Below are 502,437 nucleotides of genomic sequence, written 5' to 3'. Positions count from 1 at the left end.
CAGTTTTGATGAGAGACCAGGGGCAGTCAAAGGGACTGAGAGCCACACGAGCGCTCCCGGATCGAAGGTGAGCGTGAAAGTGGCGTCACTGCGAGTGCCCCTCTGGCGCTCTTGATCTTCGGTAGTAAATGCCCGAGCGAGGTTGCGGCACTCTTCTGCATGTCCGACCGTGGCAGAGATAGGCACGAACTCGGATGCATCCGGCCGATACGGCAGAATTGTGTCGATGGTGTGCGAAGGGTGCCGACCATACAGTAAGAAATATGGTGAAAAACCAGTGGTGGTCTGCGTAGCGGTGTTATACGCGTAGGTTACGAAGGGTAGGATGGCGTCCCAGTTCGTGCGATCGGAGGCGACGTACGGCTGCGGCAGAGACGCGATATGGGCTAGTGAGTTCTGTGGCTAGTGAGTAAGAGACGCTAGTGGGTTCAACGCTACTGGATCAAAACGCTAGTGGGTCGAGCGCTCTTGATCGGCAACGGCTCTCGTGCTTGAAAGCTGTTACTGCGCTGACTGTTGACGTTGCGCTGCTCCAAGCTCTGCCGAATAAACACCTTTAGAATTGGTGGATTGTGCTGGGTAACCTCAGTATATCATCCTGGAACTCCGATCCCGTACCCTACCATCTACCATGCTGCAAGACGCCTCCGAGCAAACGGCTCATGCCGCACCCACTAGCGTCTCTTCTTCGCTACAATCTATATATATATATATATATATATATATATATATATGCATACGTGGGTGGGGTTCGGAAAGCTGGTCAGCCTCCCCTCCCCCCTCCCCGGAAAAATGAAAACTTTCCGCCTATGCCAAGGGTTCCCTGTCATCGCAACAGAAGCTTCAAAGACATGTTAGTGCATGCAAAAGTCAGTCAACATCATTTCCCCGCAATAAAAGCATGTTCTCGCCCCAGGTGCAAAACCTGCAGGCACCTTCAAAGTGACCCTAAAATTAAAAACACCGCAAATCGCCATACACACGAAGAGAAAACGCGCTTTACTTGCACTAGTTCGCATGTAATTTATATGCTTCTTCTGTAAGAAACAATATATCGGCGAAACGGGACAATCAATGAACGTCAGGTTAAACGGACATCGCGAAGACACAGCTAAAAGCTTCCCGAAGCCGTCGCCGAGCATTTCAACCAACCAGGTCATAACTTTGATGAAATTAAACTCTACATACTACAGTCAAATTTCCGTTCTGCGCGAGACAGAAAATATAGAGAATCGTACTTCATACATAAGTTAAAGACATTGCAACCATTGCAATAGGCATGAACGTCTCAAAGGGAGCTTTAGAATCTATTCGCTATGCTAAACTTCAAAGCATAGGCAACAACAGCACTTAGTAATTTTTCATTGAGTTTAGCTATTTTTTTATTATTCGATTGTCAATACCCAACCTCCCTTTCTTTTCAATCATTCCTTTGGTTCTCTTATTTATATATTTACCCCTCCTTTTTTTTCCCCACGAGCACTATTTTTCTGCCGGTACTTTTATTCTCTCGTTCTGACACAATAGTTCACTGACCTCCAGCGGAGCAGATACCCCTCCCCCTCCCCGTCGTCAAGTCCCCTTCCACGAAAAGAGGAATCTACAATGACACGTCAACCAGCTAACACAAGGCGCTGCCTCAAATTCCTCCATCGGACCATCAGTAGCGCATTATCGTTCTTTTCAATTCTGCACCCTCGCCTCTAACACCCCTCATTACCCCGCCCACCCGAACCGTACCTATATATACTGTGCCGAGGAGACCATATGTTGCCTTGAAAAAGACAAGTCCACTTGTCGAAACGTTGGCTGCTGCTAATTACCTAGCTTGTTCTGGTGTTGTTCATCACATATGCTTTGTCACTCGAGTCCTAGCGCTATTCTTTACGTTTGCTTCGTGCTTTTTTCTCCGTGAAATATGTACAGACGCTATGCCTGGGAAGACAGCGCGACGACATATATGCAGCTAACGGAAATGCGCACCTTTCAGGATGGTAAAATGACAGACCAAAGGAAAGGAAGTATGTACGTGTTATTTAAAGGGGTTGAGACACCAATAAAAAAAGCCTGCTGTAGGCTTCCTCTGTGTGCAAGGACCCTCACCATGAAGTGTTGGACGCAGCAAACGTTCAAAATATATTTTAATGCGCTTCCAAAGAGCGCCTAAATGCTCGTTCTCGCGATTGACACCGACGTCACTGTGATGGAAGCGTAACGAAGTTGTGGTGGTCGAAGCCGCCACAGTGCCAATCGCAAGAGGGGCACCTCGTGGCTACACTCGGATATCGCTGGCGCGCAGGGAGGAAGCGCGGAAACGCGCACGCTTGGAGTCACGGAGGGACGCGCAAGCCCGCAAGCGTCGGTCTCGACACCAGGGTAGAGTGGGCTCTATTCTGGACACGCATGGCGGCTGCACGGCCGCCATTATCCGCCATCTTGGCTGTCTTATTGGCTGTCCAGAGGTCATTTGTTTTGAAATTTGTGCCGGGAAACGGAAGTTTTGCAAAAAGCAATTTTGCGTTTTCGTCAGAATGACGAAACGTGACGTGGAGCTGCAAATTTTATCGAATAATACTTTTTTGTGGTCCTTGGTATCTCTATTGCGACTTTAGCGCTTCAAAAAGAAAGTGGACGGTAGAGTGCAGAAACCCGTGCAATGCATCTGCAATTTCGCGAATATGTGGTGGCGTTCCAAGATAGCCGGCATGTCAGCTTGTTGATTGGCTGAAGGAATGTCCCGTGAAGAGCGTCACAGGAAGGGCTGTTTCGTAAACGTCAATTTGACGTTGCGTGATGTTGCGCGGGGCCGCCATTGCAGAGATTTTCCGCCATAATTTGTGGTGCGACGAGCCGCGCGAATTATGGTAATGAGCGGCCATATGCAATAGCAGTCGAGAGGCATGCGTATCGCCGCATTTTCCCTGTCATTTGGGCCATGGAAATCTTTTGTTCACAACGCGGGCTCATAGCATTTGTATCGCTCTCGGGTAGTGTTGGCATTTGTGTTTTGAACCATCATTTTTATTAAAAACACGTTTATTTGAAATAATATTGGTTAAAACTAGCAAACTTTCTGCGACTTTCTGCACGTTTCACTACCGCGTTTGTATTGTAGTCAATTTTAATCACTTTTCGCGTCATCAAAGGCTGAAAAAGGCGACTTTTTATTTATAAAAAGAATGTGCGCAAGGCGGCGCATTGAAGTTTCCTCTCACGGACCCGGTGCGAGTAAGCAGCGAAGTGCACAAGAGATGGCAGTGCCAGCGCTTGCGTCACGAAAGTGGATACCTGTGGCGCGCGCAACGCTATCGATGATATTCGGCCACTTCTCAGCCAGACGAGTCGGGCTGAGTCACTTGCGTTTCACTAGATAGCGATAACGCGGCCTAGAGCGTGCGCTGATCATCAAGCTGGCAGGGTCGCGTATGTTGTCTCAAGGTAGAAAGCAAGCGCGTGGGCGCCAATATACGATAACTCATTCGATTCCCCAAGGACACGCATCCTAGCTAATGAAGCCGACGGCAGCTTGTGCCCATGCAGACGACGGAAGCGAGAAACGATTTTGATGGAATAATCGTACGCTTTGAGCTAACGGCTTTATTTTTACTGGGGAGGAAAACTGTTTTCCTTTATCAATAACGCTAGGTTCAATGCCTACATTGCAGTTTCTTAGGCGAAACGTCAAATGTGCGTCACGTTACGAAAGCAAAACGGGGCCATCAGCGCCATTTTGTAAGCGTCGCGCCTACGTCACGCCTCGAAGAAAATGGCGGAATGTCCAGAATAGAGCATCTAGAATCACGGTGCAAGAATATTTAGGTGTTGACACTGCGCGCGAGCGAGCGTCCAGATTATGTTCGGCACAGCGCGGGCGCACCGAGTAGTTCTGCTGCGAGCCGATAGATGGCGCCGCGGTCAGCGGTCCCAGCTTAGCGGCGCCGGCGGCTTGACATTGCTTTGCCTCCCCTAAATTTTCGTTCATAGTGGAGTGAGTAAAACTCAAAGCGCGAAGTAAATTCGTTATTTCATATTAAAGGATAAGTATACCAGGCTTAATGCTTCGCTAACATGAAGGTTCCTTGTGCACAACGTGAATGACATGAACACGGATCGATCAGGCAGCACTCAAGTCGACTCAAGTTACGCTCGCGCGCACAATTTGTTTCGTCCGGTCTAGCCGTTCATCCAAGCATAAAAAATAAAAGCGTTAGCCAACGTGCTACCCCTCGGTCAGAAGAAAATAGTGACGGCACCATAAAATGCTGTATTTCATGCTTATCGCTGCTTCCATTCACACTCAGAAAACCGTTCAAGCATCGTTGCGCGAATTCAGTGTGGCCGCGATATAAAATGAGAAATGAAACGGCTCAAGCTTGCGATATGCAATGCACTAGAGCAAAGTGGCTGTTGATGGCTAGAACTTTTGATGAGAATGCACATCAGCTATGTAAAAACTCTTTCAAATGGGAATTTATTAGGCGGGACGAAGGCAGGCGTCTTATCTCGGATTACAGCATTACTAATACAGTTTACTGATGAAAACCTGAACAAATGCCTTTTTTATTCAAATTCCACTTAACATAGACCATGTATATTATTCATTTGGCTTTCGTCCATTGAGGACTGAGTGGCTCTTGCAAGATCTAAAAAAAAAAAAAAAGAGGTGACTTTCTTGTTTCTTAAATTGCATATGAGAATGTGCCAATGTAAGCGTATTTGACAATGCATGCTATAGCCTGTCCACAAATACACTTACACCCACCACACAATAATGTCATAGACTTTTTTTTATTTTTGCAAAGACACAATACGAAAAAAATTGTGCATGAAGCAGATCGATAATTTTAATAAGGGATAACAATCCCAGAAGCTTACGCTCTCATGCACTCCCACGATGGAAAAATGTTGAATAAATCCATGCAAGCGCGTAATATACACACCGAACGCGCATTGTAAAAAAAAAAAATCAGTATCCAGGATGCAACAAGTTTGAAAATCAGCTGAACAGAACCATAGTAATGTTGTTGCCGTCCCTTCGAGATACTCAGATTACTTTTTACATTCCGCCTAATTACATTATTAGTCTTAATTAATCGACTTTTCAAATATTATAATTAAATTAAAAGTGTCAACATGAAAGACTCCCGATACAGCTTTCTATTGCTCAATACGCGCTACGTAGAGTGTTTTTCCGAGCCTGAAAGAGGCTCACGAATACATGCAAAGTGCCTCGAGCGGCCAGTCGCGCGGCAATTTTGCGGGTATTCGCCGGTTTCTTTCACGCTCTGAAAACACTTTTATGTATCAGGTATTGAGCAACAGAAAGCTGTATCGGGAGTTTTCCATGTTGCTGTACAATTCTCTCGTTCACACTTTTTATCCAATAATAGCATTACAAAAGTTGATTAATCAATTATGAAAATAATTATGTAATTATGCGGAATGCAAAAAAAATAATCTGAGTATCTCTAAGCGACGGCAGACAACATTACCTTCTGTCCAGCTACGTGACATTTGCATATTTTTAAATCTTGGTGCATGATAGTTAAGACACCCAGTATACATCTTGTACATGCAGCAAAATTTGTACAAACTACTGTGGCACACAGGAGGTTCTCTCTTCCGCAGCGGATTTCGAGGTTTATTTGACCGTGTGAGGTTCTTTGGACAGTTCGGAAATAAGGTGGGAACTGCATTTGCAGAAAGAACACGGCTCTTTGGCGCCTCAAGTAGCGCCCTTTACTCAAGCTCCGCGTAATATGCCGTCGATATCGTATCCTCTGAAAAATGCTTGGCGCAGACATCATGGTCGGTAGGCATTAGAGTTCGGTCTGCCCTCAGATTTGCATGGCGCCGCTGCTCTAGACGACCGCTGTCGAACGGCGCTTTGGATAAAGGCACACGCTCCGCACAAGTCCGGTATCCAGAATTACAGTTTGGAACGAAGCATTTTCTACCCATTTCAAACGCCCCTCAGAAGGCCGCTGCCACCTTTGTCGAGGGCCCGTGGCGACAATACCCAAGCGCAAGCTCATGAAACGCACGCGAGCAAAAAAAAAAAAGAAATTCGCAGTTTCGCCCGAAAGGCGAAGCATCAATTGCGATAGAAAATTAGTAGAGAGTTAAATTCGGAGTAGGGATAGTAGTTTTATCGGCTGCATAAACTTGGACACATTCGCTTACTAACTGAATTAACAAGCGTGGTGTCAGCTCCCACAAGCAAACATGAATAGATCACACTGAATGACCGCAGACAACGACTGTCAAAACGCTGGCAGAAAGCGCAGCCGCCGCAGCGGGCGAAGGTTCGTGCGGTCTATCGCTTCAACGGAAACTGAGCGGCGAATGCACAGCGCTACAAAGGTCAGAGCCGTGTGGAGATAAGAGACGGTGCGGGCGACCGCCACAGCCGCAGGAGAAGTACGAGCGCAGTTGTTGGCAGAGTAGAAGCTGCGCCCCCCCCCCTTCCCTCTCGAGCTGCCTTCCCGCTTTCGCGTGGGAGATTGAGTGGCAAGTTCCCCTTACGCCCGGTTGCAAGATACGCCTTTGGTGCTGGAGCACAGCGTCGCCCCGCTTCCCTCCCTCCCATACCCCCACGGCCTTTCGCGCGACGGTCGCGTTTGCTTTCCGCCGTGCGTTCGCTCTCCGTGACAGCGCGCGTCCCCGCGCGCTTTCGCTCGCAGATACGGCGCGCGGCGACGAATTTATCGCCTTTCGGCTTTCTACAAAACCTCACGGCGACGGCGACGCCAACGGCAGAAATCCGGTTGAAGTGTCCATATAATCGCTATAGCAATAAAAGCGTGCCTTCAAAACAGCGCGGCCGCACATGCAAGCAGGAAAACGAGCAGCGGCAGCACACGCCTTGCCTCCGAGGCTGGGACCATAGAGAAAGGAATTCAACAAGAGCGGACACCCCCATAGAGCCCAGCGGCCGAATTGACTGCAGCGCACCAAGCGGTCAGCATAAATCACTTCCGGTTTCGGTTTTGGGCGCGCGCATTTTGAACGCAAGCTAGCACGCCGGCTGCGCCCCCCCCCCCCCCCCTTTTTTTCTGCTCTTCGTGCGGAGTTGGTTTATTTGGTAAAAATGATTGCGAACGATCCCGTCAAGCACCATCTAATCTGTGCCACGTGCAATTTCACAAAGTAGACGCAAGACCTTTTGTGAAATGTGGAAATATTTGTTTTGCTCTACATAAAAGCTCGTTCCGCGCTTTGTGCGTTGATCCAACGTTGTGACCCCAGGTAAGCAGTAGTTCCCGTATGAAGCTCTACCAGACGGCACCATCTGAAAAATAGTAGATTACAAGCATGTTACATTTACAAGCACGTAACAGCATGTTACAAGCATGTGTCATTTTGGTATTTAGACATAGGAATACTGCGTGTAGAGGCGAAACGTGCGAAAGCGGTGAATGGGCGGCATTGCTAACAAAAGCAATTCGCTTTTACATACATGGCGTAGAAAATACCCGACTCATCCCTAACAATACCATAAAATATGAAAACATCTGATTTCCAAGCGTTCCCCCTTTCCGGGCATTATTTCCTGCACTTTGGCAGAACAAATACACGAGCGACTTCGCGTTCTTAAAACTTGACCACGGGCGACGCGACGGTACGCTACATGCACAGAGATGGACGCAACAGAGGCTCCCAGCCGGACCATGCTAGACGTTCGCAGAATACCTTTTATTCGCAATAAAGAGAAATACGTGGGTGCGTGGGTGCAAAGCCTGTTTTGAGTGCTTTAGAAGACGGAATTTTCGAATGACAACGGCGTTATCTTTTGCGCGTTCATCCGGCGCCAGCAATACACTCCCATATGTTATTGTTATGTATTGACCCTTTTCGCGGAGCAGTTTGTTTTAGAGAAACGAGATGGCGCTCACGGCGGCACGCCATACGTCTCCTCGGCGACCACGCACGAATACGAAACCATTACCGCTTATACCTTGCTTCTGTGCGATCGGCTGTCGGAAATGCAACTGAGTTTTCGCTAACACCCTGTGCTCCAATCATGCTAGATTGTAATATCTGGATTAAAGACGTGTGCAGTAGTTGGCTGCAAAAATAGTGACTGGCATGTTAAGGAGTAGAATGAATCTGTGTGGCGAAGTTCGCAGACCACTGCTGCAACTGTCCGAACATGTTACCGGCACTTCGTGATGTACGGCTTTCCTCGAGGACACAGAAATTTGGTCATCCGCCAACCTTGTATCGCTAACCTTCGAAGAAAGGGCTTCATCGCCAGAACGTCGGCAAGAGTGAGTACCGCTCGTTAAACAATGACAAAGGGAGTAGCGCCGCTTCCTGTCATAGTAAGTTTCGCGCACGTTGTCTATACACATCTGTGCCATATGGCAGGAAAATTTACGCCCACTCTATCGCCGACGTATCAAGAATAAGTGAATTGGCGCACACTTGAATATATGCGCACTGTATATGCACAATAAATGACGGACTACACCGATGGCGCACGAATGGTCGAAGCTGAATGTTTCGTGACGGTCCACAAGAATAAGCGAGTTAATAGCTGTAATATGTATTTGCTACAAGGTATTACAATGTACAAAACAGCTACGTTTCAAGCTTTGTGCGCAGCAAGAACAAATCTATCCGAACTGAGCACACCCGCGAGCGATTAGGCAGAAAATGGTCAGATAGTGGCCGCACCGAGCAACTTCACTTAGTCAGAAACTGACAAGGCACCGCTTCAATATATTTGCCGAATAAAGAACAAAGAGCAAAACACACATTTTAATCTTTATTGAAGTCATGAGCGGAATGTTTGGATAAATTTTGCCCCGCTTTTAGAACAAGCATCATATACGCTGCTTGCGCCGTTTGGACATAGCTTAATCAGCTCCGAAAGCGCTTTTGCATGTTCTCTGAAGCTGTGATCAAAGCTTCGTGTCGTCCACCTAGTCCCCGTCTACGATATCTCCGAAAACAGAGGTTTTCTAAGCCGCGCCGGCGTCATACACTTCCATTGTAAACAAGGAGGCAGCTGAGGCAAGCAATGGACGTGTCATCACGTGATCGCCGCGAAAAGTGTCAATAGTTGCTAGCGCCCCCTGCCCATGTTTCGGTATAATCTCACACATGGCGGTATGTCACTTGTGGCTCCGTGCCGTCGCATCGCAACCCGGGTCGTACAGTCGCAATCTTTTTGAGGGTGAACACGGAAACACGTGGCCTTCTTAAAGTCCCTATATAAGAAAAGTACAGCCATCTACTCTTTCCTCCGCCGTCTCCTCTCCTAAAGCGCTTGTTTTTAAGTGCGAATGCACTTCTTAAGCGACCCCGAAAACTCCGCCGGCATCCGCGCTCCTCCTCCTCTCCCCTAGCAACGGCGCGAGGAGCGGAGAGGAGCGTCTGTAGCAACGGCGAAGCGACGTCACGCCCCACGTGACTGCGCGCGCTCCGCCCTCCACTCCGTGGCTGCGCGCGCCCCGCGCCGGCTCCGCACCGCTCTCCGCGCCGTGACGTCACGGCGCGTTGTGCAGCTGGCGCCTCCGCGCCGTGGCTGCGCGCGCCGCGCCGGCTCCTCGCACCCTCTCCGCGCCGTGACGTCACGGCGCCATGGCGCTGGTGTGCCTCTCCCCCCGTTAGGTTTGCACTCACCCTCGGCCGCCGCCTCTCCCCTCGCGCTGACAGCTCCCTCCTCGCCCGGTAACAGCCCCTCGTGTGCGTACTCTCCCCACCTCTCACCCCCTCTCCAACCGCCTGGCGTGTTTCGCTCCGCCGTCACGTGTTGTAGTAGTAGTAGTGATTTTATTGAAGAAGAAAGTGACGCTTATTTCTGCTGTGTGTGTGGCGCCGGCGCGTCAGTCGTGCTCTCTCGCTGCCGTCTCCTTCGCTCGGCTCTGCAGTTTAGTCGCGCGCGCCCCCTCATAGCATCACCCCGTGCTTCGCACTTCCTCATACTCCCCTTCGGGGAAATGCGGGGTTTTTTTTCTTTACTTTTTGCTTGCGAAAGCAAGTCGAAGGTGGCGCACCTAGAAAGTCCACGTTGAAGCTTTCAGGCCGGGCGCCGCCGCCGGCGGCGACTGCTGCTGCGCAGAGGACTTTCAACATGGCTCTGCATGAGGCGGAAAACAAAAACAAAATATAAAGAAGTGAAAGCGCGCGCTATCATCGTCCAATCGGAGATACAGGAGAGAGAGAAGCGGCGTTGATCAAAGGATGTGGCAGTACTTTTCTTATATAGGGACTTTAAGCCTTCTGAGCTCACAACGCGGTTCAGCGGCGGCAACGAGAAGCATTGCTCATGCGCAGTGTGTCGGGCGTGCGCAAATTCTCCCGCCGCGCGCATTGCGTCACGCAAGCGAGTGCGTGTCGTCTGCTGCGCGCGTACCGCAATAAGGTAGTCGTACGGTTCGGGATTGGTGACGATGCTGAACTTCTCATCACGCTCCCCACGATGCATCAATAAACTTGAAAATATATGTAATGTTTTGTGGGCGTTCTCAAGATCATTGTTGATCTGTAGCCAGGCCACGCATGCTCATGACACTTGTGGGCGTATTTAAAAAGCGGCTTCCGTCTTTGAGGAGCGTATATATATTCTTGCACATTACCGCATCTGTCAGAGCAGCAACTGAATTTCAGCATGGCCCACGTTCCCTAAGAAGAGAGGTGGAAAATCGTACAATATTCACTCAAGGGATATTCACAGCGCTCCATCGGTGCTCTCGTGCACAGGCCGCTAAAGACCGTCAACAGGATTATTCAGGCATTCAGCAAGGAAGGCCGACTATGTGATGCCCCACACAGGCGTCTACCAAAGGCAACGACGGAGGATGAAGACGCGCTTATGGTAGCTGCTGTCGTCGAGAACCCGTTCCAGTCCGCGAGGCAAGCGCGGGAGCAGCTAGATGTGGACGCTTCCCTTGCTGCGGTCCTGCGACGCCCCCGAAGTGCTGGACTGCGAAATTCTGTAGCTGCACGAAAGCCAGTCGTCACTGCTTCGAACAAGAAGTCACGTCTCCAGTTTGCCGAAGCACACGCCTCATGGATGGCAGATGACTGGGGCCAAGTGATCTTCTCGGATGAGTCGACTTTTACAACTCGCCAAGACCAACCGATGCGAGTTTGGCGAACCAGAGGCACACGGTAAGAAACTTTTCTTAATGCACGTTTGATTTTGCGAAGGATGGTCAAACATACAATTTCCATGCAGTTACGAGCCAGCCAATGTGCAGGGAGTCGCCGCGAGTGGTCGAAACTGTGTGAACGTTTGGGGCGCGGTGTCAAGGCATGGTCTCGGACCTCTGCATCGCATAGAAGGTGCCCTTACATCGCAGCGATACTGCACAGAAATTTTGGACAATGTGTTGCTGCCCTACGCCCACAGCGTCTTTCCCGATGCCGACTTTATATTTCAACATGACCTGGCGCCGGTTCACACGGCAAAAGTTGTCAAGGAACATATAGAAAATCGCAGAATCAGCATGCTTTCCTGGCCGGCCAAAGGCGCTGACATGAACACCTGCGAACATATATGGGGGTACATCAAAGCAGCCATGGTGCGAAAACCTGTCCGCCCGACGACTGGGGATGAGCTGTGGGCAGCCGTTCGACAAGAATGGGAGGACCTTCGAGCGCATCATGACTTTGTGCCAGCGCTGTATACGCGTCACTGCCCTCTAGGATGGCAGCAGTCGTTTCCGCAAAGGGTTCTTCTTCTTTCTGGGGTTTTACGTGCCAAAACCAGTTCTGATTATGAGGCACGCCGTAGTGGAGGGCTCCGGATTAATTTTGACCACCTGGGGTTCTTTAACGTGCACTACAACGCAAGCACACGGGCGTTTTTGCATTTCGCCTCCATCGAAATGCGGCCGCCGCGGCCGGGATTCGATCCCGCGATCTCGAGCTCAGCAGCGCAACGCCTTAGCTGACTGAGCTACCCCGGCGGGTTCCGCAAAGGGTTTATTGTGTGACAAAATACTAACATCATCAAAGAGAAAATTATTCCTGCTTACTAATACTACTTCTAAACGGATCAATCTTTTGTTGAACTTGCACCAAATAAAAGTTCGGATGTTTGTGTTCCCTTGCCTGTTCGTTGTACGATAAGAACACAGCAGAAAGAAAACTAAACAAAGTGAAAAGTTGAAGCAATAACGCCAAGCATAAGAAGCACAACGTTCTGAATTAAAAGCATCAAAATCGTGGTTTCTGTCATAATTTGGTTTCTATTGAGGGGAAAAAAACTGCTAGCAGACGACACACGCGCGCTACGTTGACGTAATGCGCACGAAAGGAGCCTACCCTCCCCGAGCATGCGCGCAGATATTGTGGCTGCCGTCTGACGGCGCTGGTGATATAGAAAGCCACGCGCTCCCGTGTACACCCTCAAAAAGATTGCGACTGTACAATAACTGTACGACCCCCAAACAACTCTTGGCAATCGCCCATCGCATTTTGAACAAGCGTGAGTACCGAAAGAAGGTATATGTTGTTGCGGGGCCACAAATAACGTCACAAACGTGTCCCTTTATAGGATTCATTACACGCCTAACTTTATCACCACGGCCGAGCTGCTTATCGCTAACTGCGTCACAGCGCGCTGTGCGGACAGCGTGCCTCAAAAGTACCCCAGAAAGTAACGAAATTGTTTTTCAGTAATGTCTGGGGTCAGAGAAAGCAGCACAAACTTCTAGCAAGATGCACTATAGAATATAGGCACCACGGCCGAGTTAGTTCTGGCTAACTGCGTCACAGCGCACTGCACGGCTAGCGTGCCTCAACAGAACCAAAATAAATTGCAATAATCCCCTAGGAAGCGTCGGAAACATATCCCAGCACGATTCATTAACTGCGCCAGGACGGCCGAGCTAATTTCGCTAACTGCGTCTTAAGTCTCGGTCACGCGTGCCGTATAAGCCTAATTGCGTCGTAGAGTGTGAAACAAGATTTCTCGCCTTGCCGTAGTCCAATAGTGCAGTGGTGTCTTGTCCCAGTGCAGAAGGAACGCAAGAATACGCCGAGAGCCCAATAAACCAGGTTACATTTAAAAAAAAAAAAAAAAAAACAGACGCGTCCTTGCTGGCTTCGGGTACAGTGGCCATTCTATAGCCACTGTACTTCGGGGGAGTGTCTGGCGGATGACGCATGCATCTGGCGCGTCATTGGCCTGTCGCTAGGTAAGGCAAGAAAAATGAGTCGCAAAGTTTAAGTTCATTTATACGCAAAACTTTTTAGTTTTCGCGGCAAAGAGTTTAAAAAATAAATCGATGTCTGTTCACTTAATTTCACTTTCTTTTTTTCGATGCTCGCGGCAGCTAGCGTTCGGCATAACTACTATAGCGTGACGTATGGTGACGTGTTTCCTGTTGCCAGTTTTTGCCGAGTGTCCCCTCTTGTTGAATTTCTTTCACCAAGCTGGTAGCGCCAACCGCTTCCCTCCTCCGTTCCACTGTCGGCCAGCGCGATCGAGGCGCGATATCGACAGTGGCGCCGCCTACGTCGGGCCTGCCGTGGCAGACGACCGCTAACGCGCTACCAGAGGAAATCCGCGGAAAACTTCGATCGCGCCCTGCGGAGAAGTTTTTGAGGCACGATTTTGCTTCGTCAGTCAGAAACTGGCCTTAATAATGCCGTTTTGGAAGTAGCAACGCGACGATGCGAGACGGCGCAAATACCAGGCGTGCATCAAGCGTTTGCGCTCGCCGGATGGTAAACGAAAAAAAAAAAAAAAACATTTTGCCCTCGCCTTGTCGGTTGCGGCAACTTAAGGCGCAGCAGCATGCCATCACAACGAAGTTCTTGTCCCTAACACGTTTGATCCGTTTGTGCGTACAGCACTATCGTCGAACAGGCCCGAGAATGGCGGTAGGAGCGCGCTGGAAAGAAAAAATATACAAAAGCGCAACGCGTGCTTCCACGTGACACGGATTGGCCAATGGGGGAGCGGAGGAGGCTGGGACGACAGGAGGCGGCGAGGAGGAAACGCCGGGGTGAGCGCGGTGGTGGCAAGATCTAAGAATGTCGCTACTTTTTATATATATATAGGGGTTTTATGGGACCGCATTCCGCAGCGCCCTCTACGACGGCGCCGACCGAGCTGAAACCGAGCCGACGCGAGCGGGTGGCGCTTTCGCGCGCGTTGTGGGGAGAGTGTCAGCACCTCTCTTGCTTATTCTTACACCGTGCCTAGAATATATTCTAGGTCACTCTAACCAGGGGGGAGCGGCCAGAGGGAGAGGAGGGCAGTTTCGCCACGCCCTCGCGTACCCCCACGGTGTAAGAATAAAGAGAGGTAAAGATTGAGGGGCTTTAAGGAGAGGTGCTGACACTCTCCCCCCAACGCGCGCGAAAGCGCCGCTCTCTCGCGTCCAGATTATGTTCAGCTTGGTTGCAGCTGGTTCGGCGCCGTCGTAGAGGGCGCTGCGGTATGCGGTCCCAGCCTCGCCGGCAAGGCGCGTGCTGCCGCTGCTTCGTCTTCCTGCTTGCATGTGCGGTTGCGCTGTTTTGAAGGCACAATTTTTGTTCGTGTTCGTTTCATGAGCTTGTGTTTGGGTATTGTCGCCACGGGCCCTCGACGAAGGTGGCAGCGGCCTTCCGAGGGGCGTTTGAAATTGCTAGAAACTGCTTCGTTCCGAACTGCAATTCTGGATACCTGACTTGTGCGGAGCGTGTGCCTTTATTCAAAGCGCCGTCCGACAGCGGTCGTCTAGAGCAGTGGCGCCGTGCAAATCTGAGGGCAGACCGAACTCTAACGCCTACCGACCATGTCTGCACCAACCATTTTTCAGAGGACACGATATCGATGGCATATTGTCACGACGTCGAAAGCTCGAGGGACAAACGAAATGCACTTGTCGGCAGAGGCAGTAACAAGAACGGACGGTTTTAAAATAGCACGCGCTAGTCACTGCTTCTTCTTCTTCTTGCTATGTTTTTCATAAGTGCCGATGTGTCTTATGCCGTCGTCATCGCCGCGCTAGACACGTGGCAATATTACGCGGAGCGCTCGATAAAAGGGTTCCCACCTTATTTCCGAACTGTCCAAATAACCTCACACGGTCAAATAAACCTCGAAAGCCGCTGCGGAAGAGAGAACCTCCTGTGTGCCGCAGTAGTTTGTGCAAATTTTGCTGCATGTGAAAGATATATACTGGGCGGTTTACTATCATGCACCAAGATTGGAAAATATGTAAATGTCACGTATCTGGACAGAACCAAGGTAATGTCTGCCGTCGCTTGGAGATACTCAGATTATTTTTTTATTGATCCGCTTAATTACATAATTATTTTCATAATTGATTAATCAACTCTTTTAATGCTATAATTGGATAAAAAGTATGAACAAGAGAATTGTACAGCAGCGTGGAAAACTCCCAATATAACTTTCTGTTGCTCAATACGTGATACATAAAAGTGTTTTCCGAGCGTGAACGAAACCCGCGAATACAGCAATATTGCCGCGCGACTGGCCGCTCGAGGCACTTTGCGTGTATTCGTGAGCTTCTTTCATGCTCGGAAAAACACTTCTACGTAGCGCGTATTGAGCAATACAAAGCTGTATCGGGAGTCTTTGATGTTGCTCTACAATTTTCTCATTGACACTTTTAATCTAATTATAATAATTGAGAAGTTGATCAATAAATAAACCTAATTATCTAATTAGGCGGAATGTAAAAAATAACTGAGTATCTCCAAGGGATGGCAACAACATTACTATGGTTCTGTCCAGCGACGTGACATTTGCATATTTTGAAATATTTGTGCACCCTGTAAAATACTGCAGTTTTCTGTGCAGATGTGTGCCTGATTTTCAAATTTGTTCCATCCTGGCTACTGACTTTTTTTTTTTTGACAATGCGCGTGCGGTGTATATTACACGCTTGCATGTTTTTATACAACACTTTTCCATTGTGGGAGTGTATGAGACCGCAAGCTTCTGGCATGGTTATCACCTATTAAAAGTATCGAGCTGCTTCATGCACAAGTTTTTTCGTATTGTGTCTATGCAAAAAAAAAAAAAAGGTCTATGGGATTATTGTGTGGTGGGTGTAAGTGTATTTGTGGACAGGCTGTAGCATGCATTGTCAAACACGCTTACATTGGCACATTCTCATATGCAATTTAAGAAAAAAAGTGCGGCGTTGGTGACTGTTGCCGGAGACTCTGATATAAATAGGCACTTGGTGCCGCAGCTAAACGCCGCAGCTAAACGCCGCAGCTAAAGGCGTTTCGCGCGTCGGGAGAAGGCGCGTTTGCTCTACATATATGGTGATTGTAAAGGAGGAAAGAGACGCCTACTTCTGCAGCCTTTAAGGGAGCACGGCGCAGAACGCGCATTTGTTCTCCGCCGTGCGTTCACTCCCCGTGAAAGCGCGCGTCCCTCGCGCCCTTTCACTCGCACATACAGCGATCGGCGCGCGGCGACGATTTCATCTCCATTGACGTCATATGGAACCTCACGGCGACGACGACGGCGACGCCGATGGCAGAAATCTGCTTTGGAGTGTCCATATAATTGCTATCGTAATAAAAGAAAGTTACCTCTTCTTTTTTAGATCCTGCAAGAGTCACTCAGTCCTCAATGGACGAAAGCCCAATGAATAATATACACGGTCTGTGTTAAGTGGAATTGGAATAAAAAAGGCATTTGCTCAGGTTTTCATCAGTAAACTGTGGTAGTGATGCTCTAATTCAAGATAGACGCCTGCCTTCGTCCCGCCTAATAAATTCCCATTTGAAAGAGTTTTTACATAGCTGATGTGCATTCTCATCTTAAGTTCTAGCCATGAACAGCCACTTTGCTCTAGTGCATTGTATATCGGAAGCTTGCGCCGTTTCATTTCTTAATTTATATCGCGGCCACATTGAATTCGCGCAACGATGATTGAACGGTTTTCTGAGTGTGAATGGAAGCAGCGATAAGCATGAAATACATTTTCTGGTGCAGTCACTATTTTCTTCTGATCGAGGGGTAGCACGTGGGCTAACACTTTCATTTTTTTATGCTTGGATGAACGGCTAGACCGGACGAAACAAATTGCGCGCGCGAGGGTAACTTCAGTGGGCTTTGAGTGCTGCCCGATTGATCCGTGTTCACGTCATCCACGCCCTGCACAAGGAACCTTCATGTTAGCGCAGCCTGGTACACTTATCACTTTAATGTGAAATAACGATTTTTTTTCGCGCTTTGAGATTTACTCATTCCACTACGAACGAAAATTTAGCGGAGGCAGAGGAATGCCAAGCCGCCGGCGCCGCTAAGCTGGGACCGCTGGCCGCGGCGCCCTCTATCTGCTCGCAGCAGAGCTACTCGGTGCGCCCGCGCGCGGCCGAACATAATCTGGACGCTCGCTCGCGCGCAGTGTCAACTCCTAAATATTCTTCCACCGTGCGTACCCCGCAATATTTTATGGCCGAGTGTACGTTCTTTTTTTCCCGTAAAAACTGCCGTCAAAATCGGATTGGAGGCTATGGCCACGCGAAGCTGACCTCCTCTGCCACTTATTTTCTACGGGTTCTGTGCGCGCTATCGAGGTACCGGTTTCTTATCGTGATCGAGTTCCCAAGAGCCGTGTGAGGACGAAGCAGCAACGCAAGCGGCGGCAGGCCGACCGCGATTCAACCGACCCCGAAGTCGCATCTGCAGATCGCTTTCAAGATACGGCGCGCGCCGCTGCGCAAACTACGCAGTTGCTACCAAAGTACAAGCCACCCCCCTCCCTCCTGCGCTGCCTTCCCGCTTTCCTCCCTTGTGCGCAATTCAGCTCACCGTCGCACGCTTTAACTTGCACATAAAGCGTACGGCGCGCGGATCGCCCTTGGACTTTGTATGGAACATTGCGGCGACCACGACTGCAGAAATGCTCCTGGAGTGTCCATATCATTGCTATCGCAATTATGTAAGAATGACACCCATACGCTTGCGCGTGACCCGTGTTCACGGAGTGAAACGTGACTGTATAGACCGTTTTTTTATGGGCCCCCATTGCGTAGGCAGTGACGCCATCTATGGGCAGTTGGCATGCTGGCTTGGGCGAACGCCCGTGTTGTATGCTATGGACAGGGGCGTAGCCAGGGAGGGAGGGGGCTGATGGGGCTTCAGCCCCCCCCCCCCCGAATTTTTTTCCCGGCGCCCACCAAGCCATCCATCCAACCAACGGCGCCGGGAATAATTCGGGATTTTTTCTACAAGGTCTTTTTGACGCTCGAAAAGACATTTCGGCGCGAACATTGCGAAATCGGGCTGGATTTCGTGGCAACGCTTCTGCGCTTGGAGTCACGTAACGTCAGGAGCCCCATCCGAACACAAAGTTTCAAGGGCTTTTCGATAGCGAGCGGGCGCGTCGCGGCATCTCGCAGCGGCCGTGGAATCTACGGATTTCAATTCCGAAACTTGATGGGTATAAAGTTGTCATAAACTTTTGACGCGAAAGGTCAAAATGCCATAGCCGTGCTTTAGATTTTTAATTCTGGAACTTTATTGGTTTAATGTTCTTATAAACTTGGGCCAACATGCGCGCACTGGAGCCCTCGTATTCAAGCCGTTCCAGAAATGGAAGCACGCGCTCGCAATCTTCCATACACGAAAATACTAAATTTCACCATGACTGTCAGCTGGCAGCTGATAAATTTCTCCAAACATTTTCAGGAAGGGCGCCCAATGTGATCGATCAGCAGGACCAGGGCAGGCAAAGTAAAATAAGAGAAAACAGAAGAAAGTTAGCGGCCTATAATTGAGACAGTTCTTTTTTGCGGGCGACAAAGTCTGGCTCTCCGTGGCCATAGGGACAGTGGTCCTATGGATTAAAGCAAAGCCCCGGCTGGAAATACTGCTATTTTCAAAACGCTTCTTCGTATGCGAGCTGATTGTAGAGATACATATCTGAAGAACCATTTGGAAAGTTGCCCCAGTAATGCCTCGCATTTAAGCCCAGATGTACAAAACCAAATTAAAGAAATTTGTGGTGAAATTATCAAAGAAAGCCTAGATGCAAAAATAAACGCTGCAGGCTGCTTCTCCATACTTGCTTACGAAACGACGGATATTGCTGGAATCGAACAGCTTACTGTTTGTGCGAGGTACCTAAACAAGGATGCCAACGACATCGAGGGAGTGTTTTAGGTTTTCGCACCGGAATAGATGCCCTCTCTCATTGCGACTCGAGGTTCTATGTAAATGTGTACAAACTGCTGAAGATTCTAGTCACCCTTCTCGTGACCACTGCCAGCGCAGAGCAAATATTTTCAAACATGAGATTACTAAAGAACTACTTGCGCTCTGCAATGTCTGAGGAACGTATGGTTAGGCTGGATCTTTTATACGCCCACAGAGATGTCGGCATCAACGTGTCCGAAGTCATTGACTGCTTCGCTAAACTTCTCCGCCGAGTGAAGTTTGTCCTTTAGACAGCGAAGCAGCAAAAATCAATTCAAGTAAAATGCTCTATGCCTTCACGTCCATAAACTCGTAATTATGAAAACGTATGATTGTTCATTAGCTTTTAAAACCGCAGAAATTTTCACCATTTATTGTAACAGTAAGCATCATGATCAAAATTATCATGCGAATACGAAAATTACGAGGATATCAATAACCAATTTTGACCAACCTTGCCCATTGAAAGCCTGGCCCAAGCAGCGTTTCCCAACAAACACACTCGGATATTGGGTATAGCTCAACTTTCCGCATCATCTGTGGCTTTTGTTTGTCCTTTTCTTTCCTTTTTCGCTACCAGCTTTTACTTCTTTTTTGAAACAAAGCAATAGCCTTCTTTGATTTTGGGGGCAGAATAATTGTTGCCGCTGTGCAGGCAGCTAAAATGCACATTTTCGTACTGATTTCTGCACCTTCCTCCATTATTCTACCCATATGGCGCTGTCGCGACCGCAGCACGGCCCAAGTACTTACATATCACGATTTCTGCGATCATAGTATTGTTCTTGCCTGGATCGTCTGTCTTTCTATGCGTAAAGTTACTATCTGTGACTGGGCAACATGTTTATTTGTTTTGTTTGACGCATCATATACAGTGACGTTTGCTTAGATACGTGAAGTTATTGGTGACTTATACGTATATTTAAATATCTTGTTGCGAAATTTTGTGTACACAAGCAGTGAACTTTGTTTCCAGCGAAGTGTCGCCCTTTATCAAGTTGTACCATCGCATTTGTATATATTGCATTCTATCTTCGCATTTGTAATCTATATTTTGCAGAACTCCTGCTTTTTTTATGTACTCACTGCTGCGAGTATTATCTCGGTGTAATTACAATACACGACCGGTAACAGCTGCTTCTGTGCAATCCATTGCAACGAACGACAGCGTTATTGAGGTTTTTCCCTGGCCATTGCATATGTACAAAAATGTAAACAAGGTTCTTGAATGACAAAGATTAATCAAAATATTTCTCCTCAACTTGTTCGTTTCATGGCCTTTACGTTTTTCATATCAGCTGCATGCACTGCATTGCTGGTTTTGCACTGATATAGTTCTAAAGTTCGCGTGATATTCTCTGTACTTATTAAATAGACAAAAAAAAAAAAAACGCGGAAGCATTGACATCAGTTATTTCTGCCACAATTTTGGGGACATACGAATATATTTTTATGAAAAAAAAAATAGATACCTTACTTGTATTCACAGTGCGTAGCGTTCGATAATTCGTGTGCAGCGTCTAATATACAGTGACATTGGGAATGGCAATGCAGTTATTATTCATGTATCTGATCCCTCGACGAATTCTATAAGGAGGAGGCCGCGCTGCAAACTGAGCCCCCCCCCCACCCCTTCCACCGAACAAAATTTCTGGCTACGCCACTGCAGGGGCGTAGCCAGGGGGGCCCCGGGGGGGGGGGGGGGTTCTAACCCCTCCCCCGCCCACTTACCCACCCTTTGTTCTCGTCGCTTCGCGCTGACATAATTCAAGAAACTGGTGCTACTATCACAATTTCATTCCTGGGCGCTTCCGTTCGGGTTGGTAATTTACAGCGAATCATGTCTGCATATGGAAAAAAGTGACACGGTGTTTCTCAAGGCTTTGACACTCTGTGAGGTTTTGGGCGAGAATGTGGCGGCCGCATTCTGAAGCAACAAATGCGCAACAAATGTAGCAACAAATGCGGCAGCCGCATTTTAGATGAAGGCGAAAATGCTCGAGGCCGGTTTACTTAGATTAAGGTGCACGTTAAAGACCCCAGGTGGTCGAAATTTCCGGTATACATTTCCGCCGCTTCCCTTCAGGTGCCGGTTAGGCCGCGCTCGCGCAGGATAGGCTACGTTCACACTTGGTCTCGAAGCTGTCGGAAGCGGCAAAATCTTGCAAAATCCGCCCGCCTAGGCGGCAGAACAGGCAGAAAGACAGGCGGCGAGCCAAATCGGTCTCATAGACCGATTTCTTCGCCATGGCCAAGCGAAAACGTGGCGGAAAGTCGTTCTGCTAGCCCGGAAGCTACACTAGCATGTAAACATGGCACCAAAAGTGTGGGCTGCAATGCTGATCGACGCGATCAAGAACCACCCTTTGCTATACGACAAGAGTGGTACTAAAACGTACTGTCAGCAACACTCGCGATAGTATTCAACGTCGCGCGACCGGAGGTGCGGCAACGAAGCCTTGGCGTCACTCAACTTCTCGCGCTTTTGCAAAGCCAGGCGAACCCACCACCGCCGTTTCCGAGGTGTCCACGTCTTCAGTTTATTCATTGTCCATTTCTAGAAAAGAAGTAGGTAGAAGTACAAAAGCCATTTCTTCTTCCACTTCCATGGCAGACAATAGTTAGACATACTCCTCATTCGCGCTCCATAATTCTCCTCGCACGTGCACGGTATGTTGCGGAAGTCGCGGGGTGCTTTTCTCGTCGCGACGATAGATTGGGAGCGTAGGTCTCACGTAGGAAGCACAGGCTTTGGCGAGCCCCAACACAAAGGCCGGCCCGGGTTTTAGCTTTGGTGTTTCCGTTGCCGCTTTGGTGTCCTGGAGGCGCCGACAATAATACGAAATGATGAAATGGTATTACAACTTGTAAATAAAAGCTAATAAAGAAATATAATCACGCCTAGGCACCAACCTGTGACTCAGCGGTACCGCGCCCGTGTGAGGAGAATCACGGAACGCCGAGGAATTTACCGAAGGTCGCAGATGACACGCGAAGTTTCGCAAAATGATCACTTTTGATGACGGGTGGGCCAATGAATGAACATACCGCTCGAAATAATGCGATAATGAGCGCCACCACGCCGACAAATGTCCACTGACTAGATGGATGTGGACGAAAGCGGCAGCGGCGGCCGCGGCGGTAGGAAAACAAATGTGAACAACTTGGACATGCGCGGAAAAGTTTTCCGGCCGCTTTGGGTTTTGCGCCCGCTTGCCGCTTCCCAAGTGTGAACGTAGCCTTAGTCTGCGCGCGAAACGTCTCTTGTTTGCGATTGCGCCCCTGTGGAAGGCTGGTAGTTGCTGTTGTGTTGTGGAATCCCAAACCAGCAATGTACACACGAAGGGGTTGATGCCAGCAGTGAAATTCCACCGACTCACAACAGAATGCATGGAACAGACAGCCGACAAGCATGGATTACTGCTGTGCGCAGTACAGCGTAAGTAAACTCTTGTTACAGGCGCTGACAGTTCTCGTCGTAGTTCACGCGTCCTGAGAAATTGTTTATGTGCACTATGCACTGAACAATACCGGAGTTCATTCATGCATCACTAGTACACCAATCAGTCGAGATTCGGTGAGATACAAGGCCGCTTCCTGTTTGCACCGGTGTAAGTGAAGCAGAAATGAGTTGCACGCACTACTTAAAATGCGTACACATGCCATATCTATGCTGTGCGGTGAAATATTCTGTACAATTCCGAATATGTTGACGTAAAGGCAAATGACGGCTGCACACTCGCACACAGCGGAAGACACAGCGGCCCATTCACTTGTCGCAGGAAATGCAACCCTCTCGTATGAGGGAGCAGGGCGACGAAAGCTTCGAAAAAAAAAAAAAAAAAAAGCCTTACGCGTTTTCGCGCGTGTTTACGTTTTCTAGCGCAAAGACAAAGCGAACAAGCTATTGCTATGGGAGTAGGTATAGCCTGGTCACACGTGCATTTTCACGTGTATAGCCGTCCTTGACTTGTGAAACGCACTTCGCCCCGACGAGGACGACGCTATCTACGCTTAACGGAGATTAACAAATAATGATGTCTTCTCCGATCGGGCGGGTCGTCTCAATGATGCGTTTTCGAAGATTCGTCCATGCAGTGGCGCGATGAGAGACCGTTGCTCCAAACGCCCACTGTACCTGTCGTACTTACTGTATTTTAGTGAGCTTGCTTTACTTTTTACTTAATTTCCCCACAAGCACACGCGAGCCGGGGGGGGGGGGGGGGGGGGGATTACGGAACCAGTAATTAAAAGGGTTGCTGCGGGCGCGAACGTCAATGACATACAGGGTGTCCCAGCTATCACGCAGCACGATATTTCAAAAAAGGAGGAACGGCGTTACGCGAAGCAAACCTAGTGCGTATTGTTTCCAGTACAGTGGAGTAGCCGCCAGTAATTTTTACGTTACTGAGATTTAATTAGGTAACTGCCCCCATGTCTTTGATATACCTGCATAGAGTCTTCTTAAACTACCGATATTTATTATCGATCACGTCACGTAGAGGAAAGCAGACGCTCCCCCCCCCCCCCAGGTCGGGCCGGTGAACCCCCCCCCCCCCCCCCCGAAAAAAATTTCTGGCTACGCCCCTGCGCCACTGGCTATGGTATACGCTCGGCGGCAGTCTTTGGTGGATTTTTTCGCACTCGCGCGGTCTGTTTAGCATGAAATGGCGTCTTCTACGTGGGGTATGGTCCTGTGAGGCATAGTGAAGGAATTAAAGTCTGAAGTAATTAAGCCGCTGGAGTTTCTGCTGGCGTTAGGGCAGACGGAGCACCCAGCGCGAGGTGTGCGCGTTTGTTTGAGCTTACAATCAGCCTCGGATATCAGTTAGGTATTTCTGAAAATTATTTTCACGAATGTTACCTTACTGCAGCATTCTCAACACTGTAATTCTAAGCTCTACTTTAGCTGGAACGAGTAGTTACGAAACATTTGACGATCCTAACAGCGTGGGTACCGTGCTGCTGAAGAATAAGTCGTGCTGTTTACTTTGACATGCATTCAAGTTGTTATCTGTAGATATATTGGGCGACTGCCTTGTTTGCTGGGCAAGGTTTCCGCCCACAAATAAAATAGTTTGGTTAATAAAATGTCGCAGTTTCACCCGAAAGGCGAAGCATCAATTTCGATAGCAACTTATGGTAGTTTTATCAGCTGTATAAACTTGGACATTGCAACGCGCAAAACTGTTGTCGACGCTGTCGCCGTTTTGCCCGCGTTCGCACCGAACGCGCGCGGCGTTGGTGACTGTTGCCAGGGCCTCTGGGGGCGGCTCGGAGGTTTTCGACGAGATCAGAACGGCGGGAAACTGAACCGCCGTGCTTGCTCAGTGGCTATGGTGCTGGGCTACTGAGCACGAGGTCACGGGATCGAATCCCGGCCACGGCGGCCGCATTTCGATGGGGGCGAAATGCGCAAACACCCGTGCACTGAGATTTAGGTACACGTTACAGAACCCCAGGTGGTCCAAATTTCCGGAGTCCCCCACTACGGCGTGCCTCATAATCATATCGTGGGTTTGGCACGTAAAACCCCATAATTTTTAGAATGGGAAACTCGTCGAGCAGCGTCGGAAGTTTTTACCACCCTCTCGCGTCGCAACGTTGTTTATATAAATACGCATTTGGTGCCGCAGCTAAACGTCGCCTTCCGTCCCCCCACGGCCTTTGGCGCGACGGAAGAAGTCGCGTTTGCTCTCTCTCTCTCTCTCTATATATATCTATATATATATATATATAGAGAGAGAGAGAGAGAGAGAGAGCGTGAATCGTTCGTGTGAAGCCCAAATGGCCGGATGTTGCTTCATCATGGCATGCCTGCAATATTTCATTCCTGATATATATATATATATATATATATATATATATATATATATATATCAACAAGTTCTCAACGCATTCTGCCGCATGCGACCTAAAGTACCTATATAAGAAAAGTACCGCCATCCTTTGATAAACGCCGCTTCGCTCTCTCCTGTATCTCCGATTGGACGATGATAGCGCGCGCCTTTCACTTCTTTATATTTTTTTTTTCCGCCTCAGAGCCATGTTGAAAGTCCTCTGCGCAGCCGCAGTCGCCGCCGGCGGCGGCGGCGCGCGCCCGGCCTGAAAGCTTCAACGTGGACTTTCTAGGTGCGCCACCGTCGACTTAGCTTTCGCAAGCAAAAAGTAAAGAAAAAAAAATTGCCCGCCAATCCACCCTGTGAAGGTGGTTGGAAAGCGAAGCTTTCTACGCCACCCTCACGGTGACTGCGGCGCACTTGATATTTCACACACTACAACGTAACTTTAACCACGGCCTTTATTATTATTTACTTCACAACAATGTTCACTACTGCTTTATGATCGGTGTGATATACACTACTAGACTACCCCATAGTGGGGTAGTCTAGAAAATGAACCGAAGCAGTTACTAGGCTGGAAGGGTTTCGAATGACGTCAACCCTCTTTCAAGCAGCTGCATAAGCTTTGCAACAGCTGCAATCTAATCATACGGACCGCGCCGAGCCTGTTTCCGTTGTTTGCCCGCAGCCCTTATCATCCATCATGTTGGCTCATCACTTTGAAGCTTGTTTTTGTGGTTTTTCTTGCGAAAACGAGTGCTTAGTTGTACGCTGAATGCCTGAATTCAAGTAAGCTATACTGCTATACCTGCAATTGTTAGCGGTTCGTCGGGATCGTTTTTTGATTACAACGACGGACACGACAGAACCCTTGGCTGGTAGAGGTACAAAGCTTCGCTTTAAAAGCAAGCGCTTTAGGAGAGGAGGCGGCGGAGGAAAGAGTAGATGGCGGTACTTTTCTTATATAGGGATTTTAATGCGACCAACCTGTTGGATATATAGTCGTACGACTGCCCGATCGGTCGGACGGCCGCAGCCAATGACAGCGCCGCCAGCGTGTACGTCATGGTCACGTGGTAAAGCCGGCGGGGCGGGGCCGGCGAGCAAGCGCGCCGGCGCGATCGTCCCAGTGCTTTTTTTTTACCTGGTCGAGACGCTGGCCTCTTTGCCGCTGACGGCGACACAAAAATCGAGTACACTTTGTTTCTGACACGAAATAACTGTTAGAATGAAGTGAACTCAAAATTGTGCATGTTATAAAACGTTGCGCGAAGTGGTAAATCGTTGACGTGGTATCGGTTCGGAAGCGGTCAGCGCAGACGCCGCAGCAGTCGTCTATGCGAAGCGGCTCGCCTGACTTGGCGTGTTTTCTCATCGCTACCAACGGCGTCGGGAAAACTTATTGTATTGCCACTTATGAGCGACATAAATGTTCAGACGTTGATTGTGTTGACGAATATAGGCGCTTTATAACGAGCTGCGGACGGATCGCAAGGGCTGTCGACCCCGAATCCGACGGCCAACGAGCTAGGCTTATATATATACCGTCTCCCAGCGATCGCAAGCTCACCTGGCTTGCGCGTTCGCTTCCGTCCGCGCTGATGAAATCAAATGTATTGCAATTTAAGCGCGACATAACTGTGTACACGTTGTGCTGACCAACGTAGGAGCTTTATTACGAGCTGCATGCGGTCGTGTCGCAAGCGACACCGGTCTCGGATTCGACGGCCCAGCGAGCTAGGCCTGACAGCTCCTAGCCATCGTTGGCTGTCGACGGGGCCCACACTGCGGACGCGGCTATGCGGAAACACGTCTACGCTGCTCGCACAGACGCGTTTTTATTGTGATCGTTTGTGCGACACTAGAGAACTGTGCAAAGACGTTTATTTTCACTTTGCCAAGTTAAGCAGTATTCGAACGTCCATGCCGGGCCACCGGTTGTGGGCGGAGCTACGCATCGCACGTCGTTCGTACCATGTGTCCCGAATCGTCGTATGCGGCAAGTCGGACTCCGACGCGTCGTACGACGGATCGCACGCAAAATCGCACCGTGTCTCTTATAGAACGAAGTGAGCTCAAAATTGTGCATGCAATAAAACGTTCGAAGTAGTACATCATTGACGTGGTATCGATTCGGAAGTGGTCAGAGCAGACGCCGCAGCAGTCGTCTATGCGAAGCGGCTCGCCTGACTGGAGTGTTTTCTCATCGCTACCAACGACGTCGGGAAAAGTAATTGTATTGCCACTTATGAGTATGAGTGCCACTTATGTATTGCCACTAATTGTATTGCCACATAAATGTTCATACGTTGATTGTGCTGACGAATATGGGGGCTCTATAACGAGCTGCGGACGGATCGCAAGGGCTGTCGACCCCGAATCCGACGGCCAGCGAGCTAGGCCTATATACCGTCTCAGCGATCGCAAGCTCGCCTGGCTTGCTCGTTCGCTTCCGTCCGCGCCGATAAAATCAAATGTATTGCAATTTAAGCGCGACATAACTGTGTACACGTTGTGCTGACCAACGTAGGAGGTTTATTACGAGCTACAAGCGGTTGTGTCGCAAGCGACACCGGTCTCGGATTCGACGGTCCAGCGAGCTAGGCCTGGCAGCTCCTAGCCATCGGCGGCTGTCGACGGAGCCCACACTGCGGACGCAGCCTTGCAGAAAGAAACGCGTCTACGCTGCTCGTACATACGCGTTTTTATTGTGATCGTTCGTGCGAAACTAGAGAACTGTGCAAATACGTTTGTTTTCACTTTGCGAAGTGCCGCAGTATTCCGAGCGTCCATGCAGGGCCGCCGGTTGTGGGCGGAGCTACGCACCGCACATCGTTCGTACCATGTGTCCCGAATCGTCGTATGCGGCAAGTCGGACTCCTACGCGTCGTACGACGGATCGCACGCCAAATCTCACCGTGTGTCTCGCGCTTAATTCTCAGCCCTTCAGGGAGCACGGCGCAGAACGCGCGTTTGTTCTCCGCCGTGCTTTCGCTCCCGTGTGGCACAAAAGAGCGCGTAATCAAAGCGCGCGCCGCGTGTCACGCAAGCCAGCGAAAGAACACGCCGGCCCCACGGCAACTTCAACAGATGGGGAGAGCGCATATGCCTCAAACAGCCGACGCGACAAAGCTCCCTCAAGGGCTGCAGAAGATAGCGCCAACCTTTCCTTTTCCAAATGAACCACTTAGTAGTAGTCTAGAAGTCTAAAACATCGACGAAGTGACGGTAACTGGAGAGAGCACACGCGCGCGCAGGGACACCTTCTCACCCGGCGAGTCGATAGAGATTGCTACAGCGTGAGCGTGCGCCAACGGTATTAGTTATCACCCCACCCCCTCGACGACGCTCCGACGGGGGCGGTCGAAGGCGCGAGAAAAGACTAGAAGGTTCCCAGGCTTTGGCCATGCTACGGATCACGACTCCGGTAGGAAGCTTCGAGAACCCCGACGGAGAGTATGAAACCACCGTGCGAGAATCGGAAAGGAGTTCAGTTCAGACCGCTCCGGTAAAGAGATGTAACGTGAAGACTGACCGTCTGCGAAAGAAGGGGATTCCCCGGCAAGCTAGTCGACGAGTTCATCTAGCGTCTGTATTTCCGGAAGAAGTTCCTTCTTTGAGATTTGCCCCGAGCTACGCCGAGATCGTCTGACGGCAATAAGTCAAATTTCCTAGAATTCTTGGATTCATACCTATGTTGGGCTGGTGACACTGGTTGTAAGCTAGTCCTTGCAGGCGATTTGAATATCGATCTTGCTAGATCGTCACAGGCGCAGCTTGAGCTATGTCATATAATTGAATCCAATGGCTTTGCCAATGTTATCACCACCCCAACTCGCATTGAAAAAAAAAAAAAACAACGCAGCTTTACTCGACGTGTTCATCACTAACTAGAAGCTAAGAATTCTTTATCTGGCGTATTGAGCGTGCCCATTAGTGACCATCTTCCCATATTTATGATGATAAACGAAACAGTGTGTCATCAACAGTTGCAACAAAAACAAGCAGTGGTTATTCAACACATTAATGAGCACACATTGGCTGAATTTCGCAATCAGATATCATTGACTGATTGGTCAGACGTTATTCGTGAGCAGGAACCCGATCATGCCTATAATTCTTTCCACGAAAAACTAACAAGAGTTTACAAGAAATGCTTTCCGTACAAAGAACTGAAGCCTGCGCGCAGAGCTAAGAAACCTTGGGTTACTAAATCTTGCATCAAGGAAATAAAACGTAAAAATAAATTATTCGAACTGTTTTTGAAAAATAAAAATGAAGACACGCTAAAACTTTTCAAAGACCAAAGAAACAAAGTTAACAGTATGCTGCGTCACAAAAAGCGAAAGTATCTAAGCAGCACTTTCAACAATGACGTAATGAATAAATCGGAGTTAGCTTGGTCAAGGCTAAATGAGTTTCTTGGCCGTAACGGTAACTACTTCAGGCCCACTGAGCTTGTGGTAGATGGTGACACTATTCGCAATGCTGATTTAGCGAACGTTTTCAATGATTATTTTGTGTCCTTAACAAAGCAAGCGCACAATCCAGCTTGTACTACATATTTATCGGACAGTACCCCTGAAAGCGCGTTTTTGGCGCCGACAGCAGCCAGCGAAATTGCGCACGCTTTCTCGTCTGTAAAAAACAGCACATGCTGCGACGCATACGATATCCAGATTAAACCCATTAAACACGTGTTGGATCTCATTGCTGATTTATTGGAACATATCTTCAACCTCATTTTTTCAACTGGAATCTTTCCACAAAAACTACAAGTGGCGAAAGTAATAGTGTTGTACAAGGGAGGAGATAAGAATTCACTAAGCAATTACAGGCCTATATCTATATTGCCAGTGATATCGAAAGGTTCAGAAAAACTGGTTCAGAAACGTATGACTTCTTTTTTAGATAAGCACCATATCATCACTTCTTCGCAGTTTGGTTTCACTAAAGGCCGCACAACTGAGCATGCTCTCCTAGAGCAGAAGGAATTCATATTAGATGCTTTTGAACGCGAACTGCACACAATCGGTATCTTTATGGATTACTCAAAGGCTTTCGACACCATAAATCATGTTACACTTTTACAGAAATGCAATCATTACGGCTTCCGAGGTGTCTTTCTAAAATTAATTGAATCTTACTTAAAGTATCGGCAGCAGGTGGTGGTCATCAACAATCACACCTCCAATTTACAAGCAATTTCAGCAGGCGTGCCCCAAGGTAGTATCCTGGGACCCATTTTATTCTGCATATATATAAATGATATTGTAAACATTGACGCCTCTGTAATGTGTGTTATATATGCGGACGACACAACCTTACTTCTCACTGCGCAACACTATAAAGATCTGATCAATGACGCGAACCAGGTATTATTAAAGTTAGCTTCTTGGACATGCATTAATTCTTTAAAATTAAACACTTCGAAAACTAAAGCTGTTTACTTTAGGCCTAGAAATAAACCTTCCCCCTTGCATGCACCGTTAATGCTGGGCACCTCGGAACTTCAGATAGTACCACGTATTAAATGTCTGGGTGTAATTTTCGATGAGCATATGTCATGGAATACACATATTGAAAAACTGTCTTCGAGTGTGTCCAGGATAACCGGAATTTTGTCTAGGGTGCGTTTTCTGCTTCCTAAAAAAGTTAAGCTTCTCACTTATAAATTCTTGTTTTTATCGCACATAAACTACTGCCATCTGGTTTGGGGTACGACAACTTTAACGAACATTCATAAATTGCATGTAATACAGAAAAGGGCAGTTCGCGCCATTGCAGATGTTCCGTATGGAAGTCACACTTCTCCGCTCTTTGATGAAACGAACCTACTAACCCTACCAGATTACTACTACACAAGTCTTATGAAACGCTACCACACAGGGCTAAAAAGTGACAACTTTTTGGGCACACTTGCTCGAATAAACCAGCGGACCCTTTTTTACAACACTCGTCATGTTCACACGTGGTTTCTTCCACGCACGCGCACTAAATATGGCAAAGAAATGCTGCGCTTTCTCTTGCCGTTTTACCTAAATCAAATATCAATATGAAAATCTTGCTAAAAATACTTTTCTGGCTTACATATCGTTTAATATTTGTGTTTTTCGTTTGCATGGTTTCCTTGCTTTTTTATGTGATTATCGAAACAAAGTTGACACATTTTCTTGCCGCTTTATACATCTCGGTTTCACTTGCATTGCTTTTGGTAAGTGTATGTATGTGCATGTGTATGTGTGTGTATGTGTGTATATATATGTATATATATATATGTATGTATATATATACATATGTGCAGTCTGGTTAGAGTCTTAAATTAACGTCATTTTGTTGTCTGATTTCTGTTATATGATTACTAACGATGTCACTCAGGTTTTGGCAAATTCTAAATGCAGTGGCTGTTTGTGTATTTTCGCTTAAAAAGAATTTCACTGAGTTCTTTCTGTTTATGTTCGATGAAATTTGAACTAGATATTTATGTTGTTTTCACTCTGTACATTGCTTTATTGACCTGTACGCGTGCCTATCCCTGCCATTTTGTATGGGGTCGTGGTCCTAGTCAAGCCCGTGAAGAGGCTTTTTGACCCCGGCCCCCAGCATCCCAAATTATGGAATGTTGGAAAGAATAACGTCTCAAAGTTTCAAGACCAACACGGGTGAATACGATTGGACATTTAGTGTTACTATTCATTTTGTAATTTACGTGTTGGACTCTTAGTGCTATCGTGAATTATTTTCTTGTGTTTGTTAATACCCATCTGAATTGTATTGTGTTGTGTCTAGCCTAAGTGTGCACGTGTGTGTGTAACTGCCTTGTGTGAAGAATATATTTTGTTGTGTTTTCACAACTCTGGGCTCTGACTCGGTCTTTGGACAGCAACCGGCGTTCGCTGGCGCACCAGAGGGCCCATTCTTAATTGTACTTGCTTTCGTGGGATTATTTTCGGAAGCTGATAAGTTGGCTTTGGAATTTGGTGCGGTGTCTGCGCCTCGTTCACGGGGTCTGTGACACCGTGAAAGCGCGCGTCCCTCGCGCCCTTTCACTCGCACATACAGCGTCCGGCGCGCGGCGACGATTTCATCGCCGTTGACGTCATACGGAACCTCACGGCAACGGCGACGGCAGAAATCCTCTTTGAGTGTCCATATAATTGCTATCGCAATAATAACCGCATACCGTACAGTGTGAATCACACTTTTCGAGTGATCGAACGACCAGCTGCAGACTGTGCGAGCGTCCGAGGCAGTACTGAATGCCATTGGGGGGCAACCCCTCCCCCTGAGGCCGAGTTAACCCCCCCCCCTTTTTTTTTTGTTTAACCACTTTTCTTTCCTTGCGCCTTTGAGTACTGCAAATAAGATTGCAAGACGCGCAATCGTCTGCACACTCGCAAACTTCCGCAAAAAGCGCATTTTTTGACAATTTTCCGGAAATTAGTGCTGTTTAGATGGTATTGGAAAACTAAGGCAAACTGTCAACCCCTCCCCCCCCCCCCCCCCTCCCTCCCCTGGCAGAGATCCTGGGTGCGCTACTGCTGAATGCTGTGTTATAGATCTGTTTGTTCTATATAACGTATGGCCAAAGTGGTCCAAGCATGCGAGGTCTTATTGCGTTGTTATCATCTTATTGCATCGTTATCCCGTGTTCTGTTTTATTTTGCCGCAAAAGGAGGACATATGAACTCTTTTTATTTCAATCTCGTAAGTTCAGTCATCTACGACGCATTCACCAATCTTACGGAAATTGTCCCCTTACAAATAGCCGTTGAATTCTCGTTATGCGATCCCCTTTGTATATTGTGCCTTACAGGGCAAAAAGGCAATGCCAATGCAAGCACGAATGGTCTGTGTATCATAATTGGTTTTCCAACCGCAGTGCTCGCTGTGTTGCGCAAATTTTAAGCCTTCGGCCTCTTGCAGGAGGCTAACGTAGACATAGTGATTTGAAGCGTACTAGACTAAAAATGTGTGAGAACGATGCAGGTGGCTGATAGAAATGTTTTACAACTATTAGTCGAGTGAAAACTGACACATACAACATAGTTCACAACACATACACACACCGCGTCTGATGATGCGCGTAGCATTTTTGCACATCCAAGAGAAATTTCCAGATACGTAGCTACTGCTGCGCCTAAAGACTACACAGTGGTAGTCCGACGACCTCTCAAGAACTGACATCCCGTAAATTGCACTCAGAACTAAACACCTCCAAATCGTTCTGCGGCGCGCGACCGGCAACACATTCAAGCCGCGCGGGCTCGCACAAGCCAGAGAGGAGGAAAGGCTCGTCGCGCGCTCTTCTTCCTCGCCCCATGAACCCTTCTCGCGGAGCAGTTTGTTCTAGAGAAACGAGATGGCGCTTATGGCGGCGCGCCATACATCTCGGCGACCGCGCACGATTACGAAACCATTACCGCTTCTACCTTGCTTCTGTGCAGCTGAGGAAATGCAACCGAGTTTTCGCTAACGCACTGTGCTCCAATCATGCTGGATTGAATCGTGTGGATTGAAGACGTGTGCAGTAGTTGGCTGCAAAAATAGTGATTGACATGTTAAGGAATGTAATGAATATGTGGGGCCAAGTTCGCGGACCGCTGTTGCAACTGTCCGTACATGTTCCCGGCACTTCGAGATGTACGGCTTTCCTCGCGGATACAGAAATTTGGTCATCCGCCAACCTTGTATCGCTAACCTTCGAAGAAAGGGCTTCATCGCCAGAACGTCGCGGCAAGAGTGAGTACCGCTCGTTAAACAATGATAACGGGAGTAGCGCCGCTTCCTGTCATAGTAGGTTTCGCGCACAGTGTCTACACACATCTACCCCAACCGGCACGGAAACTTACGCCCACTATTTCGCCAACGTGTCCAGAATAAGCGAATGGGCTCACACTTGAATATATGCGCACTATATACGCACAATAAGTGACGGTACTGCACCGACTGCGCACGAATGGTCGAAGCTGAATGTTTCGTGACGGTCCACTAGAGTAAGCGAGTTACTAGCGATAATGCTCATTTGCTACAAGGTATTTCAATGTGCAGATCGAACAGCTACGTTGCAAGCCTTGTGCGCAATAAGGACCAATCTGAGGGAATTGAGCACACCCACGAACGATTAGGCAGAAAATGATCAGATAGTGACCGCACCGAGGAACCTTACTGAGTCAGAAACGTGACAAGCCGCTGCCTCAAAATATTTGCCAAATAAACAACGAAATTTCGTTGTTTATTTGGCAAATATTACTTGGCCAAATAAGAAACGAAGACTAAAACACTATAATCCTGATTCAATTCATGAGCGGAAAGTTTGGATAGCTTCGAATACATATTTAGCCCCGCTTTTAGAGCAAGCACCATATGCGCTGCTCGCGCCGTTTGGACATAGCTTAGTCAGCTCCGAAAGCGCTTTCGCATGTTCGCTGAAACTGCGGCCAAACCTTCGCGTCGTCCTCCCAATCACCGTCTACGATATCTCCCAAAACAGAGGTTTGCTAAGCCGCACCGGCGTCATACACATCCATTGTAAACACGGAGGCAGTTGAGGCAAGCAATGGACGCGTCACCACGTGATCAAACATGGCAGTGCCCACGGGATCGCCGCAAAAAGGGTCAATAGAGAGGTTTACCTTGTCCGGTAATCGGGTAAACGCGGGCGTTGGGGAGTGTTGGCGGAACCATAAAAGTGGATGGATGGATGAGGCTGAACCCTTTAAATCGGGCGGTGGCATACGCCACCTAGCCATGACTATTAACATATTTTGTACTTTGTGGTGGGTGAAATTTCACCCCTGCCTTGATTTTAGCCACCAATCAGATAACCTCCGTTTGGTTATTTCTACCGGCTTAAAGTCTATTTTGCCTTCACTGTCCCTAAATCCCAATGCTTTGAAAAAATCAGCCCCGTTGCTTTGCACTGTAGGGTTAAGCCCTTTACAGAAACGTATGAGGTGTTCAGCCGTTTCCTCTTCTCCACACGCACCGCACACCGTGTCTATACCTTGGTACTTGACTCGGTACATCTTAGTCCACAATACTCCCGTCCTGGCTTCAAACAACAAAGAGCTTCCCCTAGAATTATCATAGATATTTTCTTTGGCAATTTCTTGCTTGAAAGTTCTGTATGTTCTCAGTGCTGATTTCGTCTGCATCCCTGTTTTCCACAGACCCCTCTCTGTTTCTTTAACCTTTTTCTTAACCGCTGTGTCCTGGTTTGCACCCCTCCTGCAGTCCAAATATTTGATTGACAATTTTCTGGTCAGCTTCCTCCATTTTGTGTCAACATTCCTCATGTACAAATAACTGAAAACTCTCCTTGCCCACCGCTTTTCTGCCATTTCTCTCAATTGCTCCTCAAATTCTATCTTGCTGCTGGCTAAGCGGCTTGAGCGGCCTGTATGGTGCTGCCACCTGTATGGTGCTGCCACCTAATATTGCAGTAACCAAGTGTATTCTACTTTGCTGCTGGTGTAAATTTTCGGCAGTGGCATAATCGTGTTGCTGCCGAAAATTTAAACCAGCAGCGAAGTAAAATACACTTGGTTACTGAATTATTAGCTGTTTTTGTCTGTTTATGCTCTGCGCCACAAGGTGGCAGAACCATACAGGTCGCTCAACAAATTGAAATTACTTCCTCAACAAATTGAGGAAGTAATTTCAGAGGATACTAAAACAGAATGGACATATGCAAATTTAACAGGGCTATTTGAGCTAGAGCTTGCTAAGGTACGATTCAGGCCCAAAGGGAACAGAAGAAGTAAACCCAAGAGCTGGTGGTATTAGGAGGTTAAGAAGGCCATAGAGAAACATCAGGAAGCATCCAGGGAACACATATTCAAAGCAGAGGGGTGAACCAGAAGCGGATGTAGACAGAAAATGGAATCACTTCTTAAACTGTAGAAGGGAAGCATCCCATTTGATCAATGAGAAGATTAGAAGAAAGGGGACCCAATGGTTGTCAGAAGTAAACAAAAAGGATAGAAAAGCAGTGAAGAAATTTTGGAAACATCTCAACTCCTTGAGTAATAAGACTAGCCTAGAGCAGAGGTTTACCGATACAGCTCAAGGTGTTCGGCTAGAAGGAGATGAGGCAATAGAACATATAAGAACAATGATGACAGAAAAATTTAAAGAAAGAAACGTAGCATGTGCTCAATCAGGCGAGGATAGACTGGTTAGTGCAGTGGCTCCACTTGAACAAAGCAAGTGGGAAAGAGCAGAGAAGAGGGTTCCTAGTAGCACGTCGACAGGTCCTGATGGCATCCCAATTATGTTAATAAAGACATTGGACCCAAAATCTAAGAAAGCATTAAGAGAGGTAGTGAGCAAAACGATAATGGAAGGTCAAGCCCCGGACGGGTGGAGACTGAGCAGGATGAGCATGTTATATAAGGGAAAGGGAGACAAAGCCGAGAATAACAACTACCGTCCCATAACAGTGACGTCAGTGGTTTACAGGATGGTGATGCAGATTATAAAGGACAGACTACAGGCATGGGTGGAGAGCGAGGAGGTGCTGGGGGAACTACAAAATGGGTTCCAGAAAAAAGAAAGTTAGAAGATAATTTGTTCTCATTGACACAGCATATTGAAATAGCAGAAAAGGAACACAGGCCTCTATGGCTCGCATTTCTGGACATAGGCGCCGACTACGGGGGGGCTCCGGGGCTCGAGCCCCCTCCAGAATTTTCCCAGGGAGGCTTAGCCCCCCGCCCCTAAAATGTCATTACCGGAGTTCTGTTACCCACGTAATTTGAGGATTCTCTTGTGTTGCCTCCACATTTTCACTTTTGTGGTGGCTAAAAGCTTACGGCCACATTGTTGGCGCGGACGTGCACGGCTTTTAATTTATACTTTCGCTTTATTTCGACAAATCCTGACAATACGAGGACAAGCGCATTAGAAGCACCAGCGGCGGCTACCTCATCCGTGTTTCCTCACTTGAATATTTTTTCAAATACTTCCGCTGAAAACACCACGCACAGACACAATATATTTAAATATATACAAAGGACAAAGTTTATTATATTTTTTAAAAAGAAGGAGGTAGCCAACTAAATGGATAGCCTATACCTAGAGAATGAATATGCTGATGTATGTCCACTTCACTTCCAATTACTTTGCGTGCTTTTTTGACCCTGAAAAAAAGCATGCAGACTTCAGTGACCCCTTCAGCACAGTCTTCTATTAACGGCGTGTGGAAAGCATGTGAGTGATATGTGTCTCAATATTGATTCTCTTTCCAATGGAAAGGGAATAAAAGAGAGTGGCTATGGTGTTGGACTGCTAAGCATGAGGTCGCGGGATCAAATCACGGCCATGGCGGCTGCATTTCGATGGGGCGAAATACTAGAACACCCGTATACTTAGATTTAGGTGCACGTTAAAGAACCCCAGGTGGTCTAAATTATTCCAGAGTCCTCCACTACGGCGTGCCTCATAATCAGATCGTGGTTTTGGCACGTAAAATCCCATAATTTGTTCTTTTTATACTTGTGCTTTGGTGCATAAAATGACGTTTTGTTGAGAAAGTGACTGGCACACTGATGTATTTCTCTTCAAAGTTAGAGAATTAATATCTCGACACTGGTGTCAGCCTGAGATTTAGTTCAAAATGGATCCCCACTCCATGGCTAGAATTTGTAAATTGCAACATGGGCGCTAAGGTGGGCCAACATGGGCCATAAGGCATAAGGTCATGGGCCATAAGCTAAAAACATAATTGGTTAATTTTGTTAATTAGTCGATTATGCATTTCAATTTTTTGTGCAAGTAATGCCCGCCTCTTCGAGTAGACGAGCTGATGAACTAGAATTGTGCTATCTGCCACAGGCCACCTTTAAAAATTTTGGACACTGTTTGCTAAAACACCTTGTATATAGAATTCACTCAGTAACCAAAATGATGCCAAGCCAGATTCACTCAAAATCAGAATAAATAGAAGTCTAGAAGTCATGCCCAGCAGGGCTTATACTCGGACTCAAAGTACTAAAAAAATAAAAAAAGAGTGCAGTTTGGCCGGGAAGGCGAAGCAGTATTAGTGATAGCGAAGTAGAAGACAATTACACGAAGGAAGATTCTTACCGTGTAAGGATCGCACCCGTGTAAGGGCTGCACCCACAACTTGACAGCCAATATTAAAAAAAGACATCCAACTGAGAAGCAATCGCGTTCCATGTGCTCATAGAGTTTCTCACTATATATGTGTTATAGTGAGAAACTCTATGCATGTGCTGATTCCGATCGGGCTCAACAGCGTATTGTCGCGCGCAGCGTACTTTCGCGCGTCGCTTCTGGATGTCGAGAGGAGACGATCGCAGAGGTTTATGGCGGATTTGATACTCGTAGTTGGAAAAATTAGGTCAAATGGTCCGGTCCCATGAAAGGCTTGTCAAAATCGCGACAGAAAAGTGTGGCCCTTACACGAGTCTATACGTTAGTTATAGTGGCCATATAAATTGTAGTAAACATTCACATGCAGGCATTCACATTCACATGAAATTCGCAGGCACAAGTTGGAATACGCTAGCGCAAGACAGGGGTAATTGGAGATCGCAGGGAGAGGCCTTCGTCCTGCAGTGGACATAAATATAGGCTGATGATGATGATGATAATGAAACATTCACATAAAATTAAAATAGTAAGCATAGTGGACATAGTAAACACGGACCATGTCAACCTGTACGTACCTCACTGGATGACCTCGAGCACTCGCTTTCATAACGCAAGCATTGTGAAGAACGTCAGCAGCGGAGGCGAACGGTTCGTACAGCCGCGCAAATCACCGCAACTCTGAAAATTTCATTCATCATCATTATCTGCCTATTTTTATGTCCACTGACGTCCTCTGTGAGTGATCTGCGATGGCCTCTGTGTCTTAACTCTGCAACACTAGGGGCGCAGAAAGACAGCCTGGCAAGGAAGACAGCACGCATGAAGTTAGGAGCCATCCCAGGTCGCCCTTTATCATTGCACCTACCAATGATTGAAACAATTAGATATGGCACACGGGCCCCATAGGCATCAGCCGTGCACAGTCATTCACAGCTACGGCAGGGCTAGAGGAGGAGACGCGTGCTCTCCTTCCTATTCGCGTCTGATTACGTGACCTACAACTAACCCGAATATTGAGCGCGTGGGAAATAATGCCACCAAGCCGCCACCCTTTTCGGCTCACTGTTACGTGCTTTTTCCCGCACCCACAGGATATGGGTCGCTCATGTATATGGCTTTTGGATTTAATGCGGAACATCACGGCGACGACAATCGCGACAATTTGCCTTAAGTGTCGATATAATTGCATTCACCATAATTAAAGCTAGAAATAGAAAATTGTGAGGAGAGGGTATATATATATATATATATACAGGGTGTTTCAGCGAACACTTTCACAATTTATTTAAGGTCGCCTGTGGCAGATAGCCCGATTCTAGTTCATGAGCTGGTCTACTCGAAGAGGCGGACATTACATTCACAAGAAATTGAAATTCATAGTCCAATGATTAACAAAAATTCACTAATTAAGTTTTTAACTAATTACCTGATGGCCCATATTGCAATTTACAAATTGTAGCCGTGTAGTTAGCAAGGCGGATGCACTTGGAACGAATTCTCGGGATGACACCAGTTTCGAGATATAAATTCCTGTACTTTGCGGAGAAATGCATTAGCGTTCTAGTTAAGTTTGTGCTTCAATGCAGAAAGCGACGTTTTCTTAAGAACTTAACTGGAACGCCAATGCATTTCTCCGCAAAGTTGGGGAATTAATATCTCGAAACTGGTGTCATCTCGAGAATTCGTTTCAAGTGGATCCGCCTTGCTAACTCCACGGCTACAATTTGTAAATTGCAATATGGGCCATCAGGTAATTTGTTAAAAACTTAATTAGTGAATTTGTATTAATCATTCGATTATGCATTTCAATTTATTGTGCAAGTAATGTCCGCCTCTTCGAGTAGACCCGCTCATGAACTAGAATTGGCCTATCTGCCACAGGCAACCTTTCAGAATTTTTGAAAGTGTTCGCTGAAACACCCTGTATATTGGTAGGTTTCGGAAAGCTGGTGCCCCCCCCCCCCCCCGGGAGAATGCAAACTTTCCGCCTATGTTTCTGGATATCAAGGGAGCCTATGACAGTGTAATCCAAAAGGATTTGTGGGACATACTGGTCACTCTAGATGTGGAAGATGGAGTAAGTAATCTTTTAAAAGATATCTATAAAAGTAACAAGGTGCTTATAAAGTGGGAAAACAAGGTATCTGGTCCTATAGAGATACAGCAGGGGCTTAGGCAGGGGTGCCCTCTGTCACCTCTGTTGTTCATGCTGTATTTACAAGGATTCGAGAAAAAGTTAGAAAGGAGCGGACTTGGCTTCAACCTATCCTTTTTCAAGCAAGAAGAATGGATTAAACAGTGATTACCAGGACTGATCTACGCGGATGACATTGTACTTATGGCTGACAACAAGGAAGACTTGCAAAGATTAATGGACATCTGTGGTAAAGAGGGAGATAGCTTAGGTTTGAAGTTTAGTAAAGAAAAGTAAGAAAATGAAAAAGTTTAGTAAGAAAAATCGGCAGTCATGATTTTTAATGATAATCAGGGCAGCAAGTATAGGATACAGGAGGTTCGCTGGAGGTAGCTGGATAAGTACAAATATCTTGGAGTGTGGATAAACAATGGGGCTGAGTACCTAACGGAACATCAAAAATATGTAACGGCTAAAGGTAGCAGAAATGCAGCTGTGATGAAAAATAGGGCACTGTGGAATTACAATAGGTACGAAGTGGTGAGAGGGATTTGGAAAGGGGCGATGGTCCCTAGTTTGACTTTCGGCAATGCGGTCCTGTGCATGAGATCAGAGCTTCGAGCAAGGTTGGAAGTTAAGCAGCGAGGGGTAGGTAGGCTTGCTTTGGGAGCACACGGAAATACACCAGATCTGGGCCCCCTGTACCCCCTGGGGTACAGGGTGACATGGCATGGACGTCATTTGAGGGCAGGGAAGTTAGCAGCAAGATAGAACTTGAGGAGCGACTGAGAGAAATGGCAGAAAAGCGGTGGGCAAGGAGAGTTTTTGGTTATTTGTACATGAGGAATGTTGACACAAAATGGAGGAAGCTGACCAGAAAATTGTCAGTCAAATATTTGGACTGCAGGAGGGGTGCAAACCAGGAAACAGCGGTTTAGAAAAAGGTTAAAGAAACAGAGAGGGGTCTGTGGAAAACAGGGATGTAGACGAAATCAGCACTGGGAACATACAGAACTTTCAAGCAAGAAATTTCCAAAGAAAATATCTATGATAATTCTAGGGGAAGCTCTTTGTTGTTTGAAGCCAGGACGGGAGTATTGCGGAATAAGATGTACCGAATCAAGTACCATGGTATAGACACATTGTGCGGTGTGTGTGGAGAGGAAGAGGAAATGGCTGAACGCCTCATACTTTTCTGTAAAGGGCTTAACCCTACAGTGCAAAGCAACGGGGCTGATTTTTTCAAAGCATTGGGGTTTAGGGACAGTGAAGGCAAAATAGACTTTAAGCAGGTAGAAATAACCAAACAGAGGTTATCTGATTGGTGGCTAAAATCAAGGCAGGGGTGAAATTTCACCCACCACAAAGTACAAAATATGTTACTAGTCACGGCTAGGTGGCGTATGCCACCGCCCGATTTAAAGGGTTCAGCCTCATCCATCCATCCATGACGTTTACGGGGCTTTAACAGTGGCTAGCCCAGTCCGCCCGCGTTTACCCGATTACCGGACAAGCTAAACCTCTCTACTAATTTTTTTTTTTAATTGCTTACCGAACGAATAGGTGCCTCTTATACACCGGTGCAACTTACATACGTTTATTTTTTCGGAAAAACTGCAGTTTTGAGGGGGGTGCGACTTATAGCCCGGAAAATACGGTAAAAGAATGTGAAGCCTCCATGCTGATGTTTGATAACTGGCAGACAGTCTTCCCTGTTTTGCCATGGAGTCCACAGTTGCCATCCACAGTTGCCATGGAGGGGAAGCACTTTATGGTTAGGCTTACTTAATGTTACTTAGCTATTAAGAATTTAGTGTAGCACTGCTCTTTGTTGTGCGACATTCATAAACATCTTCCTGGAAACACAAGCCAGCTTTACATGCATTCTATTGGCTTGACACATGCAGTCACAATATTCATTGAGTAAAGCCCGCCAAGTTCAACAGTAGCTGCAACTGCATGTTGATGTCAGGTTACAACAAGCAAGTTAAGCAACCAGTGCAGCCCATTTATCTGCACAAAGCAGCTTGATAGGTTCAGTGGCCGAAGCATTGAGTTACCAGTGAGAGTGGTTTTCTGTTGTAAAGCTAACTGGAATTCATACACAAATAACAGCCCACTTGTTTGTAAAGTGAAATTTTGCTCGCCTAATTCCATTCATTTATTTAAGTGAGCACCTACTAGCCCAGCAGCATGTCCTCCCCGTTGATTCAGTGATGACAATGGCACAGGCCTCAGCTGGCAGTAGCGCGCTTAATTTGTTTTATAGGTTATTTGCACATTAAACCATTGCTGCTTGTTTGTCTGTGCCCTCGCCAAATGTGCAGAGAAAAAGGGAGCTGCGACATGGACTTCTTCATCACAGACTTCCACTTGAACATGGGAAAAAAGAATTGTGGAAACACAGTGTTTCTCAATGAATCTCACATTTTCAAATATTATCTACATCTTTTGAATTATAGAAGCTGGGTCCTCATATCAATATTTCAATATACAGAGTGTCCCAGCTATCATGCATCAGGCTTTTTATATAGACAGGCTATTCTACTTGAAGATAACCAAATGCATATTGTTTGGTCGAGTAAAGCATCCACCAGTAATTTTTTTGTTTGATGCCATTAAATTGCAATTAGCTAATTTGTTAATTACTGCTCTGAATGAAATTGTAGAATATTGAAAGAAGCTTAAAACTGGCACATTTTCAGCCAGGTATCTTCTGCCCATTGATTATTTCTGGCTGATAAAGAAAGGCTGTGAAAAATGAAAAATATCACGCGACTAACCGTCCACCCACACCAAAAAGCAGCGCCCTCAAACATGCTCCACAGGAGTTAGTGTGCGCACTCTTTCCATGATGAATCAACCACCAGTTATCGCCACTCTTCCTTATCAACACCAAGAAGCCGCACTATCGTAGGCACTAACTGCTGTGGAGCTTGTTTGGGGGTGCTGCTTTTTGATGCTGGCTGATGGTTAGTCAAGTGATATATTTTATTTTTCACAGGCTTTCTTTATCAGCCGGAAAAAATAAACGGGCAATAAGTACCTGGATGAAAACATGTCAGCTTTAAGTTTCTTTCAATTTCTTCATTGACAGCACAGCATTCAGAGCAGTAATTAAAAAAATAGCTATTTGCAATTAATTATTAAATTGAATGGCATCAACAAAAAATTACTGGTGGGTACACTACCCGACAATGAACAATATGCACTTGGTTATCTTCATGTAGTATGGACAGTCTTTTTTAAAAATTCAATGCATGATAGCTGGGACACCCTGTGTAAGCTTCACTGATAGTCTGATGTCACTGCACAATTGCTACTGCAACTACTACTGCAAAGGCTGTCAGTAACTGTAGTTTTCAGCTGACTGAACAGCAACTATGGCTGCAAACACTTCATTCATCAAATGACTTAATAGATTTATGTCTTCCATCATCAATGCATTTATCCTAAAACAGAGAAATCAATCCTCGGAAGTATTTTCTAGCATGTATGCCAAAATGCAATTAAAATAACCCACAGGGAAAGCATTTGACACGCCTAACAACTGAACTTCACTTGAGACTGCCTTGAAGCTATGTACAGAAGGAAAGGACTAGACATCGTGGTGCTTGCACAACCAATGCACACGTGCCATGTGTGTGGCAGGATCATCAATTTTCTGAAACATGGGCACCTACGCAAACATTTACGAAGCTATCTTAATTATTTTAGTTAAATGTCCAAGATACTGCAAACAGTGACACTTTTGCAGCATAGCTAACATTTAGTAGTTTCATCCGCTCTAACTTGGCAAATGTTAATTGGGACACCCGATATGACAAATATGCATCTACAGAAATGAAGTCATAAGGTCTGATATTGATTACAATAGTCCAAACAACCTGTTTATTTAATAAAGTGCACTTTAATAAAAAGATTAATTGCAGGGTGCAAACAGTTCTACATGAGGTCTGATGACTCCCCAAGCTCCAACAAAACCACTTCATTTCCACCTTCGGCACCTTGGCTGCTGACCACCTGGATTTCTTGCCCAACTGCCTGGATGTACTGCCCTTTGACAAGCTGCATGCCTTTCTGAGAAATAAGCTCCATCGCACGCTCACCAGAAACAATCTGGATCCCATCTTCACCAATTACCTCGATTCCATCTTCATCGACAATATGCATACTTTCTTCTACGACCTCCATTCCATCCTCTCCAACAACATGAATGGCCTCTTCTCCAACGATCATGCTCTCATCCATCATCTCTACAGGTTCAGTGTCACCAGCACCAACCATTTCGAGGTTGTGCTGCTCTTTGACCACAATTGCATTGTGAACAATTCTCAGATGCTTCTTCAGCTCAAAGATAGATACACAGCCCTTGCTGCAAAACGGGCAGTTTGTTTTGAACCTGCGCGTGTGCATGACAACCTGGTGAGTACGACACCCTACGTACGACTGGAAACAGCGATCACAGTGCTTGCACTTGTACTTCTCGTTTGTGTGCTTCCGAAGGTGCTGTGAGAGGGCCAGCTTGGAGCCTAGCTTGCGCTGGCAGTAGCTGCACTGGAGTGACTCGCCCTCAGTGGATGGGTGGTGGAAGGCCATGTGGGCTTGCTGGCTGCTCAAGTATTTGAACCGGATTCCACAAATGTCGCAGCCAAGGGGCCAGTGATCCATGCGCGAGTTGCCAACATGGCGAGGACGCTTGGCATGGTGGTGCTGCTGTTTGTGAAAGGTCAAACCCTGGGGTGCACTAAAGCGTTTGCCACAGTCAGTGCATTCATACGGTGTCTTGCCTGAATGGCGTAGTTGGTGGTTTTCCAGGTAACCCTGTGTCTCAAATAGCTGGCCACAGACTTGACATGTGAAGCCCCAGTTTTCTTGGTGAGCAGACAGGTGCTTCTCAAACCGCTCCTTGATGAAGAAAATACGGGAGCACAGGTGGCACTGCAGCTTCTGGTGCAGGTGACGCCTTGCATGGTGGGCTGTTAACTCAAAGCGGAACACGAAGCCACGATTGCAGATTTCACATGTGAATGGGTAGGTGCCTGTGTGGCTGTATACATGGCGACGGATGGTGCGTTCACTGTATGAAGTGAAACCACATTCTTCACACTGGAAGTTATGGATAAGTCCCAATCCGGCCACTTGCTCTTCTGTAAGTTTTGACCGATGGCTCATAACAAGGTGCTGTTGCAGGTGGCGCTCAAAGTAGAAGCGCTTGGAACAGTGGGTGCAAGCAAAAGGCAGCAGTCGAGCATGCACAGCCTCCTCGTGGCGTTTAAGGAATTGCTTGGCTGTGAAGATCTTGGGACACTGAGTGCAAGGGAAGCGACGACGCTCAACCTGTGTGTTGTGCTTACGGGTGTGAATGTACAAGCTTGCCTTGCCCCGAAATCGAGACGGGCATATTTCGCACGCATAGGGCTTGACATTGGGATCACGGTGGTGTTGCTGTAAGTGACGAACCAAGGCTTTTCGGTGAGTGAGCACCTCACTGCACAGATTACAGTGGTAGTCTTTGAATCCTGGTGAAGCCTGGCTGGGAGTTACTTTTACGACGTGGCTGCTGTTGTGTGCCCCATATTCCTCCTCATTAGAAAACACAAGGGTGCAACGTTTGCAGGCATACACACCTTCAGCGGGGTGTTCATCACTGATATGGTTGCACACTTCTCGGAAACTCATGCCTGTACACTTGTCACAGAGTGTGCAGCGGAACTTCCCTTCATCAGGGCCAGTTTCAGGGTCTTTTTCAACTCCATTAAATGGACTAATGTCAATAGGATACATGTCAAGCTTTTCAGCATGATGCTTAGATACATGCTGTCGGTAGAAGTGGCCGGTTAAATACACCTCAGAACAGAACTCACAGAAGAAGATTTCCTCTTCTGTAGAAGCAGAGTATGAGCGCTTCTCTGGGCAGGAGAGTTCCTCTCTGACTTCCTTAGAATTAACTGCACTTCGAGCTTGTGGCCTGTTCTCCGTTTTCGTTACAAGTTCCTGATGTGCACGCAGTTTCCCCACATGTGGTTTGGCTTTATGGCCAAGGAGCTCCCTCTTAGTAATAAAGCCCTTCTTGCACTCTGCACAACGAAAAGGAAGCCTGCTGCGAGGCAAGTGTGACCACATATGGCGTACCAGGCTGAATTTGCTGGGGAACTTCTTACTGCAATGCTTGCAGTCCTCCAGTAGGCCATGTTCCAATGCTCGATGCTTCTGCAGCTCTGACTTGAAATGAAATGCCACAGGGCACCGATCGCAACGAAATACGCAAACCTCATCACCGTCGGAGGCTGTACTTTCGGCAGCACCATCGCCGACGTCGTCGAAAGGTGAACCTGGTCGTGACCCAACTGACCCATCGCTGTCGCTGTGATCCTCAACACCACCGTTTGCCTCTGCTGTTTTCGGCACAATAGCTTGGAGAGCCGCGGATTTCAATGTCGCAGAGACCGCCGCCACAGACGTTACGACCGCAGGCTCAGCACACGCTGGCCCGTCCCTTGCAGCATTTGTTGTTGCATCCTTAGCGGTATCGTCTGTGCCGTCTACTTCCTCATCATTTTCTTCTTCGTCGTCCAAGTCGATGGTCATGGGGAACTGAGGATCTGGTGACGCTTGTTTCTGCTGCTGTGACGGCTGTGGCAGTGGGGGCTTTTTGAGAAGGCTCACAGTCTTGTTTGGTTTTGGGACCTGTGGCGGTTCAGCGCCTTCCTTAACGAGCGAGATACGGATAAAGCATTGTGGGCTGCCGTCTACGAGTGGAGATGAGACGCGGAACTTCTGGCTCACCATACGGGCAAACTCTTCAGTGAACTTGGTTGTCTTGACAGGCTGTCCTTTCTGGAAGGCACCAAACACGAGGGACACTGAACCGCCCTTGGGCACGCCCTGAGGAAACACGAGCTCTGCCGTGAACGGGTCGATGTCGAAGTTGAGATAGATGAAAGTCCGCTGCTCATTACTCGCCATCGTAACGCGCGCGCGGGAGGCAAGCGCGCCTCGCGCAACTTCGCAGCAGACGGAGAAGCACGAAAGATAGCGACCTTACTTCAAATGTCCTCGCACAAACCGCAGAAAAACGGTCCATTGTCGCATTTGTTTAAGACGCACATTTCTGGGGCAGCGTTTCTGAGCGCGTCAAATCAGCGTAGTCTGCAAGGTGACAGAAACCACAGCAACTTTGAAGAACCACGCGCCGCACGGATTCATCAAACAAAGAAACGCAGTGCAAAATACTGGATATATGAATGCCACTAGAATGTCCCCATCCAGCGCCTCCTCTCATAAACATTCATTTCGCAATATTATTGCATCAACCATTGTGCTTATTTCTCTTGGCGTTTTTAAGTACTGGATTGGATTGACTTCAACTACATTTGTTCAATAAAAGCGCAATCAAATTTTGCTTATGTTGTTTATAAGTATTAGCCTCTTTGAAACAACTGCATTTTTAAGTGCTTTAAAGCGCAAAATTGTTTATTAGGAGCTCTGGATAGTACTGAAGGAATCCTTGATGGAGGTGTGGCCAAGGTGTGGCCTGTTGTGCCGATAGTCAAGCAATCGACACTGCATCACGATCGAGCGTACTAGCGCAAGTTGTAGGAGAGTGGGACATGCCGTCGTAACTGTGGAGTGTTGTGAAAGTGATTTATGAAGTTGTCGGAGCCACAGGGGATTTGGACAAGAAGCGCCTTCAGTACACATGTTCCAAGAATGACCATGTGGAAGCTAGTTCTGTACCTGTTTTACACAGTAGCGCTAATTTTATTGGCAGTGCAGCCGTGCCAGTCACAGGTTAGTTGGTGCCCGTAACTAGTTTTCTGTTTCACCACTTTTCGACTGCTGCTGTTTCTCTGCTTTTACTAGCACGCCAGCGAGTCCGTTGATGCAAAGATCTCCGAGTTCTTCAGATCTGGCCACACTAACAACTGGGCTGTTCTCGTGTGCACATCGAGATTTTGGTTCAACTACCGGCACGTCGCGAACGTGCTTTCCATCTACCGAAGTGTGAAGCGTTTCGGCATTCCCGACAGGTAGGACATTTCAAGTGTTCGTGAGAAAATTTGAAAGCGACGGTTACGCCACTTATTAATTACTCTGTGATTTCACCACTCATTTAGCCAGATAATTTTGATGATCGCCGATGACATGCCTTGCAACCTTCGCAATCCGAAACCGGCCACCGTGTTCAATAATGCTCACCACCACATCAACGTGTACGGCGACAATGTGGAAGTCGATTACAGAGGGTATGAGGTAAGGGTGTCCCCTCCTCCCATCCTTCATGGCCTTTGTGGCTACCTCAAGTTTTATGCACATAGCACTGTGGGTAACCCTGCAGGATAGAACACACGGCGCGGTAAGGCTTTGACTGGTGTTGCAGAAGTCGCGGGGTACCGCAAAACTTAGCGTCAGAAGTTGGTGGGTGGCTGGGCGTGATTGTTTCTTCAATGATTATTTTTATTCTTATTTTTTTTTACTCATTGTATCAACGTGTCATTATTTCGTATTATCGGCGGCGCCTCCAGGACACTAAAGGCGGTAACGGGGACACCAAAGCTATAGAACCTGGGTTGGTCCATGGGTTGGGAGCTCGCCAAGGTCTGTGCGTGCCAGAGGTGTATACGATTCTATGCGAACACCCCCTGGCACGCTCCAGCCTTGGCGGTCCCAACCAACAGGCCATACTGCTTCCAGCTTTAAACCACCCGCTGCACTTTGGGTGCCCTGGTGAACCTGCGCCACCTGCTTTATTATAATCTCAGGTGCTCTCCTGAGGCCTCCGTTTGCCGTATGTGCCCTCCTCAAGCAGTACTCGTAAAAAATTCAATCTATCGCTTCGCTATGAAAAAAAGCACGCTGTGACTCCTGCAACACCAGTCAGAACCTTGCCCACGGCGCTACCTACCCTACAAGTAGCAATTTATTGCACGTTATAGATATGTGCCCACAACTGCAAAAAAGTTTAGGTGCATGAGATTCGAGAAAAAGCAGAATTTATTCACAGCCAATGCATCCACCCTCAATTCGAAAGGTGCAATGGACACTTCCTTGAACGGCCACCACATTGTTCACCACCTTAACTTCACACTGTATGGCAAGATCACAAGAAAATTTAACTTTAATTTTTTTGCATATACCTTTGCAGAACCCTTGTGGTCGGTTGTGCATAACATTTATATAGCACAGTACAACACGAACAAAAAACGGGCCTCTGGGAAGAAACATTCATTTCTATCTTTTTTTGACAGACAGATGAGCTGCTCATGTAGCATTGCATCTGCTAGTCAAGTGGTGAGTATTCCTAGCTAGCAATTGTGCATTGACAAACAAAGGCTTACAACTGCAGCTCAAGCAATCCGCTGCACAATGCCGATTTGTTAAAATTCTTATGATGTTCCGATAGCCATTCTTAATGAAGTATTCTTTCCTGCATGATAAAAGAGAAACCACTTCTTCTATGCATTGTGCAAAAAGTTTATGGTGTTTTTATGATGTGCATGTGGCTTCTGCATAACACCATTTATTTTCATGCACAGACTAGACAGTTCTAAAGGACGAGAGGACATGCTATCAATTCCAGCTCATTTGTCAATTAAAAAAAAAAAGTGATTCTTTGGTAAAGGTATGGAACAACAACCACATTTTTGTCTCTTTGCTTGGTACACAGACTCATGACATCTTTTTTTTTTTTTTTCATGCTGCCCACTGCACCCACCACCTTAAATGCAGGAGGCAGCCAATAACCATAAACTGTGCACCTTAATTCTCAAAGCTTCTGTGCACAAGCTGTAGTACAGTTGAACCTGGATATATTGATGCTGAAGGGGATCACAAAAAAGTTTGATATATAGGTAATTCGATATATGAAATAAGGTGCCCTGTGGCAAACCACGGCTTACCGATTGGTGCGTTCAAGGGCCGCTAAGTTACTGCACACAGCTTGGAAGAAAAAAAAAAAAATGGCAAGCACACTTTATTAAGTGTGAAAAATTGCTTATGCTGGCTTGCTTCTTCTGAAAAATGAAGTTGAAGTTGCTTGTTCGATCTTGTCAAGACTATCAAGGTGCGAAAGCCTTCCATATCAACTCAAACCGCACGACGACGTCACGAAAACCGGAAAGAAGGAATGTTGAAGTTCGAAGTAGCACGTGGGCTAGCCGAACAGCTTGACGGGGCTGAACTGACTGCACACAAGAAGCAAAAAGTGCAAAAGAAAAAAAGTTAGTGACGTTTCACTTGAATGCAGGTGACGCACAAGCATGTGGGTCGCTGCGGCGCATCACCTTGTTTCTCTTTCCCCCCTTCGCTCAACGCCACCTAGACTTTCCTCTAGGTGGTGGCGCTTTGCCACGCACTCAGTGCGCTCTTATGTACTATCCTTGGCGCGCGATTCTCTTCTCCACCTCCAGGCGCCAGGAGATCTAAAAGTGCCCAGAGTAGTGCACTTTGAAGTTTTCGGCGTGCCGCTGCGTTCAGTATATCGAATGTGCTGCTGAATGGGCGTTCTATATCCACATGCACAGGCCCTACACATTTGCATGGGATTTTCAAGGGGACTTTATAGCTGTTCGATGTACACAATAATTCGATATATCCGGGTTTGACTGTAGTGATTTGTCTATGCAGTTTTAAAAATGCATGGGAATGATGCTTCACTTCACTAGTTTACAATTAGCTGACTGGGCTTTGTTCCTTCGGGCTTCTAGCATCAACATACATCTGTTTGAAAAATGAGGCTTGAGGTCTAAAATCCCCATGGTTCCATTAATAGGCAGTTCATATGTCAGGATATGAGAATGCATGATTGCCAGTCAGCTGTAGTGTGTGTGCAGGAGTACATTTATCTAGGTCAATTGCTCACAGGGGACCCTGACCATGAAAAGGAAATTTATAGAAGGATAAAGATGGGTTGGAGCACATACTACAGGCATTACCAAATCCCGACTCGAAGCTTACCACTGTCGTTAAAAAAGAAAAGTGTACAATCATTGCGTTCTACTGGTGCTAACATATGGGGCAGAAACTTAAGGTTAACAAAGAAGCTCGATATGAAGTTAAGGGCCGTACAAAGAGCGATGGAATTAAAAATGTTAGGCGTAATATTAAGAGACAGGAAGAGAGCGATGTGGATTGGAGAGCAAACGGGGTTGGTCGGTATTCTAGTTGACATTAAGAGATAAAAAATGGAGCTGGGCAGGCTATGTAATGCGTAGCACTGATAATCGGTAGGCCAATAGAGTTGCAGAATGGTTGCCAAGGGAAGGGAAACGCAGTCGAGGACGGCAGAAGATTAGGTGGGATGATGAAATGAAGAAATTTGTACGCGCAAGACAGGGATAATTGAAAATCACTGGGAGGGGCCTTTGGTGCTGCAGTCAACATAAAGAGGGGCTGATGATGATGTAAGAATAAGAGTCCACAGGCAATTACACAATCCTGAAGAGACATGGCAGAAGCTTGGCATATATTGAGTGTAGTAAAACATAATAATTGCCAACATATCTAACATGATGGCCATGCCTTATTTTACTCGAGTGCACAGAATTCTATCAATTGTACATGATGCAATACCAACTAGCCTATAAATCCTGCCTTTTAAACATTATATTCCGACTTGGATATGATAACTGTGAACGTGAAACCTCTGAACAGTTAAGAAGCAACTTACCAACAAGGTGGAATGAGATATAGCATGGCAATGTACAACACTAACAAGTAGTTCATAGGGAAAGGCACTGCATTGCACCTCGCTTGCATTCCTTACTATCTTTTTTTTCCCTGTCTTTTTGTGTTATGCACAGCTATGGTTTCAAAGTTCTCAGTATCAGTTTTCCTGAGTGTCACCACTGTCAAAAAAGAAAAATCTGGACACTGTCATCACCAGTCAGCCTGTGCACATTCCTTTCTTCTCTGCCTTGCAGGTCACAGTGGAGAACTTCATCCGTATCCTGACAGGGCGCCTGCCTGCCAACACTCCACGCTCGAAGCGACTTTTAACGGATGAGTACAGCAACATTCTCATTTACATGACAGGTATGTAAAGACTGCTGCTGCAGCTAATGAATAAGGAGAAGCATTTATAAATGGTATTTCATGTGTGACAACAAGGCTTTAACTGGAGCATTACTCTATGTACTGTTTTATAGAATGAGTCAAGTGCCTATCACATTGCTTCATTTCTTGCTATCCTCATCTCTGTTCGCACTGTGTTTCTCAAGATTTATTGACTGTTTTGGTGAATAATGACACAGCAGGACAGACAAGTTGATGAATTGAGTCTAATTTTCTTCATTTCGATGTATGTTTTGGAGCACCCAAGTCCAGAAGATAACCCAAAAGCATACAGCGCTGCATCTCTTATGACTGGCATTTCACAGTGAGGAAACTGAATTTTTAATGGGGATAGAGATTGACATATTCATGAACGTGGTCCCTCCCTACAGACAGATGGACATCCCGTCTGTCTGCAGGGAGGGATCTTTTCTAATAAGCAGACAGATGTCCCGTCTGCCTGCGTATCATCAGAAATGCTGCTGGGAAAAGAAATCCTTCTGTTCTAGAGTGATTCGAATTTGCGACATTCTGTTTGTGAACTGGATGCTCTACCCAGTGCACCGAGGCAATTTTATTGGAGTGGAGGAATAATGGGGAGCGTGTTATAGAGCTTGACATTCGTGCAGCGAGGCAATTAGGTGTGCCACTTTACACATGCTTCGTTCAGATGACTTGAGTATGGCATATAAAGTGTTGGAACTTCATGTGTAGCATTGAAAATGAAGACTGCTATTGTAATGAATAATAAACATGAACTCTTGTTGGAGGGAATGTCAGAGAATGAGCAGCTTCTATATATCGTAATATGGCATTTATTATATGAAACGTGGTTTCCTGTTGGCTACCACCATGACATTTCATTTGCTGTGAAAAGGGAACAGTGTCATATTTTTATTGTTGTTTTGTCTCATTGTTAGCCTAATTTTGTGACAAGTTCTCCCTAATCTTTTCTTTATTTTGTTGCAGATCTACTACTTCTAAATTATCACAATTAAATCTACATAGCAACATTGTGATGTTGCAACTCATTTACTAATTTGCAAGCTCACATTAATTCAACTAATGGCAGCACCGGTCATTGTTCAAATGAAGACGATGTTATGAACCGTGCGTGCTAGCATTTGGCTGTGGCATATGGTTTTATTTTCATCTCATAAAATGCACAAGCTTGCACATAGGCTGTAATTAATAAATTGGATTGGCAAGTGGCCTTGTGGGAAAGCTAGCTTTGCAGTTAAGAAAAAAGGTTTATTGCTTGTTGTGCACTGACTATTCATAGGGAATTTTATGCTTAGATTTTCATCACCTTTGCGAAGTTCGTTAACATATTGCGACTCTGGGATTCTGCAATGGGGAGCTGGACTAGCATTGATTGCCTTCCCTGGTGGAAGGGGAGGGATGCATACATCCACATTGATGCTTACACAGAGTATGGAAGCAAGTCGAGCTCCAGTATGCTTGTTCCGTGCTTTAACCATTCCTTACTTTGATACTTCAGGTCATGGTGGGGATGGATTCCTCAAGTTCCAAGATTCTGAAGAAGTCACCAATGTTGAGCTGGCTGATGCATTTGAGCAGATGTGGCAGAAACGGAGGTAGGTTATTATTGCATGAGTATGAGCATTAAAGTTTTCAACTTGTAAACTTGCTGCTGAAAATAGAAATATCCGCAGTAGTGTTATAAGGAAGTTTCACAAGATGACATGAGTGCCGTAGTTGTATGCAATTCATAGCTTCCACAGCGGCATTCGAGATAGCTAAATATGAGTAGACTAGATTAACCAGCTGCATTGCACTGTTCTAATAGTACACTTGCATGGTGGCCATGATATCTGCATACTTGCATATTTCACACGTTGCGTGCTTGCAGGTGTGAAGTTGGTTAGCAATAGACAGTTTTAGTTTAGCGTAATAGCGGGCTTAGTGTAATAGCGAAATTAAAATGCACATCCACTCATAGAGTTTAGCGTACGTACGCTATTCCTCAGATTTAACATTATCGTCTTTGCGTTGTTTACATAGTTTAGGTAAAACATGGCGGTGGTTCGAACCGCCTGCTTCGAACTGAATTAGATGTTGCTTTTCTAGAATATACTTCGTTCGTAGCAAATGACTGTGTAAATGGCTTTCGCTTAGTCTCGGGCCGGTTCGATGACAGAGTATTATGAATAACTTTGCGGAATTTTTGAAATTGCTTCTCATTTCATATGCATTGAGGCCTAACGAGAGAAATGATTTTATTGGCATTCCCATTGAAATGGGGCGGGGACAAATAGTAACCTTAGCCTGCTTGAGTTAATCATATATGCTATACATGCTTCTCAGTTTAACATTTTAAAGAAGATAGTCTTTCTTGGGCTACCTAAACTCGAAAAACTTTGTCTGTCTGTCTGTCTGTCTGTCTGTCTGTCTGTCTGTCTGTCTGTCTGTCTGTCTGTTTGTCACTCGATTTAACCGCCCGGCCATAACCGATTCAACTGCTTGGCCAAAGCCAACCAAGCTACTAGCACTGGTGGCACGGGGTCATACACGTCAACATTATACAGCGCAAAGGAAATCTCAGGCCTATTTGAGGCAAAATATATGTATGTAACCATGATCCGCAGCGTTCATTTAATTAAGAGTACACATTGGACTGGTTTTTACGTTAGTAAATCAGTGATTCCACTCCTGCGCCAAATGGGATTTACTGCGCCATCCTGATAAAATCGACGAAAATTGATCCTAACTGCGCCAAACCGTCTCAGATTTAACGGTATCTATCGCCGACAATTGCACCACCTGGAAATTAAAACGTGCAACGTGGTGATAAGCAAGCCTTAGTTGCAACCTTGGTTGCAAACAGGAGACGAAACAGCACTAGCGCGTGCATCCCGATTAAGCCACGGCGCCGACACGCCGTCTGCCTTGCAAGGTGGCTCGACGGCAAAGTTCGGTTTCTGCTGAGGCTCGTGGCTTCAAGGTCAATTGGCGATTCATCGGCAGATGTTATCTACTCCGGAAACAGAGATAGTACAGTAGAACCCCGCTGATACATTTTTCACGGGACCATACAAAAAAAAAAAGAAAAAAAAACGTAAGACCCGGGAAACGCAAGAGCTGAGAAACAGGAAAAATTGAGAAATGATAGTAGTGTTCAACTGCACACAATATTATTTTAATTCTTATGTGTGAAAAAATGTCGTAGTTTCGCCCGAAAGCTGAAGCATCGATTGCGATTGCAAATTAGTAGACAGCTATACAAAGCAAGTATATACTGCATACCGTGCGCCGCTGTGCAGTATGCAGTTGACGCCAGAGTACAACCAGGTACAACGCCGCCCGCTATCCCTCCCTCCCCCTCGCTACCTCGCCGGTGCCCTGAGCGTGAGGGAGGAAGGCGTGCTTCCTCCCCGCTTTTATTGCGATAGCAATTATATGGACACTTCAACCGGATTTCTGCCGTGCGAAAGCGCGCGCCCCCCTATCACGGAGGGCAAACGCACGGCGGAAAGCAAACGCGACCGTCGCGCGAAAGGCCGTGGGGGTATGGGAGGGAGGGAGGCGGAGCGTCGCTGTGCTCCGGCACCAAAGGCGTATCTTGCCACTCAATCTCCCACGCGAAAGGAAAAAAACGGGAAGAGGGGGGCAGCTTCTCCTCTGCCTACAACTTCTCCGCTGCCCTTTGCCCGGCGGTGCCGGTCGCCCGCACCGTCTCTTATCTCCACACGGCTCTGACCTTTGTATGCGCTGTGCATTCGCCGCTCAGTTTCTGTTGAAGTGATAGACCACGCGAAACTGCGCTTGCTGCCAGCGTTTTGACAGTCGTTGGCTGCGGTCATTCAGTGTGATCTATTCATGTTTGTTTGTGCGCGCTGACACCACGACTGTTAATTCAGTTAGTAAGCCAATGTGTCCAAGTTTATGCAGCTGATAAAACTACTATCCCTACTCCGAATAGCTCTCTATTAATTTGCTATCGCAATCGATGCTTCGCCTTTCGGGCGAAACTGGGACATTTTTTTCTGTCTTGGATGCGCGAGATTTAGCCGCGGTCATTGGCTCCCCTAGCATGCTTTCACTCGCACATACAGCATACGGCACGCGGCGACGGCGTTATCGCCCTTGGACTTTATACGGAACATCTATGTGCCATAACCAATACGGATCTCAAAGGCCATGCTTTTGCTGGTGTAAACCGAAAATACACCATAGTGTCGCCCCCGGCACTTTGGGCGGCCGATCGTATCGTCAAGCCACCAAGCCAAGCGACATGAAAAGTCAAAATGGCTGCTTGGGCTGGTGCGGGGTGGCAGTTCGCAATGCATGTTGCGGGAACAGTCCCACAGTTGTGACGCAAGAGCGTGGTTAGCAATGCATTGGGTCCTATGGGAGCTATGCAGCGACCGGCCGAACGGGACGTAACAGCCGGGAAAACGCAGCACCCGCGAACGTAACTGCGGGGTTCTACTATAGCTTGTTCGAAGCACAGCATGAGATGTATTATAATAACTGCATGCCGCCAATGTGTCCATCATTTCTGTTTCTGGATATTGGGGGCTTGGACTTACGGAGTCGCCATCTGTCAGAATCGCCTCGCTTGCGTAGTATGAAGGATAATGCGGCGCACTCCTCGTAAGTTTGGCTGTCGGCGCGCAATAAAAAAAACCACGCGGGAGCCCTCCTGGCCATTCCTGAAAGTACTCTCCAAACGAGGGACGTTTCTTACTTTCAAAATAATAATCGTGGGCAAACACAAAGCGCACAATAGTTTACAGGCGCTATCTCTTTACTGAATACGTACAGGGAACGCCCATTGCGCGCGGTCGCCGTGATGGAGTCCGCCGAACCAGTTTCTTGCGTGAAAGGTTGGCACTCGCTGAGAGTAGACTATGTGAAATATGACCTTATAGTGTGCTGGCTGTATAACCAAATGGGGCATAACAGAATGAAGCCTCAATGCAGTGATCGCACTGGTTCACAGCGACTGACTGCGCTTCTGCATGCATGTCCGCGCACAATGTTTCACTTTCGTTGCCGAGCGCGTTTTCGCACCGTGCCGTGAGCTTTAGACCGCAGCATACGAACATTTGACAGTTCACACGCAATCATTGTGGCGGGGACGCTATCAGAGCTGTTCCAAAATAATTTTGTTATAGGGACTTCAACGACATACAGCGACTCGAGATGTGCCATCGCAACCATGCAATTTTGTTTTTCTTTTATTCTAAATTCTTGGACAATTTCTTAAGTTGCGTCTCACTGTATGTTTATCGTTCTTCTCAGCAAGAAATTTCTCACTGCTTCTTTTTGTTAATCCAGTACATTCATTGTTTGGTGCTAACACAAACATGAGCATATGCCATGCCTTTTTATATTGTGCTTCTTACTGTTCCCTTTCCTTTCTGGTGAACTTGGCAGTATCTAGCATCAACAAGTTCATAGACCAAATCTTCATGACATTAACCGGGCAGCGCGCGCGGACGAGCTTCTCAGTATGCGCTTTCTGCTACTCACCGAACATCACAGCCCTAACGCCGTAGCAGAAATCTCCCTCGCGGAAGTGCTTTCTACACACCCGAGTTGTAGCTGATGGCTGCTTGCCGGTTTTAAGTTTCGCAATCCAAGGTACACGCAGCTTCTTGGCCTGCGGGTACGTGTGAAGGCTGACATAGGGCTCCGTTGCATACATACGGCGCTGCGACACCGAGCAGTAGCCTACCATTTTGGACGCCTTCAAAGGCAGCCACTACCTGTTATAGTGCTTTCAAGTGTTGTCAAGCAGACACCCGAGGCGGGAAAACATCCCCACTTAATCAGAAGCGGTACGTAGCGCAGGTGGGACTACACTTTCGTTTTCCGCTCGCTTCGGCACTACCGCAGCAGACGACGCGGCCGCTGTGTCCACGTGATCCCTCATACCACGCCGACGATGGCGCCAGCTTTTCGAGTAGTGGAGCTCGCCCCCAATACTGAATGACATCTGGGAAAACTAGCAATATATGAAACAATATCAATTTGTGTGTGTGTGTGTCGCATGCACAGAAGACCATTTTTTTTCTCCCCAAGATCTGCAATGGATGGAAATGTTTACCAAGCTTCTCGTAAGAACGTACAAATTATTCAGGTCTTTGAATGTGAATTGCAACTCGCTTTCTTTAAGTACTTCAGGATGTGAAACATCAGCTGCTCCCAAATGCCAAATTGCCTGCTCCAAAGTGCTCCAGAATGAAATTTCTGATGCTTCAAAAATTGCTCCAAATCAGAAGTCCGCAGTAGCATCACTGGTAAATAAAAAATCAACGTGTTAAAAACAAGCAGACTGAAGCCGCGGCTCTGTAGTCGGCTTTAAGCCAACAGTAATAAAAGGTCCCAACAGATGTAGCGAGAACAGGGCGAATGCGGGAAATTTGAATTGAATTCAGCAAAACCTCCATTGCATCCATCATGGGAGGAGTGAGAGGGGGGAAGAGCGTGAGGGATGGGAGGGGGGAGAAGAGAGGGTGTTACGTATCAGGGGCAGCAGAAGACTATCGTCTTTCGACGTCATTTGCAGTGAAGCAAGCAGATATGTGGCCAATTTTTTTGTATACATTTCCTTAATCCTTTTTCTTCTTCCTCAAGACTTCTATATCTACCTTGTACCGCTACATATGACTGTAACAGATCCAGTCATATCAATCTCTTCCCTGCTTTTTTTCCACCAATACTCTAAACCAGGGGTTCTCAAGCATGTTCGTTCCAGGGAACCCTGCTAAGCTCCATGAAGCGCCAAGGAACCCCCCCCCCCCATTTAACCGAATTAAAATGTCCTAATTAACCGAATGTCGAATTACCCAAGGTATCAAGAAAACAATAAATGAATGCTTACTACGTCAACAGGCTTTTATTTACTGAATGAATTAGCAAATCTTGTTTCTATTTTGCACAAGAGCAGTGCGGCACCCGCCGCGGTGGCTCAGTTAGCAAAGGCGTTTCGTGGCTGAGCACCAGGTCACGGGATCGAATCCCGGCCGCGGCGGCCGCATTTCGATGGAGGCGAAATGCAAAAACTTTTGCCCGTGTACGTGCTTGCGTTGTAGTGCATGTTAAAGAACCGCAGGTGGTCAAAATTAATCCGGAGCCCTCCACTACGGCGTACCTCACAGTCAGAACTGGTTTTGGCACGTAAAACCCTAGAAAGAAGAAGAGCAGTGCGGAAGCTGAGGTTCTCGTCATCTCATGACTTATTTGAGCCAGCAGCGGCGAAGGCCTCGCGACATCCTTCGCAGCGCGGCCGCGGCGCGCGTCTTCATCTGAGACACGCTTTTCACTACCGCGCGCACATCCTGATTATTTTTTCGCTAGTGAGCTGGTCGCCAACAAATTGCCCACCCATCGCGATGTAGCCGGTGCTCTTCGACAGCTTTGCACTGAGTCAAAGCGAAACTACTGCTCACCGCAACCGCTGCGGAGAAAACCGCGGCCGTTATCGACGAGATCATGGTCGGCGACCTTGCGGTTCAGAAGGCAGGCGGCCGACGCCATGGCCGACGCACTCACCAAGTCAAAACGAAACTACCGTTTGCTGCAACAGGTGCGCACGAAACCGCGGTCGCTATCGACGCGATCATGGATGGCGATTACGCAGCTGCGAAAGGCACACAGCCGACGCGCGCACCGTCAAAACGAAACTATTTCCCGCAACCACTGCTGCGGACGAAACTGTGCTGGTTATCGACGCGATTATAGATCGCGATTACGCACTTATGAAGGCAGGCGGCTAGCCGCCAACGCGGTGTTACGCGCGGCGATTAACGCAAGAATAAAGGCTTTGAGGACACAATTAGGCACGAAGAGTTCCGGCGTTGCTGTCATTCACGTATAGCGTCCGATTGCCGCTGAGGACCATAACAATGAGGACTGCATCGCTTCGTTTTTGGACGCTAGCGCCGTTTTAGCTCTTTTGCGGCGCGCACTTGTGGTGCTCCGCGCATGTTTTTTTATTGCTCCGAAGTATAACATCAGTGCGCACGTACGCTATCGGCATCTACCCTATCTACAAACGGGAGAAATGCGCACGGTGGTAAGTTAGAGCCTCCGAGATTCAAGTGTGAAAGCTTAGGCACGCTGCCCATGGCTGCCCGTTTTCGGAGATTGGGTGGCTACAAGCTGCTTGCGGATTTATTGCACAGTTCGCGCGTTGCCGTTACGCACTGTGATGTGCTTTTTGACACTCGGGCATAGGTAATTAAGGTTCTGTGGATCAAGCGCACCTCGTGTTCGCCGTTTTCGCCACTTGGCGAGCGCGGGACCACGGAAAATTTATCAGTGGCTCGCGGAACCCCGAGCAGGGGCCTGCGGAACCCCCGGGTTCCGCGGAACCCACTTTGAGAACCCATGCTCTAAACCTCTCTTGCGTATCGCAACTGCTGACTAGTTGATGCTTCCATCCAATTTAAATCCAAGTGCTTCTAGAAGGTGTGCATTACCTGTGGGTCTCACTGGGTGAATCCCTTCGCATTCCATTAGGATATGCTGAGTGTTCTCCAGAATTTCGCTGCAGCATACAACAAGCCTCATCTTGTTGCCAATATTTGTTCCGTTATGTTTTTGTCCTTGGTCAACCAGCTCAAGCCTCAAATAGCAAGGCACTGCCATTTGTGCTATTGTACCGATTTTCTCATTCTTGTGATTCTGCATGGTCTTTTTTGTTTCCAGTCTTTGCATCCCGTTCGCTGTCTCTGTTTCTCTCACTTTCTTTCTGATGACACCTGGGGCACGATCTTGTACGCGTTCCAAAATGGAATGGAGGCGTTCCGATCCATCGAGTCGCACACGATTGGTCAATTTGAACGTCGCAGTTGAAATTGACCAATCGTGTGCGGCTCGATGGAACGGAATGCCTCCGTTCCATTTTGGAACGCGTACAAGATCGCGCCCCTGGTTGTCTATTTGCACTTTCAATTACCCCGTACTTGGTTGCCAACTTCCTTGACCTCTTCCTCCATTATGTGTCCACGCTTTTCAGTTTGATACTTTTGCACTTTAGCCGCCCATCTATTTTCATCCCTGTTCCTGAGACTTTCTTCAAAACTAATCTTGCTCTGCGCTTCTCTGAGTTAAAAGATGTCCAACCCATGCCACTCTGCACTGCCTCATTCATGATTTTAAAGTGGGCTCCCAAAGCAAACTTGTCTACCGATCTTTGGTTAACTTCCAACCCCGACAAGATTTCATGGTGCCACAGGAGCGGCAGAGCAGACTATCGCCAACAAGACGAAAGAGACGACGTAGCGGGGCTAGCCTAACGTTCCGCCATACTGGTTGTATCGGCCATATCTTGTGCAGAGTAAACATGATCCTATTTAACCTCAACGGTTAACCTCCTATTTAACCTCAACCTCAACAACGACAACAACAATACCAACGGCCGAAGACACACCGGCATTCCGCCCAACCACAACGAGCGCGCCCATCTCGTCGCGAGGCAGCTTACCCGCCGCGACGCGATCCCCCAGAGGGCAGCCGCCGCCGTTGTTGTGCGGGGCCCCAACGGAGGAGTTACCAACACAACCCAAATCGCGGCGGATGGAGCTGGGGGCCACGGGGACGCCAACCGCGACATCACGGAGTTTCCGGCCTCGTACCGAGAGGTTCTTGGTCACTACAAGAAAGAACGCAAGAAATATCCACAACCCCACGGGCGGCTGGACAGGTCCCAGGCAGTCGACCTGAGGCGGTTGCAGACAGGCACTTTCACCAACCCCTACCACCTGCACCGCCTGTGGCCCGCGCGGCACCCATCGCCCGGCTGCCCCTGGTGCGAGCACGAACGGGCTGATATGGCCCATATGCTTTAAAAATGTCAACGCCATGAGCAAGAAGCACCAAGAGGAAGGCAGAAGACAACATCAGGACCCTCTGAAGGTGGGCGCCTCACAGAGAGATGGCAAGCCGCCCTCCTCAGCGAGGCACCCGAAGACCAGGAGTGGGCCGTCCAGCGGGCCAGGGCTATTGCCGAGGATCTCGAGAGATTTTTCTCCGGCGATGGACCCCTGGCAGCCTAGCCCCGGGCACCAACAGCCATATCTGTTGGACATATAAAGTTTATTCCTATCCTATCCTATTTAACCTCATATCCCTGCCCGTTTCTTTTTGGTGGAGGTGCTGGGTATTGCACAAGACGGAAATCCGCAGTGGGAAATCCGCAGTGGGCCGCGGATTTCCGTCGTTGGAAATTCAGGGCGCGGGCTCCTTTCCCAAGCGTATCACCTCTGAAGGAAGCCGAACGCCAGGCTGGGGTACGCTTGTGCCCATTTGAACCAGTGGGTGCCCGGCGTTCCGTCAGCTCACTGCGGAGTTCCGCAGTGGGCTGCGCAGTACCGCTAGGCCACTGCAGCGGTGGCCTAGAGGTAGAGCATCCGCCTCGTTTGCGGGAGGTTGTGGCGATGGGTTTGCACAGGGCTTACCCTACGAGCAACGGTCAGAAAAGGGCACGACGCTCCTCCATTCCGCAGCGCACAAAGGCGCTACGGCAGGGTTCGTCGACTCTCCAACATGGCGCAGAGAAGGCTGCGGAGTCAGATCGCCAACAAACACGGGTTTATTCACCGAAGATACAGCACAGTGCGACAGTCACGGCGCTTACGGGCCAAGGCTCACCGCAAGACCGATCGAGTACGCGCGCCCGCTGCGCTAGGGCTAACCGGGTAGCGGTCCGCCAAGCGCGAGAACGAGGAGTCGGGAGAACAAAGGTCTCATGTAACCACCACGTCGCGGGCCTGTGAGCATCTGCCGCGGCGAGGAAGCGCTCAGCAGACGAGAGCTCGGGTGGAGAGGACAGCCCGATGCATTGCAGCCACTCCGCTTGCCTGTTGCTTTACAGAGGAACACGATGTTGCAGCTTGGCATGTCGCTAATCATTAGGCTTACTGCTTACAACGCAGTGAAGGCGATTCATGGTCCTCGTGAAAAGAAACCTCAAGACCAACACTGACCGCGCCGTGCGCGCGGTCATGTTGTAACACAAGCAGACGACTCTTGCTGTGTGCCGTAAGTGCTTAGGTGTAGTGATAAATTGTCGTTGTGTATTCTCTTTCTGTAACTTTTTTTATAGAAACAAATTAACCAACATTCCAACTTTTATGAACATTTGTTCACCATAAAGTTGGAAAAATTAATCGATGACGCAACCTTGGTAGCCAGTCGAACAGTTCGCCCAACTCATGTCACGCGAGAGCTACATAGATTGTAATGGGGCGGCTGAAAACTCAGAGGAGCAGCGCTTCTGCGATTCTGTGTAATAAGAATGGAAGCCACTGTGGCAGGTAAGGGATAAATTTACAAAATTATGTTCCAGATTCTTCTTTCTCTTGTAACATTTCTTGCACCTCTTTCTTTTGACGCTTAACCATGGGCTACCTAAATGCAGATTTCCTTCTATCACAGTGCACGTCAAGTGTACACCATGCTATGTCATGGAACTGCAAAAACATTAAAAAAATATTTAAATATTTAAGATCTTTTAAAAAACATGCTTAGTCTAGACTCTGGCGAATAATTCCGTATTGCAAGATGCTGCACAAGCTATAAGCAATGTGAAGGCATCCAAAAAGTTTGTTTACTTCTTACTATCAAGCATGGAGCACATGATGCACATCTTGTCTTCAGAGCTCGAGGTTGCGGGTTCGATCTCAGCTGCAGCAGCTTTTCATGGGGACAAAATGCAGACAGGCTCGTGTCCTTGCATTTAGGTGCATGTCAAAGAACCCCAGGTGCTCAAAATTTTGATCAGCGTGCCTCATATTCACATCATTGTTTTGGCATGTAAAATGCCAGAATTTAAACATTTTGTCTCTATTTATGACTGGTATTAAATTTTTAAAAATGATCCTGACTAGCCTTTCATGCTGTTCTGAGCAAAATGTTTTTATTTGTGTGGTTCCTAAGAAACGCTTGCCTATACTCTGTATCATGATATGTTGGCAGCAAAGTGGAAGCTACAGATGGCTTCATCCAATCAGGAGCACAAATGCATCATGTGCCTCCATGGCACAGCATCATCTGCTTTTGAAAACGCACAGTGTGACATTAAACTGATCTGCTAGCAACAAACCATATACTTTCGTCTCGACCGATTAAATGGAAGGAAGGCAACTGAGCACGATGTCGCGTGTTGTGGAGGCTGCATTTCAATGAGGGACCGAATGAAAAAAAACTCGTGTGCCTTCCTTTGAGTGCACGTCAAAGTAACCCAGGTGGTAAAAATTTTTCCACTCCCCTCACTCCGACCACCTTTTAAAAAGACGAAGGCAAAAAAAAATTATGTTCGTCAGTTTCTGAGCCATCAGTTATATCACTGCTATGTAAATCTATAAAAAATCAGCTGGTGATGTAGGTATTTTTTTTGTTTACCTTAGTCAAAATTCAGAAACAGTCAGCTTCGTGACTTTTTTCGCCTAGTCCTGTAGCATTTGGCACATAAGCAGAGAGCCTTGTTTGTGCACACCACACTTGTTGCAATGACACTTATGTTTCTCGGCAGTTTTCGTAATATGCTGCATATAGCAACGAGTCTGCGGAGAAGATAGCAGACGACAAAGCTGAAGCACGACCTCGAGTTCCTCCATGGCGCTGTCATTCAGTGCATGCACTAAACTGATACATTGTTGATTTTCGTTATTATTATTATTATTATTATATTATTATTATTATTATTATTATTAGAGAGTTTTAGAATAGGGGCCCCAACTGTTTGGGGCCCCAAAGAGCTTTGCGGGTGTTAGCGTTGGGGCATGCAAGAGTGAAGAGTTTTAGAATAGGGCTTCGCGTTTCCGAATAGCGTCTTGAGCTTGCAGCGCCACTACGGTGTCAAAAAAAAAAACTATTATAAATATTAAAATAAACTATACCATTTTATGATAGGAAAAATTAATTTTGACTTTCGTAGTTTTGCGTTTAATTACAATTGAGAGGTTATTCTATTAGCTGCAAGCGATTTGTTGCGTCTAATTTTGAGTAACCAACTTGACGTGCCTTCACCAGCCAAGCTAATCCACGTTAGGCCTACGAGCCATGAAATCGACAATTGAATTAGGAATCAGCGGCGTCTAATGAATCAATCTTCATTACACACGTTAGTTGAGAGAAAGCGATAACCGCAGTCACTTCTCCTAGCTTACGAACTTCACGGGTTACCACGAATCAAGCCGAGTTTGGTACTCGGAGAGCCGTCGCTTCGATGGGTGCCGCCATGTTTGTTGACGCAAAGCTTTTGGGGCTGCTTTTGGGGCTCCCGCTAAATCCGTGAAATAGCGTGCCCAACGCAAAACCCAAACGCAGTTAGCGTCTCGCGCATGCGCAGTGGTGTCGACGCTATTTCTTTGGGGCCCCAAAACGTTTGGGGCCCCTATTCTAAAACTCCCTATTATTATTATTATTATTATTTATTTATTTATTTATTTATTTATTCAATGGAGGTTGATTTGGTCAATATCTGTGCAGTTTTCATTCCTCTAATATTTCTTGGCAGCGTAAATATTCATATATTTGAATCAGTTTATTTTATACACTTGTGTTTATATTAAAAATTCACACAAGTTTGTTACATGTACCAAATGCAATAACTAAAAATAAGCTTTTGATTAAGATTAAAATTGAAATGAATGCATCCGCATGCAGAATTGCAATCTTAAAATACATTAGTGCCTCAACTTTAGTTGCACAAAATCTAGATTTTTTTTTTTTTTTTTTTGTTGTGATGTGCGGCTGCTTTCAGCCTGCTGTAATCAGAATTGCACATCGTGTTGTGTAGCTCACTGCACTTGCTGCACACATACTAAGATATTTATCTGCATGCAGGCATTTATGCTATAGGTCTCTTCTCATGACAAAATTTAAGGACAAACTTTAAGGACACAGCCCTACATTTACTTAAGCTTTGCTTGACATTTGTTTGTCACTAGGTGCATGCACCACCACAGTCTTTTCTGTACATGTTGTGTCCACTTTTGAAGAACCACTACGAGTAAGCCAGAGTTATTGAGAGCAATGAAGCTCTTTTTGTAGTGCAGTTAAAATTCTATCTAACGAAACCCGATTTTACGAAGTTCCCGATCTAACGAAGAAATTTCAATTCCCCGGCAGGTGCCCATAGTGTTCAATGTTGTCATCAACTCGAATTAACAGAAGTAATGGCCACCAAACCCAATTTAACGAAGTTTTTCCTGAAATAAATGAGTAAAAAAAAAAAAGCAGTGATTTCTTTCTAATTTTGGCAGGCGGCTTTTTCTTAGAGTGTGTGCTCTAACGCTATTGTGTTAAACATCTGGTAGCCCTAGTCACGACCCTAGATTTATTTTAATGAGGCTGCATGCCGCGCCCATGCACAGAACAATGGACTCGGCAGTTGGTAGTGCTCTTACATACCAGATGGTGCTAGGGGCGGCGGTGATTGCTTTCGTTATTTCATGGATTATGCGACAGATGACACTGATCATCTCCTCGCAACATCCTTGCGCGGCCTGCTCGCACAATCGCTGCATTCGTTCTTCGCGTATCGGAAGCATGTCATAGCTTCACGTGACCGTCTACCTGGCCTGCATCGCACATTGCAAATCACACAAGAAATTCGGGCAGCCCTTGCGGATTTTTCACATGTGCAGGGATGGGGTAACGGCAAATACAATGCTGCGGTAGCTTTTGGGTGTCACTACGCTACAATTTTAGATTTCGAAGGACGAAAAAGTCTCTTTCTCGATTTTGTGAACTTCTCAATTTAACGAAATAATTTTAGCGTGGTCATCACTTTGTTAAATCGAGTTTAAACTGTACTTCTTTATTCCAAGGCTTGGTATGCCTAGAAAACAACAGTGAGGGGAAACAGTTCGCTTCTATGCCAAATCTCGTAACGTGCACATGTTTGCTTGCTTTCAGGTACCATGAGATTTTCTTTATGATTGACACATGTCAGGCAGAGTCCATGTTCAAGCGTTTTTACTCGCCTAACATCCTTGCCGTGGCCAGCAGCAAGATTGGCGAGGACTCTCTCTCGGTGAGCTCACTTACGGCAGGTGTGCTGTCTCCACCTTTTGCGTGTTTACCAGTACAATCAAACCTCGTGAATACGTAGTCAGCCGGGAATGACGCTTAGGTACGCACTAAACAATGTACGAATTAACCACCAATGCCAGTTTAGCGGCTACTTAACTGCCGGAAAAGAACTACGTCACGATGCTCTCATACACATGCACTCGGACAGGCTTTATTTGTGGGTAGGCAGCAAAAAATTGGTTATCTTCACTTGTCGCTGTGGTGGCCTTGCCGCGACGTCGGCATCTTTGAACAGAACACTACGACAACACCACGACTGCAAGCACACTGGCGGAATGAAGAAAAAAAAACCCAGTTTCACCTGATAAGTGCACACGAAGCTACCAGCACTAGTTGCACTTTGTTCACATTGCAGATCGCTTTCATGATACGGCGCCTGCGTGGCCGCCGCCGAAGTAAAACGCCTCGCACTTTCTCGCCTCCCCGCCATACCTCGCGCGCGACAGAAGCGCGCTTCCGCCCCGCCTTTCTACGCACGCGAGATTGAGCTGACCCTTGCACGCACAGCATTCAGTGCGCGGCGACGGTGTTACCATGTTTGGACTTTATACGGAACCTCAAAGCGATGACCACAACCACGGCGACGGCAGAAATGGGCTTGGAGTGACCGTAAGGTTGTTATCGCAATAAATGTGCTTCTGGGAGGTTACTACTTGAATTGGATTCGTGAATTCGCACCCCCTACCAGCAGCTTCTTCGCGGTATCCGAAGCCAATCTCGAAGGCCATGCTCTTGTGCGCTGCATTCGGCAACAGCTGTATGAGCCGGAAATACGTCATGGTGACCATGTTTTAAGGTCACTATCGCTTGTGTCTGTTGTCCGGGCGTTGCAGCTCGATAGTCGAACGTCTGCGCACATGAGATTTTTCCGATTTTTTGCCTGTGCATGTAGAACTAGAAAGAAAATAGTACGCACTAACCGTTTCGTGGCAAATGAACGACTACGGCTTAAACGGTTAGCCAATACATAGGGTTCAATGGAGGCTGGCTGGGGGAATCTTTGCAACTACGTTTAAACCTACGTTTAAACTATGTTTAAAGGGTACTTATTAACGAGGTTTGACTGTATATGTACCCAATAGAAGAGATCTCGGTGCGAGAGTTGCATAGAGAGTGTATGAATTTTGTAGCCTTGAGCTGCTCATAAGCAGTGTTCTTTTGCGGCATTTTAGCAATTTCCTTTCTACACAAAACTACATTATGGCATTCAGCCACTTGACCACGCCCAAAATATCACACTGCCTGTGACACTGATATAAGTTTTGAACAGAAACAGCCTACTGAGAACACAGAATCTTGCTTAATTAAATGTGGCTGCTTGTGTTTAATTTTGTCTGGAGTTTAACACATTATAAATACAATTTAGATTTACAAATTCTTACGGCTGCTGGTTATTTGTGCCAAGCTCCTGAACCTTTAGATTAAAAAGAAAGGTGTCTTCAGTCAGGGGTAGCAAACAGCAAAAAATTCTGCTGCATACAGATTCTAGCTTTCAACAGGATAAGCATGTGCAAACTACATTGCAATGAGGACATTCTGCTATACAAGGAGTACACAGTTTGTCCTGTTTGGCCAGTCACAGTGAACTGATCCATGATTAGCATAATGAAAAGACAACTCTTGCAGAAGATGGGGCAGGTGCTAGTCCCATCCTCCACATGTGTCATCTTCCTTTTGCGCTAATATGCATCAGGTTAAGTATAACTAACTAGGCCAGCAACAAGTTTTGACGAACCACAGTAAGATGGCAGTTGCAGCACAGCAAATATGGGAAATTCTATGCATTAATAATAGATGTAAAACATGAACCAGCCTAAAAGATAGGGTTGTTCAAATGGTGAAATTTTCATATTGAATATTGGTTTACTCTATTATGGTTTACTGAATATTATTCTATGTGATATAGCCTAAGAGAGCAGTACTCTATATATGTATGCACTAATCCTTATCCCTCTCCCTGCTATTCTCTTAGCTTCATGCTTTCTAATTAGAACTCATTTTTGCATGAACCTTTGGCACTGTTTAAAGGCTCTACTGTGCCATTGCACTCATATCCAACTTTATTGCAGCACCATGGTGACCCGACAATAGGAGTGTATGTCATTGATCGGTACACTTACTATGCACTCATGTTCCTTGAGGAGGTTAGCACCAACAACACCAAGACTATGGCCCAATTTGTGAGTATCGCATTGATTGATGCTTATCCACAAGTACTAACTTAGAGATAATTTGTAAGGGTTATTCACTGGCAGCATTCTATTCCATTCACACGTTTATTTGAGGTGATGTTTGAGCTAACAAGTGCATTTATTTTTTATGCGAAAGCATCAAATGGCTCATTGAGCGAAAAAGCCGGTGTCTTGCGTCTGTAGCAGCACCTGAATTCCCATTGGCTGTGATGCCACGTCCCGAGCATGCCTCGACAGAGTTTCCATTGGCTGCGACACCACGGCACGAGCACGCCTCAACAGAGCAGAGTGGGCGAAAAGAAACACCTGCTGCCAGAGTAGCGCGCCAGGTGTGTGAAAGGAGAGGGCATCCGCGTGATGCCAAATCACCCTCGCTCTGGGAAGCCTGTGTTATCCTTGTCCGCGCAAGCTCTCACCTGCATTCTAATTGCGCCTCGGTGAGGCCAAATCAAAACGTGCCATGCGTCTCAACACGCTCGCTTGCCCACGAGGAGTTCATAACTCAAACGACTGCTCAGCAGCTTTCAGTTGGACATTAATGCTTTCGCATTCACAACTCATTAAAAGTGCTTAGGTGTCCTCGTATTTTTTTTTTTTTTTTTCACCTATAACATTTTTTGAGGTACTTGTATTTTGGAACTTTGAGTTGTTGCCAATATCGGCCACTTGGCACAGTGAATGATAAGAATGTAAAATGAAATAGAATGTTTCAAAATGCTACCTCTGCTTTCATCTCCTCGGCGATTGCTCAACTTTTTGGTTTTGTGAACATGCTGGTGGAGCACCACAAGCCTCTAATGTGTGTGCCAACGTTTACGATTTTATTGTAAAATGCACGATTTATAGAGCTTGTTTACGATTGCCATAGTGACGCCAACAATTTATGATTCTTTATTTCCGCCTTGTTTGGAGTAAAACCTATTTCTAAACAATACGAATACAGTTGCTGAATAATTTTCATAGCCTGATTTTTCGGACTCATTAATTATACCCGTGCAACAGCGGCACCAACTTATGGAACCAATGTATGACGGCAGCCGAAATTTAGGCAGACATTTACACAAATATTTCATGAATAAACTTCATAAGCATTTGTGGCACAGATGATCCTAGCTGCGAATACAGGGAGCAGAGCAACTGTTGAAAGCTTCCCTACAGAGGAAAGCTGTCATATCTTTAGTGAACAGTCAGTCTGGAGCAGCCAACAATTTTTTGTATTTTTTACCAAACTTTAGTATAGTTTGCCTTACGACTGTAGTTTTCTCGAAGTTCCAAGGTTGGCAGGTCTGCTTTAATTTTGTATGTTTGGTGCTGTATGCGAGTGCACACATCTAAGCAACAACAAAAGCATTTCATTACCCTGGTATCCAGTGATGCATGTTGCACGAAATCGGAGGCCTCCAGCGCTCCCGAAACGCTCCAAGACCTATTGCACCGTTATTTCTATGCGTATGACAACAGTGAAAATGGATTAGCATTGACAGCTGCATTAGAGAACGAAGTCACCTCAATGACAAAGGCACGGCAAAAACAATCATTTGTGATCCTTTGGAGAGCACTTTGGGCTTTCGCGTTGGTGTACCCCCCCCGCTTCCCTCCTTGTGTTGGCCATGGTGGTCATTCATTATAATGAAGCAAGTTCAGCTCTCCTTTCAACTTCATTATAATGAAGTTTTACTGTAGTTTTGGTTAACCTGGTAAAACTCATTGCAATGTGGAATGTCATGCTTTATCAAGTCTGTTTTTACGGAATAGTTAAATGTGCCATATTTACCTTTTCATTCTGTCAGGCCATTGCAAACTCGCTGCAGTGGCTGTGTGGCCACGATTTTTGCCACTGAGCACAAGGTTGTGGGTTTGACTTCTTGCATTCTGATTAGGGTGCATGCAAAGACACGTGTGTCATGACTTTGGTAATCAATCCGGAGCCCTCAAGTATGGCATCCCTTTTTTTTTTTTTTTTGCCTGCTGTGCAGGTGTGGCACATAAAACCCGAATAGTTTGTAACCTGGGGTTTTTCAACAACTTTAAGAGAAGATCTTGGATTTATCACAGCTTTGGTATTGCTCAAGTTTGCATCAAAATTATTTTTCGGTCTGCATCATTAAACACTTAAAGGGTTTGGTTTGTGGTTCCTCTAGAAAAAAAATATTTATAAAAATACACTATGTGAAACTTGACTTTAAAGCTGCAAGTTTCTGCAGAGATTTTGACTGGTCTTGCTGCCTGTTGGCAAGTAAATTTATGTCCAAGGAAGCCACGCAAACAATTATTCCAAGCTTTTTTAAATGATGTGAACCCATCAAAATGCAGTCTTGCTGCGAAGAATAAAGTAGTAGCGAGCACAAAATGTTTAACCTTTTAGAACAAATATGCCGGTCAATGCAGGCGCGGATCCATGCTTGCATCAAGGAATATACCTCACAACACAATTAGAGAATGGGGGTGTGTGTTAACTGCTCAATTTTGCCAGCACAGGAGTGCCAGCATGTCTCTGTCTCAGAAGGAGGGCAGGACCTTAGGGCCTACCCTCTGGATCTCCCAGTGAGTCCATGTGTCATTATTGGAATACTCCAGGATCAGTTTATGTTGCCCTGCAAGTTCGGCTTGTAGTAATCAGGAACAACTTCACACTTCTTTTTAACAAGTGCTTCCTTAGTGCAATGAATATGAATGTACTAATAACTTAGTACAGTGCAGAACACTTATAACGTAACCGCTTTTAGTGCAGGACCGGTTATAGTGTAGGTTTTTTTTACCACCAACATATCTCCCATAGAACTCAATGAATAGGACCGTTTATAGCGTAGGCACGCGAAGCAGAGCGCAGCTCGTTTAAGCGCGCGACCATGAAATCGGCGCACGGAGTACGGCTTTTCTAGGAGGCGTTGAGCACGACCCGCACGGCCGCACGGTTGCCGGGCGCGCAAACGCGGAGGAGTGGGAGCGCGGGAGCGTGCGTGGAGACCAGCGGCGAAAAGCGAAACAAAAAGTCGCACTTTCCCCCAAAAGAAGCATCAATTGCGATAGCAAATTTACTAGTAGAGTATGCGGAATAAGGATAGTAGTTTTATCGCCTGCATAAACTTGGACACATCTGCTTACTAACTGAATTAACAAGCATGGTGTCAGCGCGCACCAACGTTACTAGAGTAGCTTGCGCTTACAAGCAAACATGAATAGATCGCACTCGATGACCGCAGACAAGCACTGTAAAAACGCTGACGTGAGCAAACGTGGCAGGAGCAGCCACCGAAGGTTCGTGTGGTCTAACGCTTCAACGAAAACTAAGCGGCGAAAACACAGCGCATACAAAGGTCAGAGCCGTGTGGAGATCGCTTTCAAGATACGGTGCGTGCGACATCCCTCAGGCGCGCAAAGTATGCAGTGGCTTGCAGAAAGCCGCGCCCCCTCCCTCCCGCACTGCCTTTGCGCTTTCCTCATTTCGCTTGGGAGCTTGAGTCGCCAGTTGCCCTCGCGCTCGGTCACAAGATATGCATTGAGTGCCGCAGCTAAACGTCACTTCTCCTCCCTCCCTCCCATCCCCCCACGGCCTTCCGCACGAGAGTCTTCGCGTTTGTTCTCCACCCTACGTTCGCTCTCCGTGAAAGCATCCGTCTCTCGCGCGCTTTCATTCGCACATACAGCATACAGCTCTTTTTTTTTAGTTTTGTTTTTTCAAGAGTGGGACCATTGGCGCGCGCGTGGAGACCAGTGGCGAAAAGCGAAACAAAAAGGAGGAGAAGGGTGGGAGACGTTGGAGGAAGGAGGGCGCATGTTTTGATCACTATAGCAGCGTCCAATCAGGGTGCGCGGAGTTTGGGGTAGACCGGTAGCACACTCCTTTTTTTTTTCCGTTTTTTTTTTCCAGGAGTGGGAGCGTGGCCGTGCGCGTGGAGACAAGTCTCCAGATGAAAATAACAGCATTCTTCCGCTGATGCCGCACTTGTCAGGAGAAATTGGTTTCTGTGCTGTGTTGCGATTGTGTTTGGGTGAAATATGCAATAAATTGTGTTTGAAAGGTGGGTTTGCCCGTTTGGCATAAGCAAAAGCCGAAAAAAGCATGCTTGGGTTATAACACGGTACCGCTTATAACGCGGATTTTTACAACTCCCGCGACTTAAGTTATAAGCGGTCTACACTGTAATGAGTTAGCAGGCGTCAAAGCTTCGTGTTTAGACCTACCTTCACCACATAGGTATGCTGCCCATATTCTCTGTTGCAGTTACGCGTCTGTCCCAAGTCAGTGTGCATCTCAACAGCAGTATCACGCAAAGACTTGTTTACACGTAACCTGGACCAAGTTCCTCTGACAGATTTCTTTGGGAGCGTGCGCAATGTTGAGCTCACTCAACAGAAGGTCACATTGAAGCCCCTGCCACCACCAAGCACATTGCTGTGAGTATGGCAGCCAGCTCTTATAGTACTATTGTGGTATTAGAGGCACTGTCCTTGTTGTCTTGCAGAGACTATGATGGTAATTTTTCAGGATAACTTTTACTGTGGTAGCACTAGGAAAATATTATCATTATGCCTGTTCCATGTGTGATTAAAGTAAATGACTGGGGAACTTCACCAAAAAAAGGTTGCATTTTGTACTGTTCAACTTGGGTAAGAGTTCTTAATTATACACCGGGGGGGTTATTCTGTAATTTTCCACCTAATGGACTTCATTTCGGCCACCGTTGATTGGTTAGAGCTGTACCAGCAAGAAGGAGACTGGCTGGGGCCACCAGCCTCATTCTCGCTCGTACCCCAGCCCAACCAATCGGCACTTTAGCAGCAGCCGAAACGGACAGTCCACTAAGTGGACGCTTACAGAATACCCCTCACCTCACCCCCCCCCTGGTTGAGGCGCATCTGTTAAACTGAGTGAGCAGTTACATTAGCTACTGAAATATTGTTTCTTGTGGAATAAATTTATTGTAGTACTTTTGATTAACCCTTTGCGGTCCGTTGTCAACGCAACACAGCCGTAGCGGTCCGTTGTCAGGCACCGCCCGACAAGGGTGTTTGGGGGTTAAATTTTGCGGTTTTTGTCACTGCAATTCGTGCGCATTCTTTGTATACATGATGTGCCATCTCTTGAGGGATAAGTAAACTTTGTTTGTTGAAGTTTACTTCTTTTTGCACTAGGGTGCAGCACAATGTTCAGCACGCCTTCTGGATACCAGAGCGTTTTCACTTGTGTGCGGAACCGCATGTTCGCGTGGTTCGCTGAGAAGCATGAGCACTTTTTCACCACGTGCGTTTTACGGTGGCGCATTTAGTGAAAGCGATGATGACTTCAGTGAGGAAGAGAATTACGTGCCTCCATCAGATAGTGATGACAGTGATTCGACAGAAGCGACTGACGACGACGGCGGCGGTGGAGACATTTTGTCGAAAGACAATGAAATGGTGGCGAAAGCTTTTTTTTCTGGCTTCTAGAGGTTTCCATTGTCAATAGTTTTATTTTGAGGCATACACAGCTGCAGAATCATGGTGAGAAAGAACAGCGACACCTGAAGTACAGCTGGTGGGTGACGGGAGGGCTAGAGCCAAAAAGCGGGGCCCGTCTGCGTGGAAGGAGTGCAAGGGAAGGCTAGATGGGAGGAGCCATTTCATCTACAAGCTCCCAGGCCGAAATAACAGACTGTGCTGTTTGTAGCGATCGAAAAACAAACGGAGGCAGGAGGGAAACTGTGTTTTTCTGCAAAACCTGCAGTAACAACCCTGGCCTGCACCCAGAAAAGTGCTTCGAGTGGTATCACACGCTGCTCAAATATCGGTAGAGGAGTTGCCTGCAGAATGCGAGAGAAAAAATAATTATCCTGTTAGTTTTTCTTCCACAGTTTGTGTTTTTCTTCGCGGCGCCACTAACTGGCAAAATAGTTGCGGACCAGGACAGCCGGAAAGCGGGTAAAAGTTTCGGACCGCAAGGGGTTAAAGTTGCGATTGAAACAAAATCTCAGACTTTGATTTCATGAGAAATAAGTCATTTTAGTGACGTAGTTTTCAGTTTATGCAACAGTTGTGCTACAGTGTATTCATTGCTTTAGGTAGTATTCAGCATTGGTAATCTACTCTCTGCATCAGAAGTGCATGGGGCAGAAATTCTGTGAAAAAGCTCAATTTCTCCTCAGTTTTTGCATAAGATTTCTAAATGAATAAAGTTCTGTGTTGGTTATACGTTACTGCAGACTGCAGTTCCTCAATTTCAGGCTAGGAATACAGGCTACGTGGAAATTCAGTGTTTCCACAAATCCTACACCCTGTAAACTTCTGATGTTTAATGTATTTGTTGTTGTTGATCATAACAGGAAGCACTGTTATGTTATTACTGAAAGGTACAGAATATTTTTATTAACCTTTCTGTGAAGTAAGATATGAGAACATGGCAACAGTGCAGGTTTTTTTTTTGAGTAGTTTGTGCATATAGACTAAATATAGCTTTGTGAGTTTATTGAGTGGAAGGGCAAAGGGATAAGGTACTTCATGTACTATTTAGGCACTGCATGTATTGTACATGACAAAGGAATGCCTCATATGCCAAATTAGCTAATAAAAATAATGTTATTTAAAATGTGTTGCCTATATTTTAAGATGCTTCTGATAGCACCTTGGTATGCTGCAAAGTTTATTAATATATGCAAAGCCCTTTATTTTAGTCTATAATACATCTTTCATAAGGAACCCATTAACTCCTTTCAACTGTTTATCTGTGTTTATCTCGAGGAAGATGTGCTAGAAGCTCCATGGTCACCCTTCCATTGAGGGTGTTTAATGGAGCTTTTGGTGAAGGGTTCTTCTCAAGGTGCTTTAGATACAACTGAAAATTTTATTTTTGCAATACCTTGCTGAAATTATTGTTACGCCATGATCACAACAAGAACAAGAAAAATTAACTGTGCCAACACTATACACAAAAACAAGGGTAAGTGCAAGGTTGCCAGTATCACTGAGTCAGCATCAGTGTTTAGCGAGTGCACTTTTGAGAAGTAGTAATTGTTTCACATGAAATTTGTACAGTATTTTCTTTATAGAGGCAACATAAGTTGTAATAGAAATAGTCTTATGTGTAATTAGATGTGAAACTTTTGCATGCGTGCATAAACGTTCATGAACACTGCCTAAATAGGCCCCTGGCGACATACGTTAACAATGTGTTAGTGGCCATGTGACACGACCACAAATCCCTTGAGTTCAAAGTGCTTTGGTATGTTTCGTGCGCCCTTATCTAAAGGGAGTTCACGGGTCCATATGACGGGGGCATTATTCCGAGGCGATCAAAAAAAGCAAAATTACCGCCATGGATTGGCTCTTGGGCTCTGTGTGCCGCACTGGCACTTACAATATTGGATTTAACATAGGATTTGCATGTTTCAGAAGTGCAGCATGAAATTAACCAAGTTTGCATAGCGACACGAACTGCAGCACCTTCTGGACTGTTAATATGTGAAAGCATTTTGAATCCGAGGACCTCAAAATGGGGATTCAGCAATATTGTCCATAACATTGCACCACAAGGGGCTCGCTGGTTTTTGTAGAGTAACCTTTCAGCTTCTTGAGGCAGTTAATTCTGCTACAAACTATAAAACAACCAGCAGTTGGTCTGCGGGGTCATGCGACAATGAGGTTCATTTTTCTGACGTACAAGAGCTCCGGCGAAGTGGCAGAGAATGTGCAGGGGGCTCCACTTCTTGCTCTCTCAATGTGCCTGTGAAAGTACTTTTCACGGCACCCGCATGCCCTTATCTTGAGGGGGTTCACGGGTGACCGTATGACAGGGGCATTACTCCGAGCTGATCAAAAAAGCAATATGCCCTGCAGAGCGCAGGGCCTCGTACCCATATGTTTTGCCTAGGAGTGAGCTCTGCATGGGTCATCCGATGCGTCTGCACATTTTAGCAATTTTTAGCTTTTTATGACAGTTTTTTCTATAGAGGGTCAAATGACTCATGCTTAAGAGTAAATTATAATTTTACGACTTTAGGCAGTACGGAGAGTTAAGTGCTTTGGGCTGCTAAGCACGAGGTCGTGGGATCAAATCCCGGCCACGGCGGCCGCATTTCGATGGGGGCGAAATGCGAAAACACCCGTGTACTTAGATTTAGGTGCACGTGTGGTGGTCCAAGTTTTCCGGAGTCCCCCACTACGGTGTGCCTCATAATGAAATCGTGGTTTTGGCACGTAAAACCTCATAATTTAAAGTTTAGTGCTATCAGCAACAGTGTTTTTATGTATTGAATTTTTATGTTTGTAGCAAATATTTTAGCAGTTGCCACATTAATGAAGCAAAAAAAAATGTCATGCACCGACTGCAGTGAAAAGAATCTACACAAATTGCTTTAGATTGCGGGTCTGCAATTTTCTGTAGACTTCGTTCCACATGACCTTCTCCTGTTCTTGCTAGGGATATCTCGTCAGGTGGAAGAATTATCATTGCATTAGCATAGAAAAGCAGTTTAGGGCAGCATATTGAAGGCAGCAGCCATCGGGAATCCTGATAAATAACCAAATTTTAATGATATTATGGCACATGTACCTTTAGAATTAAAGCTAGTCAGGTGCCCAAAACATGGCCACTCTCTTAGTCCCGATGATGTTGCCACTCGAGTTCCCAGACCCAAAGTACATTGTGAAATTCATTCCACATGTTTGCTTTCTCTAAAAGCCTTCCCCGTGCACTTTTTGACAGTACTACGCAGCACACTAGTTTATTTCACTACTCATTTTGCGGGTGGACATCCTGAAATTGCTGATCTGAAGTAAAGGTCCACCACGGCATGTTCCATTGCCCTGGTGAAGTAATTGCAATCTCATCTACTTAGGTCTTTATCAATTTGTGTAGAGTAGAAGCACCGCCATGTTGTTCTTGCTGAACTTCGAAGTGTATTCAGCCGAGGATGGTGGTATACATATAAAGGAACAATTCTGCTTTGAAGGTAGCTAGTGTCATGTCACTCACTGGAGCTTTACAAATTTTGGCAGCGTATTAAATGTACATGCCTTAAGCAGTGGCAGAATTCAATTCCTAAGTTATCACAAGTTAACTCATCAACCTGTTAAATACAGTTGAGCTTGAATATAACCAATTTGTATTATAACAAAGTTAATCTAAAATATTTTTAATCAATATTAGCATGTAACAAATACATAGAAAATATGAAGATATTTTCATGTCGAACGAGACTTTATTATAACATGCTTCGACTGTACTACTGGATATCCACTGGTGCGAGTAGTGTGTTGCTGAAATAAAATTTGTCACTCTTTAGTAGGTATTCTGGAACCTCCAAGAAAACCTAATTTTTCAACAGGATGTCAAAAATTGAAATTTGAATGATACAGAATGCAGTCCCCATTGGAGACTACAGTCAAGTGCCTGTACAACTAACATCTCTATAACGAGATGACCTGTATAACGAAGGAATTATTCTGTCCCGGTTTTATTGTGAGCTATGTGGTGCCTCACCTTTACAACAAAGTGACCTGTATAATGAATGATTCCGGGGGGCCCAAACATTTCGTTATAAAGGCGTTCGACTTTACTCTGAGAAACGAATTATTTTTTCATAACTTTCATATTTGACTCACGACCTTTTGTATTTTTCAGAAGCAAACCACCAGAAAACACCACTGTCAAGCAGAAGCAAGGCTGGCATAAAATTGGCCAATTTTCATTCCTTTCATAGCAGTGCCACATCAACTTATGGAAACTCAAATTAACACTTAGTTTACCTTTGCACAACAACCAAGGATAGAAGGTCCTTGCCGTTCCGTTGTACAGTCACGCACAAACTGTAAATAAGCACTTTTAGCAGCCTATTACTTAAGATATTTAATAAAGAAGTTGAATTGTCCAAGTGGCAAGATTCCATCATATTCCCTTATTGTGCTGTGTTATGGTTCATGGTACTTTCTGTTCAGAAGGCATGCACTGGAATTGATCATAACAACCTGGAATTGATCATAACAAAGTAATGACTTTGAGAGATATAATATATATATTTATATATATATTGGCACAATCGAAAGGCACAATTAAAGGGGTGGAGGGGGGGGTGAGAGGAATGAAATAAAAGGAAATCGCGACATGTCTACCTCTTATGGCTTGTTTGGCAGTCAGTGCAGTAATCGTAAGGCATGGTCTGCATGGAAAAGGAATTTGCTACAATGCACCACCACATATTTATTACACCAATGTTCCATGTAGTGCAGATGGTTGCTGTGTACCGTATACACTCGTGTAAGGGCCGCACTTTTTTTCCGCGATTTTGATGGGGTGCGGCCCTTCCACGGAAGTGTGAAATTTGTGTTCAATTTTTCGATCCACGTATGGAAAAACCTATTTAATCGTGCCATGTATACCTAATGATGGGATATCTGGCGTCTAGCTGCGGACATCCTCGATAGATGTCTTCATCGGTATCGCTGCTTGGGCTCGGCTCGTCGCCGCTGCTCGGGTCATCCGCACGTTCATGTATCCAATCGTCCTCAGTGCCGTCCATGGCATTGGAAATCCCGGTAACCTCAAAACTCTTTACAGTAATGGCCGTGGACACCGCACGCCACGCGTTTAAAATCCCAGTGAAATGTGCCGTACCCGAGACGCGACGACGCTGCTGTCTGCTGGCGAGACTTTTTTTTTTTTTTAATTTGGGCTGCCAAGTTGGGGGGAGCGGCCCTTACACGAGCGCAGCCCTTAGTCGAGTGTGTACGGTATGTTTATTGGCACCACTATAAGATATGGCGCCACACCACCAGTGCAAATGCGCTCCCGCTGAGCGTGCCTGCGCCACTCTGGTGTCCGTGCGCTGCGTATGGAAGCCGGCGCACGGCCGATCGTGATTTCTGTACCTATACCTGAGTAAATAGTTGTATCCCAGTATAAAATATACAAGTGGCGACGAGGGTGGGATCATGGATGCAAAACCAGCCTGGTGAAAGCATCAATCCCAGATGCAAGCAGGCAAGTGATTCTGCTGCCACGGAACAATAACAGCACTACGCGGCTTTCCCGCGCAAACATCTGTAATACAGCAACAAAGAGTCCTGGCTCTCGTACACAGAACGGCTCGATGCATTCTTTAATGCAAACGGCATCGAAGAAGATGAAAAAAAAAGGAAGTGGATATTCTTGTTGAGTGTCGGATCCAGTACATACGCCTCCCTCCGCAGCTTGTTAGCACTGGCAAAGCCGAAAGAAAAGTACAAGGAGCTAATGGCGACCTTGAACAGCACTTAAGCCCGCCACCGTCTGAAACAGCCGAGAGCTTTCAAGTCAACACGCAAATTCAATCGGAAAACGAAAGCGTAATGGTGTTCGTCGCTGAACTTCGGCAGATGGCGGAAAACTGCACCTTCGGCACAGCTCTCAACCGCATGCTGAGTGTTGTGATGGACGCCGAGACGTACTTGAGAAACGTCTTTATTCCAACGGCTGCGTACTGGCAGCGTCCCAGCAACCAAAGACGCCGCATCACATATAACACAGGATTATATAGCCACCGAGCAGTCTAGCGCATGTGCAGAACAAACACTCGTGAAGTCCACCAAACGCAATCGCGGCGCCGTCTTGCACATGTGCGCGTTCGATGCAACGCCACAGGCGTCCAATGCAACACTCCTTCCCTCTTATTTTCTGAATGGGTATATCCCCAACGGTCCAGAGGCCGTCGCTCTCGGCAGCTTCTGGTGGTGATCGGTGGGGATGTCAGGGCTGGGTGCTAGTTCTGCTTGTTGCTGTACCAGCGGGGCAGCCGGTGGTTCTGCTGAACAGGGCTCAAGCACCTCAAGTGGCGGGGTGTGTCGCGGTCATACTCTGTCGGTGATTCTGTTTTGGTGCGCGCAATGCGAGGTGAAGTAGTTAAGTGGTTGCCCGGAAAAGTGATGCGTGTGAAATTGCCATGCACGTATTAGGTCCTTATCGGAAGCCGTGTGCGATACGTGCACGCCGATCATTTGCAAAGGTCTTTTCTGGGAACAGTTATGAACTCTGAGCCTCGTGAAATTGATTTGCCGCATGCTGCGGAGGTGCTTGAGCCCTGTTCAGCGGAACCACCGGCTGCCCCGCTGGTACAGCAACAAGCACAACTAGCACCCAGCCCTGACAGTTCCCCACCGATCACCACCAGAAGCTGCCGAGAGCGCGGCCTCCGGACCGTTGGGCATATACCCATTCGTAAAATAAGAGGGAAGGAGTGTTGCACCAGACGCGCTATGGCGTTGCATCGAACACGCACATGTGCAAGACGGCGCCGCAATTGTGATTGGTGGACTTCACGAGTGTTTGTTCTGTGCATGCGCTAGACTTGCTAGACTGTTCGTTGGCTATATAATCCTGTGTTGTGATGTGATGTGGCGTCTTTGGTTGCTGGGACGCTGCCAGTACGCAGCCGTTGGAATAAAGACGTTTCTCAAGTACGTCTCGGCGTCCGTCACAACAAATTATCCCATCCTCGTTGCCAATTAGTTGTGACGGACGCCGAGATGTACTTGAGAAACGTCTTTATTCCAACGGCTGCGTACTGGCAGCGTCCCAGCAGCCAAAGACGCCGCATCACATCATAACACGGGATTATATAGCCACCGAACAGTCTAGCGCATGCACAGAACAAACACTCGAAGTCCACCAATCACAATCGCGGCGCCATCTTGCACATGTGCGTGTTCGATGCACCACAGGCGTCCGAAGCAACACTGAGGGACCGCCTTGTGTGTGGAATACGCACGCCAACATTACTTATGGAAAGACAGCAAATACTGTTTCTGCATAGTCGTACATGCTAATAAAGGAGTGTTTAGTAATATTGTAATGAGGAAGAGGAAACCAATGTACTCGATCGTGAACATATAAAAAAGATGTTCGTTTCAAGCGTGGTTCATTTGTCAATGACGCATTAGTCACCGTATAGTTCTGAAAACAAATCTGTATCCGGCGAAATAAAGAAAAATGACTCCATCTCCCGCTAAAAGGAACCATGTGTGGATGCGAAGCAGCGGGGAGATGGTTTCGCGGCAGCGGCCCGAGCGCTCATCGCGGCGCTGCACAGGAGAGAGAATGAGGCGCGCGCGCTCGGTCATTTTCATACCGCGGAGCTACCGTGGCGCCCCCAGCGGAGTATGCAGCTGTCGCACCACCTGTTGTGCACGCTGCTCCGGATTCCTAGAGGAGAGAAAGGGGGGAGCGTAGGGGACGCGCATGCGCTGTGGGGGTGTGGCACGCGGGCGCCGCTCCGTAGGAGATTCCTAGAGGAGAGGAAGGGGACACGCATGCGCTGTGGGGGTGTGGGACGCCGCGGGAGGGACGGACAAAGCCGCCGGCAAGAAATGCTTCGCATTTAAAATAATCGAATAAAAAGGGATAAACGACGTGTCTGAAGTCACGCTGCATGCGTAAATCCGCGCGAAAAGTGTTTTAAAGCGACGGTAACTATTCAGTGGGATTGAAGACCTCCCTGGTGTACGGCAGTACGACACGAAGCTTTTTCTCAAAAGTCGGAGACGTAATACCGTTTGAATGCTTGCGACGCCCGCCGGCTACGTATACTTTCAAGTAGAGTGTACTAGACAATGACAATACTAGTACACTCTACTTTCAAGTATGGCGGAGCGGAGTAGTAGCGAGTAGTGTGTACTTACAGCCAGTATTTTTTTCATCACGAAGTATTAATTGCTTTTAATTAGTGAACTTTTTAATTATTGCTTGAATCGCAAACATGTAAATTAGAGAGTTGTAGGGCACCTCAAAAAACTTCCGAATCAAGCATTTATTTCGTGCTGAAGTGTGTCTGGTTGTTTTTTCTAAAAAACAAAGGGCCCGCGAAATATGAAATAGATGCGCGCCGCTACTCAAGCGCTCCCAAGCGAATGGCCACGGATACACGGCTTTACTAGCGGCGGCAGCTCGATACAGGGGTTCACGCTATTTGATGCTCGCGGCATCATGAGAACACGCCGTTGGCGCATTGATAAGCGTAACGGAGCCGTAGGGGGTTTTTTTAAGCCGGGAAACCGTGACGGCGCAGATCTGACGCTTATCGCACCACGTTAGTTAGGTCGCGATACCTCTCAAGCCATCCTACATGACGAAGCCTTGTACGATGCGGCGATAAACGAAAGCATCATGAAGGCGCTTGAGTATAGCGGCGCGCGAGCGCGCATCTATTTCATATTTCGCAGGTCTTTTGTTTTTATTGCGATAGCAATTATATGGAAACTTCAACCGGATTTCTGCCGTCGTCGTCAGGTTCCGTATAAAGTCCAAGGGCGATAAAATCGCACGGCGGAAAGCAAACGCGACCGTCGCGCGAAAGGCCGTGGGGGTGAGGGAGGGAGGCGGGGCGACGCTGTGCTTCGGCACCAAAGGCGTATCTTGCAATCGGGCGCAAGGGGAACTTGCCACTCAATCTCCCACGCGAAAGCAAGAAAGCGGGAAGGCAGCGCGGGAGGGAAGGGGGCGCAGATAGGAGACGGTGCGGGTCTCTAATCTCCACACGGCTCTGACCTTTGTATGCGCTGTGCATTCGCCGCTCAGTATTAGTTGAAGCGATAGACCGCCCGAACCTTCGCCCGCTTGCAGCCTTGCTGCCAGCGTTTTGACAGTCGTTGTCTGCGGCCCACGGTGTTAGAAGTAGCTGCGGCCATTCAGAGTGATATCTATTCATGTTTGCTTGTGCGCGCTGACACCACGCTTGTTAATTCAGTTAGTAAGCGAATGTGTCCAAGTTTATGCAGCCGATAAAGCTACTATCCCTACTCCAAATCGCTCTCTACTAATTTGCTATTGCAATTGATGCTTCGCCTTTCAGGCGAAACTGCGACATTTTTTCTTAGAAAAAACAACCAGGCACACTTCAGCACGAAATAAATTCTTGATTCGGAGGTTTTTTGAGGTGCCCTACAACTTGGTAATTTACATGTTTGCGATTCAAGCAATAATTAGAAACTTCACTAATTAAAAGCAATTAATACTTCGTGATGAAAAAATACTGGCTGCAAGTACACACGACTGTCGCTACTATGCAGTCGGTACGATTTCTCTCGACTCGGCAGTAATGCAGTTCTACTCAACGTGAAAGCTGGGAAGTGCGAAGCAGTGATTCGCCGTTGTTTCCCTTGTGTTTATCTTGTTTTATCCCGTGTTTATCTTGTGTTTAGCAATCCATCATCCATTTTGACACCTGTGCTAATTAAGGCACAACTGGAGGGAACTGCCATGCGCACGGAGCCAAAGCCTTTGCTGCGCGTGGCCACGACGACACGAGTTCAAATTACAAGATTTTCACGTTTCTGCTAATTAATGCACCTAATGCTTGATTATTCTGAATCATGTTAGTTTATTTTGAACTGGTTTTGATCAGTTCTGCACTTGTTTTGACCCTGTTTTGCGCGTGACCACGACATGACCTGGGCCCCTCAAGTGCCGCGAGGCACTTGAGGGGCCCGGGTCATGTCGTGGAGGGGGGCGCGGATAGGAGACGGCAGATAGGAGACGGTGAAATGAAACCGATTCATTTCAGTGAGCTTTCATCTTTGCACTACTGGTCTGTGTATATAGCATCACAGCTTAAAAATAACAAGCAATCGCTGAGAAACACCTCGCGACACCGAAATGAACGCGCGTTCAACGCACTGCACGTGGTGTCCGTACATTCGCAATGACGGTCTTGTGTGCCAGTGCCCAACGTGTTGGACATGCAATATCAAATCACTAGCAGAGAAAAGCAAGCGTACACGCAACTAAAATGTTCCATTCACATACTCCCTGTATCATTACCTTTCCAGTTAATCATAAATAACACGTTAAAACGGCGAAACAATAGCACGTACAATACTATGAACACCACTTACTTCTCCAGCAGTCGCCGTAAAATGCCGCTCTGCTGAACGCCGCCATGTCGTCTCCTTTATTTCCGGATCCGCTGGCGCAACTTCCGACAAAACTTCATAGATGGCACTAGTAGGTGTCCAAAATATTGCACAACTGGTTTTTACGGGGGAAAATACGCCGAGGACGGCGTAGTGATGGAGTATTTGATGTCCATTATATTGGACAAATCTCCATAGCTGGAACTCATGAGGATATATACACACACACACAGACAAGCTTCTGTAATGACGATGAAGTACATATTTTTTTTCTGAAAAAAAGTATGTCGCATTCTGCCTGTTACAGTATCATAAGCATTTTATCCTCAATATCAGAAAGGAAAGTTTCATTAAAACTAAAAATTCATGCTTTTAATATATGTAAAAATATTCTCTAAACATAGCAAAAATACCAATAACACGGTTATTCAATTATGCATATAGTTTTTTTCGAAGCCAGATAACTATAGAATATGCATAACACAGGTTACACGTTTAAGTGAACCGGTGAGCCGTTCAAATGAACCGATTCATTTCAGTGAGCTTTCATCTTTGCACTACTGGTCTGTGTATATAGCATGCAGTCGCGCATAGCTGCGGCGATGAGCCCTTTCGCCACTCAACTTTTGAGCAGGGCCTTGCTCCCTTGGCTTCTTCCCGGTGTAGCTTCCAGTGCGACAGTGGAGACGAAAAGAGACAGTTGGCTATCAGTGCAATAATTCCGCTTGATAGTTTAAAAAATATTTGTGCCACGAGATTCATGAACTGACGTCCTTTAATAGTGAGGCTATTCAACAATTACAGTAAAACCTAGTTGATAACACCTGGTTTCATACGATTTCCCGGAGCAAATGTTGCGAAAAATTACCCAATAGTACAGTTAATACTGTACTATTGGTATAGTTCGGTTAATACATTCCCAGAAAAGGCTATCTATCGGCACCAACGTTCAATACACCACCTAACTACGATTGTGCCATACGTTTTCCAGCCACTAGATCCCATGTGAACAAGAAAAGGTACGAGACGCGCACAATCGAGTGCAGTAGGCACCCACCAAGGCATCTTCCCTGCAGTACTCGCCTGCCCGTGTCACGTGAAAATGCTGGCACGCATTGTTTCCCGTTTTGGTACCAGCACATCTCACGGCTCATTGCCTGTCGCATTCACAGCTATCGCTGCCAACCCTATTGCGATAAGCATCTTGAGTATCTTTCACGAGGATGTGGTGTAGTGCCGTTGGAAGTGTACTGTTAATAGGCGACAACCCAAACAAGCGTCGCTCTTCCTTGCTGCAGGCAGCGCGAAGCGAGTGCCATGGTTCGCCCTGTCGTCCACCAGCTCCATTTTGTGTCAGTTTCCAGTTGGCATCTCAAAACATTATGCTGTAGCACTCGGGCCGCCGGGGCCCCAGCTCCGGGTGCGTCGCTGCCTCGTGGCCGCAACGATTCGAATTACGTAGATGTCAGCTACAGTCGAGTGCCACTTTTTAGTGACTGGATCGTACGTTTTCCCGGTTAGAATGTTTTTTTTTTTTCTGGAGTTCTTCCCCCCCCCCCCCTCCCCAACATATGAATGAGGTTCTATTGTAGTTTTTATATAAAAGTGTTTCAGGGCCCCTTTGAGTTACTGCCCCAAGGTATCCAGATTAAGACTGTCACAAGTTGTACCATCAGCCTGTACTGCGAAACGATATCATTCCTTAACCCATATACATTTCACATCGCACTGAATCCGTCACAGGTATGGACCAATTTTCGTAGCACTAAATCTCGAATGTATTTTCTATGTTGCACATCACTAAAATGGATCCACCTTCTTGCTGACATTGTGTGAATAAATGATAGCCATGCCTTTAAAAGCATTAGCTAACATTGTATAGCCATTACTTGTACTACCTATTGTTTCTTACTTTGTTTCATTGCTTTAAGTTGATATTTTTCCTTATTAGTAATTAGCTCACACTGTATTAGCAGCCAAGCTTTTTGTATACAGTATTTTAAACTACCTCCCATTTCATTGCTTGTTGATTGTTCATAACCACTCCCCTCTGTAATGCCTCTGGCACCGAGGGTATACTAAATACATAAATTACTTGACCCTTTCAGTGTCACTGATGTATCGGTACGCTTTCACGTTTCTGTCCCGCCATGTCACTGGCGTCAGCTGGGATTGCGAGGACCATACCAAGAGAGCATTTTCCATTTATTCGTGTTGTTCTTCCCCCTTCTGCATAACCAGAAATAAACCGTTGCTATTGTTTTCTAATATCCGAGAAAAAAACATTCTGGAGACACGTCACCTCCAGAAAAAAAGAAGCACAACACTGAAAGGGTTAATAATGTCTGCACACTATATGGATCCTACTAGTACTGTTAGATTTCTTGGCCAGGTATTTAATAGGTTCACAAAGTATTTTGTACGTTCTGATCTAGGAGAATCTATGCAAGAAAATATGACAATGCTGTCAACTTGGCAAGGAAGTTGCAGCACTTGTAGACTGCTTACCATTAATTAAAAAAAAAAAAAGGTACTATAGTAGCATGTAACATCAGCAGACACTCGCTTCGGTCGCAAATTGCTCTTATGACAGGTTCTATACAGGTATGGTATGTCAAAAGAAAAGAAGATACCAATGACTCAGCAAAAATAAGTAATCCCCGATAGCATTTTAATTACTTAAAACCACAGGTTGATTCACTGCTGGTCCTTTCATGCAGTACCGGAAGGCCTATGAAAGAAGACAGACAATACATGGGGTAAGAATAATTGCAGTAGAGTAGCTGTCTGGGTCAGTTGGTACATACTGAATAGTAAAAACCAGTCAAAAGACGAAGGACAGAGAAGAGACGTGGCACACACGACGACTGGACTAACAACTGTGCTTTATTGAAAAACCCCCGTCTCCCAGGAAAACCCGGCGAGCATGCGCAGCTCAAAAGCCGACACCCACACACTAACAAAGCTGATTGCAAAACACCATGTAACGACACCCACACCATCAACTTTGTTGGTGTGTGGGTGTCGGCTTTTGCGCTGCGCATGCTCGCCGGGTTTTCCTGGGAGACGGGGTTTTTCAATAAAGCACAGTTGCCTTGGCAGTTGCAGTCCAGTCGTTGTGTGTGTGCCACGTCTCTTCTCTGTCCTTCGTCTTTTGACTGGTTTTTACTATTCAGTAAGAATAATCTCCGAGAAGCTGTAAACTAAAGTGGCATGCACAAGAACTGCCTTCAAATGCGCACACAAACTACACATTAGCTATACCGTCCCATAGGAGTCACTTCGATGGTATAAGTTGCCAAGGCAGATTTGAAAACAGCAGACAACTTTATGAGTTATGTCAAACAAGGTGAGAACAGTTGAGCTGATTGGGTACTTAATAGCACTATTTTTTTATATCTGGACAACTCACGCAATTACAAATATGCAGTCTAGTAAGAAGCACCGCATTTGCTTCAATATAAGGCGAGTTTTTTTTTTCCAGAATCTTTAGCCTGAAAGTCACCCCCTGCCTTATATGCGAGGCTGATAGTTTCAGTAACTGTTTCAATACACCAGCAGTGCCAATTCTAGCAACAAATACGGGTGGCACAGGGTGCACATTTGATCACGGTGGAGCTCATTTGGGGTAAAATATTTCAACCGTGATTGACTGCGTTTTGCAGCTTGCGCATGTGAACCAATCGTGATCGTGCAATTCAATCCTGATCAGGATCAAAAATGCACTATGTGACACCCGTATAATAAATTTCAGTGGTCGAGCCATTGTTTGCCATCACACCAATGCAGAGTGAATGCCACTGATCATTGTTGTCATCAACAAGACATGAAAAGAAAAAAGTGCTGCCTCGACAGCTGGCAGAGAGCAGTTGTGAAACATGCCGGAAAGTGGAATTTGCAGTGAAATATGGTTTTATCCGGATCGCAATATGCAATGCGATTAGTTCAATACATATGATAGTTCGAAAAGCCAAACCTACATATAGAAAATTATAGCAAATTTTTGTTACCAAGTACACAGGATTAATGCTGCGTTGGAATGAACAACAGTCAAATACATACTGTCGACAACCGATTATTCGGCCGCGCATGGCTTCGTGCGCAATCGCATCATAGGTGTGCAAATGAGCCATATTTGCCCAATGTGCCTGCGGTCAACGCCGCCCTCCTCCGCGAAAAAACCGGCTTGTTTCATTTTTTTGGGTGGCAGGATTTCCCGCATGCCAACACGCATTGTGGGGAAATCAGCTACAGGCGCACTTTGGCAGTACGGTCGTAGGAGTGCGGAGTTCAACATATCAGATGTGCAGGTGTTGTAAGGAGCTTATTTGTATGCACTTTGGCAAGGTTTTTAAAAAAATTTTTCTATACATAATTTGCTCTATCCGGGTTCGTTATAACCAGGTTTACAACCAGGTGTTAGATTGTGTTTATTTCATTAAGCTTCTTGTCCTATGTTAGATTAGGAATGAACTAAAGTTTCTGAATCAGTTGCAGTCGCAGGACAATTTTTATCGCATTTTCTTTCGCAATTTTTCTTAACTTGGATCAATTCTAAAGAAAAAAAAAAGAAGACAGGCTGCTATTTCCAGTGTACAGGCGGAAAATTCTCCCAGCTGAACTTATTTGCATCTTATCGCAGCTTTCGTTCAGGTTTAAGACTTCATACTGGTCACCGCTTCTCACGAAATACAGGCAAAGTGATTTTTTGGACTCCCTAGGGGCTGCGGAAACGTCCGAAAAAATTAATGCATGCATTTTAATGCCCCCAATGGCTCAAATCGCCACAGGCACATCCGAAATAGCTTGAAGGGCCTGCCAGTACACTTATAAGGGGTATTGGTGCTCGTACTACGATAGACTGCAGTTCCAAGCGTGTATAATTAAGGAATACATACTGCGTCTTGTGACAATTGCCCCTTCCTACTCTTGGTATGCTTCCTTCACCGCAAAGCACTGCTGTATTGATGCGTAGATGACTTTCGGGAACCGGCACTATGCAACGTGTGCTTTCCAAGCTTTGAAGCCATTGGCAAGGATTACAAAGGCGGAGTCAGTGCCATTGCTGATAGCAGCGAATTCTTTCAATGAAAAACATGGCACCGAATAACAACAAGCTTGGTAGCGAACGTCGAAACAGGTAGGCCTAGAGTTGCCGTGGAGGTGGCTACGGCTGCCAACGGATCGGCGTGCGAGAGCGCCTGTTCGAGGCAGCGAGATACAGTAGCCGACGGATTATTCGGACTTGTTGGATATTCCGGACTTCATAGATGTACCGTCAGGATTCCTATAGAGCTAATGCATTTTCGCGACCGATTTTTTGGACGAATCTAGGTGCCAATGTTCGATTTTCCGGACTAAATCGCTCTCTCCGAGCTACGCCACCCGATATTGGAGGCCACCATGTTGGATTTTCCACTGGCTTGGCTTCCAGTGCCCCCTGTATAGCCTCCAAGATTAGCAGACGCACGCTATCTTCTCGTCTCCAAGGCCATGCCCGCTCTTCCTTGGCCGACAAAACGTTCCAAAAAGCAGCACTTGCCTTTTTTCTTTTTTTTTTTCGGTCAGCTCGGCACTATCCTTACATCACTTAAGCAGAATCCGGGGTTTTTTCTTTTTTTGTTTTTTAAGTTTCGGTTGCGCCGTACGTACGCTGTGTGTGGGTCAGCCGGCAACCGCAATTTAATCTCACGCACGCGAGAGAGGAAGGCGGCCGGAGGCGCGTGCGGACTTCGCTCGCGGGGCACAGGGAGAAAGCGACGGAGACGGTGGGGAGTTGAGTTCTGCTCTGTCGTATCTTGAAACCGATATGCTATGTGGCTGAAGTGTGCGCCTGCGATCTGCGATGGGTACAACGGGCGTGCGCCGAGTGCCAGTAGCTTCGTATGCGCTTTTTTTTTTTAGACGTTCGCGTTGAAGCGAGAGAATAGACAGTGCAAAGGTCAATTTGCCCGCGGTCATCGAGCGAGATGTGTTCATCTCGCGCGCGTGACACCGTGCTTATTTAGTTAGTAAGCGCATATTTACAGCTTTATACGGCCGATAAAACTAACATCCGTACTTCGTATCGCTGTCTATTAATTTGCTATCGCAATCGCTGCTCCGCCTTTTGGGCGAAACCGACATTTTTCTTAAGCCTCTAAGCCTCATAATTGTTTTCTTCGGGACAAGGGGGGGGGGGGGGGTAGTTTTTTGGACTGCTCGATTTTTCGGACTATTTTTCAGTCCCCGCGAAGTCCGGAAAATCGGTCGGCTACTGTACAGTAATACCTCGTTAACTTAAACTTGCATATCTTGAAAAATTGGTTACGTCGAAATTTTCCGCAACCCCGAACCATTTCCCATACGTGCCATGTATTTATTGCCCTTTATCTGGAAGTATATTGGGGCAAAATTCCAGATATCTCGAAATCTTGATGGAGACTGGAACAAACTCCGCCGCCGGACCTTTTACCAAGCTTCGCGCAAGGCTGCCGCACCTACCACAAGCGGATGCTTTCCCTGAATGTGAAGTCGGAACCTAGCGGCATAACTTTGTCAAGCAACTATGTGGCACGTCACGTGACAGGAGAGATGTGCGCAGAGGTAGGCCCTGCAAAATAGCACGCTTGACGCAGGTCGTTTGCTTTATGCAACGTTTGTGATTTACCATCAGAGGTGTGATTTCAGTTTTACATTTTATATGCCTAACGCAGGCGGCATATGTACGCACTATGCGAACAGAATGTACCGGTGACTGGTGAATTTACGGACTACACCGAAATCGCTGGGACGGCAACAAACGAAGGGGACAGTGAAGACAACGACGAAGGACCTTGAGAGGTGCCGACATCAGCCGAAACAAGAAGCATGCTTTGCTTGATGCGAAATTAAGCTGAGTGCAGCGGCGGGCACGATCGGCTCATGAGATGTGTAGCGAAGCTCGAGGACACTTTTATAGGTCCAAGTGCTACTGATGTTAACGCGAAGCAGACCAGCCTTATGAAGTTTTTTTCTGCACTAAATAAAATATAAACCCAACGCAAGCGATCTTGCGCGCTATGGCAACAAGCTACATGATGGAGGTGGCTGTCGCATTCGCTCGTTGACTACAAGTTGAAACCCATGCGAGCGACATCTCCCCGGTGTTGCCGGTATGAGGGCAGCAAATACACGCTGAAACTGGCTTGACACATGCTTTGTTAATTTAAGTTGACGTGTTTTGCTGTAAAGAGCAGCATAAACTATTTCTGAAGGTCTCGCAGTAGGTTCTTATCCTTGCAGGTTTAGAAGCTCTTGTTGAAAAGCTGGTGAATAGTGGTGAATTTTTTAGAAAGAACTTGACTTTTCACTGCAATTTCCGCAACTGCTTATCTTGAAATTTTTTTCCTGTTTTTACTACTTCGAGTTGAGGTATTGCTAATAAAAATGGCGGCGGCGGTGGCTTTGGTTAACGCCCTTTCAGACCTGCGGTCATGGCAAAAAGTCCAGAAAATCAGATAGCGAAGGGTTTTTGCGTCTGAAATGTCAGACTTCTAATACATTGACTCTATGGCGGTGCTGCGAAGGTGTCCGAATTATCGGGCACGCCCCAAAAATCGGTCGTTGACTGTATAAAATATATCAAATTGTCCTATTAACAATGAGTGTGCGTGTGTGTGAAAGACAAACTGTAGCCACCATTCCTGTCATTCGCAGTGCCGTGGACCGGCTGGCTGGCACAGTGAAGTGCTGGCACAATGGCAGAAGTATCACTAGAAACTATTTTATTGCCGACAGGAAAATCTCGCTGTTGTGCAAGGAAACTGCTGTTTGTTGGCAGCCAGCGTCCTAAAAATGGCGAACAGCAAAGCACCGTGCTGCTAGTGTGTGCGATTATCATGTAAATCAATTTGTAATACTTCCCATTTTTCCCCTCATTTTTGTGATTGCGTACGACTTCCAATAAATACTAGACTGCAGTACACTCAAAGTTCCGCCATATCACAACATACAGCGGCGCTAATTTTTGACACATCAAACTCTGGATACAACTGAACCTTGTCGCTCGATTGCTATGCTCTGCTGTAAGCGATGACTAGTTCCCCACAATATTTATTTACAATAGTGTAATCACAGCTCAAAATTGTAGCTGCAATTATACTCTTTTGGGTTTGGACTGTGAGTAATAACTACCTAATAATGTTCCGACTGAATACAGCACCAAATGGCAACTGCATCACCACTTACTTTGCCCATTCCACAGAAAGGATGAGGTTGTCATAGCCAAAGCCATTGACGTTAGCAATAGCCCGCGCAGCATCTTCGCGGTGCACAAAATTGATGAATGCAAATCCCTGCAAAAAGAGAAAACCAGACCAATTTTTGCATATGTGATCAAACACAGAAACATAAGTGTAATATTTTACGTTACACCTTTATCACCAAGTTCAACTAAAATGGATAGAAAAAGCTAATAAATAAAATTAAACTAGTCGGCCGTACTATCACATGACTGAATAAGTAGAATAGTGAGTGAACACAGTGATTGGTCTATATGAAAGAAGCAGTTCCTAAGTCATGAAAGTTTTTGGACTTGGCTTCAGTAGTGCTAAGTGGCTTATAAAACCACTACAGACCTTCATGCTGCAGCAAAGCCTCACTAATCTAGCATATTGACAAATTCAGTCATGCTGCCTGGGCTTAACGGGGCGTTAGAGTTTCTGTCTCGGACGTGAAACTGTGACTGGACTGAGTGCCTGGCGTCCTGAGCGCATCAACTTCAGACTTTTCAGCCCGCGCATGGACCAAGCCAGAAAACGAGGCCTCGAGAAGAAGCAACAGAAGAAAATATGCAAAGACCTCTTATGCACACAACTTTCAATGGCCTTTTCTCAAAATTATTATCTTTTGCCTGGTGTGGCTGCTCGTGCCAGCAATAGCTCAAGAACTACTTATAGAATCTTCACTAGGTTTTTTTTTTTTTTAAATTCTGTACATGAATAAATTTTTTGGGTGCAGAGCGGGGGTTGCACGCATCTGCTCAAAAGTGACGATCTTGTTACTCAAGGTCACAATTAATACGCTGTGACTACAATGATGTGTCACTGACAGCGTCCTAAATGAGAGGAAAAAAAAAAAAAAAGACACTCCCAGCTTACCACTGCCATGTGAGGCCACCACAAAGTGACAGAGAGCAGCCAAGCAAGTGCGCGCGACAGTGACAGAAAGAAGGGGAAAAATAAGTGGGGAGCACAACCAGGCGCAGATGTCTGGCTTGGCTAGCGAGCTGCCGTCAAAAACGGCGCTGCTCAGTTGCCCTTTTCCTGGTATTTTCGAAGTCAAGATTTGAGTATATCCGGAGTTTGGCACAAAAACGTTTCAAGATGTGAAAAACACATCGGCTGAAACCACGCCTGGAAAAAAATTGTGAGATACAGTAAAACCCCGCTGATACGTTTTTCACGGGACCATAAAACACACACACACTGTGGGGATGCGCGACTCTCACGCGTCCCCTGATATTGTTTTCCCCGCATGTCTCCTGTAGCCCGGCTTCTCCGCGTGGCTAAGCCCGGCGGCGGTCGTTGTGGTTGCGGCGCATTGCGGGAGATGGCGCGAATGTCGTGATGCTAACGCCGCCGAACGGCGGGGTGACTTGGGAGAGAAAGGTCGAGGGTGCTTCCTCTTTGTATTGGGATCGGTGAGTGACGCGGACATCTCGCGCGTGCGCCGATCCACGCTTTGCGAGACGTCTCGCGTGGCTCAGAGTGGGGCACCGGTATGGACGAACACGGATCGTTCGAACGCGCCACCGTTCGCGTGACCGCACACGTGAATGACTAGGCGATGGTGCCATAGCATGATAGCATGGGGCGAACGTATTCGCTCGCTATCAGGTCGCGGTAAGTCGGACTTTCTTGATTTGTCGCGCGCCCGTGTGAATGCTCTATTGGTTGTATTTCGGCTAGTGTGTATTAGTGTATGAAAGGTGCAATAAATGCCCTTTTGATTGTTTGCACTACTGTGTTGTCGTTCCTTTGTCCCAAGAGCATGTGTGAGACCCCACAACACACACACACACACACACACACACACACACACACACACACACACACACACACACACACACACACACACACACACACACACACACACACACGTAAGAGCCGAGAAACAGGAAAAATTGAGAAGCGGGAGTAGTGTTGAACTGCACACAATATTATTTTAATTCTTACGTGTGAAAATAAGTCGTAATTTCGCCTGAAAGCTGAAGCATCGATTTCGATAGCAAATTAGTAGACAGCTATACAAAGTAAGAATAGTAGTTTTATCGTCCGTATAAACATTCGCTTATGAACTATATTAACAAGCATGGCGGCAGCACCCACAGGCAAACATGAACACATCACACTCGATGAGCACGGACACGTGCTGTCAAACGCTGGCATGAGGAAGCACCGCTGCAGAAGCAAGCGAAGTGACCTTCGTTCAGTTGTCTATCGCTCCAACGCAAACTGAGCACCGAGAACACAGCACGCACAAAGCTACGAGCCGTCGACGCACCTACACTGCCTAGACTCTGCCCCCAATGCAGATCGCTTTCAAGATATGGCCCGCACGCCGCCGCGCAGTACGCAGTTGATGCCAAAGCACAATGCCGTCCGCTATCCCTTTCCCCTCGCCGGCGCCTCGAGCGCAACGGAAGAAGGCGCGCTTCCTCCCTGCTTTTCTTTCTTGAGCGCGCAAGATTTAGACGCGGTCGTCGGGTCCCCTCGCACATACTGCATACGGCGCGCGACAATGGCGTTATTGCCCTTGGACTTTATACAGAACACATCTATGAGCCAAAACCAATTTTTGGGCCACAACGCGTCATAGACACTAGATAGCAAATACGGATCTCAAGGGCCATAATTTTGCTGGTGAAAACCGAAAATACGTCGTAGGTGTCGCCCCTGGCGCTTTGGGCGGCCAATGCCATCGTTAAGCCACCAAGCCAAGCGACACGAAAAGTCAAAATGGATGCTCAGGCCGGCGCGGGGTGGCAGTTCGCAACGTATGATGCGAGAAAGGTCCCACAGTTGCGACGCAACAGCAGGGTTACCAATGCAATGGGTTCTATGGGAGCTGTGCCGGGACCGGCCGAAAACGACGTAACAGCCGGGAAGGCGCTCTCGACGGCGGGGGTTCTATGTTACGCGCTATGCCGAGCATAACGCAGCACCTGGGAACGTAACAGCGAGGTTCTACTGTATTTCGAGATATCAGAGTTTGAGTTAACGAGGGTTTACTGTATGTATTGCGTCAGGAATTTGTGATAAACAATATTTTACAAAGGCAAGTTAATTAACACTACATTCAATGCTGTGCTAAAATTTAAAAAAATTTTCAACAAAGAAATTTAGAAAAAGGGCTCCGTCTTGCCCTGAGGTACAGTCAACCGCATAAGTTTACGGGATGTGGTTTCCCCTACAAATGTGAATTACTGCACTGTTAAGGCATGGCATTTCTAATGAATCACTGTAGGTGGGGAAGGCTACTACACACTGGAGCACTTGATTTGAGGAGGCTGTGTGACCACGCTTTACGAGAATTCAGCTTCTTGGCAGATCCTGCATCCCATAAACTTTTGTGGTTGACGGTACCGTACTATCCAGGGATCATCATGATGAATTTCAGTCTCACAACATTCTGCAATTTCTTCAGGCCTGGACTAAGGGACCCTTGTAAAATATTTTGATATACTCCTGGAACTTGATAATTAGCATGCACAGTGCCACGAAACTTTGCAGGTTTTCAAATGTCCGTGCTATGAACCTACCCTGAAAATTTCTTTCAGATATCTCAAGAAACAAAAAAAAGTTGGCGTTTATCACGTGGTACTGTTTAGGAATCGGTTGAATCTACATTCTACAAATGCATTCATTAAGGCAGATTTGTTTTTGTTCAATTTTCTTGAATCTTGTGCTTCCGGTCTGGCAATCTGTATGTTTACAATGCCATCCGGCTAAAAAGCATTACAGTGGAACCCCGATTATACAACTTTCAGGGGACCACCCAATACAGTCGTATAATCGAAAAACAGAATATAGGCAGTGACACTCAATCTTGCACAAAACCGCCTGAATAAGCCTGCAGCACGAACCTGCACTGCTCCAAGGAATTACTGTATTTATTGAGTGTAATGCTCATATTTTTCGTTATTTTCGTTGCTTGAACTCGACCCTCGCGTTACATTCAAATAACGGCAATATTGCCCATTTTAAAACAGATGCTCTAAATCCTGTGATCTTTAGCGTTACGTTGGCAACCTGTAACTTCACGTCTCGATCCAATCCGTAGACAAGTCGACCGAAGTCAGAACTTGTTTTTGATTGGAATTGACGCTGTTTTCGCTGTGCTTGTGACTGGCTACAATGCCACAATACCCTATAGCCTTTTGCGGTTCAACTCTGTTCATTCGCGACGTTATGGCGACGCAGCGCATTCAGTATGACGGCCGCTTCGAGAGACGAGCAATTTCAATGGCCGAGGAGCTGGGAAAGTCTGCGGCGGCTTGGTGTCTTGACGTCGCCGATTTGTGGGACCAGCGGCAGGCCCTATTTAAATGCAAGGCCAGTTGAAAGCGCTCTGTGCAACTTGAAGTGGTCTGGTACTGACCCCGAATGAAATGGTTGCACGGTTTCCCTACCGTAGACGAGCTGAGCTAGTCCACTCGGTTTGTACCGCTCCCACCGAAGACGAGCTGGGCTTGTCCACGCTGAAACAAGTGTTTGCGCACTGCTGCCTTCAAGCTACCCTGATGAATTTTTCTTAGTTCTCTTTGGCTTCAATAGATCGCGCAGTAAAAAATAAAAACGGGCTCAAACCTTGCATTTTGGCCAAAAAATGTTTGGATGCTGGCCACTGGGATTTAAAAATGGCGTTCTCCTCTGTGGGTGCGTGTGCCTGCAACGGCTCCGCTCCAAAAAAGGAAAACATTTGTTTGCGGATGTTTTGTCGGACTCGGACAGTGAAGAAGTTTGGTTCTTTCCGAGAGTGGCAGCGAGGATTCTGAGCAGCATAACCTCATCGGATTCTGATGACAACAGCATCTCGACGTGTCGGCAGTGGACGCCGATAGATGTGAAGAACCCCCGATCGCCGCCTCCTAGGTTTGTTTTCACAGCTGTGCCTGGCATAAAGGTACCCATGACAGAGGATGGAAACTGTGTGCGGTGTTAAAACTAAAAATCGGACAATATCCGCTGTGCAGTGCAGCGAAGCCAACCCTCTACATATTTTCAAAAAATATTTTGCGTGTATCTTACAAATAAAGTGTCTTTAGAGATACATTTTGGTTGTTTCAAGATGCGCAGAAAATTAATTAGGCAAATAAAAAAAAGGGTATTTTTGTATTATTTTTGGCTAAAATTCTCAGTAGGGAAAGGGTTAAGAAGTACTTAAATCTCAAACAAGCTCGACAGCACGGAAGATGACTTGATTCTTGGGCGATCACTTGGAGATAGTCTTGCTTTCGCGAGAGACTGCTCATCCCGGCACCGAACCCCTCTAAGTATATGGCCGATAGCGTTCTTGGCACTGACAGTGTGCTTAGGACAGCGCCTGAAACACTTGGTGGGGACGCTTTCAGTGCTGAGTCACGCGAAATTTCGCGAAAGTGAAACTAACTACGAAAGTGATCGCCCGAGAATACCACCCAAGGAAAGCTCAGTCTCCTCTTCAGACGATGATGAGTGAAGAGAACCAGTTTCCAAATTGTGATTCCTTCAATAGAGGCATTTCTTTTTCCATTTCATTTCGCATCACATTCGCTGTTTTATTCTTATTATTTCGCGTGACAAGAAAGTCTCCGCTCGCGTTACAATTGCGGTCACGTTACATTCGGGTAAATACAGTATTGCACACCCATTATCAGCCGGCTGCAGTGTGCTCACGCGCCAGCCTGCGTCTGCTTAGGGCTGTTTTCCTTTCTTTCTCGAACGGTACCGACAAAGGTGTCGTAAGAGATGGGGTCGGCATAAAATTGCGTCATATAATCGAGGTCTTTAATACAATATTTCTGCGGGTGTTTTGCCGGGACCAAACCGATCTGTCGTAAAATGTGGGTCGTCACAAGACTGGGGGATGTATAATCGAGGTTCCACTGTATGCACCAAAAATAACAGCACAATCATGCATAACGCAGCATGAACAAGTAGGCGCAAATAAATTTTTTTTTTCGGCTTTTCTCGAATGCCCTGCGACTTTCACAAATTTGTCAACTGTGTGAAATTCTTCAAACAGGACATACAACAAAGTATATTCCTTGCTCTTAAGTCACAAATGTGCACAAAGAGTGATAATTGGATGTGAAGTGAACCCCCGCCAGTCTTTGTGCGGTGACCAAATGCGTGCGTTGATGCTTTCTTATTTTTTATTTTTAGAGAGCTTGTGTATAACCAGAGCAACATTCTAGATGAAGTCTCACAATGAAGATTGCACATTGCTTTTGGTAAATATCAGTTTTTGGTGAATATCAGAAAGTGATGAGAATGAGGTTGGCCAGGAAGGACGATTACCAGCATTCTCCCGCTAAGATGAAAACAAGCTGTGGGATATATTACTGCAAGAAATACTGTCTTCAGACAATGTTAAGAGGAACTTCCAATAAAGAAGGAAACAATATCTTCCTTCGCGTAAACAGTTCTGCAGCCTCATGAATTGTGTACTCCATACAAATTTTAATGGTATGTGCCCGAATCTGCTTTTGAGTATATCGCAAAGCAAACCTACTCAGTGTCCAAATTACCTTACGTCAGCACATCTGAGAAATAGGAAAGCTCTTTACTGCCTATCAAGCATTATCCAGAAGGTCGGAGGACAGAACTCCTAGACTTGATGAACTTCAGAGTACAGGCAAAAGCCCTCACAATATCTGTGCCAAGAGCAAGGAAGCATGGAAAACCATCCCATGAAATTCAAAACATGCCCCCTGAACCTTTCTAGGAAAAAACCACGTTCAGTGGCCCAATGCCGATGCCCAGTACGATGCCGTCGAGAACTGGCCTGAAGCTCGGGGAACTAGTACAGTGGAATCTCGTCGATACGATTCTGCATAATATGTTTTTGGGATAAGTTTTTCTTATAAACGATTATGTTGGATAATACGATTTTTGGATGATACATTTGATTTTTAGGTTCCCATGAAGATCGAATCAATGAGATTCCACTGTATAAATTCGTCTTGAAGAAATACAGGAGGATGCAAGGATCGCTCGAGAATATTTTGCATCAAGTGCTAGGTGCCACTCTGCCACACCAAGAAGCGGAGTCACTTTTCCCCATTTCACAATTAAAATCCCTATGCCAGTTTCGTGACCATTGAGACTCTTTGTACACAATTGTGTACACACTTGTAAACAATAAACCCAGTTTTTTTTTTTTTTTGTCAACTACCTACCTTTGGTCTTATCTGGTCACGTAAAGTAGTATATGAAGAGAAAAAAAAAATGCAAGAAATGGCGAACAGCATCTCAAAGGGTCAAATGAAGTCTTCTATATACACATTTGAAGGAGCGTGGAAAAATGTGAATACGACAGAGCTGTGCTGCTGTCAACTGCTCCATGTAATGCTAGAAACATACCTTCGACTGGCCGGTGACTTTGTCCTTGGCCAGGTAAATTCTTGCAATCTGACCAAAAGGCCGGAACAAATCTTGAAGGTCCGAATCTCGCACATCCTCCGAGAGATTAGTCACCCGAATTGTGGCTGCTTCATCTGTGAACAGCATGGGCAAAATAGTTTAATTTGACTACAATTAAAACAGAAAGCACAGAAAAAAAAAGAAGGTTGTTCGGCTATGCAAAGCAAGCTTTGTAGATTACATCACTATAGCTACTATATTTGATTCTTTAGACTCCAAGGACTGCAAGAATACCCTTACAATACTGTGTGGGAAAAAATTCTAAGTTTTTTTTTTTTTTTTTTTTTGTCAGCAGCTGTAAGCTTTACAAAGGACTTCAACACAGTTGCATTTTGCAAACCAAAAACGGCTGAATTCCTGCAAAAATCACTCTTATCACACACAGCTTGCAGCCTTAACAAAATTAAGTTATGGGGTTTAGTGTGCCAAAACAACCATCTGATTACGAGGCACGCCATAGTGGGGGACTCAGGATCAATTTGGACAACCTGGGGTTCTTTAACGTGCACCTAAGTACACAGGTGCTTTCTACATTTCACCCCCACCGAAGTGCAGCCGCCGTGGCCGAGATTTGATCCCGCGACTGCGCGCTTAGCAGCACAACACAGTAGCCACTAAAGTTTGAAGTATAGCCGATGCTGCGCTTTCGTATCAGTAAATTCACCGATCGTATTCAGACACGTGGGTCCAGATTTTGACCTAACCAGGCACAGACGTGCTAAACCATATGAGCATGCGGTCCTCGTGACGTGCATATGGCCATGGACAGAGCTTGGCTAGATGAATCGGACTAAAGCAAGCATTGAGTTACACACGTGCCTGTTATCGTTCAAAATGTCATGCATGGGAATTCCCGTGGCTTCCCCACCGGTTGGTGCCAGCATATTTTAGTTGCATGCTCAAGCTGCCGTATAGCAATTCCTAGCAAGCGCTGGTTTCCATTTGCAGCCAGTTTTTGCTGGGCACAGCTTGTTACTCGATTGTTTATCGCCCACCACGGTGTGATTACACCTGTTCCTAGGTAGGCGCGTATATACACAAACGATGCTGCCGTTTTTGCGTTTCCTTTTTGGAGACCACAAAAGCTCTATCGCACCTTGTTGGCGATAAGACGAAGGCTTATCACTTGTTTCGGTTTCCGGATTGCACACAACCATTTTTCAGTGCGCTTATTTTCTTATTCATGAATAAACATTGTGTATTTTACAACACAAACCATCTTTTTCCTCACTTTACTGTCACTCAAAAAAAGTACGAACATATTTTTTCGAAATAGGTTTTTTTGAAGAATTTAAATCAGCAATAAAAAAAATCAACCCTGGGGGGTCGCATTTGGCAAAAAAAAAAAAAAAAAAAATTCGACCCTCAAAGGGTGGACACTATGGCACCCAACAACCCCGTCAGTGTAAGGAGCAGCTCTGCGGTTAACGAAATAGCGCATGTATAGGGTTTCCAGACTACATACTTTCTTACCAATGTTTTGCGCAATTAACTTCTAACTGGATTAGATTGGATTTTTTTTGCCAATGTGGCCTGACAAAGCGCTGGACATGGGAACGGGACACAACAGCCATTTCCGGGAGATTTTCCTGTCAACCGTACAACCGGAAGAAATGGTCCAAATCTGGGAGACTTGGCAGGTATGCATTACGGATGCTACTGCCAATAAAGTAAAGAAAATTGAGTAACAAGGTGACAGCACATAACACAGAAAGCGAAAACAAAAATTATAATAACCAGAAAATGAAGCACAAATGAAGTACAAATGAAGCACTCACCCCTGGTGCGTGACTGTGTCATCGACTCTCCACGGCGGTTGGCACCTTCACGCATGCTTGGTGGTATGTACTTTCCAGATTTCACCTTCTCTTCAACCTCAACAGCAGCAACTGCATAAGTAAAAAGAAAGCAACAGTCCAAAGCTGATGCATGCATCTATCTCCACTGCTGCCAACCATCTACTAAAGCAGAGCAATACTAGTAGAACACCTGGCAACAAGACCACACCTGACGCCCCGTGCTGCAGCTGCAACAACAGAAATAATTTCTTCAGAGCTATATGTGTCTCAAGCAAGTTCCTGAGATCGACAGCTACCAAATGCAGCTGCTGCAGAAAGGGAACTTAGAAGTTTTTAATTACAAACAACTGAGAGCAAACAACACTGAGGTTCATGTAAGTGCCTTAAAACATCCTTCCTTGGAATTTAAAAGCTGCTGCAGCGTTCCTACAAGTATTTAAGAACAAAGGAAATAGGGAAAAAGGAAACAGGCCCAGCCTGATTCAGAGTCTCAAAAGCTTTTAGAGAATGTTGAGAAAAGGGCAAAAATACCTGGCTTGGCCTCCTCCTTGAGGTGCTCAGGCAGAGCCACCTTGTCCTTGAACGGGCACTGCGTAGTCCAGTGGTCCTCCTTACAGATGCGGCACTTGACCATTTTGGTCTTCTGGCTACGCAGCTTGGCCAGCATGTCCTCCTCAGGGCTTGTTTCCTCCTCCTGGGCACTCACAAACTGCATCTGGATCTCCTCACCCACCACTGTGGTGGCTGCATTTGGGCCCGGCGGGTCGTTCTTTGCTGCTCCAAACTTCTTCCACGACTGAGCACAGAAAAGTGGTGTGGAAAACAAAAAGGGATGCTAAAGAGAAACACTCAATCAGATTCGACTCAAAGTATTTTTTCAAAATTTAATTTTAGTTAACTTTGAGGTAAGCGGTTGATTACTAGAAGTGAAAATGAAGGGCAAACTTCCATTTTGTAGAAATTCGTACCGAAAACCCCAGTTCTGGGAGGTAAGTGTAACATCACGGATTTCAAAGTATGTTCTCATAAATGGGCTGCTGTGGTGCAGCAAAAGTTCTCAAAACTCTCTAAGGACTCATAAGTTTGACCAGACGCCCTGAAAATCCATGATGTCATGGCGAGCTGGTGCAAGAACTTAAGGCATCACTACCTATCTCGTCCTTTCCGGCTTTCCTCCTATAACGGTCAAATTGCCTTTCTTGGTATGTAAAGCCCAATTTACTAATACAGCTCAACTTATTTTTCACTTTAGGAACTGTGCTGCCTGGTGAGCACTGATGTTTAGCATTTTTTAACTTGCTTGGCTATAAAAACCTATGCCACTACCCCTCACCCCAACCACTAAAGTCACAAGTCGAGCTCAACACATTTAATAATTAACTATAGCACATTCTTAGTGTAAAGCAGCAAATATGCAGCCCTTATCTCAGTGAAAAATGAATTCAGCAGGGCAGACATGACTAATTATTTGAATTTAGCTCCATTATATGTGAAAAACACCTCTAGCTGGCTAGAAATCTCGCAGTCTGCAGATGGCCCACAGTGCACCACTCGGAGGTATAGTAAGTACACAGGTGAGCCTTACATGCCTCACCCGTGTGCCATTATTGAGTAGCTGCAGAACGATCCACGCAATCTGACGGGACTTGAGCCAAGCACGAACATTTCCTTCCTTTTGTTTATTACATACAGTCGAATCTTGATAATTCGAACTCGAAGGGGCCCGAAAATTTGTTCGAATTAACGGAAGGACGTATTTTTGAAGTATTCGAGCACCATAGCAAGATGAACGAACGGTGCGAGTCGTGCAATTTCGCGGCGCAGCGAGTTGCATCCACGCCGGCCAACGCTCGGTTCCCGATAATGGCAGAAAACGAAACTTCAGGGAGTGGACGGCGCCGACATGGCGACGGGCGCTCGCGGTGACCGTCGAAGATGAGGGAGGAGGGCGGCAGGAAAGCGGATTTGGCCTCGGCGACTGTGCCACTTCGGTGGCTGCCCTCGCCTTCTTTCTGAACTCCCTCGCAGCTCCCTCATCTTCGACTGTCTCCGTGCGCGCCTGCTGGCACCGCCGGTTCGGCGCAGATTAGCCTCCTTGAAGTTTCGTTTTCTGTCGTTATCAAGAAGCAAACATTTGCCGGCGTGGTCGGCACCCACGCCGGTCCAGCTGGCCCGGCGCCAGCTTACGGTACGGCCACGCTATCGGCAAAAAACGCGCGCGCCATGCCACGAGCGGCAAGTTGCCGTGCATCAATGCCTTGCTGCGAGGCCACCATGCATGGCACGCGCGTCTCGCCGCGCGATAAGATCTCCCGCGCTCTCCGAACGCACGAGCAACACCGCGAGCGCTCGTTGTTTCATGCGAGAGACGACGATCGTCGATTGAAAACCCGGCGCGGACCGGCGGCGGTCCGGTTGTGATGGCTCCGTGCCGTCACCCTCGTCGCTCGATTGGTTCATCTCGCGGCACGCGGCATTTGCCGCAGAAATGGGTCTCGAACCTATTTCGCGCGGCACGCCGCAAAACCCCCGATTCTTACCGGTTTTGCTGCCCGTTGCATGACGTGTTGCCGCGCGTTTTTGCCACTAGCGTGTCCGTACTGTTAGGCCGCTCCCTGAAGTTTCGTTTTCTGCTGTTATCAGGAAGCGCGCGTTTGCTGGCGTGGGCAGTTCGTTGGCCGGACTGGGCCTCTGCCGCTGCATGAAGGGGTCTCCCCTAAGCTTTTGCTCTATGGCGGTGTCGGAGCAATGCCGGTCAGAGGCGCCGCCGCGTTATTCGGTGCGCTGCTGAGAGCATTGTCGGTCCACGGTATGTTCGAATTAACCGTCGCAAATGCTTTCGCGTTCGAATTACCGAGCGTTTTCGCCGATTGAAATACACATAACTTTGACGGGACCAGAGCGCCAGTTCGAATGCAGTTCGAATTAAGCGTGTTCGAATTAACGAGATTCGACTGTATAACATTGACAATTCGGTGCGCTGCTGAGAGCATTGTCGGTCCACGGTATGTTCGAACCGTCGCAAATGCTTTCGCGTTCGAATTACCGAGCGTTTTCGCCGATTGAAATACACATAACTTTGACGGGACCAGAGCGTCAGTTCGAATGCAGTTCGAATTAAGCGTGTTCGAATTAACGAGATTCGACTGTATAACATTGACAATTAAAATCAAACATAAAAACATTTGTTAAAGTTTGGCTGGCATCCAGTGCACAACATGACACAGGTACATCCAGTGCACAACATGACACAGGTATGTTATACATTTAAGTTATAGAACAGCTGAGAAGAGACATGGCACGAAGCACTGTCAAACCATTTCACTGGCTTCAAGACGAACATCTGTTGGTCAGACATCAGATGTAAGTGCTGGCTAGCATTCATCGCCGACTTAAGGCTCTTCTCAGCTGGTAAGAAGGGAAAAACACTGCCGCGTTCTCCCAAGCCTAATTTTAATGAAGACAGAGGGTAAGAATAGGTTCTCTACAGGGTTCTCAAACACAATGTACTACACTCTAGAGTGGCACTCAGCATAACATTATTGAATCACACAATTCTATTCAAGAGATCAAATGCTGCCTTCTTGGGCTAACCTAACCAAGGCCCCCACTGAAAGTGTCCCAAGTTAAAGGAAGGGGGGAAAAGCGGCAGGAATTTATGCTATCTTGATGGGTTGTACTGATCAGGAACAAAAACACTGACAAAGCAAAAATTATGATGAAGCAACGTTATAAATGCACTGTCTTATTTTGAACAGGTTGCTGCACCGTAACGCACAAAAGCTAACAGGTAAGAGCAAATAGGACACAACTAGCAAGCTTCTTCTAATCACTCTCACAGGGTGTTTAATATTCTGGCATCACTAAATTCAATTTTTTCCCCATATTCTCGTTTACTATTTTTATGATGGCACTGAAGGTTAAGAGAGTTGTAGCGAAGAAGAGGGACGATACAGTGGGGCATCCTCACCAGTGCTGTCTAGTGGGTCAGTCTCCAGCGCATTGCTTGGACTACACCGCTCGCGGTTCCCTGAACTGATCCAACAGACGGCCCTAACACTAGCGTGCAATAAACACCTTTACAAGTGGTGGAGAGTGCAAAGCTCTAAAGAATCCTGGAGCTTCGATCCCGTAAAAAAGTGGGTTTAGCTTTTCAAGTTATACCCCTGTCAAGCTGGAAAGTTAAGTGCACTTACGGAGAGTGTCACTCGGTTTAAGTGCACTTTGCCAAATCTAAACGGCGCAAGCGAAGTGTCACTCGCAGAAGAGTGCACTCCGGTCGGAGTGCGTTCACGAAACGCACTTTGCTGGTCGAGTGCGTAGCCTCGCCGCCAGCGGTTTGAATGGTACAGAATGCAATGCATAAAAAAAAGGACACAGAAGTTCGTTTTAGTTGTTGAACAGCTAAACACAAAATAATTTGTGTTTAGCGAGAAGCGAAACAGCACACTAATGAACAAAATTATCGTATACGCAGCTTCGTCGCACACCACCATGTTGTTCTGGATTGGCTAGGTATTCGTCTTGGCCAGCATTGACTTTGCAACACCTCATAGCAAAAGAAATGACGTTTTTGTTGAGAAAAAATAGATTAAGTTTGTTTTTATTTATAATACCACGTAAAACAATCACTTTTTAGAAGTTTTTTTTTTTATCTACATATTCAAAAAACGCGCTCGTGTCTGTCGCCATGTTTCTTTACGGCGAGTGCACTCCCTTTTCCCGTTTAGCACCGCGTAGCCTAAAGTGTCACTCAAGGTCCCGAAGTGCACTCCCCGTAAGTGCACTTAACTTGCCCGCTTGACAGGGGTATTACTATACTAGCCCATAATATTCAGCTACAGTCAACGTCCGAAAAAACGAATGAATGCCTTTTACTACCTTCAAGGGCTCAAATCGCCACAGGCACGTCTGAAATAGCTCTGAAGGCTTGCCAGTACACTTATTAGGTGTATCGTAGCTCGTACTGTGATAGGAGACGATGGGTGCACGCGTGTATAATTAAGGAAAACATACTGTGTCCCGTGACAATTGCCCCTTCCCACTCTTGATACGCTTCACCGCAATACATCACATACGCTTCACTGCGTAAGACTGCTGTATTGAGGCAAAGCTGACTTTCCGGAACCAGCATTATACAATGCACCGTGCTTTCCGAGTTTCCAAGACATTGGCGAGGATTACAAAAGCGGAGTCGGTGCCACTGCTAACAGTGGCAAATTGTTTCAATGAAAAACACAGCACCGAACAGAAAGAAGCTTGGTAGCGAATGTCGAAGTAGTTAGGTCAGCGTTGCCACGGTGGTGGCTACGGCTGCCAGCGTATCTGCGTTCGAGAGCGCCGGTTCGAGGAGGCGAGATAATCAAAATGGCGGCGGTGGTGGCTACGATTAATGCTGTTGCGGACCCCCGGCGAAGGTTTTTTGCGTCCGAAATTTCAGATGCTTTTATACATTGACTCTATGGGGTACGTGGTGGTGCCGTGAAGTCGTCATGAAAAAATTGGGTGTCCGGAAGATCGGTCGTTGACTGCATACGAACAGCAAGCAGTAAATCATTTGGGATGCACCATCAGGTTTGACTGAATCGTGTTCCATGATATTCCCACCACCTGTACAGTACATGTATATAGTTCCCTTTGTTATATCCTCTCTCTCTCTCTCCCCCAGCATAAACGCAGTTTGGCACGTGCTCCCGTGATTCGTATACTTTTGCTCAGGGGTGCACATATATTCCTGCTAATCGCAATAAAATGACAAGCGTAAATGAAAAAAAGCTTCGTTTACTATTACATACTATTCTGTTTCAGCCCATAATAGGTGTCAGCAGTTAGGTGCCAGAATGCAGCAGAAGTTCAGCACACAGAAATGCTTACATGTTAGGAGATTTAAAATGCACAGTCCCTGCTCTGCTGGTTATCTTAGTAGAAGATGCACAGTCCTACACTGGTTTCACAAACTAAGGAAACCTTGCTGTCAGCTCAGCATTCCCTTGCAGCTCTGCAGCACTTGCAAACCCACTAGCTGACTTAAACAAATAAGACAGCAGTGCATTTTCAGTAATATTCTTATAGAAGTCTGCCTTAATGCTGCCTTTTTAGAGCTGCATTGAGGACCTGCGACAACCAGGAAGAGAGCGCAACGACTGCTGATAGCCTTCCTGCGAGACACGGGGCTCATAGACACTTGGTGGCACACCTCTGATCTTACTCGAAGGAGGATCAGGCGGAACAATTGCCGGCTATGTATGCCGGGCTAACCCCGCCTGCTTCAACGTCACCACCACCTAGAACTGCATTGTATACATGTGTGACTGCTAGTTTGCAATTCGCTTAGACCTAACATGAAGTAGCACGAACATTTAAAAACGCACAAATGAATAACTGCAGCTTATTTATCGTTTCTGAGATTGCCAAAATCTTGACCTGTCAATGAATATGAAGAGATGTAGAGGAAATCAGCACTCACCTTCCTTCTTGCTACAGACTTTGAGACCTGCCTTCTCTCTATCTTGTAGTGCCGCAACACCTGGAACCACCAGAACAAACCAGATTAGTACAGCACGGTATGCTGCTGAGCTAGAGGGTGCTGTGTTTGTGTCTTCTGCTGTCCCATCCTTAAGTGATGTTTTGCCCACTGAATATTGTCGCAGCATCAGGGAAGTGATGATAGTGTCCAAGCCACACGCACCTGCTAGTCCTGTGACAAGTTTCTCCTGCCAAGCAACACCTTAAAGTTAACTTCCTCTGACCAGCTGCTCCACTCATCAGCTCTGCAAGCCAGTTAAGATGGCTTCCACATGCAAGCAAGATAATACCGAAGTTAAAAGGGAAAATTCAGTGATTTCGAGCGAGTGCACTTAGCCTCGCTGAGTGTCATTTCAGCGACATGGTGCTAGACGGTAAAATGAAGTGTCATTTGGGATTGACGACAATGACGATTTAGAATTGTAGAGCTCGATATGACTTACCATTGAGTTTTAGAAACGGTTACTCTTATTACAAAAAGAAATGCTTATTTAGAAGCTTTGCCATAAAAAATTAATATATCAATCTCATTAACACATCTATTTGCTTTAAGTCCATACAAGCATGGAATGTAACCAAAATCCAGAGTCAAAATGGCGGCTTCCAATCACAATGAGCTTTTCAAGCTTATTTTGGCTTCATTGATGTCGGTAAGAAGCTCATAACATCTAAAATCGCGAAGAAGTGATCTTAAAATTAGTGCCGACTCTGCTGTGAGCATTTATATACCGTATTTACTCGCGTAATGAACACACCTCCCCACTTTTCCAATCAAGAAGCATGCCTTTTTCTTTTCCCCTCGCATAATGAACGCACCCCGAACTTGCTGACGTGAAGTAGGAGAGACACAGTACGATTCAGCGTCTCATATGGCGTCCGGTGGGTACAATTGTATCGGATGCCGAATCGTACTGCGTGTTTCCTACTTTTATTGCGATGGCAATTATATGGACACACCAGGCGCATTTTCCGCGTCCGGCGCTGAAGAACGCGCCTCAATCTCCTGCGTTTGAGGGAGGAAAGCGGGGAGGAAACGCGCCACATTCAGTCGCGCGCATGGCACCAAAAGGAGAGGGGCGGTGCAGCAACTGCGAATTGCATGGCCGCGCGTACCTTATCTTGAAAGCTATCTGTATGGCGGGCTGAGTCTAGGTGCGATGGCAGCTTATACCTTTGTGCGTGCTCTGTTCTCGCCGCTCAATCTGCGTTGAAGCGATACACAGAATGAAGATTACTTTGCTTGCTGTTGCTGCCGCGCTTCCTCATGTCAACGTTTCTCACACCGCGGTCATCGAGTGTGGTGTGTTCATGTTTGCCTATGCGCATTGACACCACGCTAGTTTATTTACATAGTTAGCGAATTTTTACAAGTTTATACGGCTGATAAAACTATTATCCTTACTTTGTGTAGCTGTCAATGCATTTGCTATCACAACAGATGGTTTCGACTTTTTTTTTTTTATAGGTGGCTGCAAAAAAAAAAAAAAAAAAAGCTCAAGCTTTTACCCCACATAATGAGCACACCCTCCAACTTTGCGTATATTTTCCCGGAAAAGTGCGTTCATTATGCGAGTAACTACAGTATTCTTGAAGCACCGCTATCGAGGTTACACACTTCAGCACAGCGAAGAGAGTTCGTCGAACACACTCGCCGGCAAGTGCACTTCACAGCAATTGTCACTAGACTTTTGCCGTCTTACAGCCTATGAGTGACACTAAGGTCGAAGTGTCAATAAATTCATGAAGTGAGATAACATTTGGTACCTCAGCTTTCCAGCGCCACATTTAATACAAGTCAAACGTGTCAAAAGTTCTAATTAGATGAACAACATGATCTTATGTGATCTATTCCTGGGGCCTTAATTTAATGTGTTCTGGATGGAAAAACAGGTTTATGAAAAGTGAATACGCGTTCCTCCATGGAAAAAGGCTCAAATGCTGCACCCTCAGTGAAAGTGACGAAATTTCTTGCATCTACAGCATCAGCAAAATTAATGTACCATATACGGAACGACATGACATTTTAGATGTGCATAAATTTGTAAGGAATAGTTGACTTGTTCCTATTTCAGTGGAGACATTACCTCAAAAAGTGAATAAATTGTAATATAGGTAAAATAAGCTGCTAGAAATAATTTTACTTTGCCGTGACTTGTGGTTCACTACTTATATTAAAAAAAAATATATATGGGGTTTAACATGCAAAAACCACAATCTCAATATGAGGCATGTCGTAGTGGGGGACTCCGGATTAAATTTGACCACATGGATCAAGTGCGTCTAAATCTAAGCACACGAGTTTCGCATTTTGCCCCTATCAAAAGGTGCCCGCTGTAGCCGAGATTGTGACCTGTAACCTTAAGCTTAGCAGTGAAAATGGGGGTCTGGGAGTTTATGCACTAAAACCACAATCTGATTACAAGGCACGTCGTAGTGCGGGACTGGGGATTGAATGCCATAGCCATTCAGCTACCGTGGTGGTTTCAGCTCATGCCTTTTATGATGCAACATGAAAAAAAATTAAATTATGGGGTTTTACGTGCCAAAACCACGATCTGATTATGAGGCACGCCGTAGTAGGAGACTACGGATAATTTGGACCACCTGGGGTTCTTTAACGTGCACCTAAATCTAAGTACACGGGTGTTTGCACATTTCGCCCCCATTGAAATGTGGCCGGGATTCCATCCCGCGACCTCGTGCTTAGCAGCCCAACACTATAGCCGCTAAGCAACCACGGCAGGTTCTGATGCAACATGTCCATTCAAAGTAGTTCTTTTGTAACTATTAAACAGTCATACGGTGGATTTGCTTTTTGTTGACACAAGCTGGGCCAGTATTTTGTAGCGATGCGTTATGCTTTATTCTATACTAGTCTTTGCATCCACCACTCACGGCCGGCTGATCCCATTGATAATGTTATAGTGAACCGTCGCTCTGACCACTGACCAAGCACGAAAAGGCATTAGCATTGGAAAGGCATCGCTACAAATACCGGTGCTTTGTGCAATAGAAATAGCGAACTTTTTCTTTGTTGAGTTTATTTAATCACTTCAGCTATATTTCAGCTGGAGCATCACAAGACACTTAATTTATGCAACTAAATAGATGTAAATCAGCTCGACATTTTAGCAGCCCGATATTTTATTCAGAAATCTGCAACTTCCCAAATCGTGGAAGCTAGTTCTAAATTGCAAGCTTTCAGCTTTGAAGTTTTTGGCGACTAGAAGTGAAGTTTCCTCAAAATAGCATCCGCTTTAGCTTTGCCAGAACGCCAGTAATGCACCCTTGTAACTGTTCCAAACTTTGTGTTCACTTGCTTGTATTGATGACGAAAACGTATCCAAATTATCTGCAAGTCATTTGTTCTAGCCCTCTTAAAAAAAAACTGCTTTGTGAACGCGTTCTCGTTCGAGTCAATTTTCTTCTGTAGAGAACTACTTTCGTGTGCACTGTCATTCGTTCTCTCATGTGCCTCATCTACTTTGGCCAAGGAAAACAGTGTATTCATTCACTTCTCGGCCGGTTTCTGTCACAGGTCCCGCTGCCATATGCTTCTCTTCAACGCGTCAACCTCACGTGACAAACTGAGCGATCACGTCGGCAGGCCGGTCGGCATTCGTGCAAATGCGGCATGGGTCTCACTTGCTGCGCGCACTCAACAGCGTGATGCAAGCCGTGTTGTGCGAGTATACGCACCTTAACCTTCCTTCCTTCCTCGTCTTCGCGAAATTCGGTAGTGACCTTCTCTTCACCATCAGCGACTTCAACTTGCGGCAGATGCGGAACTTGGGAAACTTGCGGTGGCAGGGCCGGCAGAGGGACATCTGCGAACCGGCAATTAAGCAAGCTCAGTGTCAACACAGCACTAAATGACGCCGTTTGACGACGAGCTGATGCGTGATCGGTGTCAGATGTAGTACTGAAAACGGCGAATATGTTAGAACGCAAACTAGGCCTACTGCTTCGACGTGGGAAACGGCTCAACCACACAAGGGGCAAAATGACTCAGGGCAGAAAGGATGAAAGCAACACAAGGGGAGCCTTCGTGTTGCTTTCGTCTCTTCTGCACTGAAGTATTTCGCAATGAACACAAACTAACAAGCCGAACATCCAGCTACGTATCTAGAAAGGGGGGCTCACCTTCACCCTGCTCGACCCGATCAGCCCAGCTAGGCGTTATGCTAGAATAAGGAGAAAAGAGTGGTAAGAAAGGCGAATGCGGTATTTCAACAGCATTAAATTAACATAACTGCACGTTATAAACAAGACCAATTGAACCTACGAGTTGTCAGCAACAGGCATTGTCAACAGCTTCGTTAGCTTTACGCACGGCTTTATGGTACCCCTTGGCTTCGGGCATGGCTTCGGCCAGCGTTGCCGCTTGGCACAGCCGCTGGGTGAGCTTATGTGGCGCACACGTGATGCAGACTAGAGTGTACTATATGCAGACCAACGTATCTATAAACGTTGATGCATACGACCTAAAAAGCATCTAAACCTAGTCAAAAAGTGCCTTTAAAAGGAGAAATAGAAATAAATATAACAGTTATATATTTTTTAGTAGTATGAGTTATTAGGTATTGTAGCAGGGTTAGCGAGACCCTAGCGGGGTGTCAGGTTTGCGCCAATTTTAAGCTGAAGGCACAAGCCGTTCTGCGAGCCACTAATCTGTGACGATCTTATGGCAATGTGTGCTTTGAAATGTGAGTGGTCGTATGTTCTCGATCATTTAAAGTGCTTCGGAAGTTACGTTATTTTGTTAGTGTTTAAAACATCGATTAGTTCATTTATTTTTGTCTTCTACTGATTAAAGATACCGACACTATCGTGAAAACATTGTCAGGGTGCCCGTTACGCGCGTCGTCTTTGCTCCCAGATAAAGAAAAGCTTGCTTTGAATCACGTTCATTTCGATAATTCAGTTTCTGTGCTAAACCGGCGAGTCACGACGTGGTCGTGGGTTACTTAAACTTTCTGTGAGGGTCAAGGAATGCACGTGATTTCATGACATCGTGATTTATTTGAATTCAGTGCGCACGATGTTAAGCACAAACAAATACGATCCGCGCTACATGTGCCTGCTTTCTCCAGTTTTTCAGACACTTTGAAAGTGCCGGGAGTTACTGAACATCTCGGGATTTGTGGCACCTAGCTGCCCGCAAAATGGCTTGTGGGCAGGGATCTATGCAAGCAAACCCGGTGGGTGGCTACGGGCATCGTTTTGTTTGCTCGCATCGACAAGTAGCGATTCTGACAGTGACAGTCATGCGTATGTGTATCTTCTTTTTGAATGGCAGGATTTTCTATTTCATCCTGTACGCACCATAAACGTTACGGCTGGAGGCGAATCTGTCTGTGCTGATTCCGTGAACCTGGTCGCAGCGTCGTCGAGGTTTGGACTGATCTTTGCAGCATTTGATCAGGGTGAGTAAAAGACTACCATGGTTATGTTCCTTTTACGCTGGAAAGTTTTCTATAACTCTCGGCAAATGGCTACTAGCCATAAGTGTTTTAGCACGGATTCGCACGGAAACCACGACACTAAAATACGTTCGTCATCGAGTGAATGCAACAAACTCGCTTTACTTGCAGATTGTGCAACTGTAGTATCGGTGCGCCAGTGGCATAAAAAGTGGTCTGTTTCACAACAAGGTGGCTAAATGTATGGTAAATATGTACCTAGGAGGAAACTGCGCCAAACCTTGGCTCTGGGTATCGTGGCCGACCAAGGATCGATTGGGCGAGGCGTGCAAAGTAGCTTAGGCTAATCTGGGTGATGCCGATGTTGGGTCAACTATTTTTGCCAACCTGGCCATTGTGTTTCCTTGCATGGACAGACTGAAATTTTATGACCTGACTCCGTCCAAGAGTTAGTCTGAGAGTAAGAAGACTATGGGCACATAGCTTGAGTTGGATGTCTGATTCTAACACTGGGAAGCCACGTATTACGCAAAATGATTTGGTTGTCTTGATACTCTTGCACATTATTGTGATGCATTACTGCTTCATTGAATTTAGAATTCATTATGTTTGCTTTGATTGACCACCTGATCACCAGCAAAATTGAAGTAAATTTAGCATTTAACTGGAGTCAGTAGTCTCTACACAATAATTTATTATGATAAACACTAAGAACAGTTGAGCACTGTTAGCTTCATTTATTGGTTTTCCAAATTTTACTATCATTAATGAAGGGCACTGTTTTGCCATGTTGAATGATGTTACACTTGCCTGTTAGACAAAGGCATAAGAGGTGGCAGTAATAAATTATGTACATAAATTATTGGACCACTACATGGAACAAGCTAGAGAACTTGTCTCCATTTAATTTATGGGGTCATAGTGCATGTTACCTAAAATTTTTGAAGATTCCCTACCTTATCATGCAGGAGAAGTTTCGCACCAGATCAGTGCTGTTAATGGTGTACCAATATTTTTTTTTTCTGACTGCCATATGGCAGCTTCCCTTCTCATTCGCTCTATGCCAGTCCCTTAGTGCAATTTGACCTCAATGCATTTTGGGACGGCATACATTTTACATATACCTGAAAAACATAATGCGCTCACTTTGGCCCATAGTAGCGCCAGTGGGACATGTGTTTGCAGTGCCCACTGAAATGATGTCAGTGAACTTGGCAGGGCATGTACTCTTAGCCATGCAACGTGGCAAGATCAACTTGCTGGCAGTACTTATTGGTCTAGAGCCGGGCTGCACAACATATGGCTCGTAAGCGGAATGCAGCCCCCGGCCGAGTTTAGACTTCTGTGGTGTGCTGATGCTGCAACTGAGCATAGCCATATACAGTCAAAACTCGATATAACGAACCTAGATTTAATGAAATTCGCGATGTAATGAACTATATTCATTTACCGGTCTTAGTTCCATTGAAAACCGTGTATTCTTTTTTCTTTGGGATTTAGCAAAGTTTCCGGCCATTTCAAGCATGTACTTGGCGCCTGTATGGCTAGTAAACCTAGCAATGAACTATAAAAAATGTTGCAGTTTCGTCCTGAAAAGTGAAGCATCGATTGTAATAGCATATTAGTGGACAGCCAACGAAGTAAGGATAGCAGTTTTATCGGCTGTATAAACTTGTAAGCATTCGCTTACTAACCAAATGAACAAGCATCGTGTCACGCGTACACAAGCAAACATAACACATCTCGCTCAATGACCGTGGAAACTGTCAAAACGCTGGAGTGATGCAGCGCGGCAGCAGTGGCGTGCGAATTCACCTTCATGCTAGCATGCCTCTCGCTTCAACGCGAATCATAAGTGGTGAAAATACAGTGCGCGGCGGTCTTTGTCCCCGCTGCAGATGGCTTTCAAGATACAGCGGCCAGGTGGTTGCGCGTGATGTGGAACGCGCCCCCCTCCCTACCTTCTCCCCGAAGCCTTGTTTCCAGTGTTGCCAAATGTCAGCAAGCAAAAGTAGCTAAAAAATTCAGCAAGGAGCTAAAACTAGCCAATTATATTTTCAAGCGCCTTTTTAACGTATTCTGGGTATGTAACACATTTATTGGCAGCTGTATTATCTTGAAAGATTAAACACAGCTCGAAGTCGTGTTTTCCTGCAGGCAACTACACAGAAGATGTAGAAAAGAATAATAAATCTGTTCCCGTTTTGATTCCAATAATTTAGGGCAGGCGCAGTTCTTGCAAAGCGTCAAAGCTTACGCGCTCACAAAAGACGAGCTGTGTATGCATCACTGCTTTGTAAACATGTAAAAAATGAACTACTTGTACTTTATGGGCGTACCTAAAGGCCTATGTAATCGAAATTCTTATCAAAATGCACAACTATAAAAAAATTAAACAAGAAATTGCCTCGTCGACACTGAAGACTTCTTTAATAAAATATAGGATTTTTTGTGCCTATTCTGTGCCTATACTGTATTTTTTGCCATGTTTGCAAACCACATTTAATTACTATGTAATGGCATGGAGGATGGTCAGTTGTCTGGTTGGTCCATCACATGCAAAAATTACACTGCTAAACAACACCTTAACCAAAAGGCTGACCTTAGTAAACGAACATCAACATCAGGGGTGCGATTTTGTACGCGTTACAAAATGGAACGGAGGCGGTCCGTTCCATCGAGCCGCACACGATTGGTCGATTTGATCGTCACGGTTCAAATTGACCAATCGTGTGCGGCTCACGGTTCAAATTGACCAGTCGTGTGCGGCTCGATGGAACGGACCGCCTCCGTTCCATTTTGGAACGCGTACAAGATTGCGCCCCAGAATGATGTTGCTTTTTGGATGTTGATTTTATTAACAAAAAGCTTTTGATGAAACTATTCACATGCAGACATGTGAAAGCCATGAACGCCCGGAAAAAATTTTCACCAGAGTATGATCGTTAAGAACATTGAATTAAACAAAGCCTAACAACAGACTTGCTGAAGAAAACATAAAAAATGCTTATTTCACTGCGTCACGTGTTGATAAGCAAAGTACAATACAATAGGAAAACAAAGAGGAGTGCAATCTTCCGCACCAGGCAAACAAAACGGTGACGTAGACAAAGGCCGTGCAGTACGTATGGAGTGCAACACTTTTCCATGCACATAAATTGTAACATGCCATCAGATATTTGAACATATCTCAACGAAATTCCACATTTACAACAAACGAAACAATCTAGAATAGCATTTGATACACATAAGTGACGTAACGTGCAGTAGAGATTTTAGCGTACTTCTAAGCGTACACTCAACCACACTGGCGAACAAGAAAAGCACTGTTTTACATACCAGTAACCCATAACATATAGCAAGGCCGAGTGATAAAAATGTGTTTGCAAACTTGAGAAGAGCAAACCATTTATACCAGATGAGTACAATATGTACAGCACAATAAGGAAATTTACAATATGTTAAACAAACATAGCAAGGGATCGGCCTCGAAATTCCTAGTTATACAGCCTCACTGGCAGTACAAGTATAAAGGAAGCAATAGCAGTACATAATGGAAATCAGTCCTGCGGTACACACAATTCTTGGATAACATCTGCAGCTTGCAGGACATCATCCTCTGACGTTGAGTATGATGTCATCGTGCTGATTTTTGCTAGCACATCACTTGGCACGCTATATTCGCGACTTTTTTTTTTTGTGCCTCCGAAGCCCGTCCCGCACGCTTAGTAGCGCATTTATTGTGTCAATGCCCAACCTATTAGCTTCTGCCAGCTCCCTCTGAAACGACATGGGAGACCCTAATATGGTCTCCTGAAGAAAAGCTACAAAAAGGAATCGTTGCCTGGGCGGAAGAGGTCGCCGCAGACAAGCGGCCACCTACAATGCCCTGAAAATGTTTTCTATAAAGTTGTTTCCTCCTCCTCCAACCTATTACGACGCTTGCTCTTCACAAAGCTCATGTCGCTAAAGCATCGTTATACTCGCGTTTCTACGTTAGCACTGGCAATGACAGCACTGTCATGGCGAGCGTGGCCAGCTCGGCAAACCGAACTCTGCCCAGAAACCATCACTTGTATTCGTAGAGCACCATTTTACGTGCTGCAGTTTCGCAAACGGGCACGGCTTCCACGGAAGCCAAAGGGAACTGTGACGCCAATTCTGTAATTGGCTCATGTATTGCTTTCAGTGTGTGCTCCACAGAGAGGAGAGAAGCCTTTTGCAGGCACTGAATGTTTTCTGGAAGCCGCTGACACAGCTGGCTGACGAGTTTCACAATGAAACATTGAGAGCGAAGGCGCAGCTCCTTTTCATCGTCGCGTGGCAAGCGTGCGTCTCGAAATGCTATTGGCCCTGGGGGCGAGCTCCACCACTGGAAAAGCTGGCGCCACCATCGGCATGACGTGGCATGAGGGAACACGTGGACGCAGCGGCCGCGTCGTCTGCTTTGGAAGCGCCGAAGCGAGCTGAAAACAAAAGTCCCACCTGCGCTTCGGTTCTAATTAAGTGGGGATGTTTTCCCGCCTCGGGTGTATGCTTGACAACAGTTGAAAGCACTATAACAGGTAGTGGCTGCCTTTGAAGGCGTCCAAAATGGTAGGCTACTGCTCGGTGTTGCAGCGCCGTACGTATGCAACGGAGCCCTGTGTCAGCCTTCACACGTACCCGCAGGCCAAGAAGCTGTGTGTACCTTGGATTGCGAAACTTAAAACCGACAAGCAGCCATCAGCTACAACTCGGGTGTGTAGAAAGCACTTCCGCGAGGGAGATTTCTGCTACGGCGTTAGGGCTGTGATGTTTGGTGAGTAGCAGAAAGCGCACACTGAGAAGCTCGTCCGCGCGCGCTGCCCGGTTAATGTCATGAAGATTTGGTCTATGAACTTGTTGATGCTAGATACTGCCAAGTTCACCAGAATGGAAAGGGGACAGTAAGAAGCACAATAAAAAAAAGGCATGGCATATGCTCATGTTTGTGTTAGCACCAAACAATGAATGTACCGGATTAACATAAAGAAGCAGTGGGAAATTCCTCACTGAGAAGACCGATAAACATACAGACCGATAAACATGCGACGCAGCTTAAGAAATAACGATATTGAAACGTCCATGAATTTAGAAGAAATAAAAAATTGAATCATCACGATGGCACATCACGAGTCGCCGTATAGCATCGAAGTCCCTAGTTATTGACCCTTTTCGCGGCGATCCCGTGGGCGCTGCCATGTTTGATCACGTGGTGACGTGTCCATTGCTTGCCTCAACTGCCTCCGTTGCCTCCTTGTTTACGATGGAAGTGTATGACGCCGGCGCGGCTTAGAAAACCTCTGTTTTCGGAGATACCGTAGACGGTGACTAGGTGGACGACACGAAGCTTTGATCACAGCTTCAGAGAACCTGCAAAAACGCTTTCGGAGCTGATTAAGCTATGTCCAAACGGCGCAAGCAGCGTACATGGTGCTTGTTCTAAAAGCGGGGCGAAATATGTATTCCAAACTATCCCAGCTTTCCGATTATGAATTCAGTAAGGATTAGTGTGTTTTGCTCTTTGTTCGGCTCCCGGCCACGGCGGCCGCATTTCGATGGGGGCGAAATGCGAAAACGCCCGTGTACTTAGATTTAGGTGCACGTTAAAGAACCCCAGGTGGTCTAAATTTCCGGAGTCCCCCACTACGGCGTGCCTCATAATCAGAACTGGTTTTGGCACGTAAAACCCCATAATTTAATTTTTTTTTCTTTGTTCGGCAAATATTTTAAAGCAGTGGCTTGTCAGTTTCTGACTCAGTGAAGTTCCTCGGTGCGGCCACTATCTGATTATTTTCTGCCTAATCGCTCGCGGGTGTGCTCAGTTCCGATAGATGTGTTCTTGCTGCGCATAATGCTTGAAACGTAGCTGTTTTGTACATTGTAATACCTTGTAGCGAATATATATTACAGCTAGTAACTCGCTTACTCTTGTGGACGGTCACGAAACATTCAGCTTCGACCATTCGTGCGCCATAGGTGTAGTCCGTCATTTATTGTGCATATACAGTACGTATATATGCAAGTGTGCGCCAATTCACTTATTCTTGATACGTCGGCGATAGAGTGGGCGTAAGTTTTCCTGCTATTTGGGACAGATGTGTATAGATAGCGTGCGCGAAACTTACTACTGTATGACAGGAAGCGGCGCTACTCCCTTTGTAATTGTTTAACGAGTGGTACTCACTCTTGCCGACGTTCTGGGGATGAAGCCCTTTCTTTGAAGGTTAGAGAAACAAGGCTGGCGGATGAGCAAATTTCTGTATCCTCGAGGAAATCACGAAGTGCCGGTAACACGTTCTAACAGTTGCAGTAGCGGTCTGCGAACTTGGTCAGACAGATTCATTCTATTCCTTAACATGCCAGTCACTATTTTTGCAGCCAACTACTGCACACGTGTTCAATCCACATGATTCAATCTAGCATGATTGGAGCACAGTGTGTTAGCGAAAACTCAGTTACATTTCCGACAGCTGATCGCACAAAAGCAAGGTAGAAGCAGTAATGGTTTCGTATTCGTGCGCGGTCGCCGAGGAGAGGTATGGCGCGCCGCCGTGAGCGCCATCTCGTTTCTCTAAAACAAACTGCTCCGCGAAAAGGGTCAATAACGAAATTATTTTTGAACAGCTCTGATAGCGTCCACGCAACAATGGTTGCTTGTGTATTGTCAAATGTTCATATGCTGTGGCCTAAATCTCACGGCACAGTGCGAAAACGCGCTCGCAGCGAAAGCGAAACATTGTGCGCGTACATACATGCAGACGCGCAGTCGGTAGCTGCGAACCCGTGCGATTGCTGTATTGAGGCTTCATTCTGTTATGCTCCATTTGGTTATACAGACAGCACACTATCAGAACACATTTCACATAGCCTGCTCTCAGAGATTGCCTACCTTCCACGCAAGAAGTTGGTTCGGGGGACTCCATCGCGTCGACTGCGCGCTATGGGCGTTCACTGTACGTATTTGGTAAAGAGATAGCTCCTGTAAACTATTCTGCGCTGTCTGTTTGCCCAAGCTTATTATTTTGACAGTAAGAAACTTCCCTCGCTTAGAAAGTACTTACAGAAATGGCCAGGAGGGCTCCCGCGTGGTGTTTTTATTGAGCGCCGACAGCCAAAGCTACGGGGAGCGCTCCGCGTTATTCCTCATATTACGCAATCGAGGCGCTTCCGACAGATTGCGACTCCGTAACTCCTTGCCCCCAATTTCAAACCAGTGACCAAAGTACGGATTTGGGTCAAGATGCTCGTTGTTAGAATGTTGTTCGCAGCTAAATTAAATTTTTGGTAGCTAGTTGAGTCCAAAAGTAGCTAGATCGAGCTACAAAATAGCTAAATTGTCAACACTGTTTGTTTCCCGGGTGAGCGCGCGACCGCTCGGGCCGCCCGGAATAGAACCCCCCCCCCCCTCCCCCCTCTTTCCTTACCCGCCCTCCGGAGCGTTGCACGCCACTGGAAGACGGTGCGCCACTGGTGGGTGCGCTTCCTTCACGCTTCGCTCTCTTGCGTGCGCACGATGGAGCCGCGATCGCCGGCTCGCACGCTTTCACTCGCACATACAGAATACGGCGCGCGACGATTTTATTGCCCTTGTTACACTGTACCCTTGTACTTTATATGGAAACCCACAGCGATGACGGCAGAAATGAGCTTGGTGGGTCCATATAATTACTATCGCAATACAATGTTGGCCGATGCCAAAGTTATTTCAAGCGTCCTTCCGCATGAAAAGTGTAAGCGGCGAAAACGCCGTGAAAGCGCGCGCGCCGGGAGGCGGTAGGTGGGAAAGTTGTTGCGCCATTTGTCCCGTTGGTAAACAAGTTGCGGAGGCGGGGCACGGCAGCTCGCAGCGCTCGGAGAAACACGAGAGCTGACAATTCCTTCTGCGCAAGGGGGATGGGGAGGATGTGAACGCACGGTTACCTATCAAGCACGCTCTAGGGGAGGAGGCAGAAATGCGCGCCTATCTGCCTTCTATCTCGCGCGTCTCCTCCTCGCGCACGACCATGCGCGGGCCACGCGTCGTGAGTTTTAGAATGGGGCACCAAAGAGCTTTGCGGGTGTTAGTGTTGGGGCATGCAGGAGTGAAGAGTTTTAGAAAAGGGCTTTGCGTTTGTGGATAGTGGCTTGCGCTTGCAGCGCCACTATGGTGTCGAAGTAAAACTATTGTAAATACTAAATTAAACTGAAATTTTATAAGAAGAGTAATCTTGACTTTCGTGTTTTTGCGTTTAATTATAATTTGGAGGTTATTCTATTAGCAGCAAGTGATTTGTTTTGCTGAATTTTGAGTAACCAACTTTACGTGCATTCACCCATAGTTTATCACTATAAGGGCCCATTCACACTTGCGACTAGGCGAGGTCGCGCGACAAGTTGGTCGCAAAGCGACCAGTCGCAAATGGTCGCTTTTCTCGAAAAGCGACCGTTTTGTGCCAGTCGCTCACTGCTCGATTTTTCAGTCGCGCGACCGCAGTCGCAGAACAGCTGAACCAATCAGATGCGAAGGAACAGGACGTCCATATACGCTGCCGCTTATTTTACGCGGCGATGACATTTCAAGCAGACGTGAACGGCATATCGTAATACATTTCGGTTTAGCGACTCGTCGGTCGCATTTGTAAGTGTGAACATCGTTCGTCTTGAGTAGTTTTCTGGTCGCCAGTCGCAATTGGTCGCGCGACCTCGCCTAGTCGCAAGTGTGAATGGGCCCTAACACCTAGAGGGTAATCGTCTAAAACGTGGATATGGCTACACAAATAATGCGTTCTTAAAATAAAATCTTCATAAAAGGATTTCTTTCGCCCATATTACATCTCTGAATAAAGTTTACTCACCTACAATGCAGAATCGAGTGAAGAAAAGCAAGAACAGACAAGTCGTTCCAAAGCGAGCGAGAATCTTGTCTGTCCTCCAACTTTACGGCCAGCTGACACTTTTTACGTTTCATATAATTTTACATCCAAGAATAATCCTCAAAATTAAACAAAACATGTTTTTGAATAATAATTAAGGTAAAACAGCTTTTTACGTGCTGTTCAGCAGCGAATTAATCATTGTGACAGACTGAACGGTGATAGCCAGGTACGTCTTCAAGGCGTACTGATACAGTGTACCCCTTCTAGTACACTGTAGTACTGACTCTCCGAGAACGATGCCAGTCCGAAGTCACAGTATAGCGGCGTTCGCAAGCGTGCCACACCGCAGCAGCGCAATATTTAGCTCTAGGTAATATAGTGAGAAACTATGCCTTCACCAGCCAAGCTAATACATGTTAGGCATATAGTAGGATACAACTTAAGAAAAAAAAATAGCAGTTGGCAACAAAGCCACACGGACCGCGCGGGGTTGTGTTACTCCGCCAGCCAATCACAGAAGCAAACAAAATCGTCGTCATGCGACATTTTCTAAACGGCGTCGTACTTGTACGTTCCATAAAGATACGAGTGAAAACGTATAAAATTACGCGCTTATAATTTTATTTTTCTGGTTACCACCTTATTTAGGTATCGGGGAAAGTTTGAAGTACGCACTATTTGCAGCCTCGCGGAACAGTGGCTGGTAGTTATGACGGCGTGGGCGGGGCTTCACTGCAGACTTAAGTTGTATTCGACTAGAGTCGACTAGATTGGGGGAGTGGGTCCAACGAAGGCTCCCCGCTGAGGCTTTTAATTATTGAAAAGTTGGTGGCGCCACCGTCGCTTTCTCTCGAATGAGCGGCCGGCGCGCGGGGCCGAACGCTTGTCGCGTCGGAGACCCTACCGGAAATCCATGGAGGTTTTACAGGTAGATACTCGGTGGCGGCAACACTGGCGTCATTCCCCACCGATAGTTTGTAAATAAAATGGAAAAACAGCGGCGGAAAGAATGCAAACGACGCAACAACGACGGTGCATCGAGAAGACGACAGCTACTCAGCCCGTGAGCTCGCATCAGCCAATGAGCGCTGTCGAAACAGCCGGAGCCAACGTTTATTGACCAGAGATTCAGAATAAGGCGACGGCAGCACCGCTACAATTTCCACGTTTTTTGCTTCACCCTCGGCGCTTGCCAAGGTGTCCGCTGGACCCACTCCCCCAATCTAGTACACTCTAATTCGACTATGGGCCTCTGCGCTGGAGTTGGATGTATAGTAGCGGCGCCTGGTGGCGGCGAGAAAAGTTGTCTGGGTAGTACCAGCTTGGGTAGTATTGAGCCCTGGCTGAGGCGAAGCACGTTTCTAGCCCGAGTTTTGCGTTGATTCGCACATTTTTATGCGTTGTTGCGATTTCTAAAAGGCTCGTCACTTCTCACAGACCACGCTGCGAGCTGGCCGCTGCCTGGTTTCACGAAAACTGACTCTCCGTGTGCCGTGGGACGTAATGCTGGAAGCAGAAGGAATCGGCGACGCCGATCCAGAGAGACCTAGCTCAGCCTCGAAAAAGTGTCACCGTCGTTACTGCTGCGTCGTGGGCTGCCACGAGCAAAAAGGCCTGAATCCCAACATCAGATTCTACCGTTTTCGTTCAAGGCCTCACGCAGTGGAGGTTCGGGCGCGCTGGATAACTTCACTACCCCACTACGAGCAGCACAGGTTCGAGAGTTAAATGTGCTCATCCTTGACCTCAAGCCGTTATACGTTAACGCAGCGCCAGCAAGGCAGTATTGATTACAGCACGTCGATGTTCGAGTGCTGTCATTAAGAGCTACATCAAGCGAGCAGCGCACGAGCTTGCACTGCAGCGCGCGATTTGCAGATACGTTACTGCGAGCTCATTTGCATTGCATCAGTTATTTATCAGTTGCTAAAGGGACAGATGGCCGCTACTACAGCGCCGGCATAACTACTTGTCTAGCTGCATGCAGTCAACAGAGATTGCAGTAGGCCTGCCATTCCGCGGCATGCTGAAAGACAGCTGCCGTTGCGGCGCGTACCGTCGTGCGCTCGAGCAGTTCCGTACACGCGTGTGCTTATCGCTGCTGTGAATTCATTTATAGCAAGCATTTCCTCGCATTTGTGCACCTGAATCTAGCAGTGTGCAAACCTGACCTGAAGTTCAAATTCGTACGCGACTCGCTTGACTTGCGATTGAGACCCCGCTAAAACTTTGCCGCTTATTTCTTGAATGGCGTACAAGTATTCGGCGTTGAATAATTTCTTGCCTTTACGCAGTGCGCCACCCTTGAAAAAAAATCTTCGCGCTCGATATTTGCTGCAGGCCGTGGTACAACACAACCGAAAGAGGTGGGTCCATATAGACCGTTTTTTCATGGGCGCCGCAATTGCGTAGGCAGTGGCGCCATCTATGGGCAGTTGGCATGCTGGCTTGGGCGAACGCCCGTGTTGTACGCTATGGCATACGTTCAGTCATCGACGACGCATTCACCCATCTTACGGAAATTGTGTCTTTACAAATAGCTGTTGAATTCTCTTGATGCGATCCACTTCATGATGCGATCCCCTTTGTATATTGTGCCTTACAGGGCAAAAAGGAAATGCCGATCTAAGCACGAAGCAATTGTGGGTGCTCGCTGTGTTGAGCAAAGCCTTCGGCCTTGCAGGAGGCTAACGTAGACATAGTGATTTGAAGTCTACTTAATATGCGTGAGAACGATGCCGGTGGCTGATGAATATGTTTTACAACTCTTCGTCGAGTGAAAACCGATACATCCAGCATAGTTCACAACACATACACACACCGCGGCTGATGATGCGCGTCGCATTTTTGCACGTCCAAGAGAAATTTCCAGATACTGTAGCTACTGCTGCACCTAAAGGCTACACAGTGGTTGTTCGACGACCTCGTAAGAACGGACATCCCGTAAATTGAACTCAGAACTAGCTAAAACACCTCCAAATCGTTCCGCAGCGCGCGACCGGTAATGCCACGTGCACACTAGCGGCAAAACGCGCGCGGCGCGCTGCCGGCGGCAAGACGCGCGCCGCGAAAGCAGCCGCGAAACGGGTTTTTCTTACCACGGCATGGATCGCTCCTGGACCGATTTTTTGCGGTTTGCCGCGTGCCGCGGATAAAGGAGACCAATGAGAGCGGCCCGCTTCCGTGACGTGCGCGCGGGAAATGGTGCCATGCGGACCCGCCCGACCGCTTGTTTCTCGTTTCGCACTATCATCTGCATGCGTCAGCTCCCTGGATAGTTCGAGAAGGGGAGAGGAAGTCTAGTCTGTCACGTGATTGCCGCAGCGGCGCGCCGCCGGTTCGTGTGGCCGCCCTGCCGCTGCTGCGTTTTGCCGCCGGCGGAGCGCCGCGCGCGTTTTGCCGCTAGTGTGTACGTGCCATTATGGCACGTACACACTAGCGGCAAAACGCGCGCGGCGCGCCGCCGGCGGTGGCACGTACACACTATAGTCGGATACAACTTTAGAAGACAGCGGCATTTGCCCCTCAAAGGCGGATGCATACGAGCCGGCACCAATAGGCGCGCACTTCAGGTGACGTCATGAGCCGGACGGCCTGGTGTCCCCGCCGACGGAGAACATGCCTAACATGGCCGCCCTCGCTTCGAACTGGGCCGAGTCGCGTCAGCTCTGTGAGTCTCCCTTCGTCAGAGTGGTCTGTCATGCCGGAAATATTATTGTGAGCTTACGATGCACAATTTGTGCCTGCGTGCGTTTGTTCTGAGCCTTGAGCCGGCGAAGAAAGATTGCAGCGAACATCGGTGGCGCTGCGCTGCGCTTCGTGTGGAAACAAGATCCCGCGGCGGCATACCGCTGCAAACAAACATTGTACGTGTTTGTTCCGTGGTGTTCTGTTTTGCTCCTAAGTGAAGTTACGACGAGGAGAGTTCGCCAAAGTCTGGTACCTACTGTGAGCGGCGGGTGTGTTTGTGTACTGTGCCCCTGCGTGGTGAAGTGATGGAGCAAAACCATTATTAGGATAAATGAGAAAAGCGTGCGCGGATGAAACCAACCTGCGAGTTTCTCAACAGAAAAGATTTGTGAAAGCAACCTCCAACGCAAAGATTCGTTGCTGCCAGCTCAGCGTGCAAACGACCGATCCTTGGCAGCAGTGTGATAAGATAGCCGAGAGTCTAGCAGCGTCGTTCGAGTGTTGTGTAGCACCGTCGATTCATTGCTTTCCACCAATGCTAACAATCAGTGACTAACACGCGCTGCTTGAGCGAATGTCATTGGATTGTTAACGGTCAGGCGTTTGGAAGCAGTGTTTGTTTCCTTAATGTCGGCCTGAATGCTAATATAAAATTATGACTGATACACTGGTGCCGTTGCAAGGGAGCTTGGCATGAATTCGCGTCGCTGTGTGGCTTAGAACTCTTCGCTCACTGCACGCGCCAGCTGTAGAAAGCCCGCTGTGACACAATCGCGCATAAGCTGTGCTGTCAGCGCTCGACTTGCTTTCCCACAACACAGCTTTGCGCTTTGTCGTGATATGTCGCTACTAAAAACTTCCTATGACAGTGAAGGCAACAGAGCCAATGTGTACATTAAAGAAAAGTACGACAAAGTAGGCACAGCTGCTTGTGAACTGGCTCCTAATAGTTCTACTCGTGTCTGCGTTAAATGTGTGTGCGTGTTTTCTTGTGTGTTTGTGTATATTTGTTATTTTGCCCTTTTTTGTATTTTATATCTTAGTTTTCGCCCTCGCGTTTGTGTTCATGTGTGTGAATATGTGAGTTCTTCCGTGCCTGTATGTATTTGTTCCTATTTATATCCTTTTATTTTTGCATTTGTTCTTGTAAGCATGCTGCAGTCATGACTTTCGACAATTCCATTAACTCGTCTCATTCAAAGCACCAAGTCCTGTGAATAGCAGGGCTGGTCTCTTCAATGTCATTAAAGCCATTCTCTCTTGTCTACCTTGCCTCCTCAGTCTGTCACCTTGCTTTGTTTTCTCCTACTATTCTGACCTTGCTTCTTGTGCTGTTGCTGCAACGTGATTAATCAACTTGCACCAAAGAAAGTTCTATCAGCTGTGACAACAGAAACATTGACAGATACAAAATGTTAAAAGCATCACGTGGCTTGCACAGTTACTTCGTCTCTTTCCCCTGTTAATGTGTTTATGCATCAGTGCATACGGTAGCTTACCAGAAGTGCACATGAAAAGGTGCCATATTGTGAAACAGCACCTTGCTATGTTGTTGCATTCAGTCTTAATAAACAGATGGTTTTGCTGCCGTTACATGTAGTGGTACACATATATAACATTGTGCAGTGGGGTATCATTTCCTGTCATGACGCTTTCATCATTACAAATGCAGTTTTCTAGTGAATGGAGTCCAGCAAAGCAGTGCTGTGAGAGCTTTTGCAACTTTCACCATTTATTACTTCCCCAATATCACTGTCTGTATCTGTCCGTCACTTTGCCTGCGGCTTGTAATGAACAAAGTGACTCACTAAAACACGTTCAACTTTACTGAGCATTTTTCCGGTACGTAAATATGACAAAAAATGCTAGCAAAGTTAATCACGTTAATAATTGTGCTTGCATTCGCATTACTTGCTCGAGTCAGATTAATAAATTGAAAATTGGCTATGCCAACACTTCAATTTTCAGTGCAGACTGCTAACGGAGCCATAAAGCGTGCTCCGACTAATTTCACTATGGGGTGCGTCAAACTCGACGGTGGCTGCCTGAATGAGCAGTTTGGGCCTCTCTAAGCTAATGATGTTTTATATTTGTTCTCTTAATCGCATTACTTGTGTGAGCCAGATAACAAAATAAACAATGCAACCACATGAATGTGCTTTGGCATTCAAGCTGCTGACAGTGGCTGTCAGTTTGGTGTTGTCTGCTTCTATTTCACCACCAATTGCTATGACATGACTGTGATTTCCAGTGCAGACTGCTAACAGAACCATCAAGCGTGCTCTGACTACTGCTATTTCACTATGGGGCGCGTCAAACTCGACGGTGGCTGCCTGAATGAGCATTTTGGGCCTCACTAAGCTTATGATGTCTTATATTTGTTCTCTTAATCGCTTTACTTGTGTGAGCCAGATAACAAAATAAACAATGCAACCACATGAATGGCTGCCCGAATGAGCATTTTGAGCCCGCCAACGATAATCAGGGTTAACAATAGTGTTTCAGTTCAGATATGCCAGCATTTAAATGTGTTTCTATGCCACTTCTTAAATCGAGCACAATGTGTGCAGGACGTTGCTTATCAGAATTGAGCTTCTATTATAAGGAATATGCCATAAATGGAACTGCTTATTTATTTGAGAGGTCACGGAATGGATGGTTGGCTGTTGCGAACCCACCGGCAAAATTTTGGTAGCCCTAATAGGGGCTGTTCTTTTGTTAATAAGAAGCGTTTATGCTTCGTCGAGTGGCTCAATGCCAGGCAGCTCGCAGTCGGAGTCACTTTCTTCAGTGTCATCTTCACCCAGCTGGATGATGGGTTGAATGTGTTCACTCCCAGACGTGTCAAGTCTGAACTTTGCCTCGAAGTCCATCACATGCTGAATGCTCTTCCTCCAGTCTTCCGCCGTTACCTGCTTGATTTTCTCCCTCAAGATGACGTCGACCGTGGACAGCTTGAAGTCTCTGTTGTCCGCAGCAATGCCATTTTTGACCTTGGCCCACACAAGCTCAATGGTTTTATTAAATTCGCAGTGGTACGGCGGGAACCTGAGTACAATGCAACTGGCCCTTACAGCTGTGTTGTCTACGATGTAGCTCAGAAAGCGTGACTTTACAGATGCCACCAGCTCAAGCAGCTGCTTCTTTATCATCCTTTCACCGTAGGTGATGTTCTTGCTTGTGAGCCACTCCTGTATCTTTTCTTTCTTCCAGGCCGTCGTTGGCAATTTCTCTTCTCGCCGGCTATGGTAAGGTGCATTGTCTAAAACAATGACGCTACCAGCTGGCAACTTCTGCATAACGTCATTCAACCAGCCCTCAAAGCGATTGCCGTCCATTTCCTCGTGGTAGTCGCCTGTCTTTTGGCCTTGGAATATATCCAAGCAGCCGTTGACGAAACCATCCTCGCTGCCGATGTGCGTCACGATCAGGCGCTGACCTTTCCCAGAAGGTTGTTTTAGACCCGTCGTCAGGCCATTCGCTCGAGCGAACAGGCGTCCACGCCTCTGCACCACGGTGTCTGTCTACACGATCGACCGAGTGTGTCCCGCCGTCACCCATGTCTCGTCCAGGTAGAAGATCTTTCGGCCTTCCGCCCGGTAGCGCTCCACGTCACGGAGGTAGCGATTCCGCCAATTGGTGATGTCATCCCGGTCGATAAGCAGCGAGTTGCGGCTTCTCTTTTCGTGCTTGAAGCCGATCTCGGCAAGCAGGCGACGCCTTAGTGATGGGAAACTCGGTAGTTATGTTCTCGACCGTCGGTATCTCGTTGCGGCGAAAGAAATCGTGCACGCATGACCTCAGCGCGCACAACGTGAAGCTGTCAAACTTCGCGCTGCGTCTCCTCTTCTCTGCATTGCGTGGGCGCTTTCGCGAGGGCGTCGTCAGTTTGCCACCCGAAAAATGCGAAGCTTTAACTTCCTGCCTCACCCTAAACACAGTCCTTTCGCTTACACCAAGCATGTCGGTGACAAACTTGCTCGTGTCCTCCACGCTGCGTTCAGGCTGCCTGTTACGCCAAAACGTGTAGCAGTGGAAGATCATGTTGCGTGAATCGCTGTTCAGGATGTGGCCGCTCTTGTTCTTGCCGAGGCTCCTTGGTGGTGTGGTCATCGAGGCGACACAAGGCTCGTTCGGCAACAAAGGATCGCGTTCCGATGTCACCTCGCTGGGCTCCATGGCGGAAAACTGGAACGGAATGCCGCGCGCGATCGTTCGCGAACTCACGAGATCGCAGGTTCGCAACCGCGAAAAAAAAAAGAAAGTATTAATTAAAAATAAGCCCAACACATTAAAAAAATAAGGTTGTGCAAACACACAAAGAGTGTATATGAATCTAATGCTATTACGCCAGCGACTGCTACGTCCGGTGCCGTCGATCTTGCTCTTTAGCAGACAACGCACAGCGTTGTAGAAGGCACGGAGTTATTTTTCTCTCGCGATCCGGCATGTGCGGTAGCATTTCCATCATGATAGTTTTACCAAACCACTCGTCAAGATACACAAATCTTATTTATACCGACAAATACGCGTTTTAGAAGCAGTCACAATTTTTTGAGTGGAACTATTTCTTTAGTCGCGGAGGAATTGACTGCTGCGCTTCGGTCAACTGGGCGGGGCCTCCTCCTGTCTTCTAAAGTTGTACCCGACTATAGTGGCAAAACGCGCGCGGCTGGCACGTACACACTAGCGGCAAAACGCGCGCTGCGCGCCGCCGGCGGTGGCACGTGCACACTAGCGGCAAATAAAGCCCCTTGATGATAGAAAGTAGCGACACTCTCCCCCACGCGCGCGCTTTCCTCCTCAATTCTCCTCGGATTTCTCCCCCTCAGCGGGCCGGCGCGGCGCTGAACCCTCCAGTGGCTCGCTGCAGCCGCATTAGAATCAATGCGCGCGCTTGTTTATTCGGCCCTTTGAAGCGTTGTATGGGAATTTATCCCTTGTGAAACTGTCATGACGAAAGTATGTTTCCGATAGAACGTCGTGCCATTTTTTTAGTACGCTTCGATAAATACAAGCGGAAGCGCTCCGAAAAAATGAGTACCAAGAAGTGACTGAGCTGTTTACCTCTACGTCGCCACTTGGGTTGTCCGTAACGCGGAGATGTATTGGGTGCATACAATATAAGCAGCGTAGAGTAAATACGAGAATTTGGTTCACAATATTCGCTCTTAAAAGGCTCAGAGAAGGTAACCAAGAAGAAATGTGATAGTTTACTTAAAGTGAATTCACCAAAATGAGAGGGCCAAAAGCCTTTGTACCAATGCCACTGTGCGAAATACGTGCTGTGTTTGCGAAACAGCCAACATAGAACTTACACACGCGCCTGTATTCCGTCACTATGAAACGACGAGAAATTACGTTCCATCATCTCTGGGAGTAACCTAAGTCTCTCTCTCTCTCAAAAAAAAAAAAGGCTGATTGCTTACACGGAAACTGCTAAGACTGGCACTTGATAATTAACTTACAGACTTCAAGATGTCAAGTTTATCAGAATTGAGGGAGATTATCAGAAGCGCGTGGCTTGTACTTAATGAGCATGCGCGAATAGTACGTAATACCACTTATCTACCTATATATTGCGGTTCATGCCTTGGCAACATAAAGTACATAAAGAAAAAAAATGCTCGCAGTATTGAAACTTTGTAAAGATACAATAAGCACGCAATAAGCGTAAAATAGTTCCTTGGCTACACAAGTATCAGGCGCAAGGATCACACGCACACACACACACACACGCACACACATACATGCACACAAGCACGCACATACACAAACACGCACACACACACGCACACAACTACAAAATATGAGTTACAGGCATTAACTCACAAATTACATACATTTGAAAACTAACGCACGCGCGAAAACACAAAAAGCTTTGTCACGGCTCGAAGAGTCAACGAAAATTTAAGCCGACTCACTTAAAAAAAACTATATGCACAGTTATCGGTGCTCTGTATTAAACTGAACGAAGAGTCCGGCTATGCGAAGAGCATTAAAATCTCCATGCAACTTCATCCACAAATATGAGGAAAGCTGCAACATTCACCTCGCAAAGAACGGCGTGCTTAGAAGGGGCGAAATCCCTTCTCCCGATGTTATGGAGCCACTGCTTCCGACGCACGACATTCCATTCACCTCGGGGGATATAAAATAAGGCTTGCCCTTTCTCTGGCCTGCTGCTGCATTGAAACGCGCAGCAGCAAGGCATTTTCACGGAGAACGAATCTCAGATTCCTACGAAAGGATGGAAAAACTTGGGAAACACACGTTCGGAGCGGCAGGGCGACCACCACTTGGACTGCTCATGGCGAGCGGGAGAAACTAAAGGCGCGCGAAAGCAAGTTTCGCGCCGTTTTCGTGACGTCAGGGTCACCAGCGCGCGCGGCGCTCCGCCGGCGGCAAAACGCAGCAGCGGCAGGGCGGCCACACCAACCGGCGGCGCGCCGCTGCGGCAATCACGTGACAGACTAGACTTCTCTCCCCTTCTCGAACTATCCGGGAGCTGACGCGTGCAGATGATAGTGCGAAACTGCAAACAAGCGGTCGGGCGGGTCCGCATGGCACCAGTTTCCCGCGCGCACGTCACGGAAGCGGCCCGCTCTCATTGGTCTCCTTCATCCGCGGCACGCGGCAAACCGCAAAAAATCGGTCCAGGAGCGATCCATGCCGCGGCAAGAAAAACCCGTTTCGCGGCTGCTTTCGCGGTGCGCGTCTTGCCGCCGGCGGCGCGCCGCGCGCGTTTTGCCGCTAGTGTGTACAATCGGCGTCAAATGAAAGCCGAACAGCGGAGCGCGTGCCACAAGCATTAGAAACAGCATAGTGCGCGCCGTCCAGTCATCAGCGCAGACAGGCCCACCCATCCGGTTTGGTAGTACAGCGCCACCCCACTGAAGTGCGATTTTTGTTTTTTTTTTTGCCCGTGTTCCCGCTCGGATTTTTGAAAGGAAGGAAAAAAAAAAAAGAAAACAGAAGCGAAAATTCAGCAACACTCAGAAGCTCAGGTTTCGCTTCTGTTTTCTTTTTTCTTCTTCCTTTCAAAAATCCGAGTGGGAACGCAGGCAAAAAAAAAAAAAAAAATCGCACTTCAGTGGGGTGGCGCTGTGCTACCAAACCGGATGTGTGGGCCTGTCTGCGGCGCGCACTATCCTGTTTGTGGCGCGCACTGGACGGCGCGCACTATCCTGTTTCTGATGCTTGTGGCACGCGCTCCGCTGTTCGGCTTTCATTTGACGCCGATTGTACGTGCCATTCCACATTCAAGCCGCGCCGCGACGGTTCGCACAAGCCAGAGAGGAGGAAAGGCTCGTCTCGCGCCCTTTCCTCCTCGCCCGATGAAAAGGTCTATTGTAGACGTACTTTCCGAAGCAGACGACTGAGCTTGGTTACGGTGGCTAGAAGGGCCACCGTAGCTTGGTACTACCCAGTTCAGGACAGAGGGCGCTCTTTAGCACCATTTTTGCGGACTAAGATGCGGACTAAGATGTACCGAGTCAAGTACCAAGGTATAGACACGTTGTGCTGTGCGTGTGGAGAAGAAGAGGAAACGGCTGAACACCTCATACTTTTCTGTAAGGGGCTTAACCCAACAGTGCAAGGCAACGGGGCTGATTTTTTCAAAGCATTGGGGTTTAGGGACAGTGAAGGCAAAATAGACTTTAAGCGGGTAGAAATAACCAAACAGAGGTTATCTGATTGGTGGATAAAATTAAGGCAGGGGTGAAATTTCACCCACCACAAAGTACAAATTATGTTAATGGTCATGGCTAGGTGGCGTATGCCACCGCCCGATTTAAAGGGTTCAGCCTCATCCATCCATCCATCCATCCATCCATCCATTTGCAGCGCCCCCTGGGCAAAGCAGGAGCTCCTATCCATGAAATCGAATTCAGAATCAGCGGCGTCTAATGAATCAATCTTCATTACACAGGTTAGTAGAGGGAAAGCGATAACCGCAGTCACTTCTCCTAGCTTACAAACTTCACGCGTTACCACGAATGAAGCCCACTTTGGTGTTCGGTTAGAGCCGTCGCTTCGATGGGTGCCGCCATGTTTGTTGACGCAAAGCGTTTGGGGCAACTTTTGGGGCTTCCGCTAAATCAGTGAATAGCATGCCCGACGCGAAACGCAAAGGCAGTTTGCGTCTCGCGCATGAGCGGTGGCTTCGACGCTGTTTCTTTGGGGCCCCTATTCTAAAGCTCTCTAATTCCGCGGCAAGTGCAAAGCCTGAGCCGAAACTGTTCGTGCCTAGGCAACACCACCTAGGCCGGTATTTTGTAGCGATGCCTTTAAAGTAATAATGCCTTTTCCCGCTTATCGCGCTTTGTCAGTGGTCAGAGCTAAAGCCCCTATATTTATAAAAGTAGCGCCATTCTTAGATCTTGCCGCCACCGCGCTCACCCCGGCGCTTCCTCCTCGCCCTCTCTTAGCCGCCTCCTGTCGCCCCAGCCTCCTCCGCTCCCCCATTGGCCAATCCGTGTCACGTGGAAGTACGCGTCGCGCTTTTGTATATTTTTTTTCTTTCCAGCGCGCTCCGACTGCCATTCTCGGGCCTGTGCGACGAAAGTGCTGTACGCACAAACGGATCAAACGTGTTATGGACAAGAACTTCGTTGTGATGGCATGCTGCTGCGCCTTAAGTTGCCGCAACCGACAAGGCGAGGGCAAAAGGCTTTTTTTGTTTACCATCCGGCGTGCGCAAACGCTTGCTGCACACTTGATATTTGCGCCGTCTCGCATCGTCGCGTTGCTACTTCCAAAACGGCATTATTAAGACCAGTTACTGACTGACGAAGCAAAATCGCGCCTCAAAAACGTCTCCGCAGGGCGCGATCGAAGTTTTCCTCGGATTTCCTCTGGTAGCGCGTTAGCGGTCGTCTGCCACGGCAGGCCCGACGCAGGCGGCGCCACTGTCGATATCGCGCCTGATGATAATGATGATAAGTGGTTCTTGAGGGAAAGGGAAAGGTTGGCGCTATCATCTGCAGCCCTTGAGGGAGCACGGCTCAGCGCCAACGGGGAGGGGTAAGTGGGAGCGAAAGAAGGGATAGAGTGGAGTCGCCATGGCTGGGCGAAGCAAAACCGGCAGGCATAGGCGGCACGTATCAGGCCGAGATCGCGCCTCGATCGCGCTGGTCGCGCCGAGCGCGATAGTGGAACGGAGGTGGAGGGAAGTGGATGGCGCTACTTTTATAGACCTTTTCACAAACCGACGTTTGAGCAGCGCCATTTGCCGACGCGGGCGACGTCTAGCGTCAGAACATGTTATGCCACCATTTTGGACTGTGCGCCTTGCGAGAGCAGGCCGGCCGCACTTCGGTTGTGTGATCTTCGCCGCGCATTATTTCGATTGTTTTCTTCCGTTTCGCTTGTCTTGTGCGGCTTGACTTGTAACATGTTTCACGTGCTCGCGTGAGCGCTCAGTGTGGTGTGCCATGGCAACAGCAAGCCCAGCCAGTGGATGTGGTGTTTCGTCGTCGGTAGCGGCGGCAGCCGCGTCTGCTTCGTCGAGACCTGGCGTGCTAATCAGCGGTATATTTCATTGTCATTTCTGGACACATGTGACCGTATCGTCGATTGAATCTGATCACCATTAGGTTTCGCGGTTGAGGGTTGCCTCATTTAGCGAAAGCAGGCGCGTACGTAGCTGTCGGACAATGCTTAGAACCAGGCGCCGGCGGCCCGACGACGCGTGTCAGTGGTTGGTAGATATGCGGTGGTTACTCCTTACGCTTCCGACGCAACTGAACAGCTCAATCATGCAAAATTTATTGGATCTGGTGCAGTGCAGGGTGCTTATAATCAAATGTCAAAGCATAAGCGTGGCGATCGAGCAGCGCGGTACCTGCAGCGAACCGACGCGCGACAGTGATCACAGATGCCAGCGCAACTGATACAGCCCAGGTGCTAGATTTTTATTTTTAGTATTTAGTAGTTATTTATTTATACATACTGTCAATCCCAATAGGGATTATAACATGACTTGTTATAAAGATATATTTGTTTACCTATTTTTTACGTTTGTTTACCTGGAATGGCTTTTCTTTCGAATGTCTGAATTTGGAACAAGCTTCGCTCACGGTGAACCTTAACGTAGATCGTGCGCGAAGTTTGTATTGAAGATATCGCGTACGGAAAGAATTGTTCATGTGCGCTATCTCTGAAGCGAAATAAGCCAATAATATTGCTAGTGTTAGGGCCATCTCTGCTCTTTCTCTAGTTTCTGTGCAATGTTCATAATAAAGTAATGTCGAGTCTTGACAATTGTCGAATAAATACATATGCGTATGACCGCAAACCACTACTGACCGTGAGTGAAAAGCGCTTAGTGGTCAGCGAAGCGGTCACTGCACGCACGTAAGTATTTCACTTGATCGACTGTGCGAATAATTTATTTTTTTCGTTGCTGTTATTCTTGAAAGTATGATGCTATTGTCCGCGCGTACCCCTGCGAATACCATTTTTTACGTTCTAACTTGCGCGGGCTCATTTAGCGCGTTTCTACGCCATGCACAGTTAGCGCATTACGGTTCCCGAACTCTCGCACTGGCGCTAGGCCGCGCTGATGAGGTTGACACGTTCGTTCTTGCATTCTCTTGCTGCCCAAGCACATAGACAACGCTCAAAGATGGGTTAGCTCGATGCAGCACCACACTGTTGAAGTTATTAATTTATGGGCAGGGCCGCGCAGGGTGCGTGTGAACGCAGAGACAATGTTTTGGTGGACACAGGGTCTGCATACATCTTCCATAGGACACGATTTTTCCAGATCGTTGCGAAGTGTATTTACCGACTAGTTCTCTCGCAGAGTGCTTCAATTTGTGTTATACCGGTGTCACACGGCCATTTTGATAGCGATCGAGACCGATCTGGATCAGAATGTTCGACCGCGATTGGCTCCCTTCGGCAGATTGAGCAAAGAAGCCAATCGCGACCAAGAAATTCGACCCAGATCGGCCTCGATCACGATCAAAAGTGCGCCGTGTGGCCCCCGTATTAGGCAGTGGAATGAAGTCGTGTTTGAAACAATAACAAATGTAGCCTCTGCCACTACACACGAGAAAATATTGCATCGAAGAGCTGACAATTCTCGCAACCTATTGGGAAATGTGCCGAAAAAGGTTTACCAAAATGCGTTATTTTACTGATGTGTGCATTGGTTCACATTAGACTGAAATGCCAAGTCCTCAGGTGATGCAGGAAACCGGCGAAACGTGAACATATCACATCGGCAGTGGTCTCGCGGAGTGCTGTGTTGTGGACACACTTAGTCCCCAAAATCGTTATTTTCCGCTGGTTGTTTGTGCACCCATAAACTGCACAGTGCTGGCCTGTAGCTTTTTGATGAGTATATATGCCATTATTTACGAGCGTAATTCGTGACAAAAATAAACGGAAAGATCGAAGGAAAGCTACCACTCCGCAATGCAAGCGCAAGGCAAGCTCACAGTCCAGACCGAACAGGCAACACTGACACATACTCTCCACGCCAGACCGTCGGAAGCGCCCTCGTGAAAACGTCTATAAATATAGGGGCTGTAGTCAGAGCGACGGTCCGCTCGCGTTATCAACGTTGATATCGTGAGCGGACCGTCGCTCTGACCACTGACAAGGCGCGATAAGCGCGAAAAGGCATTACTTTAAAGGCATCGCTACAAAATACCGGCCCTAGATGGTGGCCTTGGTGCGCATTGGCTTCGCGCGCATCTTGTGTTGGAGGTCGCGTAATCCCACGCTTCGGGGACACGGTGCCACGGTGCGAAGCGTTCGCTTGCGTTGCGACAGCGAGTTCGTGTTCATCGAATCTGATCTGTTTGCCTGAGCGCGCGTGACACCGATAAAACTACGAACCCTTACTTCGTGTAGTTCTCTGTGCTATCGCCATCAATGATTCGCCTCTGGTGAAACTGATTTTTCATTATATTTTTACGCGCAAGCGTAAATGCCCCATCTGTCAAATCGGCGAGATTGTTTGTCGCCGCGAGGGAAGCGAGCGCCGGAGGAGGAGGAAGGCACCTGGAGGTGAAGAGAAACGCCGCGTTCGCCCCCCTTCCATTTGTGCTTCAACACCGCGGTGCTCGCTGTGCATGTTCGCGGCGTCTAAACGCTTGCGCGTAACCCGCGTTCACGAAGTGAAACGTCACCAACTTTTTTTTTCTTTCTTTTTTTTTTTTTGCTGCGTAGGACGAATATCCGTATCTTTTTACACTTTTGTTTTTAATTTTGTGGGGGTCTTCCCCAACCCGTAGCGCGTGTAATCGCAGCTACGCAGGGTTCGGGCGAATAAGGCAACAAGCGAGTCAACTCAACAACGTTTATTGCTGTCAGCAATAAAACACACTTGCAGAGGGAAGTCCGCTCTGTATAACTAATAAAATAGGCTTGCCTCGTCGCGTGTAGTAGTCACGCAAACGAGGTCACTCACGGGTTTCAGCGGGTAAATACGTATCGGCAGGTAGGTCAAGCGAGGTCAGAGAGACCCGGGGGTCTCTCGGTCGCGCTCTTTTATATCTTTTTACCTTTCCGCGAGGGGAGTGTCCTCCTCGCCCGCCGGATACTTTCCCTCTTCCTGCGCGGGCGCGCGCGTCGCGAGAGGCGAGCTAGAACCGGGAGAGGGCAAAGTGCATTTCTCCCGTGTCCGCCCGGCTCCCGCGGCGCGTGGTGGTGGTAGAAACTTTTATTGGCCATTGATGGTGGGGGCGAAGACCCCTACATGGCACTTGGGTGCTCCCTTACTGTGAGGACGCACCCTTACAAAGCGAAGGAGAGCCCTTGGAGCGCAATCCTTCTCATAGCACTGGAGATGATCCAGCACTGGTCTTGAGGGGAAGTGCAGGTCAAAAGAGTCTCCCAGTAAGACTCCGCCACGGTCTGTGATGGGGGATGAGGGAAGGTGGGGCATGTGAGGAGGGTGTGTAGGAAGTCTCCTGGTTTACTGCAAAGTTTGCATGAGGAGGGGAATTGGTCTGGGTATCGTGCATGTAGCAGCCAGGGGGATGGGGCAGTCCGAGTTTGTAGTCGACGCCAGTGTGCGGCCTGCGCTATGGTGAGGGATGGGGCTGGGGGTGTGTATTCCCTTCGTTCGTCCCGGTAGTACGAAAGGATATCACTGAAAGAAAGCAGGCGCTCCCTGGCCCGTAGAGGGGGCTCGACTCCTCCTGCCCGGAATGTAAGACCTCGGGCTAGGGAATGAGCCTCCTCATTGCCAGGGAGGCCGGCATGTGCTGGCGTCCAGATGAGGGTTATGGGGTGCCGAGGCTGCCAGAAGCGTAGTAAGCGAGCAGCGGTGCGGGATATGTAGCCGTTGGCATAGTTGACAATCAGTGGCGTAGCCAAGGGGGGGGGGGGGGGGGGGTTTGGGGGGGTTCAAACACCCCCCCCCCGAAATTTTTTGCACCCCCCCCCCCCACTAACCCACCCTTTTCTCTCGTCGCTTCGCGCTGACATATTTCAAGAAACCGGTGCTACTTTCACAATTTCATTCCTGGGCGCTTCCGTTTGGGTTGGTAATTTACAGCGAATCATGTCTGCATATGGAAAAAAACTGTCACGTGTTTGTCAAGGCCTTGACACTCTGTGAGGTTTTGGGCGCGAATGTGGCGGGTATTGTAATTACACCGAGATTATACTCGCAACAGTGAGTACAAATAAAAGGTAGGAGAGAGAGAGAGAAGTCATAAGGGAAAGGCAGGGAGGTTAACCATGCTGAGCCCGGTAGGCTACCCTGCACGGGGGAAGGGGGAGAAGGGATTGAAAAAGAAGGAAGAGAGAAGTTTGCAGTTCACACGTTGCACATTTACAGTTAAGCGTTCATCGCTGAGTTTCGTCACAGGCGGTCATACAGGCTTGCGCACTTCATAAAGCACAGCAGCGCCTTTGTAGCCCTGCACATAGCAAACGCACGAGGCCACGCGCTCAAGATCTTTTCCTCCGTAAAAGGCCTGTCGTCTAAGTGCCCCAAAGCCGTCCGCAGGGCAATCCTCTCATCTTCGTATCTGTGGCAGTCACATAAAAGTAAGAGTTCTGCAAAGTATACATTAGAAATGCGAAGATAGAATGGAATATACAAATGCGAAGATACAACTCGCTAAAGGGAAAAAAGAGTCGCTGGAAACAAAGTCCACTGCTACACTAGCATGTAAACTTCCGGTCGTAACATTGAACATGGCACCAAAAGTGTAGGCTGTAATGCTGATCGACGCGATCAAGAACCACCCCTTGCTCTACGACAAGAGTGGCACTCAAACGTACTGTCAGCAATACTCGCGATAGTATTCAACGTCGCGCGACAGGAGGTGCGGCAACGAAGCCTTGGCGTGACCCAACTTCTTACACTTTTGCAAAGCCAGGCGAACCCACCACTGCCATTTCCGAGGTTTTCTTGTCTTCCGTTTATTCATTGTCCATTTCTAGAAAACAAGTAGGTAGAAGTATAAAAGCCATTTCTTCTTCCACTTCCATGGAAGACAATAGTTAGGCAGATTCCTCGTTGGCGCTCCATAATTCTCCTCGCACGTGCACGGTATGTTGCAGAAGTCGCGGGGTGCTTTTCTCGTCGCGACGATAGATTGGGAGCGTAGCTCTCACGTAGGACGCGCAGGCTTCGGCGAGCCTCAACACAAGGGCCAGCCAGGGTTTTCGTAATTTCCGTATTCGCATGATAATTTTGGTCATGATGCTAACTGCTAGAATAAACGGCTAAAATTTCTGCGGTTTTAAAAGCTAACGAACAGCGATACGTCTTCATAATTACGAGCTTATGGACGTGAAGGAACAGAGCTTTTTACTTGCATTAATTTTTGCTGCTTCGCTATCTAAAGGATAAACTTCTCTCGGTGGGGAAGTTGAGCGAAGCGGTCAATGACTTCGGACACGCTGATGCCGACGTCTCTGTGGGTGTATAGAAGCACCAGTCTAAGCATGCGTTCCACAGACATTGTAGAGCGCAAGTAGTTTTTTCGTAAACTCTTGTTAAAAAATATTCTCTCTGCGCTGGCAGTGGTCACTGGAAGGGTGACTAGAATCTGGAACAGTTTGTACACATTTACATAGAACCTGTAGTCGCAAAGGGAGAGGGCATCTATTCCGGTGTCAAAACCTAAAACACTCCCTCGATGTCGTTGGCATCCTTGTTTAGGTACCTTGCACAAACAGTACGCTGTTCGATTCCAGCGATGTCCGTTGTTTCGTCAGGAAGTATGGAGAAGCAGCCTGCTTTTGCAACTAGGCTTTCTTTGATAATTTCGCCACAAATTTCTATAATTTGGTTTTGTGAATCTGGGCTTAAATACGAGGCATTACTGGGGCAACTTTCCAAATGGTTCTTCAGATATGTATCTCCACAATCAGCTCACATGCGAAGAAGCGCTCTGAAAATACCTGTATTTTCAGCGGGGCCTATGCTTAAATCCATAGGGCCACTGTCCCTGTGGCCAACGAGAGCCAGATCTTGTAGCCCGCAAAAAGAATTTCCTCAATAATAGGCCATTTCCTTTCTCCTGTTTTCTCAAATTTTACTTTGCCTGCCCTGGTCCAGCTCATCGATCACATTGGGCACGCGTCCTGAAAATGTTTGGAGAAAATTATCAGCTGCTAGCTCAAAGTCACGGTAATATTTAGTATTTTCGTGTGTGTGGAAGATTGCGAGTGCGTGCTTTCATTTCTGGAATGGCTTGGACACGAGGGCTGCATGTTGGCCCAAGTTTATAAGAGAATTAACCCCATAAAGGTTCAGAATTGAAAACCTAAAGCACGCATTTGGAAATGTCAGTGCACCTTTCGCGTCAAAAGTTTATGAGAACGTTACACCCATACAGTTTCGGAATAGAAATCTATGCGCTCCGTAGATTCCGCGGCCGCTGCGAGATGCCGCAACGCGCCCGCTCGCTATCGAAAAGCCCTTGAAAGTTTGTGCTCGGATGGGGCTCCTTGCGTTACGTGACCCCAGGTGCCACGAAATCCACCCCAGGTGCCACGAAATTCAGCCCGAGTTCGCAATGTTCGTGCCGAAATGTATTTCGAGCGTGAAAAAGACATTGTATACAGAATGCAAAATGATTGAACATAGCTCGCCTACACGAACATGTCGCAGCATATGACACTAGGACACCTGAACAACGGGACATTCCGCACTCAAGAACGAATTATGGTCAACAAATGCTTCGACATACACTTTCGACTCTACTCAATAACCTCGTCTTACAAGAAATGGAGCTTCTGTCCTTATGCAGCCTGCACAACTACTTTCAGTCAAACTAATCCTACTTGTTTAATGAGTTTGTTCATATGCAATACTGTATGACTCCCCCCCCCCCCCCCCCCTTTATTTGCTTTAGTTTATGCTGCACTGAATATAGTGCTATGTTATGTTTTACCCCCCCCCCCCCCCCCCCCTATTTTTCTTCCTGTTTTCATATAATAAGACTTTCTTTATGTAATCTATATTGCTCATGTATTTATTCAATATTTCCTTGTTAATGCAGACTACTTGTTTTTCTAATTGTTAAAGTGTATTACTACCTGTCTCGTATACACTTTTTTTTGTAAATTGGCACCTTCCCATCTGTTTACTCACATGTGAGCGCCCGACGCCCTCTGTTGCCTTTGAAGCGTTTTTTGGCTGGTCAAGTTGCCTGCGTGCAACTTTTTATCCAGAACCCCACCATGCAATTCTTTTCATGGGCAATAAATATTATTATTATTATATTATTATTATTATTATTTCTTCACAGCACACAGTGCCACACACACACGCGAGGGGGGGGGGGGGGGTCCCATGTTTTTGATATACATGCATAGAGTGTGCTTAAACTACCGATACTTATTATCGATCACGTCACGTAGTGGAAAGCAGACGCTTGCCCCCCCCCCCCCCCCCCCCCCCGGTCGGGCCGATGACCCCCCCCCCCCCCCCCCGACAAAAATTTCTGGCTACGCCCCTGTTGACAATGGCAGATTTGGAGTCAGTGATAATTTTGGTGGCAGATGTAGAGATGAGAGCAAGCGCGATGGCTGCCTCTTCTGCCTCCGTGGTGGAATTGGTGATGATTGAGCTGGAGGTTAGAAGCTTTGCCTGATTGTCGGCTACCGCCAGGGCCATACGGGAGCCTGACGTATACTCTGCTGCGTCCACGTAGATCACATCATGGTCCTCGCTGTACTGTCTGTGGAGGGCCCGAGCCCTTGCTATTCTGCGGTTCCCATCTCGCTCAGGGTGCATGTTCTTGGGGATGGGAGGTATGTTGAGGTTAGAGCGGAGGATAGAAGAAAGGGGGACCCCCTCAGTAGGGTGTGTAATTGCGGTTAGGCTTAATTGGGATAATAGAGCGCGGCCAGCGGCTGAGTTAGATAGACGGGATATTTGTGCCGTAAAGGTGGCTTCTGTGAGTTCCTCAAAGGTTTTGTGGACACCGAGTTTCAGGAGTCGGTCGGTGGATGTGCTGGGGGGAAGGCGTAGAGCTATTTTCGTGCAACTCCGTAGGAGCGCGTTTACCCGGTCTCTCTCCTTCTGTCGGAGGGGTAGGTATGGAAGGGCACATGTGGTGCGGCTTATGATGTAAGCCTGAGTAAGGCGAAGTGCGTTTCGCTCACGTAGGCCAGCCCGGCGGTTCGCTATGCGGCGAATAAGTCGGGTGGTCTGTTGAGCGTGTGTTTGGAGAGTCTTTATGACTTCTCCGTGCGCGCGGTGGGAGTGTAGAACTAGTCCTAGCACGCGGATTTTGGATACTAGTGGGATAGGATGGGTACCTAGCGTAAGGGAGATGGAAGGAATGACTGAATCGTGTTGCTTGGGGCGGTAGAGAAAGAGCTCTGATTTGGAAGGGGAGCATGTCAGGCCGCGCTCCTGTACATATGTGTTGATGGTGTTTAGTGCCAATTGTAGATGTTGTTCTATTTCGGCGTCACTGCCGTGGTTTGCCCAGACAGTGATATCGTCGGCGTAAAGGCTGAAATGAATGTCGGGAATTTGAGCTAGTTGTTGGGGTAAGTGAAGAAGTGCTATGTTGAATAGAATAGGGGAGAGGACGGCTCCCTGGGGCGTACCTCGTGCTTCCAGTGTTATGCCTGGGAGGCGGTGTCCCGCGGCGCGCGTTGTGCGCGCACGAGATGTCCGCCCGGCTACCGCCGCGTGCGCAAGCGAAGGGCGAGCGCCCGCTGGAGAAGGTGGCAGCGTGTGCTCCCCACAATTTGTAGACGCGACGCATGCAAATCGCGGAAGCCGCGAGCTACGACGATGCATTTTTCTCGGCATGATCTGCAGCCGCTGGCGCTCATAACCGCGTTATTATGGCCTGACCTTGCGATTTGTTTATAAGTGCTTATTAACAAGATACTATCCACGAGGAATGCTGAGCGTACTTGTGAAGTTGTTTTTACTGCTGAAACTTTAAAACCTCGAAGTAACGCAAATCCGATTTAACGGAAGTTTTTCACTGCAAGTACAACTTCGTTATATCGAGGTTCGACTGTGTGCTGTGAAAAACAATTTTGTTGCCACATACAGTACTCCACATAAAGTGTTAGTGGCGTCAGGCATTAAAAAAAAAAGAAAAAAATGTGAGCATAGCATATCTCGTTGGGAGCATATAAGAAAGGCACATGATTTTCATCAAATTACCAACGCTAAGGCTGCATTATTGGCGCAGTGTCTACAATAGAATCGAACAAAGTGCTTTCTTAGTATGTTCCGATTGAATTATCGTGGACGGCAGTGCCTGCGAAGAGATGTTTATGCTTGTTGTATTCAGCTTACTCTTCAACCTTGACAAATATTAGCTTCCTATAATTCCACGACACAGTGAGGCAGAAAACTGCTGCTGGACACCCTGCTCAAATATTTGCTCACATATACGCACATAGGGAGTGTCACTCACGACCTCCTCTATAAACTTCCCACCTGCTCATTGACGCCACCCCTACGGCGGCGCGCGGACCTAAAAACTGTTGCGTAGAGACCGAAAGTGCCGCCAGGTGCCGCCTGAACTAACCCCCACAGCAGACGCTGTGACGTAGCTCACATTGAGTGCACGGCGGTCCTGGCGCACTGCTGTGCATATTATTCTGTTTTTCGTGTTTCTAACGCGTAGATTGATGGATTCACGGAGTTTTAACGTCTCAAAGCGGCTCTCTGGCCATGAGAAGTACCGTAGTGGAGGGCTCCGAAATAATGTTGACTACCTGACCCAGTTGCACGAGTGATTTTGCAGCGGGAACGCGTAGGTAACAAAAATAAACAAACTAAAATAACGTACAGCGCATGGCATGGATAATGCAATCCTTATATTCCTTTCCTTGCTTCATTTCGTACAGCGCTGCCTCGTATTTTGGTGCAAAAATAATTCGTCCATGGGCTAGTTGGTACATTGATATAGAAACCAGAGTTTCTGCAGCACGAATAAGCAGCACATATATATAAACGATGTACACAGTCACGCGCCTAAGTCGTTTACCTTTATGACCTATAAATTCCCGCTGCATAAGCTCGAGTTTCAACATTACTTTTATCATCCTGTCCACACGGGAAAATAAAAGCGAGCGGAAGGAACGGTCGTGTTTTACGTGTCGAGGTCTAGTAATAGTGATCTTCTAAGGACGAAAGCGGTAACACAACCATCGGCGTACCGCTACGTTACTACAGCGACTATTCCCGCCTACAATATTTTAAAAATGATCCCTAACACCGTTAGTTCTCGCGGTTACGGCCACTGCTCGAGCCTCGCTGGCATTGCCGCGTATATCGCAGCAGCACTGGTCCCGCGCTTTCATCACTGCTTCTGCTGCATCGTCTTGAGAATGCTTCAGATAAAAACGTGAGGAGAGAAACTGAACTCAATTCAGCAGCTCTTGCGAGCACTATACTGATCCATGGGAATGTTGTGTGGGAACAGCCTAACTTAAATGATTTAGTATGACTAATTTTGATACTCTACCCATGAAAATCTTGCGCAGAGAAACTTTTTCTTTTCATGGGATTTCTATTTTCAAAAGGACATACATTTTGGCTGTCTGTCTGCCACATTGCACCATCGTCCAATTTTTTTTTGTTCCACTAATTTTTAGATGTCACAGCCTGTTCGCAAAACTCGATTAACCTGCAAGATATAGTTCACTACTAATGCAGTATTTCTGATCAAACGCTGTATTTTCTAAATTCTTGGTTGACATCATGCGCGTGATGCAATGTACTGACATCTCAAAACCATCTGTAGCATGAAATTGAAGAACGAAATTTTATTGCACCCAGTGCATTCACCCTCAAAGTGAAATGCTCAGTGGACACGTCACCTTATGACCGCTACATATTTTCATAATCTCCATGGTCAATGCAGCAGATGCATGAAAATGTGAATTTCCTTTTAAGTTCCATGCTCAAAAGCTTTTGCAGGCAGCTGTATGTATATATGTATATAACACTTTTGCACTGCAAGAAATAGAAATGAGAAGCAAGCTTACAGTTGAAAGTTTTATTCCCTGAACATATGGTACATTGCTGCACCTGTACTTGTAGTGAAGATTCCTGTTCACATTTGCAAACATTGCATTTGCAAACATTGCACACGAAGCAGACCACGCGGAGCACATGCGGCCACAGCACTGAGTGCGAAGCGATAGGGGTAATTTGTGGCGCCACGGCATGCGGCGGCAGTTTGGCGAAATAAAAAAAAACTAGACAAGTGAAAGCAAATCTGGCGTCAGGGGGAGTGTCGGAAGTTTATAGAGGAGGTCGTGGTGTCAGTCAAGATTATTAAGGCGAAAGCCTTAGCTGGTTCATGGGTTGAAAAATTCGATGTCTGGTGTTATGGCACCAAAACTGTGTGCCACTACCAAGTGGCCCACAACCTTTGGTGTTAAGATGAATTTAATTAAGATATAGTTACATAAGGCACTCGAACCCACAATCTTTGATGGGAGTCGAACTCACGACCTTTCGTGTTAACAAGGGTTAAGTAAATTAAGGTAGATTTAATTAAGGCACTCGGGCCGCAAAATTCAATAGCACCAAAATTGATGGGAGTCGAGCCCACGACCTTTGGTGTTAATTAATTTGGAGTTAATTAAGGTAGAGTTAAGGCATTCGAACCCATGACCTTTGGGGGAAAAAACAATTAATAGGAAGTAACAATGCATTTGAATGAGAATGGCAACTGATTTAATGAATGTCTCGTGTGCGCAGGCTTTCAACTTTATCCTCTTTAGCGTAAGCTAAAGGGACTAAACTTTTTGGACTTGGTAACATTAGCACCAACTAGGGGTATGCGAACATTTGAAACTTTCAAATAACAAATCGACTATTGTCCTATTCAACTCGTTGCTCGAATTCACAAGTCACTATTTGCAAATATGAATATTCTTTGAATTGTTTTTGAATATATTTCACATTGTAAATTGTGCACAGTCAACGGAATACTGTAGGAAAAATGTTCTTTATTTACAAAAACCTTTATTCGGGCTATAGTGAACATAACATAGTGGAGTACACTGGTCGCTCAGGGAGCAGAGTTTGTCTAAATCTTGATCATTTGCACTCGCATTTCATTGAGACACGACATTCTGCAGTGGGTATTGTCTGGTACTACACTTGAAACGGTATATAACGAAATAATGGATATAACGAAGTAAATGAAATACCCTTTGATATCCCCATAGAGATCCACGTATTTAAAACCTCGTTGTAACGAAGTGAAATTGTCCTTCCAATGGATATAACGAACTAGATTAGTCTCTGAAACCAAAAAATACCCGGTTGTTTAGAAGAACTTTCTGTGGGCCTAGTTGGTGCATATTTGACAAATTTTTTAAGGTGCAAACAAGAGACACGGCACAAAAGGAAGGTCAAACACAGGACCATTGCATTGCCTGACCGGACCGTTGCGCGCCGAGTACATCGCTTTCCGCAGGGTTCGGCACCGCAGAAATGCATCGTTGAGCAACACTGGTCTTTCTCATCGCCGCGCGTAGCTGCGCACCTGCACACAAGCAGCAGCTCACTATAGCACTTCTCCACTGACCTCTCTCTCTTGTGCATACCTGGCTCAGCGAGCCGCGCCACACTGCGTGGCTACGCTCGGCGGTGCAGGAGATAGTGCATGCACTATTGCATGCACATATGCATGCACATCCCCAAATCTTGGGAAAGTAGGCATAAAAAGGTTTCTTTTATTAAAGGAATTGTGCTCTTGATGACGTATATTTGTTGCAATAAGGATATTTAGGCATAATTTTTTTATTACTGAGTGATTCCGTAGAAAACAAGGCCAGCAGCCAGAACAATTGTAAGGGTAGCAAAGATTACAGTGTTGTCCTGTGTGCTGGCTACTCGGTAAGACAGCAGCACCCAGCCACGCTCAGGAAAGTCTGGGATGGTCCGTAAAGAAAGCTTCGCTTTATAAATTTTACAGTATGCAGCGCACCTTTGCTTTTATGACATGTGCTCCTCTTACTTGCACATACCTACAGGTGTGAAGATCTGCACCCTTGAAGATATTCTAAACTGCGATGCGGAGGAGGGGCCAGACAGCAAAGGACCAGCTGACAATTGCCCCTTTCGTGTGCTGCCGACGACAGGGCCTGTCCTTTTGGTGGCACTTAGTGCAGATGACACTACGCTAGCGGTTGGATTGTTGCGGGATGGCATTCCTGTTGCCGACATGTATGATGTTCGAGGCTTTGCTGGCCAGGTAAAAGTTCGAAATAGCCTTGTGAGACAAGTTTAAACTGCCATTGTTCATGGCCACAATCGTGGCATATTATTTGATCTATTGCTGCAGGCGCTGGAGACAAGACCTATCGCAACGGTACGGCTCAGTGCACAGCCGGGCGTGATCCTGCAGGACTTTGCATGGAACCCAGCGGTGTGTGAAATGTTTGCTGTCTGCCTCGGTAGTGGCTCAGTTTCCATCTATGAGCTTTCTGGAGAATCTCTAAAAATTCTCGGCACACTTCCACCCTCTACAGGAGGCACCGCTTGTGAGTACCTTCCTGTTACATCCAATTTTGCTTTAATATACTACTGGTGTTCTCATAATTAGGTTCATGCAAGATTTTATTATCTTTTTTAGTAATCTTGTAGTGAGATAAGGGTTGGAGTAAATATGATGCAACCATTTATGCAGCCAAGCACATGCATTCTTGGTGGATAGGGGCCAGTCAAAGGTTTGTCCAGCTGTTTAAGCCTGGAAAAAGTTACTTTCTGAAAGTTTTGTTTTTGGTAGACTTATATTGACCAAACTAGTGCAGCATAGGGACAGTAAGGGCCACAAAATTATGACAGAAGTGATGCACTGGATGTTAAGTGAGTTTTGGTTGTGTCTCACACTCTCTAGCGAGCTTTTGGCAAAAGCTACCAAAAATACCAAAAGGTATTGTATCATCTTCATGCTTAAGACAATAATCAACTTTTTGTGATCTTGCTTTTTAGTAAATCAGGTAATTTATAAATTGAGTGCAAAAACTTCCAATAATCTATCAAGTACATATTTTTGTAGAACACACTATTATTGATAGGGATATTGGCTACTATGTGCTTTGTTTGATCCTTGTAGCCATGACATTCTTACCTAGAGCTTGGGCAGTCGGGCTGTTTTATGTTGTGTACAATGACGTGCTATAAATCATCCACCCAAGTGCCCATGGACACCTTGTATTGCCTGTACTCCATATTCTTGACCGGGGAAATGGTCTTTCCAAATTTTCTGGTGAAATGAGTGCACGTGGCATGGTGGATGCTTTGGTTATCGTCATGTATGTGGTGTGCAAATTTAACGCAAAGAACAATTAAGAAGCACAATATAAATGAAATGTGTCAATGATGTAAAAAAAAAAGCACTTGATAAGAGAGCAGTAGTAGTGTGGCAAAGTACATGTGGAAAAACAATGCAAAAATAGCACACAATGATCCAAACAGTCAAAACAAATAGTCCTGGCAACAGCATGTCAGGCACTGAAGCACTTAGGAAGTCATGAAATAAAATTTTATTTGCATGTGAAAGTAGATTCATTATGAACAACGTTGTTATTCATTATGACTCAAGCACTCTGGGAATGGGAGAACTGTCTTCAGCTGTAAGGGAAATAGCAGGGGTGGGAATCCTGTGCCAATAGCGCCATTTTGATACTCCCATAAATTCAGTGCCAATTTGAGGTGAAAGCGGAAAAGTGACTGAAATCGCACCACGCTGTGCCAAAACAACTTTGACTCCGGCAGGCAGCAGCCAAAGATTGCCGGTGCAGTACTGGGTGTTGTGTGGATGGTCTTGGAGGTCTTGTAAAAGTAGCTTTCATATTGTGACACAAGAGCGAAAGAACGATGCACGTCATAGCTTGGGGGGCAAGACGAATGTGCTTGGTTGAACACAATCTGCTGGAAACTTCCTCAGGTGGGTCAGAAGAGCAGGGCAAATCGAGCTGAACAAGTCCCGCGGAGCAATCAGTCAACGACAAATGCGCCTGATAGAAAATCAAGACCCAAAATAACGTCGTGGGGACATCCTTCCAGAATAGTGAAAACAGAGGTCTGACGGCCGGCGACACTGACACGAGCAGCGCACATTCCTACGACGGCCGGCGTTCTGCCGTCGGCCACCCGCACAACACAGGACACAGCAGGTGTGATGACTTTAGTCAGGCGTCGACAAAAATGGTTACTCATGACAGAGATGTGCGCGCCGGTATCAATTAAAGCTGTTGCAAGGACACCATCCACATACATCTGAAGTAAATTTCTGTCCGTCGGCAGGGTCAGCAGAGGAATTTCAGTCCGGGTCGATGTAGCAGCGTCACCCCTCGGAGCTGCACCAGCAGTTTTCCGACGAGCGCCGGTACATGGGCGACGGATAACGGCGAAGAGTAGCTGGGCGAAGCAGAGGCCGTCGAGGAGAAGGCGAACAACTCGGCCGTGTAGGTGGCGAGGTCCCAGCACGGTGGTAAGGCTCTGTGGGCTCTTCCGGCGGCGGGCGACTACCTGGTGAGCGATGGTCTGGTTGGAATGGAGATGGAAATGAGCGTGTCCAGGTGTTGCGGCAGTGACGAGAAATATGGCCAACACGTCGGCAGTTAAAGCAAATAGGCCTGTCATCTGGTGTTCGCCATTCCATTGGGTTACGATAGGGCCGTGAGAGGTACTGCTTCCGCAGAGCCGGGACAGTAGTAGTAAAGGCGTCGGATCGGTTGATGGGGCAAACGGAGGGAACACCAAGGTTCGCCAGTTCTTCGCGAACGACAGACTGGATTAGGGAAACCGTCGGTCGAAAATCGTTCGGGGCATATGTCTGGGAGTTAACCGGCGATGCGGCCTCTATTTCTCGGCGAACGATGCGCACAATGCTTTTGGACGTGGTCGGCTGAGGCGCGGAATGGTCTCCGCACGATGATGTAGCGGCTGTATTTGGAAGATGGGTATACTACTGATAGGACAATTCGACGGCCTTTAGCTTCTTCGAAACGTCTGCATTCACTTATGATGTCGTTGATGCTAGTGCAGTTCTTGTACACGAGCAGATTAAAGGCATCGTCAGCTATGCCCTTCAGCACATGGTTCACCTTTTCATCTTCCGGCATTCGCTCGTCCACCTTGCGGCAAAGGGCAAGAACGTCCTGAATATATGCCACGTATGACTCGGTTGACGTCTGGGCGCGAGTTCCGAGTTCCCTCTTCACGGCTCGTTGTCGCCCAACTGTCCTAATTGTCCTTGTTGTCAACTGTCCTGCAATGACTCTAATTCATCAGCCAGGATGCGTCCTCTTGAATCGGCGGTGGCATATCCCCAGATACCATGTTTGGTATTGAAGTCACCCCCTATGATGATCTGAGTACCATTGGCCTCGTGCAACAGCTTCGGAATCCATGCGTATTCGTTCGGCGATGGGGTACCACTACGTGGTCAGTAGTAGACCGAGGCCACCACCAACGAGTGCTGTTTGCCTTTGCCGGGTAAAGCAAGCTTGACTGCCACGATCTTCCTGTAATGATTGCTAGCTTGCGTTGTATCCATGAGTATTGCAGTACATGACTTGTGAACTAATACTGCTGCCTGCCCTTTCTGCAACAGCACTAGGTCTGTGCCCCTTCCGGAAACGTGAGTGATTGTTGGGTGCGTGAAGGTCTGATAATTATGTAATGAAACTGGGCCCGTAGTTTCTTGAAGCAGAATGATGAGGGGTTTGTATTGATCAACTTGATACCTTAACGCTTGGACATTCTGAGAGATGCTCCTGCAGTTCCACTGAATACATACAGTGTAGACCGCTTATAATGCAAGTCGCCGGAGTCGTGAATATCTGCACTATAAGCGGTGCTGCAGTATAACCAAAACAACGATTTTCAAGCCCTGTACGTATGCAAAACATGTAGACGAAGCAGCCGCGCATATCCGAGAATCGGAAGCGTGCGACTGGGAGTTTTGCATCCATTTAAATTTATGAACGTTGAAAGGTTAATGTCCAAGTACTCACGATCTTCGCATGAAGCAGACAAAGTAATAATAAAAAAAAATGTCTCAGTTTCGCCCGAAAGGTGAAGCATCAATTGTGATAGCAAATTAGTAGAGAGCTATAAGGAGTAGGGATAGTAGTTCTATTGGCTGCATAAACTTGACACAACCGCTTACTAACTGAATTAACAAGCGTGGTGTTAAGGCGCACAAGCAAACATGAATAGACTGGATGACCGCAGACAACCACTGTCAAAACGCGGGCGTGGGGAAACGCAGCCGTTGCAGCGAGCGAAGGTTCGTGCGGTCTATCGCTTCAACGGAAACTGAGCGGCGAAAGCACAGAGCATACAAAGGTCAGAGCCGTGTGGAGATGGCTTTCAAGGTACGGTGCACGCGACAATACTGACAGCCGGCACAGGCGCGAATGCATTTGTTGGCAGAGTAGAAGCCGTCCACCCCCCTTCCCTCCCTCCCTCCCTCCCGTGCTGCCTTCCCGCTTTGCTCCTTTCGCGTGGGAGATTGCGTCGCCAGTTCCCCTTGCGCCCGGTTGCAAGATACGCATTTGGTGCAGCAGCGCAGCGTCGCCCCCTCCTCCCTCCTTCCCATACCCCCATGGCCCTTCGCGCAACGGTCGCGTTTACTTTCCACTGTACGTTCGCTCTCCGTGATAGCGCGTGTCCCCCGCGCGCTTTCACTCGCAGATATGGCACGCGTCGACTATTTTATCGCCCTTGGACTCGTGCTCCACGTCTCGTACTCCTCCTCCGCATCGCCCTCGTTGATCTCCTCTCCAATCGGTGGGCGCACCTTGTTGAGAAGCCCCTTCTGGGCAAGATTTTCCCGCGGAAGCCGCATTATAACCGGTATTTCGTCTCATGCGGCTGCACTGTAAGCGGTATGCGTATACATGGAGTGCTATGGGAAAATTAACGGGAGTCTGAAAAGACCGTACTATATCCGGTCCTGCACTATAAGCGGTTACGTTATAAGTGGTCTATACTGTATCTTGTTGGGAGGTTTCATGATTAATCCCGGCTGCGGTTGTGGGCTCGCCGCCAATTCCTCTTGCATTCGTCTAAAGTAGCCTTATGCTGGGCTAGCTCCCGCTCGTTGACCTCTTTGTGTTGCATGATAACCTGTTCTTGTTCGATGGCTCTCTCAATTGCCTCCATACGGGAGTTCAATTTCTCGAGAAGTTGCATGATGGTGTTCATTGGCCGGTCCGCTGTAACGAGAGATTTTCTTTCGACAGAAGCAGAGGAGTTCTGGGGCACACACTGCGTTTCGGTGTTTGGCAGCGACATAGCTTTAGATTGCAAGGTGTGCTCTGGTGGAATTGGAGAAGTTTTCTTAGGGTGTGCTGGAGCAAGTGGTTTTGTAGCTTTTCCGATCTGTGGTGGGTTGATTGCTGCTTGTGCGTGTTGTCCTTGGGAGGCTTGTATCCAAGATGTGATCTGCTTTTGTGTAGCATCTAATTTCTGCTGTATTAAGTTTTCCATTTGTTGTTGGAACTTGCTCCAGGCGCCTGCCGAGACTGCTTGGACTTGCTCAAAGTGTTCGATCTTATCCTCAACCTTGCTGTTACTTTTTGCTCTGTTCGAAGTCATTACCTGTGACCATGTCTTGAGAGGAGTGCCTGTACTATTAACTAGTGGTGGTTCCTGCTCTCCAAGTTCTGTTTCAGTAGCAGGAGATTTCTTGGGAGGTGGCGAGCTTGCGACTTTACACGCTCTAGTGGGGCAGTTGGGGGCCAGAGAAATATGCCCCGCTGCCTGGCTGGTAACGCAGAATGGTGTCTCTTCACATTGGCTGTCTTCCTTATGCGTTCGACTGCAGTGACGACATGCCGCCGGCAAGGGGCAGAACTTGGCCATGTGGCCCAGCCGGTGACACCGGAAGCATGCCAGGGCCCTAGGTCGGTGCTCGTACACTGGGACAATTTCGTAGTCCAAGGAGAGCCTTCTAGGAGGATGTGGCGTATCAAACGTGACCAGAAGCATCTGTCTTTCCCATGATTCGAAATCCCAGAATGTTAGCAGATTCGCAGCGAATGTGATTGGCAATGTATTCCTTGGTGTGCTCCGGTCGAATTTTCACGACCCCCTTGCTAGTGACTTCAGCAGGTTGGGTTGCATCCACTATTTCAACAGGAATTTTACGCGCCTCACCTGAAGTTCCCGGCGTTAGTGTAAGCTCGCGCTGTGCCAGCAAATTGTTTAAGTGCTGTTGATCCCAAATGGAAAGTCCAACTGCATTGGCTTTAGGTATGTACCTAAATGCCGAGTGTTCAGCTGCAGCGGTAGTAGGAGCAGTTTATCCAATCAGGCGGGTAGTGGTTGACTTTGGGACCTCTTCTATAGACATTTGACTAAGCGGCCTGACGAGCACGAAAAAGTGAGGCCTACTCACCCTCTCCGATCGCAGTTCGCCCTTGATTCTTCGCGTCATGTATCTGCGGTAGTTGACCGGGCTCCAGTCCGATGTGTCGTCATCTTCGTGATGACGACACATCGATGTGCCGCTCGTCGTCGTGAGCGGCGTCGCCATCAGGGACGCCGAGCCGGCCGCCTCCACCTTTGCGTCTACCTCAAATACCTGGCGCGTTCACGGCCGCGTTGAGTTGGCGTTCGATGTTCCACAGTGATTTCATTCATATGAGAGGTCATGGTTGAATCCGTGAGACATTCTAATTGCTGAATTGGGCCTGCGATGGGTAGAGTGGCGTTCATCGAGTCCATGATGCAGTTGGCCTACCCACTGACTGCCAGCTGGCATGGCTGCACTCAAGCTATGCCTAGACGCGGCTATAGGCGTAACCCGTCGATTCGGAGCACAAGTCGTCCATTGAAGAACACGTCCGAAAAATGGTCGAAAAGGGACACTGTCCACTCACTCCAGAGGGGTTCACGGTCCTGTGCACCAAGATTCGTAAGTACAGTGTGAGAATATTCACCGAAACACTGAAAAAAACGCAGAGCCCAGACGAAGCACGTCTGATCCGGCTGTGCGTTCGAAGCGCCCTCCTTCTCTGAAATAGGCACCCAGAAAACGCATTGCTCATGGCTGTTAACACGACGTCGTGTCACATATAGTATGTATATACTTCACGAATACCATAACAGCAATCACCTGAAAGAACAGTTTCGTGGTTAAAATCGAGAGCATATCAATTGCACGCGAGAAAAAACGTGTCATAGTGACCCTCGCTTGCCTTTATCGACATCATGGCACAGTCCTTGCACAACTAAATCTACCTACTGTGGTTATGCCGAGGCACACATTATTCGCGAAACCCATCAGTTCACTACAACTTCAAATTGAAACTATGAAGCAGTTCTTTAAGCGCCAATTGCAATGCCTAAGGGTATACTCGAGGCTATACAGCGCAGCTTAGGCTGCGCTGAAGAGAAAAATTCAAATGCTGTTTGCCTCACTATGTCTCGATTCTGCGTTGCCTAACTACACAAACTGAGAACTATTCGCTTCGTGAGTACATAAAAGAGAACCTCACATACCCGCCTCATAGAGAAGGCACCACAAGCCTCAAATGAATTCACTTGATTTTTGACCTCCACAGGGGAATAATGATACTTCAATAAGCCTCATACTGCTAATGAATGAGGCTTCGGCTTCTTTCTAGCTGCAGCCATACGGTCCAAAAGGCATATTTCACCAAAAAATTTTGGGCCGAGGAGCCTGTGTCAGTTTGCTAAACAGATTTGTGATGTCTGTTCCTCATGAAACAAGCGGCAGTAAATAGCGGCATAAATTGCACAAGTGAATTGAACGTGTAGCACAGAACAGTGAATAAATATTGGTATATTCGTTTGCCTATTCTGCAAATAGCTGTAAGCCTAATTTAGCTTTACTTCAAATTACCGCCACATGAATTTAACCGGTGAGGAACGGCCTAATTTTGAGAAGCAGTTAAGGAACAAGTGATGCTGGTTGAATCTAAACTGCACTGTCAGGTCCTCGATCGTGTTGCTGCCGAGCATTTCTTTGAAGAAATGAAAAATTAGATATTATACCATTGGGAGCTACTCGTCATAAGCAAACATGTTTTAATGGTTTAAAATCAAGGTAAATGTAGCAGTCATATGTACGAATGGTATCCTAACTGGATTCTTAAATGCTATGTTTATGAGTTTGTGCTTTTATTAGTCATGTGCTATTTATGCTTTTTTTATTAGCCCCTTAATCTGCAAAGTCTAGATCCGCGCATGAAAAACACGCAATGGGCTGCTCTGAGCTCCTTCGGCTGGCACTGCAGCGTTGCCCTTGAGAAATAAATTGTCATCTAGGAAATAAGCTCTTTGAATAAGTTTGCGCAAATGAAGATGTCGTATAATGTATTTGAGATGACCGTCGTAAGTATACAAGCACAGGGAACGACAGTGAACAAACAAACACTGCAGAAGGCGCCCGGACAGCGCCTGAATGGCAGCAGACAACAGGCGCAAGTCCATCCCCTGAAGCCTTGGGAGCGGTGCTCGCAGCGCCCCTGTAGGTCGTTCTCGGGGCTAATATTGTGATCTAGTTAACTGATGTTTTGTTGCTGCTGGGTAGCTGGTTTTTTTTCATTACATAATACTATTTTTTATGTATGTGCTGTACGATGTACTACATAAATTTTAATTTTCTTAGCAAGAGCACTGCTGTGTAAATGGGCTGATATTTAGTTTATATCTTACTGCATTGCTGGAATGGCTTATTCACACTGATGTATTTGGAATGCCTTCAGCCCATTCAAGCTGTTGTTGAAAGATTTTAGACATCGAGCAATTTGTATCCGCATCGCAACCCTGTTGTGCTCTCGGACGAGTGCGTAGAACATACGTAAATGTTCGCTTTTTTTTTTTTTTCACGTGCTTTCTTTCTTAAATGACGCAAAGAAAGCACGCCGAATAACTACAAAGTCTAGATAGTTAAATTTAAAAACAAAAGAAAATACGAAACATGTTCAGAAATAATGGGAGAAATTGTAAGGCACAGAAGCGTTGGGCTGAGCGATGATTGACTTCTTTTGAACGCGCAGCCTGGATATCTATTACGTTGCACTTACCTAAGCAGAACACCGTGTATGTTTATTGGAGTCTTAGCGACTGAACGAAGCATAGGTGCCATGTAACAAGATTTATCTCGGGCTTCCGATTGATTGATTTGAACATGTATAAAATAAGAGGAAAGTGGAAGGGAGGTAAACATAGTCAAAACACAATGCATAAGTTCTCCGCCTGCCCCCCCCCCCCCCCCCCTCGAGAGAACTCGCTTGTTGTGGGTGCCCCCCCCCCCCCCCCCCAGTAAAAAAAATCCTGGCACCGGCCCTGAATATTTACAAGACTGGAGGTGAATAATAAATGCAATTTTGCATTGTGCAAGCTGTTGGTGAGAGTATTTTTCTTTTTCCTGTGTCTTGTGGCCCAGTGTGCTGGAGCCCCAAAGGAAAGCAGCTCGTGGTGGGCAAGAAGGATGGCAGCCTGACCCAGTATAAGCCAAACATGCAAGAGGCCAAGAACATTCCACCTCCTATGGTCTCTGAGAACAGCGTCTTAGGTGTGTCTCTCTCCTCCATTCCTTTCAAAAAAAATTTTTTTTTATTGTAATAGCAATAACATGGACACTCGAGGCGCACTCACGCCTTCTCCGTCCTACTGTCTCCGACAATTGATGTGCGGCCTGTGCACTGTGTGTTCGAGGTCACGTGATTTGCTGCGAGTTTCAGTGCGATCTGAGACAGCTGGTGCCTTTATGCATGCTGTCTTCCGGCACGCCCAGTGTTGGCAGCCACGTTAGGTGTTGCATTTCAGAGGAACGGCACAGTTGAAACAGTGAAGGAGAGTGGCAGCACAGAACGTTTACTTTGGGCCGAGTACGCATTTCCCACTGTCAGCACTTCTCATTGTTCGTATTTGTGTTTGGGCACGTGACACCAAGTGTGTTTAAATGATGATTCGACATCTCATCTGGTCGAGAGGAAGCATGTTGAACGAATGAGATAGTGAAAATGCCGACCAAGAAGGATAGGGTAAAAAACTTTCAGGATGCATTGGCTTTCGTACAGAAGCCTTGCTCACAAAAAATAAACTGCCTAAATGGTAGAAAATAAACTACAGTTCATTTTTGGTCAGTGTTTTCGCTGTTTCATTCGTTCAACAAGCGTGTTTAGTTAGTAAGTGAATGTTCACTGCAATTTATACCGCCCATAAATCTATGAGCCTTGCTTCGAGCAATATCCTAATTCTTTGCTATTGCTGTCAGTGATTGGGGGAAACTGCCACATTTTCTAGCTCATATTTTAGTGCTTGCAGCATCAGTGATGCAATTGCTGTGCAAAACTCTGCTACATCAAGCTCGGCCACAGCCTCACCGAACGTGCAGCTTACCAGCTGACTTACTATATCTGTGCTTTCGTGTTCGATTTTTTTTACTATGCTATGAAGATAGCAATTTTAGGACATCTCTCCATTTTCTTTTTTTCCTTTACAGACTCGCTGTTACGACATGCTCGAAAGTGTAGTTTCCATGGGCTCCCATGGGATTGCATACTTTAAATATTGAACACAATTTGGAATGGGTTTTCGGCTGCGAAAAACTACTGCTAATATGGGGTGTGGGGCTAGAGTTTGCCTGTAGACATTTTATAATAATAGCATTTGCGATAAGTTATTCATGAAAAAAGGGACTTTCCTATAAAAACATCACCTTTTTATAGCTCGCGACCTCTATGGGTGCTGGTTGTTGATGTCCATAATTCAGTGCTCCTACTCCTGTGCCAAATGCGCCAGATTGCACCATACGAGATTTCCTGCGCCATCCTGATAAAAATACACGGTTTTGTGCCGAAGTGCGCCAAAATTAGGCGCCTGCGCATTACGTGTGTGGCCACAGTGGCCCGCAGATGTTCGTAGTACGGGCAACTAACGCGGCTTCATAAATCGAACGGCGACCGATAATTCGGGCTCGATGGGCCTAAATTTTTATAAAAAATAAATTTTATAAAAAATTAAAAATAAATTTGGCGTTAATGTCTAAATAATTGGCACTCGGAAATATCCAAATTCACCAGAAAGTAACTGTATTCCGCCAGTGGCTAAAAAATGCATTATTCTCGGTTGACCACTTTTGTGGATACGTTCACTTTCGCGGGATTTCGTGTCACTAGCGTCAGCGTTGGCATACTTGGTAGTGGGCCAGGAATGCTATCATCTGTCGATGTGTCCATGCAGTGCCAGTCGTGTGAAATGTCGGGAAAGTATCCTGGAAAGGGATTGTCCAAAAATAAAGCCAAAGAACGCGGTCCTGCACGCACGTACGCTTGCCTACGATCTGGTCAGTCCGTATCTCTACCATTGTTATGCTGTCGCCACAAAAAGACGAAAGTACAATTGATGCATTCACTGAATCTTCAACTTTTGGCAATAGGGCCGCAATTTTGTAGTGATGCCTATTCCGCTGTCACTCCTTGTGCTTCGTCAGTGGTATAAGAGTGGCGCTCCGCCTGCATTATATGGTATCAGCCGTCAAAGAAAGGTGGATGATAGGGGGCCGCATATAGAATCGAGCTAATTGTCGGAGTCATGAGGGAGGTAGTGGCCGAATACTGCACCAGGGAGGCCAATTCCTGTTCTGGTGAGGGAGTGACTTTGATGAAGCGTAATAAGCCTTTCTAGTTTGGTTGCACCTGAACTAGTATAGCCCCACTAGCTCTCGGCAATCTATTTTTTTTTCTTGCTGGTGTCAGGCACCACTCCATGCCTGAAAATGTAGTGGACTAGAGCAGGATTCGAACTTACGACCTTCAGATTTGAGGCCGGGTATTCTACCTCTGCTCCACGCCACCACCATCTGAGAGCGGTGTGGATCTGAGAGCGGTGTGGATCAGAGAACGAACGGGGATAGCCGATATTCTAGTTGACATTAAGCGGAAGAAATGGAGCTGGGCAGGCCATGTAATGCGTAGGATGGATAACCGGTGAACCGGAGGGAGGGAGGCGGGCGACGCTGTGCTGCGGCAACAAAATTAGTGAACAAATGCGTATCTTGCAACCGGGCGCAAGGGGAACTGGTGACGCAATTTCCCACGCGAAAGGAGGAAAGCGGGAAGGCAGTGCGGGAGGGAGGGAGGGGGGGGGAGGCGACTTCTACTATTCTAACAACTGCGTTCATTGCGCCGGTGCAGGCTGTCACGCGCACCCACCGTATCTTGAAAGCCATCTCCAGACGGCTCTGTCCTTTGTATGTGCTGTGCTTTCGCCGCTCAGTTTCCGTTGAAGCAATAGACCGCACGAACCTTCGCTCGCTGCGACGGCTGCGCTTCTTCACACCAGCGTTTTGACAGTAGTGGTCTGCGGTCATCGAGTGTGATCTATTCATGTTTGCTTGTACACGCTGACACCACGCTTGGTAATTCATTTAGTAAACGAATGTGTCCAAGTTTATGCAGCTGATGAAACTCCCTATACCTACTCCGTATAGCTCTCTACTAATTTGCTATTGCAATTGATGCTTTGCCTTTCGGGCGAAACTGCGACATTCTTTTTTGGAACAGTCACTGTCTCGTCGGTGGAGACATCGAGGGTGTAGTCGGCGCCGCTTAAACAACTTAAGTCGCCGTGACCATGTCGCTAGTTAACCCGTCAATGAATAAACGCTGGACGCGCGGAGCCAACCCAAATGCACTCCCGAATGGCTTGCCGGAGTTCGCTTGCCCGACGGTTTGGGTGCGGTCGGTGCTGGATTAGTTAGGCTTCGCTAGTTTTGGTTTACAGGAGGTGTCGGCAACATGGCCGACCACCTTGCTGCGGCGATGCCAGCGACGTATCAACGCCAAAATATTGCTATTTCCGCTCAACTCGGTGGTCAAATTAGCGCGGAGTCGTGCATGCGGAGTTCGAATTATATAGAACCTTAAGGTGTCCGAAATTTCGGTCGTGCTTATACTTTAAATTTATGGGCCAGTGATGGTGCCTCAAAGTAGTCTGAATAATTGAGCTTGTTTGAATTGCTGGAGTCGAAATAGTCGGTCGACCCCAGTTGTGAATCGGCCAGTTGCTGAACAGAGGCTTCAGCTTTACGAGGAAAAACAGACCGTTGAAAAGTACTTGGTGTCGTCTGAAGCAATGACTGAGCGTTACGAGGGGCTCATCAAGGCTGGCTTGGCTCAGAAAAGCATTGATGCCATTGAGTCTGGCCAGGTGTTCCGGACTGATGCTAGAGCCTTGCTGAAAACATAACAAAGTGTCAGCTGTGAATGAAAAAATTGTACGATGTAAAGACATCTGAGCAGCTTCACTCAACTTGAAATAAACTAATTACAGCACACTGTGTGAACCGGTTTGTTGTCTTCATTTAAATTAAAGGGAAACTCATGTATTTAGAGGCAGAGCAACATTGTTTTACAGCAAGGAACTACTTTCTGGAATAATGCTTCTCAATTTTAAGTGTTTGAAATTGCTTAGGACATGTCCAGCAGCTGGAATTTATTAGCGCCAAAGTGCACCAAAATCTGTATCTGGATGCTCCAAACGGCTCCAAATTTAAGAGTTTGCTGCTCCAAAAATTGCTCCAAATCTCAGTTCGCCAGTGGCACCACTGATAATTCATGGTTACGGTGGAGCTTATGTTGCATGTTTTCAAAGTAGCTCTAAAAATGGTACATGTCAGACAGATGCATTAGGATACTTTTTATTGTTATGAACTTATTTCTATCTTATTTATTACTCTTTTTTCAGTTCTAAGCGTGTGTTGGTTGGCCCCTACTGTCTTTGCTGTTGTTTATGGTCCGGCAACCCGCACAACAGATTCCCAGGCAAACCTTGTGATTGTTGCATTCACGGTGAGTGACAATTTTAATGAACCTTTTTGTCTTTTCGTAACAACCCTATTAATGCAATGTAAAAATCTAAAAATGGTAATGCAAACAGGATTAATTAGCTTCACTTTGGCTTGGGGACTTTATGGTTGGTTTTTAAAGCTGCCATTGGCGTCTCTGAGCACAGTTGAGCATGCTCTTTTTCTTTTCCTCTATGGTTTTCTTTATTTAAAAAAATTTTTATTTTTGTTAATGACCGTGATGTTTTCTGTTTTAAAAAGCAAGCTACGTTTGGAATCAATGTTGATTAACCCGGTGTGGTGATTTGGTAGCTATGGCATTGCTTGTGATATGCACAAGGTTGCAGGTTCAATCCTGACCATGGTGGCAACATTTTCATGAGGCCAAATGCAAAAAATCTGGTGTACTTAGATTTAGGTGGTCGTTGAAGAACCCCAGGGGGTCAAAATTAGTAAACGATCGATTTCGGAGACGCCTGATAATTCGGACGACTTCGGGGAACCGCCAGCCCCAGAGAGCCAATGCTTAAGCATGTCTGAAATTTCGGATGCTGAGACCTTTTGTCAACTGATCTTCAAGGATGCCCTTCTGATCATTGAGTGACTCATTTAAGTGCTCTGCGTAAAGCGTGTAATTATAAGGTTTTAAAAATCTGCATTGCTACTGATCGCAGCGACGCTGCTACCCCGAGTTTTGAGCCACCCCGTTACAATCTACGTAGCTGGGTGCGCATGATGTCAGTTGGGCGAGCTATCTGATTGGCTACCGAGGTTGCGGCATCAGTAATTTTTGCAACTTTATGGTGAACAAATGTTGTTCGTAATACAGTGGATCCTTGATTGTACGTCCCCCGGTCATGCGGCAACCGTCATTTTATGACGAATTGGTTTGGTCCCGGCAAAAGCACCATAGAAATAATGTATTAAAAACCTCAATTATACAACGGAATTTTGTGCCGACCCCACCTTGTACGCCGCCTCGCTGGTACCGTCCAAGAAAGAAAACCCTATAAACAAACTCGTCGTAAGTAGACGCAGGCTGGCACGTGAGTACACTGCAGTCGGCTGAAAACGGGTGTGGAATACCGTATTTACCCAAATGTAACGCGACCGTGATTAGCGCGAGGGACCACTTTTGACACCGCAATCGCGCAAAATAAAAATAAAACCGCGAATGTAACTTGAGAGGAACGGAAAAAAAAAAATGGTACCTTTATTCGGAATTGCAATTCTGAAACTAGTTCTCTTCACTCATTATCGTCGTCTGAAGAGGAGACGGAGCTTTCCTTGGTCGGTATTCTTGGGCGATCATTCACTTTCGCGAAATTCCGTGCGACTCTGCACTGAAAGCGTTCCCGATAAGTGTTTCTGGTGCTGGCCTGAGCTCACAACCATGCCAAGAGTGCTGTCGGACGTATATTTCGAGTGGTTCGGTGCCGGGACGAGCTGAACCTCGCGAAAGTGAGGCTCGGCTCCAAAAGTGGTCGCCCGAGAATCAAGTCATTCTCCGTGCCGTTGAGCTTGTTTGAGATTGAAGTACTTCTTTAAAGACTGCACAGCCAGTTCATTCGGGGTCAGTACAGGCCACTTCAAGTTTCATTGAGCCTTTCCGACTGGCGTCGCATTTAAAGAGGGCCTGCTGCTGGTACCACCATTCGCAAATCGTTGACGTCGAGACACCGAGCTGCGGCGGACTTTCCAAGCTCCTCAGCCATCAAAGTTGCTCGTCTCTCGAAGCGGCCGTCATGAATGCGCTGCGTCGCCATAACGTCGCGAATGAACAGAGTCAAACTGCAAAAGGCCGTAGGGTATTGTAGCCTCACACGGACAGCGAAAACGGCATCGATTCCGCCCAAAAACAACTTCTGACTTCGGTCGACTTTTCTATGGATTGGGTCGAGCCTTAAAGTTGCACATTGCCAACGTAACGGTAACAATTGCGGGATTTAGAATATTTGTTTTAAAATGGTGAATTTTGCTGTTATTCGAACATAACACGATTGTCGAGTTCAAGCAACTAAAATTATGAAAAAAACTCACGTTACCATCAAGTTTTTTTATAATTTAATCTACCTTCCTTGGAGCATTGCAGGTTCGTGCCGTGAGCTTATTCAGGCAGTCTGTATCCGTTTTTTGAGCAATACTGTACGCTAATGTCTATATGCTTAGTTTTTCAATTATACGATGGCCAGATTATACGACAGTTTTGCGTGGTCCCCTCAAAGTCGTAGAATCAGGGTTCCACTGTAGTTGGATTGTTGGTTATCTTGTTTCTATAAAAAAAAAGCAACAGAACGAGGATACACAAGGACAATTTATCACTACACTCAAGCACTGGCATACAGCAAATGTCGTCGACTTGTGTTACAGCATACTCCGTGTTGACATGAGCTGCGCGGTCACTGTTGGTCTCGAGGTTTCTTTTCGCGAGGACCATGAATCGCCCCTGTTGTGTTGTGGGTTGCAAATCTAGTGATTGGTGACATGTCAAGCTGCGACATCATGTCCCTCTGCAAGCCAACATGAGTGGAGGGGATGCAGCGCAACAGGCTGTTGGTATCCAATCGGCACCAGGATCTATGCGTTTGTGGCCATCACTTCACGCCGGAGGGTTACATTCACAATAGAGTTTTAGCATGTCAGCTATTCCGGTAAATGCAGGCGGACTTGGGGTTATCCTAGATGGCCATAGGTGCAAACGTGAGTGGCCTGCTGGGTGCAGCCACCTGGTGGCGCAGAGCTCAACCAGACACACAGAGCTAATGTAGCAGTGACAAAGTGTATTCTACTTTGCTGCTGGTGTAAATTTTAAGCAGCAGCATGATCATGAATACACTGTCTTGTTAAATGTTTAAAATGTTTTACACTTGGCTACAACATTATTAACTCTGTGTTTGGCTGGTTAAGCTCTGTGCCACCAGGTGGCTGCACCGTGCAGGCCGCTGATGTTTACGCCTACTCCCATCCGTCAAAATGCCCAGCTTGCCTGCATTTAACGAGATGGCGCTTTGGCGTTTCAGTTTATGTGCAAAAAAAGTTGTCGCAGTTTCACCTGAAAGGCGAAGCATCAATTGCGATAGCAAATTTGTAGAGAGCTATACGGAGTAATGATATTAGCTTTATCAGCTGTATAAACTTGGACATGCAGCAGCACCGGCAACGCGCAGAACTGTTGTCGACGCCGTCGGCGTTTTGCCCGCGTTCGCTCAAAATGCCTGCGGCGTTCGTGACTGTTGCCGGAGCCTCTGATATAAATAGGCATTTGGTGCCGCAGCTAAACGTCGCCTCCCTTCCCTCCCCCCTCCCCCACGGCCTCTCGCGCGTCGAAAGAAGGTGCGTTTGCTCTACATATATGGTGATTGTAAAGGAGGAAAGAGACGCCTACTTCTGCAGCCCTTAAGGAAGCACGGCGCAGAATGCGCGTTTGTTCTCCGCCGTGCGTTCACTCGCCGTGAAAGAGCGCGTCCCTCGCGCCCTTTCACTCGCACATACAGCGTTCGGCGGCGCGCGGCGACGATTTCATCTCCATTGACGTCATACGGAACCTCACGGCGACGGCGACGCCAACGGCAGAAATCTGCTTTTGAGTGTCCATAGAATTGCTATCGCAATAAAAGCAAATGTAGTCGCCGACTGATTTTTGTCGGACACAGACGGGGTCGCAAAAATGTCAGAATATATTTGTTAATTTATTATACCCTCAGGGCCAATGGCATTATACAGAAGGGAGTGGGGAATTAGTTGAACATAAATTAAGCATAACAGCAGCAGAAAACAACCTACATATACTAGTGTAATTGTACAATTTTGGCGGATCACAAACCAGAGTACATAAATAATATTTCTAATTATTCAAACTACTTAATTCAACGTACTTACGTAAACCAATATGCATAAGGGACATAATCACGAATGCACAATTCATGGTAAGAAAAGCATACTAACAATAGTTACGAACAACTGGAAAACAAGAATATTCAAACGCGAAATGTCGCGTGAAGTTTAAAACGGTTAGTATCACTTATGTAGGCAACAGTTATGGGAAGGTGATTCCACTTATCAGATGTCTGTGGGATGAATGAGTGTAAGAAGGAGTAGGATCTACGAAATGAAATGCCAACTTTGTGTTGGTGATCAAGCCGAGATGATATGTAATGTTGTGGGGAAAGAAGCTCGTTTCGTAACACAGGGTGATGATATATCTTATGAAAAAGAAAGAGCCACAAATGTTTACGCCGTGATGCTAAGGCTGCTAACTGTAGGTTAGACTTCGTTGTGGTGATGCTGGCTGTTCTGTTATAATTGGAGAATATGAACCTTGTGGCATTGTTCTGCACCATTTCTAGTGAATAAATTAAGTTATTCTGACTAGAATCCCAAACTGAGGCAACATATTCCAGTTTAGGCCGGATAAGTGTTTTATAGAGCATTAGATTGAGTTAATGATAGTTAATAAATTATAATCACACTGATAATATAAAGATAAAAACATTGCATTTCAAAATAACAGAAGATGCAGATTGGCCAATTTTATTTTCTTTTCCAACGGAATTCACTAATGCTAGCTATTCACACTGCTGTGTTGGCGCTATATATGTATGGGCGTGTAACACTGTCTCTGTGTGGCCCTCCGTTTGAGAGGAGAAGGTAACAATTGGCCGAACGTGACCTCTGGAACCTCCAGTGCAGTGCACGATTCCTATATCGCATATATCGCCCTGTCTGTAGGAGGTGACTTCACTGCTACTATTTTCTCTCTTCAGCATACTTCAGTAATTGTGGCACTTGCAAATTACTCCTCCCTGAGAAGCATGTATTAAAGCCTCAGAAGCATGTATTAAAGTTCTGAAAGTCAAATTCATATTTAAGGTCTCGAAGGTATGCACATGTCTGTTCTTTAGTGTTTGTAACTGCAGAAATGTTCAGCAAGCAAAAATTTTTAAAGAAGAAAAAGAGACTTCATCTCGAAAGTTTCTATTGGGTGTGCTTTGACATATGCTCTAGGCAATGATTAAAATTTTCTTACTCCTTGTCATGACAATGCTTCTTTTATATGGACAGAAAACATCTCCAGTTGTCTACACTGATTTTGGAGAACCATGCCTGCAGACGGGGGAGCACCCAAAGGAACGCTTTTGGCTTTACCATCAGCCAGATTGGTGAGCACCTGCTTGGCTTGTTCTAAATGCAGATGTGGATATACTTTCTTGCAAATCATAATATAAATGATGGCATGTTCAGCTGTGCCAGTCTGCAGTGCCTGCGCCTCAGTGTTGTTTACAACATTGAATCGGAATGATTCAAATAAAATTCAGTTTTGTCTTACTGTATTTACCCGTATCTAATGTGCACCTCTTCGAGAAAATGGGTCCATGAATTGTCTGCGCGTTGGAATTGGATACAAAACCAAAACAGTGTTCGCGGCCTTGGCAACAGCCTACCGTCAGAGGGGTCACATGCAGCGTAAGGTTGCTGTTGCTTCATTTTGTGCTTGACTAAATTTAGAGTGGTATTCTTGGTCAATAACTTTCAGAGATGCTATCACTTTAGCAACATTTTGCGCCACTCAGCACCGAATGCGTCGACGTAATCGGCCGCCAGCATTTCTGGCGCTGTGTCAAGCTCTTTATCTGCACACAGTGCCGTAAACGCTGTTGGCCGCATACTTCGACAAGTATGAGGCAAAGTCTCGTGATAGCAGTATCTAACGTGATTGCTCGATAATACCGCTTCTGTGTATTTGTTATCTGTGGCCAATGTAGTGCAACAGGTGTTGGCGTCGACGAGCGACTTCATTCTTGGCACAGTGCCAAGCTTGCTATCTTATCATCAGTGCTGAAACTTTGCCACCTACCGGCACCGCCGTTGTCGCCGCCGGCACTTTGGGCGGCCAATGCCATCGTCAAGCCACCAAGCCAAGCAACATGAAAAGTCAAAATGGCCGCTCGGGCCGGCACGGGGTGGCAGTTCGCAACGTATGATGCGGGAACGGTCCCACAGTTGCGACGCAACAGCGGGGTTACCAATGCATTGAGTTCTATGGGAGCTGTGCCAGGACCGGTCGAAAACGATGTAACAGCCGGGAAAACGCAGCCCCCGGAACGTAACAGCGAGGTTCTACTGTAACGCTATACGACGCTACGACACCATCGTGACGCTCGCTCTTCGTTTCCGATGCCTCGCGCTTGTGCGAAATGACACGCGTCCACGCATCCGGTACTTGGTGTGACATTCCAAGGATGAGTGCTTCGTCGAAAACGGAAAATGGGTGCGCGTTACAATTGAGGGCCCGTTAGAATCGAGTAAATATGGCAAACATTTATTTTTCGAATTTTTGTGCCGAACCTGCGTTAACGAAATCCTACTTATAACGAAGTTTTTCGGGAATTTGTCAATTTCGTTATATCCAGGTTTAACTGTATTTTCGGTTTCCGCCAGCAAAAGTATGGCCATTGAGATCCGTATTTGCTATCTAAAATTGGTTTTGGTGCATAGATGTTCCGTGTCAAGTCCAAGGGCGATAACGCCGTTGCCGCGCACCGTATGTTGTATGTGCGAGTGAAAGCGTGCGAGGGGAGCCGACTGCATCTAAATCTCGCGCGTGCAAGAAAGAAAAGTAGGGAGGAAGCACGCCTTCTTCCGTTGTGTTCGAGGCACCAGTGAGGGGGGAGGGGGAGGGAGGGATAGCGGTCAGCGTCGTACTCTGTGCTGGTATCAACTGTGTACTGCACGGCGGCACACGGTCGGTCGCGCGGGCCGTATCTTGTAAGCGATCTGCGTTGGGGGCAGAGTCTAGGCAGTGTAGGTGCGTTTGCAGCTCGTAGCTTTGTGCGTGCTGTTTTCTTGGCGCTCAGTTTGCGTTGAAGCATTAGACAACGGCCCGAACGTCACTTCGCTCGCTGCTGCAGCGGCACTTCCTCATGCCAGCGTTGACAGCGCGTGTCCACACATCGAGTGTGATGTGTTCATGTTTGCCTGTGGGCGCTGACACCATGCTTGTTAATTTAGTGAATAAGCGAATGTTTACACGTTTATACGGACGATAAAACTACTATCCTTACTTTGTATAGCTGTCTACTGATTTGCTATCGCAATCGTCCATGCTTTGGCTTTCGGGCGAAACTATGACTTTTTTTCACACGTAAGAATTAAAATAATATTTTGTGCAGTTCGACACTACTCTCTGTTCTCAATTTTTCTGTTTCTGCGGGCCGCCAGGTATTCCCTGTCAGTCCCTACGTGGGAGACGCCCACTACGCCCTAAGCGCGTCCTGCAGGACCCAAATAAAGTTTGTCCAGTCCAGTCGGCTCTTGCGTTTCCCGGCTCTTACGTTTTTTTTTTACGGTCCCGTGAAAAACGTATCAGCGGGGTTCTACTGTATATATCGCGATGATGAATGTATCTTTGGAAAGTTGGCTTGTGCGAATATTCGATATTTTCGAATAGTTGAACGAATAATGCGCGATTCGATATTCGCTTCAATTCGAATTTTGCTATTTGGAAATTTTGAAGTATTTGGCTCGAACGAATAGCCACACGCAGCAGGCAGAAGGCATTTTTGGAAGTTTCGGTTTTGGATTCAGTAATACTTTCCCAATCTAATCCAAACCAAGCCAGGAAAACAAAACTATACTCGGAACAAAGGTGTACAAAAACGCATCTCGTCGGCGTGGTGGTGTGGTCGATTGCGTTTAGTGGGCGACTCTGTCTTTGCCGCGGCGGCATTTGATCAATCCCAGCCGCCTTGGACCACTCCAGCGAGCACCATGGGGGACTTGCATGCGGCCAGCAATCCGATTTGGAACTTTTTTGTAAGGATTCCATCGGGAACCGAAGCTCGATGTCTTAAATGCAAGGCAGTTCTGAAGACCCTGACAAGTATGACAACAACCCTAGCAACGCATTTATGGAGGCACACGGACTTGCACAAGGATTACCAAGAGAAGCGGGACGCACGCGAAACGCCATCCAAGCTCAAGGGTGCAAGCAAGGCAAGTGATCAACAGCCATCCATAGCCGACAGTTTCAAGCCGAAAATGAAAGCGTCGGCCCCAAAAGCCCAACAGATGACAAAAATGATAGCTTGCTTCATAGCTCGTGGTATGCACCCCTACAACATTGTCGAAGAACCGGGTTTCCTCGACATGATGAAGTTCGCTATGCCGGATTATGCCGTGCCGTCTCGGACAACGTTCTCGAGAGCCATTATTCTAGACCTTTATGTATCAAGCAAAGAGAAGGTGCAAAAGAAGCTCGGGGACATTTTTGCAAGCGGAGTGGAGTCGCTTTCAATCGCAACTGATGGTTGGACATCGCGGGCAAGTGACAGCTATGTTTAACTTATCACATCATGGACAGTGACTTCGTGCAACACGTGCATGCATTGGCTTGCACGGAGATGACACTCAAACTGCAGGAAACCTGGAGCTATTTATCGCAGGTGTCATGGAGGAGTGGAAACTTCCAGTCCACAATACTGTGCCGATCTTCGTTGTTACAGATAATGGTAGGAACTTCTGCAGTAGCGCGGTCGTCCTGGAAGGATGTGCAGCGTTTCGGAGACACCCTTCAGTTGTGTGTCAGTGATGCCAAAAGAGAACTGTCAGGGTTTTTGCAGCTCTGTGCTATTGCGACTCGGGGTCCGGGACGAGAGACGGAGTCTTGAAGCAGGCGAAGATGAGACGAAAGCTTTATACAATATGTACAAATATGTACAGATATAGCAGGAATAGCAGGTAGTAGCTGGTAATAGCTGCCCTTAGCTGGTGATAGCTGGTCAAAGCAGTAAGAGCTTGTAAGAGCGCACCAGACCGACGGGGCGGCCGGTAGCGACTCTCTGGCTTAACAATGGGCCGGTTCCTCCTTAAATCCCCCTGGCGGCGGCTCCTCGTCGACAGGAGGAAGAGGGGACGGTTGCTGACGTCACTCGCGTCGCATTGTGTCGTCGCGTCCCCCTGGCGACTCGTCGACAGGACCCCGAGGGACGGGTGGCGATGATGGCCGGGGCTGCTTGCACGTCGGCAGGACACAGACGGGGCAGTTGCCGAGGTCCCCCCGCGCCGTATTGTGTTGCCGCCTCCCGTTGGCGACTAGTCGGCAGGACCCAGAGGGACGGGTGGCGATGATGGCAGGTGCTATGGCACAACAGTGCTAAAGCCAGAGCGATTGTGGCTAGATACAAACAGAGTGCCAAGGCCCGAGGACGGCTTCAGGAAATTCAGAGAAACATGCAGCTGGACCCTCACAAGACGTCCCGACGCGATGGAACAGTGAGCATGGCATGATGTCCAGGCTCGTGAAGCTCCGTACGGTCATCACTGTAGCACTTTCAGAATCTGACGCAGTTCCAAACTTGAATGCAAGTGAGTGGAAGTTTATGAATGCAGCAGTGCAAGTCTTGAAGCCATTTGACCATGCCACAACTGAACTGTCTGGGGACCGATATCCCACGCTGTCACAAGTCATTCCCCTGTTGCAGTGTACCGAGGTGGTTCTAGTTGAACATGTTTCCGAAGGTGGTGAGGCAGCGTTGCTTGCCTCAAGCCTTTTTTTTTGTGTAGCATCAAGACGAGGTTCCCTGATATCAAGATGTGCATGCCTTCCTGCATTGGCAATGTTGGTCGATCCTAGATACAAAGATGTCTGTTATGCTGAATGACCTGCAAAGCAATGGGCATTCACTCTACTCACAACGGCAGCAGAAGAGACTGTGCCACTTGATCAACAGGGTACAGCAACAAGTGAGAACAGCACCTGCTCTGCAGACCCATCAGGGGACTCTGTGTGGAGTGCTTTTACACACTTCAGTTCGCGTGCTCAACATCAGTCAAGCCGTACAATCTCGGATGAGGTTGCTAGGTACTTGAAGGCCCCCCTTCTTTCCCGGTCCGAAGACCCCCTTGTCTGGTGGAAAAGCAAGGGCAGCCACCTTTAGCCAACCCTGGTTGCAGCTGCATGTAGGTATCTTTCGATACCAGCCACCCAAACAAGAAGTGAAAGGCTTTTTTCCACTGCACGAGCCGTTGTAAGCTGCAGAAGGGAGCACCTCAAACCCCAGCATGTGGAACAGCTAATGGTTTTGCACGAAAATTTGCAGATTTTTGTAAATAATCAAGTTGTTTACTTTTCTTGAATAAATTCCAAACCTTAGCTCTCTGCCGTTTTTTTTTTTTTTTTTTACTTGCTACTATTCAAAGTATTCGCTTCGAAATTATTTGAGAAGAATTACTATTCGCTTTGCATTCGCTTGGAACCAAAAAAGCACTATTCGCACAAGTCTATTGGAAAGTAATCGTCGAAGAGTATGACCCAAGTTTGTCAATGCATTGTGCTGCATGCACGTACGCTTGCCCTTGGCCTAGATATTTCATGGCTAGCAATTCATTTCATTTCTAGCAATGCCTTTTATGCTATCGCTTTTCACGCTTTTCGCACTTCATCAGTGGCCAGAGCAACATTGCCAACATGTTATCAACTGGATCAGCCGGCCATGAACAGTGGATGATAAAAGTGGCATAGAATGGAGTGGAAAGCATCGCTACATGATTGCAGCCTGTATCTCGACCATTGTCATGCTGTTGCTTCAGATAGACAAAAGTACAGTCAGTGCATGCACTGAATTCTCATCGGCGACAACTAGATCCTCTAGGCTTTGCTAGTTTTGTTTCACCGAGTGCCAATGACATTGACTACGACCATGCCGGCTAAGTTTCAGTACGAAAATATCACTATTTCTGCTTAACTCAGTTGCCATATTAACACACGGTCGTGCAATCAGTCAGAATTATCACACAACGCATTCTAAGGAGTCCGAAATTTCGGTCGTCCTTATACATTTCCATGGGGCTAGTGGCGGTGCCAGGAGGCTGTCCGAATAATGAGTCATTGACTGTACAATGAAACTTGACTGTAGCAATTTCTAATTCTGCCTACAGGATGATACATTTCAATCTGAGCCGAATTTGAGCCTGTTTTTCAATGCTACTTTTTTCTTTTCTTTCAGGGGCATCCTCATGTGCATGTCCAGAAACTCTATTGAAACTGCAGTTTTTGGCTGCAAATCTGCTGACAAGGTAGGCAGTGTAGCCATATACTTTTGCCTTAGGCCCTTTATTTTGTATAAAAAGTAACTTTTTTTCCTTATTTTCACCTGGAGTAGTTTAAACTTTATCTTGAAAACTTACATTCCCCAAATTGTGTTGCATATACATTGCAGTGGTTATCAATATAATGCAGCCCTGCTCTTGGTGAAATGCCATCAGCCGTTTTCTGTGGAGATTTGCCGAGAGTAAAAGAATATTGTGAAACACAGCGCGTGTTAATGAAATAAAAAAAGGACAAGTGAATGTCTCTAAAGCCCTGTATACAATACGGAAGCAACTTGATTTCCCATTAACTTTTGGCTACCTATCTCTTGACTGCTGACGAACGTTCAACATCAATAACCAAGGCTGACATCAAGATACACGTCAGTGTATCTTGATGTTAGTGCCGGCACCATCTGTTTTCATGCCCCCCCCCCTCGAGTGGCGGTCTACCGAATTTTCATGTTGCTAGGTTGGCAGGTATGCTAGCAAAAAGGGGTATTTGACAAATATTTCATGCAGTAGGACATGGGTTCCCAAAGTGGGTTCCGTCGTACCCAGGGGTTCCGCAGACCCCTCCTCGGGGTTCCGCGAGCCACTGATACCGTATTTACTCGAATCTAGGCCGACTCCGATTCTAAGCCGACCCCCCAAAAGTTCGAAGTCCAAAAAAAAAAAAAAAAAAAAAAAAACTTACCTCGAATGTAGGCCGAACGAAAAAGCGAGGACAGCATTCGCAAAATGAAACAGCATTTATTAAATTTGAACATGCCGAGCTCATTCTATGTCACCATCGCTGCTAGCCTCGTCGCTATCTTGCTTACTGCTGACATTTTCAAACAGTGCGCTATATTCAGTACCACCCAGCGCATTAGAGATGCTGCATTTTTGGAAGGAGCGCACGTTGCGGCGCACGCAAAAACCATCTCCCGTGGCCCCCTCCAACGACAGACCGATGCCGAAGTTCCGCCCGGTTTGAACGTTTGATGATGCCTCTACGGCTAGCACAACTACCGCATTTACTCGATTCTCACGCTTCCTCGATTGTAACGCGCACCCGTTCTCCGTGAGGAAAAATTTAGAAAAATAGATTTCCTCCCGATGCACTGATGTTGCGATGAATAAAAAAGTCGCAGTTTCGCCCGAAAGGCGATGCATGGAATGCGGTAGCAAATTAGTAGACCGCTATTAACAAGCACGGTGTCACGCGCGCTCAAGCAAACATGAACACACCTCGCTCGTTGACCGCGGAAAAGAACTGTCGAAACGCTTGGAGACGAAGCGCGCCTTCGTGCTAGCATGCCTCTCGCTTCAACGCGGTGAAAACGCGGCGCGCGGCGGACTTTACCAGTCGCAGATTGCTTTCAAGATAGGGCCAAGCCTGATCGTATCGCCGGAGTGGATCGTTGCAGATTACGTCCTGCTTCGGTCCACTGAAACCGTTCCGCATTGCTTTGCTGGCGAAAATCCTCTCCTTCTGTTTGCGCCAGTCCCGCTCGCAAGTTTCGGATTCTCCGAACGCCCGTGATGCGGCCCGATTTCCGTCCGTCTCCGCACAGATGATCACTTTCCTTTTAAATGCGGCATCATGATGAACTCGGTACTTCATGCTGATAGATAGAGCAGACGCTGAGAACGTGAAGACAGACGGTAGACTATTGCCTAAGCACGTGTACTGCAGCACACGGAGGAAGCTTCCGCATGCTACGGTAGCTAGGCACGACGCGCGTGCGAGGCGGCCATTTTGAAATGCCGACTGCCGACGCAGATTTAGGGTCGTGTTGAAATGCGCGTTAGATTCGAGTAAATACAGTATTCGTTTAGAAAGCGGCACTATAGTGGCATCGCCCATTTGGTGCCATTACGATAACGCCACACCGCGCGCCGATGCTGCACCATACCGATACTACCGATACGACGCAGGTCAAAATGGCGACGTCGCTCGTGTACTTCAGCTGGCTACTGGCGCGGCTAGTAGCGGCTGCGATACTGACTTTTCTAGATGGCGCTAACTATGCACCATATTTATCAGTTTCAGTTAAAAACTGGCGCGTTTTTTAAAATCCTCGAATCTAAGCCGACCCTAGAGTTTCGTATGTGATTATTTGAAAAAAACTATCGGCCTAGATTCGAATAAATACGGTATTCTCTGGTTCCGCGCTCGCCAAGTCCGTGTCGCATTAGTCATCAGCAAACATCATACGTGACAGCAACACCGGAACACTTCATGCCTAATTGTGCCTTTAAAGCCTTTATTCTTGCGTTTATCGCCGCGCATAACACCGCATTGGCAACTGGCCACGTGCCTTCATAATTGCGCAGTCGCCATTCAGGATCGCGTCAACACCCACCATGGTTTCGTCTGCAGAGGTTGCGGCAAACAGTAGTTTCGTGTTGACTCGGTGCACGTGTCGACCGCGTGCCTTCAAAAATGCGTAGTTGCCATCCATGAATACGGCGATAGAGACCACCGCGACTTCGTCCATAGTTGTTGTAGCAAACGGTTGTTTCATTTTGTCTTGGTGCGTGTGTTGGCCGCCTGCCTTCAGAACTACAAGGTCACCGTCAATAGCGGCCGCGGTTTCGTACCGCACTGGTTGGGGCAAACAGTAGTTTCGCTTTGACTCAATGCAGAGATGTCAAGGATGAAGCGCACCGTCTACAACGCAATGGACGGACAATTTGTTGGCGACCAGCTCAATGGCTAAAAAATGTCAAGCAGAAACTCCTCTGGGAGTTCTCTACGTATGCGTAAACATTGTGCCACTTGCTCATCTCCGCGCAGCCTGGTGTCATTATCAGTGTTAAGACACTTGATCCAACCAGTACAAACGACAGCGCTGCGGCGACACGAACTGGGGCGGACGGAGGCGCAAGGTGCATTGATAACGCAAGCGAAGTACTGCAGGTGGCAGCGCCATTGTGCACTGATCACGTTCCGATCATCATAAGCAGTTATCGTTTTTTAGCTCCTTGTCCACACGTGCCGAATCATTATGAACCGTGATCAAAAGACTCCACCGGTGGCACGGACCAATGAAACGTACTGTGGCACGGCCGCACGGACCGTATCTTGAAAGCGATCTGTGAAGCGGACAGACAGTGCCGAGTGCTGCTAACTTGGCACGTTGTGTTTTCGCCGCTTCGTTTCCGCTGAAGCACCAGGCTGCCCGAAGGTAATGTTGCTGCGGGCTCTATCTTGATCGATAAGCGATCTAAGCGATCGTCTAACGTGAGAGATGGACGGACGGACTAACGAACGGACAGTTTTCTCGTTGGGTAAGCATAGAAATGCTTACGCATTTAAAAATGTATGTGTGCGCGGCAGTAAAAAGCGTGCCTTAGATTAAGACGCGCTTGCGGCCGCGCTGCAAAGGAAGTCGCGAGGCCCTCGCCGCTGCGAGCGCTAATCACATACGAGATGACGAGAATTGCAGTTCCCGCACTGCTTTTGTGCAAAATAAAAAGAGAATTTGCCGATGCAGTCAGTAAATAAAAGCGGGTTGATGTAGTAGGCATTTGTTATTTTCTTTATCCCGCGATAATTCAACATTCGGTTAATTTGGGTTTTTTTTTTTTTGGTCCTATGAAATCCGAATTAAGAGGTTTTACAGTACGCAAAGTAGAGCTGGCACTAATTCCATTTCTAATTTTAAGTAATTATAAGTCCCCCTGTGGGATATGCACTGAAAACTCATTCTTTTATAAACTCATTCTTTGTATAAAAAGAATGAGTTTTCAGAGCATATCGCACAGGGAGACTTATAACCTTTCATCACAAGAGGTCTGAAAATTAGTGCCGGCTCTACTTTGCGTACAGTTTTGACCACTTATAACGTAACCGCTTATAGTGCAGGACCGGATATAGTACGGTCTTTTCAGACTCTCGTTAATTTTCACATAGCACTCCATGTATACACGTATTGATTATAGTGCAGTTGTGGGAGACTAAATACCGGTTACAGTGCATCTGCCTGGAAGTTTGGCAGTCAACTGAGACAGCGAACGCTCCCCTCAAGCCGCAGATATACTCCAACGTAACATGAGTGCGCACGTCGAGCTCCGCGACGTCACGGGGGCGAACTGGCGCATGATTAGCTCCGTTCATATTCGCCCGGCACATCAAGCCACGCCGGCTGCGCATCCCAGCATTCCTCACGAGGTGCGGGTAGAATGATGTAATGGCGGGAGCGCTCAAAAGCAGGTCCGTCGCCGTGGCTCTCTGTGCATTAACAAGCATGGTTTCACGCACGCACAAGCACAGTGCACGCAGTGCAACACTGTGCATGGGGGACTGTGCCCCCGTCGCAGATTGCTTTCAAGATACAGTAAAAGCTCGATGATACGAATCTCACGGGGTCACGAAAAATATTCATATTAGCCGAAATTCGTATCATCGAAACACAATTAAAACTACTGTCGAATCTCGATAATTCGAACTCGAAGGGGCCCGAAAATTTGTTCGAATTAAAAGGACGTATTTTTGAAGTATTCGTGCACCATAGCACGATGCACGAACGGTGCGAGTCGTGAAATATCGCAGCGCGCAAGCACATAGCAAGCGCGGGCCACGAAACTGCCCACGCCGGCTAACGGTCGCTTCCCGATAACGACAGAAAACGAAGCTTCAGGGAGCGAGCGGGCGGCGCCGGCACATGGGTGCACGCGGAGACCGTCGAAGGTGAGGGAGGAGGGCGGCAGGGAAGCGGATTTGGCTGCGTCAACTCCGCCGCTTCGGTGGCTCCCCTTGCCCTCCCTCTCAACGCCCTCGTAGCTCTCTCACCTTCGACTCCGTGCGCACATCTCCGTGTGCCCCCGCCGCCGTGCTGGCGCCAGCTTATTTTAGCCGCCCCCCGAAGTTTTGTTTTCTGCCGTTATCGGGAAGCGAGCGTTTGCGGGCGTGGCAGTTTCGTTGGCCCGACTGTGCCTCCGCCGCTGCTTCCCTCTGCGCTGCTGCCGCAGCGTGCAAGGTCACCATGTGACTAGAAAATAGAGGAGAAGGGTTCACTGCCATTTTATCCGCGTGGCTGAGACATCGGCACTAGTGTGCTAGAATACGGTTGTCTAGAACACTCTAGTCGGCACGTACACACTTGTTCCGATGCGATGCAGAAACGGCGACCTTGTAATTTGAGAGAGAAGGAAATTTCCGCCGCGGGTTCCTCCCCCCCCCCTGCGTTCCTTCGCGCGCGGCATTGAGGGGTCTCTCCTGAGCTTTTGCTATATGGCGGTGTCGGAGCAATGCCGGTCGGAGGCGCCGCCGCGTGATTTGGCGCGCTGCTAAGAGCATTGTCGGTGCACGGTATGTTCGAAATAAGCGTGTTCGAATTCGCTTGCTTCGCATTGACGTTGAACGAAAGCACGTTTTTCATGATAGTCTCGCTGTGCAACAATTGTGCTCAGTGTTAACGTTGCGAGGCCTAGCTCCTTAGCCAACTCCGTCCGCTTCCTCTTGGGATCCTCATCGACCTTTTGAAGAATGTCTAATTTCTCTTTAAAGGAGAGTGCTTTCCGCTTGCGAGACATAGCTCACTGCGACTAGGCAAAATGGCGCAAACACGAAGAACGCGGCCCGAAGCGCAGCAGCCACTCCATCTGACGGGTCGCAGAAAAGGAGGAAAAGTACAAAAGCACCAAAAGCGCCACCGCCTCAAACTCTTCGCGCCCAGTCGCGGAGTCCGCGCTGTCCGGCGCCGCGCCTCCGCACCAAAAGAGAAGGAGAGAAAGCGCGTGACTGCGCGCTGTTCTCTTTCGCGGCCGTCGGTGGGGCGGCGTTTATTTGTATCAACCGACGCAGGCTGAAAATCGATTCGTAACAACCGTTCTCTAGCACGTTGCAAAGTAATGGGGCTTGGCCGGGACCACAGAAAAATTCGTATCATCCGGAAATTCGTATTAGCCGTGATCGTATCATCGAGCTTTTACTGTACAGCGTGATGTGCGTGATTGCTCAAAGTAAACGCGCCCCCCCCCCCCCCCCCCCCCCCCCGACCTACGAGCCTTGCGCACGAAGGAAGACAGCGCGCTTCCTTCCCGCTTTCCTCCCTTGCTTGTGCGAGAATAAACACGATTACCGTCTCACCCTCGCACGCTTTAATCGCACATACAGCATACGGCGTCGATTTTATCACCCTTGGACTTTATACGGAACCCCACGGTGACAGCTACGGCAGCTAGAAATGCGCCTGGAGTGTCGATGTCATTGCTCTCGCAATAAAATTGTTGTTTTGGATATAGTGTGGTACTGCTTATAATGCGGATATTCGCGACTCCGGTGACTTACGTTATAAGCGGTCTACACTGTACTGTAAAACCTCGTTAATTCAGATTTCACGGGACCGGAAAAAAAAGATGGCCGAATTAACCGAGTTTTCAATTGTAACGAAGTATATAAGTTTGTTTTTGTGGTGTGCCTTGGTCATGCCTTGGTTGCTATGCTGTCTTGTCTTAGGTCATGACAATTGGACCCAGTTTGCACCACGTGGGTTGCACGTCGCCACTAGCCTGTGCACCCTCATTGTTGGCCCCAAACATGTTTTACGCTACTCCTAGCATCTTTACTAGAAGGGGGGTGGGGATTCCTTGGCACTTGATGAAGCTTAGCAGGGTTCCCTGGGACCAACATGCTTGAGAACCCCTGCAGTAGGGGTTCTCAAGCATGGTGTATGCAAGCCACACCAGCATTGGAGAAAACGTGACGACACGTGTGATGACGCTGGTGTTTGCGTGAGAATACAGTCGAATCTCGGATGATACGATCACGGCTAATACGAATTTCCGGATGATACGAATTTTTCTGAGGTCCCGGTCGAGCCCCATTACTTTGCAACGGGCTAGAGAACGGTTGTTACGAATCGATTTCCGACCCGTGTCGGTTGATACGAATAAACGCCGCTCCACCGACAGCCGCGAAAGAGAACAGCGCGCAGTCACGCGCGTTTTCCCTCTCTCTTTTGGTGCGAAGGCGCGGACGCGGCGCCGGACAGCGCGGAAGCCGCGACTGGGCGCGAAGAGTTTGAAGCGGTGGCGCGTTTGTTGCTTTTGTGCTTTTCTTTTTGTCTCTTCGCTCGCTGCGGTGGCCGCGCTTCCCCACGTACGGCCGCCGCAGCAAGCGAAGGTTCGTGCGGTCTATCGCTGCAACGGAAACTGAGCCCCGTAAGCACAGCGCACACAAAGGTCACAGCCGTGTGGAGATCGCTTTCAAGATACGGTGTGCGCGACAACACCGACAGCCGGCACAGGCGCTAAGTACAAGAATGCATTTGTTGGCAGTGTAAGAGCCACCCCCCCTCCCCCCCCCCTCCCTCCCTCCCGCGCTTTGCTCTTTTCGCGGGGGGAAATTGCGTCGCAAGTTACCCTTGCTCTGGGTTGCAAGATACACATTTGGCGCCGCAGCACAGCGTCGCTCCCCCCCCCCCCTCCCTCCCTCCCATACCCCCACGGCCTTTCGCGCAATGGAAGTTGTGTTTGCTCTCCGCTGTGCGTTCGCTGTCCGTCAAGGCGCGCGTCCCCCACGCGCTTTCACTCGCACATGCGGCGTGCGGTGACGACTTTATCGCCCTTGGACTCGTGCTCCACGTGTCGTGCTCCTCCGCATCGCCCTCGTTGATCTCCTCTTCCATCGGTGGGCGCACCTCGTGCTCGCTATCGCCCTTGTCGGCGAGATTTTCCCGCGTGTTCTATGGGAGGGTAAACGGCAGTCAGAAAAGGATGCGTTGTAGCCAGTTCTGCACTATAAGCGGTTACGTTGTAAGTGGTCTATTCTGTAAATGCTTTTTACGTACGTGTGCCTGAGTGAGTTCACCTCTTGACTCTTTAGTTTAGCTAGTTTTAATTGTGTTTCGATGATACGAATTTCGGCTAATACAAATTTTTTTCGTGACCCCGTGAGATTCGTATCATCGAGATTCCACTGTAACTAGAAAAGGTAATGCCAATGATGGTGATGATGCTACAACTCACTTCATTTGTGGTTGGTGGAAAGGCATAAAATAAAGTGCACTGCCACACTACGTAGGCACTTTGCCTAGCTGTACAGAGTATCGCCCACATTGCTGTATCTCTTGTTCAACAAATCGCGGTCCCTGCGATGGCTTTCTCGAATTCACTCTCGGAGCCCATGAATTTATGTACAGTCAACCCTGCATATATTGAACTTGCAAGAAAACTGGAATTACTGCAATATATAGAGTAATTCGATTTACAGTAGAGTCCCGCTACAACGAAATTCAGGGTATACGTGAAAAATTTCGTTAGGGCGGAACTTCGTTGACGTGAAATTAGTATGGTGTTCGTATAATCGTATATACAAACGGCAAAGCCGCGAACGAAACTGAAACCATCGCCGCAATGGTGTGGGGGCAAAGGTTGAGACCTACCGAAGGCAGTCAATAAAGCCACAACTTCACGAGAGAATGCATTTCGTGCCGCTGTTAAAGCATTTTTCGTGCATTGCGGCCAACGCCTAACTCGACGTGCGTGCCTGGCCGATCGCGAGACACTCATTTTGCGGCACATGCACCGTTGCAATAAAGCGGTTTGAATTATCAAAATTTTACTGCATATTTATGACCTCTTGCGGTTACCGGAAGTTTTATTTCCATAAGTCGGTCAGCATGGATTTCTTACACTTCACGGCAAGCAAAGGCATTATGCGAGTCTCACATTGCGGTATCTGCTTATAATTCGGACATTGCGACGACGACATCGCAATGTCGTTGTCGTGGGCTCTGATAACTTTTCTGATGAGGTCAAAAGGATCCATTACTTTGACCGCAGTCACTGGAGTTAGTGTGTCTAGTGGATTGTCATTTTGCACAGACGACGAGACGTTGGCATCATGTTGACAACAGCGGCTGTGGCGTGACCGCGTGGGGACCGTATCCTGAAAGCAATCTGCAACGCGCAGAAAGTGCGCGCCCGCGTGGGCCTTATGTTCAAAGCGATCTGCGATGTGGGCAAATTGCAACTAGTGCCGGTAGAGTTGTGTGGGCTGTGCTTTCTGCGTTTAGTTCGCGTTGAAGCGAGATGGCACGGAGGTCAATTCGGCCGCTGCTGCTCCCGGGCGCCTCCTCACTCCAGCGTGTGACAGCGAGTTGCCGTGGTCATCGAGTTGCTGCGGTCATCGAGCGAGATGTGTTCATGTTTACCTGTGCGTGCGTGACACCGTGCTTGGTAATTTGTTCCTTCCTCTTTTTGCCTCAGCGATCATATGTGCCTCCTCCTCCTCCGAGAGAGAAATTTACGCTTCTTCGTTGGCGTAGCCATTTCAACAGGACACACACCACGGAGAAAACGGCGGCGATTGTGGTGATCCCATGCAGTCTCGTGCAGGCGCGTGATGACCATGCGTGGCTATGGATTGCAGTGGCTCAAATTGGTACTCTGAATTCAATTTAGTTTGCCAAAACCTTGTTCATGCGGACGTATGGTAGTCACAGCGTTGGAAGGGCCTTCTAATTTGACTACTTGGTAGTTCCAATTTCAGTTATGTCCCAGTTTCGTTCTCAAAAAGTTCATTGAAGTGGAATTACCGAATAAAATGCCTTCGTTATGAAGAGACTTTTTTTGTATTACTTTCTGTGGGCAGCTGACGGGGAATTGGAAAATCTTCGTTGTGGCGGAAATTTCGTTGTAGCGGCGTTTGTTGTAGGGGGATTCGACTGTAGAACATTTAAAGAATTTGACCCTGTACAAAACGCACCTTATTAAAAAAAGTGTTCTTTACTTTCTAAATGTCTGTACCGTGGGCACGCAAGAAATAGTCGCTGATATTCTTCTGCTTTTTCATTTAAAAGCATTGTTCAGCATACTTTTCAACGTTGTCGAGTGACTCGGAAAAGCTGAGCCTACAGCCTTCTATGGACGTGCAGTGGCGGCGAACAATGTTCGGCGCATGAAGTGAATCGGGACACGTCGGTGGGTCGGAACACGTTGCGTCCTCGCAGTTACTGTCGTTGGCGAGATCCCTAGCCAGATCGGCAGCGATGTCTTCATCGGAGAGCTCTCCGGTGGTCGCAACATGGTTGTCGACGGTGATGAAGTCTGTTGCTGCAGTCCCATCACAAACTGCACCCGGAAACTCGTACAGCTGGCTAAAGAAATCGTCAAGTTCCTCGAGTGGTTTCTCGCTATCGAGGGGTTCATTGCAATTTTAGATGTGCTTGTGCCAGCCTTGCCGGAAACACAGAGTCCACAATGACGGAAGCAATTCTAAATTGTTTATTTTTTTACGTATTTTTTTACGTGTGTTGGGGGGTGTTGGCTGCTTGCCCGGCCGCCACGCGGGAAAGCCAACTTGTGGGGCAGTTTTACGCTGTTCGAAGTTCGATATATCGATGCGGCTGCTATTTTTGTTCGATGTAACCGTACATTTTGCCATATATTCTCATTGTAACATTACGGTGCTCAAAAATTCTTCGATATACGGGGTAATTCGATGTAAACGGGTTTGACTGTACTGCAAGTGCCAGTTGCAATCCAACAATACTAGGTAGAAGCAATTGCAGGAGCCAAAAGTCACAGGCCTACGCGGCACATGCAGCGCAGGCACAGCATAAGCTGGAGGAGCGGCTCCATAGGAGCTCCATTTTCGGCTGTACACACACTAGAGGTTCCTCGCGGCGAAGTCTCTTTGCGTTGGTTTTACGAAAATGAACTGAATTGTCCGTCCGGCAGCGGCGGCGGCGAGCTACAGCTTGTGCTGCTCTCTACACAGCGGTCTGCTGGGCTCGAAGTTGCCTGGTTGGAGCGCCACACATAGCACTATGATTTACTTATTCTGCTCAGCAGAAGTTTGTACCTTGAGAGGGGTCCTTATAACTATATGGAAAAGTAAACAAAGGTGTCGAGACCTGTGAGGTGCACATCTCGCATCCCTTGACAGGTGGCACGATACGATGTTCTTGATGATGATGATGATTTATTGGCACCCCCTTTGAAACGAGGCGGTGACAAATAGTCATCTAGCCTGCTTGAGTTAATCGGGTCCAGCTACATGCAACTGCTACCTGTCGGGACACCAGGTGTCCTGACTACGCAACTGCAATGCAAGTTGCATGTATCGACACTACGCGGCTTGCATATCACATCGCGTGAGAAGTGGCATGATACAATGGTAATGATAATGATGGCGAACGCTCCTCCTAGCGTGCACGTTGATACATAGGTCACGCACCGTATCTTGGAGGTAATCTGTCCGCGGCCAGTGCAACGGAAGAGCCGAGGTGGTTGTTGCCTTGATGCGCATTGGATTCTGTCGCGTGTAGTCTTGACAGTCGCATAATCTCAAGTTTCCGAGACACAGTGCGAAGCGATTGCTTGCGTTGTGACAGCGAGATTGTGGAAATCGAGTGAGATTGGTGAGATGTTTGCCTGAGCGCGTGTCATAGGGATAAAACTATGAATTTCTGTTCGTGTGGTTGTCTCTTTGCTATCGCTATCAATACTCAGCCTGAATTATCAATGCTCCTTCTGAAATACTGAAACTTTCTTCCATTTTTTTTCTTCTCGGGACGAATATTCATATATTACACTTTTTTTTTAATTTGAGGGTGCCGGTCGCTGGCACTAAGTATGGTCAGCCATGGCGTCCAAGATTTACGATGCCACGCGACGCAACACACGCAAATCTTGGACACCGTAAGCCACATCGATGTGTTGCTCTCAGTGCAATCTGCGCCACACACACTGGCACTCATAACTGCGGTAATATGGCCTGACCTTCTTGTGATTTGTTTATAAGTGCTTACTGACAAGATACTATCCACCAGAAATACTCTGGGGATTTGTGAAGTTGTTTTTACTGCTGAAACTTTAAAAGTTTTCCGCTGCAAGTACAACTTCGTTATATTGAGGTTTGACAATACAGTAAAATCTTGTTACTACGAACCCCACATTAACGAACCTTTCAGATTAACAAACTTTTCGGAAATTCCCTGCTGACTTGTTATAGTTTCAATGTAAAAATATTTCAGTTCTACGAAGTTCAGAATACCGAACTTATGAAAATAACGATCATTATTCAGTTTCTGTGTCATGTTAACAACACCTCAGTACTATGAACTAATTTTCCAAAATCTGGAGATTCTTGGATTTCCGTGTATCCAGTCATGACAGCCCAAACAGGAGGCTAGCAGACAAGGTGCAGAGAGCGGACGCCGTGGCGCACGGGTTCAGAAAACCTGAGACGGTGCCTGAGGGAAGATAGAAAAAGTACGCTGGCAGACAGCATCGCCGTGTCTGAAAGTGGGGTGGCCGCCTCTCGAAAGAGCAATCGTCCCCGATAAGCACTTCACAAGTTCCGAAAAAGACTTGAAAGCAGCGTGACGATCATTTGAATCGGTGACAGCGGCATGTCACAAGGGAAACAGCTGTCGCCCTGCGCACGCATACAGGTTCTTTCGCGCACGCCTTTTCCGTACCAGCCGACCCTAAGGATGGCAGATGACACGTTGGCGCACGTTTCAGTGGGTTCGTCCCTGGTTTAGAATGGCGCCCTTGCACTCTACGGCGGCACAATGTGCCCGAAGGCCCCGCGTGGATGGATATTCCAACAGCACATCTCAGTAGAGCAGTGGGACCAGCCAGGCGTGAAGGCGCCCATCACCGCGAAATACTTTCACTCGTGACTCGAGCTTTTTCGTTCCGAGGCAAGGTAACAGTGTATAAGCTGAACTGTCAGGCGAGCTGTTCTTTCTGAGAATGTCTCGAAGTGGCGATTTTCATGCGCAGGACTGTTCGAACACTAGCTGAGGCGACAATGCATCAGGTCTTGCGAGCGCATGCTCTGCCCAGATAAGTGTCGCCTAGCAGCGGAGGCGTATTTTATTTCTTCCTTCTTTCGCTCTTCTTTCTGTTTGCCTGTTTCGCGCTTTCTGCGGCCGTACTAGCTATGCGTGCGGAGAAATGTATCCTCCGTACTCCCGGGGTTGCCACATGGTCACACTTTGTACTTTCTGGCCATTGTCATTTATGCGCGCTTGTGCTTTAAAATAGTTCAATTGTCCGCATTGAGCGAGACAGTTGCAGTGTCCACGGCAAGGAATGTGAAAAACAAACAACAAGAACCATTGCGCTGTAGAGGCGACATGGAGCTTACTTTTTGTTGGTAGTTTTCTCGGCGTCTGCGTCTGTTATGAGCGTGTCACTGTTATTACACAGTGCTTCGATGGTGACAACTTAATAACTGATGGGTTTATGGGCGGAATGGTTAATTTTGGGGTTTTCACTATAACGACTTTTTAGAATAACAAACAATTTACCGCGTTCCCCTGAAGTTTGTTATATCAAGATTTCACTGTATAGTGTGACTCACAGAATCATTTTTGCCATGGTTACAGATGCAGTGGGAAATGTGGGAGTTGGACAGCCACGGGAGAGCTGAGGTGCCTCTGAAGAATAAGGATGAGACATTTCCACTGGGAATGGCAGTCTCGTACAACGCCCAGCGCAACATCATTGGTGAGTACTGTTGTGTTCTCCCTCTGTCCATTTGAAGTGTAGCCTATTATTTTTCCTATGCTCTTAAGTAAAAATTACCTTCACTGTTGGTGAAAGCTTCAGCCATTCTTAGCCAGTGGGAAAGGCGAATGTTTGATGCGAGAAGGGTGGCTTTTCTTGGTGAGCTTTTCTGATGCTCATCATGGTTTAAAATGCTCACCACTTCTTGGCTGGCGATGACTAACCCTTTCAGTGCCAAGAGCCACCAGTCTGTACATGTAACAAAGAACAAATTTTTTTTTAGTCCTACCATGTCACAATATACAACGAGAAAGGTGCAGTACAGTGTCCTAAATAACACGGCTACTAATACGGATAGAGGTAATGTGAATGGTTAAAGGCCTACAACAGAACTAGAACCATGACAAAAACGAAACAGCCTTTGTGTTTGTCACTGTGCAATAGAACACTGTGCAAACAATCTGCGAGGCATCATAAACAGGAAATCTCGTCTTTTTATTATTATCCAGTAGAAAAAGAAGCAAAATTTGAGACATTCGGCCATCCTGACTGGGTCATGTTAGGACACAGGACATTTGTTCAACTGTCTCTCTAAATTTTGGACAGTTGGCAACCCTAGTGTATGCGCTGGTTACAAGTGGCGATTTGCTGAAGCACACGAGTCATTTCTTTGCCCAAAAGCGCGTGCAGAATATGTCCTTCAGGGATGGGCATGCTGTAAATGATACTAGTGTGGCTAGTGGAGCCCGATTTTAGTAGTAAAATATTTTTAATACGTGCAATAATCTCAGTTAATCATTTTCTGTAAAGAAGAAAATTGCGTATTACAATTGTTACAGATACAACAACTAAAATGATTCATTGCGGCCCCAAGGCTCTGAAGTGTAGCCATCAATCTTGGCCTGAGAATTATTGGATTGATTAGGATGTTGTTCACTGCTAGCATATTGCTTGTAAGGAATTTATATCCAAGCCTTGTTTTGTGTATAACTTTTCTTACTCTTGCTTGCATGTTTTTCTTTCAGGCAAGACTGAGTCGTGGGCCCCAATGCCTATTCTCCTGGTGCTGTCAACTTGCGGAGGCCTCTCCTCATTCCACATGAAGAACTTGGCTGCTGAAGCACCTTCTCTCGTGCGACCCCCTGAGCCTCTTCTGCCAAGTGGCCAGCGCAGGCCTATGGGTTAGTGGCTATGTACTTCATACTCGCCTGTCTAGGGGCACTAAAATAAAAAAGGAGTAATAACACATGTTTTCTAGTTCTAAAAACTATACCACATGCTTCTGTGCGAAATGAGACTTGCTAAGTATGATGGTCGGGAAGTTTCATTTAATATACAGTAAAACCCGATTGATCTGTTTTCAACGGACAGCTCCGAATTCTTGCCAGTACAGTTATTAGACATCTCGGTGCTTACGCTGGGACTGTGTACGGTGAGTGTGCTTATGTATAATTAAGGGACACATACTATGTTCCGTGACAATGGCCCCTTTCAACTCTTGATATGTTGCACTGCAATATTTTGCATATGCTTCACCGCATAACATGGCTCTATTGCAACGAAGCTGACTGAAGAGAACCGGCGATTATGTAGTGCATATAAAACCCTTGCCGGCCCCCAAAATAAATGTATCCCTGCGCTCAGCGATTTAGCCCAGTGTGCGTTGGTCTCGGTAGGTTTTAACCCATATATGCCTAGTTTGTTACCTATCATAAGAATCCAACAAGCATAGAAACTAAGGACAACATAAGGGAAATTACTTGTACTTACTAATTAAATTAAAAAAAATTATAGATTAATGCAAATGAAAGTGGATGCAAAAACAATTTGCTGCAAGTAGGGAATGATCCCACTTCGCATTACACGTGTGATGCTCTTAGAATTGAGCTACCGCAGCGTTGTTTTCCCATCCGCTTTCTGAGGCATTTATGTTTTACTACTAGAACTAACCCTGGGAGTTTTAGCCAGTGCCACCACTCGCAAACCTTGGCGGCAGATGTGGAACATCCTTTCTGCCGCAGGTGTCACGAGTACGTGATCTTTTTGGGTGAAGGCAACTGGTCAATAAACCCACACATGCTACCTGAAGGCATCAGTGTTATCCTTGGTGTCTATGTTTGTTGACTTCTTATGCTATGAATAATAAAAATTGGGCCCCTCTGTTCCCTTTCTTCTAGTTTGTTACATGTAGTATGCTGTTTTTGTTCGCCATTTTTCCACTTGTTTCTTATAGATAAGCCTGAGGCTCCTAGCCTATATTAATCAGGTGATAACTATTGTATGTGGAAGCTTTGGAAAGTGTGTATCTAGACCTTTTCGCGTGATGAAAGAAGGAACATTGTGAGCGTGCGGAAATTGAGAAGGGCGTCATCACATGGCAGAAAAAGCTAAAATTAAGAACATAAATATAATGTTTTGTTGCTGACATTGGGATTACTTGTCCATAAGAGACCAAATGCATATGGATGCTGTGTACTTAAAATGTAGACAGTTACCACGTTTCATATTTTAAAAATTTCAACTTGCCAATGTTTAGGCATATATGTGTTAACCGATGCACGCTACTTCGGGTGCTACGCCACCTGCTCTGTGTAAGTTTTCTCCCAATATGCTTGTGCAACCTCAGTTGCTTATTGCAAACTTTTGACACTTGTTGTAACATACTGTCTGGCTGTACCGTTATATTTATGCGATTGCTGCGTTCAAACACAACGTAAGATGCGAGTACATTACAGAATGACGACACATCAAAGAGGAACATAATTAGTTAATGGGATTGAGGGCAGGGTTGCGAAACCGCGATGTAGCAGCCAGGAAAATGCAAGAGTGAGGAACTTATCAATGGGGTTCCACTGTATGAAAGTTGGTCGTGAAACGCCCTGGCATCATCAGCATTATCACGATTTCATGACACTGGGCAAGATTTACAGACGTTGTGTAGCAATAAGGCTAGGTATGATATTGTTGCTCATTAAAAATATACAAGAGTGCTGCACACATGCCATCTTGTTGCAGTCAGGTCTGGCAGCCATATCAATCACAGAAATAGAGCGAGCCATTGTATTATGACTAGGGTTGTTCATTTTTGGGTTTTTTATTTTTTGAATTGGGGGGGGGGGGGTAAAAATCGGTTGCTATTTTTCAAGCTGATAATCGGAGAGAAATAGTTTTTTGTGAACCCATTCCACAAACATTTCATTCGGGTTCTTTTTTTTCTTCGCTTTTTTTTTTAACCAGAGGTGTTACAAGCTCCTTAATGCTGACGTGTTAAAACTAGGGATTTGTTTCAAGCTGGTAATCGGGGGGATATCGGGGTTTTCTCGCAAATACTCCGATGTTCGACGTTAGTTTGGAAATTAATAAGTAATAATGACAGTAAAGATAACTTCTTGGAAATTAAACATTTTATTCACGAAAAGCTGGTCATCGATTTTTACACATCCTTGTTAACATACATTATCATGTGCATGCGCAACATGTCGGTCTCCATCGGAGACCTGTCCGGTCTTTGAACGTATCTCAGCTCAGAGAAAGTTCTCTCGACATCACAGCTTCCATTAGTTAGGCACAACGATGTCAGCGCTATTGAAGAAAAGCCTATTATCGCTTTTCTTCAGCCGGCCTCTGTGGAATGTCACGGTGAGTTACTAATTCAGAGTTAGGCGTGCTCGTTGGGCGGTTAATTGAGAGCCGTGTAGCGTCCAAAGTGCTGCACACAGCTTGTGAAATGAAATCTATAGGTCGCTGGAGTTCACTTAAGCCAAGTTGATATAACTTCATTGTACCGGGGCTAGCGCGTGTGCACTGCAAACTCCGTGCAGCGTGCAAAAAATAGGTTGGTATGTGGTGTTGGACTTCGGGGAGAAATCGGGTTTAACCCGATTCTCCTGAAACATGTTCGGGGTGTAAAAATCAGGCAAAATAGGGTTTAACCCGAAATCGAACAACCCTAATTATGACCAGGGGTGTGCGAATAGTGAATTTTGAGACTGAATTGAATTGTGCCAGCAGCAAACCGAATCGAATATCGAATACTTTACAAGTAGTTTTCGAATAATGAATATTACATGTTCCTCTCGCTAATAATGTGTACGGTGAACGTCTACTACAATGCTGTGGCATTAAAATCTGGAATGTTATTCTTTTTTTTAGTAAAAATGTCACCTCATTTTGCTAATGCACTACACACTACATAGAGCAATTAACAATTCGCTGACTTAATCAAATATTAATGAAAAGTGTAACTCATTTGCATTTTTGCATGTATATTATTTTTCTTTTTTTCTTCCGAAAGTACTTTTGTATATTGCAGATTAGATTTTATATTAGATTTGATTAATAACATGTTCAATTTGATGCATGATCAAAATTGTATGCTTGATTGTTTATGAACCTGTTGATTTAATATTTGATGATTGTATATTTGGTTTTGTTCAGTGTTGTTTACCCTGTCTGAATTGCCATTGTAAAAAAGCTTTTTTTTTTTTTGGACCTAAACTACCCTAGGGATATGGTTCCCCTGTGGGTGTGCAAAGTTTAGGTTTCAAAATAAAAGTCAGTCAATAGCCGTTATCACCATTAATATAAAACGATGTTCACATTCCATTATTCTTAAAGTTAGCAAGTTTCTGTCCTTACATAGTACGTTATGCAGCGTTGTTTATTAAAAGCACAAATGCATCATTAGGAGCAAACAAGTAGTTTCTATGCTCTTCAGAGAGGGCGAATGATTGCTGTACAACCTATAAAGTATGGCTGCCTAAGTGATGTAGCCTGCTCCGCTAAGCAAGTTCTCATGTTTTATGCCCGAGGAGGTGAAAATTTACCGTACTTTTGCTCTAATTTTACGTTTATTTGGGCGCAAGAGATGTTCTGAAATATTGAAAAAGTATTAGAAAAATGTTTGCATTTATGAACAGTGACTATTCGATTCGATCGTCGAATCAAATAGGACACTATTCAAATGATTATTCGAAAGTTTCAAATGTTAGTGCACCCCTAATTATGACGTCATGAAATTCCACCTCCTGCATACCGAAACTGGATTGTAGAAACAAGTATTGTACAGTAGATTTGCTTTAATTCGACTCCAGGTAGTTAGATTTCTGGGCTCGACCTCGACCCAAGGTCCTAGCCCATACATTTCTACGGGACTAAACTTTCGTTATATTTCTTCTCAAATTAGCATTCACCGCTTAATTAAAACTTTGCTGGTCATCACACAAGCGCCCAACCCTAATGGTGATCGCACTGATGACTTCAATAGCGGCAGTGTCCGCTTTGGTGGTGCTTACGGTACAGTGAATGCGTTGCACATATCTCCCATCAAAAATTCCTCTTTCTGGCTTGCTTCAGGAAGATCTTAAAACAAAAACATTAGCTCAAAATGCATTATTACAGTATTTACCTGATTCTAATGCGTGTGTTTTTTTCCTAGAAATTTAATCCGGAAATTGTTTGAGTGATGCAAACCGAGGCTAAACCAAAACCGTGTTCACAACAGCCTACTGGCAGAGCCAGCCTAGCCAGCGTATCGCCGTGGATAGCGACAGAATGAGTTGTCGCATAGCTTTACGACGATGGCATGCTGCTTTCCGTCTGATTTCGAAAGCACATTCGTCCAATAAGTTAGTTTCAATTCGCATCACATTTTCTTTGCGTTCCTGAAGATTGCATGCATAGCGGGACGAACTCCGAAGTAGTTACAGTGGAATCTCGATGATACGAATTTCACGGGGCACAAAAAATATTCGTGTTAGCCGAAATTCGTATCATCGAAACACAATTAAAACTAGCCAACTAGCAATTAACAATTAGCAAACTAGCAATTAAAACTAGTCAGAGGTGAACTCACTCGGGCACACGCACGTAGAAAACATTTAAAGTATCGACCACTTATAACGTAATGGTTTATAGTGCAGAACTGGCTACAACGCGGCCTTTTCCGACTCCCGTTTACCTTCCCATAGCACTCCATGTATACGCATACCGCTTACAGTGCAGCCGCGTGAGACGAAATACCGGTTATAATTAGGCTTCCACGGGAAAGTCTCGCCGACAAGGGCGGTAGCGAGCACGCTTCTCAACGAGGTGCGCCCACCGATGGGAGAGATCAACGAGGGCGATGCGGAGGAGGAGCAGGAGACGTGGAGCATAAGTCCAAGGGCAATAAAACCGTCGCTGCGCCGTATATGCGAGTGAAAGCGCGCAGGGGACGCGCGCCTTCACGGAGAGCGAATGCACAGTGGAGAGCAAATGCGACTTCCATCGCGCGAAAGGCTGTGGGGGTATGGGAGGGGGGAAGGGGGGGGGGAGGAAGGGAGGGAGGGAGGTGGCTTCTACTCTGCCAACAAATGTGTTCGTGTACTATGCGCCTGTGCTGGCTGTCGATGTTGTCGCGCGCACAGTTTCTTGAAAGCGATCTCCACACGGCTCTGACCTTTTATGCGCTGTGCTTATGCCGCTCAGTTTCCGTCAAAGCGAAAGACCGCACGAACCTTCGCTCGCTGCGGCGGCCGCGCTTCCCCACGCCTGCGTGGGGAAAACCACAAAAGGAAAAGCACAGAAGCAACAAAAGCGCCACCGCTTCAAACTCTTCGCACCCAGTCGCGGCCTCTGCGCTGTCCGGCGCCACGTCCGCGCCTTCGCACCAAAAGAGAAAGGGAGAAAGCGCATGACTGCGCGCTGTTCTCTTTCGCGGCCGGCGGTGGGGCGGCATTTATTCGTTTCAACCGACGCGAATTGAAAATTGATTCGTAACAATCGTTCTCTATCACGTTGCAAAGTAATGGGGTTCGGCCAGGACCACAGAAAAATTCGTATTAGTCGTGATCGTATCATCGAGTTTCCACTGTAGCGTAGGTGTGGGCCACCATCCTGTTCGTAATTGTTGCGGACACGTTTTATGTATGCAAATCAATTACTACTTTTCGTTTTTTTTTAATATTCGGTATAGTATTCAGTAAAAGACCAAGTCATCGACCCAGCCTTGGTGCGTGCTTAGTTCCCATGGCATGCAATCTGTATCACTACAAGGTTCATCCACGTAAACAGGATCGATCAAAACGATTAATGTGACGCGGATGGAGGGAACAACAATAGCAGCACGTATGGAAAGCGCAAAAGCATATGCGAAGATCGGGCCGATTAGCCATCGGAAGGCGCACAGATATATCAGATAGGCTATTCACTGTTCACACACGCAAATATGCATAGTTAAGATCTTTCTGCCCACATGCGAGCTTAAGCACACGGACAATCATGGCACTTGTGCCCGTGGTAGTTGCCTGCTGGTTGCTTACGGACCTCTTGAACGACACTTCAGCAGACGTCAGTCTAACCAGCCATCACACAAACTTGAAGTGGGCCTCCCGATTTGCAAACTGACGACAGGCAGCAAACGACGGCAAACCCAAAAGTGAAAAGGCGCCGTCACTTTACCGTCAGCACCAATCGCAGTTGACCCGTGCTGCGCCGATGACCGTGCTGAGTGGTGCTGAGTCACAGGATGCATAGTCCCCACTTTTATCTGTCGCGCAGCTTGGCGTGATCATAACGAGGTGATGATAACCCACAGAAACCACCTGTCATAAAGATGGGAAAACCTTTCTGCTTTCTTGAAGAAAACTGGAAAGCAAACCTTTCTAAGCTATAGAAGATTTCCATTAAGCACAGTATGGCCTGCTATAAAGTGAAAACCTCGTTGGTATTCAGGACGACGTAACTTCTTTATTTCTTTAGCTTCAGGGGAAAAAAGAACTTGATGTTATTCAGCAGACATTCTATTAATAAAAAATTCGCAGCCGATCCATGAATTGAATGCTAATGATGGAGCGAAGCTCCTTGGACGATTACGGCTGCTGCTCGAGCTTTCGCTTCGGAGTCTTGCTGCCATTTCCGGCGTGCTGCTTCTTCTCGTGCTCGTAGCTCGGGGTTAGTTTCGCGGCGTTGCTGTTGGGCTGCCGCGTCTTGTTCTCGAAGTGTAGGATCAGAGTCACGACGTTTGCGCTTACGTTCGCGCTCCTCCATACTGCAGTGGTAAGTGTAGTGACAGCGGCGCGGCGCCAGCGCGACACCTGCGCGCGGTCGGTATGCGCTCTGCATGCGCTCTGCGAACGGTTCTGTGCATGACGTCATGCGCTTGCTCGGAGAGGGGTTTCGGAGTGACGTGGGCGCAGCGCAACACCTGTGCACGGTCGGTATGCGCGCTGCGTGCGCTATGGGGAGCTACGACGACGACGGCGAGAACGGACATCGTGAGAGCCTAAGGAGCTTCGCTCCTAAAAAAATTTTCCAGACCTGCGTATTGGTAAGGTAACGCAAAGAGCAATTTTTGAGGTGTGACTGAATGCAGTTTGAATGGCTTTCAACTGTTTTCACCATTATTATACAGGTTGTTGTAGCGAACACTTTCAAAATCTTTTGAAGGTGTCCTGTGGCAGATAGCACAATTCTAGTTCATGAGTTCGTCTACTCGAAAAGGCAGACATTACTTGCACAAGAAATCGAGATGCATAATCGACTAATTAACAAACATTCGCAAGTAAGTTTTCAACTAATTACCTTACGGACCATATTGCAATTTACAAATTCTAGCCGTGGAGTTCGCAAGGTGGGTCCACTTGGAACGAATTCTCAGGATGACACCAGTCTCGAGATATTAATTTCCAAACTTTGTGGAGAAATGCATTGGCGTTCCGGTTACTTTCTTAACAAAACGTCATTTTTTGCGTTGAGGCAGAAAAAGTAACTGGAACGCCAATGCATTTCTCCGCAAAGTTCAGGAATGACTATCTCGAAACCGGTGTCATCTTGAGAATTCGTTCCAAGAGAATTCGTTCTGCCTTGCGAAACTCCACGACTAGAATTTGCAAATTGCACTATGAGCTAAAAGGTAATTAGTTTCTGGCGTGCGAAATCAGTGATGACGACGAGCCACAATAAACAATGCGAATTTCTTGGTTAATGCCCTCAATTATTTCTTCGCAAAAGGACGCATCTCGCCAGAGGCGCTCAAAATTCTAAACAATAACAGCGACTGTCATCGCGGGGCGATCCAAAATATTTGGGCACCCGCGCACTCCTTTCTCCCCGGCTATGAGGCTGCTCACAATGTGGCTCGAGGACTTACTCGCCGAGCAAGTGAGCCGGCTCAGCTGGGAACGAGAGGAGACCGCTTGGTCAGCTACGAAGAAGTAACCGATTACTATCGGCTGGGAAGGGCGCGGTACCCACCAGCTCATCCCGCGTTAATCAGGAAGAGGCGGTGGCTTGGCGCCTCCTGCAAACAAATATGCATTCTAACTCGGTGGCCTGCAGCAGATTCTATCCAGCACAATACAATGATCAATGCAAATTGTGTGAGGGTAGGGCGGATCTGCCTCATATTCGATGGGCATGCTCTAAGGCAGCTCCTTTCGAGGGCCACAAAATTCAAAACCGGCAGCAGTGGGAGGCCCTGCTGCTCAGCTCAGACCAGCAAGACCAGGTCTGGGCCGTCCAGTTAGCCGAGGCAGCCGCTGAGACCCAGGATATTTTGGCCGTCCGCTAGGCGGAGGGAGGCTGCGTCCGCCCTCATGGTGCTAGCAGCAATAAAAGTTAAATCTCTCTCTCTCTCTCTTGACTAGCATTAACAAAAACCTTTCAACATACAATGGGTGCTGTTTTCGTAAATCCCTAGGTTATTTTGTTTTCTTGGCCACATTTAGTTGGAATGTCCGGTATGTAATGTAATAGTGGTTTCTGAGGAACGCATATGGGTTTCCTTTGTTAGGTCTATGACATTTTTTCCTTTTAGTGAACTTACCTCCACCGTAGATCTGATTCCGCTTCCGTACAACTGATTCGCCGTAACCTTATAGTGTTCTGCAAAATCAAATAAAGAACATATTTTTTTTAATTTGTCTGTATTTCAGTCATGTTGATCCTTACCTAGCATGCTCCAAGACGCATATCCTCTGCTCCAAAACGAACAATTCGTGCTCCAAACCTGCTCCTGTGTGCCAAATTTGCTGCTCCCAGAGCTGCTCCAAAACACCCCTGGCCGCTTCCATCCCTGCACGCAAGAAAACTGTATGATTCAGTGCTCGTTAGAAAAACCAAACAAGTCAGAAACTTTGTTCCATCGCCAATGAAGGGCAATCAATTTTCGCGACTCTCAAGAAATGAAACGCAGGCATATATGGCAGCGTTGTTTGTGTATACCAGTGCCTGCCTGTGAACAGATGTAATCGCACTCCTGTGAGCAATAAACGAGCAAGCATCTAGTGGTGACCCTTTGAGAGATTAGAAACCAGATGGACATAAGTTTTTGCGAGCGGGACTAACAAAAACAGCCCGCGAGACAAAACCAAAACTAACCACCACACACGTACATGTGCACGATGGGACGCCGACGTGTCCGCAAAAGTTAGGAAGGTATAACTAAGGTACTGCGGAATGAAAAAAAAAAAAAAATCTTGCATCCACACAGGGTGGCAGCACTTGCTGGGCAACAGAGTTGAAAAAGTGCTGTGTTTTCCAAACATACAGACAGCATCGTAAATATACAGCATCGACCATTTCGGACTTTTTTGCTGCACCATATATTTGGCTTTGATCCTCAAAGGGTTAAACAGCTTGTGCTTAAGCAGCCACTGGAAACATATCTTCCCTGTCATCTTTGTCATCTGTTTTGTTTACATCGCCTTCTCACACGTCCATTACGATTTGGGCTATAATTTGTGGGTTGCACATTGGGGCATTATTCATTGTGTTAAACATTGTGAGGATGATGCCAGTGGATGGGCGTTCCAATGATGCTGCTGGACAGGCACTGCATTGTCACCACAGCACAATTTTGTTGGTGAACACAACTTAAAGGGGTCCTGAACCACCCCTCGTGCTTGGGGGAAAAACACATTCCATAGTAGCATATGCTACTGTGAACATTTCAGCCAAATTTTGCACTCGTGTGCGGAATGTGGTGTTCACAAGCAGAGTGCAAGGTCACCTTGTTTTCAAACTCTCTTTTCTTCTGCAGCCTTCTCCTCACCCATTTTGGGGTTGCAGGCGGCTGCCATATTTCATCATATAGCAGAATCTTACACACGGCTGCTATTGGCCAATTGCTGACATCAGTCAAGAAGCGGGAGCAGACAATAGCTTGCCTATGTAGGAAAAAACTTTTTGCCAAACTGCTTATTGGTGACGTAGCCATAGGGTCTCGCTAATTTCGTTTATTCTGGAACACTCAGCTAGCCTCGGCCTATGCGAAACATAAACCCAGAAGACACGTACACCATTGTGTGCACCCTCCCCGCCACACCTGTCTAGATATGCTTCGTATTGAGCACCACAAATTGGGGTGCAATTTGGATTTGCCTGCTATCTGTGCTGGACAAGATTTGTCTGCACCACGTAGCACGGCCAGGCTGGAGTACGCAGGCACGCACTTTATCCCTGCTGTGCACTTATACCTGCACGCAGCTGTGTCGCTGCGTCTGCTGCTTAGTGTAAATACTACAGTCGAACGCACCCATAAAAATATTCATGTGCCAAGAAAATCCCATTGTTACTATAACCAAGTCGCAAGAAAAAAAAAATTCTGCGCAGACACACATCCAAACATGTTACTGTAAATTCTCATTAACTCGAAATCCGATATCTGGAAATATCTGTAAAGTCCAAATGTTTTTCCAGCTGTGGTGTCAACCCATGTGTATTTCGCCTCTTATCTCGAAAAGCTTTTGTGCTGAACTCCTGATATCTTGAAATCTTGACTTTGAAAATACTAGGAAAAAGGCAATGGGGCAGTGTTGGCAGCTTCACTTGCTCTCGCTTTTCACCTGGCAGGAGCTCGCTAACAGAGCCAGACGCTGCGCTGCTCTCCCCACTTTACTTTCCCCCTTCTTTCTTTTATCGCAGACCACACGCACTTGCTTGGCTGCTCACTTCCATTTTGCTGTGGCTTCACGCAGTAGCGGTGAGCTGGGAGTCGTTCCCCCCCCCCTCATTTAGGACGCTGTCAATGACGCATCAGTGGGGTCACAGTGTATTGACCATGATCAACTCTTTTGAGCAGGCGCGATCAACCCTTGAGTTTCACCCAATAAAGCCAGCATGCGAGCCCGCAGCATTTCAGCGAGATCGCAATTTGATAAGGACGCTTGCTTCATGCGCGCATGACGGTAGGCGTAAATGTTGTCACTTGTGCATGTGCGTCTGTTAAAGACGTGACAGTTGTACTCTTCCGCAGTTCAGTTTCGTTTTTCGAAGTGAAATTGTCCAGAATTCATTACAATGCAGAAAGTAGCAGCATCAGCTTTTTGGATGTCTCGAACTGGGTGTGCTGGGAAGACTGGCTTTAAATGTTGCATTAAGATCAATCATCTTGGCTCTTGGCGCAGTGCCAGTAACGCCGTTGCCCGTAGACGCCAACGTTTCTGTTGCCGATGGACATGAAAGTGACCAAGAATATTACTGGACACATTTTGGAAATGCTCCATGTGGTCATTGCGCCACCTGCGGGCTTCTATTTTCGCGATTTCACTTATTTTGAAACTGCTTATCTCAAAATTCTTCTTATCTTGAAAGTTTTAAAGTTTTGATGGCTTTGAGTTAACAGGGTTTTACTGTAATTAGACAGAAAGAAGCACTACGGCTTATAGCATTACCCGTTTTAACAGTACTTGGATGTAAAAGTTCAGTGCCCAATCACTGAACTTTTGTGTGTGCTATGGTAAAGTATACCGTTTACTAGTGTTCCCGTGCCACATAATGGCTATAACCTGGGTAATTCACTTCGCTTCACTTCACTTTATTACCTTAAAGACCCCAATTTGGGGGTATTACGTGGTGGTGTTGGTGCCAAAAAGAAAAAGAATGTGAAATACATGAAAAAAAAGGAAAAATATGCTTCACCACGCCCATCTTTGTACCATGCAGCCCGCTTGGCACACCTTCGTTGTCGCTCTCCTGTCCCTTTTCCACACTCCGACATCGGGAGAGAGTGAAAGGTAGACAAGAGAGAAAGCGTGTCGTGCCTGATACGTGGCACAAAGGCAGTTGTGGCCATATCTCCTTTGGAACAGAGGACGTCGAATGGCGAATGGGAAAGGCCTCTTCGAAAAATTATTTCGGTGATGCATTCCTCGGAGGTACCATACTGATTTCAAGGTGTTTTGTAGGCTTCAAAGAAATGTGATTCGGGGCTCCTTTAAGGTCATTAGCAATGTCAGTGTTTTCCTTTCCAATTTGGTTTGGTGCATACTGATATATTTCACTTTTCTTTTCTGTACGAGGCCTTTCATTTTTTTGCCATCATGATTGCACTGTGGCTGTAGGGTGTGGCCAGGGCAATGCATACTGGTGTTGCCTTCAACTCTGTCATGCAAAGCACTACAGAAAAACTTTGACAGTGGCCTGAATGCAACCCTATGCCTTCTCTTCATGCTGAGGCTCACTGCGTTTGTACATTAATGCATTGTCGTTTTTGCCATGCATTATCCCATCAGTATATGGCCAATAAATGTGAAGTTGCAGGGATATCATCCTCTGGGAATCTATTAATTGCCATAAACAGGCATTATTCTCCATCATGAATGCCTGACAACTGGGAACTTGCACAAAACAGAGCCATATCTGCAAACTTTGTTTCAAGTACTTCAATTGCATTTGCTTCAAGTGGCAAAATCGCGCTGGAATTCTTTTCTTCCCTTATAGTGCTTAAAAGATGAAAGCAAAGCTAGCCTGTCTTTTTTGCAGCCAACCCTCCGCAGCCACCAATGCAACAGGCACCGCAACTGGTGTCGCCGACCACATCAACTGGCTTCTTGCCTGTTGGTCATGCTGCTGCCTCTCCAGCAACAGCTTCAGCTTCACCTGGCAGTCGTATCAGGTATGTGTTGAAGGGACCCTGAAACAATTTTGATGATCTTGTGCAAACATACTGAGTCATTAGGGTGGGTCCTTCTGATCATTAAGTCACACATTTCCACACTCTGGATAAGGAAATTAATTTATTATAAGGTTTTTAAAATGTGCATCGGGTACCGATCGCAGCAACGCCACTACCCTGAGTTTTCAGCCGACCCTTTACAACCTACTTTGCAGGGGCGCGTGATGTCAGTTGGGCGAGCTATCCGATTGGCTACCCATGTTGCATCATCGATAATTTTTTCCAACATTATGATGAACAAAAGTTGTTCGTAATAGTTGGAATATGTTTTTCTAAAAGAAAGTACAGTCGAATCATGATAATTCGAACTCGAAGGGGCCCGAAAATTTGTTCGATTTAAGAGAAGTTTGAATTGAAGGAAGGACTTATTTTTGAAGTATTAGTGCACCATAGCACGACGTACGAACGGTGCGAGTCGTGAAATATCGCGGCGCGCAAGCACATAGCGAGCGAGGGCCACGAAACTGCCCACGTTGCCCAACGTTTGCTTCCCAATAACGGCAGAAAACGAAACTTCAGGGAGCGGGCGCCGCTGGCACGGTGATGGGCGCGCGCAGGGACCGTCGAAGGTGAGGGAGGAGGGCAGCAGGGAAGCGAATTTGGCCTTGGCAACCCGTCGCTTCGGTGCAGTGGCTCCCCTCGCGCTCACTCTGAACTCTCCCGTAGCTCCTTCACCTCTGACTGTCTCTGTGCGCGCCCGCTGCCGCTCCTGCTGGCCCGGCGCCAGCTTAGCCCAGTCCCTGAAGTTTCGTTTTCTGCTGTTGAAGCGAGCGTTCGGCGGCGTGGGCGTATTCGTTAGACAGACTGGGCCTCCGCCGTTGCTTCCCTCTGCGCCGCAGTGCTTGCTGAGACGTCGGCACGTATATGCGTTCTGACGTGATGCAGCAACGCCAACGTTGCCATTTGTTGAGAGAGTAAAATTTCTGCCGCGAATCTTTATCTCTCTTTTTTTTTTTTCCTCGCGGCGTTGAGGGGTCTCACCTAAGCTTTTCGGAGCAATGCCGGTCGGAGGCGCCGCCACGTGATTTGGCGCGCTGCTGAGAGCATTGTTGTTGCGCGGTATGTTCGAAATAACTGTAGCAAATGCTTTCGCATTCGAATTGCTGGCGTTTTCACCCATTGGAATACACATAACTGTGACAGGACTACAGCGTCAGTTCGAATAAACCGGAAGTTCGAATTAAGCATGTTTGAGTTAACGAGATTCGACTGTAACAGAAGGAGAATACACAACAATTTATTACTGCAATCAAGTACTTCTGGCACACAGGAAGTGTCGTCTGCTTGTTTTACAACGTGCTCCGTGTTGACGCGAGCTGCGCAGTCAGTGTTGGTCTCGAGGTTTCTTTTTGTGAGGACCAGAATCGTCCTTGTTGCATTGTAGGCTGCAAATGTAGCGATTGGCGACATGTCAAGCTACGACATTGTGTCCCTCTGCAAGGCAACAGGCGAGTCGAGTGGCTGCAGCGCATTGGGCTGTTGGTATCTTATCGGCGCCAGGATCTATGCGTTTGCAGCTGTAACTTCACACCGGAGGATTATTGCTGCAATACCATACTTGTGCAACGATTGGGCACCGGCATGAATTTCTCCAGTGATCATTTTCGTCAGGGGAATCCGGCGAGTCTGGCAGTGGCGAATTGTTGCTTCCATCGTCAACGTGGAGTTCAGAATTGTGAAAAAGTATACAGTTAACCCTGGATATAACGAAATTGACAAATTCCCGGAAAACTTCGTTATACAGAGGATTTCATTATATGCAGGTTCGGCACGAAAATTCGAAAAAGAAACGCTTACCGTATTTACTTGATTCTAACGCGCCCTCACTTGTAACGCGCACCTGTTTTCCGTTTTGGTCGAAGCACTCATCCTTGGAATGTCACACCAGGTATCGGATACATTGACGCGTGTCGTTTCGCACAAGCGCGAGGCATCGGAAACGAAGAGCGAGCGTCACGATGGCGTCGTAGCGTCGTATAGTGTTACAGTAGAACCCCGCTGTTACGTTCCCGGGGGCTGCGTTTTCCCGGCTGTTACGTCGTTTTCGGCCGGTCCCGGCACAGCTCCCATAGAACCCAATGCATTGGTAACCCCGCTGTTGCGTCACAACTGTGGGTCCGTTCCCTCATCATACGTTGCGAACTGCCACCCCGCACCGGCCCGAGCGGCCATTTTGACTTTTCATGTCGCTTGGCTTGGTGGCTTTATGATGGCATTGGCCGCCCAAAGTGCCGGGGGCAACAACTATGACGTATTTTAGGTTTCCGCCAGCTAAAGTATGGCGCTTGGGATCCGTATTTGCTATATAAAGATGGTGTCTATGATGCGGTGTGGCCCTAAAATTGGTTTTGGCTCATATGATAACGCAGTCGCCGCGCGCCGTATGCTGTATGTGTGAGTGAAAACATGCGAGGAGAGCCGATGACCGCGTCTAAATCTCGCGCGCGCAAGAAAAGCAGGCAGGAAGCGCGCCTTTTTCCGTTGTGCTCGAGGCACCGGCGAGGGAGCGAAGGGGGTGGGGGGGGGGATAGCGGGCGGCATTGTACTGTACTCTGACATGAACTGCGTACTGCGCGGCGGCGCACGGTTGTGCAGGCCGTATCTTGAAAGCGATCTGCGTCGGGGCAGAGTCTAGGGAGTGCAGGTGCGTCGGCGGCTCGTAGCTTTGTGCGTGCTGTGTGTTCTCGGCGCTCAGTTTGCATTGAAGCGATAGACAACAGCACGAAGGTCACTTCCGCTCGCTTCTCCAGTGGCGCTTCCACACGCCGCCAGCGTTTGACAGCCGCGCTCATCAAGTGTGATGTGTCACAGCGTGTACCAGCGCGTCGGCAACATCAACTGGAAAAGGAGAGAGTGCCGGCTTGGCGGGCTGGGCCAGCTGCAGCAAGCGGCGGGATCAGGTTTGAATGAAGGGAGGGGGAAAGGTCACGCCCGCGGCGGCAAGATCGCCGGGTCGAGGGATGCATGCCCGCCTCGCACACGCACGCACGGACACGTGCGGTCGCTTCACATTCCGTCGTGGCGGTGAAGGTGCTTCCGGTTGCTGCTCGCGCAAAAGTGACAAAATTTGGGGCGAAATCTCTCGGTTGTCGGCGGGGAAAATTCGTTATATTGAGGGGGTCTCCCGCTGCCACTTCGTTACGTTGTTTGATATTGTCTTTAACTGAAACTTGCACCTAGATGCGGGAAAGTTCCAGGAATAAAAAGGGAAGACACCAAAAATGCAACCTTCTGACCAAAGTGGTGTCGAATTGTTACTGCCGACTCCAGCTTCTCTGTTTTTAATTTTTGCGCAACTTGAAGAGCGAGTTCACATATAACGAACTATTGATGCAACAATCACTTTTCATGGCTAAAAAAAAACGGAAGGAATAAAACACTGAAGTGAGTGCTTATCATATAACACAGAATTCCTCAAAATTTTTAAGTACATGCTTTTTTGAATCTAACGTACCTCGAAGAAATATGATTATCGATTTGCATTTGAAATTTAGAATATCAACACACCTTTTAATCCCACAATCTTTCTGCCTATAATTTCAGATTTCATTTAGTAATTAAAGCTTATGCCTATATTTCTTGAGGACGAGAGGCAGAAAAGCATGGCATTTTAGTAGTGTTTCCTCGGTATGTCTGTACCATGTGCTTTTTTCCCGTGTTTAGGAAACCATCAGTGGGATCTAGTGCTGCTCCTCAGCTTCCAACCACAGGCGAGTACTATGAAATTTTCATTATAAAATTATTGCAGTAAAGTGATGCTTGATAGAGTGGTCTATATCTGCATCTTTGCATATTGAATTATATGCTACAAATCAACATTTATAGTTAGCTTAAGTACAGCACATAATCACCTAATTATGTGCTGATCTAAATATTTGGCCGTTTCCATGCCATGCTATTATCCCGAGCTTTGATCAAAAATGACTGAAATATTTTTAAAGACCCCAATTGCAAACATGTTTAACTCTTCAGAAAGAAGAAATGCACTTCTGCTTGCGCTGTCCTATGGAACAAAACTAGCCATTTTCCCATCCACTTTTGGGGATACCCCAGAAGTGCCAACTAGAATGCTTTGCTATTGTATACAGAATCCACTCGTGTCTTGCTGATAGTAAGCTATATTACAAGCTCTCGAAGAAAAGAATTTTCTCTGACTGATTCACTGACTGCTTCCTCTGCACAGCAGCTATATACATCCAGCAGCAGAGAATACTTCTTTGTTGGAAGGAGAGGCTGTATGAATAGCCGAGTATTTTTGGCCAAGTTGGCGGATACTGAGACAGCCAGTGTATACAGTAGAAGCTTGTTAATAGTTGAACCTCGTTGATATGATCCTGTCTCATATGATGTTTTGTTGTCAACGGCTGCAAGCGAGAACACAAAAAAAAATTGCCCAATACGGGTATGCTTCTTTTAACACGAAAGTGTTTTATGCCGGGGTCCACCAAGACTTCACTGACGTATTTCCGTCACGGAAATACGTCAGCTTACAATGTACACGAACATAATACAAAGAAAGAAACCAGAAGAAAAAGTTCCACAAGCATGCAAAATTTGGAAATCGAACCCACGACCTCTCGGTCCGCGACGATAGATCGCCGAGCGTTTAACCCATTGCGCCACAAACGCATTTGCAGAGAGCTACACAGACGCGCCTTATATATCTAACACTCCTCCGTGTACCCGCGCTCTTGCTCGGGGCGGTGCCGCCGCCTACGAGCAGAAAAGAGAAGTACTGCATTATGACACTAACGCGCACCGACAGTGAACGCTTCGGTGGTCTCAGCACTACGACGCCTCGATGCCAGCATTCGAAGGGACGCTGGCATCAAGAAGCACTACCAACGCCACCTAGGTGGCGTTCACCGTACTCAGCACAGCGGAGCGTGGCCTCCGCAATTAGCTCTGAAAATGTTTCTGAAGTTGATCGCGGAGGCTGCAATTACGACGCGCTGTACGCGCTGATTTGACTCGGTGACGATTCAGTTACGTGCTTTGTCTTGCGCGTTGTATTAGTGTGTCAGTTACGTGCTTCGTCTTTCGCGTTGTGCTAGCGTGTGCAGCGTAGTGCAGCTTCCATATGCACGACGGTTGCTCATGGTCATCGACGTTGGTAGTCGTGATGGAGGAGACGTGCCACCAGGCGTCAGCGTGGGTGCATCAACGCCTAAGGGCGCTTTAGCCACAAAACACCAATAGACATTATATATCAATGTGCAATAAACATTACACTACTTCTGTGAAGACACGTTTCACTTTCGTGTTCTATACCGATTCCTATATAAGAGGGATCAACCACATTTTTTTACCAGTTAATATGTTCCTGGAAAACATGGTCTTTCGGCACCTACATTCAATATGTCTCCAAACTGCGATTCTATGTTACGCTTTCTGGCCGCTAGACCCATGTCATCAAAAAAAGGCACGAGGCCCGTCCGATCGAGACCAGTAGGCATCTGCCACGGTAGCTACCACACAGTACCCGAACGCCCGTGTTAAGTAAAAACGCCGGCACGCACTCAGTTTCCTCTTCAGGTACCAGCAAATCTCATGGTCCGCCGCACGTCACATTCACAGATATTGTCGCCAACCCTGTTGCGATAAGCATCTTGACCTATCTGGTTCACAGCGCATGTGGCATAGTGCTGTTGGAAGTGTACTGCATGCCTTTAATAAGCGATAAATCAACCGCGGCGCCATTCCCTTCTGCAGGTGGCACGAAGTCAACGTCACCTTCCGCTCTGATGGCATCATATTCTGGTATCGCCCACCAACTCGATTTATTTTTGGTTTCCCGTTGCCATCTTGAAACACTATGCAATAGGAAGAAGACAACATGGGTCCCAGGCCGGTCATGCCCCACCAGCTCGGGGCGGGTCCGTGTCTCATGCTGCAACGATTCTGGCTGATTGAGCATGTCAGAACTTTCTGTCAAAATGCTCTGCTTAAAGAAGGTGCTGATCCAGGCCAAATTCGAGTAGCGCAATTGAAGCTTGCCCGAAGCCACAAAAATGACAATGTGCATCCCGGTCCGCTCAAGCTCCACTAGCTGGGTGCGTTGGCGTCTCATGCTGCAACGATTCGTGCTAAACTTTGCATTATGAAGATATCAGCTACAGTTGAGTCTGCTAAATGTTTTAGTGACTTCAGATCACACGTCTTCCTGGACAGGACGTCTTTTTTTTGTATTTTTGTATTTTTTTTTTTTTCAGAACGCATGAACGAGGTTCTACTGCACACACCCGCTTAAGATGTATTAAGGGTAAAGATGTAAGTTGCGATGAATCCTCGACCCAATTTTCATAGAGCCGAATATTTAAGCTGACTGCTTAAGCTACAGTGGCTTGCTAAGTAAGCTTATCAGTTAGTGCATATCATGATCACTTTTTGTCACTTAGAATCTCTAGCTGTGGTGTTTTGATTTGTGGTGTACCTGATGCTGGCCCTGTGCCACAAAAGATTTTACGCCTTTTTGGAAATGCAAAGGCCCGTGTGGTAATGCTTCTGGCTACGATGCGAGTTCATCACTGCCTATATGGATAAGCATATTGTCACGAAGATAATAAATACGAACTTGCCGAAAGAGAACAGCCTTCTTTAATGATGGCCGACACTCAAGAGAACGCGCGCACACCTGCGCCCTTCGTCGTCTTCTCTCTGGCGATCTTGTGCCTGTAGTGGGCAGCTGACTTATGACGATCGGTGCCTGTAGTGGGCAGCTTACTTCGTGTCATTACTCCCCACGTGAAAAGCGACCGTCCCGGTCGCCGGTTGGAGAGGGTAAAGGGCGACAGAGAGCGTGGGAGAGAGTTGATCAGAGGGGCACTTCTTCGCGGGCGTAGTACGGCTTCATACGTACTACGTGCACAATCTCGGCTCGTGCTCGCCGTCGGCTCGAGCTCATATTAGTACTCTGAGGGACAACCTCGTAGTTCACGTCGCTGAGTCGCCTGACGATCTTGTACGGGCCAAAGTATCGGCGCAGTAATTTTTCTGACAGCCACTGATGACGGACGGGTGTCCACACCCAAACATGGTCGCCGGGTTTGTACTGGTTGTGCCTTCGGCCACTGTTGTAACGGCGGGCGTCGGTACTCTGCTGGTTGCGGATGCGGTTGCGAGCAAGCTGTCGAGCTTCTTCGGCTTTCTGGATGATGTCGTCAGCGTTGTCACTTCTTGTTGTTCCGTTGTCTACCGGGAGCATGGCGTCTAAAGGTGTTGTTACGCAGCGCCCATAAACCAGTTCAAATGGTGTGAATCGGGTGGTTTCCTGCACAGCCGTATTGTATGCGAATGTCACGTATGGTAAAATTTGGTCCCATGACTTGTGCTCTACGTCAACGTACATGGAGATCATATCGGCCATAGTTCTGTTGAGGCGCTCGGTTAGTCCATTAGTTTGTGGGTGATAGGCCGTGGTTTTCCGATGATTGGTGTGGGTCAGCGTGACAATCTCTTGCATTAAGTCAGCAGTAAACACAGTTCCTCGATCGGTTATTAAGATGGAAGGGGCCCCATGACGTAGTACGATTTCATGGACAAAAAACACCGCGACTTCTGTAGCAGTTCCGCGGGGCACAGCTTTGGTTTCTGCGTACCTCGTTAGGTAGTCCGTTGCGACGACTATCCATTTGTTTCCTGTGGACGACGTAGGGAACGGACCGAGGAGGTCCATTCCCACTTGTTGAAACGGTGCTGGAGGAGGGTCCAGGGGTTGCAGAAGACCAGCAGGTTTCAAAGGTGGAACCTTGCGCCGTTGACAATCACGGCAGCTTCTCACGTAGCGCTGAACGGACGAGAATAGTTGTGGCCAGTAATACTTTTGGCGCATGCGCGCTAACGTCCTGGCGAAGCCTAAGTGTCCGGCACACGGGTCGTCATGACACGCCTGCAGTACTTCTTCGCGCAGCGAAACCGGGACGACAAGAAGGAACATTTCTTGGCTGTTTTCTGAGTTCTTTTTGTAGAGCACGTCGTTCCGGAGGCAGTAAGAAGTCAGACCTCGTGACATCGGTCGTGGGACAATGTCGGCTCCCTGAAGGTATCTAATGAGGGGAAGCAATGTACTGGTCTGCACGTTGGAGGTCAGCCATCTCGACAGTGTCCACTACACCGAGAAACGGGAAATCTTGCTCTACGTCACAGGGCTTCCAAGGTATAGGTGCACGTGAGAGGCAGTCAGCGTCGCCATGCTTCTGTCCGGATCGATATACGACTGTGACGTCGTACTCCTGAAGGCGGAGGCTCCAACGAGCGAGGCGGCCTGAAGGGTCCCTAAGACTCGCAAGCCAACACAGTGAGTGGTGGTCACTTACTACGCGAAAAGGGAAGCCGTAAAGGTAGGGTCGGAACTTGCCGATGGCCCAAACGACAGCTAGACACTCCTTTTCAGTCGTGGAATAGTTGACCTCCGCGTTTGTGAGACTGCGGCTTGCGTAGGCTAATACTCGTTCGGCGCCGTCTTGCCACTGAACGAGTATAGCACCGAGCCCCACGTTGCTGGCGTCTGTGTGGATTTCTGTGTCAGCCTTGTCGTCGAAATGCGCGAGTACGGGGGCTGTTTGCAGTCGCTTCCGCAATTCTGTAAAGGCTTCCTGTTGTTCTTCCGTCCACTCGAAGGGTACATCTTGGCGTGTGAGTCTCGTTAATGGTTCGGCGATCCCTGAAAACCCCTCGACAAAACGACGGTAGTAGGCGCAGAGACCTAAGAATCGCTGAACTGCCTTCTTGTCTGTTGGACGGGGGAACTCAGAGACGGCAGCTAGCTTCTCGGGGTCTGGCCGAACACCGCGGGGGCTGACTACGTGTCCGAGAAACTTTAGCTCCTGAAAGCCAAAATGACATTTCTCAGGCTTGATAGTCAGATTTGCTTTGCTGATTGCGAGGAGTACATTCTTGAGTCGTTCGAGATGTTCATCAAACGTTCTGGAAAACACCACAACGTCGTCTAAGTAGACTAAGCACGTCTGCCATTTCAGTCTAGAGAGAACAGTGTCCATCATCCGCTGAAATGTGGCAGGTGCGGAACACAGGCCGAATGGGAGGACTTTAAATTCATATAATCCATCAGGAGTCACAAATGCCGTTTTTTCGCGGTCACGCTCATCTACTTCGATCTGCCAGTACCCAGACTTTAGATCCAACGAGGTGAAAAATTAGGCGTGGCGTAGACGGTCCAGAGCGTCATCGATCCGTGGCAGAAGATAAACGTCGCGTTTGGTGACACTATTAAGCCGTCTGTTGTCTACGCAGAAGCGTAGTGTGTTGTCCTTCTTTTTAACTAAAACGACGGGTGACGCCCACGGACTTATGGACGGCTGAATCACGTCATCATCTAACATTTCTTGAACCTGGCGCTTTATCACCTCCCTTTCCGTAGGCGCAACGTGGTAAGGATGCTGACGAACGGGGCGTGCTGACTCGTCCGTAGGAATGCGATGCTTCGTAACGGAGGTGCGCCGTACTTTAGACTCGGTAGAGAAACAGCCAGAGAAGTCGTGTATAAGGTCCAGTAGCTGCTGTTTCTGTCGTTCCGATAAGCCCGGGTTAATCTGAATGCGATCGCTCAGGTTGGCCTTTATCGATGAATTAGGGGAAGCAGTTTCTAGCGAGGCGACATCAGTGAAGGCAGCAATTTCATGGAGGAAGGCGACAGCTGTGTCCTGCGGTAAGTGCTGGTATTCGTTGCTGAAGTTTGTCAGCAGGACTAATGAGCGTCTGTGCTGAAGCTGAATGAGGCCCCGTGCAATGCAGATGTTCCGCTCAAGCATTAACGGAATGTTTGCCTCGGCGATGCCCTCATAGCCGTCAAATGCGTCGCACGTCACCAGGGTCAGTAGGCTGCTTCTTGGTGGTACCGTTATGCTGTGTTCGACGATGCGCAAGGCGTTTTCAGTGGGATTCTCGTCGCCAGCGTCGCTTGCTATGGCTTTTGCCGTAGAGAACGTCACGCTCGATTTTTCCACGTTAATTATGGCTCCATTCGCCTGTAGAGAGTCCAGGCCGAGTATCAAGTCCCTCGAGCAGCTGGGCAGAATAATGAAGACCCCGACGTACGTAAATCCACGAATATTTACCCGAGCTGTGCATCTGCCCACGGGAATTAATAGATGCCCTCCAGCAGTACGGACATGCGACCCAGTCCACTGCGTAAAAACTTTCTTTAACTTTGACGCAAGCTCTCTGCGCATAATCGAGCTGTCCGCACCAGTGTCAATTAAAGCAGTAACTTCTTCGTCGTCTATGGTAACCAGTATGTCTGACGTTACCACTTGCCTTTGGGCACTGGAGTGTGACTGAACGTCGGTGCTTTGTCGTCGTTGTCGTCGTGATGGAGGATATTCGAAGCGCTCGGCGTCAGCGGCCTCACCTCCGGAGGTTGCTGGACTCAGTTTTCCGGGTTTGCAGGGCTGGGTGAACGACGCCTACGAGCGTCTCGATGAAATGAGGGACTTGGCGATCGGTATCGAGCAGGCGATGCAGAACGGGGCTCGTGCCTTCGCTGCTCGAATGAACTGTCGCGACTCGCGATGAAGTTCTCTATCTCCATCGGGCGCTGACCAGGTCGTGGACGAGGTGCACCTGGAGGGAACCCGCGGAGGCCCACTCGTCGATAGGGGCACATCCTGTAGACGTGGCCAGCCTCTCCGCAATGAAAACATAGGGGCCTGAGGTCAGGAGCCCGCCAAACGTCGCTTTTTCTGGGCCTTGACTCCTCGATGGACGATGGACTGCGACGCCTGAACACTACTTCAGTCTATTCGGAGGAGCGCATGACATTTGAGGGGCCGTACAGCGACGGTCGTTGTACGGTGTCCGCATTAGTCATTCGGACTGGCTCCCGCTGTTGTGGTACCTCGTAGCGTTCAGGAGCTTGGACGGCTTGCCTAACCTCGTCGTGAACTATCTCCGCCACAGAAATTCGGGCTGTCGGCGCGTCGGTTACCTGCATTTTCTGGAGCTCTTCTCTTACCACAGCCCTGATCAATTCGCGTAAGTCCTCGAGGTGGTTTTCCGAGGTCATGCTAGAGGGGCTGTGTGAAAGTTCCATCACGTTGCGGTTGTATTGTCTGGCACGCTGTCGAAGGGCCCTTTCCATTGCTGTCGCTTCAGCAAGGAAGTCTGCAAGTGTTGTGGGCGGATTCCGAATAAGTCCAGCAAAGATCTCTCGTTTCGCACCTCGCATCAAATGTCGCACCTTCTTGTCTTCGGCCATTGAGGAATCCGCACGTCTGAACAGCCGAGCCATGTCTTCAGTATACGTGGCGACGCTCTCGTTCGGGGCTTGAAATCTTGCCTGTATTGCCAGCTCCGCTCGCTCCTTCCTGTCCATGTTGGAGTATGTGGCGACCAGCTGCTGGCGGAATTCGTGCCACGAAGTCAATGTCGTTTCATGGTTATGGAACCACGTCCTCGCGGAGTCTTGGAGCGCGAAGTACACGTTGCACAACTTGCGGTCTTCGTTCCATCCGTTGCATTCGGCGACCCGCTCGAAATGGTCTAGCCAATCTTCCACGTCTTCAGTAGCATCTCCGTGGAACCGAATCGGCGTCTGTGGCTGGTTGAAGATGATCTGCGCCGGCGAAACAGCCGCAGCAGCAGGAGGATGTGGGCTCAGGTTCATCGTCCGGATACGATCAGGCAACAGACCGTGCTCAGGTTGGAGCCCTTGAAGACGGCGGCTGGTGGGTACGTGCACAGGAGTAATCTCTCCCGGACTACTCACTGGGGATGAGTCAGGGGTACGCTGAGTCTCTGGCAATGGTATCATATACCCCGCACCTCCACCAGTAAAATGTCACGAAGATAATTAATACGAACTTGCCGAATGAGAACAGCCTTCTTTAATGATGGCCAACACTCAAGAGAACGCGCGCACACCTGCGCCCTTCGTCGTCTTCTCTCTGGCGATCTTGTGCCTGTAGTGGGCAGCTGACTTATGACGATCGGTGCCTGTAGTGGGCAGCTTACTTCGCGTCAATATGAATTGCATGGAGGCGTGACCACAGCCACAACATAACACAGGCACCGAGGCCTTGTAAGTGGCCTATTGCTGGAAGCCCTATCTTGATAAGTCTTCACTTATCTGCTTGGTAACGTACGTGGCATAGTGCGTAGCAGCGTTGATACATAGTATACTGCATGCTTTTAAGTCAATAGCCCACACGCACTGCCTCTTAGAGTTGTGTTGGCTGAAGTGTGCGCTACTTTCTGAACCAAAAGCAGCTGGCCATCGCTGCAGTGGCTCAGTAAATGCAATAGCTCAGCAGCCATGAGCAGCACTGTATGCATAGTATGATTGTGGTCATAGGGTGGGAGACACCGTATTTCAAAGAAGCTGCGCTGGTTCTCACTGAGTATACATCGATTCCTTGTATAGACACAAACGCATTGGGGAAAGTTTGGCAAGTCAATACGTCATGCGCTTTGATGTGCACCCTACCGAAGCTTCGAGAGGCTGTATAGTACTGCCCGTCCTCTGTCACGCCGTTGTGCAAAACAGCTGGAAATTTTTTTCGCCAACATAGGGGAAACAAAACAAACACTATATGCGTGTATTCAGGCAACATTTACTGTGATGCAGTTTTTCTTTACTTCTTTATTGACAGTAGTGCACGTGAAGAGACGCAAACTTGTAGTTGCTGGTTAGTACTGCAGAACCTTGTTGATACGTTTTAGAAAAAAACAAGAAAAGGCTTACTAACTGGGAAAACATATCGCCTGAAGCCACTAAAATATATGGCAGACTCAACTGTAATTGACATCTATGTGATGCAAAGTGTTGCGCAAAGCGTTGCAGCATGAATCATTACACCCAGCTGGTTGGGTTCGAGCAGCCCGGGATGCCTGTTGTTTTTGCGGCTTCGGCAAGCTTCGATTACACCCTGTGGTGGCATAGTGGCTTTCATGTTGTGCTGCTAAATCAGAGGGCGTGGGATCGAATCCTGGCCACAGCAGCCACATTTTGATGAGGTTGAAATGCAAAAACGCCTAGGTACCATGCATCTGGTGCACTATAAAAAGCCCAGGTGGTCAAAATTAACCCAGAGTCCCCCACTGCGGCAGGCCTCATAATCAACAACAACCCCCCCCCCCCCTGCCCAACAAGAAAGCTTCGATTGCACGTTTGAATTCGGCCTGGCTCAGCAACTTTTCGAGTGGGGCATTTTGATGGGAATTTGTGACTTGCCCACTTGGCGATAATCGTTCGGCACGGGACGCCGATGCGCATAAAGTTGGTGGGGCCTGAGTGGCCTAGGTTGCGCCTTGTCGTTTTCCTATTGCATACTGTTTTAAGACGGCGACGAGAAACTGCAACCAAATCGACCTGGTGGGCGATGCCAGAATACGATGCCACTTGGGCGAAACAAGACACTCGCTTTGCATCGCCTGCAGGAGGCAATGGCGCTGCGTTTGGGTTATTGGTTATTAAAAAAATGGTTCAAAAAGAAGCGTAACTGTGTTGGCTAATTTCTTTTTTGTTCTTGATTGGAAACTTTGGCACTGGGAAATGGTACAAAATGGGATCGTATCAACGAGTTTCTACTCTACATACTACTGTTTAGTGTGTTGTACCACATTTCAACCAGGTGCACACTAATGAGGTTTCACTTGCAAAGATCTTGCTTGGATTCTTATATATTTTATATGGCTATCAGGGTTTAATGATAGTGTCGAATGCAACCTTTATTTCCAATTGCAACTACTACTGCTCAGAGGCTGCTAAATTTTGGTGGTGCCTGCATGACAAGTAGGTTTATTGTAAGGATTCTACAAGGGATTGTGGCTTTCACAATTTTTCAGGTAGCTTTTCAGGTTTAGAGAGATTCACTAAACTTTTTATACATGTTCTTTTAATGCAGGAGCTGCAGGTTTCCCTCCTTTCACCAGCCAGCCTTTCTCTACTGGTACTTCATTTGTGCCTGTAGCGACATCTACAGCAGTTGCTGCTGCCTCTGGCAACGCTGCTGCGCCTCCATCGCTGTTCTCATCAGGACAAGCCTCATCTGCGACAGCTTTTTCATTTGGCTCAAGTGGTGGAAGCGTCTTTTCATTTGGTGCCAGTGGAGGTGGGAACGCTTTCTCCTTTGCTCAAGCTGCTGCACCCACAGTGTCAAAGTCCACACCATCTTTGGCTACATCCACAACTCCAAGCCAAGGACTATTTTCCATGTCTGTGCCCTCGTTTTCAAGTGCAGCGACGATTGCTACGCCACCAGCCTTGGTCTCCATGCCGTCAGCAGCATTTTCAGTACCAAGTCCAGCTCGTATCACTACACCAGTTGCTACCCCCTTTAGTGTTCCTAGCACATCCAGCTCATCAGGCTTCCTTTTCAAGCCAGCACCAAAAGCCGATACAGAAGCTACGGTCTCCCCAGTTTCCTCTGCTCCAGTGCCAATAGCTGCTCAACCTGTGTCAACAGTCGCACAGACTACTTCAGCACAGGAAGCAAAAGCTCCTTCATTGCATCTGAAGACCTCTGCTCCTACAGCAGTAGCAGCTGCTGAAAAGGTGAAGCCCTTATTTCTTGCATTATTTTTTAATGCTAATGCTTGTCATCAGTGCCTGTTGCTGACTATGTTGAAACATTTGAGAAGCATTTTTCAAACATCGCATTTGCATACCTGCCAGTTATACGATTTTTTCATAAAGTGCCCAATTATTAGAGCTGCTTACGAATGTAGTATTGACACCAATAATTTTACAAATAATTGGGTCTATGTTAGGCCAAATATTATTCCCAAAGAATACAGTCGCTGATCAATTTATAGTGATTATTGGGACAGGTTGATGACATGGACCTATTCACAGAACCATAACTTATATAAGACGGAGGCATAATGGCAATCGAGATTTCGGATCCCATTATGTGAATATTTCATAAATTAACTTTGTCTGTGGTGCAGATCATTCTTGCTACAGCTATAGAGCAGAGTACCCTTTCATAGCATCCCTGCAGAACAAAGTGTGAATATTTGATAAACAGTCAATTTCTTGAGTATGCAAACATTTTTTCGTATTTTTCAAGAAATTCTATTTTTTTTGGCTTCAACTGTGGCATATTTCAAGGTTGGCAAGTCTTCATTTGGGGTCCTAGTGTTACAGCAAATAGCTGTTGGAATTCATTACATGGCTTTCATGTTATTTGTGCTTTTTTAACCAAGGCTGGTGTAATGTAAGGATCCCTTTTGCGCAGTTCTGTTTCTTTCTTATCGTACACCACTCACATCCGACCTAACCAGCCTATCCTGGTGATAACGTAGGTGGAACTCCACTTGAACCGCTGACAAAATGTGCAAAATAAAACAAAAATTGGAATACAATGAGTACATTGTCCTTGCCCAGTATCATTGAGTGCAATGCCTGCAGAAATGCACAAGATGGTAACATAATCCCACCCCAGCTGCAAACATACTTTGCCAAATTTTTTGCTCTTTACGGTGCTTGTAAGTTTAGGAGAGCTTTTGACTGAGGCACATAGAAAGGCAGAGTGGCAATGGATTTATTTTATATCATAGTGGAGCACTGTCGTTAGCTGTCCGCATGATTGCTCAGGATTGCGTACATTTTGCACTACGTTGCACAATATTACACGAAAGTTCTCAGAATTGGGTTCAAAGGAGCTGCAGAAACCTAACGTGATTTCTTATTCTCTTACAGCCTTACAAATTGGAGCCATCTAAGGATGCTATCATTGCAGCCATGCATGATGAGGTGAGCACGTTGCTACTATGCTGTCCCATATGCTCAGACTAACTTGCATCGCTGGACACAAAGACACATGATGCTTCATATTCACATCTACCAAAACAATGTACAGCCACATGTATGCAGTATACACTTCAGTTAACTTGTAGAACCACCTAATTTTTGCCTATTTAATATTCTGAGATTGTATGTCATTATAGTATAGTTAAACCTCGATAGAATTCAGTTGTGAAAATTAACGCACCACTTTGCCACAGTTACATTGAAATACCCTATATTCTCCTCTAAAAGCACCCCCCCCCCCTCCCTCCCCCTTCCCAAGCATGCACCTCATCAGTTGTGGCTGCACTGCACATGCTGCACTATGTCTGTCTTGTATCGACATGGTACATAAAGGCGTATTGGTTTCCTCTTCTGTTGTTTCTGCACTTGATACAGGGCAATGATGCAGTCACTGGCTGCGGAATTTACGTAAGTAGCGTGCTTCCGTCACGCCGGTTCATGATGTCGATAAGAAGACTGCCCTGTCACTGCCCTGTCAACTTTTAAGTGGCAGGGTAAATGCATTGTTCATTTGTACGTGGCACGTTTGAGAGCACTGAAATTGCGGTGCACAAGCTGACATATCACATGCGCTTTTTCATATTTTGTGGGCTTTCTGGAGGATGTAGTAAAGATCATGATGCAACATATTGGAAGTTGGAAGCTGCTGAATTAGAAGCTGAGCCCTAAAGTTATTACTTGTGAATTTGGTTAATTAAGCTTGACCTATTATGCAATTTAGCAGAATACAAAAAATAGTGTGACTTTCTCCATGTAATAGCCAGCAACATGCATTTGGTTGCCTCCTCCTAGAGTGAATTGGCATATTTTGAAACCTTGGCTAAAGTTAGCGGGGACTCCCTGTATAGCTTTATTGCTACACATTGCCAGGAAATTTTGCTCGTTGTAATGACATAACGATAATGTCAGTGATGCCACTTTCGACATTTTGAGACCAACTTAGGATCAAATTAAAATATTCTTTTGTTTCAGAAATAAGTCAAAGCTCATTACGATGCATTGGAATAGCCCTGCAAGAAAGGTCCATTATATCCGAAGTCAGTACAATCCAAAATTAGGGTCAAAGTATGTTGTGTAATGGCAGAACTTCGCAAGTGTCTAGCATTTTATTATTGGAACTGTAGACGAAAAAATAAAATAAATAAATAAATGAACATGTGCATGTTGTACAACCACATTAGCAGCATGGCACCTTGCTGTCCACCGTTTTCCAGATATGTACTGGAAAGGGCTGATAAATGGCAGCTTCCCCACACTGGAGCTCTGCCCCGCACAATGGAAAAATTTTCCTGTCGACGAAAAATTGAATGCAAGCGATATTTCTGTCATTGCGGCCAGCTTGCTACCATGCCGGCCACCTGGCCCGAGCGTGTTGCCACTGCTGATGACACAAACATAGACTACAGTTTGATTTTCACTCAGAATAATGGTCGGTAGAATAAGCTGATGTCTTCATTTTATCTTTCGTGACAAACGACAACCACTGTCAAACCTGTAGCTCCAATGAAAGCTGGGATTTGAGGCAAGTTCAACTCGGAGCCTGCGTCCAACCGCCTCTGCACTGCATGCGAGATGGCTTGACCACATCACGTGCTTTACATTCTGGACGTTGCAAATGGCGGATTATCTTCTTCTTTTCTGCGAGTTGATGCGATGAGAAATAAAGAATTCTAGAAACGATGCATTTTGCGATCGTCAATGGTTTTTAAAGTGCTGTATGCGACGGCTTCGAAGTGAAGTGGGGTTAGGTCTAGTGGCAGCCTCGGCACTTGCTTGGCTCCGAGCTACAGTGGTGGATGGCGGTTAGCCACTTGTGAAGTCATCCTGAAAACTCTCTTATCCGGTGGGGCATCACGCGGCATGCTGTTGTCGGAAGTATGCCACTAGTGTGTTCATTCCTTAAAGGGTCCCTGAAACGGTTCGGACAAATTTTGTAGATGCGTAGGGTATCGCTACAGTAAAACATTCGTGTCACAATTTAAGTGAAGCGTCTCATATTAAGAGAGCTACGGACGACTACATGTTACCCTCCTCCCTAGCCATGCATTTCCTCCTCAACTCGTTCGCCGAGTGATCGGGGCTAAGCTCTGCCTTCGCTGGCTCTACGTCATGTTGTGGCGTGTTGTAACCTATTTCCGGTTGGTCTTGGAGCCAGCGCGCAAAGGCTCTCCAACCTCTCCGCTAGCCGCCCGGCTGTCGATCCCTAGCAAGAGCGATCAAGCAGCGTGCGTTGCGAGCGTTCTGTCGCAGCGCCGAGCGTGTCCGGTATTCTGGTAACCACAGGCGAGCTTGGTGTTTTGATGGAAAGCCAGAGGCATAAACTAAAGCCCCTCCATACCGCTGTGATGAAGGAGCTTCGTAGACGTACGTGAGCGGCCTGATCGGCATGCACGGTCCAGCCATCTGGTGGCGCAGAGCTTAACCAACCAAATACAGAGCTAATATTCCTGTAATCAAGTGTAAAACATTTTAAACATATAAAACGACGTGTTCAAGATTACGCTCCTGCCAAAAATTTGAGCCAGCAGCAAAGTAGAAAAAACTTGGTTATTGCTATATTAGCTGTGTGTTTGGTTGAGCTTTGTGCCGCCAGGTAGCTGCACCGTGCAAGCAGTTCACGTTTGCTCCTCCGTTTATCATGTAAAACGTGGTAAAACGGCCAGTACACTTGCACTTGCGTTTGCCTGAATACCGGAAACGCTAAACATTATTGTGGAAATCCTTCGACGTGAAGGGCAATCCTTCGACGTCATGGGCGCAAGAAGCGGGCGCGGGAAGTGCCTATGCTTGCACGACTTGGTCGACATGGCTGCGCGTGCGTTTCTCATGCAAAAAAGCTCCATGCAGGCCAGGCCTAAACTTTGAGTGGAAAGAATAGAACATGACTTTATTTCCCGATTGAAATGATAGCAGCCAGGACATTAGGCTACAAAACGTAATATGAAATAAAACATAAAAAGCGAGTCATGCGTTACGGTAATGAGCCCAAAACAAATTGGGAAGGAGCAACAGCATCTGGTTCTTCAGGTTCGCTGCTGCCTTGTGGCAACACGTTCACGACCGAAGTGGTAGCACGCGTCATGAAGGACATACGCTGTCTATGTATACGCTCTTAGAAATGAGTCTTGGCGGGCTTCACCTTAGTCTTTCCACATTACAAGATGTGCTCAAACAAGTCTCCTTCTGAAGCGATGCAGCACTGACACCGTTTCAAAACGTCTGCTGCTGCGCTCCTGACGACATCGTTGGGAATTTCGCTGCAAACTTGGGCAATTCTACTTTTTAGTGTGTCTGGTGGGGTGGTCTCGGTTCGATATACGCGGTCTTTGACGTATCCACACAAAAAGAAGTCGAGTGAGTTCATGTCAGGTGACCTTGCAGGCCATGACACTGGTCCGTGCCACCCGATCCACTGTCCTTGGAAGGCATGTCAAGCCAGCGTCGAGCTTGACTACTGCTGTGGGGGGGCGCACCACCATGCTGGAACCATACGTCCCAAAGACCCTTGAGGGGAAGGTCATTGCAGAAATTGTCCATTCGACCATTCAAAATTTCGTCAAGGTAGCGCTGTCCGTAGAGCAAGTGGTCGTAGAAGACGGGACCAGTAATCTTACTGTCGAAAATTCCGCACCAGACAATAAATGACCACTGGTACTGGTGGTGGAATTGTGCCAACCAGTGCGGGGTTCTTCACGCTCCAATAATGGGCGTTATGGAGATTGACCTGTGCGTTTCTGGAAAAGTTTGCTTCATCCGTTCACGGGATGTTGTTGAGGAAGCCTGGCTCATCATTGCACTTGATCAAAATCCATTTGCGGAAGTCCAGTCGTCCTTGGAAATCATTCTCCTCTAACTTTTGGTGGAGTTGAAGATGATATGGATGAAGCTTCGCCTTCTTCATGATCCTCCAGACAGTTGATTTTGACACCTGTACGTCAGCACTTGCATTACGTACGCTAACGTGAGGTTCGGCAGCCATGAACACCAGGATGTCTGTCTCCACGTCTTCACTTATAGTCGAAGTCCTGTGCCTTGTCGTCTTACCCGCCGTGGTGGCTCAGTTAGCTCAGGTGTTGCGCTGCTCAGCACGAGGTCGCGGGATTGAATCCAGGCCGTGGTGGCCGCATTTCAAAGGAGGCAAAATGCAAAAACGCCCGTGTGCTTGCGTTGTAGTGCATGTTAAAGAACCCCAGGTGGTCAAAATTAATCTGGAACCCCCCACTTTGGCGTGCCTTATAATCAGAACTGGTTTTGGCACGTAAAACCCCAGAAAGAAGTGTCTTGACGTCCCCGTCTGCCTTTGCGTCTGGTAAGCCTTCATTTTAGTGGCTGGGCTGCAGTTGTTCTCCCTCCACAGCGCCAAGACTGGTATAACTTTGAGGCCTTTCTCCTATTGCCGCCCGCCGCTCCCAAGGCAAGCACCATATTTGCCTTTTGCTTACTTGCAAAGCGCATTCTTCTAGCCGCCGAAAGACAAAAAGAACAGGTGACGTTGTGTCGGTCCCTTTGTCGTTTGCATGCCTTTTTTCGTGACTCACTCGCGTGCCATGTCAGGATCGGGCACCCAGAGTGAGCAGCGGTGGTGAAGGTGTGTTGCGCTTCGACGTGATGTGGCATATACATATAATTCGCTCCACTTGTGGAATGAAGCTCGAACACTCGGTAAAAAAAAAAAAAGGACAAAAAAAAATGTTCGGATTTGAGTAACTGCTGACCGCAGAACTGTAATCGGGAAGTAAAATGCAATTGTCATGATCTTCTATTTGTTCGCGATCATATCTTACTAGCGAGAGTTGCTGGCGCGTACCTTGCGGCCACCGGAAAGGCCAAGCTCGTCCAGGAACCGCTGTAGAAAGAAGCGGATTTCGTTTCTTGGTCGGTCATCTGGGAGCACTGAAATAGGGCGCTATCAAGCACTTGTTTTTGAATTTCACGGACTTTCTTTAAAGGCAATTACAAGAAGCACCATTAATGGTGCTTAGTTGCAAACACTAGTCGGCTATTTTTTAATGGGATCTACAACTTTCATATTGGCACTTTCTTAGTGAAGGCAATATTTAAAATGTTAGGCAATTAGTTTATACGAATTGAGTTTTCAAAACTAAAAAAATACCGCAGTCTAGGACACGCGAGCCTCAACACCACTGTGTTGGTTTGAGCTTCCTAGCACACTCCGTCGTTTTTAAAACATAGGCTACATTTAGCTGGTACACCCTGTGTGCGTATATATACAGGGTGTCCCTGCTATCACGCAGCACGATTTAAAAAAAGAGGAACGGCGTTAGGCAAAGCCAACCTAGTGCACATTGTTTCCAGTAGAGTGGAATAGCCACCAGTAATATTTTCGTTACTGAGATTTAATTAATTAATTGTAATTAATTATCTAACTCGAAAATTACTGTCCTAATTATCAAAGTGTCAATTAGAAAATTGCAAAGCAACATGAAAAACTCCCGATACAGCTTTCTGTTGCTCAATACGTGCTACATAAAAGTTTTTCCGAGCATGAAAGAAGCCCGCGAATACACGCAAAGCGCCTCGAGCGGCCAGTCGTGCGGCAATTCTGCAGGTATGGCACATATTGCAATTTACCGTATACCTTATGGCACATATTGCAATTTACAAATTGTAGCCGTGGAGTTCACAAGGCACTTGGAATGAATTCTTGGGATGACACCAGTTTCGAGATAATTATTCCCGAACTTTGCGGAGAAATGCATTGGCGTTCCAGTTAGTTCTTAACAAAACGTCGTTCTGTGCATTCAAGTACAAAATTAACTGGAATGCCAATGCATTTCTCCGCAAAGTTTGGGAATTAATATCTCGAAACTAGTGGCATCCTGACAATTAAGTCTAAGTGGATCCGCCTTCCGAACTCCACGGCTACAGTTTGTAAATTGCAATATGGGCCATCAGGTAATTCGTTAAAAACTTATATCGTGATTTTTTTGTTGATTATGCATTTCAATTTTTTGTGCAAGTAATGTCCGTCTCTTCGAGTAGACCAGCTCATTAACTAGAATTAGGCTATCTGCCACAGGCAACCTTAAATAAATTTTGAAAGTGTTCGCTGAAACACACTGTGTGTATATATATATATATATATATATATATATATATATATATATTGTTACGGAGAGATGCGATACGGAATTGCTACGATACGGGAGGACGATTGAAAGTGAGGGAAGACGACGTGAGTTCGGACTGTGACATCATCGGTCCCTAGGCCTCTCGCATCCATCATTTCATTAATAAACGCATCTCTCCGTAACAGTATTGGTCGAGGTGCTGGGTAACGAAGAGAAGTCCAGGACGAACGACCACGGAAGCGCAACATCTGAAAATACGCCGAAGCCGCCGCCTGGCCGGACTACCACCGCTTCCAATGGACACGGTTCCTAACGGTGACAACGCGCTGACTTCGTCTGGCGCAACGTGGCAACATCACATGGCGCCACGGACCTTCGCCGGAAAGGTCGGAGAAGACGTTGAAGAGTGGCTGAACCACTACAGTCGGGTGAGTCGATACAACCGTTGGAATTCGGACACCCGGCTGACCAACGTGCCATTGTTTCTAGAAGGCACGGCGCTCGTGTGGTTTGAAAACCACGAAGAAACTCTAGCCACATGGGAAGACTTCGTGGATGAAGTAAAGAGCTGCTTTGGGGACCCATCTTTGAAGAAGAAGCGCTCTGAGCAGACTTTGATGCAGCGTGCTCAAGTGCCAGGCGAGACTTGCACAATTTACATTGAAGAAATCTTGAAATTGTGCAAGTCTGTAGACCCTCGCATGAAAGAAGAAGACAAGGTCGGACATCTTCTGAAAGGGATTGCCGAGGACGTCTACAACTTCCTCATAGGAAAGGACACCTTGGAGTCTGTCGCCGACGTAATCAAACATTGTCGCACGTTTGAGACTCTCAAGGCTAAGCGCATTACACCTAAGTTTGGTAGACTCGCCAACGTCACCACCGTTGCGAGTGTTGACGTCGGTCCTATACCACCCTGCGATCTCGCGTCAACGATACGACAAATCGTACGCGAAGAACTTGATCGACGTGAAGCTGTCGCCGCGACAAGACCACGCGTCAGCGATGCCTATTTGCCTTACGACGCAACGTGTGCGTCCGTTCATGCCACGGGGCATGACGATGCGCCTCGATCACGAGCACCGGAACGACCAACCTACGACTTACATCGTCGTGATGGCCCGCAGCACGCCTTCAACCAACCACGTACCATGGCGTCATCGTGGGACGATCATCACGAATACACAGAGCCTAGTGGAAGGTTTCGTGATTTGCGTGAGGCACCTGTGTGCTTCCAGTGCGGTGTCCGTGGACACGTGGCTCGATTCTGCCCTGAGCGCCGTCGCGGACAACCACGGTTTTACGAGAATCCGCCGGCGTCTCCTCGACGGAACAATCGGCCCGGTAGTGCTCGCTGGACAAGGGACACGTACTTCGGAAATAGTTTCCAGCAGAACTCCCGTGGTGACACGTTCATGGGCAACAACTACCGACAGAACACCCGCAGCGACTCGCCCGCCTCCGTACGAAGCTTGACGCCCCCAACTGCACGCCGGCGCCGTTCTCCATCGCCTGGTCGCCGTGTCACTTCCCCACCGCCGGGAAACTAGGTGGTGCGGCCGATGGAGGTGAGGTCGCCGAACATTTGTCACAACACACACGCATGCCTCCACCAGTTTCGATGATGCAGAACAAGGTTCACGTCCTCGTAGACGGACTTCCGACGATGGCTTTGATAGACACTGGAGCAGCTGTTTCGGTTATGAGTTTAAATTTTAAATCACGGCTAGGACCCAAAGTGATGTTTTGCTGGGACAACTGTGCCACATTCCGTGCAGTGAGTGGGGAGTCGCTGTACCCTGTCGGGATGTGTGTTGCGAGTGTAACTTTAGGCCACAGAGTGTTCAAGGTGGAATTTGCTGTTCTGGCTAGCTCCACGCACGACGTAATCTTGGGGATCGACTTTCTACGAGAGTGCGGCGCCACTGTGGATTGCGGCGCTGGTGAAATTTTGTTATCCGCTTTTACTGAGGGGTCTCCGCGCTGTCATGGTACCCTCGCCGTCACTGACGATATTTGCTTGCCGCCCCAGTCGATCAAGATAGTGCCCGTTGATACCCCTGCTGTAGACGCTGGGACGTTTGATGTCCTTGTGGAGCCGGTCCCCCTCAACTGCGTCAAGAAAAATGTGCTCGTGCCTCGTTGCGCAATTTCTATTACCGATGGGCGATCCTCATTATGGGTGCTGAATTGTTCTAGTGAGCCTGTCGTGCTACCCAGTAGAATGCGGCTTGCCCTCTTCGAACAAAATGCGAGCAGTCGTTGTATCGCAGCTTTAAGCAACGAAACAGTAGACCACGTGGCTGTCACTCACCCTACAGAGGACAAGTTTCTGGCTATGGTCAACAAGTCGTTGCCGTCAGAGAAGCGCCGAGCCTTGGTCCACGTCCTGGCCAAGCATGCCGCAGTCTTTGATTTTGCGCAGAGCGAGGAACAATTTAATGTGCCAGAGTCACGTACTCGTCACGTGATTGACACGGGATCTGCTCATCCTATCCGGCAGAAACCGTACCGTGTCTCACCTGCAGAGCGCAAAATCATTGCTCAACAGGTGGAAGAAATGCTCAAGAAGAAGGTCATTCAGGAGTCATGCAGCCCTTGGGCTGCACCTGTGATCCTTGTAAGGAAGAAAGACGGTTCTTGGAGATTCTGTGTGGATTACCGACGTCTCAACTCTATCACCAAAAAGGATGTATACCCGCTTCCCAGGATTGATGACGTAATTGACTGCTTGCATTCTGCCTCGTACTTCTCCTCCGTGGATCTAAGGTCCGGTTATTGGCAAATTCCCATGCATTCGGATGACAAGGAGAAAACGGCCTTTGTAACCCCAGATGGTCTGTTTGAATTCAATGTAATGCCGTTTGGCTTGTGTAACGCCCCAGCCACGTTTGAGCGCTTCATGGATACTATTCTGCGTGGACTGAAGTGGGAAATTTGTCTATGTTATCTTGATGACGTTGTAATTTTTGGCCGTACATTTGAGGAGCACAATCGCCGTCTTGACATCGTTCTTACATCTCTTGAGAGAGCTTCACTCACCTTGAATTCTAAGAAGTGTCACTTCGGAAACCGTGAGACTCTGGTTCTTGGTCATCTTGTCGACAAGCACGGCGTTCGGCCTGACCCTCAAAAGGTCGCTGCAGTTAGCAGCTTCAAACAACCGCAGTCACTACGAGAGTTGCGAAGTTTCTTGGGCTTGTGCTCGTACTTCCGTCGCTTCGTGCCTAAATTTGCCGACCTGGCTTACCCCCTGACATGTCTACTCAACAAGGACGTGCCTTTTCAGTGGTCAGCAGAATGCGAGTCATCATTTAAGCAGCTCAAGTTCGTACTGACCTCAGGGCCCTTACTTCGCCACTATGACCCATCTGCTGCAACCGAACTTCACACCGACGCCAGTGGTATAGGCCTCGGGGCCGTCTTGGTTCAACGGCATGACACCATAGAACATGTGGTTGCCTATGCCAGTCGTTGTTTAAGTAAACCTGAGCGCAACTATACGGTGACGGAGCAAGAATGTCTCGCGGTCGTCTTCGCTGTCCACAAGTTTCGCCCGTATATCTACGGACGCCGATTCTCAATTGTCACCGACCATCACTCGTTATGTTGGCTCACCGGACTACGCGACCCATCCGGCCGTCTTGCTCGTTGGGCCATAAGATTACAAGAATATGACTTTGAAGTGTGTTACAAGAGCGGTCGTCGTCACGCTGACGCTGATTGTTTATCAAGGCTTCCCCTTTCGACGACCGAGTGTGACGCAGACAATTTCGATGAATACCTAGCAGTTGTTGACCCTCTATTTCCTGACCTTACCACCTTTCGCACGGAGCAACGCAGCGACACCAGTCTGGCTCCTCTATTTATCTCCGAAGCGAACGGTCAACGCCGTTACGTTGTAAAGGATGGCATTCTTTACAAGCAAAATTATTCTGGCAAGGGTGCCCGTTTGCTTCTAGTCGTGCCGACAAGCTTGCGACGTGATGTGCTACAAGTAATGCACGATGACCCTACATCTGGACATATGGGATTTTCCAGGACGTTTCAGCGCACACAAGAACGTTTCTTCTGGCCAAAGATGCGCCAAAGTGTAGCAGCGTACGTTGCGAGCTGTGAACTGTGTCAACGCTACAAGCGCCCAACTAGCGGCCCTCCCGGACTTCTGCATCCCATCACGCCCCCTGCTTCACCGTTTGAGGTAGTTGGTGTTGACCTGCTCGGCCCTCTGCCGCGATCAACGACAGGCAACCGATGGATTATAGTATGCGTCGATCACCTGACACGCTATGCAGAAAGTGCGGCGATTCGTGTAGCAACGGCCGCTGAAGTTTCACACTTCATGCTCTCATTCGTCATTTTACGCCATGGATCCCCTCGTGTTATTATCAGTGATCGTGGCCGGCAATTTGTTGCCGATGTGGTTGAAGAGCTTCTCCGGCTTTCTACGTCTCATTTTCGTCACGCCACGCCGTACCACCCACAGACTAACGGCTTAACTGAACGGACCAACAGAACTCTCATCAACATGCTTGCGATGTATGTTGATTCCGCTCACAAATCTTGGGACACTGTGTTGCCTTTCATAACTTTCGCCTACAATACCGCAAAACACGAAACCACCGGATACAGCCCATTCTATCTCCTATACGTCCGCCAACCGCGTACAGCTCTCGATTCTATCCTTCCGTTCTCCGAAACCGCCGAAACTTCTCTGGCCGAAACACTTTGCCGCGCAGAAGAGGCCCGGCGCATCGCCCGCCTTCGTACTTTTGCCTCCCAAGAACGCTCTAAAACCCGTTATGACGAGCGCCATCAGCACGTATCGTACGAGAAAGGTGATTTGGTGTGGCTATGGACGCCACTTCGGAAGCGCGGCCTATACCAAAAGTTCTTGGCCCGTTACACCGGCCCCTTTGTCGTTATGGCACGTCTCAGTGATGTCACGTACGTGATTTGTCGACTCTTGTCTACTGGCCGCCGCTCAAGCAAGACCAACGTCGTCCATGTCGCCCGTCTTAAACGTTTTCACCACCGGAACTCCAACTGACTCGGCCGGTGGGCATCGTCTGCAAAGGGGGGAATTGCTACGATACGGGAGGACGATTGAAAGTGAAGGAAGACGACGTGAGTTCGGACTGTGACATCATCGGTCCCTAGGCCTCTCGCATCCATCATTTCATTAATAAACGCATCTCTCCGTAACAGTATATATGTGTGTGTGTGTGCGATTCATAACACTTGTAAATCAGGTTCTGTGTAGCTTGAGCCACTGTAAAAAGGTTTAATATTACCAGTTGCATGTTGCCATATGGCTTCTGATATATATAATAATTTATTGGCTGAACATGGCTCAATTGATTGACAAGAAGAGAAACCCCCGTGCCAAATCCTTTGTTGGGCAGAAATTATATGTGTTGATTGTTATAGCAACATGCAAGGGCAGTTTGGGATTCACTGCTTCTTTATGAATGGTGGAAATTGCCAGTGATGAGCTTGTGTCTTGGTGTGAACAGTGGTTTTTAATGCCAAAGTGGTGTTTATGTAGGTTTTATGGACATCAGAAATACTCAAAGGAGGTTGTTTTGATTTCCCTTGACTTCTTGTAGCTTGCTAATTGTGCAGAATGCAGTGTCATAGCATCTGTGAATAAAGCTTCCCATACTTTTAAACTCTCCTTGCTCTTTTTTTTTTTTTTTCAGATAAAAGAGTTTGGAAAGGAAGTGAAGGCTTTGAAAGAAAAATCGCTGAGCACAGTCATTGAGTCTGCTGGCAGTGATTCCAGCTTGATGGAAATGAAGAAGCTAGGCATCACCTTGGAGAGCACTGCCGAGTGTTTGAAGAGTGACATGGAGGTTTGATTTTCTCTCTTGCTCGTCTTAGTAGAAATTGTATTGTGTGCTTTCAGGTGCTGATCGTGATACAGTTATAGCATCCATAGCATTTCTGTCACCGGGACAAGGAAGAATGGCAGGACAAGATAGCGCACATCCTGTTCTTCCTTAAATGCTTCATTTAAGTCCTATGATCCCTATAACTGTATCAAACCAACTAGCCCAAAAGTCTGTACTGCTAAACACGACTTGCAGAGAAAAAAATTTTTTTTATACAAGCTGTCTAAGTCGACCTCAGTGAAAAAGAAATAGGTCAGTGAAAACAAGGACAGGGTGTGCACAGGTCCCTGGAACTCTTGAAAAACGTTTGAAATTGAAACTTATGTTTTCAAAGTCCTTGAAACTCCTGAAATTTTTTCTCCTTGAAAACCCTTGTATTTCTTGAGTAATACAGTAAGATTGATTAGGTCACTTGCTTTCCGTGGTGGATCAGTGTGGACCTGGCAAACTTACCATTTTGGAAACAATGGTAAAGTAAAAAAAAAAATTTTTAGAAAAAGTGCGATTCGTTTTCATGCCACACACCTTCGCTACACGCGTCCTTTTGCGGCACACCTTGCATGGCACGCCTTCATCGCACCTTCTCGCGCCTATCATTCATCTCCCTTCAACCCCTTCCCTCTCAGCGCTGTTAATTTGGACTCGTGTTTCAGAGGGGTGGAAGGAAGACAGGAGAAAGATGTGCAATGTGGCGCATGGCATAAAGGCGGGTGCGGCAGCTCAGTTTTTTTTTTTTAATTTTTTCCCTTTTAATTTTTAAGAGGAGTATAGAGGATAATTGTCATCTGTCTTGCCCGCATTTCCTTTCTTTAACGCTGCGAGCCCGCTACTTCCCAAGTCACAAAAGGCATGCACATTATCAACGTGACATGGCATTCTAGGCAGGAAAGTAGCAAGTGCTGGGCTTTCAAGAAAGGAAACGCAAGCAAAGGCAGGTGATGATTATAGTTGTGGGACAAGATAAGGGCCCAAAGGGTGCAAACTTTTTTAAGAGTGCAATGCAATGCGTGGGTACGACTGTGCTTCTTTCTAATTAAAATGTTTTGATGTCTGTCACCTCTGCTTTTTTCGTGAAACCTGGTTATAAATATTATCAGCTATAGCAACGAAATTTTCTTGGCACTTGGAATTTTGTTATACGGGTTTACTGTATCAAAATTGACAGCCACTACGAGTGTGCCACGTTCCGCTTTGTACGACGACTTGCGTGGAACTGGAAAACCCCATAGTAGGCGAGCGTGAAAGACACCAGCTCTTGGTGCTGGTTCCACTCCTGTGTTTACGCTGCTTTCTTTGCGCCTCGTTAGGAACTTGAAGTGATCGAGGCTAGACATTTCCAATATAATTTTTGTATCTTGTTTCCCTAGTGCAATAAAGCTATTGTTAAACCTTGATTAATGAACTTCAATAAAACAAAGTTCTCAATATAAAATATATAACTTTTTATAACTTCTGGCACATAAAACATGTACAGTGGAACCTCGATGATACGATCACGGCTAATACGAATTTCCGGATGATACGAATTTTTCTGCGGTCCCGGCCGAGCCCCATTAATTTGCAACGTGCTAGACAACTGTTACGAATCGATTTTCGACCCGCGTCGGTTGATACGAATAAATGCCGCCCCACCGACGGCCGCGAAAGAGAACAGTGCGCAGTCACGCGCTTTCTCCCTTGCTCTTTTGGTGCGGAGGCACGGATGCGACGCCGGACAGCGCGGAGGCCGCGAATGGGCGCGAAGACTTCGAAGCGGTGGCGCTTATGTTGCTTTTCCTCCTTTTCCGCGTGCCATCGGGCAGAGTGGCTGCCGTGCTTCGGGCCGCGTTCTTTTTTGTGCCATTTTGCCTAGTCACAGTGAGCTATGTCTACCGAGAGATGATCTCGGCTGATTCGCGCGGCCGTACGTTGAGGCGCGGGAGCCTCCTTGGCACGTCTTCCGTCGGCTGCGTTATCGGTGCCGATGGCACAGGGCGATTGTGGGTTTCGCTGCTGGAGTCACACGGTGCAAGATAGCGCGGCACGTAATCCACGGTGCAAGGTTGCGCTCGTTCAGTCGGGTGCACCTCCGCTTCTCCCGCTAATCGCCATATTTTTCTTTCCGTAGGAGCGCTTCCATATTCCAAAGGCGTGCTTCGTCCTAAGTTTATTCGCCAACAAGCGACAATTCATCACTAACCTGGGAGGTCTCAGTAATCCGAATTCTGTCTGTCAAGTGAAGACGCCGGCGTGGTTTACGAAGCAGAGAACTGCGGTTGCCATCTTGCCCCTGCCACAGCAGCAGCCAATGGAGAGACGCCTTTCAGCACGGCAGCCAATCGGAGGCCCGCTTTTATCAGAGGGCCCGTGTGACTACCTATCGCAGACCCGCGCTTCTTTGGTGTTTGTGCGTTTTTTAGAAGTTAGCGACGAAGGACAAATTGAGAAGCGGAACGGCGAAACTTTGAGCTTTCGAACGATACCAAGATGGCGGCGCTCGGTGGCGGGAAATACGAGATATGGCTCCGGTGAACTGCGGTGATATTGCGCGATTTAAAGCTGTTTTCTCGCCCTGCGCACTGACGAATTCAACTTTTTCGGGCACTTTCAGTGCGTTTTCAGCCACACCATTTTGATGCAGCGTAGATTAGGCGTTGCAGATACCCAAACGCGTGGTTTTCAAAAATCGATTTTTATCGCGATCTGATCCCCGCGTTCCCCCTTAATTTAGCTAGTTTTAATTGTGTTTCGATGATACGAATTTCGGCTAATACGAATATTTTTCGTGACCCCGTGAGATTCGTATCATCGAGATTCCACTGTATTTTGATCCTCAATAATGTAGCGTGGTTAAACGCGATATCAATATAACGAAATTTCACTGCCACCAAGAATTACTACCTAGACGCAGATGGTCTTTTGGTGGAATTACATGCGGTTGCTTGCAAATACATGTTTTGAATCGTTCTGCGCTGACAGAGAGCAGTTGCCTAAGCGGAGCAACATCTTCGCTGGTAGAGGCAAATTTAACTGGGCATGGCCTCCAAAATCTTGTGCTGCGCTACGCCTAATTTCGGACCTAATAAATGGCCAGTGTGGTGTCGGCGCAGCTGTGGGTACGAGGGAAAATGTGCGAGCGTGATCCGAGAAGGATGTTGACAAGATGCGTGCCATCCTTCTGCACATGCAGGAGGAGGGCGGGGGAGGGTGGGCTAGCGCGTACGCGATCCGTGCACCTTATCTTGGAGGGAGTCTGCGGCGGGTGCAATGGTAAGGCGATCCATGATAGATGATAGTTTCATCCCACTGCGGGCGACGCTATCAGCTGGGGTAGCAGAGTGGACGCGATAGCTTTACAGGCTTCTTACTGTCAATGTAAAGACATCGTCGACATGGCATGAAACAGTATCTTTGGTGACCGACCTTTCAAATTCACCAAAACGATTTTTTTCGCATTGAAATTAGTTTTTGTTTCGATTGCGCGGTAATTCCGAAAGCCTTATGGCAATTTTCCACGCAAGAAAAATCCTTTGGCATTTGTGCTTATTTGCATAAAGGATGGTGCAATTTTCATATTGTTACGCGCAAAGGAGACCGTTTGTAAACCTTACAGATGAAGGGGACCGTTTATTTTAGGTCGCGAAGGTGAGCACAAGAGCAGCTGGCTGGTTGATGCACTCAGCGTTGTCCTCTTTCTCTTTTCCAACCCGGGACCGCAAGCACGTTCACCGTTCCTCGTTTTCCTCACGCGTAACATTCCTCCCGTCGCAGACGAAGCCCGGCGGGCGAGTCAATCCATTTGTCTTGAAGTGAAGAGTTTCAAGCGGGCCACATGGACCACTTGGGTCTTGGCAGCTCTTCTACCACTCGCCATGAGGCGAGCTATGTTATAGGTGACTTCCGTCAGTCTGTTAAGAATCACAAACGGGCCATCGTAGGTGGCCAAAAGCTTTTGGCATAACCCGCGTTTCCGTACTGGAGTCCACAGCCAGACTAAATCACCCGGGCGATAGATTACCGGACGGTGGCGAATGTCGTAGCGTGCTTTTGATCTGTCCTGCGATGCCAAAGTGCGCAAACGAGCGATACGACGAGCTTCTTCGGCAAGGCAGAGAGTCTCGGCGATAGTGGGATTTTCGTGACTGTGGAAAGGGAAAACAGTGTCGATTGTGTACCGGGGTGGCCGTGCGTACAGCAGGAAGAAAGGGCTATACCCGGTAGTCTCATGTTTGGCGGTGTTGAACGCGTACGTGATAAAAGGCAGTACGTCATCCCAGTTCTTCTGGTCGGATGAAACATACATAGATATCATGTTTACAATTGTTCGGTTGGTGCGCTCCGTGAGCCCATTCGTTTGTGGATGGTACGGTGTCGAGTGACGCAAGTGGGATTCACACATACGAAGCAGCTCCTCCACGACATCCGCTGTGAATTGTCGTCCACGGTCGCTGATGATCACGCGAGGCGGACCATGTCGCAGGATGACACGTAACAATATAATTAAATTTTGATATAACAAAGTAAAGTGCTGATTTCACCAACTTCGTTATATCTAAGTTTAACTGTAGTGTTTTGGAAACGTCAGTGAAACATTGCTACATGGGATGCCGCTCTGCACCCTTGAAAAAATTTTGACAGGGCCTTTAAAGGTCCTTGAATATCCTTGAATTTTTGTCTCTGAAACATGTATGAACCCTGCAGGAGCTCCTATAGTTTACTTTTTACAGGTGTGTACACAGTTGTGTACAATGTGTCATGGTGGTCACAAAACTCAATTATGCATCTTAGACGTGGAAACCGTGGCTGCAGTTGCGCTCTTTTTTTTTTTAGATAGAGTGGCACATCTTGATCAGCTTCTGCAGTTAAGCTTGCTTTGCTCCAGCCACTATCCCGAGTTTCTGGCCGTGGTCTTCTTCTTTTCTTTGGAAGTCATGTTCACATTCATATGTTTTTTTTAAGGCTGTATGTATTTGTTACTTAAACAATAGTTTTCAAGAATAAGTCAACATATATAATATGAAGTGTGTTGCATGTGTTGCACATTCTCTTCATTTGCATCTTCAATGCAAACGGAATTTAATTGAAGATAATTCGGGCAACATCCTCTTCCTCATCATCACTTGACCCGACCTCCAAGAGGTTTCTCGGTGCATTTTTCTCCAGCAGCTTCTCTGCATACTGCTTGTTTGCAGCGTCAGGTTCCTTCTTATAAAACGAAGAAAGCAGCGCAACAAAAGCTGCAGGTACTATATTCGAGCAGTTCACTAGGTAGCCGAGTGGAGCCCTGCTCACCGCATGCAAGGCATTCCGAGCACGTCTACTAAACTTTTTGCACATCTGTGGTACTGCAATCAAATTGCGACACTGCATAAAATTCTAAAGTAGCAAATGCAACGGCCTGTTGGGGGTTCACAAACGAGAAAGCATTCATAGAAGTTTGTCACAAAGCCTAAATTGATCATGCATGCGGCTCAGTTAAATGTGAAACATTCTTCAAGACTGCTTAATTGTTCTTTTGCTTGCACTGTACTCTTAAGTGTAACATTTAGTTCAGTTAAGTATTGGTCGAGGGCTGTCAAACTCTGGATGTTCGGCCACAGCGTATTTCGCTTATGATGTGAAGATGAAAAGGACAATGCAGTTTTGCTTGTGCAAGCAAAAACAGTAGTCAAAGAATGTTTTGTACTTTGTGACGTACTGGAAGCGCGACTGTGGAGGCATATCCGATTCCTGGCGATGTTCCTTTATTGTATTCCATTGATCAGGAAGCTCCAGAAGAGATTGAGAAGTTGGCCAGCAGCGAATAAAATCAGTGGAAGGTCACAGTAGTCATTTTTAAGAAATATTGCCTCTCTTTTCGATTCTATTTCTTCAGTCTTCAAGTCGGTTTTAACTTACCAACACCACTCAACCAAAATTATGTTTATCATTCTGCAATGCATCAATTATTGTTGCATGAGCTGTTGTCATTACGTTCCAGACCCTTACCTGCACACCTAAACAATTTGTTTTGGTTGCTGAAATAGCAGTAGAATAGCGAATAGAATTTTCACAGCCATATGCTGCGTGGCTGCGAGCTGTGCGCTGCAGTACAGTTATGTTGCTTATTCAGAAAATGAGCCATGTAAGGCATGATTGGGCTACAAGAGTGGCATCTCCTGAACAAGTGCTCAATTTGAAATCTAAGGTTCAGGTAGATGTCGGTACAGAGATGTACATGCTGTCTGCTTCAGAGGTCTACAGAGTGCAGGAATCTGGAGAAAACTGCACTTCTCCATAGCTTGTCTTTGCTTCTTGCAATGAAGGGACCAAATGGTGTAGTTACACACACAGGTGCAGTTTGCTCCTTTCAGTGCATCATTTGAACAGGATGCTGTCCAGGCATCTGTGCTATAGGACAGATTATGGCTTTTTCGCCACTGATGCCTCGTTAAGGTTTTGAAATTTGCTTTTTAGAAGCAACAAAAGAAGTCCTCTTTTGGCCCATTTGCACGGGTGTGAACCATGTGCTTGCAAAGGAGAAATTGTGCTGCTGCAGAAGCATTAATATTTGCCCCTTATTTACTATTTTGCAGAATCCTTTTTGTAAAACGGAACTGCTTATCTGCTTCTGTGACTAAACGTATGACTGCCGGAATAAGAGCTCTGTGAAATGGCTATGTTTGTCTATCTTTTTGTAGGTTACTAACAGGACTTTTTTCTGCTTTTACAGAAGACTCATGCAGATGTGCATGCCCTACGGAGCCTCGTGTTTGAGACCTTTTCACTGATGGAAGAGGCTCGTACAAGGTGCTTGCGAAACCGTGACCCTCAGTTTGAGGGACTTCTTCATGATCGAGGCCTGGACCCTGTCTCAGCCAGCCGATTGTCGGAGGCGCGGCGCCTGCAACACTATGTTGAGGAACAGCTGCAGGAAGTACATGCACGCCTTGATCTAGATTGGAAGGAGCAGATTGCCCAGCGCTACAACATGCAAGTTCTTTCTGCTACTCTGAAGAGCACCACACAAAATAGATTTCTGGTTTTGATAGACCACACTGTAGTCGTTGTGCACTGTTCAGAGTAACGATAAATTAATCTATGATAAAGAAATGTTACAAGCCAAATAATGGGGTCTAAGGTACAGAGTGTGCCAATAGCTTGTAAACAGTTGTATACAGGCGATACCAATTGTAATGATCCCGTATTAAGTGAACTTTACGCTACTATGAACAGTTTATCTGCACCCATAAAGTTTTGCAAGGATCTTGAGAGAGCAGTCCACTTATAATGACCCAGTGAGCCTGCTTAGTTCGGTTACAACGAACGGATCAAACTGATGGTGTGGGCGTGTCTCGGTGAGCTGAGGGAAACCAGGCATGTCACACTGCGTACGGTGCAGCCAATAAGCACATCACCTGACTTTTATCTTTATCCTTTCTGGCTGATGGACGTGTTGCCACTGCAGTTGCATCACATAGGCAATCATGGTTGTGCTGCATGTAGCAAAGTCGAGGATCTCAACCACTCTGAAGCAGAAAGGCAAGGGCTACATTAAGCAAAAACGGCAGTGGCAAAGTTATGAAGCAGCTAACTTCGGGCTCATAATGTTGAAGATGCACTCTTAAATATTTTGTGAGCGCCATCATGTCGTATGTTCCCATCCATGGTCCTGTAATGTTGCTAAAGTCAAGGACATTTCTCTCTCTTTTGGAAAACTGCAAGAATAAGCTACTTAAGGATTGCTGGCATTTCCTTCTGCTTGATGTCTACGAAGACCTAGTGTGGGACATCAGCTTACCCTTGTGGACATTGCTGATGAGGAACATTAGTGCAACAAAAAGACAAGGCACACAAGAAGGGAAGACAAAGACAAGAGCTCCTAACAATTGTTTAATAGTGGGAAGGGTTTCGCATATAGAGTAGAACCTCGTTCCTATGTTTTGGAAAAACGTTCTAGAAAAAAAGTACTAACAGGGAAAATGTATGATCCGATGTCGCTAAAAAATTTGGCAGGCTCTACTGTACTTGACATCTACGTAAGGTGAAGTGTTAGTGCGAATCATGAGACACCGAGGCACGTCATGCTAGTGGAGCCCAAGGAACTCAAGACGCACATTGTTGTTTTCCTATTGCGTAGTGTTATAAGACTGCGATAAGAAACCGAAATGGAATATGATGTCTACGATGCCGTGAGAGGGAAACATGATGCTCGCTTCACTCTGCCTGCAGCAGGGAACGGCGGCGAGTCTGGGTAATCACCTATTAAAAGCATGCAGTACGCTTCCAACGGCACTATACCTCACATGCAGGGAAACAGATAGGTGAAGGTGCTTATCGCAGTAGGGTTGGCGACGATAACTGTGAATGTAGCGTGCAACAACCTGGGAGCAAATTGGCTGGTACTGGAATAGAAAACTGTGTGCGCCGGCTTTCTTGGGTGAGACGAGCGGGCAAGTATTGCAAAGAAGCTGCTGCGGTGGATGGCTACTGTTATCAATCTCGTGCGCTTCGGGTCTTTTTTTTTACATGGAATCTAGCTATCGGAAAACATTATCATACGATTGCAGTTTGGCGATGTACTGAACGTTGGTGTCAAAAAATAGTGTTTTCCGGGAACGTATAAACCGGTAATAAAAAACGTAACTCTATTAGGTCATTTTTTGTGTTCTCCACCGTGAATGTTGGCGCCGAGAAATTGTACGCAATTAAATGGTATCAACGAGGCTCTACTGTATATCACCTTGTCATGACTACGCACAACAAAAAATACCAGAACATCACAGAAATAACCCATGTACGTCAAAGGCTGTTGCGCAAGAAGTCAACTCTGAGTTAAGTAGGGCAGCTAATGGCTCAGTTACACAACAATCTGTTATTTTTGACCAAGGGGGCTTCCAAAGCAAGTCTAGAAGAAACTTTACGGCATTACTGCACACATATGGTGGCCCACGTTACTGCGTGTGGTTGTGCGCCTCATTTCTCGGACACTAGCATTGTTCGCAGGAGCGATAATGCTTCTTCTATACTTTCTTTGGAACCCTTTCTTTATCAAAAAGAACAAAGATCATTGTATAGGTGAGCTGTTAATCACTATACTTAACTAGAGTTTTCTTGTGCAACAGTCTTTGATGTACATGTGTTCTTCCCTACAATGTCTCTGTATTTTTATTGTGTGCATGCGTGACAAAGTGATATTTACGTGGAACCTTTCCCGCTATTAAACAGTTGTGAGTCGCACTTGACTTTGTCTTTCCTTTCTGCCTGCGTTGTCTTTTACAGCGAAGCTGTTAAGGGCTAGGTTGCCCAGGATCGTGTCCGCGTGTAGAAAAAAACTATCAGGAGCAGCATTTGCTTTGGCTCATGTGCATGGTGGTTTGGCTTCATGTGCATGGTGGTTTCCCGCCAGTTATGCCTTAGCACAGGTGTCAAAACGGATGACGGATGGCCCATTGTTATACCCCTCGCCACCGCCGATGCCTCTTTCACAAGTGTCGCGATACTCGGCTAGACGGTGGCACGTACCACCAATCGTGCCCCTTTGTCTCGTGACGTAGAGATCGCGCTAGCGCTGTTATCAGCAGTTGCCCTTTGGACTCGCTATGGGACAGATGCTCGTTTAACCACATCTTCCAGGATCCTGACGATGCTGTGTAGTGTGCCTCGGCTATGAACGTTGTGGCTCATTCCCTAGTCTATGACGATGGGGCGGACTTGGCGCAGCAAACACATTACTTGGCCATCGCGCCGGGCAAAAACAAGACTCCGGTGCCCTTGCTCTTTGAGGAACATGCCGAAGACGCTCAATATGGTCAATAATGATAATATATAAATTCAGTATAGCAATATTCATTATAGCAGACCCACCATAGTCACAGCTTCGCTGGCTTCCATCTTCACAGTAGTGGAAGGGCTCTGAATTTTTTTATTGTGCTAATTTGCCTCATCAGCAGTGCAATACCAACTAGCCCAACAGTTAATTCTTCTTGTGGACATAGGTGGTCGATGCAGGCCTTGCCTACAGTGGGTTAACATGGGAGGGCTGTTGCAGCTGAGTGTAGTGTAAATGTCTCTGAAAACATCTCTGATGAAGCAATTTCGGAGAAATGCATTAACTTCCACATATTTACAATTTAAAGGTAATAGGTCATTTAATGTGCTAATTGTAAATATGCAACAAATTTTTCTCTACATAATAACGCAAATATTTTATACAATTCCTTCTGTTCCAAATTATTGGAATGACTGGCAAAAAATGTTTTATAATAAGTAAGCTAAAAGTATGTGAATATGTTCATGAATACTCAAATAGTGCAATAAGCATTGTTTCATGTTTCCACCTCTCTTGTATGCAGCCTTACGAAAGTTTGAAATTGCAACTTGATATCTGAATTCTTTTTCTTTTTTGATTCCTCAAAATTTCAAAATGTTTCAGGGTGCAGTAACTTGGCATTATAGACTTACTGTGCTGCTTGGAAGCATAGCTAACAGATAAAGAAAGGGTACTAAAATCGGATGATTATGAGAGTAACTATGCCTCTCGTAAATTTGCTGATGGCCAAAAAGAATTATTTTAAAAGTGTAGAAAAAGTAATCGCCATGTGAGAAAAGCATTTTATTCTGGTTGCGGAAAATTTGGCCTGAAACCAAGCCAGAAAAGATGCTGTTTTAAGCGAGAGCAATATGGTGTGGCTCTTATAAGTAATTTTGGAATGGTTAAATGCAAAGTGGGTAATTTTCAGTGTTTTCATGGGCAAAACTGAGCATTTCATAGGATAAAGCAGTGTTTTTCTTTCTCAACGACATGTTATTTCAATCTAGCTCCCCTTAATCTTCAGAGCCTCACACAAACATCTCCTACGCATATATATGCTCGAGGCCTCACCTACAACGACCTGAACAGCTTGGTAAACCTGTAGAGTGCCATTATTGGCACTCTACAGGGGGACAGAGGGGTGGAGTAGTGCGCATCTCCGCTTCTACTCTGGCCGCGGCTGTGCATGGCGGGGCTGAACACTGCCACGCACGTCCTATTTTGGAGGTAATTTGCGAGGGGTTCGAAGGCTAGCCGACCCGAGATAGCTGATGGGTTTGTGTGCACTGTGTTAAGTCCAATTGTAACAAAATGTTGACATAGCGACTACATTTTGTTCAGCTGAGGTGTTCGTTGCATCTGGGCTCAACTGAAGTAGTGTTCCTTGTTTGTTTATTTGTTCTATAACGGCTATATTGATTTCTTGGCTTTGAAGGAACTTCTGTAAGAATTGCCCTGTGGCTGCTATGGATCTCACTGAGTTCTGTGTGTAATTGAAATTGACTCAAAGTTATGACATCCTGATTGAGTGTAAAAGATACTGCAAACTTCTGCCAACATGTGGTCACAGTGAGGGTGCAGTGTCTGTGTTCTTGTCACTCAAATTTATTTTTATATGTCTATAAAACATTGTCCAAATGTTAAGTGCATCATGTGTTCTGGTTTAACTCTGTTTCTCGTAGTCCAGCATACGTGTCATGTTTTCTTTCAAATGCCTCATTACTTCTAGGATTTTCCTGAGAGCTGAGGCATTTGAATAGCCCTTTTTGTAATCTTTTTCACTCTTTGTGCTTACAAATGTGTACACTGTTTGTATGTCTATTGACCACCACTGCTTGTTGCCTGGCTGTGCTTTGCAGACTGTCTCTTTCACCCTCCATACATTCTTTTTCCGCATTGCAGTAAGGGTACAGCTGAGCTTTCATCAGCTGAGGCTATCTATCGAGCCTTGCGCGACTGCCGCAACACTGCTGATCTGCTCTGCAAAACTGTGAACTCATTGGAAACACGAGCAAAAAAGTTGCGGGTCAACAGCAAGCAGATCAAGTTGTCACCAAGGCCTTATTGGAATGATACCAGTGACATGGTCAGGTCAGTCTCTCTCTCATCCTGCTTTTATCATTGTTTGTGTGGGAGGGTCTTATATCTTTTTGTTTACATGTTGATGTACTGCAAAAACCTTGGGTTCTGGTCAATGCATGTCAATGAGGAGTGTGCAAATGTAAAAATATTCTAGTGCAATGAATACAAACACTTACCATCAAATATTGAATTCAATATCAAATTGAATATTGAATAATGACATCCAGATGCATTGATTAGCAAGTTTTATTAACATGGTGGTACGTAACAAAAATACAGTGTTGTCAAGATTTGTCAGGCATCAAAATTACGGATGCCTTCAGGGTGTTCTTGGTGTTGTTGGTGTTCACCATCTCCTGCTGGATACCTGGATAGAGCGGAGGTGAAGCATGCCTGCAGCTGTTTCAGGTCTAGGCTTGAGAAGATTGTGGTAGCTGATGGAGGTTACATTAGTTCCATTTGGCAAGGCTTTTTTTTAACCTTGTACAAAGTTTGTACAAATACATTTATTTTTTCCTTCTATTTTAATTGTTCTTCCTTGTATTATAAATTTTTCTGATTTATTTTGAGGACCCGGTATTGACTAAGCCATTATGGTAAAAGGTTGTTCATTTGACCCTTGTAAATCTGAAAAATTGTGTAATGCACACTATAACTGTGCGGTCTCCCCAAAATGTGTAATATTAGAGAGTTTTAGCGTGTCCGGTATTCCGCTAAATGCAGGAAGATCGGGCGGAATAGCGGGTGAGCGTGGGCGCAAACGTGAGTGGTCTCTACGGTGCAGCCACCTGGTGGTGCAGAGCTCAACCAGACAAATACAGAGCTATTACTGCAATTACCAAGTGTATTCTACTTTGCTGATGGTATCATTTTTTGGCAGCGGCATAATTGTGTCCACGATTTGTATTAGAGGTGCATAAAGTATATCAGACGTGTTGCTGGAAGGGGGACAGGGAACGAGAGTTTTTTTTATTGAGAGGATAAAAACTAAAACTAGACACCTGAAGTTAAAGTATCACAATTGCTTCTGTCAGCCAAGGAATAAACTACAGAGATTTTCAAAACAGCTGCACAAGATACTCTCCTTTCTCGCACCCTTGCAGTGGCACATCGCGCATGCTGTGTTTTGCCATAGCGGTGACAGATGGTGTCACCTTTGATTCTCAAATACTTAAATTCTGCAGCAGAATGTAGTAAAACCGTTAGCTTGAACAGCCATGCATTTCACGACACATGTTGAGTCCGTATTTCCCAAACTTGTTCTAAGCACAGTTTCTAGCAAAAAGCTGACTGACCTCAAAGCTGTAGTTGCATCATTCCACCTAATGAAAATACAATCAAACCTCGTTATACTGAAGTTGCATCTGTCACGAAAATACCTTCCTTATATCTGATATTTGTTCTAAGCATACCCATGTGTGCAAATATTGGCGAGAAACACTTTGTTTACTTTGTTGTATCTGAGAATTGATTATACGGTCTATGTTCATTATAACTAGGTTCTACTGTAATCAGAAATTTAATTATAGTAAATATTATTACTAGCACTACACAGCATCCAAATTTCTCAATTGTATGTGGTTGTTAGCATAAAAATGTCGTCTGATAGAATTGATTTTACCTGCCCTCATTTATTAGCTCTAGGGATGGGCTAATATTTGGTATTGTCGAATATTTGATCGAATAATTCTATATTCGTTATTTGCTTTGATTCGAATTCAGGTATTCGACATTTTCGAATTATTCGGTGCTAGGCAGCCAGAAGCCATGGACGGCCGGTACACATCTCGGAGGCTATGCTTCACGTCATGGCTGTCATACATCAACCATAAATCTTGAGAATTGTAGCGATTTGGGCCTGTTGGTTGTACATCGGAAATAGTTTGAAGCGCAAAAAACACAGACACAAAAGAGCACATGAGAACCTTGCGCTCGTCTTCGTCTCATGTGCTCTTTTGTGTCTGTGTTTTTTGCGCTTCAAACTATTTCCATAAATCTTGAAGGCTATACATTTTTGCATTAAAGATACGGAAATGTGAGATGTAAAAGAGCAGAAACGGCGCCAGCCTACAACCGAAATGAAGCGGCTGAGTCCGCATCGCCATAGTCATCAGCGGAAATCGTACGTGAATGACAGCAACGACGGAACGCTTCGTGCCTATTTGTGCCTTTATTGCGTTTACCGCCGCACATAAGAACCCTCGGAATTTCATAGTCGCCATCCATGATTGTCGATAGCTGCCGCGGTTTCTTCCGAAGCGGTTGCGGCAAAAAGTAGTTTTGTTTTGACTCAATACGCACGTCGGCCGCGTGCCTAAAAAGCTGTGTAGTGGCCATCCATGATCGCATAGATAGCGACCACGATTTCATCTGGAGTTGTTGCAGCAAACGGTAGTTTCGTTCTGACTCGGTGCGAGCGTCGGCCGCGTGCCTTAAGCACTGCAAAGTCGCCGTTCATAATCGCGTTGATAGCGGCCGCGGTTGCCACATATAGTTGTTTCCGTTTAACTCTGTGCAAAGCTGTCGAGGATGAAGAGCACCGGCTACATCGCGATTGACGTGCGATCTGTTGACGGTCAGCTTACTGGTGAAAAAGTAATCGGGATGTGCGCACAGTAGTGCAAGGCGTGTCGCAAATGATGGCACGCGCCGCGGCCGTGCTGCAAAAGAAGTCGTGAGGCCTCGGTCGCCGCTGCGAGAGCCAAACAGTCACGAGATGACGAGAATTGCAGCTTCGGCACTGCTTTTGCGCAAAATAGCAAAAGGATTTGCTCATTCATTACACTAATAAAATCATGCTGACATAGTGAGCATTTGCTTATTGTTTTCTGGATACCCTGATAATTTGGCATTCGGCTAATTCGGACATATTTTTTTTGGTCCCGTGAAATTCGAATTAACTAGGTTTTACTGTAATATGTGACAGATATATTATTCTAACTATTTGATTCGAAATTATTCGACCAAATCACTATTCGCTTCGAATTCGCTTCGAACCTCAAATTCACTATTCGCCCATCCCTAGTTAGCTCCCAATGACTATGGGTTTCTTTTCTGCATTTTTCTATAGGTGTAACTTGTATCCTATTGTACACGATACTTTATAGGGGGCATTTAAAATACAAATACTGATACATGTCTTGTTGAATGTATCATTAGGCATGTACACGATACCAAAAAGTATCTTAAGGGGGGACCCCAGCGGGGATCAGATCGAGAAAATCGTGAGAAAATTTAATTTTTGTAAACCGCGTGTTTCGGTGTCTGCAACACCTAATCTACGCTGTATCAAAATGGTTTGGCTAAAAACGCATTAAAAGTGCCCCAAAAAAATTAATTTTTCAGTGCGCAGGGCAATAAAACAGCTTTAAATCACGCAAAGTCACCGCAGTTCACGGAGCCATATCTCGTCTTTCCCGCCACCGAGCGCTGCCATCTTGGTATCGTTCGAAAGCTCAAAGTTTCGGTGTTCCGCTGTTCCACTTCTCAATTTGTCGGTCATCGCCATCTTGTAACAAACGCATAAACACAAAAGAAGCACGGGTCTGCTGGAGGTGGTCACACGGGCCCTGCGATGAAAGCGGGCCTCCGATTGGCTGTCCTGCTGAGAGGCGTATCCCCATTGGTTGCTGCTGTGGTAGCGGGCAAGATGGCAACCGCAGTTGTCTGCTTCGCATACCACGCCAGCGTCTTCACGTTACACCCAGAATTCGGATTTCTGAGATTTCCCAGGTTAGTGATGGATCGTCACTCGTTTAAAAAGAAATTTTGGACGAAGCACGCCTTCGGAATACCAAAGTGCAAGCCTCCTACTGCGAGAAAAATAGGCAATTAACGGGTAAAGCGAAGGAGCACCCGACTGAACGTGCCGCGTGCCACGCTACCTTGCACCGTGTGACTCCAGCAGCGAAGCCGACCATCGCCCTGTGCCATCGGCACCGATGATGCATTTGACGGTAGACGCGCCAATGGAGACTCCCGCGCCTCGGCGTACGGCCACTTGAATCAGTAGCCGAGATAGCATCGTTGGAGACGACACAGCTCGAAGGTCACCATCGTCGGCAAAGACCGTGTACTTGATTTCTGATGCATTATGCGACACGAACATGCAGCCTGTGAGCGAGCCCCAACCGTCGATGAGCTACAGTGTGAAGATTCACCGGACAAATCGTTGCCCGAACGTCGCACTATTCAGATGAGCATCGAGCCGCGTTTTGTGTCGGTGGTGACGGCCGAAGGCGCAAGCATGCAGCAATTATGACTCTCTTCGCACGTTGTCCGCAACTGAACGGAAGTTCAATTTGATGGACCCGCCAGGCTATGGACAAATTTTCAAAGCTGTCCAAACCAAGAGACAAAGGTGCAAGAAAATGCCTGACAGCAGTGATTCCAAATATTACAGCCCTGATATGTTCTGATAAATCTGCACTGCTTGCGAAACTGCAGCCCGTTTTCTCAGTTGTGTGTGTGTGTGTGCGTGCGTGCATGTGCGTGCGTGCGTGCGTGCGTGTGTTTTTGTCGGTCACCTTGCTCGTGGAAAGCATAGCACAACAATGGCTGGACCACTTTTGATCGAGTTTGTTTTGCAGTCATTCATAAACTGTGCTGTACTTCAAGGCAGTCTTGAAATGTTTCTTTATCTTTCCATTATTTTATTATTTCACAATGACTACATGGCTCTGTGCAGTGAAGCACAGTCACATGCATGTGATGTTCAGCAAGAAATTATGAAGGCACTAAAAAAAAATCTAACACAGTTCTTGATGTAGGTTAGACATTTGGGCAATCATAAAAAGTATTCCCAGTTCCCTACCATGTTTCGTTTCTGTGCCAGGCTTTCCACAAGCAAGGAATGTGTAAGTTCTTATAAATTACTTATAAAACAAACTAATGAAGATACCTTATCGAAATTTTATATTTGTCTTTTTATTGTAATGTGCGAATTTGATTGCAGAATTACACTTCAGCATTGTTTTTATGTGTAGAAGCAAACAAGGCATTTCCCCATCCAGAAGACTGCGAAAAATGATTCCTTTCAAGGCATGGTAGCTGTAGGGGCCTCATTTTTTTCATTCGTGCTCGACTGATGAGGGTCACAATGACAAGTTTTGCTCAAGTTATGAGCTTTCCTGATGCAAGAACGAGTGAGCACTAGACCTGACTGAGCTGTTACGAGCTCATTCATCAGTGCTCAGCTGAATTCATGCACTGTTGTGGAGAGGACCACTTCTATAGCCAGCCATACTGTGGTTCAACAAAGGCCACAAAAGCTTCAACGAGATTCTACTGGACCTGGGCATTCTTTCATCCTTCCAGAAAGCTTGCAAGGATTATTAGGGTATCACCTATGCAGCACGAGAATTTTGAAGTTTTACACTTCTTCTGCAAAGACTGGTCTACATTTTGGCCAAATTTCTTGCAAATTGACCTTCTCCTATAGTAGAAAGCATGTTTAGAATTTTCAACTTTGTTTTTCTCTTTTCCCATTAGGCTGTTTTTTAATGCTGGTGCACAAAAAATCTTACCCAAAGTTTACATGCATAGACATAAGGATGCGTAGAATGGAAATATCTAGTTCTTGTTGTAATTTTCTGCAACTTTGGTAATATGTTATTTAGGAAAGCACTAGTATTGAACGCCTTCCGCGCGCTCCTATAACTGGCGCGAGCTTAAATGGATAGTTTATAGCACCACTCTGTGACACCATGTTATGCACCTGACAGGCAAGTCTGTTAGGCACGCGCCTGCTCCTGTCTCGTGAGAGAATAAAAAGTTTAGTCTTTGGAACTCATCACTCACGGTCTCATTGCTCTTCACCCGCATCATCAACCAACACACTCATCAATGCTCTCAGTAATATTAATCGAGACTAATATTTTTTCGTTAAATAAAGCGAGACTGAAATATTTTTTTAGCTTATTTGCAAGGAGATATCCATAAGGAGCAACATATGTTATTTCATAACAAACACTTATGCCTGGTATGAAGCCCGAACCTTGCACAAGACTTTTCGCACTTTCAGCGGTCACAGAAAAAAAAGATATTGAAAAACTAGAGATATATTCGAAAATAGGCAACTGAACTCTATATTTAGCACACATTTCATTCAATTAGCTTGATTATTAATGAAATTGGATCTCTGAGGTGCATCTTTCCTTAACTCTTTCTGTGCCGTGCCCGTTGGGCATCTTTAGGCAGCTAACGATGGTTTGAAACGCCGCTTTCAGGACCTTCCGCACCGCTCACGGACAGACTGCGCTATCAGACGTGAAGGAGGAGAACCATTTTTTTGTTTGCTAAGCAGATCGCTTTTTTCCCTCCATGCGGTGATTTTTGAATGCGCTTCGAATTTTTGCGATTGTCAAAGTAGAAAGCAAAAATGGCCGCCCGCTATGAAGCGCCATTTTCGAGATCTTCCGCATGCTTACGCACACTCTGTGCCATTGGACATGAATGAGAACTATGTTTTTGTTTTCTAAGTAGTTAAATTTTTTCCTGCCAGGCGGTAATTTTTGAACGCGCTCTGTAGTTTCGCGATCGTCAAAGTACAGTATAGACCACTTATAACGTAACCATTTATAGTGCAGAACTGGCTACAACGCAGCCTTATCCGACTCCCGTTTACCCTCCCATAGAACTCATGTATACGCATACCGGTTACAGTGCAGCCGCGTGAGACGAAATACCGGTTATAATGCGGCTTCCATGGGAAAATCTCGCCGACAAGGGCCGCAGCGAGCACGCTTCTTAACCAGGTGCGTGCTTCCGGCCAGCGTATGCATTATTCAATGCAATCAAACTCATGTTAATTCGAACTTAATTTGCCGCGCATCGGTTAGTTCGGACTGCTTTCGAAGCTCGGTGAGCGAGGAGCGCCGCAGATTTGCGACGCAAAAGAGCAAGAACGGCGCTAGCGTCCAACTGAAACGAAGCGGCGGAGTCCGCATCGCTACAGCCATCAGTTGAAATCGTGCGTGCTTGACAGCAACACTGGAACGCTTCGAGCCTATTTGTGTCTTTAAAGCCTGTATTATTGCATTTACCGCCGCGCATAACACCGCATTGGCTGCCGGCTTTCGTAACTCTGTAGTCGTCATCTACTATCGTGTCGATTCTCCGTAGCGGTTGCGGCGAACAGTAGTTCCGTTTTTACTCGGTACGTGTGTCGGCCGCGTGCCTTGAAAACTGCGCAGTCGCCATCGATGATCGCATAGATAGCGACCGCGGTTTCGACTGCAGGTGTTGAAGTGAATGGTAGTTAATTCGTCCAGACTCGGTGCGTGCGTCGGGCACGTGCCTTCAGCACCGCAAAGTCGTCGTTCATAATCGCTTCGATAGCGTTCACGTTTTTTTCCGCAGCAGTTGCGGCAAACAGTTGTTTCGTTTTGACTCGGTGCAAAGCTGTCAAGCTTGAAGAGCATCGGCTACATCGCGATTATGTTTTCGCCAGCTCACTGGCGAAAACATTATCGCGATGTGCGCGCGATAGTACAAAGCGTGTCTACATGCTTGGTCTACATGTTTTGCGTACATGCAGGGCTTTAAAATCGTTGTTTTGGTTATAGTGCGGTACTGCTTATAGTGCAGTAGTGCTTGCAGCTCAATTTTTGTAGTGGAATACCTGTTCAATGAAAGATTTTGATTTTAGTGCCTATTAGATGGCAATACATTTTGATATCTTAGAATTCTTGCTGCATTTTTTTTCTTAGTAGATTCAAGTGTGTCTTTACAAACTTTGTTCAATATAATCCCACAATCTTGATTCTGGCAATTCATGTCTTTTTTATGACATATATCTCGTTAATAAAACTTTTATGCGTGAAAAGTGCATTCATTCTGCTTTTTGTTTATGTATTACATAAAATATTGAATGCAGTAGTTCCTTCAGAAAAAAAGATCTGGCTTAACCTACAAAAAACCTTTTTTTCCCGTGGTACCGAAAGAGTTAAGATAGTATTTAAGATGCATGTTTTTTTGATACTGCCCAGCCCTGGTGTAGACACTGCCCTTGTGTTAATGTGTCCTTTTCTTGTTTGTTTGTAAATTGCACTTAGCTTTAAGCATGAATTCTTGCATTCTAGCTTAAGTTATGCTACTCCAAGTATAAATAAATTTAGCAGATATATTGAAACTCAGCAGGCCTGAATATTATTAGCACAGTGGTTCTCAAATGGGGGTCCCACGCCCACACTTTTTTGGGTGTGGCCATTGCAAGCCTTGAGGCATTCTGGTGGGGACTGCAGAAATGTTTGCCCTTCATGAGATTGCTGTAAAGCTCTTGTTGCCATTTTTACGGCATATGCATGCGAGCATCTTTTTCCTGGCTTGCGTACTTGAAAAGCAAATAGTACAGTAATAAGTTGAATGTGGCTTCATGTAAGCAACTCTGCTGAAGCGTAACTGCACCACATTATTGTCAAGCTGTCCAGATTGAATTGACGTGTCACTTTTGTTTGACCATTGTTTGCCAAGTCTCAATAAAGGGCACCTGTATCATGCCATATGTTGTATTAATTTATGCCCCCCCACCCCCTTCCCTGTCACTGCAAGGGTTCCCCGACACATCCATGGCTGAGAACCACTGTATTGGCACCAATGTCCAGCAGTCATGAAATGCATTATGAAAAGTTGAATTTAAATAATGGAAATAATTCCAGTTAGAATTGTATTATCTGGTTAAAACAAAGGAACCCAGTTGCAACTGAATCAGCCCTTTTAATTTGCAGGATATTTTATCATTATGCATCACGCTGTTCTGTTGTTTGTCACAAGCCACAAACTAGGCTACTTCAGCTTCTTGAAAAAGCCATAATGTATCCACTTTTGCTTTTACTCTACTGCAGGGAAGAGGAAATAGCTGCATTGGCAGACTGCCTTTTGTCAACCAGCCTTTCACTCCCTTCTGGCAAGGCTGATGGGATGAAACACACTAAGCCACGCAGGGTTTCCCTCAGTGCTGAGAAGAAGTCCGCTCTGGCTGATTATTTTGGTCACAGAGAGGTGACGATGATAGAGCCTCGAGTGATTGGTGAGCTGTTTTGATTTTACCGATGTCTTTTAGTTTTTTCTTATACCCCTCTCACACATACATTTTCTATGGCAATTCATCCAAGGGCGATAGACATGTGCCATTACCACATTGTGCATTTCAGTGGCCATTGAGAAACTTGTATGTGTTTGGAAGGATGATGCTAGGCATGATATGTTTAGAAAACTTGATTTGAACAAAAAAAAAATAAAGAAGCTGAAAACAAAGTTACAGGCATATAATGCAATAAGAAATAAATGTTATTGAGTTGTACCGACAGTCTATTTTGATTATTCCAGATTTGGCCACGGCAGTCAAATTTCGATGGGGGTGAAATTCAGAAAACGCCCGTTTACTTCGATTTAGGTACACGGTCAAGAACTCTAGGTGGTCAAAATTAATCCGGAGTCCCCCACTACGGCATGCCTCATAATCAGATGCTGGTTTTGGCACGTGAAACCCCATATTTCTTTTAAATTTAAATTATTTCAGATTTTGTGCCTTCGGCATGTGTTGTGGTGCAGCTATTACAGCCGTCTCGTTCAGGGTTAATTTTGCTTCAATCAAGCTGAACATGCTCTTTTCAGGCCTTCATGCTATGGTAAAAACGACGTACAGCGTGAACGACAGGGGCTGAGAGAGACGATACTCACTGTGCTGACTTCCAACAATATTTTATTGCTGTTGCCACATCATGTGTATTTATACAAGAGGCGGCATGTGCAGAAAATGAAAGGCGGACGAAAGGGGTGCTCTAACAACAAGTCATTTGTGCTAAGTACATGGTGACGTGAAAAGAAACGAAAGACGCACATTACTATCACCATCAGTTCAGATACAGTGGAATCTCGATGATACGAATCTCACGGGGTCACGAAAAATATTCGTATTAGCCGAAATTCGTATCGTCGAAAACACAATCGCTGTAAAGGGAACTGTGGTGGCTATCGACGCGATCGTGGATGGTGACTACACTGTTATGAAGGCTCACGGCCAACACGGTGGTAAACTTAAGAATAAAGCAGGCATGAAGCCTTCCAGTGTTGCTGGCTGTCATTCATGTACTATTTCCACTGATGACTATGGTGATGCGTACTCTGCTGCTTCGTTTCGGTTGTGCGCTAATGCCGCTTTTGCTCTTTTCCATCGCACATTTTCGGTGCTTTGTGTTCGCCGAACTCCGAGAGTTGTCCAAATTAACCAATGTGTGGCCAAATATGTCCGAATTAACAAGTTTGACTGCATTGAATGATGCATACGCCTACTGGGACCAGAAGACCTGTCCGAATTATCAGATTTTCTGAATTAACGAGGGTTGAATTAACGAGGTTTTATTTATAACTTGTCACAGTTGTAGCCAAAGGAAAGAAAAGAAAGCTTTAAAGTTACAAAATGTGGGTGCAGTGTCACATAAACTGCAAATGTAACCATCAGTGGGCCCAGTACTTCCTGTTTTTGCTGCACTAAGCCAACAACATTTGCATCATCATTTTTGTAACCATTTTAAATGTGTGCAGCCCAGAATTTCAGCATATACAGTTGCAACATCATTTCACTTTTCAGACAAGCAGTCAGAGTCAAGGCTGCTTTCCAAGTTAGCATTGGTTCTGGAAGAGTCTTTTGCAAAGGATCAAGCACACAAAGCGCAGGCTAAGCAGGTGTGTATACTCTGTCTTGAAGATAACTCTCTCCCATAGTGGGTGTTTGCATGTTGCTATTCTTTATTACGTAACCATGAGCATACATTTCTCATTTTGCATGTTCTATATTGCACCTACCCGGTGCACTGCAAGCTGTAAGCATATGGTTTTCGCATTAAAAGAAACAACTGAAGTTATTGTAGTTTTTTTGCAGGCTTTACACTGCTACATATGCAGCTCTCTAATCCTCCATATTACCAGCGAAAACGAAATCGTAAAGGGCTTGCCTCATATGTTGGAAGTCGTGGGTTCAAATTCCAGTGCCGCAGGTAGCCCACCAGTTTTTCTAATGGGTTGAAATGTATCACTACCCGGTGCTCGGTTGTTTGAGTTGTCATATCAAAAGGGGGCCATATGGAGATTTGCGAAGGTCTCTGGATGCCTCTTGACCTACCACAGCTTTGGTGAAATAGTCGACCATCCGCTGCTTCTGTGGGAGGCAGAAAAGTGCTGCCGCGGAGTACCTACCAGTAAAATAGGTACAAGCGTGCTCCGGGCCCTGTTCTCAGTCACGGGAGTTCAAGACGCTTGGAAGGACACCCACCCAATGGGAAATCCGGACTCCTTGTTTTAGCGACCACAGTGGTGGTAAAATGATAGTGTCTGCATTGTATGTGAGAGCTCCGGCATTCGAATCGTGGTGTCGCTGGGAACACACTAGTTTTTCTAATGGGTAGAGATGTACCATGACTCGGCGCCTGGTCGTTTATATGGGTTCTTATCTCGATAGGGCCCCCTATAGAGATTTGCGAAGGTCTCTGGGTGCTCCTTGTCCCACCTGAAATAGTTGAGCATCCACCACTGTTGTGGGAAGCAGACGAGGGCTGCCATCGGTAAAATAGGTACAAGTGAGCTCCCAGCCTTGTTCTATGGGAGTTCTAGATGCTTGGAAGGATGCCCACCTAGTCGGAAGTTTGTGGCGTGGGACCGCCAGACTTCTTTTTGGCAGGCATTTTCTTTAGCTCTCCTTACCTTTCTACTACTGTGGAATGCTCTCCACCCCTTTTTCACTCTCCTGGGGGTAGGGGAGGAGTTTTTGGGTGCAGATGCCGGTGAAGTCCAGCTCCTTTCCTGTATAGTTCTTTCACAGTAGAATCTCCTGATGGTCAAACTAATCCTAAGCCCTCCCTTATGTTAGCCCTCATAGCTCACCATGTAAGTTTTGTACATAATGCCCCAGCAATTGAAAGAGCTGATACGTAGTAAAAATATACGCAACATCAGAAGGATACCTTCTGGCTTTTGGAAATAATGCCTGACTAGCTTGCTCAGTGCACTCCCAGTTCTGAAGCATGAACTTCAGTTAGTGTGTTAGTGTGTTGTATCGGATACCACCGTGGCTAAAGCATTGGGGAAAGCCTGCTTGATGCATATAACATTGTATTCCTTAGGAAAATATGTCCATGAAAGGAGGCCATCTCAGGTTTGAAGCTAATGCGCACTCTCCATAAGAAAAAGAGAAAGGAGTGGAAGCTAGCACTATATATAGCATGGCAGGGGACATGCATATGCACCTGTGCATGTGTAAATTCTTGTTGAAGAACCTGGGAATATTGCAGTGTCTGTTCTATATATTTTGCATAATTGTATGCGTTCTAACTGCTCCAAAAGATTACTTTGCTACCCCAAAGTGAGCTTTTAGCCACTTCAAAAGGTGCTCCTGCTTGACATGGACGAGTCGTATCACTACAGTGCCTATTTAATAGACATCTGCCTAACCCACTTATGTTAAAAAATTTGCTGCAAGGAAGCAGCTCTGACATGCAAAGTATACTCACTTGAATACTGATTGGTCATTCAGACTAAACATGATTGGTGGTGTACCTGTTTTGCACACAAGCACTGTCACATGGTTGCACAGCATTGCTGCATTTGTGTGATCGTGGCTTATTTGCAGGAATGCTTAAATTTCAGTGGATTGCATTTGTAGCCTTAATAAAGTTTCTGGATGCTTTACAGCAGGCAGCCCAGCCTTCCATAACAAAGCCAGCTGAAGGTCAGCAGCACGGGTCAATCTTGACATCAACTCCTCCAAGGTCTAACATGCCATCAGACACTAAGGATGGCATCTTGACACCAAGACCATTTGGACTGTCTGAAGGGGGTTCACTGTCATTTCTTACGTCAACACCTCTCACGCGCCCAGAAGCAGCAGCATCAAGTGGTGGTTCATCTGGTGCTCCATCGGCGCGGTCCATGCCCACAGAGCCACCTCGATTGGCGAGTATTTATTATTTCTGAAAAAAGAAAAAAGCGATCATTGCAGTACGAATACCCTGTAACTTCATCCATCTTTGGTGGTGCTTATTTTATATACAGTCAAACCTCGGTCACGGGATCGAATCCCGGCCACGGCGGCCGCATTTTGATGGGGGCGAAATGTGAAAACACCCGTGTACTTAGATTTAGATGCGCGTTAAAGAACCCCAGGTGGTCCAAATTTCCGGAGTCCCCCACTACAGCGTGCCTCATAATCAGATCGTGGTTTTGGCACGTAGAACCCCATAATTTTTTAGTCAAACCTCGTTATAACGAAATAATGGATATAATAAAGCAAGTGAAATTCCCCATGGAATCTCCTCGGAGAATCATAGTGCCGTACATGCAATAATTGCTGAAATGAAGTCATAGGTTTAACGAAGTAATTCTGGGTCCTCCTACAACTTCGTTATAACGAGTTTTTTCTGTATTAGAATAGTTTTCTCTACAGCTAATGGCTGGATGAGTAGTATTGGTTTAATTTTGCAGTGGTGTGCGATAGCTCACTACGCGTGCAGTCACAAATAAATTCCAGAATTGCAGTTGCACCTCAATATAACGAACCTCAATTAATGTAATGTGAGGTGTAACAAACTTTTTTAATTTCCTGATCCTAGTTTTGTTGAAACCGATCTACAGTAAATCCTTATTAACTTGGAAGCTTTAGACAGACAGAGAGACAATGAACTTTATTCAGGTTCTGAGGTGCGACTCCGAGACCTCCTTATGGGGGAGGAGCCACCGCGGGCTGCTTTAGAACTGCGGAAAAATTTCGAGATGACCGGAGAAGTTTCAAGCTAAGCAAATATTCTTTGTACTGCCCATGCATTGTGAATTTAGGAACTTCAATTAATCTGTTATCGAGCTGCTGTCTGCATTTGAAAACAGCAGCATATCATTACTCAAAGCATGCCGGCCTTGTGTAGACCACACTGGAGTGTCGGAGTCCAGAGTGTGCTCAGCCACGCTTGTCGAGGGCCCATGCAGCCCACGTCCAGTTGTGCTGCTGCTCACGATGCGCATGTGCAACCATCCCTGGTAACGAGATGTGTAGACCCACTTCACTGGCGACGTTAAATAATTCTGAAATGCGCTGCAAAAAAAAGAGTAAGAAATCGGCACCTCCGGCAAGAGGTAGCATCTAGATAAGCTCTCTGTGTTCGTTCCCCTTTTTGTACCCAGGGGTGGAAGTGCTGCGCCATTTGCGCCATGATGTGCCAATCCGCTTTTCCTGTGCCATCCTACTTCAAAACGCATTATTGCGCCGAAACTGCTCCCAAGCGGTGCCTCCATGTCCAACATGCCCGATAATCCAGACGGTTTCGTGGCACTACCATGTACCCCATAGAGTCAATGTATAAGAATGTCTCAAATTTCAGACGCAGCAACCCTTTGCCATCCTATTTTACAGACTTTGTGCCGTGACCGCAGGTCCGAAATGGCATTAATCAAAGCCACCACCGCCGCCATTTTGATTATCTCGCTGCCTTGAACCGGTGCTCTCGCAAGAAGATCCGCTGGCGGCCGTAGCCACCACCACGGCAATGCTAGGCTTTGCAGCTTCGACGTTCGCTGTTCGGTGCCGTGTTTTTCATTGAAATAATTCGACGCTGTCAGCAGTGGCACCGACTCCGCCTTTGTCATCATCGCGATTAGCTTCGAAGCTCAGAAAGCACGGCATGTTGCCTAATGCCGATTCCCGAAAGTCAGCTTCTCCTCAATACAGCAGTGTTACGCGGCGATGCATGCGCAGAGTATTGCGGTCAACCATAACAAGCATAGAAAGCGGCAGTTGTCACGGGGCACAGTATCTATTCCTTAATTACACATGCTTTCACCCGCCGTCTCCTGTCACAGTACGAGCACTGATAGGCCTCATAAGTGTACTGGCAGGCGTTCAAAGCTTTTTCGGCAGTGCCTGTAGCAATTTGAGCCCTTAGTGGCAGTAAAAAAAAGGCATGCATTTATTGTTTCGGACTGCCCGATTTTTGGGGAGATTTCGCGGGCTCTAGGGAGTTGGAAAAATCTGACGTGTGATGACATGTGATGTTATGTTGTGAGCTGGGATGTTTTAAATATGGGTGCAGTTTTGTGCTACAATGATCTTGGGACTCGGTAGCCAGCTATGCTTGCCCATATCTTATGTTTGCATTTTAATTTGTTGGCTTCTTATAGTGCCTTGTATCTGAAAGTACATTTTTCAACTTGCAATATTTCTGTAGTTAATCAGGTGCATTATATTTCACTCAGAGATATATTTGTCTTCTTTAGAGAATGCATTTTAAGTAAGACTTGTTCTTTAGACTGACCCATTGCTGACATATAACGATGTAGGTGGGAGCCACGGGAGGGGCAGGTGGGGAAGATGATGTGCCTGCACCGACTGACATGGTCGGAACCGTGATGAGGCGGCAGTTGCGGAGCTCCGTGATGGGTGCAGGGAACAACCACCACCTCCACTACAGAGATGTTATGTAAAACGACACAAGGCGGGACTATTTACACTGTATTTACACTGAGATACACAATGTCCAAGATGGTGGACAGCCCCCAGCACCAGAGAGACCCATCTTCTTTGTCGTATGCTCCAGGCAGATTGTCTCTCACGGGTAGTGGTAACTTTGTAGCACTGTATTCGATTTGATTCGAATATTTATATCCAACCAAATATTCTAATATTTTCGAATATCTATTTTTCAAATCGAATGTTAAAAATATAATATTCGATAATATTCGCACTTTTCGAATATTCGCACACCCCTATTTTGCGGGCATGGGTTCACGGACCCCCAAAAATGGCTTCACGGTCCGGACCCCCTGGGGTCTGCGAACCCCCATTTGAGAACCACTGACGTAGGTGCCACTACTTCCGATTTTGGCGCCTATGACACGCCAAATACAGTTGTCCTCGGCGAGCCGCAGTGTGCTCGGCCAGCGGACTCATCGCGGCACCCCGCGGTGGCCGCGGTATCTACGCTACGTAGTAGACGGCAGCTACGTGCAACTGTGGTGTGTATGCGCAGCTTTTGCTTTGTGCACAGCAGGGCTTGAGTTCGCGCTCGTATGCTTCAGTCTGGCTATGTGGTGCGAACTGGCTTCCTGCACCAGCTTGATCTACGATAGTAGCCACATCCAACTTACGCATTTTGAAGCACTATCTATAGCTCGAAACGAATCGCAGTCTGCCAAGGCGTCTAACCAGGAACGGCCAGGATTGAGCGCATGCTGGCAAGCATGCGTGTGGTCTGACCTTAAGCTTCGCGTGGTTCGAGTTCAAAACTAGTCAAAATTAGCAAGACCCAACAGCTACGACACCGATAAGCAGGGTGGCCAAAGTTACATTCCTACGCGGGTGGCCGCGTCCGAGCAGATGATGGTCGACTTCTTCCAGAAGTGCGTGAGTATTATTAAAATTCAAAAGGCAGATTTTTGCTCACTTCAGCCTGTCTAATAAAGGGAGTCAATAAATAAACACAGTAACAGTAGTAAGAAGCACACTTGTGCATACACCCTTCTTGATTGACGTCAGCTATTGGCCAATAGCAGCTGCATATGGGAATCCGCTGTATTACGAAATAAAGCATTCAGAAGAGAGTGAGGAGCCGGCTTCTGTTGAAAAGAGAGCGTTTGGGAGAAAGGTGACTTCGCACTCAGCTTGCGAGCTCTATGTGCCGTGCATGACTGCAAAATTTGGCTGAGATGTTCACAGCAGCGTATACCTTCAGCGCACGGTGTTTTTTCACCAAGCCCGAGGGATGGTTCAGCACTCCTCCAAGTTCTTGACTAAATTATTCCTCAGAATTTTGAGAATGGCAGCCCGCAAACAAATGTCATAAAACATAACATAACACAGCGCTTGACTTTTCGTTTTAATTTTCTCAGACTATTACATATTGAAAGTGCAAAACAGTGTCACTGCTCAAACCTGGAAGTAATGTAATTTTATTTACGGGCAGTGTAGTGGCGCCTGTGCAATCTCATTTCAGGCCCTACACATCGTGTTAAAGCTTTTAAGGGTGCCAGAAAAAATGGCACACCCGCATATGTCATGTCTCCATTAGTCGGACCCGTGTATAGCTAGAACACCAGTTCGATTAGTTCAAGTCCAACACTAAATCTTGCTATCGCAGTCAGAGCTGAGACCTTCAGGCAAAACTGCCAATTTTTTCCTTGTGGAAGGTGATATTGAAATGTGTCTGGCATACAAGAACAAGGTAGTTTAAGATTAAAACTGCTCTTTGTGTAGGATTTGCTGCAATATGATATTTGAAGTGTAAGAGGAGCTTGAGGCAGGTCAGCCTCAATTTTCTAGGCCTGTCCCCTGGTTCTCGGCTGTGCAGAATGAACTACTACCACGATGGGTGCACATTGATACTTTATTCCTTACATTTTTTTTTTTTTTGCTATTTCCAGCCTCTGACAAAGGTGATCGAGGTATCAGTACAAGGCAGCAACAGTGGTCCAGACCAGAAGGGCTCGGCAGCACTTCCCACCGTGCTTCCTAGTGAGCTCACTATTAGCCCACTGACCATGGCACCACCAGAAATATCATCCGCAGCTGTTACGAATGTGGTGACAAAGCCACTCCCAACCCGCTCAGAGGCCATTGTCACCTCCAAGGAGACTGGTTCACCATCTCCTTTCACGGCACCTAGTAAGAATGGCTTCCTTCTATAGTTCTTGGTGGAGTGCCCAAGTGTACTGGCCAGAATGTCCCATTCCGCATTTAAATCAGTCACACATGCAAAATGAAGTGTTTAGTACAGTCAAATTCACTTATAGACTAATCAATTGCCAAGAAAATTGCATTGTTTAAATGGGCTGCACGAAAAAAAAACATGAATGGAGGGGACAGCTATAAAAACATTTTAAACGGAAAGAAGTACAGTCGAACCTACTACAGTTAAACCTGCTTATAACGAACCTCTATATAACGAATTCCTGGAAATAACGAAGTTTTTCTATTCCCCGCCGTTACTCCATAGAAGCACATGTATTTGAGACCTCTACTAAACAAAGTGGCAGCGGGAGACCCGAATAACAAATTTTCCCTCAATTGGGTTCTCCGAGGCGGAGCATCGGAGAACCGTCTGAACCATTAAACAAAAGAACCTGCATCACAGTGTTACATGAAACAAGAAGGGATCGCCTACTGTGGGCTAATAATATTAGGGGCGAAGCACCTTAGGGCCGAGCCTTGTCCCTCGTAGTTGTCCGTTGTCCGTAGCTCTGGTTTGCATGTATGCTGTGTATACCAGAGCATGTACATGTGTACATGTGTGCTCAGGTGGTTTCGTGGTGAAAGCGATTAGAGGCACACAATGGACAAACCCCTTTTTTTGGTTCTTTTTTCTGGTTTGCAGCCCAACCCATAGGTTCCACTGCCTGCAGTTAGATGGAATATAACTTGTAGTGCAAGCATGGAACACATGCACCGACCAACCCAATGTCTTATGTACAGTGGAACCTCGATGATACGATCACGGCTAATACGAATTTTTCTGCGGTCCCGGCCGAGCCCCATTACTTTGCAACGTGCTAGAAAACGGTTGTTACGAATCGATTTTCGACCCGCGTTGGTTGATACGAATAAATGCCGCCCCACCGACGGCCGCGAAAGAGAACAGCGCGGAGGCCGCGAATGGGCGCGAAGAGTTCAAAGCGGTGGCGCTTTTGTTGCTTTTGTGCTTTTCCTCCTTTTCTGCGTGCCATCAGGCGGAGTGGCTGCTGTGCTTCGGGCCGCGTTCTTTTTTGCGCCATTTTGCCTTGTCGCAGCGAGCTATGTCTACCGAGATACGATCTCAGGCAGATTCGCACGGCCGTACGCCGAGGCGCGGGAGCCTCCGTTGGCGCGTCTTCCGTCGGCTGCGTTATCGGTGCCGATGGCACAGGGCGATTGTGGGTTTCGCTGCTAGAGTCGCACGGTGCAAGGTTGCGCTCGTTCAGTCGGGTGCACCTCCGCTTCTCCCGCTAATCGCCGTATTTTTCTTGCCGTAGGAGGCTTCTGCGTCCGTATTCCGAAGGCATGCTTCGTCCAAAGTTTATTCGCCAACGAGCAACGATCCATCACTAACCTGGGAGTTCTCAGTAATCCGAATTCTGTGTGTCAAGTGAAGACGCCAGCGTGGTTTACGAAGCAGACAACTGCGGTTGCCATCTTGCCCCTGCCACAGCAGCAACCAATGAGAGACGCCTTTCAGCACGGCAGCCTATCAGGAGGACCGCTTTTATCAGAGGGCCCGTGTGACTGCCTATCGCAGACCCGCGCTTCTTTGGTGTTTGTGCGTTTTTTACAAGTTGGCGACAACGGACGAATTGAGAAGCGGAACGGCGAAACTTTGAACTTTCGAACGATAACAAGATGGTGGCGCTCGGTAGCGGGAAATACTGAGATATGGCTCCGTGAACTGCGGTGATTTTGCACGATTTAAAGCTGTTTTCTCGCCCTGCGCACTGACGAATTAAACTTTTACGGGCACTCTGTGCGTTTTCAGCCAAACCATTTTGATGCAGCGTAGATTAGGCGTTGTAGATACCCAAACTCGTGGTTTTCAAAAATAGATTTTTCTCGCGATTTTCGCGATCTGATCCCCACGTCCCCCCTTAATTTAGCTAGCTTTAATTGTGTTTCGATGATACGAATTACGGCTAATACGAATATTTTTCGTGACCCCGTGAGATTCGTATCATCGAGATTCCACATTATTGGCTTCCCCTCTCCCTGTTATTGTGCATCGTCAGTATTGTGTAACACCCACAGCAGCTGTCTACAGCACGTTTTTTTTTTTTTTCTTTTCTCGTGAGCTTGTGCGCAGGACGAGAAAAAATGAACGGGTTATTACATTCAAACAGCATACTCAAATAGAGGCACTGTTGCTTTGAACAGAAAGGACAATGCACCACGCATGGCACATATGGGGTTATAATTCTTAAGTTTTCTGGAATTTTTCGAAAGCACTTGTTGCAGATAACATAGTTCCTAGTCCTTGAGCTTGATTAATCAGAGAGGCAGACATTACTTGCACGAGAAATAGAAACACATATTCAACAAATTTTTTAAAATCACTAATTAACCTCTTATAACTTTATTACGTGTATTGCAATTTACTAAATGTAGCCGGCGAGCTTGCAAGGTACAGTGTAGACCGTTTATAACGCAAGTCGCCGGAGTCGCGAATATCCGCACCATAAGTAATACCGCATTATAACCAAAGCTACAATTTTCAAGGCCCGCACATATGCAAAACATGTGCACCAAGCCGCCACGCTTATGCGACAGTCGAGGAATGTAGCTAGAGCGTTTGCATTCAATTTACAGTCGAATCTCGATAATTCATCATCATCATCATCATTTATTTTCCCTTAAGGACCCCTGTCGGGGTATTACATAAGGGGGGGGGGGGGTACAGGAGGTAAGAATAGGAATATAGACATGGTTACAATTTCCTACAGCCTGTGGATTTCATTTGAGAACACAACTAAAAAGAAAAAAGGAACACAAGAAAAAAAAGAAAAACTTCGCGGCACACCGAATACAATGCAAAACCAAGAAAAAAAAGAAAAAGCGAAAGAAGGAAAAAACAGTACGGTCATTATAAGGTTAGAGTTTGAGGTAATCAGTAAGCAGCCGTTTAAAGATAATGTGGTTACGCTCGCTGACAACTCTATCTGGTAATCTGTTCCACTCTGCGATAGTGCTAGGCAAAAACGATTGATTAAAGGAAGATGTTGAACCATGCAAGCGCTGAATGCTGCAAGAGTTAAAAAGGCGACGAGATGTATGGGTTGGTGGAATAAGAAGCTTTCCATGCAGATGTGGGAAGTTATAATATATTCGATGGAAAAGGCACAGCTTTGCAATAATAATTCGAACCAAATCATGCGGCAGCGCATCCGACCGGCATTGCTCCGGCACTGCCATAGAGTAAAAGCTTAGGAGAATGTCGCGCGTGAACAAAGCAAAAAAAAGAAAAAGAAAAAAACTGCGACGGGAAATTTCACCCTCTCTCAAATGGCAAGGGCGCCGATTCTACGTTGCGCCGGAACATGCATGTACGTGCCGACGTTTCAGCCACGCTACCGTAGCCACACGTAGTAAATGGCAGTGAACCCTTCTTTCTCCTTTATGCTTCCTCTACTTTCTAGTCGCGTGTTGACCTTGCACGCTGTGGCTACAGTGCAGAGGGAAGCAGCGGCACTATCCCAGGCCAGCCAACGAAACTGCCCCCAGCCGGCAAACGCCCGCTTCCCGATAACGGCAGAAAATGAAACTTTGGGAAGCTGGCGCCGGGCCGGCTGGTAGCGGCGGCGCCTGCACAGCTGCGGACGCGCACGGTGACAGTCGAAAGTAAGGGACCTACGAGGGAGGGCGAGGGGAGCCACCGAAGCGGCGGAGTTGCCGAGGCGAAATCCGCTTCCCTGCCGCCCTCCTCCCTCACATTCCACGGTCTCCGCGTGCGCCCTTCACCGTGCCGTGCCAGCGCCGCCCGCTCCCTGAAGTTTCGTTTACTGCCGTTATCGTGAAGCGAGCGTTGGCCGCCGTTGGCAGTTTCGTGGCCCTCGCTTGCGATGCGCGCCGTGATATTTCACGACTCGCACTGCAAGTTTCTGGTTTCAGTCTCACTGGCTGTTCGTTCGGACCACATGCCCTTCTCCTCCACTTTGTCTCGCTTTCTTCCTCGAGCACTCCTTGGGGCGCCCGTTTGAGTGGAGCGTTCGCTGTCTCCACTGACTTCTGCACTGTAAACGGTATTTCGTTTCCCGCAACTGCACTAGTATAAGCGATACGTGTATACATGGAGTGCTATGGGAAAATTAACGGGAGTCTGAAAAGACCGCACTATATCCGGTGCTGCACTATAAGCAGTTACGTTATAAGTGGTCTGTACTGTATATTTACTTAATATTAATTTCCAGTTTGGAGACAACGAGTATGGAACTCACTGCAAAAATGTTCTGTTCGACTAACTTTTCAACATACTTTTATGCATTGGAGCAGAAAAGTAACTGGAATGCCTGTGTATTTCTTCCTACACTTTTGGAAATACATAATATCTTGAAACTGGCATCATCCCGGAGAATCATGTGAAGTGGATACGTCTTGCAATCTCACCTGCTACAATTTGTAAATTGCAATATGTGCCGTAAAGTAATTGAGAAATGATTCAGTAAAGTTTTGTTAATTGAATATGTGTTTCGATTTTTTGTACTAGTAATGTCCGCCTCTTTGGATAACCCAGCTCAAGGACAAGAATTATGCTACAGTTATACCTGCTTATAACGAACCTCCATATAATGAATTCCTGGATATGACGAAGTTTTTCTATTCCCTGCCGTTACTCCATAGAAGCACGTGTATTTGAGACCTCTACGTAACGAAGTGGCAGCGGGAGACCCCCTCGAAATAACGAATTTTCCCCGCCGACAACCTAGATATTTCGCCCCAAATTTTCTCATTTTTGCGCGAGCAGCAACCGGAAGCGCCTTCTCCGCCGCGACGGAATGCAAAGCGGCGGCGTCGCACTAGGCGCGCTCGAATTCACGGTGACTGCGAGGCGAGACCGAGCGCACATGTGCGAGGCGGGCCTGCATCCCTCGACCCGGCGATCTTGCCGCCGCAGGCGTGACCTCCCCCTCCCTTCATTAAAACCTGATCCTGCCGCTTGCTGCAGCTGGCCAGATCGCCATTGGCATTTGAATATGGCTGCCTCCTACGCACTTCGAGCCTAGCTCCCGTAGCTTCGACCATTTTCTGTAGTACATGTGCTTAGGCATTAGTCTACCGATTTAGTTAAACAGCGAATGTTTACAAGTTTATACGGCCGATAAAACTACTATCCGTACTTCGTATAGCTGTCTGCTAATTTGCTGTCGCAATCGATGCCTCGCCTTTTGGGTGAACCTGGGACTTTTTTGTTCATCGCAACTTTAGTGTATTGGGAGTAAATCTTGAGCGATAGTTGTATTTCTGTATGAAAGCATGAGGTGCGCGGTACTGTAAAGGATTTTTTTTCCTCTCTTTTGGTCATGGAAAACGGGTGCGCGTTACAATCGAGGGCGCGTTAGAATCGAGTAAATACAGTAAGCGTTTCTTTTTCAAATTTTCATGCCGAACCTGCATATAACGAAATCCTCTTTATAACGAAGTTTTTCGGGAATTTGTCAATTTCGTTATATCCAGGTATAACTGTACATCATTACCGGTTTTAACCATACTCGGATGTAACAATGAGCAGGGCACCTTGAACTTTCATGTGTATTCTGTGGTAAAATACACCGCTTTCTACAATGTTCTCATGCCATATTATGTGCCTATAACAATTAAATCTGTCTACTATGTGTGTGCTGAGAGGGGAAAAAATGCAAAATCCGTGAGAAAAAAAAAAGATGTGAGCTGTGACGCCCGTCTGTATACCACGCATGCAGCACGGCGTGACTTCGAAGCGTCGCCAGCCACACACACCTGTCTCCCGACTCTCTTCCATGCTTCTGACATTCGCTGCTGCTGACGTATTTTGGAGGGGTGGAAGTGCAATGGAAGAAAGGCATGCTGTGCAGCGTGCGTGGTACACGGACGCGGGTGTCGCTAAAGGTGGCGGCTCACATATTTTTTTCTTTCAAGAATTTCGTCTTCTTTTTCCTTGTTGTGCAGACACCCAGTGGCCAGATTTAATTGGTATAGCATTGTAGTAGTAAGTGGTTGTAATAAGGCTGCTGATGTGGCGGGAAAGACGTGCTGGGCTGAGTGCACCGTACACGGGCAGCAGGCGAGTGCGGCGACTCACTTTTTCCCACTTTTCAATGATCTTGCCCTACTTCACTGTAAAACCACCTTCACTGTAGAACCAGCGTATAATGACAACCCAAATTTCGGACATCGCTAGCGTGTCGCTTTATTCTTTAGACTGATCAGCGCGTGCAATGTTGCAAACATGGCGGCAGCAAATTTGACGTCATTAGGGCTCTCATCAGTGCTCTCACTTTCGTTGTTGCGGCAATTTATCAGATTTCCGAGTTCTGTATGGCCGCTGTGAAGAGCATTTCATCAACTTGGAACCAAACCACCACTTTGGTCATCAATGCTCGATGAAGCGGCACTTGTAACTCAGTGGTTAGTTTACTAGCTTGGGGGATGGTAAGCAGCAAGCTATTGTGGCAATCTTGCCCTTGGTATGTTTGTACCAGTTTACATCGGAGATAGGGCGTGAGGTCAGGTGCATGTGCTGACTGACAGCCCCGTGTGTGAAGTATAGTTTTGGTCCATGGGCAATCGGTTGGCAACTACCACGACCACCTACTAAGTATGTATGTGCACTTACTAGACGAAGCAGCTTAAGCTCACATGTGGGCACAAAAGCTATAATGTTCAAAATTGATTTTGTACACCATAGCTTAAACTGACTGACCCACAGAATGAAGGTTGCACGTGTGGTATCTGCACTTCACAACTACTTGTGACTCGCATTGGGCTGTTCAAGGGAAAATGCGAAACACATTCATGACTTCGGCCAACATAAAATTTCACGTAAATTTTATTTTCATGAATCGCAAATCCAAGCAGCAGCCTGTAAACAATTTATTCTTTGTGCTGGTGTTCTAAAAAAACAATGAAATTGATGCTGATATCTTTTTTTTTTTTTGGACTGCTTGACTCGGTCATTTTTGGGGCAAAGCTTGAGACGTACCAAAGGCGGTCAATGAAGTGTCAACTTGACGAGAGAATGCATTTCGCGCCGCTATTAAAGCATTTTTCGTACATTGCGGCCGACGCCTAACCCAACGCGTGTGCCCAGCCGATCGCGTAACTCATTTTGCGGCACATGCACCGCCACAATGAAGCGGTTTGAATTATCACAATTTCACTGCATATTTCACTGCAAGATAGTCGGCAAGCTTGGCAAGCTCGCACTTACTGGAAGTTTTATTTCCAGAAGTCGGTCAGCCTGGATTTCTTACACTCCATACATAGTAAGAAGCAAAGGCGTTTCGCGAGTCTCACAGTCCGTTAAGAGCCATAACAATGTCATTGTCGTGGGTTCTGATAACTTTTCTGATGAGGTGAAAAGGATCCATTACTTTCAAAGCAGTCGCCGGAGTCCGGGTGTCTAGCGGTTTGTCATTTTCGCCAACGATGAGAGGTTAGCATCTTGTTGACAACAGCAGCTGCGGCGCGGCCGCTCAGGTGCTATCTTGAAAGTAATCTGCGACATGCACAAAGTGAGTGCCCGCGCGGGCCTCATCTTCAACACGATCTTCGATGTGCGAAAAGTGCAGCTAGTGCCGGTAGAGGCGTGTGCGCTGTGCTTTCGACATTTAGTTCGCGGTGAAGCGAGAGACGGCACGGAGGTCAATTCACTCGCACCTATTGCCACGTCTTCTCACTCTCCAGCATCTTGACACAGAGTTTCCGCGGTCATCGAGCGAGATGTGTTCAGGTTTACCTGTGCGCACGTGACACTGTGCTCGGTAACTTATACCCGTGTCGCATGGGCACGTTTGGAAGGCCTTCCAGTCAACTGCCTTCGAAACGCCACAACTCTATCGATTCAAAGGAGTTGTCGCGCTGCTACACGGCACTTTTGAAAGGCCGTTGAGTGGTTCAGGCGTTTCTCACAAAATTGTGTGGCACTGCGGATCTTTATTTTCGTTTTCATGTCACCAAAAGTTAAAAACATTAAAAGCACTATAATTTCTGTTATGTTTGTTTATACGGTGAAATGACGGCAATATGACTGCAGCCGGCAGCACATGGAGTAGAGGGAGAGTGTACTAGACAACATGGAGGAAGCACGTCGCTGTTATCGAGAGTATGTGCAGTTCGCACATCTCAAGTGGCAAAAATACTGTATTGAATAATTAATAACACTCATATATAGTATTTTTAGAACATTTTGGTTAGATTTTTTTCTAACCACGAGTACGAGCACACTGTGAACGAGAGGGCATGTTCGCGCTGTTTTCGCTTCCGTGGCTCAAAGGCCATCAAGATTTCAATAGAGTTGTAGGGTGGGCTCCGTTGACTCGATAGACTATTGACTCGGCGGCCTTCGAAACCGCCCGTGTAGCAGCTCGAACTTGACCTTTGAGTCAACTGACTATCGGTTGGAAGACCTTCCAAACAAACGCCCGTGTGACACGGGTATTAGTTAACGAATGTTTATAAGGTTATACGGCCAATCAAACTCCGTAGTTCGTATAGCTAGATAGTTCGTATCCGTAGTTCGTATAGCTGTCTACTAATCTGCTATCGCAATCGATGTTTCGAAACTGCGAGATTTTTTTCCTTCCGCTTTCTGCCTCGGCGATCATATGTGCCTTCCCCTCGAGAGAGAGAAATTTACGTTTCTTCATTGGCGTAGCCATTTCGACCGGACACAGACCACAGAAAACAGCAGCGATTGCGGTGATCCCCTGTAGTCTCGCGCAGGCGCGTGATGACCACGCGTGGCTATGGATTGCAGTGGTTCAAATCGGTACTTTGAATTTATTTTCGTTCGCAAAAACCTCGTTCAAGCGGACGTACGATCGTCACAGCTTTGGTAGGGCCTTCTAATTTGACTACTCGGCAGTTCCAATTTCAATTCAGTCCCAGTTTCGTTCTCGGAAAGTTCGTTGAAGCGGAAATACCGCATAAAATGCCTTCATTATGAAGGGACTTTTTTTTATTACTTTCTATGGGCAGCTGAAGGGGCATCGGAAAATCTTCGCTGTGCCGGAAATTTCGTTGTAGCAGCATTCGTTATAGGGAGATTCGACTGTAGTCGTATTTGTTTTGCAAAACAGGCGCACCGTACTTTTTCAGAAGCCACTGTGTGCAACCTTCTTGAGTAAATCAACAGAAAGCCCTATGCACCGAGTGGCATGTGTTCGTAGGCCGAATTTCTTAACGAAATATTTCATTTTCCTTTCTTTTCGAACTTCGTCATTGTTTCGAATGTGCTGCCGTGTCGCTGTTATCGCTGGCATTACCACTCATTGCTGTGCATGATAAAAAAAGAGTGCGAAATGAAATTCAACGTTGCAGATTGGCAGCAGCTTTTTGTCGCTTCAAGGCTGCCATGCCCCCTTCCATCACTCGTTCATGCAGCTAACAGTGACACAATGAATTACGAAGAGAATAAGTCTTTAACAACGCGCAAAAGAACTTCCTGCAGCCTTACCATGAAACGGCGACAAAGCAGTAGTGTCAGATGCTGGCAGAACCCAACAACGATCCTCGGGCACATTTTACAGAGTAATGACACCGCGACCCCAGCGAAAGGGTTTGACGGGGCTTTGCACGTGCTGGGTCGTGCCACCTGTCAAGCTGCTAGCCATGGCTGCAGCCACCTCATTGAGAAACACGTAGAGCCACCTGCCAGAATCTCCAGCTCGACCGCAAAACGGCCCGAGTTTGTCTGAGAATTTGTTCGATATAATGGGGTTCAAATTAGAGGAAGCTCATTGAATGGAGGACTTAAGTGCAGCGCTGCATTAGGTGAAGCATGAATTATGAGTCACAGAAGTGTGGCTTCACGGCTATTGTGAAGCCATATACCGCAAGGCGAAATTCGCATATAATCTGCACCCCGACTTTACTGTTACATTGTTAGATTTTTGGTGTGCATTATAGTAAGTGCCAAAATACGGAATTTTAACAGGAGGCAGGAGCAGCAGCCAGCACACAGCCGCACGGTTGGTTTGGAAGTGCCGCCGCCACTTGAGTTGGCATATGGCTGAGAGCACGGCCGGTGGTGCGGTATGCTTGAAATCAAAATGAACTGTCGCCAAGGCTTACGTGTTCGAATTACGGGCGTTTTCAAACTTTGAAGTGCACATCATTTTGACAGGACCATAGTGTCAGTTCAAATAAACTTGTGTTCGAATTAACGAGATTCCACTGTATAACAAGTCATCAGATATAACAAAGCAAACAAAAAAACTGTCTCGCCACTATTAAAGTGTAATGAATATTGGATATGACGAAGTAATTTTTGTCTTAGACGCGACTTCATTATAACGAGGTTAAACTGTAGTATAACCTTATTTTCAACCACAGCTGCAGCACCTTTTATTGTGCTATATGTTGAGCTGTCAACGTGATCAGCAATCAACAAATTTTGCACTGTTTGGGAATCATGAATGCCGTCATCATTTGCTGTGTGTACCACAGCCTTGGACAAAAGGGAAAATCGAGCATATTTCAGCACTCACTTCAGTGTAGTGTTTAAACCCATTGCTTCCGCTCGTTCAGCGCTCCGCCGTGCCTGGTGTTCCGTGGCACATTTTCCTGCTTCGTTGAGCTTGTTCGACATTGTTAGAAAATTACTTTAAAATCTGCTACAGACATCGCATTTACAAAATGTCTGGTTGATTTATTTTGTCCACAAAAGGCTTCATGTCAGATACAGTAAAAAAAAAAAAAACTGGAAAGTGAACATAAAAGAAAAAAAGTTTAAAACGTGCAGGAATGAGGAGTGCACTTTCGCTTTTTTTTTTTTTCACTCTGAACACATCTTGGATTTTTAAACTTGGCCTTCTAATGGGTCAGCATCTAATGGGTTTGCTTCACAGTTTTTGGTGGTATGTGCTGAAAATGGATGAGCCCACTCGGAAGCCTGTATGCTGTATTTTCACTTGGTGTCCTGTCATTCGTTTTTAAACTTTTTGTTGTAAATGTTCTTTTAACAGTGACGCAGCCCGAGTTCAAGTTCAAGTATGCCGGGCAAGGTTCCTCAGGTGCGACAACACTTGCTTCAGCATTCTCTCTTGGGCCTACTAGCGCCACACCTGTCAGCTCCGGTGCTCCAGCCCAGGCTCCCATCTTCAGCTGTGCCAAGCCCAGTGTGACAGCATCAGCAGCATCAACTGGCTTCAAGTTTGGTGACCCACCTGCATCCAAGCCTGGTTTTGTGGCTGTCAAGCCATCTATGGGGCCATCTTTCGTGCCTCTTTCGCAGGCATCTTCACTGCAATCTGGAGCTGTCATTGAGAGGAAAGCGGATGCTTCAAGCGTTGCAAAAGGTTGGTGCTGTTGTATAACCATCTCGTGTTACATATCAATATGTAAGCCATAGAGCTGTATAGCTCAGGGTTTCATTAGTTATACTCAGCCACTTACTCTGTGTTCCCCCTTACCCAATGCCCTTAAATGGGCCTGTGAGGTATTTTAAATAACTTCATTTTGTTTGCAAAATTGTCTAAAATTAAATGCTTGGGTTACACATGCCAAAACCGTGATACGATTATGCGGCATGCCATAGTGGGGGATGCTGGATTAAATTCGACCTCTTGGGGTTCTTTAATGTGCACATAAACATAAGTACATGAACTACAGTTAAACCTGCTTATAACGAACCTCCATATAACGAATTCCTGGATATAACGAAGTTTTTCTATTCCCCACCGTTACTCCATAGAAGCACATGTATTTGAGACCTCTACGTAGCGAAGTGGCAGCGGGAGACCCCCTCGATATAACGAATTTTTCCTCTCCGAGAACCTAGAGATTTCGCCCCAAATTTTGTCATTTTTGCGCAAGCAGCAACCGGAAGCACCTTCTCCGCCGCGACGGAATGCGAAGTGAGCGCACGTGTGCGTGCGTGCGTGCGTGTGCGACGCGGGCCTGCATCCCTCGACCCGGCGATCTTGCCGCCGCGGGCGTGACCTTCCCCCTCCCGTCATTCAAACCTGATCCTGCCGCTAGCTGCAGCTGGCCTAACTCGCCAAGCCGGCACTCTCTCCTTTTCCAGTTGATGTTGCCGACGCGCTGGTACACGCTGTGACACATCACACTCGATGAGCGCGGACACGCGCTGTCAAACGCTGGCGGCGTGTGGAAGCGCCACTGGAGAAGCGAGCGAAGTGACCTTCGTGCTGTTGTCTATCGCTTGAATGCAAACTGAGCACCGACAACACACAGCACGCACAAAGCTACGAGCCGCCAACGCACCTACACTGCTATAGGCTCAGATTGCTTTCAAGATACGCCCCGCGCGACCGTGCGCCGCCGCGCAGTACGCAGTTGATGCCAGAGTACAGTACAGCGCCGCTCCGCTATCCCTCCCCCCTCGCTGGTGCCTCGAGCGCAACGGAAGAAGGCGCGCTTCCTCCCTGCTTTTCTTGCGCGCGCGAGATTTAGACGCGGTCGTCGGCTCCCCTCGCACGTTTTCACTCGCACATACAGCATACGGCGTGCGGCGACTGCGTTATCGTCCTTGGACCTTATACGGAATATCTATGAGCCAAAACCAATTTTAGCGCCACAACGCGTCATAGACACCATCTTTATATAGCAAATACGGATCTCAAGGGCCATACTTTTGCTGGCGGAAACTGAAAATACGTCATAGTTGTCGCTCCCGGCACTTTGGGCAGCCAATGCCATCGTCAAGCTACCAAGCCAAGCGACATGAAAAGTCAAAATGGCCGCTCGGGCCGGCGCGGGGTGGCAGTTCGCAACGTATGATGCGGGAACGGTCCCACAGTTGCGACGCAACAGAGGGGTTACCATTGCATTGGGTTCTATGGGAGCTTTGCCGGGACTGGCCTAAAACGATGTAACAGCCGGGAAAACCCAGCCCCCGGGAACGTAACAGCGGGGTTCTACTGCAACACTATACGACGCTACGATGCCATCGTGATGCTCGCTCTTCGTTTCCGATGCCTCGCGCTTGTGTGAAACGACATGCGTCCACTCATCCGGTACCTGGTGTGACATTCCAAGGATGAGTGCCTCGACGAAAACGGAAAATGGGTGCGCGTTACAATTAAGAGCGCGTTAGAATCGAGTAAATACGGTAAGCGTTTCTTTTTCGAATTTTCGTGCCGAACCTGCATATAACGAAATCCTTTTTATAACAAAGTTTTTTGGGAATTATTCAATTTCGTTATATCCAGGTTTAACTGTATTTTGCATTTTGTTCTCATTGAAATGCGGCCGCCACGGCCGGGAATCGAACCCACTACCTCAAGCTTAGAAGTGTGATGCCATAGCCACTAAGCTACTGCCGCAGGTGGCCCAGATACAGCTTCACAATATGGAGCACCCTACAGTGGTGTTTTGCGCAACTTAGCTTGTTTATCTCTTATAACGAGTTTTTCAATTGGGGCACGGCGATGTTGGCAACCTGTGGCAGCCATATTGTTTTGGTGGTGTCTGTCTAATTTGTTGTTCATTATTCAGTCACTGATGCCAAACCACCATGCCAAGTTACACAATTGAGCAGCACGTCCAAATGATAAAACTTCATTATCAAATGACTGTTCGTTAGTGCAAACATTGCGCCCATTTTACGGCAGACATGGTGGCTCTTCAAAGTCGACTCTCCAACGTTTGGTGGCCAAATTCAAGACGACCGGTTCGTTAAAGAATCAGCCAACACCCGTACTTCAAAGGAACGCCAGATGGGCCGAGAACATCGCTGCGGTCCGTAAAAGTGTGCAGGAGAACCCGACGCAGTCAATTCCTCGCCATGCACAGGAACTCGGCCTGTCGTAGACTTAATTTGTTGAATTTTGCGTTGGGACTTGGGCCTACATTCGTACAAGATCTAACTGACCCAGCTCAAAGTAATGACCATAGACAACGCCATTTGTTCACTGACTGGGCTTTGGAGCTTTTGGAAGAGGACCTCAGTTTTGGCCAAAAATCATCTTTAGCAACGAGGCGCATTTTTGGATGAATGACTATTTTAACAAGCACGATTGCCGTATATGGGATGACGCCAACCCACAGAAAGGTATCCACAAAAAGTTACTGTTCGGTGCGAATTTTGGGCGAGCGGCGTCATTGGTCCGTACTTTTTTGAAAACGACGTTGGTTAGGCCATCACCATCAACGGCGAGCTCTACAAAATGATGATAACCGATTTCTTTTGGCCCAAATTTAATTATATGTACGTAGACGACATGTGGTTTCAGCAGGACGGCGCTACGTGCCACACAGCGGACGCCACGATGGACATTCTGCATGAACGATTTGAGGGTATGGTTATCTCTCTCAGAGGTGACGTGAATTGGCCGTCAAGATTGTGCGATTTGACCACGCTAAACTTTTTCTTGTGGGGTTTCCTGAAGTCGCAGGTATATGCCAATAAGCCGCAATCAGCCGTTGCCCTTAAAGCCAGTATAACCCAGGCCATCGCTCAAGTTCAGCCAGATGTATGTGGCAGAGTCATTGAAAATTGGACCACTCAGATTCGTGCCTCCGTGAGAAGCCGCAGCGGACATTTTAATGATGTTATAATCTCTACATAATGGTATACTACATGGGCCTTTCAAATAAAAAAATAATTCCGTTAATACCTCACACACAGTTTGTTTTATTCCATTTCAACATCGACCAGCTCTTATTGAAAAACCCTTTAGTAGGTTCAAATTAAAGTAGAACGTTTAGTAGGATCAAATTAAAGTACTAGAAACAGATAGTGTCCAACCTCATGGCTGCTTTATTTGGCAGCATCTACCACATACTAATGAGCACCCAGTTTTTATTTGTTCAAAGTAGAAAACAATGTGCACTCAAATCTAACATGCACTCAATTTTCTAAGAAGAAAAATTAAGCGTGCCTCGGACTCTGGCAGTCGGAAACGGATCAACCTGCTGAGTTTGCCTTCACAAAATGGAAATTAATTTACACTGTGGAGGTACCGCAGCAGCCATGTTGCGAGTAGTTCAAATTTCGGTATCAGGCAATGCCACTCGTGACCGAAAAAAAAATATATATATTCAGCCGGTTCAGCACAGGTGTGGTGACAGGTGATCTGCTTTTGGTTGAGAAAAGTGCCTTCCCCACCCCACCCCTTGCGTTTCATGGGTGACGACTGCTGCCTTGGTGCACCATCGTCGTTTTGTTGCTGTGTGCAGTATCAATAGAAATACAGCAGAACATTGGCATGACTCATTTCTTCTCACCTTGAAGCGCACTGCTGGTCACCTATGCCAATTAGTTTCCATTTTGTAGTAAAAGTAGCATGAGTGAAGAAGAGTAGCTGTAGTTGTAGTAGCATGAGTGTCACAGAAGAAAAGCACTTTCAACCATCATTCCAGAGTCCATCCACGACAGTTAGGAAATTTCCAGAGCAGACCACTGTGTTCATCTCCTCATATCTCGGTCTTTAGGGTCGCATTCTTGACCATCACGATGCTCTTGCTGTGTGCAAAGGACGAGCGAACGATTTTATTTGGGGTTGCAAGAACTGAAAGGATAGAGTTCTGTTGTTCCGTAACTGTCTTGCAGAAGGCTAGCAGCTGAACATCGGCCAGCTGGGAAATGGGGTAAGCAGCTGTGGACAGCCTACAAGAGAGTAGAGTAGGCAGGGTCGGAGAGAACAACAAAAAGAGAAAAGAGGCTATTTACAGTGTTTGTATTATTTATAAATGCTGCGGAAAGTTCCGTGCTGCGCTGGCAGAACTGCCTGCCCAGAGTTTTCGGTACATATGTAGGTGCAGCCGGGTATCAAACACCGACTGCTCCAGAAAGTAGCACAGGCTCTAATGAGCTGCACGGTCACAGTAGACGGTTCAATGCTATCAGCAGGTGGCCCGCACATGGTAGTAGAGGTAGCTCAGCGTTGCATAGCCAGACCTTTCTTGTTCCCCGAGACGTAAAGTCTCGTCTGTGCAAGCCGTGGACACAAGCTCGCATGTGAATTTCGCCTAGTGCCCACGAGCTACGCTGTTCTAGCACATGAGAAAAATAGGAAAGTACATGATCAAAAGGCACTGAAGCTACTGTACGCTTCCCAAGGGGAACATATATAGTAACTCCCAAAGCGCATCCTTGTAGCACTCCCTGTGCAAACAGCAAAATTGCACATCAGCCTTGTACAGCCTGTGGAAGCATCTTGAAATGGAAAAAATGAAATATGCTAAAACTTAATAAAATCAGCAAGAATGTGTGGGGTAAATAAAAGGTAATAAAGATTATTATTATCAGTATTAAGAGTGCCTATCATACTTGTGTATAGACAGCCGTTGCGAGCACATGCATGCACATGCAAGAAAGTATGATGGAGGCTATCACTTTTTGCAGATAGGGCACATATTACAGTAGAAAAAAATCAAGAAAAAAGAAAAGGTCGGTCCAACACTACCTTAAACCGAATCGCAGGCTGGGGGCAATCCCCTCTCCACCAGCAAATTAGTGCACTTCTGAAGATGTTACACTGCGACGCTGCAGTACAAACGTTTGGTATTCACCCATGATCATTGGGGCCATGCAAAGGTAGGGCAAAGTTAATGTGTAGATTAAAAATGTACCTCATAATAAAGGCAGGACCCCCATATCTAAGATATGGCATGTATAAACGACTGAGTGGACTACTTTAGACAGCATGTTTAATTTGTCTCTCAGCAAACTGGGCATTAAGGTTAGCTCTTAGAGTCTGTGTACCTAAACAATGGAAAACGAAAGTGGTGTCCAGCAAGAAATTCATAATACATAGCACAATATATTGTACAGTCGAGTCCTGCTACAACAAAATTACGGAACACACGAAAGATTACGTTGTGGAGGAACTTCGTTGACGCAAAATTAGTATGTCTGTATGTACGTGAAACGGCAAAGCCGCAAATAAAACCGAAACCATCGTCCGGGAAATCTTCGCGATGGTGTGGGGGCAAAGGTTAACACAGACTGAAGGCGGTCAATAAAGTGTCAACTTCACGAGAGAATGCATTTTGCGCCGCTGTTCCAGCATTTTTCCTACATTACGGCCGATGCCTAACTCAACGCGCGTGCCCGGCCAATCGCGAAACACTCATTACAAGTTTATACGAACTAATTAGTTCATATAGCTGTCTGCTAACTTGCTATATCGCAATCGATGCTTTGCCTTTCGGGCGAAACTGCGACTTTTTTTCCTTCTGCTTTCTGCCTCGGCGATCATATGTGCCTTCGCGCGAGAGATAAATTTATGCTTCTTCGTTGGCATAGCCATTTGGACCAGAAGCACACACCACAGAAAACGGCAGTGATTGTGGTGATCCCGTGCAGTCTCGCATAGGCGCGTGTGACCATGCGTGGCTATGGATTGCTGTGGCGTAAATCGGTACTTTGAACTTGATTTCGTTCGCGAAAACCTCGTTCAAGCGGACATACGACCGTCGCAGCTGTGGAAGGGTCTTCTAGTTTCACTACTCGACAGTTCCAATTTCTATTCAGTCCCAGTTTCGTTCTTGAAAAGTTTGTTGAAGGGGAAATACCGAATAAAACGCCTTCGTTATGGAGGGACTTTTTTTTTTATTACTTTCTATGGGCAGCCGACTGAGAATAAGAAAATATTCAATGTGGTGGAAATTTTGTTGTAGTGGCATTCGTTGTAGGGGGATTTGACTCTAATAATAAATAGTATCTTATTTTACGATGGTCCACTTGCAAGTACGAGGTATTGCCTCTGCAAACGTATCGTTAGCGAAAAATAATGCGTACACATAACATGTGACTGCACGTATTTCGTTTGCAACATCACCAGTAGTTTCTTATGCTTGTTACAGATTTTTTTTGCTTATCTTCTTCATCAAAATGCAGTTGTTGCAGCATGATATCGAACCGCGACCTTGAGATGGGCAGCTTAAGTTCCTCTCCTTTGAGCAATGTATATTTTTCATGCCTCAGGTGGAAAGCGCCAGACAAGGGGATAAATATAATTTTATTCCCTACTTTTACAGATGGTGGCGGCGCCACGTGGTTTGTTTGCGAACCAGTAGCGCAATGATCGGCCTTGGTGGTTCAGGCATCTGTTGCCTTTTCAGGCGCAGAAAGAAGTGCGGGTAACTTGCCTATCAATGCCTTTCCAAAGTATTTGAGTATTGTTTATTATTCATGTCTCAGGCCGAAAGTGCCAGACGAGGGCATAAATATAATTTCATAGAAAAGAACATTAGTAAAAAAATCCTGTGGGACTAATGTGTGACAATCGAACACATATACGGGGTGATTGTTTTTAAGTTTTCCATAATTTTAAAAAATCACGTGTGGCATGTACAGTTAAACCTAGATATAACGAAATTGACAAATTCCCGAAAAACTTCGTTATAAAGAGGATTTTGTTACATGCAGGTTCGGCACGAAAATTCGAAAAAGAAACACTTACCGTATTTACTCGATTCTTACCGCTTATCGATGGCGTCGGAGCGTCGTATATTATAGGCTGTTAATAGTCCGATGTTATCAGCGCGGCGGCCAGCGTCGTTTGCGGCCAGTAACGCTATGCCGGTTGCGCTGCGCCAGCCGAAACGCCATCTCCTCTATACTCCGACGCCGTCTGCTGTTATCTTCAGAGCGTGCGCAGAACGATCCCAAGCCCACGTGCCGCTTTGAACGGCTGTCTGCGACCATCGGCGAAGCGGCATGGGCGCCTTTATTTCTTTGCGCAAAATGGCATTGTGGGTCGGCGCAGTCGCCGCGACGAACGCGCGAATGGGTCAGGAGCTAATTCAGCGCCGGTGCGCTCGAGGAGGTCATTATCAACAACGTGACGTAGCATGCGTGCGCGTGCGCACTCTACGTTAGTGAAGTGAAGCACAGAGACTTGCGCAGTAACCAAAGAGTGGCGCTGCCAGCGCGTTGAAAAAAAAAACATATATTTTTTTTTCTTCCGCAAGATCAACTGGAAAAGAAGAATGCCGGCTTGGCGGGCTAGGCCAGCTGCAGCAAGCGGCGGGATCAGGTTTGAATGAAGGGAGGGGGAAAGGTCACACCCGCGGCACCAAGATCGCCGGGTCGAGGGATGCAGGCCCACCTCGTGCACGCTCGCACGCACGCACACATGCGCTCGCCCTCGCCTCGCCTTTCCTTGAGTGTTTGTTTTATGGGTTACATTTCGTTCTAGTCTTATTAAAGGTTTGCGTGTGTTCTACGGCAAACGACTTTGTCCTCGATTGGGTTCTCCGAGGCGGACCGTCTGAACCATTAAACAAAAGAACCTGCATCACAGTGTTACATGAAGCAAGGTGGGATCGCCTACTGTGGGCTAATAATATTAGGGGCGAAGCACCTTAAGGCCGAGCCTTGTCCCTCGTAGTTGTCCTTTGTCCGTAGCTCTGGTTTGCATGTATACTGTGTATACCAGAGCATGTACATGTGTACATGTGTAGTGTACACATCTACAGTATATATATATATGTACAGTATATGTACGCCAAGCTCCGGCTTCCGGAGAACGCTTCCGGCGTTTTGCCCAAATGATCCCCCGGTGCTTCGCCCACTCATCGTCATTCACTTCGTGGATATGTGGTGATTTTTTTGCCTGAAACTTCCATTCAGCTGGTTTCTTGGTGAAAGCGATTAGAGGCGCACAATGGACAAACCCCTTTTCTGGTTTGCTATCTAACCCATAGGTTGCACTGCCTGCAGTTAGATAGAATATAACTTGTAGTGCGAGCATGGAACACATGCACCGAGCAACCCATTCATTGTCTTATGTATTGGCTTACCCTCTCCCTGTTATTGTGCGTCGTCTTTTTTGTGTAACACCCACAGCAGCTGTCTACAGCACATTTTTTTTTTTTTTTTCTTTTCTAGTGAGCTTGTGCGCAGGACGAGAAAAAATGAACGGGTTATTACATTCAAACAGCATACGCAAATAGAGGCACTGTTGCTTCGAACAGAAAGGACAATGCACCACGCATGGCACATATGGGGTGATAATTTTTACGTTTTCTGGAATTTTTCAAAAGCACTTGTTGCAGATAACATAGTTCCTAGTCCTTGAGCTTGATTAACTTGCACGAGAAATAGAAACACATATTCAACAAATTTTTTAAAATCACTAATTAACCTCTTAATTACTTTATGACGTGTATTGCAATTTACTAAATGTAGCCGGCGAGTTTGCAAGGTATATTGACTTAAAATTAATTTCCAGCATGACACCAGTTTGGAGATAAGCAGTATGGAGCTCACTGTAAAAATGTACTGTTCGACTTACTTTTCAACTTACTTTTATGCCAATTGGAGCAGAAAAGTAACTGGAATGCCTGTGTATTTCGTCCTACACTTTTGGAAATACATAATATCTTGAAACTGGCATCATCCCGGAGAATCATGTGAAGTGGATACGTCTTGCAATCTCACCTGCTACAATTTGTAAATTGCAATATGTGCCGTAAAGTAATTGAGAAATGATTCAGTAAAGTTTTGTTAATTGAATATGTGTTTCGATTTTTTGTACTAGTAATGTCCGCCTCTTTGGATAATCCAGCTCAAGGACAAGAATTATGCTACAGTTAAACCTGCTTATAACGAACCTCCATATAATGAATTCCTGGATATAACGAAGTTTTTCTATTCCCCGCCGTTACTCCATAGAAGCACGTGTATTTGAGACCTCTACGTAACGAAGTGGGAGCGGGAGACCCCCTCGAATTAACTAATTTTCCCCGCCGACAACCTAGAGATTTCGCCCCAAATTTTCTCATTTTTGCGCGAGCAGCAACCGGAAGCGCCTTCTCCGCCGCGACGGAATGCAAAAGGGCGGCGTCGCACTAGGCGCGCTCGAATTCACGGTGACTGCGAGGCGAGACCGAGCGCACGTGTGCGAGGCGGGCCTGCATCCCTCGACCCGGCGATCTTGCCACCACAGGCGTGACCTTTCCCCCTCTTTTCATTCAAACCTGATCCTGCCGCTTGCTGCAGCTGGCCAGATCGCCATCGGCATTTCAATATGGCCGCCTTCTACGCACTTCGAGCCTAGCTCCCGTAGCTTCGACCATGTCCTGTAGTACATGTGCTTACACATTAGTCTACCGATTTAGTTAAACAGCGAATGTTTACAAGTTTATACGGCCGATAAAACTACTATCCGTACTTCGTATAGCTGTCTGCTAATTTGGTGTCACAATCGATGCTTCGCCTTTCGGGCGAACCTGGGACTTTTTTGTTCATCGCAACTTTAGTGTATTGGGAGTAAATCTTGAGCGATAGTTGTATTTCTGTATGAAAGCATGAGGTGCGCGGTACTGTAAAGGATTTTTTTCCCTCTCTTGTGGTCACGGAAAACGGGTGTGCGTTAGAATTGAGTAAATACGGTTTCTTTTCGAATTTTCGTGCCGAACCTGCATATAACGAAATCGTCTTTATAACGAAATCGTCTTTATCTTCACGACTGTGCCTGCACCATAGAGTTTCTATGGCCTGCCCGCTGCGCCACCGTCGTCACGAGCTTCTGCGCGCTGCTGCTTGCTGTGCCACCGCCTTCGCGGAATGAAGGAGCAAGCACACACGGCAGTTGAGCCGCACTATATCCTGCATTCAAGAGGAATGGCTTTTCTGCTTAACACGGATGCATCTGCAGGCAAGATGGCGGACCTATGCGCAACTCTGCTCTCGTATGGAGCATATACTGTAACTCTACCCTGCGATTGCGCGCTGGCCAACTGGCCCCTCATTCCGCGCCGTTCTGCGAACGGTTTAAGGCGCTCGGGCTCGTCTTTGTTCGTTGCGTCGAAGTCGTTCCTGGCCACGTGGTTTCTCAGCCTTGTTTGACTCACCGCCGTTTTAAGCTGTGTGTTAATGTTACTGGCAATTAAAGCTCCTACCGCAACTGCTCGACAGAAACAGCTTTGCTGGAAAATTTTGCTGGATTTTGTAAGGTCGCACACAGGCTGTGTTTCTTGGATTGTCAGGGTATATCTTGATAATATTTCAGCCATATATTAAGAATAATTCGAGAAAAACAAAACTTCTGTAATGCACCTTTCAGCGTAGCGTTTTGCAATTTTCTCATGCACACTGAGGTAGCATCTTCTAAATTATTTAATCTAACCGTTATAGAATTATGTCTCTTCTTGTCTTCATGTCTGCATCTCATTTTTTCGCTGTTTCTTTCTCAAGTATCAGTATGAACCAACTGGCCAGCAAGCAGCACTTCTATAGAATTCTAGAAGTGGGCATGTAGTAATTTTCAGCCAACCAGACGCTTTTCTGAATAACATCCCTGCATTCTCCCTTTCTAGTCTCTGTTTCCTTCCCAGGTAGCTTTACAAACATATCCAACCAACAAAGATATTATTCTAACTCGAACTTAAGGGGAAGTTTTAGCTCGGGGGTTCCTATCTAAATACATGGGAAATCGGTAATTATTTTTCAGAGCAGCCACTGCACCAGATCTGATGAGTTACGTTGAATTTAGAAGAAAAATTTAAAATGTAGTGATCTCAGAAAGCAATATTTTATTTAGGCTGTCTACATTTTTACATATTTTTTTTTAAATCTCAAAATTTCAAAAACAAAACTTGACCTATATAACTCTGTACCTCAGCAACTGAGAACGATATTGCAATCCTGTAAACTGCACCTAATAATACATCTAAAGCAGACATCAAATGATATATCATACGCCACCCTGAAACATACCACTAATTTGCGAATGTTGCATTTGCAAGCCCTTCCAAATATTGTAACAAATTGACATCAGTTCTAAATTCATGCATAAAATTTATTCGCTATGATGCTCCAACGGATGCAGTTTATAGAAATGTGATGTTTGTTTTTCGTGGCTGAGTTTCGGATTTGTAAACTTCATGCTTCTATTTTTTTTTTTTTTTCAAATTTAGCAATTTCCTGCAAGTCTTAAAAAATATTTAGTGTAAGTAAAAATTGTATTTGCTGCAGTCACTGTAATTTAACTTTCGCTCTTAAAGGAGTACTGACACAAAAATTTTCGAGCTTGTTTTTTCTGCTGTAATAAGCAGCTAATGACCCAGTAATCACGGCGCGAAACCTCATTTGCTTCAGAACGCTACAGGTAATTATTTGGAGTCTTCTTTACAGCGACCAGTCCAAGTTTCGGTTTCAGAGAGCAACGAGATGAGCGAAGAGGGATTGTAAACACAGTGAGCACGTGATCGCACATAACTGTGACGTGATCAAGCCAGCGCGCTCGCAGGCGAGCGAGCTTCGTGTTGCTAGTTCGTCTGCTACGCCTGCGCGAGCTTTGCGATGCCGTCGCCGTCCTCGTTTTCGTCATCCAGCGGCGACTATTTCCTCCAGGCGGGAGTCGCCACCGTATTAGACGTGGCCAACCACTTTTGATTCGATCCACCACAGGCGAGCTGGCGATCGCTTGGAAACAGTATAGGCCTAGCTCTCTGGCCGTCTGATCAGGAGCCGACGGCCCTTGCGATCCGTCCGCAGCTCGTAACAAAGCACCTATATTCGTCAACACAATCAATGTCTGCACATTTATGACGCTCATAACTGACAGTACAATTAGTTTTGCCGACGGCGTTGGTAGCGATGAGAAAACACGTTAGCAAGGCGAGCCGCTTCGTAGAGACGATTGCTGCGGCGGCTGCGCCGACCGCTTGCGAGCCAAAATCACGCCAACGATTAACCATATCGTACAACGTTTCATAACATGCACACTTTCGAGGGCACTTTACTCTAATAGTTATCTCGTGTCAGAAACAATTGAGCCGATTTTTGTGTCGCCGTCGAACGAGACCAGCGTCTCGAACCTCCTTGGTCTCGACCAGGGAGAAAAAAAACAAAAAAGCACCGGGACGATCGGAGCGGCGAGAAACTTGCTCGCCGGCCCCGCCCCGACGGCAGCGCAAATTCGTGACGTAGTCCTCTGCGCAGCCGCCGCCGGCGACTGCGGCTGCGCAGAGCGGCGGCTGCGCAGAGGACTTTCAACATGGCTCTGAAGCGGAAAAAAAGAAAATATAAAGAAGTGAAAAGCGCGCGCTATCATCGTCCAATAGGAGATAAAGGAGAGAGAGTAGCGGCGTTTATCAAAGGATGGCGGTACTATTCTTATATAGGTAAAGCCCCTATATTTATAAAAGTAGCGCCATTCTTAGATCTTGCCGCCACCGCGCTCAGCCGGCGCTTCCTCCTCGCCCTCTCTTAGCCGCCTCCTGTCGCCCCAGCCTCCTCCGCTCCCCCATTGGCCAATCCGTGTCACGTGGAAGTTCGCGTCGCGCTTTTGTATATTTTTTTCTTTCCAGCGCGCTCCGACTGCCATTCTCGGGCCTGTGCGACGAAAGTGCTGTACGCACAAACGGATCAAACGTGTTAGGGACAAGAACTTCGTTGTGATGGCATGCTGCTGCGCCTTAAGTTGCCGCAACCGACAAGGCGAGGGCAAAATGCTTTTTTTGTTTACCATCCGGCGTGCGCAAACGCTTGCTGCGCACTTGATATTTGCGCCGTCTCGCATCGTCGCGTTGCTACTTCCAAAACGGCATTATTAAGACCAGTTACTGACTGACGAAGCAAAATCGCGCCTCAAAAACGTCTCCGCAGGGCGCGATCGAAGTTTTCCTCGGATTTCCTCTGGTAGCGCGTTAGCTGTCGTCTGCCACGGAGGGCCCGACGCAGGCGGCGCCACTGTCGATATCGCGCCTCGATCGCCCTGGTCGCGCCGAGCGCGATAGTGGAACGGAGGAGGAGGGAAGTGGATGGCGCTACTTTTATAAATATAGGGGCTTTATATATAGGGACTGCAGTGAACGAGAAGTATATTTTCTAGTGCACTGTAATAGGGACTATGTGGACGGTGCTCTTTCGTCGTCTGCTGCCGCGCTTCGGATCGTCGCGAAACAAGGAGCTCGCGTTATTCGTACATGAAAGCAGCCGAAAGTGACTGGATTGATTTGTAATCAGATAAATGCCCTAATCATCGACTGCCGTCTTTTGTTCGCCTTATCTTTTCATTGGATGGATTAAACCTAACAAATGTTTAAAATTATCGCTCGGCGCAGGACGCGCTTGCATGTATCGGAAGTTTCTCGAACTTTGTCGATGCTTCTATCCGTTCTGTTGTCACCGACGCTTATGTAATCTGATTGTATGAGCGACGCGAACTGTCTAGTACTTTCTGGAAGACACGAGGGCACCAGGGATTACTCTCGAACCTTCGATGATTCATGTAGAAAAGCCGACGCGTTTCGGCGCTGATCAGATTTCGACGATCGCCGACTGTGTTCGCAGCTCTCGTTGTGCTTCGAGTGCAACTTTCTTTGATGGGCACAGGTTCGCTCAATAAAAAGTCCGTTTCGTCATTCACAGATTTGCGACTGTTTTCTTCACCGCAACTACTACGTGACAATATATACAAATTCAGTGACGGCAGATTCTTTTTCCTGTTTTGATAACTATTTTCATAAATATCTAAACGACCGCTAACACAGTACCATGACGATTCCGAATGTATCGGGTGCACTACATATGTCAAGGGCGTGTCGCAAGATCTTTTTGCGAATGGTTGTAAATAACACGTTTACGATCGAATGCCAACATCCTGGCCTCCAGCAAACCCTCAGTGAGCTAAATAATCCGCTCCGTACTTGCCACTTCGCGGCGCGTATAAGCTATGACGCTCAAAGGCTGGCGGAGGGCACGGACGCACCAGCCTTACCGCCGTATTCAGAAATGCAACTTAGCTTGAAGCCCATGCTTGACTTGATTTAAAGGAGCCTGGCGTGAACATGCCATGGACACTCATTGCGTTTGCTTCGGCACGTTCACAATAGGCGTCACTTAAGTCAAGCACGGACTTGAAGCGAAGTTGCATTTCTGAATACGGGGGTTAGTGTCCTACAGCAAGTGCGTCTCAGACACATAGTGGCCGTACGAAATAATAGTTGAACGACTAAACGAACGAGCAAACGACTAAATTAACGACGACTAAACCAGCCGGTGAACGAGCGGGCGACCGCATGTTTTCTTTGCGAGTGCTCCACCACCGCATCGTAACCTTCACACACTTTAAAGCTCTCGCGAATTAGCACGTAGTACGTCTCAAAGACCTATGATGCTGTCGTTAGGCGACGAACGCACCCCATAACTCGATTTCGGGAGAGCACGCACGCTTTTCATCGGTGCCTTTGTATCGCAAATCCATCGGGTGGCCTCCAACGACGAACAAGAACCAAAGAGGCAAACAGGGGCCGTATTCTGAAACGTTCGCCTAGGCGAAATCAGCGTGCGCGCTGATTGGCTGGTTGAGCAAAATTGAATGACGTCGGGCTCAACCACCCAATCAGCTCATCCAATTTTGCTAAAACAGCCAATCGGGGCACGCCTGAAAGCGAAAAAAGAAATTTCGCCTAGGCGAACGTTTCAGAATACGGCCCCAAAGCTATTCGCTCTAAAGAAAGCTAGTAACCACAAAAGGCAGAGTTGCTTTCCTAAGATGAGTTTTCATGCACGAGCCTCCAATGTCAAAAGGATTGAGCTGAATCGTAAAAGTTTCGTTTTCACGTTCTCAGACGCAGTTTCGCGTGCCCGCGAATTCAAGCCTGTTGGCGTGCAAAACGATTAAGCTTCTTGCCTTTGCTGAAACTAATTTCGCATCCGAAGGCGCAGCAGGTCATGGTGATGGAAATTGCCGTGAAGCGACGTCGCACTTGCCGCAAAACATAGTTCCAGGCGTTCTCAAACCAAAGCATCACGGAAGAGCAACAGCACCTACATGTGCTCCTGCTCCCTCAAGGGCTGCAGAAGATAGCGCCAACCCCTTCCCTTTCCAAATGAACCACTTAGTAGCCAGTCGGTAGACGCTTATCAGGCGAAAATGGCGATGGAGCGCGATCGTAGACAAACGCAGCCAGCGCCCGGCGGCGCGACGGCCCACGTGGTGCCATTAGGCCAATACCGACGCGGCGACGGCCTCGGACTACTGTACTCGGACAGTGCGTGCGAGGAGGAGGCGGCATTCTTCAAAGCGTGACGCTACTTTTTACATTGAGGGGCTTTAGGCGGTGGCGCCGAACACCACGCTCTCCGGTGTTCTCTTTAATAGTGAACCGCTCTGTACTGTCGGCTTCACCCTTGTGTAGAGCGCGTGAACGGCAGCCTCCGGGGCGCTCCGGAGGCAGCCAGTGACGTCCGACGTCTAACATTTGGGCCGAACATCTACCGTTAGACGTCGCTGGCTGGGTCCGGAGCGCCACGGCAGCCGCTGTTCCCGCGCTCTACACAGGAGTGACGCCGACTGTACTACGTCGAGCACGAGACGTGGGATGCCGCTAGTCTAGTAACGTTGGGATGCCGTCCTTTCGTCGTAATCTTCGTCTAAAACACGGAAGTCCAAGAAACGACGCAGATGACGCCGTTTAAGTAAGTTTACCGAAGGAACCCGGCTACGACGCCATGCTGCCACACGTTGCCGACGAAGAGGTTATCGACGTTGCCGCCTGCCGCCGAAGAAGCACGACAACTCGCCAGCCTGCGCATCAAGAGCCAGCAAAGGACGGACAGCCGACGCTACAATCTTCGACGGCGCTACGTGGAATACCAGCCCGGCGGCCGTGTTTGGGCTTGGATGAGGACTTGGAAGCTTTTACGCCGCTATTTCGGACCCTACAAGATCATCTTACGCATTGGCGCGCTGAACTATGAGGTCGTGCCTGCCAGACGCTATTTCGCAATCGCTGCGCCGCCGCTCACGACCTGGAATAGTCCATGTTGTGCGCGTTAAGCCGTTCTACCAGCGCTAACGAACCTTGGGACTTCGCTTCTTTGTGCCGTTCAACCAGCGCTAATGAACTTTGGGACTTCGCTTCTTTGAACCGTTTTACCAGCGCTAACGAACTTTAGGACTTTGTTTCTTTATTGCATTATTTTTCCTTTTTTTAAAGTGTGCTTTGTTTGTCGCTATCGTGTTGTGTTTGTAGCGTCGGGACGGTGCTTTTTAGGAGGGGCCCGGGCCATTCACACGCATACTTTATCTTTCTTCGGTCATCGCATTTCACCGGCTAACAAATGCTAAACGTCATCGCTCGGTGCAGGCCGCGCCTGCATGCGTGCATGAGAAGTTTCCCGAACGTTATCGATAGTTCTATCTGTTGGTTGCTGTCACGAAACTTTTGTAATCTGATTGTATGCGTGACGCGAATTGTGTAGTACTTTCTGGAAGCCACGCGGGCACCAGTGATTACACTGGAACCTTCGATGAGTCGTGTTTAAAAGCCGACGCGCTTGACCCGCTGATCAGATTTTCGACGATCGCCGACTTTGCTCACCGCTATCTGTGTGCTTGAACGTTACTTGTTTTGTTGGGCACAAGTTCGCCCAATGGGCAGCCAGCGCTGAAACTTCGCGTGCCAGCAGCAGCGCCGTAACACACCGCCTAGCGAATGGTGGAAACCGTTTTCAGCTGCAAATGCTGCGATTTCGCGTCATAAATTGCGCCGCTCATATTGAGGTACAGTACATGTCCAGATTTTGGCTAGAACGTATGAGCGCAATGGTATGGCCGTACGGCCAGAGCTTGGCTGGATGCATAGAGCTAAAGCAAACGTTGATACTGGCGCGCGTCTGATATCCAAAAATGTCGTACCATTTTCGTGGCCTCCCTATCGATGGCGTCAGCATATTTTAGGTGCACACCCAAACTGCTGTAGCGCCTCCTGGCCAGCGCTGGTTCCCCATAGAGAGTTAAATTTGTAACTCGCATTTTTTTTTTTTTTTTTTACACTGCGTCGTTCTTCACTGTCACTTCAACGTGACAATATCGTGGCACATAAAAACCCAGAATTAAAATGTTTATTTAGCATTTCATTTTACATCTTTTGTAGGAGATGCAGAGCCACTTTATGAAGATGTGACACCTCCAAGGTCCCCCACACCAGAACAAGAAAGCAAAGCAGCTGTTTCTACCACAAAGGACATTCCCATCTCCACTGCGGGTTAGTACACTTCATTTGAAGTTAAAAAAAAAGTGCTGTTCATTTTGTCATGTATCAGTGATTGCAATCACAGCTAACGAAAAGCGAAAAAATGGACAAACAAAAAAAAAAGAAAATTGAGTCGCTAAAGTACATGATTTGAATGTGAAAGCAAATTTACTTCTCTAATTTGTTACGTCCATGATACCTGACATCTACATTATCACGGTGTCTTTCACAACTGTTCAATAATCCGCCTTGCTCTTATTTGTTCCAACCTTAATCTATCTTGCTCTAATGTTTACCAACCTTAATTGACTTAATCAACCTTAATTCACCTTGCTCTAATTTGTACCAAGCTTAATCCACTTTATTTCACCCTAATTCGCTTTACTCCACCTTAAGTCACCTTACTCTTAACTTGCTCCAACTTGTCAACACATGACGTGGCGCCACCTCCTTCCGATTGGCTGCACCGTCGCGTGGCCAATGACGCCCACACTGGGCGACACCTTTAGTCACCCAGATGGCTGCGACGTGACGTGTGCAATGATGCACACACTAGGCACGCCTTTAGTCTGTCAGAACCATGGAGCCATCGTGGCATCGGGGAAGCATGCTCATCTCGCCACCTGGTGGCCTGCGTTTGATTCCCACCCAGGCCCAAATGTACCAAATTTTCTTATCAAGGTTATTAATTTACTTTGTTTACAGGAACCTCCCTGAGAAATTTCTTGACATGTTTTTACTCTCTATGCCGTCGGCCATTTTTAGTACCATCGCTTGATAATGCCGAATATTCTGCCTCATTGGACGTATAATGCCTTCGCGTTAATAACCTCTAATGCTGCATTAAAGGGACACTAAAGAGAAACAGGAAGTTCAGCTGGAATAAGAGGGACCTTCAGGAATGCATGCAGTTTTTGTTGGGTGCAAAAATATGAGTTATTAGCGGAGAAATTCATAAACAAAGACCAAATATCTCTTCCTCAATTTCTCTCACCCCAGATTTGGCGCTGAAGCAGTGTCGTCACAGATTTCGCTGCTCTCAACGAATCGGAATGCGCCATGATACGTCACCGCTTGCGTAAACAGTCGAGGCGCTGGCTGCATCATGGCTGCATGGCCGCTGCGTTTGTGTTCGCCGCGATGGATACCGTTGCTGCCGCTGAACCTTGCAACAAAGAGCTCGCCAGGAAAGCAGGACTGCATTTCAGCGATATTCAGTGAAACTGAGCTCGAAATGATCCTCCGTGCTCGAGCGGTAGGTGTTCCCGCGTGCGATGGCGGTGAGCCGCCAGGCGACGATGTTCCCGACAGAACAAGCGTAGAAAGTTGCGCACGTACTCTGTATGGTTATTTCGTTGCTTTAATGACATTCAGCACCGGTAGGGGGTTTAATGAAGGCCGCATTGAGGGAACAGCTGCTCAGAAAGGACTGGCCTCTGGGGCACGCCAAGATACTTTCCGAGGGTAGGATTATACACATAATCCGAGGGCGAGAAATGCAGAGAGCACACCATCGGTTTCTCTGGCTCTTTTGCCGTTGAGCCATTGCGAACTCCGGGGAGCCGGGGCTCATTGCGCGGCACCACATGAAAGGACACAATCGGGTCAACACTGCCGCTGCCCCTGAGCACGCACCTTGGGCCATTTATGCAGCCCTCAATATTACACACACGAGGCATTTTTTGGCTGTTTCCCGCGAAGTCAACGTTTTTCGAGCCACGCAATACGCAACCAAACATTGTAGAGCGGAACAGACACGCGCAATGATGCATGGAGCAAAAACTAAACTACGAAACTATCGCGACCGGATGTATCGCCATGCCATTTTTGTCGGCGGCTTCTAATCTGCCGACAAATACGTTGTACTTTGCGCCTGTGCCGGCTGTCGGTGTTATCGCGCACACCGTATCTTGAAAGCGATCTCCACATGGCTCTGACCTTTGTATGCGCTGTGCTTACGCCGCTCAGTTTCCCTTGAAGCGATAGACCACACGAACCTGCGCTCGCTGCGGCGGCTGCGCTTCCCCACGCCTGCGTGGGGAAAAGCGCCACCGCTTCAAACTCTTCGCGCCCAGTCCCAGGCTCCGCGCCTCCGTACCAAAAGAGAAAGGGAGAATGCGCGTGACTGCACGCTGTTCTCTTTCGCGGCCGTCGGTGGGGCGGCGTTTATTCGTATCAACCGACACGGGTCGAAAATCGATTCGTAACAACCGTTCTCTAGCACGTTGCAAAGTAATGGGCTCAGCCGGGACCACAGAAAAATTTGTATTATCCGGAAATTCGCTTTTAGCCGTGATCTTATAATCGCGATTCCACTGTACTTTTGTTTATTCAGTTCAAGTTAGTTAAATTTTTGCTTAATTCGATCTTGCAGAAAGGTCCCAGCTGGTGCTAATACAGTTAACTTCTGGTAATTTGACCCTGACTTGACATATTGGTACTGAAGACATCACAATCGAAACTCTGTATATATTCATGTTCTGTTCACAGCTGGGGCACTGACACAAGTTGTACTGTGCGAGTCATGTGAAGCAAGAGAAGCTTGATGTGATGCATGCTAACATTATCATAATGCTGTGAGGTTTGAGATGGGGTTATGACCTTATGGGAGTACGAGGTATCCAAAAGTCTTGCCGGATAATTCAACCGAATAATAATTTTGAACCAGGATCAGAACTTTACTTTTGGCCATATCTGTGCAGTTTTATGGATCGCAGTTGCATTGAAAAGACAATTTCTTTTACAGCAAAGTTTTATATGGCTACCCCGGCAAATTTTCTGTGTCCGTGCGTGTACACCGTCGCGTCGATATAGAAAAAAATTTTCGTCGCCAGAGCTAGTGTAATTTTGAGTTTCTGCGTAACAGAATTATGTTTTCTCGTATGTTCAAAGTGCAATCCGATGCTTCATGTCTGCAGGTTGTGTGTAAGTCGTACTTTACAAATTTTGATGCACTTTGAGAAAATTAGTTCAGTAACGCACTTGCGCCAGATTTAGGTTCTACTCGAAAGGATATATGCTGCACTCTGACACTCCTGCATGCGCGCGTGACGAATTTGTGCCCATAATGTATCTGTCCTTGATGAGTGGGCACTCTAGAGTGTCCATTGCATCGGCTGCGCAGAGTGTACTGGGGCCGTAATCAACATCAGGGCAAGACCTAAAGAATTACAGTGACGTTCAGTCCGTGAACGCGGGTTACGCGCAAGCATATGGACGCAGCGGCATTGAAGCACCAACGGAAAGGACGCAAACGAGGTTGTGGACGCTACATTGATCTCGACGGTGCGACACCTTATAGTGGTGACGCTTGTCGGCAACAGCTTCGCTGTACATCCACTTTCACAGGGTGGAATGGAGGTGGAAATTTTTTTTGAGCTTGCACTGTAAAGTTTGAAAGTGTAATCTTAATCATTGTGTCCAGGTACTGTAGTCCACATGTCTTTTTGTAGGTCTGATTCCAGGCAGCAAGAAAATTAATGTTTTTGCAGCACTTGGAGTCTGCACGATTTCACCCCTGACTGTTCGTAAAAGCGCGATATAGGGTGCCAGGAGGCTAGACACTGCATGTGTATTGCAGAAGACCTTAATGTACATTTATATTCTTTAGAAACTTGGACATGGTGGTAATTACATACAGACATTGAAACTGTAGGCATTGGTAACATACTATGTGATTTGATTTGATCCTCATTTTTTTTTTTTTTTTTTTTTTTTTTGTAACTTCTCAATATGCACAAGAGCCTGTTGCTTTAGCAATTTAGCAAGGAGTGCATGTCTGTGTGGAACACATCTGGAGTTACGTAAAAATCATTTTTACATTCTGTATTTAGTGCAGTACAGGGACATTGTTGTGTAACCAAAATTAGACATGCTACAGTTTTTTTCTCGCCGCATCAGCAAACGCAGTCATAAAAAGTTTGGTAAGGGCATTAAGTTTGGTAAGTAGAACACTTTTTTTCCCGTAATCACTGCCTTCCACAAATCTGGTTTTCCTATTTTGTGATGCAAGACTGCTATCCCATAACTGTATCAAGGCAACATTCTTGCGAGCCTACACCTACAGAGTGTAGTGTTTTATTTTCACACGCAGTTTGACATGTTTATTAATGTGTTATGAATTAGTTATTAATCAAGTTACACGACTGCGAGTTGTCGGAAATTGCTTGCAGTGAAAACTGATGTACACTGTTTTTTTTTTTCCTCCCGGCGAGGGTGGGAGTTATGCTGTTACTTCCTTTCTGGTTGTATTTGAAAAGCATAATCTATGATAGTCACTCAGCATCTTTTTTTTTTTTTTAGGAATAGCTTACAGGGACAGTGTCCATAGCTGTAAATGGAACTTCGGATACTTTATAGTTTTGTTCCTGCTGATCATTTTCCTTTTTTTTTCCTCCTTTTTGAAACAGAATTTAGAATGATAAAAAACTATTTTAGGTTCATTTTTCAGTGCTCTTGTACTATTGGCTTAATATATTGCATGGTCTGGCTGTGCATTACATGGAACATGTTGTATTTTGTGACATGTTGCACTTGGTGCAGACTTCACAATTGGTTTTTCATTACACCCTGAAAGGGGCATGGTTGTAATGTAGAACATTGGACTGTACTTGCACAATGTCAGGCATTCATGGACCACGCCAAGATACACATGTGTGGCAGTGAAAGCGTTCAGGAATGCCAAGAGCTTGCTTTCAGTTAACTATGGCACTGGTCTTAGCAAACCTTCAACACATTCTTGCATACAGCTATGCACCTCTTTTTACATGCTCATGAGCTCAGCTAATGCTCGGCACCTAGAACTTGTAAGGGACACTTAATTATCTAACATTAAGTCATGCTGCCAGCTGATTTGTGTTGTTTGCTCATAAAGCACAAATGAAATAGTATGAATCATTGCACACATCTCTAAATGAGGTTAAACATTCTAAACATCAATTTATCTCCTACAGTGCGCAAGTGTGACAGGTAAATGAACCGTGCCGTCTACATTGTCTACTTTATTTGCCCTCCGTTTCTATCTTTTGCTTCTGCATCCATACTTTTGCACCTTTGGTTCAGTTTCTCCAGTAGAGCACCTTTTCATGACTTCTTTTTTTTTTTTTTTTTTCATCCACCAGTGTCCTCATTCCCAGCTGCAGTGCCAGCACCAGTGCCAGCAGCAACACCAGTGCCAGCAGCAACACCGGCGCCAGCACAAGCACAACCCTTTCCCTTCATGAAAAGCGCAACTGCAGCGTCCCCATTCTCGGGCTTTGGTGCAACCAGCTCTGGACCCCTTTTCAAGCAAGGCTTTGTAAGCCTGCCATGATGGAATCGTCCTCTCTTCCCCCCTTTCTTCCTCGTACATAATAGTGGCTGTGATGATCATACATTGTTCATTTGCAGGACTGTCTCCCAGTCTCTGTTCTGTTGCATGTCCACAAAGGTTTTTTTATAGCTATGACAGTGCTATGACAGTAATGAGACAGTTAAAGTGACAGAGGAAAAATAAACTAGAAATGAGTATGTTAAGCACTGTACGCATTTAGATCTCACATGAAATAGATATGACTGGCGTGTGAACATTGGAAAAAAGATGGGCAGAAACAGGCACTGCGATCTCATCCCCGTCCCTGCAGAGAAAAAAAATCTGCAGGGAGCGTTTGTGGTTGAACAATGCAACAGAAGTGGTAAAGCCTGTTCACATCTAAAAAAAAAGGGGGGGGGGGGGGGGGGGGGCTAGCACACTAACACTGTACTCAGTTACTGTGCTTACCATTGCTGCCAGTCTGATCTACCTTTCTTCTTCTGATGGTTGTACAACATAAGTTGATCTGTTGCACCAAGGCCACAAAATGCTTCATAACTGCAAGAAACACCTGAATAGAATGTTTTAGAAGCAGTAATTGCTTCCAGGTTAACAAAAGGCTTGGAAAAACAATTTCATGGCTGTAGCTCCAGTGTAACGGCAGTGAGTCCACTGTCTAATTGAACATTCTGTTGTATCAGTTCCTGCAGAAATTTCGGAAGCATGGCATCAGAGATCACTTTGTTTAACCAATCTAGGTAGCATTGGAATGTGTCATCACGATTGACAGCAAGGGCATTGACGCTTCTCATAGCAATAGATCCGGCTTGTCCATGTTCATTGGTTAAACTAATGCAACTTTTTTTTTTTTTTTTGGAGATTGTCTCTTCTGGGATGAGAATCAAAATATGGCCTCCACTCTGAAGAACAGGTTGTGCGAGGTACATAAGTTTCAGGACAAAGAAGTGCATATTTTTATTTCTATCGTGGAAGGAAATGTAAAGCAATTCACATCATATCTTGGAAATAGTAATTGAGGCCTTAAACAGCACATAGAGCAAACAGAATGTGTGCAGAAGGTCATTGACTCTTAAATTGTGGCTAAACTTCCAGATTGTGGTGAATGAGGTTGAAAGAAACTCGTACTCTCCTGTGACCCTGTGACTAACACACCGGGCACAATATGCATTTTTCTCATTGGCAGGGCGAGATATATCTTTAAAAATTTTCTGTTCTTATTGTTACTAGCTGGAGGAGCCAGATATGAGAAACAGTTTTCACACCCATTGATAAAATTTGCATATTGCATTGTTGGGGGGGTCACAGTAGTTTATTGCAATATGCATGGCTTTTGATAAAAAAAATTGTGCATTCTTAGGCTAAAATGTGTTTTAGTTAATTTATGAACTGACCTAAGCATATGCGATCTTTCTCTTCACCAGTGTCTGTCAGCTGATTATTATTTGTCATTCTGTTATGTGTGCAGCCCTGTAACAAGTGTTTGCACCGTATATTCATTCTCCCATTGCAAATATATCTGCACAATTTGGACAGTTATTGTACATGTAGCTAGGCTGCGAAGTGGGGTGCCATCTGGGAATGTAGCCATGCTACATTCCCAAAAGTTGTGCATTGAAGCTACCTGCCGTGGTTGCTTAGTATCCATGTGCTGCCATTGAGGTCATGGGTTTGATCCTAGCCGTGGCAGCTGCATTTCGAATGGGGTGAAATGCAAAAATGCCCGTGTACTTAGATTTAGGTGCACACTGAAGAACCCCAGGTGGTCAAAATTAAAATGGAGTCGCCCACTTCGGCGTGCCTCGTAACCATATTTTGGTTTTAGCGCGTAAAACCCCACAATTAAATTTGTGCATTCAAGCTACTTGAATTGTTCTTTATGCCTGCTGAGCTGGAACTCCTGTTTAATTGTTGCTTTTTTTGGGATGCTTCCTTTACCCTGTTCTCACTGAAAGGATGCAGTGTGACCCCACACTTATGTCTCTACATTTATTTACTACTAGGACCAGCAGAGCACAACACCCGGGAGGTCACTGTTTGGCAATGTGTCATCAGTGTCATCTGCTGCAGCAGCCTTCAACTTTACCCTGTCATCTACCAAGGACAAGCCTGCCAGCACACCTCCAACTGGCAGTGTCTTTGCGCCACTTCAAGCCAAGGCTCCTGGCTCTGAGGACATGCGCTCCCCATCTGGTGCCGCACTACCTTCTAAAGACAATTCCCTCAGGGATGCCGCAAAGCCTCAACTGTCATTTCTTCCATTTGGGCCATCTATTCTAAAGCAGTCCGCAGCCAGCAGCACTGCAGTCTCTGGGACACAGGTGACTGTCTCCACGTCACCATTCCAGCCAGTCTCGTCTGTAGCAAGTCAGCCAGAAAGTCTCAACCTCACAGCTGCTGCTACATATCCTGCTCATGCACCGGAAGTGAGTGAAATACAACCACCAAAGTTCGAGGGGAAGCTTTAGCTCGGGCCCAACTCCAATGCCGCCCGTTCAAATACTTGCAAAACGGGAAAAAAAAAAATCCTTTTCCGAGTTAACCCCTAGACCAATTTTAATGAAACTTCATGCATTTGAGAGCGAAAGTTAAATTCTAGTGACTGTATGAAACAGAATTTTCGTTTAGGACATGCACCTTTTTAATAAAAATTGCTGAAAATTCATGTTTGAAAAAAATAGAAGCAAAAAGTGTTCACATAGTCGTAGCTCTGCACCAAAAACAGATATCGCAGTTTTGTGAACTGCATCTGTTAGAGCATCTAAAGCGGACAAATTTAGTATGTAAATTTGCAGCTTAAATGAATTTATTACATTGTTTACAAGGGTTACAAGAAACTTATTCACAAGTTAGTAACATATTCCATATGGGTATATATTATATACGTAATTGATAATATATCAATTTTGTCCGCTTTAGATGTATTATTAAAGTTGGAACTGTGATACCGTTTTTCATTCCCAAGCTATAATGTTATAATCTTGATGGCTTTGGTTTTCTAAATTCTGCAGTTTTCTACAATTTTCATTCCAAAATCGATGGCCTAAATCAAAAATTCATTTCCAGCTGTCACTAGGTTTCAAGTTTTATTTATGTAACAAACCTCATCAAATTCGGAGCAGTAATTGCCAATAAACATGATTTCTCCTTTACCATGTGTTTAGATAAAAATCGTGGAGCTAGAGCTTCCTCCTAAAGGCCAACTACCACAAGATTTTACTTTGTTGGTTATAAATACTACTGAAGTAATCTTGGCAAAGTTTCAGAGCTGATAATTCTGCAGTTTTATCAATTAACAGCCTCCAAGTAGCAACATAGCAGACAATGTAGGCACCTTGTGATAAGCGGATGTCGCACAGATCACGGAAAAGTGGACACATGCTGATGATGGCCGTACCTCGGTGCCCGTGTGGGCACTAAATCTCGGTGTTCTGGGCTCTAGATAACTTCCAGCAAGTGTTAATGGTGGCTTTCCTTTACGGTTTTGCATAAGAACAATTTTGCTAGCTTTTTGGGACACATTCACTCATATTTCACACAAATTGTTTTTATGGAGGTTGTTCTTTGTCTGCAATCCCTAGGACAAGGCTTTTTAAGTGATCCAAAATTTTGCCGCAGTTGGTCTTTAATACAAACTTAGCAGATTCACCACCTTTCATTGAGGTTCACATCTGCATAAATAGCACCGCTCTCTCTCTGTCTCCCTCTCTGTCATTTTTATTTTTATAGGTTGTCACATTTGATTCATGAACTCTGACATACAAGTCTTGTTGTGAGGCAGGGGTTGGTTCAGTTCAATTATGTCATCAAGACCCGAGCAGGCTTCTGCGGAAAGCAAACAGGTCACTTGAAAAAGCCCTCTTTCCAACCCCTGTCTTCCACCCTGCTTGCAGAAAGCCTTACCAAAGCACAAGACATAGCACTTTTGTACTAAAAGTAAGTTTGAAACTTAAATAACAAAAGTACTGACAGCAGAAGTGTACAGCATAATTCTTGAAAAACAAGTTTAATAAGCATTGGCTTTAATTTGGAATGGTAAAAATTCAACCTGTATGTCTCATAAATTCATGTATATGGGAATATTTGACTCGCTTATAGCAATGGCTGACACTAATATTAATTTAATTTTGTCTTGCATACCAGTAGATATAATTTGCAGTACATAGCAGCCGAGGGCACACTGTTGGTTCCTTACCTTTTTAAGCGAAGCTTTATAGGCTCACAAGTGTCGGTGGTGGTGGTGGTGGTGGTGTCACGCTGAAAAATGGGCCAATCCTGGTGATAGTGCAGAAAGGGTCCAAGCTCACTGGCACATACCTCTGTGGGCTCAGGGACCTGTAACGCATCCTTAAACTACCCTTGTCACACGTGGGACGTGGGACAAGAGACAGTCACCAGCCCTTCCCCTTTCGATAAAATGGGGCTACGCGAAGCTTGTCGTCCGATTCTATGGGGGGGGGGGGGGGGGGGGCTTCCGAAGCCCAGGCGAAACGTCGGTGAAGAGCCGCGGACCCCGAGTTGCGGGAGCGCGATGTTGAGGCCAAACGTCGGCGAAGAGCCGCCAACCCAGAGTTTAGGGCATACGAAGCGGAACGTCTGCGACAGTGTCGTCTTGCCACAAGCTTCACTTCCCATTTTCTCGACAGGGGAAGGGCTCTGAATTTTTTCTTTCTTTTCGTTTCTTTTCTCTTTTTTCTACAGCTCTGAAATATTGGAATACTGACCTGCAAACAATAATATCCAAAGGTTTTAACTGAAATGCAAGGAATTTATTTACTTTATATGTGCTACATTTCACTGTATTTGCATGCAACTGTCAATTCATTGTGCCCATATGCGCATGCTGTGAAACCTTCTCCTTATAAAGCACATTGATTTTTGTTTTCATTTTTAGCTTTACAGTTTGTTTGTTGTGCCCATGTTTTTTGGATCTCTCACTACGCAGGCGCAGCCACTTCTTCCAAAGGCAGCCTCCAGTGAATCAAGTCAGACACATGCTGTTTCCACGACAGCTGCTGCTTCTGTGCCAGAATCGCCAAGCATTGCATCTCCTGCTCCACTTGTGTCTCCTTCCAGCCAGGCATCATCACTGCCAGGCACAGTGCAAAGTGTGCACGCTGTTGCTGCAGCAGCTCAGGTTGTTCCTACAACACAAAGCCCACCGCAATCCCCACCTGTAGCTACTGAGCCAGGAGCAGCAGCGCCTATGACTAGTGGAGCTGTGCTTGGCCAAGGGTCTTCATCAGTGCTCACAGTGGCACCTATGGCAAAAACAACTGGCACCACAGTTTTCGTCCAACCAGCAATGTCTACAGCTCCAACATCATTCATAAGTCCAGTTTTCGGCAGCCAGGCCTCTACAACTTCAAGCCAGTCTGCCTTGCAGACGGGAACAACTGCAATTACCGCTCCTGCATTTGGTCAGGCTCCCACAACAACCACAGCATCTTCACCTGCCCCTGCGCCACATGCTTTTAGCATGCCACAGGTGACAGTGGCATCATCGACTGCTCCTCTGTCTTTTGCAGCACAGCAAACCGCTGTCACTACCACATCAGTGCCATTAACATTTGGCCAGGCAGCTGCAACCACAACAGCAGCAGTGTCAGCGCCATCATTGTTTGGACAGTCAACTGGTGGTGCTGCTGGTGGTGCAAACGTGTCAATATTTGGTGCCACGATGACGTCAGCTACATCTGCAACTAGCACACCGTCGATGTTTGGTGGAACAACATTCACCTCCTCTACAACAACAGCTACTACTGCACCATTCTGGAAGCCAGTGGCATCTGCTGCTCCCATGTTTCCACAATCTGCTGCTACAGGGCAATCAGTCTTTGGACAGGCACCGACAACAGCAGCCTCTCCTTTTGGCCAACAAGTGGGTGCACCACCAACTTTTGGCCAAACAGGGGGATTTGGCTTTGGCCAGACAGGAGCTGCATCAACTGCTGCAAGTACTTCTCCATTTGGCCAAATGGTCCCAACAACTGCTGCTGGAGGCACAAGCACCTCTTTGTTTGGGCAGAAGTCTTCCTTCAGCTCAGGTTCTGGACAGGCACCATCCCTCTTTGGTCAGAGGTAAGAAGAATTTGGCATCATTTGGGGGCCAGTGCTAGGCCTGGCTCTTTTAATGTCTAGCACATCCACTTGCATGTATAGCTGACACCTGAGCAAGCTGTAGACATAATTTTGAAACTGCAGCATTATACTCTGTTTCAGTAGTTCCGTGCAGCAGAGCCAAAACTATGCGACCTGCGAGTGCGGGTTCTTGCGCAGCGAGATGCAGTACCACAGTTCGGAACCCATTGGATAACTAAATGGCCTTGGCAAAATACAAAAATTCGTGGGACTGCAACATTCATATGGGGACGGATTACCAGCGAAGCTGTTTAGGCTGCATACGTGGGCTGCATACATTATGAAATCATACATTTTTTTTTTCATATGGCACCACACTACACCGCCGCGCTCACCGCACCTCCCATGCTTCTGCCGCAACTGCTGCTGCAGCCGCGCCAGCACCTCTAACGCGCGGGGCGTTATAACCACAGAAGCACAAGCCATCTGCACAGGCGCTGTCGCCACACTCATTCCTCCTCTCCCCTTCCCCTCCATTGCTGCAGCGCTGTCCCCACACCCTTTCCTCCTCTCCCCTACCTGTCTCCATTCCTGTCCTGATGCGGACGTAAGCTGCCCAGGGTGCCCCCCTGGGAACACATGAGGGGGATGCATACAGGGGCTAGAGGTAAACAGCTTCACTGTAAAATACACCAGATGATCGTTGTGTTTGCCAGAGAATAATTCTTTTCTCATTCTGGTGGACTGGTAGCTTAGCATTTGAGTTGTGACAAAACCAAATTTAGTGATTAGTACTCTGAGGAAAAGCACACACAAATTTAGGAGATGGAACATGTTCTACCTACTGACCAGTGGTTCTCTACTCTCATTTGACTGTTGAGTTTGCCACACTTGGTGCAGAATTTGTGTGTGACTAAGAGCACTGGTTGGATCAGAGCTTCAGATTTGCAGAAATAAGTGAATTGTAATTCTGAAAAAGAGGGCGGGAGTGCCATCTTGATTCCCCCTCCCTCGGAACACACACCTATCTGTTAGGCTCTTCCAGGGCCTTTAATGGCAACCACATTGTGATGCGAAGTGGCATTAACTGTGAAGAGCAGTAAGGTGCACTTAAAGCAGATGGCCAAGAGTGATGCCTTGGTATTCCTGAAAACATTGTAAAAGCAAGACATGCAGTACTAGCACTACATTGAAATTAGCACAATAACTCCTTTTGATATCGTAGATTGCAGGAACATTTGGCCAAGGCAATTCAAGTATTGAATGTTAAATGCATTGCATTCATACATAGACTCAACCTGAAAACTTTTGTTGACTTAGAGCATGGAAACAACCAAAGTACACAAAAAAGACTACAAAATCTGGCATCCACTCAATGGTGTCATTGGCACTGCAGATTGGATGCAAAATTTTAAGAGGCGGCATTCATTTTCTCTTCTAACAAAACTGCATTTCCATGCCAAACAAATGTAGAGACAGTTCTAAAAGTGTCATCTCTAGTTTCACCTGATTAATTTTCTCCATTTAGTGTCCTTTTTATGTGATCCTGCTTGCAAGGTATCTAACTTAATACTCCCTAGACTAATCGCAAACTCTTGTTCCTTTGCCAGGCTCTTGAACATTAGTTTTGTGCGTATTACCTGCTGCAGTCACTCAGTTTCTTTGTCACTCTGCTGCTGACAAGGTCACAGGTTCGATTTCCAGCTGCAGTGACTGCATTCCAATGGGGACGAAATGTAAGGATGCTTGTGTACACACCACACTTTGGGGGCATGTTAAAGAACCCCAGATGGTCAGAACTATAATCCTTGGCCTTCCAACAGTGTCTCTCTTTTAAGCGCTGTGTTGCTTTCGGTCATTAAACCCCATCAATCACAGTTTCCTGCTTATTAATGTTCAAACCTTAGATTTTCATGGTTCAGGTCCTCCATCATTTGTTACTAGTCATCTCCATTGTTGCTGAACACGACAATGTGATCTGTAAACTCCAGGTGCTTGAGCTATTTCCCATTAATCCTTGCACCTAATCCTTCTTCACCTTGCATTTTGAATACTTCTTGCAAGCAGGCAGTGAATAATAAGCAGAGATTGTCTCTCCTTGCCTAGGCTCCTTTCTAACCGATGTTTTTCCACTTTTCTTGGAAAGTATTATTGTAGCTGTCGAATCCCTATACATCTGTTTTATTTTTGCTTATTTCTGTCTTTTCTATAGAAGCAAAGGCTAGAAAAGTTGACGCATTCATTGTTGCTCATTTTTTAATGGAGTGTGTTCCTTTTCATTTCTAAACAATAAATTGGCCTTGGCCAGGCGTTGTCATAACCTGACACATGGCCATGGTGAGCTGTAGCATGAGATAGGTGTCATTGCTGCCAGTCTTTTTTTTTTACCTTGTTTTTTAAGCAAAGCAGGCATCAACTTTTGATGAAATTTACCGGAGGTAAAATCTACCAGAATATAGCTCAGCATAATACAATATAACCTCACTACAATGTAGTTGCATCCGAAACAAAAATAAATTTCGTTATTCTAGTGTCAAAGGGCAACACTAGGTGCCCTTAGTTTGTGTGCGTCTAACAAGCCATCAATCGATGGCGCCACCTCCTTCTGTGTGTGTGTGTGTGTGTGTGTGTGTGTTTGGAATAAACTAGTCTCTTGTTCTCGATCCCGCTCTGGGCGCCAACACGGCAGTTATGTCTGATATTTATTATAAACATAGATTCGTTACATGCTGATATCAATATGAAACATTTTAAATATACCATTAATCAATGATTCTTTATATCCATGTTCATTATATCAAGGTTAACTATATTTGCTTTAGTGCCCCTTTACTGTATGAATGGCTCAAATTGGCAGAGGTGAAATCCTATGTCTGTGTTCCCCAAGGTATTTACCTGTTGTGTAGTAAAAGCATTGGAATATGTTTTAAAAATGTAACCTGATATTTATTATAAACATACATTCGTTACATGCTTATATCAATATGAAACATTTTAAATATACCATTAATCAATGATTCTTTATATCCATGTTCATTATATCAAGGTTAACTATATTTGCTTTAGTGCCCCTTTACTGTATGAATGGCTCAAATTGGCAGAGGTGAAATTCTATGTCTGTGTTCCCCAAGGTATTTACCTGTTGTGTAGTAAAAGCATTGGAATATGTTTTAAAAATGTAACCACAGTTTCCCATTTGAAAACAATAATTTTTCGCAACGTCCATGTCACTATTTCCCCCATTTCTTTATTTAAAAATGGCCCAGAGGGGATGGTGGCATGAGCAGTAGCTCAGTGGCTGAGCGTTTGTCCACTGGCTTCGTGCATATCAATGAGCCCTGCTTTCTGTTGCATTTCTTGATAGTTTGATTGTTTGAGTACCTATTTCAGCCTCTTTGGCCAGTCCAGCACTCCCACATTTGGCCAGCCACAGGCTGCGAGGTAAATCACGGTCTTAAGTGCTTGTAGCAAATGCATGAACCCTGAAGCATGCGAAAGCTGATTAGTGACCTGCATTACATGTACCATGAGCACATACATACATGCATGCCAATTCTTTTAAGCAATGGAACACATGTTCGTGAGGGCATGAGAGTGCACTTCTGCACACATGCATGTAAGCTCACTAGCTGTTTGCAGGTATGTGCAGCTTGTGCCTGGAAGTACTGCGCTTTATTTTTTACATGCGTTTTATTGTGGTACAATGATGAGGTACAATGAGTCAGGTGTTAACATATATATATATATATATATATATATATATATATATATATATATATATATATATATATATATATGTGTGTGTGTGTGTGTGTGTGTGTGTGTGTGTGTGTGTGTTTGAGAGTCAGTAAGTCTAGATTGTATCAAAAACCAGTTGAATGTGTCATGGCTGATAAAGCAGGGTGACAGTAAGGATGGCAACATTTTCACTGTTAGCACTAGCAGAACCTACTGATTTAGCTCAGGCTTCTCCTGAGAGTGGATGAACAAACATCCAAGCTGTGACACTGACGGAACAAAAGCTAAACCGTTGATGCCACAGTTTAATAGCTTCAAAGGAAGTTTATATGCTCACTGTCTTATCTAAAGGCAGTGATTTCCTTAGTGTACATTCAGTAATTTCTGGTCCATTTCTAAAATAAGTACAGGCCAGCCTCTTACAAGATCAAACAATTTATTTGATGTGGTGGACTCTCCTACATTTAAGATGCTGAGCGTGTTTAGTGGTCATGCACTATTAAGTGACTTTAAAAGCACACAGAAATAAAGGTCATGGCTGTTGCATACATAATGTGGGGTCTCAGTAGGATTAGTGCAATTGTAAGTCCTTGCAGAGCTGTTGGCCTAAACAAAATATGAAAATGATGGCCTGAATCAGAGCAGCTAATGTTAAAGTTGGAAATACAATAGATGGCAGCATTGATCAGTGGCAAGTGACTACTGATGGGAACAGTTACAGCACAGTGGTAAAAATGCAGTTACATATATAGTAGGCGTATGTTGTGCACATTTTCCGTTCTGGTATCTTTACGAGAGAGGGCAAGTTGTAGCTTGTGAATCAAATAGATACAGTACTGAAGTAACAGCATCGATTGAAAAGCGAAAACGTAGGGTATGAATTGCAAAGGCATGCATATTCCAGGTTTTTCATTCATGGTAATTATATTGAGCTATGAAATTTTCTGCCGAGGTCCCTAGTGTTAAAGATCAGGTTTAGTTGCATTTAATGCGTAAAATTTAATATTTTGTTCTTTGTTTTTCTAGCCGTGTGTGTTAAAAAGTTGCAAGTGAAAAAATAATGCATAGAAAAGGAGTAATGTTTACCTCGGACAAAATAAGTGTAAAAATATTGTGAAAGGAATGTATGTAAAAACAAATGTACTTTTGTTCTAAGGCTGCACATTTAGATTGCAAGAATATATACCTGCTTGGCCCTTTTTTTTTTTTTTTTTTTTAATCTCCTTATTAAGCAACACCGTCTGACCCTTCTTAACTACTACTGTCTGCACCATCTGAACTAATACTGCCAACTCTACACCATCTCAAATACTCCCAGTTACAAAAGCTTACAGGGCTTCTAATATATGGAAAAGCTGAATTTATGCACAGCTTGGACTTGCCGCTTCAAATCAACTACTGAGCAAGAGTCACATCTGTGTTCTGTCAGACCAATGAAGTGCTTCTCACATTTATAGGTTGCATACTCTAGCTGTGCAAAAGTTCATCTTTTTCAAGGGACATGTGACCCATAAGCTTCTAGAGCCAATAATACCTACAATGAACTTGCACTTTGTGTTTAAACAGTATTACTGTTCTTTCAGTGCCTTTGGCCAGCAGTCGCAAGAACAACAGCAAGGAAGTGCCGCCACTCTGTTTGGCGGAGGTGGATCTGGTTTTCTCTCAGGCCTTGGAGGAAAGCCAGCCCCAGATGCGTCAAACAAGAACGTGTTTGGTGGCTCATCATCCTTCAATTCTGCTGGGCAGACCACAAGTATGTCAGCAATACCGTATTTGCTCGAATAGAGGCTGATACTTTTATAAAAAAAAAAAAAAAACGGTATTAAATTCAGTGGCCAGCTTAGATTTGAGGATGGGGTTTGGCCGCAGGCACTTCAAAGCCAAAAAAGGCACTTTAGGTGTGTTCCAATTCTGGCCAGCATTGGGGGAAACAGTTCTACATTGACAGCTAAGAAGATTAACTTCGGTCCAAAGTAATGGACCGCACCTGGAAGATGTCTCTGCGACTTGATGCAAGCTCGCATGGATAAGAAAAAGCACATATTATAGCTGCATTTGTGTACTTTATATATGCGTATCTGTGAAAAATGCAATGTTGCCTATATTAAGTGCACAAGAAAGCATCACTACATTTTCTTGTTTGAAGGCGACATTTTTGCAGAGTATCCAAGCATTCTGCCTAGCAATCTTGTTTGGACAGAAAAGCAGTTTGCATCGTTTTTTACTTCAATGCGCAGTCTTTGCAAACCTGTCTTTTCTGGCAGCTTCAAAATTAGAATTCGATTTCAGATGAGATGTAGGAATGGATAGTGCGAGCATTTCAAACATCTCCTATTTATAATGCGCCAGATGGAAGCGAGGACGTTGCACTTTTAGCACTATTGGAAGACATTAGTGACAAAAAGGCCAGCAGTGTTGATACATTAGTGACAAAGAGGCCAGCAATGTCGATCAGGATGAGGACGAGCAAACATTGAAAATGCTTGCGACAAGCATTGAAAACAATAATAAAATGCATCACCTTTTCGTAGTCTAAGGTCTTTTTTCTATCGTCTTGCATTCGAGGGCATTCGAATTTCACGGGCCACCCTAGAATCGATGATGGCCTATACTTGAGTAAATATGGTACATTCTTGTGAACTTTTCCTTGGCAAAATGTCATGCAGCATGCATACTGTCATGTATGGATTTTCATGCAATTTGTGAGTCTTTAACTCATTCAACAGAGTTCAGGTATATATACCTCTTTCTGTGTTTTTACTAACAAGTGTGATTTTTTTTTAAAGTGCAATTTTCATACCTGCCATCATGAAATCTGGGATATCTTGCTATTGGGCAGGGTAGGCTACCGCTGTGGGTTGCTATTTTCATAAATATCAACTGAGAAAAGTTCCTGTTTCAGAACATGCACCGTTCACTTCTGAGCATGGTTTGCTGTTTTGCTTGACAGTCGCAGTGTAGGGCCAAGATAATGTGACAATTCTATCCCAATGCTATTCCTTTTCTCACTTTGTTAATGGTCTGAGCAGTGTTCCCCCCATGTTATTACGGAGATCGGCCAGTCGTGAATGGTTATAATGAGTCGGCTTTCGCACAGCCACAGTGTCTGCAGCTTGTGAAGCAGTGCACATTTTGCGCAGCAAGGGGTTCTGCATATCGGAGTTGTTCAGTGAAATGTGATACTCTAATAAAGATCCAGTGAAAAATTGTGGCAGAATGCTATGTCACGCTGATTACGCACATGCCGTTCATGACTTGAAAGTACCGGGCGCGCAGCATTAAAGAAAGGAAAGGCGTGCAAGATAAATGGCAATTATTTTGTGGGACAAGATAAGCCCCAACGGGTGCAAACTTTTTGTAAGAATGTAGTAGCACTATGTCGTCCACATCCATCAGCTCAGGGACTCTGTTGCGGCGGTGGCCGCGTATGACGCAGCAGAGCGCGGCCGTGCGTGCCCTATTTTTAAAGCGATTTGCGATGAGCCGAGTCGGTCGCGCTGGACCTATCTTGAAGGATGAATACAGTCTAGGTGCACCGAGGACTCATAGCTTCGTGTGCGCTGTGTTCTCGCCGCTTAGTTGGCTTTGAAGCAAGAGGCAGCACGAAGGTCAATTCGGTCGCTGCTGCTGCTGCCACCCATCCTCACGCCAGCGTTTTCACAGCGAGTGTCCGCGCTCATCGAGTGAGATGTTTCTGTTTGCGTGTGCGCGCTTGACACCATGCTTGTTAATTGAGTTAGTAAGCGAACTTTTAAAAGTTTATAGGGCCGATAAAACTACTATCCTTACTTCGTATAGCTGTCTACTATTTTGCAATCGCAATCGATGCTTCTCTTTTTGGGCAAAACTGACTTTTTTTGTAAATTTTAGTCTTAAATGAAACTTTGCTTCCGTCTCCGAACTCGTGATAGCCATCATTGTGACGTTAAAGACACTGGTGGCATGGGCGTCGGCAGGATATTGGCTTTGGTGGGGCAGGATGGTCATGAATACCTTGCTGTAGAAGCGTCATGACACATATCTAAAGCGAATGCTTTACAAGCGTCACTTTGGAACTAATGGGCCAAACATTGCACGACGACGGAACCGTAACTGCGTTTTAGCGCGCTGCCCCGAACGCCGTGCTAAGGCTTGTAGCCTTGCCTGCGCTGGTGGTGTCCAAATCGACGCCCAAGTGAAGGCTCCTTCCGAAGAAACCAATCCCGAAGGCTAGGCTCTTGCTGGCTGCATGCGCCGGAACCAACCAAGTTCATGTGCTCGGGGTCCACCGGGTGTTTTTGCATTTCGCCCCCATCGATATAGGTGATTTCGTAAATTGCCCACAAGCACGGACCACATTTTACTAGGACTCAAGATGCGTTTTCGCCATCGCCGTTCCTTAACGTGTGCAACGGTGCATTCACTTATCGCGCAGCGCAGCTTGCTGAGCTAGTGTAGGGTGTCTCTAACAAAAAGAAGCGGTACAATCGAGGTACTACTCAGTCAGTAACGAATAGAATTGGGCTAGTTGTTGTTAATCTACTACTGTCCTACGCTGAGTTCGCTCATTGTGTCGCCCTGATGTCGCTGTATGTTGGAAGTCACGTGATCTCCGATGGCAAGCCAACAAGGCCGGCTGTATCGTGTTGGAGGGAGCGTGATCTGCGGAGTTTCGGAGAATTGTCTGCATGGTTTCGGAGGCCTGTCCGTTCACCTGTCCATCGGAGCGCACAACAGAATTCACCGAAATCACTTCACCTACTGGTAGTGTGCCAGTGCCGTCAGCGCCTTTGCAGAGGGGGGGGCAATATGGGAACGCTGGCATGATGAGTGGCATCAGAGCCAGCGAGGAAAGAAGACGACGAAAGCGCCAGCAGTGGCACGAGCACGTCTCTGTGACCACGTGTCGCGTGCAATCAGGCACGCACTAGGCACAACTTTGCTAAGCCAGAACCGTTAAGCGACCGTGGCTTCGCCGGCTCATCCAATAATGTAATCCAGTCGGTTAGGTTCTGCTTCTGCTTCCAGATTCTGCACCCACTTTCTCGAAGCGGGACTGAGCCTCTAAGTGCCTATCAATTGCAGCAAAACTGCTGATTCACAGTCGACTAGCCGGCCGCTCGTCTTATACGCGCGGCGGTTATCAGATCAGCCATTCCCGATTTTCGCTCGGCCATGCTCGACAGTGAAAGCTGTTGGCGTGGTTCTGTTTTATTGTTGTTACGTGTATTCTGTTTTCGTTCAGTACACTGTGCACATCATGGCGCAAATTTCGAATCTTAAAGGTCCGTACGCCACGTGGTGTAAAAGCTGTGAACTAAAGGCGATGTCTGGTATTGCTGGGGTTGAATGACGTTGGTGAGAGGACGAGACTGCACAGCAGTGTTCATGCAAGGGAAGGACCAATGGGGTGTAGAGAACTCCTAGCGCCACAGTGCTCGAGACATGAAGCCAAAGCCTTAGTGAGGACACCAGCAACATGTACAGAGAAGTTAAGGTTGTACAAGAGTGACGTACGCTGAAGATGGTTGCGTGGTCGGGTGGCGGTCAGTTGGGACTCGGCGACCTTGTAGATTGGGCTCGCGTGCGTCTTGCCTGTGGTGAAGCGGGTGAAGCTACTTTTGGAAGTGCTCAGCATGAGATGATTTGCCAGGGCCCAAAGCTGTATGTTGGTGATGTACAGCTGTAGATTCGCACTGTCAGATGGTGAAGTCAGGGAAGCCATTATTGTTGTGTCGTCGGCATACTGCACGAGTAGGCACTGCATATGTTGGTAATGTCGCATGTCGTTGACGTGAATGAGGAATAATGTTGGGCCGAGCACCGAGACCCTGAGGAACTCCAGATGAGACGGCAAACCACGCGGAGCAAGCACCTCGGTAGAAGACTTGCTGGCTCCGGTTCAGTAGGAAGTGAGATACCCAGGTGTGTAGTGGTTCCCAAATGCCCGCAAACTTCATTTTTGCGTGCAGGTATGTCAAGCACGTCATTTGTAAAGTATACTTGTTGCGGCACAGATGTGTATTGATGCGTTTCAGAGATCGACCTGAAATTCAGAGGGTCATGTCCGAGTAGAGCTCCGGCTAAGCGCCTACTCTGTTGAGTGGGACGAGGGCCGCCTTCGTCGTCTCCTGATTCCTGCGGTGAAGACCCACCTCACCCGGTCCTGGTCATATAAATGCTCTTCTATTGGCCTTTTCATTTCAGTGTACGAGGCATAGCCTCGTATTAACCCAACAAGCACCAGCAGCCACTGGTTTGCTGTAACCATATACTACATAACACACGGATTGTTAGCTTTGTCTTTCTATCCGATGAATGTGATCGACGCTGCCACAGAGTTATGTTACATTCGACTGGTCGTTTTCGAGTGCTCTCACACCTGATTTTGTATCATTACTGTTGTATGGGCGTGGCGGCCATGGATGCCACGCCAGGCACATGGGAAACGCAGGGGCACGCAGGGGCTGCCGTCCCGCTGACGCAGACAGGTACCGAGGCGAAGAACTCTTTATTCACGGAGACAGCTCCTTGTATAGGCGGGCGTAGTTGCAAACAGCACCCCCTGGGTGCAGATTATGTGGGTTTCTAAACCGAAACCGCTATATTACACCATCCCCCCTCTTTTAAGTTAGGTGGGGAATGTCAACAGCATTATACAGTAGTTAATGAGTAATATGCATTCACATATATTGTGGCAAAGTGGTGCGGATGAAGCCGTATCTGTCGAACTAAGTTTCGTTTGTTCTTTTCTGTTGTTTCTTTTTGGGGGGTTTTGTTTTGCGCGTTACTCTGTGCCATTTGTACATCGCCCTCATATGCTTAAGTTGCGCATCGGGACGATGCTTCCTTTGGAGGGACGCAAATGCCGCGCCTGTACTCCGATGAAGAGGAGGACTATGCAAGCAGGCATGCGCGTTACTATCAAGGCGAGGTGAAGACGAAGAAGTCGCAGTAGCGCACTGTATTAAAAAGGTGACCTGCTGCTATTCCTCTTGATCAGGGCTGTGCGACCTCTGTTTTTGACGTTGCGACAATATGTATGAAAATATATCCCTATGCAACCTTATACAATTTTTAATTGGCACGTTAACATTTTATGAGTTTCTCTCCCCCCTGCGAAAAGATTATAGCACTTGTCATAATAGGCACTCGGTATATATATTTTTTTTCATTAACAAAAATGCCCGCACATTGCAATAGGTGACAAATATACACACAATGGCCAGTGTAGCCAATAACCTAAACAATGAAAGGCTTTTTCAGTCATGGCATAAATTGCAAAAGGCAAGACATAATAACACTGCACACAGAAATCTCATAACTAGGGAACAAAATCCCTTAACTGTTGCGGCCTCTCCCAGCATCACTTTGACCGCTGGGATAATTGAGGCATACAAGAATTGGGCTCAGTGCCCTGCATTGGAGCCACTGAACGCTCAGAGGAAGAATGCTGCCCAGTTAAGCACCTGCCAGACGAAGCTAGAGGTGGGTACACTGACTTATAATTTGAGCGTTTACGTTAACTGAAATGCCCACCAGCCAAAGCTGGGGACGAAGACAATGACTTAGTATTTGACCTCTCAGGCTCACTGAAGTGCTCTCCAGACGAGTCTGTGGACGAATAAGATGCAAAAGAGTCGGACGACTCATTCACATGCTCCTCAGGAACTGGGAGCGAACTCGTATTTAAAAGTGTATGGGGAGCGCGAAGGCTCAGAAGTACGTCCGTTATCGTTAAGTAGGAACTCTGCATGGTGACTGGGCACATCAGTTGTTTGTTCAGATGGTGCCTGTATTGGACTTTTTGGTCCAGTTACACACCTATTAGGCGAATTGAAAGCATTATTTTGGCTGGGCACCACAGCCGGACATTGAATCGGTGGCTGGACAGAAGTAGGTTCTATAATACACTCTGCAGTGGATGCTGCGAGCGGGGTACATTGACTGGGCACGTCAGTCAGCGTTTGATGTGCCTTTTCACCTTGCCTTTTGGCTAAAGACTGTTTAACCGCCGGAACAGGAATAGCTACCAAGGTAGGAATTTCATATGCAAGGGACTGTGAGTTCTATTGTGGCAAAGGAGCATTTACCGCTAACTGTAAAGGATGATTTGCATCACTGTTTCTCGAATGTACCTGTACCAACTTCGAAGTGTTCCAAATGTTGCCGTCACTCGACTTAAATGCATGGTCCCCAACCTGTACTAGCACCGTGAAAGGACCTTGATATTTAGGATTTTTTCCTGGCATTCTCACCTTAACTTTGTTCCCAATCTGAAACCTAGGTGACTTTGCTCCCCTCTATTGGTCCACATGCTGTTTCACATACTGCTGCCTGCGGAATACCCTAGTTCGCACAACGTTGGGGGCTTGAAGAGGAATTGGAATTGTTCAGTTGGAGATCTGCTATGTCAATGGATGAACGTGGCTTTCCAGTAAAACCCCGGTGATACGATCCCGGCTGGTACGAATTTCGGTGTGATACGAATTCGTAACATTCCCCGGCCGAAATACATTGCTCACAATACGCAAAAAAAAATAGGCTGTTCCGAACGTGTTACCGTGCTGCTGCGGATCATACGAACGTGTAAGAAATGGCGGCGGCGGCCGAGTCAGCGGCACAGACAAGCCGGCACAGCAGGATCTGGGCGGGCTCCATAGTGGCCAAGCAACCGACTACGTCACGCGGCTGCGCAATCTCTCATTGGTCCCCACGTCGAGCGGACCGAACCACATCACAGCCTAGCCGATGCTTAGCGAGAAAATAGACGAAGACCAATGCTGCAACGACGACCACGGCGCAGCCCCGACGGCCAAAATGCTCCCTGCACTCGATGTGCTCAAGCGTTCAGTGACGTGCGAAAACATTCCTGAGATCACGTGGGCGCACTTATAAGCCTTTCCGAAGGCGATCGTTGATGATTTGGGCAAGAAGAAAACATCCCTTGATAGGTTTTTAAGGGACCACGAAAAACAAAAAGAAAAAAAAAAAGCCACAGTTTCGCCCAAAAGGTGATGCAACGATTGCGATAGCAAATTAGTAGACAGCTGTACGAAGTAAGGATAGTAGTTGTACCGGCCGTATAAACTTAACATTCGCTTACTAACTAAATTAACAAGCACGATGTCACGCGCACACAGGTAAACATTAACACATCTCACTCGATGACCACGGACACTCGGCAGCAGCAGCGAGCCAATTGACCTTTGCGCTGTCTCTCGCTTCAACGTGAACTAAACCTCGAAGGCACAGCGCATACGAAGCTACTGGCACTAGGTGCACTTTGTCAACATCGCAGATCATTTTGACGATAAGGTCCGCACGGGTGCAGACTTTGCGCACGTCGCAGATCGCTTTCAAGACACGGCACCTGCGCGCGCGGGTGCGTCGCATCTGCAACGTGCCGGTCGCTTGTTGCAATGCACAAGCTGGCTGCACCGCTAAATTTACGTGACTGTCACATTCAAACGCAACGTGAGATGCAGGAACATTATAGATTAGCGACGTATCACAGGGAACGCCCGGTAATTCGAACACAAAAGCATTTGCGATGGTCAATTCGAACATACCGCGCACCGACAATGCTCGCAGCAGCGCGCCAAATCACGTGGCGGTGCCTCCGACCGGCATTGCTCCGACACCGCCATAAAGGCCGTTTCACATGGTGCAATTTTCGTCGCACCAGCAGTGCGATTTCCATCGCATGCGATGGAAGATCGCTGCGATTTTCCGTCGAAATTGCACCGAGAGCTATTTTGTGGTCTGTTTTGGCAAATGGCATCGGTTGCTCAACACAACGTTTATAGATACTTTTTTGTCTATAAATGTTGGCTCAACAAGCCTTGAACAGTGGAAATAATTGAGTGGAGCTGTGGATTGCGCAATCGGTACGTACCATCAGCACCAACACGCGAACAGTGCAGATAAAAACTCGTAGGTCGGATTCGGTTCTGTGATTTTTATGCGTTTCTTCTCACGTTACGTTGCTAATCACGCGACGCTGTTTTTTAGGTTGGCTTCTGGGGCTGATAGTACGTACCTTTGCGTGATTTTCCATTATTCACAGGCGCTGCGAGTTGGTAAATACTACGAGGTGTCCCTCACGGGAAGGCATGGCCTTTGAATGTCGTCCTAATTTTCTGGTTGTAGAGACAACTCGCGATATACGAAAATGCGACAGTTTTAGTGCGGTATGCTTTTACGGAAGGAACAATTTAAAGAATATGCAACTACGGACAAATGCTACGGTCAATAGGTCACGCTATACACTCGACCATTTAGTTGCAGTCGGTTGGTTTGGGCTTTCATGCTCATTTTCCCCAATGAATTATCTCATTTCAAGGTTCTATTACTTCCGCTGGGAGGCGCGACTGCTTATCAAGCTCGCAAAGCGAACGTGCAAAGTATATATCGTAATGAATGTTCTACTATAGGATATAACGCTTTGACTGGGAATAAACAGTATTGTCAATTTGTTTTCGAAGCAATATTTAAACAGTTTTTTTCTCATTTTTCTGATGTATCATTTTTCTCCTGCACAAAAATCAATAAACCTTCAGTGTGTTGCCGACTTTGTATCCTTACTGCATCTGTATTAACCCTCACATTAAAAGGTAAATGCGTATTTTGCTTACTTCAGTGTATCGAATTACTTTTGTTTATGCTGGTTGTAACATATCGCAGTACTCTAAGAAACTACTTTTCCATAAATATCCTTGCCTTTTGTTGCTTCTCTGTCTCTACTTCCTGTAAAACACATGCAATAATGCGAAAAGCAGGCAAACACCTTGTTTTTATAAGCAGTAGATAACTCATTAAACAAAAGCAGATCAAAATTGTGCAGTGAAGTCAGCCGGTTGAATTCCTTCATGTGAATGATAGCATCTTTTCAAGTGTGGGTGGGTGGATCTTCTTGTCCACAGCTCATAAAGTATGCAGACTCATCACGAGGCATAGGTATTGCCCATCAAGATGGAGGCAATGTTGCTAATGAGTCTGCACTTATATGACTACTGCATAAACTCGTATAACCACATCCCATCATTACTCAGTCGAGCTTGCTCAGAGTCATATTCACCAAAATTCTACTTATCCGAGCTTGCTCCGACTCATATTCACCAAAATTATACTCGGCCAAGCTTGCTCTGACTCATATTCACCAAAATTCTACTCAACTGAGCTTGCTCTGACTTATATTCATCAAAATTCTACTCAGGCGAGCTTGCACTGAGTCATATTCACCAAATATCTGCTTGCCGAGTTTGCTTTCTCATATTCACTAAAATTATACTCAGATGAGCTTGCCCTGACTACGACATGACAATATTCACTAAAAGTTTACTCAACCAAACTTGCTCTTACTCGTATTCACCAAAATTCTACTCAGTCAGGCTCACACGAACTCGCTCATGGTTAGTTCAACGTCTTAGTGAGTTCACCGAGCTATGTATACATTACATTATGTGACCTGTGCGGTGAATAAGCAAACATTGCATATGAGTATGTGTTGCATCGGGTGAAATAAGGACAACTGTACACACTGCAGTTAGTTTTCTAGAGTTTAACTGACCATTGCGTGAAAGCTTTGCCTCATGTCGATTCGAGCAAGTGCATTGGATTTGCATCATATTTTTTGCCAATCCTGCTCGCTGTCCTGGCCATTACTGGGTGGCCACATTTTGTACATTTCAACACAAAGTTGAATAAATGACTGTGGTGCAATATATTAAAAAAAGATGTTTGTATCACTGCATGTATAACAATCAGAACATGATACAAACACATGCACATAAGATGCACACAAATGCTGAATACATAAACAGACGGAATCAGTAGGCCACCACCTATTGAAAAAAAAAAAAAGAAAAAGCACAGGCCAATGCTGCAATAGGACCTCACATAACCATTCGCCTTGCCAGTTACATGGGCTATAAGAGAAACAATGTGGAACCTAGCAATTACCTTGAGGTATCAGCTATGGACGTTTTTGCATTCGCAGCTGGCCACTCAACCACTCAAGTGTGTTCAGTGTGTACTTAGGCACACTTTTATTGTCTATATCTTAAAAATGTAATGTGGTCTCCTCAAAAATTCGAGAATGTTTGGATTCTGAGGCTTGCAAAGGTAAATATTTTTATTCCATTCTTGTTCAAGGTGAAAGCTCATACAAAAGCTTAGAGATATTGCCAGTGCCCCTCACTTTCCCTCGGAACATATGTAGGCTGTTATTGACATTCGAGCAGCTTTTAAACGGCAAGAAAGGGAGTCAGCTTCCCCTGTTTTCAGCATTGGGTTAACGCAGGCAATTCAGGGAGGCATAAAGCTTTGCTAATACAATTGGTTTGGGAATACCAGACTAGATTGTACCTTGACGCTTTTCTTGCACTTTCTTGTTTTGGTCAAATCTTGTTTGAAATGGCTCCAATTAGCATTCTCTAACATTGGTCTAATATAGGTTAAGTACATGACTAGCTTAACAGACTGAGATGCTGGCTTTCATTTCCAGGATAGGAACCATAGAATGTGCTCCAGTTGCATATGTTTTTGGTTATCTGGGGTTTTTAGCCTCACTTTTAAGACGTGCTGAAGCAGGTAGAAGCACACGTATGCTATTAGCGGATAGTTTGATAGCTTCTTACTTTACACTTGCCACTATAAATACAAAATTTTAGCGTTCGATTTTGTCATTAAACAAACGTACTCCTAACAAGGTATTTTAAGTCACGAGCAACACACAATCTTTTTTTCAGAAACTGACGTTAAGCACGGGTAGCGCGAGGGTCTCTGCATTGACATGACGACTTCGCTGCAGCTGAATTACGATTACTACATATGCGATGACAACAGCTATAGGGGCTTGTTGATAGGTCGTCTTGTAATTTGTACTGCAGGAAGAACGACACGGGCATAAAACAAACACGAGACAGCACACAGCGCTGAACAGCTGAACGACCACCTGCGAACAGCTGTTTATGTCCGCCATTTCTCCTAGTATAGAACTTCATAAACCGCTGTTGCGCACTCCAAAACAAATTAAACTTTGAAGCGTTAAATTACAAAACGCACGTATTATTTGGTCCTAATAAAGAGAGGTCAATTATATTATAACGTGCATGTCTTTTTCATTACATTAAAAGAATTTATGCGGCGTGTGCGACAAAATGTGGCAGCAAGCAACCCTGGGCGTCGCATCAATCGCATTGTTGAAATCGCACCATGTGAAACGGCCCTCAAAAAAATCGCACTGCGACGCGTGCGATTGCACCGATTTTTTTCGCTCCAGTCGCAGCATGTGAAACGGCCTTTCACGTGCTGCGACAATCGCGCCATATGGGCCGTTTCACATGGCGCGATTTTCACACAGCGGATTCCGATGTCGCGGGCTCTCCGCGACGGGATTCCAACATGTTGGTATTTCCGTCAAGCCGTTTCACATGGCGCTATTTTCACACAGCGAATTCCGATGTCGCGGGCTCTCCGCGACGGGATTCGAACATGTTGTTATTTCCGTCGCTGAGTCGCAGCGATCGGCGCGATGTGGGCGGGGCAATGTGATGTTACAGCAAGCGCCGTCGAAATAGGCGCTTTCCTGTTTTACCGCGTGTTGGATGCTCAGCGGAGCAATGTCGCGCACCAGTTTCAATCATAGTCAATATACTGACTCATATTAACTCTATGCAGGCTTGGATGCTTCGTGAGCAGGGGGCTACCTTCGGCGTCGCTGCGACGGAAATCGCGCTGTCGCAAACGCATGTGAAAGATCTCAGCGAAAATCGCTCTGCGACGTGCGCGCCAGAACGATTTTTTTTTTTTCGCCCCAATCGCGCCATCTGAAAAAGCTTAGGCGAGGCCCCTCAACGCCGCGCGGAGAAAAAGAAAAAAGAAAGAAAAAGAACCGCGGCGCCACTCTCAAATGGCAAGGTCGCCGTTTCTGCGTGGCGCCGGAACACGCGTGTACGTGCCGACGTCTCAAGCCAACGCTGCGGCTGCGGCGCAGAGGGAAGCAATGGCGGGGCCCCCGTCCGGCCAACGAAACTGCCCATGCCCGCCAAGGCTCGCTTCAACGGCAGAAAACGAAACTTCAGAGAGCGGGCTAAGCTGGCGCCGGGCCGGCGCGCACGGAGACAGTCGAAGGTGAGGGAGCTACGAGGGAGGTGAGAGAGGGCGAGGAGAGCCACCGAAGCGACACAGTTGCCGAGACCAAGTCCGCTTCCCTGCCGCCCTCCTCCCTCACCTGCGACGGTCCCCGCGCGTGCCCGTTATCGGGAAGCGAGCGTTGGCCGACGTGGGCAGTTTCGTGGCCCTCGCTCGATATGTGCTTGCGCACCGCGATATTTCACTAACCGCACCGTTCGTAGGTCGTGCTATGGTGCGCGAATACTTAAAAATAAGTCCTTCTTTTAATTCGGACAAAAAATTTGGGTCCCTTCGAGTTCGACTTATTGAGATTCGACTGTACATGGAAGTCAATGGGATTTAGATCGGGACCGCGAAAACGCGACGTAGCAGCCGAGAAAACGCAGCAGCGAGGAAGGTATCAATGGGGTTCCTCTATTAGAAATCTTTTATGGTAAAAAAATTCATTTTTCTTGATATTGTGTATGTTTTGATGATACGAATATTTCACGCGATCCCGCGAGATTCATATCGCCGAGATTTTACTATTATGTAAAAGCCTTGCAGGGGACAATCCTGTCGTTGCCTGTACAGTAAACCTGTAAGTGCCTAAGAAATCAGTGATGGCTTTTTTCAACAGCAGGCGTTCAAGCTATGATGACTGGGTTGTCTCCTTTAACGTCCTGTTGAACCGCTCTACTTGTCCATTAGCTTGCGCATAGTAGTTACAGAAACACAGATGCTTAATTGCTCGCTCTGCAAGAAAAGTTTCAAACTGTTGCAATTTAAATTGTGAACCATTGTCCATTACTCTGTATGTGGGAAAACCTTTTCTACTGAAAACTGCAGACAAAGAAGTCATGACAGCGTCTGAAGTGATTTCACGTGCAATACAGACTTCGGGCCATTTTGAATAATAATCGACCAACGTTATTGCAAATCTGCAGTCAGGAGGAGCATTTGACGAAGGACTGACAATGTCCATATCTAGCTTTTCCCATGCCTTTTCTGGAAAAGGAACTGGTTGTAGCGGAGCAAATAGTGGTTTTGCAGATTTATCTGCAAAATGCAGATTTATCGACAAATGTAACAATTTCGCACTGCATTTTCAACCTGCTCGTCCAAGCAAGGCCACCAGTACCTTTCTCTGAGCTGCTGCTTAGTAGGAACTATTCCTGGATTATTTTCATGTGCCGGCTGTACCAGCTTATTTCTTAATGACTCGGGGATGGCAACCCGTGCACCGCGGAAAATTAACCCTTTAGCGTATGAGAGTTCATCTTTGATTGCAAAGTAATGCAGTAACTCTGTAGGCAAAGCCTTTCTGATAGGCCACCCATCAGCAATGAAGTTAACGTGCTGAAACAGGCTGTCCTGTGAAGTGGCTGCCTGTAATTCAGCCTTGTTGATGCATGAAGTCACTAAAGAAATTATTTCTTCCTCCAGTTCCTCAGCTGCAGGAAGCTGGAGAGGTAATCTAGACAAAGCATCTGCTTCTACATTATTCGAACCCTTGCAGTACTGGACAATGAAATTGTATTATAGCAATCTAGCACACCACCTTGAAATGCGCAGCACCGGCTGCCGCCCTACTGCACCGGCTTAAAGAAGTGCGGTTAAAGCTTGATGATCGGTGCATAAAATGAAAAGACGACCCCACAGATACCCATGCCACTTTTCACAGGCAAATAAACACGCCAATACCTCACGTTCACCAGCAGAATACCTGCACTCGGCAGGCGACAATGTTCTAGAAGCAAAAGCAACGGTGACCTACTGGCCTCCTTTCATCTGTTGAAACACTGCTCCAAGGCCGACATTGGATGCATCAGTAGTAATGGATATGGGAAGAGTTTCATCAAATATATGGATCACTGGATTATTTGCAAGGAGTTTTTTTATCTTCGTAAAGCTCGCATTAGCTTCTTCAGACCATTCAAATGCATGTCCCTGTCGGGGCATTCGGCGCATTGGTTCAACGAGTTCAGCATAATGCGGTAAAAACTTTGCATAATAGCCTGCAAAACCTAGGAATGACTGCAGTGTTTTCCCATCAGTAGGAGGGGGTGCATTGAGGATAGCATGTACTTTTGATTCAAGTGGCGATAACCCACGAGCCCTAACATTGTGCCCTAAAAATTGTACTTCATTCACAGCAAAGACACATTTGAGGTTGAGCTTCATACTGGAGGCATCAATCCGGTTCAATACAGCTTTCAAGTTAGCATCGTGCTTCACACAAGTTTTTGCCCAAACCAAAACATCATCCAAGTAGCAAAGTGCACCTCCACAACCCTTCAACACCTGCTACATTTTCTGAAACACAGCAGGGGCAGATGCGAGCCCGAAACACACTCTCCGGAAGCGAAATAAACCTTCGTGAGTGATGAACGTAGTTAAGTCTCTACTATCCTCAGCTAGTTCAACTTGATGATAAGCTGATGCAAGATCAAGTTTTGAAAAGTGGCACCTGATAACTGATGTAGGAGTTCCTCGATGTGGGGCAGAGGGAATCCGTTGACCACGATGGCCTTGTTCAGCTCGCGAAGGTCCACACATAGTCTAAACGAATAGGGCTTCTGTGTTGCCCAGGGGACGCTGTAAAAATGGTGCTAAAAAGCGCCCTCAATCTGAAACTGGGTAGTACCAAGCTCGGGCGTCTGCTTCGGAGAGCACGTTTACAATATTGGCCCGCCACTTTCGGTTGTGTTGTACCACAGCTTGCAGCGAATATCGGGCGCCGAAGATTTTTTCAGGGGTGGCACGCTGCGTAAAGGCAAGAAATTATGCAACGCCGAATACGTGTACGACGTTCAAGAAATAAGCGGCGACGTTTTAGCGCGGTGTCAATCGCAAGTGAAGCGAGTCGCGTATGAAGTTGAACTTCAGGTAAGGTTTGCACGCTGCTAGATTCAGGCGTACAAACGCGATGAAATGCTTGCTATAAATGAATTCACAGCAGCGATAAGCAGACATGTGTACGGAACTGCTCGAGCACACGATGGTACGCGCCGCGACGACAGCGGTCTTCCAGCTTGCCGCGATGTATGAACTGCTCGAGCGCACGATCGTACGCGCTGCGACGGCAGCGCTCCTTCAGCATGCCGCGAAACGGCGGGCCTCCTGCAATATTTCTTCACTGCATGCCGCTAGAAAAGTTGTCATGCCTGCGCTGTAGTAACGGCATCTGTCCCTTTAGCAACTGATAACTGATGCAATGCATATGAGCTCGCAGTAACGTACTACGTGCGAATCGCACTGCAGCGCGAGCTCGTGCGCTGCTCGCTTGATGTAGCTTTTAATGACAGCGCTCGAACATCGATCTGCTGTAATCAATACAGCCTTGCTGCGCTGCCTCAGCGTGCTAGCTTGAGGTCAAGCATGAGCACATTTAACTCTCAAACCTGTGCTGCTCGTAGTGGAGTAGCGAAGTTATCCAGCGCGCCCGACGCTCCGCTTCGTGAGAACTTGAAAGAAAACGGTAGAGTCTGATGTTGGGATTCAGGTCTTCTTGCTCGTGGCAGCTCATAACGCAGCAGTAACGACGGTGACGCTTTTTCGAGGCTGAGCTAGGTTTCTCCGGATCGGCGTCGCCGATTCCTTCTGCTTCCAGCATTACGTCCCACGGCACACGGAGAGTCCGTTTTCGTAAAACTAGGCTGCGGCCAGCTCGCAGCGTGGTCTGTGTGAAGTGACGAGCCTTTTCGCACTCGCAACAGGGCAGAAAAAAGTGCGAATCGACGTAAAATTTGGGCTAGAAACGTGCTTCGCCACAGCCAGGGCTCAATACTACCCAAGCTGGTACTACCCAGATAAACTTCTCTCGCCACCACCAGGCGCCGCTACTATACCTCAAACTCAAGAGCTGGTGGGATGAGGAGGTTAAGAAGGCCATAGAGAAATGCCAGGAAGCATCCAGGGAACACAGATATTCAAAGCAGAGGGGTGAATCAGAAGCTGATGTAGGCAGAAAATGGAACAACTTCTTAAACTGTAGAAGGGAAGCATCCAATTTGATCAATGAGAAGATTAGAAGAAAGGGGACCCAATGGTTGTCAGAAGTAAACAAAAAAGGATAGAAAAGCAGTGAAGAAACTTTGGAAACATCTCAACTCCTTGAGTAATAAGATTAGCCTAGAGCAGAGGTTTATAGTTACAGCTCAAGGTGCTCGGCTAGAAGGAGATGAGGCAATGGAACATATAAGAACAATGGTGACAGAAAAATTTTAAGAACGAAACGTAGCATGTGCTCAATCAGGTGAGGATAGACTGGTTAGTGTAGTGGCTCCACTTGAACAAAGCGAGTGGGAAAGAGCAGAGAAGAGGATTCCTAGTAGCACGTTGACAGATCCTGATCGCATCCCAATTATGTTAATAAAGACATTGAGCCCAAAATCTAAGAAAGCATTAAAAGAGGCAGTGAGCACAATGATAATGGATGGTAAAGCCCCCGACGGGTGGAGACTGAGCAGGATGAGCATCCGATAACAGTGACGTCAGTGGTTTACAGGGTGGTGATGCAGATTATAAAGGACAGACTGCAGGCATGGGTGGAGAGCGAGGAGGTGCTGGGGGAACTACAAAATGGGTTCCGAAAACAAAGAAGGTTAGAAGATAATCTGTTCTCATTGACACAGTGTATTGAAATAGCAGAAAGGGAACACAGGCCCCTATGGCTTGCCTTTCTGGATATCAAGGGAGCATATGACAGTGTAATCCAAAAGGGTTTGTGGGACATAATGGGCACTCTAGATGAGGAAGATGGAGTAAGAAATCTTTTAAAAGATATCTATAAAAGTAACAGGGTGCTTATAAAATGGGAAAACAAGGTATCTGGGCCTATAGAGATACAGCAGGGGCTTAGGCAGGGGTGCCCTCTGTCACCTCTGTTGTTCATGCTGTATTTACAAGGATTAGAGAAAAAATTAGAGAGGAGCGGACTTGGCTTGAACCTTTCCTATTTCAAGCAGGGAGAATGGATTAAACAGTCATTACCAGGACTGATGTATGCAGATGACATTGTACTTATGGCTGACAGCAAGGAAGACTTGCAGAGATTAATGGACATCTGTGGTAAAGAGGGAGATAGCTTAGGTTTGAAGTTTAGTAAAGAAAAATCGGCAGTCATGACTTTTAATGATAATCAGGGCAGCGAGCATAGGATACAGGAGGTTACGCTGGAGGTGGTGGATAAGTACAAATATCTTGGAGTGTGGATAAACAATGGGGCTGAGTACCTAACGGAACATGAAAAATATGTGACGGCTAAAGGTAGCAGAAATGCAGCTGTGATGAAAAATAGGGCACTGTGGAATTACAATAGGTACGAAGTGGTGAGAGGGATTTGGAAAGGGGTGATGGTTCCTAGTTTGACTTTCGGCAATGCGGTCCTGTGCATGAGATCAGAGGTTCGAGCAAGGTTGGAAGTTAAGCAGCGAGGGGTTGGTAGACTGGCTCTGGGAGCACACGGAAATACACTAAATCAGGGGGTACAGGGTGACATGGGATGGACGTCATTCGAGGGCAGGGAAGCCAGCAGCAAGATAGAATTTGAGGAGCGATTGAGAGAGATGGCAGAAAAGCGGTGGGCAAGGAGAGTTTTCAGTTATTTGTACATGAGGAATGTTGATACAAAATGGAGGAAGCTGACCAGAAAACTGTCAATCAAATATTTGGACTGCAGGAGGGGTGCAAACCAGGAAACAGCGGTTAAGAAAAAGGTTAAGGAAACAGAGAGGGGTCTGTGGAAAACAGGGATGCAGACGAAATCAGCACTGGGCACATACCGAACTTTCAAGCAAGAAATTGCCAAAGAAAATATCTACGATAATTCTAGGGGAAGCTCTTTGGTGTTTGAAGCCAGGACGGGAGTATTGCGGACTAAGATGTACCGAGTCAAGTACCAAGGTATAGACACATTGTGCTGTGCGTGTGGAGAAGAAGAGGAAACGGCTGAACACCTCATACTTTTCTGTAAGGGGCTTAACCCTACAGTGCAAGGCAACGGGGCTGATTTTTTCAAAGCATTGGGGTTTAGGGACAGTGAAGGCAAAATAGACTTTAAGCGGGTAGAAATAACCAAACAGAGGTTATCTGATTGGTGGATAAAATTAAGGCAGGGGTGAAATTTCACCCACCACAAAGTACAAATTATGTTAATAGTCATGGCTAGGTGGCGTATGCCACCGCCTGATTTAAAGGGTTCAGCCTCATCCATCCATCCTCCAGCGCAAGACGCCCATCGACCTTCTTCTTGACGACCACCATCGGCGACACCCATTCCGAGGCGTCCACCCTCTCGATGACTGCGGTAGTCTCCAGTAGGACAAGTTCATCTGCCACTTTCTGGCGAGGGAAAAGAGGAAGCCGTCGAAGCTTGGATGACACTGGTTTCACATCCGGTCGACGTTTCACGCGATGAATGTAGCCCTTTACCAGACCCAAGTCTGGCGTGAATAGATTACTGAACTCCAACGGTGTAGACTGGAGAAGGTGCGAGCTGCGCACAAGACAAGGTCTCTCCAAAGATGACTATTTGCAAATCCTTGATGTCGTCGAGCCCGAGAAGTGACGAGCCCCCTTCAGTCACATAGAAGATAACAGGTGCTGACTTGCCTTGAAATTTTACTTTCGCCTTAAAGAATCCCGGGTTCTTGATAACTTGCTCAGAGTAGTTCTGGATAACCAGATGAGACTGTAAAAGCCGGACGTGCGCAAAGTACGTTTGGTAATCACGAAGATTCACGCCCCGGTGTCAATCATAAGTGGCAACACCACATCGTTGACTTTTATGGGGAGACGCATGAGGGTCATGGCGTTGACGCCGTCTTCAGTTTTTAAAACAGTCACTGTATTCGTAACAGTGCTGTCGGTGTCGACTTCGTTGATATTTCCTTCCTGAGACGTACGGCACATATGAAAAAAAAAAAAAAAAAGCCTTCTTTTCCGCAAGCCTGGCAAAACCTGCGGCTCGCCGGGCAACCAGGAAAATTTGCCCAATGATGTGGCGACCCGTTACGCTGGCTCGAGTCGTCGACGACGCGGGGGGAGAGGAGGCGCCCGGTTGCCTTCTTCCCTGACGGGGAGGCCCACCTCCTCGTTCTCGCTGTCCGCCATCTTGACCGCGGCTCGGTCGGGGAGGGGGGGGGGGGGGGAGAGCGAGCGCGTAGCGCTGGCCGTTATCTTGACCCGGCTGGGGAGGGAGGCTGGTCCAGTTGCCGCCATCTTGCCCTTGACCCGGCTGGGGAGGAAGGCGCAGGTGACGCTCGTCGTGTCGGCCTTGTTGTGGTCCTTGCCGTTGCATCACAGCGTCTACCTGGAGAGCGCTGAGTTGTTGCATTAATCTGGCGGTACGCTCTTCGTCCTTGGCAACGTCCATGGCCTTTTGAAATGTGAAATCGTTGCCCATCTGTATAAATCTTCCGCGTAATGGATTTGACAGCAATCCATCGAGAATTTGATCTCTTAACATAACGTGCGTTGCTGTCCCAAACCCGCACGCATTTGCAAGCCCGTGGAGGTCTTTAAGAAATGCTGTAGTAGATTCCTCCGAACCCTGTATTCTCTTGAACTGCAGTTGTGTAATGACTTTGTCCTCTTCTGGCGCAAAACACCTGCCGCGTACCGCCAGCGCCTCTTCGAATACGTCGGCTGCCTCGGCGTCGCTACATCAGTTACCACCACGGTTCACTAGTGGCCACGCAATTTATCAGAGCGTTCCGTGAGAAAGAATTTTTTCCTAAGACGTACCAAATTTGGAAATTAATTTGGAAATGTCATCACTGAATCCGTGAAAAATGAAAGCCAGATCTAGTGCGGCCGTGTGGTATCACTACGTGCGGAATGTAACTGCTTAATGTCAAATGCACGGAAAAACGACAGAGGTGCAGAAAGCGATGAATGCCGGTGCGCACGTGTCGCAGGGTCGCGCGGGTAGAAAACGTGCACAAGTGAGCGCGAGACGCTCGGCCCCGCTGCACAGACATAACGCTAACGACGCCCGCGTGTGGAGGTAAGTTCGAGCATTGCACGTCATTGGAGCCAGGGTTTTTGTGACATCAGTGTGCACTGCCGTCGGCGAGTCGGACATCTCTCTGTTCAGCCGGCGCGCCGTTTCCTGGCCGGACGCGAGGGCTCCGATGACGGGCGGCGCCGGTTGCATGTTCGAGCAGTGTGGCTGCATTCATGACAACGATAGCAGTAGACAACGCCTCGATGCGACTAAGCGGGCCGCGGTGCGTCTATGTGGTTTTCTTTCACTAGCCAAAGGAGCGTCGCAATCGGATTTCTCCTGGTGCGTTTGGACGCTGTAGCCCCGATGTCGTTGGGCGTGCGGCTCCAAAGTGGCGCGCGCCCGGCCGTTCGAGTACCGGTCTAAAATGTGTTCGAAAAGCTAGCAGCCACGCATCGCGCTAGTCCAACGCCTCCTGCTCGTCCCTCGCGGCAGAGGTTGCTCGAACTTCGGGGGTGATGAGTCGCCTCCAGGCCAGGCGCAACGAAGTTCGACGAGTGGACGCCGGTATATGGGCGCAGTGCTACGCTGCAAAAATGGCGCCATATATAGGCCGCATATTATGAATATTTTCCTTTCATTCTTTTTTTTTTTTTTATCCATCATGCTCAGTGGGTAATCCCGGCGATAAAGGCGGAGGCGTACGATTCACCGACGAAGCAGGGAAAATAGTTTGAAAGTCCGGGCTTGAATCCGTTTTGCGTAGGAGGTCACGATAACGGGTACTCTGTAAGGTAAGTGGCGAAACTTGGATGGCCTTATCGGATGTTCGCTCGTCTTTGACGTGTGGGATGCCAAAGACCTGCGAAATAGAGCTCTCGGGACATGGCCTTGAAATACTCGGGCAAAGATGCGTCACGTTGTTTGGTTCGAAGCCCTAGCTCGCGTTCCCTATGTCGCTCGTAGCCAGGAAAGAGGAATTCTGGGCCGGTATTTTGTAGCGGTGCCTTTAAAGAAATAATGCCTTTTCGCGCTTATCGCGCTTTGTCAGTGGTCAGAGCGACGGTCCGCTCGCGTTATTAACGGGATCAGCCGGCCGTGAGCGGTGGATGATAAGACTAGTGTAAAATAAGTCATAAGGAATCGCTACAAAATCTAGGCTCAGGGCGGTGTACAGGGCCGCGATTTTGTAGCGATGCCTTATGACTTAACACTAGTCTTATCATCCACCGCTCACGGCGGGCTGATCCCGTTGATAACGCGAGCGGACCGTCGCTCTGACTAAAGCCCCTATATTTATAAAAGTAGCGCCATCCACTTCCCTCCTCCTCCGTTCCACTATCGCGCTCGGCGCGACCAGCGCGATCGAGGCGCGATATCGACAGTGGCGCCGCCTGCGTCGGGCCTGCCGTGGCAGACGACAGCTAACGCGCTACCAGAGGAAATCCGAGGAAAACTTCGATCGCGCCCTGCGGAGACGTTTTTGAGGCGCGATTTTGCTTCGTCAGTCAGTAACTGGTCTTAATAATGCCGTTTTGGAAGTAGCAACGCGACGATGCGAGACGGCGCAAATATCAAGTGTGCAGCAAGCGTTTGCGCACGCCGGATGGTAAACAAAAAAAGCCTTTTGCCCTCGCCTTGTCGGTTGCGGCAACTTAAGGCGCAGCAGCATGCCATCACAACGAAGTTCTTGTTCCTAACACGTTTGATCCGTTTGTGCGTACAGCACTTTCGTCGCACAGGCCCGAGAATGGCAGTCGGAGCGCGCTGGAAAGAAAAAAATATACAAAAGCGCGACGCAAACTTCCACGTGACACAGATTGGCCAATGGGGGAGCGGAGGAGGCTGGGGCGACAGGAGGCGGTTAAGAGAGGGCGAGGAGGAAGCGCCGGGGTGAGCACGGTGGCGGCAAGATCTAAGGATGGCGCTACTTTTATAAATATAGGGGCTTTAGCTCTGACCACTGACAAAGCGCGATAAGCACGAAAAGGCATTATTACCGGATAGGCATCGCTACAAGATACCGGCCCAGCACCCTAAACTTGTCAGTAGATATATTTTTGGCGGCCGAATAGATGGTGCCATTGTAGCTTCTTGCTCATGTTGAAAGACCGGCAAAACAGCGCCCAGTTTTGCGCTGTTGTCTTGTCGCATTGCTTTCTGGTAGTGGCGTAAGTGCCTCGAGCATTCGTGCGATCCCGCCGTACTCCGGAAGAGGTACAGTACGGCACGATAAGATTAGTGGACGAAAGGTTTTCAGTTTTCCGTGAGAGCGCTAGGTTTCACCGCCGTGTGCAACCGTCAGTGCTCCGTAAGACCACCTGGCGCCTGTTCAAGCAAATCAGCGACTCGTCCAAGCGGCCGGTGAACGGCACACTGGGGCATTCTGAGGTGACGCGACCGGCGTACGGATCGACGGCACAACGGGATTAGCTTGACTAATGTGCGACGAAGTTGCCGCTCGCTCGGTTGCACGAGTGCAAGCGATGGTCAAGACGCGTCGACTTGCCGGCGGAGTGAAGTGGCTTGCGCGTGACAGTGCTGCCTCCCAGCTGTGCACGGTTGAAGTAGTCCAGCGACTGGTGTTGCACTTCAAGGCCGCCTTTTCCGGATCAATTCATCACGCCTTTTCCGATGCAATTCCTTTTCGCGCTTCGGCACTGGTCAGATCGCTCCGCCCGCATTATGAATGGGATCAGCGGCCGTGGACGGTGGATGATAACAGTGACGTAGAATCGAGCGAGGCGCATCGCTACAAAATTGCGATCCTGAAAAGCGCTGCGGTGCATTAAATGCTAGAAGGCACTCGGGACTGAGGGGCCATTAGCTGACTCACACGCACGGCGCATAGAACTGTCAGCTGCGAGCGGTGACACTTTTTCGGCGGAGTGAATTAAGTCTCCTGATTGGTATGTCTCCAACATGTTGGGCACCGGCGCGTGACGGCCTGAGATTTTCAGATCGTCCCGGGCTTCGCCGCTAGAAGATCACCAGCTGTTCGTGAGTTCTGGGCCGGTATTTTGTAGCGATGCCTTTTCGCGCTTATCGCTCTGTCAGTGGTCAGAGCGACGGTCCACCCGCGTTATCAGCGGGATCAGCCCCGGCCGTTAGCGGTGGTGATGAGACTAGCATAGAATAAGTCAAAGGGCATCGCTACAAAATCGCGACCCTGTTCTTGATAGCCACGGCTGAGAATTCCCAAGTCCTCAAGCTGAAGGAGTTTCAAACTCGTGCACCCTCAAGATTGGGAGGTGACCGAAACACATTTTGTAGGGATCACCCCAGTGGTCATATCTTTTGCCTATGGAATCAAGACCAGCAGGTTCATAGCTAAGGGGTCCAGCAGGAATAAAAGCCTGGAGGGGACATTTGTGCCATGCCAAAAACGAGTTGGGTACCACTTATTAGGGGTTGCTCAAGTATCCTCCACACCCAGTAAAACAATGCTCATCGATACTGAGCAGCACAAGGACTCTATGGCAGGGTTCCTTCACTCAACATGGCATTAAAGAGTCTGCATTCAGACATCAACAGAAGTGGGCTAGTTACAATGTACGGTAACACGACAGTCGGCTTGCAAGACCAAGGCTCTCATTCTTGCCTTCTACTATTCATAACACTAACCTAAACTAGCTGGCTGGCAGTTCACCAAGCACAAGACATCACTGCTGACTCTTAGCAGGCACTTGGAAAGATGCCCCCAAGCCAGGGGTAGGGGGAGTTGTTGCTAAGCAGGGGATAGGAATCCTCTGCTGGCTCCCGCATATTTCCCTCCCAAGGACTGACTGAGCTTGATGCTGCCTGAATTCAGCTATTATAATGAGAACTCGCTCATTCAGAATGACAAGGACTGATGGCTGCTGATGTGTGGTGAAAACAGTCTACAGTTCACTCAGGGCTACGGGCAAGGACAGTGATGGAGCAGGACAGTCACTGGAAGGGAAATGAGGGCTTGTCGGTCTGGCTACAACTTGCTGTCTGTCTACAACTTGTTCCATGTCTGCCATGTTGCGATTACAGTTCAGGAGATGTGTTGATAAACTGTCAGCCCATGAAAAATTGGAGATGAGGTCATGGACAGTCACCATGATTTTCATAAGCATCGCAGCTGTCGTCAAAGGCAAGTCATCATAGGAACTGAGGAGGGTCATGGGTCACTCTCTTGCATTCATAGTGAACGAGAGAAATACTTTTTTTGCTTCTAAATGTGTTGGTGGAGCACAGAGCCCCTTGCCCAAAGCGCTATTGTTACCCATCATTGGAGAGAGGTGATTTAATATGGCTTTGACGTTTGCCACGTATTGCTGATCTTTAAGCTGGGACGTCGCAGTCTGCCACCCAGGATTGGAGGGAAGTGTGAGGCAGTGGTAGAGAGATAAAAGAGACTCATGAGATGTATTTTGTATTGGGATGTTTGCTACAGTGAATGCAGAGTGGCAGATCCTTTGTGATGTTTCGTAGGATGCGATAATGTGCAGGTGAGGGCAAAGTGTTTGTGCTCTGCAAATATGTGTGCCTTGTCATCGGAGATGTAGGTGTAGACATGGAAAGATGCATCAATCTTTGCAATGTGGGTGAAGTGTGGGTGCGCTAGTCTGGTATGTTGCATGGTGTGGGAAGGCCTAGGGATGCTGGAGTATTGTCGCGAGCGAGCAGATTTATTCTTTCATTGCCCAGCACCCCTTCATGACCTGGTATTTATGCAATGTCCATAAGGTAGTGCGATTCATTGAAAGTAAGCGACATGTTCTTGTCTGGATTTGCGTGAATACATGTCTAGGGAGATAATTGGAATAACAGGTGATTTACTCATTAGGCAAAGTAATTGTCTCCTTTATGCGGCCATTGCACCTGTTTTACTTCACCTGCACATGAGTCCATGGTGGCTTTCCCTAAAGGTGCATGAGGTAGTTGTCTGCAGCGGAATCCATTTCGTGTTGTTGGATGGGATCACAGAACAACTCGGAATGATGTTTCTATGATTAGTCATGGTTACATAATCTGTAAAAGCAATGTGATACACTGTTTACAAAGACTGTTAAAACTTAATTTAAATGTCCACCATTATCTGCCCTTCCAATATTGTACACATCATCATGATACCAGGAAGGTAGTCAAGACAAGTTGGTGTAGTGATGCTCTTCTGATCTGCAGGAACGACCTGGTGCTAGTCTAGCCGGCCCTGTGCTCTGTCATTCATGGCGGCCATGCACACTTGGGTCAGGTTTTCCTAATGGTTTTTCAGGCAGAAAAGAGAAATTGTTTTAATTAATGTTTTTCAGAAAGGTTTATTTGACTATTTATTTATTTTATTTACAGATACTGCAGCCCACAAGGGCTATTGCAGGAGTGGATGAATACAATATGTCGCAAATACAAATCGCAATGCATACGTGAGAACATGTTTAAAGGGAGTACTCAATAGCGTCCCCAAATAGTTTATGTGGTAAGCTACGGATAGAACCAGTCAGATCATTCCCGAGTTTAATAGTCCTAGGAAAAAAACTATTTAAAAGTGTTAGTGCGAGCGAAAAACACCAATAAGTTTAAGTGATTGCTATTTCTCGTGATTAGAGGGTTTGCACGGGTCAGATATGTGTTGGGGGAGGCATAATGTGGAGAGTGAAATAGAGAGTGTTGAAGTTTCAGAGAATTAATGTGACGTCGGTGGGAAAGAGGGGTTAAACCAAGCATATTCAGATGAGATGACGGGGAAAACATTCTGTCATAGCGGCAGTATATGAAACGGACCGTCTTTTTCTGAACAGATTCAATTTTGTAGTTGTCTGCCATTTTGTGAGGGTTCCATATGGTAGCGGCATATTCAAGAATAGGTCTTACAAGTATTTTGTATGTAATGAGTTTAGTTTCTTTCGGGGCAACACATAGGGTTCGGTTCAGGTAACCAAGTTTTTTTTAGAGCTTTGTTGCAAGTTGTTAGAAAATGTTCTGAGCAGGATAACCTTGGAGTGAAAAAGATGCCTAAATACTTATGTTCATATGTGACAATGCTACTCGTAAAAAAAAAAAAAAAAAGCACAGTGGATGAAATGAAATAGGCTGACCAGGTCAGGATGTAGATTACTTCAATCACCTTCCATTGTATAACTTTTGCTTATGGTTACTGACTACCCTTGTCCAAAATATCATTTTTTTCTTCAAAAACCACAACTTTGACCCTGAATTTCAAGAGATGTCTCTAATGTCAAACATTGCAGATCTCTTTGGCAACCAGGGAGCAACCTCCTTTAAGTCTGCCTTTGGAAGCACTGTGGGCAGTGGCGCCTTCTCTGGAAGTGGCAGTTTTAGCATGGGCGGTGGCAGTGTGGCACAATCTGGCTTTGGAGCTTTCCAGCAACAGCAGCAGCAACAACAACAGCAGCAGCAGCAGCAACCGCAGACACCCCCCAAGCCAGGTAGGTGTGTCCACTTGCATGCCCCATGGTAAGGGGTGGAATGCTGCGTGTCTGGGGGGCGTATCCACAAAAAAGTTCTTATGCTAGAACTTACAATAGCAACCAGTTGTGACGTCGGACATATTAGTAGACCTTAAAAATGAAAAGCCTTGCCAATTTGGCCCCTATGCCACTTCTGATCTTCATAAAGTAGTATTTGAGTCAGCATTTGAAGTGATAGCTATAAGGGTTACAGTAAACGAGAATAGCACAGCATTTATCAGAAGAACGAAATTGCAGTAGAGCCAGAGTCATAAAATTAATGAGAAATTTGCACACAGGATAAGAGTCTTGATTTTTTTAGGCATTACGAAAAAGGTGTTCCTCCATACTTATGTTCTGTAAGCAGGAATGAATTGCAAATTTCCTGCAATATGCCTGGGATTGGTGCAGTTAATGTGCTACTATCAGCCTTTTTCTTTTTCTTCGTTGGCAGCAGTTCTTGGTTCATCACTTTGGGAATACTTCAACAAACTCCACTTACAAAGATGGCCCTGTGTGCAAAATTTGCAAACTTGCAAATTTGCAGTTCGCAAAATAGTGCAAAAATTTTTAATTTTCGGCCAAAATGTGTGTGTCTTGCAGTTTCAGGTCCCCCAACTATTCATGAAGGTGCCAGCAAAGTTTCAGCCACATTGTGTGGTAATAAATCAAGGATGTTATTTTGACATTGGCTAGTGGCACTTCGATAAAACAAATGCACCCATAATCATTTTAGAAGTGTAGTCGCGGTCTGAGGAAAAGGCTTAGCATGAAATGGCTACCATCATTGTAAAGGTCATTTTCCCCTGTTCTTTATATGCTCAAGCTGTGGCATCAAATGTGGAATAGGATGTGCAAAGGCTGACGAATGAAGTCAAAAGCAGCAAAGGAAGCATAACTCAAGGCACTGTTGGCGTAGACGGTGTAAAAATTCCTTTACTACATTCTACCACCACATGAGGCATCACACAGTCGCCCGATTTCCTGGGACACGCAGATTCTCGCATTCAAATGGCTTTTCACGGTAATTTTTGGTGCATGTTGTGCTCTGCGGTCCCTTTGCCATTTTCTAGTGCTTACATTTGCATCTGTAATAGGCCCCGAAGTTCGGCACTTACCACAGCTTTGGAACGTGGCATCGTTTCATGAAGTCGAGGGGCACAGCCCGCAGTGGGCAGGCGACCGCACGCAAAAGTGGCTTGTGCCCCGAGATTTCCAAGACCACCATAAGAGAACGACGCAGCATCCTCTCCAACAGTGGTCGCATCTGCTTGGCTAGCTCTGGTGTTTTAAACAGCCGCAACCCTAGTTGTCAGAAAATAAAACACTGGACAAAAAGGATTCAGAGAATGCTTGAGAAATTGGGCATGTTTGTGAATTGTATCATACACACAGCATACAACTTGAAAATAAAATCGGCTACAGAATCTCCTGTGGGAGTTATCTAAATGATGTGTTCAGCATTTCCTACTAATCACCTGCTGTTTCGTCATCGTATGCTGCTGTGTTTGGTTTAATTGCGAGAAACACAGTGAAAGAATCATGAAACGGAAGCGTGGTTGCAACACCGAAATGTTAACTGAGACCAGCATGAGACGACAAAGAAGAGGCGAGTAGTAGCAGTGTTCACTCATGTTATATGATGGTGCGTTTGGATGATGCTGCTGCTTCGTGGAAGATGAACACTGGCCTATGCGAGCTGTAGTACGTAGACGTGGTCAATGACTCTGCCTCCTCTCGATGCGTACCATTATGAGCCGTGATCAACAGTACTCCAGCGGCGGCTGCGTATGGCGCGGCCGTGCGGGCCTATCGTGAAAGTGATCTGCGATGGGGACAGAGTGCGCTGAATGCTGACATCTTCGTGTGTGCTGTGTTCTCGCCGCTTAGTTCGCGTTGAAGCGAGAGGCAGCACGAAGGTCAATTTGCTCACTGCTGCAGGCCCTATCTTGAAAGCAATCATCTTACGTGACGGATGGACTTCCTCGTTAGTTAGGCATAGGAATGCTTGCGCATTTAAAACTTTGAGCAGTGCGCATCCAGGAGGTCAGTGATTGCAAGAAAGTGCGCTTAAGTGGGCAAGAAGAAGCAGAAGATTGAAGCCATCCTTACAGAAATATGCAGAATACAAAAGAACCCCACATATGTTCCAAGGGGTTTTAGAGGCCGCATGAGAAGTACAAATAAAATAAGAGCACAATTCTGAATCTTTGAAGGTACAGTAGACCCTCGTTAACTCGAACTACAATATCTCGCCATATCAGTTAAGTTGAAAGTTTTTTTCTGGCCATGGTGTGAGCCCATGTGTTTTGCACCTCTTATCTAAATACGTTTTGCATCGGACTCCGGATATCTTGAAATCTCGACTTCTAAAATACCAAGGAAAAGGCAACGGAGCAGCATCAGCATCTCTTGCACTCACTTTTTATGAGCCAGACGCCATGCTGGGCTGTGCTCCCCGCTTATCTTTCCCCCTTCTTTCTGTCTGATCGCTGGTGCGCACTTGCTCAGCTGCACGCTGCCACTTATTGTGGCCTCACGTGGCAGCTCACTACTGCCACACAATTTTTTTTTTTTTTCTCTCATTTAGGATGTTGTCAGTGACGCATCAATGTGGTCACACCGTATTAATTTTGACCTTGGGCAAGATGATCACATTCTTGAGCATGCGCTATCAGCACACGCGCTAGGCCCAAAAGAAGGTAGCATGCAAGCACGCGGCCAGATAAGGACACTTGCTTCATGCTCACATGACAGTGAGGCATAAATGCGGCGTCAGTAGTGGGCGTTCTCTTAAGGCATGACAAATGAGCTCTGCCGTAGTTTCGGTTTTCAAAGTTAAATTTTCCGGAATTCATTATGCACAAAGTAGCAGCGTCAGCTTTTTCTATGTCTGGAAGCCAATATGCTTGGAAGAATGGCTTCAAATATTACATTAGGATCTATCGTCTTGACTCTGTGCCAAGCACGCTGTCTTGGTACAGTGCCAGTAACGCCATTGCCCATAATACCAATGTGTCCAGTGCTGATGCACATGAAAGTGACCAAGAATATTACTGGGGGAATTTCGGAAAAGTTCCGTGTGGTCTATGCATGGGCCAGTGGGCTTCCATTTTCGTGATTTCGCTTATCTCGAAGTTTTTTCAGATTTTTACAGCTTCAAGTAAACAGGAGTTTGCTGTATCTTTCTTTTCTGGGTAACTATTTAATAAATTATTCTATATCGATAAAATTTTGGCACCTAGCCCTATACTATATTGCTCCTAAAACATTTCAATCTTGAGCCAGTGGTTTTCAAGTTCACTTTCGTAGGCTTGGTCCCCCCTTAAGATTTTAATAAGGGCACATACTGCATATCGAAATCTGCAATGCTGTGGACCTATAAAAAAAAACGGACTGGCTTCATGGAGCTCTTGGTAATTGGATTGCTGTGTTGTCCCACTAGGCAGGTGTAGGTGGACACCTCACAAGTCCAGGGCCGGTATTTTGTAGCGATGCCTTTAATGTCATAATACCTTTTCGCGCTTATCGTGCTTTGTCAGTGGTCAGAGCTACGGTCCGCTTGCGTTATCAACGTTGATATCGTGAGCGGACCGTCGCTCTGACCACTGACAAAGCGCGATAAGCGCAAAATGGCATTATTACTTTAAAGTCATTGCTACAAAATAGCGGCCCAGGGGCGAAAGTGCTGCGCCATCCTGCTTCAAAACGCATTATTGCACCGAAACTGCTCCCAAGCGGTGCCTCCATGTCCGATATGCCCGATAATTCGGACGGCTTCACGGCACCACACTTACCCCATAGAGTCAATGTATAAGAACTTCTAAAATTTCGGATGCAAGAACCCTTCGCCGTTCGATTTTCCGGGCTTTGTGCCGTGACCGCAGGCCCGAAAGGGCATTAAATCAAAACCTCCACAGCCGTCATTTCTATTATCTCGCCGCCTCGAACCTTCGCTCTAGCACGCAGATCTAGAGCTGGCTGCTAGAGACGCTAGAGCTGGCTGCTTTGATGTTCACTATTAAGCTTCTTGCCGTTCAGTGCCATGTTTTTTATTGAAATAATTCGCCGCTGTCAGCAATGGCACAGACTCCACCTTTGAATCCTCGCGAGTGGCTTCGAAGCCCTGAAAGCATGGTGCGTTGCATAATGCCGGTTCTTAAAAGTCAGCTTCGCCTCATTACAGCAGTTTTACGCGGTTAAGCATAACAAGAGTGGGACGGGGGCAATTGTCACGGGACACCGTATGTATTCCTTAATTGCACACGTTTGCACCCACCGTCTCCTGTCATAGTACGAGCACCAGTATGCCTCATAAGTGTACTGGCATGCCTTCAGAGCTTTTTCGGATGTGCCTGCGGTGATTTGAGCCCTCAGTAGCAGTAAAAGGCATGCATTCATTGTTTCGGACTGCCCGATTTTTCGGTCGATTTCGTGGCCTTTACGGAGTTCGAAAAAAACGGACGTTGACTGTATTGCTGTTGTGGGCTGTGATGTTTTAAATGTGGGTGCACTTTTGTGCCACAGTGATCGTGGGACTCAGTAGCCAGCTGTGCTTGCCCATGTCTTATGTTTGCACTTTAATTTATTGGCTACTTATAATGCCTTGTACCTGAAAGTACAATTTTCAACTTGAAATATTTTAGCAGTTAATCAGATGTGTTATGTTTCACACAGAGACATGTTTGTCTTGTTTAGAGAGTACATTTTAAGTAATACTTGTTTTTTAGACTGACACATAGCTAACATATAAAGTATGACAGACAAAGTGTGGGCACAGTGCTAGTGCTGTGTGGCAGTGTTCTTTTTTTCCAATTATTTGTTGATAAGTAGAGACCGGATTTTAGGCAAATCCCTTTTTTGTTCCTTGTGCTCCTATCGCCCCACTTTGATATTTTTACGCGAAGCAATATATGAGCATGAATTAGAGGTTAAGAAGGGCTTTTATAGTGTTTTTGTAGTGCCTATAAATGCCTATTTTTTGAATATCGGCGCCTATATGAACACTATTTAGCCTCAAGTTTCGCTTTCGAATGCAGTTAGAGACCGTTATTCATGTTACCGGGCAACATTGACTATTTGGAACTCTATGGGGTTCAACCTAGTCCTTTAGTTCAACGAACTCCCGGAAAACAACTGCTATCAGCATTGAAATGAGACGCACCGGCCAGCATACGCCGCTGCGCTGACATTGCGCGAGCGGTTGGTGAATGCGAAACCGCGGAGAACCGTCAGGGGAAAGGAGAGTGAAGAGCAAAATAAGAAAGAAAAATGTGATGTGCACGCAGCTTTTGTTTTGCTTGTAATTTACTTTTTAAGGTGTTCACCACCGTTGGGCGTTCCTTCTCAGCGTACGAGATCATTCTCTGTGACAAGAGGCACAATTTTGAATCCAAAAATCTGGAGATGGTGGTAGTTTGCTATTGTTTCCACAATCATCACAGTGAGTCTTCGACTACGTTCCGCGTGCTCTCCAAACATATTTCTTCAAACATGTGCACTTCAAATGGGCGGTAGTGTATTTGGCAGTGTTGGGGACGTCTGGCCTGTACAATTCTGATGATGTCATTGTATATGAGAAAATTGCGAAGAGTGTTACCTAACAGTGCTAAATGCTAATTTCTTAATAAGTAGTAGTCTCCCTTGCATTTGTTATTTCTCTGTTTTTGTTGTGTCCTAATTTATTTGCGTCAGGCAGACATAAAGTATCGTTTTTTTTTTAATCAGTATTCCCAGCTTTGAAGTATTCTTTTTCATACCTGTTCGAGTACAGTGGCCATTGAACATGAATATGAGCAGTGTGCTTAATGAATGAAGCCAATTGATGGTCATTAGTCCAGCAGTTTTATGGGACAATTGCACGGCTATGTTCAACTGTTGGCGCCTTTGTGCCATCATAGACAATAACATTTCTTGTTTTCCTGTCGTAGATATAGGCCACGCACGTCTTAGTTTGAAATTATTTGCATTTATGTAAAATTTTATTGTGCCTATATTTACGACGGTGGAGGCCTAAAACGTTGTTTTGCCTGCCTATTTTTGGCGCCTAAAACGCTCTTTTTTAATGCCTAAAGATCCGGCCTCTATTGATAAGGTACAAACTAGCTTTACATCCCATGTTAATTACTTGTGCTACTTAGAGCTGCTTTGTACTTGTTTCGTTATGCTCAAGTGCAAGTACTGGTTCTTGTATATATTTCATGCGTCTTATGCTCATACATAGATTTTTATTGCTATTGTGTTGGGCTTTCATCATGATTGCTACAAGAACTTGTACAGTGTAGACCGCTTATAACGTAAGTCCCCGGAGTCGCGAATATTTGCACTATAAGCGGTACCGCACTATAACCAAAGCAACAATTTTCAAGGCCCGCACACATGCAAAACATGTGCACCGAGCCGCCACGCGTATGTGACAGTCGAGGAATGTGGCTAGAACGTTTGCATTCAACATACAGTTGAATCTCGTTAATTCGAACCAAATCACGCGGCGGCTCCTCCGACCGGCATTGCTCCAGCACCGCCTTAGAGTAAAAGCTTAGGAGACCGCCTTAGAGTAAAAGCTTAGGAGAGACCCCTCAATGTTGCGCGTGAGCAAAACAAAACAAAAAAAAAGAAAAAGAAAGAAAGAAAAACACGGCGGAAATTTCACCCTCTCTCAAATGGCAAGGTCACCGATTCTGCATTGTGCCGGAACATGCGTGTACATGCCGACGTCTCAGCCACGCTAGAAAATGGCAGTGAACCCTTCTTTCTCTTTTATGCTTCCTCTACTTTTTAGTCACGTGTTGACTTTGCACACTGCGGCTACGGCGCAGAGGGAAGCAGTGGCACTGTCCCAGGCCGGCCAACGAAACTGCCCACGCCTGCAAACACCTGCTTCCCGATAACGGCAGAAAACGAAACTTCGGGGAGCTGGCGCCGAGCCGGCTGGAGTGGCGGCGCCTGCGGGTGTGCACGGTGACAGTCGAAAGTGAGGGAGCTACGAGGGAGGGCAAAGGGAGCCACTGAAGCAGCGGAGTTGCCGAGGCGAAATCCGCTTCCCTGCTGCCCTCCTCCCTCACATTCCACGGTCTCCGCGTCCGCCCTTCGCTGTGCCGTGCCGGCGCCGCCCATTCCCTTCCTAAAGTTTTGTTTACTGCCGTTATGGCGAAGCGAGCGTTGGCCGGCGGTTGGCAGTTTCGTGGCCCTCGCTCGCTATGCGCGCCGTGATATTTTTTCACACTCAAGGTTCTGGTTTTAGCCTCACTGGCTGTTCATTCGCACTGCGTGCCCTTCTCCTCCACTTCATCTCTTTCTTCCTCGAGCACTCCTTGGGGCGCCCGTTTGAGGGGAGCGTTCGCCGTCTCCACTGACTTCTCTACTCCCAGGCAGCCGCACTGTAACCGGTATTTCGTTTCCCGCAACTGCACTATATGCGATACGTGTATACATGGAGTGCTATGGGAAAATTAACAAGAGTCTGAAAAGACCGCACTATATCCGGTCCTGCACTATAAGCGGTTACGTTATAAGTGGTCTATACTGTACTACCATTACATTTCCCTACAGTTGCAGATTGATCAGATTTATTTTTTAAGTTGCTTGGCAAGAAGAGCATAGAATGTTCCACAGAAATTTCACGTTGGCACATAAAGTTTTCTCTCTTAGCATTTGTATTTGTTGAAAGCAAAAGCTTGCTCATTTAAATGTTCTTGCGATGGCGACTTGCTCCAAAACTCACTTTCTCTGCTACAAAACTACAAATTTGTTGCTCCAATGCTGCTCCAAAACGGTCAGTTTGCTGCTCCCAGCCCTGCTCCAAAACGTTGGAGCCTGCTTCCACCCCTGCAAGTCAGTAGTCAAGCTGACATCACCATAAAATGTCCCACAGGTTTTTGGTGACAACTATTCTGACTGTTGTCATGTGACTCTTGCGAAATCGACATCTGTTCATAGTGTGGGCAGTGAATCCCCTCTTTGAAAAAATGACCACAGAAACACTTGAGATACTTCAAACTAATTTATGGAGGCACTGAGCCGTACACAAGTTTTTGATTGGTTTGGATTGTTCGAAGATGAGAAATGAGCGTTAAAGGCCATTCTCACTTTTGCCAACCTTCAACCCAGACATGCTACAAGTTTCTCGGAAAGGCTCGACAAAAAACAATTAGGTTCATCGCCACACAATTGATAAGATTTCAGAAGCTGCTGGCATGACTCATGTGAGTGGATTTTGAGCATGGAATTCAGGATGAGATTTGTTGCCAGGATGTTTGTTCCCCACCTGCTCACAGAGGGCAACCAGAAAGAAAGCTTTTGCTTGATTATGTGCCAGGATTCGAAAAATGTCAAAAATGACCCAGACCTTCTTTCGAAGATCATCACGGGTGATGTAAGCTGGTGCTATGGGTATGACTCCAAAACCAAGCAAGTTTCGAGCCAGTTGAAGACTTCTTCACCAAGGCCGAAAAAAAATTCTAATGACCTTTGTCTTTTTTCAAGTAGCATTTGTGGTATTGTGCAGCAGGAATTTGCTCTTCCTGGACAGACTGGCAGTTACCATTGTAGTTGGAAATATTAAAGCGATTGAGAAAGAATGTGCGACGGAAACGCACAAAATTGTGGAATGCTGTTGACTGGTTTCTCCATCATGATAGCGCCGCAGTTCGAACTGCTTTGGCTATGACATGGTAATTAGCCTCTCAGGGATGTGACGGCGTTCCTCACACACCCTATTCATTGGTCTAAACTCAGTGCAATTTTTTTTCGTTATTTTTAAAGAAGAAATTCATTAAAGAGCTGAAAAATGTCACTGTGCAAGAGGTGAAGGCAATTTCATAGGGGGCACCCAACAGCATTAACTCTTTCTCTGCCATTGGGCATCGTTAGCCCACTATCCATGGTTTGAAACACTGCTTTCAAGACCTTCTGCACCACTCATGGACAGACTTAGCCATCGGACATGCAGGAGGAGAACTAGGCCGGTATAAGGTAAAACTATTTCAATCTTTTTTTATTCCAAATCGGCCATTAGCCCTCCGTGATAGGTCAAAACGGCTCCAGCTCTGCCCATAGGGGCATGGTGGCCACCGATATGGGCAGAGCTGAAGCCGTTTTGACTTATTGCTGACCTATCACTAACGGCTGACTTCGAATAAAAACAGATTGAAATAGTTTGACGTTATACCGGCCCTATATTTTTGTTTCCTAAGCAGTTTGCTTTTTTCCCGTTTGGCGGTGATTTTGTAATGCACTTCGAAATTTTGAGATTGTCAAAGTAGAAAGCAAAAATGGCCGCCTCCGGAAGTGGCGCACGCTTCGGAAGATCGCAGATCTCGTGATTTTGCGTCATCTGCGGCTGATTTTATCGATGGATCGAACAGTAGCGAGTCTGAGGATGCTGCCTTTTTGTCAGACTTTAACTCTTGAGTGGAATGACACAAACCACCAGCCCTGAACATTGGCAGCCGTAGCCCGGTTAGGTTTCGCTTTTTGCTTCGGCCCGTCTTTGTTGTCATTTATAGAACTTATAGAAACTGCAAGAAATGCTACAGCAGAAAACCGAGCAGAAAACAAGAGTTTACTGCAAGACATGCAATGTTTTGCTGTTTTACATTGAGGAACTGCTTCGCCGCATGCCATGCCCCAGTGTAGTTCTTGCAGTGAAATACTTGTAGTGGAAGACCTGCTCAATGAAAAATGTTGATTTTTTTGGAGGTAGATACATTATATCTCGTATATTTCGTTGCATTTTTTTATTAGTTGATACAAGTGTGTCTTCACAAACTGTTAAATTTTATCCCATAATTTTGATTCTTGCAATTTATCTTTTTTATTACATACATCTCGTTAATAAAACTTTTAAGCATGGCATTCATTCTGCTTTTTGTTTATTATTAGATAAAATATTGAGTGCAATAGTTCCTTCAGAAAACAAAAAAAAATCTGTGTAACCTACAAAAAACACCTTTTTTCCCCCACAGTAGGGCAAGAGTTAAAGGGGTCCTCAAACACTTTTATAACTAATCGTAGAATGGTCTCACTATTAAAGGACGTCGTCTCGCAAATCTCATGCCGTAAAAATATTTTGAATTAATTTAACCATTAGTGGAGGTATTCCTCTCATACCTGGCTTTCTCTCTGTTTTACGTCTTCAATAGCGTGCTGGACGCTACACAAGGGAGAAGCCAAGAGGGTAAAGCCCTGCTTAAAAGTTGAGTGTCACGGCGGAGAAAGTGCTCATGACACCTTCTGGCGGCCGCGGTAGACTACGCTACCTAGCGCGCCACTGCTATCTTGGAGGCTATGCACAGCAGACGCAGCTATGCGCAATTGTCGTGTGTACACCAGCAGTGCAAAGATAAAATTATCTTTGTCTTTTTGAGATCAAAGACATGTTTCATTTATTTAACTCAAAATTATCAATTATGTATTACTGAGAATGTTCTCGTAATCATGAAATCAACCAGTAGCATTGGTGGGTCCAGCAGCTTGCGATGACATTGCGGCAGGGAGTCATCGTGGAAGTAAGCGATTTTTCGCTGTTTGACACAAGATTGTAAATTCCCTGCTGCACACAGCAGAGTAATATTTGGCTCACATGCTCACAGCAGCCTCTATGACAGATCGGCAACATTTTCTTACTACGTTCGAAAATTGTTTCAGGGTCCCTTCAAACTTGAGCTCAGGAGTTGCTTTGAGCAGTGGGAGAAAAGGTTGGACAAGTGCATTGACTCCATTAGAGATTGGGTATTTTGAAGGGAACTAAGTGGTTTTTATCGTACATGAAATTCTTTTTTGAGATAGTCCATTTTTTGGGCTATCTTTGCATTTTGGTCTTTTGATCACTGATTTCATTGCGCTTGCTTCTGTCAATGTGTATTTTTTGTGTTCTTTTCTTCCTAATGTTGTTTGAACTGCTTTTCTCTATTGTGCACAACAGCCTTTGGAGGCCCAGCAGCATTTGGGGGCAGCCCCACTTTTGGTGGACCTCCCCAGTTTGGTGGATCGCCTACATTTGGTAGCAGCCCATCATTTGGTGCTGCAGCCACATTCGGCACTGCTGCTCCCCAGCAGGCTCCTCAGACACAGCAGTCAAGTTTCATGATGTGAGTCGTGACCTTGCTCTCTCTGTTTTTCTTATTGGACCACACTCTTTAAGGACAACCCAGGGTGGCAGTTTAGGCATGTTGATGCTACATGTATAAAGAAGCATCAGTTGACACGGACAGAAGGAAAGCACATACACACACAGAATGTGCTTTGTGTGCATTTTGTGTTTGTATGTCCCTTTTTTCTTTCTGTGTCCAGTTCGTGCTTCTTTAGTCTTAAGGAAAAGCCTTTGGATGCAATCTGAGTGACAGCCTGCCAGCTTATCCTGGCTACGCTGGTGTCCTGTGCAACATACGGAGCGATTGCGTACAGACTGGCGAAACAACACTTCCAACAGCAGGAGGTGCTGTACAAAGAATCGCTCCGCATTTTCACCGGGCTGCTGCACCATGCACGGCTGGACGATCTGCGGCGCCATGCCTTCCACCGTTTGAACACATTATCGAATGTAAACGCGATGTAAACCAGCTCCGACGCCACTCAAATCGCCAGGGTCGCGCTCTCCTGCACGCTCTTGACGAAACCCCGGACACAGAGTTGGAGCCCGCACCACTGACGCCACCGTGGGAGACACATACAGTCGAACCCACTTATAACGATACCAGTTTTAACAATATATCAGTTATAACAATGAGAAGCTGCTGCACCGTCAACTTTTGTATATCTTTAATGGTGGAATAACCCGCTTATTACAATGCCCCCATGCCTCATTATCGGTTATAACAATGAAGTCTGGATACTGGGTGTCCGTGCCGAAAGTGAATGGAATGCGAACTCCTTGAAAAAGAAAAGAAGAAATTTGAGTCGTTGCACACCGCCGCGCGCTGTTTTCCATCCTTCTCCGCATCGCCAGCCTCGCGCGCCTCTGTCCCGTTGACCTTCCACCCCTCCAAACACGAATGGGCTGCGCCCGTAGCTTTGCGCCACGCCACCCTAAAAAACATGACTGGACCGCGCCAACTGCACTGATAGAGCTGGGCTTGCGGAGCACCACTATAGAGTTAGTGTACTGACTCTAGAGGAAAAGCTGGGCGAAAAAAGTCGGAACCCCATAGGCCCGCCATGTTGCTACGACTCATTTTTGTAAATGAGTGTAAATGAGTAAATGAAACTAAAAATATTCAAAATATTATGCAAAAGCAAGCACTTACACGTAGCACGTAGGCGCGGACAACGTTTAAAGTTAATTCCGTATTTTTTTTTTTTTCGAAAAGATTTGATGGCTATTTAGAAAATTTTGATGTAAAATTTATGGTGTCTGAAAGGCTGCATTTGCAGGGGTCCTAACTCAGGGTGCGTACAGGTCCTTGAAATCCTTGAAAACCCTTGAAATTGAAAAGTGCGTTTTCAAGGCCCTTAAAAGTCCTGGAATTTTTTTCCTTCCTTGAAAATCCTTGAATTTCGTGAGTGATGCACTCTGATATCGACATTGTGACCTCCTTTCTGTGGTTGATCGGCATCGATCTGACACTCCCAATTTCAGAAACAATACGAGCGCGAGCACACATGGTTCCGTTTTGAAGAACTGCACGAAAAAAAAAGGCTTCACCACATCAAACCGCGAACGGAGCGAGACACCAGTGCCGCGCTTCGGTGCTGGCTCGGTTGCCAGTTGCTTTCCTCACCCTATCACTCATTTCACTCCTCGCCCATGGGGCTGCCTTGTCCCACTTTCACTCTTGCGCTTGAGGTGATACTAGTGAAGCTAAAGAGAGCTATAGTGAAGCAACTTTACCACTGATGCTCAGTGCCTTTGGGTGGAGGTTTGTTGTATTATTTATGATAATATAAGTGCAGTAACATTACCGTATTTTTGGTCTATAATTTGCACCTTTGTATAAGACGCACCCCCTCAAAACGGAAGGTTTTCCGAAAAATAATGTATAAAGTTGCACCGGTGTATAAGACGCACCTGTTCTTTCAGTAAGTGATTTAAAAAACGTTACAGTGATGTTTCACTCTGTGAAAGGGGGTCACACGCAAGCGTATGGGTGTCATATATTTCCACTCCAGGCACATTTCTGCCGTCGTGGTTGCCACGATGTTCTGTATAAATTCCAAGTGCGATAACATCGTCCCCGCGCGCCATGTGCTGTATGTGCGAGTGAAAGCGTGTGACGGTGAGCTGAATCGCGCACAAGGGAGGAAAGCGGGAAGGCAGCCCGGGAGGGAAGGGGTGAGGGGCTGCCTGTACTTTCGTAGCAACTGCGTAGTTTCCGCAGCGGCGTGCGCCGTATCTTATCTGCAGATGGGGCGACTTGGGGGTAGAGCGACTCGCGGTCAGCCTACCGCCGTTTGCATTGCTGCTCCATCATTTTCACACGGCGCTCGGGGGACTTTTTCACGAGAACCCGGCACCTAGATAGTGCGCACAGAACCCGTAGCAATTAAGTTGACCAGCGCGCTTCACGTGGCCATAACATCGGATCGGATTTTGACGGCACTTTTTCGAAAAAAAAACGTACATAGGTCGCACCGTTCTACAAGATGCACCGACGAAAAATTCAGAAAAAAAGGCGTCTTATACACTGGAAAATACGGTATGCTGAATGTTTTGGAAATATTTCATGAACCAACCCAGCTGATACTGCAGAAACCTGAGCAGCTGTTGTGAGCGTTCGTTGTGTTAACTTTTAATATTACGGACTTGAGAAATGATCAAGACATGTTTTACAATATTGCAATATGCATCTATTTGTTATAATATAATGGATGTGTAGCAAGACTGCATTGAATGGTTTGGAAATGTTTGGTAAACTTGCCCAGTTAATACTGGAGAAGTCAGAGTAGCAGTTGGGAGCATTCATTGTATATCGCGAACTTTTTTTGTTATTGTTGTAAATTGCAAAGTGATCAAGGCTAGACATTATTACCGTCATGGGGATATACATTTATTTCTTTTTTATTTTAGTGCAATAACCGTATGCTGAATGTTTTGAATATTTTTGGTGAACTTTACCCAGCCTATACTGGAGAAATCTCGGCCGCTGTTGTAGGCCTCCATTTTGTGTTCTGATCTTGAGAAGTTATCAAGGCTAGACATTTGTATTATCATTGTGATATAAATTTATTTATTGTAAGTGCAATAAAACTAGTTATTTTTGGAAATGTTACAGTTGGAGATGCCGCTTTGAGTCCTTGAAAAACCTGTGACAGGTCCTGGAAAGTCCTTGAATTGTTGCCTTGGAAACCTGTACGAACCCTGTAACTAGATGGCGCTACCATACCGACGAAGACTCGGGATCGCGTTAATTGCGCGCCTCGCCTGAATCACATCTCGTCATCTGCGCCTGCGCGCCTGCACAGAGTAGCATCATAGCTGCACTGTTGCGGTTCCCGATTTCAATACATGGGCGCTACGGGGAGCTTTTCCTCTTGAGTAGGTTATATTTAACTCTATGAGCGCTGCAAATGTGCGACACAATCGAGCCAAAACGGCGTACACCGAAACACAGCGACGGCGTTCGCAACGCCATAGTCATCAGTGAAAATCGTACTGGAATAAAAGCAACGCCGGAACGCTTCGTGCCCTATTTGTGCCTTTAAAGGCTTTATTCTTGTGTTCACCGCGCATAGCACCGCGTTGGCCGCGTGCCCTCATGACTGTGTAGTCACCATCCATGATCACGTCGATAGTGGCCGCGATTTCGTCCGCAGCGGTTGAGGCAAAGAGTAGTTTCGTTTTGACTCGGTACGCGCGTCGGCCACGTGCCTTCATAACTGAGTAGTCTCCATCCATGATAGCGTCGATAGCGACCACTGTTTTGACTCGGTGCATGTGTCGGCCACGTGCCTTCAGTAAGTTGCGGCAAACAATAGTTTGGTTTTTATTCACTGCATAGCTGTCGAGGAAAAGCAGCGTCTACATGGTGATGGGCAGCGACACAGGCGAAAAAATAATCAGGATGTGCGCGCTGTAATGAAAAGCGTGTCTCAAATGAAGACGCGCGCCGCTGCCGCGCTGTGACAGAAGTCGTGAGGCCTTCACCGCTGCGAGCGCTAATCTGTCACGAGATGGCGAGAGTTGCAGCTTCCGCACTGCTTTTGTGCTGATTGAGTAAATAAAATCGTATTGACATAAAAAGCATTTGTTTATTGTTTAAATCGGACATTTTTTCGGTCCCGTGAAATCCGAATTAACGAGGTTTTACTATAGCAATGCCATTGAACGCCAACAGCCGCGACTTGTTACACGCGATCAGAGTGCGCAGGAAGCAGAGTTAGACAGTTAGTCAACACAATCAGCAGCCGGATAGAGGAAGGTGGTGGGGAGGGGCAGTGGCCTCCTCGCCGTTGTAGTTTTCTCACAACAGCTCTACCGTTCCTTTATTTTGTTGTTTTTTTCATGCAACCCGGTTATAGTTTTTATCGGCTATAACAATGGAATTTTCGTGGCACTTGAATATTGTTATAAGTGGGTTCGACTGTACGCAACTGGTTGACTCACGACCTTTGCCAGGGCGCATGGAGCCGCGCCGCCACCCAGAGTGCAGAAAGTGCTATGCAAATCAGCACATGGAGAGCCTAGCCAGCTCCTGTGCCACTCCCTTTTACGTGGACGCTGCCTTCCGCATGACGCCCGACAGTATGCGAGCCACAGTTGGAATACATCGCCTCGACACTGGAATCACGCGCGCCCGATAGTATGTGTTTGGCAATCAAGAACCACCAGATGTACTCACGGTCAAACTGCTAGCTGTCTGTGACGCACTGCACGAAGCCCTCGAAGAACCTCCAGCTACGTCACAAATTACAATATATACGGACAGTCGGGTGGCAGTGTGCGTATTACGAGCCCCCTACACTCACCCCATCGCAAGGAAGATAGAGGCAAGCAGGAGGCTGCGCGCGGTACACGCAGTCGAAACTTGGGTATGCTGGGTTCCCGGCCACTGCGGAGTACCAGGGAACGAAGTGACTCACGCCGTTGCGAAGTGATACTAACCTTAAACCGCTACAGCGACGTAGCAATTTTTGGGCCCCTGCAAAATGACAGAAATGAAGGTACATCCTTCCTAGAACAACGACAGAGGCGACGACAGTTCCATGAACGCCTACAACAACATACGCTGAAGGAAGATTCATTGCTTGCAGGCTTGTCGCGTGCATGTCAAGTACTCGTGCACAAGGCCCGCACCGGTACTGCACTGACACCGTATGTACTTGCACGCTGGCATGCACACAAGAAAAAAGACTCCTTCCGGGCACCACTACGGATGAGCTACCACCTACCGTATTTACTGGATTCTAACGCGCCCTCGATTGTAATGCGCACTCATTTTCCGTGACCGAAAAAAAAAGATCTGTTACAGTACCGCGCACCTCATGCTTTCATACAGAAATACAACTTTCTCATTTGGAAAAAACAAAGATTTCCGTCTGTCTCCGCGCACATGATCGCTTTCCTTTTAAATGTGGCATCATGATGAACTCGGCAGTTCATGCTGATAGAGCAAGCGCAGAAAATGGGAAGACAGGCGGTAGAATAATGCCCAAGCACAAGTACTGCAGCACACGGTGAAAGTTACGGCAGCTAGGCTCGAAGCGGCCATTTTGAAATGCCAATGGCTATATGTAGTGCAGATTTAGGGTCGTACTCGATTCTAACACGCACGCAATTTTTGCACCTGTTTTATAGGGAAAAAAGTGTGCGTTAGATTCGAGTAAATACGGTATACAGACGAGTTGCCCAACGTGTAAAACGGCAGCTGCTGCCATTTTGAAATGCCAATGGCTATATGTAGTGCAGATTTAGGGTCGTACTCGATTCTAACGCACACGCAATTTTTGCACCTGTTTTATAGGGAAAAAAGTCTGCGTTAGATTCGAGTAAATACGGTATACAGACGAGTTGCCCAACGTATAAAACGGCAGCTGCTGGCACTTGCTCTGCCAACAACCGCGCTCGTCGCTCGCCGGCACCGTCTCTTATCTCCACACGGCTCTGACCTTTACGCGCCGTGCATTCGCCGCTCAGTTTCCGTTGAAGCGATAGACCGCACGTACCTTCGCCCGCTGCGGCGTACGCTTGCTGCCAGCGTTTTGACAGTCGTTGTCTGCAGTCATTCATTGTGATCTATTCGTGTTTGTTTGTGCGCACTCACACCACGCTTGTTCATTCAGTTAGTAATAGTCGGGCCACATTTTCCAACGCACGCTACACATGCAATGCTGCCCGGATCGGCAGTGCAGCGCTACAGGTGTGTCCCTTCGCACGCGCTGCCCACGGGAAGCGCTTCTCATCAACACCACCGTTTCACACGCGCCTTCTCGTGGTCATTGAGTCTCTCTTCATGTCGGTCTACTTACGCCGCAGCACACCTGCTTACTTAATCAGCTCATGTTTACTACAATTCATATTGCTACCAAAGCCGCTCACCTTACTTCGTATGACATTGCTGTGTTGCTATCGCATTCATTGCTTCGCCCTTAGGGCGAAACTGTGACATTTCTTATGTAATACATAAAGAAAAAGCAGAATGAATGCTCTTTTCACGCGTAAGTTTTATTAACAAGATGTATGTTATAAAAAGATATAAATTGCCAGAATCAAGAGTGGGATAAAATTGAACAAAGTTTGTTAAGACACGTTTATGAGATATGCAAAATGTATTGCCGTCTAATAGGCACTATCTCTGAACAAAATAAAAATTTTTCATTGAACAGGTTTTCCACTACAAAAATGTAACCCCAAGCACTAGTGGATGTGCCGGGCTGCGGCCGCCGACGTTCCGGGCTGGTTTTGCATCATCGTGGCTCTCAGAGTCAAAGTTCAACGAAAAAGCAGCATCCTCAGACTCGCTGCTGCTCGATCCATCGATAAAATCAGCCGCAGACGCAGTGGCATCACAAGATCGGCGATCTTTCGAAGCGCGCATGCCACTTTCGGAGGCGGCCATTTTTGCTTTCTATTTTGACGATTTCGAAACTTCAGAGCGTGTTCAGTAATGACCGCCTGGCAGGATAAAAGCGAACTGCTTAGAAAACAAAAATATAGTTCTCCTTGTCCGATGGTGCAGTGTGTCCGTGAGTGGTGCGGAAGGTCTCGAAAGTGGCGTTTTAAACCATCAATAGCGAGCAACCATTTTTGCTTTCTACTTTCTACTTTCAACATACAAGGCTGTGAGCACTTAACTCTTTCCTTACTGCTATGCCTATTTCACGTGGGAACAGACAGTTAACTTCAGGTTGCAGCTTCTGGATGAAATAAACACAGGCTGCTCATCTTGGGGTCAAGGATGTAAGAAGCTGCTGTAAGGAGTACTGACTAGACATCTTTTAATTTTAATTTTTTGCTTTATATGCAAGTCCGCGACTTGAAAACCTTACAAAAATTCTGGCAAGCTTTAGAGCAGCCTAAATAATTTACTGTAATAACTTTTTTTACAAAACACTTTCGGCTTCATTTTTCACCTGGTTTGGCCATTGGAAACACAGTTATGGTGCACACAGCACGTGGTAACAATTGTGTCTACCAACTTTTATATCGACATGTGCTGAGTAAACAGCTGAAAGTTTAAACAAAATGCGTACATGCTCTTCTTCTCGAAGGAGCCACTGGGGCATCAAGCGAGTAATGTGACGTGCAACGGCGTAACAAAGAAGCGCACAGAACCACTCCTTGAAATTTACTGGAAAGGCGTCAGTCGTAGGGGCAGCGGTCTTGACAAGAGAGGGAGGTGGGCCTTTGGAAGGTGGTAGAGGAGTGGCGCTTGCAGGCACTGGAAGCAAGCGTTTTGTTTTGGGAGGATAACTCATCTCCTTGCATGTGCCATTTCATTTGCTTCTATTTTGGCTTCTCCCATACGAACCCTTCCTGAAATTCTTGTGGTAGAATGCCCCCTGGAAGACCATTTATAATTCCTAGTGTATAACCAAAATTTCTGAAGGGGTCTGGCGAGGGGCCTTTTAGTACATAACTTGCCAACTCATTCCTTCCTCTTTTTTTGTGAAAATGTGCCAGGTGTCAGCTACACATATTGCCTTCATTTTTTTGTCTCTCCCTTCAATACAGTCCTGAGACATAAGTGAAAAATAGCTCTATCATATAAATTTTTATGCTTCAGTACAGATTCCTCCGAGTCAAGTCATGCAGCTCATAAAACCAGCCAGTTTTAAAGGGCTGTTTCATGCTTTGTGTCCATTTTTTCTCGCCTTGTTAAACAGGTTCAGCAATGTAGAAGGCCCAACTTTCGGAGGCTTAGCTGCACAGACCAGCCCTCAGCAGCCAGCAGTGGGCTTTGGAGGAGGATTTGGCTCCCCAGGCTTTGGAGGTGAGGCCTCTACAGATTTCATGAAACTATTGTCCTTCCTCATGCTTTGGTGTTGTAGCTGTGTGTGGATCAGTACTGTGTCAGTGTTCTTATGTATACTGTTCAATATTGGCCTGTATAGCTGTGAAGCTGAGGCATTTGCAGCAATATAATGTCGCTGTGAATTGACTGTAGTCCATTCAAAAGGATTTCTACAAACACTGTTAATTTTGAATGAATAAGTAAGTACTGTTTTAGCCTAAAATGACCTCACTAAGAAGTATGACTTCAAGCATGTGATTATGAATTCAAAAATTAGAAAAAGAACAGTAACACCCTGTGCTTTCTAAAAAGTGAAAGTACCCATTCTATTGCTGCTTTGCAGCACTGTGGATGAAATTCTGTGAAAACAAACATTTTTAAGATATATAAGCGGTTACCCTTTTTATAGCGAAAAGAATACCATTTAAGTACGTGTTGGCTCTCATTTCGTCACTGTGTCAAGATCTTCAGCAGTGTATGCACAGGATAAAGGCCAAATTAGATACTGGCTTTCAGATGCCGACAAAAGGCACTGGTCAACATAAGTGATGCACATAAATGTGAATAGGGTTTTTAAGGACCAGAGGCCAGGTTATGATTTCCATTCCTATAGAGACATTCTCTGAGGAGTGCGCTGCTGCTGAGGCAGCAGAAGCAGATGAGCCGGTTCATTTACGACAAGTGTCTATGCACTTGCCATCAATGACGACACATTAGGTGACCTCAGAGATGTGAGGCATGAAACTTCCGTCTCGGACACCACACTTGGCTACTTATGCGCGATTTGCCATGTAACGAGGCATCAGAAAATGGACCTACAGCTGTTGTGGAACAGATATATTCATAAAAGATGAAATTATTTTGCTTGCTTATACAGTATAGACCACTTATAACGTAACCGCTTATAGTGCAGGACCAGATATAATACGGTCTTTTCACATTCTCGTTAATTTTCCCATAGCACTCTGTGTATACACGTATCGCTTATAGTGCAGTTGCGGGAAACGAAATACCGGTTAAAGTGTGGCTGCCTGGAAGTTTGGCAGTTAACCGAGACGCCAAACGCTTCCCTCAAGCCACAAATACCGTATTTACTTAAATGTAACGCGAACTTTTTTTCCGATAAAACAAGTTCAAAAATTGTGTTGCCATTAGAATCGAGTACGACCCTAAATCTGCGTTACCATATAGCCATCTGCATTTCGCCGCCGCGCACGCGCGTCGAGCCTAGCTACCGTAGCTTCCTCCATGTGCTGCAGTAAACGTGCTTAGGCAATAGTCTACCGTCTGTTTTCACGTTCTCTGCATCTGCTCTATCAGCATGAAGTACCGAGTTCATTGTGATGCCGCATTTAAAAGGAAAGTTATCATGTGTTCGGAGACGTACGGAAATTGTGCCGCATCACGGGCGTTCGGAGAATCCGAAACTTGCGTTCGGGACTGGCACAAACAGAAGGAGAGGATTTTCGCCAGCATAGCAATGCGGAATGGTTTCAGTGGACCGAAGCAGGATGTAATCTGCGACGATCTACTTCGGCGATACGCTGGCCTTGGCCCTATCTTGAAAGCAATCTGCGACGTGGAAAGTCCGCCGCGCCATGTTTTTGCCGCTTATAGGTCGCGTTGAAGCGAGAGGCATGATAGCACGAAGGTCAATTCGCTCGCCGCGGTTCGTCACTTGAGCGTTTTGACAGTTCGTTTCTGTGGTCAACGAACGAGATGTGTTCATGTTTGCTTGTGCCTGCGTGACACTGTGCTGGTTAATTTATTTATTAAGTGAATACGGAACCTAGAGCACGGTGACAGCAACGGCAGAAATGCGCCTGGAGTGTCCATTATCGCAATAAAATAGTTTTTTTGGGTATAGTGCGGATATTCGCAACTCCGGCAACTTACGTTCTAAGCGGTCTACACTGTAGTTGAATGAGCTATTCTGCCTCTGCTGCTTCACCTAGACTGCACTCTTCAGGGTTTGTACGTGTGGAGATGAGAATTAGTGATGAAGACTTAGCTGGGCAGCAGATAGAGAATAATTGGCTAGCCTAATTCTTGGATAATTAATCCATAACATGAATTTGTTGGATATGGTATGTCTCATGAAAAGAAACACTGAGCTTGCCGATTGTCTGAGCACTGGTTTATCCCTTTAATAATGAGGCATATAAATACCCCCAAAAAAGTTTATTTTATATCTAAATGTACAAAACGCATCGCCAATAAGCATAATCGATGAAAAGAAAGAATATTTTTCGGAACATTTTTCAGCATTAGGAGGGAGACACCGGGCAGAAAACTAGAAGTGGGCTTCATTCCAAGCCACCCTTGGCTTTGTTTCGAATGTGTGCAGACAGCTCTTGTCATATCTGAACCATAGGTGTGCATCCCATTTGCTTTACATCATGTATGACACACCACTGCTGCCGGAGATCTTGGATCAGTCTGTCTCCTCTTACCGTGATTTCTAAAGAAAGCGAGTCACATGCCAAACGTCTTCCTCATCCTGTGTTCCTGATCACCAACAAATGATGCTTGCTGCCTATTTTGAGATGTTTTATTTTCCGGTTACCACGAAGATCGTGTCAAGAAGATTCCACTGTATATCATATTAGTATTACCATGGCCTTCAAGATTGCGCACACTGGCATGTTTTGCTCTGGCCATCCCATTCGCACAGAGAGAGCGTAAGGTCAGTGGTGGTCGTGCCCGGCTTCCTTTCCGCACCGCTTCACTCGCAACCGAGGGCTTTTGATGCATCAGGGAGGATTTCAGGCACTTTGGTACTGTTGCTGCAACTTGAATGAGACGAAAAAAAAAATGGTTTTGAACTGCTATGTGAGCCCTTACTGAGTTGGAAATGATTGCTGGCATTCTACGAGGGGCAAAGTGCATGCTGGCACCTATGTATTAAATTCAGATTTTTTTTTCTCACATATTATCACTGCATTCACATTGGCATGTAGAAGTGGAATACCATATTTACTCGCATAATGAACACTTTTTTTCCCGAATAATATGTGCAAAGTTGGGTTCATGTATGCGGGATAAAATTTTGAACGTTCCTACCTGTGCTAACATATGGAGCAGAAACTTGGAGGTTAACAAAGAAGCTGGAGAACAAGTTAAGGACCGCAAAAAGAGCGATGGAACGAAAAATGTTAGGCCTAACGTTAAGAGATGGGAAGAGAGCGGTGTGGATTAGAGAACAAACGGGGATAGCTGATATTCTAGTTGACATTAAGCAGAAGAAATGGAGCTGGGCAGGCCATGTAATGCGTAGGATGGATAACCGGTGGACCATTAAAGTTACAGAATGAATGCCAAGAGAAGGGAAGCGCAGTCGAAGACAGCAGAAAACTAGGTGGGGCGATGAAGTTAGGAAATTTGCAGGCGCAAGTTCGAATCAGCTAGCGCAACACAGGGGTAATTGGAGATCACAGGGAGAGGCCTTCGTCCTGCAGTGGACATAAGTAGAGGCTGATGATGACAGTAAAACCAGTAGAACCTCGTTAATTCGACCCTCATTAATTTGGAAAATCAAATAATTTGGACTAGTCCTCTGGTCCCGGCCGGTGTATGCATTATTCAGTGCAATCAAACTACCGTTAAATTGGACGTATTTGGCCTCACACAGGTTAATTCAGACAACTTTCGGAGCTCGGCGAGCGAGAAGCGCCGCAAATGTGCGACGCAAAAGAGCAAAAACAGCGCTAGCGCCCAACCGAAACAGAGCGGCTGAGTCTGCGTTGCCATATTCGTCAGCGGAAATCGTACGTGAATGACAGCAACACCAGGATGCTTCGTGTGTTGCCATATTCGTCAGCAGAAATCGTACGTAAATGACGGCAACACCGGGATGCTTCGTGCCTATCTGTGCTTTTATTTTTTGTTTACCGCCGCGCATAACACCACGTTGGCCATGGGCTTTCATAATTGCGTAGTCGCCATCCATGATCGCATCGATAGCGGCCGCAGTTTCTTCCGCAACGATTGCGGCAAACAGTAGTTTCATTTTCATTCGGTACACGCGTCGGCCGCGTGCCTAAAAAATTGCGTAGTTGCCATCCATGATTGCATGGATAGTGACCGCGGTTTCGTCCGCAGTTGTTGCAGCGAACGGTAGTTTCATTCTGACTGTGCGTGCGTCGGCCGCATGCCTTCAGCTCCGCAGTCGCCGCTCATAATCATGTCGATAGCGGCCGCAGGGTTGCGGCAAACAGTTTCGTTTTGTTTCGGTGCAAAGCTTTCGAGGATGAAGAACACCGGCTACATCGCAATGGACAGACGACTTGTTAGTGATCAGCTCAGTGGTGAAAACATAATCAGGATGTGCACGCAGTAGTGCAATGCGTGTCGCAAATGAAGGCGCGCGCTGCGGCCGTGCTGCAAAGGATGTTGCGAGGCCTCGATTGCCGCTGCAAGAGCCAATGACTCGCGAGATGACGAGAATTCTACCTTCCGCCCTGCTTTTGTGTAAAATAGCAACAGGATTTTCTCATTCATTCACTAAATAAAGGAGTGTTGACGTAGTAAGCATTTGCTTATTGTTTTTTGGATACCCTCGATATTTCGACATTCGATTAATTCGGACATTTCTTTCTGTCCCTTGAAATTCGAATTAACGAGGTTTTACTATGTTACATTCGCATGCTGACCTTGAGTAAAAAAACATTTTTTCTTTCTTGGTAGGCATATTTACATGAATGTGACACTTGCCCATTACATCGCATTTTCCGTGCGTCGCATATGTGTAAGTAGCAATAGTACGCTAAGAAGCAAATGTAGCACTGACATTGCTCTGCATTTCGAACTTTGGTTGTGATTATACTAGGAGAATGCCAGCAAACTTGAAAATAGAAAAAATCGAGAAGCAGACACAGACAAAGCAACAAGAAGGTGGCTGGACTAACAACTGACTAGTTGACCAGCCACCTTCTCCAGCCACCTTCTCGCTTTGTCTATGTCTGCTTCTCTACTTTTTCTATTTTCAAGTTTGCTGACATTCTCCTTGTACAGTAGAACCCCGCTGTTACGTTCCCGGGTGCTGTGTTTTCCCGGCTGTTACGTCATTTTCGGCCGGTCCCGGCACAGCTGTCATAGAACCCAATGCATTGGTAACCCCGCTGCTGCATCGCAACTGTGGGACCGTTCCTGCATCATATGTTGCGAACTGAAACCCCGCGCCGGCCATTTTGACTTTTCGGGTCGCTTGGCTTGGTGGCTTTACAATGGCATTGGCCGCCCAAAGTGCTGGGGCGCCACCTATGACGTATTTTTGGTTTCCGCCAGCAAAAGTATGGCCGTTGAGATCCGTATTTGCTATCTAAAGATGGTGTCTATGACACGTTGTGGCCCTAAAAATTAGTTTGGCATAGATGTTCCGTATAAAGTCCAAGGGCGATAACGGCGTCGCCGCGCGCCGTACACTTTATGTGTGAGTGAGAGCTTGCAAGGGGAGCCAACGACCGCGTCTAAATCTTGCGCATGCAAGAAAGAAGCGGGGAGGGAGCGCGCCTTCCGTTGCACTCGAGGCACCGGCGAGGGGGGAGGGAGGGACAGCGAGCGGCGTTGTACTCTAGCATCATCTGCCTGCGGGGCGGCGCGCGGATGCGCCAGCCGTATCTTGAAAGCGATCTGTGTTGATTGAGGGCAGAGTCTAGGCAGTGTAGGGGCGTCGCAGCTCGTAGCTTTGTGCGTGCTGTCTGTTCTTGGCGCTCAGTTTGCATCGAAGCGATAGACAACAGCACGAAGGTCACTTCGCTCGCTGCTGCAGCGGCGCTTCCTCATGCCAGCGTTTGACAGCACGTGTCCGCGCTCATCGAGTGATGCGTTCATGTTTGCCTGTGGGCACTGACACCGTGCTTGTTAATATAGTTAATAAGCGAATGTTTACAAGTTTATACAGACGATAAAACTACTATCGTTACATTGTATAGCTGTCTACTAATTTGCTATCGCAATCAATGCTTCGGCTTTCGGGCGAAGTTACGACTTTTTTTCACACCTAAGAACGAAAATAATATTGTGTGCAGTTCAACACTACTCTCATTTCTCAATTTTTCCTATTTCTCGGCTCTTGTGTTTCCCGGCTCTCATGATTTTTTGTTTTTTTACGGTCCCGTGAAAAACATATCAGCGGGGTTCTACTATAACCACGTACCAACTAGCCCAACAAGCCACCCTCATGGTAGTTGTGGTGGTGAGAGGATGTTTGCTCAATCAACTATGTTACGTTCAAAAAATGTTCGAAGATTGGCTTAGTTGGTGTTCCATTAATTTTGTTGCGAGAACGTTTGTGGCGAAGCAGTAAAATGGGATGACAACAGACAAGGACGGACGGAAGGCTCGACAGATCTAGGATGATGATGTATGGTGTTTAGTGGCGCAAGGGCCAGGTATGGCCAAGGTGTAGGATGGACATAGAAATGTTCATAATGCATATATGTAATATGCATTATGCATATTACAGGTAATATATGTCAACAAGTGCTTGTAAGAAAAAAAGAAATGCATCTCGCCTCTTGTGAAGCATCTCTCTCTTGTGAAGCATCTCTGCGTGTGCTATTATACTTTTTTTTTATTTGTTAAATAAAGTGTAGAGAACAAAGTAAGACAGGGATCACCAATCGTCTGTTAATTGGTCTTGTTTATTTTGTTTCTTTTAAAAGTATTCCTGCCAATGAGGATTTGCATAGCTGAGTTTGCCACATGACTTTCAAGCAGCTCTCTGTCATTACATGTTCTCTTTTATGATTTCTCATTTTTTAAATATGTTTATGTCCAAAAAGACCGTTGTGTGTGTTTATCATTCATGCAATATCAGAAACTCCAATATTTTCCCAGTTTTCCTCTTCAAAAATAACACCTGCTTTTTGCCCATGGAATTTTAATTAAAAAATGTAAAACCAGAAAATGAACAACCTTACCCATATCCCACTTGTTGCTTTGGGACATTTAACTTCACAGTCACTGAAATTTTGATCTATGTCACATGTAGGCAAATAATTGGTAAAAACCTCATGATGCAGCATGTTAGTAAAGATGAATACTGGGCACGTCTTTTAACTGTTGGCAGTCGTTTGGTGGAACAGCAGGGTTGCAAAGCTTTTATAGGTTTATTCACTTTCATATATTACCTCTCTGGAGTGAGCACATTGCCTCCCTAGAGGTCTTCTGGAAACACCTAAATAGCTTGTGTCCTATGTCTGCCCTTACATAAATTAACTATTCACTATTCAAGAAATGTAATTATAGACGGCAGACTACTTGCACTATTATAATCACAATATCACTGTAACCAGATCTTTTTTCTTTTACCTCATTCGTGTACCACTATTTTACAGGTTCTTCTCCTGGCTTTGGAAATCAGAGGTGAGTTTCACATGTTCATTTAAAAGAGTGGTAATATGAAAGGATCCTCATTGTGATGTGTCCTCGGGGAAAGCAGCGGAAAAGGAGGCTGCTCAGATGGCTGAAGTGAAATGTGCAAGGGAGGCATATAAATTGGTGGTCTTACTCTATTTATCCTGTTCAGGCCAATATTCTATAGCTGCTGAAGCAATTTTATATTCTGAGCAATTGGTTTTGAAGGAGTACTGACGTGTCAGTTTTTAATTGTGTTCTACATTTGTTTGAATGACCTGCCAATTCTCCCGGATTACCCGGGAGACTCACACATTTGGATCATTTCTTCCGGTTGTACGGTTGACAGGAAAATCTCCCCGAAGTTGCAGTTGTGTCCCGTTTCTATCCACGTCCATTGCTTTGTCAGGCCACATTGGCAAATAGAATCCAACCCAATCCAATCTAGTTATAAGTTTATCGCGCAAACCTTGTTAAGAAAGTAGTAGAGAAGCCCTATACATGCGCTATTTCGTTAGCTGCGGAGCTGCTCCTTACGCTGACGTGGTTTTCGGGTGCCCTAGTGGCCCTAGCCTCATTAAGCTAGCGAGCGAATGCCGCATTCCACAACTATCAACACTAGACTCCCCATCATTCTCCTCGGCGTCAGCAGCTCTGGCATTGCGTAGGCCTACGGTCAGTCATGGCGTTAAAAGCAAGAAGCGCTACCGAAAAAAGTGTCAAGTATTTTTAATGCAGTGCTCAGCCGAAGTGACGTTTGGTATTTTGTTGATACCACAGATCAATGCAGAGTGCGAGCGGCAATTTAATATCTAGAAAAATACGAGAACGCAGGGCCGCTCGTCCATGTGTCACTCATATAAGACGCTGGGAAACGTCATCCTCGCAAAATGTGAAAGAAGTGAAATTTCTTACAATTGAACATTATCTGAAGAATGTTTGAACATCCACCGTGGTTGCTTAGTGGCTTTGGCATTGCGCTGCTAAGCACGAGTTCGCGGGATCAAATCTAGGCCGCGGCGGCCGCATTTAGTTGAGGGTGAAATGTAAAAATGCCCGTGTGCCGTCCATTGGGTGCACGTTAAAGAACCCCAGGTGGCCGAAATTAATCCTGAGTTCCCCACTTTTTGCTTAATTTGAACGCACTGAGACATGCTGGCGAGAAACCATATCCTCTTAGACCCCTTGTACATTGCTCTCAACTTCGTTTTGTTTTTGTTTTAATTCCCTCGGGAGTGATTACTCAAAATATTCATTCTGGGTATGAAGTACGGTGCATGTGTAACTGTAAAGAAGTGGTTTACTGATATTTTTGTCCGCTTTCGAGAAATTGGACACTGAATTGATCTAGACTTCTTTGTTGTCTCAGACAGCCAAAAGCAACCTTGAGGTGTGTTTCTAAATCACTGAGGTAACGTGAAAATACTGCGCGTGGCAGCAACATGGCAATGTACTACACGTAGTTCCATCTTCATATTTGCATTTAGGCAATGCAATGCAGTATGTATCATAGCAAACATGAGGAGGTGATGGAGATCGAGACACAGCTTTGGCATCTGACCGTGGTATTTAAATTTTTTAAAATTGTTTTTCACGTTCGTAACATAACAGTGGACAATAAAAACCACCTTGATGAGCAATTATGTCCCATAGATGTACTTGGGTTTCAGGAGGATATACAGTTAATTTGACTTTTTGCTTAATTCAAATGCACCAAGACATCCCAGCAAGAAACCATGTATTGCTCTGGAAGGAACACTCTTTGAGTTCGAACGTGAAAGCATGCCGCTTCGGGTAATTCTACTCCACCTGCGACCCTTCGTGCGCACAGCAAGCTTGAAAAAAAATTTGTTAATCATAGGACGGCACTATTGCTTCCCTAAGCGTAAAGCTGCTTTATTTTTATTTTTTAGTGGCCAACCCTCCTACCGCCAGTGAAGCCAACTGTTCCTACTTGTTCCATGTCGTGTCACAGCAACCTCTCAACACCCTTCGCCGTATGCTTGTCGATTTGCGCTTCAGGAGCAAGAAGCAGAGACACTATGTACAGACTACTTCTAACAATAAAAAGGTTTAAATTTGTTCAGTTTGTCGGCGTTTGTCAATTCGAACTTTCGGATAACTTGACACGGGTGGAAGTGCTGGGTCAATCGCACCATCTTGTGTCAAAACAAATTTCGAATGAAGGCGCTAAATTTATCTGAATGTGCATGTTCAGTGGCAACCACACAGCCAGCCATAGCCATGTGTTGGCTAGCGTTTAGCTTTATAATCAAAGCCTAAGCAATCCGTTCCAGCGTCTGCGTCTTTTGAGTATAGTGTGTAGGTGTTTGGTGGCTCATTGTAATTTTACCGCAGGAAAGTGAAAATTCTTTTGTGCTATTCAGTGCACTACGAATGTTTATAAGTCTTTCACGTATGTGGACCATGCGTACTAGCTAAATATTACTTGAACTGGCGCACTTTTTATGGGGCAGCATAGAAGAAATACCGCGCTGTCAGCTGAGTGATTAAGTCATACGGTCTTTTCAGCGTGTAGCTCATCAGTTTAGTTATGCTTGTATGTGTTAGCACAGGCTTGTGTGTCTTTTCAGTAAATCTGTGCGAGTAATGTGCACAATGTCCGGTCGCCAGGACGACGGTGCAGCATCGCAAAAACAACCCGATTGCCTTTGTGAAATTTTTTACCAGAAATCTCCAATGGCAACCATAATCGTCACTCAAATTTGGATTTCGGCTACTCCCTTTTCTGCTCGACCATGCCCACACATAATCAGACTTGCGCTCGCGGAATGCAAGCCAGGGATTTAACGTTTCGGTTTTAGTCCACCTTAGCGGTGAAATGGCGGTTGTAAAAAGTTGGTGAAAACGCAAATGACAGAAACTGAGTTTGCTGCAATGATGTTCATGACGCAACTTGTGCAGATTGAAACCGCAAAATTCAATAAACCATAGTTCGGCATCTAAAGATATGTTGCCATTATACATTGACTCTATGGGACCTTTGTTCATGCCACGAATAAGTCTGAATAATCAAGATTGTGCAAAAAATTTGGACAGTGGCTGTATATATCTACCATATTAGGCGGGGATACAAAGCGGAAAGCCAGTGAATATTTTTTTATTTCTTTTCTTCAGATAAATATTAGTGCTTTACTGTTTGATGAGTGTAGTTTTATTTTTTTGTTCACTGTGCACGAATAATTGAAGTTTAATTGGCTAACTTTTATTAATTTGCTTAATTGATAAAGTGTCAATGCAAAAGTTCTGGAGGACATAGAGAAATAACTTATAACGGCATTTAAGACAACCTAGGTTTTGTGCGGACCTTTTCTCTTTTAACTAAAGAGAAAATCCCGTCAAGCCGATCAAGACAGCAGCGGAACATTGACGTGAAGGCGACGACCGAAAATTCACCTGGAGTGTCCCTATAATTGCAATCACCATAAATATACACCGTAAATACGGGCCTAACTTATGGCACTGGGAACAAGCGCCTGCACTCCTTTTTTGACGCAGCAACTTTTGGCATGCATCTTCGGTCCTTATTAAATGTGAATACTGTGAATCAATACAAGATCGCCTGTATGGCAATCTTGTATTGATTCGGAAAATGGACCTTTCACTTGCCCTCGCGTGATTGGTCACAATCGCACTTATGCTCACGAAAGTCTCGATTTTTACCAATCGCACGAGGGTAAGTGAATGGCTCGCTTTCCAAACCGTTGAGAGAGTGCTTACATGATAATCTGGACTTCTGTGTGTGTGTGTGGGTGCGCATGCGTGCGTGTCACGGGTGCAACAGCTGCGCCACTTGCGCCATTTTGATACAATTTCATATTTTTGCACTGAGCTGTGCCAAAACCGCGATATTCGCAACTCAAATAAACTGCAGGGGGCGCTGCGAAAACTGGCCGCGTCTGGCTACACTGTGCAACATGGCGGCTACACAAGGTCCCCGCGTCGCCGCAACCGCCGTGTTTGATGTACAATCGGCGTCAAATGAAAGCCGAACAGCGGAGTGCGCGCCGCAGACAGGCCCACACATCCGGTTTGGTAGCACAGCGCCACCCCACTGAAGTGCGATTTTTTTTTTTTTTTTGCCTGCGTTCCCACTCGGATTTTTGAAAGGAAGAAGAAAACAGAAGCGAAACCTGAGCTTCTGAGTGTTGCTGAATTTTCGCTTCTGTTTTCTTTTTTTTTTTTTCTTCCTTTCAAAAATCCGAGCGGGAACACGGGCAAAAAAAAAATCGCACTTCAGTGGGGTGGCGCTGTACTACCAAACCGGATGTGTGGGCCTGTCTGCGCTGATGACTGGACGGCGCGCACTATGCTGTTTCTAATGCTTGTGGCACGCGCTCCGCTGTTCGGCTTTCATTTGACGCCGATTGTACAGTACACTGTAGTTTGGTGATTTTCGTGCAGTGTGATGCCGGTTTGCACTGTTTTGTGGAAGGAAAGCGAGTAGCTTACGCCGACCGAATCATTTTAGCCAATCTGAGAGAGGCACAGTGGGTAATGAGGCTGAAGTGGTCGCACAGTGTGTGCAAACATCTGGGGTGACAGCGGACCCGCACGAGATTCTGATGAAAATCACCGATGTATTCTTGAACCCATTGGTCGTGGAACCGGAGTACTCGTGCACTGCCGGATTGCCGGAAAAGTACAAGCATGTTTCTGCTGCTTTGATTCACTGTGAAGGCGCGGATAGATAGTCCGGCGTTTCGAGCGTGCGAGACAGCGGCCGGCGAAGTTGGATACGTCACGCTGGCCTCGCCAGGATTGCTGAAATCTTACAACCTGCTCAGTTTGGCACGTTTGACGTGGCCCGCAGCAGCGCACAGACTTGCTCGATCAGCTGTTGCCGCTGTACATGCGGATAAATGCGCAGCCAGCGCACATGCACTTTCTCATTGTTCATTCGGCGAAGGCACAAACTCTGCACGCTCTTTTCAGTCCAGAGAGCAAGCGAACCTAAAATCAAGCTTTGCACTTTCTTGCGAGCATGCACTACGAATCTGTGGCGAACCTTTCCTGCTACTTTTGCGTTCCTGTTATCTATTTTACATTCAAGATTTACGCAACGTGACTGCTGCTTCGCTTAGCTGTGGTTATTGCAGTAGTTGGCGCATTGTTTCTCTCGTAGAGAACAAAACGATAAATAAGAAACCGAAAGATCTGCTTGCTACAATAAAAACACATTTGCACTCCATGTACAGGTATGGCTTGTGCTGCGTGGCCTGACCATGACTGATTACTCCCCGCTGTCTACGAGCATGTCGCTTGTGGCTGCTGTGTAAACTAATGAAATAAAACAAATGTTTCTGTGTAAAATAATGTTAGCTAAGCTACGGCATTATGAATCTAATTAATTTCCCATGTTATTCTATAATTGACGTATCCTGCACTTAAGGTGACCAAAACTGTTCGCCTCTGAACTGCCAATTTCCTTCATACACTGATAAGGGATACAATTGCTGTGATAATTACGCACTTTCAGATAAGTGCCTACTAATTTGCACTAGTTACACGGATAGCGTGTCCAGGTCGCAAGGAAGGCAAACCACTATGCCACCCCATAGTTATTTTGCACCGTACATGGGCTAACATAGCGCGATTTACTGACGTTACCTGGGAGTACCTGTAACTCCGATGTACCGATTTTCGCTGATGTGCCATACGCGGTAGTTCCACGTTGTGCGCCGCATGTATCCGATATAACAGCTTTAATCAAGGAAAGCTTGAGTACCGCGGCGACATTCTCATCATAAACTGCATTACCACGCCGGCTATCACGTGAAACTGCATGTTGCAGCACGCATACGCTGAACGTTATCACGATGGCAGTAACAACCTCAACGCAAACTTTCTGAAGTTCGCTGTAGCGCTTTACTGCAAACGTAGTACCAGCAACAGGATCGCATTCTCTTCACACAAACAACAAACCGACCCTCGCCTGAAAGAAAAAAAAAAACTTTCTCGAGCCAGATGTTGAGAACACAACTATTGCCGTTGTCACAGCTTATGATAAGATTCGCAATCCATGTGGCTCTTCGGTGCAAAACTGCTAAACGCAGCATAATTCCACGGCCGTGCGGAGTTTCGTAGGTGGTGGCTCCATCGTATCGTACTAGAAGCGCACCCGATCGCAGTACGAAGGCTACAGATGGAGCGTCTGCTCCTACGCTCCGACCTCCGTGTGAGGTTTCCGGCGCTCGCCGCTCGGTGTCGCATGAATTGCTGGAGTCGCGAATACGTTGAAATTGCGCCACGCTGCGCCAAAACGGCCGACCGGCCGCGAAAATTTCTCGGTTACGCTAGTTTTAGCGGGAAATAAAGGCCGCGTTACAACTTGCAGCTTGACACGCCATTACAGTACCAGTAGCGCAGACTAAAGTCCTTAGATTTTTTTTTTTTTTTTTTGCTTTCTTCTTTAGCGCAGACGAGATCCAAACTGGAGTGCCTAGACGAGACGTCGGCCTTGTTAGGTGGTGGACGTCGAAGAATATTTTCGCTGCTGGTTGCAGTTCGATGTGTTGTATATGCAGTAAAACCTCGCGAAGATGCGGAGTGCGCGTTGCTTGCAGTAACGAAAGCTGTTCGCCATTGCCGCATTGGTTCAACAAGATCCTCGCCGTATCTGTGCACGCGGTCAGGAGTGGAGTGTGTATGAATACTCCACGGGAAACTCACTTGTACGGTACAGCAAGCGACCCGGCACTGACGGCGTGAGCTTTGTAGCCGACGCAATGCACAAAACTAGCAAGGGTTCGGTTCCACGCGGCAACAGGCACTGCGGTAATGAAACAGCGCCGATTTTCGCTGTACACTGCCGAAACGCCAAAAGATTGTCAAACGGTCGCTGCATGTTTCGACTACAGCCGGAACGGTGCGACATATCGTCAGAAAACAAACCGGAAGGGAACCACTCGCGAAGAAATGCATGTGTACTTTCCACGTGTTTGGCGGAAAAAGTTGCGTGCAGTTCCCGCTGGGGCGCGATCGAGGTCGTTGTTCGGAGCGCGTGGCCAGAGTCATGGCCGCCTGTTTTTAGGGGCGAAGCAGCTTAGGCCGCTGAGCCTTGTCCCTCGTAGTTCGTAGCTCTGGTTGGCATGGAGGCCGCTATGTATGTATCTATATGCATATATATATATATATATATATATATATATATATATAATTGTGTAGTATATGTACGCCAAGCTCCGGCTTCCGGTTCCGGAAGCCAGCTTCCGCAGAACGCTTCCGGCGTTTTGCCCGAATGATCCCCCGGTGCTGCGCCCATTCATCATCATTCACTTCGTGGATATGCGGTGTTTTTTTAAATTTATTTATGTGTGCGTATGTGTGTGAGAGAGGGGGAGGCATAGAGACTTGGTGGCTTGTGTCGTGTCATACGGTGGCCTTCGCGACTAAAAATATCTTGCCGAAACACAAGCCCAACGCCTCACATTCGCGCAGTGCCGACCTTGAGCTCAAGTGGCTCCGCAGAATGGGTCTGGACGCTTCATTCTTGCTTTTTTTATTCTTATATTATTGCGATATCAATTATATGGACACTTCAACTGGATTTTTGCCGCCGCCGTGAGGTTCCGTACAGAGTCCAAGGGCGATAAAATCGTCGCCGCGCGCCGTAAGCGCGAGCGAAAGCGCACGGCGGACGCGCGCTATCGGAGAGCGAACGCACGGCGGAAAGCAAACGCGACTGTCGCGCGAAAGGCCGTGGGAGGGAGGGAGGGAGGGAGGGAGGGAGGGAGGCGGGGCGACGTTGTGCTTCGGCACCAAAGGCGTATCTTGCATCGGGCGCAAGGGGAACTTGCCACTCAATCTCCCACGCGAAAGCAAGAAATCGGGAAGGCAGCGCGGGAGGGAGGGGGGAGGCGCAGCTTCTACTCTGCCAACAACTGCGCTCGTACTTTGCCCGCGACTGTGGCGGTCGCCCGCACCGTCTGTTATCTCCACACGGCTCTGACCTTTGTATGTGCTGTGCATTCGCCGCTCAGTTTCTGTTGAAGCGATAGACCACACGAGCCTTTTCTCGCTGCGGCGGCTGCGCTTGCTGCCAGCGTTTTGACAGTCGTCTGCGGTCATTCATTGTGATCTATTCATGTTTGCTTGTGCGCTGACACCACGCTTGTTAATTCCGTTAGTTAGCGAATGTGTCCAAGCCAAGTAAGTGAATGCGTTATGCAGCCGATAAAACTACTATCCCTACTCCGAATAGCTCTCTACTAATTTGCTATCGCAATTGATGCTTCGCCTTTCGGGCGTAACTGCGACATTTTTTTCTTTTCATTTCGTTTCCATGTGCCAGGCAAGAGTTCTTTTGTGGATATGTATAAAATTTGCACTGGTAAAACATGAAAACCTCGATTTGACAAAATGTTTGGTCTAGCAAAGTTCTTGGCTGCATGTGTGATTTCGTTAAATTGAGAGTCGACTATTATATGCTGTCGCATGCACAGAAAATTTAAGAGTAGATTATGCTGTTTGTTATCTATTACCTGGTAATATATTGACGATTCTAACTTTATAGGTGAAATTCCAACGTAAGTATACTTCAGTCCTGTTTTGTCAGTGGCTGCTAATGTTGTTTTCACTGTTCCCTTAGTAGCACAGAGCTTTTGTATCTGAAATAATTTTTTTCTTTCTTTCTCATTCCTCCCCCATTCACAGCAGTCAACCAAGTGCGGCACCAGCTTTCTCGCAGTGGCGCAACTGAAGTTTACCAGAGATTCGCTGTTTTTATGTACGTGCGTGGAATGTTATTGCTTTGTCCTGCTGTCACATGATTACAGCAAGTTTCGCTCGTCTCTGTGCAAGAGCACGGAGAGTGGTGCTCAGTGCAACATTTATTCTGAGTACATTGTTTACTGGACGATTGTCATTTTGGACAAGTGAAAAGTCTGAACTGTGATGTACCGGTAGTACCGTTTTATGTAACGATATAACAATAAAAAAGCTGGTTCAATCACAGTGTTCTTTTGCTTTGTTCGCAACTCGGGGTTCTTCAGGTGCAAACTGTATTGTGAGAATTGTTTATTATTTGCAGCCTTGTACGACGTTCACGATAGTGGTGAGTTGTGGGGAAGGAGAGGGGAGGGATTAAATGTGCTTAAAAATAAATGCGCCAGGAATGCGCAGTTTGGTCACTTTAGATTTGGAATCCTTAGGGGACTGAATCGCCAGATTGTGTTCCCGAGGTAGCGAATTCCATTCCTCGCTGCGGAGCACCGTCGTGGCCTTATTTGGCATGTGCTCTCGTACCGCGATCGCCGGCGCTACGCGGATCGTGTACTCGCGGTGCGCGATCTCCTCCGCCGGGTTCATGTTACGCCGCGCGGTCACCAGAGAAACGGCAGGCGCCGGCCTTCGCGCTCTCCTGGGCGTCCCTTGCGAGGCGTTGAAGGCATGCAGGCGATGTCTCGCTCGGTGCAGACTAATGCACGCGGCACTATCGACTGCAGGGCGTAGGTACGGGCTCTTATTCGGGCAGTGCTGCAATGCGGTCTCCTTCGACAAATCTGGCCAGCGTGCAGAGCAGTGCCGCACATCCCGGGAGCGCTGCAGTTGCTTGCAGACCGCGACTACCGCATATGCCGTGCATGCGATCTCCAGCTTAGTCGGCGTGAGCACTTGGAGCCTGTGCGTACCTTACGGTGAGTCTCAACTCGACGCTATGTCCCACTGCCGTACGCGCTGCCGCAGGCTGTGGGGCGGGGTCCGCTCTTTTGGTGGGAGCCGATGGACGAATTGATATGCGCTAAATTCTTACAATACAGTCTACTTATCACAATGCTGCAATTGTATTTGCAGCACTTGTTTAAGGCGTATGCGAGCGGCAGTTTGCGCGCCGGTGATTTTCATTCTCGCTGGTTTATAATAGAGAATGTATTCTACTTCCATGTGTATTCAAGTGTATTGTGGAATACCAAGTGTATTCTACATCGCTGCTGGTGTAAATTTTCGGCAGCAACACGATTACGCCACTGGCGAAAATTTACACCAGCACCGAAGTAGAATACACTTGGTTACTGCAACATTATAGCTGTTTTTGTCTGATCTCGCTGTGGAGCCAAATTCGAGGTTTAGCTTGTCCGGTAATCGAGTTAACCCAGGCGGACTGGGCGTTGGGGTGGAGGCGTAAACGTGGTCGGCCTTATGGTGCTGCCACCTGGTGGCACAGAGATCAAAAACAGCTATAATATTGCAGTAACCAAGTGTGTTCTACTTCGCTGTGGGTGCAAATTTTCAGTAGCAACACGATTACGCCACTGCCGAAAATTTACACGAGTGGCGAAGTGGAACACACTTGGTTACTGCAATATTAGCTGTTTTTGGTCTGTTTGAGCTCTGCGCCACTAGGTGGCAGCACCATACAGGCCGCTCACGTTTACGCCTCCGCCCCAACGCCCGGTCCGCCTGCGTTTACCCACGGCCGCTCGAGCTTCAATGAGCGGCCGTGGTTTACCCCATTACCGTGCAGCTCGGCGTTTCCGATATGGAGCGAAACTAAAATGGCCTATGCGTCAGTTAAACGGGTGCGGCGCATGGGTAGAAACGCGAATCGCTTCTTTCATAAACCCTAGTGACGTTCCTGCCGGCGCAGAGTGCTACTGGATGCTAGCAGCGTGTTGTGAATCGCGGTAGCTTGAGGTAGGTGCGGCTCAATGACGACCGTATGACCATGGTGCCACAACAGCGCGTTTCCTTTGAGCAATATACAAGGTCCATCTAAATAGGTTGCGAAGCTTGGAACAAAAAGCGTGCCAAAATCTATCGCCAGAGATATCAGTTAGTGGTGCACGATTGAAACGCGACTAGGTGAGGGGGGAGCAGACACTGAAACTAAGAAACCTATGGGAAAAAAACTTTTCGAAAATTTGTAATCATAATATTGTCACACGAGTAAATATTGTTTTCAAATATTTTTGCTGTACTAAACCACAAACGTAAATTTTGTTTCTATTTCACAATTTATTAGTTCGTTCTTGGTGACCCCTACCAACCAGTGATTCTGGCGCAAGACTGCAAACCAGGGGCGGAATCTTATAACGGTTCCGAATGCGAACCGGTTCGCTTCGCCGCTTACGTCACTAAATAGGCCACCCCTAAGGCCCGGCCGCGATTTTACAATTGCTAGTAGGTACAGCGGGGGCGTGGCACTGCGGGTCCCGTGACTTTCGCTTGGAGGGACCGCCAGTAGTTTGTGCGCAGACCCGAGTACAAGCGGGCGCAAGAGAGAAAATCTGGGGGCTTTTGCTCCTTGAATTCTGACTTTTCCTAGGTACTACGGCGGAGAACTTTCTTTGGTCATTTTGTACAACTGTGGCTGCTGTTAAGGGATCGATGCTATTCCTAAATAAATGCGTCACTGTTTTGATGATCCAAATATAATCTCACTATTAGCGAGGGAGCAGTCTACCTGACTGGAGCAGTATTCTTTTATTTGGGGTGTTCCTTCGCTCCAACACCCCAACGACCGCCGCTTCGCGTCGGCGCCCGGCACCGCGACTTCCGCCGCGGCACCGGGGCACAAACGAGAACAGTATCCGCTTGCGCAGACAAAGCTACCTACATGGTGCTAAGTGTGTTTCAACACGTAGAAGTGCTTTCGTTCACGCGAATCTCCTGAACGGTGCAGTAACTGATAACCAATACATGAGCACGGAGTGCTTTGGAATTAAAGTTATCCGATTCGTCGTCAATCTCACAGGTTCAATGATCCCCTGGCGACTGTCGCACGATGTCGTATGTTACCGTTGGAACAAAAAGCGCAACAAACTCACCAGAAACATCGTAGGAGCACAAGAGCAAAATTTGTGCACGGTGCCATCGAGGCAAACGCACATGCCGACTAACCTAGGGACAAACGCATACAAAACGAGCAAAGGAAGTTCTCCGCCGTAGTACCTAGGCAAAGTCAGAATTCAAGGAGCAAAAGCCCCCAGATTTTCACTCTCGCACCCGCTTGCACTCGCGCCTGCGTTCAAAAGCCTACATGCCACACCACCACTAGAACCGCCGCTAGAGCAAACGCTAAAATAAAGCGCGGGCGGCGTGGCTCAGACACCGCCAGATATTCAACGCGCCTTGTAAAAAGTCCTTAAACGATTCGGTCCCTAGGCACCTAGGAGCTTCGCTCGGCAAGGTCGCTTTGGCGCTGCGTCTCCACGATTGCCATGGCAACACGTGTTAAGGAGAAGTCACGGAACCGCAGTGCCACGCCCCCGCTGTACATACTAGCAATTGTAAAGTCGCGGCCCGGCCTACATTCAGCGTTTTTACTGGCGTCTCCTGCCCTTGCGTCTCTCGGCGTCGACGCATGAACGGCGCCGGCGAGGTCACCCAGCCACATCAGACGCATGCAAACAGCGCCAGTCCAGCGTCGCACAGTGAGACCAGACAGATTTAACCAGAAGCAGTGTGCTATGTCATTCAAGTGAACTATCAGAATGTTCCCGATTAAGGTTTTATTGTGATAGCAATTATATGGACACTCAAAGAGGATTTCTGCCGTCGCCGTGAGGTTCCGTATGACGTCAACGGCGATGAAATCGTCGCCGCGCTCCGGACGCCGTATGTGCGAGTGAAAGGGGGCGAGGGACGCGCGCTTTCACGGGGAGCGAACGCACGGCGGAGAACAAACGCGCGTTCTGCGCCGTGCTCCCTGAAGGGCTGCAGAGTTAAGCGTCTCTTTCCTCCTTTACAATCACCATATATAGAGAGAGCAAACGCGACTTCTTCCGTCGCGCGAAAGGCCGTGGGGGAACGGGAGGGAGGGGAGGCGACGTTTATCTGCGGCACCAAATGCCTATTTATATAAAAACGTTGCGAGGCGAGATTGTGGTAGACTTTCGACGCTGCTCGACGAGTTTCCCGTTCTGATCTCGTCGAAAACCACCGAGCCGCCCCGGCAAGTCACCACCGCCGCGCGCGTTCGCTGCGAACGCGGGCAAAACGGCGACGGCGTCGTCAACAGTTCTGCGCGTTGCTGGTGCTGCTGCTGCATGTCCAAGTTTATACAGCTGATAAAACTACTATCCTTACTCCGTATAGCTCTCTACTAAGTTGCTATCGCAATTGATGCTTCGCCTTTCGGGTGAAACTGCGACATTTTATATGCCCTGTTGACAGTTCTACGACACACACACACCAAACATTCACGGCAGCGCGCTCGAAGGTACGAGCGGCTGCTTTCACAGGCGGCGCCGCCTCGCCGACGAGACACTGGCGCCTTATGGTGCACGCACGCGAACTGGTTGCTGTGGACATGGAGTTTCACACTATAAAAAAGTGAGAAACTCTATGGCTGTGGAAGTCGCTTGCAAAAGTTGCCAGCAGCGCAGCAGCGGCCACGCGCTTATTGGTCGGCGCTCATCGAGCCGCTTACGGCGGCAGCGCCGGCGGCGAGATCTCTGGTGTGTCTTGAGCACGACGTTTTGCCTTGGCGCCTCCCTCACCGTTAGACAGTAAGGGCTCTGTTATACTCCGACGTTCACAACGCGCGCGCGCGCCGGCGTTCGTTTCGTCGCGTCACGTCGGCGAGGCCACGCCAGGCGCAAATCCGCCTGCCCTATAGTCCAACGCGACGCGGCCCGACGTAGCGGCCGCAGCCTAAACAGCACATGCTCAGTAGAGCAGAGCAGAGCGCGGAAAGCGAGCGCCGTGCGGAAAGAAACGCTGACGCGGTGCAGTCTAGGTAACGTCGTCGGCGCGAAATGCAGCATGCTGCATTTCGCGCCGGCTGCCGCCGGGCCGCGCCGACGGACGCTGGTCGCGTCGGTCGCGCCGCGCGTCAGAGTATAGAGTGCTCGCGTTTTGCTAGCGTAGCGTCGCTGCGCCCAGCGTGCGCGCGCGTCGACGTTACGTCGGAGTATAACAGAGCCCTAACTCTACTCACCGTCGACGCTAAGCGACGCCGGGTGACGAAACGCCAGAAAACGCTGAATGTGGTCGGGCCTTAAGCGCGAGATGGTAGACGGGGAGGAGGAGGAAAAACATTTATTAAGAAAAAAAAAAGCGCAGTTTCACCTGAAAGGCGAAGCATCAATTGCGATAGCAAATTTGTAGAGAGCTATACGGAGTAATGATAGTAGCTTTATCAGCTGTATAAACTTGGACATGCAGCAGCACCGGCAACACGCAGAACTGTTGTCGACGCCGTCGGCGTTTTGCACGCGTTCGCACAAAATGCGTGCGGCGTTGGTGACTGCTGCCGGAGCCTCTGATATAAATAGGCACTTGGTGCCGCAGCTAAACGTCGCGTCCCTTCCCTTCCCCTCCCCCCCACGGCCTTTCGTGCGTCAGAAGAAGGCGCGTTTGCTCTACATATATGGTGATGGTAAAGGAGGAAAGAGACGCCTACTTCTGCAGCCCTTAAGGGAGCACGGCACAGAACGCGCGTTTGTTCTCCGCCGTGCGTTCACTCCCCGTGAAAGCGCGCGTCCCTCGCTCCCTTTCACTCGCACATACAGCGTTCGGCGGCACGCGGCGACGATTTCACCTCCATTGACGTCATACGGAACCTCACGGCGACGGCAACGGCGACGCCGACGGCAGAAATCTGCTTTGGAGTGTCCATATAATTGCTATCGCAATAAAAAGCAGGCGTCTTCCTGCTTGTGTTGGGAGGTGCCCTCAGTCCAGGGCTCCTGCGGCTCTTGCTGTCTCCCGGGCCCGCCGCACCAGTTGTTGCGGGGGGACGCGACCAATAGACGAGAGGGTGCCGCCTCTGAAGTATACGTCATTATATGACGAGGTAATCGAGGAATTGCGGAACGTTTCTTCTTGCTCAATAAATATGAACTATTATGTAATTATTGTCCTGAAAGTTTTCTTCAAGTATCGTCGCGTGTTGACGTATTCCTTTATTGTACACTAGGCAATATAATATTGCCATTTGTTTAACTGTTCCTCGTCAGGTCGTAATCCATGCGTTAAAAATTGTAACCACTCGAATCAAAGGAAATAGCCACATCACCGTCAGTTGTGTGGAAATGTTGAAAGTTTTTGGTTCTTTATTCTATGATGTTGCACAGCCATCGGACGATTCCCTTTGACAGATTATAATGACGCCGAAACTCCTCATCTGTCAGCTCTGAAAACGCGTCTAGCACCTCCAGTCATTGACGGGTCCGGGAGAGCAACCCGAGGCAAAGAATGATGGGCGCCGCCATGTTTTCATGTGTATGTAGTCGTACCTTAGAGATAACGCGCGCGCACCGCCCGCGAGTCTCCGAGGCGGCGCCGCCCGCGCGCGCGGCCAAGGTCGCAAGCAAGCAGCCAAGCCTGATTGACAGATGCGTGACGTGTTCGAAATTTGCGGTACCGCCCCGCTGTCTCTGACGGCCGCTGACGCAACCCCAATTCTGACCAATCACGTGAGGGCAAGCGAACCGGTTCGCTTTCGGAACCGTTATAAGATTCCGCCCCAGCTATTATGTCGTGCGGAATGGCTTTGCTCACTAGAACGCTGCCGGTTTCATCCGAGTTCTCTTTTATTTCCTTGCGTGTTTGTTCAAAGTGTGGCGTGCGCTTCACTTCAAAGTTTGCGTGGCCTAGCGCACGGCATTCATTGGCGAAAGGTGTGAGTGCAGTTTTTTTGCTATCGTGCAAGTTCACGCTGCGGCATCCGACACGCTGTCTCTCGTCGTGATGATAAATGCGGAACGCTCCGCGAAGAAACGTCGCACAATGTTCGTTCACTCTCCGTAACACAGGCTCTGAGTGTCCGACGGGAAGCAAAATTAGTAAGTCAAATGTTTTCTAAATGATAACGTGGGGCAATGTTGTCTTGTCTGATAACTGTTGGATATGAATACATGGTGTCGCACGTAATTGCGAATGATTCTGTGAAACGGTTTCGCATATGTTGCTATACATTACGAGTGTGTGCTGGCCATAGTACTTTTCATCCACCGAAACAAGTTTTGCTTGGTCAATTATATTGATTGCATTATGCTAGACGAATAAAAGCGAAGTTTTCTTGTAGCTTCTGTGGAACTGTCATTTATTTCCATTCTATTCGATTACCTTCCTAAGGAACCTACTGGAACAATTACCGTCAATAAAACCCTAATTATGATGACATTAAGACATACGCCACTCCTATAGTTTAATGACACGCTGGCACTTCAGCTGAGGCGAGTCGCAAGCTCGCCTCAGCCTCAAAAGAAAAATAACTGCTGGAGTAGCGGTCGAATTAATGCCGTACGCTGAAGAAATTCAAACATTCGCGCCAAGCAGCCTAAGATCTTGACGTCACTGCCATTTCCGGTGTTGACGTCTTTTTTAATTTTTTTTTTTTTTTTAATGCTTGCTGCTAGTTGTTCCCCCGATACGTAGGTGGCGACGGTTGCAACGAGCCGCCATTTTCTTGACATGTGGGCTTCTATGGAAGCTACGCTACCAGTTTACATATACCTTGCAATATACAGGGCGCCCGGGCGCTATCAATGAGATGTCACTTCAATGAAGCCGGATATCAGGACTTCGCCATATTGGTGGGCCACCTCCCTTCGCTTACTGCCCCTTCCTTCAAACACTTTCCTATGGGCCTGCTAGCTATTGTCCAGCTTGCGTTGCGCCGAAAGAAGACGCGGCGACAAAGCGACCCTTGCGCGCGCATTGCCATGCAGCTTTGCACAGTGTGCGGTGCGAGTACAGACGGCACAACGGTCGTTAACGGAACCTGGCGCGGTAGCTAAGACATGTATGTTTGTCCCACCTGTCCCAACACTGCCTTGTGAAAAAAGTGACACGTGAGTTCTACCACACACACCCGCCAATGCGGCTGGGATTGCTGTGTTGGACGATCTGGTTCTACCGAGAACACACACTGAATTTATCACTGCAGGAAATGTATCCGTTGGAGGCAGCGGTTTTCGATGACTGAAGAACGCTTTGCGAGAAGAATTTTTTGCGTGCACCTGTCATTCTCGGCTTAGTTTAGTGGTGAAGCCTATACGTCTTGACCACACGACCGCGCCACCAATGTACATTACCCGCGCAACAGGTGCCAAGTCATTGATGTTATATGGCACAAAAAAAAAAATTGAGCAAGTGTTGCACGTTTGTAAAACGCGAAGGCGAAAGCCTGATTGCATCGGAACGCACAACAGAACTCGCCGAAATCGGCGTACCTACTTGTAGTGGGCCAGTTCCGTCAGCGAATTCGCAGAGGGAGAGTCAGCATCGGAACGCTGGCATCGGAGCCAGCTGTGGAAGACGACGACGAACGCGCGAGCAGTGGCACGAGCGCGAGGGGCAGTATGGGAACGCTGGCATGATGAGCGGCGTCGAAGCCAGCTGTGGAAGACGACGAAGGCGAGAGCAAGTGGCACGTGCGCGTCGATCTCTGTGACCATGTGTCGCGTGCAGTCAGGCACGCACTAGGCACACCTTTACTAAGCCAAAACCGTGGAGCAGCCGTGGTTTCACCGGCTCATCCAATAAGGTAATCCAGTCGCGCAGTCGGGTAGGTCTGGAAGAGCCCTACAAGCATCTCTAGTAAAGTTTTCACGTACAGTACGTGTATTGACATCAGCATGCCGGACTTGCATCCTCGTTTTCCACAAGCTGTGGAGGCCCAAGAGCATCGAAAGGAATGCCTTCACTCCCAACTGGTAGGAATCGTATGCCGTATGGGTCTAAAGGAAGTTCTTTTTTAAGGGTTCTCGATCTGGAGGACGTCCCAATGAAAGATTGGGTCCTAAAGTGACTCTGAAGAAATTTTAAACCTGTCGTAATAGCCGAAGTGTGGCTGTGGCGTTTTTTTATTGCGATAGCAATTATATGGACACTCAAAATCAGATTTCTGCCGTCGCCGTCGCCGTAGCCGTCGCCGTCGCCGTGAGGTTCCGTATGACGTCATTGGGGATGAAATCGGCGCCGCGCGCCGAACGCTGTATGTGCGAGTGAAAGAGCGCGAGGGGCGCGCGCTTTTACGGGGAATGAACGCACGGCGGAGAACAAACGCGCGTTCTGCGCCGTGCTCCCTTAAGGGCTGCAGAAGTAGGCGTCTCTTTCCTCCTTTACAATCACCATATATGTAGAGCAAACGCGCCTTCTTCCGACGCGCGAGAGGCCGTGGGGGAGGGGGGGGGAGGGGGAGGGAAGGGAGGCGACGTTTAGCTGCAGCACCAAGTGCCTATTTATATCAGAGGCTCCGGCAACAGTCACCAACGCCGCACGCATTTTGAGCGAACGCGGACAAAACGCCGACGGCGTCGACAACAGCTCTGCGTGTTGCCGGTGCTGCTGCATGTCCAAGTTTATACAGCTGATAAAGCTAATATCATTACTCCGTATAGCTCTCTACAAATTTGCTGTCGCAATTGATGCTTCGCCTTTCAGGTGAAACTGCGACAACTTTTTTATCGTTCTTGTCAAATGTTGCGTTTGAATGCCAAAACAGGCAATTAAAAAAAAGAAAAAAAAAAACAGGCGTGGCCTCAAGGAAGCGTGCTCGTCTCGCACCGCGGAGGCCCGGATTCGATTCCCACCCTGACCGAAATTTACCAAATTTTATTTTTAAAGCCACTAATTTACGTTGTTTACAGGAGCCTCCCTGATAAATGTGACGTCAATTCGAGCATATTCTGATGTGTTTTTATTACTCTGCGGCGTCGACCATTTTTCGTCACGGCGCAGTTTAGCCAAGGTCGCGGAAAGACCGCCAACATACACACCTAAGGCTTTCACCTTAAAATGGTGGTTGTGCCTCATTAATGAGCCCTTTGTCGTAAGGATGGCGAGACCCGGCGCAGGTAGTTTGAATGCCGTGTCATGCACGTGTATTCGTCCCAACGGTAATGTGTGAAAGGTTGCAGTCCTGGTGGATTAGGGTTGTCCAGGGAAGCGCGATTTCCTTCCACTACTCTGATGCCACCCCTCTTTTCCTTTGAGGCCCACCTGCGCTTTGACCCTTGGGAAATAGGCCCAACATGGTTGCCAGACCTTTCAAGGCATCATTCGTTTCATATAGTGCAGTATACTTCATAGTAGTTCTTCGTGAGTTTCTCGTCACGATGGGCCCTCGCCACCAGCCCTACTTTCGCCATGGTTCTTCCACCGTGACTGTATATCCCCACAAGCGCTGAGCCGGGCTCCCTGCAAGGAAGCAGAAAGCAGTGCCATTTCCCATCAAATCTCTCTCTCCCATAATTTTTGCGTGCTCGTTGGCCTGAACGTTACCGATTGCCTACCACGTGTTGAGGGTCTATTTCCCATGAGCTTTCCCTACATATTTTTTTCAGGACTAGGCTTAAAAATTGACGCTCCACCCTATAGTCTCTCCTCCGTGCGTGGTACCATATGCTGGAGCGACCACCTCGATGTTTATGCTGGGCTTCCAAATTTGCGTGGCAGGTACCTATGAGGAAGAAAGGCTCTCAGACTTTCTCATGGGTCGAAAATTTGACCGTCCGGAAAAGTCAGTGGCACTAAAGTTGGTGCCAGCATTGATGGTCCAACCCACGACCTTTGGTTTTAATTAGCCTGAAGACACAGTTGAGGTAGCGTTAATTACCCACGACATTTGGTGGGAGAAAACACTCATAGCACTTTCGGGCGTCGAGCGACGAATTCCAGATTTACAGAACAAGAGTGAGCGACGACGCGACGGCCCGTTTCGTCGCTCGAAGCCGTCGCGTACAAGATCGCTCTCATGCGGTTTGGGCTTCTCGCCAACGCTTTAGTGAGCTGCGCTGTGAATGTACTAGGTATGTGCTGCTCTTTAATGAGCCTCTCGCCAACTTGGGTTACTGACTATGTGCCACTGGTGGGAGCAATTTTCGGCGCTCGCAGGCACCGGCGCGTCACGCTTCTCGTCTCGCTTGCCACGCGCTGACTTCGCAGCAGTGCCACTCGATGGCACAGCACGTTGAAAGAGAAGCACGAAAGCCCGGTTGCCGCACGGCGCGTTTTTTTTTTTTTTCTTTTTTTTTTTTTAGCGTTCCCACGCACCGGTGCGCTATGCATCCAGGAGGCCACGCGCAGGCTTCGCGGCGGCGACGCTAGATGGCGTACAGTGTTCTTATGGAAGCGCGAAAGAGGAGTGCCGCTGCCGTTCACGCCTCATACATACCTCGCTTCGACGGTGGCAATACGTTGTGTCGCTATACTGATTCAATGCTAAATGCATTACCGTCGACAGTTATGGTGAGATGGGTTCTGCCGCATTGTTTTACTTATTTACTTGCGTCACTCTCAGGGCCAGTGGCATTATTGAGGAAAGTAGTACATGTGTAGACACACCCGCCGGGGTGGCTCAGTAGGCGTTGCGTTGCTGAGCACGAGATCGCGGGATCGAATCCCGGGCGCGGCGGGCCGCATTTCGATGGAGGCGAAATGCAAAAACGCCCGTGTGCTTGCGTTGTAGTGCACGTTAAAGGTGGTCAAAATTATTCCGGAGCCCTCCACTACGGCGTGCCTCATAATCAGAACTGGTTTTGGCACGTAAAACCCCAGAAAGAAGAAGAAGAACATGTGTAGACACGTATTTTCAGGCTTTGATAGATTCCTTTTAATACGACTTTAGCTGAAGTAATACGAAGGCAGTAATGCCTAGCAGGGAACAAAATGCTTAACAAGTTAAAACAACCGGATACAGACATCTTTTTTGTTGGTTGTTGCTTGATAATACAGTGTCTAGAGCAATGTGAAATTGCGAATGACTAACAGTCGACCTTACTGCTTCGGAAATGTGGTTCCATGCCTGCGTGATCTGTAGTATAAAGGATTGAGAGCATGCTTGCGTTAAGCATAACATGCGATTCCCACATTTTGTGCATGATCAAAAGGAGGTGAAATACCGAATTTTTAATGAAAAATCTAATTGAGTTATTGAGTTTCAATAAAACTGGGAAATATTACGTAACTTATATAATTAAATGCGTTTAAAGAAGCTACGCAGACGCGGCACCTCTAGCAATGTAGCCTAGGTAATTGAAGCTATAATGATTCAATTACCTTGTGGAGTGCAGCGCAGTCTTCCCTGTGGCTGCGGCCCAACTGGAAAGCTACAAACAGATGACATTTTCGCGGAAAAGTTTGTGTAAGGGCGTGCGACGTCGGGAAAAATCCTTCAACCATTACAGCGGAATCAACCACATCTCGGTCAGCTCAAGCGTACATCGTCTTCTGGCGTGTTTCTTTTGTACGCGAGGTCAGCTTGAGCCTCGCGCAGGTTATATAGTACAAGCTCTTGTATTAATGAAACCTTACAAATTAAAATTAGTTCCAACATTACAATTATAATTAAAAAAGTGCATTCTAACGCTCATATTCGATGCAATGGTAATGAGACCTATACACTAAACTTTGAATAAATGAAACGCTGAAATGTTGGCACAAATTACTGTTTGCATTTTTCATAATCACAAGAAAACATTGAGTAAAAACAAATAATGAATATCTAAGAAACAAAATAATTTCTTCGTCTGGGCGAAATTCGAGAAAGAGAAGTGACCTTAATTTTCTCTCGTAATGATTAACCCTTTTACGTCAAATGAATAAAAGGGGAGTCTATATACTGACTTAATGTTGCTCCTCAGTATCCGTTTAATTATTACACAATAAGTAAACGAAGAAAACTAAGACCTATATGTGACGGAAACCGCCGCATATATGGTAAGCGTAGACCTCGTCTTATCTCCAAATTTAGCGTCCCGGGCCATCCGTGGCACTGTGCGCAGTCAATATTACTGTACAGTGTAATAATAAATTGTTACGTAATAACTTACCAGAAACACAACACTGTTACCCCGTATGCTTACAGACGGAACAGCAATCCACATGACGCGTGTCTTCAAGCTCGGTGTCTTGGCTCTCGACGTTACCAATCCGAAGTTCCCCCTCCTTCCCCTTGCCGGCATTCATGCTTATAACTATAGGGTCCCCCTGTACTTATCACCTTACAAACAACAGCTGCGCTACGCTACTTCTCCCTTGATTATAGACCCTTTTCGCGGCGATCCCGTGGCCGCCGGCATGTTTGATCACGTGGTGACGCGTCCATGGCTTGCCTCAGCTCCCTCCGTGTAATGGATGTGCATGACGGCCCGGTGCGTCTCAGCAAAGCTCTGTTTCGACGGATAGGGCGTCTTGCGCTGGAGTTTGAGGTGTAGTAGCGGCGCCTGGTGGCGGCGAAAAACGTCATCGGGGTAGTACCAGTTTGAGTATAGTACTGACCCTCGGAACGTTTTGGGAAAGGTCAGCCGGTACTACACAGACGACGCGTCCATGCTAGCTTGCCTCAGTTGTAACTCTCCCTCGGCTGCAATAGCCATAATTGGATGTGTCCATGACGCTGCCGGTACCCGGTGCGTCTCAGCAAAGGGCTAACTGTTAGCTCGACGGATAGGGCGTCTTGCGTGATATTCTACTACACAACGGGAGGAACGCAGAGTTTGTCATCCACACAAGGTGTAGTAGGGACTGGCGGCGCATTCAAACAAACGCTTCCCTAACCTGCATCAACTCAGTAAAATAAGCAAGATTTCTGGACGGTCCATGGTTCCAACAACCACACTACAACATATCACGGCGAAAAACGTACATAACATCACAACCACTCATGTTAATCGGCATGGCTTAGTGGCTCTCCTACCAGTTGGACTAAGGGCCCAACCAGCCTAATTTTCTTTCAAATAGTATTCCTCCTCCTGAGCCCTGGCTGTGGCGAAGCACGTTTCGAGCCCGAGTTTTGCGCCGATTCGCACTTTTTTCTGCCCTGTTTCGAGTGCGAAAAGGCTCGTCACTTCTCACAGTCCACGTTGACCACGCTGCATGTCCTCCGTGTCCCGTGGGACATAATGCTGGAAGCAGAAGGAATCGGCGACACCGATCAGAAGAGACCTAGCTCAGCCTCTAAAAAGCGTCACCGTCGTTACTGCTGCGTCGTGAGCTGCCACGAGCAAGGCCTGAATCCCAACATCATATTCTACCGTTTTCCTTCAAGGCCTCACGAAGCGGAGCGTCGGGCCATAGCCTCCTAATATAGGAGGCTATGGTCGGGCGCGCTGGATAACTTCACTACCCCACTACGAGCAGCACAGGTTTGAGAGTTAAATGTGCTCATCCTTGACATCAAGCCAGCACGTTGAGGCAGCGCAGCAAGGTAGTATTGATTACAGCACATCGATGTTCCAGCGCTGTCATTAAAAGCTACATCAAGCAAGCAGCGCCCGAGCTCGCGCTGCAGCGTGATTCGCACGTACGTTACGGCGAGCTCATATGCATTGCATCAGTTATTAATCAGTTGCTAAAGGGACAGATGGCCGTTACTACAGCGCAGGCATGACTACGTGTTTAGCGGCATGCAGTGAACAAATATTGCAGGAGGCCCGCCGTTTCGCGGCATGCTGAAGGAGCGCTGCCGTCGCAGCGTGTACGATCGTGCGCTCGAGCAGTTCGTACATCGCGGCAAGCTGAAAGACCGCTGCCGTCGCGGCGCGTACCGTCGTGCGCGCGAGCAGTTCCGTACACATGATCTCTGCTTATGGCTGCTGTGAATTCATTTATAGCAAGCATTTCCTCGCATTTGTGCGCCTGAATCTGGTAGCGTGCAAACCTTACCTGAAGTTGAACTTCGTACGTGACTCGTTTCACTTGCGATTGACACCGCGCTAAGACTTCGCCGCTTATTTCTTGAACGGCGTACACGTATTCGGCGTTGCATAATTTCTTGCCTTTACGAAGCGTGCCACCCCTGAAAAAAATCTTCGGCGCCCGATATTCGCTGCAAGCCGTGGTACAACACAACCGAAAGTGGCGGGTCCATATTGTAAACGTGCTTTACGAAGCAGACGACCGAACTTGGTACTACCCAGTTTCGCATTGATGGCGCTTTTTAACACCGGTTTTGCAGCGCCCCCTGGGCAGCACAGGAGCCGTGACTGGATGAACGACACGAAGCTTTGGCCTGCGTGTAAGCGCTTTCGGAGCTCGCTGCGTCTTGTCCGAACGACGCGAGCAGCGTATATACACACGGTGCTTGTACTAAAAGCGGCGCTGAATATGTATTCCAAGCTGTCCAAACTTTCCGCGTATGAATTAATTCAAGTCTTCGTTCTTTGTTTGGCAAACACTTTGAAAAAGCGGCTTGTCGTGTTCCTGACCTAGTAACGTTTTTCGGTGCGGTCACTGTCTGATTGTTTATTTTCTGCCTAATCGCTCGCGGGCGTACTGAGCTGCGACAGATTTGTTGTTGTTCACAAGGCTTGGAAAGTGGATCTTCTGTACTTTGTAATAGCTTGTAGCACAGACGTATTATCGCTAGCCACTCGCTTACTCTGAACTGTCACGAAACGTCCAGCTTCGAACATTCAAGTGTTGTCGGTGTAGTCGCTATCACCATGCATGCTTCGGCGCATTGATTCAAGAGTGCGCCCAATCGCTCATTCTTGATACGTGGGTAATAGAGTGGGCGTAAGTTTGCGTGTGAATTGGGGAGTGTGTAGATAACGAACGAGCAACTTACTATGCCAGGAAGCAGCGCTACTCTCTATGTCTCCGTTTAGCGAGCGATATACTCACTCTTACCGACGTTGCGTGTTTAAGTTCTTTCTTTGGAGACTAGCGATACAACGCTGGCGGATGAGTTATTTTTTTTATCCACGAAGGAAGCCATGCATCGCGAAGGGCTGGCAACACAGACAGCAACAAGCAGGCTGCATTTTGATGGGGGCGAAATGCATAAACACCCGTGTACCGTGCATTGGGTGCACGTTAAGTAACCCCAGGTGTGGTATGATAAAACTTTATTAAGGTCCTTCGGAACGCTCGTCAGCACGTAGCGGGCCGCTCCCACGTCGGTACAGAAAGGCCGAGCCTCTCTGCTGCGTCGCGGGCCCTATGGGGTCAGATTTAATCGGGAGCCCCCCACTACAGCGTGCCACCTAATCAAATCGTGGTTTTGCACGTGAAACTTCAGATGTCTTTTTTTTTTTTTTTCACAGGTGGCGTTTTGTTACAAATTGATGGCCGCGTGATGGGCATCTCACATACAGTGATGGTAGAAAAAGCTCCAGTTTCCTTTGCCGTTCTCACAGCAATGTAGAGAAGATGGATAGTGGAATTTTGTGGCGACTGGTAATGAAACGGGTTTCTTGAGCGCGTGACGTGCGCGGCCAGCTCATGGACATTAATTAATTGCCACGATTTATGCTCGTCACGATGATCGTTCGCAGTAGCTTTTATTGAATAATGCTCCCGTGTTAGTGCATAGACGCAATCCTCGTGCTGTTGGTGTGTTCCCTGAACAACGTACTTCTACTTCTTCGAAGACGCCCCGTAGTCGGTTTTCCGACGTGAGACGCTGTTTATGCGGTTGGCGTTTGACTCGTGTCGACGAAGCCCTTCTGCTGAGTTGTCAGTTCGTTTAGGTGCCTAGAACATTGCCCGACGTTGCATTCCTGAAGGCTATAGGCATTTAGCTCAGCACGCAAGGCATTGGGAGACTTGTTGCACCACGGTGGTTGCAGTCTCCGAAAATAGCGCGCCGCCGCGCTCACCCGGCCACCCAACTGTTCCCGACAATAGGATCTTATTTTGGTGTCCTGCGGCCTCGAGAAAGCTTGCTCGCCCACGGAAAAAAAAAAATTAAAAAAAACAGTGGGGGAGAAAAAGTCTCCTACCAGATCTACGCAACTCAGCGTTGGTCGGGCAGCCTGTTCTGCGGATATGTCCTGCAAGGATATGGGTTCGAATCCCGCGATGAGTTTCGTTTATTCGCCATTGTATCCTCTCTTATTTCTTCTTTACCCTAAAGCGCATCCATCCTTTAGCGATTACTGGCGACGTTAATGCGATTAGCAATTTATCTTAAGATGGGTGTGTACTTGGTGTAATTGGTGCAGTGGTTATATGTGACATTATCAGTGGCACATAACCCGCCTAACCATAATTCAGCCTTCCCCTCTGGATTAGTCAATGCATAATCGTGTACCTGCTTTGTATTCGCTCGAGTTACAGTACGCAGAAGGTTGTGCTGTGTACCGCGCTATATAAAAGCTTGACAGAAGACCGCTGTCGGAACAGTAAAGGATATTAGGGAAGTGGCCACAATGGACGTCTGTGCTAAAAGTAGCCGGAGCACTTGTTGCAGTCTACGGGACTCGTAGATGGGCTATATGTGTGCCGCCGCAGATTTTTTGCGCGCCGATATGCGTTTCTTTGTTAACCTAGCTCTTTCACTTCCGTTCTCTTTAGATCCCCTTCCCCCGTGTAGGGCGGCAAACCGGAGAATTTTCTGTTTAACTTCTTTCTGTCTCTCTCTCCCCCTCCTTTTACTCTCCCTCCTTTTACTTTTCCTTCTAATCTTCTTCTTTCCCCATTACCCCAACACCGTGGTTAGGTGCCCACCAGTGTGTGAGACAGTTACCGCAGTTTCCCCTCTATTTTTATAGCCAGTTCCTCCTCCTCCTCCTCGAGGAGTGCATGATTATCGGGAGTTTGGGGTGGAAGAGCTTCGTTAATCTTCCTATCGCTGGTGGTAGGAATGCTTCACGTCGCCAGCGGTCCCATGTACCTAAATTCTTGCCCTTGCAAGAATTCATGTCGCTCGATTCTATTCGTCTCATCATCAACCCTTCACGACCAGCATATCCCAGCGGTAACGCGGGCGGAGCGCCGCTCAGACCAATGACGAAGCTCGAAAAGGAATAGCATTGAAATAGAACACATTTTTTTCTATTCTATTAGAATAGAATAGAAATAGCATTGAAATAGAGTAATAGAATACTATACCCAATAATGCCTAAAACAAAACGTTAGCGCCAACCAAAAATCTAAAGCGACTATCGCTAAAAAAAAACTGTTGCCCCTTTCACTGAAGGAGGTCAGGAAGGAGCAAGCTGTAAAAAAGGAACAGGTTGCTGACTTTGTTGGCTCACTCAGTGTACGACGAGAAAAGAACACGGCATGACGCCTCATGCAAGACCTGAATCGCACTTGCGTTTATTTTACTCAAGAACTAACTAGCGGGAGATGCCTGTCATAATTAATCCGCAGTCCCCCACTACGGCGTGCCTCATAATCAGGTCGTGGTTTTGGCACGTAAAACCCCAGAATTTAATTTAATTTAACTTTAATTGACGCATATGTATGTAATACCGTTCGCGACTCGGCGTACGGACAATTGAGGAGCTTGTAAACGAGAAACGAATGCTTTCAGTTATCCGGGTCACCATGCCAATGGCAGTTAGGAAACAAGCGAACAATATGTGCACGCACACTGCGCAGTGCTGCTGTTCACTGAAAAAGAGAAGTGTACATACGTGATACCACAGCGCGTCATATTGTTTAAAATGGGTGATGGTGAGTACCAAATAACCAATGGAGACAACAAATTCGTATACAGGTTGCCTTATAGATAGCCATTCTTGTTGAATAACTGGAAATAATTGAGCATTTGTTGTCTGCCCCATATATTTGATAAGGAACTGGTGCCTCTGTGCACGGCATTGGCGTAGCCAAGGAAGTGTCGACCCCCCCCCCCCCCCCCCCCCCCACACACACACACACACACACCATTTTCCACGAAACAATAAAGTTTGAGGAGGTGGGCTGCTAAGTATATATATAGTCAGAGATAGTGACTGGGATGAAAATGAACTAAAGGTGGAATGCGAAAGCAAGTCGAGGGCCTGTGGCAGTCCGAAACAGGGGGGGGGGGGGGGGGGGGGGGTAGTGATCCCTCTCCCGCGCACACGCACAAAACGTCTTCGCCGTCGCTCCTAGAACAAATAGGCCAAATGTGCATAAATGTTTACGTTAGGCAGAAAAACAATTTTGCAGTGTTACAGAACCGAGACTTTTCCAACATAGTTGCTTCACCTTTGTTTTACTATTTCAATGACACAGTAACCGCACAAGATTTGCTCTTAACAAGAATCTCACCTTACCCAAAGTCCGAACCAACTACGGCAAGCAATCTGTTCATTTCAGCGCTTTTTTTATTATGGAACTCACTACCATTTGTTTTAAAATTAATGACACTACACTCATTTATTACCGAATTCAAAAAGTTCCTTTTGAACCAACCACCCAGTCTTACATGACATTTTTTGTATATGTCGCATAATTTCTTTTTCATTGGTAAATACTACAGTTTATTATATCATGCTTGTTAATCACGCATGAAACTTTAAACAAGACAATTTTCTGTTCAGTTTTTTCATGTTTCCACATGTTGCCTAATTGTTTTAATTTGTGTTCTACTGTTTGTATAATCGGTACCTTTCTAATTTGTTTTATAGTTTTGCATTTATTATTGTCGCTGCGTTAATCAAGTTCACTTTTCCTTTCGTGTATACCATGTACAGGAGGTCTCAATTCAGTCTCCGACTCCGCGACCTCCTCCTGTATATTGCATGTTGTAATAACTTCGTATAAAGTAATAAAATTTGATTTGAAAATTTGAAATTTAGAATGGTGGAGTGATACAAGGATTTCTAAAAGTGGAGTCGATCTTAATAATTTAGGATGGAAAACCTTATCGAATGCCTTTGCGAAATATAGGAATATCGCTTTGACCGCGGCAGTTTGGTTTCAGAAAGGTCGTACAAACTTTCGTCGTTAAACTGAGCAAATCCAGGTTGGCGCTCATAAAGAAGATTATATAAGGAAAAAAAAATATATATATATATATATATATATATATATATTGTTCCGGAGCGATCCATACATGGATCAACGCGATGCTTGGCAGAGCGACGAAGACGATGATGAAGACGCCTGCACGTGCCGAATCAGACATCTCTTGCCCTAGCCTTCTTTGTATATATTCTCTAAATATATCCTTCACCTCCATCTCGCTTCCGTCACACTTTGGTGGAGGTGTGGAGTACGTCTCGCCTCGCAACGGAACTTCGCAGCGGCCGTCGTTTCGGACATCAGTCTGCAATGGCGGAAGACACAGCGTCTATACATCAGCGCCCGCCACTTCAACGGTCGTGCTTGTGCAACCCCGAGATCCTGGCACGTTCTGCGGTTCCGGTGACGTGGACGTTGAAGGCTGGCTGGCGGAGTACGAATGCGTGAGTGCGAACAACCGATGGGACCCTACCTTGATGTTGGCAAATATTATCTTCTACCTGAAAGGCACTGCGAAGGTTCGTTAACCACGAAGGCTGAGATTGGGAGCTGGGACACCTGCAAAGAAAAACTCCGAGACTTGTTTGGGAAGCCCGTTGGCCGGAAGAATGCCGCGACAAAGATGTCGCGTCACGTGCGCAGACGGCAACTGAATCTTATGTCGCGTACATAGAAGACGTGTTAATGCTATGCCGAAAGGCCGGCGCCGAGATGCCGGAGGACGACAAGGTTGGGCATATCCATGAAAGGGATCGCCGACGACGCCTTCAACCATTTAATGTGCAGAAATTGTTCTACAGTCGACGCTACTATAAAGGAGTGCCGACGCTTTGAGCAGGCTAAAAGCGCGCGCATTGGCTACTCGTTTGACCGGCTTCCCAACACGGCGGGAACGTCCTCTTGCGAAGACCGCACGGCTACACAGCCGTCAGTCCTACCAGATCAGCTGACACGGATTGTGCGCCGCGAACTTGAGGCCATGACCCCTGCTCCAGTTTAGCCGGTGACTCGAGCTTGATTACGGCTCCATTTGTTCAAGCCATTGTCCGGCAGGAGCTCGCCAACATGGGCATTCACTCTGTTTGCACCGTGGCCAGCCCAACACAAACTTCCTGGCGTCCGCCCTTTTCCTATCAAGAGCAGCGATTCGCCACACGATATCGCGACCCTGCACCCGCCGTGGTTGCTCAGTGGCTATGGTGTTGGGCTGCTGAGCACGAGGTCGCGGGATCGAATCCCGGCCACGGCGGCCGCATTTCGATGGGGGCGAAATGCGAAAACACCCGTGTACTTAGATTTAGGTGCACGTTAAAGAACCCCAGGTGGTCCAAATTTCTGGAGTCCCCCACTACGGCGTGCCTCATAATCAGAACTGGTTTTGCCACGTAAAACCCCATAATTTAATTTTTTTTATCGCGACCCTGCTGCGTGGCGAACCCCTGACGACCGACCGATATGCTTTACTTGTCACCGTATATCGGCCACGTCGCCCGTTACTGCGCCACCCGCTGGTCCCCGGCGCCTCGAACGCCGTCTACCCCTTACCGCCGTCTCGAGAGCACCCGCTTCCCGCCTTCAACCCAGTCCTATTTCCCCAACGCCCTCCAAGATAAATAGCCGCTCCCCGTCGCCGCGTGGTCACCAGTCACGCTCGCCTCCAGGCCGTCGCCCGTCGTCTCGCTCACCACAGACTCGCCGCCTGTCGTCCCACTTTAGCCCTGCTCGTGCTCATCAGGAAAACTAAACAATGCAGTGCCCGGAGACGACGCTGCATTGACTACTGCCACCCCAAAAGTGCAGATTTTCGTCGACGCCTTCATAAAGTGCTCACGCCTGCCGCCTCCCGCATCCTCTGCGTCGCTGATGGAGGGACTCCTGCCGTTCTTGGGATGTGCACCGCCCGCGTCTGCATTGCTGGTCATCCCACTTCCGTGGAATTTGTCGTCATTGAGAAGTGCCCCCATGACCTTATCCTCGGCTTAGATTTTTTGTCCACTCACTCATTCTGCCCTCATTGATTGTGCGACCGGTGCTCTTCAGCTTGAGCTGCCCCATCCTCCCGACAGTGCAGCCGACATAACGCCACGCTTATGCTCTCGCCATCACGCTCGTTTGCCGCCTCAAGCTGCATACGTTACTTTGACGTCTTCACGCGACATTCCCGATGGCGACTACGTCTTTGCTCCGATTATCGACGTCCTGTTAGCCCGCGATGTCGCCCTGGCTCACACCATTGTTTCCGTTGCTAACAATACAGTAGTCGTTCCGCTTCTCAACGTCAGCCTGTTGACTAAGGTTATCCCGCAAGGCATGTCACTAGCCACCATTTCCGCGCTTGACCCCTGCAAGATTGCCGCTTTGGATGCAGATGTTTCGCCGCCTTCTTGCTCCGTCAACTTCGCGGCTTCGTCTCTCGACGGCATTAACAAGATGATTGCTCCCGATCTGACCCAGGCGCAAGCTCAAGATATCTACCGGGTCCTGGCGTCCTATCGTGACATCTTTGATTCTGACGGCCGCCCTCTAGGCCAAACATCTGTTGTGGGCTCGTGGCTCATCGAATCAACACTGGTGACGCCACTCCTATACGTCGCCATCCATATCGCGTATCGCATCACGAACGTCAAGTCATCCAGAACGAGGTCTACAAAATGTTTATAAAAGACGTCATAGAACCTTCGTCTAGCCTGTGGGCCTCTCCTGTCGTTCTCGTGAAAAAGAAGGACGGCAGCTGGCGTTTCTGCGTTGATTATCAGAGTTTGAACAAAGTCACTCATAAAGACGTCTACCCTTTGCCTCGTATCGATGACGCCCTCGACTGCCTTCATGGAGCCCAATATTTTTCTTCCTTCGGTCTGGCTATCGGCAGATTTCAGTTGACCCTATGGGTCGCGAAAAAACTGCCTTTATTACGCCCGATGGCCTATACCAATCAAGGTCATGCCGTTCGGACTGTGTAATGCCCCAGCAACTTTCGAACGTATGATGGACTCTCTGCTGCGGGTATATAAGTGGTCCATCTGTCTATGCTATTTAGACGATGTGATTGCCTACTCGCCTACGTTTGAGAGCCACCTCACCCGTTTATCTGCCGTTCTTGCCGTCTTCCGAATAGCTACACTTCAGCTGAACTCCGCCAAGTGCCGTTTCGGGCGGCGCCAGATAACTATGCCCGGTCACCTTGTCAGTGCTGCCGCTGTTCAACCAGACCCCGCCAAGGTGCGAGCAGTGCAACAATTTCCCGTGCCGCGCTCAGCCAAAGAGGTCCGCAGTTTCGTAGGATTATGTTCCTACGTTCGTTGCTTTGTCCGGAACTTCGCGGACATCGCCCGCGCTCTTACTGAATTCTTGAAGAAGGACGTTCCTTTCGTGTGGGGACCCGAACAAGCAGCTTCGTTTTCTGCCCTCATCCGCGTACTCACTACACCACCAATACTGGCCCCTTTCGACCCCTCATCGCCTACAGAACTTCGCACTGATGCCAGTGGTCATGGAATTGGGGCTGTCCTTGGCCAAAAACAGCACGACAAGGAACGTGTCATCGCCTACGCCAGTCGCCTTCTTTCCTCGTCCGAACGAAACTTTTCCATCACTGAACGCGAGTGCCTGGCTTTAGTGTGGGCTGTCACCAAATTTAGACCTTACTTGTTTGGCCGAACTTTTTATGTGATTACAGACCATCATGCCCTCTGCTGGCTCGTCGCTGAAGGATCCGTCTGGACGTCTCGGCCGCTGGGCACTACGGCTTCAAAAATACTCGTTTGTTGTGCGCTACAAGTCTGGACGATTGCACCAAGACGCAGATTGCTTATCACGTCACCCTGTCGATGCTCCCGACCTCATTGACCCTGACTCAGACGCCTGCGTACTGTCCATCCTTGCTTTGGATGATATCCCCACCGAGCAGCGACGAGACGCGTCCTTACGGCTCATCATCGACCGTCTAACCTCTCCATCACAAGAGCATTCCGTTCGCCTGTTTGACCTACACGACAACGTTCTGTATCGTCGTAATCTCAGCTCAGATGGCCCAGAGCTTCTGCTTCTCCTATCTCGCCATCTACGCTCCAGTGTTCTTCACCAGCTTCACGACGTACTAACTGCCGGTCACCTAGGTGTCTCGCGTACTTACGCCCGCATCCTGCGTCGGTTTTTCTGACCGGGCATGTACCGTTCTGTGATCCGCTACGTCGCTGCTTATGAACGCTGCCAACGCCGCAAGCGCCCTTAGCGCTGCCTGCAGGCCAGCTACAACCTACTGATATCGCTGCAGAGCCATTCTTCCGCGTCGACCTTGACCTTCTAGGTCCTTTCCCTACGTACATGTCGGGAAACAAATGGGTTGCGGTCGCGACAGACTACGCCACGCGCTTCGCAATCACCAGGGCATTGCCAACAAGCTGTTCTACAGACGTCGTTGACTTTCTCCTACACGACGTAATTCTACATCATGGCGCCCCTCGGCAGCTCCTCATCGATCGCGGGAGGTGCTTCCTCTCAAGAGTGTTAGATGACATCCTTCGTGCCTGCTCCATTAAACATAAGCTCTCCACCGCTTATCATCCCCAGACGAATGGATTGACCGAGCGCTTGAACCACCTGAACTGAACGCTAACCGAGATGCTGGCCATGCATGTAATATATGTTTCACCAGATCACCTTGACTGGGACTGCACGTTACCATTTGTTACCTTTGCGTACAATTCCTCACGGCATGACACCGCTGGATATTCACCGTTTTATCTGCTGCTTACGGCGCGGCCGCGCGGACTCTATCTTGAAAGCGATCAGTGATGGGGACAGAGTGCGTCGAGTGCTTATAGCTTCGTGTGCGCTATGCTAAATTTTTCCGCCCAAAACAAAATAATGCAACATTCCTTTGCATCAATAGATTTAGCAGTGCTGGGTGGTCATTCTGTAAAAGTTTCATGAAAATTGGCGATGATCTTTTTTTTTTCTTTTTTGCTTTCAGCGCCTTTAAATTGTGCCAATTTACGCGACTTTTGCCATTTTGAGTGTTCGTGATCTTATTAGGAAATAAATATGTTTGTTAGCTGCGTGTTTTTTTTTCTTTTCCTTGCGAGAAACCCTTTGAAGATTTTTCAAAAAATTTTTCAGCTTCGTCGCCTTAGGTAAAATGGCCCTAAAAAGCCATTGATGTCGGGGTCAGTGAGAAGCGCTTGCTCAGAAAGCAAGGTTTGGCAATTTAAAAAAAGTCTAAGTTTACTTGGACCAACATTTCTAATAGTGTAAAACATAAGTCTAAGTTTACTTGGACCAACATTTCTAATAGTGTAAAATTACGAGGACTTTGGCGGCGTACAATGCTTTAGTTTTTTAGTGATAGATCTTCGAAGTTCTAAAACCTGGAAGTGGCAAAAATCTCCACCTCTAGTGAATTATATTTTTTTTTAGGAAATCCGCGCCGCGTCTCACAACAATGAGGTTGATTCCTTTCTACTGACACATTTGTCCACCTCATCTAAAATTTTCGCTGAGAACGAAAAAATAGTAGGGATTCCCCCAGTCTGCCTTTATCTGAAACACCCTGTTGCTTCTCGAGAGGCCGTCGAGTCGTTGAGGAGTTTCTCATTTTTGCTACTTCACCGGATCGTCGACCACGCGCTGCCCAGAAGGAAAGCACGCATATTAACCCCCCACCCTTCCCCCGTTTAATTTGCTTCTCACTGACTTTCATTATCTAAAAAAGAACTTGAGGCGGCTTGCATGTTGCTGGGCGGTTGGTAGTACATATGGTAAAAATGAAAACAGCGCATAAAACGGGACAAAAAAGAAAGACCGACACAAGGTTGACTAGCACACGGCAAAATTAGGGACGTGGGAAGGACTTCTCATCATTTGCCCGATCCCTCGACGCCAGACGGCCGTGGCCAGTCGCCTAGATGCCGTTCACTATACCCCGTGGCAACCCGCGCTGCTTATGTATAGAGCTGATCCTAACAAAACGCCTCTGCGGTATTCAGAACAGCCTGGTGTCAGGAGACAGAACACCTTCAAATCTCTCGAAGCTGCTATAGCCCTTATTTCTCTGGGAAATATACGGAACGGAGGCGAGCATGACGAAGACGTCCGATGCCGTAATTTTTACAGGCTTCTATTAGTAAGCAGCCCTCCTTCGGACCATGTGCCTCAACCATTCCCGAGTGTGATTCAAACAACGATATGCATCGCGTGATGAGGACTACTGATCTCAAGTTTCCTTCAAACATATTTTCAAACATGTCGGGCAGCTCGTCACTGAAAGTGAGTGAAACTTGCATCATATGATACTATCGAAGTTCTGGCGCCAATATTCGTTCCTGTATTATAAATGTAGAAAAATATAGCATGGACACAGCGCGCAGTAAGCGTGATTGAGTAATAAGAGATTATTATTGCGATATCAATTATATGGACACTTCAACCGGATTTCTGCCGTCGGCTTCGCCGTCATCGTCGCCGTCGCCGTGAGGTTCCGTATAGATAAAATCGTCGCCGCGCGCCGTATGCCCGAGCGGAAGCGTGCGGGGGACGCGCGCTATCACGGAGAGCGAACGCACAGCGGAAAGCAAACGCGACCGTCGCGCGAAAGCCCGTGGGGGTATGGGAGGTAGGGAGGGAGGTGGGGCGACGCTGCGCTCCGGCACCAAAGGCCTATCTTGCAACTGGGCGCAAGGGGAACTTCCCACTCAATCTCCCACGTGCGAGCAAGGAAACGGGAAGCCTGCGCTGCTAGGAGCGGGGGGGGGGGGGGGGCGCACTTCTACTCTGCCAACAACCGCGCTCGTCGCTCGCCCGCACCGTCTCTTATCTCCACACGGCTCTGACCTTTGTATGCGCTGTGCATTCGCCGCTCAGTTTCCGTTGAAGCGATAGACCGCACGTACAGTACCTTAGCCCGCTGCGGTGTATGCGCTTGCTGCCAGCGTTTTTGACAGTCGTTGTCTGCAGTCATTCAGTGTGATCTATTCATGTTTGCTTGTGCGCGCTCACACCACGCTTGTTCATTCAGTTAGTAATAGTCGGGCCACATTTTCCAACGCGCGCTACACATGCAATGCTGCCCGGATCGGCAGTGCAGCACTATACAGGTGTGTCCCTTCGCACGCGCTGCTCACGGGAAGCGCTTCTCATCAACACCACCGTTTCACACGCGCCTTCTCGTGGTCATCGAGTCTCTCTTCATGTCGGTCTACTTACGCCGCAGCACACCTGCTTACTTAATCAGCTCATGTTTACTACAATTCATATTGCTACCAAAGCCGCTACTCTTACTTCGTATGACATTGCTGTGTTGCTATCGCATTCATTGCTTCACCCTTAGGGCGAAACTGTGACATTTTTTATTACTATTATTATTTATTACTGGCATCCCCTTTGCAACGGTCACGCGGGGACAAATAGTCCCCTAGCCTGCTTGAGTTAATCAGGTTTTACTACATCTTTCGCTATCTAGCCTATTTGCCTATCTGATCTCGATCATGACTTTCCTATTTAAAACCTCTATCACTATAATGTAACACATGCATTGACTCCGGTCATATCATTCGCTGCTTTTCTTCCACCAATATTATAATATCGTATCATGTTCAACCTCCATCTTCTTTGAATCCCAACGCTTCTGGAAGGTGGACACTCCTTGCTGGTCTCGCTGGATCAATATCTTGGCACGCCATTTACGATGTGCCGACTCGTTTCCGGGCTCTTTTTGCAGCATGCCTCATCCTGTGGCGCATATTGATCCGGTATGTTTTTGTGCTCAGGCAGCCATCTCGGGCCTCAAATACGTTTGCTATCATACAGAACTTCCATCCTGATTTCTTTTTGCAAACCAAGAATTGCAAAATAGTGCGCGCCCTCTTCCGTGCGCAGCCGGGGCCGAACCACTCACTGGAAGATCTGGTTGGAAAATAACGCTTATCTCCGCTGTTACCTGCACTGCGATTGAGATCAATAGGTCTCGTTTACATGCGTAAGCATTTCTAGGCTTACCCAACGAGAAAAACCACCCGTCCGTCCGTCCGTCCCGTAAGATAATCGCTTTCAAGATAGCGCCCGCAGCAGCGAGCGAATTCACCTTCGGGCTGCCTCTCGCTTGAACGCCAACTAAGCGGCGAGAACACTCGCCGCACTCTCTGCCCCCATTTCAGATCGCTTTCAAGTCTCGGTTCAACGCGAACACAGCGCGCACGAAGCTATCAGCACTCGCCGCGTTGTGTCCCCATCTCAGATCGCTTTCAAGATCGGCGCCCGCCTGGCCGCGCCATACGCAGCCACCGCCGGAGAACGGCTGGTCTTGGTTGATAATGGTTCGACGCGGATGGATAAGGTGCTATAAAGAGCGATAACGGCTTATAATGATCGGAACGTCATCAGCGCACCTGACGCCGCCATCTGCAGTAGTTTACTTGCCTCATCAATTCACTTTGCGCCGCCATCCGCAGCAGTTCGTGTCGCCGCAGCGCTGTCGTTTATACGGGTCGGATCAAGTTTCACAACATTGATAATGACATAATATTTGCGATTTGCCTTGTTTTCCAGCGCCTTTTTGCTCCTTACTTCTGCGTGAAGTATAATGATTGAAGGTAGCACCAGTCTTTTTCCTGTGACGAAAAACGGATAGACGGCTGATTTTTATATAGAACGTTCGCAAAGATCGAAGTTTACTGTCTTGTCCGGTTATGTGACGTTTACTAAAGGCTGATTCACACTAGGCCGACACAACACCGATTTTGGTCTGCCGACTAACCTAACCTTAACCAAGAACTCTTTTCCACAGACTCAATTCTTCCAAACAGCAATGTTTTTCGTCGGACACATTGAAAATTAATATCTCGAAACTGGTGCAGTCCAGAGAGTTCGTTCCAAGTGGATACGCCTTGCGAACTCACTAGACTACAATTCACTAGACTACACTAGACTACACTAGACTACAACTCACTAGACTACACTAGATTAAAATGTGCCGTGAAATAAATATAAACAGTTAATTAGTGTAATTTTGTTAATTCAATTAAGCATTTTGATTTCTCGTAGGAGTAATGGACGCCTCATCGAGTAATTTAGATCAAGGGTTAGAATCGTGCTATCTGCCACGGGCAATTTATAAAAAATTGGGGCAGGTAAAAAAAATAATAAAAATGTGGACTTTTCTTTTTTTTCACATAACCACATCAATCCAACAGACAATAACAAGGAAAGCATTGGGGGAATTACTTGTTTATTTAACCCCACAAAGTCCGACGTATCATTAATTCTCATACGCTGAATTTGATGCCTAAAAACTCTTATTTAAATGGGCCCTGAACCACTTCTTATCGAAGTGGAGAAATGCATTTGAAATGAAAATAGGCTATTTCAGAAATACTTTGCCGCAAAAAGTACTTAAATGCGTTCAGCAGACGCGGACTTACTGGCAATCAAACACGGCCTCCGCTGTGCTCCCGTTCCTTCTTCAATGCCGTGCACTGCGTAGGCTACGGTGAGGAGGGGCGTGGCCACAACGAAATGTCACCGTGGCGCGCAGTTCAAATTTCATTATGGATGTTAGCGTAGACGCCACGACTTCCGATTTTGGTGCCTACGACGCGCTAAACGTAATCCAAACACGGTTGTCCTCAGCGAGCCGCAGTGCTCTTAGCTAGTGGACTCGTGGCGGCACCCCGCGGCACCCCGCGGCGGCCGCGGTGTAGACGACCGCAGCGGCCAATAGCAGCCGCGTATGGGAATGTGCTTTATTACGAAATAAAGCTCACAAAAAAGAGAGTTTCATGGCTTCTGTTGAAACGAGAGCGTTTGAGAGAAAGGTGACTTCGCGCTCCGCTTGCGAGCTCCACGCTCCGCGTACGACAGCAAAACTTGGCTGAGATGTTCGCAGCAGCGTATGCTACCCGCGGACTAAGTTATTTCACCAAGCCAAAGAGGTGGTTCAGGGCCCCTTTACTCCCTGGAATCCCAATGTAGTGCCCATACTGCCGTTTTATTGCGATAGCAATTACATGGACACTCCAAGCGTATTTCTGCCGTCGGCGTCGCCGTCGTCGTCGCCGTCGTCGTCGCAGTGAGGTTCCGTATAAAGTCCAAGGGCGATAAAATCGTCGCCGCGCGCTGTATGCTGTATGTGCGCGTGAAAGCACGCGAGGGACGCGCGCTTTCACGGGGAGCGAACGCAAGGCGGAGAGCAAACGCGACGTCTTCCGTTGCGTGAAAGGCCGTGGGGGGATGGGAGGGACGGAGGGGGGAGGGCGACATTGTGCTGCGGCACCAAACGCGTACCTTGCGACCGGGCTCAAGGGGAACTGGCTACTCAATCTCCCACGGGTAAGGAGGAAAGCGGGAAGGTCGCGCGGAAGTAGGGGGTGCGGCTTCTGCTCTGCGAGCAACTGCGTACTTGTACGGCTGCGGGCGGTCGCGCTCACCGTATCTTGAAAGCTATCTGCAACACGGCTCCTACCTTTGTATGCGCTGTGCTTTCGTCACTCAGTTTACGTTGAACCGATGACCGCACGAACGTTCGCTCGCTGCTGCTGGCGCACTTGCTCACGTACGCCAGCGTTTTGACAGCGGTTGTGTGCGGTCATCAAGTGTGATCTATTCATGTTTGCTTGTGAGCGCTGACACCATGGTTGGTAATTCAGGTGGTAAGCGAATGTGTCCAAGTTCACACAGCCGATAAAACTACTATCCTTACTCCGTATAGCTCTCTACTAATTTGCTATCGCAATTTATGCTTCGCCTTTCAGGTGAAACTGTGACTTTTTTTAATAAGCTGGAAGGAGTTTTCAGTTGCGGATAGTTCACCGAATGAATTACAAATAAATAATTGCCATACTAATCAAGTTTAATCAATTGTCATTTCACGATTTTCTTCATACCAATATATATATATATATATATACTCGCCGTAACCAGAGATAAACGTGAGCAAGTTATTTTAATTTTCTTTGATGTGAAGTCGTCTTCAAGCTTTGCGAGGTTAATTGAAATGTACAAATTATCGATAAATAGAAATGAAAATGGATGAAAAAGCAACTGGCCGCAGGTGGGATACGAGAGGGTGAAGGAGAGGAGAAGTGGTTGTGACGCCCGTGCAGACTCCCCCGCTCGTCGAAATGAATCTCTGGCTACGCCACTTGTGCACAGCAACCGCAGATCTCCTACTGCAGACTAATTCGGAGCAGTACTCACTTGCATACTCATCTCTTTCTCTAGACTCCAATAAGTGATTTTATCCCTTATATTTGAACAGAGACGAATTATGTGATAATTTCGAATAGTGAATTCTCCAATCGATTGGGAATGGAATATCAAGGACTATTCGATTCATATTCTAACTGGGGAATATTCGCGCACACCTGCTTTGTATTGCTCATATGGCCTTTAAAAAAATTCCCACAAAAACTCGGTTAACTTCGGCGTCAAAAACTGGCCGCCAGGGAGGGAACTGTTTCCAAGCGTTCTCGTTTTCCAATGTATGCAAATTTCAGATTCATCTCCCACTTCCGCGATAGAACGACTTCTGGGGACGTATTCTGAAACGATCCACTTGGGCGATAGTATCGCCGTCAGGCGCGCGCTGATGGGCTGGTTGAGCAAAATTTTCGTGCTCAACTAACCAATCAGCTCATCAAATTTTGTTAAAACGGCCGCCAATCAGCGCGCGCCGTTGGCGGAGGTGTGGCAAAGGCGACATAGTATCACTAGTAACACCGAAGTGGATCGTTTCAGAATACGTCCCGTGTTTCAAGGCCGAATCAGCGCTCCACATTGCGGGCGTTTGGACTGATGGTATTCAAAAGATGACATAATTATTTGTTGGCGTCATTGGATGCGAGGATATACAAGAGCTTCCGGTGATATGTTGTGCGTCATCACGTTATACGGGATTAAATTAAATTAAGTTATGGGGTTTTACGTGCCAAAACCACGATCTGATTATGAGGCACGCCGTAGTGGGGGACTCCGGAAATTTGGACCACCTGGGGTTCTTTAACGTGCACCTAAATCTAAGTACACGGGTGTTTTCGCATTTCGCCGCCATCGAAATGCGGCCGCCGTGGCCGGGATTCGATCCCGCGACCTCGTGCTCAGCAGCATAACACCATAGCCACTGAGCAACCATGGCGGGTCACGTTATACGGGATACGAAGCGTTCCCCCGCCACCTCCGCTGGCTTTCTTGTGCATCGGGGTCAATAGTGCATGGTTGCTTGTAGTTGTAGCGTTTCATCTGTGTTTCATCTCATGCCAAGACGGCGCATGGATTCCCGTGAAGAGGGAACCACTCCTGCAAATCAAGCCATCCTTATGCTCACTAAAGATATTTTTCTTTTCTCTTTCTCTCTGTTGAAGCAATGTACGCGTGACAAATTACACCCATCAGGGCGTACTTATGTGTAATAACTCAAATAGGTGTTTGACATCACCCTATAGTTGAGAGTGGAATTAACTTCACTCCCTAAACAGCGTCAGATTTTCACGGGTGTGTCTACGGAGTAACGCCCTTCAGGCAGGAATAAAATTAGATGTAGCAAAAAGACCCTATTGGCCTTTGTTCGGTCAATTTCGGTTTGTTCTAGAGAAACGAGATGGCGCTTTCATCGGCGCGACGCACGTGGCCTCAGCTACAGCGCACGAATGCGAAACCATTCCTACTCACCTTGCTTCTGTGCAATCAGCTGTGGGGAATGCAACTGAGTTTTCGCTAACGCGCTGTGCTCCAATCATGCTGGATTGAATCATGTGGATTGAAGACGTGTGCAGTAGTTGGCCGCAAAAATAGTGACTGGCATATTAAGGAATGCAATTAATCCGTGTGTCCAAGTTCGCGGGCCGTTGCTGCAACTGCCCGTACATGTTACTGGCACTTCGGCATGTACGGCATTCCTCGAGCGTACAGGAATTTTCTCAGCCGCCAGAGTTGTATCGCTAACCTTCAACCGGGGGTAATTGTAACGAAGAAGAAGAGCACAAGGACAAGGCCAGCCAGATCGTCTGTTCAATGCCTGCAGTGCAACCAGTGGGCCAGCCGGATCGCCAGTGCTTAGCACGAGTGTGAGCCGTTCGGACAACCGGTTGTTCCTTCTCTGCGTCACCTGCCTTCTCGGTTACGAACAGACGCTACCATCTGAATTGTTCAGTACACCCCTTTACAAAAGAAATGGCCTCAACCCCGGGACGTCGGCAAGAGTGAGTACCGCTCGTTAAACAATGACAAAGAGAGTAGTGCCGCTTCCTGTCATAGTAAGTTTAGCGCACAGTATCTACACACATTTACCGCATGCAACTGGCATGGAAACTTGCGCCCACTCTATCGCCAACGTGCCAAGAAAAAGTTCGGCAGGTGTTCCACACTTGTGACACAAGAAGGCGAAAGCCTGCTGCACATTTGGTAACACATCAAGTCGTCTACAATCGCGGCTAGACTTCTTGCAAGACATAACAAGCCGCAATGGGAAGTACACGTGTCGCACTAAGGCGACCTCCTTAACGCCACTTATGAACACCTAAAGTAGTACCTAAAGTGCAGCATCTTAGAGGACGCATTAGGCCGCACCTTTAGTAAGCCAGAACCATGGAGCAGCCATGGCTTCAGGGAAGCGTGCTCGTCTCGCACTACGGAGGCCCGGGTTCGATTCCTACCCAGACCCAAATGTACCAAATTTTATTTTCAAAGCCGCTAATTTATCCCTTATTTACTAACACACTAATGCGGAAAGTTTGGATATAGCTTGGAATGCCTATGAAGCGGACTACTTCTGGAATGTGAAAGAAGAGGAAGAAGAGGGGTTGGCGGAGAATAAAATTAAATGGCGGACAACACCCGTCTTACTGAAGTTATGTCTGGTGGTTAGTTGATCTACCTGCACCGCTGCATATTTCGGCGCAGCCGACGACGAACATGTGGTTTACGTTCTGCATCGACCGGACGTCGTCGTAGCATGTTGTCTTCAAGAGTTATCAAGTGCAAGGTGAGCGACCAACAGACCTTCCACGTCATGTTAGTTCAGCAGACCTCATCGAGACAGTTATGAAAGAAGCCTCCATAGGACGCGAGCAACTTCTTCAAATGGAATCGGTGAAGGTGAATCTGCCACTACCGGCACTGGAACAACTGATCCTCGAGCCAATGCGATGTGGACGCTTCATGCAAGAAACCACTGCGGAGGTGAGCATCATTATGAAAATTATTGAAGAGCAGCAGCGACAAATGACGCAATATGGTCAAATAATGAAAACTCTTGTTGAGTCACTCAGCCTAGACAAACCAGTGCAAAAGTTTGTGGAGCCGGACATTTTTGAAGGCAACCACCAAAGCCCTCACCAATGGCTATCCTTTTATGAGTACGCTTCGAAAAAGAATAAGTGGATCTCTGATGATAAAAAAATTCAAAACATGCGATGTTATCTTCATGCCACCGCCAGGAAATGGTACGATTTGCAGCTTCTTGACAAGGCAGCACCATGTTGGGAGAAATGGAATGTGAGTTTCCTGGCTGCTTTCCAAGTCAGTGCTGTAAACGGATGGGATGCTGCTCTAGGTTACCAGTACACATCAGGCTCTCTTCTAAAGTATGTCCTTGAGAAGCGTCGTTTGCTGCATGCCGCTGAACTTAGGCTCGCCTCAACGGTAATTCTTGCCTTAGTGATGCAGGGTCTCTGTTTGGACATTCGAAATGAAGTTCAGATGTGTGCGTCTGGAACCCTTATCCCCTTAGAAGTTCAGATGAGAGCCCCAAGTACCCTACACGAGCTTTTGCAGTGCCCCCAGGATATGTTACCAGGAACAGAATTGGAACAGGAAGGTTCAATGTGGACGAGACAACTGGCATTTAACAATCAGGACGTGAATAAGTTGAGTGCCCATAAGGAGTGCTTATCCTCAAATAACTATGCACGTAACTACATGCACCGTTCGGGCCAATTTGCGGATAATGCCTGGAACAGCGTCGAACACAATTCTATCAGTGCACAAGATCAAGCACCCTACCAACTACAACCAAAAATTGGTGAAAGTCATCGGCATCACTGTAACGATCACCATGAGACGGTGTATGTAGTGTCATCCAGTTTACTACAGGTACCTGTCAAGATCCATGGTGTCGAAATGAAAGCCTTGGTAGACAGTTGAGCTTCAGTATCAATTATTAACAAGAATCGAATGGACATTAGTCGCTTTCACACTGGCAAAGCTCTTCGCATACAAGGATACGATGGTTCGGTGAGCTTACATAACGAGTGGGCGTCCGTAGTAATTGAATTTCAAGGACATTTAGTCACCAGCCACGTGCTAGAAATCCCAGATGTTACCTATAACTTTCTCCTGTCTCGCCCTGACATGAAGAAACTCAAGATTAATCTTTATTGGGACGACAAAGTGCCCGTTGAAGAAGTCTCAACAGTGAAGGCAAACGCTGAGATACCTAGACCACTACGAGTAATTAAGTGCATAAGAGCTGTGTATCCTGAGCTCGTTTGTGTGGGAAACTACCCGCCAGCAATGAAGTCACATGCGGTTCCATTTGAAATTGCTGATAAAAAGGTGGTACGAAAAGCTCCATACAACATGCCAAGAGAAAAGAAGGCTTAAAAAGGAATTGCAAGCAATGTTAGAGGCTAATAAGATAGATACCATTATAGACGAAACAGGTGAATGCCACTGGTTTTCTCGTATCGATCTTTGTAAGGGGTTTTGGCAAATTCCGCTTACTGAGGACACAAAGAAGTACATCGCATTTGTTACACCTTTTGACTTATTTAAGCATAATCGCCAGCCAGTAGCGCACCCAGGATCTCTGCCAGGGGGGGGGTTGACAGTTTGCCGATACCATCTAAGCAGCACTAATTTCAATTTCTTCACGGGAAATTGTCAAAAAATGCGCTTTTTGCGCCAGTTTGCGAGTGTGCAGACGACTAGTTGCAGTACTCAAAGGCGCAAGGAAAGAAAAGGGGTTAAACAAAATGGGGGGGTTAACTCGGCCTCAGGGGGGGGGGGGGGTTACAACCCCCAAATCCCCCCCCGTCGGTGCGCCACTGTCGCCAGCTGTTCGGTTGGAAGAACTCTCCGGCTTGGTTTCAAAAGATTATGAATGACATATTGAAACCGCACCTAGGTATTTATTGTAATGTCTACATAGATCACATCATCGTTTTTTCTAAGACTAAAGAACACCAGAATCATCCCTCTCAAGTCCTAAGTGCCCTCAGCCACGCCAACCTTAAAGTCAACTTCAAGAAAAGCGCTTTTTTTTTTTTTTTTCAATAGAAAGTTGTGTTCCTCGGCAGGCTTTTCGACGGGTCTACTAAAAGCACGAAGCACGATTCTGTTGAGAGAATTTCAAAGTTCGTGAAACCGTACTATGTCCACTCTCTCGGGGTGTTTCTAGGCCTTGCTGGACATTTCAGGTCTTTCATCAAAGACTACGCGGTCAAGACCAGGTGTCTTTACACGCTTGATACAAAAGGACGTGCCGTTCCAATGGGATCCGGAGTGTGAAAAGGCCTATGGCAAACTAGTCGAACTGATATCGTCAGATCCCATCCTACGCATACCAGACTTCTCCTTGCCTTTCGTGCTCAATACTGATGCGTCGCACTACGCAACGGGTGCAGTTCTATATCAGAAGTCACCACGACAATCTGATCATCAAAAGCACTACGTCGTCGGATTTTACAGCTATATATTGAAACCTGCTCAAGTCAATTATGCGCACCAACACCTCGTCGAGAACATATGCATGATTACAACAATCACGACATCACTAATTATCATCGATTTACAATACTGCAATTATTTCCGTACTCCGCATGGCACAGAACAAACAGCAATGAGATGACAAGCGGCCCAAGTTGCAGCCCACTTCTTTATTTGCGAGACGCCATACTAGGCTAGAATGTATAGCCGTAATTATGAGGAGGGCACCGATAGGAACGATGAATTCTGTGTTTTGCATAAACACGGGGTCATGTGCGCACATTTGTGAAATCTATATTGTACACGCTTCCGTCTGCTGGCGAACAACACAACATATAATAGTCTTTTTTCCCCAGAAAACAATGCAGTGTCGTTCGCGTCGTCTGCTTCACGTGCATTCGGAGTTAATTGTAAACAGAACACCGCATTTTTGTGAACTTGTGACTGACGAAAAATCGAACCCCCCGCGGTTCCCCTTCTCGTTCACTACACAATAAATAGCTGCTCGCGTTACATGTAAGTGCTCTTATAATAATTTTATTAACCTTGGCTACTCGAAAGTATAAATCAAGCAAATGCATTTACTCAGCAAAACGACACGGAAAAATATTTCGCTCGTGCGCGACAAATGTGTATCGGAGCTCCGAATTTGCTTTCAAACGTAATAATGAATGATTGTAAAATAAAAGTTACCTTGCCCATATCTCATTCCAATAGACGATAACATTCTTGCGCCGCTTTTTTTTTTTTTTTTTTAACCAGTAATCTGTATTTTTTGTTTCTCGCGTCGAGTTATGCAGGCTAGCTCCCCGTTAAAAAAAAGAAAAAGACAACTTTTTTTTTTTTTTTTTTTTTTTTTTTTTTTTTTGAGGGGTTATACGCACTGATCTCCACTATAGTACAGATCAGTGGTTATACGTTCCAAAACCGCAATCTGATTATGAGACACGCCGTAATGGGGGGGATTAATGTCGACCACCTGGAGTTCTCTAACGCGCACCCAAAACTCACGATACACGGGCATTTTTGCATCTCTACCTCATTGAAGTGCGGCCGCCGCGGTCGGGATTTGATCCCGCGACCACGGGGCTTAGCAGCGTAACGGCAAAGCCACTAAACAACCACGGCGGGTCGGCTCCACGTTGCAGTGGAGGTCAGCTTGGATTTGATACTTGGTTACAGCCATCACCTTTGGAAAAGCCTCAGCTAAATACATGTGGTTGCGTGTCCGTGTTGTCCTCAAATACCATCCAAAGGTCACATGATGCAATAATATTTGTATTACAACGTTTGCATGACATCCAACGCGTACCAGCTATAGACTACCGTTAAAATTAGTTGAAATGCACTTACGCTAAAGTGACCTTGTAATTATACTTGTGCGAATAACCGAGAGTACGTAATTAAAAATATACAGTGAGACGACAGGGAACTGCATGAGCGAAATTTTCACCAAAGCGAACCAACTCATCCTACTGCCCCAGTTTGTTCACACTTTACGCCAAACCATTGTTTGTGGAAATAACACGGAAGAGCTTCAAATACATCACCGATGTATATATAGAAACACCGGAAAGTGCTGTCGCCAAACGTTTTCTTTTTCGTTTTTTAAAAGCACTTCATTACGCGTTTCATCGCGGCCTGCCACGACCCAGCTGTACCAGCTGGCTGCAGCGCTGGTGGTGAAAGGTAAAAGCTCACGAAGCCTGGCAAAGCGACAGCTGTGCGGATCTGACGTCAAGGGACATCCGGCCGTTGGCCACAATGAGTACGAATTTTTCGCCTTGCCCGCTCGGCTGCTGCCTGTTCGTTTCTCGCGTGCGTTGATGTCCCCATTCAATGGTTCACCCCCGAAAATTAAGTTGAGTGCGCGACAGTGAGCCCGCTGAGCTTGGCGACATCAACGGCTGGCCTGAAAATGGCAACGAGCCTGTGTAGAAGCAAGACGGAGCGGTAAGCGGTCTGCTTTTGCGACGTAGATTGCGAGCTGTTCGATGTTCTAATGCCTGGTTTATTATCAGCATTCAGCCTCTAGCTTCAGCTGGACGCAACATCTCCTTCGAAACGGATGGGCTTCCAAGTGACGATGAGACTGTGTAAGTTGCCGTCCCGCATACGCAGAATATACCGTTTGACGTTTTTCTTTTTAGTTTCAACGCAGTCATGCTTGTTTCGTAGTTAGGCGGTTTGGGATAGGAATAGGCCGCATGATCACGCTGTATTTGTGGAAGTGAATGTTATTCAAATAGCCAGGGCCTTTGTCTCTACAACATTTTAAGGCTTATTCTACAGCAAATAAATCGAATGCGCTTAACCGAACATTAGAATGCCAACCGTTAACAGCGCTGCATGGGTGTTCGGCGCTCCCCAAGCAGCCGTATGGAAAACGTTCATGACCTTTAGTTTCTGCTCTGCTTGCTTGAAACTTCCTGTGCACTTCGCAGCAGCAGCTTTACTTTAATACTGTTTGTGGTACGTTGTATGTTCTTGCCAATAGCGTTCTTCTTGCTTAAATTATATGCCGTTACGTGGCATTACCACGCAACTGCAGTCATCGCCGCTTGCAAGAGTTTGCCGACGTAACATTTCTGGTCGGTAACTGGTGTCGTTTGTCTTGTCCCCTTGCAAATAACCGTAGGATTTTCATTGCTAGATAGTTTGCTTGTTAACAGATTTGCGTAGCATACTCGCCTTGACACGCGCTTTTTTTTTTTTTCTTTTCGTTGCTCTATCCGAAGGTCGAAAAGTAAGGTGGCTACGTAATCTTGGTAATATGGCATATGCTTATTCACGATTACTGTGCGTTCTTTGTGTGTTAGCGGCGTGTTCGCGGTATACATTTGCATATGCTAGTTAGCTTGAACCAAGGCACTCATGGCAGATTATTGCTTCCCATATGGTTTGTGTTGCTAAAGCAGTGTACACCCGCGTTCCTTAAACGTTATTTTGTATTAATTATCACATTTCATGTCAATTTGTAGAAGCAGTAAAATGCACGGTGAACAAGTGAGGCTGCGGGACCTAATAATACCTGTAATGTAGGTCATTTTAAAGTCAGCATTGTTTATTTTGTAGTCTGTGAGGCTGTGTCATTTACTGATCCTGAGCGTACTTCTGATTAGAAACTAGGCGACCAATCTCCTGAAGTCATGGTATGTAAGCAGTGGGCATACTTTTTCATTTCCACTGAACTTTCATAATTATTTTACCGGCCCTTCCACTTCACTCCTCATTTTAGTGCAGTAAAGTGCTAATATTATTGAGTAAGTGAACAGAACAGTTTCAGTACAATTTGCTTCTGCCTTTTTAGCAGGTATCTATACTAGGAAATTTTGCCTTTGAATTATGTGGCACATTTAAGGTAATGCGATTTTGTGCGTGCACACCACAGTGATTATGGTGCTCTGCTGTTGAGCTTAAGATTGTGGGTTCATCTTTCAGCCATGGTGGCCACATGTGGGCTGAATGCAGAAAAGTTCTACCATAGGTGGTTTAAATGTATTCGGAGACCTGGTGTTCTCATCAAAGCACGTGCATACTTTGCACCACATATTCTTACTTCGTTACATCATGCATATATAGGTAGCCATTTAGCATACTGTTTGTCTACATGGGAAAACACATATCCTACTCACCTCAAGCCTTTAGAACTCCTCCAAAACCAAGCACTGAAGATCATGACATTTACACCACAGCGATGCCATTCCTTGCCTCTTTACTAACTTCTTCATATTCTACCCCTTTGGTATTTATTTCAATATAAGTTATCGCTTCTCATGTTTCGCTTCATTCATCTTGACAAACCTTTGGACGTCCTTTCTTTGTGTCACATCGTTAATTAATACAACACAAGGTTTTCTGAACAGAATAACCTCCTTTTACCGAAAATAACATAAAATTAGGGAAAGTTTACCCTCAGATTCGCTGGTATAAGTGTTTGGAATGCAATTACTGCAGACATTAAGATTACCTCTTCTTCTACTCCTTTAAACGAAAATTAAAAATGAAATTGTTAGAAGAGCTGCTTTCTCTGTGATTTTTCTATTTTTTTTTTTTTGCCTTTTCTTTTTTTTTTCTTGCCAATTTTCCTTTTCATCTTTGTCTTTTCTGCGGACGTGTGTTTTCTAGTATTTGTGTGGGAATTTCTACTACGTGTAAATTTCTTCACTCATACTTTATAGATATACTATAACTATATAGATAACTATATAGATATAGATTATAGATATACTATACTTTATAGATACAGATTTTAAGTAAATACGTTCGTATTCTATTGCTTTAAATTCACAAGTTAAACTATCTTCATAATCTGTTTTTATGCCTTTGTTAGCTTATCATAATGAAATAACCTTTTTATGATATTTATTTTTATAGTATTATCTTGTTATTTTGTTTTTATATAACACTCTGATTTGTGTAAAGTCATTATCGCTTGTTGGATGCATCCTGCTGCTGTTTATGTGATTATATCGTATGCATTGTAAAACAGCAGGTCCCCCGGACAGTTCTACTTTGGGACCTCCTAATGTACTACCTCAGATGTACGCTTTTTTTTTTGCTCTTGCGCTACAAATAAACTTCAAACCTCAAAGCCCAGTAAGCAGTTTTGGATCATAAAAAAAACGTCAGTAATTTCTGTACCTGGCTTGAATATAATGATTTTGCCCTAGTGGGCTTAGATGACTGTTGAACCTAAAGTTACATGGAAGGTGATTAGCACTCCCTGCTTATAAGATGGATTTGGTGTATGTGGCAAAAGCAGTAAAATAAAAATATGCTCATGTTAGTAAAAGGAAAAACAGTGGGTATAGTGAAGATTTAAGAACTTGCTGGTGAAACACAGATGTGTAGTGGAGAAAAGTTGGCGTATTGCAAGCACATATGGTTGAAAGAAATGAAGGTATAGGTAGTTGAAAAGGAAATATAGAATATAGCGGTGGTTTCTGCTTCTCTGAGAGATAAAATGTGAGACTGATATTTAAAATGTCCAAGCTAGTTAGGACCCCTTTAGGTTAGCTATAGTTACAATATATGCAGAACATTTGGTGAGCCTCTGTTACATCATGCTGATGCTACACCTCTTGTACCTACTACTAGTGAAATGGCTATGTCAGCTAAAGTCTATGCCAGTGCCTAATTGCATTACTGCCGATGAAGATGTGCATTTTTTTTTTACGGGGTCACATTTATGCAAGTAGGAGCTGTGCTGGTGGTCTGTCTGCCTTAAACACAGGATCAGGTTTCACGAAGCAAGAGAACATAAAGCTTGTATCCGATTGTGAAAATGTGGTATGTACTTTGATGGAATCTTATGTACCTCTGTGTCCATTGCGACCTAAGTCACATTGCCAACTCCTAGCTTAAATATAGCAGCTACAGCTGGTGGTACGAATAAATAACCCGCTTCATCCCTTGTGTGGTGACTAATTGTGTTTCTTCCACCATTGAAAAAAATGTTCCAGAAGCCAGGGGAATTCATATTCAAACGTATAGCTTCACTGGCTTTACTCAACAATAAAACAATAACAAAACATAGACGTTTCGCCACCTATGCGGGTGGCATCGTCAGTACACAAATCGCATCGTCAGTACACATCGTCAGTACACATCGCCGTTTGTGTACTGACGATGCCACCCGCATAGGTGGCGAAACGTCTATGTTTTGTTATTGTTTTATTGTTGAGTAAAGCCAGTGAAGCTATACGTTTGAATATTCCACCATTGAGACAGGCAACATCTTGGAGCTGTCTGCATTTACATGCAGAGTAATTTTTAAAAATTGCTCACCGAATGGACAGGCGCGTCTTATACACAGGTGCGACTGATATATGTTACCCCCCCCCCAGGAAACATTGCCGTTTTGAGAGGGATGTTACTTATACAGAGGTGCTACTTATAGACCGGAAAAGGCGGTATATTTTTTGTGACACCTGTCATATGCAAAGCGCCAGTTTGAAAAATCAGGCACAAGGTCTCAAGCAGGCAAAAATTTTGATAGAGTTTTAATGCATAGCATGGACGGATCTGGACAGCTTCGTGGCACCAGCACTCGCACCCTAGACGCCCAAAATAAGGACAATAAAAATTTTGGACGCCTTAGAGCACACTGTTCCATAATTTCGTTTCCTCCCTGCATGACCGCTTGTTAGACCACTGACTGGAGCAGTAAGAGCTATGTTTTATTATATGGACGCTCCAAGCGCATTTCTGCCGTCGTCGCCGTGAGGTTCTGCATAAAGTCCAATGGCGATAAAATCGTCGCCACGCCCTGTACGCTGTGTGCGCGAGTGTTGTTGTTGTTAAAACGTTTATTAAAATAATCATAAAAAGTTTCCGCCCCCAGGAAATGAATCCATCAGGGCGGAGGGAGGGGTAAAAGAGGAGGTTCAAATATTATTCATCATTTTTGACTCTTGTAGAAATTGTAGTAACGACTGGAATATGAGGCGCCGTCTCTCGGGGGGGGGGGGTGAAAGTGTACGAGGGTGAGCCGGCAATCGCGGCTCAATGTAGCGCACGCGAGGGAGGGAGGCAGGGAGGCCGGCCTGCCGGAAGCGAGGCCGGAAGCGCGCGGTCTTCTTTCGCGCGCGAGGCACGGGGGCGAGGCGATGAAGAGGGAGGAGTGCGTTCTGCTCACTCGGCTACTGCTCACAGCGTGGCCGTGCGGACGCCATATCTTGAAAGCGATCTGCGATGGGGACAAAGTGCATGCGCCGAGTGCCGGTAGCTTCCTATGCGCTGTGCTTTCGAAGTTAATTAGTGTTGAAGCAAGAGGAGAGACAGCGCGAACGGCTGCTGCTGGTGCCTCTGGCGTTTTCGCAGTGTGTTCATATTTACCTGTGCGCGCGTGACACCGTGCTTGTCTATTTAGTTAGTAAGCGAATGTTATAACTGTTATAACTGTGTTATAATGTGAACTTTATATGGCCCATTTAACTACTATCCTTGCTTCGTATATCTCTCTACTAATTCGCTATCGCAATCGATGCTTTGCCTTTAGGGCGAAACTGTGACTTTTTTGTTTTGATACGTCGCTGGCACCTTCTCGAAGCCAAAACTAGCGAAGCCTAGCCAGTCAAGTAGCTGTTGACCGTGCTCAAACCATGGGACAAACTAGCTGCTGCATTGACTTTTTGTGCTTAACATATCTAAAAGTGTTAAGGGGATGTATGGCATGTAGTGCTGCACTCCTGCACATATTTCTCAGTAAACGGAACTCCTGTTAATTAGAGCATATTTTTCTGGTCCCTAGAGGTTCTGTTTAATGAGATTTTATTGTATTGTTAAGTGTATTACTGTTTTCCTAGCATGCTGAACTGCTGGCTTTATACCCGTGTTTGTTAACTGATGTAGCACCTTATCATTCTCCTTTTTTTCTTTATAGAGTGTACTGCATGGACTGTTCAAGTGGTGCAGCTTTCAGTCCTTGGTCAGAGCAGACTGCACCGACTGCCACTTCCTCATGGGATGAAGTACGTAAAATTTTGCCCGTGAAAGTTGATCACTATAATGTTTTTTCTATATGTTGTAAGTTTGGTACAGCTTGTCCAACACACCCTTTGAGGCATGTGAACTAAGCATACTTGTGTGCGGTTGAGTATGTTTCATCAGAAAATTAACTGTTGTACACAGATATCAAGCTGATTTGAAAGTGAGTTGCTTTGTGTGTCCTCAGCAAGTTGTCACTGCATGACTAAGTACTTTCTTTGTGGGGTCTCACACGTGCTCTTGGGACAAAGGAACGACAATACATTAGTGTAAACAAACAAAAGGGCATTTATTTCACCTTTCATACACTGATACACGCTAGCCGAATTACTATGCATAGAACAGTCACATGGGCGCGCGACAAATCAAGGAAGTCTGACTCACCGCGACCGGATAGCGAGCGAATATGTTCGCCCCCTGCTATGACACCATCGCCTAGTCGTTCACGTGTAGAGTCACGCGAACGGTGGCGCGTTCGAACGATCCGTGTTCGTCCATACCTGTGCCCTGCTCCCAGCCACGCGAGACGGTCTCGCAAAGCGTGGATCGGCGCATGCGCGGGACGTCCGCATCGCTCGCCGATCCCAACCTGAAGAGGAAGTGCCTTCCACCTTTTGCTCCCAAGTCACTCCGCCGTTCGTGGCGTTAGCATCGCGACACTCGCGCTATCTCTCGCAATGCGCTGCAACCACCTCAACCGCTGCTGGCGCTTAGCCACGCAGAGAAGCCATATTACAGGAGACGCGAGCTATGCAGGGAAAACAACATCAGGGGACGCGTGAGAGTCACGCATCCCCACATCTTATAGCCTATGATTCATTTAAATAATGACTACATAGATGAAGTTGTGCAAGCTGGCTAATACAACTTAAAGGAAAATAAAGTAATTCAGTTCTGTTAAGTTGTTGGTAGTGTTTAATGGTGCTAAAGATGTGAAAGGATGCTTTGAGATAAGTTTTGATGCGTTTAAGCAACAGTTTTGGTTCATCAAGGTGCTGAAATTTTGCCTCTTTTGTAAGGTGTTTTTGTGCTTCACACATACGTCAGCAAGAGTGACCATGTAATATCTTTTATAATAGCTCTGTCATTTATAAAAGGAAGAATTGTGATGGAAGAGCTAGGATTGTCATTTATCCAACTGAACTAAAGTAGTTCAGGAAGGTGGGCTCATCATTCACCCTTTAAGGGTTAAACTGAAAAAAATAGAGGTGCACTGCTTCAGGTTCTGGTAAGTGATGTATGTTCGTCATCAAACTGCAATAGTCTGCGATGCCTTATGCAGGCAAGTAGTCTAAACAAAATGTGAAAAATAGCTGTGCTATTTCTTTTGAATGCCATGTAGCTTAGATGAAAAATTATTCCCAAAAACCTTTCAGTCTGCCTTAGATTCAGAAGTTGATGATGCAAGATGAACATTATGTGTGTTCATGTATTAATGCACGGGCAAGAAACTGTTGCAGAACTCAAAGTAGACAACTATCTTTGTTGAAATGGGTGGGATCCAGTCCTTTGTAGAATTGAGCTATTGGTTATTTTCAAGTATTCAGGAGGGCCTACTGTATACACTTTCAGACATTAAAAAAAAAAAAAAATAAAAAGTGGGATAATGTTTGCTTGAGCATACAAGTTCTTCTGTAGTGTGTCAACATACCTTTGCTGAACATGATTGTTGTTGGTGAAGATGGTAGGAAGACATGCCAAAAGTGTGGAAAAAAAAAACAAACAGTCAAAGTAGCGGTGCTCCAACACCTTTTGCTGCCACCAGAAATGGTCAACTTAGTATTGTCCGAAAGCTGTTTTCTATAATTTTTGAGCTGTTAACTTGCACTGGAACTTGCACTGGTTTGGCAATTTTCATACTGCAAACAGGGTGAAAAAGCACGAACAACAAGACTATGACATTCCTGTATGACTAAAATGATAGAATTATCCGGCAGGCCAAATTGACCCTTTCAGCATCACTGATGTATTGGTACATTTCTGCGTTTCTGTCCTGCCAAGTTCTTTTGGGCATTGCTTTTGCCAGATAGGAATGTGGAGACCAACCATGAGAGCATTTGCCATTATGCGTGTCATTTCTTCATTTCTGTGCAACCATAAATAAACCGTTGTGTTCGTTTTATAATGTCAGAGAAAAAAAAATTAAAAAAAGCTGACACTGGGGTACGTCACCTCTGAAAAAATCAACAGTGAAAGAGTGAAGAGGAATAGAAAACGCACAAACGCACCACTGCTTCATTTGGCAGTACTTACCAGCAGTGTTGTACACGTTCCTCTAAAACTGGAACGAAAGCTTGTTCCTCATTCCTTCCCAATCTTGAAACGCGTTCCAGTTACACTTCGAACACTGGAACGTGTTGTTACATCAACGTTACATTTGATTTTTTAAATTGAGCTATAGTGTCGGATAACTCTGAGGTGAAATAAAGTGAGCAATTTAATACTCACATTGAACGATGTATATTATACGAATTTGAACATCGCCGGCAGCAGATTATCTGGAGATAAAAAGAATCCAAAGAAACGCTCCTAGACGAATTTTTTCAGGGAGCACCGGGCATACTCCAGACATGACTAACTGTTACTTTGGTGCTCGTCTATTACAAGTACAACACATATGGCACTTTCCACATCGGTCACGTGAGGACCGGAAATTTTCCATCCGCCGCGAAGTCCTTCGAGTGGCGCTGCGATCTTGACATCATCGTTCCTGTGTGGCAGGCCGGCATGCCGGCATGGAGGAAAAAACTACAGGAGGGAGCGTCACGTGACAATCTTGTAGCCCAGTTATAAAAAACTATTACAGAGAACTCACGAAAAAAATTCACCATAGTCACGTCACAAGCAAGCGGTAGTTTGTTGCGCCTCACGTGGTCGCCCATCCGCCCTGCACGATACGTGTGTGTGTCTGTTCACTGCCGTGGAACATTTACAGAAGGAACGCCGTTCCCTCTGCCGTTCCTTCGTAAATCTAACGAGTTACCGTTACAGTTGCACCGACCCTTAATGGAACAGTGGCATTCCTCCGTTCCTCCCAAAAGGAACTAGTTCCAGTAACGTCGTTCCTTGTAACGCCGTTCCATACAACACTGCTTGCCAGACCCTCATGTGCCCTTGAATCAAATGTGGACCCATGGGTTCATAGTTACAAAATAATATGCCTCTCAATCCTAATGACACACGCAAGCACACAGCATGTATCAGATTCTCGCAATTACAAGTAAGGTGAAACCTGTACAGTTTAGCTTCGCAGAATGGGAGTTTATTCACACCTAATCATCGTCAGTATCAAACATCTATTTATCACTGTATACAGACTGCAACATGATGTCCTCTGTGCAGTTCTCTATGTTTGATTTACCTCATTTCTTGAACGACTCCGCAGCCATTGCGATTGGGATGGTGGTGTATGTTAGACTAACACTACGCCAGTTCAAGTTCATCCTGCGACGCATGCAAGTCTGCTCAGCACTGAAAACAGGTGGTGTGACTCTGTTGCCACTACCAGAAAATTTAGCTTCTGAATGAGCTCTCGTAATCAAAAACTGAAGTGGCGCGTCATCATAGTTGTTCTGTCGCCATTATGTGATGGCAGTGGCGATGATGCTGGCTAGGATGCCTCTTACTGTAGGCTGTTGCGAATAGCGCGAACATGTTTTTGGTTTTGTATGCTATTATAAAGCATAGGCAATTTACAAACCACATTCTGAAAAAAAAAAGAAGGTTCATATTAGAATCGGGTAAAAGAAATAATCATTAATTGTGAGCTGCCACTTATGGCTTCAAAAGGCAAATCGGTGTTTTTGGCGGGAGATGACATGTCTTCGATGCATTCACTGTACCATAAGTGCTGCTAAGACAAACGCAGCCACTATTGGGGTCAATATTAGATTCAGGCACGTGCTTGCTGACCAGTCAAGCTCGAATTGTGTGGCGAAGGCCAATTTTTGGATGGAAATAACGCAAAGCTTGGGCCCATAGAAATGTATGCATGCCAGCCGGTGCATTTGGTCGGGATCAAGTTACCAGAAAAATTTTATTAACCGTAGTCTAATTAACGGAACTCTGCTATCACTAAACATTTCATGAACTGGAAACACATACACATCTGCACAAAACATTAGACAGTTATAGCATAGCGCTAAATGCATGCTGCTGCTACCTTTCTAGCTCCCTGCCAGCTTTTAGCTGCTTTGTGCGAGGTGCTTGTACTGTGATGATGAGCTAGGATGTGTGAATGTTGGCAAATCTGATTTCTGTCTGACCCAGGAACAAATGCACCAGAAGGCACATGAATTTGTCATGCTTAAATGTGGCCAGGACAGTACCAGTAACAGTATGCGCAGGGTTCAGAACGTCTATAATTCCTTAAATTGTGTATCTGTTGCACCCCCAGCGCAGCAGGTCTCTCAGGGTAGGAAGGCAAGGTGATGTGTCAAAAAAAAAAAAAAAAAGAAAAAGGGGGGGGGGGGATGCTGGTACAACTTTGGATTGCTCTGGCGCTTGCATTGCACCAGGGCATGAAACCAGCAAAGAACTGATATAGAAGCACTGCGCTTTTATAAAGCACTGTTGTACTTCATAACATGTTGGTGAACCTTTGCATGTAAAATAGTTTTGCATGGCCTCTGAGATTGCAGGGTTCAGCTGTTGCTACAATACAGTGCGTTGTATTTACTTTTGGCAGACTGCGACATCACTGTTAATCCTCAGACAATTGGAATGCACTGCGCATGAACTCAGATGCATGAAAAAAAGCCTAGGTTGTTTTAATACGTTAATTCTAGAGTGTCAGAGGTGTCAATGGTCAAGAGCACACTCCAAAACGCCCATTGGCATCAGCTTACCGGGGCAACAATACGAAATGGTAAGGGCTGGATACAATAGGTTAGTAAATGTCCAATGTGTTTTAGACAAAAACACATGGGATGTTTTATTGCCAAATGCTCCTGGTGCTTGCTCTCTCGTATTGATGCCCTGGTAGGCTGCTATGAACGAATGTTTTACTGTTGACTGTTTACTTCAGAATTGAATTTGGGGCACTTCTGATGCTCCGAGTTCAGTTCAGTTGAATGAACTCTGCCTTTTTGTGCATTTTAGCTCGTGTACACTGTGTTCCGCTTGTGTGAGGACAGTTGATGATATAGCAGTATGCCAAAAGCATGGCTTTCGAGATATTGGCATGCTGTGCTTTTGCAACAGTGGAACTCCACGGAGTCCATGTATATACAATGAAAATGTTGAACTTTGTTGCAGGGTGGCACTTTATGCAAATATAATGCTTGAATATAATTTTTTGACCTGTTTCACTACTGTGAACAAGCTGTGATATAACACCAGATCCACTCCTACATTTATTTTCCCCTCCTTTTAGTGTTATGTCTCATTGGATACCATAACTAAGGGAACCATAACAAAGGGGGGGGGGGGGAGCACATGTTTATGTAGACAGCAAAATTGCATCACTGCATCTTGCATTACTGTACCTTCTTGTGCTGCTCCTTCCCTTGTTGGCGGATAGTTACCTGCCACAGGTTTGCTCCTGGCTGTGGTGGCTGCATTTTGATGGGGATGAAATGCAAAAACGCTTGTGTACTTAAAATTAGGTGTGTGTTAAACAACCGAAAGTGATCAAAATGAATACGGAGTTCCCCACTACAATGTGCCTCGTATTTCGGGTTCCGGGTTCTCTCTATATACTGATAAACACCGAAAATGAACCCTCGAGGAGGTTTTCTCTGAATTGGTGAAAACCGAAAAGCTCCAAATTTGCACTGTCCTTGAAAAAAAAAAAAAAAAGAACTGACAGCTTCACAAGAATAAATCTTCTACCCTATTTTTTTTTCTTGTTGACCCAGAACACAGGCACACTGCACTGCCCTTGGGGTCGTTCCTTTCTATCGAAACCATATTCCTTGCCCCATTCCCTTCTCTTATCTTTACCAGCATCACGGTTCCAAGTAATATTTAGGCCAGGCATAAGTTTCCTGGAAAAAGGAAGAAAAGAAGACACGGGAGTACCTAGGACATGCTCCCCCCGCAAAGCCCTCTACATTTTCCACTTGAGCAGAGTGAACAGAGGAGAAGAGGCGAGCCCCTCCTCACCCTTCGGCATTTTCCTCCTTCCTTCGGCATCAGGAAGCCCCAATAAACACCGTTTTCTTTTTGACATCGAAATTAAACTACGGAAAACACCGATTCAAGGGGAAAAAATAAATATTGAAAACACAGATCCCTACTTATAATCAGATTGTGGTCTTGACACATAAAACTCCAAAGCCTAACTTTAATTCTTCTGGAGGATAGTTGTTAAAGCGACAACTGTGTGCTGGTAATATGATGCAGAAGTGGCAGCTTTTGATTGGCCTTTTTCGTCACTTTGTATGGGGCATTTTGGTGGGACTGCGCTGGTGCCGTCTGCTTTTGTAAACAGAACACTGCATTGTACTTGAGAGGGCTTCTATTTTGGTGTCTTGTTGTACTCAACCTTTTGCCAACAATGTGTAACAATTGTCTAAAGTAGTAGAGCTTTGGTTGACAAACGGGAATACTTCAACCTCATAAAGGGCAAAAAAAAAGTTCTGTCGTCACAAACTTCTGAAAATCAACTGTCTTCACAAGGAACTCGCCTAAGACAGTGCGTAGAATTTGTAGTACCGACGGTACTGGTAAAGAGCAGTCCCCTTAAGTACACATCTCATATTTCAATGTCAATCACAGCCGCAGTTCCTTTTGGCAGAGTTGTGCCACCAGGTTCTCCCACTGCATTGATTGGGTGTCATAAGGTTTCAGAAGCAAGCAATTAGGTGTAGCACTGTCTGCTGCACTGCCTTGCTTTTCTAATGGGACTGCTGTTAATGACGTGCCTTGCAAGTGCACGGGTCATGCAGTTGAGGTGCATTTGCAGCCTCGCATATTTTTGCCGGAGGTGTCCCACAAGATGGCAGCAATTGTTCAAGCTTTGCTTAGTTTTATGCCAGCAGCCAAACACAAAATAAGCAGTTGAGCCAGCTCCTGCAACCCGTAGATGCAAATCCAATTGATCAGTTTTTGGTGGCCCACTCTGCAGCTTTGAACGTGTTGTTCAACAAGACACTGTATTAGGCGTAAATGCATGTTGCCCTCAACTCGTCAAGCTAGGAAAAGAACTTGGGTTGGCTCTGAAGCTAATATCGATACATGCTACACGTGAAAGGGTGATAGGCAAGCACCTAATTGCTAGCAACTGAAGTATCACAGCCCTGGTGTGTTCTATATTAGAACCCAGGACCTAAAACGTTGGAGGCTGTTTCATGGGAAAGTTGAAAAATTTGAAGAATGTTGTTGCACCTAGCATACGTTTTGGGATACACTACAAATTGAATGAGATTCAAAGGGAATTTTTTAACCTTCCCATTCTCTCCACAAAAATTGCAAAATAAAAATGTATGTAAAAAGAGGCATTTTCTTTCTTCTTTTTTTTTGTCATTTTACAAACATTGCAACATAAGCATATGACTTGGTTCAAATCACCTTTAAAAAAGTAAAGTTAATTGCAATTCTGTTGTGTACCTATGTAATAATACCAGTCTAGCTTGGCTCATACTTATGTGTCTTTACATTTCGATGGTACTACTCTGTAGAATTGGCTGAAGGTGCTGCAGTGCTCTTTTAAGGGGGACAGGTGTCTAAACACTTCTTTATGCATGAATTTTGATATTTGCACTATTTTGACTTCAAGATCCATGGTCTTAACAGAATGCGCAAGGACTGTACACAAAGAAGGAATAGCACTTGCATATAGCGCCGACTCACAACTAAAAGACTTGCACTACATGTGAGAAAAGTACCATTGCAGTTAAACCTTTGAAGGAAAAAACAGAGTGCGAACAAGAAATGACGTAGTGAAAAGGAATCTGCAAATAATATCAGTTAACAGTGAAGATGCTACACGAGGAAAGTGTATTCCAAAAGACAAATGTAAATTAACCATGATCTGTCTGGACGGGCCAAATTTGTTAGTATACCGATAAACTGAGATGGCATTCAAACAAAGCAGCACTTGAAAGCATAAGAGGTATAAAAAAATGTGTGGCAATGTGATACCAGAAAGGTCATTATCAGATTCGTCTGGCAAAAAAATCTGTTTACTTTTGTGAGCGTAAAATTGAGGGTGTGCGTATGCAAAAGTTTCAAATCGCCCAAGCCTCCACTCTAGTAAGCTTCAAGATGCAGTCAGTTCTATTCTACAACTAATAAACAGTTTGTAAAATGTCGTAAGATATATGCTTAGTTTTGGAGAAGCTTTTGGTTAAACTCTTGTTGACACACACGCAAAAGAAATCTGGCATAATAAAAGGGTATCAAATAACCAGAGCATGTAGTATAAAGCAAAAATCCGTCCATGAGTGCCTTGTCTTTTCACATGCAAGACTCTCGGCTTGCATGAGGAACATAGTGTGTTAATATAATGCATTGTGCAATTGTTTTGCATATTCGCCCATTCATTTTTGCACTGACCTGGCTGTTTTTCACAGTTTATACATTCGCCTTGTGACAAGTTCTGCAGGAATGGCTTAGGGTGGCATAATATCATGTGGAATATAATTTAGTGGAGTGCTTTGGCATGGTTCCCGCACCAGGATTGCGCAAATGTAAATGGAAACATATTCAGAGTTCTAGTATGTTCGTTAAATGCAGAGACAGCAGAAAAAAAAAAGGCATACCATTTGAGCAGCTTTTTATGTAAACTTTCTGGACTGGTGATATTTACATGTGTGCTGACAAATTGTAGGCTGCTCAGGTAAGCTTAGACGAAGCATTGATCGTATGTCCTCAGTGAAGATATGTCTTTGCAAATACATCTGATACGTCTTAGTGTACTGCAGTCGACTTTCGTTAATTCGACCTTGATGGAATGAGTTGAATTCTAATTTTCCACTGGGTGAAAATAAAAAGAGAGGCAGAGCATCCAAGCACACCACTGCATTATTTGGCTGTATTTACAAGATTCAAACGTGCTCAGTTTTTGAGGTCGAAGTATTCGAAGTAGAAAGCACTGTTCGCCTGCATATAATGCACAGCTGATTGTATAACAAGAAATACATTGCATGCCTCTGATTCTGGCAACCAGAAGAAGATGAAGCTTACGGAAATTTCTTTATACTTAATGAACATTGGCAGCACTCTCAGACAGCTTTTTATCACCATAGGCCACATGTCATCCTCTGAGCAATCTAATGCATTTGATGATCTGCATTTATGGGATTCAACCACCATTGGAAACAGGGTGGGGGTCCATGCCTAGACTAATCAGTTTTCGCTGCGACGTACACAAGACTGCGGTGCACCAAAAATTTATTTTGATTGAGTTTCCATTTTGAAATTGGGGTGTGAGCTTACATATGAGAAAACTTGTCCCTTAACCATCTTGTGATGCTAGTGATAATAATGCTGGTAATGATGGTAAGCTTTTTCCAATGCTGTGAATGTGGTTTGCATTCATGTCCGATGGTAAGAAGCAGGCAGTTTTCAGACATTTTAGAAAAAGATGCACATTTTAGAAAAAAGATGCACATTTGAATCGGGGCAAATACAACAGTCATTCATTGTGAATGGTTGTTTCTGGTTGAAACTTTAAGGGCAAGCTGAAAGTCATTGTTTTGTGTGGGAGATTTCATGTGATAAAATATTTTTTATGCTTTGCTATAGTCTGCATATGTATGTGTGGCCAATGTTTATCCCCCATTTGAAAAAGATCAGATGAAGTAAACAGGGCATTTTAGTGTTATAATTGTGGGGTCACAAATACTAGAAAGGGAGAGCATAACAAATATTTTATCACATGAAATATGTTTACACTGGTGTTAAAGTGTTTATTTGAATACCTTTAGAACAGTGCACTGTGTATAATGATTTTGCCACATGTTCATTTTTATCTCTGTGTGGTTATTACTTTCACCGAAGTATCACTGTTATGTGATGACTCTTGGGTAAGATGTGTTGGCTGTGTTGCTGTGAATGTTGCCATCACTAATAGGCACAATTAGGCCTGTTTTTACTCTTGCACTTAGCCACTTGCTTGTTCTCAAAAGAGAGAGAGAGAGAGAGAGAGTTGGAAAGTTCTAGAAATGAGCCCTCGCTTTAACTTAGGCATGAAATCTCTTGTTGCTTTCTGGTGTGCTTTCACCTTTTGCAATGGAGGTGTCATTGTTATTGTGCATACCCTAGCAGCTCAAGTCACTATTATCACTCTTATTTGTAGTTGTTATTCTTGTTTACAACTTAGTGAAACCAAGTGCTTCATAAAACTATACAACATTAATTTTGAGGATTCGTTCTTACTGGCCACATGCTTAAGCATATTGCTGTTTGGTCAGCCCACATGGTAGCCATGTAAAGCTATTGCTTGAAGTAGTGTTGCATGTGCATGGAAGAGCTCACTTTAAAACAATGTTGCCTTTAACCAAGCACTTTGTTTTTGTGTTGTAAAATAAAACCCAGCGCATTTTTTATTCCTCTATGTCTAGGACTTCAACACTAGTGCTACAGCCCAAGTTCAACAAACCCTTGAAGCCATTGACACTTACTTGTATGAAGAAAAAGATAATGAACCCGGAGATGCTGACTTGAATGATGAACTCAAGCTTGAGTGTGAACGGTGGAAGCAACAGTTCCCACACCTTCGGTGAACACTTTTGCTCTATCCCTGCTAATAGCTTTAAGTTCCATACAGGACTATAGAAATCCAGCGCTTGGAGCAGCACACACAGCTTTGTGCTCCATGAAGCATTGCTGTATGTGTTGCATCATGTCACTGTAAGGTCATTGGCTCACAGGAACACTGTTGATGATCTTTCAAATTATTGCTACTGGCCTTTCTGACACTTGAATGGGGACAACATGAAGAAAGTCCATAGGAGGTAGTACGGTTGCATTGAGAATCTGACAGCTGTGCAGCTAGGGAGCACAAAGTCACCGCTGGATAGATTAGTATTACGCTGCTATGGCTAAGTTATCAACCATCTCTTGTTGTTAAACTAACTATAGTTGCAAGCCCCACAAAAGTTTACAGATGCACTGTGACACTTTTAATAAATTACAAGCAAGTACGCTTCATTTTTCAACTGCTGTGTAGTGTGCCCTTGAGTGAAATGTAGGTAAAGTGCAAGGGGGCGAGAAGTTCTTATCGTCTTAGTTGCTTTCCTCTCTGCTAAACTCAGAATAGCTGCTACATGTAATTTATTCTGAACCGTTCCAGTGAAACTTCACTTAAAAAGACCTCATTTGAGTGAAGTTTCCTGGATGTTTTTCACAGCAGTGTTGTTACACTTTCTCAAAATTATGGTTTAGTAAGTTGGTCTTTTGCAGTAAAAATGTTGAAAATCTTTGCCTACATTTGTTTTCACAATGTTAGGCTTTATGCAAAGTAGTTTAAGCTTGTGTTGATCATGCTTTTTTAGGTATGCTGTATTTTTTTTTTTTTTTCCAACAGTGTAATTGGCAAGAAGCTTGCCTCTCCAACGGCAACTGTTGCTAAAAGTATCATTATGAATGGTGGTTCTACCTCAGCAGAAAGGTACTGTAGATCTGTCTTGCTGTATTTTCAGAACTGTACACTGCTTGAATGAAACTAAGGAACATGCAAAAACAAAGGGAAACCTATAACAGCATTTTGTAAACTGTGAGAATGTCATACACAAGTTTTCTAAATTGTGTCCAGCAAGCCACCTTATGTGCTGTAGGAATTAGTCATGTGGATTTTCAGCAATAGCTGCATCATGGCTTTTGTTTTACCTTTTAGCACTGTAGGCCAAGGAAAAATTGATGCTGACCACAAACATAAATATTAACAAGGGATTGTGAACAAGGTTCCTGTATGGGAGCTGAGACGTCTTGTTATTATTTGTTTGTGTTCGGCGTCAATTTTTCCTTTGACTATGACTAATCCTGACCAGATGAGTTTTCGTCAAACCCTTGACTTCTTTAACACTTTCAGATGCTATGTACAGAATGTACATTGCGAACTCGCACTTTTTCCGTCGAGCATGTTACAGATGCTACTACTTTCGGGGTTTTAGCTGAATTCTCCGCTCTTCGTCTTTCAACTGTGGAGTTTACTGCACCATATAGTGAATGCAGATAAAACTAATGTGGAAAATATTCAGCATTCCAGCATGCGGTTTGGTGTTCCCAGATAAGATTTCTATTTTTTTTTTTCTGTATTTTCAACATTTGTCTACAACTGTTAAAAATTTGCCCACTGATAAGATGATCGTGAGAGTGTGTCAAGATTAAATTACAGCAGCCGCACTCACCTGGTGTCCTCTCAGTGCTGGAATTTGTGTACGGTTACAAATGTGTACAAAGCGTCATGGTGGATGTGTTTGGAACGCTCAACGCAAAACGGCGTGCAGCGTGGAGCAGAGCTCATCTTGGCTAGCTTGAGAACTGCTTGTATATCGCTGTGGAGTTTGTTGTGCTGCCACTGCCTTCTTCCTTAATTTATGATGAGAAATTTGTCAATGCAAACAAGCTATGTGGGGACAAGCTTTTGGAGAAAATGCATAGAGAAACATTTCGGTTGCTGACTCGTGTAAGGATGATGAGGATGATGTTGCTGTAGTTGAGTTCGTCTGTTTTGCTTGCATTGAAGATGGGAATGAAGAGAATGTGCGATATGTAGAATTTACAGTTATATTGCTAAAAAATAGTGCAAAAAATTGCAAATGAAACTAGATATCGCTTTTTCTCTTCCCTCCCTCCCTGTCCCCAACTAACACCACCAGAACCAACACCAACACTGCACTCTGTGGACAGCCTGAAAGCCTCTTGAATGCAGATAACACCCTGATTCCGCACACTTCTTTGGGTACATGCCTGAGCTGATCTTCAATTGACAAATATGTGATGAATACCTAGAGTGATAAAAAAAATGTAAAAAAAAATATGAACGTGAAAATTGCTTTCGAAGAAGGGAAGAAGACCACGACCAGAAGCTTTCAATCCTGCTAGAATAGGAGCCAGTTCAGAGCTGTCTCAGTGTAAATTAGAAGGCTGCAGAAGCCGATCGATGACGTGCCGCTCTGCCTGACAAAAGACCACAACTGATTTTACAGTTTCCAGGAAGGGAGGCATTGTTGTATTTATTGACCACCATGATGCTTTGTACACAATTGTGTACATACCAATAAGAAATAAATAATGGTCGTTTCTTGCTTGCCAAATGACCTGTTTAGTTTCACTGAGGCCTAGTTAGGTGCCACTTGGGAAATTTTTTTTTTTCTTTTCAAATGGTAAGTGGTGTCTGAAAGAGTTACCACTATAGTTCATAATGACTGGTCATTGTAATGATTTCACAGAAATACTCACTTAACAAGAGGATAAAACCTTGCTTCTCAATTTTGTAGTAGAGAAATACGTTTGGATGTATTTTTGAATAACCTAATATGGTATTTGTATGACAGTAGTGACACATTGGTTATGGCTTCAAATGAACTAGGTAATGTGTCCTCTTTATTATTTCATTCAGCAAGTGTGACTCGGAGACAAGCTGGTCGGCAGAGGACGAGGTGCTAAAGAAAAATGTTATAGATCATCTATGTGCCATTTTTTGGCCTGAGGTACTGTTTGAGGCAGCCTGCATATATTGATAATTTGCATCATTCTGTTTTGTTTAGCCTCATTGCCATTTGGTTTCTTGCATACCTGCAGTGCTGTATGGCATTGTTGCACAGCTCTGCGAGTGCTTGCTCTGAAAGGCTGTATAGTTAGAAGGTGGTGTGTAAATCAGCAAAGGAAGGAAGGTGCAGGTTATTCACATCAGTCCATGTATAGGGAGACCTTGGTGACAGCACAGGTAACAATTAAAGGTGACAGTCTTCTTAATCATTTTTATTAAATATAAATTTCCCTGTTGTCCATGTTATCAGCCTGCTGCTGTAGTGAGATATTCCCATTGCAGTTTGTGTGTTGTGCATGATATATTGCATTTGCTGAGCCAAAGCATTGTCTCACAAAATGTGAAGTTAGAAAACACATCATGCTTGTGTGTATAATGCTTTTGCACATGGATGGCACAATAAGTTTAAATATTTCTTTGCTTCGGCCAGGCTAACCACCTCCAATGCTGAAACTATCTAAAAATTGGTCACCCCTTACATATGTGGCTTTCTTCAACTTGCATTTCTTCCAGTAAGTGAATATCAAGCCTCTTGTCAGAATGTTGCCTTTCTCCCAGGACAGGACATCACCTGCCAGAATTACTGTCCAAAACATAATTTAATTTACTTCAATCTGCACCTTCAAACAATAGACACAATTAAGAGTTGGTGCAGGTGAGAGTTTTTAATTGTCTCTTGTGTGAGCGCAGTCAGAACATTTAAAGCTGACATTTCAGTAAGAAAAGCTCACTTGTATTCATTCATGCCAGATCTGCTTACTATACGCTGTACTTCTGCTTGTCTTTTACATAATTGTAACATTATAGATGCATTTCTGTTTCATTTGCCAAAATTTGTTACCTTTGGAACAAACAGTTGTCCTTTTCCTTGACATTTGAGACTTGTTGACCGTTATATTAAACCACTTCGTAGCTTTAAATGAAATCTTGTAGCCTCTGCTTTATTACAGCAAACGTTTTGCACAAGCACACACCAATTGCATGCATTGAAATTTAAAAGCACCACTTTTAGCTCGCTGGAACTTATCTTGCACTGCACCATGTGAAGGATTGCACACTTTTTTGGACTGTTGTTTTTTGAAGATAAGGAAGCTTATTGTAGCTAGGGTTTTGTTTTCTGTGATTTTATTTTTATATGTGCACACAAGTATCTTTTATTTCATAGCAAATATTCACTCAGCTTCATATTTTAAGCTTTTTTAAAATCAATTTGATACTAATGGAACCTGTGTTTTTCCTAGGTTCAGCTTTGGCTAGACATGTCTCATCAGCGTCTTGACTTTGACCACTTGAGTAAGGCTCTTTTCCCTTTTATAATTATGGCATATTCTTCTTAAGCCTTCGTTTGTAAAGCATTAGTCATCAAAATAAAGTAGTTTTGCATCAGATTTATTTATGGAAATGTTTATTATAGGTGGTTGTGAGTGCTGATGTTAAAGATACATTTCTTTGCCTGTAAGATTATTAAGATAACCGGGGAACCTGCGCACCTGAATTAAAAAAAAGTATAGAGGTGCAGCTTATTTCACTGAATCTTCTTTGAAGTGCTCAAGACACAGCAGCTGGTGCCTTGGTTGTGTGACATGAGCTGTGCATTACTGGCAGGTTCAAATGACCTCTACTGTACACATGCTTTCACTGTTCGACGTGTAACACTAGAACTAACCAATATGCTGACCAGATCATTTTATTCTTTTCCTGTTTAGGTGCCTTGATTGATGTGCCCAGCTTTGTATTGGGCTGTTTTTTTTAATCAGGTCACTGCAACACACTTTAACTGTGCACCCATAATCATAAGAGTCTTATGGATTAAAATTATTGCGGATGTCCTCAAGTATGTGTCCTCGTCATATATTGTATAGACCTTAACATTTTATTAAAAATTGGGAAGATCTGCACAACTTTCTAAACTTTTCGCTAAACTTTTCTTACCTCGTTAAAGACAGATTAACGGCGCAAGGCCACCAGAGGGGACAGAAGAGAGAACAGAGTGCTGACTTCCAACAGCTTTTTTCCTATTCAGAAAGCATTGCTATTTATATAGTCGTACAATAGCACACCAACCAAGCGCAGAATGCCACGACGAAGCCACACGAAATTGAACGTGGTGATAGCCTGGGGTATCTGATCTTGTCAGTGAGAGCAACAGAGGGGGTACTGATGCAACCATACTTTACACATAGAATTTCTCCTGCTTCGATTATCTCACGTGTGTTTATCTCACAGTGTTTTGCGATGATACTACATTTTTTCAATCTTGGCCTGCATCCACATGCGCAGCAGTGGGCAGAAAGCCATCCCTGTTTAGTGCGGTCTACATTGTACTTGTGTTCCTTCAGCCTTTCATTTATGCATCTGCCTGTCTGTCCGATGTAATATTTGCCACAAGACAGGGGAATCCGATAGACGACGTCTGTGCAATCTGTAGGTTTATTTTGGTGTGCTATAAGGCACCCTTGTTTGTGCCTAGATGCTGGGACGGTCATTTTGCATAGATTACCTAATTTTTCCGGGTCAGAGAACGCAACTTTGACGTTTACATGCTGAGCGACCTTTTTCAGATTATGCGCAATTCTATGCATGTACGGAATTACTGCAATTTTTTGCCTATCCCGAGTTGGTCCATCTGGATTTACATTTACCACTGACAAAGATCTGCGCAGCAGGCCTTCAGCAACAAAGACCTGCACGCGGGTTGGGTAGCCTGCCGAAGTTAACCTTTCAGATTGCTCACGGAAACTGTCGGCCATTTTGTGTTCGCAGGATTTTCTTATGGAATTATTAAAACATGAACTAACAATGCTGCGTTTTATAAATTTAGAATGCGCGGAGTTAAAAGGAAGAGGCTTGTTATCACGTGGGTAGTACATCTAGCAAGAACGGCTTTTGTGCAAAAATAGTTTAACATCAAGGAACCTTATTGCACCATTCTCGGAAAATTCATGGGTTAGTTCAAGTGGTCTAAACATTTAGGTGCACGTGAAAGAACCTCAGGTGGTCCAAATTTGCGGAGTCCCCCATTACGGCATGCCTCATAATCAGATCGTGGTTTTGGCACGTAAAACCCCATAATTAAATTATTTTTTTCAAGTGGTCTAAACCATTTGCTCACTGTGTCCAGAACTAAAAAAGCATCAGACTTGTATGAGCTGGCATCAGTGTTAAAAAAAATTAAAAAGTCGTCAACATATCTAAAAGCAGCCAAGACGTTTGTGTTAATGAATGCTTCCGAAACAAATCTGTGAAGTTTTGCTAAAAACAAATCACTGATGATGGGAGCGATGCATGATCCGATGCAAATGCCTTCTTTTTGAAGATGAGCTTTATCATCCCAATAGATGTACGTCGACTTAAGTTAAAGCAAAGTAATTCTAAAAGGCCGCTGACACTGATGTCAGACTGAGGCTGGAACTTAGAAGGGTCAAATTCATTAATGCATTCATCAATGCACTAAAGTAGTGAGTCATGTGATATAGAATGATAAAGGTCCTTAACGTCAATTGAAAAGGCAAACGGGCTTTCGTTGCATCGTGAGCTGACAAATTGCTGTACTGCATCCGAGTTTTTTACAAGAAACGGATGATCTTCTTTTAAGCAATTTAGGATTTTCTGCAAAAAAAGAGCATTTTTGTCAGGTACCATTTTCTGAAATGATAAGCCTAAAAGGCACGTCAACTTTGTGAGTTTTTGCAGTGAAGAAGACTTCAAGAACGGCATTTGTCGCAGGTTAAACCTCGTATCTGTTCTAAAGGGCATGTCTAATGCACAAAATGATTTTCTTGAAGTCTTCTTCACTGCCAGATGGGCTCACCTGAAGCCTTAGAAACCAAAGTCCTTTGCCTCAAATGTACTTGGGGATTAGACACATGGCAGAGATGTCAGGACTACACCAGAAAACCTTAGACATAAAGGCGGCAGGCCAGCAACATTGAAGCCCTAGGGCCATCAAATCACATTGCTAGCCATCAGGAATAAACAGAAGCCTAGAAAAGAGATAATAATGAGCCTGTTATTGTTTACTTATTACTGCTTTGACATTGTTGCATCAGTATGTTGCTATATTGTCCCCTTTCACTTCTTGTTTCGTCTTGTGTTCATTTGAGAACACTTAATAACATTTCTTATTCTTGATAACATTTATTATAATTAATTTTATGGCAAACAATAATGTACTAGGAAATGGGCAGTCGTGTTAATTTGATTGTCATGTTTTGGTTAAGGCTTATAGTGAGTGCTACATGGCGGAAAAAAAAGGAGATCTTAGTAGGTGCATCCAAGATGGAACCAATGATCATGGGTTTTAAAGCTGAGCATTTTAACCACTACACCATGGCTGGATCTGTAATGTACCTATTGGTTCTTTGCTTTTGCTGCACAAAAAATTATAGGTACATTACAGTTACTCATGGTTCAGCAATGTAACGTGGGATTTTTTCAGCTTGCTTTGTGTCTAAAAATTTTTTCTTTAGCATGTAGTAATAGTGTCAACTTGGCAGTCAACTTGTGCTCATTTTTGTAACCATGGAGTAGTTTTGTGAGATGCATGAATGGTCCTTGTAGGGCCTCCCACTAGGCTTGGACACTGTAATGAAGCAAGCACTCTGCATAGATCGCAGGGTGGTGATCGTGTCTGCATAATAGTACACTGATGTATGAGGTTAGAATATCCGAAAAGTTCAAGCGAAATCCTGTTTGTCCTTATTCTTGGAACAACCAGTCTTCTCATTAGCAGAAACATCATCACTTCTCTCACGTGCTATTTCATGGGTTCTGTGCAGTACACAAATGGCCAGTAGCAGCAGTGTGAGCAACGCAGGTATCCACATTCATTCATTCATTCAGTTTATTCACCAGATAGTACTGGATGAAATGCGTAGCCCTCTAAACTGCTGCTGGAAATGTGTTGTGCTGCAAGAAAGGGAGAGAAGAAACAAAAGGAGGTGGGGGCTGTTATGTAAATGCCATGTAGGCTCTTGCTTTGATTTGGGAAGAGCCAAGGGACCAGTGCTGCTTTCTGGTGCTGGCAGGGCGAGGCTCCTCTCAACAGAGACTCCTCTTTACCCCATTGCCTCGCAAAATTTAATTTGCTTCTATCTCTGCTATTACTAAACCCTTGTAAAAAATTTGTTCTGTAGAAAACTCCTTGAACAGTTCTTTACAACTTGTAGTTTTAATAAAAATTTCTAATGGGGCCTAGTGAAAGGCCCTTTGAAGGATCACTTACTCATTGTTGTGAAAGCACTAGCTGCTTGCAAGTTTTAGTTTTCTTTTAACAACACTTAATTTACCAAGTTTCGAGATTCTGCATGAGTGGAGAGAAGAGAAAGCTCTAGGACATGTCCTCTATCCATCCTCCCCACTAGTTATTGTATCTGCCTTAAGCAATGAGGCTTTTCAAGGCAGTGCCCAGTCAAAAAAATGAATTGACTCCAATTGGGAAATTTCCAATTGGTACCAATTGGAAAATTTCCAATCCTAAATTAGTACATAACTGGACCAATTGAACCAACTGGAACGTGACCAATTGTACCCAATGGGTGCCAATTGGTTTGAAACCAATTGGTTGGAATGGCCAATTGCACCAGCGGGCAATACCAATACACATATATACCCCACAAAGCAAACCTAAATAGGATACCAGCTGTCAGAAACAGGTTTGCTATAGCCTTAGTACTGCATGCATATATAGCTATAACTCATTCTAGTTTCCTTGAATGGGTTCATAAACTGAAAGTATGATTTCCCAGTTGGTTACATTCTAGCTAGTTTATTCCTATTGGTAGTTCAATTAGACTCAGTTGGGAATGTAAGGTGGGCCTAGCTGGTTCAAACTGGCAAGTCCAATTGGACTCTATTGGTTTCATCCCTGACTCAATCGTAACCAATTGGAGGTAAGGATTTCCCAATAAGCCCAGTTGATTCCAATTGGCAAGTCCAATCGGACTTAAATGGTTTCACTTTGACTCAATCGTAACTAGTTGGAACTAGGGATTTTCCAATCAGTTCCAATTGGGTCCAGTTCATTTCTATTGGCAACTCCAATTGGTTTCTCCTCTCATACAATGGTCACCGGTTGGAAGTAAGCATTTTCCAATTGGTTCCTATTGGTCCCAGTTGATTCCTATTGGAAAAGCTAACTGGAGTCAATTGTTTTTTTTTTTTGACTGGGTGGTGCTGCAATATGAGTGCTCGGTGCTAGTAAAGTGCAAGATGAAACAGTTCGAAAGGTGGTTTGCAAAATGTGTCGTGACTGTTGGAACAGTTGCACTAAGGAGTGTATCACTGCAATTTTGTTGGAGTGCATGATCATGTTTTTCTGATTTTTCAGAGCTTGGGGGCTTGGAGGGGTTGTAAGAATTTAGGCACTTGGCATGTAAATGTTTCATTTCTTGTTTCTGTGCTGGCATTTGATGACACAGATCTAAGGCACTCGCACTGGGACCTAGACAAGGAGGTACACAACTGCCAGCAAAACTTGGAAGGAGTGTTGACCGTGACACCGAAGCTCCTAAGTGATCGTTTCTCAGAAAGAGCCTGGTGAGGTTACTTTATTTTGATTTGACTCATGTTGTTGATATTTAAAAGACATCGACAATCTAGTATTCATATCTGAGGTGACTCTGCATTAGCTTACTTGTCCTGAGTAATGCATTTTACTGTGAATAGAAAGTTTTGAGCTGAAAAGCGGCCCAATTGTGTTTGTTTGTTTGTTTGTTTGTGCATTTGTTCATTCGTTCATCGCAAGACTGATTCGCACACAGAATGTCTCAAACATGGCCGCTGGGAACAAAGTTGCCACCGTTAAGGGCTGTCACCTATGTTCTCACTTTCATTGTAGAGCCGATTCCTTGGTTTTCTGAGTGCAGTACAGCCGCTGTGAAAAGAGTATCATTAACTTAGCAGTAAACTAACTTTGATCACTAACTCCTGATGAAGCAGGACTGGTTAGCCCTAGCCTGTGGGGGTGGCGTCTGGTAATTCGTTATGGCAATCTTGCCATTCAAATGTCTGTACCTGTAGACTACACTGGAGATATGGTATGAGACCATGCAAACAGGTTGGACTAACGGCCACGCGCTTAAAGCAAATTTTGGGTACGCAGATGATTAGGTGGCAACTGTCGCAAACACCCACACAGTTTAAAGTGCACGAAACGGCGTAAGTTTGCATTTGGGCATAAAGCTGATGCAGAATTTTTGAAATATGGTCTAAACTGACACTGTCGCAATGTCAAGGTAGCAGACATGATATGTGCACTTTGCGATGATCTGTGATGCATGTCAAGCTGTACGGTGGCTGAGGGCAAAACACGTGTATGGTCTCGACCATCATGAAATTTTGTCGATATTATTTCAGTGAAACACATTATTGAGCGAAATTTTGTAAACAAATTATTCTTTGTGCTGGTGTTGTGAAGAAACCATGAAATTGATTTTACCATCGAAATTCATTTTTCTTCTTACATCAGTTGTTTTTTTTTGCTAACAGTGGCACGCAGCTGCAATGTTAACCATGAACAGCAGGATGGTCTAGTGTGGTTCCGTCTACATTGTAATTTCGTTCCCTCAGTCTTTTGTTGAGGCAGTGGCGTGTCTGCGCCACGTACACTTTATTACAGTGTAGTGGAATGGAATAAACATACAACATTGTGAACACACTGTACAAACTTATATGAGCATTTTCTTTTTTTTTTTTTTCATTGGCACATAGGAAAGGTATTTGAAGTTGAATCCCTGTACAGACTGCTTGATGAACGGTTAGGTGTGGAGGAGGTGACTTACACTCTAGCCTCTTGCCTATCTTAAGTTATGCAGGAGTCGTCGTATAAAGGGAATATGGAAAATTTTAGCCTGCTACCGAACTGAAGCCTTATTTATTACTAGAAGCTTGCTTTGATTTTCTGAGGCGGCATTTCACGACCTGTTAACAATGGGAGGGGTTTAAGGTAGCCTGCTTTTAGAGGCCGCGAAACTTTAGAGGGAAAGGTTGCATCAACTTTGACGATAAATCTGAAAATTTTAATATGTTGTCCTGCTTTATTTTAAAGGATGCTGAAGATGCAAGGAATGTGTTACACTCCTGCCAGGTGTGAGCAAAAAATGACTTAACATGTGCACAGCAGTTCATGACATTCACCTTAATGTCATTTGCAGCCTACTGGCATTGTCACTCATTTGCCAATATAAAACGTATTCTCGCTCCCAGTGATCATGGACCTCCTCTTCATCTTTGACATGCTTTCCATTGATGATGTGTGCTTGTCACTACAGTTAGAAACAGTGTCCTTTCCTTGCTTGGACATGATGATTCCTGCCACTATAACATCTCCCATAGCTCGGTGCAGGATGTCCTCATCCACTTATTGTCATCCTTTCTATTGCTGGGAGGCATGTGTTCCCGGAGCGATTGCAGTTTTCATCTTCCTTGTTCTTGCTGCGGTTCCATTTTGTGTTCATTATAGGAGATGTCATGCTTTGAAATCTGCATGCGTAGTCTCATCTGCATTGCTGAGACAGCTGTCGTTACTCTAGTGTTTCGGTGGAAGATGTCTCGAGCTGACTTTATCCATAAAAAACATGTGCACCCGTTATATGCAATGAGTTCCAACACCTTACGATTAGTTCAAACCCTTCTCCGAGCCATGCCCCTATGGCCAAAACTTAACAAAGCGCATGAGCATAATGTACAGTAATGCACTCAATGCTGCATTGCAGCACCAGAATCCATAAAATTGAAGATTCAAAGCACTGCCAGTATCACCACGAGGGTGTCTGTGGTCTGGCTACTCACCTCGTTTCACCAGCACTGCTAAATCGTGTCCCTATTACATTTTACTCCTCGTGCAGTCCATCCACTTCCAAGTAAGTAACCGTGGGAGTACACAACAAGGCGCAAATGCTTGTTGTCGTGAATTTGTGACAAAGTGAAAATTCAGGCATTGTGCTGCCAAACTTGCATTTGGTTTTTTTTATGATTTAAAGGGTAATGTGGAAGTTCATCAAAAGAAAAAGGCATTTTCTTATAACGACCAGCTTCATCTGCTACAGTTAAACCTCAATATAACGAATTTCAATATAGCGAAGTATTGAACTTTTTATAACTTTTTGTCCATAGAACACCATGTATTTAGAACCTCAAAATAATGAAGTGTGTTTATACATGATTTCAATATAGTTACTGCTGCCTCGAAGGAATACTGAGACAACAAATGTAAGTTTCCGTGGACGCAGATGGTGAAGTGGTTGAATTGCAAGCGTCCGCTTGTAATTCTGAAATCGCGCATTGCGCGTCGAAGAGCGACAGACGGCTGAAGCGCAGCAGCGTCATGTTCGCGTTGTACGCGTTAGGTGCGAGTGTGAGCCGAGAAGGATGGTGGGTTGATGAACGCAGTTCTCCCACGCGAGCAAGGGGAAAGGGGAGCTCGCTCGCGGTATCGAGATCAAGAGCGCACGTGAAAAGAGGAGGGGGGTGGAGAGAAAAAAAGGGGTGGGCAGGTTGGCAAGCGTCTCCTTTATGTCAGCATGGCTGAGCGCATATTTAGTTCGGAAACCCTGTTTTAGAGGTATCTCTGCCGCGCGTACGAAGAGTGGGCGTGCTGAGATGGTGTATCATCATGTGTGCTGTCTTTCCGTGCGTTTAGTACTGGAGGTTGCATAATCTTGAGCTTTGAAGATGCATTGAAGCGAGAGACAGACGAAGCATTCGCTGCCGGCACTTCTCACGATAGCGTTTTCGCACTGCAGTATGCAGTACAGGGGTGGATAGGACGCGAAAGCGTGGCTGGCTTCGCTTTGTACCGAGAAATCGTCGACTCAGCATGAAACCATATCTTTTGTCGCTGACCTTCAAATTCGACAAAATTAATTTTCCTCTTATTCAAATTGCTTTTTCCGATTGCCCAATAATTAGGAAATTTTGCGGCCTCTCCCATTTAAGAAAAATTAATTGGCAACTGTACTTATTTGCATAAAAGGTTGAATTTCAATATAATGAAATTTCGATATAACGAAGCAAATTGTCGACTTTACCAACTTCATTATATTGAGGCTTAACTGTATATCATACAATGATGACGGAAAAGCGTGAAGTTGTATGTGGTATGGTCCAGGCTCGCTGTTCTGATGTATGCTTGCTGCTTGTTCAGTTTATTGCCCTGAGGTGTCACTACAATGGTTTCATTCAAAGTGCCACCTACGTAGTACACACAGACTGAATCTAGAAAGCGTAGCCTATAGCAGTGTTTTTGTTAAGCTGGAGTGAGTTTCCCCATTTGTGTATAGTTCACCAAACCAATTACTGAATGAATAATAATTCAAGTAATTAAGCGTTAACCCAAGTAATGCTTTATTGATTTTTCTTTTTGTACAAATGTGCTCTCCATGGCCAGGAATGGAGGTGAACAGGTTGTAATTTTTCTTATGCAGAACTGTGTTTGGGAATTATGGGTTTAAGCAACTTGTGGCATTGGACACCAAATGTTGTTTTGTTAGGGTAATTTTGTCAGAGATTTTTGTTTGTTGGGCACCAATTACTAAGGTGTTGTGGTGAAAGGGGGGCACTTATGACATTTACAGATCGTACAGTCCGTCCTATTTGTGTTATACCTAGATGTTTCAAGTTACTGTTTGCGTGGGAGTACAACCGCATGTGCTGCAGTTTCTGCAGTGCTTTTAAAAAACCCCTTTAGGCACTGTGTGCACATTTGTGCTTGCCGAGATAGTGCATCAAAATCAAAGGCACTGATAAAAATATTGATTTTTAAAATCTGTTGCAAACATCTTGAAACACATCTGATTGGACCTGAGCTGCAAATTTGAATATGTTTAAGGTGTTTCAGTAAAATGAGTTGGGAGGTTAACAGCTTGGTGTTTGCTCTTGGTGTCATTGTGTTGTCATATATGTGCAGTGGGTTCACTTTCGTTGTTTTTCATAATTTCACATCCAGCATACAAGTGGCTGCATGGGTACTTTCCAAGTATGCGAGACATGAAATAGTTCTTGTTCTCATATTCAATGTTCCTGTAAGGCATTCTCTTGTGGAGTTCACATTCTGTAAACTTTACAAAACTTACTGAAAAATTAAAAATTATTAGTTTGCTCTGCAGCTGTGCACTTTTCATGATTCTGAAAATGCGAAATATTTTATGAAACTAAATTTTCAATGGAAAGAATTAATCGGCGCCTGAAAGGGTTAAGGGGGGTGTTCTTACATGTTAACGATAGCCCAGAGAGCATTGCACTGACACCCAAGGAGATCTCGGAAAACTCTATTCCAAGCAGTAGTATTATCTCAAGGAAATCAAAACTAAGTACATGGATGTCACCCATAGTGAATGAACTGTATCTGACTGAACACGTGGTATATTAAAATATGTGAACCACCATACTCCTGTAAGGTGTGCATTCCCCTCACCATTTCTCCCTGTTGGCATTTGCTTGACTGGTGTGTGAAGAGCTTTTCAGCTCGGATAATCCATGGCTGGTCTGTTTGAGTATTTCAGACTATCACTGCAACAGGTGATTGATGATTGTCCTCAGCTGTGGCATGGAGGTGATGTTGAGCTGTGTCATCTTTATAAACAGGATAAGTGCCATTCATAACCATGGAAGTGTATTTGTCTCCATGCCCTCTTTGTTGAACAATGGCCAACAGTAACTACAAAGTTGCTGCATACTAAATTCAGGTGCCTATCAGTGTCCCATGTGCCACCATGTATATGCATGTGCACATTGTGTGCAAAAAAGCACTCTGTGCAATGATAAGAGGCAACAAAAAGTAATGGAGATCTTTATTGGCAGCTCTGGTTCTTTAATTTTCGCCGCCATCAATTTCAACACGCTTTAAGGGGACTGTATGGTGAGGAATGTGTGATTCGCATGCCATGTGCAATACACATACCGTGTATTACAAGATTAAAATTGTGTTACATATTGTTCTGTTTCAGCTCTTCCACAACATTTTCGTCAAGATCAAGCACTGCACAATCCATGCTTGGGCAGGGCTCCAGACAACAGTGGTCATGCGATAAACAGCAGTGGCAGCATCAACCACCAGCGGCTTCCAGATGCACTTCAAGGCCGCGGCCCTTGCTGCCGCCGTTAAGCTCTGGCAGTAATGGCAGTAGCTCCAGCAAAGTGCCTGTGAGTGGTTTTATAGCTTAATTTTTTGTTTCTTTTTTTTGTCTATTTACACAGTTACGTAAGGCTTTATAACACAAATGCTATAGTGTTGTGTACCTCAGCATAGTATCATGAGCCCAATTTCCTGTTTCCACTACTGCATCCAGGTGGAGGAAAGATGTAAGGACATCTCCCTGTGCCTAGATTGAGGTGCAGATTCAAGAGCCCTTGGTGGTCAGAGGTAAACTTAAGCCCTCTGCAGTGGCATATCTTAAAAGATGCACTAAAGAGAAATTACTTGAGCTGCATTATAGTAAATTACACTGCTTTTACCAGTAAACAGCCACTTTTACCATGAGGGGAGGCTTGATAAGCCAGAAAAGGTGAAAATGAAATTCAGATGGTGGCGTTCATAGAGTTCGCATACTGACTCTAGAGGAAGAGCTGGGCGAAAAAAGCGGGGACCGCATAGGCGCCGTCATGATGCTACGACTCATTTTTGTAGCACTAAAAATATTCAAAATATTATGCAAAAGGAAGCACTTAGACGTAGCACGTAGGCACGGACAATGTTTGAAGTTCATTTAGTATATATTTTAGAACGATCAGATGGCGATTTAAAAAAAGTTCGATGCAAAATTTACGGTGTACTAAAGGCTGCGTTTGCAGCCGACCTAACTTGATGGCGCTGCCATACTGACGGAGGCTCGGGATCGCGTTGCTTGCGCGCCTCGTCTGAATCGCATCTCGTCGTCTGCGCATGCGTGCCTGCATAGGGTAGCAACGTAGCAGTGCCCTTGTGGTTCCCAATTTCAATACATGGGCGCTATGGGGAGCTTTTCCTTTAGAGTTGGTTATATTAACTCTATGGTGACATTTCTCGGATGTTCCCCCACCAGCTTGCCACGACATCGTGGATTTCGACAGCATCTACTCGGGCTTAGTTGATCCGTTCCATTCCGTGCTACTGTCCCAAATTCTCACCAAGAGTGGCCAAATTATTTTGAAAGACCCCAGTTGCCAACATGTTTTACTTCCTCCGCCAGAATAAACCCGCTCCTGCTTCCGCTGCCTTACAAATTGTGTGCTGCCATCTATGAGAAGCACGACAGCATTGAGATGAACCACCTCATCCATGGCATTGCTAGAAAATGAAAAGTACTGTTGACAAGCTGAGCTCTCGTCCTTGGCCGTTTTTACAAGAAATGTGTGAACGAGCTCAGCTCGTACATGGCACGGCAGGGGTTAATTTGCTATAGGTAAAGATCATTGTATTTGGCACGGCATTGTATTGTATTATTGTATCGGATCATTGTATGCGATAAATTATCGTATTCGGAAGGAGCCAAAGACTGAACTGAGCTAGTTCGAAGGACATTTACTGAGCCGCAATGGTCAACATAGAAAAAAGTATGTCTTGGTATCCGTGGGCATCATCCTGTGGTTTTGGCAGTAAACTTAATTAAAAAAATCGAACTTCGACCTTCATTTTCTCATTTAATAGTCAACCTATCACCCCATATTAACAACAGTGGAGGTTTTAAAGAATAATTTATCTGTCTAAACTGTTTAGTGTTTCTCTTTGTGTCCCTTTAATGCCCAGGGAATGCTTTGGGATTTAACACTTTGATTATCGGAGCATTGGTGCTGATCAAGGTGCTTTCACCCAAGATATAGGCCCCATGTGTCAGAAGAGCATTTTAATTTTGATTGAAAATGATGTGTGGCAGTTGTCAAGCTAAAATGCTAATATATACTCGCCGCTCTTGTTCACTGCGTACTGTGTGGCATCTTGCTGCTGGATACGGAGTTGCGGGTTCGATCCCCACCAGTGACAGCCACATTCTGATAGAGGCAGAAGGCAGGAATGTTTTGTGCTTGGAAGCAAAAATCGAGCAATACATCACGTGATTTAAGTTAGCCTGGCTGTGTAGTAACAAACAGCTGGAAGTGGCTGCATACTGTGCAGAAAAGATTGACACATAATTCAGTCAACATGGGTTGTGTTAGTAAGCATAGCTCGACCCACCAAGATTACCAAGGTTTGCACAAATCTGTTCAGTTCTGGAGGCACCCCCAAGGTGGATTTATCAGCCATAGTAATTTCATGCATTAACCATGACAAAATACAGTAGACTTCCATTAACTTGACTCAGGGTAATTCACTTTTTTCAGTGGCACTGATACATGTCTTTGAGCAAATACCTTCATTGTTGCAATATTGAAATTGGGCCTTGCCAGGACTTAATGGGTCAGCATGCATTCTGTTTAGACATAAGTTGACATTATTTTATTCCTAAGCACGAGGTGGTGGGATCAAATCCCGGCCATGGTGGCCGCATTTCGACGGGGGCGAAATGCAAACACCCGTGCACTTAGGTTTAGGTGCAACCCCAGGTGGTCCAGAATTATTCCACAGTCCCCCACTATGGCGTGCCTCATAATCAGATCATGGTTTTGGCAAGTAAAACCCCATAATATTTTTTAGATTATTTAATTTGGTTTTAAATCTGCAGTAGGTATATTTTTCTTTTCTTCTTTAATTTATTTAATTTATTTACTTTCATACCTACAGCGCCCAATGTTGTGCATTGGAGTAGAGGGGAAGAATATTATACATATGTTCAAGTACAGATGGTCGATAGTACAAAATAATACATCTAATACATAATACAATGCAATATTAAAAAATAAAGTAATTAATACAACATTACACCTAAGGTTATGATGAAATACGAAAGAAATACATGTAATACATAATAGAACACAATAATATAAAATAAAATACAGTGATTAAGGCAACATTACACTTGAGGTTAATAATAAAAGCCGCAATCTCTTATCTTGAAGCAAAAGAAATTTTTGTACTAAACATACAAATGTTGCGACAGCAAATTTTCAGACACAGATGGCGTTGCTGTGACAATTTCATGCAGCAGTTTATTCCAGTCATATACAGTTCTGGGAAAGAATGAATGCTTATATAAATTGATACGGCATTTGTACTCTTGTATTTTTAGCGGATGATCTGAACATGGGTTCTTCATGTACATGTGCCTGCACAAACCAGTCTTGCCTATGTAAATGTTTAAAAAAAGCGTAAGTCATAAATATTTCGTCGGTTCTCGAGAAGTGGCCATACTAAGTTAACACGTATTTGTGATGAGCTCCGAGTGAAATCATAGTTGGCGGTAACGAACTGGGCTGCGCGTTTTTGTATTCTTTCCAATTGATTAATGGCTGTGTTTGTCACTGGGTCCCAGGCAGAGCAACCATACTCCAAGATTAGACGAACGTTTGTTAAATAAAGTGTTTCCTTTACCTTATGGGGGGGGGGGGGGGGGGGGGCTATCTAGAAATTACGTTTTAGAAAATTTAACATATGACTAGCCTTAGACGCCACACTCTCTATATGGTCATTCCAAGAAAGATTATTTTGATAACAATGCTTAAGTACTTATAACTGCTTACCTCAATCAATTTTTCAGTGTGTAGAAAGTAATTTGTAACAAGCGGTACCCTCTTGTTAGTGAAGTGAATGACATTGCAGTTGGCAGAAGTTGATTTCATGCTCCAGCTGTCGCACCATGTGGACACTGTCGGAAGGTCCCTTTGTAAGATACTTGAGTCGGCAGGGGATGTAATAACGTGTTATATACAACAATCATGAGCATACAGATGTGACTGGAAATATGCATTCCTATGTCATTTATGAATATAAAAAATAACAGGGGGCCCAAGACGGACCCCTGTGGAACGCCCGATAAGACTTCGGTCTCTGATGAGGTCAGCCCCTGCTTTCTACCAGTCAAATACGCTTCGAGCCATTTCATCAGTGATGCTGGAATTTTCATGGCGGACAGTTTTAACCATAGAAGGTTATGTACAACAGAATCAAAAGCTTTCTGAAAATCCAGAAATACGCATTCAACCTGGTGTCAGTTATTTATTGATGATGCGATATCATGGGTGAATTCAATTAGCTGAGTGTCACACGAAAACCCCTTTCGAAACCTATGTTGTGTGAGGCTAAAGAATCCGTTCTATAGGTGACTTATTAATTTAGTATAAATTATATGTTCTAGTAGCTTACGTGACACGCTAATTAGTGAAATAGGACTGTAATTTTTTGTCCTTGTCCTGTTGACGCTTTTAAGTACAGGGACTATGTTACCACTTTTCCAATCTTTGGGCAGGGACCCCTCTTCGACAGATGTTTGAAAAAGAATGACTTAGAATGGGGGGCGATGGATGCAGCACAGTTTTTTAAGACATAGTTTGGAATGTGATGAGGACCAGATGTGAAACTAACTTCCAACGTTTTTGAGCAGTGAAGTAACTCCCTGTTCTATTATTTCTATGTTTTCCATTTGTTCGAAGTAGGTAAAATTGCCCGTAAGTCTTCTGCAATAGCAGCAGTGCCGGAAAATATTGATTGGAAGTAGTGATTAAAGTGCTCAGTTTTGTTGGTTACATCATCACCATAATTTACGGCATCTATAGTATCAGGGACAGCTACTTTTTCACCAAAACTAGAAATGTTGTCGGGACACACCTGGCTATATTTGTGTGAAAACATCCACAATCCTTTGGCTGTTGAGCATGCCTATACAGCAACACAATGAGCTACTTTTTGTCTGCTAGTCTGTACAAATTGTAAATTTGCTCGAGCCATTGAATGACATCCAATTAGTATATACTTTCAATTTTTACTGCAAGTTGGAACACTCCTGTATTCCAAGAAAGCCACATTAGGCAGCGGTGTGCTGGTAATAGCTGCTTGGAAAAATAGAGCATTGCTTTTTCTTCTAAATACTGTTTATCATGCTTGTGGGCAAGTTATATTAACCAGGTGCTGCTGCACCTTTATCATACTGGAAAATTGTTAGAGTGGGCAGTTGAGGAAACCAAACGGGGCACATCTGCTGCAGACCATTAAACAGGGAGGTTTTTGAATGGACACAAGTTCTGCAGGCTGCATGCAGCATTTTGAGTTTTAGTGTGCGGTCTGTATGGGTACTTTACCCACTCGCCTCCCCTGCTTCAGATAAAGGCCAGCTGCAACTAAACTTTGGACTGTGTTAAGCCTAGTTTCAGGTAGTGCAGGTATACAGAAGGCTTCGTGGCACATTTTTCATTGCGAATACGTGGGAATGCATCATAAAAAGCTTTCAAAAATGTTTCCTATACTGAAACTTAAAAAAGAAATTGCTGCTACAGTGTAGATCGCTTATAACGTAAGTCGCCGGAGTCGTGAATATCTGCACTATAAGCGGTACCGCACTATTATCAGAACAACGATTTTCAAGCCCTGCACGTATGCAAAACATGTAGACGAAACAGCCGCGCGTATCCGAGAATCGAAGCGTGCGACTGGGAGTTTTCCATCCGTTTAAATTTACGAACGTTGAAATGTTAATGTCCAAGTGCCCACGATCTTCGCATGAAGCAGACAAAGTAATAATTTAAAAAACAATGTCTCAGTTTCGTCCGAAAGGCGAAGCATCAATTGCGATAGCAAATTAGTAGAGAGCTATAAGGAGTAGGGATAGTAGTTTTATCGGCTGCATAATCTTGACACATTCGCTTACTAACTGAATTAACAAGCGTGGTGTCAACGTGCACAAGCAAACATGAATAGACTCGATGACCGTAGACAACCACTGTCAAAACGCGGGCGTCGGGTAACGCGGCCGCAGCAGCGAGCCAAGGTTCGTGCAGGCTAATGCTTCAACGGAAACTGAGCGGCGTAAGCACAGCGCATACAAAGGTCAGAGCCGTGCGAAGATCGCTTTCAAGATACGGTGCGTGTGACAACACCGACAGCCGGCACAGGCGCGAACGCATTTGTTGGCAGAGTAGAAGCCGCCGCCCCTCTCCCTCCCTCCTTCCCGTGCTGCCTTCCCGCTTTGCTCCTTTCGCGTGGGAGATAGCGTTGCCAGTTTCCTTTGCGCCTGGTTGCAAGATACGCATTTGGTGCCACAGCATAGAGTGGCCCACCCTCCCTTCCTCCCGTCCCCCCATGGCCTTTTGTGCGATGGAAGTCGCGTTTGCTCTCCGCTACAGTGGCTAGAATAGGCCTGTATCTCCGCTGTGCTTTCGCTCTCCGTCAGGGCGCGCGTACCCCGCGCGCTTTCACTCGCACGTATACGGCGCACGGTGACGATTTTATTGCCCTTGGACTTACGCTCCTCCTCCGCATCGCCCTCGTTGATCTTCTCTCCCATCGGTGGGCGCACCTCGTTGAGAAGCGTGCTCGCTATCGCCCTTGTCAGCGAGATTTTCCCGCGGAAGCCGCATTATAACTGGTATTTCGTCTCATGCGGCTGCACTGTAAGCGGTATGCGTATACATGGAGTGCTATGGGAAAATTAACGCGAGTCTGAAAAGACCGTACTATATCCGGTCCTGCACTATAAGCGGTTACGTTATAAGTGGTCTATACTGTATTATCATTCGGCATTTGCTGACAATGATGCCAAACTGAGTCATAACAATGAGAACCACTGCTGCTCCTTGGCATGACCTCGCAAGATTATGAAGCAGGCATGCTGAAAATTTATCAGGCGATGTGCTGGGATTTGTGCCTCATCTGCTAACCACCAGCTGCACACATCATCTGCTTAGATGCTTGTGCTCAAATGCTGCCAATAAGAAAATTGAACTATTACCAGCCCTGCAGCTTTGCCAAGATTGTTTCAGTAGTATATACTACTCGCAACCAGTTTAGCCAGCCTGTAGGCCTGTAAGCCTTAAAAGATCTGTGCACCACCTTTTAAAATATAACATTTTTGCTTCAGTTCGGTTCTCAGCGTGTATTGCAGTACAGCAGTAAAAATTGGTGCATGCAAAGGAAGGTTATTAGTTTATCAAGACATGGTAAATTACAAGGAAACAAGCTGCTCTCAACTCAAATTTTGGCAGCTTCCACTCTCGCATTTCATCATTGTGTTGATGTTTGCGTAGCAAACTGTAGAAAAGCATTGGAATGTGTGAGAGTTGCTGGTTTAGCAAGAATGTAGAACATCTGGAGAGTAACCTAGCCATATCCAGCAGCTGATTTCTTGAGAAAATGGAGAATTAACAGATGTGTCACTGCTGATGTTGAATTCACTTGCACGTTTTCTAGGATGGTTTTTTTTCTGCATATACGCTCACCATCTTGTGGTAAGTAAAGCTCATCGAAAATTTTCATGCCACAATGCAAGTAGCTAGGGCTACTCCTGCTGCTGGGTTGCATGGTACAGCTTCTTTGGCAGTACTGAGCTGTGAGTGTTGAGAAAAAGAGTTCCCACACTCCAGAAATGTGGAGTGCTGGGGATACAATTTAGCCCCACTGTAAGGACAGTGGTGAGATCTGATGACATGTTAAGTGCCGTGCAAGTGTTGGGAAATGGGTGTATTTCTTCCACAAATCAGGGCATACGTCACTCCCAGTGGCACAATTTTGTGTTTACATGTAGTAAACATTACATGTAGTAAACAGTTGTCTCCTACCTGTGTGCTTTCTTTTTTTCCTCTGTGCTCATCTATTATTGGCCTGATGGTTGACTTATCATGGCAGCTCGCAGCATCCGTTAATTTCATTATTGAAAAGCTCACATCTGAAACTGTTATTTCTTTTTCTTTAAAATGTTCCCCTTGTTTCTTCTTTAGATGTCTTCTCTGTCCAGCAGGTCTGGAAGGACAAGTAGTGGATCTTCGACATCCAAACTGCCGCCTATTGACTCTGCCTGTAAGTGTACTACAGTAAATCCTCGTTAATATGTACCCGCTTAATAAGTAATTCCAGTTTAAGTATAGTCTCGATGAATCCCTCGCCCTGTTGCCATCGAACCTAATGAATTGGCTGACTGCTTAATTAATCCATAGTCTCTTAATGCATGCTAAACGGTTAGTGTGTATATTTAGTTCATTTTTCGGTGTGTGCAAGTGTAGAATCGGTGAAATTCCGTACGTGCAGACCATAGATAGTGAAAATGTGCCACATGGACCTTTCCCTGACTGTAGTCACCACCGATAGTGACGTCAAAACGTAGTACAGTCGAATCCCCCTACAACAAATGCTGCTACAATGAAATTTCCGCCACAACAAAGATTTTCCAATTCCCCGTCAGCTGCCCATACAAAGTAATACAAAAAGTCTCCTCATAATGAACGCGATTGCTTTGGAAGTAATGGATCCTTTTGACCTCATCAGAAAATTTATCAGAGCCCACGACAATGACATTGCGATGGCTCTTTTAATGTACTGTGAGACTCGCATAATGCCTTTGCTTGCCGTGAAGTGTAATAAATCTAGGCTTACCGACTTCTGGAAATAAAAAATCCGATAAGGCGTAAGCTTGCCAAGCTTGCTGACTTTGTCATAAATATGCAGTGAAATTGTGATTATTTAAAGCGCTTCATTGCGGCGGTGCATGCGCCGCGAAATGAGTGTTTCATGATCGGATGGGACGCGCGTTAAGTTAGGACTAAGCCTCAATGTGCGAAAAATGCTGTAACAGCGGTGCGAAATGCATTCTCTCGTGAAGTTGACACTTTATTGACCGCCTTCGGTGCGTCTCAACCTTTGCTCCCACGCCATTGCGTAGATTTCCCGATGGTGGTTTCGGTTTCGTTCGCGGCTTTGCCGTTTGGCGTACGTATGTACAGTGTAGACCGCTTATAATGTAAGTCGCCGGAGTCGCGAATATCCGCACTATAAGCGGTACCGCACTATAACCAAAGCAACAATTTTCAAGGCCTACACATAGGCAAAACATGTGCACCGAGCCGCCACACGTATGCGACAGTCGAGGAATGCGGCTAGAACGTTTGCATTCAATGTACAGTCGAATCTCGTTAATTCGAACCAAATCACGTGGCGGCGCCTACGACCGGCATTGCTCCGGCACCGCCATAGAGTAAAAGCTTAGGAGAGACCCCTCAATGTCGCACGCGAACAAAACAAAAAATGAAAAAAAAAAAAAAAAACGCGGCGGAAATTTCATCCTCTCTCAAATGGCAAGGTCACCGATTCTGTTTTGCGCCGGAACATGTGTGTACGTGCCGACGTCTCAGCCACGCTACTGTAGCCATGCGTAGAAAATGGCAGTGAACCCTTATTTCTCCTTGATGCTTTCTCTACTTTCTAGTCATGTGTTGACCTTGCACGCTGCGGCTATGACGAAGCGAGAAGCAGCGGCGCTGTCCCAGGCCGGCCAACGAAACTGCCCACGCCGCAAACGCCCGCTTCCCGATAACGGCAGAAAACGAAACTTCGGGGAGCAGGCGCCGGGCTGGCTGGAGCGGTGGTGCCCGGCGGGCGCGCACGGTGACAGTCGAAAGTGAGGGAGCTACGAGGGAGGGCCAGGGGAGCCACCAAAGCGGCGGAGTTGCCAAGGCGAAATCCGCTTCCCTGTCGCCGTCCTCCCTCACATTCCACGGTCTCCACGTGCGCCCTTCGCCGTGCTGTGCCAGCGCCGCCCGCTCCCTGAAGTTTCGTTTACTGCCGTTATCGTAAAGCGCGCGTTGGCCGGCGTTGGCAGTTTCGTGGCCCTCGCTCGCTATGCGCGCCGTGATAATTCACCACTCACACTCAAGATTCTGGTTTCAGCCTCACTGGCTGTTCGTTCGCACCACGTGCCCTTCTCCTCCACTTTGTCTCTCTTTCTTCCTCGAGCACTCCTTGGGGCGCCTGTTTGAGTGGAGCGTTCGCCGTCTCCGTTGACTTCCTTACTCCCAGGCATCCGCACTGTAACCGGTATTTCGTTTCCCGCAACTGCACTATAAGCGATACGTGTATACATGGAGTGCTATGGGAAAATTAACGGAAAAGACCGCACTATATCCAGTCCTGCACTATAAGCGGTTACGTTATAAGTGGTCTATACTGTACATACTAATTTCGCGTCAACGAAGTTCCGCCACAACGAAATTTTTCGCGTGTCCCATGAATTTCGTTGTAGCGGGACTCAACTGTAGCCATGGCATGTTTCCTGATCCCGTAGCTTCTAGTGCCTCCACTACCTCCACTACCAGTCATTGTCATCATGGTTGACGACATGGATGATGGCCCTTCTGCATCCGATGCGGCTAGTGCATTGACCATCATGAGGGCATTTGCAGAAAAGTGGGGCATGATAGAGAAACTGGCTTGCGGTCTTGCTGAGTTTTAGGATGCCGTCGTCGCTGCAAAGGCCGCCTTGGCGCCAAGTGAAAAATCGGACTTTTTGCTGCCTGCTCACAAATGAAGCTTATCTGTTGGGTACGTTGGGTGAGAATTAACATGTTTTTTAGGCCGGTGAGTCTATAGCCACTGACCTGCCATGGTCGGTTAATTAGTACATAACTTAGTGCATAACTGATCGACATTCTTCGACGACTACGTATTAACGAGGGTTTACTGTACTCATTCTGATACTTAAATGCATCAGGCTGATACAGAATGTAGCATATCCTTCAAAAATTGCTGGACACACCAGCAGCACAAGTAAGTGTAAATGTGTTTAAAAATGAAGGGTTCACCCCTTGCAGTTGCCGAGAAATGTTACTAGAAGTAAAACTTGCGCTTCAGCTGTACAGCCATCATGGGAATGATGGGCAGTAAATGAATTTTTCTATGATTTGCCTTGGCATTGTTGAGAAAGCGAACAGCTTCTTTTGTTGGTGTTCATGGTTCAGCTGTATTGCATGCTAATTGCAATACTTTAGAGCAGTAGAATATTTCAAGTTGACCACTAGTTCATTTGGTTACGTTGACTGCATAAATAAATCTCTACGCTTCTGAGTATGCATGCCACTAGATCTGGATGGCTTTTGCAAAGTAATGCTCACCATTGATTTGAAAACATGTTTTTTTACTTGTAATGTTCTGAAGACAATATGATGCTAGAAAGTAGAGGGTAACTAAGGCTAACCACTGCCATAGAGCAAATTTTAGAGAATGATAATAGGTTAAAACAAAATTCCAGAAGATTGTCCTTAGCCAGGAGGACAAAGCTTAGACAAATCTATGTACTACTACCTGTCATTTTCATGTTGGATGAAGTGCCGTTCTGGTGGCGTGTGTGTGTACACTAGCTCCAGTATTTCGCTCTAGTAATTTTAGTATAAAGCTCTGTTTCATGTTTCATCCTATAGTGAGTTGATTTAACGTGAGTGTTTATTTTAGGATATTTTTGTTGTTAAACACCGTGCTTTAATTGTAATCAACAAAAGTAATGGGATTGACATGTATACAACTCCTCTTACCATTGATGTGTACTTTTCGGTATTCAATAGCTGTGTGAAAGTTTTGATCGTTACAAAAGCCAAATTTTGTCATTGGATCTTTCAGCTCTTCAGTCTATGTACGTAGAAGGACATCGTATCAATGTGTCGGAGCGACCCCTGTCCCGAAGTGTGAATAGCTGTTGCCGCAGGCCCAGGGCAGAAAAATGATGTCCACAGTGACGTGCTGGTGAGTCCTCTAGAAGCAATTAATACCTATGCGCTTTAGAAGCCCTGTGTCCGTATTTTGTGCAACATTTCATCAGATTTTTTCTTAATATGTTTCTATCATGCATCGCACCTAATGGCCCATTCCATTGTTAGGATGATGTGGCAGCATCCAAGCCAATCACAAAGTGTGCAAAAGGATGGAAAAAGAAATGTATAATTTCAAAATATGGCTCCTAGTCACTCTTACGGAACACAGTGCAGAGCAGTGTCAATCTTAAAGTGCCAGATTAAGTAATGAACTGCTCACTGCATACCGCCGAGTTCAGGGAAATATTTGCTCAAGACACGTCATTTTGTAAAATCGTGCATACGGGTTTCAGCATTGAGATGTTGGTTACTTTCAAAGAACTCGCTGAAATCTATGGAAATCTTTCAGTTAAAGTGCACAGCCCTCTGTTGGAACATTGGCTCAATTTGGTGGATGTGAATGCCAAGTGTGCTTGTTTGATCTGTCTAGTTTTTACTAGAGGTGGGCAAATGTAAGCTTTTTCGAATACGAATAGTCACTATCGAATTTCAAATAGTCAAATGCAGAAGCATACAAATAGGAATATTTCTTTTGGTGTAATTAGGTACCATGGCTGTACTGCCTAGTGCAAAAATTGACAGCTAACAATCAAGGACAATTAGCATAAATTTTAAGCACAACATTACTTATTGTCTTGTCTTACTAATAACTTATCGTATCGCCACTCAACATCTTTGTAGCCTAGTTGCAAACAAGCTTTCATAGAATGAATGACTGCTGTATTACTAGCTTTCCAAAAACTCTAATAAATGGCTGTTTGAAAAAAGATTAGAAGTTCTGGAAAAAGAAAAGAAAAAGCCGCTGAAGGACTTGTGTGTGCCATAGACACATAAAAACGAGTCCGTTGCCAGCAAAACCTCACTGGTTGTAGTGTAAAAGATAAAACTGCTATATGACCAGACTGTAAATTTCAGACTATAGAAGAAAAAATCACAAATTGTCGTATATGGTTCCGCCGCGAAACCAAGAAGAAAGCTTGCATTGCCCATTTTGTTTCTTCATTGCTTAAAAACTTTGTTCGTTTCACTTCTGATAATTTGCAATACTTTCTTTAGCAGATGGAGAACAGTAACCCAACCTTAACAGTCGGTTGTTGCGAAATCTATGGTTATAGTTTCAATAAACGAAAATACTGAATAGTAGTTCATTTTTTAATATGGATAGGAATAGTCAGTGTGTAATATTCCATTCATATTCGAAACTTCGAATATGCGCCCTCCCCTATTTAATACAGTTATATTTCTGGCACAAAATTTTTGCGTTCTTTTTTATTCTTCATCACAGCGAGAATGGTATAAAGCTTCGGTTCATCTAGTACACAAAACTAATGATTTCACGTTTTAAGTCCACCAGTTCAAAATGTGCTACAATTGCAGTGTGGCTTTATATCAGGTGACGTCATAGCACACGCGTAGGTGGTAATCAAATGGCATTACAATCCACTGGCGTGTATGCCAGTCAGCTCAATGTAGTGGTCCCAGAATGCACCGTGCCATTCGAAGAAAAGCAGCTATCCTCTGTGCTGTGCAATTCGTCCTTTCCTTCTGGCCCACTTGACATTTTTTCACCCTCTTTTCTGGATTGTAGGGTTCTCCATTGTCGCCTTTTGACTTCTAATTTTTGTTTTGTTAAAATGCACATTTATCTTCCACAGCACAGTCATCTGCAGCTACTACATTTGGCTGATGTCACCTGCCATTCATTGTTCTTGATACCACCACAAGATCGCACCACCTCTGATTGCCATGTCACTTTTGATCCAAAGCCACATTGCACTAGGCACACGTTTCAAGCTGGTCAGTAATGGATTCCATTATTTTTATCGCACTGACTGTTTATATTGTGAATACTGGGCCAGTAGCTGCTTATAAAATCAAAAATAAAAACAAAAGTGCCCCAGATGTTATCAACACCAAAGCATGTTATGGTGCAGTTTTGTATGGCATCAAGGCAATTTAGAATGAATTTTGATTACAGTTATTTATCAGAAACACATTTTACTTGGTTTGTAGACAAGTAAAAAGTGTTTCACCCTGACATTAATGCTGTACTGCAAGCATTTTACGAGGGCGAATCAGAAAATATTTGCCGCTATTTTTTTTTTTTTTAGCCAAATTACGGCTGTAAATGCGAAGTCAACATATTCATTCCCAGCGGTGGACTTTTCTTGGACCAGCCCGGCCTTATCTGTCGGTAGCTCCGCGGCACGGTGCCGCTGTCAGTTGTTGGAGATGGCAGTTGTGCTTCACATGTCCATGTCGTACGAGCAACAAAGTGCGATTCGTTTTCTATGGAACAAGGGACGAATGCCCATTGAAATCCGCAGGAAAATGCAGCCCACGTATGGGGAAAGGTGTCTCGCTTTGAGCAGTGTAAGGTGTTGGTGTTGTAAGTTCGCAAAAGGCCGTGAAGGCTTGCATGACAATGGGCGGTGGTTTCACAGTCAGCCGGACGAATTCTGCCACAGGGGCATCTCAAATTTAGTGCTGCGATGGGACAAATCTCTGAACCAGTGTGGGGACTATGTGTAAAAATAGTGTAAGGTACGTAGAATATTATGTATATTTGTAATTACCTGTATGTACCTTATATTGGCTAATGAAAAATAGGGGCACAGACTTTCTGGTTCACCCTCGTATCGTCTCTCATGTCAACATTTATGTGTGATAATATAAGCTTATTAATAGCTGTTACCAAAGAAGGTTGGTGATGTTAGCATTCAAGTGGTGTATAGTATACTAAAATGTTGTGAATAATGTATTTCTTTTTACAATTATCATACTTTCCTTACTTATCGCTGTACTTCATTGTTAAGGTACTATTGCACTCGGTATGAGCTACAATACAAAAGTGCGTGGCAAAGTGCTCGTGCATTGTAGCTCATACTGAGCGTGATAGTATGTCACCATCTTTGAAAATGCATTTGCTTAGGAAAAAGTTGATTTTCTATTTTTGGGGCATTTTAAGTACCCCCTGACATTAAGAAAATGTGGTGCACAAACAATTATGTTCTTACCTTATTCTGTTCAAGTTATATGCATTTTTCAAACAGTTGGCAGATGTTTGGTTAATAAAACTTTGTTTTATTTCTCAAAACCAAATTTTTTGTAATTTATTGTTATGCGAACAGTGACAACTTGATATATTATGAACACTTTCCGATAATACTTGCCCACCGTGGTGGCTTAGTGGTTATAGTGTTGCTCTGCTAAGCACAAGGTCGTGGGATCAAATCCTGGCTGTGATGGCCACACTTCGATGGGGGCGAAATGCGAAAACACCCTGTACTGTGCATTGGATGCACATTAAAGAACCCCAGGTGGTCAAAATTAATCCCCCTTGTGGAAACTTTCGCTCTGGAGGCATCCCTTGTTCGTTTATCCATACAAGTGTCCATCTTCCTGTGTACCTCTCTTTTCTTTAAACATATAGTAAGAAGTTTAAAATCAACATTTTTCTGAAAGGTGGTGGCATACCTAGGCTATATTATCATGGACAAATGAAACATGGATGGGATCAGTAAGGTTTTTAACGTAACAGCCCGAACCCTTTCTCAACTGCTGACAGGTATATATATATATATATGTCTTGAGTTTTGTAGCAATATAGCCAACGATGAATATAGTTGTCTTGATGCCATGTTTCTGGAAGCCTCAGAGAAATTTGGTACACTTTTTGTCATTTCGTTCTTTGTGGAAAGGGTTAATATTCACATGATTTGTTTTTGCTTAGAGTTGCCATTGTCTTTATTGAACACCAGAAGTACAGAGGTGCTGTGTTATCTGATCTCCCTGAATTATACACTCCTCACTTTGCTTTCTGCAGTTTGTGTTGTTCACACTTCATCAGTCCGTGATAGTGTACCATGTGTTTATTGTCTGACCTTCTGTTTTAAACCATTAAGAGTTGTGTATACCTGACTATCCTTCAAGATGTAGTTGTCAACAATTATGTCTGATCATTTACGTGGTGTGCTTTTACTAACGTTACAAATAAGTGTAGAAGGAATTATGTATACAATACACTCCCGTTGAAACAAGCTCCAAGGGGCTGTGAAAATTTTTTAGTCTTATCAGAAGTTCGTCTTAGCAGAAGTCATTCGCAATACTCAAAATCTGCTTTTCCAAGGGCACCCAAATGTCTGCGACAAGAAACAGTAAACACACACAGCATTAAAACCAAAGTGCACATGTAAAGAGTTATTAGAGTTGCATGCTACATAGTATTGTTTTATGCTGCTTGTAGGCAATTAATTATTGCTTGCCAGCGCTACATAGACATCTTGCCTAGCTTGACGAAATATTCTTCAGTGCCTTCATGCTTGAAAAAAAAAAAAAAAAATGTGCCCAAATATTCAAAGCCTTATACAGCTGCAATATGTGTGAACACTGCTGGTTCTTGTGGCTCCTTGGCAGTGTTCTCACTATCATTATCAGCCTGCAAGGGAACCGTGAAGACTTCCTAAATTAATGCTTCTATACAGCCAGCCCTGAAGATTTTCATGCCATTGGCATAGACGTGTTTATGGCCACAGAAGCGTCATTTCCATCTCGTGTAGCTAGAAGAATTGTCTCCTTCAAGTCTGTCCATTCGAGCCTCTTGCTGAGACCAGCAGTGAACATCAGTGATGGCTGGGGAAGTCTGGCTTAACCGAATATGCGGTTCCTGTAAATCGGATTTTTCCCTGCATTAGTCCATGGAAAACCAACCAAATTTTTAGATTGTTCCTCATATCCAAAAATTTGACCTAAATGTGTTTGTCTTAAAGGGAGTCTATTGTAATTATGAAAGTTCTTTTGTGGTGTCTGGAGGTGGCCCTATGTGATGCCTACGCTTACTAAGTTCTTTTTTCCCTTTTATTTTTTACAGAGTGGTGTACTTTAGCATTGTGCCAAATCTGTACAGATGTTGAGTGGAAGTGGTGTACACTTCAGGACAGCTGTCTTGAAAAATGACACCTTAGCTCATTGTTCTTGTTTTTTTTGTTTTTTTTTTCCCAAGGTGAGCGGATACTTTATGCAGTCAAAGTTTTGTTCAGAATGTCATTGTGCATGCTCATCTTGGTGTGGGCCATGTTCTGCTGAAACTCCAGGGAACAAAAGGTTTGTGCTGCAAAGCCCTGGTGGTCCTGACTCTGCTCTTTTCCTTTCTCCAGTGTCTGTGTATCCCCTTGCTAGCTCATATAGAAAGTTTTGCATGCTACAAAAATGCGAAACGTTTGTAATTTTTAAAAATTACCTGCATGGTTGATTGGACTGGATTTAGTCAACTTTTCTTTTATCGAACATGTAAATTTAGTGATATGCATTTACCGTTGTCTTGCTCATGTTTCACTGTTTTCAGTATGTGTTTGTTGGTGTTCAGCTCTTTCATATATGGCTTCCGCATGATGTGTGAATAAATGGTTGTTCTGCTTGTCTCGACTGACTTGTAACTGTGTTGCATGACCTTTTTTTTTATGCCTGATTTATTTAATATCTGTCTTTTTATGAATGCTTGTTGTCACAATCAGTGTTTCTACTTGCACTTAACGAAATTTAAGTGCAGGTAATGGAGCATACATGCATCCTCTATTACTCAAAATGTGGAGATTTTTGAGGGTTTGATGCTTAAAACTTCCCCATTTATATCTTTCCATGTTGCTGTTATGCTCTAATATAGTTAAATTTACGGTCCTTCCCCATATTGTTACGAAGTGCCAAAGAGGGAGAGATGTCTCCCCCCTTGGCATTTGCGTTAGCCTTAATTACCGTTTTCGCACGCAACAAGCAAATTTTGCCAAATAAACCCTTGCTTATACAGTGCAATTAGTCTTTGTCACTCGGTAACTGCGGTTCTGTATGTTTCGTGATTAAAACTTATCAAGGTATGCATAACTTGTTGCTTGCATTGTTTTGACCTCATTTTGAGGGCAGCTCATTATTACTTACACAAAAGGAAGCCATATCTGACACTATTTTTTCATGGATCTGACACGGGAAATACCTGATCATCGGGAAATACTTCGCCTCCCGACTTTCAGAAACATAGAAGGTAAGCGGGCAGAAATATTTCGCCACCGTGCGTGAGTTGGTGTTGACGGGGCAGTAAGTTTTAAATTTGAGAGGCAGAAAAGCTGCCGGAGCCTGAAAAAAAATAAATAAAATTAACGCCGCGAAAAATGCGCGCGCGCTCGTCGCGCGCGGTTTAGCGCGCGGCGGCGCCATGCGCCCCCTGACGTCATTGCGACGTAGCCGAGAGTCTGTGCATGCGCAGTCATCACGCTCCCAAAGATGGCGGACCGTCGGGAGGCATTGTGTACTTCACCCGCTTATAAGCGACCTAGGCTGGAAAACGACAGCAATTTGCTCGGGTTGAGTATACCAAACGACGTAGTAATGCCCCCGAAAGAGTTTAAGCGGCAGAGGTTTGCGTCGGATGCGGCAAATGGTAAGATTGACCCTTCAAACGCAGCGCTTCCTTATCCGATAGGCTGCGAGGCCTGCGCTCAGCGCACCAGCAGCCTTGCCCGCTTGGCATACGCTCATTGGATGAGCTGCGCGTGCTAGGCCTAACCTATGCTGCCTTCCTGGCCGGGGAGGAATGGCCGATCGCGGTCGTGCTAGGGCTGTCCTGTTACGGACGCCGCCAGGCGTTGGGGCTCAGTGGCTTGAATAAACTCAAGTATAGGTCTAAATTTTCTGCCTTGCCTTAATTTCTTTCTTTATGGGCGCGATAGAGGCCAGAATTTCTGGTGTACTGTCACGTTGGTTTGTTTACATCGTTCAGCGCCGTGGTTTCATCAGCTGATGACAGTGGTACGGTTGGACCCGTGGTCGACATGCTTTCAAAATGATTCACTGTGACATATTCTTCAATTTAATTTAACGTTAATTTTGCGTTTTTATTTTTTTTTAATTTCGCGCCGCTTCATGTAGCGTGCTATTTTTCTGAAGATTTGGCAGTTATAACGGTACTTGTACGTAATCGCGCGTATTCGCGTGCGCAAGTGTCGCTTGCGGGTAGGCAATCGGTCATCTTGTGAGTCCTTAAAAAAAAAGTTTTTTTTTTTCTTTTCCTTTGCGTTTGCAGAGGTAACATCGTCAAGCGACGCCAATTCTGAAATGTGCAACGGGGATTCCGGTTTTCACGAACTAACCTCCACAACCGGCAGCGATCTCGCTAGCGCTGATGGAGTATGCCCGGATAATGACAACCTTGTGACAGGTGAGCGGTGGCGGCACGCGCGAATCGCGCGTACATGCGTGGCCTGAAGTGGCCTGAAGTGGCGTGAGACCACTCGTAGTAAACATTTTGTGCCGATATTTCAGCGTCAGTGTTATGTTTGTTAAACTTTTTTAACGATCATGTTAAATATGAAACGGAGGTAGCAACATTTTACAGTAGTCAACGTCGCGGAAAACGTCGGGCTGTCGTGTATTTTTGTGATCAAACGACCACCGTGATTTTGTGTATTAGTACATTCAAATTCAGGAAAGTTGTACGTGGAGTTCGTATATTCGGTGTGCAGTTTGGATCATCAATTGCAATTATTTGAACGTGGCTGATCTGATGGCCTAAGCATCTGTTGACAAGTATACATTTCGCACATAACATTTTCTTGGACATTTTGCAAGAAAATTTACATTGATTTGATTGCGTTTAAGTTGCTTTTACCAGCAAATACTTTGATCTGACTTGGAAGTCTTTGCTGTTTAATTCCCGCACATTGCCCATTCTGTGCCTGCACTTTTCTGTAATTATGGCGACCGGAATGTTGAGTTTTAGTCGTGTTTACACAAATGGGCAAAAAGAATCGTTGCTGTTGTAGTCTGTTGAGTGATTCTTGGATTACAGCATTGTATGCCATATCATAAAATTTGCAGATTACTTTTATTTCATTCCTTGTCCTGCATGCCATTCAAAGCCAAATGTCTTAGCTTACAGCTCCTGTTAGTTTATTAAAGGTATTAAGTTCTTCTGCCTTTTGAAACTAGCAGTTTCTAGAGGCCACTTAAGCGCCCTGTGGTCACAAAGGTGAAAGCATGGCAGTGTGACCTCCTTTACAGTTGTATGGTTTCTAGCCCCCTAGTTCAACTTTTCATTTGCCAGCATGCATGGCTATTTCGTATGTGCATTTTCTTATAGGCTTTTCATTAAACTAAATGCTGGTGAGGTTCCTGATTTTTTATGTATATATATATATATATATATATATATATATAATAGTCCCATCCCTTGTACTCTTTGATTCCGGTTAGCTTTTTAGTAAAGCACAGCTTGTTGCTGGGTGTGCTGTATTGGTACCGATGTTGATATTCTTATTGGCTTAACTGCTTCAAGTGTATTTGAGAATGTTTTGTTAAATTCTCCCTTCAACTTAATTATGCACTGTCAACATTTTATCTTCACAATTGATCTCTGTGAATAATAAGAAATTTAGTGTTGCTTGTGAAATTCATGTCACAGTCTAGTCAGATTATGCTGAAGCTGCTGTTGGTACATGTCTCTGCATAATTGCCAAAGCATGCAGAAATGTGTGGTCTTTGACTGGCAGCTGTGTGCCGTGAGATCAGAAAATACTGTTCTTTATAGCTGCTCATGACGATGTGCCTGCAGGTGTGTTGCTAGCTGACCTGTTGGTGATTGTGAATTGAAAGAGGTGGCAAGTAAGGTTTCACACACTAGTTTGTGTGCAACAGTGTAGCTGATTGCTGTAATGGCACCCAACAGCTGCTAAGGTACGTGGAGTACGTGGGTGTTTCTAAAAATATACATTTGTGTCTAAGGATATGTTCTGTGGCCATAGCATTCTACTACTAGGCAAGATGTAGTTTGAATTCCTGGTCGTTGCAGAATGCTTAGTGCATTTAGATTTACACTCGCATTAGGACAAACCCAAGTGGCCAAGATGAACCTTGAGCACTCTGCAGATTTCGGATGTAAAACCCCATCAATTGAAGGCAAACAGCACTGTGGCATTAGCAAAGTGCTCACAAGCTAATGCCTTCCATTGTGCTTCACAATGCAGATGTAGTTTCCATGCATATAACGGCCAATATTTACTAACATTTTGTTGACCTGTAGGATGTGACCAAATTGTACACAACACCAATGCATGATTGGCAAGAACATTGGCATACACCTCCTTTAGCACAATTTACAGCTATATTGGCTAGTCATTTTTAGGCTCACCTCGTCATGGATATTTCGCCACTTTTGAATGCTTTGTGACCCACAGAGGACGTCAAACTATACTTTTTCTTTATCAGCATAAATGGTGGTAGACACACCATTTATCATCGCTTTTATCGAGTGAGATTTTTCATGTGAGATGGCAGTAACCATTCCATGAGTGCATGATTCCCTGTATGTTCTAGCACATACACATGGACTCTACTCATGTACCGAGGTCACCCTATTTGTGGCAGATTTTTGCACGGTTAAAATGAGCACAGCATCTACCCATCTACCGTGCAGTGTGGAAATGCAGCATGCTCCTATCCATCAGATGATTAGATGATAATATTCAACATGACCAAGATGTTGACTTTGTCTTTCACTCAAGTGAAGACAACAGTGATGACACTCCAGATAAGAGAAGTCCCATGTTGTGACCACTAGCGTACTGTTCGTAGTCTCCAATAGTTATGCTGCAATCTTTACTACTGTCATTCAAAACAGTGTTTCTTTTTTACGAAGTTACAAGGAGGGAAGTGTGGTCCATTCATTTCTGTAAATAAATGTTTATTCTTTGCTGTACAAATTTGTAGTCATGTTTGATTTGATTTATTAAGTTCGATTCACCAGTACAATAGTGCAGACAAATTGTGGAAGGTGTCAACTTTGTGTATAATCATATTATTATAAGGAATTTCTTGGCATGAAGAAAATGAGGCATTATGGTACCATTTTCTTAGAAAGAAAAAGGAACCCTTAAAACACTCGCTCGTACTTGCAGCTTTGGAATAAGTAAGTCTGAGCGAGTGTGCCGAATGAGGTTCAGTGTGAGCATGTCACGGCGACCGGCACTACATGGCGCTCTGCTGCTACCGTACACGAGCTAAGGGGAAAATACACGTGGAGCCAAACAAGATGTATTCTGTACTGTTACTGTGCAGGATGAGCCCTTGCACAGAGAGCCTGCGGAAATTTACAGATTCCAAACACCTCAAAATGATTTTTCATTAGAAACCATGACTGAAGTATCGCAGCAAGACTACACAAGCTCTTGCTGAAGTCAGAATAATTAATTTAGGTCTAACTATTAGCAGAATATAAGAGGAAGTACTACGAACAAGTTAGTTTTTTCTTTGGCGATTTTTATAAAGTTATTTGCAGTCTAGGGTGCCTGCTTTTGAGGGCCTTGACATTATGTATGATTACTAGTAATTTCTGGGGCATGTAATTGTAGTGGAGCAGGACAAGGAAGTACTTTTTACTAGTTCGAATAAATGTTCTTTTTGTTAAATTTTTAACACAACCATTCTGGCTTTCGGAAGTTGTAGCATTTGCTGTATGTCGAAATATGCCATTGTTAATTCAGTAATGCTCCATGATTCATAATAAAGAGTTTTGTGCCTTGCTTGTGTGTCATTTTTTTTTTTAAGGCTTCTAGAGAGCAGCATATGCCCACTGCTGTGCTCGAAGGCTGGTCACTTATGCATTTAACTCTTGTGCAAGATTTTTTGTGTTGCATACTAGGCCGAGATAGTGTAATGATTTTACTCCAATTCTTTTCCTTTTTGCGCTTTGTCAGTGGTTTGAGTTGTGCTGCTCCTGCATCATTACCAGGATCTGGTCGTGAGCGGTAGATGACAAGAATTGTGCAAAAGGAATCATTCCATTGTATCGGCTCTAGTCACTGAAATAGGAGTAGCTGGTCAGGTGGTGCTTAGCAAGTCTGGTGTATTTAATTCCAGACAAGTAATTTAATCATGACCACCTTGTTTGGCTTTGTTGATAGAGTAAGTTTCTTGCAAGTTATGTTCTTGCAGCGAAACTCAGCTTTTCGCTGCAGGTGCATAGACATGCCATAGTTCTTTTGAAACTACTTTCACTTTGAGGTTCTCATGTTTAATTCAGAAGGTTTGTTGTCATCTTTGCACATCTTATTCTTTGTTACTAAAGTCGGTGCCAAGAAACAGCACAAACTAATTGTATGCATAATGATATAATCTGCATGCACACTTCAGCCTAGTTAGTGCTGAGGCTTTCTCAAGTACTCTTATGTGGCATTGAAAGGTTGCTGTTTTTAGTGTTGCACAAGGTCATGTTGTGTTTAAAATGCAAACACAGATGGTTTACTTTTGCCTCACTGTTACCGCAGTGAGTAAGAACTAATGCGTCGTGCAACTGCAGATTTTCGCTTGTAAGGAAGATGATGCATATATTTAGCGTAGTTAGTTTTAGCAAAGAAGGAAAAGACTAGGAAGGTCCTAGTCATGCCCATAGTGTGAGATGGTATGCAAGTTGCTTATGACCTGACACCCTCTCTGCCAGCTACAGTTGACAGTGGTGTATTAGACTTGGTACTGGGTGAAATCCGGGGTTTGGTGGAATCCCATGTGGTCGGGAAGAGGCATGATGAATAAAAGAATACGCCGACCAAGAACTGAAAACCATTTAGGGAAAAAAATTTAAACGACTTCACGGCTTTCACTCTAGAGCCTTGCTCACAATTTTTTCCGCTAATTTCATTTCTTGGTCATTGTTCTCTTTTATTCGTCTTGGTAATGGGCACAATGATCTACTTTGCTGATACTTTCGAGGAGATGCAGACAGAAATATGTACTCCATAGGGTGAGGAGTTTCTCAAAGTGTAGTACGGCTTCATGGCTGCTTCATACAAAGTACTGGCACTGCCTCTTCATTCTTTGCTTTTCATAATGTCACGTTTAGTCAGGCCTAGTGTGCTCAACGAAAACATCAATGTGATTTTGCAAATTTCCAGCAGTGTGTGCATGTTAAGTGTTCTGTATCACTTTAGTAAGTTTTCACTGTTTCCACTTAAAGCTGAACCACGTTCAGAAAGGAAGCTGAATTCCACTTTGAAGAAATTCTGCATTTTCACTGCACCACTGTTTGTAAGCTGTCTTTGACACTGCATGATCACATACTGGTATATGAAGCATTTAAATGTACATTAATGAATTACGATAACCACAGAATGCCTGCCATTGTTTAGGAAGTGACTTTGTTTTAGACTTTGTTTTATGTAGAACATTTATCAAACCAGAGGCTGCAGAGAGGCCAGATAGTATGCGGGCAAGTGAACGTGGTATGACTGGTTCATAAATGCTGGTTGCTGGCATCAACGAGTAGCATGTTAGACTCGCTAGAGTGGAAGCATACTTTGTGCTGCCTTGCACAGTATCTGTGTCGTGGCACGAATTGCCTTTAACGCTTATGAGGACTAGATCACTCAACATCAGTTCGCGATTTTTATATATACATGTGTGCATTCATGCAAAAATGCTCTGTATCAGCACTGCCTAATGGGCGTGTATGTAATGTACCATCAACCAAAAAGTTTATGGACCAACGGTATCTTGGAAAACAACCAATTTCCGAGCAGCCTGCAATAGTAGTCATTAAAACCAAACATCACAATGTTGCTCATATATACTGGTAGAAGCTGTAAATGCGAATACTAGGCTGTACTGGTGAGGCTGCTCGGAAATTGGTCATTTTCCAAGATCCCGTGGTCCGTAAACTTTTTGGGTTGACTGTACATTTACCTGCGTGCATGCGTATGTGATTTTATGGGAGTCATCTATGAACCAATAAACGTTGAGGTTTGATAGCTGTGGTGGTTGAGCTTAACTTGTGCATGAAACAACGTGCACAATACTGTAGTCATGGTATTAGTAGCCATTGCTGGGAGCACATTCCTCTACATAAAATGACTTTCAGCTAAGCTCACGTGACTAATTTAATAATTAAAAGGAGTAGTACGAGTGATGAATATGAAAATTTAATAAAGCTAATATGAAATTTTAACAAAGCAACGTAGCTGTCATATTATAATCATTGAGAGCTATGCTGCTTAGTTCGTGAACTAAGACAAAGGAAGGTCAGAGTGGCTATTTTGTAGCAATGCCTTTTCGTGTTAGGGAGTGGCGAAAGTGAAGCTTGACCTCGACCACACGTGAACATAGAAAGGCATAAGCATCGGAAAAGGCATCACTACAAAATAGCAACCCTGGTGTGACTTGAGTGTGGAATGTCAATCTTGGGACGCAAACCAAAGCTCATCATTTCTAAACTTTCTTTTTTATTATTATTACTTGCCGCAACAGTGGCTGAATGGCTTGTGGCTCAATGGCTATGGTATTCTGCTGCCAATTCTTCGGCTGTGGCAGCCGCATTGCAGTAGGGCAGAATGCGAAACATTGGGTGCATGTTAAGTAAAAATATGGAGCCTCCACTAGGGTGTCTTTCATAGACCCTGCGTTGCTTTGGGATTTTAAGTTCGAACAAATGTCACTGTTTTCAAAGCTGCGAAGTTTGAGAAGTGGGCAGCTTTTAAAACTGTGCAGTTCAATTTTCTTTTGTCATCATGCACTCTGCAACACCACTATCTGCAGCTGATGCAAACACTGAAAAACAATCGTTTCAACAATGCCTCCTAAAGGAGATGCCTGCCGCGTGAGCAGAGAAGCTGGTTCCTGCCCCTCTCCTCTTTCCTCTTCTCCACTGGGGTTGGCTACGAGATCTAGTTGCGGCGGTCGCTCCAACCCTAAATGACTTGGCCCTGCCTCCGAGATTATATCGGCGTCTGTTGCGATCCCAGAGGCACGATCCGCGGTCTCCCATCAAGCCATTGGTCGAGCGCACGCCAGCCTCATAATCGTCACTTCCTCTGCAACAGGAAGTAGGGTTGGCAGCGAGCACCGTCTCTCCGCAACAACCCTGAACTACGGGAACGTCCCCTCCAATGGGAAAACGAGCGACGCGGCAGGCATCTAGTAAAGGAGGCATTGGTTTAGTAACACTGATGCTTTTCAGAGCTAAAAGGGGCACCTTATATGATGGCAGTTCTATTTGGATGTAGCTTTGACATTTCTGTGTGAGATAAGTTATGTAGATAGCAAAGCAATGTTTGAGTAAATGGCTATGGGCAGGTCTTTAAAACAACACATTCATGTGCAAATGTTGATGAAAGCTGTTTGTCATAGCTGCTTATGATAGGTTTCTTCATGGGGATTGATGTCTTAAGCAACACTGGGTCTGTGAGAGATGATGTGGTGGAGTTTTGACCACCTGGAATTCTCTGACATGCTCACAAATTTCTCTAGTATAGTTTTTGCCGCCACAGTTGTAAAGTGAACCCATGATCTCATGCTTAGTAGCAAAACATCATAGCCACAGAGCCACTGCGATGTGTATAGCTGTTAATGCTGTCTGCACTGTGTTGCTGAGGTGCAGTGCTTTCCTGTGTAAGCACAGGTGTGGCTTTGTGATGTGTTGGTGCACAGGCTTCAACTACTAGTCTAACCCAGATATATCGAATCGGAAGGGGATCATAAAGAAGTTCAATGTATATTTAATTCGATATATAAAATGAAAATGTTATACAGAAATTTTCAAGGGGATTTTACAGCTGTTCCATATACATAGGGTTCATTTTCGGGTGAAACCCGATTGTACCTAATTTTTACACCCGAAACATGTTTCAGGAGAATCGGGTTGAAACCGATTTCTCCCCGAATTCTAAAACCACATACCTCTTTTTATTTTTTTTTTTGCGCAGCATGGAGTTTGCTGTGCACATGCGCTAGCTACCCTGCCTTGAGACAACGAAGTTAGATCCTGTTAAGGGAACTGCAGTAACCTGTAGACTTCATTTCGCAAGGTGCGTGCAGCACTGGACGCTACACAGCTCTCAACCAACCACTCAACGCCGAACACTGAGTTGGTCACTTGCCGGGACATTCTACGGAGGCCGGCTAAAGAAAAGCGACAATAGGCGTTGGCGGGGAATCGCTTCGGCACACCATATAGCTTCGGCCCTGCTGCACACAACTTTTGAAATGTACTATCAATCCCCCTTCGACAATAGAAGGGAAAGAGGGCGACTGCACTCTTTCCGTGCAGATGAATGCATGCATTGATGCAATAAGAGGTTAGTCTCTTACGGGAGAGAGAACTAATGATTACGCGAATCGTGCGTTTGATAGGTTTAGAGTGCATGTTTTGTTTTAACCATAGAATAGCCGAATTTCGGAGTGGTTCTACAAAAAACCCAATTTATACCCGATTATCAGCTCGAAAAATAGCACCCAATTTTTACTCCCCGAACTTAAAAAAAATATATAAAACCCGAAAACGAACAGCGCTACATATATACAACAATTGATTATATGTGGGTTCGATATATCCGGGTTCATCTGTATGACTTGGTATGCAACATGTGGCTGCCACACAAGATGCAACTTGTGTGATGGACCTTTTTGTTGTACCTTTTTCTTGGGCTGCATGTGCCACCAGCCAATTATGCTTAGATGTTTGCACATGCTTTAAAACCCTTTACTTTTGCGATGGGAAAGTTTTCAAAATTTTCAGGGAAGAAATATGACACTGTGCTAAAAACTAAAAATTTATTTTGCTGGCTAGTTCTGCAGGCCTTGCCCCTTAAAATGTGGCGCATTGAATTCCCTTTGCTGCACAAGTCATGCACGAAGAACATGTGTGGCTAAAGAGACTGCAGGGTTTTGAAAAGGCGTTAAAAAAAACCCGCAAAGGTGCTTTTGCGACCCAAGTGAGCCGTACGCACAAGCCCAAAACCGCCAAGTTGAGTAGCTGCGAATATACCCAAAGTCTTCGATTCGTGAACAATTGGGGCCACAAAATTTAAGATTTTACAGTATAAAATTCAGGAGATTAACAAAAAATAAAGTTGGTAATGACAATATACCCAGTGGCACCATGGAGCTTACAATTACTTCGAGCTCGGAAACATGAATAATGATGATTATTGCGGTTTATTGGCGCAAGGGCCAGATGTGGCCAAAGAGTGCCAAACACCAATAGCGTGCAAAACATGTGTGCTCAGTGGTATTGTGGGAAGCACATTGTGGAGTTTTGCACACTTGGTGTGCTTTGCTGGCTTCCCACAGTCCAAGTCTCCTAGCCCAAGCTGTGCATGCAGTTTGGTTGATTCATGATGATTTCAGTATCTGCTTGATCGGCTGTCATTTGTACACTGCATCAGATTGATGTATTCTAGTTAGCGGGTACATCGCCATGTCAGCAACGTATAGTGGATATGGAAGGAGGCAGTGCATTCTTGTGCAGTGCATCCTTTCTGTGAGGGCCAAGTGCAGCATATGTGTTAATTTCCCCTGTTGTGATCAAATCAGTGGCTTGTGGTTTTCATCAATGCTTTGTTTTGTTATCTTTTACTGCCCTTTATCTTGATACTATATAACACAATAATTGCAATTCGTTGGAGTTTGATGCATGTTTGGAAGCACTACATATGCATTTGATTTTTTTTTTGGGGGGGGGGGGAAGTAAGCCTTTTTCATGTAGTTTTTTTTTTAATCTAGTTTTGGAGTATATTAGTAGATATAGCTTCTCGTTGGCCAAGTGACTAGCCTTTCGCCATTGATGGCCAGCTCACGCCATGTTCTTACGTAGCATCTCTCACGGTGGTCTTGCAGCGGGTGTGGCACGTGAAGTGGACAGTTCGGGCCATCTCTTTCTTGGAGCTCTAGGTGCCATTGATATGGCGCCCAAGGATGACAATATCTGCGATGATGATGCGGATGAGGTGGCTTCTACCATCAGTGAACTGTCTGGCCTCTCGGACCTCTCAGACCTAGCTGGGGCTGAATGGAAGCCCACCAGTGAAGGTGGGTGGGCCTCTCACTCTCACTTGCATCCATGTGAAAGAAGGATTAGGTTGCAACTTTACACTTCTGCTCTCATTGACAATAATTAATGATAGTTATTGGTTTTGAAGCATCAATGCCTAAAGTGCCAAGTTATGCCAAAAATTTACTTAAAACATTTCAAATTTTAGCCTGGAACTTTTTAAGTGCCAAATTATACTGAAAAGGGATGCAAAAATTCCGTATTTAAAATTGTATTGTGAAATGTACTCACAGGCAACATTTCAAAGGTTTATCACGCTAAATTTAAAATCAGTACAGTAAGAGTACAATACCAGCAGCACTGGAAGACGGTTAGCTACAGTGAACACTGCTGCACTTAGAGCAACGGCAGACTTTCAGTCATGAGACCTTAAAAGCCATCCTCCGGAGGTTGCATTTACTGAAATAGTGAATGAAACACAGCATTACAGATTTCCTTCCCACAAACTTCGCACATACCCAGTTTTCTTCTGGACCGCCTTCTCTGAATGTTGTGGCTATACACTACGCAGCCACTTCTCTGGTTGCTTCTCTAGAAGAAACACTTTTGTAGCAGAAGGCATAGAGTAACACCCAAGTTTGATGTTGTGGAGCAGTTCAAAAATTCATTGGAATCGCCCGCAGTAGCAAGAAATGCAAGGTAAATGATAAGCTCGGCTTGTTCATGACTCGCAATGCTTAAATCTTTAGGTGCTGGCAAAAAAGCATTCGGAAAATGACATTTCTTTAAATTGCACATCTGGACAGCAAATTTTTTGCAGATTTGAAATATAGCATTGGGGAAGTAATTTCACAACTTTTATCTGAAATTACGAAATAACAAGAACCAGGTTCCGTTCATCTAGTAACTTCGTCCACTGCCGCGTTGTACAGTTGGACCCGGGTATATCAACCCCGCTTATAACGGAATTATTGTGTATAATGAACAGTTGTAAAATTTCCCTGGAAAATTTTAAAAATAAAATTAAAAATTTTTATAATGAATTATGGGTATATCGAACTGTTTCGGCGATATAGTTAGATATATCCGGGTTCGACTGTATCAAAACTATCATCGAAGTCACTGTATGTGTCAGTAGCACTGAAAATACTGCCATGACAATGCTTTCATGCTGAAGCAAATCATCTTTGGAGCTTGATGACTGAGTCAAATGAAAGCTACGCTTCCGCGACACGTGTTGTAACATGTGATTGGATGCCAGCATTATTAATATCTCTGCCGGATGAACGAAGTCTGTAGGTCAGAATTTCAAAATGGAGTGGATGAGCCCGCTTCTTACCGGTACCTAGAAAAAGCACCCAAACACGTGGACGAGACGGGCTCGTCCATGGCACTTCTTGCGAAAAAAATTGTGACCGAGTAAGACTCTTCTTGGCACTTAAAGGGTTAATTAGAGGCAAAAGAATGATTGCCTGTGGTGCAACTTAAATTGATGTCACTCGGGCATTCCGTCTTTCTCTGGTTTGGTGATTGTAGGCACACATAGTGGTTTTGTGGGCATAGCAGGTTTCAGAGTTGCTTGGTTTATGTTTACTAGCAGCAAACCAACTTATTTGTGCTTATGACTATACAGAGAACTCTCATGGTGTGGATGCAGGGCCTATGGGCTGGGTGCAACGCCAGATGAGTGTAGGCGCAGACCCGCGTGCTCTTTTGGAACGCCTTCTGCCGGACGGGGCAGTGATCCCCCCCAGTCTTGATCGGCTGACCTTATGGAAGGTGCTGATCAGTATGCTAAGTGAGGAGGAGCCTCCCCGGCGCACCAAGCTGGCACATGTTAACACCCTGGATGATGTGGTCCACCTGCTGCGCACCTGCCAGCGAGTCCTCGTGCTCACTGGCGCTGGCGTAAGTAGTCTGATGGAAGCTTTGGTGTTTTACTAATGTAGGCAGTGAGCTGACCTGTTCTCGAAATGACATTCTCACATAGTTTGTGCTGTGATCATAATAACTTATTACAGTTGATCCTGGATATATCGAACTCGAAAGGGATCACAAAATAGTTCAATATATGGATAATTCGAAATACAAAAAATTAGAAGCTTATCTAAAACCTCTGCACGTCTTGCAGTTTCCCCCGAGACCATGAAAAGCATGAATTTACCGTATTCTCCAAGGCTGTGTCGAATGTACAAATGTTTACCCACTTTTTGCACATGAGTATCGGAAGTCGCTTGCTCTGTGGAATAATCTTTTGTATACTGATCGCAATGCTAACCCTAAAAGCCTGTGTTGCCTGGCCGTGGGACTACGGTGTGCCCCACGTGTGTCGAAATGCTTCTTGCACATTTTTATTCAGGATAAGGCAGCAATGGACGCAGTGTAGTCACAAACCACCCTGTATGGATAAACTCTATGCTGCAATCAGTGAACTTGTACTGCGAATTGCGAGTTAACGTGCCTGGCTGTGTGCCGTTTGCACAGCTAATTGTCACACGTCGGCAATGAGTTTCAATTAGTGTTCGATAGAATCTGCCAAAACAGTGCCGTTTCGAATTCATCGGCATTAAATATTTCTGACAGCGCAAGACGTGATCGCTTGACCGTTGGAAGTGCACTTGCGGGTGTGAGGTGTGGTGCAGCTTTAAAATGTGGCAGTTAATGGGAGTTCGGTACACGCATAGTACTTGCTATTCTTTTTCATGGGATTTCAAAGGAGATGTTACAACTGTTTGATGTTGGCAATAATTCTATATATCCGAGTTTGATGTATCTGGAATCGACTGTAATTAATCCACTTTAGGACCAGGTCCTCACTCAAAAGCTCTTTATTACACCTATCATGACCATTGTACATACTGCTTACTTTAGTTAAATCTCTCTCTCTTTTTCTTGCTACAGGTTTCTGTCTCCTGTGGGATTCCCGACTTCCGTTCACGAAATGGAATTTATGCACGCTTGAGTAAAGATTTCCCAGCACTGCCAGATCCCCAGGCTATGTTTGACATTCACTATTTTCGCAAGGACCCAAGGCCTTTCTTCAAGTTTGCCAAGGTAAACCTCATATTTTTATTTTACTTGGAAAAGCAGGTCATCTTCTAGTGGATTTTGTTTTAGCAAGGTTGCTCGTTATGTTTGTTATTGCCTAAACATTAAAACAATGTACTGGAAAGAGTGTTTACAGATGTGTGTTTTTTTTAGTGTTCAATAGCCATTTGAAAGTGTGGTTATTTTGTGACATTAGTTTATATCATTTGAAGCAAACATTCATAATGTGGTGTTTACCAGCATTTTAAGAGATGCAGGATGTAACTGGGTGCACTTTAATATGTTTACACCTTGACGCTGCACTCCTGTATCATTTTTGTGGCTTGTGTGTATCTATTTTTGTATTGTCTGCTTACTGCGTGGTACTTTCTCATCATACTATCAACACAGGAATCCACAGTGTACGATAAAATGTGTTGTAACAATTGATCTGTTATGCAGGCATTATTAAGGGGGACGTGGCAATTAGCCTTTTTTGACGCGTGTTGGCAGGGCAACATACTGGAAAAAAAATTTTTTCTTGCCGAGTTTTGGTGTTGAGTACGAAGTTTCTGGCTAAATGTCTTCGGTCAACACTGAACACGCACCAAGTGTCATTTGTTGGTTGAGAGCAGGAACACCGGACGAAGAAGTTTTCCACGCGACTTTTGAAAGGAAGGTCATAGGAGACAGGCTGATGCGAGATATCCAGCTGCACTGTTGTCACACATTTGATGTAAAGCAAATGAAATGTACACTTATGGTTCACATATGACGGGAGTTATCTACACAAATTGAAAACGAAGCCGTAGGTGGCTTGGGGTGAAGCCGACTACCAGTTTTCTGCCTGAGGTTCCTCCCCATTGGTGAAAAAGATTCCCCAAAATATTTGTTTCTTTTCATTGATTATGCTTATTCTCCATGTGCACATTTATGTAGAAACTTTTTTTTCTGGTGTTTGTATGTGCCGTCATTGGTCAAGATTTGGTCAAAATTTTTTCTTTTCTGATTGATTTCGCAATCCTCGGACATTCTTTTACCTCGTAGTGAAATATTAACAAACTATGTTGTAGAAATCGAGAAAACAGCACTTTCCTAGTGTGCTGTTAAAACTGTGAGAAAATCCGGAGGTGGGGCCATCGCACTGTGGATCGTGTGGCCTTCTGTTGACGCAGCGCCGCCATCTTGATATCACCGTAAACAGGAGAGATCATGACAGCTGCAGCACCATATTTCTTCACGCAAAAATAAAAGCAATCTCGAAATGGGAATACTAGCGTTGCGATTCATTGCTGCAGTCACGTGGTGCATGCGAAGTGCTCCTATTGACTGAAGCAGATTTAAATTACTAGCACGCTTGTTTTGTGTGCATTTCGAGTGTTTCCAAGACTGGCATTATAAGATCTGCCTTGTTATCCACGTTTTTTTAGTTTCTCCGACCTAGGTGCTGGCCAATCGTGATCGGGACATAATTTGCAGAAGAAGTTATTTACTTTTCTTTGCAGCGGCGAAGCTACTTTGTATCGTGCGATCTGACGAGCCCAAAGGTAGATAGTTTCTGTCAATGGGTACTGTAGATTAAGAAAAGCATGGAATGGCTGAGATAAGGCTACCCGTGGAAGTGAACACCGCCGATGTTGATGCGACAGGGCCAACCGACGCACGTGCGTTTGTGGCGAGGATGCCTGCGTGTGATTGCTGGCTGCTGATAAGATTGCAAGGCGTTTGAAAACGGCTGCCAAGCCGCATGATACAGCTAAAATATGCCAGGGGTTGCATTGAAATGTAAATAAAACTTGACCTCACTGGTACAGGACTGCTGTCCCAGCAGCTTTTAGGCATCCTAAAGCTTCGTTGCAATGATTTTGACAAACAAAAGTTTGGGAAACGTTTTCTCAACTTTTAATTTTCGGGAAGTTTCTGTCACTCACCTCTTTGCCATTTCACAAATAATAAAGGTAGAAGCGTTCTGTTTATTGCATATAACCAGGGAAGTGGGTTTTATCAAATTTATTCCTTGAGATATGGTGCTGAAAACTTCTACATATATGTGATGTTATGTGCTTATTATGAATATGCAGTCCATTTTTGTTTAACTCCTCTGGTTCTAATTCTATGTGAGCTTCCTTTAAATAATTACTTGCAAAATATCTGTTCCTTAGATTTCACTAAACAGGTTAACAATGGCTTCTCTAGGATTCAAGAAATGTCGTAAGACCAACCTTATTGCTCTGTCTTACCTAGAACGAGAGTTGCGAGACTTTAAAGTTAAGCACCAGAAAAAGCACTCTTTCGGGTTTCAACTTCAAAACCACGCAATTTATTTTTGTCTGCATGCTGTATATATTTTTATAATTCAACTTTTGTGAAAGTCATCTGTAAGGCAATAGCATAAAAAAGTTGAACAATTTTTTTTTAATGCTTACGGTGCAGTAAAAGGTAAACCAATAGCCTTATAGCACAAAATAGGGGATTGTGAATATTATGTCGTCAATCAATACCAATTTCACTGATTATGATTAATTAGTTGGGGGATGACAATGAGAGGATGCGAATTGTTGTAAATAAGAAACTATAGCAGATAGCTTGGAACTGATTTCAGATCTGATATCAGCATACAGTCGCCGACAGATAAATTGGACACTGATAATTCGGACATGCTCGGTAATTCGGACAGCTTCGCGGCATAGACTTGATGTGTAAAGACAACCGATATTTCGGACAACTGCCAGCTCTACATTCGATTATCCGGACTCCATTCGTGACTGTAGCGTACGCAGATTCTGCCGCCATTAGAGAGCTTTAGAATAGGGGCCCCAAAGAGCTTGGCGGGTGTTAGCGTTGGGGCATGCAAGAGTGAAGAGCTTTGGAATCTTTGGAATAGGGCTTCGCGTTTGCGAATAGCGTCTTGTGCTTGCAGCGCCACTACGGTATCAAAGAAAAACTATTATAAATATTAAAATAAACTATACCATGTTATGATAGGAAGAGTAATTTTGAGTTTCGTGGTTTTGCGTTTAATTACAATTGAGAGGTTATATTAGCAGCAAGCAATTTGTTGTGCCGAATTTTGAGTAACCAACTTGACGTGCCTTCACCAGCCAAGCTAATCCACATTAGGCCTACGAGCCATGAAATCGACAATCGAATTCGGAATCAGCGGCATCTAATGAATCAATCTTCATTACACACGTTAGTTGAGAGAAAGCGATAACCACAGTCAATTCTCCTACCTTATGAACTTCACGCATTACCACGAATAAAGCCGAATTTGGTACTCGGAGAGCCGTCGCTTCGATGGGTGCCGCCATGTTTGTTGACGCAAAGCTTTTGGGGCTGCTTTTGGGGCTCCCGCTAAATCGGTGAAATAACCTGCCCAATGCAAAACCCAAACGCAGTTAGCATCTCGCGCATGCGCTGTGGTGTTCACGCTATTTCTTTGGGGCCCCACAACGTTTGGGGCCCCTATTCTAAAATTCTCTATTATCTCCTGGCAATCTCGATGAGACATGAAGTATGGCCTCCGAGATACTAGACATCAAGTATGGCCTCAGAGCACGCTGTAAGAAGGACGGGTGATCCGACGGAAGTGCGCGGCGTGTCTCACTAATGTTGGGATGCCGCTAGGTGGCGCACGCAACTAGGAGGCTGGGCGTCGGGGGCATGGGGGCCGGGGGAAAACATACCCTGAGTGCGCGCGTTTCAGCTGTTTGAGCCTGTGTTTTTCAGAGTGCCTGCTAGTGTTACCGCTCTCATATTGAGGTTATCATCTTAATTTCCCGAAAGCTTAAAGAGTTATTTGAGAGTGTCGCTAGGCTTGCTGCATTTTTAAATCAAAAGCGTATATTTCGCCCAAAGCAGCGCTAACAGTCCGCATTTTTGTTGGAGCAGCTGACAATTCATTTTCCAAGTTATGTTTTGATGACGAGTTGCTATCTGTCGTCACTATACGCTGCGTCCCCGTTTTCATTTCTCATGCGAAAACAGTGCGTAGGGGAGTACCGCGTACAATGTCCTCCTGAGTGTATATATAAGCGCTTTGCGTAATGCGGTGAACTGTGCTATCATTGTTCTGTAGACTCAAACGAAAATTTAGTTTGCGCGTTTCCCATACAGGCTCCGTGCATAGTATTGGGTCCATAAAGCACCAATTTAAAGGCTGTTTGTTTCTTATGAAGCATGCGGCACCTTGCATGCGTATATCCTTATACGCATGCTCTTTATAATAAAATATTCATGATAGAAGACACCGATAGTTTTTCTTGCTTCTTTTATTCAAAATTACGAGGAAGCAGAAAAACAAATGAAAGCAACTTGCAAACCAACAGAAAGGAAGTCCATCGATGTAGAATATACATACCCAGCTGTGACATTATTCCTGGCGAGACGGATTTTCAAAGAGCTTCTTAAAGTTGGTGCTGTCGGTGTTACCGTCATGTGATGGTGCACTGAAATCCTGAATTTTGTGAGGTCTTGTAGACTGCTGAGCTGCTATGGCTAACGTTTCCTTGTCCACACGAGAAGTTTCTTGAGCTCTTGTCTCTTGCATCACATATACTTTTACCTTCGCTTCTTGTAGTTCACTGCCTTCAGGTTTTGATTTGCGCTTGCCGTCAGCTGGAGTCTGTTCTGTGTTGGCTTCGCTCTTCTGGTTCTGGCCGTCTTCTATTGGCGCATCAGTTGCTAGCTCCAGTAACTCGTGATTCACTACATTTGGCTTTGTTTCTTCTGTTTCTTCTTTTTCGCTTGTGCTTTCTGCCTATTGCTCTTTCTTTCGGGAGCGCTTCGCAGGCGTCAGTTGTCACGGAACACAGTTCTTTGAAAGTGTAGTGTAAAGTAGCCGGAAAATGAGTCGGCACAGCATCTCTAGCTAGATAAACTCTTCGGGTCGTGCTGGCTAAAACAACTCCGTTGTGCATTGCCGTCCATGTTTTTGACATGTACATTGGGTCGAAGTGCTTTTCGCACACGTAGTCCCCTGGTCGCAGGACTCTTGTCTTCACGTTGTATGGCATCCCGCCATGCTTGCAGTCGACTCGTCTCTTTAGGGACACTGAACATACATACTTTGTCTTTGCACGAGTCACATCTACTCTTGCAGTTTGGAACGAAACACTTCTTGCCCATAGTCAGGCTAGATCCGTCTCCGCCAGGCAACGTCACGGCTCAAACGGCAAATCTCTCTTCTTTCATTTCTTGCGATTCAACGTATTCGTCCTTTTCCATTATTTATACCACGGGAACACTTTATTAAGCGCTTACTGAGAACAAGGGTAACTGATTGCTCAACGGTAAAGCAAATGTTGCAAAATATTAAGAAAAGATAACTTATCCTCTGCCCGCACCACTTTTCTGCGACTGCTTCCAGACATTGTCAAACGCCGTCTGCTAGATCCAGCGACGCGACCGCAATGCCGGAGACATTATCGTCTGTTTCGGCGCCTGAGGGATTTCAATTAGTATAGTGGCACACAGAAACAGTAAAAAAAAATTGTTTTAATTATTTTAAAGGCGCTTTACGTACAGTTACAATTGTTTACAGTTACAATTGTTTACACGTTCGAATTTCCCGCTTTTTCAGCCTCCTAACGTGTGCTGCCGTGCAGCGGTGCAGACGTGGAACTCCACCATTAGTGAGACGCGTTGCGCAGCAGCGGTCGCTGTGTCGTCGGATCACCTGTTCTTCTTACACCGTGCCTCAGAGATTACACGTAAAACGATAATCTCTGAGGCTTTGCCGGAATTGTGAGGTTGCATCAACATCGCGATCATCGCATCCTATTCCGGTATCCCAGTGCATGGCCCACTCGCTCTCGCCGTTCTGCTTGTTTAGTTGGCGTTCCAGACAGTGCTCTACTGGCTCCAAGAAGTCTTTCTCGTGAAGTTATCGACAGGCTGCGTCAAATGGCACCAACGGTCCCCTCGCAGTCTGACTCCGAATGACCCCAACTCTGCAACTGAAGAGCTTGAACTGCCGCCTACTACAACCAGCTCAAATGCGGACATCATTGATGACCTGCTAGGCTGCGGTGTGCCAATTCCTGCAGCCGTTACATTTGAAGACTTTGCAGATGTCGACAGCGCGGTGTTGTGCACCGAACTGAACAAAAAAAAAAAAAAAAAAAGCAAGTTCTCCCACCATCAAACAGCAACTCTAACTCGGATGATGTGCCGTGCGAATCCAACTCGAGCCTTTGCAGTCCTTGCATCAGCGTACAGCGAAATTAGAAAACCGGCAGAAATATAGGCGTACTTGGTTGCAAGTAAGCGGAAGTGTGTGCAGCAACGAATCGGCCACTTCTTCCTTGCATAGGGGCATTAAAACATAAATAAAATTATCTTTTTTGGGCACATTCGATAGTTCGGACGTTCCCTGTGAAGTCCAAATTATTGGTCGGCGACTGTATTAAATTATGTTCACATACCAAATTTCAACAAATTAGTTCCATAAATAACAAAAGTAGTTTTCCTTGCCACGTCTCCCTTTAAAAAGAATCGAAAGCTATTTTGTGAGCCAGAAAGAATTAGTACTGAGCTGCAACACTTGACCGTGACATTTTTTGCATCTTCGCAGGAGATCTACCCAGGTCAGTTCACACCATCTGCTAGCCACAGGTTCATAAAGCAACTGGAGGATAACAACAAACTCCTGAGAAACTACACGCAGAACATTGATACGCTTGAACAAACCTGTGGTATTCGTAATGTCATCACATGCCATGGTGAGTTTGGCAGAAAAATTTTTTCAAACTAGTTTTTGTGTATGGTTCTGGGGCTAGTAGGCACAGTCAAGCCAAATCATAATGAATCTGTCCATTATTTTGAATTTATTTGTTGGTAATATGCATTTGATTATTCAGGGCTGGTGTGGTAACATGTTTCCAGATTGTTTAGTGTATACAAGTATTCATCACCAAGGGCTGTGGTGTGATCAGTTGATTTAGACATGTGGCACAGGCTATTGCAGTGGATACATTTTGTGTCTGTGGCATTGGCTGAAAATTAGTGTGTGGCTTTCAAATGTCAGCATTGTTGCAGAAGGCTGTTTCCTGTCAAGTACTTTCGTTTGTCCTTCAGCAAAGTGTCATGTAATTGAAAGCTGTATTGTGTGAAAGTATTGAAGGAGTACTGACATGATATTTTCGACTCATTTTTTGCTCTGGGTTCTTGAAAAATCTGGGACCTTAAAAGCGTAGAAAAATTAATGGGAAGCGTCAGGAGCGCCATAAATAATTCAATAAAATTGTTTTTGTACAGCCAGTTTTAACTTCGTTTCCCAGGAAATTATTGTGTTGTGATGTTATGTTGCAGAAAGTGGTCACATGGGAGCAGGGCATCGCAATGTTTTGGTGCTCACTATGTCGCTTTCTATGAGGCTCCCTCTGGCCTCAATGAGTAGCAGCATAGAAGCCAAACAAGTGAGCCAGAGCAAGTGGCAGAAGATTGGAATGTGCTGCTTCCACATGACCACCTTCTGCCTTGTGGCGTTACAACACAGCGCTGTTGCCTTTTTACCAATTTTTGTATCTAGATTTATTCACCTTTTGGTCTGTTTGGCAAAAGATTTTTTCATTTAGCGACCAGCAACTTTTTTTAGCGACAGACTTAACATTTTAGTGACTTCAAAGTTAAGAAAGTTGCTTTGAAAACTGCTTCCTAGATTGCACTTGATTATTCTCACCACTACAAGTACCAGGCGATGTAAACTGGCTACGTGGGCTCTGTGATCGTAATGAAGCAACCGTGCTCTGCACTCACGGAGGCCATACGCTGTGGTTAGCCGCGCCAAAAAAAAACAAAAAAAAAACAGGCTTCACATTGTACTTGCGAAATGCTTGTTTTTTATTCTTTACAAAACCCACTAGAAAGGGTATTAATGCTGCAGTTCACTACAGTATAGACCACTTAGAACGTAGCCGCTTATAGTGCAGGATTGGATATAGTGCGGTCTTTTCAGACTCCTGTTAATTTTCCCATAGCACTCCATGTATACACGTATCGCTTATAGTGCAGTTGCGGGAAACAAAATACCGGTTACAGTGCGGCTGCCTGGGAGTAGGGAAGTCAGCGGCGATGGCGAACGCTCCCCTCAAACGGGCGCCCCAAGGAGTGCTCGAGGAAGAAAGAGAGACGAAGTGGAGGAGAAGGGCACGTGGTGCGAACGAACAGCCAGTGAGGCTGAAACCAGAATCTTGAGTGCGAGTCGTGAAATATCACGGCGCGCATTGCGAGCGAGGGCCACGAAACTGCCAAGGCCGGCCAACGCTCGCTTCACGATAACGGCAGTAAACGACACTTCAGGGAGCACGGCAAAGGGCGCACGCGGAGACCGTGGAATGTGAGGGAGGAGGGCGGCAGGGAAGCGGATATCGCCTCGGCAACTCTGCCGCTTCGGTGGCTCCCCTCGCCCTCCCTCGTAGCTCCCTCATTTTCAACTGTCACCGTGCGAGCCCGCCGCCGTGCAGGCGCCGCTGATCCAGCTGGCCCGGCGCGAGCTCCCCGAAGTTTCGTTTTCTGCCGTTATCGGGAAGCAGGTGTATGCCGGCGTGGGCAGTTTCGTTGGCCAGCCTGGGACAGCGCCGCTGCTTCCCTCTGCGCTGTAGCTGCAGCGTGCAAGGTCAACACGTGACTAGAAAGTAGAGGAAGCATAAAGGAGAAAGACGGTTTCACTGCCATTTTCTACGCGTGGCTACGGTAGCGTGGCTGAGACGTCGGCACGTACACGCATGTTCCGGCGTAAAACAGAATCGGCGACCTTGCCATTTGAGAGAGGGTGAAATTTCCGCCGCTTTTTTTTTTTTTTTTTTTCGCGCACGACATTGAGGGGTCTCTCCTAAGCTTCTACTCCATGCCGGTGCCGGAGCAATGCCGGTCGGAGGCGCCGCCGCCTGATTTGGTTCGAATTAACGAGATTCGACTGTAAATTGAATGCAAACGTTCTAGCTGCATTCCTCGACTGTAGCATACGCGTGGCGGCTTGGTGCACATGTTTTGCATATGTGTGGGCCTTGAAAATTGTTGCTTTGGTTATAGTGCGGTACCGCTTATAGTGGGATATTCGAGACTCCGGCGACTTACGTTATAAGCGGTCTACACTGTACAATGTTTCGCGATACTGGCCCCTTTCAACACTCTTGACCGCAATATTTTGCTTATTCTTCACTGCATAACACGGCTCCATTTTGGCGAAGCTGACTTACAAGAACCAGCTATTATGCTATGCATATAAGACCCTTGCTGGCTCCCAAATAAATGTAACCCTGCACTCTGAGGATGTGGCCCAGTGTGTGTGGTTCCCGGTAGGCTTTAACTAATGCACACTTCGCTTCGGGTGCTTTGCCAACTGCTCTGTGCACATGTGCATCGCCGGGCTTGTGCAACTTTGGTCACTTAATGCAAACTGGGGTCGCTTACTGCAAACTTTGGTCGTTTAATGCAAACCGTGGTCACTTTCTGCAACGTGCCAGTTGCTTGTTGCAGCGCACCGGCATAGAGAAAGAATGTCTTTCTATGGCACAGGTCACTTTTTGCAATGCGCAAGGTGGCTGCACCGCTAAATTTACGTGACCGCCACATTCAAACGCAACGCAAGATGCAGGAACAGATTGGTGACGTATCAAGGGGAGCATAACACTACATTTAAGGGGGGACGCGGGGGTCAGATTGCAAAAATCACGAGAAAAATTGGTTTTGGGAAACCCCGCATTTCGGTATCTGCAACGCCTAATCTACGCTGTATCAAAATAGTTTGGCTGAAAACGCACTAAAAGTGCCCGAAAAAAAATTAATTTGTCAGTGCGCAGGGCGACAAAACAGCTTTAAATTGCGCAAAATCGCCGCAGTTCATGTAGCCATATCTCGTATTTCCCGCCACCGAGCGCCGCCATCTTGGTATCGTTCGAAAGCTCAAAGTTTCGTCGTTCCGCTTCTCAATTCGTCGGTCGTCGCCGTCTTGTAACAAACGCACAAACACAAAAGAAGCGCGGGTCTGCTGGAGGTAGTCGCACGGGCCCTCCGATGAAAGCAGGCCTCCGATTGGCTGCCGTTCTGAAAGGTGTCTCCCCATTGGTTACTGCTGCGGCAGCGGGCAAGATGGCAACCACAGTTGTCTGCTTCGCAAACCACGCCGGCGTCTTCACTCGACACGCAGAATTTGGATTTTTGAGAGCGCCCAGTTTAGTCATGGATCGTCGCTTGTTGGAGAAGAAAGTTTGGATGAAGTACGCCTTCAGAATACGGAAGCGCAAGCCTCCTTCGGCAAGAAAAATATGACGCTTAGCGGGAGAAGCGGAGGAGCACCCGACTGAACGTGCCGTGCTGCCTTGCACCGTAGATTATGTGCCGTGCTATCTTGCACCGTGTGACTCAAGCAGCGAAACCAACAATCGCCCTGTGCCATCGGTACCGATAATGCAGTCGATGGAAGATGCGCCAACGGAAGCTCCCGCGCCTAGGCGTACGGCCGCGCGAATCAGCCGAGATCGTATCGACACGGGTCGAAGGTCACCATCGCCGGCAAGGACGGTGTACTTAGTTCGATGCATCGTGCGACACGGACACGCCACGCCGCCTCCAAGCCGTCGTCGCGAGCTACAGTGTGATAACCGAAGATTCACCGGAGAAATAGTCGCCCGAACGGCGCACCATTCAGTGCGCCCCGAGCTGCGTTTCGTGTCAGCGGTGACGGCAGAATCGCGAGCATGCAGCGTGCACGACTCCCTTCGCACGATCTCCGCAACTGAACGGTAGTCGTGAACTGAACGGTAGTTCAATTTGATGGACTAGCCAGGCTATGAAATTTTCAAAGCCCACCAAACAAAGAGGCAAAGGTGCAAGAAGACACTTGACAGCACTGATGCCAGAAATTACCGCCCTGATGCGTTCTTATAAACCTGCACTGCTTGCAAAACTTTGCAGCTCGTTTTCTCAATTGTGTTCTTTTGTCGGTCACCTCGCTCGTGGAAAGCATAGCACAACAATGGCTGGACCGATTTTGATCCAGTTTGTTTTGCTGTGATTCATAAACTGTGCTGCACATCAAGACAGTCTTGAAATGTTCATTTATTTTTCCATTATTTAATTATTTCAGAATAACTACATGGCTTTATGCATTGAAACACAAGTCACATTCATGTCATGTTGAGTAAAAAATTATGAGGGCACTAAAAAAAAAATCTAACACTCTCTTGATATAGATTAGACATTTGGGCAAACATGCAAAGTATTCCCAGTTCTGTACCATGTTTTGTTACTGTGCCAGGCTTTCCACGAGCAAGGAACTTGTAAACTTTTGTAAATTCTTATAAAACAAAAATAAATGAAGATATCTGAATCAAATTTTAGATGTGCCTCTCTATTGCAATGTACAGTGTGTGTGCCAAATTTCAGCCCTTTCTGCCAAGCAACAAAAAAGTTATTTTTCATCCCCTCCTGCCCCCTTAAGTCAGTGAGAATTGTAACAGTTGGAAGTCCTTTAGGCACTTTAACTCATGTGCATAGACCTTTTTTTTTTTTTTTTTTTTTTTCCTTTTTGAAAGCCTTTCGCGATCTGAAGCAATTCAGTTTGCTAGTAAATTGGTGCATAATTAATGTGACCTGTTGTAGGTGCTGATGCATCCATTTTTCTCTTGTAGGTTCTTTTGCAACAGCTTCATGCACAAGATGTCATCACAAAGTGGACTGCAACATGATCAAAGAGGAGATATTTAGCCAGGTACGTATGTGCTTCTAATGCACACTTTTATTGTATAGCAGACTAACACAAAAGACCTTCAAAATATGTTTTTGCCAGGACAGTTTAATAGAAGTGCAATGAATTACGCTATTATAATGTTTGGGAGCTGTTTAGCTTTATCAGAGAACTCATTTTTAAAATTTGCCTCAAGAGAGGTCTACTGTGGTTAGTTTTTTTATGGTCAACATCTACTGGCAGTCAAGCTAGATTTCAAGTAACAAGACACATTTACTGGTTAGTAATAAAATTTTACTTGGAATAGGTACAGTAAAACCTTATTAATTAGGAAAATTGGATAATTCGGACTCGTCCTCTGGTCCCGGCAAGCTTATGCATTACAGTGTAGGCCACTTATAACGTACGCCGCCGGAGTCGCAAATATCTGCACTATAAGTGGTACCGCACTATAACCAAAACAATGATTTTCAAGGCTTGCACATATGCTAAACATGTAGACCAAGCAGCCGCGCGTATCCGAGAATCATACCGTGTGACTGGGAGTTATTCACCCATTTAAATTTATAAACGTTGAAAGGTTAATGTCCAAGCACCCGCGGTCTTCACATGAAGCAGACAAAGTAATAATAATTAAAAAAGAAAATTTCAGGCGCAGTATAGTGTCTCATCCGATTTCTTGGACTGATCAGCGTATGCACGGTGTCGAAAACATGGCGACCGCAGACCAAGTTGCCGTCATTCGAGTGTTGCTTGTGCCCTCATTTTCATTATCAAGGTGGTTTCTCCGCTTTCCATGTGCCGTACAGCCATTGTGACACATTTCGTTGACTCGGCACCAAACCAAAAGTTTGGTCACCAAGGAGTGCGCTGGTTAGTCCTAGTCGGGCGGCATGTCGTCGCGGGAAGCTCGCCCTAGATATGTTCGTACTCGTAGACGATTACATATAGATTACGCATGTGATCACGTGCACCGGCTGAACTGACAGCAATGCGTATGAAGCGGAGTTTGGTTCTTTGGGCGATCAGCCACGGCAACTACTTTGAATGCCTACTAAGTTTGTTTATATGTGTGCACACTGGTATAAACGGCGGGAGCTCACAAGTGCACGTAAAGCCTAATAGCTCCAAACTAAATTTGTGGAACACTGCTTAAGCTGACAGCGTCGCACACGCAATATCTGCACTTCACGACGCGCATTGCGACGGGTGCACAGAAACTGAAACCGCGTTTAGTGCAAAGCTGATAGCACCGCTTATAAGCAGCCGAGCAAAAGGCTTCTCCGTCACCTAGGCGACTAGGTGACGGCAGCGCATCACTCTGCCACCGCTTTCTCTCTCTCTCTCCCTTTTTTTTTTTTTTACGTTCGTTCGTTCGGTTTGCATCTCATGCTCCTTCTCCGCATCGCCCTCCTTGTTCCCCTCGCCCATCGGCTGGCACACCTTGTTAAGAAGAGTGCTCGCTACCGTGCTCATCGGCAGGATTTTCCCGCAGAAGCCGCATTATAACCGCTATTACGTCTCGTGCGGCTGCACTGTATGCAGTATGCATATACATGGAGTTCTATGGGAGGGTAAATGGGAGTCAGAAAAGGCCGCGTTGTAGCCAGTTCTGCACTATAAATGGTTACGTTATAAGTGGTCTATACTGTATTTAATCGCATCAAACTGTCGTTAATTCCAACGTATTTGACCCCACACTGGTTCATTTGGACAACCCTTGAAACACGCAGCGTCACAAATGGGCGACGCAAAATAGCAAAGTGGCGCTAGCATCCGACTGAAAAATGAAGCGGTGTAGAATCTGCATTGCCATAGTCATCTACGGGAACGCCGGAACGCTTCGTGCTTATTTGTGCCTTTGTAGCTTTTGTTTACCGTTGCACGTGACACCACATTGGCCGAGTGGCTTGAGAACTGCGTAGTCGCCATCCATGGATCGCGAACATGGTTTTGTCTGCAGTGGTTTCGGCAAGCAGTAGTTTTTGTTCTGACTAGGTGCAAGGTACGCGCAATGTCACAAATACGGCAGAAGCTGTCAAATATGAGTAATTCAACCGCAATTCACATGCTGACATCAAACCTGCCGTTACTTTGCGATGGATGGATGATCTGTTGTTGACCAGCTCATTTGCGAAAAAATAATAGGGACGTGCCCATGGTTGTGAAAAGCACATGTACTGGGATAAAGACGGCGGCTCTTGCCCTGTAGCCCCACTGCGACCGTAGTAGCGAGGCCCTCACCATTGTGAGTGCTAATCAGTCACGAATTGACAGGAATTGCAGTTTCCTCACTGCTTTTGTGAAATATAGCAACTGGATTTGTGGCTTTACACAGTAAATAAAAGTGTCATGATGTAGCATGCATTTTTTATTGTTTGCTTGATAACCTCAGATAATGAAACTTAATGTGAAATAGCTTGGGGGGGGTTGTATTGTGTACCATGAGCAAATATGCATTAGTCATAGCTGCAGTATTCAGGGAGTGTAGGCAGTCAGAGACAATTTATAGGCGATGTTTTGACTGTTCACTTGTGAACAGTCAAAAAATTGTACGAATGCAGTAAAATTATATAAAATTAGTAAAATTGAAAATTATATAAGCAGTAAAAAATTGTATAAAAGCTATATAAAACAGTCCTGGTCGGTAAACTTTATGAACAGAATTCCTTCTGGCACACAGAGGGTCGCCTAGGTGCCCTTCTATGTATGGGTATGCTAATAGTAATTTTTGAAACTGAATTGAATTACGTTGGAAGCACATTCAATTGTTTTGAATTAACCAAATTTCTTTAATCAGTAGTGTATAACTACATTCATATCCTAGTTATCACCATGTCAGCAAGTCTGTCATTACACTGCACTACATAAAGCATGCATTATTAGGGGAAGCTTTACTTTGGGAGCTCCTATATAAATACTTGAAAACACAGAAATTATTTAATTTGCTGTCGACTGAACCTATCTTAAAGGAGGCTTGGTGCATTTAATATGTAAGAAGTTGAAAATCTCCTGACTGTTAAAAGGAAGATTTTTTGTTGCTGCAGGCTACCATTTTTTTTTTTAATTGCTGAAAATGAGGAAATTCTGAGAAATTGAAGAATCAAGTTTACTACTCTAACACAGTGATAAATTCTATCACAATCTCTGTAATATAAATATATCGGTGGATATATTGAAACTTTGGAATCTATTTGAAAGTTTGGAAAGCTATTTGCAACCATTGGAGTGGTAACAGTGGCATTTGTGGTTCCTTGTAGAGAATTCCACTGTGTCCCAAATGTAGCCTGGAGGAAGTGGAAGCAAGTGGGGAAATGGCAGTCATGAAGCCTGACATTGTGTTCTTTGGAGAGGGCCTCTCCCAGGAGTTCCACCAGGCCATGAGTCGGGACAAAACCCAGTGTGACCTGCTTATTGTCATGGGGTCCTCACTCAAAGTGCGCCCAGTGGCCCTTATCCCCAGTGAGTCCCCTTTCTTGGCTTAATTCACATTCTTGGCTTCCAAGCATTTTTTAGTGAAGATGCCTAGGATGTTCAGACCTTGTCTTGTTACAATAGAGCTGTCTGTCTTCTGTAGGTTCCATTCCTCCAGAGGTGCCCCAGATACTGATCAACCGGGAATCACTGAAGCATGTCACTTTTGATGTTGAGCTCTTGGGTGACTGTGATGTCATCATCAAAGAATTGTGCAACAGGTGGGTGGCCCTGTTCATTGGCATCAGATGCCGTTGTTTGAATGTTGCAACAATTAATCATGACTGTGGCATTTTTTCTCACCTTGAAGGCTTGGCTGGGATGTGGCTCCTAGTGATGGGCCTGTGGCTCCATTGACAGAACTCACATCATTGCCTCCTCAAGTATCCACCAAGTCATCATCAGAAGTCAAAGAACCTGCCGAGCAGAGTGGGACCACAGCAGCAGCAGCAGATGAGAATGGAAACACCCCGACTAGCAGCACATCTGTGGGTGTGTAAACCTCTTGTGACATTTATCAGAGTCCTTGCGTTAAAATGTGTTGCAGTCAGTTTTTGGTGCTTTCCTGCAGCAATTCTTGTTTTAAATGATGCAACAAAGTGGGATATCAAACACGCAGCACATGGCTTCCCACATGCCACAATGTGTTGTTTTGTGGAAGAGGATGATGGATGGATGTTTTGTTGGTTGAGGAGCAGTTCATTGTTATTGCGCAATGTACAGTACACACTAATGGGGACAAGATGGACACTGAATGGAAACGAATATGCAAACTGACACAAAGAAGCGCAACTTCGTTTCAGTTTGTGTCATTGTTCCCATTCAGTGTCCATCTTGTGCCCATTAGTGTGTACTGTACATAGCACGATAACAATGAATGTACACCAACTAGCCCAATTCACCGCTCTGTTAAATGAGGAGCAGTACTTGAGGGCCATGTGATCCGCCTGCATATGCCACTTGTGATAAAGATGGCATGTTTCAGTAGGTAATCCTTGATTGCATCCAAACTGTTTTTTTCTCGGACGGTGTGCATTAATATTGCTTGCACTGTAACAATATGTTAACAGTTTGTACTGCTAAGCCATTGCTTGCATGATCCATACAGTTTGAACCCACTTATAGCGATCCCAGATATATTGCAAATTATCGGTTATAATGACTACGTTTCACTACATTTATGATTTTCCGACTCCACCTATTAAAACTGTGTCCAGATATAACGAACATTTTCAAAAGCACCGTATTGTTACAATGAACACTTAAATTCGGTAGCAGTAAAAGAAGGGCGCCACTAAGTTCCAAAGTGCGACTGAACTGGGCACATGCCTCCCACTCCAGCCAACTGCAATGAAGGTGAAACATGCCACGTGAGCAAGCGCCGTGCGCGGATTTCTGAAGCCGCAAGGAAAGTCACTCGCTTTTAACCATGCTAAGGTAACCATGCTATCAAGGCATGTCTCCAGCGTGCTTCAGGGCGAGGTGGTACAGCAAGCTTTGCCCTCGGAGATAAGTGCAGTCTCTGAGGTCACGACAGCGGCGCTCTTTTTGCGCAGTTCTTTGTGCGACACTGCATGCACTTACTCCTATTTGGGCGATTTGGACCAACGACCGCTCACATAATGATATCTTATTGTTGCTTTCAATATTCATGCGGCAGTGCGCTGTGCTACCGTGAAGCTGAACCTCAAGACGAACTTCGCATATACAGTTGAACCCAGATATACCGAACCCACATATAACGAATTATTGTGTATAACGAACAGCAGTAAAATCCCCTTACAAATTTTGGTATAAAATATTTATTTCATATATCGAAACACCTACAGTGCAGTCCACTTACAACGATATTGAGACATATGAGAAATCCGATCGTTATAACCGATCATCGTTATATTTGGACTGCCGGAAAAAAAGAATGCCGAATATACCTTTGCAGTCCTGAAACCGAAACTGCCACTTGCGATAAAAAAAATCGACGTTGTAGAAAGTAGGCCATGAAAAATAAAACTTTTATTTATACCTCTAAATAGCGTCTTAATCGTTAGGCACGCTGAAATAGAAATCTGCACTTGCTTTCACGGAAGTTTCTAATTCACAACCGTGTGCATCGCGTCCATCTGCTACGGGAACACTGGCGGTAATAATTTAGCGTGCATGAATTCAATGAGCGACTCGATCGACGACGTTGCACTTTGATTGAACCTCGGGGTCGGTGTCAAAGACGGGCCATTGTCAATCTCGTCGTCACTGCTGCTGCTGTCATCGCCTCCGTTGCACATCGCTGACGTCTGTCGCGACAACGATCGCCCCGTCGGAGTTCTCTTCGCTGAACGAGGCAGCAGTATTTGCACTCTGAAGCTCCTCCATCGAAGCACCACCTATTTCATCGTCAGTAGCGACGTGCTCCCAGAGTTCGGACACCACCGTGTTGGTTTTGCCCATGAGGGTTTCGTCGTGGCACACGAAGCCCACCTTTTTCGTTGATCAGCGTGGACACTGCTTCTAGCCTTCATGATCGAGGCGCTCCCGGTTTTTATAATCGTCGATATCATCCACTGCGCGAGCTCGTACTTCGAGTCTTGCAAAATTTGCAGCTTCGTCTCGAGAGACGCAGCTTTGCGCTTTGTCAGCGCACCTCCTGCTGCTTCCGCAGTGCATTTCCGTGCTCGCTGAGAAAGGGAGATAGTAAAGTGAGCGTAGGCCGCGCAGGAGCCGCTTGCTTATCACTTTCTCTCCCCCTCTTGCAAAATCAGTTTCGTCTCAAGGGGCGCACCTGCCGCTGCATCTGTTGAGAGAGAGAGTGCGGCAGGGAGCGCAGGCGCCCCTTGCCAGAGGAGGCGTCGCCTTCGCTTATCGTCTTTCTTCCGCCCTCTCCTCGCACGACCGCTGGTGACGCGGGGTCGAAGCAGCTGGTGCTATCTTGTGCACGCTGCACCAACTTGCGATGCTCTCCGTGGCTTTCGCAATCGGCGCGCGGGCGGGATGGGCTGCACGGTAATGGCGGCAGATACGAACTCGCGTAGGCAAACTTTTCACCCCGTCTCGGTTAAGGGCAACATACGAACGCGATTTCCACAATTATTCTGCATGAAAAACGCCGAGAAGCAAAATTTCAATCGTTATATCCGATATGCGGTGAATAACATATCGTTATAAAAGGTTTTTTTTTTCTCATAGCCCTAATGCATAAGTTGATACACTTAGCTCGATTCATCGTTATAACCGATATATTGTTATATGTGGTATCGTTATATGTAGACTGCACTGTATATATTGAACTTTTTTTGTGATCCCCTTCAGATTCGATATATCGAATCCGCACCCTGACTTTGCTTTTTTTGAATTTTTGGTGCAGGTTATGTGCGCATAAGTACGGTATTTTACGCTGTTTTCATTTGTAAAAATTAGGATTTAAGCAAGGGAAATGCAACACATATCACAAGTAGTGTCACTAATACTGTACTATACTGATCAACTTTTAATTCAAATAACATTTCTTTTTTTTTTCCCAATTTAGTTTATGGTGAAAAATGAAGGTGCGAAAGTTGGTCTAATCTTCCTTGGTGTGGAACTGCATTTGGGCATTACAGGTGTAATGGCTTATAGGTTTGGCATAAAGTTTTCTCCTGATCACAATAACAATCGGTTATAGCAATGACATTCTTATGGAACTTATTATTATTAATAGTAGGTTTGATTAATGTGGTGAATGCTTTGTGACATTGCTGATTTTTTTCATGCAATCTTGCTTTTATTATGATCCAATATCCAGAATTATTGGTCCAGAGCTGGCAAAAAATTTCCAGCTTTGGACCAATAGCGTGTGTTTTTGTTGTGTGTATGTTGATGTTGCATTTCTTACCTTCATGTGTTGGGATCTGATGTTCACACACAGCAGAAGAGGTCATGCCAGATTCCACCAGTGTTGATGTGGTTCCCACGGGGGAGAGCCAGGTGGACAGCTTGGATTGCTCGTCTGAGTGTCTTTGGAAGCCAAGAACAAGAGAGAGCATCGCCTCCAGACTACCAGGTGAGTAGTCTGACTTGTTCAGAATGAAATGTTGTGGTGCGATCATAGTGATAATCTTCAAACATATTTAGTAGTGCCAATAGTTTGATTGCTGAGACTGTGCATTTACATATTTCTTAGATATTGCTGACCATTTCATGGCTTTTAGCTAGTTAATATGCCGCATATAACATTTTTACGTTATTTCTTTCTAGAAATATTCATATTCAGTCGAATCTCGTTAATTCGAGCACGCTTAATTCGAACTTCCAGTTTATTCGAACTGAGCGTTGGCCGGCGTGGGCAGTTTCGTGGCCCTCGCTCGCTATGCGCTTGCGCGCTGCATTATTTCACGACTCGCACCGTTCGTCCATTGTGCTATGGTGCACGAATACTTCAAAATACGTCCTATTTTTAATTCGAAAAAATTTTCGGGCCCCTTCGAGGAATTATCGAGATTCGACTATAAAAGAGTAAAAGGACTGACCATATGGTCAGTTATACTCAGTTGACCATATGGTCAGTTATACTCAGTTGTGTTTCTCCTAAGCAAATTTCATGAGTTGAACAGTGCTGCTTGCTATTGGAAGATAGCCATGTAGACTCATGATAATGGCAGATTTTTTCCTAGGCGTATTAGTCTGGAAGTTAAACTGTGACCACAGTTGACCGCCTCTACAATGAACACCTCTACAACGAAAGGACTTGTATAACAAAGCCGTAATTCTGTCCTGGCTCTGTTGTGAGCTGTGCGATGCGCAACCTTTGCAACGAAGTGGCCTGTATGACGAATAATTTTGAAGGCCCCAAGAACTTTGTTATAAAGGCATTCGACTGTAGTTTAGCCTGCCTAAATCAATCCTCAATATACCTCTACTGCGCAACCTTTTTTTAATGAGAAAATGGTTCCGAAAATTGCCTGAGCGTTACAATCCGATACAAACCGCGTTCGCAGTGTTGGCAACCGCCTATCGTCAGATCGGTCAAACGCAGCGTCATTGCAATCACAAAATGGCGACAAAACACGATTTTGTGAAGGCTGCTGTCCGTTGATTTTGTGCTCGACTACAATCTTGAGCGGTATTTTGGACTAAAACTTTCCGAGCTACTACCACATTCGCGTACTCAGCGCCTAGATGCGCTGCCGTAATAGACCGCCAGCATTTCTGGTGCTGTGCCAAGCTCGCTATCTGCACACAGTACCAGGAACGCTGTGGGATGCATATTTTGACAAGTCCAAAAGGACAATAGTGATTGTAGTATCTCTATAGTTATCGCTCAAGATTAGCGCCCCTCTATGCTTGGTATTCATGACCAATGAAGCGTAAATGGAGGCAACGACATGCCCATTTCATTATGAAAACTCATTAAAAAACAGGAAAACAAAACGCATGTGAAAGTAAATTCTGCACATCTCACTTTCTTCTGATCACGAACGTGGGGACATACTACAGAAGAGCGGAATTTTGGGCCAGTTGATGATGCATATTTGCGTACGGTGAAGCGCGAAAGACTGCACAAAGTGACTCGAGACGGACGGGACAAGCGCTCATACATACTAGTATATATTTTATAAATTGGGTGGGCGTTACATTCAGGTGCACTATTAGTTTTTTAATTTAAGCCCACAAAAATAGGCTGCACATTAGAATCTGGAAAATACGATATTTCGAATCGTCCATATGAACACTAGAAAATCCCCTCAAATTCTATGCAAAAGAATATGAACGCTGCAAACACTGCATATGTCAAACTCTCACTCTAAAATGCAAGTTTATTTCCAGAAATCAGTCAGCCTGGATTTCTTACGCTTCACGGCAAGCAAAGGCGTTACGCGGGTCTCACAGTCCATTAAAAGAGCCATCGCAATGCCATTGTCGTGGGTTCTGATAACTTTTCTGGTGAGGTCAAAAGGATCCATTACTTCCAAAGCAGTCGCCAGAGTCGCGTGTCTTGCCGATTGTCATTTTCCCCAGACGACGAGATGTTGCCATCATGTTGACAACAGTGGCTGCTGCCTGCGGCACGGGCGCAGTATCTTGAAATTGATCTGCAATGTGGGCAAAGAGCAACTAGTGTCGGTAGCGTCATATGCGCTGTGCTTTCGACGTTTAGTTCGCGGTGAAGCGAGTGACGGCGCCTTCTCACTCCAACGTGTTGACACAGAGTTTCCGCGGTCATCGAGCGAGATCTGTTCATGTTTACCTGTGCGCGGCGCGTCACCATGCTCGTTAATTTAGTTAGCGGATGTTTACAAGTTTGCACGGCCAATAAAACTACTATCCTTAGTTCGTATAGCTGTCTACTAATCTGCTATCACAATCGATGCTTCGTCTTTCGGGCGAAACTGCGCGATTTTTTCCTTCCGCTTTGTGCCTCGGCGATCATATGTGCCTTCTCCTCGAGAGAGATAAATTTGCACTTCTTCGTTGGCGTAGCCATTTCGACCAGGCACAGACCACAGAATACGGCAGCGATTGCGGTGATCCCCTGCAGTCTCGCACAGGCACGTGATGACCACGCGTGGCTATAGATTGCAGTGGCTTAAATCGGTACTTGAATTTGATTTTCGTTCACGTAAGCCCTGTCAAGCGGACATACGATTGTCACAGCTTTGGAAGGGCCTTCTGATTTGACTACTCGGCAGTTCCAATTTCAATTCAGTCCCAGTTTCGTTTTCGAAAAGTTCGTTGAAGCGAAAATTTCGAATAAACCGCCTTCGTTATGAAGGGACTTTTTTGTGTTATTTTCTATGGGCAGCTGACGGGGAATTGGAAAATCTTCATTGTAGGGGGATTGGACTGAAGACAAGCATGGTGCCACAACAGCTGAAATTTCAAACAGAAGCCTGCGTGGGCCTTCATTTCGAGGGAGTCCTGCTTCCACCCAGGGAGTCAAGGTCGCATGTACAAATGCCTCTATGGAAGATGCACTGCCTGCAAAATCACCAAGGCCGGTATTTTGTAGCGATGCCTTTCCGGTGCTAATGCCTTTTCGTACTTAGTGCGCTTTGTCAGTGGTCAGATGGACGGTCCGCTCGCGTTATCAACGGGATCAGCCGGCCGTGAGCGGTGGATGATAAGACTAGTATAGAATAAGTCGTAAGGCATCGCTACAAAATACTGGCCCAATTGTGGCATGTGACTCGGTGAATTGTCCAGTGTGAAACCCTGAAACCACCACCGGGAGTCCATTGCATAGCAAAAAGAGGAAGAGGCAGAAGAAAAAATTCACTGATGATTACGATACTACTTAATGTGAAATTTGAGTGCAGCTGTTATAGGTGTTTTGAATTCGCGATATATTGTGTCAAAGAATTTGATTCTGAACTACAGGGTCCTCTCAGCGGCAACGCTGAGCCTCTGCTTGGGCTGCTCATTTAGCAGCAGTGGCAGACAAAGCGTTTCCACCGGTTGCATCGCTCATTGTTCAGAAAGGAAGCGTGAACACGGGAAAGCATGGCTCGCGTGGATTATATATTCTCTAGCGGAGGCGGCACAGACGAAGTAGTGCATGTGCAGTAAGTCCGAAGCCCATGCCAGCACTTTGTTTCCACATATGGTATCGGCTACAAGCCTGGAGGCCGCAGTGAAGCACATCTCATGTGGCACCCCGCTTTCCTCCTCACCCTTTTGCCATACTCTCCCCCTCCAGTTTCCTCCTCGCGCTTTATTCTCTGTCGCAGTCTTTCATCCCCTGCTACACTCCGCATTCGCTCTTTCATCCTTCGCTGTGCTCGTTCGCTTGGTTACGCAGAGGGATGCCAACGCTCGACGCAGAAACGGGTGTCTAAGAGCTGCACTCTAAAAAAAAGGAGGCAGGGCCCGCGACTTAAACGTGACGGGGTTCCTCAGCTCTGGCAGGGTAGAAGGTGGGGAAGGAATGTAGCATGCGAACGCTAGTGGAGGCATATGGAGAGCGTCTGTGTTTGCAGTGAAGCTCGCCCTGGCACCATGGCAATACAACATATCACTTTTTCCTATCTCCTCTAATAATTAGCCAATTTGAAAAATTATCGTGGTAAGACGCTTCCTGGACTGGGCCCTGCAACTTCCAGCGTATAAACAATATTTGCAAAGAGGCCTTGTGAAGGGCCTTTTAACCCTGTCAGTGTCTTTTTTTTTTTTTGGGGGGGGGGGGGGGGAGGTGAAGCACCTCCAGCATCAGTTTTCTTTCTTTTTTCTTGGATATTCTAAAATGAACACAATGGTGTACTTTTGGTCTTGCAGAAAAAAGAAAAAGACTGATAATGGCAAATGCTCTCATAGGGTTTTCCTCACATTCCTATCTTACAAAAAGAGTGTCAAAGAAATATGTCAAAACAGAAGCGCAGAAACATACCGCTACTGTTGTATTCTCTGTTAAGCTTGAAGTAGGCTAGTCTTGTTTTTAGGTTTGCAACCTGCTTTATCTTCTTTTTATGTTGGCAACTTGTTTATACCCGCGTTGGTGAATTAAAAACGGTCAGATTTCAAGCTTAACAGAGAATACTACAGGTACATCAGTGACGCTGAAAAGCTTAAGGTGCTATTTGGGCCTGAGCACATTCAGCCTAAACAACCTGCTGTGTCAGGGTGGTTGGGTGTGTAAGTTTCTATTCAAAACAGTGTCCTGGCAAAACAAGCGCTGGTGCTGTGAAAAAATGTTGCTGACACATCGTCAGAATGAAATGGCATTTCAGGAGAACAGAGAGGGAAGGAAGTTTTTTTCAGAACAGAACAAAGGGATCGCTGCTGAGCACATGGATATGGCATAAGCACTAGTTCTTCAGTAAAAGGTTAAAGCTTGTAATACCAGAAGCTATGTTTTAATCTTAATGAAATGCCCACCCTGTTATTGTGCTTGCTTTCTGCTGTTATTTTCTCTAGTTCCACATTTTTGTTTGGTTCACTGTTCAGCATTGCCAAGAAAATATTGTGTGAAACACTGGCCATGAACTCATTTGATGAGGAATATCTGTCTCAGCAAATTGTTCAGTTTTGCCTGCAAAGCATAAATTATTTTTAGCTAATGATATTTTGGAAGGGCACCAGCTTTCGTCTTCGGACTAGTTTGTAACTAGAACTTGTTTTAGCATTATAGACAGCTCTGCACTGCTGGTAAACGGGCAACTCAAACTTCAGAACAGCATGATGTCATGCTGTAAAACATATTCGCAGTTAATTGAACAACTTGACCTTGCACATTGTCACTTATTTAATTCACATTCTACTGTTTATCACTGTGTTAATCCCAGCAACTGCGCAAGCCTGTGAGCAGGCATGTATACTCTAATATTTCTTGTCTATATGCCAGGTGCCAAATCGTTTTCCTGTCATTCTATATGTACAGAATTTTAAAGATTCCCAGTGGCCTTCCCCCATATTTTCCCTTGCTCATGCCAGTCTGAAAAGTATGTATGGCACTCTTACAGAGGGCCACTACCTCTTCACATCACCATCCACATACATCTTCTCTGGGGCGGAAGTCTACGTGGACTCTGAAGACTCCGACAGTCCAGGGGCCTCCTTTACTGGTGAGGAAGAGGAAGATGCTGAGTCAGATTCTGAATCATCACGCTCGTCCTTCAGCTCAGATGAGGAAGAAAGCCCTGCGCACACATCTGGCCTGGAGAGTCCATCGCAGGGTAACACCATGGACTGTGAACCAACTGAGCAAAGTGCCACCACAGCCAGCACTGCACCACTTGTTAACAACCTAAACGAGTCCATTGTCATCAAGGCACGTGTTTCTGAAGAAGAGGGCTCTAGTGATGTAGAACGCAACACCCTTCGCTGCTCCTGAGGTTCTGGTCTCCTCTGCCCGTTGAGAACCATGGCTCCCACTCTTGCTTATTTATTGGTAGCGCATTCCCCCCAGCCTTTTGTGGTCAGGCTCTCCCGTGGCCAGTAGACTTGCAGATGAGCAGGTCCAATTGGTCTTGCACTTCATTGGTTGTTATGAATGGTTTCTGGCTTTGTGTTCCCCTCGCTGCCTTGCGCAAGGTCATTTGGGGCAAGCGTGTAAACTTTGGAGGGGCTGTTGCGCATTCCCTCTGAGTGGCTGTGGGCCTGCTGCATGTTTTATTGTCCCCGATGGCTTTTCACTTTTGTGAGCCCTGTAAAACCTAGGGCAGCATTCTTCTGCTAGTGTTATCACAGTTTGTTTTCCTTTTGCGCTATGTTGCATGTTTCTTGAGCTATCTGTATTATGCTCAGTCACTGCATGTCACTTAGGCAATTCTATTGAACCTGGTAACAGTGCACGTTGGTCCAAGTGCAGCTCCAGAATGTTTGTGGTGTTTCTACTGCTGTTCTCAATGGAGAAGTTCTTTTGTGTTATGTTGTGACTGTTGTGTATTGCTTGCCCCTGTGGGACGGAAATGTTGGCATACAGCCCCCCAGCCAATACACATGATAGAGACACTTTGCCAAGACTCTTCGAGGTCCTTTGCCACTGCGTGCGTGTACATATGCTGACCCTTTTCCGCTTTTGGAACTATTTTTTATACTCTTGTTTCTGTTACTTTATTGAGATGTTAACATATTGCCCTCCTTATTGTTTTTATTCTAAATTGTCACCATATTTCTATATGGCGGAGGTAATGAATTAATTTGAGACATGGAACGGTGCAGAGGATTCAGTTGGGATGGTGTAATCGTTGGTTTTGTATACAAGATGTAAATACGGTTCTGTTGTCCTCAGCCATGTGTGTTTTTGCTGCCTCTGCACATTTTGCAACACAACCATTTCATTAGAAAATTTACCTTTTCGCACAGTGTCACTAAAGCCCTTGCACACCTCTGTGCTGTTTCTATTCATTAAGTGATCACTTTTCGCCTTTTCTTAGATATTCTTACTGTGTGAATACTTGTGTGAACATGTTAAAACATAGATTTAAACTTTGTGAGGCGTATTTACTTGTATGCAGTGTGTCAGGTGGAATGCTGACTTGTTGTTTGCTGTCTTGTGCTTTTATGAAAAGTCAGAGAAACAAAAAAAGCAATGTCCCCTTTACACATATTAGCAGCTGGGAATGGTGTGTTGCAAGCTGTTTGGCTTCACTCGAAGTGCGATAGTGTATGGGTGTTCCTTAGCTCGGGTCAACCTTGCTCAGGTTTGGGTGCAAGTTTCCTAGAAAAACATATGCTGTGTGCCTGTCCACATAACTTTGTTGATATTCCCTTATTTTTCTTTTTTGAAACTCTCTTTACTTGTGTCTTAGGCAGTATCCTTGAAAGGGGTCATTGAGTTCTTAGGTTCTTTTTCTGTCTTTTTGAGCCTATTATCACAATTGTTGCTGTGTGTGTGTGTGTGTGCGTGCCCTTACCTTTGCATCACTGAGTTGTTTGCTGTTATTGTGATGTCTTGGAAGTGCAGCAGCAATGGCTCAATGCCCAGAGACTTGTATTATCCACTGCTAGGTTGTAGTTTTTCATAGTGGCACGTAATGACAACGCACATCCTAATTTATGTGCCGCTCCTTTGCATCAACAGCAAGGCCAAAAGAAGCAATACAAAAGAATCTGCACAAAAGGTAATGCCAAGTTGCAACTTTCTGTGCCATCAAATACAATTACTTCGTAAAACACACACACAGCAGCCTTTGGTGTTTTGTTGCTATTGCAGTTTAATTCATTATATATCTTTTCATTGCCACATAAGACATTTTTTATGTCCATTCGGGCATTGGTCTTGCTTTTTCTTGTGTGTTAGAGTGTTCTGCAAAGTATAGGGCTGAGTGCAATTGTACATGTGTATGTATCCTGCCATTTCCTCTTTGTCAAAGATGTTCCTTCATATCTCTATTGTCTTAGTTATCATTGGTGAGTGAGGTTGCCACTGTTTGAAACTGTTTCTTCAAGCTGCTTGCTCTTTGCAGGGCTAGGAGCAATGTTTTCCTTCTACTTGCTCATTTTGTCTTTTCTAGTGTGATCCCATCTGAAATGGCAAAGTCTACCAAAGGTTCTGGAACTACATTGTTTGTGTAGGTAACTGATTTTCAGAACAGGCAGAATCCTTACTGTATTGATCTACTAAACTGTGTTTTTCCTCAGTTTAAAAGGGTGTAAGGCACCTTTCTTTCTTGTTGCCATTCAGTTGACTCTTGTAATATATGCCGAAATATTTGTAAATAGCTTAATATTAATGTGTTTTGGTGTAATTTTTTATGGTTTCTGTATATACCCCTCCGCCTTATTTATTGAAAGTGTCTAGGAAAGGATTTACCCTTTTTTATTCAACAAATGAGCTAAAATTAACACTGGAAATGAAATGAATGAGGTAGCATTAGGCCTTGTGTACTGTCTATTATATTGTTGTGTGCTTGGTGGTTTTATGTAAAAAAAATACAATATCGTTATCTTTCTATGTGTCTGGCTCTTTAGATTGCGCTTTGATGTTCTGATGTCTCTGGGACACTGAACGTTTGCCACATTTTAACACAAGTTTCACAGTACTGTGAAATGAAATTTGACATGCATGAGTTGGCATTTATTGCCCAGGACGTTCATATGTACTTGGTATGTGTAATAACATGCAGTCTAACGTCTATACAACGAAGAGGGTCCTCCAGTATCATTTGTTGTAAAGATATCACACCATACTGCCTGCAATAGGGCAGGCCAATCGGCTTCAGCAAAAGAACACCTTTATTTAACATGAATTCAAGGAATACTTCCTGAAACTAGCCACTAAATTTCTTCTGCAACCGTCGACCGATAAAATGTGCAACTGCAGTCGACCTCATGGTATCGTGGTTTACGGAATGTTTGTACCGCTCATGAAATTTTTTGGCGGGTAGGTGGTGTGTTCCCCCCCCCCCCCCTTTTTTTTTTTTCGGTAGGGCTGGGCAGGGAGGATGTGCACTATATTTATTGCAGAGTCCGGAACCTCCCGCGCAGGTGGTCTTGGTGCCACAGAATGTGTTGAGAATGTGTTGAGAGGTAGCCAAACGAGCTCCGCAAGCGCGTCGCCGAACCTCTCGAGTTTCTACAATGGTCGCCAGGGGGCGACAGAGGTTTTATGGGCTCAAAGACGCGCTTCGCAAGTTTTCGCTGTGCTGTGAAAGGTCGGTTATTGTCGCAAATTTTGTGACTTTAAAACATTGTTTATGTTTTTAATAGCTTGTAGAGGCTGTCTGCCGGCCTTGCCCACAAAAATGAGGGTGTCAGGATCTATGGAGCTTAAAAATTTCTAATCGGCGCGGTTAATCTCGACAAGGTTGATTGACACAGCTGTGATAGCAACGGACGCGCATGTATTTTTCTGGAAGCGTGAAAATTCTTACCGGCGAGTGCACAGCGTAAATATATATATATATATATATATATATATATATATATATATTTGGTTTTCACGTTGTGGGTAGCATTGGGCTTATGGGCGTAGTTGATTTATGATCGCCTGGCTGTAGCTAAATTTCACTGTTGCGCAGTCACCAATTGTTCAATTATTGTTCAGCTCCCTTCAGGCGAAGTTCAAGCACCTGCGGTGGCTAATGCGTCTGTGACTGGTGACTAATGAGTAATGACATCATTGACTAAGGCGCCAGTAGCTTCAGATGGCGAGTGCAAACGCGCAGGCGCCTACAAAATGCTGGAGACTGCAAACGACGGGAATAGACGCCGTTCTATCTAGACAGAGCGGCGCCGCCGCGCCTTCGTGTTCGCGGCCGACCTTGGCCGGCCACTCTGAGCAACAACTAACAGAAACGGCGTGAAATACGCAGTAATTAAGTGGAGCCGCGGTGACCGTTGTAGACGCGGCGCAGTGGACTTCACTTGGGATGCACACTGCAGACAGATCGCGCACGCTCAAGCTTCTGCAAGGACTATCATGGTGGCGGTGGCGATGAACTTTGATTTTCATATCAGCCGGTCCTCCCAGTGATTTTATGTCGGTGACGTGCTTGGAAACTGCCGACGCGCACGCTCAAACTTCTGCAACACGGGGGCTGTGGCGATGAACTTCGATTTTCATATCAGCCCAGTGATTTTATGTCGGTGACGTGCTTGGAAACTGCTGATTTCTCGACCAAATGTGTTTCATTATATATATATATATATATATATAATGTTAACACGCCAACAGTAGTTTTGGTAAGACAATACTGTTTCTGCATAGTCGTGTATGCTAATGAAGGAGTGTTCATTAAATAAATATTGTAGTGCGGAAAAAACAAAAGTACTCGATCGTGTGAACATATAGAAAATATATTCGTTTCAAGCGTGATTCATTTGGCAATCACGCATTAGTCACCGTACAGTTCTCGGAACCAATCTACATCCGGCAAAATGAAGAAATAAAACAAATAAACAAGGAATAAACGACACATCTGAAGTCGCGCTGCATGCGTAAATCTGTGCGAAAAGTCTGTTTTAAGCGACAGTAACTATACAGTGGTGTTGAAGACCTCCCTGGTGTATGGTAACAATATGAATTGTAGTAAACATGAGCTGATTAAGTAAGCAGGTGTGCTGCGGCGTAAGTAGACCGACATGAAGAGAGACTCGATAACCACGAGAAGGCGCGTGTGAAACGGTGGTGTTGATGAGACGCGCTTCCCGTGGGCAGCGCGCGTGCGAAGGGACACACCTGTAGCGCTGCACTGCCGATCCGGGCAGCATTACATGTGTAGCGTGCGTTGGACAATGTGACCCGACTATTACTAACTGAATGAACAAGCGTGGTGTGAGCGCGCACAAACAAACATGTAGAGATCACACTGAATGACTGCGGACAACGACTGTCAAAACGCTGGCAGCAAGCATACGCCGCTGCCGGCGAAGGTACGTGCGGTCTATCGCTTCAACAGGAACTGAGCCGCGAATGCACGGCTCATAAAGGTCAGAGCCGTGTGGAGATAGACGGTGCGGCGAGCGACGAGCGCGGTTGTTGGCAGAAGAAAAGTGCGCCCCCCCCTCCCCCGCTTCCTCCGGCGCTGGCTTCCCGCTTGTGTGCGTAAAATATAGTGCGTAAAATGTGGTGTACGTAAAAATATAGTTAGAATGCTCGCGACACCCGCCGGCTACATATTTTCAAGTACGGCGGAGCGGAGAAATGAGCCCTGCTGCCACCTCACGCAAAGCGCCAGCAACTCGAGAGCCATCGCGTCATGCGCGGCGCATTGGCGGAGCGGCGCCGTTTGGCCACCTCTCCGAGGTTGGCAGCACGGTGTATAAGAAGATAGGTGCTCCGACGGCGCGCCCGCGTTAGCCACCCTACCCGCACCGTACTACCCGCGTTCGGGCGAGAGAGCGGCCACTTCGTGTGACCGGAAGTGAGCGCCGCCGCTAGTGGCAGCACGTGTTCAGGAGGCCTTGCAGACGCCAAATCCTGAGCAGGTAGAAGGTTTCATGCCACTTACTACAAAGTACCGTCATTTCCAACACAAGAGAGACGCGTCGTCTGCTCGAGCAGACGGCGCGCTGCGCTTGCCGCTGCTCGCCGCATCGGAGTCAATCGGAATGTCGGCAGAAATATAAAGGGACGTTCCTCCAACCAAGTAGAGTCGTTTTAAGCAGGCTAACGACATATATGCATCGAAATAAAGCACCTCTGCCGCGCGTGCCCATAAAAGCGCCAGCAAAGCGAGCGGAAAAGTGGCCCCCAGAACAGGTGCTGCCCCTTGCGGATCGCCTATCTTCTTCCACCGTGGTTGGGAGTTAGGGTAACCTCCACAAGAAGGGCAGACAGGTGAGGGTTCAACTTCTAAAGCACGAAGAAGGGGTAGGCGGGTTGGATAGAGCGAAAGAGTTGGACTGCGCCTGCCGCAGTAGAACGCCACGCGCACGCGGGTGTGCCGGGTGGGGAGGGGGAAAGACGCGCCTGATTAGAGTCGTGAGACGATAGGGTTCTGGGCCGTACGGTGTGTGGCCGGCTCTGGGGCTCGAGACCCTTCCGGAATTTTCCCGGGGGGGGGGGGGGGGGGGGGCTGAGTCCCCGACCCTAAAATGTCATTACCGGAGTTCTGTTACCCACATAATTTGAGGATTCTCTTGCGTTGTCCCCACATTTTCACTTTTGTTGTGGCTAAACGCTTACGGCACCATTGTTGGCGCGGACGTGCACGGCTTTTAATTTATACTTTCGCTTTATTTTGGCAAATCCTGACAATATGAGGACAAGCGCATTAGAAGGACCAGCGGCTGCTAGCTACCTCGTCCGTGTTTCCTCACTTTTTTTTTAAATTTCCGCTGAAAACACCATGCACAGACACAATATATTTAAATATATACAAAGGACAAAGTTCATTATATTATTTTAAAGAGAAGGAGGTAGCCAACTAAATGGATAGCCTATACCTAGAGAATGAATATGTTGATGTATGTTCACTTTACTTCAAGTTACTTTGCGTGCTTTTTTGACACTGAAAAAAACCTGCAGACTTCAGTGACCCCTGTATACAGCAGACTCTTCTATCAACGGCGTGTGAAAAGCACGTGAGTGATATCTGTCTCAACATTGATTCTCTTTGTAGTTGGCAATGCTAACGACTGGCGACAAAATAAAATAAAAAAAGCTATTCTAATTATTTACAACATTTACGCATTAGGGATGGAAACATCGCCTCTTGCACGCTGAGGCCATAAATACGGGGTGTTTCAGCAAATACTTTCAAAAAATTTTTAAAGGTTGCCTGTGGCAGATAGCACAATTCTAGTTCATGAGCTGGTCTACTCGAAGAGGTGGACATTACTTGCACAAAAAATTGAAATGCATAATTGACTAATAAAAAAAACACCGATTAGGTTTTTAACATATTAACTTATGGCCCGTGTTGCAATTTACAAATTCTAGCCGTGGAATTCGCAAGGCAGATGCACTAGGAACTAGTTCTCAGGATGGCACTAGTTTCGAGATTAATAAGAAATGCATTGGCGTTCCAGTTACTTTTGCGCTTACCCGCCGTGGTTATTTAGTGGCTACGGTGTTGGACCTGCTAAGCATGAGGTCGCGGGATCAAATCACGGCCACGGCAGGCTGCATTTCGATGAGGCGAAATGTTAGAAACACCCGTATACTTAGATTTAGGTGCACGTTAAAGAACCCGGGCCCAGATGTTCTTAATTATTCCAGAGTCCTCCACTACGGCGTGCCTCATAATCAGATCGTAGTTTCGGCACGTAAAATCCCATAATTTGTTCTTTTCATACTTTTGTGCTTTGATGCACAAAACGACGTTTTGTTGAGAAAGTGACTGGCACGCCAATGTATTTCTTCGCAAAGTTAGAGAATTAATATCTCGACACTGGTGTCAGCCTGAGATTTAGTTCAAAGTGGATCCGCACTCCACGGCTAGAAATTGTAAATTGCAACATGGGCCATAAGGTAATTAGCTAAAAACTTAATTGGTTAATTTTGATAATTAGTCGATTATGCATTTCAATTTTTTGTGCAAGTAATGCCCGCCTCTTCGAGTAGACGAGCTCATGTACTACCTGCCACAAGCCACCTTTAAAAATTTTGGAAACTGTTCGCTGAAACACCTTGTATATAGAATTCACTCGGTATAACCGAAATGATGCCAAGCCGGATTCACTCAAAATCAGAATAAATAGAAGTCTAGAAGTCATGCGCAGCAGCGCTTATACTCGGACTCGAAGTACAAAAAAAAAAATAATAATAATAAAAAACGAGTGCAGTTTGGCCGGGAAGGCGAAGTAGTATTAGTGATAGCGAAGTAGAAGACAATTACACGAAGGAAGACTTACCGTGTAAATCCGTGTAAGGATCGCACCCGTGTAAGGGCCGCACGCATAACTTGACAGCCAATATTAAAAAAAAAAAAAAAAGACATCCAACCCTGCGCTGATTCTGATCGGGCTCAACAGCGAATTGTCGCGCGCAGCGTGCTTTCGCGCGTCGCTACTGGATGTCGAGAGGAGGCGATCGCGGAGGCTTACGGCGGATTTCATACTCGTAGTTGGAAAAATGAGGTCAAATGGCCCGGTCCCATGAAAGGCTCTTCAAAATCGCGACAGAAAAGTGTGGCCGTTACACGCGTCTATACGTTAGTTATAGTGACCATATAAATTGTAGTAAACATTCACCTAAAATGAAAATAGTAAGCATAGTGGACATAGTAAGCACGGACCATGTAAACCTGTAAAAGTTTAACTCACTGGATGACCTCGAGCACTCGCTTTCACAACGCAAGCATTGTGAAGAACGCCGGCAGCGGAGGCGAACGCGATTCACCGCAACTCTGAAAATTAGATTCATCATCATTATCTGCCTATTTTTATGTCCACTACTGCATGATGGCCTCTGTGAGCGATCTGCCATGACCTCTGTCTCTTAACTCTGCAACACTAGGGGTGCAGAAAGACAGCCCGGCAAGGAAGACAGTGAGCATGAAGTTAGCGGCCATCCCTGGTCGCCCTTAATCATTGAACCCACCAATGATTACCAACAATTAGATATGGCACGCGGGCCCCATAAGCGTCAGCCGCGCAGTCATTCACACGGTGGGGCTAGAGGAGAAGACGCGTGCTCTCCTTCCCATTCGCGTTTGATTACGTGACCTACAACTAACCCGAATATTGAGCGCGTGCCATGCTCATAATGCCCATCAAGCCGCCATCCTTTTCGGCTCACTGTTACGTGCTTTTTCCCGCACCCGCAGGGTATGGGTCGCTCATGTATATGGCTTTTGGATCTAATGCGGAACATCACGGCGACGACAACCACGACATTTG

At 46.1% G+C, this 502,437-nt stretch overlaps 6 protein-coding genes across 16 annotated transcripts; 4 read left to right on the top strand and 2 right to left on the bottom strand.

Moving 5' to 3' along the window:
* Positions 1 to 44,118: 44,118 nt before the first annotated feature.
* LOC119436887 (zinc finger protein 26) lies at positions 44,119 to 47,583 on the bottom strand. The gene has a single exon (XM_049660068.1). The coding sequence runs from the start codon at positions 47,195 to 47,197 to the stop codon at positions 44,174 to 44,176; it is 3,024 nt and encodes a 1,007-aa protein (XP_049516025.1). The 5' UTR covers positions 47,198 to 47,583; the 3' UTR covers positions 44,119 to 44,173.
* Positions 47,584 to 47,800: 217 nt separating this feature from the next.
* On the top strand, positions 47,801 to 79,411 carry LOC119436888 (GPI-anchor transamidase). Its single transcript, XM_037703917.2, has 9 exons — positions 47,801 to 48,022; positions 48,095 to 48,261; positions 48,349 to 48,484; positions 52,153 to 52,264; positions 53,784 to 53,880; positions 67,181 to 67,298; positions 69,427 to 69,537; positions 73,775 to 73,947; positions 79,148 to 79,411. The coding sequence occupies exons 1-9, from the start codon at positions 47,879 to 47,881 to the stop codon at positions 79,224 to 79,226; spliced, it is 1,137 nt and encodes a 378-aa protein (XP_037559845.1). The 5' UTR covers positions 47,801 to 47,878; the 3' UTR covers positions 79,227 to 79,411.
* An 8,633-nt stretch (positions 79,412 to 88,044) lies between these two features.
* Positions 88,045 to 113,799, bottom strand: LOC119436885 (eukaryotic translation initiation factor 3 subunit G). Its single transcript, XM_037703915.2, has 9 exons — positions 113,661 to 113,799; positions 113,519 to 113,559; positions 113,075 to 113,202; positions 109,317 to 109,376; positions 103,382 to 103,646; positions 102,830 to 102,940; positions 100,992 to 101,125; positions 93,613 to 93,719; positions 88,045 to 88,135 (listed from the first exon to the last, which is right to left on the bottom strand). The coding sequence occupies exons 1-9, from the start codon at positions 113,678 to 113,680 to the stop codon at positions 88,117 to 88,119; spliced, it is 885 nt and encodes a 294-aa protein (XP_037559843.1). The 5' UTR covers positions 113,681 to 113,799; the 3' UTR covers positions 88,045 to 88,116.
* Positions 113,800 to 114,012: 213 nt separating this feature from the next.
* Positions 114,013 to 367,485, top strand: LOC119436883 (nuclear pore complex protein Nup214-like). 5 transcript variants are annotated; one of them, XM_037703911.2, is made up of 34 exons: positions 114,013 to 114,081; positions 114,469 to 114,576; positions 114,675 to 114,801; positions 149,826 to 150,046; positions 150,137 to 150,335; positions 159,227 to 159,355; positions 163,534 to 163,637; positions 168,695 to 168,792; positions 174,637 to 174,706; positions 188,059 to 188,179; positions 189,205 to 189,360; positions 201,923 to 202,055; positions 205,779 to 205,825; positions 215,978 to 216,627; positions 217,777 to 217,830; positions 229,682 to 229,834; positions 236,565 to 236,824; positions 241,548 to 241,736; positions 250,571 to 250,755; positions 252,319 to 252,413; positions 254,415 to 254,675; positions 259,128 to 259,368; positions 270,384 to 270,716; positions 288,223 to 288,333; positions 293,442 to 293,617; positions 295,633 to 296,055; positions 298,575 to 299,710; positions 303,101 to 303,151; positions 305,032 to 305,201; positions 331,715 to 331,912; positions 342,858 to 343,023; positions 351,194 to 351,300; positions 358,662 to 358,689; positions 367,357 to 367,485. In XM_037703911.2, exons 2-34 carry the CDS (start codon positions 114,541 to 114,543, stop codon positions 367,400 to 367,402), a joined length of 6,474 nt encoding a protein of 2,157 aa, XP_037559839.1. In that variant the 5' UTR covers positions 114,013 to 114,081; positions 114,469 to 114,540; the 3' UTR covers positions 367,403 to 367,485. The 5 variants fall into 5 exon arrangements, with proteins under 5 accessions (XP_037559839.1, XP_049516022.1, XP_049516020.1 ...); XM_049660065.1 differs by having other exon boundaries at positions 236,565 to 236,828; positions 241,552 to 241,736; positions 254,418 to 254,675; XM_049660063.1 differs by having other exon boundaries at positions 236,565 to 236,828; positions 241,552 to 241,736.
* Positions 367,486 to 368,110: 625 nt separating this feature from the next.
* On the top strand, positions 368,111 to 454,714 carry LOC119436882 (uncharacterized). 5 transcript variants are annotated; one of them, XR_007464785.1, is made up of 13 exons: positions 368,111 to 368,339; positions 405,587 to 405,739; positions 411,359 to 411,446; positions 421,971 to 422,128; positions 422,936 to 423,019; positions 424,973 to 425,063; positions 426,364 to 426,415; positions 431,542 to 431,659; positions 437,068 to 437,263; positions 444,899 to 444,977; positions 448,563 to 448,685; positions 450,409 to 450,550; positions 453,624 to 454,714. XR_007464785.1 is itself a non-coding variant. In XM_037703908.2 (12 exons), the coding sequence occupies exons 1-11, from the start codon at positions 405,890 to 405,892 to the stop codon at positions 448,664 to 448,666; spliced, it is 1,080 nt and encodes a 359-aa protein (XP_037559836.1). In that variant the 5' UTR covers positions 405,746 to 405,889; the 3' UTR covers positions 448,667 to 448,685; positions 453,624 to 454,714. The 5 variants fall into 5 exon arrangements, 1 of the variants encoding a protein (XP_037559836.1); XR_007464782.1 differs by lacking the exons at positions 368,111 to 368,339; positions 405,587 to 405,739 and adding exons at positions 405,746 to 405,924; positions 405,993 to 406,067; XR_007464783.1 differs by lacking the exons at positions 368,111 to 368,339; positions 405,587 to 405,739; positions 453,624 to 454,714 and adding exons at positions 405,746 to 405,924; positions 405,993 to 406,067; positions 450,865 to 453,614.
* Positions 454,715 to 454,815: 101 nt separating this feature from the next.
* On the top strand, positions 454,816 to 496,105 carry LOC119436881 (NAD-dependent protein deacetylase sirtuin-1). 3 transcript variants are annotated; one of them, XM_037703904.2, is made up of 12 exons: positions 454,816 to 455,183; positions 455,826 to 455,960; positions 465,401 to 465,592; positions 467,188 to 467,462; positions 468,456 to 468,608; positions 475,156 to 475,303; positions 480,215 to 480,294; positions 483,531 to 483,732; positions 483,848 to 483,965; positions 484,055 to 484,236; positions 487,646 to 487,777; positions 493,170 to 496,105. In XM_037703904.2, the coding sequence occupies exons 1-12, from the start codon at positions 455,027 to 455,029 to the stop codon at positions 493,538 to 493,540; spliced, it is 2,145 nt and encodes a 714-aa protein (XP_037559832.1). In that variant the 5' UTR covers positions 454,816 to 455,026; the 3' UTR covers positions 493,541 to 496,105. The 3 variants fall into 3 exon arrangements, with proteins under 3 accessions (XP_037559832.1, XP_037559831.1, XP_037559834.1); XM_037703903.2 differs by having other exon boundaries at positions 487,643 to 487,777; XM_037703906.2 differs by having other exon boundaries at positions 454,817 to 455,183; positions 467,212 to 467,462; positions 487,643 to 487,777.
* Positions 496,106 to 502,437: the final 6,332 nt, after the last annotated feature.

The sequence above is a fragment of the Dermacentor silvarum genome, chromosome 1 (assembly GCF_013339745.2).
Source record: "Dermacentor silvarum isolate Dsil-2018 chromosome 1, BIME_Dsil_1.4, whole genome shotgun sequence".
In the NCBI taxonomy this organism is placed as follows: domain Eukaryota; kingdom Metazoa; phylum Arthropoda; class Arachnida; order Ixodida; family Ixodidae; genus Dermacentor; species Dermacentor silvarum.
Note: the sequence above shows the minus strand (reverse complement) of the source record. Positions and strands in the feature narration are given on the sequence as shown.

What these genes read in the sequence shown, in the direction of transcription:
- LOC119436883 (XM_037703911.2), top strand. Translation starts at nt 114,541, where the DNA reads ATGGCTTGTGGGCAGGGATCTATGCAAGCAAACCCG. An exon ending in CAGTAGCAGCTGCTGAAAAG is followed by an intron (nt 216,628 to 217,776) that starts GTGAAGCCCTTA and finishes ATTCTCTTACAG; the next exon opens with CCTTACAAATTGGAGCCATC. An exon ending in TGGCTCCCCAGGCTTTGGAG is followed by an intron (nt 351,301 to 358,661) that starts GTGAGGCCTCTA and finishes ACTATTTTACAG; the next exon opens with GTTCTTCTCCTGGCTTTGGA.
- LOC119436881 (XM_037703903.2), top strand. Translation starts at nt 455,027, where the DNA reads ATGGCGGACCGTCGGGAGGCATTGTGTACTTCACCCGCTTATAAGCGA. An exon ending in GACTAGCAGCACATCTGTGG is followed by an intron (nt 484,237 to 487,642) that starts GTGTGTAAACCT and finishes GTTCACACACAG; the next exon opens with CAGAAGAGGTCATGCCAGAT. An exon ending in CATCGCCTCCAGACTACCAG is followed by an intron (nt 487,778 to 493,169) that starts GTGAGTAGTCTG and finishes GCACTCTTACAG; the next exon opens with AGGGCCACTACCTCTTCACA.
- LOC119436885 (XM_037703915.2), bottom strand. Translation starts at nt 113,680, where the DNA reads ATGCCTGTTGCTGACAACTC. An exon ending in AGGAAGGAAGGAAGGTTAAG is followed by an intron (nt 109,377 to 113,074) that starts GTGCGTATACTC and finishes TGGTGGTTCCAG; the next exon opens with GTGTTGCGGCACTACAAGAT. An exon ending in AAGTCACCGGCCAGTCGAAG is followed by an intron (nt 93,720 to 100,991) that starts GTATGTTTCTAG and finishes CTCTTTTTGCAG; the next exon opens with GGATTTGCATTCATCAATTT.
- LOC119436887 (XM_049660068.1), bottom strand. Translation starts at nt 47,197, where the DNA reads ATGGCGAGTAATGAGCAGCGGACTTTCATCTATCTCAACTTCGACATC.
- LOC119436882 (XM_037703908.2), top strand. Translation starts at nt 405,890, where the DNA reads ATGGCAACGAGCCTGTGTAGAAGCAAGACGGAGCG. An exon ending in CCACTTCCTCATGGGATGAA is followed by an intron (nt 411,447 to 421,970) that starts GTACGTAAAATT and finishes CTCTATGTCTAG; the next exon opens with GACTTCAACACTAGTGCTAC. An exon ending in CGTTTCTCAGAAAGAGCCTG is followed by an intron (nt 431,660 to 437,067) that starts GTGAGGTTACTT and finishes GTTCTGTTTCAG; the next exon opens with CTCTTCCACAACATTTTCGT.
- LOC119436888 (XM_037703917.2), top strand. Translation starts at nt 47,879, where the DNA reads ATGAAGTTGTCGGAGCCACAGGGGATTTGGACAAGAAGCGCCTTCAGT. An exon ending in CATTCTCATTTACATGACAG is followed by an intron (nt 52,265 to 53,783) that starts GTATGTAAAGAC and finishes TTGATACTTCAG; the next exon opens with GTCATGGTGGGGATGGATTC. An exon ending in CCAAGACTATGGCCCAATTT is followed by an intron (nt 69,538 to 73,774) that starts GTGAGTATCGCA and finishes TCTCTGTTGCAG; the next exon opens with TTACGCGTCTGTCCCAAGTC.